Below are 525,797 nucleotides of genomic sequence, written 5' to 3' on the forward strand. Positions count from 1 at the left end.
ACAAAGAACAAAAGCAAAAATCAAGAAGGAAAAATTAAGTATGAATGAAAACAAAATAGAAAAATTCTGCAATGTGATTGTGCCAAAACTTTCTTCCTAGGACCAAAGGTAGAAAATTCTCTTAGCTCTCTTGAGTCAGAGTACTGCTGTGACCTTCCTGCCAGAGCACAGCTGTGTCACCTCAGCTCTCAGAAAAAGAAAAAGAAAAAAGAAAGAAAGAGAATAGATAGAAGAAAGAAAGAGAATATATAAAGGAAATTAAACATACCGTTGCATCAAACAAAGGAGAAAGAGGGAAGTGGGATAAAGAAAGAAAGAAAGAAAGGAGAAAGACAAAAAAAAGGGAGGGGATATCTTAGCAGAAGCAATGTATGTGAGAGAGATGAAAAAGGTAGAAGAGTCTCTATCCAAAGAGAGAATGTAGAGGAGTGAAATAGGGGAGAGAGAATAAATGAGGCTAAAATACCGTAACCACAAAATACAGAGCCCTTGCTCTTGATGAAAGTAAAAATGGAAGTTAAGACAAGAACTAACCAAACAAATAAGCAAAAACCATAACACATCAACACACAATAACAAAAAGCTCTAGAAACCAAAAATAAGCAACCTCAGAAACAAAGGAACAAAAAAGAAAAAATGCTAACAACACCAACTAGAAAACAAAAAAAAAAGAAAAAATATGAAAAAATAATTATATGTAAACATATATATAAATTCATATATATTTATATAAATATATATGGTGGAAGGGTCCAATTTTAGTAGGAATATATTTATGTTGCAATATATTGCTGGAACACGAGGTGATGTTGAAGCTTTAGAAGACGGACAACACCACTAGTAACCTCTCTCTGGATCCCAAGCATAGGCCTGTTTCCCAACTTAATTGTATGCGGTGATCACCTGATTATTTCCTCAGCATTCAGGCCCCACCAGGTGGGATCTCAACACTCTCCAGAATGTTTCAGAGGCAGGTCTTCCTGTGCCCCCAGACAACAGTTCCCATGGGGTGTGAAGGCTTGGGGGGAGATGAAAAAATTAAAACCCGAAAAGATCTCAGCTGGGAGTCTCTAAAACAGTAAAACTCTGCTCCTCATTAGACAACATTATAACTTCTAAACTCATTACAGGAAATTCTATGTATCTCACTCTTTTTGATTATTCCTGGTCCTTTTCCTGCTAAATGTTGAAAACAAGGTAAATATCCCCATAATTCTGTACTCTCTGCTTGTATCCTTTTACTGTTTTCAGTAATAAGGGTATCCTGATGGGCACCTCTACCAAGTTCTGCAACGTATAATGTGAAAATTAGATGTGAACACCACTTATTAGAGAATACACTTCACTATATAGCTGCTGATTAATTTCGTTTTCTTATACCACTTTTAATATCTGAAACTATGAGACCCTCGAAAAATAAGCTGACCATGTTATTCTTTTTTTCCTTTGAAGCTTGCACTTTTATTTTTAAATGTTTTTATTATGTATATTAATGCATTTATGATGTACAATGTGCTGATTTGATGTACAATGTGGAAAGCTTACATCAAACTGGTTAACATAACCATATCTCTTATTTATTTGTTGTGGTAAGACATTTATACTAGTTTTGAAATGTACCATCACATTGTGCACATTAGGTGAGATCCCACCAAATACCCTCCCTCCTCCCAGCCTTCCCCTTTCCCTCCCCTCTCCCTCTTTTCCCTCCTTCTTTCTGGACTATAATTGTATTTTATCATTTGTATGAATGTGTAGGTTATTTTATATTGGCTTCATAATAGTATTGAGTACATTGGCTACTTTTTCTTCCATTCTTGAGATACTTTACTAAGAAGAATATGTTCCAGCTCCATGCAGGTAAACATAAAAGAGGTAAACCTCCATCTTTTTATGGCTGCATAGTATTCCATGGAATACAATACCACAGTTTGTTAATACAATCATGGGTCAATGGTCATTTGGGCTGCTTCTATGATTTGACAATTATGAATTGGGCTGCAATAAACATTCTGGTGCAACTGTCTTTATTGTAAAATGATTTTTGATCATCTGGATAAATACCTAGTAGAGGAATTGAAGGATCAAACATAGGTCTACTTTTAGCTCTTTGAGTATTCTCCAAACTTCTTTCCAAAAAGAGCATACTAGTTTCAGTCCCACCAACAGTGTAGAAATGTTCCCTTCTCTCCACAACATCTATAGTTTGGGGATTTTATGATGTGGGCTAATCTTACTGGGGTTAGATAATATCTCAAAGTGGTTTTGATTTGCATTTCTCTGATGATTAAAGATGATGAGCATTTTTTCATGTGTTCGTAGGCCATGTGCCTGTCTTCTTCAGAGAATCTTCTGTTCAAGTCTCTTGCCCCCAAAGAAATGGAGTTATTTGTTCTTTTCTCATTGATTCGTTCGAGTTCTCTCTGGATTCTAATTATTAGACCTTTGTTGGAAACACAACCTACAAATATTTTCTCCCATTCTGAAGGGTAGCTGTTTGCTTTACTTATTGTGCTCTTGGCTGTGCAAAAGCTTTTTAGTTTGATCGGATCATATATATATATTTTTTTTTCTTTTTTTTTTTGCATTTTTTGGTTGGGGCTGTGTTTGAACCCTCCACCTCAGGCATATGGGGCCGGCACCCTACCCCTTTGAGCCATAGGTGCCACCTAGTAATATATTTTTGATGTTGCTTCAATTGCGAGAGGGGTCCTTCTCATAAAATATTCTTCCAAGCCAATTTCTTCAACATTTTCCCTGCACCCTCTTCTAGTATTTTTATAGTTTCATGTCTTAAGTTTACATCTTTTATCCAGTGAGAATCAATTTTTGTTAATGGTGAAAGGTGAGGGTCCAGTTTGAGTCTTCTACAGGACGGCAGCCAGTTTTCCCAGCACCATTTGTTAAATAGGGAATCTTTCCCCCAGGGAATGCTGTTGATAGGCATAGCAAAGGTCAAATGAGAAGTTGCTGGGTTTACCTCTTGGTTCTTTATTGAGTTCCATATATCTACATTTCTGTTTTTGTGCCAGTATCATGCTGTTTTGATTTCTATAGATTAATGGTATAGCCTGAAGTCTAATAACATGATTCTTCCTGATTTGTTTTTATTTATGAGTAATGTATTGACTATTGAAGGTTTTTTCTGATTCCATATAAAATTAAGTACTATTTGTTCAAGCTCTTTAAAGTATGACAATGGTGCCCAATTCATAATTGCTAAGTCATGGAAGAAGCCCAGGTGCCCATCGATCCACGAATGGATTAATAAATTGTGCCATATGTATACCATGGAATATTATGCAGCCTTAAAGAAAGATGGAGACTTTACCTCGTTCATGTTTACATGGATGGAGCTAGAACATATTCTTCTTAGTAAAGTATCTCAAGAATGGAAGAGAAAGTATCCAATGTACTCAGCCCCACTATGAGACTAATTTAGGGTTTTCACATGAAAGTTATAACCCAGTTACAACCTAAGAATAGGGGGAAGGGGGAAAGGGAGGGGAGGGTGGAGGAAGGTGGGTAGAGGGAAGGGGATTGGGGGGATTACACCAGCGGTGCATCTTACAAGGTATATGTGAATCTTGGTAAACGGTCTGTGAAGCTAGTGAATGATGCCCCATGATCATATCAATGTACACAGCTATGATTTAATAAAAAGAAAAAAAAAGTACGACAATGGTGCTTTAACAGGGATTGCATTAAATCTGTAGATTGCTTTGGGTAGTACGGACATTTTAACCATGTTGATTCTTTCCAGCCATGAGCATGGTATGTTTTTTCATTCGTTAACTTCTTCAGCTATTTCTTTTCTCAGAGTTTCATAATTCTCTTTATAGAGATCTTTTACATCCTTTGTTAGGTAAATTCCAAGATATTTCATCTTCTTTGGCACTACTGTAAAAGGAATAGAGTCCTTGATTATATACAAGTTTGACTATTGTGTATTCTCCAAACCTCTTTCCAAAAAGGACATATTAGCTTGCATTCCCACCAACAGCTACTGATTTGTAAGTATTTGCTACTGATTTGTAAGTATTGGTTTTGTATCCTGAGATGCTGCTGTATTCCTTGATCACTTCTAAGGGTTTTATAGTTGAGTCCCTGGGGTTTTCCAGGTATAAGATCATACGATCTGCGAAGAGTGATAGTTTGATCTCCTCTGACCCATTTGGATACCCTTAATCGCTTTCTCTTGCCTGACTGTGATGGCTAAGACTTCCATTACTATGTTGAATATTAGTGGAGACAATGGGCATCCTTATCTAGTTCCAGATCTTACTGGAAATGTTTTCAATTTTACTCCATTCAATATGATATTGGCTGCGGGTTTCCTGTAGAGGGCCTTTATCAGTTTAAGAAATGACCCGTCTAAGCCTACTTTCTTAAGTGTTCCAATCATGAAAGGGTGCTGGATATTATCAAAACCTTTTTCTGCATCAATTGAGAGAACCAAATGGTCTTTCGTTTTTATTGTATTTATGTGAGGTTCTATGTTTATAGATTTTTGTTTAATGTAATATATATATCCCTTGTAACCCTAGGATAATGTTATTCTTATAACTAAGAAATGTGCTAGGCACTGACTAACTGACAAAATGCTGGATCTCAGTTAATGTTTATGAATATTATATATATTTACATATCTTTTATTTGCAACTTATTTATTATTTGACCAGGGCTGGGTTTGAACCTGCCACCTCTGGTATATGGGGCCAGTGCCCTACTCCTTTGAGCCCCAGTCACTACCCAATTTACATATCTTATACATGCTGTCTGTACAATATAGTACTCTCTGTAGTATATAAGTAATATATACAGAATAAAAATGAAATTATATAATAAATGTTATAAACAAGTGTTTTTGCTTAATAACATGTCATGAATATTGATCCCATTGAAAATTTTAAATTTTGAATACCTATAGCATTTGTTTTGATTTGAATTATTTCCATGCTATAAATATGGCATGATTTCCCAACTAGTGTGAAGAGTGATTTAGAAAAAGGATTTGTTTTATGCTTTCTATTAGTATAACTCTGAAAGACTGATAAGTATATGAATTATTAATTAATGATTAATGTAATTTTTAGTTTACCATCACTTCATACTTGTTAGAGATTAAGGATTTAATATTTCACAAAGCAGATCACAAAGGATATAGGCTACGAAGATGAATTCTGCATAAAACAAAAACCCTACACACTTATAAATACTATTCCTTTCCATCTTCATTAAAAATTTTATGTTCAAAAAAAAATTTTATGTTCCAAAGTTAGTTCTATAAATGCAACATATACTACTTTTACCATCAATGACAACATCAATTAGAGAACATTGGTAACACCAAGGACTTAGAGTGATTTTCAAAATCTGAAAATTCCTTGTTGTGTATAATAAACAAAAATGAGACTTGTCGTATTATCTTTCACATTAAAAATATGTGCTTAATATCCATTAGCAATTATTATATGAGACTGTGACTATTAAAATGATAAAGTTATTACTTTTAACTCTACTCTTAAGCCATGATACATTTAAATTTCTTATTTAAACATCAAAAAAAATACTGAGATAACTTAAATCCCTTCAGAGATTTTAAAAAGCCTTTATTATTTCAAAAAAAAACAATAGTTTTCCCTAATGTAATGAAACTGGGTGGAGATTTTCACAAGAATATGAATGTATTCAGTCAAAGAAAAATCAGTACACTACTCCATGGTAGCTGAAGTCCCACTTCCATCTAAAAATGAGCAGTCACTGGTGTTCCTTTGGAGAATGGCAATAAACAAACTAAAGACATATTAACAACCAAAATGTGAGCACCTTAGCAAAATAAATAATTCACAAATATTCTGCTCTTCGAGAGTTCTGTTTTGAATTTAATATGAAGTATTCCTTTTGAGAAACTGCATTTGGAAGATCAATTCTATTTCAACAAAAGAGAACTTTGTCTAACCCAGTTACTTCTCTGTTACATCAAATGTTCTAAAATACCACCCCAGTTTGATGCATTTCTAATAAAAATTTTTCAACAAACCCTTTCCTACCACACAGTTTTCTCCCACTCTTTGGATTATAGTTGGATGTAGGGAAAGATTAGGAGAGAGGGTAGAGCCCACCTGACACTGAGTTATTCCACAGACTTACTGTTCTGAAGCTCAGTATCACAAATACCATCCCAGTAACATCTAAACGTCTAAAGTAGCCAGAAAATAAGCCAAAGGTTAGCAGATAGCAGGAAATTTCCCTCGGTAATAAGGAAAGATTTTTCACTTACCTCCACATCTACCAAGGAGATACAAAAACTTGGTAAACAGTCTGTGAAGCTAGTGAATGATGCCCCATGAATATATCAATGTACACAGCTATGATTTAATAAAAATAAATAAATAAATAAATAAAAAGAAAGAAAACCTTTTATAAATGAATGTTAGTGACCATACGACCAAAAAAAAAAACCAAAAAACAAAAACTGTGCTGTTCAATGATTCTAACTAGATAAAGCTGTTAAAGAGCCATGAACTCAGCGTCTGTTTCACCAGATTCTTGGTGGACCTTTTCTGACCAATGAATAGTGGGACTTGTTTCAACTAATTTTGAATAAACCTATGGACCCCCGCCTCCCTATCTAGAGAGCCAGTTGCCATGAAGGCATTTTCTCCTATACAAGTTGAGCATTCCTAATCTAAAAGCCCAAATCTAAAATGCTTCAAAATCCAAAACTTTTTGAGTGGTACCATGATACCACAGGGGGACAACTCTACACCTGACCTCATGTGATGGGTTGTAGTCAAAACGCAGGTGCACACCACACGGTTTCTTCAGCATGCCTTCTGCTGCGATGTATCTATTTCACATGTGCCCAGATTCCCCCATGCAAAGATGTCCACGAAGGGCCAGAAGATGGCACATGTGTAGACCATGGTCCCGACAATGCCCACATGGGGTCAAGACCTACATGCATCACTCGCTGTGTTTTTTTGCTTATTCCTCACTTTGTAATATAAAGATATGGTTGAAAATGTCAAAAAGGGCTGCAGATACCCTTCTGGGTAGCTAACTAGAAGAGCAAGCATTTATGCTTACCATTGGATAGAAAATGAAGCTGTTGGAGAAGCTGGACAATGACGTAAGACACCTTAAAGAGTGTGGTGTTGGAATGCCCACTGCAAGCAATGAACAGAAATTAATGAAATATAGAAAAACACCACACAAAGGCCACAATGAAGATCTCCACGTGTATTTAAATAGTACAACCATCAGTATCGGAGTGAACACCGGCCACTGAATGGGATGCTGATCTGAAACGAGCAAAGATCTATTACAATGAACTGAAAATCAGAGGGAACTGTGACTATTCCATGAGCTGATTGCCGACCAGCGGCCTGTATTTAAGAAAAGGCAGAGCATTACATTTTTCAAGATTGTGTTAGCAAAGGATTTCCTCATCTTTGTGAAGTGGCAGAAAAATTTACTGGTGAGGTTGCCATGGTCATTGCTGTTGAAAATCTGACGCCAGAAGAAGTCTGCAATGCTGATGAAACACGACTATTTTTTCATTATTGCTCCAGAAAGAGTCAGACTACAGCGGATGTAACATCCCCTCTAAGAATTAAGGAGACCACGGACAGATTCCCTGTGCTGGGGTGTGCTGATGCAGCAAGGATGTGTAAGTGCAAAATTGCTGTGAAAGGTGAAAGTTCACATTGTCACTGTTTTCAAGGAATGAATTTCTTACCAGTCTGTTATTTGTTAACAAAAAGGCATGGATCACCGGTGACCCCTCTTCTGATCGATGTTACAAACACTTTGTACCAGTGCTCATGGTCACTGCAGGGAAGCTGGACTGGATGACAACCACAAGATGTTGTTATTTCTTTACAAGTGTTCTGGTTATCCTACAGCTGAAATTCTCAACAAAAATAATGCTTATGTCATATTCTCTCCCCCAGGAGTGACTTTATTAATTCAGTCATGTGAGCAGGTTATCCTCAGGTCGATGAAGAGAAGCTATATAAACGCTTTCTAGAGCAGCATGTTAGCAGCAGTGAACATAGGCCTGGGTGTGGAGGGTTTTCAAAAGGAGTTTACCATGGATGCCTTATATGCTGTGGCCAACACGTGCTCTGTGACTAAGATGCAGTCGTGCAAGCCTGCAACTATGTCCCGTGATAATGATGAACATGGTGGTGACTTTAAAGGATTCTATATGTCAAGTAAGAAAAAAGAAAAGATGTCTTCCCTCCCCACAGGTGCAAAAATATACACCTTTAGAGTCCATTAGTAAAGCCAGAAGAAGTGGGTATCAAAGATTTTAACATCCATCATTAGGCTCTAGTTGTTCATTCACTGACCAATGATGAAATAGCCGAAATGATTCTAAATCAAGGTGATCATTGTAAAAATGACAATGAACGTGACAATTCCAGAAAAAGTGCCTATACACGACATACATGTATGAGGGTCTGATTGAAGGACTAAAGCAGTGTGCATTTGTAACAGGAAAAGAAATCATGTGGTTATAAAATTAAAAAAATAAACACTTCGTTTGACAGAAAAACAAAACACAGTGTTATTGAGGCAGATGACTTTGGAGGAAACATTTTAAAAAGCTACCCAGCGGCTGCAGACCATGGCTCATGCCTAGAATCCTAATGCTCTGGAAGGCCAAAGGAGACTTCTGGCAGGAGGATCGCTGGAGCCCAGGAGTTTGAGGTTGCTGTGATGGATGAGAACGCCACTGCACCGAGTGTGGGCAACAGAGTGAGACTCTGTCTCTAATTTAATTAATAAATACAAAGCCACCCAGGAGAATACTTCCTCATCCCCAGAAGACCCACTGCCTAGTCCCTCACATTCTGCTGATATTTCTTCTCACCTAAAAAAATAATAATAATACAACGTGCACACAGCATCACAGGTGAAGACTGAAAGCCTCATGTTTCCTGCCTCTGTGTGTCAGCTGATACAGGTATTCTAGTGATGGTAAGTGGCTGCTTACTTACCTCAAACACATTGTTTTTTCACTGTCTTAATGGCATGTCTCTCTTTTTTTTTATTGTTAGGTACTTATGTGTGTATTAAGTGTAAGGAAATGACACTTACCGGTAGCATATAAATAAATTCAGGGCCAGAAATGATGGTGATGCCAGATAACCACAGATTGTCCTCATGGGTGCCTGAGATGATGAAAGCTTTGCTTTCTGATGGTTCATGTACACAAACTTTGTCTCATGTGTAAAATTATTTAAAATAGTGTACAAAATTCCCTTTAGACTATGTGCATAAGGTGTATATGAAACATTGGTGAATTTCATTTTTGGTTTTGGGCCCCATCCCTTAAGTATCTCGTTTTGTATATAAAAATATTCCAAAATCTGAACAATCTGAAATCTGAAAATATATCTGGTCCTAAGAGTTTTGCATAAGGGACATTAAACCTGAAAAAGACATTGACTCTTCATTCCTGTAAACTGATGAGTAAATATCTTCACTGTTGTGGGTTCTCTTGACCAGGAATTGCAGGATGTCCATAAAGTTCATGTGCAATTTAAAATGTGATAGAATCTGTAAAAAGAATTAGAAAGAAAAAAACACTTACATTTTTTATTGTTCTTGTTATTTTTCAACATGTCCACCATGATTACTAATACAAAAAATAATACAGTTCTGTAGTTCTGAGAAAACATTTTCAAGCTGATTTTCAGTAATACCAGTTATCCTAGCTTGCAAATCATCGAAAGATCAAGATTTGGTTGAACAAACATTAGTTTTCACACGTCCCCATAAAAAGAAATCCAGTGAAGTCAAATCAGAGATATTTACAAAGTTACAACTATTTTAAATAGCTCACAGACCTTATGGACACCCTTTAATTAACTTCCATTTGGTTTTTGTTTTGAGTTGTTATTGCTGTTGTTTTTAACTTTATTGGCCTTTGTTTGATGCCTGCCTTATTCCCAATAAACTGTGTGATTGTTACAAACTCTATTACTGTGAGCTATAACCACAGTTCAAAATTTCAAATGCTCTTAGCCTTTCCAACTATTAATGATACTAACAATTAAATGAATTTTTAGCTTTGTGTGACATATACAGCATTTAGAGTTTTGTTATATACATTTCCTTATTTCATCATCACAAAATATCCACGGGTTGGTAGAATGAATCACTGTCTTTTTGTTTGGGGGTACGTCCCAGCCCTTTTCTAGGATGGGAGCACTAGCATTCCCTTTCACGTGACTCATCATGAGCCCCGATGTTTCTCCCACAATGAAAACCAAAAAGTAGAGGTCACCTTCTTTCATTCGGAGGCTCCTGTTTGGAACTTTTAATCATGAGAAATTTGAAGACACGCCTAGTGGCAGATGAGATTTCTAGTGGCTGAGTCCTCAGAGGGCTGCAGTGTGTGGCTGTGGTTATGGTATACGGCACAGACAGAATGGCCAGATGGTTCTTGGGCATAAAGCTAAATTGTTTAGCTCATCCACTTTTTTTTTTTTAAAGTTCAGTTCTTCAATCTTACCATCAACTTTGTGAGCTACAGATAGTTTTTTAATAAGTTTATTTGCATATAAGATATCTAAAGTCATTTTCTGCTGTTTGCAATTAAGGAGTTAAGAGGCACAGAAAGTGTGAATAATGCCTGGGTTGTGGGCAAGAGCACAAGGGGAATATGGGTTTCATTATCTAGTGACTTGGAGGTTGAAAGTTGTAAGAACCAGGCATGAGACTCTACTCGTTCACAGAGCCTAAGGTGGCAAAACAACTAATTAAATTATAGATTTTTGTTACCTGAAATAACATGATCTCTAAGGGCAATGCCCTAGACTACCATGGTGAACTTTCCGCAGAACAAGGAGAGGGCAAGAAGTCAAAGCCAGAATTTTGTCTAAATATAACAGAACTAGAAAGATTATACCAAGGGAATAACAATCTCAAATCCTTAAATTATCCCTTGAGACAGACAAAAATCTAGCCATTTCCTATGATTGCCTTAATAGTATTTCCTATACTCCAGGGTAGTTAAAAAACTAAACCGAAATTTAGAACCAGACGTCCCTAATTATGTAACTGAATTCATAGGTCCCCCTAGTTACTTCAGCTAAACTTAAGATCTGGAAAAGGAAAGAGAATAATTACAATAATACAGAATATACATTTATTGACATATACAAAAGATTTCAAGAACTTCAATATCCCAACCCCTCCCCACACAAACTTCTTTCTTTATTCAAAACAGACTGACTTTAACAGATACGCAATGAAATTATTTATCATTTCATAATGTGAAGCCATTATTCCTTCTTCACATAACTCTCAAAAAAAAAGCCATATTAACATTCTCATTTCATTGTCAATAATAGGAGATAACACTCAAAAAGAAAGAAGCAACAAGTACTTTCAATGCCCTTGTAGGATCATATATACTAGAGGAAGGAAGATAAAGGCCATGAAAACACAGGGAACACTTCGGAACATTTTCTCGGAGTCCAGTGGTCTTCAATTTTTGGAGGCAATATTTACTACTCTTGAGTTTGCTGCCTGTAATCGTTTACCCATATCTCTGAAAGTCCTACAGCTGAAGCAGGACCCTGGGCGAGAAAATCTTATCCAGCTGGGTCAGGAAATAGTAACAGCAAATTTGCTTCGATCTTTTTGATCTGCTAGGTCCAATGATGGTCAAAGAATCTTTAATGGGTCAGAAGAGATGGAGCTTATGGCAAAATTACAGGGAAAGCACAATAGTGTAAAGCAAAAATATGCCTCTTGCTGCTATTATCCTTTTACTGAATGTCTTGGCTTCCTGCTAGACCTTGGCGGATAATAAACATGTAACCACAAAATAATTGCTCATCAGACTCAAGGAGCACATTATAAACTAGCACTGTCTTACCACATGGCTTTGAAAGCAGATTGTATTTGTCCATCCAGGAAGACATCCAGGAAGTCTACTGAGCAAGTGGTTCACAACCCATTATGCCTGTTCCTGATACTCTGCCACTATGCTCTCAAACTGCCTTCATGCCATCATACACTGCAACCTATTAAAAAATACCGAGGAAGAAAGATTTCAATGTGACTCTGCAAGATACACATACTACAGTCTGAGCTTCTGTGCATAGAGTGGTAAGTCAGTAAACATTTGTTGACTTGAATGAAACAGATCCCAATGGCATTATTGCTCCATAGACTCTATTCTCTCTGGTGGAACATTGTCTCAGTCTGTTTTGTATTGCTGGAATAGAATACCTGAGGCTGTGTAATTAATAAAGGAAAGGAATTTATTCTCTCACAGTTCTGGAGTCTTGAAAGTCCAAGATCAAGGTACCAGTAGGTTAGGTCTCTGGTTCCAAGATTGTGTCTCCTTGGTATGTCCTCCAGAGAGGACATGGCAGAAGAGCAGAAGACAGAGAACTTACTCTCATAAGCCCCTTCTATAGTGGCATTAATTTATCCACGAAGACTTCATGATCTAAACACCTTCATGATCTAAACACCTTCCATTAGGCCCCACCTCCCAACACTGTTGTATTGGAATCAAATTTCAGTGTGAGCTTTGGAGGTACAGGAGCATTCAAACCTTAGCAAACATAGAAGAGACATTCCCATAGATGATAAAGTTTTGAAAGCATCTCACATCCAGTAGCCTCAGAAGTGAATCTAAATAGATTTATGGAAAGTATTTAATGGTGTGGCTGGAAGGAGGAAAATTGTAGGACTGGTGGTCTTTGTAGAAAAGATATGTGAAAGGATTCTCAGAATACAAAGATATCAGTTACCTCGTAGGAGACTCATTATATGGGCTCCTTCCATAATGAAAGAGAAAAATTATTCTTACCAAACACCCTTACTCTGGAACTGATTATCTTTGTTTACCTGTCTCCCTGTGTTACCATGGATTTACTAATAATTTAGATAATCTAAGTTTTCCAGAAACACTGATTACTATCAACAAAAACAGGGTAATGAAAACTCAAGAGACTCACTGGAATTGTACACATAACATCATTATATTGTAAAAAGTTGGAGCAGTTATTGGAAGACCCAGTTACAGGTCAATTAACAGACAATACCTTGCAAGGTTCGATGTCCCACATGACGCTGCATGTATCTTAAATAGATAACAAGTATATGATATTATTTCATAGGAGTCTAATACTAAGAGGTATCTCTTGGTCAGAATACATGGGTCCAAAAGGAAACAGATAACTCTCATAATCACAGGTGAAGAACTCACATTCAAGAGTTTTGACATAACTCCAAGAACTGTCTGTATGAATGTTTTAGATACCAATGAAAGAACCCTTAAAAGCGAGGACAAAGTAATTCTATTAACTTGGAAGTTGAATTTGCCTCCTAATCATTCATGTTATTCTATTATAGTTCACTGGAAGTGGTTAATTCCAGCTACCAAGGAAAAAATCAGATGCTACCTAATGGGGGTATTAAATTGTACGGAAGTTATTAGGAGATAATTGGGGGGGGCAGGAGAAGTATAGAGCTAGTGGAAGATAAAAGATATTTTTAATAAGTTTATTTGTATACATCTATTGTGGTGTCAATTCCCAGTCTGCAGTGATGAGGATTATTTTCTCACCCTGGTTCAGCAAAGGCATCTTTCTCAAAGAAATTTTAAGGTGTTCTACAGGTAGGAAGGGTAGATCAAATAGCCCTTTCTTCAACTACCTTCTTTCAAGTGTTTTCATCTCAAAGTAATCAGTAAGCTACACAGGCATATTTGGGGGTAGCATGATCGTAACAATTTCCATGGCAGGTAAGTTTTTTGTGTAGCTATAGTTTACCAAATATTCGAAGCTAAATCCAGACTTACTTAGCCCCAGAGATATCAGGCTTTTAGCTAACTATAGAAATTGGATGATATTTGGAGATTTTTTTCCCTAGGATAAGGGGTATGTAAGAACTGAGTAGCTACTTTTTAAGTGATACACGGAAAGGAGAGCATACAAACGGTGCATAGCTGAAGAGAAAGATGTGTACTGTGCAGCAACCTCCCCTAGCTGGTCCTCGCTGTTACCACATACTGCCTTTTGCTGTCTGCACAGTCTTTGCTTCTCTGCCTCTCTTGTGGGGAGATGTAGTCACGTGATCCAGCCCTGACATGTGAAATGCAGGTATTCTGGGGTAGAGGGCAGTGGGGAGGGGAGGTTCTGAAAGTCGTTTCTCTCCACCCAATCTTGCCTTTGAGGAAAACTAATGTATGGAGCAGATATCTTGGATCCATGAGGAAGCAAGGACGAAGATGAAATTCAGCCTGCCAGCAACGGTGAAGGAGAAGCATGCAGATAGACTGGATCCTTGCTGACTATAGTAGATGCTGCTGGTGCCCAGACTGATTCTGTCTGTCCAGCCAATGCATCCATCCTTCAAAGAAAGTGCTCACCAAGGGCAAGAGGAAGGTTATGGCAGAAAGCCAGTGGCTTACTGATATTGGGAAGAAGGCACAAGAGTCTGGCCACCTTGAAGATACACAAACTTCATACCATTCACAATCCAGAACACTCCACTGAGATCAGCCTGAGCTTCTTGGATTTGCTTTATCGCCTATAACTTCTCTCGCCCTGTCCTGTTTTCCTTAGTCCCTTGCAATTTCCCCTGAGAGCACATCCTCAATAAATCACACACACACAAGCTTTGTTTCTAAGAAACGCTACCTAAGATCACATCACTATGTTCCGATTAACACTGGGATCCTCTTCCTCTAGACTTTCTGCTCATGAACGTAATAAAAGACATCGCCTTTAACATACTCTTCGATTTTACCCGATACAGAAGTAGAGAAAACATATACTGAATATCATTTAGAGCCTTCTAGCCATTTCAGAAATGACGAACATGGTTTCTACCCATAGTTCCCCCTTTATTATCTTATAAAAATGTAAGTATTAAAATTAATTTTATGTTACACGTCCTTTTCATGACTATTATTGTTAGCGATACTAAATTTGATGTCATTCCATAAATGCAACAACAACAACAATAAAAACAGGAAAATAAACTTCATTTCCCTCTTCGGGTAGCAGCGTCCCAATTTTCCTATTAGGAGTTGCCCATCCACACTCGGTCCCTGGGACTGGGTGTTCCGAGCCACCCTCAGCTCACACGAGCTGCGCTAGCCATGCCTCCCCCCTTCTGTTCGTCATCATAATTGTTTCAGGAATGGGAACAAAATCCAAGTCTCAACCAATGAGAATTGAGTTCAAAGCTTTTGCTGATACAACTAAAAAGCAGGTGCTGTTCTCCCTCTGGCCTTGGAGATGGCAGGAAGAAGGCCTCGACGTGCTGCAGGGTAGCAAATCAGAAGGGCCGGATGGGGGTGGCACGAACATGGAGGAGAGCATCTCCCCAAGACGGACAGAGAAAGAACGAAATCAAAGGCAGACAGACGTCCTTGGAGTCCCCGGCTCCATCTGTACCCAAAGCCAAATTTACACTTTAGCTTTTCTGTCCAGTGTCAGGCCTGGGCATAATATGTGGCATTAAAGAGCTTCTTTCTTCATCTAAAAATAAAATTCTGATGAATCATTTTCTGCTAAAATTCCATACTGTATCTCACCAGCCAATTTGAAATTCCTCACACACCAGAGTATGGGTTTTGACACCCTTGTTTGTTTGTTTGCATTTTTGGTTTTGTCCAGAGCGGGGGGCGGGAGGCGTAGCAGAGTTACTGTCTGCCTTGGCATTGTGTGTTCACTCCAAGTCCCAAGAGAGAAAAACAGGGTAAGGACCTTTTCAGAGAGTGTGTGGGAAGGTGGCCGTTGTGAAATTTCTGGTGAAACATGACAGCCGGGAAGAAAGCTGCTCTCTGGAGGGTCACGCGTCTCTTTCAGTAGATACCGTGGAGAATTTTGTGTAAAGCCCAGCCCAGACACCAGGAAGCAAAGAAATAAAAAGCCTTAAGAACTATGTCTAGAAAATAACCTTGGTTAGGGTTAGAGTCCTATAGAAATGTTTGGAATCAAAGAAATAGAGCAGTATTAAAATTTTTTAAAGAACTGTTTATCAAAATATAGCACAAATACAGAGAAATGTACAAATTATAAATATGAACATGTTGAACTATAGCGAAGTTAAAATCTCTTTATGACCAGAGCTCAGAGGAAGAAAACATTTTTCCCTGCCCATATTTTTATACATGAAATAAATACTATTATAAGAAAACAAAAGCAACTGAACCGAGAATTTCTAGTTCTAAGCTGGAAGTCAGTAGGCTATGACGAGTTGGCTGCCTGTTTACGTAACACAGTGATGTTGGTGCACAGCCCTGCCATTCATTTGCATATCAGCTCAGCCTGCTCTTGCACTACAATAGCGGAGTTGAGTAGCTTAGACAGAGACCATATGGCTACAAAGCCTGCTTTGCTATCTGGCCCTTCCCAGAAAAACTGTTGACCCTTGATCTAAACAGCAGAAGGAAGTGCAGGGCAAGTGGATGGAGGAATGAAAGAGAACCATTCTATGGTCCAAATGTCTCCCTCTAAAACTTTCACGGTTTTTAGGAAATGAGTTCATTCAGAATTGTACCATTGAAAGCAGGAGTGATTAACCTTTAGCTATTAAAATAGTGCTCTGCTATTCCAAAGGCTAAACACAGAATGTTACAGGACTTCCAAAGCTTTACAAATCCCATGTTCATTCAAGGCCCATTTTACCTAAACTTGCTAGAGATGCAGCACCTGTCCATTTACTCAGGATTTCCATCCCCATCTTTTCTGACTGTAGTCCACTAAAAGAACATTCAGAAGTTCTCCTGATTTTTCCTTCACAAAAATATCCTCCAAGCAGCCCCTTAAGAGGGGGAAATGGAGATCTGATGATTTTTAAATTAAGGAAATATAAGGACCATGTGGGGAGCTCTGCTGAGATAATCTAAGTAACTTTCCCCACCATACACGAGTCTTTCACAATCTGGAAACCCGGGAGCAATTAACAATCTCAGTATGAGCTAGGATCAGACGTATGCACTTTCCAAAATGTATATATTGAAGCGTGATTCCAACATGTTGGTATTTGGAGGTAGAGTCTTTGTGTGATTAGGTCATAAAGGTGAAGCCCTCATAAAAGAAACCTAGGTGACACCTGTGGCTGAAGGAGTGGGGCACCGGTCCCGTATGCCAGAGGTGGCGGGTTCAAACCCAGCCCTGGCCAAAAACCACAAAAAAAAAAAAAAGAAACCTAGGTGAGCTCCCTCAACCCTTCCCCTACGTCTGGACGCAGCAGGATGAACCCGGAAGTGGGCCTTCACCAGACATCAAATCCTCTGACGCCTTGGTGTGAGACTCCCCAGCCTCCAGAACAATGAGAAAGAAATTTCTGCTGGTTATAAGCCACACAGGCTATTCTGTTACAACAGGTGGCATGAACTATGCCGGTATGTAGGGATTACTACAATTGAGGTGTGAGCATGCTATTAAGATTACAGATAATGGGGCGGTGCCTGTGGCTCAGTCGGTAAGGCGTCGGCCCCATATACCGAGGGTGGCGGGTTCAAACCCGGCCCCGGCTTAACTACAACCAAAAAATAGCCGGGCGTTGTGGCGGGCGCCTGTAGTCCCAGCTACTCGGGAGGCTGAGGCAAGAGAATCGCTTAAGCCCAGGAGTTGGAGGTTGCTGTGAGCTGTGTGATGCCATGGCACTCTACCGAGGGCCATAAAGTGAGACTCTGTCTCTGTAAAAAAAAAAAAAAAAAAAAAAAAGATTACAGATAATGCTAAATATACAATAGTTTGCACAGACGGCATTTCCTTTCCCAGCAATAACCCACTGGGTGATAACTTTGCATAGAATTCACTAATTTTCTTAACAGTGTGTGTCCCAGGCTATGCCTAAAGTCCACGTAGAGTGTATTTAAAATTTCACAAGCAGGTGTTTTCTGCAAAGAAAACAATCATCATTCAAAGGAATACAAATAAAGGTGGGGTGTTAAAAAAATATGGAACTAATCATGAATTTCTCCCCCTCATCACCGTCCTCTCCCAATTGCTAACCCTCGCCTTGCTGTTTTCCTTGCTTTTCTCCAGGTAGGACACTGTATGCAGGGGACAAAGCAAAATGCTAATGAGGATGTTTCCCCACCTCGCTTACCTCAGTACCCCTCAATGGCCCTGATGTGGATTTCCCCCCTCATTGCTTCCATTGCTTCCTGGACACATACAACAACATGGCAGTGAACATGAGGTGACCCCTCTCAGGGAGTCCACAACGACAGAGAAAGTTATAAACTAGACATTGTGTAAGATTAGATAAGTGCCGATTTGGACCAAGTGCTATGAAATCACAGAGAGACACTAACTTCCTGGAAGGTCCTTGGAATTTATCTCCCTGGAGGTGGCATTCGGAGAGTCTTGGAGGATGAAGGGGAGTTCAGCAAGCACAGAAGGGGTTCCAGAGATAGGGATGGGGATAAAATCATTTTAGGAGCGGGAAACATGGGCAAAGGCGCAGAGAGATACAGTGCGATGTATTTCGGGAATGTTGCCAGTCTGCTAAGCAAGCAGGCCTCATTTGATTGCGTTTCACTTTACTGCACTTTGCAGAGATTGTGGTTTTTACAAACGAAAGGTTTATGGCCATCCTATATCGCCAAGACCAGGGGCTCAATATCTGTGTTAGAATTTGTTAGCAATAAAGTATTTGTAATCAAGGTTTATATGATTTTGTAGACATAATGCTATTGCACGCTTAAGAGACTATAGCAGCATAGTATAACTTTTATATGCTCCAGGAAACCAAAAAAATCGTGAGACTAGCTGTACTGTGATATTCACTTTAATGCAAGATTTGCTTTATGAAAATGTTCACTGCCTTCTAATGGTCTAGAATTGCTCCCTAAATATCTCCAAGGTAAGCCTGTAGTTCCTAAAAGAATATAGAAAAAGAGTAGAAATGATAGCTCCAAGAAAATCTACATAGCTTTAATTTCCCAATTCTTGTAAGAGCCTTACCCAGTCTTTTCCCCAACATCTGACTTTCTTTGTGCTGCCACCTCTTTTCTTCTTTAGACTACCTTTTTAAAACATATTTTTATTTTTCATTTAAATACTCCTTTCTTCATACCTTACACATCTAACTTTTTTCCTTTTATTTTTAGTTGACTCATAAGTGTACACATTTATGAGACACAGAGCAATCTTTTGATACATACCTACAATCTACAATGATTAAATCAGGGTACTTGGGATGCCCATCACCCCAAAATTCTTATCATTTCTTTATACTATGAACATTCAAAATTCTCTCTTCTAGATTTTTGAAAATATGTAATAAGATATAATTAGCCATTTTCACCCCATATTGCTGCAGATCACTGGAACTCATTCCTTCTAACTAGCTGTAATTTTGCCTCTATTGACCAACCTCTCCACAGCCTCCCCTCGCCCTGCCCTCTCTAGCCTCTAATACCCACAACTGTACTCTCTATTTCCATGTGCTCAATTTTTCTTCAGTTCTCATGTATAAATAATATATTGATCTTTCTGTGTCTGACTTATTTTGTTTAAGCCTTTCAATCTCATCCGAGGTGCCATGAGTGGCAGGATTTCATTCTTTTTCTTAAAAGAGGGTCTTTTATCGTTGTTGTTACTGACTTATTAATATTTTTGTACAGATGGGTTCTCACTCTACTGTTCAGTCTGGTCTCTAACTCTGAGCCTCAAACAATCCTCCCACCTTGGCCTCCCAATGGGCTGAGATCATAAACACGAGCCACCACATTTGACCTTATTCTTTTTTATAACTGAATAGCATTTCATGTGTATATACTATTTTTTTCTTTATGTATTAATCGGTTGATTCTATATCTTAGGTATTGTGAATACTGCTGCAATAAATATGAAGGTAAAGGTATCCCTTTGATACACATATACTGATTTCCTTTTTTTTGAGAGGGGGATAAATATCCAGTAGCAGAAATGCTGGATCATATGGTAGTTCTATTTTTAGTTTTTTGAGAAACTATCCCAGTGCTTTCCATAATAGCTGTATTAATTTACATTCCCATTGATAGTGCATAAAAGTTCCTTTTCCTCCGCATCCTCACCAGCATTTGTTATCCTTTTGTCCTTCTGATAATAGTCATTCTAACAAGGATCAAATGGTATCTCATTGTGGTTTTAATTTGCATTTCCCTGATGATTAGTGATGAGGAGTGTTTTTTTTTTTTTTCTTTTTATGTATTTGTTGGCCATTTGCCATGTCTTTTGAGCCATGTCTGTTCAGGTCCTTATCCCATTTTTAATGGGATTATTTGGATTTTTTATTGTTAAGTTGTTTGAGTTCCTTGCATATTCTGGCTATTAGTCCCTTATCAGATGAATTTTTTGTAAATATTTTCTCCCATTCTATACGTTGTCTTTTCACTCTGTTAATTATTTGCTGTGCAGAAACATTCTTATTTTAGTCCCATTGGTCCATTTTTGTTTTTGTTGCTGTGCTTTGAAGTCTGGGATAATTTTTTAATTAAAAAAAAAAAATTAATGTTTTGGCTAGGCACAGTGGTTCATACCTGTAATCCTAACACCCTGGGAGTCTGAGGTGGGTGGATTGCTTGAGCTCACGAAATCAGCCTCAGCAAGAGTGAGATCCTGTCTCTAGTAAAAATAAAAATAAAAAAAATAGAAAAAGTGAGGCAAGAGGATCACTTGAGCCCAAGAGTTGGAGGTTGCTGTGAGCTATGATAATGCCCTGGCACTCTGCCCAAGGTGACAACTTGAGACTGTGTCTAAAAAACAACAACAACAACAACAAAAACAAAACAAAAAATCCCTAATTTTTTAGGAAGTTTCTGGGAGAGATAAAATGAAGCAAAATATTCAAGGCTGTGCTTTGTAGGCTCTCCTTCCCAAATTTATTTCCAATGTATAGGATAAATAAATAATTTGCAATTATTATAATTTAATAGAGAATATAAAAAAATAAAGAAGGTACTCTAATCAGTGAAAATTTAACATTTTTCCATTTTATGGCAAGGAAATTTAAAACCATTAGAACAATGAAAGCTTTGAAGCTTGACGGTGCAGGTGTAGACATCCAATGATACTTAGCCAGGGTGATTGCTGAAAGAGTCTGGGAAGCCCTGGGGAATCAGTGCATCCCCAGCAATAACACACTCCTTTCATACAGTGAAGACAATAGTACCTGTTAGGGAAGAAGACAGGAAATTTTCCCATGATGTTCACATACAAAAACAAGATTGAAACATTTCCCAGACATTTATAAAAGTGCTATTTTTCCTGTTTTGTCATAAACCAAAATCTCTCAGTGTACAAATCTGTTAATATGGTACAAATTAAGCACTTAATGGATTATATCTCAGTGATAATGATACACAACCATTGACTTAGTCCAGAAAAGGACGGTTAATTTGAATAATTTCTTTTATCTTGGCGATCACATCAACAACAACCAAAAATCTGTAGAACAATGGTATGTGAATTACTGCTGAAGACAGAGTCTAATTAAGAATATTTTGTCTTCTGCTTTTCCTACTCATGCACCTGATACACAGTTCTTGCTTTGAACATTGAGGAGCAAAAATACCTCCATAGCATCGGAGTATCAGCAAGTTCTCATTTTCTCTTTTATAATTTGTGAGGAATTGGCAGGCCACTCAAGTGGTTATGGGGCTGTAATCATACCATTAGAAACTAATGAATTACATATTTTAAAAAATCTTACATAAGTTATTTAAAAATACAGTTTTATTAAGATATAATTCATACACTATACAATTCACCCATGTAAAGTGTATAATTCAGTAGGTTTTAGTGTATTCACAGAGTTGTGCAACCACTACCACCACAATTTTTAGAACATTTTCATCACCCCAAAAGAAACTTATACCCATGAACAGTCACTCCCCATTCCCCAGCAACCTATTCCAGCTCACAGCAACCACTAATCTACTTTCTACGCTATAGATTTTCCTTTTCAGTACTTTTTTAAATACAAATACAATAATAGAATACATAGGACCTTCTTATTTTGAGGGAAGGGGTAGAAAAGAGCAGTGGCCTGCTTTTCTATTATTGTGAGTTTCTTGTCTTATAGCATTTGGAATCCTTCCCCCCCACACATATTACGTCTCTAATTCCTGTCCCAGGTGGTAATAGAAGGGAGGATGGTTTCTGGCTGATTCTTCATAATGTTTTCCAGCTGGTTTCTTGTGGTACAAAGTGCATGCTTTTGCGGATACTGTGGGGGATGGGAAGGCATGCCAAGTTCGTCTGCTTTTTTTAGGCTTGGCTGCCTCTGGGATCCCCAGCAACCTAAATCACCCGTTAAGGTAATCTGGCGGGTAGAAGCCGTATATGTAATTCTATGTTGAAAGTGTGTAAGAAAGAGCCAACCACTAGAGTAGTTAGTTCAAACATCAAGTACAAATGGACAAAAGCAAGACTGGAGTCAGGGTGTGGGGTCTCATATTTAAAGTTAGGCAGAAACCAGAGGAAGAGTACATAAGAAACTAGAGATTAATTTAAATGATATTAGTGAAAGGTCTTTAGTATTCTTAATCAAGAATGTAGGTGGTCCACTGGGAGATACCAAGGAACAATGTTTCTTGGGCATTGATTTCAGTCTTTGCATTCTTGGAGGATGGGTGGACACGGTGGGTTACCTTTAAATTAGCCCTCTCCCCTTATCCTCCCTACCCACCATCCCCCTCCTCCATTCTAGCTAAGCCTATGTCTGAAATTAGGTTTTAGTATATTCACAGAGTTGTTCAAGCAGATATAGTATTCCCAGTCTTTCTTCCAGTTTTGGGTAAACATGAGATCCAATGATGGGCAACATGACCTGGATTGGGCAATTTGAACTAACTTACCCTGGCTGGGCAATCCATGACCTTTTGGATTACTGAGAGACTTATTGGAACCTATTTCCTCCCTAGTTAAAACAAACAAACACACTCCATGAAAAAATTGCCATTTGTTTTGGCAAGACACCGTCTTTATTTGATCCCTAGATGTGTAACACCCACCTTGAAATTATGCAGGGACAAGTGAAAGGATGACAAATGGGAATATAGAATACCCCTGAGTCCTTGGTATGCTGCTGCACTTCTGATCTAACCAACCCTAGAATTCTTTCTCTTGAATGTTTGTTACAGGAGTTTTGACTACATTTAATTGCATGTTCTGATACTCTTCATAAAATTATGTTCTGAAACTAATGTACTACTTTCAAAGGATCATTGGTTACAAATCTTGTCTATAAGGTTGAGTGGGCTACTGTACTTCCAATATAATAGTAATTCCTTGCATTTCTGGTCAGGAATGTTCTTCTAATGAATATTGTACTTGGTCAATATTCCAGAATGGGGGATGGAGATGTGTTATAGCAGATCTGAAGAACTGAGAGCAGCTCCTGTGGCTTTACATGGTAGCGAGCACTTCCTCAGAAAGCATGGAGTCAGGGAAGCACCAAAATACAGGGTCCCCAAACGAGCATTGTGAATTCGGGATGTGGTGTGTGTAGGGAAGGTTTATGTTCTTTGCCATAAGAGTTATATAACTGGCTTTGTTGTCAAAATCACAAGGGGGTCTTAGTCTAGGTTCAGTTACTCATCACACAATGATCCAGTTATTCATACAATGAGGGTTGCCAATGCAGGAAAGGCATTTTTAATGCGACAAACATCTTGTTGGGGGAACGGGAGCAGCTGCCTCAAATCCACCTATCTCCCTGACTAAGGGAGATCACAGGCTTTTGAAGGAGGGACCACATGCTTTGGGGTACATTATGGTATAACTAACAAGGCGGTAGGTGGGTGCCTGGGGGTCAGCTTGTAGGGAAATGGTGGGTCTTGGCATTAGGCAGTCTGCCCAGGGGCTATCAGAATCTCAGCTCCTGGGCAGTGCCTGTGGCTCAAGGAGTAGGACCCCAGCCCCATATATTGGAGGTGGTGGGTTCAAACCCAGGCCTGGCCAAAAACTGAAAAAAAAAAAAAAAAAAAAGAATCTCAGCTCCTATGTCTCCCAGAAAATCCACCATTTCTGGGAAACAACTCAAAAAGTCAAGTTAGTTCAGGGAGAGGGTTATAAAAAAAAAAAAAAAATTGTCCATGGAGCCAGTTATTGGTTGAGTGCTTCGGGTTGAGTGCTGGGCCCACTGACTAGGAGCTGGTCTACACAACACCTCAGTTTCTCTATGCAAAGTGGCGCGGCAGTGTCCTGAGACAAGGCTGGAGCAGAGAGGTTCAAGACAGGTTTATTAAAAGGAGACAGAGACCTCCTGGGCAGGGCAAGGATGGTGTCTGCTCCTGGGGCAGTTAGTGACCCTTTTTATATTGGGCCATCGAGTGTGGGTAAATTCCCCAGCCTGCCCAGAGGGCTTGATGGGTTAAAGTCCTTTGGCACATTTAGGGGATGGAGCTAACTAGATTATTTGTGTTCTTTTTTTTAGGAAGAGAGAAGGAAGAAGAGGTAGGAGGGTCCATGTAGGGACATGTTAGGGCCCCCATAATCCACCTCAGTAAAGATTTAAAGGCAAGCCTTGGCTAAAAAGCAGAACACATCACTTTGATTATGGCCTGTGGTTCATTAAAGGCTATAGCAGGGTTCCTAATTCCTCATGATCAACACATTATAGCATCTCCCAGAAGCAATATTGATGGCTCTTGAACCAAAAATCTACATCCCTTTTAACATTAAAATGATAAAAAAAAATGAAATCAAATTAAAATGATAGAGTTGTGCTGTCTGGTGGTCCCTTCTGGAAAGTGATATGAGGTCTGGTACCAAGCAACTCTACTATACCCATGTCTTAATCCACTTTTTCCATATGAGGGAAAGTCAAGAATCAGAAAGGATACATACCTTCCTTTTAAGCAAGAGTCCACTTCCCCCTATGGTTAAGTTGTAACTGGGTTATAGCTTTCATGTGAGAGCCCCAAATTAGTTTCATAGTAGGGCTGAGTACATTGGGTACTTTTTCTTCCATTCTTGAGATACTTTACTAAGAAGAATATGTTCCAGCTCCACCCATGTAAACATGAAAGAGGTAAAGTCTCCATCTTTCTTTAAGGCTGCATAGTATTCCAGTTATGATTTAATAAAAAAAAAAAAGCAAGAGTCCATTCTGCAAAAAATTCTTTGCACTAATCCAGCTAAATGCAGGGCGGCACTGACAGTGGTTTTGACCCCAACTTCGCTCCCACAGACAACTAAGAGGGGATGGAGATAGCAAGTCTGCACTTAGGAAGTGATATCAGAGCTGATAGGAAATTCAGTAGGATGTTGCCCTGGCATGTAGGGATAGGGAAAGCCTTTTAAGCAAGAGAAACCAGGCATACCCATGAGACCATGAAGACCAGCATGGACACATTGTGGGTAGGGCACAATGAGTACTTGAGATAGAGAATAATGTGCTTTACATTCTGAGAGAGTTTCATGTTTGGAATGGAAAGAGGCAGACTGAAGCAAGGAGTAGAGAAAGACAGAAAGCTGAGCTGACGGTGACTCATAAAGGCTTTCAACAGCATGAGCAGACAACAGCCTGGAAACTACTGAACATTTCTAATCTGGTTGTGTAATTACACCAAGGTTCCCTATCTCACATGCCTGCAGAGGCCAGGTTCTTCATGTACATCATAAGGAAGCCACGTGGAGGCGGTGATGAACTATGTCCATTAAAACAGGCTGCGCCACCCAGCTCCAGGGTGTTTGTACCCTGGGGGATACAGGCCAATATACCTAGATCTGTACATTTTTTAAAAGAAGCCAGGAAGACAGCTACACAAAATTCCTAATTTCTGAATATTGTTAACTAAAATAAAACCAAAGTTTTCAAAACTGCAAGACTCTATTGGCCAAAGAACACATTTCCACGAGCTGGGTTTGTCTGATATGTGAAGGCGTCTAGGTTTTTAACTAGCACTGAACAATGCTGCAAAATAAACTGCGTGCACGTAAGATGCCATTTTTATGGTTTCATCACATTAGATTTTTAAGCCAGATTTGAAAACCCAAAGTATTTACAGGGTCACTTAATGGCAACATGGCTCAGGTGACAGACTGCATATAATGACTCTGTGGTTAGAAGTCTACCCCAGGACTGCAGCTGATTTATTCAGTGACCTTGATTAAGGTCATTAACCATAGTTTTGCTTCAGCATCTGTGTCTGTAACACAAAGATAGAAACAGTTGAGCTGCTGCACAGACAGCTAACTGAAGGGACTTAAAACACGTAGCTTCCTCTCAAAATAGAGCATCCAAGAATTCCCAATAATCTGTCATTTTAAAATCGGATTCATTTCAATGATTCTCATGAAATTTGCCAACATTACCAGCACACCAGGATGGGAGAAAATGACATTTGAATTTTATCAGCTGAGTGGAAGCGTTCACAGCATTGTAAAACAAACAACTTAAGATACTTTTGTATTAATCACAACGTACATTTTCCAACCAAAGAACACTTCTGTTGCCAGTAAATATATTCTTTTCAATCTCTAGGCTCTTAAACTAACTTCCTTTTAATGCACGTTCAATATTTTCAGGCTCATTCCTTGTAAGTGAATAAATTGAGGGGGAAAGGAAATATTTACTTCTCTGTTTATTGACTTAGATAAACATTTGAGATTTTAAATTTGAGATTGGAGATTTTAAACGGGAGTTATCTGCATATGATCTTTCAGTCAAGTCTTTGAAGAAGTGTAGCTGTTGTGCTGCTATAATTTGTAGGAGGAGACATTCATTTAACTGTAATGGGGTCTTTTTTATTTGATTCCAAAATATATTTAATATTCCTATACTGTATTTGTTAAATCTAAATGTGTGCTGCACGGATATGCAAAATAACTGTAATTTTAGCAGTTTCTGTTAAATTAATACATTTTATGTACTCCAAATTTCTACATAGCATGTGTTACCTTGTTTCTCTGATTCATCGATAGGAAAGTCTTTTTCTCTCTTGATATGGATTATTTTCAATTGCGAGTAACTCCTTCAATCTATCCAAGCTATTGATGACATTAAAAGACAGTCTTTGTGCTTATTGTTTGCAAACTTTGTAATTCTTTTCTATAGCCTTATAAGTTAGTTGACAGCTCTTCTGGAACCCTATAACTACTTTCTCTAAAGCATATCCAGCTTTTACACTAGAAGTGTACACAGTTCATTTTTTTGTGCCTTGTAAGTATTGTGACATGGTCCCCGCTGTATTCTCTTCACCTCTGCTTCTTTCTCTTTAGCCAGAGGCCACCTGCTCCAAACATTTCACCTTTCTCAGGGCTACATTCTTGGTTTTTTTTTGAGACAAAGTCTTACTATTTTGCCTCGGTAGAGTGTGTCGCATCACAGCTCACAGCAACCTCTAAGTCTTGGGCTGAAGCAATTCTCTTGCCTCCGCCTCCCAAGTAGCTGGGCCTACAGGTGTTCACCACAATACCCAGCTATTTTTTTGTTATAGTTGTCATTGTTGATTTAGCTGGTCCGGGCCGGGTTCGAACCCACCACCTTCGGTGTATGTGGCTGGTGTCCTACCCACTGAGCTACGGGCGCTGCCAAGGCTACATTCTTGTTTGCATTCTTTTCTTGGCATCCTCTGCTTTATACAGATCTGATTCAGTTGGCATCTGGGTACATTTCTGACCCTCCACCCTCCTACACAGCTCCCTGGCTACTCTGCCCAAGCCCATCTTCTAACTGCACCCTTTGTCTCCCTCGCCCACTTCTAAACTCCATCCCTTGTTTTTATTGACCTTTATGCTCGGAACTGCCTCCCACGAACATTCATAAACCTCCTTACCACACTCCCTCAATGCACTTCCCCAGAAGAGCTTTCTACTCTGGGTTTCTGTGTTCTGTCTGCATGTTACATTCTGAGCTGTTCCAGCCTGGGTATGGTAATTCACTTTTCTTCCCTGAAAGATTTTTATTTGATGCTTTAATTCTTTTCTGGGTACTTTTAAAAAACATAGGCGCAATGAGGGAATCTGCATTGACATGTGTTAAATAAACACATATAACTTTTAAGTAAATAAAGCAAACATCTGAGCAGAAATATTCCTATTGCCTGATAGCCATATGGAATAGTGGTGACAGAATTAAAATTGTTCTTCACACTTGGAAACTTACATCTTCGCTATAGTATTTTAATAACCACTGATATCAGGAATTTTGAATTTTTTAATAAAAGTGCCAGGGTGACTAAAATGCTTTTTAACTCTGTCTTTATTCTAGACACTAAGAATATCTGATTCTTAGAATCTTTGAGTAGTTTTCACTCCGCATAGTGTATGACTTGAATGAAACTGGATGCCTTTAAATCACTTTGAAAGCAGACACTGTTATATATTTTTCAACTAGAGAAATTACCAAGCTAGCTTGTGGGGGCATTCTATGTCATTTCCTTGTTGCAATAAGGCTTCTATGCAGTTTTGAAAATCTTAAATTCTCTATCTACATCCATTGTAATCAGATATAAATGAAATGCAAAAATAATAATAATCAATAGCAAACAGTGGACTCATTGGAAATGAAGGTCATAGGGCAAACTGCCAACCTCTTCTTTCTATGATGGCTTCCAGCCTGGGAAAAGATTGACACTAAATAAATCATTCACAGCCTTCCCTAAGGGCTCCAAAAAAAAAAAAAAAAATGCCCTTTGTCCAGAATTGTAAAAATAGTGAAGAGAAAATGTGGAGGTTCAATGTCCTCATAATTTGGTTTTCTCCAATCATTCCATCAAGCACTATGACCCCCCCCAAAAAACTTCTATTGCTTTTTTCCCCCTTTTTTCAGGGACATGACCTTGCCCCGTCACACAGGCTGGAGTGCAGTGGTGCTGTCATAGCTCACTGCGGCCTTGAACTCCCAAGTTCAAGTAATCCTCCCACCTTAGCCTATAGAATATGTAGGTCTGCTGGATTATGTCATGATGGCCAGCTAAATTTTTTACAAAATTTTATAGAAATGGGGTCTCACTCTGTTGTCAAGACTGGTCTAGAAATTTTGGGTTCAAGTAATCCTCCCATCTCAGCCTCCCAAAGTGCTGGGATTATAGGTGGGAGCCACTGTGCCCAGGCTAAACTTCTTTTGAGCTTAGATCATGTGTCACTTATTGTCACAGCCGATCACACTATCTTTTCTTTCTCTGTGTGTTTGTCTTCCTGCCACATTATTATGTAGAATGGCTAGTGTCAGGAATCACAGAGTGTATTAACCTTTCTTGTCAGCTCACCACCTATAGCATAGTGGTTATGGCGCCAGCCACATACACTGAGGCTGCTGGGTACGAATCCATCCCAGGCCAGCTAAAACAACAATGACAACTGCAACAAAAAATAGCCAGGCGCTGTGGCAGGTGCCTGTAATCTCAGCTACTGGGAGGCTGAAGCAAGAGAATCACTTAAGCCCAAGAGTTTGTGGTTGCTGTGAGCTGTGGCACCAGGGCACTCTACCAAGTGCTACATAGAGAGACTCTGTCTCAAAAAAAAAAAAAAAAAAAAAACCTTTCTTGTCACTTCAGCATTAGTACAATGAAAATTCATTGAAGGCATGGTAAATAAGAAAGACCCTGTCTTGTCCTCAGAGAACAGAAATCTAGTGGGAGAGAGCAACGCAAGCAAATAGGCAAGTACCATAAAATGTGTGTGGGAGCTAGCAGAAAATGTCCCCTTCATCCTCTGAAGGTTTGCTGAAAATCAACTGACCAAAGGCAGATTAATAGAAGAAATGGTGTACACGTTTATTAGCACGCATAGGGGAAAATGAGTGACCACTCCACCATGAATGGTACAGATGGTTATATCATAGGGAAAAGGAAGATGGGAAATGTGGATGATTATAGGGGAGTAATAAATGATTTTAAGAGAATTCAATGGGTTCAAAGACTATACAATAGCTTGGGACTCTCAGGACAAACAAAACTTTGTCCAGGTGTGTGTTGACAGACTTCAATCTTTCTTCCTGTGATATGACTTCAGTTTTTGAAAACTCAGAGAAGGGACCAGACAGAGGTGATTGTTTTCTTGTTTGGTAGGTCTGGACTTTGGACAGATAGTGAAACTCAGAGAATAACTCCATGCTGTGCTTTAGGAGAGAAGGAGGATGGAGATGGTGAGAGACAGTAGATGTAGGTAGATGGGGGACAGGTGTCAGAAAGATCTTGAGGCTTATTCTTCAGTTCAGCATGTCAAAGTGCCATGTCTTCAAGTATTGGTTTCTGAGCCCTAACACATAAGTGTAATCACTGAAATCAAAATTAGAGGTCCTAAGAACACACTGGGAGGAACTTGAGCTGATGTTTAAAAGTTCAAGATGAAGGCTGAGTGAGGTCGCTCAGGCCCGTAATCCTAGCACTCTGGGAAGCCAAGGTAGGAGGATCCTCCTTGAGTTCAGGAATTTAAGACCAGCCTGAGCAAGAGTAAGACCCCCATCTCTACTAAAAATAGAAGTGTTGGGTCCCTCTAGTCCCAGCTACTTGGGAGGCTGAGACAAAAGGATCACTTGACCCCAAGAATTTGAGATTTCTGTGAACTGGGCTGATGGCATGGCACTCCAGACCAGGTAACAGAGTAAGACCCTGCCCATACACACATGCGTGCATGTGCACACACACACACATGCATGCAAGTATGCACACACACTCACACACAAGTCCAGATGAGCTCTTACGTGAGGTGACTTCTGTAATCTGAAAAAGGGTGGGGCTCAGCACAGTATACAAGAGCGGAAGGGAAGCAGAGAAGTTTTCCAGACCCTTTTATGGAATCCCAGAGGTGAGAAAGATTAGAGAGCACCCTGAAAGGACAATACATAAGTCCCCCTTTACCTTGGGAAGGTCTAACAGTAGTGGGGTGCCACAGGTCAGAGCTGGGGAACTGAGGGACTGTGATATCCAAATATGAAGATGAGCAGTGCCCGAGAGACACAAGAAGAAGTCTGCTTTTGCATCAAGAGCATGACTGAGGATAACTGGAGTTTCTGAGCAGGTGTGTGACATCTTTGTGGCTGGTTTTGGAAGGGGCTTTTGACTACACCATGGAAGAAGGTGGAGTCACCCAGGAGAGAGCAGGAGAGCTCATCCTAGGCTAACAGTGGGGGATGGACTGAAGTGGCGCACTGGCTTGATGTTTAGCAAGTGTGACAAGTGTGACAGACGTGGGAAAAGGAGGATGGTCAAGAAAACACCTGCCTGTAGTCCCAGCTCCTCAGGAGGCTGAGATAAGAGGATCGCTTGAGCTCAAAAGTTTGAGGTTGCTGTGAGCTATGACGATGCCACAGCACTCTACCCAGGGTGACAGAGTGAGACTATGTCTCAAAAAAAAATGACATTCATATTTTTAGTTTAGTCAACTGAATGGAGGCTAATAATTCTAGAGCATAAGGCATGAAGACATAAAAATTCTAGAGGAAAAGGTAGAAAAAAACCTCTTTGAGACATCAACCTAAGCAAAGAGTTTACGACTAAGATCCCAAAGGCAAACACATAGTATAGCAACCACAGAAATAAATACACAGGACTTGGTTAAATTGAAGAGCTTCTGCACAGCAAAGGAAATAATCAACAGGGTAAATAGACAACGACCAGACTGGGAGAAAATATTCACAAACTATGCATCCCACAAAGGGCTAACATCAAGAATCTACAAGGAACACAAACAGCAAGAAACAAATAACCCTGTGAAAAAGCAGGCAAAAGATGTTAACGGAAGGTTTTCAAAAGAAGACAGAGCAGCAGTGGCACTTGGGAGCTGGTGAAAAATGCAAATTCTCAGCCCTACCCTCATCCCATATCTACAGAATGAAAAAAACTTTGCAGGCAGACATCAGCAAGCTGGGTTTTAGCAACCTCTCCCAGTGATTCTATGCACACTTAGGTCGAACATTGAAAACCAATGCACACTCTTCAAATTCTTTTCCTTAGTACCCTAAAAAGTGTTTGAAAAACATGTATCATTCACACATCTTACATTTGACATCTAAAGGTTTTCTCTTGAAGTATAAATAGTTGTAAAAGATGTAATTTCCAGCATAATAAAAGAGTCTTTTAAGTACATTTAGCAAAATCAAAATACACTTGCGATTTGGTACCCACTACTACACACTGAAAAAGATAAACAAACTCGTTTTTAAACAGAACTTTAATAACATACCTTCATTCCTTACAACCTTTTTCCTAAGAGAATTTTACCCTATAATATATTAATCTACCTATCATGCTTATCTGCAACCAAGATACAAATACAATAGATTTACTCATAACTATTTTAGTACATAATTGATAAAGACAATGTAACAATCTTTATAATTTTTATAACTATTAAACATAAAATATCCTTGAAATATATTAAATATTTCCTAAGAAGATAATCAGGGTTTTTAAATGTAGTTCAGTTACCTGTGAATGAATATTATATATTAATAAAATTAGACAAGTTTCAGCATCAATTCTATTCATATTTTTCATTTTATTAAAGTTTTTTTTAAAAGGAAAACATAATTGTTGATATGATAAGGGGAAGGAATGAAGGGAGTTTTACTGAAGCAATTTTTAAAAATTCTCTTAACTCCTTCCAGGTTATATTCCAACATAGCGTACAATGACCTATCGTCAAAAATGTTTAGTGATCTAGATTCCTTCTTGCAATCGTATCGAAAGCAAAGAAGTAAAAGTAACCTGACTTGCAATAGGATTTGCTATTCAGTCTTTGTAGCTATCAGAATTTTTCTGGCAATGATGTCCAGACAACAGAACTTTGACCCACAGGAGCAACCCTTCCAGGATGCCAACTACATCACCACCTCTGCCACAGAGGGCTCGGAATAGTCAGGACTGTTCAGTGATCAGTGACTGCCAGCTTCCCTATCCTCTCTCCCTCCTGCTCCCTTCCAACCCAGGATCAACCAGAGAGAGCCAAATAGACTCCTGAAACCAGTCCCATACGAGACCCTATGCCAACAGACTCCAGGCAGAGTACTGCCGTAGACTTTTCTTCTTTCCACTATAAAACTTCCCCCATCTCCCAACTTACCTTTGAGTTTCTGCCAAAGGGAAGTGATGGTGGCTGACTCCCTTGTTACAGCAAATTCTGAATAAGCAGCCTCTGTTTCTCTGTTCTCATTTCTGTGTTCTTTGTTAATTTTCACATTGGCTTTCTCAACACTGCCACCAATATGTAGAATTGTCTCTTATTTGGGCATGCCAGAGGTTTTTATACCCCGAGGACAAAGCAACATATTAAGATTTAGGTTGAGTGAGAACCATGCTTTTTTTCCCAAGAAAGAAAGAGGAAATTATGAAAGGAGGGATAGGAAAGAAAAGAATATCTTGAACTTGAAGTTTATTCTGGGAGCAATTTTAGAGAAGAGTACCTGTGGAAGTTGAAGGTCAGCAACAGAATTCCTGAAAATGAACTTGCTCAAGATCCCATTGGAAAGTCTTCACATATTCCTGGGGCCTACCATGTTTGAAGACTACTAATCTAGAAGCCAAACAGAGGAAAGAAAAGGATAGGTGTTCCTGCATGAAAACACATAGGTTTGAAAAAATCCCCTCTGCTGAGCGTTGGTCCACTGTGTCCACCATCCACCTTCTCCTGGCAGGTTCCTACTTGTGTTCACGTCTCACTTTAAATGTCATCTTTTCAGAGAATTCTGTACCCGCCCTCTCTTTTGTAGCTACCTAGTCCATTATGTAGTCTCACCATGTCATTTTCCACTGTCTGATTTTTCCCGTTCCTGTTCTCCCTTCCCTCCTCCTTCTCTTCTTCCCAATTATAATGTCAACTCCATGACAGCCAGAACCATTTTACTGAAAATTTAGGACAGTGATAGTTTGACACAAATGTATATTTGCTGAGTAAATGAAAGGGGTGGGGAGAGAATGCCAAGAAGTTGAAGACACTCTTACCTGGTGGCTTGTGAATTTCTCTGTGAAGTAGGAGGCTAAGTTATCTATTGAGATTAAAGGTAGAAACAGTGACGTGGGCAAGTTGTACAGAGTGGAGTTTCACAAGGGGTTGGAATGGAAGAGAGAGATGATGATAGAATGTAGATTAATTATTGGACAGCGTTTAGGCCCTAGCATACTGCAGATACAAATGAATGAATGAGAGCTTGTGATTCAGGTGCCGTTATCTTGAAATGGATTTCTGAGAAATTGAGCTATGTTTAGGCACACAGCATCTTCTGTAGACAAAATAAGGGCCCTCAAAAATGTTCATAATCTGGGCGGCACCTGTGGCTCAAGGAGTAGGGTGCCTGTCCCATATGCCGGAGGTGGCAGGTTCAAACCTAGCCCCCGCCAAAAAACAACAACAACAAAAAAACTCTATACCCAAAAATGTTCATAATCTAAGCCCCAGAACATCTGAACACGTGCTTTATATGACAAATCAGAATTTCGTAGAAATGAGTAAAATTTGAGAATCTTGAGGTGGGAAGATTATCTTGGCTTATCCATGTGGACTCAATGCAATCAATAGGGTATTTGTTAGCAAAAACGGAGGCAGGGAAGTCAGAGTCATAGAAAGAGAACTGAAGACAAAAGCAGTGGTCAGAGTGGAGGAAGGAAGGAACCACAAGCCACGGAGTGCAAGTGGCCTTTAGAATCCAGAAAAGGTAAGGAAGTTAATTCTTCTCTAGAGCCCCGAGAAAGAACACAAGCCTGGGACTCCTTGATTTTAGGACTGCTGATTTCCAGAATTATAAAGATCATACTTTTGTGTGTTTTAAGCCTCTAAGTTTATATTAACTTATTTCAGCAGCAATTAGAAATTACCAATAATAATATACCTTCAGATCTATATAGACCATGCTTCTTAAACTATAATGTGCAATCATCTGGGACCTTGTTAAAATACAGCCCCTAACTTAGTAGGTTTGGGGAGGTGAGACCTGAGATTCTGCATATTAACAATTTCCCAGGTGAGGCCAGTCTTTTTGGTCCACAGACCACACTTGAAATAGGAAATATTTAGAAAATACTGTCAAGACAAATGAGAGAAACAGTTATCATGGGCATACAACATGTATGTCTTTCATTTGTGTAGTTATTGCAATTTTACAAATAAATTTTATAAACAGAAATGCTGTAAGGAAGATACTGGTATTTCCTTTCCCTGCCAAGGGAAAAAAAAATATTCAGAAAGGGTAAGTGGTCAGCCTGGGCTGCACAGATGGTGTGTCAGATTTGACTTGTGACAAAATCAGGCCATAAGCTCAAGTTTTTATTTACAATTTTTTTTTTCACTATGACAAAGTTCAACTTTGAAATCAAGATCTAGTGTCAATGAACTCAGAAGCATCAGTGTTACTCAAGGATAAGACATATAAAGTGCCATTAAAGGATCAACAGCAACTCCTGTGGGATTTAACTGATGCAATAATGGATGGGAAACAGAGATGAACTGTTAACATAATTTTTGTATTTTGAGACTTGATCAAAATGGTTATCACATTTCAGATCATCTCAGACATGCCTGGAGTGTGAGGTGATTTGCTTTGATTCAGCTAACTGGATAGTGAGTACGTATACATTCTGGTATCTGTCTTTCCCCTGATTTTCGGTATTGTGCTTAGTAAGCATTTATTTAGCACCTACTGTGTACCAAGGCACCAAACCAAACACTATAGAATCAAACAAAAATAAGATGTTGTCCCTGAAACCTGGGATTTCCTTGTATGGTAGAAAAGAGAAGGAAACACAAAAGATCAAAACTATATTTTGATGTATACAATTCTAGAAGAACTTTGAAAGACTGAAAGAATGATTGATTAACTCTAGGAAAAGAGGGTGTTAAAAATAAGGAGCTTTGTTTTATTGTACATCAGAGGCAACTTTGTATATACCAAAAAGTTATTGGTATTTCTAAAAAAAAATGTTAAATTTATTAAAGTCACAAATCCAAAGATCCCAATTCTTCCTAAAGTTTTATAATCCTCAATGTAATACAGTATTCTTATTCTATTTTGAGAAGTTGTTCACTGTCACTTCCAGGGAGCCTGTTCCTAATGCTAAGTTTGGCCTGATTTATAATCCTGTGTCTTTAAACCTTTAAACTGAATTTTCAAATTGAATATATTCCATTTCCTTCAAAAGTGTTTTGGCCTAATAAATAAAACTTCCCTGAATACTAGATTATTTTTATAAATGGAAAAAATTGAATTTATAAAATCATAGTGGAATTTTAGTTCACACAAATGTTCCAACTCAGGAAGATTTCAACTTAAAATCACAGGTCTAAATCAAATGATCCATCTTTCATTTTAGAGTTACAAAGCTGAAGTTCCAGTAGGCAACTTATTCACACATTAGAAACAAATAAGAGGGCTGGAGGTGGTGGCTGGCACTCTGGGAGGCCTAGGTAGGAGAATTGCTTGAGCTCAGGAGTTTAAGACCAGCCTGAGCAAGAGTGAAAACCCTGTCTCTACTAAAAATAGAAAAATTAGCCAGGTACAGAGGCACATGCCTGTAGTCTCAGCTACTCAGAGGCTGAAGCAAGAGGATCATTTGAGCCCAGGAGTTTGACATTGCTATGAAGCCTGGACAACAGAGTGAAACTCTCTCAAAAAAGGAAGGAAGGAAGGAAGGAAGGAAGGAAGGAAGGAAGGAAGGAAGGAAGGAAGGGAGGGAGGGAGGGAGGGAGGGAGGGAGGAAGGGAGGCAAAGAAATTCATGAATATATATATATATGTAATATTTATATTTATTTATTTTATTTTTTGCAGTTTTTGGCGGGGGCTAGGTTTAAACCTGCCACCTCCGGCATATAGGGCTGGCACCCTACTCCTTTGAGCCATAGGCGCTGCCCCACAAATATTTTTTAACATAAAAGTATTAATTCTATGGTCTTGATTCTCCTAAACATTTTTAGCATCTTACTGAAACTGAGACAATGCTTATCCACTAAGAAAGGTAGGTCCATTGATTGTTATGAGTCTACCACTGTGGTGTATGATGTCAACAGAGAAGGTTGGTGGGGAAGGCGACATGTTGGGAACTACTTATACTGTACTTTCTATTCAATATTGCTGTGGACCAAAAGAAGCTCTTAAAAATAGTCTGTTAAATGAAAGAAAGAGAATTGGTCTCTGTTAATAGGAGGGTTGAATTGGGATATTACACTCCAGTCCACAATCTTCAACCCCAATTATAGCTGCTGTGTCAATAACTCCATATGAGGAGTTATGAGGTAGCCATGTCCCTGGATTCAAGTTATATTTATCGCTAACTCTTGAGTCGCTTACAGAACTCTATAGACTATGCAAGTTGATCTCTTCATTGGACTTTGTAAAACTTTGGCTTTGAAGATACATCAGCATTTCTCCTTTAAATGTAAGCATCTCTGACTGAACCTTACTAAAATGCCACATTATATTATATATCCCATAGGCCCTCAGAAAACAAATATGAAAAGTGTATTTCTTTGATTGCGCCATGTTTCACAAAGTTTTATCTGACTAGTTGCTGTAATTTACAAGGTCATTTTTAAAAACAACATTCCCCCAAATCTAAGAGTTTAGAGAAGAGATATAAAAAAATAATTGTAAGACATGGTGAAATACTCCGCTACAGGAGAAGCTTACATAAGAAACTCCAATGAGGAGTGAACTATGTCCCAAGGGACACAGAATAATTTGCCATAGAATAATGCCTAACTTATTGTATAATATTCAGTAGTTATTTCTTAAGTAAATAAATGAATACTTGAATAACAAACAAATACAGCATCATGTGCTCATAGTACTAGGGTGTAAAGTACAAGGCCGGGTTATGGATATGACTTACAGTAAAATAAAGCTCATTCACCTCTTCTGAGAACCCATTATGTTCCATCCATGTATCTATTTCCCTTTGTCCCAAAACCTCTGGCAACTATTGATCATTTTACTGTCTCTGTAGTTTTATATTTATATAATGTCGTATAGTTGAACTGTGCAATGTGTAGCTTTTCTATACTGGCACCTTTCACTTAGAGAAAAGGGTCTTACTGCGTTTTCCTGGCTTTTTTTTAATCACTGAACTATATTCCATGGTATGAATGGCCCTCAGCCTATTTATTCATTTGTCTATTGAAAGACATCTTGGATGTTTCTAGTTTTAGGTGATTATGAATGAAATCAGTATAAACATTCTTTTGCAGAATTATATATAAACATAGATTTGCAAATCAATTGCAGAAGTATGATTTCTGGATCATACAGCGAGACTACATTTGGCTCTATGGGAAACTGTCAAACTGTCTTCTAAAATGATTGCACCATATTTGAATTCTCACCCAGAGTGAGTGAGAGTTTGTGTTACTTTGCATGCTTACCAGAATTTGGTATTGTGTTTTAGATTTTAGCCATGTGTAGTGGTATGTCATTGTTGTTTCAATTTGAAGTTCCCTGGTGACAAATGATCAAATAATGATAAGCATCTGTTTTCCTCTTTTTGTAGATATAGGGTCTTCCTCTGCCACTTAGGCTGGAGTGCATTGGTGTGATCATAGATCAGTGTTGCCTTGAACTCCTGGGCTCAAGTGATCCCCCTGCCTCAGCCTCCTAAGTAGCTGGGGGCTATAGGCATGCATCTTCTTAGATGGCAAATTTTTAATTTTCTTTTAGACATGGATGGGGTCTATGCAGCCCAGTTTGGTCTCAAACTTCCTCAAATGATCCTCATGCTTCAGCATCCCCAAAGTGCTGGAATTACAGGCATGAGTACCATGCCCAGCCAATGAGCATCTTTTTATATAAGTTTATTTGTCATTCATGGTTCTTTTTATGTGAGATTTTAGTTCAGATTTTTTTGCCTATTTTTTAATTGGATCATTTTCTTATCATTGACTTTTAAGAGTTCTTGGTATTTTTGGAAGCAAGTCCTTTATCAGATATGTGTTTTGAAAATATTTTCTCCTCATCTGTGGGTTGATGTTTGATTCTCTTAACAACAGTGTATTTTTAATACAGAGTAATAATAGTTTTTAAATTTAATAAAACCTAAGATCAATTTTTTTTTTTTATGAAATGTGCTTTGAGGTTATAAGTGAAAACTCATGGTCATATGCATTTTTATGACTAACCCAATGTTACATAAGTTTTCTCCTATTTTTTATCTTATAGAACATTTATGGTATTGTGTATAATACTTTAGTTTATAATTCATTTTGAGATTTTGAGGGTTTTTTCGCAAATGTGAATTCAATTGTTTGAGCACAATTTTTTAAATTATTTTTATTAAATCATAACTTTGTACATTGATGCATTTATGAGGTTCAGGGCACTGCTTCGATATACAATGTGAAATGCTTACATGGAACTAAGTAACACATCCATCACAATTATACTCATTTCTTAATAGTTTTGAAATGTACCATTGCATCATGCACATTTGAGGTCCCCGAAATACCCTCCCTCCTCCCATATCCCCCCTCCCCTCTCTCTCCTCTTCCCTTCTTTCTGGACTATAGTTATGTTTTGCTATTCGTATGAGTGCGTAGGTGGTTATATATTGATTTCATAGCAGTACTGAGTACATTGGATACTTTTTTTTCCCTTCTTGAGACACTTTACTAAGAAGAATACGTTCCAGCTCCATCTAGGTAAACATAAAAGATGTGAAGTTTCTATCTTTTTTATGGCTGAATAGTATTCCATGGTGTACATATACCACACTTTGTTAATCCCTAAGCACAATTTTTTGAAAAGAGTCTTCTTTCTCCATTGAATTGCCTTTGCTTCTTTGTTAAGTTTCAGTTGTCTATATTTGCGTGGTTTTATTTTTGGGCTCTCTTTTCTGTTCCATAATGTCTGTGTCTATTCTTTTACCTGTACACTTTGCCGTATAACTGTAGCTTTATAGTAAGTATAGAGGCCTGGTAGCCTGCATCCTCAGACTTTGTTCTTCTTCAGTATTATGTTGACTATTCTGGAGTTTTTACCTTTCCATATAACTTTTAGACCTAATCTGTCAATTTGCTGGGACTTTAACTGGGATGGTGTTAAATCTATAACCTACTTTGGGAAGAATTAACGTCTTAGCCACATTGAGTCTTCCAAGCCATGGAACAACAGGGAAACAGAGTTTCAGAACTGTCTCAGCCCTGTCTCCTAGACTCTGCTGTAACCGCAGAGACGATCATAGCACACTGCTTCCTCCAGTTCCTGGGCTCAAATTATCCTCCTGCCTCCATGTCCTGAGTAGCTAGGACTGCAGGCACATACCACTGCACTTGGCTATTTATTTTTATTTTTAAAGTATTTAATATTTTTATCCTAGGGCACATGTTTGCCACGCAGAGGCAAGAAGTGCCCTCAGTTGGCTTCATTCTTGATGCTGACCTTCTGCTTTTAGCATTCCAGGCCTTTTGTCCATCTATCACACAATACAGACCCTTCATACAAGCATTTTCAGTAATTGTCCTGGATCCATTCTGCTTCTACTAGCAGAGGTCAAATGCCCATTCTTAAAATAGTATTTCTGTGGTAAGTCACATGCAGTAGAACTTTTGTAAGTTGGTCACTCAAGAGACTGTAACAAACTGGTCCACATATGGAGATGGTCAGCCTAAGGAACTAGGCCTGCAGTACTGAAATGTACACGTGGTGCATGTCCAGTCTATGCAAATGAGGTCAACTTAAAGAGGTGGTCAATGTAGGGAGGTGGTCACTTATGGAAGTTCTACTGTATTTCATTCCATATTCTAGGCAGGCCTGGAGTCAGCTTCCCCCAAGGCACAGGGACTTCTAAATGGAAATTGGGTGCTATTCTCAAATTCTGAGAACAAAATGACTTAAGTGCAACTCTGGAAGAGTTAGGGGCTAGATTAGTAAGCAGCTTATGTCTAAGCAGGTAATAAAGGGTGATGGATCTGCAAGTTAGAATTTTTTCCCCCTGTGATTTGGGGGATTGAAGCTGTGTATGCTTACAGTAGACTAGTGAAGAAGCTATAACATTGTCCTGGAGGGAGAAGCTGAGGGCTTTGAGCTTGACCGTGGTTGTGGCAATGGCAAGGAGACTTAGGCAGAAGGAGGACGATTCAAGACATGTTTAGGAATTAAAAAGCAACAGTAAAGAAACATTTAGATCTGGGTGTGGTAGTGTAGGCTTATAGTCCCAATTACTTAGGAGGCTAAGGTGGAAGGATTGCTTGAGGCCAGGAGTTCAAGTCTAGTCTGAGCAACATAGTGAAATCCCATCACTAAAAATGATAAAATAGCTTTTAAAGCATTCTGGGTGATTTTGTTTTTCCAATTGATAATCCCATAAATTAGGGAAGAGAGGATGCTAGAATAGGAGGTCGGAGGTAGGGTGGGGTACAGTTAGTGAATTATTTTGAACATGTTGGATTTAAGATGTCTTCATGTCAACCTAGAGGAAATGTCAAGTAGACGAGTGGATATGGAGATATACAGGATGTCCCTGAAGTCACCATCCTTAGGGAAAATGGGAACGAAATTCTACAAAGAGGTGGCCAACATATTTGTAAATAATATTTGGTAATAAAAGTACATTTAGCTATAATTTCCTAGTTTCCTTATGTATTGTAACTTTAGGGGCAAATAATCAGTATTATATTTAGGCTAATGGCAAAGATAGAATTATCATCCTTAAGGACAGGAGTCCGGTAAGAGAAGAAAAGCCACCTGCCTGATGCAATATACAGAATTCAGGTAATGGGTGCCAGAAATCACATCATATACAATTGACAGGTGTAACCAAATACCACCAATACCCCTGAATCTATTGAAATAAAAGAAAAATTATCATTAAGACCAAAAACTATATTAGAGTAGACCAAACTTGTAATAAAAGATTGAGCGCTAACTTTAACAAAGCCTATATGTTGTTTGTTCTCTAAGTTAATTGTTAAATGGAGTAGTAGTTGTGTTTTTGATTCCTTAGTCTCAATCTATTCTTGTTGTCATTTGAATTTCTCAAATGATGAACTATTATGTCATTAAATATGAAACACCCAATTTTGAATCAAAACTTGAGTTTATTGTATCTTCAACAAGAAGCAGTACAATTAAGCAAAGTATGTACCTAAGTTATTAACATATTTTTGCCATCTTTTTTTCACAGTTGACAATATATTGTATTTATTTTTTTTTTATTAAATCATAGCTGTGTACATTAACACGATCATGGGGCACCATACACTGGTTTTATATACCATTTGACATATTTTTCACCACACTGGTTAACATAGCCTTCCTGGCATTTTCTTAGTTACTGTGTTAAGACATTTATATTCTACATTTACTAAGTTTCACATGTACCCTTGTAAGATGCACCGTAGGTGTAATCCCACCAATCACCCTCCCTCTGCCCATCGTCCCCCCTCCCTCGCCTCCCTCTCCCCCTTCCCCATATTCTTAGGTTATAACTGGGTTATAGCTTTCATATGAAAACCATAAATTAGTTTCATAGTAGGGCTGAGTACATTGGATACTTTTTCTTCCATTCTTGAGATACTTTACTAAGAAGAATATGTTTCAGCTCCATCCGTGTGAACATGAAAGAGGTAAAGTCTCCATCTTTCTTTAAGGCCATCTTAACGATATCTTGTGTATGTCAGCAACAAAGAAGCCTGAAGAGCAAGTGGCAATGAAATCATGAAATATTTTCCACAGCTTATTGGTAATTGAGTATTTTTCCTTACAAGAAGTGGTCCAAAGCCTGGAAGAAGTGGTATTCCATTGCTATGAGGTCTGGTGAATACAGTGGTTGTCAAAGAATTTCCAAGCTCAACTTCTGTACTTTGAGCAGCTCTGTTTGTACAACATATGGTTGAGTGTTGTCTTGGAAGAGGATTAGCCTGTCTCCATTGAAAAATCTTGGCTATTTAATCCCATGCTCAGTCATCATTCTCTCCAACTTCTTGCAGTAGACATCCACTGTAATTAATTGACCAGGCTTCATGAAGCTGGGGTGAATAACACCAGTGCTGGACCACCAGATACCATTAGCATTATTGTCGGAATATTTGGTTTTAGACTGTTTTTTGGCACTTCATCTTTCTCCAGCCATTATAGCCAATGCTTAGGACAAAAATAATCCATTTTTCATCACACATAATAAATAATATGGGGTAGCAATGGTTCACTTTGATGGTTCCTTTTGAGATGATTTCTTTTCTGACGCTTATTTAATTTATATGGAACCCATCTATCTAGCTTCTTTACCTTGATGATTTGTTTCAGATGGTTCAATATCATTGGAATAGTAATGCCAAATTTTGCTGCTAATTCATGCATAGGTTGAGATGGATTTGCTTCCATTTAAGCATTTGGCTTACCATTACCCTCCGTAGTCTCAAAGTAGTCCACCTGGCTCATTTTCAAAATTAAAATCACCAGAACAGAACATCTCAAATCTTCCATGTACTGTACACTCATCAGCCACCCCTTTTGTTGATATTTTGTGCTGTTTTGAATTGGTTCCACAATGGAACTCTTATTCAAAAACAACACAAGTTTTTATCTGAGTACCTTCTGATGGCAATAAAAGAATACTACAAACAAACAAACAAAATAACAAAAGCTTTTGACTTCACCATGGTTTCACAAAAATTACTCTTAAAAAAATTGAAAAATAATTACAAGCCAAAATATGTGTTTTAAAGAAAGAGGATGATGTACCTTCACAATAAAAATAAAACAAGAAGCATTAAAGTGAAATGTCAGAGATATCAACTGTCAAACAAATCTCAAGGAAATCAGACATTTTATACTTAGTAACCTAATATTTTGGGTGTGATTTTATGTAGCTGCCTGATTAGCTGTACTGTAAATTCACAATTGCAGTCAAAATTCTTGGGCCCAGCATGGAAAACAAAACAAAATAAAACAAAAAAATAAAAACCAAGATACCGAGCACCCTTTCTTAATAGTCTCTTAATGTGAAATTTTCCTGTATTTGTAGAAGCAAAATTTCCTATGGGTAGATATGAAGTCCCTTTGAGGATAATCCATTCAACATAGACATTTGTCTTTTTAAATACTGCATTAGTTTTCTAATACTGCTATAATAAATTACTACAAATGTAGTGGTTTAAAGCAGCACAATTGTATCATCTTACAGATCTGGAGTTCAGAAGTCTTAAAACCAAAATGTCAGCAGGGCTGTGTTCTTTCTGGAGGTTCTGTGGGAGAATTTGTTTTTTTGGCTTTTCTAGCTTTTGTAGGCTACCCGCATTCCTTGTCTCGTGGGCCTTTCCCATATCACCTTGACCTCTCCTTCTGTCTTCACATCTTTTACTCCGACACTCCTGCTGCTCTCTTTCACTTATAAGGACCCCTACAATCACATTGAGCCAACCTGGGTAACCCAACATACTCTCTCCAGCTCAAAATCAGCTGGTTAGCAACCTAAATTCCCCACTGTCATTTAATGTGTGAGGACTGATTTACAGGTTCTGGGGAGTAGCCTACCAAGATCTTTGGAACTATCCTTCTGCCTACCAGTGTGGGCCTGTGTAACCAGGACAGACCTTGTGACCCTCCTTTTCTGGCTGCAGCTGTTTGGGTCAGGGCAGGCAGTTGAAATCACTGGAACAATCTGTAGCTGGCACAAGTCAAAGATTGCTGAGTACCTGAAGTGTAAAGTTATATAGAGCCTGGCCTTGCTCACCCATTTCAGGCCATGTACATTTTGTTCAGTAAACAAAGAAAAAAGGGGGTTGCAGATACAAAGAGAGGTATAGAGGCAAGAGACAGAGAAGGGATAACGTAGTTGTCTGCTGATGTTTAAGTCACTGGATATACAGCCCAGGGTTCTTCGTTTCCTGTTCATGGAGGTCCACATGTATAACTATTGTATCATTCAAAGAAAACCCTTGTACCTAGGCCTTGAGTGGATTTTGGCTCCTTGTTACTACATTGGCTCCTTGTTACTACATCTGTTTCAGATTGTTTATATATATGTGAAGTAATTAATCACTGACTACAGAATTGGGAAATAGAAAATAGTTAAAATTTGGGCTTGAATTTAGTTTCCCACTCTGCCATTTCCTTTCCAATATATCTTTCAAGACCAATAATAACAGAGAGGTAAAGAATTCATTAAGAGAAAATTCTTTGCTGCGGACTGAGATGTTTGATAGTCCCTGTCACTCCCACTGACAATTAGGTTCATTTTGTAGCCTAGCTATTTAAAATAAAAACCATTTTATTCCCTATAGCTCATCTCTTTTGAAAAAGAAAAATGAAGGCTTTGGGCCTGGGGGTATTCAACATTTATAACATGTACAGTAGCTGGCCGGTTTCTGTGAATAAAATATGACGATTAAATACAGACTAAAGACCCTTTCCTTACTGAGCTTGTATAGCGTGACAAGCTCATTCCTCAACAGCCTCACCCTCCGTGACCTTGGAACATTCACCCCTGGAACACCTTCACGTTCCCTTTTGGACTGAGAGGAGAGTCAGATGTAGACAGACAGTCCAGAGCCACACAGTAACGGGATTTAGACCATTTCTCATCAGAAAATCACTGCCTCTAAGCTGAGGTTCAAAGTGAGACCCACTGTTTTTTTAAATTATATTTTAATATAATTTTGTAGTGGTATAATTTACAAATCATAAATTCACCTGTTTTAATTTAATCCTTTTTAGTATGTTTAGAGAAGTGGTTCTCAACCTGTGGGTCACGACCCCTTTGTAACAATGAAAATACATCCTCTATATCAGATATTTACATTACGATTCATAACAGTAGAAAAACTACAATTATGAAGTAGCAACAAAAATAATTTTATGGTTGGGGGTCACCACAGCATGAGGAACTGTATTAAAGGGTCACGGCATTAGGAAGGTTGAGAACCACTGGTTTAGAGAGTCGTATAACCAACGCCACAATCTCATTTTACAATATTTCTGCTCCCTTAGGGTGGTGCCTGTGGCTCAAATGAGTAGGGTGCCAGCCCCATATACCAGAGGTGACAGGTTCAAACCCAGCCCTGGCCAAAAATGGCAAAAAAAAAAAAAAATTCTGCTCCCTTCCCTGCAAATCAAACTCATGTTCATTTACAGTCACATTTCCATTCCTACCCTCAGCCCTGGGCAGCCACTAGTCTACTTTCTCTCTATATACATTTGCCTTTTCTGGGAACTTCACAGAAATGGGATCATCAAAGATAGCCGTTTTCATCTTTTTGTTTTTCATGTAACATAACATCTCTGAGGTTTATCCTGCTGCGGATGTGTTAGCCCTCCACATTTTATTCATCCATTCACTAAAACTATAAATTTTTATTACTAAATTATGCTCAGAAAACATATTCTGAGGAACCTTTTAGATATAGTTAGATTTGGGGTATCCAGGATGGATTCATGTGCGCCCTTCGTTATATTTGGGGATTCTTAGATAAGCATTCCTTCCCTATCGTGGTCTCAAAGCTTTGCTCAGCCTGAATCTTCTGCTTAGGGGTCCCAGGTATACTGACTCTGAGCTTCGTCTTTCCCAATCCACATCCATGAGGCCTAAACCAACATTTAGAGGCAGGAAAATCCTGGACTGATCAGAAAAACGCTTACCCCCTGCAGCTCATCTGAGGGTGGCATCAGTAGAGGGTCTCTGCTGCTGAGTGTTCCACACACTTAGCAAGAACGTTTGAGACTGTCTCGCTTCTCAGGCCTGGCAGGCTTCCTCGGTTTTGGTGAATTAACAATTGTGCCTATCTGTGTTTCTAGGGTGCCTCGGATGTAAGAGCCCTGCAAATATTGTGTTATATGGGACGCACACAAAGTTCATGGTCAAATGCTTTATGTCCACCCTGTATAACTGGCTCTTATTTCCTCTGCTTCCCTTATTGAGCAGGTAATATGTGCCGGGCCATTTGCATACATTGTCTGTATCCCTACAATGATCTCTAGAATTTAGCTGCTATTATATTTATTTTTCAAACGGAGAAATTGAAACTCGCACAAATTATTATATTTGTGCAAAATCACCCAAATGGTAAAGTCCCATTGTGAGCTCATCTTCCCTAAGGCTGGTTCTCCCTACACTCTCACAAGCTAAGTTTTAAAAGTGTCATTTAAAAAGGTGGGCAGGGGATGGGGGAAATTTAATTTATTATGGTAGAATGACAAGGGGGAAAGTAGCAGATGGTGAAAACAGGCATGTACCAGTGAATTTGAGGGGACAGAAACAAGACAGAGACTGGATAGGTATCAGGATCAGGGAGATGGGAAAAGGGATAAGAGAAAAGGGACCCACCCATTCAGCTTGAAGTTGCTCCCGAGGTGGTGATTCTTTGAACCTCTGTTGCTCTATTCTGTACCATTGATGGCTTATACCCTATCTACATAAACAGTTGCGAGGATCAGATAGTTCTTAAAAGGTAGTAAATAATTAATAGTCCATTCTGTCATATTGAAAATAGGTGATAAATGGAAATATAAACTATTAAGAGACTTCCCAGGATCCTAGATGCTGTGAAAGTTAGGGTAATAGATTCTGAAGCATTGAACTACCTTACCATTTGCTCTTATCAGTAAACTACTTGGCTTCCTAACTTTGACTTCCACCTCCTCCTCTGCCCAAATATTTCTCACACATTTCACTTGCTTGAATCCTGCTCACCTCCATTTCTTAACATGAATATCAGGTTCTCCAAGACTCTTCCTCTGACCACCTTCATTAAAGCATCTGGTCTTCACCTCCAGATCGTTGATCACAAATCGTAATGTTGTATGTATTTATTGACTTGTTCACTGTCTGTGTTGGCCCTTGCCAATTACACTACAAGTTCCCTGGGGGCAGGAAGCAAGCGTATTTTGATCACCAATATACGACCACTTGCTGGAGTAATATTTAGTACTATCTACTTCTAGTGAATCATGAACCAAACCAGAAGTAAAACAGAGGTCAGGCTTTAAGCAGTGCCTTCAAAGCCCCTTTTCAAGTTCTTCAAATATTGAAGGGGCTTGTTACTTTGTGGAAGTTTGGAAAACACTTCTTAAAGACCCTCAGGTAGCTGGGCACAGAGGGGTTGAGTTGTCCCCCGCCTGCTTCCATCTCTGCAGCTGAGATTGATTTAGTTGGAAGCTCTCTAACCTGTCACTGCCTGAGGTCCAAACAACTATTGCCTCTGGAGAGACAAGTTAGCTTATCCTGGGCCTTTGTACCCAGGCACCCCAAGGTAAACAACTCTAAAATATCCAAAGAAGAAATAGTTTAAGTTGTAAAAGGAACAGCTGCAACTGTTCAACCACTCTTTTTAGTGTGTTATTATTTTTAAATCTTGTATTTACATCTTCTTCAAATGAAATGCAGGAGCTTTCGTGGGGCAAAGACTAAAAAAAAAAATAAAATAAAAGCTAGAAAATACTTCATTGGCTAGGAAGCATCCAGAAGACTAGATGAGCACTCAAGCACTAAAGAGCTGTTGTGATCTGTAATGCATTATCCTGAGCGAGGAAGGCAGACTTCCAAATCAGTTTTCTTATCCTGCCCGCTTATCTCAGAGAGAGGAAAGATTTAAAGCATTATCACAGGTACTGACAGATAAATCCCTGTGAGTAAAGCAATTGCTTTTTCCTGGAACTCTGGTGACAGGCATTTCTATACTATTATGAGAAATACTAGTTAGGTTATGCACAGTAATTGTCCCTTTCCCCAGTGATCACTGAGAGATCATTTGTATACTGCTGAAGCTCCAGGGCAAGTGAATGGAATCAGACATCCCACTAGCCTTTTCCTGCTCTTCTGAGGAAGATGAAGTCGGTGCAAAGCTCCTGGCTGAAGCTACCGCTTGGGAGTTGCAGAGAAACCCAGAAACGAGCCATTCTATAGTGACCAAGATCAAGTTTCTGGAGGGCAATTTCCTGAAAAGATCTGCAGTGATTGGTGTGATTTTAAGACATGTTTTCTGATCAGAACAAGTTCCCCTTCATTTCTGTGAGGAAGGCACTTGTTTTCTCCTGAACAGGTAAGCCACTGTCCCTAAGTTAAAACATTTATTTTCTAATTCACCTTTTTCTGGTCTTTTCCCCATGTGGTGATAATTAGATTAGCGCTTACGTGTATATTCTAAGAGAAGATGTTGATGATTAGAATTCAAGGTAAAATCATTTAAATATTATATATATATTTATATATGTAGTAAAGATTTGTAGAAGCAGCATGATTTAAATCAATACTAACAGCATCTGCACCATGCATTAAGAACTAATATGGACAAACTAGTATCTATTAGGTAGAACACAAGTGCATGTAAGCTATTATTGGTATCATTCTTGATTTAATGAAACTTCATGTATTTGACCTAATTTCGTGGGTAATACTTATTTTAGTAGTTAGGCAGAAAAAAAGATACTAAACTCCAAGTGTTTTCTTTCCTTTCATGTGCCCATACTTATATACTATCATAGAATCAGCCTTCCTCCTTTCTTTCCCATGTTCTTCCCGTTCTGGGAATTTTTTATATCAGTGAGGTCAAGCTCTGTCAAGAGAAAGGACTTACCACTATCAGGTCTCTATTAAACTGAATGTCTAAGAAAAGAATTGTAAATTTTGTCCACAAGGAATTATAAAATAAAAAATTGTATGTCTGTGCATGAAAACACATACCTCTCTTTAAATACATATATTATATATATATATACATTATTCATTTTGAGTTCATCGAAATACATAATACTGTTTTAAAACTCCTAACTATTTGGATCAGGTTCTACCTGTTGCTCAAGAAGCTCTGAAAAATCTAATGCTAATGTCATAGGATCCAAAATAGTCATTAGCTTCTATCAAGCAATTGAAATGTGGCCAATCCGAATTGAAACGTTGCTGTTAGTGTAAAATATGCACCAATCTCAAAGACTTAGAATGAAAAAAGAATGTAGTTAATCTTATTAATAATTTCCATCGATTTTTTCAAATGGTAATATTTTTCACATGTGGGTTGAATAAAATATACTATTAAAATTAATTTTGTGTTTCTTTTTTACCTTTTTAATGTGGCTACTCGCAAATTTTAAATTATGCCTGAGGCTCACATTACACAGTATTTCTGTAGTAAAGCATGAATCTAAAGGCAAAAAATCGCCTTCCTCAACCTTAATTTCTTCTTTTCTTTTGTTAGGGGCCAGCCATATTTTGAAATTTTTAGTGGGTAGCTAATCTTGGTCTGTAGAAAGCAGGAGGGGCTTTTCTGGGGGAGGGGCTTTCTATTTTTTATGATTAAGAAAAATAATTTTTATTGTAGATATTAGGACTATCAAACTTTGCTCTGAATCAAACAGACAATAGCAACAGAAGATTACACCAGTAATTAAGAGTCTCTGAATTAATATAAACTGCATATACATGTAGTTTGGGAGGTGAAAAATTATAACAATGTCAAAGTATTTCAGTGGCATAAGTTAGAACTGCAAGAGTCTGATAGATGCTTATTCGAAACCTTCCAGATATAGTTTGTTTATAAACAAAAAAAACTGAAATAGCAAAAATGATCTTAACTAAAAACCCCTCTGTCACAGCCCTAAAATGCATCAAAGTGACTCAGATGAAATTTGTTCTCATCCTAGGGTTTGCAGAGTCCCAACGATGATTAACAAAGGAATTAGGAGCCAGAACCAAGAGGATTTTAGTTGATCCAGCTGTTCTGTCCTTTGAAGCACAGAATTCCACAGGCTGCTGTTTTTTCTACTCTTCTTCTTCTTCTTTTTTTTTTTTTTTTATTAAATCATAGCTGTGTACATTAATGCAATCATGGGGTACCATACACTGGTTTCATAGACCGTTTGACACATTTTCATCACACTGGTTAACATAGCCTTCCTGGCATTTTTAGTTATTGTGTTAAGACATTTATAGTCTACATTTACTAAGTTTCACATGTACCCTTGTAAGATGCACCGCAGGTGTAATCCTACCAATCTCCCTCTGTCTGCCCCTCTTCCCCCTTCCTCCACTCCCTCCCCCGCTGCTTCCCCCTGTTCTTAGGTTATAACTGGGTTATAGCTTTCATGTGAAAGCCATAAATTAGTTTCATAGTAGGGCTGAGTACATTGGATACTTTTTCTTCCATTCCTGAGATACTTTACTAAGAAGAATATGTTCCAGCTCCATCCATGTAAACATGAAAGAGATAAAGTCTCCATCTTTCTTTAAGGCTGCATAATATTCCCTGGTGTACATATACCACAATTTATTAATCCATTCGTGGATCGATGGGCACTTGGACTTTTTCCATGACTTAGCAATTATGAATTGGGCTGCAATACATTCTGGTACAAATATCTTTGTTATGATGTGATTTTTGGTCTTCTGGGTATATACCTAGTAGAGGAATTATGGGATTGAATGGCAGATCTATTTTTAGATCTCTAAGTGTTCTCCAAACATCTTTCCAAAAGGAATGTATTAATTTGCATTCCCACCAGCAGTGTAGAAGTGTTCCCTTTTCTCCACATCCAGGCCAACATCTCTGGTCTTGGGATTTTGTGATATGGGCTAATCTTACTGGAGTTACATGATATCTCAAAGTAATTTTGATTTGCATTTCTCTGATGATTAAAGATGATGAGCATTTTTTCATATGTCTGAAGGCCGTGCGCCTGTCTTCTTCAGAGAAGTTTCTCTTCAAGTCCCTTGCCCAGCCTGCGATGGGATCACTTGTTCTTTTCTTGCTTATACGTTTGCGTTCTCTGTGGATTCTGGTTATTAAACCTTTGTCGGAGACATAAGCTGCAAATATCTTCTCCCATTCTGAGGGCTGTTTCCTTGCTTTACTTACTGTGTTTTTGGCTGTGCAGAAGCTTTTTAGTTTGATCAGTTCCCAGTAGTGTATTTTTGAAGCTGTTTCAATTGCATGGGGGTCCTCCTCATAAAATACTTGCCCAGACCGATTTCTTCAAGGGTTTTCCCTGCACTCTCTTCTGGTATTTTTATAGTTTCATGTCTTAAGTTTAAATCTTTAATCCAGTGAGAGTCTATCTTAGTTAATGGTGAAAGGTGTGGGTCCAGTTTCAGTCTTCTGCAGGTTCCCAGCCAGTTCACCCAGCACCATTTGTTAAATAGGGAATCTTTTCCCCACTGAATGTTTTTAATTGGCTTGTCAAAGATGAAATAACAATAAGTAGCTGGATTCATCTCTTGGTTCTTTATTCTGTTCCAGACATCTACTTCTTTGTTTTTGTGCCAATACTATGCTGTTTTGATCACTATCGATTTATAGTATAGTCTGAGGTCTGGTAGCGTGATTCCTCCTGATTTGTTTTATTTCTGAGTAATGTCTTGGCTATTTGAGTTTTTTTTATGATTCCATTTAAAATGAAGTATTATTTTTCCAAGATCTTTCAAGTATGACAGTGGAGCTTTAATAGGGATTGCATTAAAATTGTATATTGCTTTGGTAGTAAGGACAATTTAACAATGATGATTCTCCCCAGCCTTGAGCATGGTTTGTTTTTCCATTTGTTAACATTTTCAGCTATTTCTTTTCTTAGAGTTTCATAGTTATCTTTATAGAGATCTTTCACATCCTTTGTTAGATAAACTCCCAAATATTTCATCTTCTTTGGCACTACTATGAGTGGAATAGAGTCATTAACTGCTTTTTCAGCTTGACTATTGTTGGTATATATAAAGGCTACTGATTTATGAATGTTGATTTTGTAACCTGAGACACTGCTGTATCTCTTGATCACTTCTAAGTGTTTTGTAGTAGAATCCCTGGTGTTTGCCAGACATACAATCATATCATCTGCGAAGAGTGAAAGTTTGATCTCTTCTGACCATATATGGATACCCTTGATTGCCTGTTCTTCCCTAATTGCAATGACTAAAACTTCCATTACAATGTTAAAGAGCAGTGGAGACAATGGGCAGCCTTGTCTGGTTCCTGATCTGAGTGGAAATGATTTCAATTTAACACCATTCATACTATATTGGCTGTGGGTTTGCTGTAGATGGCCTCTATCAGTTTAAGAAATGTCCCTTCTATACCAATTTTCTTAGTGTTCTGATCATGAAGGGATGCTGGATACTATTAAAGCTTTTTCTGCACCAATTGAGAGAATCATATGGTCTTTGTTTTTTAATTTACGTGCTGAATTATACTTACAGATTTATGGATATTGAACCAGCCTTGAGACCCTGGGATAAAACCGACTTGGTCATGATGTATAATTTGTTTGATGTGTTGCTGGATTCTGTTTGTTAGAATCTTGTTGAATATTTTTGCATCTATATTCATTAGTGATATTGGTCTATAATTTTCTTTTCTTGTTGGGTCTTTTCCTGGTTTGGGGATCAGGGTGATGTTTGCTTCATAGAACGTGTTGGGTAGTCTTCCTTCTTTTTCTACATTTTGGAACAGGTTGAGTAATATAGGTACTAGTTCCTCATTAAAAGTTTGGTAGAGTTCTGACGTGAAGCCTTCTGGTCCCAAGCTTTTCTTTGTAGGGAGATTTTGTATGGTTGATGCTATTTCCGAACTTGATATGGGCCTGTTCAACATTTCCACTTGATTCTGGCTAAGTCTTGGAAGGTGACGTGCTTCCAAGTATCAGTCAATTTCCTTCAGATTTTCATATTTCTGAGAATAAAGTTTCTTGTACTATTTGTTAAGAATTTTTTGAATTTCTGAGGAGTCTGTTATTTTGTCTTTGTTGTTTCTGATTGATGAAATTAAAGATTTTACTCTATTTTTTCCTGGTTAGGTTAGCCAAAGTTTTATCTATTTTATTGACCTTTTCAAAAAACCAACTTTTTGATTTATGGATCTGTTTTATAATTCTTTTGTTTTCAATTTCATTTAATTCTGCTCTAATTTTGGTTATTTCTTTTCTTCTACTGGGTTTGGGGTTGGAATGTTCTTCCTTTACCAGTTGCTTGAGATGTCCCATTAAGTTGTTAACTTCCTCTCTTTCGGTTCTCTTGAGGAAGGCTTGCAGTGCTATAAATTTCCCTCTTTGGACTGCCTTTGTGGTATCTCAGAGGTTCTGATAATTCATGTCTTCATTGTCATTTTGTTCCAAAAATTTGGCAATTTCCTTCTTAATCTCATCTCTGACCCAGCTATCATTCAGTATAAGGTTATTTAACGTCCATGTTTTTGTATGAGTGTGCAGATTCCTGTTGTTACTGAGTTCAACTTTTATTCCATGGTGGTCAGGGAAGATGCAAGGAATAATTTCTATTCCTTTAAATTTACTGAGGTTAGACTTGTGACCTAAGATGTGATTGTTTTTGGAGTATGTTCCGTGGGCTCATGAGAAGTATGTGTGTTCAGTTCTGTTGGGACGAAATGTTCTGTAGATGTCTGCTAAATCCAAATGTTGGATGCTTAGGCTTAAATCTAAAATTTGTTTGCTCAGCTTCTTATTGGAGGACCTATCCAACACTGCCAAAGGAGTGTTGAAATCTCCAACTATTATGGAGCTGGAGGAAATCAAGTTGCTCATGTCTGTTAGAGTTTCTCTCATAAATTGAGGTGCATTCTGGTTGGGTGCATAAATATTAATAATTGAAACCTCATCATGTTGAGTATTACCCTTAACAAATATGAAGTGACCATTCTTATCCTTCCTTCCTTTTGTTGGTTTTAAGCCTATTGTGTCTGCAAATAGAATTGCAGTGCCTGCTTTTTTTTGATTACCATTTGCCTGAAATATGGACAACCATCCTTTCACCCCGAGTCTATATTTATCTTGTAAGGTAAGATGTGACTCTTGTATGTAGCAAATATCTGGCCTGAGTTTTTGTAACCAGTCAGCTAACCTGTGCCTCTTTAGAGTACATTTTAAGCTGTTCACATTAATGGAGAATATTGATATGTCTGGTAAAATTTTGGGTATCAAGTTTTTCGAAAGTCCAGTGGACATTTTTAATGCTTTTGCCACTGTGGAAGTTGGAGTTTGATCAAAAGTTTCTGAATGACTTTACTTTTGTGGTAGAGGATTGGGCTGGTCATTATGGAGGATAGTTCTGAGAATATCCTGAAGGGCTGGTTTTGTTATAGCAAATTTCTTCAACATATGAATGTCATTAAGGTATTTAATTTCTCCATCATAAATGAAACTCAGTTCAGCTGGATACAGGATCCGGGGTTGAAAGTTATTTTGTTTTAGGAGATTAAAAGTCAATGGCCACCCTCTTCTGGCTTGAAAATTTTCAGCAGAGAGATCTGGAGTCATTCTAATATTCTTCCCTTTGTAGGTAATGGATTTCTTATGTCTGGCTGCTTTTAGAATTTTCTCCTTCATATTAACTTTAGTGAAGTTAATTATGATATGCCTGGGGGATGTCTTATTCGGGTTGAGTTGTGCTGGTGTTCTGAAACTGTCTGGCTATCTGAATTTCAGAATCTCTTGGCATGTCAGGAAAATTATCTTCCATAATTTCATGGAGAAGGGCCTCTCTGCCTTGTGAGGCCAATTCATCACCTTCAGGGATTCCAGTGAGGCAAATATTAGCCTTCTTCAAATTATCCCAGAGCTCTCTGAGAGAATGATCCGTTTTTGCTCTCTATTTCTCTTCCTCTTTGAGGGTTTGTGAGCATTCAGAGGCTTTGTCTTCAATGTCAGAAATCCTTTCCTCTGCTTGCTCCACTCTGTTACTGAGGGATTCTACTGTATTTTTCAGATCTTTGAGGGCTGCAAATTTTTGCTTCAGTGCGTCAAAATCTTTAGTGGTTTTGTCTTTAAATTTGTTAAATTCTTGAGACAACTTTTGAATTTCTCTTCGAATTTCTAATTCCAAATTTTCCTCCATTCTATTCATCTGGTTTGCAATCCAAATTCTGAATTCGATTTCTGACATCTCGGCCAGACGTTTATGAATGGGATCTTCAGTTACATCTGCCATATCATTCTTTGTGGGGTGGTGGGTGGTGGGTTGATCTATTCTGGTTATTCATGTTACCAGAGTTTTTCTGCTGATTGTGCCCCATGATTATTTTACACTATTTGATTTTTCCCCTGGAGCTTTGTCGAGGACCCATATAGTGCTAATGGCCTGAGAAACTGGGCACCTGTTTGGTGTGGTGGGGCTAAGTGGTTCTGTCTTGTTTTCAGCTGGTCTCTGTTCGACCCTAGTGAAATAGTTACTCTGGGTTGAAGTCTCAGCTGTGGAGAAATACCAGCAATTAAGTCACCCTGCCCCCCACAGTCAACAACTCGAAAAAGAAAATCAAACCTTCCTACAACCACACACCCAGGGCACCACTTGAATAGTCCTTGGGCGATTGGCTCAGTTCAAAAGGTCCAAATCAATTGTCTCAGTCAGCACCTGTCTCAGGTGGGGGAGTTTAAAAGGTCTCTGGCAACTGGATCGCAGGGGTCTGGTGACAACTCAGATATGACTTGCTCCATTGCTTCGTGAAGTCAGGAGGACCCACCCAGCAAATAGATTAGTCTGGGAAGGTTGATGCCTCCTTCCCCACCTTGCACCTCTGTCACACCCAGTCACTGATAGCCCCGCAGGGCTGTGACCCAGTTGCCTCTAGTGAACAGATACTCCAGGTGTTTGCACCTGCCTAAATCACAAGGAAATCTACATCTGCTCAGCCAGGCCTCTGTGCTCTGCCTCTATCCAGCAGGGGGAGGTGAGGCCTGACAACCTTGGGCACTTGTTGGAGGCTGGGGTGTGTTCATTCAGTTCCAGCCCTGCCCCTGATTTATGTTATTGACAGAAGAGAACAGAACAACTTTGAGGGAATTTGTTTCTGTCCCTGTTAAATTCTCCTGCAGAAGAGAAGCTGTTTTGAGTTCCCAGAGCCTGCACCTCAGGCCCTGTCATTGCTCCTGCAGGTTTGTATTCAGTTAGCTGTCAGTTCTAGCCTCCTGTCTTCCTTTGTCTATAGGCTGATGATCCCCTGAGGGCCGGGTGCATCTTAGGCTCAGTAAATTGGTCCTCTGGGTCAGCCCCTCCTTGGGAATTTCCCAGCTCTGCGAGTGCATTTTCTAGTCCCCGCGCTCTACCCAGGCCGATACCGCCTCAGGCAAACCCTTTACTCATAGGGCCTGCGTTTCCATCTCAGATCTGTTTCGTGGTGGTTACCACCTGAGAAGATGCCCGGCCTCCTCTGGTTGCCCAGGGAGACAAGGAGTGTGGCTTCAGAATATCTAGGAGTGAGCCCTATTGTTGTGAAAAAGAGCTACTGCTCTGCACCTTGGGGCACCGCCGCTCCGGTGTGGTTCCCCCTCAGCCGACTGTCGTCTCCTCACTCCCGTGCTGCAGAACCAGCACTGACCAGCTGCAGTCTAGGCCCCGTCTACACCCCTTGAGAAATCACCCAAGAATCTGGACTCCTAGGGGCCAGGCCTCCATACCTCAGAGTGAGAGTGAAGGGGAGTGTTGGGAGCTCTGTTGCAGGTAGAGAATATATACAGTTGTATACAGTTTTATGCCTGGCAGGAGAATGCCGTGGCACCCTAGTAAGGGACGTAGGTCCAGTTTTTAGAGGGTCTCTCCTGTGGAGTGGAGTGGGAGGAACTTTGAACTCTGCTCGTTTGTTTGTGGGGTACTCTGGGCCGTTCTCATGGGGGAGGGAACTCCCGTCCACTTCATGATGGATTTTGTACCTTTTGTTTGTTTCCTTGCCTCAGCAGGGTTGATGATGTGCATTCTTCAACCTTCTCTCTTGGTGCAGCTCTAATACACCAGGTTACTTGCTAAATTTCTGTCCTTTAACTCTCCTTCTGATGGGAGCCTCTGTGGAAAGCTGGCTTCAGTCTTGTCTCTGCCCCTCTCAACCTTAATTTTTTATTGGCTCTGTCTTTACAATGTTTTTTGTCACTTCTTGCCACTAAACAAGGTACATTATGGGCTCAGTCACGTTCACTAGGGGAATTCTGAATGGTTTTGGCAACTCACTTAGAACTTGAACGGTACCCTTCCAATAGAAAGAGTGTGTCTCTATTTACAGAGAGTATGTATAGAGACTCCATACCAGAACTCTAGGTTTGCAGGAATTTCTCTGTGATAGAAGAACAAAATAAATGTTTTCATGTCTTCCTTAGTTTCTCAGTTCCAAATAGTCCGAAAACTTTTTGGCTAATGTTTGTTCAAAGCTAAAGTGTACCTATAAATCAGTAGGGAAGTTTTTGGAAAAAGCGAATGGGTTTTTCAGAGACTAGAAGACAATGGCATTTATGCTTCATGTACAGCAGGGAGGGACTTAAGTGACTAGAATTTTTACCTTTACTTTAACTTTTCTAATAGGGAAACAAATTTGTAGTGAATTCTATAGTGTTTGGGGAGGTAATATTATACTTTTCCTCTGTTTTGTAAACGCTTTGAGTTCTGCATTGAGAATAAAATAGTGATGGTAAAAATTGAAAGGTACTTGGTTACTTGTTTATAATCACATAATCATCCTTTAAAGCTCTGGGAACTCCATCCTGGTTACCAGAAAATATTGAGCAAGGGCACATGACAGTGTTATTAAGTGGGGACTAGGAACTTTTATATAGTCATACAGTGTCATGGAACTTTTGGTGTCCTTGAGAAGCATTCATTCCCCCTGTAAGACATTTGGTGCTATAGATACAGTGTCTAAAATCTTATTTGTTCTGTTAGGTTCTGCCTTCAAGGTTTTGATTCAGTTTGATTACTTGAGAAATGTAATTTGGATTTCTTCTTTCTTTCACTCATTCAGTACCCATTTATTGACTATCAGATGTGAGAGACACATGATGCCGCAGTATTAGTGTCAACCACAGTATTAGTGTCACGTTGGGGGGAATCGTTCTTGCTTGAGAGGGAGCTGTTCTGCGCATCAGGGTCCCAGGTACCAGTGACACCACCCTCCACTGAGACAACCAAAAATGTCTCCAGACGTGTCAAGTGTTCCGTAAGCAGCAAAATAAAGCATCGGTGATAATGGGAGAGAAGGGATGAGAGATGGAGGTGAGGGTGGAAGGGAGGCAAGGGAAGTGAAGTTGGTGTGGGAGACGTGAATGGACTTGGGAGACAGACAGTAAGGAGGATGAAAAGAAAAGTCTTAATGGCTGGTAAATTGTGGGGACTGAGGAGAGGGAGGAGTCAGCAACAACTCTGGTTTGGGCAACCGGAGTAATTGTGGTGCTCTTAATCAAAAAACAAAAATAAGGGAGAAAGGGATTTGCAAGAGAAAATGAGTTCAGTTTCAGACATATTGTACTAGGCTGGGGCTGCACTGTTCTTACAGGAGAATTGGTTTAGCCTCCTAGGTGCAGGAGCCACGTCAGGACGGAGGTGGATTTTGGAGGCAATAACTTGGTAGTTGACATCAAGGCAGAGAACTTCTATTTTTGAAGGGAAAATCATTTACCTGCTGGAAAAAAAAAATGAGTTAGATACTTGAAAGGCCAACTCATTGTTCTGTCGGAAATTCGAGAAACATTCCAACAAGATTAAGCAGAAAGAGGCTAACATGAAACAAAATAAAAAGCAAGTATCAGAAACATTTCAGTATATTTTACAGTCAAATACGAGAGTAATGGAGAAGGAAGAGAACTGCAAGAAGACAGGAAGTGACGTATAATTGAGACAAACGGGTAACAGGAAGAAGGAGTGGAGGATTGTTCATTCATTTAGTGTTTGTTGAGCGCTATTAGTATTTCCATAATTTAATTTCAAAAAAGCTACAAATTTCATACATTCTTAAAACTTACTTTTTTCCCAACAGTGTAGCATGAAAATTTTCAAATATATAAAAAGTTGAAAGAGGGCGGCGCCTGTGGCTCAAAGGAGTAGGGCGCTGGCCCCATATACCAGAGGTGGTGGGTTCAAAACCAGCCCCAGCCAAAAACTGCAAAAAAAAGTTGAAAGAATTTCATAGTGAATACCCATATATCTGCCACATAAATCATACAATTAACATTTTATTATATTTGCTTTATCATATATCTGTGTGCTCATTAAAACATATTATTTTTTGATGCATTTTGAGGGTAAGGTGCAGAGTTGAGTACACTTACGCAAACTACACCAGCATACATATTATCAACTGAAGTTCAATATTTGTTTAGATGAGTTTTCCCACCTACTTTAACTAATTTTATTTTTAAAGTCCATATCCAATTTCCTTTGCTGGAAAATGGGTAGCACAATATTTTATTTTTATATGCAGTTTTTTTGTGACCATTTGGGATAGTAACACTGAAGACTTTTACCCATAATTACATTAGGTTAGGTCCTTGAATGTAGAGATTGGTAACATTTCCTATTTCTCTTCTGTATCCTGGTAACTAGGATGTAGCGAGGCACAAGGTAGGACCTCTACTTATTTGTTAAATGTATATTATAACTACAGATGTGATATTCTTACTCAACCAAATGGAGTTAAGCTTAGGCCATGTTCCAGGCTTCTTTGGGATTACTAAATACTTACTAGAAAACAAGGAATGCTTTGGCAAAGCTTTGTAGTTAGCCTTAATGATATCTTTACCACTGCCCCAAAGAGTTTACTATTTGGTGTTATAATTTGGGATCCAAATCTGTAGTTTCAAGTATTGCCTTTGATATATGACCTTGGACAAATCTGTTAGCCTCACTGAGCCTGAGTTGATGCATTAATTATTACTGGGTTGAGAGTATTTACCTATATTTGATACCCATTTCAAATGAGCCTTTGCATGCAATAAAGCTTTGCCAGCTGTGACCTGCTGTACAACTGTCACCTATTGTTTTGTAGTCAAAGGATGTGAAAAAAATCAGCAGCCTCCTTCCCTCTCACTCTCCCCCCCTTTGTCTTTTGTGCTTCTAGAATATATCACAGAAGAAAAGAAGGAAACCAATGGTTCAGAATCAGAAATGTTCCGTTGATGAAAGAGCAAAAATCAAGATGCAAAGTATCTCAGCACTCAAAGAAGCAGAAAATTCTAATAGCCACAGGCAAATTGTGCCCTCTGAGGAGCCTGGATTCTAGAATAAAAAACGGTGTTGTGAAAGAGGTGAAACAAAGGCTTTTCAAGTTCTCTGGAATCCCTTGAAGACTGGGATATTACCCTGGCAAAGTTACTAGAGTGGATTTCTCCAAAATATTTACTCTAAGGGGCCACCTGAGGACAGTTGGCTGCCTGCCCTTAAGTTACATGTATTTTTAAAAACATAAATTTGAAAAAGGCTAAGAATGAGAGACTTATGGGACCAGCCTTTTGTTTTGTTTTGTTCTTGATAAATATGGATAAAGAGGGAGGTTTAAAATGTTGGTTCATAACATTCAAAGGAATCCCCTCCATTTTCTTTGCATATTTAAATTCAATTGTATACTAAGCAGTACTTTCTCCTCCATGGGGTCACTTTAGAAATATGAACAAGTTGGATAGCCATCCATATTTTCAAAGTGGTTAACAGCAAACCTACAAGTTAAGTACCTGGAACATTTATTAATGCCACTTTAATCTTGATTTACTGCTTGAAGCTTCTTTAGATACCAATAATGTTTTATAAATACTTAAAAAATATAGATAGCTAATTTTCACAAATAATTAAAATAGTTGCAAAATGTACAATGAAGAGAGGCCAAAGTGTTAAGACCCTCTGTTACAGGACAGAGTGTGCCTGTAAGACTGTGCTTGGGAAAGTGGTGGTTTATAGCATTACATCTGATTTTGTGTATTTGCGCCAAGGGTGTTTCCTTTCTGTTCTTTTTTACCCTTTTTATAGGTGGCCACAATAGTGACATGTTTAATATTGATGAGTTTGACCTCCTGGGAGTTAAAGTATATGCACCCTTTTTGAATACAAATGCTGTTTAATTTATATGGAAAACACATAGAATTTGAAGATTAGCATTTTAATACTCTAATCTCAGTATTTGCTGCTTCCCCCACTTCTCCTTTTTCTGTCAAAAAAAAAGTTGGATAAACCAACTTTGGAAATGACAGCTAATGTCCTCTCCCGGAGCAGCCGGGTCAGTCTGAAACATAAAAGCAGCGCCCTGTATAGAAACTTTTCCTGAACCAAATGCTCCAGCACATTTAACAGTGTGCAGGGGGACGATCAATTATTTCAGAAACAGAACAATCCATTCATTCAACAAACATTTACTGAAGAGCCGTGCAGAGGAAGGGGGGTGGGTCGTGTAAGTGGCCAGGATCTGATGGCCCCTCTAATCTGAAATTCGGCTTCAGTATTTCTCCACGTAAAAATTTTTTCCTTTTTTTCTTTAACTTTTTCATGGCAGGGCCAGGAGCTCTGAAGTTTGGAGTGCATCTTGCAGCTGCCCAGTTCTTCGGGCGGGGACAATGCATTCGATTCGCACGGTGGAAGTTAAAGTCCCGCAGATAGAGGAGACGTGTTTCGCGCCCAGGTTCAGCGTGGAGCCGAGCGCGGGCCGAGGGGGCGGCGGCGGGCGGGGAGCCAGGCGCGCGCCGCGTCCCGAGCAGCCATTGGCGGGCGCCGCGCGCCGCACTGAGCATGTTCGCGCCCGGTCGGCCCCGAGCCGCAGCCGCAGCCGCAGCCGTAGCCGCAGCGACGGCGGCCGCCGCGCATTATGCAAAGCGGAGGCAGATGCGAGCGGGGCCAGCCGGGCTCGCGCCGGCCTCTCCTCCCAGCGGCTTGCCCCGCCGCCTGACTCGCCCGGGAGACTTCCCGGGTCAGCGCCCGGGGCCGAGGAGGGCCGGGCTGGCCTGAGTGCCCGGGGCGCAGCGGCGCGGCGCTGGGATCGCAACATGGGGAACCAGGATGGGAAGCTGAAGAGGAGCGCAGGTGATGCCTCGCATGAAGGCGGCGGCGGCGGCGGCGCCGAGGAAGCTGTGGGGCCCAGGGATGTGGAAGCCACAAAGAAGGGGAGCGGGGGCAAGAAGGCTCTGGGCAGGCACGGCAAGGGGGGAGGGGGAGGCGGCGGGGAGCCGGGAAAGAAGAAGAGCAAGTCGGACTCCAGAGCCTCGGTGTTTTCCAACCTGCGGATCAGGAAGAACCTGTCCAAGGGGAAAAGCGCTGGGGGCTCCCGCGAGGACGTGCTGGACTCGCAGGCCCTGCAGACCGGGGAGCTGGACAGCGCTCACTCGGTGCTCACCAAGACCCCGGACCTCAGCCTCTCGGCGGACGAGACCGGCCTGTCGGATACCGAGTGTGCGGACCCTTTTGAGGTGACCCGTCCGGGGGGTCCGGCTGAGGCCAGGGTGGGCGTCCGGGCGGTCGCCGAAGATTTGGAAACTGCAGCAGGGGCTCAGGATGGACAAAGGACCAGCTCAGGTTCGGACACAGACATCTATAGCTTTCACTCGGCTACTGAGCAAGAGGATTTGCTTTCAGACATCCAGCAGGCGATCCGCCTGCAGCAGCAGCAGCATCTGCTGCTTCTCCAGGGCTCCGAGGAGCCTGCAGCGCCCCCCACCGCCACCTCCCCTCAGCCCGGGGCCTTCTTGGGCCTGGACCAGTTCCTGCTGGGGCCGCGGCGCGGGGCTGGGGAAGCCCCGGACACCGTGGAGACAGAGCAGGCGCTGTCCGCGGTCTCGGACCTGCAGGAGGGCCTGGCCGCTAAGTCCCCGGTGGCCGGGCAGCCGCCGTCCCCCGGCGCCCTCCGCGCCTCCGGAGCGCCTGGCCTTCCAGAGGCCCAGCCCGCAGCCGAAGACTCGCCCTCGTCCTCCGCCTTCCCGTTTCCCGAGGCCGGACCGGGGGAGAGCGCGGCCCGCGCCTCCGAGCCCAGGGCTGGGGACACCGATGAGGAGGGCGAGGAGGATGCTTTTGAGGATGCCCCCCGCGGCTCTCCAGGGGAGGAGTGGGGCCGGGAGGTGGGAGAAGAGGCCCCGCAGAGGCTGGAGGGAGAGCCGGAGGAGGGGTCGCGAGGGCCTGGCACCCCGACCGCTGCCTCCCTGCCCGGCAGCCCCGCGCCCAGCCCGCGCTGCTTCAAGCCCTACCCACTCATCACCCCCTGTTACATCAAGACCACCACCCGGCAGCTCAGCTCGCCCAATCATTCCCCGTCTCAGTCTCCTAGCCAGAGCCCTAGGATCAAGAGGCGGCTGGAGCCCTCCCTGAGCCGGGGACCCAGAACTGCCCTGGCCTCCGCGGCCGCCCCGGCCAAAAAGCACCGAGCCGATGGTGGCCTTTCGGGCGGCCTCAGCCGCTCTGCAGACTGGACAGAGGACCTGGATGCCCGTGCGCCCCGGGCGGGAGGCTCCGCGCACCTGCTGGAGCGCGGTGTGGCCACGGATGCCAGCGGAGGTGCGGTGTCCTCAACAGTGGCCGCCAAGGCGTCTGGGGCGCCCGCGGCTGCAGATGGCTTCCAGAACGTGTTCACAGGTGAGCGCACCCTGCTGCCAGCCTCCAGGTCGCAAGTCGTCTGCCAATCAGGGCTTCCAACCACCCTCCCTCTAAGGGCTCTGAAAGGCGGGGACCTGCTAGTGGCTGGTCGCTTCATGAGGAATCCTGTTCTGCCCAGCTAACCCCCTTGGCGAAATGCCTTGGACATACTTATTTTCTTCCAAGGTCTCATAGCGAACGACTTAGTTCTGTCTCTTCTGAGTCATCTCAAGAAAAGGATGGTCTGTCCATTGAGTCACACCAAACATATAGACTCCTTTTTTGCCTTGTTAGCTAAACTATCATTCTTCTCTTCCCTTCCTCGTCACCAGGGCATTAAAAAGAACAGAATGGCTCATGTTCCCTTTACAAGGGTCAGTGCTGGAGGCACAAATCATTTATTCAGGTACTATCCAAAGGTGATCGCTAACCCCTTTTATATACATATGTGTGTATGTAAGTGTAGAGAACATGTCCATGTAACATGTAGCTTCTGTCTGGCAGGAGTCAGGGGTCTACTACTTCTATTTACTTGTTTATTTATTTTTGAGTCTCACTCTGGCATCATCATAGCTCACAGCAAGCTCAAACTCTTGGACTTAAATGATCCTCTTTCCTCAGCTTCCTGAGTAGCTGGAACTATAGGCGCCTGCCACAACTGCCGGCTATTTTTTCTACTTCTAGTAGAAACAGGGTCTCACTCTTTCTTAGGCTGGTCTGGAACTCCTGAACTCAAGCAATCCACCTGCCTCTCCCTCCCAGAGTGCTAGGATTACAGATTTGAGCTACTACTTCTCAAGATTAAGTGGTCACAACAGGAAAATCTAATATGTACTTTTAGAAAATTAATAAATAAATAAAATAGTAGGGATAATTTTCATTTGGCTTCATGGTCAGTTGGAACAGGCTGTACTCTGTGGATAGTGAAGATGAGAGGGCCAAAAACAAGTCTGGTCCAACTGATACCTCTCCTCCTTAGCATTTCTTATAGACTCTGCACTCAAGGCAGCATGAAGCACAGCCAGCGGTCAGTTTACTGTGAGATGATAATGAGTTGATAATTGCATGCAGGTATACAGGTCCCAGGGCCTTACCCTGAGAGCCCACTGGTAAAGTGTGAGTTTGTTTCCTGTTTACTTAACATCTACTTTTAATTATTGAATGAAATAGAGTGTTAGAGTTTAATGAATAAGAAAAAAATGAAACTTATGTGAGTGCTGGTAGGCTTGTGATATATTAGATTAAAAATTTCAAGTATAATATAAAAATTTCAAAATCTATTATGTTTACAGTTTATAAAACATACATGAAATTTTTCCATGAGGATGGCTTTGCTCCTTTCATTGACCACATCTTTATTTTCATCTGTGGACTTTTATTTTGCATTTGTAGAAGTTTATATTAAAAAGTCACTTTTCCTATTCATTTCACAGGCTCTTTTTTTTTTTTTTTGGTACTTCTTTTCCACACTTCTCTGTCAGGTAGATTCAGTTAAAAGGGATGTTTGTAGTTTTATACCCGCTGGATAAATTATAAGAATAATGCAAAACAGCAGCAAAAAAAGACATTTTTGATAGAAGAAGATTGAAAAGTTTTTGAGTTAATTTTTGTGAATTTAATGTTGGTAAGAAAGCACTCATTTTCTCTTTATAGAGGTAGCATTCATTTATAAATTTTTCTAAAAATGAAAATAATTCACTAACATTATCAATCATTACTATTAATGACTAATAATTTTAATGTAGCATAAGACTTTGGAAATGTATTCATTTCATTCATTTAGCAAATATATATATTTGCATGTATATGTATATAACAATCTGTATATGCATGTAGATAAGTATATTTGTGTGTGTGAGATATATACATATATATGCATATTTATATGTATGTGTGTGTGTGTATATGTATGGGCAGCCACATTGTGCCAGGCAATATGCTGTATTCCAGGCAATATGCTAGTGGTATATAATACACAGACCCTTAAATTATAGTTCTTGCTTCCTGTAGTTCACTGACTAAATGAAGAGGTGACATGAAATAAGTGCAGTACACAGGAGTATACAGGCGGTAGAATGTTAACCTGTAGTTGACCATAGTTGACCACCTGCCTACATTGACCACCTTCTTCAGTTGGTATAATTTTCCTAGACTAGACGTGCCCCTCATGTACATATCCACACAGTAGGCCCAGTTCCTTATGTTGACCACTTTGTTACAGTCCCTTGGGTGGTCAACTTACAGAGGTTCCTCAGATATGTTTTTATACCTATATATGTGTATATACACACACACAAAGGGTGCCAAAAAATGTCTACACATTTTAATAAAGGAAAAAAATCTGTATTAAAATTGTAGTACTCAGCAAGGGCCCCAACCCCTTCCCTCTTTCTGCTCTTCCTTTCCTCACCCCTCCCTCCTTCTTTCCCTCTCTGCTTTCCACTTCCCCCACCCCCACTGTGTCCTTAATTGTCCTTGTATCAAAATTGAGTACATAGGATTCATGCTTCTCTATTCTTGTGATGCTTTACTAAGAATAATGTCTTCCACATGCATCCAGGTTAATACAAAGGCTGTAAAGTCTCCATTTTTTAATGGCTGCATAGTATTCCATGGCATACATATACCACAGCTTGTTAATTCACTCCTGGGTAGGTGGGCATTTAGGCTGTTACCACATTTTGGCGATTGTAAATTGAGCTGCAATAAACAGTCTAGTACAAGTGTCCTTATACCTTCTGGGGGCAAGACACAATTGTAAGAGGGAATTTGCCTGACAAATGCAATCAGTGTAACCTGGTTTCTTATACCCTCAATGAATCCCCAACAATAAAAAAAAAAGTATAGTACTCAGCATATACTGATAATATTTGTTACCTTCTCTATTGTATCATTTGTAATTGTAGAAATCAAAGGTGACTTGAGCATTCCAATTTTAATACAGTTTTTTCCTTTCTTCAAATGTGTATACATTTGCCCCCCTCTATATATGCTGAGTAAGTGTGCTGGGGTCATCATTCCCCCCCTTTATATATGCTGGGGTCATCCAGGATGCAGTGGTTGGCTCATCTCTTTAGTAGGGAGTAAGGAAAGAAGACTTGACAAAGGAGGGCAGAATAGCACCCTGCGAGATCACAGGACTCTAAATAGTGGGAGGGTTGTTTTCTGTTTAAAAGAAAAAGTGTCTTCTTAGAAGTTGCACTTTATTTTAATTTACTAAGTTTTTACAAATACAAAATTTGGGGCTTTCAATGGGGTCCTGAACAGGAGGCCTCTGAGGTTTGTTGACATCTCCAGGCAGATTTTTTTTTTTCTTTTACTGTTCAGAGAAAAAGTACTGTTAGTCATTTTAATGTGGACATCACCTATTTTGTATTTGATGGTTGTATATAATTGGCCAGTGACCAGCACTTATTTTTTTTGTGTAGCATTTTCCATAAATTTATCTCATTCAGTTGGCATTGTTCAAAAAAAAAAAAAAGAATCAGTAGGTTTAACTTAACCTTATAACTGATGGGGAAACAGAGGTAGATAAAGACGTGAAAGAACTTTCTCAAGGTCATGCTGTCATTCATTCAGAACCAGAAATGGAAGCTACGTCTACTGATTCACATCTGAGTGTCTTTGCTAGTTGTTCCTGTTTGGATGTTCAGAGCTTTAAGATGATATACAGAGTAAAACAGGTTTCTAAAAATATTACAGGACTTAGGGCCTTTCCTTATGAGGTTTTCTAGTTTCTGTTTTTAATAAGGTGTACTCATTTAATGGTTGAACATCTGGCCTTCCTTGGGGGCTGGGTGAAGGGTGATCATGGGCCAGAGTGAACCAGATTTTCTCTAGGCAGCTCACATGGAAACTATTCTTATGGTAGACTGAATCCAGATTGACACAGGCCCCTGTTTCTCAGCTGTTGACTCTTGTCATCTGGCGTTACATTTTCTTTACTAGCCTCTGCTATTTTTGATGGGTGTCTTGGAAATGACCAGAGGCTTGGGGAATACTAGCTTGTCCTCGGGGAGTTGTTTCTTGGTCTTAATTTTGCATGTATTTGAATCAATTAATCACCAGCTGCCTTTGACGCAGGTGATCATTATATCTATAAGCTTCCATAAGGACCTTTTATTTTTAAATCAGAGAATGAGAGTTGTCAGCTCTGCAGGAAAGAACAGATGTTTTTCGCTTTTTACTGCCTTCCAAATATAGGGAGAAAATTCAAGTGGAAACGGATCGCCACAGCACATGTTTATGTCTCTTTGGTAGATATAAAACCATTTAGCTAAGAGGGAGACCAAAACTTTATCATGTTTTACCTATTAAGAAACTGATGATGTCTTAGGCCTTTGTGTTTAAATACTTTGCAGCTAATTTGTTTGAAATAAATCTTTTTCAGTGTTTGGTTAAAAAAATTGCTTCTGAAATTTGAGAGGGTCCTTTACCCATTAACTGTAACAGAAGCTTGGTAAGAGAGCTTTGCAGTTGATGAGAGTTTAGATAGCTAACATTTTAAATGAGTGATGCTAAACCACTCTTGGTGGGATTCTTTCTAGAGTCACTTATGTGCTTGTCTTTTTTAAATGCAAAAAATAAAAGTTTAATCTGTCTCAAAGGGCTTCATGTCCTCTCCAGGCACATCATTGTTACATCTTATGAAAACATTAGGGATGTCCTCCCACACAGCTATTGAAGTGTGTAGGCTGCTGGCTTCATTTTGCAGTTTGTTTTTGTATCTATGTAGTCCCTTGCTGACAACTATTTATTCTTAGAGCTCTCTTTAGTCTCTCCCCCACCCCCTGTTTCTTATAACTTATTTTTTTCTGATCAATTTTTTATTGGCTTGTAAACCCTATGATTATGATATTAGTTGTATTTACTGTAGTTCAATGCCAGGCTCTCTGTGGGTTTATTACATAATGTAGCTATTTATCCTCATTTTTTCCAAAGAGCAAACCAAGTTTCAGAGGGAAGTACTATGTCTAAGGGCACTTTGGTATTAAGTGGCCCATCTACGATATGTTCACAGAAAACCAAATCTATTGTTAATGTGTATAAAATGAAACGAAGTAGATCAGTGAGTTTTTGGACAACTAGCTAATTATGAAAATAAAGTGCTCGAGATTTAGAACTTGGATTGTGTGATTCTCATTTTGGCCTTTCTAAAGGTTACCTTGATTTTTTTTGTATCAACAGAGACAAGGGTCCAGTCGAGGAATACACATTTTCTCACTTGGCTTGTTAAATTGTCAGACTGAATTTTTTTTTTTTTTTGCAGTTTTTGGCCAGGGCTGAGGTTTGAACTCACCACCTCTGGCATGTGGAGCCAGCGCCCTACCCCTTTGAGCCACAGGCGCTGCCCTGTCCTACTGAATTTTTTAAGGCCGGCAAGACCTGACAGGGTATGGATGTCCACTTAATGTCTAATAAGTGAATGAAGGTCACAATTATCTCTGAGATATATAAAGTCTTACTATAAAAGAAAAGGGGGTGATAGGTATGGTATCCTTTTCCCTAAATACTGCCTTACTGGGTTCCATATATTAGAGTGGGGTTTGGCAGCACCATCTGAGACAGGAAGCACTGCTCTTAAATCATTACGATTGGTCTGAAACATCCTTTCTCATGGTTTCTTTAAGACTATGGTTTGGATTGAAGTCAAGTACCACAGTAGCTTCAGTGATGGGTTTTAATGAGTGCTTTCTGAGTTGAAGACTGGCCTAGTTTTAAGTGCATTTAGGCCTTTGGATATAAGCTGTGAGCATTTGAAATGGAACAGGTACTTTTAGTGTTTTCCTTCTGATCCTATTTAAAAGGTAGAGAAAATACATAGTTGGGTGATGGCAGTGGTACTTACTCTACTGTAAATCTAGTCATGTTTGCGCCTTAGCTTTGATTTTGAGCTAAGTGACTCTCACGTAAGTTTTTCCTCATATCTAGGAAGGTAGAGGGGTAGGTCATTTCAAGTTGATAATGTTGAGATTAATTGACACGTGTATTTAAAGCCCCTGCCATTCTGCCTGGCTCCTGAGAGGCGCTCAGCAGATGCCGATTGCTCTCCCGACCTGATTTATTGTCTTAATAAACTTCCTCATTCCAAGTGGCTAGAACCAAATTTGTTAAAACAAAACAACTCATAAATCATATATGGAGACTTGGCGGGTTATGAATTGATGAGATATTACTTGAAAATTATTATTTTTCTTCATTAGCATTTTTCTTTATACAAACTCTTATGTATCATGTTTTGTTTTTCTTCCATTTCATTTTCCGTGATTGTTAGCATTTTTATCACTTTATCAGAAAGTTTGGTTTTCTTACAGGTTTGGCTAAGGAAAGCAAATCAGGAGGGTGGGCTGTGAGATTAGGGGGAAGGTACTGGTTTCTAAAGGGGAAGCGGGGAAGAGGGGGCAGCAGTTGACACCCTCCCCATGTCTGTCCTGCACAGCATCTGGCTACCACCGGCTGACTTGGCAGCTTTCCCCTCCTGTGATTTCCTTCATGAAGGCTCTACTTTAGACAAACTAATCTGCTTACTGTTCTATGAACATACCTTTCATTTGCCCTAACTCTGTCTTTGTCTTGCAGTTTGGTACACATGGTGTGTCCCTTTTGATTTAGCATCTGAATAGGGCTGATTGATTCCCATTTCCTCAGTATCTTTTCTAGCTAGACCTCACTGGTAGTCATCACCTGACTTTGCACTTAGGATCTGTGTACTGTTAAGCATGCTTCTTAGATTTAGGCTTCTTGTGGTCTTTTTTCTTGCTTCTTTCTGGTTTTCCTTCCTCCTTGCCTGCTCTCCTGAATCCGTCCATTCCATTCGAAGTCTACTCTTCCATTAATGTATTTACAAATACATGTATCTCTTCTGTACTTTGCTGTGTGAGAGGGAATGAATATACTGAGGTTGTTGTGCATATTTGTTCATCATTTTTGGGGGGTGGTGATAGAGGCCAGTTGGGTATCCAGGTTTCCAACTGGCAATGAAAACTAGTTGAATTTAAGCTACAAAATTGGTAACCTTTGGGGGAAATCAAATTAATTCTTTCCATTGAGGAGGGATTGAATCAGTGGTGGAGGTAGACTGATACTTTAGTAGAACTTGTGTTGAGAAAAGAACATCTATTCTTGTTTCTGTAGGTTAATTTTAAAATGTAATGATATTCTAGCAAATTGGAGCTTCCAAATCTAAGTTTTATTGGTAATAAAAGAAGAGGCAAAGGAAATAGAGAAAATTCTATTTCTCTGTCATTCCTACTTATGTATCGTAAGTACTAACCTGATGTTAATGAAATTTAGCATTAAGGGGCCATTAAGAAGAAACAAATTAGTACTGCCTGTGACTTGATGGTTATTGGCTATAATTTTAGTGACTGAAAACTTTCCAAAGTGTTTTAATATTAAAAATATAAATACAGAAAATATAACTTCTCAATTTTTTAATGGTAGCAAAGCGAGGTAGTTATAACAACAAAATTATAGGAACAAATAATAACAGTTACTGGATGCTTTAAGAGGATGTTAACTGTACTAGGGAATTATTTATCCTTTGGCACCTGCTCCACTGTAGGTGAGACAGAGGAAAAAATATGTTTTCCTCCTTTATCAAGATGTCTTACAAGTGACATTTGGGTAGGAAAATGGTTGCCATCCTTCTGTCATCTAGTCAAACAGTAGCATACCATGGACCCACTAGAACAGTGGTTCTCAACCTTCCTAATGCCATCACCCTTTAATACAGTTCCTCACATTGTGGTGACCCCCAACCATAAAATTATTTGCATTGCTACTTTATAACTATAATTTTGCTACTGTTATGAATTGTAATGTAAATATCTGATATGCAGGATGGTCTCAGGTGACCCCTGTGAAAGGGTCGTTCGACACCCAACAGGGTCGCCACCCACAGGTTGAGAACCACTGCACTAGAAGCTTTATTCCCAATTATATCAGAGATACAACAGGCTGAAAATAGTCCTCTTATTTTCAGGAGGAATGGGATAAATTTTTTGAGAAAAACAAGCCTGTATTGTGTTTTAAAATTATGCTCAAAATGCTTAAATACACTATGTTGAGTTTCTTTTTGTACTTCATGCAGAAGGCTTATTTGTTGTAGTCCTTGGTGATAACAGTGGATGTGTATGGAAAGTAATTCTGCATCCTTTAAAAGGTTGATTTAGGTGGTGGTGGTGGTGAATGTTTATCAGTAAGCTACAAATAGCACTACGGCAAGCGCAAAAGTTCAGAAGTCTTGCAATCTACTGCCCTTTTCAGTTTTGCCACCATAGGGATCAATAATTTTCTTAACTGTTTTTAATACCCTGGTTTCCCACATTGGAAAAGTGAACGCAATCTTTCTGGGAAGATTCCTCCTTCAAGAAGGAGGGAAGTTTCCTTTTTCAACACTGTGATTCTGTAGAAATGATGGATTCTGCAGGTACCTTTTCTGTACCGTAATGATAATCTGCATATTTAGAGTTTTTCTTGACTGTTAGAAATAAAGAAAGTCCCTGTGCTGGAGGATCCATTGTACTATGGAGTAAGGATGAGTCAGGACACCTTGGTATCCTTTATATTAATAGTTGATGGTAGGAGCAGTAATGTTTTGATCTGGATAGTTTTGATCAGTTTTCAATTCATGCCAAAGGAGATTTAAACTAGTTTAACTGCTGTTATCTCATGTGACTATAAGACCTTACATTTTTCGACACTGATGTAGTGATTATAGTAAGTTACCGATCCTGTTTTTTTTTAAACTGTATGAAGGGGAAAGCTGTGTTGTGCAATGTATGACCCCCAAATTTAGAGTATATTGAGTCTTTCTAATACTGGCACAAAATACTCTGAGCAAGTCCTTCCAGATTCGTTGTCTGCAATGTAAATCATCGCCTATTTTTGGATGGATTATAGGCTTTGCATTTTTCCTTGTAGATTAAACTGCTCAATAAAAACAGTGTTATTCTCTGACTTCAACATACTTTAATATATTGGTTTTTATTATCTTTTCGGGTTTTCCTGCTATTACATATGCATATTCAAATGATTTTTTTGTTACTCAATGGTATTCCATTTAAAAATCTGCATTTACATTGAAAAGTTCTTACATATTACAAGGATAAAAGATTTTGAAAGCTCCTAAGTTTTCGATTTATGTAAAAAATATTTTTTTTGGCCTTAAAGAAATATAGCCTGGTTGAGACCAGTAAGAAGAAAATGGACTAGAATAGAACTATTTTAGGATCCCAAATAAATGCATTAGAATACTCCATGGAGACATTTGTATTCAATATTAAGGCAGAAGTCTTATCTTTTAAAAGTGTGATAAAAGCAATGGTGTAACAATAGGGATAATCTTTTATAACTTATTTTTAAACTTATATGCTTGTAGATAATTGGCCTCTCTTTTCCCCATAGACCAGTATTTTCCTGGTTGGAGAGGGCAAGTTATGTGAGCTCTTTGTGGGAAGTGCTACGTTTTGCAGCTAACCAAGATGTTATTCTATAAGCCAATTCTATCTTACTGTCCTTGAGGTGCTATTTTGGTTAGATGGCTTTGAGGGTATAAAATGTTTGGATGGTACCCTTGCAGTTTCTTTTAGGATATAGGGTTTAATCTGCCTCCTTTCTATTTTTAGAAAAATCTGGAAGTGTGTTGATTCTGTTGAGTTTAATATTTCGGGGATAGACATAGATGATTGCATAAGAACTGCAGTGATTTACCTGGAGAGACATTTGACTGGGCTGACAATGTGATGTGGGTGAAAAGTTGATCTTGGGAGCCTTAACTCTTGGACTTGGACTGTTTCTCTAAGGAGACTCATTTTACTCTAAATTCCTAGACCATTTTCATATCGTCTCCTCAGGGATAATGAAGGGTGAGCATGTGACTTTAGATTTGGCTATATACTAAATCTCTAAAGTTGAGCCATCCATTTCTTTCTTTTTTTGGCTGCATTACCAACTTCAGTTACCAATGGACTGCTAGGTCAGTACCGCCAGGTTCTAGCTCTCTTCGGGGTATCAGACACACCTCATGTAGATATCACAGGCCAGGGCAGGGGCATCCAACCTTTTTTCTTCTCTGCCACAAATTGGAAGAATGAGTTGCCTTCGGCTACACATTAAATGCACAACTACTAAAGAAAGTTGATGATCAATAGAAAGGCCAGGGCATACTTTTCATGATATCTCACACCACAGATAAGCCAAACAGTCTTCAAATAATCAACAGGCAGGCTACCGGCTGCAGGTTGGATACCCCTGCTCAAGGGTATTCAATGTGTCTAAAACTACAGTTATTATTCATCCCATCCTCCTGGGTCCCCCAGTCAAGGCATTGCTGTCCATCTTTGCCATATTCTTTGATTCTTCTCTCCTTCTCATACTTAACACCTAATTCATCTTTCCCTCTTCTCTGTTCTTTTCCTAAATGTCTCTTTAATATGAGATCAGACAGTTAAGTTTGGGAACTCATCCTAAAAAAGTACTACGTACTCATGGATGGATATCACTATGGTGACCTTCCACGTCCTCCCCTTGGCCATCTGGTGACTGTAGTGACATTCATCAGTAAGGTTTGTAGCACTTCTTCTAGGATGAGTTTGTGAATTTAATTGTCCCACCTGGTATAATGATGGCCATTATACCAGTTCTGATGGCCATTTCAGAAAAGAGTTCCAAAATTGCTCTGAAGGGTGGACTAGGTGCTGGCATCGGCACATAGCTTCCCCAAAGGAGTATCTCAGAGTGACTGATGTTATTCAATAATGACATATGTAGCACTTTTTCTAGGGTGAGTCCACGAACTTAATTGTCTAACCTCGTACGTCTTTCAATTTCTGTTCCCTTACCTCTACCTTTCCTAGCTCAGATCCTTGTCAATCGTCTCCTCATCATAGTCTTGCCCACAGCCTGGCTCTTTCCCACTCCATTCTGAACAAGGCAAGAGAGTAAACTTTATATTTAAAATGCAAAGTTTTAATGGGGGCATCCCAGTTTAGAGACATTTCATTATTCCCCTATTGCCTGGAGGCTAAAGTTTAAATTCTTTAATGATAAATATAAACTATGTTAATAAAGACAGTATGTTCTTTAGCACATATAAATTATTGTATCTTTTATACACATGCCATAATGCACTACATATATTTTAAAATATATTAAGATGTAGCGCTCTTCAGTTTCAGCACCTCATTTTTAGTCTCCATTTTCCTTTGTCCAACTGTCAGTCATTCTTTAGATCAGTGGTTCTCAACCTGGAACTGTATTAAAGGGCCCCGGCATTAGGAAGGTTGAGAACCACTGCTTTAGATAGTTCTGTCTGGCAGTTTTAGGTATTACTGACACTCGTTTGCCCTGAAAAGAAAAAATAAATTCATTTAAGCATACTCCTTGGTTTGTGACGCTCTGCCATTCCTAGTCAATGCAAAACTCCTTTTGTCCTTGTATCCCCGGCATTTTCATTTTGTGTTCTGCCCGCCACATCAACAGACAGACCTGCTTTTATGTGTCTGGGATCCTTGAAATTGTAGGTATTTGTGTAAAGTAGGTGATATGTCTATTTATGTTTAGTTTATGCAAATACTTTGAGTTGTGGACTTCATGCTTTTTCCCCCACCCTAGACCTCAGTTGACTTTAGGGAAAAAAATGTACAAAAATTTCTGGGTGAATTTTCATTGGTTTATTACCTCCTACTGCTGTGTAATATTCCTAGGGGTGAAAGTTCTTCCGGGTCATGTAACACCAGGGGGCACTGTTTGCCTTTAATCGTTTGTTCCCCTGAAGTTGTGCAGTGTGGTGGCTCTGGGTGCATTCTCTAGATTGTATTTAAATATTTTTCACTGTAATGAACATCTAGATGCCTGTGCTTCTTGGTCACCACAGAAAAAACTCCAATGAATATTCCTATGCAGAGTGCTGTATGAGAATTTCTGTGGATGTCTATCAGGAGTGGGACTGCTAGCTCATCAAATAAAGGTTTACTTCATTTATCCAGGTCATCAGTTTCCAGAATATCTTCCAAGTTTATGCTCCATTAGCACAGCAAATTAGTATTATCTAATTTCCATGAATCTAATGAAGGAAAGGGTGTCTCGTTTTACATTTTACTTTGTTTTTATCTGATGAATAATGCCTATGAGGAAATTTTTAGCTATTTGGATTTACCCAGCCATGAATCGCCTGTTCATATCCTTTTACATTTCTGTCAGGTTTTCTGATTTTCCTTGTTTATTCAAAGGGGTTCTTTGCATATTCTAGGCATTATTCTATTACCAATGTTAGTGATATGATAGAGTGTCTCTCAGCCTCCTGTTGGTCTTCTTTCCTTACATTAGAGAGCAGAAATGTAAAAGTGACATTTTTCAGAGTTCCTGAGAGGTTGTGTTTCAGACGTGATGTAGGTCTGATGAATTTGTGCCAGATTTGGAAAGCTTCAGAGAGGCCTGAGATGGCTTTCTCTAGCACAGCTGAGGAAATGTCTAATTCTCCCAGGGCGATGTTAGCAGGGGTCTAGTGTCCAAGCATCAGCCACGTGGCAGGGCATGGTTCATCCAGGGAGCTGGTGGCTGCAGCGGGCACAACAGCTCTGGAACTCCCAGAGGTCCAGCCCACCATGAGGCTGTCTGGTCCTAACAGCAGGGTGTGTGCTATTAGAGCACAGGACTTTAGATCACAGAAGAGGTGACCACTTCATTGGTGGCCTGCTCCTATTTGTGGCTTTGTGAATGGTTTCTGAAAAGATTCTAAAACATTTTTTGTCCAGGCTTTCCAAGATTCTGTAAATGAAATAGTACCCTGTAGTAACTCTCTTCCCATTTAATCTTGAAGTATAGAATTGCTTTTAGATGTTGTAAATATCATCTCCTGATACTTATTTATTTTACATTTGTAATGTCTTTGGTTGAGCAGAAATACTTAATTATGTTGCAGTCCAATCTATTTTTAACATATGGTTTGTGCTGTTTTTGTCACATTTAAATTCTCTTTCTCCTAATCAAAATTCTGTCTTCCTGGCCAGGCACAGTGGCTCATGCCTGTAATCTTAGCACTTCCCAAGGAGGGAAGATTGCTTTAGCTCAGGAGTTCAAGACCAGCCTGAATAAGAGCAAGACCCCAATTATCTCTATGAAAAATAGAAAAAAATTAGCTGGGTGTAGTGGCACGTGTCTAGTTAACAACTACTTGGGAGTCTGAGGCAGGGAAATCCCCTGAGCCTAGTTTAAGGTTGCCGGTGCACTAGGGTGAGGCCATGGCACTCCAGCCTGGGGACAGAGCAAGACTCTGTCTCAAAAATAAAAACAAAAACAAAATCAAAAAACAAATGTGTCCTCTGTTAACTTTATCATTTTATCTTTTACCTTTAAGTGTTTGATCTAGAGCCCCTCTGAGTGCTGGTGTAATGCAGGGATCTAGTTTTATTTTCCTCCATATGGCAAGCGGTCTTTCCAACATCACCTGCTAAAGTCTTTTGCTCACTGATTTATGGTTATCATCCTTATATCATTCCCATGTATAGATAAGTCTGTTTCTGAGGTTCCTATTCTTCCTTTTTATTTGTGTTTTTCCATCTTTAGCAAGTACCATATGGTTCTTATAAATGTAACTTTGCACCATGTCTGATTATCTCAAAGAGAAGCATTTTTAAAAGTTAACTCAATCCATCAATGTGGACCTTGTCGTCTTCCACATAAATTTAGAATAGGTTGTTGAATTTCTTAAAAATTTTGATGGTTTTTGGTTGGGATTTTATCAAATTTACAGATAAATTGAGGACTATTGTCACTTTTATAATATCTTTTCCAATAATGTGAAAGAGCTCTTCGTTTATCAGATTACCTTTGGTGTTCTTTTAACTGAATTTAAACTTTTCTCCGCAGAAGGTTTATTATTATTTTTTACTTGTTTTCTGGGTGCTTCATACATTTTATCACTAATGGGAATGGAAACTTAACTTTTATTTCTAGTTTATTATTGTTCAGGTAAAGACATATTTTCATTGGTAAGCAATGTATGAATTGCCTTATGAATATTTTCTTAGCTGAACTTTTATTTAATGATGTCTATAGTTTATAATTCTATGGGCTCTTAAAGGGAGTCTTTTTATTTTTTTTTTACAGCAAAATAATAGAAACATAGTCATCTAACATAGTATAGATTGAGTCAATTGTTTTTAAATTTGTAGCTTTTTTGGGCATTGTATATGATCAGTTTTTGTATATGTTCCATGCTTTCTTTGGGGAACCATAATCCTAAAACCCAGAAACATTACTAATAATTTAGTAGGTTATATTTTATATTCAACATTAATAAAACACTATTTAAAAAAACATGATTTAAACAACTATATAACATTTTATCCAATCAGAAAAATGTTCATCCATGAATATCCATTATGTAATTCTCCCTAGTTTGGCTTCTTCATACAATCTTCCTCCACCTCACCCTTCCTAATTAAATGCTGCTTTCCCTCAGGCTTCAAATGTAGTCCATCTGAACATCTACCCTGAGGAATCCTTTCTATGTATGTTGATAACTCAAAATGCAGATTTCCAGCTTAGATCTCTCTCCTGTGAATTCCAGATGACAATTTTGTATTGTCTTTTAAAAATCTTTTTATATGACTATAGCAGTAGTTTCAAACTGAACTTGATCTTTCTTTCAAACCCAGCCTGCTCTTTTATGCATTGATGGCTTCCTGGTGGATGGTAATACCCTCTGAGTCAGCCCTTCTTCCAGTTTCTTCAGCTGGAACTCTGGAGGGTTTGCAGGTTAACTGCTTCCTCGTCCTCCCTATATCTGGACAGTCACTAAATCTTATTAAAATATACCGCCAAAATGTATTTTTAAATACTCATCCCCCTCACTTTTAGGAGGGTTTTTAATAATAGCGTCTAAATTTTCCAGAAATTCCCTAAGGACTACAAAAACAAATTTGAAGCCTGAAGTATGTTCAGGAGGGAGGAGCTAGATTTGCTAGCATTTTGTGTGAGCCAACATAAGGGAGTCTGTCCTTTATAGAATGTCCAGTCAAGGACGGGGTGGTCTTAAAAGGAGCGATTCACAATCACTAGAGATGTTAGGACAGATTGGGTGAAAATGTAATGGGGTGGTCACACCCCTGGGGACACTGAACTTGATGATCACTACACTGGGGAGACTGAACTTGATGATCACTGTCCTGGGGAGCCTGAACTTGATGATCACTGCCCTGGGGAGACTGAACTTGATGATCACTGTCCTGGGGAGCCTGAACTTGATGATCACTGCCCTGGGGAGCCTGAACTTGATGATCACTGCCCTGGGGAGACTGAACTTGATGATCACAGACATTCCTTCCAAGGAAAGAGTGGGTGGGTTTTGCCATGAAATTCAGAGCAGCCTCTGTAGCCTGTGTGACTCATTTCCTCTTTAGTTGTTTGTTTTATTTTTTTTGGGGGGGGGGCAGCGGCATTGCTTTAAATAAGAAAAACTCTTCAGCTAAATGTATTTTAGAAACTGTCATTTATTAGATTCCCTCTCATGGATTTAACTTAATTGATGTTAAAATGAAGACATTTTTAAAAATCATTTTCCTCTGACATTTCTAACATTTCTATAACTACATCCTTTGAATCTTAATTCGTTCTGTGATCTTTTGAAATAAATACTCTCCGTCCCCAAATCCATAACTTGTAGTGTCAGAGTAGGAGACTAGGAGACAGGGCTGAGACCAGGGCTTGAGCAGGGGCTTGCAGGGTGCATGCAGGTGTTAAAATAAACAACCTTCAGGTAGAAGCTGACTAGGATACGAGGATAGGAGATGGGTGGAGGGGCCTGCAGAGTGGGTGCAGGTATTTAAGTCTAATGATGGGGGTCTGATGGCCAGAGACAAGGACTGTCTCAAGTTCAGTCTCCCCAGGGCTGTGACCACCCCATTCCATCCTTGTCTAGCTACCAGGTTGTCGCTAGCTAGGTCACCTTGCACAAACTTTGGCTAATTACATTGTGGTTTTAAAAGTTCTCCACCCTTGAAATCTCCATGACAGTTCTGAAACAACTCTATAAAGTATAACCCAATTCTTGGAATCATTCCCCCATACTTCTAGTAAAAGCCAACCCCATAGCCTTGACTATTTCTCCCCTCATTTAGTGAGACTTTTAAAAGCCTTCCTTTGGGGGCAACTCCTCTTTTTGGAGCCTGTCTGCTCTTTGTTGAGAGAGCATACTCTCACTTTTGCTTTCAATACAAGCTGCTTGCTTTTGGCTAACCTGGGGTGGATCCTGAAATTCTTCTTTTGCAGTGATCACCAAGAACCTGAAAGTCCTCTGCTAGGAGGCCTGTAACATCTCCATGGCGATCAAGCAGGACCTGGCGGGCGTGTAAGCTTAGACTTGACTGCCATATTGTGCTTTGATGTAAGCACGGATTTGTGTCTCACTGCTTTTGCATTTCTCAGTGGGTCACAGGTGCATAACTTTGCTCCATCTGGCTGACTGTGGCTCCCACTGACTGGATGGCAGAGGGTCACTCCCAGGCTATGCATATTCAAAGTGTCACAGGATGCTGGGTGACACCAACCCAGGGAGTGGCAGGAGATCGGAAGCCCAAATACTCACTCTCTAAGCCATGGAATTCTTGCTTAGCTTCTGCTGCTAGATTTCATTCTTACTTTTTTTCTGGATCACTTTCCAATACCTGGAGGCAACACACTCACAACTTAATAAGCAGCCTCGCAAGGTGGCCATGCCCTTAAGTGGCTTGCTATTAAGGATGTCAGCCAGGCTCCCCGTTTGCTCTGTTTGTGCCAGACTCCTTTGGAAGGATTAGGAGGATAGGCAGGGTGACCCAAGGGAAAGGGAACTTGAATCAGACTCTTGATTGAACGCTGCAAACCAGAGGAGGTCTGTCATAAGGAAACCTGTATGGAACTCATCTCTGGTGGGATAGAGAAAAAGGTCTATGATCTCGAATGTTACATAAAGAATAAAAGAAGAGCCTTTCAGACACAAAATTTCTGTTCCCTTTCACTACCTTGTTGGAGCTAAAAGTGCTCCATCAGATGTAGGAGAGAGGCTGGTGGGATTATAGAGGCCTTGGAACCTGAGAGATGCCAGTTCTAGAGCAGTCCAGCCCAGCATAGGACCACTGATAACTGAGCATGGCCCACACCTCAAGCCCCTGGACAACTTACCCAGATCCTGGGTTCATGGATGTCGGAGCAGGGATGGGGCTTCTCCTGGGGCCATGACTGCCAGGGTGAGGTGGTCTCTGCCAGGCAAGGAGGAGGGTACAAAGGTGGCTGGACTCCACAGGGTCACACAACTGACCATGGATGCCATTGCAATAGGTAATACAGAGGGGACAAGATGGGTCATCCATATTCCCTCACCTGTGAGCCATCTATGGCTCAACTGTCACCCCTAGGAGCCTCTGGAAGACTCCATTGCAACCCCTTCCTTCTTCCTTTTTCTAGGTCTTGTCCAGAAAGCCAGAGAAATGAGGAATATTCCCACCTCTCCAAGGGTCTTCCCTCTGGGCTACATTCTCCAAAATTTGGCCACCCTTAAATTGCATAGCATAAAAAGAAAGAAACTCATATTCCTATGTAGCACTGCCAGGCCCCAACGTAAGCTGGGGGACAAGGAGTTCTGGTCAGTCAACTGGAGTCAAAACTATAATACTGTCCTGTGTTAGACTTCTTTTACAAAGGAAAGTAGAAACCGTCTGAATTCCCTATATGTTCGGGTATTCTTGGCCTTAAGAGCAAACCCACAACTATGAAAGCTTGCATTCTAGCATATTGCCCTGTAAAACTAGATATTCCTAAGTCTTTTTTTTTTTTTTGAGACAGAGTCTTACTCTGTTACCCAGTTTAGAGTGCTGTGGCATCATCCACTGCTCACAGCAACCCCAAAGTGATCTTCTTGCCTTATCCTCTGAGTACCTGGGACTCAAGTGATCTTCTTGCTTTATCCTCTGAGTACCTGGGACTACAGTTGCCACCACCATGCCTGGATAATTTTTCTATTTTTAGTAGAGATGGAGTCTTTATCTTTCTTAGGCTGGTCTTGAACTTCTGAGCTCAAGCAATCCACTAGCCTCAGCCTCCATAGTGCTAGGATTACAGGTGTGAGTCACCACCCCCAGGAGATATTCCTGTCTTATGACCTAAACTTGGACCTTCTCCTCCAGTTTGAAAAACTCTAGAGCCAATTTGGAGCCTTCAAAACAGGGGTGAGGACCCCTTCAGGAAATTCCAGCCTCTGCCTCAAATCCCCACCCAACCCACTAGTATCCTCAACTTCCTGGCTCTAAGCTGGGCTCTGGACTCCTGTGCCCTTTACTGGAGATGGCCACTGGCCAAGGGGCGCCACCAGAGTGTTCCTTTTTCTGTGTCAGAACTTTACAGTACCAGACTAGCCTTGGCCAGTTTCTTGTGGATCCAGGAAAGTTTACTGAACAATTCAAAGCCTGATCCTTTCCTTTGATCTCATATAGGGAGATGAACGTAATTCTCTCTCACTGTTGCACCTAAGGGAGAGAATGTGCATCTGGGCCTTTGCAGACACCTTGGATGCTGCCTGACGTCTCCAGAACCCCGTGGGAATGGCAGGTATCCACTTTCAGATCCCAACAGGGACTGCTAATGGGGACAGCAGGGAGTCAGACTCAGGGACCACATGGTCATGTGTATCATGGAGAGAATGCAAAGGTGCATCCCAGTTTTCTTTGCTTTCAAGTGGAGTGATCTGAATACTGGATTCTCACAACAGCATACCTGATGCTTCTCCCCAAGGATTTAAAAACAGTTATCACCTTTTTAGAAACACCCTGGCTAAGAAGTTAAGAGAGTTGTTCCTGCCATAAGAGACTGTTCTTTAATATACAAATGGTATTCTTGTCTATAATCCTACCAAAAATTTATCTGATAAAAATACTGTCCAGATTCTTAACTTTCTAGGCAAAAGAGGATATAGGGTCTCTAAAGCAAAAGCCCAAATATCCTTACAACAGATCCAGGCACTTGGGATCCAGCATTCCCTGTACACACACACACACACACACACACACACACACACACACACACACAATAAAAATAAATAAATAAAATAAAAAAGAGGCCGTTTTACTACTTGGCCCTTCACAAGCCCAGAAATGGCTAAGGACATTTTGAGGAATGGCTGGATTTTGCAGAATTTGGATTCCCAGTTTCAGCATCATGCCAAAATCCTTATATGTAACTTTAAAAGGATCTGACACCGAACCCTTGAATTGGTGACCAGAGCAACAACAGGAGCTCCAAAACAAAGGTCTGTAACAGCTGCCCCCATGTTAGGGACCTCTGACCTAAATGAGCCTTTCATTCTCTTTACCACGGAAAGACAGATCTCTCTGAGTGTGCTCACCCAGCCTCTGGAACAGGCCCGTGACCCATGCCCACTTCCCTGAGCAGTTGGAATCAGTGCCCACAGGCTGGCCTGGGTGCTGAAGAGCTCTACTGACCACAGCCCTGTTGGCTAAAGAGGCCACAAAGTTGGCCTTGAGGATGACCCCAGAGGTCAGAACTCCCCATCCGGTGTGAGAGGTCTTAGAAACAAAACGTCACCATTGGCCAAGAGAAGGACATGTTACTTTATACCAGGTGCTCTGGCCTCTCCGGAAATCAATCTGAAAGTGTGCCAGACTTTAAATATGTCCAGCATCATGCCCACGGAACCTCTCACCAGCTTGACACATTTCCGTATAGAAACTATAAAACGTTTATTTTAACAGACCAGACTTAGGAGGCACCCCATTGGACAGATGAGAAATAACGTACAGAGGGCAGCAGCTCCCTGCTGGATGACATCTGAAAGGCAGGATATGCTATCGTCAGCCTTAACGGTGGTATAAAAATGAGACCTCTGGCCCTCAACACTTCAGCCCCACAGGCCAAATTAATTGCTCTCATAAGAACCTTAGAGATGGGAAGGGAAAAGGGAATTAATGTCTACACAGACTCCAAGTAGGCCTTCCTCATCCTTTACGCACATGCTGCCATTTGGAAGGAACAGAGATTATTGACAACAGACAGTTCCCCCATTAACCATCATTGTGGAATCCTTCAATTATTACAGGGTATTCTGAAACCAGCCAAGACAACTATAGTAGTCTATTGTCAAGGTCGTCAAGAGAAAGTCAGACAGAGCTGCTGGAGCAAACTATCCTCAGGATATTTTTTTTTTGAAACAGCACAAATTTATTATCATCCAACTCTGAGCTCTAAAAAGTCAGTCGCCATGGCTGACTAAAATCAAGTATATAAAACCAGTGTATGATGCCCCATGATCGCATTAATGTACACAGCTATAATTTAATAATAATAAAAAAAAAGCTTCTAGAATGAAGTCTTGATGACTTGCATTTTGGCGAATGCTGTGGTCCGTGCTAGGACCCTTTATAGTCCCCATTATAATTGTAGTTTTTACTTGTCCTTCATTTCCTTATGTTATCAAACTTTTAAAATCTTTTATCTCTGAAGTTGTCCAGACAACCCTACAACATGTCATGGTACCCCAAGGGCTTAGCACTGTCCCTCTTCAAAAAGGCACCATCACTATCCCCTTGATCGGGGATAGCCACCTGACCTCCCTGAAGGTCCCTCCTACCACTGTGAGGTGCCTTCAATCCCATCCTCTGACACCCAGTAAATCCCATTCCCTGACACCTGGTCCCATTACTAGACGGGACAAGATAGAAAAGACTTTGGTGCCCACAGGCAAGGTCATCACCCCCTACCAGTAGGAATCTAAAGTGGGATCTTTTCTGGGGTTTTTTGTTGTTGTTGCAGTTTTTTTTTTTTTTTGGCCGGGTCTGGGTTTGAACCAGCCACCTCCAGTATGTGGGGCTGCCACCCTACTCCTTGAGCCACAGGTACCACCCTCAAAGTGGGAATCTTTTCCCTTCAGCCTCCCTTGCAAGAGGCCAAGGGCCCAAAGCTCTTAAGGGGTCAAATGTTGGAATAATTAGTACATTCCTTTTGGAAAGATGTATGGAGAACACTTAGAAATCTAAAAATAGATCTGCCATTCAATCCTATAATTCCTCTACTAGGCATATACCCAGAAGACCAAAAATCACAACACAACAAAGATATTTGTACCAGAATGTTTATTGCAGCCCTATTCATAATTGCTAAGTCATGGAAAAAGCCCAAGTGCCCATCAATCCACAAATGGATCAATAAATAGTGGTATATGTACACCATGGAATATTATGCAGCCTTAAAGAAAGATGGAGACTTTACCTCTTTCATGTTTACATGGATGGAGCTGGAACATATTCTTCTTAGTAAAGTATCCCAAGAACGGAAGAAAAGTATCCAATGTACTCAGCCCTACTATGAAACTAATTTATGGCTTTCACATGAAAGCTATAACCCAGTTACAACCTAAGAATAGGGGGAAGGGGGAAAGGGATGGGAGGGAGGGGAGAGGTGAGCAGAGGGAAGGGGATTGGTGGGATTACACCTGCGGTGCATCTTACAAGGGTATATGTGAAACTTAGTACATGTGGAATGTAAATGTCTTAGCACAATAACTAAGAAAATGCCAGGAAGGCTATATTAACCAGTGTGATGGAAATATGTCAAACGGTCTATGAAACTAGTGTATGGTGCTCCATGATTGCATTAATGTACACAGCTATTATTTAATAATAAAAAAGTCCCTGAATATTCCTAAGATGAATTTTTAATTGTAGCCCATCTGTAAAATAAACTTCTTTTTGAGAAAAAAAAAAAAAAGCTTAACTAAGCGCAGCTGATAACCACGGATAAGAACCTGATAAGAACCGGCGTCAATCAGCTTGTCAGCCATCTAGGAGAGTTCAGGTGTCCTCAAACTTTTTAAACAGGGGGCCAGTTCACTGTCTCTCAGACTGTTGGAGGGCTGGACTATAGTTTAAAAAAAAAAAACAAACACTATGAACAAATTCCTATGCACACTGCACATAATCTTATTTTGAGGTAAAAAAAACAAAATGGGAACAAATACAATCACACCACCTCATGTGGCCATAGTTTGAGGACCACTGATAGGTCATTTTGCATGAACTTGGGCTGATTACATTGTGGTCTTAAAAGTTATCCACTCTTGAACTTGCCATGATATTTACAATACAACTAGGCAGTAATTTGTCTTTTATTTGGGGGCACCATGGGGATTGGTAGATTCTGCATTAATGTAGCTTCCAGTTGCTAGAAAAGTTACTATTAAAAACAGGCCTAATTCTATACCCCTTACCAACCATACCTACTATATCATACCATAAACTCTGTATTCATGGTGTATTAATATTGAAATATACCAATTCACAGGAAATTAAGACAAAGACAAACTTCATTTACTGTAGCATAGTTTTATTGTAACATAGTTTACTGTATTATAAAACAGATTGTAAATGCAGTGTACAATTTTAGTTAAACGGCAGTCAATACACTTTTCACCTTCACTGACATATTTTTTTGACTTCACATAACACCCATTAACAAGTAAAACTGTTACAGAGACCACATAGCTGTGGGAGTGATGTCCAAAGTATCAGCTTATAGATAGCACAGGACACCAAGTTTAAACCCTGATTTTTTGCAGGGGGGTGGGGTGCTGGGCCTGGGTCGTATGCTGGTTGCTTGGGAGGGCCAGAGGCTTGACTTCCCTTGTACCCTTGTCAGAGTCTTTCTGTTACTGAAAAACTTAAAGCATTTTGGATCTAAAACTAGACTTGTTAATTTCTGTTTTGTCCTATTTGATTGGGCCTCTGTTTCTATGAATTTTTCTTATTTAGTCAATATAGAATATCAGTAGGTATGATATGTTATATGTGATATTTCTGTATTCACTGACATAAACTTTAGCAGTTACCATCAATGTCTAATTATAGATTTGCTTGTAAGCAGCCTATTTCCTCCAATGTTTCCATTGATAGATAATGTGAGATTTCAGGGGAAATTTATTTGAGAGATATGTCTGAGCTATACAATCAGAGAGAAGTTTTACATGACAAGACATCCGTTTTAATTCTCATTTTGCATAAGATATATTGGTCTAGAAGAAATAGAAATCTGAGTTAACCCCTTTTAAAATACAGTAACTGTTGTGTATACTTCAACCACTAAGAAAATTCACTAAATGAAAAAAAATCAATGATCTATTTCCAGACCGTTAAAACATAAATTTAAAACATGATTAAACGTGAAATTATTATAGGAGATAAAACTCAGTGCAACCCCACACTTCTATAACTTTAAACATATTGTACAACTATTTGGGGCTTGATTTTTATTTTTTTTTTTAAACAGGAGACATGAGGGGCTTAAGCTAAATGATCTGTAATATTTCTTTTGGTTCTAAAATTCTGAAGATTAAAAGTAATGAATTATCGCTGAGTAATTTGATCCTCATAGTGACAAAAATTGTTAGTCTTCATGATCAATAAAAACAGAAAAGTTATATGCATCTTAAGGCCAGTGGCAGGGGCTGGGAGGACTCCTATAGTTTCTAAGGAGGTTTCTTTATTAAAAGATTCTATTCCTGTTTGGAGACTTTACTGTCTCAGGCAAATGGGGAAAGATCCAGGGACTCCCCCTGTTCTGTTTTGTCACCAGTCAGGAGCCCATACTCTGCATGTCTGCTTTAAGAGTGTGCCACCAACATGGTCTTACTGTGTTAACATTGGTTAAGGGCTGGAAGCATATGTTCTTCATGATTTTACCCTCTTATGGACCTAGGATATTCTTTGGCGTATGATGGACTCCTAAGTCGTTGGTTATATTTTGTCTTTGTCCTCTGCCATCTTTACCCCCTTTCCACTAAGGATGTTTAATTAAGGTGGTGTGTTCTAAACAGAGTGCTTTTAAAATGTTCCTTTTGGAGCTTTGGTCATTGTAACTAGGTTGTTAGCCCCTGCAGGGCGCAGACTGCAGGGTCTTTTTTCTTTCATCAGTTAATGCAGAAAGTTGGTCAGAAGCTTTTCACCGAGTTGCTGGCTGACTCAGAAGTAGAAGATCCCCAGAATAAAAATTAGAAGAGCAGAATGTGCATCCAATTTTGGCATTGCTACTTTCCGGTCTTATGACTTTGGGCTGATTCTAGAACCTTTTCATTCTTTGGTTAGTTTCTTTGAAATTGTCATGATAAATCCTTGCTCTGTGTGCCTCACAGAGCTGACAGTGGGTGCGGAAAGGCCTTTTACATTGTATTGCTCTTTTGTCCAAATAAAATGTCTCCTATTTTTTACAGTGTCACTGGTCACAGGCCCAGTAGAGCTCTAGTAGAGGGACAGATGGTTTCGCTTCATTGTAGGAGAGCATCGCAGTATTTGTTGTGATGGCAAATCGTGTAATTTGCTGACTTTCCTCTAAGTGCCGTTTCCATGTTTATCTAGCCTTGCAATTTTTGCTTCTTAAGGTAAGAGGAGGATTTGTGGCTAGTGTGTGACTGCAAAGCTGATTTCACCTCCTTTACCTTTTGTTAGCTATGGAGTGGAAAACTATTAGGAAGAGGGGGAGGGGATTAGTACAGAAATAATTGGAAGGCATTAATAATTAATAAGTTCTGTGACATTGAAAGGATATTAGTTTTAACATGAAGTTAATAGACATAGTAAAAACAAATAATCCATTTTTAAAGTTGGGGTTAATAATTTTAGCAGCAATGTGTTTTTATCTTATTGTTAAAATTTACTGAATATAAATAAACAAAAAAACTTGGTGGGTTAAGGTATTTTAATCTACCATTTTCTTGCTTCTTATTAAATGTTTTCAAATGCTCTTAGAACCAATTTATGGTTTCCTTTTTTTTTTTTTTTAAAACTGAACCAAATTTTTATTTGTTTGCTACACAAAGTGTTTGCTACAAAACACTTGCTACACAAAGTGTTTGAAGTGTAGCAATAATAATAATAACAGGTTAACATTTATTGGGCATTGTGTTTTAAGTCTATTTCAAAAATAGTTTCATTTAATTCTCTCAGTATAAGAGAGGTAATAAGGATGATCATTTCCACTTTAAGGATGAGGAAACAGGGGTAAGAGAGAGAGGTTGAGTACCTTGCATAGGCCCATAGTTGGCCTAAGTGCATTCTAAGTGCGAACTGTGCATCCTCACCCGCAGCCACTTCACGAGGTCTAGTGATAGAGTCCACATGTTTGCATGAAAAAGAATGGGCAGAAAATAACCAACACTTCTCAGTCTATAAAAAAAAATGAAAGAATTATCTATGAGTGTATAGTTGCGATTTCTTCAGGCTGTATGTTAGAGATATAATATGTAATGTGTGTGTTAAATGAAATAAGCCTTTTTTGGGTAAAGATAGTGTTATCTTGGAAAGATGCCTAACATCCCTGAGCCTGCATTTCCTAACTAAGAGAGAGCTGGGTTTGAAGGACAGAAACACCGTCCGTCCCACTGGGTCTTTTGTTTGAGTGGAGAGAGAGATGGAGGAGAAAGAGCTCGTGAAACTTTGCCCCTCTCTGGTGCTTGTCTTGACATAGCTATAAATTCAATAGAAACCAGTTTTTATATGCTGAGTAAGTTTATAGCAGTCTGTGATGCCGACATGATTTTATCGGCTTTGGAGAATTTTCTCAAGTTTTAGTGTCAGGGTGGCTGTGACAGGCTCATTCCCCTGGAAGTGGGGAAGCCTAGCTCTTCCTTTATGTGTGATCCCATCTGTATTTTCCTGATAAATAACTCTGAGACAGTGTGTGCTCCTGAGGGGTTTCCCTGGCTGACCCTGTGGCCTTGACCCCAGGAACTGGCCTCCTTGCAGGCATCAGGCCCTCCCATGAAATAGCTGCTCTCCTGCAGAGGTTTTTGAGTTACACATGCAGCAGAGAGGTTTTTGACAAGTTGACTTAGACCTGTTTTGCATAGACTAATAGTTCAGTGAATATGGTTAATTGAATAAATGAATGCAAATATGAGGTAAAATGAAGGTTTCAATAGTGGACACTTAGTCCAGGGCCAGTTATTTTCATTTGTGGGTGTCATCCACACATCGGTCTGCAAACTGCGCTTTGATCGAGGAGTACAGTGGGAAGACTGGGAGTTAGGGGACAGGACAAGTTGAGCTTTATGTCTGTGTGGTAGGGTGGGGAAGGGGGTGCCAGAGGGAACCGGGGAGCCTCTAGTTTCTGGTCTCAGCCAGACAGTTTGTACAGTTTGAGAAGTGAGTTGAATTTAAGGCACCCTGTTTGGTTGGTGAGTGGTCCTGATAAATCCTGTTGTCAATTGCAGTAAACAAAAGTTCATGTCTCTGTCCTGACCTGGTTAAATTACGGAAAGGGAGTTCAGTATAGTGCAGCTACCATGCATGCTCATATGTATAGATATATAAAAGCTTTTTATGTTTCTACCATCGTGATTTGACTTTTTAAAAAGCTGCCTTCATATTTCTTGTTTTTGCAAAATCAGAAACCCACCTTTGGGTTTAGCTTTTCAAACTTGATACTGTTTTGTTTTTTTTTTGCAGTTGTTTTTGGCTGGGGCTGGGTTTGAACCCACCAACTCCTGTATATGGGGCCGGCGCCCTACTCCTTTGAGCCACAGGTGTTGCCCTCAACCTTGATATTTTCATAATAGTTGTGTCACATGTTTCTCTGTTGTTAACTACTTTTAATAACATGATTTAAGATATTTTATAATGAAAGTTGAACGTACCCTCCACAGTACGATGAAGTTGATGTACCGATCGCTCAGCCTCCGTAACCATCAACACTAACAATGCCTTACTAGTTCACATCCCCGTTCCCCTTTCTTCTCTTATTCCCGCCACCTGCTTTATTGTGGAAGAATCTGAAACAACCCCCAGACCTCATGTTGTTTTGATATCAAATATTTCAGTATGTGTCTCATTAAAGTACTTTATAAAAAGATGCCACAATGTCATTATTTGTAGTTTCGAATGCAGATAGAATTAGCTGTTTAATATTATCTGGAATCAAGTCCATTTTCAGAACTCTCTGATATCCTAAAAGGGGAAGTTAGAGACAACAGGCCACCTGATTTAATTCACGTTCAACTCCCTTCTCTTTTGTCGCAGGGGCTGGGGACATGAGGGCTTGATGGGGGTTGCAGTGTACTTTATGATTCCCCACAGCAGGGTCCCCCAAATTTCTGGGTTTCTCAATTATTTTGAAGCTGTGAATGATCCCTGAATTTGGGGATGACAGCTTGATCCCTTTCTTTGCAAGTGTTCCATTTGACCTTTTCTGTAATGGGTTTTCCATCCACTTACTGTTCATTTAAGGGGACCCATTATTTCATTAGGGATTCCAAAGTGATTTTCTGATTCTGTCATTTCCTTTGCACTATTGAGCTGGAACTTTTTCATATTAAAAACTTTTCTTTTTCACTAGGTATGTGTTATTACCCTGAAAGACAATTCATACTGGAAAGACAGGACACTTTATTATTTCTTCTTCCCTTTAGTTAGGGATGAGTGCCCGAGCATTCTCTGGGGACATCCAATATTTTATTTTCCTATTCCTTTTAATGTATCAAATATTTTTAAATCAACTAAGTCATTATTCTTTCCATAACAGCATGATTTTAACAGCTGTATAGTTAGCCACCAAGTATTTAAAGCTATCTTTTGCTCTTTAAACTATGTCTTTATTGTTGGGCATTTTAGCTTCTTTTAATTTTCTTGTTATGAATAATCCGTGTATTACTATGCCAGGAACTGTGCTAAGTACTTCACAGCACTATCTCATGTAATTGTCATAATAATCCTGTGGTACATCACTCTTTGACTATACCTCCAAGTACTTATCTGGAGTAGCTTTTGCAAAGTTGAATTTCTTGGGGAAAGGGGTCAATTTTTGAAAGATCACTGACACCCTCTTCCAGGGTTTTCCTTAAGGTTTCTTTGGCAGCGTTGATGTCTACTTGTTCTTGGTTGCTTTAAATCCAGATTGAAGAATATCAAAGGGGAAAAAATTGGTAAACTCCCTGCTGGTTTGGTGGGTTCTTTGAATTCTCATCTTCTTCAGTCTTCCTCCTGTTCTTCAGGGTCTTCATGGAGCGGCCCTGGGTGCTATGTCAATGTCTGGAGTCATTTCTTCCCTGCTCTGTTGGTTGATGCACCCACAAAGGCTCACCCTGTTTCAAGGAAAGGGGTAAAATTATAGGACAGAATAGAGAAATCGTTGAGAGAAGAAGCCAGTGTTCTTGAAACTTTTTTTATCTCCCGGCACACTTGAACCTATAGATAAACTTCCATAGCACACTTAAATTATGTCGATCAAGAACAAATAAAAGAATATTCTTACTGTGCTTTGAACTTTTTTCAAAAATAATTTAACTAGGCCAGGCTCAGTGGCTCATGCCTGTAATCCTAGCACTCTGGGAGGCTGAGCTGGGTGGATTGACTGAGCTTGAAACATTTCCACTAAGATCTGCAGTCATTCTGATACTTCTCCCTTTTTAGGCGATACTTTTCTTACATCTGGCAGCTTGCAGAATTTTCTCCTTCATCTTAACTTTGGCAAAGCTAATCACAATGTGTATAGGAGATGCTTTATTTGGATTGAAACTTGCTGGGGTTCTGAAACTGTCTGCCATCTGAAGTTCTGTATCTTTTTTTTTTTTGGCCGGGGCTGGGTTTGAACCCACCACCTCCGGCATATGGGACGGGCGCCCTACTCCTTGAGCCACAGGTGCCACCCGAAGTTCTGTATCTTTTACAAGGCTTAAGAAACCTTAAGGAAAACCCTGGCAGTTTGAGACCAGCCTGAGCAAGAGCATCACCCTGTCTCTAAAAAGTAGCTGGGCCTTATGACAGGCACCTACAATCCCAGCTACTTGGGAGGCTGAGGCAGGAGGATTGCTTGTGCCCCAGAGTTTGAGGTTGTTGTGAGCTATGACGCCATGGCACTCTACTGAAGATGACAGAGACTCTATCTCAAAAAAAAAAAAACATAATAATTTAACTAATGATCTTTAAAAATTTTGTGGAATATGTAGGACCCTCTCATGGCACACCAGGTGGAAATCACTGGAATAAGCCATAGGATCAGCCAGAAAGCAGTTGTACACTGATATTTTGGGTAGAGAAGCCAGTAAAGGAGTGATGAGAGAAAATGGTCAGATAATTAGGGAAAATAGGAGAAGGGAGTATTATGGAAATGAGAGGAAAGTGCTTTTGGGAGTAGTAAAATGTTGACCACTAGTTTCTGTTGTTTTGCAAACATAGGTAGGTGTTTTTGTTTTTTTTTTATACAGATAGGTCTCTCTCTGTCACCCAGGCTGGGGTACAGTGGCATGGTCTTAGCTGGAACCTGGAACTTCTACTCAATGATCCTCCTGCCTCATCCTCATGAGCAGCTTGGGCTACAGGTTCATGCCACCACACTGGCTCATTTTTCTTATTTTTTATAGTGATGAGGGTCTTGCTGTGTTACCCAGCCTGCTCTTGAACTCTTGGCCTCAAGCAATCCTTCTGCCTCAGCCTCCTGAGTTGCTGGGATTATAGGCTGAGCCACTGTATACAGCCCCAGTTAGTAATCTTGATGTGAAGGGAAGCCTTATGCTAGGACAGTAGCTGGGAGTGGGGAGTCCTACAGGCTCAAGGAAGGGCTTTTTCATTAAAGCACGTTTGTATGATCCTAGGAACATTCACGGAAGAGAGTGGTGTTACGTTTCAGGGATAGCTAAGGAAGTGAGATCTTGAGCATGCAACAAAGAATTTGATTCAAAACACAGGGGAAAGAACCTCTTCTTGTTTGTAACAGGGCCTATTTCCACTGTGAGGAAAAGGGCAGAGAAGCCAAGCACAGGTGTTTTGCATATTTGCAGTTGGTCTATTCTATTTTCTCAATAAATTATTTTAGAATATCATGCCCTCATTGGAAAGAGCAAGTCAGGTTGTGAGGACATTGTATCAAATTTGTTTTGGAGGGTGGGAGCTTAGATGAGAAAGCTGATGGGTGCTGGGCTTCCCTAAGGTGGATAGCTGTGACTGCAAAGTCAAAGCAGGCGACACGCTTGTGTCTGTCTTTTGCAGTGTTCAGCTGCTCAGGTTCAGGCAAAGAGAAGTGGATGGCCAGATTGAAACAAGTTGTGGTTTCTTCAGACAAGGGTGTTGGAGGGGAGAGGGATTAAGGAATTGAAATGTTTGAAGTGTCTAATTATAGTAATGGAACATGGAATTTAGGCTGGTAAGGAAGGAAATGAGATGGGACAAGGGTGATGGATCATGCAACAGCAGGTAAGGATGACTGATTCAAGGTCAGGGTGGTGGATGGAGCTTTTGAAGGGCTTCCAGAGTGGGGGCTTAAAGGATAGAAGGTGGTGGTCCAGAATTAGGGTTTCCATTCAGGCATTTGTACATAGATTGATTCACTGATGATCAATAAACTAATAGATCATCTACCCCTTGCCAGGTACTCCTGAAGGTCCTGGGTAGAAGATGGTAAACATTAGGGTCTGCAGGATTGGAGTTTACTTTCCAGGAGTAGGAGATAGACCACAGACTCCATTAATTCAAGGGCTAAAGCTTGCTGAAGAGTAAGGCTGATAATGGGAGTGAGAGACCAGGGATGGTTTTTTAGAAAGGACAGTTGATGAGGTATTTCTCTCAGTGGAATTAACAGTTGAGGGGAGGCCTGGATGAGATGGAGGACCCAGGGAGCCATGGAGCTATCTGGGGAAGAATGTTCTAGAGCAGGGGTCCTCAAACTGTGGCCCGTGGGCCCCGTGATTGTATTTGTTCCCGTTTTGTTTTTTTACTTCAAAATAAGATATGTGCAGTATGCATAGGAATTTGTTCATAGTTTTTTTTTTTAAACTATAGTCCGGCCCTCCAATGGTCTGAGGGACAGTGAACTGGCCCCCTTATAAAAAGTTTGAGGACGCCTGTTCTAGAGTGACATGCTGCGAGGTAAGAATGAGCTCAGTGTGTTTGAGGAGGATGAGGGTCCCATGGGCGAGAGCAAGTGTGGAGTGAGGGACCGTGGTGGGGAGTGAGAAGTGGGGGCTCCTGAGTCATGGTGAGATGTCTGATTTTACACTGAGGGTGACAGGAAGCCAGCGGAATAAGCTTTGAAATCCATCTTCTGGAGGAGGTACAGCTCCTGATAGTGACCAGCTGGAGGACTTAGCGTTGGTTGCACTTCTGGGATGGAGGAAATGCTGGCTAGAGGCAAGGACTCAGGGTCTGGGACGAGGCCTCTCCTGGGTGTTGGTTTGCTCTCTGTGGGGGTGTCAGGGTCACAGGAATGACAATAGGGGTAGAGGGAGATGGTGGGGCTGAGAGTCAGGAGGTGAACTGCAGAGGGTACACATTCTAAGAAAGGAGAAAACTGTTAAAATTGTTATGCTCAATATATCCTGGCAACAAAAGATGAATACAAGTCAGTTTGACTTCTGCAATTATAAGAGGTGCTCAAAGGATTGTCGTTAGTGTCCAGACACTTTGGATTACAGCAAACTATTGCTTGAGTAGTGTTTTTTATTTTTATTTTTATTTTTTTGAGACAGAGCCTCTTTGTGTTGCCTTTGGTAGAGTGCTGTGGCATCACAGCTCACAGCAACCTCAAACTCTTGGGCTCCAGTGATCCTCTTGCCTCAGCCTTCCCAGTAGCTGGGACTACAGCCACATGTCACAATGCCTGGCTAGTTTTTTTCTATTTTTAGTACAGATGGGGTCTCGTTCTTGCTCAGGCTGGTCTCAAACTCCTGAGGTCAAGCAGTCCACTTGGCAGGGCCTTCCAGAGTGCTGGGATTACAGGTGTGAGCTGCCGGGCCTGGCTGAAACTGTCCCCTTATATTGCTACACATGCTGTTTCAGTTTCTTCTGGAAGTACCACTGGTGCAGCCAGTTGTCTACAGTACACCACACCCTTTAAGGTCCCTAGGTAGAAGTCTTGGGTTGTTAAATCAGGAGAACATGGGGGAAACTCTACCACACCTCTTCGTCTTATGCACTGTCCTAGAAAATTCTCACCGAGGTCAGCTCTCATGTTTCAGTACTTGTTATAATCTTGGGATGAAAACTTTCCATTTTGGTGTTTTAAAAATGTGTCATGTGTTTGTTCTGCTGACTGCTGTCTCGTGTGCACACTGTTTGGTAGCCCTTCGTAGTGAGTGTGTGGACTGTCCCAACACCACAGCAGAAAAAGCAGGACTTGTTGCTGCGGGTGGCATCCTGGATTCCCTTGAGCACATCACGCACAGTCCCATGCGTCTCACAGTCACCACGACTGTGTCTAGTTGTTCGTTATGCTGGAGATTCTGTTGCACACTCACTTCCCCATTGCCATTGTACTTTTCCACAATGTTCTCAGATCTCAAATACCTTCCAAATGGTCTTTTGATGCTGGAGTGACAACCATGTCTCTGCCATTCTCTTTGGTTGTCCTGCCTGTTGCTCGGTGATGCTAGCAGTCATCCGATGGACCCCATCTTTTGAGTGAACATCATACTACACATTGCTACTGTAATTCAATTCAACTTTGAAAAGTAAGACATACATAACATTTCTTAAGTGTCTCTATGTTTTTTTGGTACCCCCAGTATTTAAGGAGTGGTGGGGTGAAAGAATGACTAGAGGCTAGTTAAGGTGGCAGGAAGGTGGGGGATAGATAGGGGTCTAGCCAGTGGCAAGAGTTTCAAAGGAGCTGATGGTGGCTTTGTAAGAGAATAAATCACCTGGAAATATTTGTGGGGATTAAGGAGGCTCCCCTCTTCCTGTCTGTCTAATATCATGCATGTGGAATTTGACATGAAGTGCGTCCTCCTAAGAGGATTGCAGGATGAAGCTTTCCTCTGGGGCTGTCAGGTTACTGTTACTACAAACATTCCCTTTAGAAAGAGTTCGTATAGGTACACCATGGAATATTATGCAGCCTTAAAAAAAGATGGCGACTTTACATCTTTCATGTTTGCATGGATGGAGCTGGAAGTATTCTTCTTAGCAAAGTTTCTCAAGAATGGAAGAAAAAGTATCCAAAGTATCCAATGTACTATGGATACTTTTTTTTTATGTACTATAAATTGGTTTCATAGTAAGTGTATGTAAGTATAGTAAGTAATAAGTATCCAGCTTACTATGAAACCAATTTATAGCTTTCATATGAAAGCTAAAACCCAATCATAGCCCAAGAAGCGGGAAAGGGAGAGGGAGAGAGAGGGGAGGGGGGAGGGTGGGTGGAGGGAGGGTAGTTGGTGGGACCACAGCTACGGTGCATCTTACAAGGGTATATGTGAAATTTACTAAGGGTAGAATATAAATGTCTTAACACAATAACTAAGAAAATGCCAGGAGGGCTATGTTAACCAGTGTGATGAAAATATGTCAAATTGTATATAAAACCAGTACATTGTACCCCATGATTGCATTAATGTACACAGCTATGATTTAATAATAATAATAAGAATAGAGAGGAAGAAGTAAAAAGGTCATTGTTTCTATATGGTGTGATTTTCTACAATAATTATTACAATAATTACTACATTAATTAATAATTTAAAAAAATAGAGAGGAAGTTACAGGTGTGATTTTCTACAATTGTAGAAAATCCAAAATAATCTATTGTCAGATTGATTAAATCTACTGAATGTCAGAAAATTTGGCTACTGGATATAATATTATTGTACATAAATATTGATTTCATTGTCATATTTCAGAAATAAAAAATTTTAACATAAAAAAAGCGTTTGGGGCGGGGGCTCTCAACAGCCTGGGGTTATTTCCACCCCCAGGGGACGTTTGGCAAAGTCTGCAAACATTTTCATCTGTTAACACCCCCAGGTGGGGTGCTTGTGCTGCTGACCTCTAGTGGTAGTGTCCAGCAATGCATGGGATGACCCTTGGCCCCCCCAGCAATATCTAGTTCAACACGTGTTTGATAGAGAAACCCTGGATGAAGGATTTCAGGGTATTTGCTCATCATAGAACTGGATTCTGGCAGATCATTTCTTCCACGGTGTTCTGAAGCCCCCTCTGGTGCATTTTGGCTTGATTTGCACTTACATGTTTACCCTGTCACACTGACACACAAGCAAGATCCTGTTTCCCTTAGTTTCAGTTCTACATGGTATCTGAGTGTTGGGAAGGAACTAATTAGTTTTAGGACTATTCCCAGTCATTCCACAAGACGAGTACAATGGATATACTATCATGAGAAGACTCATTTGGAGACTGAGGGATGCTTATTTCTTTCCTAGATATTTAGTTCCAGTTAGATGCCAGCAAACTGAATTTCTATACAAGAAAAATCCTCATCCCCCTGCAATTCCCAGGAGACCAAGGAATATTCTGTAAAGACTTGAAAGATTGGTGACAATAGAGGCTTTTCTTGTCCTGCTTTGTCACTGCAGATATGAAAGATGAGTTTTTAGATTAGTTTTGTTTTACAGACAGAAATAGAAAGAGGCATAAACACTGCATGACCAGTGTCCTGATAGAAGGAAACGTTCATACATTTGAAATGTAACTGAAATGTAGACCTGGCCTGGTTTTGCACAGCCCTAAGCTAAGAAAGGTTTATACATTTTCAAAGTTGTTCAAAACCAAACCAAACTAGTGAAAAAATATGCAAGGGAGACCTTCTGTGGCCCACAAAGCCTAAAATACTTATGATTTGGCCCTTTGCAGAAAATGCTGGATGGTATAAGACTGGCATTTCATTTCTAGTTCTGACCGCGATGGGAATGAGTCTATCACAGGACCATAGCTTTGCATTCATGCAAAAACCCTAAAATCCCAGGTGGGGTTTACGTGAGCAAGTAGTCAGGTTTGCAATACAGATGGCAGCCATCAGTGGGGTTATGTTTTAGTGGGGAAAGGAGACAGTAAGAAAATTATTGCATAAGTAATTAATTAACTAAAATAAGTAAGTATCCAAAGCAGCTATGAAGGATTCCAAGAGTGTGGAAGATCACTAAAGGCTCTTTTGGATGAGTGTTGCTAATCTAAATTTTAGATTAGAATCTAGAATCTAATTAGAAGGAGGTGTACCGACAGGGCAAAAAGTGAGGAACACTTGTGGCCCCAGAAAGAGCCCTAGAAAATTTCTTTTTCTTCTGCCTTAGTTTATGAACATGGAAACCAACTCCATTAATTGCTGAAGGTTATAGATGTAGTGGTGTCAGAACTGGATTAGGGATAGAACCCGTGGCTAACAATAGAACCAACTGGTGACCAGTAAAATGCTGATGCCCGGGCCCCTCTGCCAGCAATCCTGTCCTCCCTCGGCGGTCCTTAGGTACAGCGAAGATCGATAACCCTTGGTCTAGGTGGACCCAGGTCCCCTGGTGTCCTTGGCCACTGTTTCTCATTGTGCCTCTCTTTAAGGGAAATAATTACAAACTTACATTTGGACCTAGAGTTATATTTCCAAAGAACATACAGGAAAAATTTGAGTTTTTCTGTCACTTCTCTTTTCAAGCGACTGTTTTTGCTGGACCGCTCTCTTCACCTCTCACGGGTTGGTGCCTTTGCCGGTCACCCCAACTCCCTCATTCTCTGGCCCCTCCCAAGGGCCAGGCCTGAGATTGTGAATGTCAGTCCCTGACATTTCTGAGCCAAAATGGTTGCATGGTGGGTAACTAACTGCTTCCTTAGAGAATCATCTGCAATGAAATCCAGAAAGGTTTAACCTTTTGGATCGCAAGTTAAATCAGAAACCCTGTATTTAACCAAAATAGTGGTTTTACCAATTAAATCCAAAAGGGAGCTGGGTACCGTGGCAAATGCCAGTAGTTCTAGCTGCTCCTGGGGCTGAGACAGGAGGATCACTTGCGCCCAGGTATTCAGAGCCAGCCTGGGCAACTTAGCAAGACCTCCCATCTCAAAAACCACAAACAAACAAATACTCCCCTCCCACCCAAACTATCCAAAAGGGTTGGGGGCTTCTTTGTTGGAAGCTGTACAGCCCCTAATGTGGCCCATTTTCTTTTGAGGCCGGGGGCTTTGGCGGACAGGAGAGCAAACCAGATCTCCCTTCCCTCTGTGACATCTCTGGTCACAGACTGCAACGTCTTCTGCAAGGTTTCCAGGCTTGCTCTTGCAGTCAGTCGCCATGGAAACGGTGTTGCTCCTGGCAGTGTTTACCAGGCCTCCCTCCTCTGGGAGAGCCAGAGCCAGGGGACCTGCCAGAACTCCCTCTAATGACTGTGTTTCATCCATAGGGCGAACTCTGTTGGAGAAGCTGTTCAGCCAGCAGGAGAACGGGCCCCCAGAAGAAGCTGAGAAGTTTTGCTCCCGGATCATTGCCATGGGCCTTCTACTTCCTTTCAGTGACTGCTTCAGGGAACCGTGTAATCAGAATGCCCAGTCAAGTTCAGCTCCGTTTGATGTAAGTAGGGGCGTTCACTTCTGTCTGTGAGGCAGATTTCTCCGACACAGCAGCTGTGACAGACATCTGCCAATCCCGCTGTGATTTCCAAGTGACATGGATGTGAGCCGTCCTCCTCCCAGCCACTCAGTGGCTCACGTGTCTGTTTCTATACTTTTTTTTTGGACTGGAGTGTCAAGTATACTTGCCAAACCTCTTTTCTTAACAATAGGCTAGACAATCAAGCCTGCTTTAATCATTGGTGACTTTAAAGAGGCTCTAAGTTCATATTTAGGACGTTCCTTCAGAAGTGGCTCCATGCAGCCCCAGGTTTCCAGGGGCCGTTGAATGCTACTTCGGTGCATTCCTAACTCATGTGTGTGTTGTATGTTGATGTGAAGCAGCTTTCTGCTTTCTCCAGCCCACCCATTCACTAAGAGAGTTAATGTTGTACAACAGTAATTCAAAAGGCATATTCATCTTTCATAATAAATATCGGCACTAGTGGATTATCATTTTCAAGCCAGAGCATTGCTAGTCATTCTCAGGTATGTGGTACATGTGTGACCTTGGTTGTGATAAGCAGGCATCTAAAACCTACATACCGACTCGGTGCCATAGCATAGTGGTTATGGTGCCAGACACATACACTGAGGGTGGTGGGTTCGAACCCGGCCCAGGCCTGCTAAACAATGGCAACAACAACAACAAAATAGCTGGGCATTGTGGCAGGTGCCTGTAGTCCCAGCTACTTGGGAAGCTGAGGCAAGAGAATCGCTTAAGCCCAAGAGTTTGGGGTTGCTATGAGCTGTGACGCCACGGCACTCTACCAAGGACGACATAGTTAGACTCTGTCTCAAATAAATTAATAAATAAATAAACCTAGATACCTCATATGTAAGAATTCACATATGCATTTCTGCTGAGAACATTAAAGGTCTGGTCGATTCACTTGTACAGAGCTCGGGATTTATGAGTATTTGGAAGTAATGGGTTCTCCTCTTAACTGGTGCCAACTGCACCCTCTTCCCTGGTCAGCCTTCTTTACTCTACATGCTGTCATTCAAGGAGTCAGGTAATGAGGAGTTTTGAAAGACAATGAAAATGAACCCGTGCTGAGGTCAAGGTGTTGTGGCAGTGGATAATAAAGTGTCTCCGTGTACCTGTTGGTTTTTTCCTTTCCTTTCCATATGATGACCTGCAGCCCTTCTCAGTCTCTCTTCAGTATTAGGAAGACAAATCACATCAAATATTCTGAGATCTTCTTGATACTTCCCAATTGAAAGAAAATCCCCCAGGTTGGGCTGTGACTGGTGAACCTTTCTTTCTGAGATTTAAATTTTTTTTCTGCCATAATTTTTCTTAAAGACATGGCAGCTAATCATGGCTCAGTAGATATTTTTCTCCTATGGGAAGGATAGGATTATTTCATATTTTCCCTCCTGTGTCCTCTATGAGAGGGCTGTATTATTGAAGAAAGAGAACTTGAGGATGAAGGTAGGTTAAGTTTTATAGAGCTGTATTTTAGAAGATGTGTCGTTTTGGCAAATTGGAATGATAATAAATATAGTATAGACAAAGCCAATATAGTATAGACTAGCCATGTCTAACACTGGATTTTTGATTAAAAATTATTCCCAGATTAACTGCGTTTTCCTTCCTTAAAGCCCAGAGGTAAATAGCCTTGTCAGTCTATAAGTGTGGCATTGGAATAACTGAAAAGATTAGGGTAATTGCATTTCTCTTCTCTCATATTAAAAAACAAAATCAGCTAACCTGTTTTTTTTTTTTTTTCTTTTTTAATACTTCTCTCCTAGTGTCAACCTTGTGTTAGAGAGACTAGCAAATCTTCCCAGCCATGTTATTTTGGGCAGCAGGGTGTGGCTTGGAGAGTGAAAAGCAAACAATTAATAAATAAAAGTCCTTTTAATGTTGTAGGAGGGAATTTCCTCAGAATGGGGAATTTCTTTCCGTCTACTTGATGTAATTGCATTTTCTCCTTCCGATTTGTTGGCTGTGGTCCAACCTCCCTACTCTCCCCTGTCAAAGTGACCAAAATAAAGGAGAATTTTTTTTTTTTTTTGAGATAGAATCTCACTATGGTGCCTTTGGTAGAGTGCTGTGTCCTCACAGCTCACAGCAACCTCAAACTCTTGGGCTCAAGCAGTTCTCTTGCCTCAGCCTCCCAAGTAGCTGCCACAACGCCCAGCTATTTTTTTTGCAGTTGTCATTGTTGTTTAGCTGGTCCAGCCAGGTTCGAACCTGCCAACTTCAGTGTATATGGCTGGTGCCATCACCACTGTGCTACAGGCACGGAGCCTAAAGGAAAAATTATTAAAGGTACCTTCATAAGAAATGTTATTCCATACATTTAAGTAGCAGTTCAGTAATGGAACTGTGTTGATCCGATGCAAACTCCAGTAGTTTCTTTAAAACCCACAGGTGGTAACGATATAACAATCTAGAGGGTCATGAGGACTGAGGTATCACAGGGATGGGAGAGAATGTGCTTCTCTATGGGGAGAGAAATTTCTGATAATTAGTCTCTTTGCTTATTTCCAGAAAATAGCTGTTGTGGACATTTCTAACCAACAGATTCTCTTGAGCTCGGTTGCCCTTTGAGACAGAACCCCCTGTGGGAATAAGCTCATACCTGGCACCCTTCCTAGCCCCGACTTTGCAACTTTTTTCCCGACTCTAACAGCATCCTCTCCTCTCTCTCCTCTTACCTCTTTTTCTCCCTTCTTCTCTGGGCACTTAACACGTATAATTGAAGCCATAAAGGGTTTTGATTTGGGGCTCTTACTGATGCACTTGAGGGATTAGCCTATTTTAGTCTGCTCTTTTGATTTTAGTTCCATGTTATTTTTATACATTTTCAGGGCCTAATATTTTGCTTTGTAGAGTGCTATAGAAAATATGAAAGGACTTCACATTTTCTTTTATTATACATTTTAACTTCATTAAGGTTTCAAGACCTTTCAAAGACTAAGATGGCTTTGAGTGATCATGTTAATTCTTTCACAAATGTTTACCACATGCCTTCTGCACACCAGCTAATGTAGATTTTGGAGAGATGTCAGTGAACAATTTAGAGCCTTCTTGTGGAATGTACGTCCTATGCAGGGTAGGAAGACACAGATATAAAACAAAAGCATAAGTAGTTAATTTCTGCCAGATTCTAGTAAGTACTATGAAGGAAAAGTCCAATGATATGATGGAGTGAGTGGTGTAGGATAGGAGAATGCACAGGGGATCCTTTCTAAGGACCCCTGGGGCCAAGTCTGAGAGTCGTTGTTTCAGGCAGCTCAAGGTGCAAGTGCACAGGGTTCATGTGTAACCTATACTGGGGGTGGGGGGTGGGGGGTGGGAGGCAGGGGCCTGGTAGCTGAAGCTTAGTGAGAGAAGGAAAGACCGATCTCAGGGTATGGAACAGGCAGGATCTTAAAAGCCACGAAAAGAATATGGATTTTTTCTTTTTCAGTAGGAGCTTTGGGGAGGTTTTATGCAGGGGAGGAACATATTTGCTTTATATTTCATGTGGATAACCCAACTTGGTCTTTTAATAATAGAGTTCAGGGCAGAGGCAGATGTGGGACGCCAGGTAGGCTATCACAGTGGTTGATGGTGGTGAAGTAGATGGAGAAGGGCCCCTGGGTTGGGATGGATTCTGAGAGGACTGATGGGATTTCTGGTGGGTCAGACACAGGGACAAGGGAATATGGGGAAGTCAATGTTGACTTCTTGGTTTCAAAAAGCTAGGCACTGTTTACATAGATGGAAGAGACAAGGCCATTTTAGGAGGATAATGTTGTAAGAACAGAACTCATTCTCTACTTTCCTTGAATGAAATTCAAATTACTTAGAAAACTAATATGTAGTAACCAGCTTGTTACCTGGCAAACATTACCTTTCGCCTTTTTATAAGTGGAATGGCATTGACTTTACTATTAGGGTCATGATATTTAACTTATTAACTACCATCTGAGTTGTATAAAATGGATGCTAGATTTGAGCCCGTGGCCTCGTGAAGCATATATAACTCATACATTTCTTAACCTAATAAAACACCATGGTCCGAAGGAAAAAAAATATTTTTCTAGTGTTGGAGTCAATGTGTTAATTTTTTTCAGCCATCAAAAGGTGTGACTTCTATAAAAATAGAATAAAAATTGAGCTCCCTTAAGGGCCTAATGACATCATCCTATCATGTCTTTCCATTTCCAGGACTGATCTGGGGACCCAGAAGCTACCAGTGTACCTCCTTTTCTCTGAGAGTATCCTCATATTTGCCTTTTGCTTTTTTTTAGGGGGGTAAGTGGGTGGGTGCTAAATCTTAATATTCTAAGCTAGATCTATACCAAAGCTAGCAAGAAAAAACTCAGGGATAATACTACTGATTTCTTCCTGGTAAACTATATTATTGAATTGTAGATCATGTTTTTTTGTTGTTTTTTTTTTTCCTGTGGTCTGAGGAAAGACTTTTTGCTTCAGGAACCTAGTCTAGTTATCTGTCTCATGCTTTTATTTATAACATGATCCCTTTTTGTGGGTCACATTCATTAGCAGCTATTTTCCACCCAAGGACACTGATCTTACTCACTTGTTGATTATCCATTAACAAACTCGTTTAGGATTTCTTTAATCATACCTATGGCAGATCACATTATCCATTTATATCACCAGGAATTAAGTTTACTTTTCAGGGGGACATGGTCATATGTTTAATTCTTCATGAACTTACCTTAAATGTCTGTGTAGTGGCGTATTATTTTTGGATGCTGATCTGCTGCTTTTTTAAATACACCGTGATCCCCATCCTTACCAGATAGGCGAGAGCTCCTTGGTGTATATGTCAGTAGACATATGTTTGGGTGAGCATGTGAGTGAAGCTAAAATTAAAGACAAGTCATAAAAATTTAGGTTAAAAAGGAATAAAAGAAACAAGATCTTGAACGTGTTGGAAGATAGGTCACTGATCCAACCCAGCTGCAGTCTCTCTCAGAAAACTAATGAAATGTACTCTAGTTGTTGTCACCATAGACAGAAAGAAGAATTAAGGGAACAAACAGATATTTGTATTTGAGTTCATTATTTTTTTTTTTTTCAGAGCCAGAAGAGTACATAGATCCTATTCAGTCAAGCCCACACAAATCTTTTCCTGAGAAGCAGTAAAAGCCTTGTCACATCTTTTAGCTCTAAGAGAATATACTTTCATACATATGTATGTGTATATTTTGCTGTATATTTATTTTTGAAATTTTCTGGTGGACAGCATCAACTCTCAAACAGTTGTTGTTGTTTAAAAGGTGGTCTTAAAATAATAATTTTCAGACCAGCGTTTAAAATTATTTTAGTTGACATTTCTCTTCCTTGCAGACATCTTTGTAATTGCAACGTAGAAGTCCTCAGTAAAATATGAGATTTTGTTTACGAACGTTCATATTAGCTGTGTTGACATGCAGTGTTTTGTGTTTGCTGATGCCATTATTGCATTATTGACATTGCTCTTGCCTTGGGTGCCTGGGCTATCACAGGTGAGGATTTAGCTCAGTTATACTCCAACCTTGTCCTTCCCCATTCCTTCCTATGTGATGAATATTGTTGTTCCTAGTTTCAATTTAATAATTCTTCTTTAAAATTTAAAAACTATGCTTATGACTTTTTGCTTTTGTTCATCAACTTTAGATATGTTTATCTCTTGCTGCCCACCCACCTTTTAAAATCAGACTCTTAGTGCCTCTGCCTAGTCTGAGCCCTGTCTATGTCCCTGCTTCTACCAGACACATTATATTTTGGGGGTATACTTTTCAGGGTAATGTTTCATCAATAGGTTCATATTAATTGCTTGGAAACATATGGATGCTGTATAAATGCCACATGGCAGAGGTAGACAGCGTGCTTTGATTTAGTTTGCTTCTAACAGTATCACAGCCCTCATGCCACCTAAACAAGGATTTCCTTGGGTCAAGTTCAAATGGATTCTGTTGGTTTTTTTTTGCAGTTTTTGGCTGGGGCTGGGTTTGAACCCACCACCTCTGGCATATGGGGCCGGCGCCCTACCCCTTTGAGCCACAGGTGCCACTCGGATTCTGTGTTTTTAATAAATAATCATGTGTTTAAAAGTGTCCCAATGCTTCTTCTTATTCTTTTATTTTGGGAGAAGAAACATGAGCCCCCTCCCCATATTCTCAGTATCTCTGATTATTCAACTAATTCTTGCCATTCTGACTTCATCTACTAATTTAGACTGGGTTCTTGGTATTTGACTATGACTTCCATAGTTATAAATGGAATTTATCACTGTTTGAAATTTTCTTTCAGCTCCTCCCTTCTGTGAGCTCCCCTGTCCCCCTTCTCTAACCTTCCCAGGAACACAAAGATGAAAAGGAAGCCGCTACTCCCGACTGGCTCACAGTCTGCTTTTACAAAATAAGACATGAAGATAAATTAATGAAGCTTAGCGGCTGAAGTGGGCTTTATCGTCAAACTGTCCTGGATTTCCTATTTCATGTGTAAACTTTAGGTAAATGGCTTAATTTCTCAAAGTTTGTTTTCTTCAGTAAAATGCAGGATAACATAGTAGTTTATTAGTGAAGGGAAAGTGTGAATACAAATGAAGTATTTTGTACAACATGGGCAGATGATAAGTGCTCTGGGTGTGTTAACTGTCACCACGGGTCATAAACATGTTTGAAGTCCCTGTGGAGACACATACAGTAGAAGGATCAAAGGGGAAGAATTTACTAGGTTTCCTTGGTAGCTCAGATGATAATACATGGGGCAAGACTTGAGGAACAAGTAGGAGTTGGCTGCAGGAGCAGCCGTAAGCAGAGAAGTCTATGTACCAGGCAGCACATACAAAGGCATGAAGATGCGTGTGAGCATAATTTATAAGTATTTATGGAGTGTACGTTGGGAGAACGATGGGTGGAAAGGAGGGCAGACATGGAAACAAAGCCATATATCTCACGCTGAAGAATTTTGAGCCATAAACAGGTTGACATTTATAAAATATCACTCTGGTGGCAGAGTGGAGAATGGGTTGAAGAAAACTGAAATTAGCTTCTGGGTGATCAGAAATGTCTAAAGTGAAGCATAGGCAGTGGGATGGAAAGAGATGGCTATGGGGAATATATAGGATTTAGAATTATTAAGGCTTGCCATTTGGATGGATGTGGGGAAGGAGAGTAGATGATTTCCTTGGGGTTCTGATTTGCATCTCTGAGATACTCTGAGTCAGGATGCTAAAGAGGAAGCAGGTTTTGGAGAATATAGTTAGTTCTCTTTTGGACATCTAGAATTTGTGATTCTTTGTGACTTCACACTGGCAATTCCTAGAGGGCAAGGGAACTGATACTCCCGGCATAGACCATGGGTTATATGCTGAAAATAAAAGCAAATAAATCTAATAAATTCATAGCAAGTCAACAAGTCAAAAGGTTGAAGTTTGTAAAGACAGGGGAGAAAGAATAAGTGTAGTGAGACTATAGAGAGAATTAATTCATTAGAGATCGTGCCCCAGGAAAGAATATTGTGTTTGAGATTTCAGAGGTGGAGGGGTTCTCGAGTCCACAGTCCAGTCTGTGGTGGAGGGGAGCACCCTTTTTGTTAGTACAGAGAAGCTCAGAGTGTTGGCTGCGGCTTAATTCCCACAGGTTTGTGGGAGATTTGGTATGCAGAAGCAGACACAGGACCATATGATCAAGTCCTTGGTGAGTGAAGGCTGTGCCAAGGAGGTCTGTAATGTCTGTGACCAGGAAGGATGCTGGTGGGACTCCTGTGTAATATGCTCTTCAAAGGTAGAGAGTGTTTTGCACAGGGTGAACTTTGAACCTCATCTGATTATGGAGGGCTAGGTAATAAAGCCACACTGCATGAGAGGGGATCGAGAAAGTCACCGTTCAGGTTCAGTCCTTACTTGACTGAATGATCTCATTGGGCTTTTCATCACCTTCTTGGGTTTGCCAGTTACTGGTCTCCAGTCCAGGTTCCTCAGTCTGGTCCATTGGTTCTCAGTTCAGGGTCATATTGCCCTCCAGGGGACCCTTGGTGATGACCGAAGGTACTTTTGGTTGCCATAGTGCAAGGGAGGGGTGCAACTGGCATCTAGTGGATACACACCCAGGGCAATGCCAGGCATCATGCCATTCACAGGACGCCTCCCTCTCTCCCCCAGGAGTTACCCAGTACCAGTGCTAGTCTCAGAACCAAGGTTGAGAAACCTCATGATGTACAAACATCTGATCATGTCATTTTTCTAAATAAAACCTTGAATGGTTTCTCTGTCAACATAAAGTCCAAATGCTTTGTACCTCCATGGCCTTCCTCCTACCTTTCAACACTTTCCTGCTTCTGCAGCTCATGACTCACTTCCCTTTCTACTACCTGATGCCTTTCCCCAGGCTGAAGCCTTCCAGCTGCGCTTTCTCTTACCTCCAGGGCTCCGTGGGCATGGTTGCTTCTGCTCCCAACTGTTACTTCTCAGTTAAATTCCACTTTTTCACAGGATGCTGTTCAGAATTAGAAGCTATTCCCTCTGAGACACCTTCTTCAACCATCTAAGTCTACATTTTCTCTCTCAAAGGACCTATTACAGAGATTATAATTGGCTTTTTACCCTGTCATGCCCAAATGTGAATTAGAAATTTTGTGTGAAGGTATTCCCTTGAGCAAATCCATTTCAGTATAATGCCGTGTCTCCGTGTTTACCTTACAGGTATCTCGAGAGGCTAGGCGTGGGCTCTGGTTCTAGACTAGATTCCAATTCCACCTCCTCCACCTCCTTAAGAGGTTAAGAACATTTATCCATGCTAACATTTTTCATGTGTAATATATAATGTCTACCTCGGGGGTTGTTTTGAAAATTAAATGCCTGGCACATTGTGTCAGACAATTATTAGTGATTACACTTTGTAATTATTGTCTTTTAAGTTCCTGTCTTAGAACTTGATAGGGCCATTCAATAAATTTGCCTTGATTTTTTTTTATTAAATCATATCTGTGTACATTAAAGCAATAATGGGGCACCATACACTGGTTTTATAGACCGTTTAATACATTATCACACTGGTTAACATAGCCTTCCTGGCATTTTCTTAGTTATTGTGTTAAGACATTTACATTCTACATTTACTAAGTTTCACATGTACCCTTGTAAGATGCACCGCAGGTGTATTCCCACCAATCACCCTCCCTCTGCCCACCTCCCCCCTCCCTCCCCTCCTTTTCCCCCTTCCCCCTATTCTTGGGTTATAACTGGGTTATAGCTTTCATGTGAAAGCTATAGATTAGTTTCATAGTAGGGCTGAGTACATTGGATACTTTTTCTTCCATTCTTGAGATACTTTACTAAGAAGAATATGTTTCAGCTCCATCCATGTAAACATGAAAGAGGTAAAGTCTCCATCTTTCTTTAAGGCTGCATAGTATTCCATGGTGTACCTATACCACAATTTATTAATCCATTTGTGGATCAATGGGCACTTGGGCTTTTTCCATGACTTAGCAATTATGAATTGGGCTGCAATAAACATTCTGGTACAAATATCTTTGTTATAATGTGATTTTTGGTCTTCTGATTTTGTGACGAGAGAGCTGTAAGGAAAGCCATGTTGGCTGAGTTAAGTGAATTGTCTTAAACGATCAGGGCTTACTTATGAGCAGGAGGGATGACAGGTGTACACCCCCACACTCAGGTGATTTTTAAAAATTTTTCTAGAGATACAGTCTCACTGTATTGCCTAGGCTGGTCTAGAACTCCTGGCCTCAAGTGATTAGTGTCTCAAAGTGCTGAGATTTCAGGTATGACTCATTCTGTATTTAATAATCTTAAAAACACTTGGAGGGAGAGAAGATGGAGGGTGGGATGGAGTATGGATTTTCTCAGGAGTTAATTAGTCTGGGAATTAACTCTGAACTTGCTCTCTGCTTTAGGATTATTGCCATCCTCCATTCTTAATCCATTTCCCACTCTTGATTTTACTACTGTCATTATCACAGTCTTTCCCCAGACATCACTCCCTCACATCTTTCTGGATGGAATAGAAAGGAAATGGAGAGGTGGGAAAAGCTAAGGGGAGGTAACTACAAATTGTGGAGGTAAATCCACGGTCATGGTCCACTTGGGGTTACCTCTATGACCATTGTCCAGGCTTTCACATGTTCTGTCTGTAGAAGTGCCACACCCACTATTGGCATATGACTTAACTTATTTTGCTCTCTGTAAGTGAGTGTCTGAAACCTTTGTAGATATTGTGGCATGAAAGAATGAAAGGTTCTGCTTTCTGCAACACCTCACCGAAGAATAAGGACCTCTATTTCATCCAGAGTTCCTTCCCCAGAACAGAGAAAACCAAAAAGGGGTTGGAGATTGGTTTTCTGCACAGCATCACTCTTGTCTTTCAAAGATCTCTACCATGTGGAACAAGTTTGATTTTATTGGTTGGATGATTCTCATGAGCTAAAATTATTGATGGGAATAATCAGTAATTAGGAAGAATCTACTTGCTGTTCTTAGTTCTCTTTAAGGGAGATTTTCTTTTAAATCCAAATTTAATTTTAATTATGAAATACATTTGTTCCATAAAGAACATTATGAGTGGATATATGCTAAGAAGTTCCAGGTTAATTTCTTTCTTTAAAATATGTACACATATGCGGTTTAAAAAGATTGTCCCATATTGTAACTTTTCTGTAACACAATAGTGATTATTTGGTGGATCAAATTATGTTCCCCATGTTTGTGGTCAGATAGTTCATTATGAAGTAGGAGGCTTTTAATACATATTTTAAAAAATGTTATTTCTCTGAGATTCTGTCATGTTTCTTTTTGTCACTGCAATTTATGGCAATTTGTATTGTCACCGTTCAAGGAATGTATGACTGCATCTTAGGACTCAAGATTTTATACATATGTGTTTAGGCATTTCTTTTTTTTTCTTTCTTTCTTTTTTTTTTTTTTAGAGACAGTGTTTTATTTTGTTGCCCTCGGTAGAGTGCGGTGGCGTCACAGCTCACGGCAACCTCCAGCTCTAGGGCTTCAGCTATTCTTTTGCCTCAGCCTCCCAAGTAGCTGGGACTACAGGTGCCTGCCACAACATGTGGCTAGTTTTTTGTTGCAGTTTGGCTGGGGCTGGGTTTGAACCTGCCACTCTAGGTATATGAGGCCAGCACCCTACTCACTGGGCCACAGGTGCCATGCCTAGGCATTTTTTTTTTTTAAGAGGCAGGATCTCATTATGTGCCCATGGTGGACTGAAACTTTGGGCTCCAGTGATTCTCCTACCTCAGCCTCCGAGTAGCTGGGGTTACAGGTGCCAGTCACTGTGCGTCACTTGTTTAAGCTATTATGTATTTTAAAGCATACTTTGAAAGTATCATGTTGAAGCCTATTTTGAGCTTATTTTATTTTTCTGATCACATATATGATTTAGCAAATTTCTAATATGTGTTGCTGTGAGTGTATTTTAGTTCAGAAGGCAAAACAGGTGATTTTCCCCATTATACTCAATTCAAGAATATTGTTGCCAAAGTACTATAGTAATGGTAATTACTGTTACTCCCTTTCCCATGAAGTTTTCTGAACTCAGAGGAATGCTTCCCGTCGATACTTTCCTAGATTTTAGAATGTTCACTAACCGTAAAGTTAATTGAACATTATAAAGATGAATCTTTTTTGAATGTTTGTTGATTTTATTCCGTAAGCACCTATTCTCTGTTTTTCTAGGAACAGATTCCTAGTTGTCAAAGACCCTCTTTTCCTCCACTATCAGTCTCAATGAGCCTCTCCTGGCTCCGGGGTTGTCATGTGACTAAGGCGGGCCCACAGTATCCTATTCTGCTGGCCACAGCTCAGAGGTTAGAGATGGGGCACTAGCACAGCCAGAAGCAGTGAGTTCGGAGGACTTTGTGAATCGACTGGTCTCGGGGCATCTCTGCCCCTGGGTACTCCAGTCTGGACTGTACCTAACAGGAAGAGTTTCTGTCTCAGAGTCGAGCCACTCAGTTAAAAGCCACAGTGAGAGAGAGGGGAGTGAGAATGAGTCCTGAGGACACTGCGGGAGCTGGCAGAGCCTTTTCCGTGTTCACCTGTGGACGTCTGCGGGCACAGGTGATGCATTTAACAAACCTGAAGTAAGTTTAGTTCTACATCTGCTGTACCCAGCTGCACTCTTTTAAAAAAAGTATGTCTCCAGTGCTTTTATATTTATGGTATTTTTTTTAAATTTAAGATTAATATGAGGGTATACATGATTAAGTTACACTGTTTGCATTTGTAAGGTGAAGGCCAAGTTGTAATTGTGTCATTCACCCAGAAAATGTGCCATATACCCCAAAACTGTTCCCTTTGGGTGGGAACTTTCTGAATCCTCTCACCCTCCCCCCATTCTTGAATTTAGTTTATTCCCTCACCTGGGCACGCACTAGTTAATTTACTAGTTTCAGTTCAGTATTGAGCACACGGGATGCTTGTTTTTCCATTCCTGGGATACTTTAGGGGAGTGTTCTCTAGATCTATCCAGGTTGATACAAAAGATACGAAACCTCCACCTTTTTTATGACTGAATAGTACTCCCTGGTATGCAGATACCGCCGTTTATTAGTCCATTTATGTGTTGAAGGACATTTGGGTTGTTGTCACATCTTGGCAGAGATGCTGTGGCCGTCAGCATACTTCGTGATTTGTTTTCCTCACTTTAGGACTATGCTGTCTTAGATATTCATTTTGACTTTCACAACTGGTTCTTTTTATCCCCTGTTTGGCAAATAGTGTTGGGTGACTCAGAGTTCATTTTGAATTTGGATGGTGGACTTGGATTCAAATGGGTGATTCAGCCCAACTTTCCTGTCATGACTTTCTTTTCTTATCCTGCTCCTGGATATGCTTGGAATATTAATTCAGTGTGTTGCTGTCACTTGGATTTCTTGTGACCTGCTTTCTCCCATCTCAAGAGCGAGGAGAAGCTGATAATTGAGGGCAAATACTGTTCAATGGGAAGACATCATCCCACCCAGGAGATCAGAGGGCTTTTTTCTTTTCTTTTTAAAATATTTCCTAGACTTTGGGAATCCAAATAAAAATGTATTCTGTTTTTACGATCTTTATTATCTAGATCTGGTGTTGGTGATTTCTGTAAAGGGCCAGATAGAGAATATTTTAGACTTCAGTAAATTTTTTACAGTGTGTTGTAACCACTCACTTCTGCCACTGTAATGCACAAACAGGGACAACACACAACCAATAACATGGCTTTATTTCCCAGTAAAACTTACTTACACAAGCATCTAGTTGGCCGGTTTAGGCTTGCAGGCTGTAGTCGAACCCTAGTCTCTCTACTCAGGTAAACATATAGAAAGTGAGTTTATTCTGTGAGTTTGACTTTTCCTCATGTCTCTAACCACATGTGGGCACCAGCCAATCCTGCAATATTTATTGCATTTTTCTGTGTAAAATGTAAATTCTCTTTCTGTTCTTCTGCTATAGGACCAGACACAGTTGTTTGGGCACCTTCACCCCCAGTTCCACTGACAGGTGCCACTGAGTCTTAGATAGCCATAACCTTACATAGTGATGTTATGATGATGTACCTGTTGCTTGGCACTTTGCCCCTGTCGTCCCGCAGCTGTGGACTTCCTGTATTAGCTCACCTGCTGCCCCGAGCGGAAGGAGGGTGGGACTTCCTTCGCTTGCTCCCCCTGCCACCATGAGCTGGACAAGACGTGTCATTCCTGCCTTGGTTCCTAAATTCCTCTCCAGCCTGTCCCAATCAGAGCATTGGCATTACAGTAGCTTACTGTCAAAAGTAGCTATTAGGTGAGCAGATGCAGTGGCACAGTATTTAATGGAAGGTGATAGAAAAGGTGTGTGATTTTGAGTGGTCAGTATGCCTGGGGGCTAGAGTCACAGCAGGGGCAGAAGGGATAGCTTCAGAAATTATGCTGGGTGGTACCCAGGGCCATTTGTGAACCTTCTGGAAAAAAAGGTTTAGGAATTTAGACCTTAAATCTGAGAGCAGGAAGCCGCTGGACGGTGTACCACTGATCAGGTTGGTGTTTTTAGAGAGAACGTTCTAGGGGTTAGTGGGGTGTGGACTGAGAGTTGTGCTGTGTGTGTGGTTTGGAGGCTGTTGCAAAAATCCAGAAGAAGATATAGGGCCCTCAAGGATGGAGGTAGGCAGTCTGAAATCCTTTTATTTTTTTAAAAAATGTTACATGTAGCTGCACGATTAATTTTTTTTAAAGACTTCAAAATATCCAGGGAGTTGCACTAGTTAAAAAAATTCAGCTTTTCCTTTAACAAATTGTACATCTTCACTTTCTTCTTATACTAACCATAATAATTAATTCGTTAATTAATTAGACTTGTATTTGGGAAATAAATTTGGGATGAAAAAAGGGCAGATTAGTATCCTTCCTTACTCATACTTTGAAGGACTTGTTATAACACAAATTCCTGGGCCACAATTCCAGAGTTTTGAATTCAGATCTGCTTTGGGGCCGGAGTATTTGCATTTCTAACAAAGTTCTCAGGTGAAGCTGCTGCTGCTGGTAGGGACGCCACACTTGGAGAAGCACTGCTTTAGAAGGTAGAAACGGTGAGCCTGGGGATTGGATTCATTGGATATCAGGGACAGAGAGGCAGACAGGGAGGATGTATGTCCAGGTTTCTGGCCTGAGCAACAGAGGAGAGAGTGATGCTATTTCCTGTGTGTAAAGTACAGTATGAAGAACAGGTTGCAGGGACAGCCAGTTGAACATAGATCCTACTGAATTTAGGGATATCTGCTCCATTATATGCCAAAAACAGTTGTGTTTTTTGTATCTAGGGCTCAGGAGAGGGAGCCTCAGAAGTCAGGGTAGTTGATGTGGGCCATTCAGCCTAAGGAAACGAGATACTCAGACGCAAACATCAGCTGGAGCCAAGTAATTCAGGTTCAGTTTCCAGTTGCTTGATGTGAAAAGCTTGGCATCAGGATTTATTTGGGAAACTGCTTGAGAGGACAGTTTTGAGGAGAGACTAAAGGCTGCAGATCAGAAATGAGTACGTTTCCTGATAGCTCCAAAGATGGGAGACAGGCTGCATTTAAAGCTGTCAGTGGGGGTACTATGGCTTGGTTTTCTGCGTTTTGTACAGATGGAATCTTTCTTCACCCAGGCTGATCTTGTCGAGGTGCTAAAATCACAGGTGTGGACCACTGCACCTGCCTTAGGAGCCTCCTCGCAGGTGTGAGCCACCGTAACTGCCCTGGGCCTCCTCAGCTGCCTTCTGACGAGGTCTGCAGCCTCACCTTCTGCTGCTGTGTTCCCTGTCTCTGGGCTACCTGGGGAGCATTCTAAAATGCAGGTTCTTGGGCTCCACTTCTAGACTAGATCTGAGGGCGGCCTCTGGGAATATGGGTTTTAGATCAGCCAAGTTTGGGAAAACCTGGCTGTAAAAGTGTGTTCTGTGAATATTAGTTGCTACTTAGATGTGAAAGGTGTTCTTAGCTACTTTTAATGCAAAGCAAGTCCTACCTTGGAATTCTCAAGAGTTACAGCTCAGCTGATGAGAGGTGATATGTTAAAACTGAGCCTAATGATGGAACGTTTTCCACAGATTGCTCATTAAACCTTTGGTTAACTTCTTGTGACTAATTGAGAAACTGCTCAGCTGAAAGAGAGACAGAGTTCTTTAGGTGGTTAACAGACTCTTCAATGGAATTAACATCCCTTTTTATTTCTTACAAGGACTTCCACCATTTAACTTTCTCATTTGGAAGACTTGAGACATAAAATGCAGATGTTCACATCTAGAAATCTGGCTGAATGAAAATTCTGTCCTTCAGAAAATATGGTACATTTACTCTTATTCAATGACACTTCACCCATTGGCCTAATCCCTGGAGTTTTTCTTCCTTTTGCTGCTTCCTTTATATAATGATCAGCATTTTTTAAATATAAGGAATTAGAAAACATTAAATTTACAGAATATTAAGTTTGAGAATAAAAAAATCATTTTTATCAAATTTTTAAACCATCCTAGAAAAGTATGAACAATATTTGTAATAATTTTGTCTATAGGATAGTCTAGATCAGTGGTTCTCAACCTGTGGGTTGCGACTCCTTTGTAACAATGAAAATACATCTCAGCATTAGCAAGGTTGAGAACCACTGTCTAGATCAAGAAGTTGTTATGTGATACATGTACAGATAAATTACTTTTACAGATTAATTTTTATAGATATTTTCTCTTTACCTGTATCATATATACAAAATTTTTCTAATTTGATTTGTAGTTATTTAATTGTACCTCATTTGTATGCATAAAATGAGCAAGGTACTAATGATATTACATTATTCTTATTTCTAATTCTAGCAATGCTACTACATTAATTATTTTATATCTGGGCTGGGTGGCTTGAACTTGTAATCCTAGCTGCTCTAGAGGCTAAGAGGGAGAATCACTTTGGGCCAGAGTTCAAGGCAGCAGTGAGCTATGATTCTCCTACAATACTCCAGCCTTGGTGACAGAGTGAGACCTTGTCTCTTAGACAAAAAAAAAAAAAAAAAAAAAAATTATTGCAGTGTTGATTTTTATTTCCCCAATTTGTAGTGAAGAGATTATTAGGTTGACATTTTTTTCTTGGCATGTGTCAAAGCTCAGCAAATATAGCAACTGAGATGCTAAATTTCAGTCAAAAATAGAACTCAGCCTCATTTTGAAATGTCTTCTCATTCAGGGATTCAAATAGCAACTCTTTATTTCTGCCCTCTGCTGGTCACTTCAGTTTATGCAAGGAGAATTCTCAGACTAGAACTTCATTTCCATATTTACAATTGTTGGAAGACATTTTAAAACTTCCTCACTATAAAATATATTCACTGGAAAATGGTAATAGTCCCATTATTTTTAATTAAAGTTTTTATTTTGGTAAATTGTTAAAATGGGAGAGAAATGGAAATTTTACTTGTTACTCAAGAAAATAGCAGTTAATTTTCTTCCCAAGTTCAGATGAAAACAAATATGAGTATAGTTAATGTCACAATAACATTAAATTAAGTAATCTGATCTGCATAAATATTAATGTTGATAAAGTTACAGTATTTTTCTATTCTCTTCTGAAATGGCACTTATTCCATTAAAGTCTCTTGATAGGTTAAAATAACACACTTTCCTCTTTACATAAAACTCCTTTTTAATTGAATTTGCTAAAGGATTATCTCCTTTAGCTGAATGATTAACTTTTACTAAAATAATTTTTCACTCTTAAGGATTTGTATGAAACTTTCTACAGGAGCTTATATCAAGATATAAAAACCATGAATGTTTATAGATGCGATGAATTATAAATGAAAATCTGAGGTCTACTTTTCAGACATAATCAACAAATAGTACAGATAGAAACTGGTTAGTCTTTTCTGTACACAGAAGTAAAATGATTATTATTGGAATAAGACATCAACCCATCCCATGTTCTCCTTTGCCATGAACAAGAAACAATGTAAGCATGAGGAAGGTTTTTACAAGGTAAAAGACACAAGAAAGAGATAAAAGGAAGACAATTTTTGTTGTTGTTGTTTTTGTTGCAGTTTTTGAATGAGGCTGAGTTTGAACCTGCCACCTCCAGTATATGGGGCCAGTGCCCTACTCCTTGAGCCACAGGTGCTTCCCAAGGAAGGCAAATTTTGCTCACAATCTTGTTGGATCTAGGCTTTAATTAAGGTCAAACTGTTATTTAATAATAATTTGAGACTAGAATGCAGCTAGAGAGTGCTGAGCGAGGGCGATGAGAATTGGTTTCCTTTCTCAGCCATGATTGTGTGACCTCATTTGTAAAAGGCAAACAGAATGATCTCCAATGACCCTTCTCATAACAATAGTCACCATTTTTTGAGCTCTGACTTTGCTAAGAGTATTACATATGGCATTTGACCCTTAGAACACCCCTTGGAGGTTTTCTTATGATTATTTTTAGTGAAGAGGGGACTGGTCATGATAGGAAGTGCAGATATGATTCAAATCTGGGTCTGTTACACTCCTAAATGCCTGCTCTTAACCAGTACGTCCATTATTTGGGAGCCTCTGAGTCTATTTTTGAATAATCATTATGGGATATAAATAGAAATGTGTTAGCCTTTCCTAAGTATGTTCAATGGCAAAGGGACAGGTTCTGGGTGGCACTTATGGCTCAAAAGAGTAGGGTGCTGGCCCTATATACCAGAGGTGGCAGGTTCAAAAACTGCAAAAAAAAAAAAAAAAAAAAGGACAGGTTCTAACAGGAATCTTCCTTTTATCCCTAAGTCCCGAAAATAGATAATAAGAAGTAGAAATCAGAGGATGTTAATAAACTGTCTTCCCCTTGGGACTATACATGGAGTGCGTGGATAAACATGCTGGTTCCTAAATTCCACTTTTTAAATTAAAGCATGTGGTCCTTAGAAATGACTCATCAAGTTCTCTACTTTCTCCTGTTTAATTTTGTTTGAGCTCAGTAGATCCACGCACCGCACGTGAGGGCAGGCCTTATTTTTAAACGATGATGATAATAATGGCAGCCCTGATGGCAACATGTTCTACTAACTGTTGAGTCACTTCCCGTTGTGAGCAGCGGCTGGTCTATAAGTAGCAGAGTTTATCACAGATCTTATTCTGAGTTCCAGATCGTTTCCTGTGCTGTAAGTGGTTGGTGACAGATGTTAAGGCTAGCCCTTATTTTAGCTTCTCTTTCTCTGAAACAGAGTCCCAGCAGGCAGCTTTCCTATATGTGCTATTTCCGCTTGGTATGTGCTTTCCTGAAGCAAATGGTTAAGCCTCACCTTCAGCTGACACCTTTGAGAAAATGTATGCTGTGTGTGTGAAGTCTGGATTCGGAGGGATGGGAGTCTCACCGAATTGTGAATGCAGTGTCTTAGAGTATTTCTTTTACTTAAGATTTTTGTTATAGGCACTTAGATGTCCCCTTCCCCCCCTACACACACCCAGCCTCAGTTTGAGACTTGTTGCCATCTCAGTATAAGAATGAATCACTAAAGGGCATATGTCTACCTCTCACCAAGCAGACTTGGCTGCGTGGCAGAAAACAGGAACCGGTGGACTTTTAAAATGAGTGTCACTTTTCTAATTTAACCCTTGCAGTCAGCACTTCCCTTATTCATTCCTGAGGGTGGGTACCACCTTGCACTCTGACACGTACAATTTGCACATAATTCTCCCTCCCCGGAATTCAGTCCTGATCCGTTGCCCTCTCCAGACCCCATCTGAACCTGTGGCAGGTTCCATGTCCTTGACCCTTGGCTTCTATTTCCACATTTGTTCCAGCAGTAGCATCGTATATTAGATTCACACCACATCAGGCTGTCCTCTTCCTGGCTTGGGGAATCTCAGCACGGTGACCCTGTCCCTGTGTCTACATCTCATATGAGTTAGAGGATTAAGCACAGCATTCCTAGAGAAGTAATTTAGGAAATTTTATTTCTGGAAGCCTTGCTGCTCTACTAAGCAAGATCCGTGCAGAGAAGCCGCTTCTATCTTAGCATTTCTAGAATGTCTACTTTGCTATTCACCACCTCTTTCTCCCTTACTCAGACCTGATAGTGATTGTTGGATAAAGCTGCAAAAATGACAAAATGCACGCATGTTTCAGAGCCCAGTCTGAGCTGGCTCCTTACGGCTCGCAGACATTTCATTCCCCACCCAGGCGCCTCCAGGTGGCCCTTCGTGTTTCCAGTGGCTTCTAGTCTCCTCAGCAACCGTCCAGCCCCTGTCCCTGAGCTGCGATGCTTTGTCTAATTTTCCCAGGAAGGTTATGTTTTTACAGGACCTTCTTCAACGTCTTCTGATGTGGACTTCCTCCTCTGGAAAAATTCCTGGAGAATTTGCATCTAGTTTTCTGCTGCTACTTGGCCCCTTATTATCTCTTTCTAGTCTTAGCATGTTTTTTTTTTTTTTTAAGCTATTTTAGAAAAGATATCTTTCTTTAGTTTTGAGAATTCATCTTCCCCTACTTTTGATAGGATTTGAGGCAATTAACCAATACTTCCTGAAAACTCCTCTGCACTTGGCTTGCTGAAAAACACTGTTATTTTCTCTTTTGCCTGCTGTTCAAATACAGAGGTTTCCCAATGGGAAGTCCTCAGGGTTCTCCCCCTCCCCCTGCCCTCCTGTTCATCCTATACGTGCATCTCTGCCTCATTCAGACTTGTGTGCGGAACACCAACCCCGGTCGCTTGTGAGGGCTCTCATCCTTCATCTGTATTTGCCTGCGGAAAACCTCCAGTAGTTTCTTAGATTTGAACTAGACTGCCCTGTCAAATGTCGTCAGTGCCCCCACTTTCTTAGAATAGCATTACTGTGCTTGATCTATCCCAGGTTGCCACCAGTCCTTATGACACTACACCTGCTCACCTGTGTCCCTTCACGTGCTCCAACGATCTGCCTCTCTAGTCCCTGGGCCACCACCACTCTGTCTGCAGCCTTACACCTGATTCGTTCTCCCACCTTTTACTCTTCTACTCCTCTGTTTTTTTTTTTGTTTTTTTTTTTTTCGAGACAGAGTCTCACTTTATCACCCTCGGTAGAGAGCTGTGGCATCACAGCTCACAGCAACCTCCAACTCCTGGGCTTAGGCGATTCTCTTGCCTCAGCCTCCCGGGTAGCTGGGACTATAGGTGCCCGCCACAACGCCCGGCTATTTTTTGTGGCAGTTTGGCCGGGGCCGGGTTCTAACCCGTACCCTCAGTATATGGAGCTGGCACCCTACCCACTGAGCTGCAGGCGTCACCCCCTCTTGACTCACTTTTACAACGACCAGGTCTGATTGATTTCACTTTATTTCCCAAATCTCACCAAGAGCATACCACACATTTCATTGAGTACCTGCCCTGACTACATCTCAGGTCCTTCATGCTCACTATTTCTCTTTTACTTCCCCTCTCCCCTGGTTGGATCAGGCTCACCATCCTCACGCACGCCCACACCCCACAAGTCTATGCTTCTGACCTGTGAAGCTCCCGCTTTGCTCTGAAAGCCCCTTCTCTGTTGTTTTGGTCCTTGATACAGTTGTTTTCAATTTTTTTTTTATTTCAAGTTTTGTTTTTCAAGTACTTTTATTCCCCCTCTTCTTCCAGGAAGGTTTCCCTGATCACTTTAACTAGAGGAAATCTTACTTTATTTTTAATTGCCCTGACCTGGGTACTTTTCCTGAGGTACACATTCTTCTCTGTTCTTTAGTGTGTCTGCACCTTTGATAATAGTTCACAGGCATTTAGTCAAAGGGCTCTTAGATGTTGAGCTTAGACTTACTTGAATTTGAACCCTAGCTTGTTCACCATGTAGATGATTTGGAGCCACTTACTTATTTGAGCTTCAATATTTTATTATCTGCAAAATGAAGAAAATAGAAGGTATCATGGTGAGGATCAGCTAAAAATTTAGCCACTATGTAAGAGAATGTTAGAGACCATATGTTTGAATTCCCAAGTGGGTTTGAGTCTTGGCTTTGCCAGGTATATACCACCTGGCATTGGCCAACTTTGTCCTCTGCTGGCCTTGGTTCCTAGTTAGTAAGATTGGGGGCTAATAATGTTTAGTACTTGGATTATGTATGGGCCACACTTTCTGAAAAATCAGCTCACCAAGGGAAGATTAATTGGAGAAAAGGAACACTAATTTATTTAGCACATGTACACAAGACGCTTCAAATGAAGACCAGAAGACATGGGGGAAAATTGTCCACTTTTATGCTTAGGTGCAGCAAAGGATGAGCAACTGTGCAGAAATAGGACAAAAAGAGTGAAAACTCAGCAAGGATTCTCCAGATATTTTTGGTCTCACATACACTTCCTTCCAGGTGTGAGGCAGCGTATTCTTTGGAATGGGGATCTTATGACCTGTAATTAAACAAGGTAGGTTAGAGAATTTGCTTATGGCCAGTTTTTACACAGAAAGGCAGGGGGAAGTTGGAGTAATGTGTTCAGGTTCTATGGCTTTATAGAAAAGGGGTTGTGGTTTGTATGGCCTGCCTTGGGAAAGAAGGATTCTAGTATCCACAGCTAACCTAGAGAGGAGAATGGGACTGAGAGACAGGAGGGCTGAAGAAGGTCAGAGAAAAACTTTGGCTTCTGAGGTTACTTCTGGGGCCTTCATTGGAGGTATTATTTTCTGAGCCCCAAGAGTTGTAAAGGAGATCAGGCAATACTCACAACAAAACAGGTGTAGATAAGATGTCAGAGCCATCTTATCTTTGTTTTGTTATATTCAGGCCAAGACTTCTCCAGCTAGAGTTCATCTATCGCCTCATTTGGTGCCACTCAGTTCTCAAGAAGTACCCCTTGAGTTGGTGGTATTAACTATTTTGTAGGAGAGGAAACTAGTTAGAGTTCCACAGCTAAGTTTCTAGAATAAGAAGAAGCTATGATTTAACCCAGAAGTTGCCTAGTTTAAGTTTTCATGCAGTTTTTGTTAGATCATGATAAGCTAACATGTGGTAGGGACTTGACTGTTAATATAGAGAAGGCTTACCCACATAAGAACAATACATAGTTCATGTCTTAGAGAACTTAAGTTCTAGTTGGGGATGGGGAGTAGACAGACAATGTTTAAGAGAGAAATCATGGTACAAACAGAATAAATCCTGGCACAAACAGCAGGTAGCGCAAAGTGCAGTAAGTACACAGGACATACAGCCATGACCTTCACCTGGTAAGGGGGGAGTCTAGAAAGATGGCAGCTGAACCAGCCCTTGAAGGTCAAGTAGCAGTTTGCACCATCAAAAAGGCAAGTGGTTCTTGGGAGAAGAGCTGGTTGCTGCCTCACAAGCATCAGATTCTGAAAGATTCTGACACATTCTGAGCAATCCAGGTGTCAGAAACAGGGATGGTGGTAAAGGGTGGGGCTGGTGGGCAGGGATGGGCCATGACCATCATTGAGGGTATCTTCCCATTCATGTCAGTCCCAGTACTACTCGGAATCATTGCAGGTCTCAAAAGATTTTTAGTAGCAAGCAGGAAGTAGCTCAACTTAGCTTTTGATGACAATTTTCTGCATGGTGGACAGTGAGCTACAGGGATGTGGTGACTGTGTAAATTTATTTTATACTAGGTCTGAGACCCCAAAGTGATTGGCATTAAGCAAGAAATGGAGTCTAAAGACATATCTGAGATGAAAAGGATTGGTTTGGGTGATTTCTGAATTTAAGTGGTTGTCAAAGATGAAGGTTTCTAGTTTGGAAGACTGGCTGGGCAATGCTTTATTGAGAATTAACTTTTTAAATAACTTCAAAATTTTTGAGCAATCTGTGATTTATTAGTCCATAAAAGGACTCTTTCCATTAAAAATAAAAAAGCTGACTATCTGGAAACTGGCACAGCAAACCCAATAAGATGCCTTAAAAAAATGGCTAAAGTTTGTGATTTTTATAAATATGTGCAATAGAAAGAGCCTCATGCAGAGGAAAATGTTTAGCTGAGTTTGAAGTAGATCCAGAACCATTCGTTTAAATTCCAAATCATTCACTGCTTACGAAAATTTATTTTAGGATACTGAAACTGTATTGATTGCCTGCTCACAAGATGTAAGTCTCTGCAGAGGAGATTCCTTCTAATTCATCCATGTTGCTCATGATGCATTTGCAGAGGAAGAGCTAGGAAGGCAATGCTGAGTCAGGGAACTGGCTGGAGAAAGCTGTGTGGCAGGCAGGTGTTGGTCTCTGAAGTAGACACCTTGAACTTGCTTCAGTGGAGGGTTTTTGTTGTTGTTGTTGTTGTTGTTGTTTTTAAATATTTCCAACTACTGAGTTAGAGCAGGCTAAGATGGCAGGCTGGAGATCCTACTTGGCCATGGGATTATATAAGAAAGAATCCACTTTTTTGTGATAAACCGTCATGCAAAGTAGAAAAGATCTGTCTGGACCTGTCTTTGGAAAACATAAAGCAAAGAGGATGGAATTTGAACATCTGCAGGTTAGTGGGAATCACTGAGGGACTGAGATATACACTGTATGTTAGATTAATGGACATAGTTTATTAATTTTCCTGAAGAATAATTCATAGGAAAGACAAAAACAAAAACAAAAAAGAACAAATAAGATCTAGAAACAAACGGAAAAGATTTACTTTGGAATTAAGCAGGTTTTTGAAAGCTTTAGAGAGCCTGGCAGAACAATGGAATTATTCAGTTAAGTTCATTTAATTGTACTGGCTGAAATCTAAGAAATGAAAGTTAAAACTTTTTGTGGTAATAAAAGGCAAATAAAGTCAAAACCATTGACTTTAGAAAACAATAGATCTACCTAACAGCTGACATTATTTAATGACAAATTGTTTACTATTTCATGCTAATAGCCAATATGTTATATAACCATCTTCTGAAGCTGCAGGAGTGTTTATACATTAACATTTAGTTTTGGCATTTCTCATTTTATCTGGCATAAAGTAGTTGCTCCCAATTAATGATTCCAAGTACTGAAGTGTGTGTGATAGTAAGAAATCTGGGGGAGTGTGTGGCTTCTTAAGATGGTGCTTTGGCACTTTCTTAGCATTGTTATTTTAATTTCATGCTTTCTTTGTAATGTCGGTCACTTAAGAGAAATGATGGCTTTTGTTAGGCTATGCACAGCTTTACTGAATGATTTATTTTCACTTTTTTCAGAAGTAGTATTATAGTACAAAGATCGCCTTCATGTCTGGGTAATCTAAAGGTGAAACTAGTGAATGATTATAACAATTTTTGTTTTAATATAGAGAGAGAAGGAAGGAGAGGGAAAATGGCAGAATAAAGGAAGGAAAAAAACAATATTAGCTATTAATAACTAATTGGTACTGTTTATTGAATACTTACTTGATAATGAGGCACCACGATTTGCAAAAAATTATCCCAATAAAAGTTGAAATACATTCTTCTTAGTAATGCATCATAAGAATGGAAAGGCAAGAATCCAATGAACTCAGTTCTGATATGAGGACAGTTGATGCTGGCACATGCTGATGGAAGAGAGGGAAGGAGGGAGGGGGTGGGGGTCATGGTGTGTGACAGACACGCCTCCTGGGGACAAGACACAATTATAAGAGGAACTTGACCTAACAAATGCAAGCAGAGTAACCTGGTTCTTTGTACCCTCCTTGATTCCCCAACAATAGAAATAAAAGACATAAAATTATTATGTTAATGTCTTCCAGATGACCTCTAGCAAGTTGGGAGACATTCACTTCTTTCCAGGCTCAAGACTTTGTTTTTTCCCTGTTCTTATTTCTAATTCCTTTGTCTTCTCTATTGGACAGTAGCAGTTCCCCTGCCAAGAAACTTGAACTGTCACATCTCCTTTTTGGTTGCAGAGTTCCAAATGATAATCCTTATTCATCTAAGGGTGAGGTACTATTTGTTCAGATTGTGTGAGAAGCGGAAGGCTAACGAAATAAACTAGTAAGATCATTAAAGTAAAACAATCTTGTACCCATGTCAAAAAGCCTGTGCTCACTGTTATGACTGCAGGCTCAGAACAGAGTATGGAGGAGGTCCTATTCCATCCGTGGACCGCTCCAACTGCCATTTATCACCTTTAATCTAATTATAAGTAATGCATGCACACCGAGGGGGCTTAAAAGCTTATCCTTTGTGTCATATACACTATGTATTTTTTTAATTCATAAAGGTCTGAGTCATGACAGTATGAATATTTTTGTGTCCTGTCCAACTCTCATAAAGTTTTTAAGGCCTCTTGGGACATAAGAATAATTAGCTTTTTTATTTCAAAATATTAAGGGGGTACAAATGTTTTTGTTACATGAATAACTTTTATAATGCTCAGGCTTTTAGTGTGCCTGTTGTCCTAATAGTGTTCACTTTACCCAACAGATAAGTTTTTACCCCAGCCTTTCTTTCCCTCTTCTTGATTTCCAGAGACCTTTATATCTCTTTGGGTCTGTGTGTTCCCAATCATTAGAGATCGTGGTGGTTCTTTTTCCATTCCTGAGATACTTCCCTTAGGACCATTGTCTACGGTTCCATCCCAGTTGCTTTGAATGACATGATTTCATTCATTTTTATGACTGAGTGGTAGTCCAGCATGTGTTTATGTGTGTGTGTATAAATATATATTTTCTTTATACATTCATCAATTGATGACACTTAGGTTGATTCCACATCTTTGCGATGGTAAATTCTGCTGCAATAAACATTTGAGTGCAGATGTCCCTCTGATAAAACGACTTCTTTTCCTTTGGGTATATACCCAGTAGTGAGATTGCTGGGTCAGTTGGTAAGTCTACATTTATTTCATTAAGGAATCTCCATACTCAAAGGGTTGTCCTAATTTACAGTGCCACCAACAGCGTGTAAGAGTTCCTTTCTCGCTGCATCCATGCCAGCATCTGTTATTTTGTGACTTTTTAATAATTGCCATTCTGAAGGGGTAAGATGATAATTTCATTGCGGTTTTAATTTCATTTTCCTGATGATTAGTGGTATATAATAATTCTTCATGTGTTTGGCCATTTGTTTTTTGAGAAAGTTCTGTTCACGTCTTTTGCCCACTTTTTAATGGATTGTTTTTCTTGCCAATTTGAGTTCTTTGTAAATTCTGAATATTAGCCCTTTATTGGATGCATCATGAGCTAAATTTTTCTCCCAATCTGTTGGTTGTCTATTTACTATGTTGATCATTTCCTTTGCTGTGCAAAAGCTGTTTAATTTAATTCAGCGTTCATGTCTGGATGTACATCACACATGTCTTTTAGTCTTTAGTTTGCAGCCCCTGCACACCCCCACTTTTGGATAGAATTTTTTTGTCATCCACAAAACAAGATTATTGCCAAACAAGGAAAACTCTGGGCTCAGGTAGCTTCAGTGATGCATGCTATCAAATATTTAAGAAGAAATAAAACCAGCTGTATACAATATAAGTGCTTTCAGAAAATAGTGAAGGAAGGAATGTTGCTCAAAATATTTTATGGATCAGAATTTCCCTGATACCAGAAATAGGTACAGTCACTAGAAAATTGTAGTTAGTATGTATGATGAAATAAATAAAATTTATTAAACTACTGCAAATTTATTTCAGCAGTGTGTATAAAGGAATACAGGGGTGGCTTAACATTTGAAAATCAAGTCATATATCAGAACCAAAATGTGTTGATTCCAGGAAGGTAAACATTTAAAATTTAATTTTTCATGCTAAGAGAATATAGGACGTAAAGCATATGATGATTCTCAGCAGAGATAATCAGAAAAGCATTTGATAAAAGGTATCACCCATTCATAACAGGAACTCAAAAAATTAGAAGTCAACTTGCATAGTCAGATAAAGGGCAATTATGAAAAACCTACCACAAATATCATTAGATGGTGAAATGTTGAAAGTTTATCCTTTTAAGTTTGGGAATGAGAAAACAGTGCTGCTATAACTATTATTCCTATCCAGTCTAGAAGAGAAATAAAAATTAGGAAAGACATAACCCAGCTGTTATTCATGACATGATTATACACATAAAACTTCAAATATATTTATAGATAAATTATTAAAAAAAACATTTTACAGGGTGGCACCTGTGGCTCAAAGGAGTAGGGCGCCAGCCTCATATGCTGGAGGTGGCAGGTTCAAACCCAGCCCTGGCCCAAAACTACAAAAAATAAAAACATTTTACATGGTTACTGAATACAGAATCAGTATATAAAAATCAATTATCAGTAAACAAACTTTTAAAGATACTTTAAAAATACTTTTGAAGCAGCATTGAAAAAGTGAAATACATAAAAAGATACTGAATAAAAATGTGCATGGCCTTTGCAGAAAGCTATCAAACTGCAATGAAAAGAATTAGGAATGACTCAAATATGCAAACAGATTCATCACACATCTGGATTCGAAGGCTCAGTTATTTCACTTCTCTCCAAACTGATAGATTTGATGAAATTCTAGTCAACACCCAAGTGTAAGTATGTATATGTGTGTGCGCTTTGGTGTGATATAACAAATTGCCTCTAAGATTTATATTGGAAGGGCCCCAAATAAGCAAGATAATCTTTAAAAACAAGGTGGAAAGAATTAACATCCCAGATATCAAGATTTATGATGGAAAACTAATCAGACATTCTAACATTTGTGCAAGGACGCTTAAAAACCATGAGGACAGAACCACGTAATAGACTTTCACCCATTTAAATGGTAGATTAATGACACAGGTGGCACTGAAAAGCAGTGGCATGGAGACTCTTAAAATATAGGATGGAGTGAACTGGATAGTCATATGAGAAAGATAATAAAGAGTGATCTCCATCTCACAAACATGAAACTCCTTTCTAGGTTGATTAGAGATTTAAATGTCAAAGACAAAGATCCTGACAGATACATGAGAGCATCTTGTGTGCTGGCAGCATAGGTAGAGATGTTTAAACAGGGCACCCAATACACTAATTGTATAGGAAAAGGCTGTTAATTTGGAGTACATTCAAATAAATCCTTAAAAGATACTACAAAGAAAACAAGAGCTACTTACTGGACTGTTCACATTTCCTTTCTTTTTTTTTTTTTTTTTTGTTAGGATAATCTCTTTTACTTACAGCCAACTGATCATAATTTTATCTCCAAAATGCTTCTCACAGCAACATCTAGATTAGTATTTGATAGACTATATATACTATAACCTCATTAAGTTGATCATGAAACTAAACATGATAGTCTATCTCTTGTTATCTCTTGCACCATATACATCTTAAAGTAAGTCTCCAAATAAAGATAACAAAGGCATATATGCACATGATTTAACAATCCTGCATACAACCAAAACTGCACCAACCCTTTCTCTAGAAGAGGATTCAAAGTCTTTGGATGGTATTCACTCTTCCCCTTGATATTTTGCAACTCAAACACATATAGTGATGTAATGTTAAATATTATTAATACATCTTATGTTAGATTATAAGGGATAAGAGAGGGAAGAAAACAAAAATATTATACACATAATCATAGCAAAATAAAGAAGAAATACTCATAACAATTGTAGTCCTTATTTCTGCAGAGTCATGTCATAGCTAGGTATTTATGACTACTTTCTTTTTCTTTTGTTTTTTATTAAGTCATAAACACATAGATCATGTATACATTCATTCCTTTATGGGATACAATGTGCTAATTTTATATACAATTTGGAATGCTTACATCAAGCGTCCGTATTTTCTATTTTGAATGTCAATTTTTGGTAATCTTTTCTCTAAAAATTATCTGTTTTCTCTAATATTACATTATTGTATAAAGTTACTCTAGCATCCTTTTTTAATGCCTGTAGTATCTGTATAACGTTTCTTTTTTCATTTATGACATTAGTTATTTACATCTCTACTTGATTATAATTGTGTAGATTTTAAATGTTAAATGTTTTTAGAGGACCTCCTCACAGGATATTTTGTTATTACTCATATCTATTTGCTTCTTTTTCCTTAATTGGACTAAATTGCTGGGATTTCTTTTCCTTAAATTCTTGAGATGGATACAAAGCATTGATTTTTCAGCCATTTATCTTATTTAAAATATATGCATTTAAACATAAAAATTGTTTTCTGTATATCCCAAGTTATTATCCTTCATTTTGAAAATATTTATTTTTTTATTTTGGGTTCACATGAAGGTACATATGATTAGGTTACATTATTTGTGTTTGTAAAGTAAGTCTGAAGTCTGAGCTATAGTTGAATTCTTTACATAGAAAGTGTGCCATAAACCTCTGCCTTGTACCCAGTAGGTGGAAACTTTCCTAGCCCACCCCTCCTTCCCTCCTTCTTGAATTTAATTCTGCTTTTCTCTAGTGTGGGCCTGTAGTTTTTGATCTACTAGTTTCAATTATACACAATACATGGGATGCTTCTTTTCCATTCTTGAGATACTTAGGGGAATGTTCTCCATTCAGGTAAATACAAAAGATGCAAGGTCTCTATCAGTTTTTATGGCTTAATAGTACCCCATGGTATACATACATCACAGTTTATTAATCCATTCAGGGACTGATGGTTTCCACATCTTTGGCATTATGGAATGATCTGCTATAAACATTTCAGTGCAAATGTACTTATGATAAAATTATTTTTTTTCTTCTGGGTAGATAAATAGTAATGGCACTGTAGGATCAAATGGGAGGTCTACTTTTATTTCTTTGGCGAGTCTTCATACTTTTTTCAAACAGGCTGTACTAGTTTGTAATCTACCCACAGTGCATCAGTGTACCCCTCTCTCTAGACCCACACCAGCATTTGCAGCTTTGGGACCTTGTATTGTGGGCTTTTCTCACTGGTGTTAGGTGATATCTCAGAGTAATTTTGATTTTCATTTCTCCGATGCTTAGGGACAATGAGCATTTTTTTCATGTGTTTTTTGGCCATTCGTCTGTCTTATTTGGAAAAGGTTCTGTTCATATCACTTGCCCATTGATTAATGGCATTGTTTGCTCTTTTTGATTTGCTTGACTTCTTTGTCTATTCTGGTCACTAGTCCTTTGTCTGATTCCCAACATATGAATATTTTCTCCCATTCTGAGGTTTGTCTATTATGCTTTGTTGACTGTATCCTTAGCTGTGCAGAAACTTTTTAACTTGATCAGGTCCCATTTATTTTTGTTGTTACTGCAATTTCCACTGGATTAATTCTTTGTCAAGGCAGATATTGTTAAGAGTTTTCTCCACAATTTTTTCTAGGGTTTTTATTGTTTCATGTCTGGGAGATTTAAATCTTTTATCTGGTGTGTGTTCATTTTTGTAAGTGGTGTGAGGTACAGGTCCACTTTTAGTCTTTTCCATCTGGCTATCCAGTTCTCCCAGCACCATTTATCACATAGGAATTCTTTCCCCCATGTATGCTTTTGTTTGCTTTGTCAAAGATCAGATAGTGATATTAATTAAGTTGGTTTCATCTCTGGGTTCTCAGTTCTGTTCCATATGCCCGTGTGTCTGTTTTTATGCCAGTATCATGTTATTTTAACTGCTGCAGACTCATAATATAACCTGAAGTCCAGTAAAGTGATGCCTCCTGAATTGCTTTCATTTCATAGAATTGCATTGGCTATTTGTTTTTTTGTTTTTTTTTCTGGTTTGATATGAATCAAATTTCTATTTTTTCAAGTTCTTCAAAGTATGACAGTGGTGTTTAAATGGGAACTGCATTAAATTGGTAGATCCCTTTGGATAGTATAGACATTTTAATGATGTTGACTCTTTCCAGTCATGAGCATGGTATGGCTTTATTTATTAACATCTTCCGCTATTTCTTTTCTCAGGGTTTCATAGTTATCTCTATAGAGATACTGCACATCTTTTTAAAAGTATATTCCAAGGTATTTCACTGTCTTTGAGGCTACTAAGAAGGGTATTGAGTCTTTGATTTGGCTCTTAGCTTGATTTTTGTTGGCATATATGAAGGTTGCCGATTTGTAGGCATCAATTTCAAATCTCAAAATGTTACTGTATTTCTTGATCACTTCCAGGAGTGATTGAATCTCTGGGTTTTTCTAAGTATAAGATAATATCATCTATAAAAAAGTGAAAGTTTGACCTCCTCTGTCACCCCATTTGAATACCCTTGATCTCCTTCTCCTGACTAATTGCAATGGCTAGGTCTGCCAACACTCTGATGAATAGTAGTGGTCATAGTGAACATCCTTGTCTGGCTTCAATCCCATGTGGAAATGCTTTCAGTTTTACTCTATTTATGATACTGGCTGTGGATTTGTCCTAGATGACTTCTGTTCTTTAAGAATGCCTATTTTCTTAAGGGCTCTTATCATAAGAACAGCATGCCAAATTTTGTTAAATACTTTTTCTGTGTCTATTGAGAGGATTAGATTCTCTTTGTTTTTGCTTCTATTTATGTGATGAATTTTCTCATGCTGAACTAGCCTTGCATCACTGGGATTAAGCACACTTGATTGTGCTGTGTAATTTTTTAAATGTGTGTCTGTATTCTATTTGACAGGATTTTATTAAGTATTTTTGTGTCAATATTCATTAATGATATTGGTGTCTAGTTTTTTTGTTGGGTTCCTTCATGGTTTTAGCATAAGGGTGATAATTGGTTCATAGAAGGAGTGGGAGAGAGTTCCTGCTTTCTCAGTGTTTTGGAATAGGTTTTGCAACATAGATATGAGCTCTTCTTTGAAGGTCTGGCAGATTTCTGGTGTAAAACTATCTGGCCAAGGACTTTTATTGTGGAAGCTTCTTTATTGTTGAAATTTTGGTGCTTGATGCTGGTCTGTTTAAGAATTCTGTTTCTTCCTTGTTGAGTCTACAAAGGTAGTATTATTCCAGGTATTGGTCCATTTCCTCCACATTTTTAAATTTCTGGGCATAGACTTTTTGTAGTATCCAGTGATGATCTTTTTTTGTATCTCTGTGGTATATGTTGCTATTTCTCCCTTTTTCCTTTCTGATTGAGGTTACTATAGAGCTTATGTTTCTAGTTAATGTAGCCAAAAGTTTATCAATTTTATTTATCTTTCAAAGAACCAAATTTTTGTTTTGTTAATCTTCCAAATGGTTCTTTTCTTTCTATTTCATTTAATTCTGATCTGCTTTTGGTTATATCTTTTCTTCTGCTAGGATAGGATTGCCCTGCCTTTTCCAGTTTCTTCAGATGATTCATTAGATTGTTGATTTGCACTCTTTCTGTTTTTTGGATGTAAGCATTTTCCTCTTAAGACTGCTTTTGCATTATACAACAAGTGTTTATAACTTGTGACTTAATTGCCATTTTATTCAAGGAATCTGGTGATTTACCTCTTTATCCCCTCCTTGACCTAGCTGTCTTTTAGCAAAATGTTTAGTTTTCATGACTTTGTGTGAGAATGAAGATTTCTGTTGGAACTGAGTTCTATTTGTATTCCATTGTGTTCTGAAAAGACTCAAGGTATAATTTCTAATCTTTTAAATTTTTTGAGGTATGATTTGTGTCCTACAATGTGATCAATTTAGGAGAATAATTGAGCTCAGAAGAAGAATGAGTACTTGATGTTATTGGGATGGAATGTTCTGTAAATGTTTGTTAAGCCCATTTGTTCTGGTGTCATGTTGAAGTCAATCATTTCTTTGTTCAGTTTCTTCTTAGAGGATCTGTCCAGTTCTGTCAGTGGAGTGTTAAAGTCCCCAACTGTTACGGTGTTATAGGATATCACATTGCTCAGATCAATTAGGGTTTCTTTTATAAATCAGTGAGCATTTAAATTGGGTACATAAATATTTAGGATTGAAATGTCTCATTGTTATATTCCCTTGACCAGCATATATTATCCATCTTTATGTCTCCTTTTGTTATTTTAAAGTCAATTATATCTTCAAATTGGTTTGTGACTTCTGATTTTTTATGATTTCCATTTGCCTGAAATATTGTTTTCCAGTGCTTTACACAGAGTCTTGCATTGTCCTTGGAGGTTCTGAAGACAGCATATACTTGGCTTGTGTTTTTTTACCCAGTCAGCCAGCCTGTGCCTCTTTAGTTGGGAATTCAAGCCATTTACCTTTATTGAGAGAACCCGTATGTAGAGTGGATTTTTTTCATCTTGTTGTGTGGAGGTTTGTTACATATGTGTCCTTTGGGCTGTATAGCTATCTATTATCTGTATGCTGGGTCTCTGGCAATGCTTAAGAAATTTTCCACTATGACAACTTCAAGTAGTTCCTGTGTTTTTAAGACTCTCTTCTTCTTCTTCAGGTATACCTATGATTTGCATGTTTGTACACTTTCTGTAGTCCCATATGTCTCTAGGAGTTTGCTCTGCTTTGCTCTCTTCTTTTCTGTCTCTTTAAATGATTGGGTTAGCATAAAAGTCTTATCCTCAAGTTCTGAGATTCTTCTCCATGTTCTATTCTGTTGCTGATACTCTCTACTGTGTTTTAAAATTCCTTGAATGCCACTTTCAATTCTTTAAGCTCTATTATGTCCTCCCTAATTATGTCCCTATCCTTGGTGACTTTGCCTTTAATTTTGTTGATTTCTTGATACAGTCCTTGGACTTATTTTTTTAATTTCCGTTCAATTCCATAGATCTTATTTGCAATCCATATTCTGAATTCCATTTCTGTCATTTTGCTCATTTCTTTATGGATGGCACTTTCAGCTTTATCTTCAATGTAATCTTTTGGAGGCATTGATCTGCTCTAATTTTCATGTTGCCAGGGTTCTTTTGCTGATCCTCCCCATGTGTCCTTTCTATTTATTTATTTTTTTAATTCTGAACTAAAATGTTATGCTAATCATTGTTCAGAGAGATTCTGTTGGGATCAATTAGGTTGCTTGGAGGAGGCAGTTAGGTCCCGAAGGATGGAATCTGTGCTAACCAAGTGGCATACTGGTTTGCCAGCTATAGTGCCATTCAGTCGGCTCTAGAGCTATTTGGAAGTCTGGCCCAGAAGGCTGATTTTGGCAGCAGTTGCTGGGGAATGCAGAACTCTCCACACCCCTTTCAAGACTTTGCCAAAGTAAAGTAGCAACTCCTTGTTCCACTGGGTCAGCAGTTCTCAACCTGTGGGTTGTGACCCCTTTGGGGGTTGAACAGCCCTTTCACAGGGGTCACCTAAGACCATCGGAAAACACATCCTGCATATCAGATATTTCCATTACGATTCAAAATTACAGTTATGAAGTAGCAACGAAAATAATTTTATGGTTGGGGGTGACAACAACATGAGGAACTGTATTAAAGGGTCTTGGCATTAGAAAGGTTGAGAACCACTGCACAAGGTGTTCAGCAGGTTTTAGGGTCGATTGGCTCTCAGATTTAAAGGGTTGATATTAGTTTCAGGGGCTCTGGGGGCTGAGATTTCCACATGTCTTCCAGGCTCTGCTGAAGCAGAGTGGTAGTTTGCTACCCTGATGTGAATTCAGCAGGTTTTAGGGCCATTTGGGTGCCAATTTCCAGGGACTAATGTCAGTTTAAGAAGCCCTGCCATGTAAAGCTTTCTGCTCCCTTTCTCCACTGTTACTTTAAGTGAGCCTCTGCTTTCTTCTGGCCCTTCCTGCTTACGGCCTGCTGAAGCTGCCTTTCAGGACTTCACAGAGTGGTATCTCCTTAGCCCCAGCCTGAATTCCTCTCAACTGGGAAGGGTGGGGCTGTGGGCAGGGTCAAGTCTTTGGCCACAGTCAGTGTGCAGGTGGCCCATGGGACTGTCTGAGTGGGTGGGGTCAGAACCAGTCAGGTAGGAGGCAGGCACCACTCAACCACCCAACCCTAGGATTTAATAGAGAAAAAAGAGGGAAAAGAAAAAGACAAAAAAGAATTTTTTTACTCTGCTAAAATTCTCTTTGTTCTCTTGGAGGAGAAAAAGAGTAAAGTAAAGAGAAAAAGGAAAAGGAAAAATTACAAAAAAAGAGGAAGAAAAAAAGTTAAATATTAAGATTTAAATTAGCTATAATTATTAAAATCCTCTTTGTCTCCTTGGATGTTTCCTTGGGAAAAAAATAGGGCGGAAAAAAGAGAAAAAAAATTTTAAAAAGTGAAAAAGGTCAGTAGATGGCACTCTAGTATTAGAAATAAGTGGTTGAAGTTGGTTTATGTGAATTCACCTTGTCAGGTAGATATGTGTGGGGTAGGATTTCCTGCTTAACTCTGGATTCAGAGGTTTTGGGACAGGCCAGTGGGCCTATAACAGCTATGGCTGCAAGAGTGGTAGGTGGCAAGATGTTGTAGGCCTAAGGGGGGACTCCAGCTGTTCTGGGACTGCCCACTGAATTCTGGTCTTGGATAGATAGGGAGCCCAGTGGCAGATAAGGGGCTCAAGTATCTTAACAGGTGAATGGACTGAGGCCCTGTGACCTAAATCAGGTGTGGAGCATAAAAAGTGGTCTCTTAGGGGTCGGGGACACTCTGACTGGTACTGTACTGCCCTGGAACAGCTTGGTGGGGCTTCCGAAGCCTGGAGGCCAGAGGCCAAGCTGGCAGCCCAGCAGTCCAGACTGCAGGTCTTCAGGGCCTGTGCCAAGTCATATCCTGCAGCACCAACCTGTGTGACCACACACAAAGGGCCACCATGCTGCCTACACTTCTCCTAGGTGGGGCCCTGCCATATGTTTCCTTGGAACAGGGTCCGCCACAAAGCTACCTTGCCAAGATCTGCCTTTGATTTAAGCGCTTGAACCCAGATCTCGGGCAGTGGCTGTGAGAAGCTGCTGGTCTCCCCTGCAAGACCTGTGAGGTGTACCCTGCAGTTGGGGGAGGGAGGCCCCTTCTTCACTTGCTCCCCTGGCTCTTAGTGTTTGCTGGGCCAGTCTGCACCCTGATCAGGTCCCTCACGGGGCTTCCCCAGCAGGGGGCTATAGTGGATGGTGTGGAGCTCCCTCCTGACTGTCTTTGGCCCTCTACCTCTTGTCTCCCTTCCCTTCTCCTGACTTGCCTGTTGACTTCCCTTTCCTGTTTCTCTTCTGCACTCCCTGGGTCCCACACAGTCGCTCTGTGTTCTCACCAAGTGCTGTTTTTGAACAGAGGTCTGAATGGCAGTGCCTGCCCACATTTCTCCTCTCTCTTGTCTAGAGAAGCTGCAAGGAAGCCGCCACAGTGGTGCCAACCAAGCCCCACCCCCAAAATATTTCTGAATTTTTTATCCTATTGTTGTCTTTAAATAATGTGTACTTTAGAATTGTGTTGCTTAATGTCCAAATGTATGGATACTGTATCCTTTTTTGTTACTGATTTATAATTTAATGGCATTGTGTTAGGAGAACATACTTGTCATCATTTTTATACACAGCCTTTTTTTGAGATTTTCTTTAAGATGTGATCAGTGTTCACCAGGGTGCTGTGTGTGCCTCAAAAGAATGTGTTGGGTTATATGTTCTATGAAGCCCATGAAGTGTTTTTGGTGACCATTTGTTTAAATCTGCATATACCTAACTGGTTTTGTCTTTTCATTTTAGCAGTGATTAGCTCAGGTATTTCCACTATGCTGTGGATACTTCTTTTTCTCTTTATATCTCTGGTAACTTTTTTGCTGTATGCACTTTGAGGCTATGTTATTTGATGTACACACATTTAGAATTATTTATTTTCCTTATGAATTTTTTTCTAGCTTCAGTTTTTTTAATTTTTATATTCGATCTTTAAAAAAATTTCAGATTAATATGAGTACATACGATCAGGTGATATTTGTGTTTGTTAGAAAAAGTCCAAGTTGTTTTTGAGTCTTCCACCAGGAGGTGTTGAATTAAATTTCTGTCAATAATAGTTTTCTATTTAAGATGCTTCTTGCCTTCCTTCAAGCTTTCTTTTTACTGATGTAGCTATTCTTGCCTTTTTGATGTGTGTGTTTATCTTTTTCCTTCCTAGAAATCTTAGCCTTTTATATACCTTGATTTTTAGTTCTATCTTCTTAATTAAAAATGTAGGTTTGGAGTTCATTTTTTATCTAGTCTGATAATCTTTTATTTTTTTACTAAAGTATTAATAAGTCCATTTACATTTAATATAATCGTTTAAATGCTTGGATTAAAGTACTGTTTTATTTTTTTTCTCATCTGTTTTGTAGTCCTTTTCCTTTTGTGTCTATTGGATTTATCATGTGCTTTTTACTATTTTACTGTATTTTCCTTCTGGTAGTTTAAAAACTAATTTTATCATTATTTATTGACTATCTTTTAAAATCACTTGTATTTTAAAATTTTTTTGGTACTTTTTACCTATTTCCAGATAAAGTAAGCAACCTTAAGATTCCTTAACTTAATAATTCCCCTCCTAAGTTAAATGTTATTCATTTATTTCTCTTTCTGTATTAAACTTCATAAGATATTAATATTGTTCATATGGTTAGTACTTACTGAGTCTTTATATTTTTTCTTTCTGCCATCTTCAGACCTCTTTTTGGTACTATTTCTTTCTGCCTAAAGATCATCTTCTTGTATTTTCCTTAGTACCGGTCTGCTAAGTGAAAAATTCTATAGAGCTTTATTTATTTATTTATTTTGGTCTTAAAATAGCTTTCTTGCATATTTTTACAAGGTGTAGAATTCTAGTAGGCAGTTTCAGCATTTGAACAGATCATACTTATTTCTTAACAAAAACTATCTATGTATTCCTTCTGTGAAGATAATATATTTGTGGCTGCTGTTAAGATGTTATTTGTAACTTCTTTGCAGTTCTGTATGCAACTGTGTATAGGTTGTACAAGGCCTTAACACCAGTGGCTTGATACCTTCTCTCATTTTATAGCATTTTCAGATGTAACTCTCAAAATGATGTTTCTATTAGCTTATTATATATGAAATGTCTGATTTCCTTCAGGGGTGTTTGACATGTGATTATCTCTGACAGTTCACTTCGACTTTTTTTTTTTATTGTAAAGGTACATCTTTATTCTTTCAAATGTGTGTTTTGCTTTTTGATTATCAAATTTTTTAGAGTAATTTTTGTGAAACCACAGATAAGTCAAAAAATGCGTGTCATTTTGGAATGTGAATTCCTTTGTGGAACAGATGGAGCACAGACATCAAAATATCAATGAAGCATTTGGGAAGGGTGCTGCTGAGGTGACTGATGAACACACTGGACATCGATGGTTTCAGAAGTTTCGTTCCAGTGATTTTAATCTTGAAAATCGCCATGTGGGCGACCTGAGACCAAGGTGGATCATGATGACCGGAAAGCTGAAGTGGAAGCAAATCCATTTCAATCCATGTGTGAATTAGCAGCAAAGTTCGACCTTACTATTCCAACAATATTGGACCATTAGAAACAAGTCAGCAAAGTAAAGATGCTGGATAGAAGGGTTCTGTAGGAATTAAATGAGTGTCAGAAGAGAATTCATCTTGAAGCTTGCTCTTCTTTTCTGTCATGACATAAAGGTAAGCGATTTCTGTATCATGTTGTTACAGGTGATGAAAAATGGATTCTTTTTGATAATAGCAAGTGTTCATAGCAATGAGTGGATAAAGATGAAGTGCTGAAACACAGTCCAAAACCTCATATTCATGAAAAAAAAAAAAAAAAAAAGGTAATGGTGTGTATTTGGTGGTTCTGTGCTGGTATTATCACCACAGCGTCATGAAACCTGGTCAGTCGCAGTGAATGTCGATTGCAACCAATTGGATGACATAATGAGAATGCTTATGATGAAGCAGCTGAGACTGGTTAATAGGGACAGGTCAATTCTCTTATAAGGCCACATTAAACCACATGTCCCATAAACAAAGCTGCTCAGACTAGAGAGCTAGAGAGGCTGGACTTGGAAACTCCCTTTTATCCGCTGTATTCAGCAGACCTTGCACCATCTGGCTACCACTTCTTCCAGGCTTTGAACAACTTTTTGCAAGGGAAAAATTTTCAATTCTCAACAAGCTGTGGACAACGCCTTTTCTGATTTCATCACCACTCCTCCTCAGGCTTCTTTGCTGCTGGCATACCCAAGCTACAAGCTACTTAAGATGGCAAAACTGAGTCAATAGTTTTTAGACATAAGCTTTGATTTATTGTACTGCTTCTTGTTGGAGATATAATAAACAACTTTTGATTGAAAATCAGACATTTCAGATTAATCACCTAATACGTTATTCTCTCTCTGTTGCTCTCTTCAATCATATGTCAGAGTTTTCATTATATCTTTTATCCTCTTATTTTTCTGCAATATTTCCTATTTTTTCCCTCCATGTTCTTCATTCTAGATATTTCCCTTTGATCTCTTTCTGAATATACTAATTTTTTTATTCAGTTGCTTCTAATCTACCATTAAATACTTCTATTGATGTTTTAACTGTGATTATTTGTCAGTTCTGGAATTCCACAATTTTAAAAATTGTGTCTAATAATAAAAATGTGTCTAAAAAAATCACTTTTGTTTTTTATCCTCTTGAAGTTTTTTAAGATGGCTATTTAACAACATGTGTCTAGGAGAGCTCTCACTTGACAGGCACAATATGAAGGAACCGGGCACACCCGCTGGGTGAGGGGCACAGCCCCAACTGGACTCTACCTAACAAACACAAATAATGTGACCTAATCATCTGTACCCCATGCTGACCTGAAATGAAAAAAATAAAAAATAACATGGATGGAGCTGGAACATATTCTCCTAAGTAAAGTATCTCAAGAATGGAAGAAAAAGTATCCAATGTACTCAGTACTTCTATCAAACCAATTTATATTTACTCACACTTTCTTATGAAAGATAGATCACAGCTATAGCCCAGGTTGAAGGAGAGAAATGGAGTGGGAAGGGAGGGGTGGGGGAAGGTTTGATAGAGGGAGGGTAAATGGCGGGACCACACCTATGGAGCATATGGCAAGGGTACAAGTCAAATCTGTCAAGTATAGAACATAAATGTCTTAACACAATAAATAAATAAGGCAAAAGCTATATTAATTAGTTTGATGTAAGCACTCCAAATTGTGTAAAAAAAATCAACACATCGTACCCCACATATGCATAAATTTATTCATGATCTATGTGTATATGAGTTAATAAAAAAGAATGTGTCTAAGCTGAGCATTCTGCTATGTGCCTGTAGTCCCAGCTACTCTAAAGGCTGAGGCAGGATGATTCCTTGAGCCCAGGAGTTTGTGTCAGGTCTAGGCAGCATAGAAGATCCCATCTCTCTCTCTCTCTCTTTTTCTCTCTCCCTCTCTCTCTTTTCTAAGTGTGGTGAATAATAATCCAAATGCCCCTGTGTTTCTTTTTCTATCGATTCGTGTCTCCATGTTACCGTATTCCATGCAGATGCCTTGGTTGCTATCACCTTTTCCAAGACAGGATTTATGTTTGTTTTGGCCAGGGACCTGGGGCACTAACATTACAGGACCATCTTGAAGGATGCTCAGGGATATAGATGAAGTTGAGTCTTAGCCCCAGAAAACTTTCCCTTATCTGCCTCCAGTTCACCTGTTGCTATTGGCATGATGGAATTTTGGATCCTAACCTTGAGTAAGGGCTGTCAGGAGGGTCAATCTCTCTTGCAGGTCATAGTCCTCCCATTCTTTTCTCCTGGCAGAGTACCACAAACTCTCACAGAGGTCTCCGGGGTGGGCTAAGTACCCCAAGAAATAATTTCGATTTCATAGGTGTGTGTTCTTCCCTGGATCCTGGCTCATTAAAACTTTATTTATTTAGTGGTCTCTAACCCCCTTGCCTATAAGCAGATTTTTAATGTGTATAAAATCATTACCTCATATATATAAACCCATTCCCTCATGTATTATTTTTACAGCATACAACTTATAGCCAATTACTTAGACTTGCAACGTATCATGAACGAATTTTACATGGCATTTAATGAGATGTGATTTTAATGGCACTCAGTTACTCTGCACTGTGTACCTACCATGATTTTTTATTCATACAATTTTTGGAGTTTTACATTTTTCCTTTGGGTACATGTGAAACCTAAATGTAGAATATAAATGTCTTAACACAGTAACTAAGAAAATGCCAGGAAGGCTATGGTAACCAGTGTGATGAAAATATGTCAAATGGTCTATAAAACCAGTGTATGGTGCCTCATGATTGCATTGATGTACACAACTATGATTTAATAATAAATAAATAAAACAATGTAAGTAACACTGAAATAAATATATTCTAGCACATAAATATATAATGCACATAATGATATTTGCATTATCACTGACTTCCTCCTTAGGAAAAATTTCTGTAAGTAGAATTGTTGGTTCAGAAAGGTTCAGTCTGGAAATTCTTTTGATACTAAATTCCTCTCTAGAAAATTTGCACTGATTTGTATTCTCCCTGGTAGTCTGTTAGTGGTTCTTTTAAACATAGTTAAAGAAACATGCCATTATGTTATTTTTAATACATTGACTGCCTCACTAGAAAAAAATTTTCCTTGTATCATGGTATTTTATTAGGTCAAGATAGGTCAACAGAGGTGTGAGTTATATATGCTACATGAGGCCCCTGGCTCAAACCTAGTATAAGTTAAATAGAACTCATGTGGCAGTTAATGTGTTAAAACATTTCAGAGACCTCAGCTCATCTTGGGATTTAGTCTTCTTGATGTTATTTTATTCTTCTTTTGTATTTGTTATTTTATTTACCTCCTTTTTATTTTTAATTAAAGTCAACTCTATACATTTATGGGGTACAGTGTGATGATCTGATATACAATGTGGGATGCTTAAATTAAACTGATTGGCATAGCTGTCACCTCACTTTTTGTGGTAAGACATTAAAATTTATTTTATTTATTTTTTTTTTATTTTATTTATTTATTTTTTTTGTAGAGACAGGGTCTCACTTTATGGCCCTCGGTAGAGTGCCGTGGCCTCACACAGCTCACAGCAACCTCCAACTCCTGGGCTTAAGCGATTCTCTTGCCTCAGCCTCCCGAGTAGCTGGGACTACAGGCGCCCGCCACAACGTCCGGCTATTTCTTTGTTGCAGTTTGGCCGGGGCCAGGTTTGAACCCGCCACCCTCGGTATATGGGGCCGGCGCCTTACCGACTGAGCCACAGGCGCCGCCCTAAAATTTATTTTTTTAATGTTATGCAATAATAGTAATAAGTAATTTTATTTCCATGATCTATTTACACTGTAAAGACACTATTGAAAAGCACCCTACAAGTTCACAGTACATCACAATATACCCTGGTATTGTGCACATTGAGAACCCATCAGATGCCCTCCCTCCTCCCACCAATCACCTTCCTCCTTTCCCCTCCCACCAATCACCTTCCTCCTTTCCCCTCCCACCAATCACCTTCCCCTTTTCCCTCCCATCTCCCCCCTCATCTGTCCTCTTTGCTAGACTATATTTGGGTTTTATCATTAGTATGAGTGTGTATTTATGTATTGGTTTGATAATACTGTTGAATACTTGTTTTTCCATTTTTGAGATACTTTACTAAGAAGAATGTGTTCCAACTTCATCCAGGTAAACATAAACAAGGTAAAGTCTTCATCTTTTTATGGCTGAATAGTAGTCCATGGTACACATATGCACCGATTTGTTAATCCATTCATGGGTTGATGGGTGTTTGGGTTGCTTCCATGACTTGGCAATTATGAATTGAGCTGCAGTAAACACAACTAGGTATCTGCCAGGAGAGCAAAAATCAGTTTACTGCATTTGTCATTTTAATATACTTTTCCACATTTAAAATGCTTTATTTAAAAGTAAATCAGAGATGCTTTGGGCAGTTACATTTTTACATTCTATGTACAGCTGTTTAAATGGTTATATTATGGTGTTCACTGTATGAAGATTGTGTCTCAAATATAAGTCGGTAGGAAAATAATATTATTTTAAAAATCTATATTTACAAAAACATGCACTGTCATTATAGCTACATAACACATTCAAAGAAAGTTTAGAAAATAATATAGTCAATGGGTGTTGTTTGGTTATAATACTGTTTAGGTAATTGTTTTTACCTTCTCTACCTCAAAATAATTCTATAGGGCTGTGCTATTTTTTAATTATTAAATGATAGATGTAAATCAAAATATTGAGTAAAATTCAGTCTACTATCAGTAATATCTACCTTTTATGCAGCCAGCCATCTTTTATTTATTTTACTTATTTTTGCAGTTTTGGCCAGTGTCAGGCTTGAACCCGCCACCCCCGGTATGGGGCTGGCACCCTACTCCTTGAGCCACAGGCACCACCCAGCCAGTCATCTTTTAAATGGCTCAAATGAAATGAACAGATAACCAAGTGGACTTTTCACAATTTCCCTAATGTGTTTATTGCCACTTAGTCCAAAACTTTTTTGTAATGCTTAGGAAAAAAACACAAGAAAATGAAAATTTGCTATGTTAGTGAAAAGATTAAAGAAAAAGATAAGTGGAACATAAAATAGAGTCAGAAATGAGTCTCATCAAAAACATATTGTGGAACTCCACAACATAAGGCAAGTTGGCCAAATACTTATTTCAAATTTTCTAATAGCCAAAACAAAAAGCTAATCTGATCCATATAGTTCACAATGTCCATAAGATTAAAAAACATATAAAGTATTAGCCAACTAATATTTAAGATAGAGCTATGAAATTCTAACATCAGAAATAAATGCATATATCTTTCAGAGCCTTCCTACAGCAAATAATTGTGTAAAGGAATGGGCAATTTTTTTTTTTTTTTTTGCTGTTTTTGGCTGGGGCTGGGATTGAACCCACCACCTCTGGCACATGGGGCTGGCACCCTACTCCGTTGAGCCACAGGCGCCACCCAGAATGGGTAATTTAAAAAAAAAAAAAATTTACAATTTTTTAGAAATAGGGTTTTGCTATGTTGTCCTGGGTGGACTTGAATTCCTGGGCTGCAGCTGTCCTCCTGCCTCAGCCTCCTGAGTATCTGCAATTGCAGGTGTGTGCTGCCACGCTGGGCTTAGAAAGGGCCGGGCTAGCAGAGGCGTTTTTTTTTTTTTTTTGAGGTCAGTGTGATGAGACGTAGAGCCCTCTGCTGGCCTGAGACAGATTTTATCCATGCAGTCTCTGGGTAGATTTCAGAGTGTATATAGCAAAATCAGTGAACTGCATTCTTTGAAGACATTTTTGACATTCTTCCCAATTATGTAAACTTCGGATATTTAGTGGGAGATTGTACATCCTGGAATACCTGGGGTGTAGGTACTGTATTTTGCCACTTAAATATGGATCCATTGGTCTTGTTAGGCAGTTGAGCCGGGGCAGTGGTGATAGCTTCTTAGTGAAGAGAGGAACCCAGATAAGATGTAATCCTGCCTAGGTGGACATCCCATCTCCACTGACTGATCAGTTTCAGTCGTAGAATGGAAATGGCAACAATTCCTCTGGGAGCAATTTAGGATCTGCACTAAGACAAAGTTACTCATGGGCAATGATGTTTTCTGGCATATAGTACAAAAAAAAAAAAAAGTTGATCTGAAATATTTTAAGGTGGTAACCAAACCCTCACCTTCGTTATAAGAATCTCAATGAAGCACTCTTAGAATGACTAACTTTGAGCATTGTTATTTTCCAGGGGGCTCTTTATGATAAATTACTTGTGGATTATATAGCTCTGAGTTATTTTGGGGACCATATTTACAACCCAGCTAAAAGATGGGGGAATATCTGCTGAAGGTATCTTATTCTTTTTTTCTTAAGGTAGCAAGTCTGTGGTTTATTTGTGCCACTTTTAGACTGTGATTTCAAATCTTCTCCTATGCCTACGGTGGAAAGCTTATATGTATTTTCTTTACTAGAAAAAAGTAAATTCAATAAAAGGCAAAACAGACCTAAAGAATTTATAGGAATGACACATTGCCATGAAAATATGTTTCTGTTTTAACCTATGATTTGATTTGTTAAGGAACAACTCTTACCCATCCTGACCCTTGTAGTTCCTTGATACTGTGTGTCTGTTATGTGAACAGAATAACATTCTTGGGAGAACAAGGGAATATAGGTTACAATTTGTAGCAAGAAACTGGTATACCTTATTTGGGAACCAAATAAATGCATTCCTGAAATCTTAAGAAAAAGCCATTCATGGCTGGTGAAAGAATTGCCACCAAGCAATGGTTAATTTACTACATGACTAGTGACAGCAAAAAGGCCGAGAAAAGTCAGTTTGCTTAAGGACTTACCTTACATAAAGCACGGAAAGATTTAGTGCTGGTTTGCAGACGTGCTGATGTGTTGATCGGTTGACCATGTTGAATTTGTCTGAAATGGATTTTTTAAAGAACAAAATGTGTGAGTATTCCAATTAAACATAGATTTTTAAAAGAATAAAAATAAGTCGTATTCATGGAATGTTACATTTGAATATCACCATGCGGTTTTCATCACGATTTCCATATGCCATTTATTCTTGCTTCATGAGACCTCTGTAAAAAAGACAGGCGAGGCCATTTTTCCTGGTTAATTAAGGAGACCCTCAAGGCTCCACATGTTGAGATTTTCCTCAGCTGGAGCAATGAGTATGCCCTAGAAGTTTTATTTACTCCATATTTTTTTTTTATATTATATAGTTAATTACCAGTAGGTTTAGATGTAACAGGTAACTTGATACCTTTGTTTTCCATATCATACCCACAAAGTATCCTTTTGGTACTTTGCTTGTTAAGCAAGTGAAGATCAGATTACCAGCTACATCTGTACCCATATTGATCAGCTATGACTTTTATTTCTTTTTATCTGATAAATGTGTTAATTCAGTCGGTCATCCACTGACCTTTATACCATCGTCATAGCCTGTCAAGAGCTGGGGAAGATATGAATAGGACATTTACATCCTTCCCATATGGAGGGAGTTTTCAGTTTGCAGAAAGATGACCCATACTCAGTACTGAAGTGGAGATGGAAGGGTCATAGCATGTCCACCTTGCTACTTGAGTAGATCTTGACCACACCTTGCATGAAAGCTTCAGGTGATACAGACGTGGAGAAGGCAGGATTCTGAGCCTCGTTGTTTGCATCAACCATTTTGGGTAGCATATGATTAAGTGGCAAATGCGAGGTGGCACGTGTGTTGACTTGGCTGTCGGATTCACAGGTGGCCCTTTCAGGTGAGGTGAATGTGATACTCAGGTAAGATGGGACGTCTACTAGACTTCTAACAATCTGATTTGATTCTGTGAGTGACCAGGAAGAGGGCATTCTAGCAGATTGGAACTTGATTTAGGAAACACAAAGAAATGGGGAAGGAATTGAAACTATCTTTTACTTTCATTTATAAATATTAGTTGTCTATTTTTTGATACTTAAAAAAATAATAAGTTAACTGATGACTCCATACTGAATCTCAAAGTCAAAGCCTTCTATCATAGACATACTCTTATTTGACATACTGTTATGTTACTGTCTTTGCATTATTATTATTATTGCTTAATATTTCGATGTAACAATTGTCTGATTCCTTTCCTGAAGGTATATATGTTCGTTCGTTCTTTACGAGGTTTTTGTTTCTAGTCCTTATCTTAAACATTGTTATTGTTATTAAATTTTAAGCCTTTTTAATTTTATGAAGACAAAAAAAAGGAAACCTAATGAACACATATATTTGTAAAAATAAAAAAAAGAAATGAAATTGGGGGAGGTGGGTGGCAGGTATGTAGGAAAATTTAAGCAGTAGTTATGTTAAAGAGTTGAGATTTGACGATGTAGACATTGAGGAGCCATCAAAGAAATTGCTTTTGCTTATTTTCTGCTAGTGCAGCCACATGATGAATGAAAGAATTTGAGAAGATTATCATGGCCCGGTAATGTCTGACAATTCTGAGGTGTGGTTCAAAGACTGGAGGAGGGACCAAACATTTTTCATTTACATGAGGTGATACAGAGTGCTTTCAGGACACTTTGTGTTTTGATGAATGATGAAACTCCAATGGAGACAGTTTACTGCTAGGTCTCTCTGGATGTTCTGTGGTCTGCTGGTTCGCAGGGTTATGAATGAGTACTGGGACGGAGTTGAGCTGATGATGGAGAGATCACAGATACAGAGCAATGCTAGTTTATTACAGCAAAAAGGAAGAAGCTATATGAAGTAAAAGCAAAGAAGAAAGCTACCCAGGACAAAACATTGTGAAAATATGTCCCAGAAAAGGGGGAACGAGTCAGTCTCCATGAGTTGAGAAAGACCCCCTAGTCTAGTCTGAGCCCACACTGCCTTTGGTGTGCTCACTAGTTTATCCCACCTCCCTCCTGGGAGGACTGGTTATCATTCCTGGCCTTCAGGGTGATTGACAGGTTGGGGTTAAAAGCAGATTACATAACAGGTTGGTTATACCTATTAGAAGGTTTTCCTTTCTACCCGTACCTCTTTCCCAGAATCCTTCACAGAGCCCCACCCATGCTATGTTAATTGGATGGTAATGATCTCTAGGTCAGTTAAAGGCCACTAGGAATTCCTCACTGGGTATGGTCTCACCAGGGAACAGTTCCTAGCTGTAATTTGGTTCCTAACAACAATTTGGTCCCCACTGTTTTTCCTTAGCCACTTCCTTCCCACCTGTCTACCCTCTGCCAGACCTAACTTTATTTCTTTGGCTGTTGGTGCTGCCTCTGTTACATGGAGCAAACTATGAGTGGGTTTGTTATCAGGATGATGACTTTCTAAGCAACAGTGTTTTTGTCATTGATCATGGCCAGATGTGGAGTCTCTCGGTCACTCTGGGCCCAGAGGAGCTGACGGTGGGGCAGGCATTGTTATTTACTAAGCATGCTGCATATATCACACATGTGAGGAACTCAGGTGATTTGTTCAGCTGACACAGTGGTGGTGCTGAGGGGCAGTCCAGGTCTGTCTGGTTCCGAGGCTGAGCCTCTGTGTGCCTGTTACTAAAGGATCCTTGATGGCCATGTCCGTTTGATTCTGCTTTACTGAAAAATATTAGGAAGCCAATGGGTGCAAAGATTTAAAATAGGTTTCTGGAGAGATTTTCTGAGGCTGTGTGGAATATAGCTAACAGATGTTACCAGCACTAACTGGAGGGTGAGGTATGGTGGAGAGAGAGTTACATTTCATTGCTTTTCTTGAGCCACAGCTGTATCCTTGTCACCTGTTAAGAGCTGTTCTAAATCAATTTAATCATGTGCAACTCCTGAGCAGGTGAAGCTTAACTACTCCCCAACAGCCTTGCAATTTATCAATTTTTAAAATACATACATTTAAAAATTTTTAACTGTGGTAAAATGCTTATAACATAAATTTACCATGTCAACCATTTTAAATATACACTTTAATATTGTTAAGTATGTTCACATTGCTGTATAGCAGATCCCCAGAAACATTTTCATTTTTCTAAAACTGAGATTCCATACCCGTTAAATTGCAACAACTCCCCATTCCTTCTACCCTAAGGCCCTGGCAACTGCCGTTCCACTGTCTAACTCTATGCCATTGACCACACTAGACAGGTCACATAAGTGGGATTGTACCGTATTTGTCTTTTTGTAAGTGGCTTGTTTCATTTCATACACTGTATCAACCTTCATCCTTGTAGCATGTGTCAGAATATCCTGTTTTTTAAAGGTTAAGTAATTTCCCGTAATATGTATATCTTGTATTTTATTTACCCATTCATTCATGGATAGGCACTTGGGTTGCTTGCTCCTGTTGATGAGTATACAAATATCTCTTCAAGGTCTTCTTTTCAATTATGTTGGTTATATAATCAGAAGTACAATTGCTGGATCAAATAGCAATCCTATTTATTCATTTATTTATTTATTTTTGAGACAGTCTCACTATGTCATCCTGGGTAGAGTGCTGTGGCATCACAGCTTATAGCAACCTCAAACTCTTGAGCTTCAGCAATTCTCTTGCCTCAGCCTCCCTGATAGCTGGGACTACAGGCGCCTGCCACAATGCCCGGCTATTTTTTTGTTGCAGTTGTCATTGTTGCTTTAGCTGGCCTGGGTGGGGTTCGAATCTGCCAGCCTTGGCGTATGTGGCCAGTGCCCTACCCTCTGAGCTACGGGTGCCACCTGGTAATTCTATTTTTAATATTTTGAGAACTGCCACATATTTTCCATAGCAGCTGTAGTATTTTCTGTTACCACTAGTAGTGAACAAAGTTCTCCATTTCTCTACATTCTTACTAGCATGTATTTTCTGTTTTTATTTTATAGTAGCCATCCTAATGGATGTGAGGTGATAGCTTGTAGTTTTGACTCATATTTCCGTGATACTGAGTGTCTTTTCATCTGCTTGTTGGCCATTTGTGTGTCTTCTTTGGAACAACATCTATTTACACCCTTTGCCCATTTTAAAATCAAGTTATTTATTTTTGGTTGACTTATAGAAGTCCTTTATAGGTATTCTGGGTATTAAATCCTTAACAGACCCGTCATCCCAGTATTTTCTCACATTCTGTAAGTTGCCTTTCACTTTGTTGATTGTGTTGCGTGCACAGAAGTTTTAAATTTTGATTTAGTTCAGTTTATTGATTTTTACTTTTGTTGCTTGTGCCTCATTGCAAACGTATTGTCAAAATCAGTGTCATGAAGCTTTTCCTTACGTTTTCTTCTAAGAGTTTTATAGTTTTAGTTCTTCTGTTTGGATTTTTGATCCATTTTCCATTTGTATAGATAATGTAACAATTTACTGGGTTTTAATGAAAGCAAATCTCAAATGAAATTCTGTCAAAAACACAGACATTCATTAAATACACAAAAGTAGCAGGGGCAAGAGTCCACGCAGGCTTCCTGGAGGGGTCATGACAAGTAGTTAACAAGTCCACCTTGCTACTTGAGTAGATGCTTGACCACACTTTGCATGAAAGGTTCGTGTGGTACAGACATGAAGAAGGCAGGATTCTGTGCAAACAAAAAAACTTGTTTGCAACAGGCAAAGAGACGTCCTCCTAAACTTGTGGTTGGATGTACCCCGTTTTCCTGAAAATAAGACATCCCCCGAAAATAAGACCTACTTACAGGAAAGATAAGACGTCCCCTGAAAATAAGACCTAGCGCATCTTTGGGAGCACACCTTAAAATAAGACACTGTCTTGTTTTGGGGGGAACAGGGTAACACTGACAGGGTTATGCCTTAACCTCATCCCTTGACTGAGTCTTCACCTTTTCAAATATGGGAACGTTCTCTCATGTTGTACACAATCTACTTACATTGAATTCCTTCAGGTTCTCCAATGAGACTGAATGCCTGACATTTATCTTGTTCATTAAATAAGCCACTAATGTCACCAATGAAAAGCCATTTCTGATATTCAGTAGGCTAAAGAGAGAAGCCTCTGGTGTTGATCAAGATATGAATGAATGGCTGAAAGATATTTGAGTAACTGGAATGCTTGGCTGGGTCTGAAATGTGGCCCTAGTGACGCGATCCTAGCTGACTCTGGGAATCTGAACCGCCAGTTAGGGCCAATGACTGTTGCTAAATGTAAAGCTTAGACTAACTGATCTAAATGTTACATCCTATAGTAAATACATTATAGGAATAGCAACATCTGTCTATTGGTTTGACTCATTTTCTTTCTAGTCTTAATGATCATAGTATGTTTTTTGTTTTCTATATTGTCCATACTATTCTAATGTGTTATTTTCTGTTGATCAGAGGTATCAGGGAAAGATACCCAAGCAGGGAAAATGCTGCAAACACGGGGCATGAATATATTGAACATATCTATCTTAAAATGATCAAACTTGTTATTCCTAAATCCTAATGAGATTTCTGAGGTGTTTATAGGCCTTTAAGTGGGCTCCTTTGTGCGATGTACAGTTTAATTCCTGGCTCTAGAAATCTTTATAAACTACCTTCTCAGTCTGTTCAGATTGTAGTTTTGCATCTGGCAAAGTCTCTGTTGGCCAGAAGAGTTTTATCTAGTACTTTTATTCTTGGCAGGTTGACTTACTTTTTCATGGTGTCTCTCCTGGTTTCCAACCCGGACCCCAGATAAGTCAGTTTCCTGGGCTTTTTGTTGTTGAAAGCACGGCTGCTACTATTGCCGATTGGTGCCCAAATACGTGATATTCCCACAGGTGTATAAACAATTCTTAAAAGAACCTCTATTCAAATGAGTTTATGATGGTAGCTCAGGGTTTCTCTGATTGTCTGGATCACCTGACCTTATAATTCCCTGTAGTCCTACATAGCACCTCTCCCTTCAAAGAAAGAGACACAGATTTGGGTGGTGCCTGTGGCTCAAAGGAGTAGGGCTCCGGCCCCATGTACCGGAGGTGGCAGGTTCAAACCCACCCTGGCCAAAAAGTGCAAAAAAAAAAAAAAAGACTTAGATTTTACTATAGAAAAAAAGTGGAGACAGTAGGGTTAAAAAAAAAAAAAAGACTGAAAGAAATGTGTATCTTAGTAATCTACATTGAATAGTATAAAATGCTATTTTAATTAACCAGTTTGATGAAAACATTTCAAATTGTACATAAAACCAGCACATTGTACCCCATGATTGCATTAATGTACACAGCTATGCTTTAATAAAAAAAAAGTCTTATATAAAAGCTTATGTGCAATTTAAAATAGTTTACTGGTAAACTAATTTGCACACTAACTTTATGGCCACCCTGTATGTGATTTACACAGGAATGATTTTGCAATATGTCAGTCAAGGTTTATTTTTCCATCATTGAATTTATAGCATTTAAACATTTTTTTTTTTTAATCTAGCAAGATCAACTTTACACCTGGGCTGCCGTCAGTCAACCCACACACTCTCTGGATTACTCCGAGGGGCAGTTTCCCAGGCGAGTCCCATCTGTGTGGCCCTCGTCTCAGCCTCCTGAAGAAGAACAGAGGCCAATGGATACCGGAGCAGGTAGGAGACCCGGACAGGGAATGCTCTGCAAGTGCGTAACATGATGGGTCTTTAAAACACTGCTTGCTGCGGGTAGTGAGTCTGTTTCTCTTCTAAGTATTTTTTAGAGTATAATCTTCAGATAAACCAATTAAAATTGCATCGCTAAGAGGCTTGTTAAGTCAAAGATTCTTTTGCCCCACTTTTAGGCTTGCTGAGTAAGAATTTTAGGGAGAGAACATTGGAATTCTCCAACAATTACAATATCTACTAAAGTTGGAGAACTACTACCACCAGATGTCCAGTGGGAGCCACTGCTGGAGGCAGGAGCTCTACCTCCTGTTTGGATTAAGAGAGCCCCAAAATGGGGACATTTCTATCTGTCCCCTTCGAAGGAGTGATGGCCACCGTACCATGTCCCTTTGAATCTCTTCACTTTAATGTAGAGGATTTTTTTCTTGCTTTTTTTTTGGGGGGGGGGCGAGGAGGGAGGTTGATCCTTTTTATTTTATTATTTTTTTTTATTTTTGCAGTTTTTGGCCGGGGCAGGGTTTGAACTGCCACGTCGGGTATATGGAGCCGGCGCCCTACTCCTTTGAGCCACAGGCGCTGTCCTTTTCTTTCTTTTTTTTTTTTTTTTTTTTGTTGCAGTTTTTGGCCAGGGCTGTGTTTGAACCCGCCACCTCTGGCATATGGGGCCGGCACCCTACTCCTTTGAGCTACAGGCGCCATCCTTTTCTTTTCTTTTCTTTCTTTCTTTCTTTTTTTTTTTTTTTTTTGTTGCAGTTTTTGGCCAGGGCTGTGTTTGAACCCGCCACCTCTGGCATATGGGGCCGGCACCCTACTCCTTTGAGCCACAGGCGCCATCCTTTTCTTTTCTTTTCTTTTCTTTCTTTCTTTTTTTTTTTTTTTTTTTTTTTTTTTGTTGCAGATTTTGGCCAGGGCTGTGTTTGAACCTGCCACCTGTGGCTTATGGGGCTGGCATCCTACTCCTTAAGCCACAGGCGCTGCCCATCTTCTATTCATTTCTTTCATTGTCTTAAAGTATTTTGAGTTGCTGACTGGGAAGACAGCATGTGATAAGCATCAGCTTTATTTGCAGCAGTTCAGGTGATCTCCAAGCCCAATGCCAGGAAAACACTTAGTTGTACAGAATAGAGAATCATGTTTCTGTTACAATGCTTTAGGGACTTTTGTTGCTTTATCTTCTGTTCTTCCCTCATTTTGATGTTATAAATCCCCAACTTCTTCTCAATTGATTGACCAGGAATAAATATTGACTTTTCTGATGATGGGAGAAAAGTAAATAAAAGGACATCATTGCTATTCATAGGATCCCCCCACCCACCTCCATAATTTCCTAAATGGTAGCATAAGTAGTAAAGTTAAGAATTTTGATGTTTCTTTCTGATTGGCTCATAGAGAGGAAGAGCATCATTAAAATCTTAATTTGGATCTGTAGTAAAAGCAGATCACATGGGAGCCTAGAGCTTGGGCTCTGCCATCTATGAGCTTTGTAATCTTAGACAAATTTCCTAACTATTGTACTCAGTTTTCTCATTTGTGAGATGGTGGTGAGCCCTGGTCTCTACTGCCCAGGCCTATCTTAAGGATTATATGACATTATATAAAGCATCAGAGCTCAGAACGCAATACCTGGCTCCCTGTATTTACTGTTATTATAATTATCGTTATTTCACATTATCTTCCTCATGAGCTCCCTTCAAAACTAACAATCCAAGTGGATTTTATTTTAGGCTCCTGCCTGGAGTCCAGCTATGGTAGCCTAGCCTATTTTTATTCCAGTCTCTAGAGTAGCAGTTCTCAACCTGTGGGTCGTGACCCGAATGACCCTTTCACAGGGGTCGCCTAATATCAGATATTTATACTACAATTGATAACAGTAGCAAAAACTACAGTTATGAAGTAGCAACAAAAATAATTTTATGGTTGGGGGTCACCACAACTTGAGGAACTGTATTAAAGTGTTGCAGCATTAGGAAGTTTGAGGACCACTGCTCTAGAGGGATACATTTATGCCTTTCTTCTTTCCATCAATGCACTGAAAGGGGGCCTGCACTTGACCTTGAATCCCCTTTAATGTCCAGTGTTTTTCAAACACTGCCAAGTATTCACAAGGTGGGCTGTACTCCCCATGAAACGTTCTATGTAAGACTCTGAGTTGATCATAACACAGAGAACAATTGATCTAAGACCAAGTCAGAGTTCCTTAAAGCAAAGATTTTTAGAGATGAGGGACTTCTAACATCATAGCACCTGAAAATAAAACAAGTGAGTGAAAGTACGTCTAGTTTTCAAAGGAAAAGCACTGAAATAAATATATTGATCCTATTATATACATTTGATCCTTCTATATACATTGTTCTATTTATTTATGTTAAAGATCATTTATTGGCACAAAGTACCCAGATGTAGATATAGAATTAGTCAGGTACGTGGCCATCCCTTTTAACGGTTCATGTCCTGTGTTTTGTGTTGTAGATGAGGGTGATAATTCCATTGTGTTCTCTTCCCTAGTGTGTCTTCTTCACTTTTTCTAACTGAAATATTTATATTCTAAAATTTTAGGGTACTCTAAAAAAATACGATGAAACATTTTGTTACTAGAGGGGCACTGGTTAAAAGTTAATTGAAACTGATAATCTGAATTTTAGTTTGGTGAATAATGGTAGTTGGGATTGATACCAGGAAAGTTGTCACCTAGTTTTTTATGGTGTGATGTAGCTTGCAAAATGCTAGAGCAAGTAATTTTTAATGCAATAACTTGTCTCCTTTTAAAATATGCATTCTTGAAGAGGATGATGAGGGTAAGTAGAAAATAATTTCACTTGAGACTTGTCTTTCTTCAGTTGCCTTATTATTAACCCCAACAGTCATGCAGTATTCCTTGGTTCAAAGTGATCTAATGGTGCTTTCTAACCATTTCCTGCTAGGACTCCATGACATTCCTTTGTAAAGACATTTCCACAGGGCACTCTTATTCCCAGAGAGCCAAACCACACTCTCTTCTGGTCAGTCAAGAGTGAGAATGTCAATATGACAGGGAACATCTCGCCTAGATTCTCGGGTTCTGTATCAATTGCAAAGTTTTACAATATAATTAATAATAGCAATAAACTATTTGCAGTACACTTAACTGATGGCTACTTCACATTGTGTTTAACATGGTTAAAATGTGTATGCAACACATGGCTCCTTTCAATTTTAAGTTAAAGAGTTTGATGACTTTTTTCTTTTTGAAGAAGAGAGACTTACAGATTCAACTTAGAAAACGGAGAAAAATGTTTTCAGCTATTACTAATTCGTATGTAAAAGACATTCAGTGTGATGTAATTACACAGAATGATTCAATTACACAACTGATTCAGCTTCCTGGTGCTCCCTCTTCTGCCTTTCTCAAGCTTTATCTCACTTTGATTTTTCCATGATCTCTTCTGTGAAAGAGGCTTTTCTCCATCTTTGCATGGTGATGAAGGAACAGACCTTTCTTTATATGCATGTGGAGGCCAAGGTGAGGTCTGGGTGCCTCTGCTCACCAGCGGTCCTGGGAATCTTTTCTTCCCGTCTCTCTGTGCACTTGGCACACTGTCATGCACATGGGCCCCACCTGTTGAAGTCTACAGAATGCTTTCTAGAAGGAGAAGCCTGGCTGCAAAAAAAAAGTTAGGAAGTAGTAATATACTGCAAGGGTTGGTGGTAGAAACTGATAAGCAAACCTTTCCGTTTATCTTGTTTTGTCTTTATCTTTTCTCTTCATTTCCCTTTATCATCCAGTACACCCACTCACCCACTCTGGTTGTCCTGTTTCTGGAGTCCCATGACGTTTTATGCATATCTCTGCTATTTGAATTATTTATAAAATATATTGTACTTTTATCTGCTTATATGTACATGTCTTTCCTGTGGACTTCCAGCATTTCAAGATCGTTTGGTTTTCTTGGAAAAAAATCTAAATAAATAAAAATCTACCTAGCACATGAATGCAGGATTTGAGGGAGTTTTGTCTGTGTACTAAAATAGTTCATGGGTTATTTTAGGGGCTCAGTACTAAGTTTCAAAGGCCTTCAATAGAGTTACACAAAATCAGAGCCATAATTAGCTTGACTTTGTACCTTCATGGAGAACCAGAAGCAGGAAGTATAGCTGTGAAAAGGGACTTGATCCTTAGTTGTTTCTTTTATGGAAAATCAAGTCCCTTATCTATGTTTGAACATGTGAATGGCTAAGAGAGTGAACAGGATTGAATTTAGAAAGACAATTTGAGTACAGAAAATCCTAGGAAAAAAACACATATGGGAGAAAATCTGGTAGAAAGATGGTAGGAACTTTTTATATAGAAATCCTTAAAAAGAAAAATGTGGCTATGTGCTGGCTGACTGAATTATAACTCACCTTTGTTCCAAAAAATATTGGAGCAGTTTATACATATCCAAGGCATAGAAAAAATTACAAAGATACATAGAATAAAAAGATTTTAGGATAGAACAGTAAAAAGACACTGAGAGGTGTGGTGCCTGTGGATCAAGGAGTAGGGCGCCAGCTCCATATACCCAAGGTGGCGGGTTCAAACCCAGCCCTTGCCAAAAACTGCAAAAAAAAAAAAAAAAAAGAAGCTGAGATAAGCTGTAATAGAATACCAAAATGTATTTCATAAGGATCTCCAATCTCCAAGCATAAGGATCTCCAAGTATGGTAGAACCTCAGTAAGTTGACCACCCAAGGGACTGTAACAAACTGAGGAGGTCAACATAAGGAACTAGGCCTCCTGTACTGATACGTACATGTGGTGCATGTCTAGTCTATGAAAAATAGTCAACTTAAAGAGGTGGTCAGTGCAGGGAAGTGGTCCACTCTGGAGGTTCTACTGTATTTAAAGGCAATTGGAAATTTAGCTCTCAGTTTCAAAGCAGAATGGGGATGGTGAACAATTCTGTATCATTCTCAAGTGTCCGTGAGATTGAAAACAGCAAGCTTTCAGAGAAGCATGCACCTTGTCTGGCCTCTGCTATCTAGGAGAAATGTCTCTCACGGCTTCTAAGAAAAGACATTGTGTGTGATGTAATGACAAATACTCATTTCTGTGTGTTGTGCAAACGTTTTATTTAACATATGTTTGGCTGAGATAGTGCAGAAATTCTCTAAGGCAGGTGTCCTCAAACTGCGGCCTGCGGGCCACATGAAGTGGTGTGAATTGTATTTGTTCCCGTTTTGTTTTTTACTTCAAAATAAGATATGTGCAGTATACATAGGAATTTGTTCATAGTTTTTTTTTTTTTTTTTTTAAACTATAGTACGGCCCTCCAGTGGTCTGAGGGACAGTGACTAGGCCCCCTGTTTAAAAAGTTTGAGGACGCCTGCTCTAAGGGGCCCAGAAACAGTTGATAGCATTCTCTCTCTGAGCTTCATTTAATCAGGGGATAAAATGTATTAGAATAGGTAGACTGGGTCTCCTACAGATAAAGTCTCCATTGTCAGCACATATAGACATATATATGAGGTGGACATAAAGTTTGTGTGCAATTTAAAATAGTTTAACATAGTGAGTTGCAATTTAGTAAGTTGAATAGTAAGTTACACACAAAGTTTGTGTGCAATTTAAAATAGTTTAACATAGTAAGTTGCACACAAACTTCATGTGCACCCTGTATGTGTGCGTGTCTCTCTCTCTCGCTCTCTCTCTCTCTATATATATATATATACGCACACATTATAAACTTGGCTAGAGAAAGCCTGGATGTGGACTTATTTTGTTGGCAATCAGGGGCAGATCCTCTGTGCTAGTAAAAAATCAAATAAGTATAACACAGGATTGGTCCCATTTAGGAAAATTAAAGTGTTTAACCTCAGCTTCATTTGTGGAAGAACATAGTATATCAGAATTAAAAACATCTACTATTTATTAGCCAGCCAATCATAAGTCTTCCTATTTAAGTGATGTTTAATGAATTCTCTTTCAATTTAAATTGGCTAGATGTGAATCAAATTGATGTATGCCATTCAAGAAACTGTAGTTTAATAATTTTATATAATTGTGTTTTCACTTAAAATGTAAAACTATTTAGAGACCACTAAATTCATTTTTAGGAGGCATATTTTGTATATTTTTAATGGATGATTTAATTTATTTTCTCGTATTAGCAGAGAGGCTTCCCTTCATTTTCTTGTTGTCCTCTTTCTACAAATCCATAACTCATCCAAGTATGCTTGGTTTTATGAGTCATAGACTTATTTTGTGATGATAAAGAAATCACTCCTGAAACATATTTGGAATTGCAGGGAGCATAGAATTTTAGAGTATGCCACAGACTTTTATGAGGCATCTTTAAAAATCAAGTCTTTAAAGTTTTATCAGGAATTTTTTCTCCCTCTTTCCTTCACAATGATTTCTGAAAAATTCTAGTTTCTTAATTTTAAGGATGAGTGAAGGAGGTGACTGTTTTAAACGTACCCTTGAGAGTGCTCTATCTTGGTTGCTCTTTAACCATTCTAGTTGGTGAATAGTTAAGGAGACTGTTAGCCAGTCCCAGAGCTGGGTTTAAGGCTGTTCTCAAAACAGCCCCTGGTCCTGGGAGGACAGTGTTGGTAACGGGTGCACTGGAGTCTGCATGACAGCTGGTCACTGTCACTTAGGGAGCTCTGGGAATGTTGCAACTCTGCTGATTTGTCACATCCACGTGCCAGTGACTCTACCTGGAGCCGTTCCTCAGAAGCCAGTTCACTTCTTATTTGCTCCTCACCGCTCACTTCACTCCCTGGCCCTACTCTGCCATTCCTCAGGCTTCCCTTCCTTTCTCCTTCCTGTACCATCTTTCTTCTATTTTCTTGCTTGCTTTCATTTGCTCTCGATTATTTTTTCTCCTTAACCTGTATCTTTCTTTTCTCTCGGAGTTTCTCGTGCATCTCTCTTTATTTTGCAGCAGCATTATTCTGTGCATTTCTGCCTTAACATCTTGGCCCCCTGGTACCCCTGTATTCCAGCTTATGATTCCACAGACAGCATTTTGACATCTAAACTTCTCTTAGACATTTAAACATGAATTCAAAGCAATAAAAAGGATGGTGACAGGGATGGGGAAGGAAGGATGAATTCAATTCAGTTAGCTTTTGAAATAGACCAGGGGTGTCCAACCTGTACCCAGGGGCCAAATGCTGATTTCGTGAGGGTATTTTTTGCTTTGATGTCATGAAAAATATGCAGAGATATTTTTGTTTGTTTGTTTTTCTCCTTTGGTAACAAGCTTTCATTAGTGTTTGTATATTTACTGTGTGCCCCAAAACAACTCTTATTTTTCTAATGTACAGCAGAGACAAAAAAAAAGGTTGGACACCCCTCAATTAGAGGGAAACTGCAAGTTTGGGTGTAGGTATTCAGAATATTTGATTGATACATCTTCCTAGTAAGTACTGTTTTCTAAATACATTGTTTAGTAAACTACACTTGTTCTTATTTATTACCAGAGCCCAGAAGTTTGCTCTTTTGTGCCGGTCACCGGGAAAGACTATAGAGAAAAGCTAGGAAACATTTTGTACATTTGTAATGTAAAGAACTTAGTGTACAACCAGGAAATCCTTCAGACTGTTACAGCACTATCTATTAATAAGACAGAAGCAGAAGAAAAACTCTCTCCCTTGGTACAAAGCCAGTACTTGTCTTGAGTCTGTTGTGTTCAGGGAGGATTCAGAATTACAAAAAAATAAGAGAAAGCAAGAGTTTGGCTTTGCATTACTATTAACTCTTGACTAGCTTTGCTCTTAAAGATTTTTACTTAAATTTGGCTGACTCTGTGTTCAGTTCAGAGTAGAGATTTGTCAGTATAAGAAAGAGAAAAGAATCCCCGCCCCCTTTTTTTTAGCTCAATCAAATGTAGTATTTGTCCAGAAAATGGTTGTATCTTAAGGCTGCTTTGTTTTTATTCTCTTCCCACTGTGACATCTATTGGTAAGCGACGGCATCGTGCTCTTCTCAGTGAGTTTTGCTTTGAAAGATGTCCTCTTAGCTGAGGTCAGGAAGTAGTTGAAGGCAAGGCAGCATCTATATTGCCTCTTAGAAAACGGTTACTCCCTCAGGACAGCTCCTTTTCATGGTGACACACCCTTCATGGTCTGATCACTGTTTTCATCTTTCAATTATTCTTTAATTCACTTCTGGAATTGCTCAACAAATATGTTCAGCACCTGCTATGTGACTATCTACATGTTGAGGCCACAAGAGTGTGGAACAATTGACAGAAATCCTTGCTTTCACGGAGCTTATGTTTTGGAGTGGAGTAAGGGAGATATAAGTAATGAATTATGGGATGGTGTGATGGTCAGTGTTGGGAAGAAGGTAAGGGCCAGGGCATGTGAGTATTGAGTAGTGGCTGAGGCTGTTCTTTTAGAGTCTCTGGAGAGGCTGGAATAAAGCCCCAGGAGAAGGGACTAAGAAAGGTGGACAGGCAGGTGTCAGGAAAGAACGGTCCTCATCCTGGGAAGAGGGAACAGCTTCTGTGGCTTCGAGGCCCTGTGGAAGAAGGGTGACTGATGTTTTAGAGAACAGCAAGCTGGCCAGCAGAGCATTGTGAATAAGTAGGGACAGGCAGGAGTGGTTAGGCTCAGGATGACAGCAGGTGAACCAGGCCACGTGGGCCTCTGTGGAGACTGAGACTCTCATCTGAGGGAGGTGAAACTTACACTGTAGCTTAACAATGTGCTTTGCCATTGAAATATTACATGTCCTGCCCACATAAGAGAGAAACTCAATTCAAGTTGGGAGGAGGGGGAATGAGGGAGGGAGGAGAGGAGAGGAAGGGTTGGCATGCTCCCACTTAATGGGCACAATGTAAGGCTGTATGGCGCACGTTTTAGGTGGAAGACAACATCAAGAGGGGCGTTACCTAATGAATGCAAATATTATAACCTAGTTGTTTTCACCTTCACACTAACCTGAAACTAAAAAAAAATAAATAAATACATCGGGCGGTGCTTGTGGCTCAAAGCAATAGGGCGCCACCCCCATATACTGGAGGTGGCGGGTTCAAACCCAGCCCCGGCCAAAAATTGCAAAAAAAAATCTTATTTTTTGGTCACCTTGTTACATACATCAGCTACAGTCCTGCTAAGTTGGGGATGTTGAGCCAATCATGAAGAATGGCTACTATATCCTGTGTCTGGGATCTGGTCTGCCTGCCAGTGTCCGGAGCAATGTGACGGGAGATATAAACTCTCGTCTTCACCTTGCCACCGACCATGTGCATTGTGGGCGCTGGGTTCTTCATCTCTAAAATGTAGGAGATGATGAGATTAGTGGTTTTCAGATCTAATCCACTTGGGATTCTTGGAAGCCCTTTCGTTTTTATTTTTATGGTTTTAAATTTTGTTAGTAAGCTTCACTTAGAAGAAAGTGCCCTCCAGCTTAAAAACAACAATAAAAATCCAGGACTTGATGTTCCCTTAGTTGTCAGGTGTGACGAATTTGCAATCTCCAGGAATCTCAAGTGACAGGAAGAGTAAAGGAGCAAAATCCCTCCTGAGTCTTTTATTACTCAGTGCCTCTGGGTGACAGTGTTCATTATCTCTCAGGCAAATCAAAAGGTAATTGTTATAGCGAGGTCCAGCTCTTGAGATTCCGTCCTTTTAAGATTCATGGTACAGATGTAAGCTAAGTGAATAATGAGTAAAGGTCTTAAGGACTTCGTGGCATAATGTAGAGTGTAGAGATTGAAGAAAACAATTATGGTTGATGTGTAAAAACGGGCAAAGGACTATTCTGATGTTTAAAAATAATTAATGATGTGAGTGTTCATCACTGTATGTGTTCTGTATGCCAAAAGTTGTCATATCCTAATAGTCTAATAAGATAGTTGCAAAAGACTAAATATTTTTGGTACTTATGGTTGAAGATATATTTCAGTGAAAGTTTTATTTTCTGACTGAGGAAATAGGAAAATTTGTTCTTTAAGGTATTGACTATCTACTTCCTTTCCAATCCAGAATCTCAATCTGCTGTTTTGGAATCTCCTAAAAAAGATTCAGATGCTGCCCAGCAGGTAAGATGTTGAATCTCCATCTCTTTTATTTATCTTGAAATTGTGACAGATTCCGTGATTTAACTTCCCATTTGCCAGGCGGGATGGACTGCCTTTGTTTCCCTAAGCTTGCAGGGGAATCGAGGCAAAAGAGTATGTCTGTTCCCATTTATATCTTGCAAAGAAAATCATTCTTGAAGTGGAACTAAGTATATGCTCTTCAGAAGCTGTGTTATTCTACGTCCACCCAGAGAGTGAGCCTGACAGCAGCTAGCTCCAGCAGGAAACTGGCCACTCTAAGGAGCAGTCAGCCAAGTTGTGCCTGGGCAAATAGTCCTAAGGATATGATTATTATTTTTTTTTTAGATAGCATCTCGCTTTGTCACCCAGGCCAGAGTGCAGTGGCGTGATCATAGCTCACAGCAGCTGGGCTCAAGTGATCATCTTGGATTAGCCTCCTGAATATCTGTGACTACAGGCACACACCACCATGCTGCCTAATTTAATTTGGGAGTTAGGGGTAGAAGTGAGGTCTCACTGTGTTGGACAGAATAGTCTTGAACTCCTGGCCTCAAATGATCCTCCCACCTGAGCCTCACAGGTGTGAGCCTGGCTGGATATGATCTTTTAAAAACTGTCAGAACTTTTTTTTTTTTTTTTTTTTTTTTTTGAGACAGTCTCACTATGTCGCCTTCAATAGAGTACTGTGGCGTCACAGCTCACAGCAACCTCAAACTCTGATTCTCTTGCCTCAGCCTCCCAAGTAGCTGGTACTACAGGTGACTGCCCAGCTATTTTTGGTTGTAGTTGTCATCGTTGTTTAACAGGCCCCTGCTGGGCTGGAAACCGCCAGCTTTGGTGTATGTGGCTGGCGCCCTACTCATGAGCTATGGGCGCCCAGCCAAAACTGTCAGAACTTTTTTAAAATCAGATTAAGATTGTTAAATTGCCGTGTAGATGAAACACTTGTTAGTGAATTAATCTATAAGTTAATTTCCATGGAACATTGTTTTCTCTGTTATTAAAGTCAAATTTTATATCTTTTTGCTTGTAATAAAATTGACTTAAAAAAACCTACAACAAAGGAAACGTTTGTATAGAATAGTAATTGTGGATGGCACTTGCTCTTTTGGATATACAATTGTTAAATGTATTTACTCCCAACTATGTTTTTGACGGTGACTTAGTATTGGAAAGAAGTAAGATATTTTGAGTGTGCTCCAGGAGAAAATGAGAAGTCTCATACTTGGGTTTTACATCTAGATCTATTTTTTGTTAGTATGTGACGACATACTTAGATTATCTATGACGTAGTGTTCTTCTTGGTAAAATTAAAGATTTGGTGATCTTTGAGAACTCTTCAAAGCATAAAATAACTTCCCTTTTAAAAAGAAGTCTTGCATTATGCACAAAAGGTGTGCTCCCCCTGGTGGAGAAATATGGCTATAACATTGGCTGAAAATTTAATTTTATATAGTTCTTGGGAGCTTTTCACACAAAATACAGCTGGACTGGCTACGGTAAGAGTACAGCAATTCTTAAGGATGATGTCATAAAATCAAAGTTTCCCCAGCTTGCTTTTGTCGTAAGAGCCCTATATCCAACTGGGCTCACTTGGACAGGGGCTTGGTGGACTCAGCTGACAGTTAATTTAATTAACAGCCATGATCAGCCAATAGTGAGTGAATAAGATGAAGAATGGTAAAAAGAATCGAAAAGAATAGTGAAGCCAGCAATAATAAGAAAAGGATTCTCAAATACCCTGTCATTACTTTTTTAGACTTTTACTTAGAGGCCTGGCTCATTTGTAATCTAAAAGAACATATTAGATTTTTCTAAATTCTTACATCAAGGGCACATATGAATGAATTCTTTGTTATACATAATCATGTGAAAAACACCTGGAGAAAAAGCATTTCATAATATCAACAATGGTAAAAAAATGTACAATGTGCAACATCTCTCTATATATTAAGCTTTCAGCTATAATTCTAGATATATTTGCATGTGTGTAAATTATGGAGAGATTATCTGTTTTTCTCACTCTGTGAACCATGATAAAAATGTATAGTAATAAGTAGATAACTTGATGGACTGGGTGGTTTAAAAACACCTAATGTTACAGCTGGGAGACTCAAAGATGAAACAGATTGAATACATGTCACATCTTCCCCTTTCCTTGTTGACATCGAAGCTACTAGAAGCAGGAAATGCAATAAATTGAGAGGTAACATTTTTTTGAAGCCATTGAAATCAAGCACTCAACATCTTTTACCTTTGTAAGTTTACGTTTTTCTCATTTGCATCTCTAGGGTTTATAATTTTATTGTCTCTTCAAGTTCTTGATGGCATGTTTTATGACACTGAGTTCTTTAAAATTCTTAAAATAATTTAATTATGGTTACATAATAATTGTGTATCTTTAAAAGGTATACGTGAAGTTTTGATACAGGCATACAATGTGACTTTATCAAATTGGGGCAATGCGGTATCCATCACCATAAGCATTTAACATTTGTCTTAGAAACATTGCAATTCCATTCTTTTAGTTATTTTAATGTATACCCTGCCTTAGTGTTGATTATGGTCACTGTGGCATATTGTTCATTCTATCAATGGGTGCATTGTATTTTTGCATCCATTAACCATTCCTATTTTATCCAGCTCTCCATACACATACTTCACAGCCTCTGGTAACCATGATTCTACTCTCTGTCTCTATGAAATCCATTGTTGTTAATATATATTTTCTCATATATCAGTGAAAACATTCGAGACTGGTCTTTCTGTGCTTGGCTTCTTTCTGTGCTTGGAAAACATTCGAGACTGGTCTTTCTGTGCTTGGCTCTTAAACATTATTTAACATAATGTTCTCCAGTTCCACCCGTGTTCTTTCAAGGGGCAGGACTTCATTATTTTTGTGAGTCTATAATCATTGTGTATACGTACCACAATTTCTTCATCCACTCATCTGTTGATGGACACTTTGGTTGCTTCCAAATCTTAGCTACTGTGAATAGTGCTGCAATAAAGTGCATATATCTTTTCAACATAACGAATCCCCATCTTTTGGATATATACCCAGCAGAGGGATTGTTGAGCATATGGTAGTTCTATTTTCAGTTTTTTTGAGGAATCTCCATACTGTTTTCCATAGTGGTTGTGCTAATTTATGTTCCCACCAATAGTATATGAGGATCCCCTTTCTGCTTGTCCTCAGCAGTATTCACTATTGCCTGTCTTTTTGATAAAAGCCATTTTAACTGGAGTGAGATGATAACTCATTGCAATTTTGATTTACATTTCTCTGACTAATGATCTTGAGCATTTTTTATATGCCTGTTGGTTATTTGTATGCCTTTTTCTGACAAAGTCTATTCAGTTCCTTTGCCCATTTTAAAATCTGATTATTTGATATTTTTCCTATCAAGTTGCTAAAGCTCCTTGTACTCTGTTCATTCTAGTTATTAATTCCTTGCCCTGGGTAGTTTGCACATATTTTATCTCATTCTGTGGGTTGTCTCTTCCCTTTGTATATTGTTCCCTTTGCTGTGCAGAAGCTTTTTAGCTTGATGTGATCCCAGTTTTGCTTTGGTTGACTGGGCTTTGGGGGTGTTACTCAAGAAGTCCTTGCCCAGACCAGTGCCCTGAAGCATTTCTCCAAAGTTTTACTTTAATAGTTTCATAGTTGCCTATCTTAGATTTAAATATTTAATCTGTTTTGATTTGATTTTTATATATTGTGAGAGATAAGGGTCTAGTTTCGTTCTTCTGCACGTGGATATCTAATTTTCCCAGCATCATTTATTGAAGAGACTGTCCTTTCCCCTGTGTTGTATGTTCTTGGCTCCTTTGTTGAAGGAAAGTTTACTATAGATGTGTGCATTTATTTCTGGATTCTCTGTTCCTTGTTATATTGGTCTATGTGTCTGTTTTTATACCAGTACCATGCTGTTTGGGTTACTACATAGTATAATTTGAAGTTGGGTAATGTGATTCTTTCACTTTTATTCTTTTTACTCAGGATAGTTTTGGCTATTCAGGGGGTTTCTTCTTTGTGAAGAAGGTCATTGGTATTTTGACGGACATTACATTGAATCTGTAGGTTGCTTTAAATAGTATGGACATTTAAAAAATATTGATGCTTCTAATTTTCAAACATGTAATATCTCTCCTTTTTACAATTTCCTATTCTACGTCTTTCATCAGTATTTTATAGTTTTTGTTAACGAGGTCTTTCACTTCTTTGGTTAAGTTTATTCGCAGGTATCTTATTTTATTCATAGCTATTATAAATGGGATTAGTTTGTTGATTTCATGTTCAGATTATTTACTGTTACTATGTAGAAATGCCACTGATTTATGTATGTTAATTTTGTATCCTGTAATTTTACTAAATTTGTTTATTATTTCTAATAGTTTTAGGGTGGAGTCTTTAGGTTTCTCTAGATATAAGATCATTTTGTCTGCAAACAAGGTAACCTGACTTCTTCCTTTTCGATTTGGATACCCTTCATTTCTTTCTCCTATATGATTGCTCTGGTTAGAACTTTCTGTACTATGTTGAATAACAATGGTGAAAGTGGGTATCCTTGCCATGTTTCAGATCTTAGACTTTTTTTTCCACAGTCAGTATGGCACTAGCTGTGGGTCTGTCAAATATGGCTTTTATTATATTGAGGTCAGTTCCTTATATATACAGTATTTGAGAGTTTTTATCATGAAGTGATGTTGAATTTTATCAAATGCTTTTTTAGCCTTAATTGAAATGATAATATGGTTTTTGTCCTTCATTCTGTTGACTTGACCTATCACGGTAATTGAGTTGCCTATGTTGAACCATCCTTGCATCCCTTGGATGAATCCCATCTGATCATGATGAATCTTTTTAATGTGTTGTTGAATCCAGTTTGCTGATATGTTGCTGAGGATTTTTGCATCTATGTTTATCAGAGATATTGGTCTATAGTTTTTTTTTTTGTTGTTGCTGATGTGTCTTTGCTTTTGGTATCAGGGCAATACAGGCCTTGTAGAATGAGTTTAGGGGTATTCTCTGTGCCTTGAATATTTTTTTTAATAGTTTGAGTAGGATTGATATTAGTTCTTCTTTTGGTGCTTGGTAGAATTCAACAATGAAGCCACCAGGTCCTGAACATTTCTTTGATGGGATATTTTTTATTACTGTTTATATCTCTAAAACCTGTTTACTCAGGTTTTAGATTTCTTCCTGGTTAAATCTTGGTAGATTGTATGTGTGTAGGAGTTTATCCATCTCTTCTGAGTTTTCTAATTTATTGGCATATAGTTGCTTATAGTTGTCTCTAATTATCCTTTGAATTTCCTTTTTATTTATTTATTTATTTTATTGTTGGGGATTCATTGAGGGTACAATAAGCCAGGTTACTCTGATTGCAATTGTTAGGTAAAGTCCCTCTTGCAATCATGTCTTGCCCCCATAAAGTGTGACACACACCAAGGCCCCACCCCCCTCCCTCCGTCCCTCTTTCTGCTTCCCCCCCATAACCTTAATTGTCATTAATTGTCCTCATATCAAAATTGAGTACATAGGATTCATGCTTCTCCATTCTTGTGATGCTTTACTAAGAATAATGTCTTCCACTTCCATCCAGGTTAATACGAAGGATGTAAAGTCTCCATTTTTTTTAATGGCTGAATAGTATTCCATGGTATACATATACCACAGCTTGTTAATCCATTCCTGGGTTGGTGGGCATTTAGGCTGTTTCCACATTTTGGCGATTGTAAATTGAGCTGCAATAAACAGTCTAGTACAAATGTCCTTATGATAAAAGGATTTTTTTCCTTCTGGGTAGATGCCCAGTAATGGGATTGCAGGATCAAATGGGAGGTCTAGGTTGAGTGCTTTGAGGTTTCTCCAGACTTCCTTCCAGAAAGGTTGTACTAGTTTCCAGTCCCACCAGCAGTGTAAAAGTGTTCCCTTCTCTCCACATCCACACCAGCATCTGCAGTTTTGAGATTTTGTGATGTGGGCCATTCTCACTGGGGTTAGATGATATCTCAGGGTTGTTTTGATTTGCATTTCTCTAATATATAGAGATGATGAACATTTTTTCATATGTTTGTTAGCCATTCATCTGTCATCTTTAGAGAAAGTTCTATTCATGTCTCTTGCCCATTGATATATGGGACTGTTGGCTTTTTTCATGTGGATTAATTTGAGTTCTTTCTAGATCCTAGTTATCAAGCTTTTGTCGGATTCAAAATATGCAAATATCCTTTCCCATTGTGTAGGTTGTCTCTTTGCTTTGGTTATTGTTTCCTTAGCTGTACAGAAGCTTTTCAGTTTAATGAAGTCCCATTTGTTTATTTTTGTTGTTGTTGGAATTGCCATGGCAGTCTTCTTCATGAAGTCTTTCCCCAGGCCAATATCTTCCAGTGTTTTTCCTATGCTTTCTTTGAGGATTTTTATTGTTTCATGCCTTAAATTTAAGTCCTTTATCCATTTTGAATCAATTTTTTTGAGTGGGGAAAGGTGTGGGTCCAGTTTCAGTCTTTTACATGTAGACATCCAGTTCTCCCAACACCATTTATTGAATAGGGAGTCTTTCCCCCAAGGTATGTTCTTGTTTGGTTTATTGAAGATTAGGTGGTTGTAAGATGTTAGTTTCATTTCTTGGTTTTCAATTTGATTCCAAGTGTCTATGTCAGTAGCAGCGAGACTGCAAACCAGAAAGGCCTATCCTTTGAATTTCTAAAGTATCAGTTGTATAAGGCCTGACAATTAAATTTGTAAACTTACCACTGTGTGCTTATATTGGCAGCACTATACAAACACGCAGTAAGGGTTCATAACCTTGGTATATCAGTGTCTACATGTTGACATGTTGTGATATCAGGCTAAGTGGCATTAATTGTTGTTGCATGATTTTGTGTGCCATCACAAGAATGTCGAAGCTTGAATTAGAGCAACAAAATAAATGAAATTTCTTATTAAACTTGGCAAGTGTGGAAGTGAAATCAAGGATATGTTAGTTAAAATTTATGAGGTTAAGCATGAAGAAAATGGCAGTGTACAAATGGATTAAACATTTTTCTGATGGGAGATAAAATGTCACTAATGAAGAGAGGTCGGGGGACCAGTAACAAGCAGAACTGATGAAAACATTGCAAGAGTTCATCAAACTGTGCATCAGCTTTATTGATGGACTGTGAAAAGCATATCAGACCGAGTAAACATCCGTGGACAAACAGGAACATCCTCAGTGGAAATCTTAGCACGGAAAAGATGGTTTGCAAAAATGGTCCCAAAGGAGTCACCTATGAGCAAAAGCAAAAGAGAGTCAAAGTTTGCCCAGACCTTTTGGAGAGGCAGGATGATGTTTTTGGGCCATGTCATCACTGGTGGTGAAACATGGGTGTACCAATACAACCGTGAAACAAAGCATCAAAGTACACTATGGAAGTCAGCCAGTTCTCCAAGACCAAAATGCCCATCAGTCCAAATTAAGATTTAAAATTTTATCGCTAACCTTTTTTCATATCACAGTGATTATTTATTATGAATTTGTACCAGCTGGACAGTTAACCAAGTTTACTATTTGGAAATGCTGAAAATCTTGCATTGAAAAGGTGAAAAGGCCCTGAACTTTTCCCCAGTAGTGCAAGGTTCTTGAATCATGGCACTGCTTGTGAGGAAGTTTTTGGCCAGTAAACAAGTAACTTTTGTGGAACACCCTCCCTAATTACCTGATCTCCCTCCCTATGACTTTTTTCTTTACCTGAAGATGAAAGAAATATTGAAAGGAAGACATTTTGATGACATTCAAGACATTAAGTGCAATACAACCATAGTTCTGATGGCCATTCTAGAAAAAGAGTTCCTAAATTGCTTTGATGGGTGGACTAGGTAGTGGCATTAGTTCATAGCTTCCCAGGGGCAGTACTTTGAAGGTGACCACAGTGATGTTCAGCAATAAAGTATGTAACACTTTTTCTAGGATGCATTTGCAAACTTAATTGTCAGACCTCATATGTCTCCATTTTCATCTCTGATATTTACTTGGGTCTTTTTTTTTAGTCTTGCTAAAGGCATGTCTATTTTGTTTATCTTTCCAGAATACTTTTTGTTTCATTGATTTATTTTCTTATTTTATTTTATTTTGTTTTTGGTTCCAGTTTCATTTGTTTCTGTTCTGAATTTATTTCTTTAATTCTGACTTTGGGTTTGGTTAGCTCTTGTCCTTCTAGTTCTTTGAGATGCATCATTAAGTTGTTTATTGAAGCTCTTCTACTCCGTTGATGCAGGCACTAATGGTTACGAACTTTTCTCTTTCTGCTTTTACTGTATCTCATAGGTTTTGATGTTGTATTTTTGTTTTATATTAATTCATGTCAAGACATTTTAAAATTTCCATCTTAATCTCATTATTCAGGAGCATATTTTTTACCTTCTCTGTGTTTGTATCTTTCCAATGTTCCTCTTGTTACTGATTTCTGGTTTTATTCCATTGTGGTCAAAGGAAGTACTTAGTATGATTTTAGTTTTTCTGAAATTTTTTGAGACTTGTTTTGTGGTCTATCATATGGTCTATCCTTGAGAAGGATCTGTGAGCTGAGGAGAATGTGAATTCTGCAGGTGTTAGTTGAAATGTTCTGTAAATATGTCTTAGGTCTATTTGGTCTGTAGTGCATATTAAGTCCAATGTTTCACTATTGATTTGCTGTTTCAATGATCTGTCCAATGCTGGAAGTGAGATGTTGAGGTCACTGGCAATTATTGTACTGGGTCTGTCTCTCTCTTTAGTTCTGATAACATTTGTCTGGGTGCTCCAGTGTGGGGTGCATATATTAAAATTGTTATATCCTCTGGCTGAATTCAAACCTTTGTATAATGACCTCTTTTTTCTCTTTTTATAGATTTTGTCTCAAAATCTCTTTTATCTGATGAAAGTATAGCTACTCCTCTTTTTTGGTTTACATTTGCATGGAATATCTTCTTCCATCCCTTAATTTTAAGTCTAGGTATGTCTTTGGAGGTAAATTGTTTCTTCCAGACAACATTGTTGGCTTTTTTTTTTTAATCTATTCAGTAACTCTGTCTTTTGATTGGGGAATTTAGTCCATCTATATTCAATGTTATTACTGGTAAGTAAGGACATGCTACTGCCATGTTGTTATTTGATTTCTGCTTTTTTGTGGTCCTTCCTTCCTTCCCGACTTCCTTTTAAAAGTGATTTTCTCTGGTAGTGTTTTAACTTCTTGTTTTTCATTTTCTGTGTATTTATGGCCATAAGACTTGCAAGAAACATTTTATAACCGATTATTTTGTATATGACAATTCTTCTTACAAACAAATGCGCAAAAGAGAAATCTAACAAAAAATTTCCCCTTTAATTCCAACCCCCTAACTTTTTAAACTTTTTTTGTTTCATCCATATCTTTTTATATTATTTATCTCTCAAAAGTTATTTTTTTGTTAGATTTCCCTTTTAGTCTTCCTACTGAAGATACAAGTGGTTTGTACACTACAATTATGCCATTATAGTAAGAGAATATTCTGTATTTGTGCCCATACTGTTACCAGGAAGTTGTATGCCTTCAGAATATTTCTTATTGTACGTTAATATTCTTTATTTTTTTTCCTGGATTGAAGAATTCCTTTTAGAATTTCTTGTAGGAGAGGTCTGGTGTTAATGAAATCCCTCCAGGTTTTGTTTGAGAAAGTCTTTATTTCTCCTTTATCTTTGAAGAATACAGATGCCTGTGCAGGATATTATATTCCTAGGTCAAGGCTTTCTTTCTTCAGCACTTCGAGTAAGTCATGCCCCTCTCTCCTGGCCTGTAAGGTTTCCATTGAGAAGTCTGCTGCCAGACACATGGTTTTTTTTTCTTCCTGCTTCCTTTAGGACAGTGGTTCACGACCTTTCTAATGCTGCGACCTTTAATACAGTTCCTGTGGGTTGCAACCCGCAGGTTGAGAACCACTGCTTTAGGAATCTTTTGTTTATCCGTGCCTTTTGGGAGCTTGATTATTAATTGCTTTGAGGTAGCCTCATTTGGGCTAATCTGCTTGGTGTTGTGTGACCTTCTTATACCTGAATATTGTTATCTTTCTCTAGGCTTGGAAAGTTCTCTGTTATAATGTCTTTGAATAAACTTCCTACTGCAGTTTCCCTCTATCTCCTTTAAGGTCAATCATTCTTAGATTTGTTCTATTTCCTATATCTTGTAGGTGTACTTCAATCTTTTTTTCTTTTTTCTTATCTGACTATGCATTTTCAAATAGACTGTCTTCAAGCACACAGATTCTTCTTTCTGGTCAGTTCTGCTGTTTGAGAGGCTCTGACAATTTCTTTAGCTTTAGAATTTCTGCCGGATGATTATTATTATTGTTATTATTATTATTTCAGACTTTGTTAAATATCTCTGATAGGCTTTTGAATTTTTTCTCTATGTTGTCCTGAAGTTCACTGAGCATCTTCAGGACAGGTGTTTTGAGTTATTTATTTAAAAGGTCACCCCTTTCTATCCCTCTGGGTTGGTCACTAGCACCTTCTTTAGCTCATTTGGTGAGGTCATGTCTCCTGGCTATTCTTGATGCTTGTGGATATTCATCGATGTCTGGGCTTTGAAGAGTTAGGTCTTTATTTTAGTCTTCACAGTCTGAGCTTGTTTGAATCCATCCTTTTTGTGAAGGCTTTCCACATTCTCAAATGGGATTGAGTGTTGTGGTCCAAGTCTCTGGTCACTGCTGGTTTATCAGCACTGAGGGTGCCCCAAGTCCAGTAATACTGTGACTCTTACATATTTCTGGTGGACCACCTTCGTAAGAGACAAGAGAATTCCCTGGATTACCAGGCAAAGTCTCTCACTCTCTATGCTGGGCTGCTAGAATTGAGGGAGAAGTGATGTGGGTACTCTCTGCATGGCTACCAGCACCCAGTCACACCTGAAACTAGCCTAATCTTACCCAAAGCCAGTGATGGCTTTTTTCCTGGCTACTTCTGATGTTTATTTTTTGCAGTTTTTGGCCGGGGCTGGGTTTGAACCTGCTACCTCCAGTGCATGCGGCCAGCACCCCACTCCTTTGAGCCACAGGCGCCGCGTCTGATATTTATTCAGAGTTTATTCATCTGACTTAGCAGATGATGAATCCAACCAGGGCTACCCTTCAAGGGAGCATGTTTCCTTGTGGCCCAGGGTGGTTCAGAAATACCTTCCATGAACTAAGGCCTGGGCTCAAGGACCTCAGGAGTCTGCTTGGTATTTTATTTTCCTGTGGCCGAGATGGTACCCGAGTTGCAAAACAAAGTCCTTTGATCTTTTCACTTTCCCTCCCTCAAGTAAAAGACTCTCCCTGAGCCACTTTGCCTGTGGTTGGGGGAGGGGTGACACAGGCACTGGCTGGTTCACTGCTAGTGTCTCACAGGTCACATGCACCTCAGTCCATTGGCTCTAAGCCAGCACAGCCACAGGAATTGCCCAAGGACTGCAACCCTTGTGGCCTAAATGCCTTACACATTTAGTCTAGGCACCAGACTGGTCTTTACTGGTGGTGGGGCTAGCGAGTACTCAGGCTTCAGGGTGGAGAATTTTCCTCTAGCTGGGCTGGTCTAAATTCTCCGTCCATGGGCAGTAACACAATTCTACCCTGTGCTTTCTGTCCCTGTGCCAGAGTGGCCCTGAGTTTTAACAGAAGGCCGTGTAATGACTTCACTCCCCCTCCCCACGGCACACAGCTTCTCTCTCCCCAGTGCACCAGCATAGCATGGCCAGGAGATGAGGGAGGGGTGGCACAGGCGCTGCAGGACTGTCCGTTCTGCCCTCTTCTGTGCTTCTTTCCTCGATGTCAGTTAAAACCAGGTAGTACGATCGCTAACTTGATTTGGGATTCTTCCAAAGATGCTTGGTTGTGTGGGCACTTGTTAAACGAGGTATTCATTCAGAGGGACAAGCTCTGGAGCTTTCTCCTCAGCCATCTTGCTGTGCCTCCTGAAAGTTTATTTTGTAGGGTGATTCTTTTCTTAAATGATATGAGTATATTTTATAAGAACCAAAAAGTAATTGTCTATAGAGGGATACAAAGAACTAGAATTTATTACCAGCCTATTGCATAGGCATTCCTTTACTGACTTACCTTATGCAATCCTTATGCTAATCATTCAAAGTGACTAGTGTAATCCACATTTAACTATAAAGAAAATGTTTATAGGTATTAAAAGTAACTTGTCTAAGTTCACAAATTTGATAAAGTGTTGAGCCAAGATTGGAGTATAGTCTGATTTTATGCCTCTTTAATGATAAACACTTATGGTTTTATGTTCATAATCACCTTATGGCTATTTAGTACAGTCTCATGCCCAGATCATCATTTTAACTTGAAAGTTATTCTATTGTATTTAAACTTTACCATTTATGAGAGATGTAAAGGTACATTATAGAGGCTCATAGGTATACTAGTTTACCTATACATTTGTCCTAAATTGTGTTAATTTCAGTACATACTAACTTGAATGCTTTGTTCCTTTTAGCAGAAGTTCACAGTCTTAATTTTCATGTAAATCACCTTGCCTTTTCCTTTTGAGTCACTAGATGGCAGCTCTGTATCTCTGTTAATTACCACAGCAGAAGGAAACCAGAAGCTTTCAGCCAGTTTGCTCTGTTTGCAGGATGAACAAAAGAGGTTTTCTGGTCCCTCCAGTGCCGCCTGTGTTACTCTGTGGTCGCAATGGGAGATCCCCCAACTGCTTAGTCAGAGGCAGGCAGCAGTGCTGGAAAGCGTCCTCTAAGTTTTTCTTCAGATGTGTGTTCAGGCACCCGTTCTCTCAATCTGAGTGCAGTGGAATTTATTGAATGAGTTTTGACTTTTACTTTCTCCCTGTAGTTAATAATTCTAAGATCTCAATATCCCTAGAAAAAACATATGACTCATAAAGGCTCTTCTGAGCTCAGAGGAGTCAAAGGCTGGTGTTGCCAGAGAGTCTAATGCTTAAGGCAAAGACAGCTGGCAATCCTACGAAAAGAAAGGGCCATAGCTACTCCTTGAATGCTTTCATTGATGACCCTATGGAATTAGGAGTTTTGAAAACAAAACTACATTTTTTTAGACCTCACTAATTGATTATTTTAATTTCAAATGAAAATCTGCTGTATCTAAATTTTTTTTTTTAATCTTTTGGCATTTGAAATACTAACCTGTAAATCCTTTTATCTGCTTTAGTACATATAGAGCTCGATGCTAATTATTTTAATTAAAAACACTTGTCTCTAAATTAAGGATTGGTTTACGGAAACACGCTCTACCTGGTGTGCACCCAGTTTTAAACTTATGTTTTTGCTATTGGAGTTTTATATAACCTTTTTTCAAAGTCTTTTTCTAAAACCCTTGACATCTTTCTAATGTAAATGAACTAGTTGAAAGGTAAACAAAATACAGTGTGGGTCTTTAAAAATTCCAGCTTTGGGTAGAAAGTGAAAGTTGGGTCTCTGCACGTTAAAGTATTTATTAATTATCAGTGGCTACATCTTTTACAAAGGGCTTAGTAATAGAGATTGTACAAAATCAGTATTCTCTTCCCTCATATATTGTACAGTCTATATGTAAATAAAGTCTCCAGTGTTAGAAAAATGGTCTGCTCTGATCAGCTCTAGGGGTCTCCTCAATGCCCAATTCAGCTGCCAATTTATCTGAAGATTAAATATTTTTTTCATTGGATATTCTTGTGGTATCTGTTATGCTGTTCTTTATACAATGACCAGCCAGTACCACTTATTCATTTCAGAAACATTTTTAGGAACAAACTAAGAAATGAACATGAGTGACAGGGCAGCCTAGTTGATGTTGCTGGAGGGATTACAACTGTCTCGGCGTAGGAAAGTTTGAAGAGTAAAGAAGCAGCGTTATTCAGATCAAAAGAGAAGTGTGGGCTGAAATTAATTCTGAGGACACATTAGGATAGAGACTCACAGAAACAAGAAGAGATTTGAATTGGGTGGAATATATTATAGATACATAAAAGGGTTGAAAAAAATCATTGTTTAACATGAAGTCCTCCTTAACTTAAGGCAAAAGGTGATATGAATTTACTAGGCAATTAGAAACCAATAAACAACACTGGCCAGGAGACATGGACAGCTAAAACATGAAGCAGAGTAAGAAAAGTAGCGCTTTGGGGAGAGAGGGAGAAAGATCCCTGGGGTCTCTAACCACCGGTTAGTCATCCTTGAAGTCTCTCAGCGTCTAATCCCTCTTAGGTGCTCCATAAATGCTTTGACCAAAAAATATATTGACTAAACTAGTCCGGAAAAGATAAGTAAGAGATGGTTGGGAAGGGAGGAGAAGCAAGATTACCCTTGTCGGGGGGCCAACATGAAAATCGGTAACATTTGGTAAGATGCTTACTATGGCGGGGAGGATTTTTTTCTGCAAAGGACATTTTTATTTTGTGACAATTCCAAGGAAGTTAGAGAAAATTGTAAACATTTTAGCTCTAGAAATAATGAAAAGAAATCCTTCTATCAGTTTTAAGAATAAATCCAGTTAACATCTGGAAAGTAGTTAGAATTTGAGATGAGAACGTGAAGAAAGAATTGGAGATCACAGATTGTTTTTCTCTGGGGTCATAGGCCTTGGAGGTGAAATGAAGTTATTCCTGTGCTCCACTGAGTTTTAGATGGTTCAAGACTAGTTTGTGCTGTACACTGTTATTAATGGCCTGTGGAAAAAGGCAAATAGTTCACACAGCTGATCTAAAGGGATAAAGGAGCTGATAAAAGTTCTTTGCTTATAGAGGACTCTTATTCTTTATTGAATGTCTGCTGACCTACTGTGTGCAAGAAATTTGTGGTAGACATTGAAGGAAATGGAAAGAATTAATTGTAAGATAAAATCGTGGGCATGAAGAAGCAGACAGTTAAGTTAGGGAGGGATAAATCTCTTCCGTATACATGACACAATTTTTAAAATATAATTCTGCCAGGATATTTAGTGTATGCTGGTATTACAGAACTTACAGGAATGGGAGAGTTGTTGAGACACTGTAATTAGGGCAGGTTTATAGGGAAGGTGAAGCTTGGGTCAACCCCTTAGTTTGGACAGGTGAGAGGAAGAAGAGCAATTGATTGGAAGATAGAATGAGGTATAGCAGTAGAAGTGATCATGACATTGAGGAGGAGGAGCGGTGGAATAGCACAGCAGTCCAGGTGATGTGAGAGGGAGCTTAGTTTACTCCTCCTACAGAGACCAGCTCTGCTGTCCCGTCTCCTTGGCCTCCTCTGCCTGCAGCCTGACAGCATCTCAACCTAGAGCCCAGTCTTACCTGGATTACTGCAATGTTCCCCCCCACAGGTCTCTCTACTTCCAGTCTTAATCCCTTCTAATCTCTCCTCTACAGTACCTCCAGAGTTATCTTTCTAAAATCCAAATTTGCTTATGTCTAAAATCTGCTTAAAGTCATTCAGTGACTGCTCATAACATTTGAGAGAAAATTTAGACGCTGAGTTTGACCTATGGAGTTTTTACCTTGGCTACCCTGTGACTTTAGCCTCACCATTTCCTACATGTTTGGCTTAAAAATGCCCTCATTTTCTGAAAGGCTTAGGAGCCTTCTAATCTGTACTGATAGATGTGTTTCTTGTGCATTCTAATTCCTTTTTTAAAAAAAATCTACTTAATTCCTATTTCTTAATCTAAAGTCCTCTAAACTCGACTTCCTCCTAGATACTTGACCTGAGAAGCCTCAATTTAGAGATATCTCAACAACTCTCCCATTACTTTAAGTTCTGTAATACCACAATACCACCCTTACCCTTCTGATGTCCCTATTCCATGAATTGTTGAATTATGCTCGCCTCCTAGACTGTTGCTAACACAGTACCAGGTATTCTGGGGGAGCCCGAAATATGTGTGATGAATAAGTTTGTGGGAGACCTCATGACTAATGACTAGAGCAGAGGGTGCATTTAGGGAGTGGTAGAAAATCTGCTTCTGTTCATCCCATAGTGGTTGAGGATCTGAGCTTTGGACAAGTTTGCCTGGGCACAAATCCCAGTTATTCCCCTTTTAACTGGGGAACTGTCAAAGATAAAGTCAGACACGAGTTAAAATGGTAAGGACAGATTTTTATATCAGTAGTAAGTGTTGCACTAGGGGGAAGACTCCAGCATGAACTGCAGTCAACTTTGATTTGAACAGAGGTGACAGCATTTTTAGAGGAGAATGAAGGAGTAGGAGGAAGGCGAACAGAGGCTCAGGAGAGTTAGAGGAGGGAACAGTGGCAAAGAGCTTGTCAGTGTACATGAGATTAGGCCAGCTGTGTGTGTCAACTGGCCATTGTCAAAGTTAGGATTCTATCCTGCTCCCAATTCTCTGACACAGGGCTCCTGACCTCAGGTGTTTGTTGAAATAGTAAAATGTTTTGATGGCCTAGAATTTTCTCAAACAGCCACTTTAAGGGAACTGGGGTTATCTTAGGGATACAGCCTTGAGCTGTTAGAAACTATGTTCGCATTTGTTTAAGCCTTTGCAGGCCAAGATTGAGGCCTCCTTAAGATCAAGCTCAGAGGAGCTGGCTAGAGTTAGATCAAGGAGAGAATGTTTGTAAAAAAGTAGGAAAAACACTTGACTCTGCCTTAGTTTCCTTATCTATAAAATGGGCATAATGATAATTCTTAAGGAGTTTCATAGACTTGAAACGCATTCGTTTATGTAAAGTGCTTTGAAGAGCTCCTAGCACTCAAAACGTGTGCTGTTATTTTTATTACTATCGTTATATCTGGGCCATACACTGTGCTGCAGTTTTGAAAGTTGCTTTCATAATATGCTTCCTCATTTTTTATGGACTCTGTATTTGCAAACTCATCTACTCCTTAAAATTATTTGTGACCCGTAAATATCATCCAGGTGGGGCTTTCCTGATCTCTTGCACATTTGCACAGAGTGGCAAGAAAACCGAGTCACTCCCTGTGCAAAGTCCCTAGGTGAGGTTGCACAGGACCAAGCTCGGCCTCCTGCCTTAAACTCTCATGCTATAAACAAATGTCCTTTTTGTGGGTCTATTTTGTGCCATGCTTTTCACATTTTTTGTGCTTTCTCTTGGTGATTTGTTGGAAATGGCCACTAAGCATAGGCTCCCGTGCTGTGTGGTTTCCTAAGTATGAGATACCTGCAATGTATTTTCCGGAGAAAACACGTGTCAGATCCACTTCTTTCAGCCGTGAGCGAAAGTACTGCTGGCGATCTCATCACCATTAGTCTGTTAACACTGTATACTAAATCAGATGTCTTTCAGCAGGAACATACATTTTAAAAAGATTATATGTATAGGATCAGTTGACACAGATGTGACCAAGGTCTAGCACGATTCTAACCGTGTGTCTTTTTCTAGAACTAATGGTTTGATATTCACTAAAGCAAGTGTTCACATTGACTCTCTAGAACAAAACTATTGTGGATAATAGGAATTGGCTCCATCTTATTGAATCTTGCAACCCTGCTTTGCAGAAGGCAGGGTTGGGTAATATTTCCCCATTTTACAGGCCATTGAAGATTCAAGTGGAGAAATGTAAAATGTCTTATGCTCAGCAGTTAGGAGCCACAAGTTTTTGAGCAGAGAAGTGCCATGAGGAGACAAGGTTTAGGAAATCATTACCTGACTTTGAGCTTTCCCTGGCAAGCCCCAGGAGGGTTGAGGGGCTAAAGTTTAAGTCGATCGCCAATGGCCAATGATTTAACCAACCATGCCTACATAATGAAGACTCCATAAAAACTCAACAGGATAGGGTTCAGAGAGCTTTCAGGTAGCCAAACATGTGGAGGTTCCTGGGGGGTAGCCCCCCTCCCCCCTGCCCAGTGCAGGGAAGTTCTGTACCCCTCCCACAACACCTTGCCATGTCCAACTCTTTGACTGTAGTCTTTGTGATATCCTTTACCCATAAATGTGTTTCCCTGAGCTCTATGAGCTGCTGTTACAAATTAATGGTATCCAGGAAGGGAATGGTGGGAACCCCAATTTATTGACAGTTGTCAGCAGTTTTTTAGAAGCCTGGATTTGGAACTAATATATGAAGCGAAACTAGTCTTGGGGACAGGACCCTTAACCTGTAGGATCTGATGCTATATTCAGGTAGATAGTGTCAGAATTGATTTGAATTAGAGGACATCCAGCTAGTGGCTGCTGTGCCATTAGTTGATTGGTTGCTAGTAGGAAGAACTCCCCGCATAGTTTGGTGACTGGAGTCATAGAAGTCTTTGCTATTGATTGTTGAAAGAATAGCAAAAGTACTTTGGTTTGGGTTTTCCTTATACCCTCTGAGGCATTTTATTTATTTATTTATTTTTATTTATTTTTCTTTTTTTGAGACAGAGTCTCAAGCTGTCACCCTGGGTAGAGTGCCGTGGCATCATAGTTCACAGCAACCTCCAACTCAGGCTCAAGTGATCCTTTTGCCTCCGTTTTTCTACTTTTTAGTAGAGATGGGGTCTTGCTTTTGCTCAGGCTGGTCTCGAACTCATGAGCTCAAGCTTTCACCTCCCAGAGTGCTAGGATCAGAGACATGAGCCACCGCCCCCAACCCTCCGATGCATTTTAAAACTAAGACAGGGAGAGGGCAATCAAATAGCAGTGATAGCTAAGTAGTCACAGTATGGAAGGGAAGCACTGATGAGAGAGAAAAACTTTCAATTATCAGTATAAAAATCAGAGACTGAAATGTAACATTGATGAGCTCTCCTAGTGCCTGGAAGAGTCTGGACCTGGGGCAAAGTCTCCACTCCAAAGAATCCACGGACAGGAGCAGAGAAAAAGAAATGGAGAGAAAAGGTATAAAACGATAGAAGCCAAGAGAAGAGAGGGTTTTAAGAAGGAAGGGGAGGGGCTGGGGCTGTAATCCCAGCAGTCTGGTAGGCCGAGGTGGGAGGATCCCTTGAGCTCAGGAGTTTGAGACCAGCCTGAGCAAGAGTGAGTTGACCTCTTATCTCTACTAATAATAGAAAAACTTAGCTGGGTATTGTAGTTGGAGCTACTTGGGAGGCTAAGGCAGGAGGGTCACTAGAACTTAGAAATTTGAGGTTACCGTGAGCTAGGCTCAGAGCCTGAGCAATAGAGTAAGACTTTGTCTCAAAAAAAAAAAAAAAAAAGTAGTAGTAAGGGGAGTGGTTAATAGTATTAGATTCTTTGTAAAGGCCGGAGGTATAGCATTTGGCCATAGTAGAGCATCAGAAGTACTAAAAAAAAAAAGTAATTTTTATGAGAACAGCAGTGTCAAAAGGCAGCCATACCATTCAGGTTAATAATATTCATTATCCACTACATTTGATTTTCTTCAAGATTTCTTCTTTAGGAAGATTTCTTCTCTTTTTTCTTACTTTTCCTTTCCTTTTTATGACATTTGAGAAAAGTTGGGTGTTAATGCAAGGAAGGTAGTTAGGGAGTGAAAAGCTGGATCTGTACTTTATATCCATAGATCATTAAAGGAAAGTAAAACTAGTGTTTTCCTTCCTTGCACTATTTGAGACAATTAAGGGATAGATTGCTTTACAGTATGGCCCAGACCCTTGCCACAACCCTACCTCAAATAACTGGAGAGAAGTTTCTGAAGACATCAGACAGAACAAAAATGGCAGGTTTCCTTGGCTGTTTATTGTCCTTTTTTTTTTTATCCCTTTTCCCAAATGTTTATTGCTTCCCTTATGATTATTCACTAACGATGATTACTTTAGCCTTCCCATCAACATAGCAGCTACTATATTAAAGAGATGGTAAAAGCAATACAGCCCATCTGTGATTTCACGTGTCTCCTTCTTCAACGAGGGAATTGGAAGAGATTTGTCCTATCCATTCCAAGTCCAAAATATTGAAATTTCTGTAAGTCATTATCTGTTTCATTATTGAAGAAGATCTTATGGTAGATCTGGAATGCCATTGGTTTGTGCCAAAACTTTAGAATGAGAATTTAGAACATAACAAGCAGAGAATCCATAAGCTTTTGTGAAGAATAGAATTCCTACTTTACAATGTCTAGAGATGTCCAAACTTGTTAGTAATGTTGCCTTAGAATGTAGCAGAACTTGAAACTCTGTGTATACTAGAAAATGAATTACATATCTCTTATTAAAATTCACAAATAAGTTATTACAGTGTTAACATACTTAAGCGTTTTTTATATGCTAGGCCATGAAAGTATCCTGCTTACATAATAAAAGTTTCAAAGATGAGCAAATTAACTTTTCAGCAAAGTTTTACTTGAGTGTATCTTGGCTCCCTTTTTGACAGTCGTAACCTTAATGGTACAGTCATGTTTTCTTTTTCTGGGAATCAGATAATCTTGTATTTGGAAAAATATTTGGGGTGAACATTTCATTTTTTAATGGAAACTTGTATTTTGTGATATGCAAATGTTCAAACAATTTATAAGAACTAACCATCACCACCCACATATAAGATTATACAGGAATGAAAGAATTTTGGCTGCCTTATTGTTTATAATTGTTGAGCCAAAGTGGATGGCAGCCTCTATCACTTATAATGATTTAGGGGCATTTTGAAACAATATTTTAAATACATGATACATCAGTATTTTGGTACATGAAGGATGTATATTACTTATTGTCTAACTGAAAATAGATGTATTGTCTCTCCATTTATAAGGATGCACCCATTCTATAGGTCCCGTACACAATTGTCAAGATCAATGTTTTCTTTTTCTCCTTTTAAAAAGTATTCATCTAAATTTTTAATACAAAAAGCCCTATTGGCATTGGGTAAACTGTTGCACAATTACTGGAAATGCTGAGAGTCTTTTGGAAAAGTGTAGAAATCTAAAGATAATGAAAAGTGCATTTCTCCATTGTCAAGTCCTTTGAGAATCTGATAGGCCTCCCTCCAGCTGTACCCTGAAGAGATGGAAGATTAAGTTCCAGGCACTGGACACAGGGGAGCAGACTCCTAACTTGAGGGCTTTCTGTGGACAACAGAGCGCCTGGCAGCCTTCTAGAGATTAAATCTGGGTTTTGTCAGTGGGTGGGCCCTGCAGATCTTCATTCCACTCAGCCCGGGTCTGAGAGTAGGATGTTTGCTTAAATGGCTGGAGAATATACTACCTTTTTTTTTTTTTCCTCTTGATAATGGCTAATATTTATGATGTAAATTTTTTTATAAATCCCTGAACAAAAAGAATGTAACCCATATTAGGAATCAGCCCTTACTGACAAGCAGTGCTCTACAGCACTGACTAGAGAGCTCTACAGAAAACGTCTCAGCTGACGTTATGAATTGGTACTCACTGCGAGCCAGCTGGCCCTTGACTGATAGCCAGTCTGACTGATAGCCTGGATAAGGAAGGCTTGATAAGATTCTTTGAAGACTCTTAGCTAAATTCAGAACCCCAAATCCTACATACATTTGGCTACTCTGTAAGAGTGGATGGCCGGCCTTTTTTATAGGCCAGTCAGTTAAGGTTTGAGATGAGCTTAATTGCTCTGCTTCTCTGGAATGGAAAAAGATGATTGTAACATTGATTCAGCGCCAGGATTTTATGGTGCAGGTCAAAATAGGCCATAGAGGTAATGAAGATTCTGGCCATCGGTTTTTTGTTCTCTCTGTAGTGGACGTGTAATGTAAGAAGCAGATAGTCTCTCGCCCTTTTCTTCTATGTTCCCTATAAAAATGATCTGTATAAAAAAGTTCCTTCCATAGAAATTCAGACTTTTGTCTTTGCAGTCTGTTTTATTAGCATCTTCATGAATTCTTTGACTCTGCCACTTTCCTGGCATCCAAGGCTAGCCTTGCTGTATTTATTAAAATATTCAGCTCTGGAATTTTGTCTTCTTATCACTATTTTCTCTGCCATTTCTTACTTCTAGTTCTTATTGTATCTGACATTTGAAAACCTTTGAAACTTATGAAGTATGTCCCTTCCTGGTTATCTCAACTTTTTATTACCTAAATGCTCCCAATTACCATTGTTTTAAAAAATAAATAAAGTATACAACAAATACACACTAAGAAATTGATGGCTTATAAAATCAGATCCAACCCCAAATCCCTCCCCTCTGAACTCATCATGCTTTTGTTTTGGCAGAGTCAGTTTATTAATGATTTTTGGACGTTTTAGACCACACGATGCTACTACAAGGCAAGGTGAAATTGTTAACCTTGCAGAAGTTGTAGGATTTCTTCAAGTCAGGGAAGGTGATGGTGGAAAACTTGCATCACATACATAGTAATTGATTACAACAAAGGGCCATCTTTTCGTCAAAGATGCTATGATGTCACATATTATGGCACCGTGTACTTTCGTTAGAAAATTAACACTGAATGTAATTTTAGTTCTTAGAATTTGTGCATGCTTGCCATATCTGATAAAAAAATTTTTAAGGAAAAAGAGAAACTTTTTTCCTGTAATTTATTCTGAAATACTAGTATCTGATACATATGACAGCCAGGATTTTTTGCAGGAATCAGAAACTATGCTAGGTATATTAAACAAAAGGGTTAATTATGATACATAAAATTAGGCATTTTAAAGGAAAGTTTAAAAAGTTTAAAGGATCTGTTTTTAAGCTAAAGTTTTGCAAAGGAGTCATATACAACTGATCTACCAGGAGAGATTAAAACTTTTGAGGCCACCCTTAGAAATGGAGTGTGACTATTGGAATGTTACTCAAGAGAATCTCTAAGTTTCGAAAAATATATTTTTTAATTTTGATAGATTTAGGAGTGCAAGGAGATTTTGTGAATTGGTGAATGAATGAATACCTAGGTGAATTGTGTTGAAGTGATGCCTGGAGTTTTAGTGGACCCATCACCTGAATAGTGTACATTGTACCAAATAGGTAGTTTTTTTTTCCTATCACCCCTTCACAGCATCCCCCTTCTAAGTTTCCAGTGTCCATTGTACCACTGTGTATACCCCTGTTAACCTGTAGCTAGCTCCTACTTAGGAGGAGTGTTTGGTTTTCACACTGTTTACATGCAGTGTTTGGTTTTCCATTCCTACATTGCTTCACTTAGGATAACCATCTCCAATTCCATCCAAGTTGCTGCAAAAGGCATTATTCCATCCTTTTTGTGGCTCAGTAGTGTTCCATGGTATACATGTTCTGTATCCACTCATTGGTTGCTGGGCACCTAGATTGATTCTGTATCTTTGCAATTGTGAACTATGCTGCCATAAACACATAAAGGCAGATGTCTTTTTGATACAATTCTTTTCCTCTGAGTACCTACCCAGTAGTAGGATTGCTGGATTGAATGGTGGATCTACTCTTAGTTCTTTAAGAAATTTCCATACTGTCTTCCATAGAGGTTGTAGTAATTTACATTTTCACCAACATTGTAAAAATGTTCCCTGTTCACTACATCTGCACCATCTATTGTTTTTTGACTTTTTTTTTTTTTTAAGAGAAAGAGTCTCACTATGTCACCCTCAGTAGAGTGCTGTGGCGTCGCAGCTCACAGCAACCTCCAGCTCTTGGGCTTAGGCGATTCTCTTGCCTCAGCCTCCAGAGTAGCTGGGACTACAGGTGCCCACCACAACGCCTGGCTATTTTTGTTTGTTGTTGTTGCAGTTTGGCCGGGGTTGGGTTTGAACTCGCCACCCTTGGTATATGGGGCCGGCTGACACCCTACTCACTGAGCCACAGGAGCCACCCTGTTTTCTGGCTTTTTAATAATGGCCACCATGACTGGGGTAAGGTGGTATCTCACTTTGGTTTTAATTTGCATTTGCCTGATGATTAGTAATGTTTCAGAACCTCTAAGTTTTCATATCTTAATTGGTGACACAGGAATATGGTTATCAAACCTCATTCCACTTTACTCAATCTTACATGTGGCTATATTTAATTGGATCGACCTAGCTGCAAGGGAGTCTGTAAATGTAGTTTTCCTTTCTACTCCTATAAATAGGAACAGGGGTGGGTGGAGGTTGGGAGTGCCAATCCAAAGTAACGGCCAAAAAATTCTTAAGTGGATTCCCCTTAGATCTTTTTCTTGTACCGATTGTCATGTGTAAGAGAGTCTCCTTTTACCTTTGTCTTCCTGGCTGTGTAAATTAGGAAGGTTAAAAATATCCCAGGCATCTTCATAGTCACTAGTATGTGTACTATGTATGATGTCTGTTATCATTAGCTTTGGGTGCTGTGTTGGACAAGCTCGTCTATAAATGTGGGGCTGGAAATTCATGTAGGAAGAGGTGTAATAGTTGCTACTATTCTAGGCCATATGAATTAAATTCACTTTTCTGTGTGTGTGTGTTTTGCTAAGTGTCCTTTCATTTTTATGCTGTTTTCATTATATTCAAATCTATGTGGAAAAGGAACTGGCCTATGTAATAACATTTACAACCTAAGCATTGAAAAACTCTTCCAGAATCTACTTCTTACATGCTGTTCATCAGCTAACCTTTTAACATGATCATCAGTGGAAAAATGAAAACCCTAGTTAGGTACTAGGTAGGATAATGTGAAACATACTTATTAATGAATCAACATCACTTTTAAGAGTATGTTGGAAAAATGAAAATAATCTATGTATTTTACTAATCTACTATAACATAAGTATTGAATAATTTGTACTTTTATTAGGATAAATTAGGGTACTGGTTTTTGACATTTGTTTTTGTACTTACTAGCATCCTAACTGGAGAGTGAAATGAAGTGGAATGGCCAAATAGCATGTTAAAATTGTTTATTATTATTTTTTGTTACCACAGACTACTTAGATATATGACATGATTTTCTAAATTGTGCAATTACAATACTTGAGTCTCTTGTGTAGATATTGATAAAAAATAGTGATTTAAATAGGGTGTGTGTTTATATACATTTATATGAATACCTAGACTTACATAAAAGTACCTCTCAAAAGTTTGCTGAACAATTTGAAGTATGTTACATTTCCTTATTATTTTAAAAGTAAATTATTTTCTTTTTTAGTTTCACAGTAGGGTCTACTTGATTTAGTTTTCTTCAACTCTCAACAAATATCACAGTTGGTCTTTGGCAAGTTTCATGAAGCGTAAAATATAGTTTGCAGGATGGAGGAAAAACAGGAGTTAGAATTAAGACCATTAAATTTTATGTCACCTCTTCCTCCATGGGGTGGAGGGAACTAACTCTGAAGATTTTTTTTGTTTTTTTGGCCGGGGCTGGATTTGAACCCAGCACCTCCGGCATATGGGGCCAGCACCCTACTCCTTTGAGCCACAGGCACCATCCCAACTCTGAAGATTTTTATCACATATATCATGGTACCAAAAATACTTCATTTATAGTAAATACCTATTTCTGTATTGTCCATCTGCATTTTTTTCCACTGTAAATGGGTTGGATGTCTGTTTTAGATTTAATAAAGAATAAAGAAAATGCTTATTTTTTACTTTGCGAAGACTTTTCTTGGATCCAGAGTTTAGTCATAGCAAGCACAATAAGAGTTTATTTTTATATATAGTATCATCTTTATGTTACCTCTTCATTATTCTTTCACAATATGGAAAGTCAGGTTTAGAGTACAAGCTCCTGCCTCCATGTGGTGAAGGCGTGCATGCACATTGACCTGTAGTTCTTCACTGTGGTCTCTGCTGGGATCATCTTTGAAAAGCCCTTAAATGCTGTGAGGAAATAATTCTCAGCATGAGAACTGTCTGTCTCTCTCTTTGTCTTTCTTTCCAGCCTCGAGTGAGCAAATCCACACCCATGCGAGCAATTATCCGACATTGTAGTTTCACATGGCTGGGGCTGGTGATCCCTTCTCTTCTCCCTTTAACTATTCCTGTTCTTCTTCCTTTTTATTTACCCCTTCCTCCTTCTTCTCTCTCTCCTTTTTTATCTTTTATTTGTATGTAATTTTTCTATAGGGCTTTCCCCTTCTTTCTTTCCAAAACATTTTTTTAAAATGATACCCTAGTTGATTATGTGTCTTGGAAAAGGAAGATACAACTTAGATGTGAGAGTGACCAATACCTTGACACAATTGTTATCAACTGTCTTTATAATTTGTAGAGGACATTAATTATCACTTATTGAAATGCCTTGGGTAAGATATTAAAATTTTAGAAAACACGATATATATAAATGGTATGGCAAGTGCTTATAAGTCACAGGCCTGCGTAGATGTCAAAAATATTTCACATATTCTTATTGGAGACTGGGTTCAGTGGTAAGGAACATCCTAATAGCAAATGTCACTAGGCAGGAAAGAGAGATACTTGTCTTGGAAATAAACTTGTTCATCACCAAGAATTTTCTTCCCTGTTCTCAGTGGTCTACTTGTCCTCAATGAAGTCATTGAAATCCAGGGGAAAAGATGGGACACATGGAAACATTAATAGTGTATTTCTGCGGAGGGATCTTTCTGGAAATATTGCTACAAACAAATAGGATTTGGCTTAAGTTTTTGATATTTGGATATTTCCTTATTGCATGTTTCACTGTGCCTATTTTTGTTGCCCCTCACCCCCCCAGGAAGTTTCTGATGGGAAGTCTGAGGGGCAGGCAACTGTAATTCAGCAGCTGGAGCAGACCATTGAGGACTTGAGGACCAAAATAGCTGAATTGGAGAAGCAGTACCCTGCCATGGACATGGAGGTGGCCAGTGGCCATCGAGACGTTGAGAATGGAGTGACACATTCAGAAGATGTCCGTCTTGAAGCTCTCAGGTTAGGAGAAAATGATGTTCGGCATCAAAGGACTTTACAGGCAAAATCAATACAGACTTCCCCAATGGAAGAGGGCGGGATACTGACACTACCTTCTGTGAGTGCACTGTGGGATGGTGCTCCCTGCCCACCTGGGGCTGAAAATGGAGAGTCAGCTCTTCCGTCCTCACCTTCTGGACCTCAGACAAAGTTCTGTTCAGAGATCTCTTTGATTGTGTCTCCAAGGAGAATATCAGTCCAGCTCGATGCCCATCAGTCCATACAGAGCATCTCACAGCCTCCACCACCTTCATCCCTTCTGTGGTCTGATGGTCAAGGACAGCCTGGGTCACAGCCGTCCCATCCTTCTCTTCGTACTGAGTTTGAAACCAGCCATGAACACTCTGTTTTCTCTTCCCCTGAAAACAGCTGTGACATCCTATCCCCACCACCGCTGCCTTGCACAGAGTCCTCCAGCTCCATGCCTCGCCTGGGCATGGTGACTCCCCCACCTACCCCTCTCCCTGGCATGACTGTGCCTATTCTGCCCAGTGCAGCCATCCCCCCACCTCCTCCTCGGCTGGGCATAGACATGCTGCCACCCCCTCCACCTCCCCTTCCTGGAGAAGGAATACCCCCTGCTCCTCCTCTTCCCAGTGTAGGAGTACCCCCTGCCCCTCCTCTTCCTTGTGTGGGAATACCCCTTCCTCCTCCTCTTCCTGGTACCGGGATACCTCCTCCTCCCCCTCTTCCAGGAGTGGGAATACCCCCTCCCCCTCCTCTCCCAGGAACAGGAATACCTCCTCCCTCTCCTCCTCTTCCTAGTACTGGGATACCCCCTGCCCCTCCTCTTCCTTGTGTGGGAATACCCCCTCCTCCTCCTCTTCCTGGTACCGGGATACCTCCTCCTCCCCCTCTTCCAGGAGTGGGAGTACCCCCTCCTCCTCCCCTCCCAGGAACAGGAATACCTCCTGCCCCACCTCTTCCTGGTATGGGGATACCCCCTCCACCTCCTCTTCCTGGTATGGGGATACCCCCTCCCCCACCTCTTCCTGGTATGGGGATACCCCCTCCTCCACCTCTTCCTGGTATGGGGATACCCCCTCCCCCACCTCTTCCTGGTATGGGGATACCCCCTCCCCCACCTCTTCCTGGTATGGGGATACCCCCTCCACCTCCTCTTCCTGGTATGGGAATACCTCCTCCTCCCCCTCTCCCAGGAACAGGAATACCTCCTCCCCCACCTCTACCCGGAGTGGGTATACCTCCTCCCCCTCCTCTGCCAGGTGTGGGGATTCCGCCTGCTCCAGGTTCCCCTCTCCCTCCTCTTCCACCTGGGGCAGGAGTCCCTGCACCCCCGCCACCCCCTCTGCTTCCTGGATCAGGTCCTCCATTCCCCCCACAAGTTGGCAGTAGCACTTTATCGACACCACAGGTGTGTGGATTTCTTCCTCCTCCGTTGACATCTGGCTTGTTTGGACTAGGGATGAATCAGGACAAAGGGACTCGGAAGCAGCCAATAGAGCCTTGCTGCCCAATGAAACCCCTTTACTGGACAAGAATTCAACTGCACAGTAAAAGGTAACATGAGAACGAGCTCGTCTTTGCACAGTTTGTCAGTACGAGGGGAGAATTTTACCTTAAAACTCTTGGGAAAACGACTGTATTTTTTAAAGTACAAGTCTAAAACTTGTCTGTAGATTTTTTTACATCAATGTGAAGCAATTTGCTATTTAAGGTTTTGGGCTTTTCTTCAAAGGGGTAAAGAAAATGGCACGTGTATCGATGTATAAGATATGCGTATACCCATCTGTAAAGTTATTGACATATATCTTAAAGATAGATGGATTATTTTTCTTAGCATGCATGCTCTGTTACCGAGTTGTAAGAGTTTACTCATATTGAAAGTATGTTTATATTCTCACAGAACACAGGTGAGAACACAGGTGCAGAGAGACAGCGTTAGTTAGATTATTTTCCATATGAGAATCTCCTCTTTGCTTTTACTACTTAAATTCCTATTTCTGACAAACAGCTTAAAAATATAAAACCTCATAGGAGATTGACTGCTGACGATGTAGTGTACATCCTTTAAAGAAGTGGTTTTCAACTTTCCTAATGCTGCCATGTATTTTCATTGTTACAAAGGGGTCACAACCCACAAGTTGAGAACCGCTGCTTTAAAGGCCCAGCTTTGCCTCGCTGTTCCATCTTGTGGTCTTCAGAAGCATGCTGTCTACATGAAAATATACATCCACATCCCAGGAGTGAGACAATTTAGTTCTGAGAATTTCATGGTACCTCTGTAGATGACTTTGGACATAATGTGAAGTCATAAAAGCATACTGTGTAATGATCCCCATAAAAGAATACTTTTTAGGAGGCAATGGTACACGCCTGTAGTTCCAGCTTACTTGGGAGGCTGAGGCAAGAGGATCACTTGAGCCCAGGAGTTGGCGGCTGCAGTGAGCTGTGGTCGTGTCACTGTGCTCCAGCCTGGCAACAGAACGAGACTCTGTATGAACAGAACAAAAACAACATTCCAACAGTCACTCTAGTGGCGTATTATTTCTCCACACCTAGTCCATAGTCTGCATTCCCCACACTGAGACAGTGTTGTGGGATGTGCTGGTGGGAGGGAAAAATGTACTTGAAACCTCACTGGCCATTTTTGTTCTAAGTTTTCATGATTCCTTGAATTTTCTTTGTGTGATGTGGCATGCATTTAGAAACAAGGTATTTGCCAGGCTAATTTTATTTTGTATATTAATTTTATCTTCACTAAATCATATCAGGGGACAAGAATCTACATATCCTGACTACTTTGGAGTTTGCATCTCATACTCTGTATTATTTCCATCTCACTTATATGCTGATAAATGATTTTGAACTGTGCCCCGAATACAGATACATAATCCGGAGTTCTTTCTTTATTGTTCCTTTGCTCTTCTAAAAATGCCTTTACCCTTTGTAGGTGGTATTAGGTGACGTGTTGGGGGGGAGGATGCTATCATGGAAATGCATATTTTTTTTCCATGATAAACTACCAGCTTAATAAAGCAAGTTGGGATTTTGTGATATCAAGCATTTCTTGCCTTCACAGTCAATCCTGAGGTAGGGTTTCTTTTTATATTTTTTGTACAGTGACTTGATAGCTAAGAATTCCTGAAAATTATTCCTAGGCAAAGGTTTCACTCTCCATATACAGATTGCATTTTAATGTTCTCATTAGGTTAATAAAACAAATGTTCATCGTAAAGAGAAAAGATATGTTTTCCTCTTTATCTGTCTCCCTTTTCTCTCCCCTCATTCATGCCTCCTTTATGTTTATGTTTGCCCTAATGGAGTGTAGTCGGATGGCCCTTTCATGGTTCCTTTGCTTAATTTTAGAGACTCCAGTCCTTCACTTATTTGGGAAAAAATTGAAGAGCCATCCATAGATTGTCATGAATTGGAGGAATTATTTTCTAAAACTGATGTAAAGGAGAGAAAGAAACCCATTTCTGATACTATCTCAAAAACGAAGGCTAAACAAGTGAGTATTCTTGTGCTTTCTGCATTTGGACAGTATTTCTGGCATTAGTGTAAACTTTCATTAGAGAAAACCCCTGAAGAGTTTCTGGGCTGCTTAAACCTCTGCAGACCACACACGGATAGCACAGGTTAGAATTTTAGAACACGGCTCAACATGGCTCGGTGCCTGTAGCACAGTGGTTACAGCACCAGCCACATATACCAAAGGTGGCAGGTTCGAGCCCGGACGGGGCCAGCTAACCAACAATGACAACTGCAACAAAAAAAATAGCTGGGCATTGTGGCGGGCATCTGTGGTCCCAACTGCTTGGGAGTCTGAAACGAGAATCGCTTGAGCCCAAGAGTTTGAGGTTGCTGTGAGCTGTGATGCCATGGCACTCTACTGAGGGTGACATGGTGAGACTCTATCTCAAAAAAAAAAAAAAAAAAAAAGAATTTTAGAACACATGGTTAAATACGACTAGTTCGTGTAGAACAACTTGTAATCATCTACCTCAAGTGATAATGCTCTCTTTTATTTGTAACTTCATAATACATATTTCCAAAATCTCAGTCATTGCTTCTTTCCAGAGCTAGTTGTCTGCAAATAAATTTTTACTTGATTCAAGTCCACCTGAGTGCAAGTATGGATGGGAAGAAAGGAAGGAGTGAGCAAAGAAATATAAGCAAGAAGTTCCATTCTTAGTAACTGATAACGTGTTTGGTATTTTGTTGCATTATAACTGAAGTGCATGCTGGTAGAATCCAGCTAGTCACTCTGTACTTGACATATGGAAGGAAATCTCATATCCTTTTCTAACTTCTCCATTCCATGTTAGATCTTTGATTTAATCTGTAACACTTAATTCAGAAAAAAGTAAGCCTGGTGCATTTCAAGAGAAAACATTTCCAAGCAACATTTTTCAACTGATGTATCCATTGGACTTGATAATAAAAGGATGTTGTTAGAAATTGTTCAAGGCTATCATTCAGGAAGGTATAGTAAAACCCCACTAATGAGCTCCAGATAGAAGAAATTACTATTGGTGCCCATCTTTTACCCTGAAATGGGGAGTGGCTACACTTACTAACTTTCACAAGGTGGTAGGAAAGGGTCCATAGAGGCAGAGGAATGGCAAACACCTGGGTCTTGGGAGGAGAGGAGGAGAAAATGAGGCCAGTGTCTCCAGTGTTCCCCTGGCCCAGTCTGCTCAGGTAAGTGCCAAGTAATGGGGTCATTCCTTGAATTTTTGCCTGTGACCTCAGTGCTGTAGCTAGGCACATGATGCAGAGTTGTTCCCTTTGATACTTACTTCAAAGCAGACAACTCCCACTGGATGGACACTGCCCAATACGGCCAGGAAGAGATGGATTAGTACGGGACAGTAGACCCCTGGAACCCATAGTGGGCTGGGTGGGCTGGCTGGGCTGCCACAACCTAGGCATTTCATCAATCTCAGAATAATACAAACCTAAACTTCATGCAGTTGAATTTTTCAGGACCATTTTTCACATTGCAGCTGGTTGCTGGTGACCGTAGATGAGTAACTATAATAGATGAGACAGGGCCTGGCCCATGGTGGGCACTCAATAAATATTTGTTAACTTAACAAACCAGATGGCTGAGGGAGGAGGACTTTTTCAATATCAGTCAATAGGCCCAGCAGTGATTAAACACCAGAAAATCATTTGTGTAATAAATAATTAGTAAGTCCAAGGTGACAATGTTAAGAGGATTGAAGGTAGACAGAGAACTACATTTTTTTCTGCAGAGATAAATTTTTTAAAAATCTTTTCCATGGTATATTTGAGTTATACCCTGAGGCTGAGTCATTATAGCTCTTCTCAAAGATTGTATAAGGGATGGAGCAGCTGTCTGGGCAAGGTATATGCGTGGAGAGTACAGACATCAAGGAGGGTCAGGCAGCCAGATTTGTCACTTGAAAAACAGGCATGGGACATCTCTTGTCCAGAGACTACCTACTTATTCTGGAAATCAATCCATGCCTTTCTCAGCTCTCAGCAACCTACCTTTTTATTTTTTCTCCTCTAAGGGACTACAGATAAAGCAGATGTCTCCCAGTTGTCCGACACTGAGGATTCTATGTTCTATTTGACATAATATTCAGCTTGTATGATTTGTGAAATATGATTTTACTGAAATATGATTTGTGTCTAACTCCTCAAAATTCTGAATGAAATGAGTTGGCACGAGGTGGCATGTTTGCATATCAACAGAGCATCTGTGTGGAGCATCACCTCAACATCATCAACTCCCTCTGTCCCTCTGTCATTAAGGCTAGGGACTTTACCCATGTGGTCATTTGCACTTATCCATGGTGACGCTACCTTTGACCTTCAACTTCAAAGTGGGTTTATGGAACAGACCCCATCATGACTTCTGATCAGCTTGTTCAGTAACTGTTCCACCTGGGGTTTGATACTTAGCTCTGCACTTCAGGTTTGTTTTTGGGGAGATAAAAGGTGTTTTGTTTTTTTTTTTCTCTATTAGAGAAAAACCATCTCAGAGTGATATATTACCAATGAAAGTTAGTTTTGTTTAACTTCATTATATTTAGAAGGAAAATCTATCTGTTCCATTTATTTGAAACATTTAACATTTTATTTAAGGAAAGTGTATTTTCAGGAGGACTGCAGATAGTTCCTCTTCTTATGGGAAATGTATACTGATTATATGTGCAGACATTTTGGTAGCTCATAATTCATTTCCTGTAAAATTAATAGCGTTTAATGCTGTGGCATATGTTTATGGAGGTAGTTTAAGCAATTCTTCTTATATACAATGGAAGCTGGAAGTTCTGTTTTTCTTTAAATATTTAAAAATAGCCAAATAATTTTTCTGTGATCTGTCTTCTTGAAAGTAGGACTGTTGTTGACTGCACTGGCATTTAACGAGGTGCCTGGGCTGTTTTTACTGTCATGGCAGAGACATTTTCAGTGTGATAATAGAAGATTCTTCAGCTAGGCACATTGCCGTTTGGCATGAGGAGAAAGAAGGTTATTTTCTCTGGACGCTCAGAAAAATAATGTTGAAAATCTTGAATTTCTAAACCTTTTTTTCTACTAGAAACTTAAGGCAAAACATTTTATATATTTTGTTCATGGAACATGTATTTAAGTTTGTTTTGTAATGATTTCTTCATTTATGTTTCGTGGTTTTAAAGTATTAAATGTAAGAAGATCAGCTGAGAAGGTTTTTGAAATTTTATCAGACAAATGAGTATGACCCTTTCTACATCAGAGTTGTTTATTAACCTGCAAACTTAAAATAATGACAATACCAAGTCTGTCTCTTAAGGAAAAAAGAGGGAAAAGAAGAAAAAGCAACCCTCACTTCAAGCCCGTGTTGAAGCATTGACACACATCCACACTTCCACACTTGCCTGATTCTAAGGAAGTCTCTAGAGCCAGTAAACATTTGGTTCAGTCTCTTCTCTATTTGCAGAGTAATTCATGATTTTTTTTTTTTTTTTTGCAGTTTTTTGGCCAGGGCTAGGTTTGAACCCGCCACCTCCAGCATATGGGGCCAGCGCCGTACTCCTTTGAGCCACAGGCGCTGCCCAATTCATGATTATTAATGCTGATAATGATCATAAGTCACCTCCGGAACTTTGGTGATCAAATAATACTGAATTAATTTTAACCCAAGTTTATGAGCCCGAAAATGAGAAGATTCACTTCGGAATGATTTTGATAATAAGGATTGCCGCCCAAAGTTTCTAGGCTGGGTGTGGTAGCTTACATCTGTAATCTTAGCACTTGAGAGGCTGAGGCAGAAGTATTACATGAAGCCAGAGTTTGCAACCAGTTGAGCCCTAGCAAGACCCCAATAGAAAATGTTAGCCAGGTATGGTGATGAGCATCTGTAGCCTAGTTACTCAGGAGCCTGGGGCAGGAGGATCACTTAAGCTTAGGAATTTGAGGTTACTGTGAGCTATGATGATGCCATGGCAATCTGGCTCAGGTGGCAGAATGAGACCCTGTCCCCTGTCCCAAAAAAAGTCTGGTTAATCTTGTGTCAAATGAAATCATAAGGAAATGTGATTTGGTAAACATGATAGTAGAAGTAATTATGACAACAGCAATAATAATAATCATGGGAACCACAAGGTATATTGAACCAGTGCAGTTACTTTTCATGGATCAGTTGCTGTTTTTAGCATCCATATCAAATCATTTAGTCTTCTTACTAAATTCATAGTACAGAAGACTGAGGTATAAAGGAATTCAACAATGTTCCCAAGCTGGTCAGAGGTTGTTCCCAAGCTCAGGTTCAGACTCCAGCCATCTGGCTCCAGAGCCTCTGTTCTCCTAATTAAATCATAGTAATGGATGTGAAAAAAAAATTATTTATTTATATATATATATATATATATATATATATAAATAATTTTTTTACTTTTTATTTTTTTTGCAGTTTTTGGCCAGGGCTGGGTTTGAACCTGCCACCTCTGGGATATGGGGCCAGTGCCCTACTCCTTTGAGCCACGGGAGCCATCGGATGTGAAATATTTTATATGAGTCTAAGTACAGTATTTTGTTTATATGGAGACCAAACTATATACTTTAAAAATAGAATTTGAGGTTCGGTGCCCATAGCTCAGTGGTTAGGGCGCCAGCCACGTGCACCAGGGCTGGCGGGTTCGAGCCCAGCCTGGGCCTGCTGAAAGCAACAATGACAACTACAACAAAAAATAGCCGGGTGTTGTGGTGGGTGCCTGTAGTCCTAGCTGCTCAGGAGGCTGAGGCAAGAGGATTGCTTGAGCCCTAGAGTTTGAAGTTGCTGTGAGCTGTGATGCCATAGCACTCTACCCAGGGTGACATAGTGAGACTGTCTCAAAAAAAAAAAATTTTTTTTTTTTAATTTGTATTGGTTTTCATATCTGATCAATGTTTAAATAACTTCAGTTACTCTTAGATCATATGTGAAGACACTTTTAAAACCTTTTCAACCTTTTCACAGTTCTGACAAACCTATAAACCTTGATGCCACTGAACTTGACATTTGCCCAGTTAAATAAAAGTTTATCTGACCGATGTGAGCTTTAGACACAAAAGCTTCTGTAAGCAGTAAAAAGAAGGGCCATTTGCTTGTGTGGCATGTAAATATTGGTTAGAAACAGACAACCACTGTGGCAAAACCTCACCAAATGTCAAGTGATGATACTTTTTATTCACCCTATGACACAAAAAGAACTATCTTTGTAAAATATCCCTTAAGTAAATAATGGCTCATCGTGCTTGAAGGAACATGTTACCTACAACTATATTTGCACACAGAAGTTAACGAGGAGTAAGAATCTGTGATTTTTTAAAAATACATTAACTGACATTTGCCTAGCCATGTAATGTACCACAAAAGAATCTCTTCCTGGGTTTCTTCTCTTTATCAGATTCAAATGCTTTGCCCAAAGAATGGGAGAGAGAGACTATGTATGATGGTTAAATGCTTGTTAGGTTTCAGCCTCTGGAAAGATGATTAAAAAAATAGATAGCTAAATATGCTACTTATTATAAGGGAAGGTAATAAAAGGACTCATTAGAATTCACATTTATTATAGATGTAACCTTTAAGGAATTGGACATTTGGTAGAATGTTCAGTCTTTCCAGTACGCTTGATGACTTAATGATAAAAAAAGCCTTTTGTGTGTGTGTGTGTGTGTTGTAAAAATGTATAATAACAGTGGGAAGAGAAGCATCCATCATTCAGCTGCTCTTATTTGGGAGTACATAGTGCAATACCTCTAAACGTTCTTACACGAGACAGTAATTGCCCTTAAAAGGCTTCTTATCATGTTGGAGAATTTGGGAGAATGTGTGTGCTGTACTTCAGATATTGACTGGCCCTGGATTATTCACTGCTATGAAAAGGAGAAAGAGGTTATACTACATATGCTAGCTGTGAATATTTGCGTCAGATTTATTCATTTACTGAACATACTAATTTTTAGATTCTATGTTTAGATTTTATGTTTTGTCACAGTCAGTAGAAATTCAGTGTCCACAGTGTGGTAAGCTAATCTGAGTAGTACAAGTCTGGTTTCTTGAAATGGTGTTAATTTTTCCAGTGTAGCTGGCCAGGGTGTGTTTTGGTTGATTTTAACAGTTATGTTAGTCTTCTAGACTGAAGACCTAAAATATATAAAACACCAAATATCTTATAATAAGACAATTTAGATTTGTCTTGGGGATGCACAATAAACATTTGATATTTTATATCTTTTAACATCTGCTTTTAATAGAATACATTCCTTTTGCAAGCCTTATAAATGTATTTAAATAGAAAATCACATCAAAGTACAAAGCTATAATTAGACAAACATAGGTTTTGTGGAATCTGGCTTTGTTTTAGATGTTGAAGGATTTATTATTTTTTGAAGATGGTATTCCTATAACTATTTGTAGAGTATAGCCAATCAATTCAAAGAATGAAACCTCTATTTTAAAATTTTCTTTGCTCCTAAAAAATTATTTTTTATACTTCTAAATAAATGGCTAACAAAAAAAATAATACCTCCACCAACATAGTAAAAAGAAAATATAATTAAGCTAATGATCCTTGACCTTCCTAGATTACACACTAGGAAAATTCTATTTGATTAGTTGTACCATGGAAGCGCATAAAATTTAATAATGTTGAAGGTTAATTATTTTGGACTTTATATTCATATACTATGATGGTATTAAGATTTTCTTGGACTAGAGGAAATGGCTGGGATGTTGTGTTTGTTGATTTGTTATGTTTATTTTGATACATCAGAATTGAAGAGAGAGCGTTAGAAGAGAATATAAATTCTATTTGGAACTCCAGGCATGGTGGCAAGTGCTTGTAGTCCCAGCTACTTAGAAGGCTGAAGATAAGGGTCACTTGAACCCAGGAGTTTGAGGCTCAGGGCACTGTTACCCCACCCATGAATAGCCATTGCACTCCAGCACCAGCCTAGCCAGGCTGAAGTGCAAGACCCTATCTCTAAAAAACAAATTTTTAAAATTCTGTTTGAAGCAGATGATGGGAAAACATTTTCTTGCTACTGCCAATTTTGAGTGGAACTGCTTTTGCAGAGAGCCCTAGAACACTAGAAAGAGTTAGGTGTCTTTAGTTTCACTGGAGAAGCCTCACAGTGGAAGTAATGCCCACACTGGGGCACCTGTCTTGCCTTCATGGCAGCAGAAGTCCACTCATTCAGCAGAGTTACAGCAGAGGAAAAGAGCAAAATACACTAGCAAGGACACAGAGGTTCTCGAGAGGGCTAATTTACTACCGAACAGCCCAAGAGAAACAAGAGTAATTCAAGGGACTCTACTCAAATAATCCTTAGGTTCCTCACTGTATACTAGAGACATTAAGAACTGTGGGTGGTCAGGAGTTGAATGGAGTGTGTAGGCTGGACTTGGGATAAAGCCTGGGTGGAGGAGATGTGACTTGAAGTGGGCCTTGAAGAATTTATTTGGTTTAGCTAGGTAGAAAGGATTAAGGGGTGATTTTTGAGAATAGCTCTGTGAGCACAGATTTCCTTACAGCTTATTTAAAACCGTAGTAAATCAGTCATCGTTTGTAGCTGACTTTCCCTGGGAGCTCCTGTCTGACAGTCTCAGGAATGTGAATGTAGATCACTTATATTCATTTCCTTTAGCTGAGGCTGTTTCCTTCTCATCCTCCTTAAGGTTTGCCATATTAGAAGTAAGTGTGAGAATTGAATTTAGATCATTGGACCCCATGTTTATTTTGTTAGCATGGCATGAAAGAGCTGAATGTATGTTTCTTTACCATGGACAGCAAGAGGACTTTGGATAACCCCAGAGCCAAGGAGGATTTTATTCCTTATTTGGCTTACATAGTCACAATTATGACAGCTCCCGGGATACTGGGGACATTGGTCTGATTATTCACATCCTAATTCAGTGTGGCCTATACTGAAAAATGGCTGTGATTATTTGAGAACACAAGTTTAAGATGTAGGAAAAAAATGTTACTATTTATGCCTGTAGTGTTTTTTAATGGAAAAGTATGTTTAAATTGGATTATAAGCTGTTTCTTTTTCAAAAATATGTCTGTAATGGAAGATTTTGAACCTTTCTCTTTAATTTTTTGTTAAATGTTAATATACGAATCTTTAAAATCACTTGATTTATAACTTGGAACTATCTGAAGTATTACTTTTATTTGGAAGTGGGCCTTGTAGAATGACAGAATGAGAAACTTAGTATTTTTCTTTCTAGCAAAACGACAATTTAACTGGTGAAAATTATAACAAAAAAAAATCATTTTCAGTTTCTGGAAATTGTCCTAAGAGCATATCGGAATAGGAGAAATGGTCATTTGAGAAAATCTTCTAAGAACTCAGTAAGAATAGTAGAAATCTATGATAATTGAGCCACAGCCTACTTCCCCACCAGCCTCTGCCAACTCTGTTGTACTGTGGACGTGTGCAGCTAAAAAGACATCTCTCTCTGCAGCTCTGCCTGCAGCTGTGGTTTCACCCCAGGATGGGTAAATAATAGGTTTTAAAAAGAACAACTTTAAACAGCAACTGAAGAACTGGAATAGCTATACCAGTGTCAGACAAAATAAACTTTAAAGACTGTTACTAGGGATAAAGAAAGATATTTCATATTGAAAGGAGGGCCAATCTAACAGGAAGGTAGTGCAGTCAGTTATTGGCGTACCTGACAACAGAGTCCCAAAGTGCATGAAGCAAAAAATAACACAATTGTAGAGAGGAGTCAATAGTAATATTCGGAGGCTTCAATAGTGTATTGAACAGTTAGGCAGAAGATCAACAAGGAAATGGAAAAATGGAATAGCAGTGGAACACAATAGACCAAAACCACCAATAAAATGTTCTGCTCAATCTCAGAAGAATATAAATACTTCATAAACATACATAGAACATTCGCAAAACAAGACTTAATACATTTAAAGGGATAGAAGTGTAAATAAATTTATTACTATTTTTATTTCAAAATGTTAAGGGAGTATAAATATTTTTGTACATGGATACCATTTATGATGCTTCCTTAAGGCTGTTAGTGTGGTCATTGCCCAGCTAATGTTCATTGTAACTAATAAGTTTTCCCCCTTCCTTTCTCATCACCATGCCCTTCTTGATTTCCAATGACTTCAACGTCTCTTTGTGGCCATGTGTGCCTGTCAATTATCTTCTCGTTATTAGAGGCTACATGTGGTATTTGTTTTCCCATTCCTGTGATACTTCCCTTAGGATAATGCTCTCCAGTTCCTTCCAAGTTGCTGTGAATGACATTATTTCATTCATTTTTATGGCCCAGTAGTACTCACTGTTACGTACCACATTTTCTTAATCCAATCCTGAATCGATGGCAACTCAGGTTGATTCCACATCTTTGCCATTGTCAGTTGTGCTGCAATGAACGTTTGAGTGCAGGTGTCTTTTTTTATAAATTGACTTCTTTTCCTTTGAGCATGTACTTAGTAGTGGGATTGCTGGATTGAATGTTAAATCTACATATATTTCTTTGCAGAATCTCTGTATTAGTTTCCATAGAGGTTGTACTAATTTGCAGTTCCACCAACATGTATAAGCATTCCTTTCTCTCTGCGTCAAACCAGCATCTACTGTCTTTTGACTTTAATAATGAGCACGCTGATGGGAGTAAGGTGATACCTCTCTGTGTTTTAATTGGAATTTCCTGACAATTACTGGTATTGAGCATCTTCCATATGTCTATTGGTTATTTGTCTTTTGATACAGTTCTGTTCATGTCTTTTGCCCACATTTTAATGGGGTTGTTTGCTTCTTTATGCTGATTGGAGTTATTTATATATTCTGGATATTAGCCCTTTATCAGATATATAGTTTGTGAATACTTGTTCTCTATTTGTAGGTTGTCTTATTTACTCTGTTAATTATTTTCTTTGCTGGGCAGAAGAAGGTTTTTAATTTAATCAGGTTCTATTTATTTGTTTTTGTTTTTGCCGTTGGAGACTTAGTCATAGATTTGATTTTCTGCCTGGGCTGATGTCCAGAAGAGTCTTTCCTACCTTTTCCTATAGAATGTGTATGGTTTTATGCCTTAAATTTAAGTTTTTTATTCATCTCGAATTGATTTTTTTATATGGCAAGAGATAGGGGTATTGTTTCATTCATCTTCATGTGGCTATCAAGTTTTCTCAGCATTGTTTATTGAATAGAGCTGCTTCTCCCCAGTGCTTTTAGTCTGCTTTGTCGAAGATCAGTTGGTTGTAGGTATATAGTTTTTATATCTGGGTTCTCTATTCCATTCCTTTGGCCTTCAGTCTACTTTTATATCTTGCTATTTTGTACCTTGCTGTTTTGGTTACTATAGGCTTGTAGTAGAATTTGAAATCTGGTTATGTGATGCCTCCAGATTCATTCTTTTTGCTTAAGATAGCTTTGGCTATTCAAGCTCCTTTTTTGGTTCCACATGAAGTGTAGAATAATTTTTTTCCAGATTTGTGAAATATGACATTAGTATATTGACGGGGATTGCTTTGACTCTGTAAATCACTTTGGGCAGAATGATATGGACACTCTGACAATGTTGATCTACCTTTCCATGAGAATGAGATGTTTATCTGTTTGTGTCTACAATTTCTTTCATCAGTGTCTTATAGTTCTTGTGGAGATCTTTCATTTCCTTGGTTAACTATATTCCTAAGTATTGTATTTTCTTTGTAGCTATTGTGAATGGTATAGTCTTTGATTTGCATCTCAGCTTGCCTATTACTGAATAGAAATGCTGTTGATTTATGTATATTGAACTGGTAACCTGAGACTATCGGTTCTAGGAGTCTTTTGGGTGACATTTTTGGGATTTTCTACATACAAGATCGTTGTCTTTAGCAAGCAGAAGTCATTTGATGTCTCCTATTCCAATTTGGATGCCTGATTGCTCCCAAATGATTCTTTCATTTGCCTGACTGTTCTGGCTAGGACTTTTGTATTATGTTGGATAGAAGTTGGTTACAGTGGGCACTCTTGTCCCAGTTCTTGGGGGAATGCTTTCAACTTTTCCACATTGAATATAAGGTTACCTGTGGTTTGTCCTATGTGTCCGTTATAATTTTGAGGTATGTTCCTCTTATATCTAATATGTTGAGGGTTTTTATTATGAAATGGTTCTGGATTTACTGTATATATTTTTTCTGCACCTATGAAGATGATCATATGGGCTTTGTTTTTGCTTCTGTTGATGTGGTGAATCATATTTATTCATTTGCATATATTTTTTTTCTCTTGAGAAAGGGTCTTTCTCTGCTGCCCAGGCTAGAGTGCAATGGTGTCATCATAGTTCACAGAAACCTCAAACTGCTGGGCTCCATCAATTCTCCTGCCACAGCCTCCTGAGTATCCAGGACTAGGGGTGTATGACACCATGCTTGGCTAATTTTTCTATATTTTTATAGGCTCTTGCTCTTGCTCAGGCTGGTCTCGAACTCCTGGCCTTAAGCAATCCTCCTACCTTGGCTTCCCAAACTGCTAGGAGTACAGGCATGAGCCATAATGCAAGTCAGTTGATTTCCATATGTTGAACCATACATACTGTGTACTTAGGATGAACCCTCCTTGATCGTGGTGAATTATTATTTTCATGTGTTGTTGAATTAAGTTTGCTAGTATTTTGTTAAGGATTTCTGCTTTGATATTCATAAACAACATTGGTCCATATTTTTTTTTGTTGTTGTATACTTTTCTTGCTTTAGTGTAAAGGTGACTGATACCCATCACAGAATGGCTTAGAGAGTGTTTCCTCCTTCTTGGTGTTATGATTTAATATATCTAAGATAGGTGTCATTTTTTTCTTTGTTGATCTGGTAGAATTTGGCTGTGAATCCACTGGGTCTGGGCCTTCTATTTAAATATATATAATATATATATAGATGCTTCAATCTTTCTTCAATATTGGTCTGTTCAAGATTGAACTTCTTTGAGTCCTTTCTCTTCTATTTCTGATTAATCCAGGTAGAGGTCTTTTGATTTTGTTTATCTTTTCAAAGATAAATTTTTATCTTTGAAATGAAAGATAAATGTTTCTCTTTTCTTTCTTTCTTTTTTTTTTTTTTTATTGTTGGGGACTCATTGAGGGTACAATAAGCCAGGTTACACTGATTGCAATTGTTAGTTAAAGTCACTCTTGCAATCATGTCTTGCCCCCATAAAGTGTAACACACACCAAGGCCCCACCCCCCTCCATCCCTCTTTCTGTTTCCCCCCCAATAACCATAATTGTCCTCATATCAAAATTGAGTACATAGGATTCATGCTTCTCCATTCTTGTGATGCTTTACTAAGAATAATGTCTTCCACTTCCATCCAAGTTAATACGAAGGATGTAAAGTCTCCATTTTTTTTAATGGCTGAATAGTATTCCATGGTATACATATACCACAGCTTGTTAATCCATTCCTGGGTTGGTGGGCATTTAGGCTGTTTCCACATTTTGGCGATTGTAAATTGAGCTGCAATAAACAGTCTAGTACAAGTGTCCTTATGATAAAAGGATTTTTTTCCTTCTGGGTAGATGCCCAGTAATGGGATTGCAGGATCAAATGGGAGGTCTAGCTTGAGTGCTTTGAGGTTTCTCCATACTTCCTTCCAGAAAGGTCGTACTAGTTTGCAGTCCCACCAGCAGTGTAAAAGTGTTCCCTTCTCTCCACATCCACGCCAGCATCTGCAGTTTTGAGATTTTGTGATGTGGGCCATTCTCACTGGGGTTAGATGATATCTCAGGGTTGTTTTGATTTGCATTTCTCTAATATAAAGAGATGATGAACAATTTTTTCATGTGTTTGTTAACCATTCGTCTGTCATCTTTAGAGAAAGTTCTATTCATGTCTCTTGCCCATTGATATAAGGGATTGTTGGCTTTTTTCATGTGGATTAATTTGAGTTCTCTATAGATCCTAGTTATCAAGCTTTTGTCTGATTGAAAATATGCAAATATCCTTTCCCATTGTGTAGGTTGTCTCTTTGCTTTGGTTATTGTTTCCTTAGCTGTACAGAAGCTTTTCAGTTTGATGAAGTCCCATTTGTTTATTTTTGTTGTTGTTGCAATTGCCATGGCAGTCTTCTTCATGAAGTCTTTCCCCAGGCCAATATCTTCCAGTGTTTTTCCTATGCTTTCTTGGAGGATTTTTATTGTTTCATGCCTTAAATTCAAGTCCTTTATCCATCTTGAATCAATTTTTGTGAGTGGGGAAAGGTGTGGGTCCAGTTTCAGTCTTTTACATGTAGACATCCAGTTCTCCCAACACCATTTATTGAATAGGGAGTCTTTCCCCCAGGGTATGTTCTTGTTTGGTTTATCAAAGATTAGGTGGTTGTAAAATGTTAGTTTCATTTCTTGGTTTTCAATTCGATTCCAAGTGTCTATGTCTCTGTTTTTGTGCCAGTACCATGCTGTCTTGAGCACTATGGCTTTGTAGTACAGACTAAAATCTGGTATGCTGATGCCCCCAGCTTTATTTTTGTTACAGAGGACTGCCTTAGCTATACAGGGTTTTTTCCGGTTCCATACAAAACGCAGAATCATTTTTTCCAAATCTTGAAAGTATGATGTTGGTATTTTGATAGGAATGGCATTGAATAGGTAGATTGCTTTGGGAAGTATAGACATTTTAACAATGTTGATTCTTCCCATCCATGAGCATGGTATGTTCTTCCATTTGTTAATATCCTCTGCTATTTCCTTTCTGAGGATTTCATAGTTTTCTTTATAGAGGTCCTTCACCTCCTTCATTAGGTATATTCCTAGGTATTTCATTTTCTTTAAACTATGGTGAAGGGAGTTGTGTCCTTAATTAGCTTCTCATCTTGACTGTTATTGGTGTACACAAAGGCTACTGACTTATGGACATTGATTTTATATCCTGAAACATTACTGTATTTTTTGATGACTTCTAGGAGTCTTGTGATTGAGTCTTTGGGGTTCTCTAAGTATAAGATCATGTCGTCAGCAAAGAGGGAGAGTTTGACCTCCTCTGCTCCCATTTGGATTCCCTTTATTTCCTTGTCTTGCCTAATTGTATTATCTAGAACTTCCAGCACTACGTTGAATAGTAAAGGTGACAGAAGACAACCTTGTCTGGTTCCATTTCTAAGAGGAAAAGCTTTCAGTTTTACTCCATTCAGTAAAATATTGGCTGTGGGTTTGTCATAGATAGCTTCAATCAGTTTTAGAAATGTGCCACCTATGCCTATACTCTTCAGTGCTCTAATTAGAAAAGGATGCTGGATTTTATCAAATGCTTTTTCTGCATCTATTGAGAGGCTCATGTGATCTTTATTTTTGCCTCGTTAATATGGTGGATAATGTTTATAGACTTGCGTATGTTAAACCAGCCTTGCATCCCTGGGATGAAGCCTACTTGATCATGATGAATGACTTTTTTGATGATAAGCTGTAATCTATTGGCTAGGATTTTGTTGAGAATTTTTGCATCTATATTCATGAGTGAGATTGGTCTGAAATTCTCCTTTTTGTTTGGGTCTTTTCCTGGTTTGTTGATGTTTGCTTCATAGAATGTGTTGGGGAAGATTCCTTCTTCCTCAATTTTTTTGGAATAATTTCTGCAGTACAGGAATAAGCTCTTCCTTGAAGGTTTGATAGAATTCTGGAGTGAAGCCATCTGGACCAGGGCATTTTTTGGTTGGAAGATTTTTTATTGTTTCTTTGATCTCAGTGCTTGAAATTGGTCTGTTCAGGAGCTCTATTTCTTCCTGGCTGAGTCTAGGGAGAGGGTGTGATTCCAAGTATTGATCCATTTCTTTCACATTGTCAAATGTCTGGGCATAGAGTTTCTGGTAGTATTCAGAGATGATCTCTTGTATCTCTGTGGGATCAGTTGTTATTTCCCCTTTATCATTTCTGATTGAGGTTACTAGAGATTTTACTTTTCTATTCCTCGTTAGTCTGGCCAATGGTTTATCTATTTTATTTATTTTTTCAAAAAACCAACTCCTTGTTTCATTAATTTTCTGAATGATTCTTTTGTTTTCAATTTCATTGATCTCTGATTTGATTTTGGAGATTTCTTTTCTTCTACTGAGTTTAGGCTTAGATTGTTCTTCTTTTTCCAATTCCATAAGATCTCTTGTGAGATTGTTGATGTGCTCTCTTTCTGTTTTTCGAATGTAGGCATCTAAAGCGATGAATTTTCCTCTCAAAACTGCTTTTGCAGTATCCCACAGGTTTTGGTAGCTTGTGTCTTCATTGTTGTTATGCTCAAGGAAGTTAATGATTTCCTGTTTTATTTCTTCCCGCACCCATCTGTTATTCAACAGAAGATTGTTTAATTTCCATGCCTTTGGGTGGGGTCGAGCATTTTTGTTGGAGTTGAGTTCCACCTTTAGTGCCTTATGGTCTGAGAAGATACAAGGTAAAATTTCAATTCTTTTGATTCTGTTGATATTTGTTTCGTGTCCCAGGATATGGTCAATTTTGGAGAATGTTCCATGGGGTGATGAAAAGAATGTATATTCTTTATCTTTGGGATGGAGTGTTCTATATGCGTCTATCAAGCACAGTTGTTCTAGGGTCTCATTTAAATCTCTTATATTCTTGTTTAATTTCTGTTTGGAGGATCTGTCCAGCTCTGTAAGAGGAGTGTTAAGGTCCCCTGTTATTATGGTATTATCAGATATCATATTGCTCAGACTGAGTAAGGTCTGTTTCAAGAATCTGGGAGCATTTAAATTGGGTGCATAAGTATTTAGAATTGAAATGTCTTCTTGTTATATTTTTCCCTTGACCAATATAAAGTGACCATCTTTGTCTTTTTTGACTTTAGTTGCTTTAAATCCACATGTATCTGAAAATAAGATTGCAATTCCTCTTTTCTTCTGAATTCCATTTGCCTGAAAAATTTTCTTCCAACCCTTGACTCAGAGCTTAAATTTGTCTTTTGAAGCCAGGTGTGTTTCTTGCAGACAGCAAATGATGGCTTGTGTTTTTAAATCCAGTCAACCAATCTATGTCTCTTCAGTGGAGAATTCAAACCATTGACATTTATTGAGATAATTGATAAGGGTGGTAGTATTCTATTCGTGTTATTTTGTGAGAGTCCATTGCTTAGTTTTATCTTTTGCATCAGTGTGGAGGTTTGGTTCTGTCCTTTAATTTCTGAGTTCTTACTTTGCTGCTGATCCATTGTGGTGGTCAGTGTGCAGAACAGGTTGAAGTATTTCCTGTAGAGCTGTCTTGTTGTGACAAATTTCCTCAATGTTTGTATATCCGTAAATGATTTGATTTCTCCGTCAATTTTGAAGCTTAGCTTAGCAGGGTACAGAATTCTGGGCTGGAAATTGTTCTGTTTAAGTAGATTAAAGGTAGATGACCATTGTCTTCTTGCTTGGAAAGTTTCATTAGAGAAGTCTGCGGTCACTCTGATGGATTTGCCCCTGTAGGTCAACTGGCACTTACTCCTGGCAGCTTGCAGAATCTTTTCTTTTGTCTTGACTTTGGACAGGTTCATCACAATGTGTCTTGGAGAAGCTCGGTTAGAGTTGACGCGACCTGGGGTCCGATATCCCTCTGAAAGCAGTGTGTCAGAATCTTTGGTGATATTTGGGAAATTTTCTTTTATAATATTCTCTAGTATGGCTTCCATTCCTCTGGGGCATTCTTCTTCCCCTTCTGGGATTCCTATAACTTGTATGGTGGAACGCTTCATAAAGTACCATAATTCTGACAGTGAACGCTCTGCTTTCTCTCTCTTCTTTTCTGCCTCTTTTACTATCTGAGTTATCTCAAAAACTTTGTCTTCTACCTCTGAAATTCTTTCTTCTGCATGGTCTAACCTGTTGCTGATACTTTCCATTGCATCTTTAAGTTCCCTGATTGACTGTTTCAGTTCCTTCAGCTCTGCTATATCCTTTTTATATTCTTCATATCGTTCATCTCTTATTTGATTCTGTTTTTGAATTTCCTTTTGGTTATTTTCCACTTTATTAGCAGTTTCCTTCATTGTTTCCATCATTTCTTTCATTGTTTTCAACATGTGTATTCTAAATTCCCTTTCTGTCATTCCTAACATTTCTGTATAGGTGGAATCCTCTGCAGTAGCTACCTCATGGTCCCTTGGCGGGGTTGTTCTGGACTGGTTCTTCATGTTGTCTGGAGTTTTCTGCTGATTCTTCCTCATGAGTGATTTCATTTATCTGTTTCCTTGCCCTAATTTTCCTTTCACTTCCTCTTGCTCTTTCAGTTCTCGTGCCTGTGGAAGTTGCAGGCGGGTTTAGACGGATTGAATACACGCGACCACTTGCCGGTTTTCCACTGTTTTAGTCCTCCTCTTGGGGTCCAGAAGTCTCTTGCTGACTCCCTGTTTCCTCTCAGGGGTGATGATAGGCAGATCCCACCAGCCAGAGATGCCTGGAGTCCTATCTCCCCAGACTCACGGTGCCCAGATGCAAGGAAGCTATTACTCGGCTGCCATCTTGTAGCAGCGTTGGAGAGCCAGCAGACGCGGGAGCCTGAGGAACAGAAGGAGACGGCAGAGAAGGGGCAGCTCAGGCCTGTGGTGCCGCAGCTCCAACCCCCTTTTTTTTTTTTTAATAGTTGGGGATTCATTGCGCGTATAAGGAACCAGGTTACCCTGATTGCATTTGTTAGGTAAAGTCCCTCTTATAATTGTGTCTTGCCCCCAAAAGGTGTGGCACACACCAAGGTCCCACCCCCTCCCTCCTTCCCTCTCTCTGTTCTTCCTTTCCCCACCTCTCCTTCCTTCTTTCTCTCTCTGCTCTCCCCTTCCCCACCCCCCACCATGTCTTTAATTGTCCTCATATTAAAATTGAGTACATAGGATTCATGCTTCTCCATTCTTGTGAAGCTTTACTAAAAATAATGTGTTCCACTTCCATTCAGGTTAATACAAAGAATGTAAATTCTCCATTTTTTGGCTGAATAGTATTCCATGGTGTACATATACCACAGCCTGTTAATCCATTCCTGCGTTGGTGGGCATTTAGGCTGTTTCCACATTTTGGTGATTGTAAATTGAGCTTCAGTAAACAGTCTAGTACAAGTGTCCTTATGATAAAAGGATTTTTTTCCTTCTGGGTAGATGCCCAGTAATGGGATTGCAGGATCAAGTGGGAGGTCTAGCTTGAGTTCTTTGAGATTTCTCCATACTTCCTTCCAAAAATGTTGTATTAGTTTGCAGTCCTACCAGCAGTGTAAAAGTGCTCCCTTCTCTGCATATCCATGCCAGAGTCTGCAGTTTTGAGATTTTGCTTAAAATTTTTTGTTTTATTGAGTCTTTGTATTGGTTTCTGCTTTCCATTTTGTTCTTCTCTGAGCTTTGTCATTTCTTTTCCTTGCTGGCTTTAGGTTTGGTTTGTTCTACCTTTTCTAGTTTCTTCAGATGACATTTATTTATGTTGTTAATTTGTGATCTTTCTGTCTTTATAATGCAGGCTTATAAGTCTATGAATTTTTTCTCATTAGGACTGCTTTTACCATATCCCATAGATTTTGATAGCATGTATCCCATTTGTCATACAGTTTGAGGAATCTTTATTTACATCTTAATTTCATCATTGACCTAGAGATAGTTTTGCAGCCTGTTGTTTAATTTCCATGAATTGTGTAGATTTGAGTGTTTCTCTTAGAATTGATTTCTAGTTTTTTTCCACTGTGGGCTGAGATGGTACATGGCATGATTTTTTTTTTTTTTTAATTTGATAAGACATGCTTTGTGTCCTAAAATATGCTCAGTTTTGGAAAATGTCCCATGTGCTCATGAAAAGAATGTGTATTCAGTAGTTTTTGGATAAAATATTCTGTAACATCTATCAGGTCCATTTATTCTAGAGTCCTTTTTAAGTCCAGTAGTTCTTTATTGATTCATTTGCTTTGATGATGTGTCTAGCTCTGTCAGTGGCATATTGAAGTTCCTGGCTAATATGGTGTTGCTGTTTATCTCTTTTCTGGATCTCTGGCAATACCAGGGAAGTTTTCCTGAATAATTTACTCTAATATGTTTGCCATGCTTTTAGATTTTTCTTCTTCTTCTTCAGGGATACTTATGATTCCTGTATTAGTTCAATTCATATAGTCCCATATTTCTCTGAACAATTGTTTTTCCTTCTTTATTCTCTTTTCTGCATCGTTGAGTGACTGGATTAGCTCAAGAGCCTTGTCTTCAAGCTCTGAGATTCTTTCTTCTGTGTATTTTAGCCTGTTGTGAAGCTTTCTGCTGTATTATGAAATTCTGACATTCTGAAATTCTGAAATTTTTATTTCTTTAAGTTCTGTTATATCCTTTCTCATGTTGTCTAGTTCTTTTGTGACATTCTTGTATTTTTCATTGATGTCCTGAATTTTTTTTTATCTTATTTTTCTTAGTTTTCAACTTTCCCTTCAAATTCATTTATTTTATTTGCCATCAAACTCTGAATTCCATTTCTGACATTTGGACATTTTCTTTTTGGTCTGGGTCTATTGACCTAGAACCATTGTGATCTCTTGGGGGTGTTAAACTCTTTCATGTTGACAGAGTTCTTTCACTGGTTTCTTCTCATCTGGCTCCTTTTCTCTCAGCTCAGGGCTGATAGTTTTGTAGTGCGCATGTTATCCTTTGCTAGTTAGTGAGAAGAAGAGGTCCCTAGATGGTGCTTTTGTGTCCTACTCTGGAAGCTTAACCTGGCAGGTGATAGGTGCATTGAGAGCCTGTAATGTAGATGTTCTGCTTTGTCCCATTTCCCTTTGATTGTTAGAGTTCAAACTGTGTAGAGAGGTAGGTTTTTCCATAGCCTGATGTTGGAAGCTTGAGTGGGGTCTGGGTGAAACCTTCTCCTCACATGCTAGTGTTGTAGGGGGTTGCTCTTTCTGAGTCTCCCTAGGGGGTGACAGTGGCAGCTGGGTGAAACTATCTAGGCAGTGGTCATTGATGTCTGGACTGTGGAAATTTGTTTGTACTAGGTCCAGGTGAAGCTTTAATAAATTTAAAATGATTGCTAGGTATAGTGGCTCACCCTTATAATCTTAGCACTTTGCAAGGTTGAGGCAGGAAGATTGATCAATGCCACAAGTTTGAGGCCAGGTTGAGTAATATAATGAAACACTCTCTCTATAAGAAATAGAAAAATCAGCTGTAGTAGCACACGCCTGAATTCCCAGCCACTTGGAAGACGGAGGCAGGAGGATCACTTTAGGTTAAGAGCTTCAAGTTGCAATGAGCTATGATGTAACAACTGCACTCCAGCACGGGTAACTGAGTGAAACCTTGTCTCAAGAAAAAAAAATTAAAATGATTGAAAAATAAAAGTATGTTTTTTGATTGCAATGGAATTACATTACAGATCAATAATGGGAGAAATTTGTGGAATTCACAAATAAGCATGAGTTCAACAACATATTCCTAAATAACAGTGGTTCAAAGAAGAAATCAAAGGGAGAATTAGAAAAATTACATTTTATGTCCAAAACTTGTTGGATACAGTTAATGCAGCACTCAGAAAATTTTTTAACTGTAAATGCCCATATTAAAAAGGAGAAAATGCTGAAATAGCAATCAAATTTCCCCCTTAAGAAAATAAAAAGGAAGAACAAACTAAATCCAAAGTAAGGAAATAATAAACACAAATATGGGAATAAATGAAGTAAAGATTAGAAAAATGGTAGAGAAAATCAGGGATACTAAAATTTGATTCTCTGAGAAAATTTAAAAAACAGACAAACCTTTGGCTAGACTTACCAGGGAAAATAGAAAACTCAAATTTTGTAGTCAGTAATAGAAGAGGATGAAGGATGGCACATCACTATTTCTTTGCAGAGATACAGGAGGCTTGTAAGGGAATGCTATGAACAATCACATGACAACACGTTAAATAATTTAGATGAAATAGACAAATTCTTAGAAAAACTGACTCAAGAAGAGTTAGAAAACCTGAATAGGCCTATGTTAAGTAAACACACTTCATTAGTAATTAAGAAGAGACTCAAAACCTACCCACAATTGCAGATTGTTCCACTGGTTAATGCTACCAAGTGGTCACAGAAATATCAGTGATCATTGATAAACCCTGTCAAAAAATAGAAGTTGGACACTGCCCATCTTTTAGGTGAGGTCACCCTGCTGTCAAAACTAAACAAATTCATTACAGGAAAATTACAATATTCTTTATGAATATAGGCATAGAATGTCAACAAATAATATCAAAGTAAATCCAGCAACATATATGAGAGCTATACATTACGATCAATTGGGATTTAGTCTAGGAATACAAGATTTCACAAGTGAAAATTAGTCCTATGAAAGCTAGCACCCAACTACAGCCCAAGATGAGGGGGAAAGTGGAAAGAGGGGGAGGGGAAATGGGAGGATGTGTGGACGGAGGGAATTGGTCAGACCACACCTATGGTGTATTTTACAAGGATACACGTCAAATCTACTAAGTGTAGAGTATAAATGTCTTAACACAATAGAAAGTGCTGTGAAGTCTATGTTAACTAGTTTTTTGTTAAGTATTTCAAATTGTATATAAAACCAGCACATTGTACCCCATAAATGCATTATTGTACACAGCTATGATTTAATAAAAAAAATCAGTTAATGTAATACACAATATTAATAAAAAAGAGGACAAAAGCCATTTGAACATCACAATAGATGCATAAGAGCATTTGAAAAAAATCCTACACCCTTTCATGATAAAAACACTAAAAACAGAATGAAAGGAAACTCTTTATGCAATGAAGATCATCTGTGAAAAATCCACAGCTCACATTGAAGACTGAATGAGGAAGAAGACAAGATGTCTGTTCTTGCCATTTCTGTTTTACAGCATGCTAGAGGCTCTAATCCGGGCAATTAGGTAAGAAAAAGAAATAAATGGCCTTCAGGCTGTCAAGAAGTAAAGCATTTTGTAGATAACATGATCTTGTATATGAAATGTCCTAAGAAATTCACTAAAGGAAACTCTCTTAACTAGTAAAACATGTAATTGTATTTTTGGACAATTTTTAATTGTATTTTTGTATTGTAAACATGTAATTAGCAAACTTATCCCCTTTATGGTAGCATCAAAAAACAATGAAACATGAAGGGTAAATGTAACAAAAGAGTAAGATTTACACACTGAAAACTAAAAAACATTGCCGAAAGAAGTGAAGGAAGGTCTAAATAAATGGAGCATGTCATGTTCGTAAATGGAAAAACTTAGTATTGTTAAGGTGGCAGTACTCACCAAATTGACTTTCAGGCTCAACACAAAGTCTAGCAACATTGACTGCCTTTAAAAATAAAGAAATAGACAAGCTGATTTAGAAAATCCATGTGAAAAATCAAGGGACCCAAAATAGCCAAACTTTTTGATCTCACAAGTTGTTACCAAACTATAGTCATTAGGACAACGTGGTACTGCCTTACAGATAAATATATTGGTCCTGGGACTAGATTTAAGGATCCAGAAGTTAATTCTTCCCTTTATGGTTTGCTGATTTTTTATAGTGATGATAGGACATTTCAAGGGTTAAAGAAGAGTCTTTTCAACAAAGGTACTGGGACAGCTGGACATTCAAAAGCAAAAGAATGAATTTGAACCCCTCCCTAATACCTTTAACAGAAGTTAACAGAGAAAGCATGATAGATGTAAATATAAGAGCTAAAAGTGTGAAAGCTCAGAATAAAACACAAGAGTTAAATCTTCATTATCTGGAGTTAGGCAGTGGCTTCTCACATTTCCCTTTACAAGCACTTACAACCAAAGAAAAAATAAATCAGGATATATAAAAGTTAACAATTTTGGGGCTGCAACCAATACCATCAAAAAATAAAAAAAGACAACTAATCCCCAAAATAAGAGAAAATATTTTCAAATCATGCATGTAATAACTGGTGAATAACATGAATAGATAAATAACTCCTGCAACTCAATAATAAAACAACCTGATTTAAAAGTGGGCAAAAGATTTGAATAGATGTTTCTCCAAAGAATTATACCACTGGCCAATAAGCATATAAAAGATATTTAGCATTATTAGTATTAAATGAAAATCAAAACCACAGTGCAACCCTACTTAACATGTGCTGAGATGGCTGTAATCAAAAAGGAAGATAGTAACTAGTATGATGATGTGGAGAAACTGGAACCCTTCATATATCTTGCTAATGGGAATGTAACAATGGTATAGCCATTTGGATTTCAATGAGAATTCCAAGTCTTAGCCTACTTACCTGCATATTTACCAACATTTATTTACCAATAAACATTTTTCACGGGGGAAAGTGTTTTTCTGGTAGTACTAGTAACCCATAGAATAATTATGATTTCAGTCTATAATTTTCTAGTTAAGTAATATTTTTTTCAAGTTCAAAAACTGAAGATAAACTTTTACTCCCCCTAAAAATACACGGTCTGAAGTGTAAGCTATTTTTTTTTGCAGTTTTTGGCCAGGGCTGGGTTTGAACCTGCCACTTCCAGCATATGGGTCCCGCGCCTTACTCCTTTGAGCCATAGGTGCCGCCCTGAAGTGTAAGCTATTTTTAACTTAAAGAACAATATGGTTTTAAACAGAAGAGTCCATTAAAGGAGAAATGTATACCTTTTTGCTTTGTTGTAGATAAAAAGACTGAAGATCTATGGACTGTGAATTTTCTCTGTAGAACTGTGCGCTCTGGGAATATAATTAAAATTTCTTTAGAAAACTAGACTGGCCTTGCAGCCAATGGATGTGAACGAGGTCACGGTCACCAGCATCCCCCAGAGGATAGATTTTCTGTGTTTATGGAGGTTACCTCTGCTGTTGGTTTAACATTTTGACTGTAAACTGTTTTATTGCCCATTTTGATGAAGGTTTTAACTATCTCTCTTCTCTCAATTCCTCATGTAGGAAAGAGGATTGGAAGCAAAATCTTAGGATTTCTGTCTTTTTAACTTTTATCTTGAACAGATGTGTGATAAATGAGATTTGCATTATAGAACTTGAATTGAAATGCATGAGTTAAAATTGGCCTGCCCCCTCCCTTCTCCCTTCTCCCCCTCCCTCTTCTCCTTCCCTCCCTCTTCTCCTTCCCTCCCTCCTTCCTTCTCTCCCTTTTCTCCTTCCTCTCCCCGTCCTTTCTCCTTCTCCCTCTCATGTGCAATAATATACCATGTTTGATCCTCTCTTGATAATCAGCACCCCGTTTTCTTTATGTATTTATACAGCGTGATGATTCAAAAATGTTGATTTCTAGGTGTCATAGTTAATGACGCCTCCATAAAAGTCAGGACTTAATATTCTGCTAATGATAGCATCAATAGCTTCTCTAGATATGTTTAGCCTCAAAAGGAAAAAAAAAAATGACCGTCTTGGGTGAGCCTATTGAATCTTGTGTTGTGCCAGTGAATGAAATGCTTGCACCATTACTCCATCCTGGACAAATTTTAACTAGAGTATGAAAGTGTCTAAACATAGCCAGTTTTAGAAAAAACATTTTAAGAAAACTACAGGATAAATCTTGCTACCCAAAAGTGTATGGGGAAAAAAGTGAGAACAGTGTAAAGTTGAAATGAGGAAAGAGCTGATATCACTCAAAGCTTTGCAGAGTATTCAGACAGATTTTCTCTCTCTCTTTTTTTTTTTTTTTTTTTCCAGCTAGCCATAAAAACCATTATGTTTTGAGATGCATATTAGCAGGAATGTAAGCAAGGGTTCTCTTTTATTGGTCTCTATGGCAAACTTTATGTATAGTTTTGTGTATTACTCCACACGGATTCTAATGTCATCATTAAAACTGGTCCAAAACATAGGCCACTCTTTATGCGGGTATTTTCTTAACCCTAAGTGTGGTCCTGAATAACCCCTTTTTTCTCTTAGTTCTTTTCTGTACAATTTATTGGCATTTTTACTTGTGCTTTTTTTTTTTTTTTTACCAATGTTTTGTGTACTTAAGTCAATTACCATTGTAAGGAAAGCTTTTCATAATTAGGATGGAATTTTTCCTGCTTTTTTCTACTGCCAGAAAAATGAAACTAGCGTGTTCTTCAAGTGCCACTAGCAGCTAGAATTTGAGTTGCGATCCCCTTGAAGCGGAGTGCTTTAAATTACAAGCTTTTCTTTTATGGCCTAGATTGGCACAAGGCTTTATAAAAATTGGCTTTGAGCTAATCTCCGTCCTTTGAACCGGCAAGGAAAGACAAAGTAACTTGTTTTTTGAAAGTTGGTTTGCAATGTTCCCTTGGTGATGCCAGATCGCCTTGCCTGTTTTTTTGACACTGCCACACCTGAAGCAGGTGGGTAGAGAGCTGTTCCAAAGAGAAGGGCACAAACCAATAAACTCCATAATTTAACTGTCTCTTTTCATTCTATATTAAGTCTTCCAAAAAATAAAATGATACAAAGCAGCCAAATATCAGGCCAAAACAAAAATGTTCTTTAAAAAGGATCAGAAATTATTTTCCCAATTTTTCTATCAAGTATGAACCAAGCTTGATTGTATTTCAAACTCCGATCGTAATGAAGGAAATAACCAAATGGCAAGGTGCTTTCAGTTTATTCTGAATATTTTGGTGACACAGAGTTAAAGACAAGGAAACAGGTGTTAGTGTAAAACATACAGTTTAAAAGCAAATTGCTGCCTAAATTAGAATACAAGTGTATTTAAGTAGTGTATTTAAATAGTGTATTTACATAGGAGGAAAAACCCAGCTTCTGAACAGAGATGTGAAGGCATAGAAGTTTGAGAGCCTGACTTGTTTAATCTGGCCTGATATGTGAGGGGCTTGGAATGGTTACAGTGATGACCTAAAATAATAATTCGGTTTTGAATTGATTCAGTGGTCTGTATTTTCAAACTTAGGGTTCAGTTTATTTGAGAGTAAAGCCTTTATGGAGGACAGTCTGCTTTGGTGTTAAGTTCTTTCAACAAATGTCTTTAGTGGCCAGAAATAGCAGTTAGGAATAAGTTCTCCTGTCCCATTGATCAATTCTTTATCTTTCTCTGTGTTTCTGCTTTTTAAAAATTCTCCTGTTCTTGGCTCCGTGCCTGTGGCTCAAGTGCCTAAAGTGCCAGCCACATACACCTGAGCTGGTGGGTTCGAATCCAGCCCGGGCCTGCCAAACAACAATGACGGCTGTGACCAAAAAAAAAAAAAAAAAAAAAAAATAGCTGGGCGTTGTGGTGGGTGCCTGTAGTCCCAGCTACTTGGGAGGCTGGGGCAAGAGAATTGCTTAAGCCCAGGATTTGGAGGTTGCTGTGAGCTGTGATGTCACAGCTCTCTACCCAGGGTGACATCTTGAGGCTCTGTCTCAAAAAAAAAACCTAAAAATTCCCTCTGTTCTCCAGAGCTTTTCTAGGTACTTCTTGAAATCATATATCCTCAATGCTTTTGTTTCCATCCTGGTAACACGTTCCATATGTTGTCTTCACTTTTACAGGAAATGGGATTATCTATGTTCTGTATTTTCGTGAATATCTTAACATTTATGTTGGTGAACCTGGTCCATTTGCTCACTCTTCTTATTTATTTGAAATTATATAACACTATGGAGTTAAAAGCCTATTTTAGGGCGGCGCCTGTGGCTCAAAGGAGTAGGGAGCCGGCCCCATATGCCAGAGGTGATGGGTTCAAACCCAGCCCCGGCTAGAAACTAAAAAAAAGAAAAAAAAAAACAAAAACCCTACTTTAAAATGTTCCCCCCCCATATGTTTACAAACCTTTTTTTTTTTTTTGTTGTTGTTCGAGCCCTGTCAACTTTTAATGCTTCTAAGAGGAATGAGTGGGACTCTCTTAAATATGTTTAACATCTTAGATTGTTTAAGAATCTGTTCACTTTTCTGCATTCCATATTGGGACGCAATTAGCGTTTCGTGTATGGCAACCAGTATTGCATGGAAAATTCTAGAAAGTATCTATAACACATGACTCATACCAAACAGTAATTTGTTTGTTTTTATTTTGCCTTCTTTTTTCTCACTCCAACTTAATAAGTCACGTTTGCCATTCTTGAGGTTGCTAATACGGTTTTACAGATTTCACTGCCCTGCTTCTAATACCATCTCATTCTCCCCTCCGTGGTCTACTAGGCATTTTTCCCCCGACTCGACCACCCAGGGCTATGTCGAGTGTGTCATCCCCTCACTGTCTTTTTCATTCATCTTTTTGTGTTCTTGCTCATTTGTTTATCTTTTTTGTGCATTTACTCACATCACTAGTGCATTTTTTAAATATAAGCTGTTGTAAATTTCCAGTGGCTTATGAATTACCCATACTTTTCTTTGTTTGCTTATTCTCTTTCACAGGCACTTAATAAATTCTAATTCTTAGGAAATTACCGTGTATGGGTCTGTCTTCCCTTTGGACATGTAAAACCATCCCTCTCACTAAAATAATTTTATTGATTTTAAAAAGGTTATTTAACACCACAGTCATTTAGAAGGAATAATAGATTATCATTATGAGGACTCATACTAGGTTCAGAGAAAAGTTGGCCTCAGAAGAGATGTTACTGATTCCGGGAAAACTAAGTAATTATACAAAGAATAGGACCGACTTCCTTATTCACTAGGCACAAAACCAGACTATTTTTTCCTCCTCTTTCTGTATGTTCATAAAAAGTATAAGAAACGAGAGGCAGATAAACTCAAATATTACACGTTGATCTCCTCCCCATGTTGACAAGCAAAGCAGGCCCTTTGAGTGACCTGGAAACTTTGGAAATGGGTTCGTCACAGTATTGGTGATCCTCGCCAGCAAGGGAAGTCTGTCTGTATATTTCATAAATACTTTTAAAGTCCAGGGTGTATGCGAGTTAGCAGTTCAAATAAATGAAAGGGATATGGGCAGGGATAGATTTATTACAGTGTTTGAATTCATTATTTCTTGGAGCTTTTTCATTGATATGGTATTTTTAACTCATGGATAGCCATGATAATCAGTTCTTTTTTTTTTTTTTTTAAACCTATTTTAATCAGACTTCCCTTTAGCCCATTCGTGCCAGCTGGCTTTTTTAGGGCTACAAAGCAGGGGGAAAAAAGGCAGAAAATTTTTGAATAAATTACTGAATTGTGTTGCATAACAGCCCCCTCTACCTCGCCATGATTCCTCATGACCCCTGAGAAGAGGAGAGAAAGGTAAAAAGGTCCAAAGGAATTTTGCACTCTGGGCAGAACTTCTATAGCAGTGGATAGGAAGGATATAGAGATCTTCTAGAAAAGGAGAACCTCATTGTAGAAGGAAGGACAACAGGAAGGGTGAGTGCACTTGACTATTGTATGTGAAGATGTTGATCTGCATCTCCTTAAGCCCCAATCCAGTCTGAGTTTACATGTCTGTTTCTTTTTGGCCACAAAGAGACAAATATCTCGCTTTCCATAATTGCGATGTTGGAGGGTAATCCTATAACTTTTACTTTAAGAGATGTATAAAAACCTTTATCTTCACCAAAATGAAAAAGAAAAAAAAAAAAAAGATGTGTGTTATCAACTTCCCCAGATTAGCTATAGAAAACCACCTGGATCGGGTTGGCTTAGATGAGGATAACTTCCTGTATGCCCTGTGCTTCTGAAGAAACTGGGAGTCCTTTCATTATTCCATCCCCGCCAAGCTGTGTTTTAGAACAGTAGTTATACAAACTAAAATTTTTTTCTTTCCTGCTTCTACTTTAGAGTTTTTTTGGCTTCCGGTTCAAAAATGGAAAAAAGGGGGAAGGAGAGAAGCCTGGGGTATTGCAGTAAGTCAAAAAAGATTCCTTTTGGTCTCGGGGTCTCCTCATACACTCCCTGAAAACCAGAACCTGGTCGTCATCCTTGCGTGATTAAAGAGAGGGACTTCTAGGGCAAGATACCAGTGTTAGTCTTGGATGAAATTAAAATTGCCATGATACCCATTTGCTTTTCCTTTCAAATGATCATCTTTCTTAGATCAGCTTTGGATTTCTTATGTGGCCTGGCATCAGTGAAGGGCGTAAAGCTCAAGCTTTTGCTGTCTCCTGGTGGAGGACGTGAACCAGGACACCTACTCTCCGTCTCCTCCCCCAGTATCACAGTTGGCCTGCTAGGAGCAGTCCCACCCAGGAAGTCTGTTAACTTATTCATTAGTCACTCCTGATTATTCATATGTTTTCTTTTTTAAGTATCTGTACTTTTTTTTTAATACCTTAGATTATTCATGTCTATTATTTTATGTGTGAATTTATTTCTTCCTAGCAGACTATTTTTGGAATAGAATAACCTTGTGTTTGTAGCGAGGATACACATAAAGGATGTGGGTTCATGATTCATGCTCAAGCACATTTAATCCATGAGTGATCTGCTGTAAAAATTGAAGCATAAGATTCTGCTGAAAGTTATGCCTTTTTTTCATGGCTTCAGCTCTCTGCCTTCACTTGGTTCTGTGGTGGAAAGGTGATTACCTGAAACAGACATTTCTATCCTCTCACCGGCACCATCCATTCTCTTCAGAATGGAAGCTTTTAGCTTCCATGACTCTTTCAGGCCTTTAACTGCGTACTCCAGGCCAGTGGAATGGACACTCCATGATACTGATCTATTGCCAGCCTTAAAGATGATATGTTGTTGAACGATTAGACCTTTTGAAATGCTGGTATATAATAAATCCATTATTCCAGGGGGTTCTTTTAGTGGTTTTATTTTCTTCTTGTGTGCTACTTTGGGTTTAATTTTTCATGGAAGTGCCTTTACAAAGTGGAGTGGCCCATCCCTGTCTCAGCAAAGTCAGTATGACATTCACTAGTAGTAGCTAAGGACAGCAGGGAATGATTTTGTTGTTCTTTTCCTTTTTTAGCACCTGGGACCACTCGTGGAAGATGATGCTAGGATTCAGATTTAGATTTTTAGGCTGTATTTTCTACCTCTTGTCCCATAACATAAACAAACAAACAAAAAATGATTTAAAGGTTGGAGTAATACTTCTGTCTTCTTAATTTTTTTTTTTTATTTGATGGCTAATTGTTGATGATTCTTGAGCAGATAATTATCAGGTATAGTCAGATGAATTGCCACCAACTTAGAGAATGTTCAGAGATTTTTGTAAGAGCTACTCACTGCTGCCCAGGGCAGTCTTGTCTGAGCTATGCATATCAGCTGCCCCTAGCTTGGCCCTTTGCACAGACTGTGTGATTTTATGCATCTGGGCATTACCTATTGTCAGTTTCCTACCCGGTGAATTTGCAATTATTTTGTTTTTTAGTTTGCATTTGTACCTTTCCCTTCTTTGGATTTTTAGAAATATTTAAATGCCCTGGCTGGCCTTTTTATCTTGGGATGGAATCACTTACAGAATGGGACATGTGGCTTTCCCTCAGATTGAGTCATGGTGTAGTGACATAAGAGAATTTCATAGGAGCACCAAAATAACCAGAGAGTCCATGTGGCATTAATTCACTCCGTGTCTATTTATTGAATAGTAACTGTGTGCCAGCCACTGAGCTTAGTACTTTAATGTGGGAGGGGAGAGAGACTGCAGAAGAAGCCTGGGCTTTGGGAATTGGGTAATACATGTAGAATTCTGGGGGATTCTTGAGTTCTTTTGTCTTTTTGCTGCCCTAACCTCCAGAGGATGAACTGAGCTGAGGGAAACAAACTTTCCAAATCTCGAATAGCATCTTATTCTAAAATTGCTTTATTTGGCTTCTGAATGAATCTTTTAAAAAATTATTTGCTTCCTTAAGATTTTGATCTGGCTTTGTTTGTTTTTTTATGAACATACTGGCCATTGATTCTAGGCATTCAGCACAATGAACTAGCTGGAAAATCCACCCCAAAAATAAAACAGTCGCCTATAGCATTTTCTAGGGATGCTTGTATACTTATGGGTAACTCAAAATTACTTTTACTTAAACACCTTTATGCCACTGACTGTAGTCTTCTGGGAAGATGAAGTTCAAATGAAAGCCATGGGGTGGTGCCCGTGGCTCAGTGAGTAGTGTGCTGGCCCCATAGACTGAGGGTGGTGAGTTCTAACCCAACCCCGACCAAACTGCAACAATAAAAAATATATAAATAAATAAAAAATAAAAAGGCCAAATGAAAGCCATGATGATTGACAAGAAAGGACTGATTCGAGGAATAATTAAGAGTTAGAATGACATGACTTAGCTATATTAGATAATTATTTACTATTTGTATACACTTGAACTATACTAAGCACCGCGTACTGCTTCTGAATGCTCAGCTAATGATCTTAGGTAAAGGAATTAGAACTTATTTGGTGAATACCCAACAGTGTGTCTGTCCTATATATATTTCTGTAGATGCAGTATTAGAGCCCAGTGACACTCTTATCAGCTTTTCCAAACATTTAACTGATTTATAGGCTCCTGAGTGACTTCTCTGATATTGTGATTTTGTTCTTAGATAATAACTTTATCATTACTAGGTTTGTCCATCTTTAGGAAAATTATTGAAAAGTGTTAAGTTTTCTCTGTTCATTTCATTAGTTGGTCTACTGAAGTTTCAAACAAGTACAACTAGTTTGGAAAACTACTTGGTAGGAAATACTAAATACTAAAAATATGTATATAAGAATACTCATAGGGCGGCATCTGTGGCTCAGTGGGTAGGGTGCCAGCCCCATATACCGAGGGTGATAGGTTCAAACCCAGCCGTGGCCAAACTGCAATTAAAAAAAAATAGCCGGGCATTGTGGCAGGCGCCTATAGTCCCAGCTACCTGGGAGGCTGAGGCAAGAGAATCGCCTAAGCCCAGGAGTTGGACGTTGATGTGAGATGTGATGCCATGGCACTCTACTGAGGGTGACAAAGTGAGACCCTGTCTCAAAAAAAAAAAAAAAAAAAAAAGAATACTCATAGTAGCAGTATTTGCAATATCTCTAAATTGAAAATCTTCTAAAGTATTTAGAGGTATTAAATCTTCTAAATCTTCTCAGTATTAGAATGGAAGAATTAATTGTGGTGTAACTACACAGTAAAAAAGTACACAGCCATAAAAAATCACAATATATGATTGTACTCAGCAACATTGATAGATTTCATAGACAAAACTAATATGAACAGTATGCTTCCATTTATGTGATGTTTAATACAGGTAAAAGAAATCAGTGGCGTCACATTAGCATGAGGCTTTGGGAGAGGAGTATTGATAGGAATTTCTCAAATAGTAGCCACTTTAGAAGAATTGTTCACTGAATAGCACAATACTAATTTGAGACTTTGGGACCACAGAGTTGAGGACACCTTCAGACCTAGGAAATAACGAATAATTTGGCTATTGTTAGATGAGGATGTGATAGAATTATTTGGTACAGTAAGATAAGTTTCTCTAAATAGGATTGTCGAAGGAAGGAAAAATGCTACATATACCCTTCCTGAAAATTACTGGTCTTGTAAAGACTTATAATCACATATTGAAACTTTTATTCTCTAAAAGTGAGCACGATAAATTAGTTCACTGACATGTCAATGTTTTTCTCACGTTTACTTCCAAACTCTAGGAGGTCTTTGGAATATAAGCCAGTTGCTTAGCATGTAACTTCTAAAAATAAATTATAGACTTGGAAGAAAGCTGGAAATGTCTTGCTTCGTGGGGTAAGACCAAATGCAGTTTTCACCCTTATATCTTCATAGTGCTAAAAGCACCAGCATACTTTATAGATGTAGGCAGAAAACAAGACTCTATAGAAGGGCCAAAAAAGAAAGATCACACTACTGACCACAGAGCACAGGCAGAAGCAGAAGGCTAACTAGTCCACATGCTGAATAACCATTCACTGAATCATTACAAGTTTAGTGTGCTAGTCTGTTCTGTACGCTAGCTGATCATCTGTTTCCTGAGTAACTTCTTTGCTATCAAATTTTTCATCTAAATTAATCACTGGAATTTTTTATTGTTATTATAACCACAAAGGAAGGGAGCTATTTTGGTTTTAATTTGTTTGCTTTTCATAATTTCCCTGAAATTAAGTAATATGTAGGGCGGAATATTCAGAGGGGGGTTATCCACTAAGGTTTGCTTTTTAGCTAACAATTTGGAAAGTCATTTATCCTTTTATAGTTGTCCATGTTAATTGTATATGATAACATAGGACATTAAGGAAATAGTGGAGAAAATGGGGCATAGTGTGTGAAATTCCTTGGGAGAAGTGTGTTCTCCATGTTGAAGCTCAGGATGCAGGACAGTGGTTAAGAAGGTAGACTCTGGAACCAGACTGCCTGGGTTCATGTCCTGTTTCTGCCACTTTCGTGAATGTGTGCCCTTGAACAAGTCACTTCTGCTATAAAATGTGCACTGTAAAATTACCTATTTCACTGGGGTTTAAATCCAGGGTATTTAAACATCTCTGCATAATTTTCTTATTTTTAACTTCAAAAAGTAGAGAGGGATAGAGATTTATGATAGTCGGTTTAAATTAGAAAAACATTTTAGGAGTCTACTGGTATTTATTTCAACTTTTTATTGCGTGTTCCCATAACTTTTAAAATAAAATGTGGAATTTGGAAATGCAACCTATTGGAACAAAAATTTTTATTAACATATATGCCTAATGCCACTTGGTTTTCTTCACCAGTTTGTTTAGAAACACTTTGGATTCTCGTATTCATTTTTTCTTGTCAAGGTCATCCTAAATTCCTCAGTTTTATCTCAGAAGAAGAAGTTGATCTAAGTAAGGAATTGAATTTTGAATTCTTTTAAAATTATTCCTTTAAAGAAAAATACCAGAAAGCAGACATTCCCTTGTTTCACTGGTGGTAGATTTTTGCTGTGTATTTGGCATCGACTCTCCTGTATGAGGTGTGTGTGGTGCATGCGTGCACATCCAGGGGCCTAAGAGCCCAGAGCAGGAAAGCAGTGAGCTTTGGAATCACTGTTAGCCAGATGGAGGAAATCCCAGTCTGCCTCCCGGTCTTGGGTCTCTTGGCAGTTCTCCAAACTGAACACTTTTTTCTTCTAAGAATCAGTACATCACAGTTATTAATTATTTTAGCAGGTGCGACTTGAGTGTGTTGTATACATCAAGCTGTTAGGACGTATAATTACTCCATTCAGCTTGGCTTTCATTCTAAGAGAGGAATTGAACCACCCATGGGACAAATGTGGCTAATCTGGTGGGCTAGATTGGTGTCATTCTCTTTAGTGTACATTTCTTAAAATCAAGTAGAACACACATCTTAGAGTTTACCAAATCACTATTATGTAATGTGCTTTTTAAAAAATAATATGTTTTATGTCTGGCTTGATTTATGATTTTAAAATGATTTATAATGGCATGCCAAATGAAAAAAAGATGGTAGGGGGAGATACTGTTATGGAGAAGCAATGGAGAGCCACATGGGTAGTAGGTTTTATATTTATTATTATATTTGGTGAGAAGATGTCCATTCTACTTGAAGTTCTTGCTTCCAGTCAGCTGGAAACACCTGTGACATGGAACTAGGAGACCAGTGGACTAGGATCGTGGACTAAATGAGAAAAAAAGCACTAACCAAGAAAATGGTATGGAAAGAGGATCAAACAACCTATTCAGTTGAGGAACAGCATCTGGGTTATATTAAAACCTAGAGCTGCTGTTCTCTAGACTGAAATCTCAAATAGGCTTCCAGACAACCAAGTGAGGGAGATGACGGAGAGGCTCTGATTGGTAACCTTACCAAATTCCACAGCTGTCAATCTCTGTCCTAGGCTGACTCAGACTCAGAAGCAGGGCCGACAAGGCAAGGAGCTTTCCCCTGGGTCATAGCTTGATACCTACACCAAGAGGCACATCCAGGACCAAGTTAAGAAACAGACAGATCTGGCCTGAGTAGACTTTGCTGTATTTTCTAAGTGACTTCTATATTGTTAATCATGGGGAGGTGTCAAATGGCATTTTGCCTATTAGCAAGTGGTGCCTGCTGTGTTTCTGAGATGGTGCTTAGGCTGGCCAAGTAGAGAGGATTGTCTGGTGCCAAGCAGATTGCCTGGAGATAGCACTCCTGGGCATGGTCAGTGTCAATGCCTTCTGGGGTCTGCAGTGCCTGGGAATGCTGTTGGATGCCTGTGAGGTCGGCCACCCTGCCCTGAGGCTTAGCGTTAATCTGAGTAGGACAAGGTGGTAGTGTAAATAAGACTGCAGTCCTCCTTAGTTGTGGGGGTGGACTTAAAAAAAAACAAAAACAAAAAAAACTCTGATAACCTTTTGCTCTGCAAAATCCCATACTAGCATTCTTCACTTTTGAGTGTAGACCAGTGAAGATTTAAGATGTCTGTTATTTTCATGAAGTCAGGCAATTCAGAGAAAGCTTGCACTTGATTCTATATGGGTCAAAAATCTAGATGAATCTGTCTTTCCAAAGTAAGAAAACTGAATTTAAATCAAAGCTATAAGATGACTGACAATATGTCTGAAGAATTCTTAATCAACACAACTTTGTAAATTCCTAAGTGGGTGGGAGTTAGCCAAGGCATGGGTTGTTCTGTCTCTTAATTCAAGGCATTTATTCCTTATCACTTTTTATTATCTGTGGTGTTCAAGTGCTTTTGTGACATTAAAAAAATATATAACTGCTAGTTGTGGGATTATGAAATGTAACACCAATACCTGGCATTTGCTGGATGTTTTTATACTTTGAAAATGTTTTGCATTTTACCATATGTGTTTATTTCAAGTTATGGGACTATTGCATGTCGATATTAACTGCATTCTACAAATGGGAAAATTGAGATCTGCAGGCTAAAGGACTTGTCCAACACTGTGCAGCAGGTAATTTAGGCAAAGACATGGCCTGAAAAGATCTCCCTCCCTTCATGTAGATCAAATCGTTGGAAATCTTGAGTCTAGGAATGGTTCTTCCTTTTAGTTTTCTTCTATTCTTAAGTCGTCTGTTCAGTTTGGTTTTCTTATTTCATATTGGCTTGCATTCTCCTGCCCATTAGAGTGTTCTTGCCTGCATTTTGCAATTGTTGTCCCTTGAGTATGCAGCATGCCTCCTGATATGCTGCCTCATGCTGTAGTGTCTTTGTGAGGAAAAGCAGTTTTTACATTTTACAATTCTGCTTTGGAATGGACCTTTACTTAATTGCTGTAGTTGACTGCTCTTACCTTACCCACACAGAAAACAATTTACCTGATTGGATCTAGCCACTTATGCCTTTAATTTAATGTCCCGTCTCCAGCAAGGCTGTGACATGCCATTTCAAAAGAAAGTGGTATGCTCCCCTAAGAAGGAATTAGGAAAGAAAACTCTTTCTTTTACCTGCTTTTAGATTGCAAGCAATAGTTTCTTCCTTTAGTGTGTGATTTCACTAGATTGCAAGAAATTCCAACAAATTTCAAGGTATCTGTATTGGATATTTACTATGGGGCCCTTTAACAGATCCTCTTACTTAGCTAGTATTCCATGCAACATATATAAAATATGTACGTTTTAAACTTCTGAATTAACAAACACTATTCTTGAAGGATTAAGTATTTAAGTATCTTTTGACTCTTATGTAATTAATACAGTTCACATCAGCTTTCTCCTATGTCTGACATGATTGTGAGGCAAGTGTATAAGTTACTGTCATGTCATTCTTTTTTTTTTAATTGTTAAATCATAGCTGTGTACCTTTGTGCAATCAAGGGGTACAATGTGCTGGTTTCATATGCAATCTGAAATATTCTCATCAAAGTGTTCAACATAGCCTGCATGGCATTTTCTTAGTTATTGTATGTAGACATTTGTATTCTGCATTTAGTAGGTTTCACCTGTACCCATTCTAAGATGCACCATAGGTGTGGCCCCACCCATTGCCCTCCCTCCATCCTGACTTCCCCCATCCCTTCCCCTCCCTTGGCCCTTTCCCCATATTCTTGTGCTATAGTTGGGTTATAGCTTTCATATAAAAGCTGTAAATTAGCTTCATAGTAGGGCTGAGTACATTGGATACTTTTTCTTCCATTCTTGAGATACTTTGCTAAGAAGAATATGTTCCAGCTCCATCCATGTAAGCATGAAAGAGGTAAAGTCTCCATCTTTCTTTAAGGCTGCATAATATTCCATGGTATACATGTACCACAATTTGCTAGTCCATTCGTGGGTCGATGGGCACCTGGGCTTCTTCCATAACTTAGCAATTATGAATTGGGCTGCAATAAACATTCTGGCAATTCAAGCAGTATCAAAAATACATTACTGGGACATGATCAAACTAAAAAGCTTCTGCATAGCCAAGAACATAGTAAGTAAAGCAAGCAGACAGCCCTCAGAATGGGAGAAAATATTTATAGGTTATACCTCCGATAAAGGTTTAATAACCAGAATCCACATAGAACTCAAATGTATTAGCAAGAAAAGAACAAGTGATCCCATCTCAGGGTGGGCAAAGGACTTGAAGAGAAACCTCTCTAAAGAAGACAGATGCACGATCTACAGACACATGAAAAAAAGCTCATCATCCTTAATCATCAGAGAAATGCAAATCAAAACTACTTTGAGATATCACCTAACCCCAGTAAGAGTAGCCCACATAACAAAATCCCCAAACCAGAGATGTTGGCGTGGATGCAGAGAAAAGGGCACACTTCTACACTGCTGGTGGGAATGCCCACTAATACGTTCCTTTTGGAAGGATGTTTGGAGAATACTTAGAGATCTAAAAATAGACCTGCCATTCGATCCTATAATTCCTTTACTAGGTATATACCCAGAAGACCAAAAGTCACAATATAACAAAGACATCTGTACCAGAATGTTTATTGTCATGTCATTCTTAAGTTTAGTAGAAGAGTCACAGCTCAACAATTATTTGAATACTTTCTTTTTGATAGTTGCTAAATCTTTATCAATATCAGCTATAGTGTTTTAATCCAATGCATATTTCTGAGCGCTACTCAAAGAATAGTGCCTTTTCAGAAGGTACCTGGGTGATTCAGATGTCTAGCAAAAGCTGTTTTCAGGGTTTAGGGAGTCATCTAAGGTGGGCATAGCAGTCCAAGCAAGATTTATTTATTCATTAGACATTTACTGAATGCCTGTAATATGTCAATCATTGTGCTAAGTACTGGTGCTTATATTTTATTGACAGTGATCATTACTTTATCATGTGTCTATTATAGTGGGAGAATGGACAGTCTTATGGGTATAAAAAAGAGGCTCCGTGGTGAGCCCCTGTAAGAGTTATGGGAGGGAAGGGAGCTGATTGGGAAAAGCATCTCAGAGGAAGGAAACGGAACATTCCTGTCCAGGTAGCAGTCAGGTTGTCCTTTGGACAAAGAAAAATGCTGGAGCAATGTAAGAGCCACTGAATCCCTGCTAAAGGGACGTGACAGGGTGAAAGAAGAAGGCAGCTCAGAAAGCTGGGCTGGAGGCAGAATGATAAGAGATCTCTGGAAGGAGGCGATCAGAACTCACACCACCTCCTGGGCCTGACATGTGTCTGAGGATGGGAAATGAGGAGGAAGAATGAGTCAGAGCTTCCCCTGACCCGGATGTGCATCAGTGAGGTGCAGGACTTGGGAGGCAAAGCTGGTTGGGCGGAGGATAAGCAGTTTTCTTCACCCTTCTGTTTTTTTGTGCATGTTCCCCACTGTCCAGCATAGTACCTGATTCTTAAAAGATGTGTTAATTAAAATATTGGTTTTACTGTTTCTGTGGATGACAAGTTGGACAAGTATGTAGGGCAAGTGTGCAGGGAGGTGCGGAATATCTGCTCCATCACATCGTCCAGAGATTGATTTCCCAGCTCTTGTGTTGCTTTAGGGTATGATATGGCCGAGGAGGGCACATTCCATAATTCTGCATTAGGGGCTGAGGGGAAAAGAAAAGAGGAAGTGGAGGGCAAGGAGATTCCTTCTGGAGGCTGCAGTTGTTGGCTTCCTGCTTGGACACACAGCTATGTCTAGGTATAAAGTAGGCTGTGGAAAGCGTTATATTAGCTGGCCAGCCATATATGACATCAAAGACTTTAGAAGTCCTTTTACTAAAAAGATGAGGATTTTGTGGAATAAGTTCTTTAAAATGGCATGGACAATGCTACAATGGTCCTTCGTTTGTTGGGATGCATGTGCTTAGAATGTGGTCCTGTTGTGTTGGAGGACCAGGGAAGGCCTCCGGGTAGAAGTGCCCAGCAGGGAGCTAGAGACACAGAATAATGTTTCAGAACAGTGGGACAGACGTGAGGGAGAAATGGGGATGTCAGTCTGAAGGCTATGAATTTTCTCGTTAGGCTGTAGAGAAAGGTGCAAGAGGGCATCTTGGCGATAGCGCTTACAGATTAGGTGGGAGGAAGTGAAAGAGAGAATCCAAGGAAATAATTAGGGAAGTGACTGTCTAGAAAAACCAAAAAATATTATTTACTGAGGCAGGAAGAGAAACCGATGAAATGATAGTGTGGAAATGATAGAAAGTTAGAGAACAAAAATAAAAGGTGTGGCAGGGTCAAGAAATAAGAGAGAGATTAAATAACTGTTGACTATGGCAAAATATTAGCTGGGATTGGCAACATGCCAAAGTTAGGCTCCGTTAGAGCATCAAGTTAAAGGGTCCAGTCTGCAGAGGGAATGCGGTCTGTTACTTTTTAAGAACTTTTAAGTTCTTAACTTTTAAGAACTACGGTCTGGAACTTTTTAAGAAGAAATTTAGCAGAAGTTCTATTAAAGGTATGCACATAGGTCCATGAAACTGTTGGCAGTGGTTGTATCTGAGGGCTCACGCTATGTTGGGTTACTTGATTTCTACAATTTCTATGCCGCAATTGACATTAAAATGATTGGGTTCTATTTCTACAAACCATAAAATGAATTATTTTATTTTCTATCATTAGTTTCATTTAGATTAGCTTTATAATTAGCAAGTAATTCAAACCACATTGAATTGGTAGGAAAGCTCAAAGCCAGTCTACAAGTAAAGTTGAATATGTAGTGTTTTTATTCTCTGGATTATTAAAGTATGGTGGGAAAGAGAGGCTGTTTAAACTTGAGCAGGGATCTCAGATTCTGGCACCTGAATTACACTGTCCCTCTCAGTATATTTCTGACTTTTTCTGCTTTATGATATCTAATAAGGAAGAACTTTGATCTCATACATATCATAAGATACTGACAGGAACGTGAAGCATACTCAACAAAAAAGGAAACTTTGACACCACTGCCACCTTTAGCGTCCTTTATTTTTTTGAACTTTAAGAGAACCATAAAAAGGAAATCTAGGTCTATGCGAAATGGGTTTCATACTTCCTCTGAAGTCAGATGTTCTTGATCAGTGCTCCCCACTAGAAATACAAGGCAAGCCACCGATGCAATTTAAAATTTTTTGTTACCCTCATTAAAAAAAAAAGTATGAAGAAGGCAGTGAAATTAATGCTAACACATTACCTATAATTCAGAATATCTAAGATATTGTCATTGGAACATGTCATCAATATAAAAAATAGATTTTTGCATTCTCTTCAGAGAAAACAGCTAAATCTTTTAAGTTGGCATATAATTCAGATGCACAATTAGCCACATGTAGACACTGGACAGTGTAGTTCTAGAGAATTGATTAGCAGTCTTTTTTTTGTTTGTTTTTTGGTCTTTTTAATATTTACATTCATCAGTTGTTTGCATATCTACCATTAGGAATTTCATTAAGGGGGAGGCACCTATGCCTCAGTGAGTAGGGTGCCGACTCCATATACTGAGGTGGCGGGTTCAAACCCAGCCCTTGCCAAACTGCAACAAAAAAATAGCCGGGCGTTGTGGCGGGCGCCTGTGGTCCCAGCTACTTAGGAAGCCGAGGCAAGAGAATTGCATAAGCCCAGGAGTTGGAGGTTGCTGTGAGCTGTGATTGCATAGCACTCTACTGAGGGTGACAAAACAAGACTCTGTCTCTAAAAAAAAAAAAAATTTCATTAAGGATTTCTCCCTAATTTTTAATTGTGACATTACTGTTCATAGGCAGAGGCAGTGAATTAGTATTAATGTTTTTCGACTTCTTCATCATTGTTAGGAGCCCAAGCAAATGAATGGGAACTAAGGGCTTTTGTTTTCCTTCCCAGAATACTTGGCTTTTGATGTGACCTGAGATTTCTTGGTTATATTTCAAATGACTGGGGAGCAGATGTGTGAAGAGCAAAGTAGAAGACAGACTTTCTGACCCTTTAACTTTTCTTTTGGTGCTCAGCTGATGGCTGGTTCCATGGTCCCCTCTAGTGCGATGGTTTTCTGGGCTATTGCTTAAAGAAAAATGGGCTGCTGTGGAGAAAAGGAATCATGCTCTTATACTAGATTCATGCCCTTGAGGAAAAAAAAAATACAAATTTCATTTTATTTCATGCTGCTTGAGATGGCTCTTGTTATTGTTATGATAAATTATTCAATCTTTGGAAAAAATGTGCATTTCTAAAGGAGTAAGTAGTAAAGGTTTCTTTTAAGTAGTTTTTTTTTTTTTTGTCTTTTACTCCAAAGTTCTTTTTATTGTATCATTTTTTCCCCCAGAGATAAAAAGGAATAATTCAGCTAAGACAATCAAATTATTGCTTTCAAATTGTTTTTAACCTAAAAGACTTGAATTATTCTGGAGAGACTTTCTCTATATTATCTGCCTAGTTTCCTCATACTAATTTTGGGGGGACACATTTAAAAGAATAATCTGTCATTTCCAGTGGCATTGATATTGAATCTGAGGCATTGCCTAGGATTGTGGGCCAGAGGCAGGAACATGGAATGGCCTTTCTCACAGGGACTGCTGGGCACCTGGAGGCTTCCTGGGAATTCTGCTTCTGTCTTTAGTCTTGAGGCGATAGGAGAAGGCCTGGGGGATTAGGCGTGGAGGTCTACATTATCCTCTGGCCTTGCCTCCCGAGACACTGTCCTTTGTGCCTGGGGAAGTGCTTTACACATATGCCTCTGCTGCTCTCTAAATGAAGGATGAGTTTTTAGATCCTCAATGCATCTCCCTCTGATACTTCTGTAAGATAAAATGTAATGAAGTACTTGCAAAATGAAATTGTAAAAAATACCCCAAAGACATAAATCTGGACTCAACAAACAAAACATTACTCCATCTAATTGCTAATCCTTGCTTTCCAATTGTGTACATTGTCATTCCGTCCTAGACGGGTGACACACAGATGGCAGACTGACCGTGGCCTTCAAACCATGGGCTGAGTAGGTGACACTGCTTTACATCCTCAGTGATCCACTCTACGAAGTGTGTTCTCCGTTTTACAGATCAGGACATTGAAGTTCAAAGACATTAAGATGCTCAAGGATATGCAGGTGCCAGAGCAGGAATTCAGACCCAGAGTGGCAGCTACCACCCTACAGGGCCTCTTTGTTATAATTAGGGGAAAATTTATCTTTGTCTGAACTGATTGGCTTTTGCCTTCTGCCCTCACTCTGCCCTGTTCTAATGCACTCACCCTTTCCCTCCCTCCCTCTGTCAGGATAGAAGGGTGGGGGAGAAGGCAGTGAGAGGGAGAAGGAGCACAGAGACTAAGACTAGCCTCCTGGTTGTTTCATTGTACGTGTTTACAAAGCGGTAGCAGCAGTGGAGTTAATTTAATAGCTAATCAAATTTCAGATTATTTGGTAATCAAGTTTTGGCAGTAGAAGTTGAATACCTATAAATTTAATATATAATCCAGTTTTGGAGTACCTATTAATTTAATTACTGTATGCTATCCTTGGACTCCCCTTATAAGAAATTTCTACATATAGTCATTCAGGTAATGGGGATTCAAGATAATATGGAAAATAAATTGATATTTAATGATCTCCAAAAATATGTGTGAATACATTCCCATTATCCACTGCTTTTTTGTTTTTTGTTTTTTTTCTTTTTAAACAGATCCTTACATGGAAACACAGCCCTACCTCCTAAGGCACTTTAAGATTATTTCTTTATTAAGAGCATTAACTGAATCTGATGTGAGTTGAAACAGATTCAAAATAATCATTTTTTTTCTGATTCCACGTTCTAATTCTGTAGATGTCGGTCTTTCCTCTGTTCTGAGTTAATCTGTTAGATCTGGTGTGAGATAGGGATTCACTTTGATTTTATTGCTTGTAACATCCCCATTTTCCCAGCACCATTTATGGAAGAGGGGGTCTCCTCTCCAGTGTATGTTTCTGTTTGCTTTGTCAAAGATCAATTGGTTGTAGATGTGTAGTTTTATTTCTGGGCCCTCTGTCCTGTTCTGCGGATCTTTGTATCTGCTTTTCCACCAATGTGACCATGGCATGGCGGCCTCTCCTGCCTTGCCTTATTCTGCGAAGCTCTGTAGTGTGCTGCCTCCAAATTTCTTCTTTTAGCTTGGAAGGATTACCTTGGCTGATCATGTCGCTTTTGATTCCATATAAAATTTAGGATTTGTTTCTAATATTGTGGAAAATGACATTGGTGTTTTGATGGGAATTATATTGAACCTGTGAAATCGTTTTGAGCAGTAGCATTTTAACAATATTAGATTTTTTTGAGACAGAGACTCACTATGTCCCCCTGGGTTGAGTGCTGTGATGTCACAGCTCACAGCAGCCTCCAACTCTTAGGCTTAAGCAATTCTCTTGCCTCAGACTCCCAAGTAGCTGGGACTCCAGGTGCCCACCACCATGCCCTGCTATTTTTTGTTGGAGTTGTCATTGTTGTTTGGCTGGCCCAGGCTGGGTTTGAACCTCCCAGCTCTGGTGTACAGGCACCGAGCCACAATATTATTTCTTCTAGTTCAAGAGCACGGGTTGTTTCTGCACTTGTTTGTATCATCAGTAGTTTCTTTGCTCAGAGTTTTGTGGTTCCCCATGCTCAGGCACTGAGGATGATGGGGCTGGGCTAAGCACTTCTGTCCTCAGGTCCCCTGCTGGTATGTTTGGGCACTGGCTGTGGATGGCAGAGGAGGGGTGGTCTCCAGGCCCCAGCCTAGCAGAATGGAGGGGATTCTTTTAATGATCGCAGCCATAAACAAGTGACTGGGGAGGGTATGCACTAGCCCCAGGTTGTGGCTGCAAGAAGGTAGCTTGTCTTCAGAGCACTTTTAAATGTGTCATGGCTTTACTAGGGGTGGCAGGGTTGCTGCAGTTGGGCCCTGTATGCAGCAGGCCCAGAGGGGCCAGCTGCGGGTGGATGTCACAGAGCTCTGTGATGTAGAAACAGAGGGGCTGTTGGGCCCCGGGACAGGGTGCTGTCTGGTTGGGCCTGGCTTCTCAGATTGGCACCTTGCTGGACTTGCTTATGACTGAGGCTGTGTGGGACCCACAGTGAGCTCCCTCTCTGGAGCAAGGCTGTCCCGGGATCTCTGGGCGGCTCGCTGCGTTAATCCCAGGGCCTGTGTGGGTCGCGCAGCTGTCCCTCAGCTAGGATTGCAGGAGTCTGTGGTGGGAATGTGAACCGCAACTCTTCCCACAGTAGGGAACCTCTCCGGGGTCCCAGCTGATCCTGGCTGGGCAGCCTGCCTGGATTGGCTCCCCTTCCTTTCCTGAAGTCATTCCTCTCACTCCTTTTTGAATTCTAGAATTCTCTTTTGAGTGAGGTTTGACCTGTGATTACCTGCTTGCTATCTCTTTTGTTTCTTCTTTGTAGAGGAAACGTGTGCCAGCTGCCTCTAGCCAGCCATTTGAATCCTCCTCCTTCATCTATTTTTCTTGCAGTTTTAATAATTTTCCAGGTGATGATGACACCTGTTCGGCCAAGGAACACACTTCGAGAATCACGGGTCTAGATTTTGCAGGGACCAATTAGAAGTCTTTTGCATTGATCCACTCAGGATACAATATATTATAGAACTAAATGTAGACAATAGAATTGAGGTGGGTTGGCTTCTAAAAGTTAGGAGGTTTTGTACTTGACAGACCCTGATACCATAGCAGAACACGCAGGTGAATGGCAGGGAGGAGCACAGATTAATTTCTAGATTTCTAACTGTGCTTGGTGAATGGGAAGCAGAGTTGCCTTTATCTTCACATGTGGAATAAAGTAGGAGAATCTGGCTGGAGGTTTTGGTTTGGAACGGACAGGAATTTGGTTTTAGACATGTTGCCTAGAGATCTGTGTGGGTCAAGTAAGTGGAGATAACTTTCAGGAAAGCAGGAGACGGCCAAGTTGAAGATGTAAGCAGGCAGGTCCACGTGGGAGACACTACAGGTCAGAAAGGAAGGAGAGTGAGGTTCAGAGAACAGAGCTCTGGAAATCACAGTGATTCACCTTCCGAAGAACTGAGACCTGGCAAGAGCCCTGGGGGAGAGAGTTTGTCTAAGGGTGTGAGCAACCTGTCGACACTCCACGGAGTTCAAAGGATCTATGGATTCAAAGGTGTCCACTGCATCCAGGAACCAGAAGATGATGGGAAACCATAGTCAAAGCCGTTTCATCAGTCAGCATGAATGGGCCCAAATGGCATTAGTCTAAAATTAGAAATGGATTTCAGGACAACAGTACTCACCGACTGCTTCTCTTATGCTACATTTCTGTTCAGCCCTGAAGAGGATAATGCTATTGATATACTTTGCTGTACTAGTGGATTAATATTCAAATTTTAACCAAGTTTTTCTAAGTGAAAATTAAGAAGATGTTTGAGAGTCAATTTAGAATCAAAAGTTATCTGTTGTTTTTTTTTTTCCTTTGAGAAAGTAGTGCTGCTTAGAAGTGTTCAGAGATGATCAGGCAGGTTTTGTGGCTGGTCCTTCTGAAAGTGTTTTGTTTGATTCTACACCCCCAACCCTGCTGGGGAACCGAGAGTGCTGTTCTTGCTGTTAGGAATAATGTTTTACTCTGTGACTGTGTGTGACAGCTGGGTGTGATTATTTTACGAGTTTCCTGATTGACCCAATTTAAACCAAAAAGGAAGACAAGGTAACAAATGTGATAGCTGTTAAGGCAGCTGTCACTTCTGGTAATTTGAGCATAATTGTTTTTCTTTTCTTTTCCTCCAATGTTTTTCTAAGCAGATTTAAAAGAAAATGCTGAGAGTATATAGAAATTACTGCCAGTAACATGATCAGGACCTGGGATAGGAGATTCACAAGCAGAATTTCTTAGTGCACTTGGTCACCCAGAAAGCATGGTTAAAATATGCCTGCCTGTGTGCAGTCTGCCTGCCTCTGATTTAGGACACCTGTCCATGGGATTGTATGCACTAACTTTCCAAGACTCACCATAAATTCAGACTTGAGATTGAGCTGATGCAGCCCTTTCAATTGCATGCTCATGTTCCTCTATTCATTAGTTGGAAGTTCTCCACAAAACGTGGGTCAAATGCAGAAAGGCAGGAACTGCCAGTAAAACAATAAGGTTTCTAAATGACCCAAATAAAAGCATATTTTCTATTTCGTGGTACAACTGATGTAGTCTAGCAGATTCTCCACCTGTGTACTTTCATTTTGCCCTTGAATTGTTAACCTGTGGTTTAAGGAACACTTCCCGAATTGGAGGCTGCAAATGATCAAATGTAATCATTATTTTATGGAGACCAAACTTGCCACACTGTTAGAAATTTAACTTGTGGATAGATCAGATTCTTAGAAGACTGGTAAAAAAATTTGTCTTTCAGACTGATGATCGATACTGGGGGGAAATTGTTGATTTGGGAGATTTAAGATATTAAACCCCAAAGCTCTCTTCAAACATTAAGTAAAAGGTTTTGAGTACTTTAAGTAATGATGCAAGTACGTTAATTAATGATACTTTAATTTGTTCTTCAATTAGGTTTTTACAGTATTTGGTATTAAGCATATTGAAATTCACATTAACGTTTTCCTTTTTTCCTTCCTTGATTGATTAGGTTGTCAAGTTGTTAAGCAACAAAAGATCACAAGCAGTTGGAATATTAATGTCTAGTCTTCATTTAGATATGAAAGACATACAACATGGTAAGTGTAAAAATAAAAATTCACCTGTTGGATATTAAAATTTAGGCTGAAGGACATGATGGTGGTTTGGTGGTAAATTATTTCTAACTTAGGGTTTCTATGCATTGAGATTGGTATATTTCCTGAAAGTGCTACCAAACTTTCTCCCGTCATTGTTTCTGAAAGGGTTACTATTAACTTGGCTATTCTATTATTTCTGTACCTTGGGAAAAGTTCAATTTTCATGTCACATTATCTTTGTTAAGGTTCTATAGCAAAGTTCCCCATACTGGATGGCTTAGCCACAACAGAAATTTATTTCTCATTGTTCTAGAACTGGAAGTCCAAGATTGGGGTTCTAGCATGTTTGGGTTCTGGTTAGAGCCCTCTGTAGACAGCCATCTTCTCCTGGTATCTTCCGGTGGTGGAAAGAAGGCAAGAGAGCTCTCTTGGGTCTCTCTGTAAGGGCACAAATTCTATTCATGAGATCTAATAATGATCCTTGTGATCTAATAATGTCCCAAACATCCTACCTCTAATGCCATCACATTGGGGGTTAGAATTGTAATATATATAAATTATGGGAAAGGCAGAAACGTTCAGTCCAATGCAGATATATTTAGTCCGTGTTAATAAACATTTAATTTTCATATTATAGGAAGCACTAGGCCTAATGTGCTCTGCAAATAGACCATATCTAAAGTATCTGATTCTGCACGCCATGCTCAAAGAGATATTGATAAACACTAGTGTGAGCCAATAGGGTTGTGCTTCACACACTGAAAATGCCTGGAGAAGATAGTCCTCAGGAGAAAAAAAAAAAATGATTGAGTCCTGAGTCTCAAGTGTTTGATATGCTAATATAAAGGAGAAGGAATAAACCTATCAGATCAGCCACAGCCAGCTGGGGAGTTTCAGGAAAGCATGTTTCATTTGTTTTAAGAAGGTTCTTATGATTAGTGATGTCACGTAATAAACTAGATTGTCATTTTTAGTGATGAAAGGAAAACGAAACTTCTCAGGAGGCTGAATAACTGTTCCTGATGTTTTTAAAGCATTGGATGGGACACGGGATGTACCCTTTTGTCTTCCTCTTCTAAGATACTTGGAGATGCCCAAAGAGTCACCAAAGCCGATTCACTATACACAACCAGCTATGGTGAAAAACTGGTCCTCCTCATTTGTGACAACTCTCATGTAAAACCTGGGCTCTTCTCAACATAGAGGAATTGAATTGTTTTTCCTAATAACCATCAAAGATGATTTCAAATTGTTCTTGCGCACTGGTGTTACTGACAGTGCCGTGACACACAGAAACAGTGATAGCTTGGCATTGGTGTTGTGTGTTTAACTTACATCTTTAACCAGGCTTAGATAGTGTTTTTGTTTTTGTATTTGCAATTAGGGTGATTTCTGATGTTTTTCAAATGGATTTGGAGTTAATATTTTAATATTTGAATTCCACCCTATAATGGTCAGGCGATATCCCTATGCTGTGTCTTCCTGTCACATTTATGCTGAGAGATAGTGCCCAAAGGTGAACAGGGGAATTAAGTTTATATTCAGAATGCCCCATAAGCTGCCCAGCACCTTAGACTAGATTTAAGCATCTTGAATTATCCAGCGGAATGCCAGGTTACCTATTAAAGAAATATGATTTTAAGTGTAACGCAGACCTCCTGAATCAGGAAAGCATTTAACTGGCGTTCTAGCTTACCCCTTTATAAATGTAGATTCTATCTGTTAGGCTTAAAATGTTGTGTGGACTAATTCACAAATAGCACGAGCTTGGAATGCCCTGTCCATTGATGAGTAACTCTTAATCACAATTTAAGTTTTTATGAAATTGTTTTGATGGTGAGGAAACTTCCTCAAGCTGAAATGTTTGGGGCCATAGACATGGAAGAGAACGCCAGGGCTGGCGCCAAGAAGGAGTTGGTGTTTTCTCAAGCTGGCAGATGGAGCCCAGTTGAGTCATAGAGCAAAATCTGAAAATAATGATATGGTCCTTTTCCTTCAGTCAAATATTCAACTCGGGTTGAGTTAATAACGAGAACCTTATGAACAAAGGAGTCCTCTTGACATCTGCGTCTGTGGTAAAGCCAGTGAGAGTTCATTGAAAATTTGCTCGCTAGACATGCAACGCTAAATAACACGGCCTGAACATCAGTAGTTGAAGGGTCACGCAGAATTATGCATCAACTTTATCCCGTTAGGATGTAAAGTGATTGCTTGAGTCTCTTTGAAACCCTGTACATGGTCTTCTAAGAAATTAAAAAAAAAAAAAAAGGCTGCCTTCCAAATCCAAAGAGGTGAGTGGTGGTGCCCTTGTGTGGATGTAACCCTGTTCTGTCTGTTTATCATCTGGAACCACGATTTACATGTATGAATCACTTGTGGCCTCTAGAATAAACTTGACTTCTCCGAGGATATGCCTCCACTGAGAAATCCACAGAAGCATAAACATCATTGATTTTGGATATAGAAGTGGCCACAAAATTTAACCAGACCTCCACAGTCATTTTGTACAAGAGCAAACGAGGTCCTGTTAGTGGTCCGGCTTCTTTCTCAGCGTCACGCAGCTTGTTAACGGAACACACAGAACTTGCACCAGAGTCTCTTCATTTACCAGACTTTTTGGTGTTTGTTGATTTATTTTTATTCAGATGTGTGGCTCCTTTAAGACTGTACTTCTTCTATGACTAGCATTGGTTTCTCTAAAACAAAGTATATGTAGAATTGTTAGAATTTTAGGAAGGGTTGTTTGCTCTGCTTCTCAACTTTCCTCTAGAGTTGAATTTACTTTGTAACCTTTCTATTTTAAAGTGCCCTCTTAGAATAATTAGTGCGCATAATATTTGAAGGTCTGGTTGTAGTCTCCTTATTTCCCAACGTAGCAGATGCAGAGAGTCCTCAGCAAAGCCTACTGTCAAAAAATAGGAGAGAAGAGGTCAGGTTCTCGACTGAGTTTATTAACGCGGCCAATTTAAGTGAGGCATCCCCAAATAATTAACTCTGTGTGCCGGTGTGTAAAACTTACTATGGCAGGCCGAGCTGCTAGAAGGCAATAGTCCATCTAGCTGGTAACTTCTAAACTGACCAGCAGTTACAACGTGATGGCTCTGAAAAATCCCACTCCGTGGTTTGGAACAATTTAAAATCTATGATGGAGGTGCCTAGCAGAGGGGATTTGCCCCCCTTTTGTTTGCTAGGGTGTGGGGGCACTATGAGTTTGAGATTGCCTTAAACTGGGGGTCCCTTCAGGCAGTGTTAGCTGCTTGTCTATTGTATAGCTGGGTTTCCCTGAGTTTGCATAGACCTTTGAGTCCCAGTTTATTGTGGGGAGGGTCTATAATCTGTATATTGAATGGGCTCTGGGCTTGGACATTTGGCTTCTAGCCCCATGAAGCTGTCAATAGAAATTCAAATTTATTAGGATAGGCAAATAGCCTTGGGCAGAAGCAGTTTCCAAGCTGGCTGCTTTCTCTGGGTTCTCCCCTCCCATTTGTTTAGCGTACTAATTCCTTAGTATCATGTTAGATTGTTTACCCCTTTACAATATTTTACAAATATGTTTTATCCAGAATCTTCAGTTGTTGGTGGGAGAGTGATTCAAATAATTTAGTCTGCTATTCCTCTAAGTTGGCATTATGTGAGTATCTTACAGCTTTGTAATAGCGGTTTAGTTTTGTGAAAACAGTTTGAAAAATTTTATATATTTAGTCCATATTTCAGGGGTCAATACGCTATTCACAGATCTTCGGTTCATTTTGGTAGATAATAAGGAGCTGTAAAAATTTTAAATTCCATATGGCTTGGCTTTCTCTCTCTAACCCTCCCTGCTCCAATCTTGCTACTATGTAGAGGATCCATGTAATTTCTCATCCTAACTGGGATATGTCTAAGAGTGGAAGGAGACGCTGGTAATAACATCGCCTGGATAACAAATGTAACATGGACACTTTACAGGTATGCTGGTAATATGGCCAGGCTTCTACCAGGTGTAACTGAAACAACTTCAGATCTAATCCTCTCTCCTACACAAATAATTTATTTATTGGCCAGCAGAAACAAAACAGTTTGAAAAGTCTGCTTTGTGCACTTGAAGTTGTCTAGCTCTCTGTCCTTATAGGTGCTCTTACTGTGATCTTCTCTGAAATGTTTACCCCAGACTGATGCAAACACATCATAGAGGTAGGAATCTCTTTCCCTTAAAGTCTTCACCTGGCAACTAGAGACCCACCTTGGCCAGGGACTCAACCCAGTACCGTTTAGCTTCTAGGGCTGAGGCAGCCCCCTTAAAGATCCACTGGCTTCTTGTATTCCATAATTTCACCAAAGCCCATAGCAGACAATAGTGTGCTAATTATAAGCATCCACTGTTGATCTTGATAGGGATTGCTGGGCAGCTTACACTAACCATTTCTAGAACATGATCTTTCCTGCACACTCCTGGTCAACCATCCCTGAGGTTAGGGCCTTGGATGATGCAAAACGTTGAAACTTTAAGTGGCTCATACATACTGTGAGATTCCTTCTGCGAACATATTTTAAAATGGATTATAAATATTGCAATGAGGAATACCTAATATAGTAGAACTTCTGTAAATTGCCTAAAAGACTGTAACAAACTAGTCAACATAGGGAGGTGGTCAGCGTAAGGAACTCGGCCTGCTGTACTGATACGTACATGTGGTGAATGTCCAGTCTATGAAAATTAGGGCAACTTATGGAGGTGATCAGTGTAGGGAGGTGGGCAGCTATGGAGGTTCCACTGTATATATTTCATGATTCCACTCATACGAATTTCAACATCCTACAGTGATGGCCGTCCCTAGGGTTTTAATGACTCTGGTTCCTTCTTAACTTTTATGTCTGCCCCATCTATAGCTAACTGGCATTGGGGCCCCTGCACAAAAATTGCTAGATTATGTCTTTGGTGAAATTTCTATCTTGTTTTAAACATTATTGATGAAAATCATGTATCCCCCATGAGAAATACAATTGATACGGTCAATGTAATTGTGGCTGTTCTTCAATCTCTAAGCCTAATAACTGATTTCTCAATCACCCTTTATTTGAAAATCCATGGTTAAGGGTATCTTATAAGGACAATACACATACTTTTAGGTTTAAATCAGAAATTCTGGTAAAATCTCAGTATTATTTACAGCTCTTCATGGAACTGATTCAGCTCCTGTTCTTGTGATCTGTCATTGTCTTTCTTCAAAAGGGCTCAAAGCTGAGAAGCCCTATTTTAAAAATTGTCCAGGAGTGAATTACCTAAGGTTGCAGGTACCAAAACATAATTGCTATTGGTAAACAGGATGTATATTCTAAGATATTTCATAATCAAATATATTTTTAGTATGTGAAGAGATGAAAATGAGTATGAGCTTAAATTTTGCTTTCTTCCTCCCTTCTTCACTCTATTATTATTATTGTTGTTATTTATTTATTTATTTATTAATTTTTTGCGGTTTTTGGCCGGAGCTGGGTTTGAACCCACTACCTCTGGCATATGAGGCCAGCGCCCTACTCCTTTGAGCCACAGGCGCCACCCTCTACTATTATGTTTTTACCATGGTTGTATATAACGGTCCAGAAGAGGGAAGTTAATTTCTAACTTTATAGTGAAGGGAATTGAGGCTTTATAGATTAAGCTCCCTAGTTCTTTACCTCCACAGGGCAGATGAGGCACCCGGTTCCTGCTCCTCCTCCCTCAGTCTCAGTGTTTCCTGGTGTGTGCAGTGTAACAGCAAAAACAAAACCAGCAAAAGAGCATCATGCTTTTGGCTACCAGTTCTTTCATTTTTAGAGGTATTAAGACACCAGAGAATAGGAATATAGCAAACCATTTGTTGCATTGTGTCTGTTTATGCAAACTCCCCAGTCTGCTTACCAACGCTGTTGTTTTGAGAAATGAAGTTGTGAAGTTTTTGCACATCTGAGACTTACCTGAGGAAACTAAATTTCCATGGAAATGATTAATGGAGTTCCTTGTTCTTAATTGAACCATGCTAAGATAAATGAAATAGCTAAGTGTCCCATAACAATGTTTTGATTTAAGGACAGACCACATACGTGATAATGGTCTCATAAGGTGATAATGGAGCTGAAAAGTCCCTACCTCCTGCTGTGACTGTCGTCCAACACGCTACTTTTTTTCTGCATTTCAATATGTGTTGATATAAGACTTACCATGCCTGCAGTGTTAAGACGCCTGCAGTGTTCAGTGCAGTGACAGCCATGCAGCGTGTAGCTTGGAGCAGCAGGCCATGCCACGCCATGTGGCCAACATGTAGGGTGAGCTGCACCCTCTAGGTCTCTGCTTCGTAGAAGCATGTAATGTTCGCACAACATGAAATGGAATTACAGCAAGAGGGCCCTCACCACGAGCAGGATCCCCAGTTTCCTCCTTACTATGAAGGGCTGTTAAACGAGTTCTTACCTGTAAACAAACACATCCACGCCTATACTAAACGCCCAACAAAGTTATTTGTCCTCCTCTTCCTGTATTTCTTAGGAAATGAGCTGTGTCTATAGGTTTTGAAGGTGTTTGAAATGTGGGTCAGCCAGTAAGAAAACGTAAAGGTTTCAGGTTCCTTCCTTCTTTCTTTATGATGAACAGGCTCTACTGTACGTCCTTGCCCGTGGAACAAAGAAGAGGGTAGAATATTGACAAGGATCTGAAGAAACAGGAACTCGTATACTATTGGCAGGAATATAAATTAATATCACCATCTTGGAAAACAGGATGGAGGTTCTTCAAAGAAAATTGAAAGTAGAATTACCATATCATCTAACAATCCCACTGTTGGGCACATGCCCAAACCAATTAAAATCAGTATGTTGAAGGGATGTCTGCGTTCTCATGTTGATTGCAGACTCCTTCACAAGAGCCAAAATATGGAAACAACTTACGTGTCCATCAACGCATGATTGGATTAAAATATGTGGTGTGTATATACACGGTGGAATACTAACCACCCTCAAAATTGTGTCATTTCGCAATAATATGGATGAATTTAGAGGACGTTATGTTAAGTAAAATAAGCAGACACAGGGAGATTAATACTGTATGATCTCCCTCATATGTGGAATCCAAAAACATCAAAGTTATACAATTAGAAAGTAGAGTGCTGTTTATCAGAGCCTGGGTAGGGAATTGAGGGAGATGGAGGAAACAGGGTATATTGGTGAATGGGTATGAAGTTTTAGCTAAGAGGAAAAACCTTGGGTATTTTATTGGACAGCAAGGGGATCATAGTTAATAATGATGCATTGTATATTCTAAAATAGCTAAACAAGAGAATATTCCACAAAGCAGTGATAAATATTTGAGGTAATAGATATGATAAATAAGTAAATATATAAAGTGTAAGAATACTTCCTTAAAAGCCTGGAAATACCCTTTCTGAATCCTAAGAACTTTGAAGGATCTCTTTATGGTGATTCTCTTTGCCTGTATTTGGGCAGCCTTCCCATCCAACACTTCTTTTACCCTGCCCTGCCACCCGGGAATAATGTTTTTCTTATGCAATTTTCCACTAAACAAGTTGTAGGTTACAAACTCCAGGTCCTTTCCGTAGAGTCTAGTTTCATTCTTGGAGACTCAAGCTTTTTCACTTGCCTATTAATTACTGTAAGAGAGTTTATCTACAATCAATTGTTTATTTGGGTAATATTCTCAAAAATTGGGCTCAATGTAGGCAATGTTGTTTTTTCCCACTAGGTTTTTCAGTGTCTGGTTACTTTGAAATTCAGGATATAGAATTTTAAGACCTGCTTCTTATGTTTATTGAGACATTAAAAAGGTAGTAAATGCTATCGGGAGATTTTTTTTTTTTTTTTTTTTTTTTTTTTAATTTTTTTATTAAATCATAAGTGTGTACAATGATATGATTATGGGGCATCATACACTCACTTCATAAACCATTTGACACATTTTTATCACAGTGGTTAACATAGCCTTTCCGGCGTTGTCTCAGTTACTGTGCCAAAACATTTATATTCTACATTTACCAAGTTTCGCAAATACCCCTTGAATGGTTTTCATTGAAATGTAAAGTTGCTTAGAATTAGAAATTTGAGAACAAAGTAGGCTCCAGCGAGCCTATGTAACCTTTTCATCAATTGTAGCCTTGTAGTGGACAAAAGTACTTGTGAGATAGTATACTTTCATTAAAACCTACTTTCAGAAATTTAATATCAAATATGTTTTAATTTAAAATATAAGTTCATTACCTACAGTTTTTGTTTTTTTTAATAAAAGAAAGACCTCATATATCATTTGAAGTCACACATAGATTATTAAATCAAGGCAAAATGAATTCCGAGCCTCTTATTACAAGTCCCAGGAAAAACCCTGAGTTGAACTTAGCTTACATTTTTATGAGGTTGTTCCATAGTTGGACTTTTGCGATTACACTTTTGTGGGAAGAAGGAACACAACATCTGGGGTTAGATCAGAGCTGTGAGCTTAGGATATATTTCTTTTCCTCTGCTACACTTATTATCTGCATCATGTATCAGTATTTGTTTGCATGTTTATTTTTGGCAACCTCCTGACCCCCCCATCCCCACCCCGCCATGGGAAGGATAATTCTGTGAAGGTGGGGACAGCCCACTGCCACTCAGGGCATTGCCCACATAATGCTGCACCTGTTCTTTACAGTCACTGGGTGATTGTTAAAGGAATTGCGTGGACCACATGAGGCACACGTGGAGGCTGAGTCTAAATCTGAGTGCAGAGAGAGAACTTGGTGCGAGACCATAATTAATCACATTCATGTTGACCCTTGCGCCACTTTGTGTTAAAGGTGTGGTTTTTGATAAAACGTTCCTTTTCCATAATCCTTGAGAGGGTTGAGCTGAGGACTGGTGGTTTGAGAGGAGGGGAAGCCCCTTAGAGTGATGCTTGTATATCACAATCGACTTCTGAAGCATTCTGTGCCTTTCGACAAGCACTTCTCTAGCCGGCATCTCAATGTAGCCACGAGGGGTGACTTTCTGGCCCTCTTTATCCAGCCAGATGAAGCGAGGCTCTGAGAGTAATGGAGGTGCTACTGACTGGCACTTTCCACCTTTCCATTCTCGAGCCATATGTGTGCTTTTCCTACGAGGTATGTTCTAGAACTATAATCACAGCACTTCTCCTAACTCTGTGTGCTGAGACATCAGATAAAATGGTTCCGACCCCATGGGCATGTGACGGCATGTTACTTCCCATGGTCATGTGACGGCATGTTACTTCCTGGCAGGCCACAGTGTTGACATGTCACCCTGTTCACTATCTTGCCTCTTGTCTCATGGTCAGCTTTGAACACAACGAGACCTCCACTTCTTTTGTGCATTTTCAGCCAAATATGTCCAGATACATTTTAAAATTAAACATTGAAATCAAATTATTATGTACACATGATTAAGAAAATAAGTTGTACAGAAAGGCTTACAAAGAAAGAAACACAGTTCCTAGTTCCCCACGTGAACTTCATGACTCCCATGATAGATTGTATGGGAATGAATTTTTCCCTTGTTTAAGCCATTGCAGGCTCCTATGAGGATACAATGGAACCCCAGAGGAGGGTTCTCTATCATTGTTGAAAACAGTATGAAGTCCTTATGAATTAAGTTGTAAAGATAATTTCTGAATCGAGTGAGATACTAACCCAAATTATCTGCAAGATTCTTATTAATGCTATTTTTGTACAATTCTAAATTTACAGCTAGACAATTGCTGGTAAGAAGAGTGAAAACCTATAGTCATTTGCCTTCAACAACTAGAGCAGTGGGTGATGTTATTATCCCCATCTTTGGAATGAAATAACTGGGGAATAGAGTAGCAAATGCACCTTAATCAACACACAGTGGGGCTACAGTTTAAGCACAGTCAGTCTGAATCCAGGCCTGCGCTCTAAATCTCTGCTGTACTTCCTGAGAACTCTCGGTGGAAGTGGCTTAAACTGGAAAAGTGGTACGTGGTTATTTTTTTCCTCCATGGTTCGTAACTGTACTGTCAGTCTCTCTGGCTTCCGTTCCTGTATGTAGCACGCTGCTCTTATGCCCTGTAGCTTGAGCACATGTTCATACACCGTGTGAGTGGAGGGGATGGGGCAGAGGGGCAGAAATACAGAGAAACAGAATGCTGGGCAGGGTATAAGGAGGTCACTTGATGGATATATTGGAGGATTTCCTCTGGAATTTCTTCTGTTGCCACTACCTGTGGTATACTCCGCATTCTGTGATTCTGGCATGCTTGGCCAGAGAAAGCTGGAGAGTGGAGGATTTCCCTGAATGACCAACTTCTGTACCAGTCAGAGAGAGGAGGAGGAAAGTTCATTCAGTCAAGGCCTATCATCACCTTAGTAAAATACCTACTTATGAATTTAGGGCACATTATGCATAGAGTAGTGAATTTTGCCATTGTACTCACTAGCCCATGCTCTTCCGACCAAGAAAGACGTCAGCATTGACCTTAACACCACAGAGACTGATCATTCATTCCTTCCTGCTGCCTTAATTTCTCCCAAGGTTTCATCATTCAGTCCCTCAAATAGTAACTGTCTACTTTGTGCCAAGCTCCACTGCTGGCTTTGGGATACAGCAATAAAGACAAAGAGGCAAAAATTGGTTGGGTGCAGTGGCTCATACCTATCATCTCAGCACTTTAGGAGGTCAAGGCAGGAGGATTATTTGAGGCCAAGATTTTAAGACCAGGCCGGGCAACATAGTGCCTGTCTCAAAAAAATAAAAATAAAAATTAGGTGGGCATGGTGGTGCATGCTTATAGTGCCACCTACTTGGGAAAGGTGAGGTGGGAGGATCACCTGAGCTCAGAACGTTGAGGCTGTCATGAGCTGTGATTCCACAACTGCACTCTAACCCGGGGGACAAGACCCTGTCTGGTTAAAAAAATATATTAAAAAAAAAAAAAAAAAAGGAGAAAGAGACAGATTTGTGGCTGTGTGGAACTTATATTTCAGTAGAGGAAAAACAGTTTTTTTTTTTTTGTTTTTTTTTTTTTAAAGCAAGATAGTTGCTATGCTACATGAAGGTAACTCCCATGGGAGAAACAAAAGAAGGGAATGGAAACGGGGTGACAGGGCACAGAATGAGAGGTGGGGGAGAAGTCAGGGAAAGCCCAGGGAAACCGTGACATCTGAAAGGCACAAGCAAAGTGACCCTGTAGGTATCTGTGCACCAGGGAGGACAAAGGTCCTGAGGTGATAATGTCCTGGCACATTAAAGCATGTGGTCATGTGTAAGTGGAGAGAGTACTCATCAGGGGGGAGTCTGTTTATCTGTTTCTCTTGTTTTTTATTTGTTTGTTTGTTTCTTTTTTTAGAGACAGTCTCACTTTGTCGCCCTTAGTAGAGTGCCATGGCATCACAGCTCACAGCAACCTCCAGCTCTTGGGCTTAGGCAATTCTCTTGCCTCAGCCTCCCGAGTAGCTGGGACTACAGGCACCCTCCACACGCCTGGCTATTTTTTTGTTGCAGTTTGGCCAAGGCCGGGTTCGAACCTGCCACCCTCGGTATATGGGTCCAGTGCCCTACTCACTGAGCCACAGGTGCCACCCATATACATTTCTTTTAATCTTAGTACTTTTCCTTTTACAATATGATATAAACAATCTGTTTTAGACTTGTTAGCTTCCAAACTCTTGGACTGCTATATTTGAATGCAGTTATGTTATTAAGCCTTTTTTTTTTTTTTTTTTAAATGAGAAAGAGGATGTGTTTTATCAAGCTTGTGCCTCACCCAATGTTTAAGTACCTGGGTCTGCTAACATTACATTATTTATCTGAGTTAAGGCTTTTGAAATATTTAGATTTTTTTTTAGATAAAATATTCTGTTCATCTTGAATAAAACCCCAATAGTCAATTAAATCCTAATAGGCTTTTATTTTTTTTTGAAACATTTGAAATGTTTAGCATAGTTCCAGAAACATACAGTTTTCACATTGGAGATAAATTCTTTATTTCTAATTTACTCATCCGTGACCTAATGAACACTCATTCCTTCTTCAGTACACATTCCTTAACATTTATTGTTCAGTGCCTGCTTTTTAAAATTTAATCCAGAGCTGTGTAAATGCGTGTGGGGCCTCCTGGCCTCACTGTAGCCGAGCGGTTTGAATCAGCAGTGGAGGTTAGTTGTCATCTTGGCCGTGATCTTTGGAGTGCCTTATTCCCGTCATTTCCTGCACGTTGCACCAGGTCTGGGTGTCACAAAGCCATTATGTCACTTTTCTAGCATTTGTAATACTCTTGAGTAGTAATTTCAGAACACTTAGTGAAAAGCTTCAAGTGTTTAAATATAATGAAGTCTGGGGAGTTAGCTCAATGTTAGTTTTAGGCTCAATGTTAACTCATTCATTTTGTGCCAAAAAGGAATTTTATAAGACAGGGTAAGTTTTCCTTTGTGGTAGCTTGGAGCTGAGAACAAAATACACTTACTTTCCTATCACCTCAGCTGGAAGAGAGGGTTATAGAGGAGATGTGATAGTCCCTAGGAAATTTATAAATAGGAAATTACTGCTGCTTTTTTTTCCTTTTTTTTTTTTTGAGCCCTGGATAGAGTGCTGTTGTATCACAGCTCACAGCGAAATTGCTTCTTCTTGAACTATAAGGATCATAATTTCAGTTGAGATTACATTTTTAAGTGCTTTAGCTAATTTTTAATACTTTAGTGCAAAGCATTTTAGCTATTGGCAACCATTTTTTTTCTCACCCAGATATATTTAGATTGACTATAAACCAAAAAAAAAAAAAAAGCAAAAGACTCTTTATGCGTGGGAATTGTGAAGTTTGAAATCTGCTTTGCTTTTTAATGATTTGATTCTCATCGGATTATTTATAGACAACAGCAGCCAAGGAAAAGACGTTGACAGGTCTCTGTAAAGGCGGAAAGAGGCTCTTCATCTTTCAAGCACAGAAGTTTGGGACTACAGGGAAAGTTCCAAATTTTGGTTCCTTTTTTTTGGATGGAATCTTGAAGAAGCATTTACTATTCATAGAGCAGCGTGAGCTGGAACTGTAATTTTTATCTGGTTGGGCAGGTGGGGAGAAGAGACTTGCGGGTAGCAGTGCAGAGTGAATGAACATCTCTACACTGCAAGTTCACGGTGCCTGAGGTCGATTCAAACCTTGCGCCAATCAGTGGCTCCCATAGGAAGCTTTTCTGAACAGTGAAGCCCATTCTGTGTTGTTTTGTTTTGTTTTACTATCTGCACATAGTGCCAGTGATCAAGGAAGTTCTGGAAGCTCTGACAATAAAAATAGTTTTCTTTAATTGAAAAAATCTCCAACACCATGATAAGAGGACAGATGTATCTTGTGCAATTAAGTCACCATCTGTGGAGTGTTGCAATTGCAGAAATGTTGAAAGTCACTGGGTGTTTAAAGTAATGAAGGAAGGGCGCCGCCTGTGGCTCAGTCGGTAAGGCGCCGGCCCCATATACAGAGGGTGGCAGGTTCAAACTCGGCCCCGGCCGAACTGCAACCAAAAAATAGCCGGGCGTTGTGGCGGGCGCCCGTAGTCCCAGCTACGTGGGAGGCTGAGGCAAGAGAATCGCTGAAGCCCAGGAGTTGGAGGTTGCTGTGAGCTGTGTGAGGCCACGGCACTCTACTGAGGGCCATAAAGTGAGACTCTGTCTCTACAAAAAAAAATAAAATAAAATAAATAAAGTAATGAAGGAAGATGGGTTGGAAGAAGCAAAATGGATAGTCTCCTTGGTCAAGGCATCACCTAAGCGGTGGGGGGTGGGAGTTCATGAACTCTGGAGAATAGAATGTGTGAGGGGATTATAGTAGACAGAAGAAAACTTCCTCCGATAGTTATTTTTCCATTCGCTGGTCACCTGTGGACGTTTAATTAAAGCTCAAAAATGTGAGTGAAATAATTGAACCGAGACAGTTCCATCTTACATTTGAAACGTTTCTCTTCTACCGATAAGTAACCTTTTGTTCATTAAAAGCACATCAGACAGATCCTAATATCTGAAACTTCTCCCTGTATTTAACTGATCCTCTGTTCCCCTATATCAGCGGTTCTCAACCTGTGGGTCGCGACCCACAGGAACTGTACTAAAGGGCCGCAGCATTAGGAAGGTTGAGAACCACTGCCCTACATGATGAAGCATTAAATTAATACTTACACACCTATGTATATATATCAAAAGAAGAAAATAAAAAACTTCATTAATTGAACAAAGAACAAAATAGGACTTAACATACATATACACCAGTGAATCACATGTTTGCACATCTTAGGTATATGTTGATGTATGTAGACTTGAAATTATTCCAAGGGGATTGTGATAAATATTTAGCAGGTGTTAGATTTTTCATGTTTTTAAACTATTTTAGAAAAGTAGTCATAAAGCATGAGTTAATGAAGGTCATTTCTGGAGTACAATGAAAGACATTATGGCTCATCAATGTCTCATCTTGGTACGCAAACTCTAATATTCTCAGAGGTCATAAATTTACAATTAAAAGTTTCAATTATTTTGGATAAGTCTTTAAAATTTCAGTGACCAAACTTCTCAGTTCCTTTCCCTACCTAAACATGTCTGCTGACAGATAAATGTTTACATATTCTAAAGAAGTTGACTATTGAAGTGAATGTTTGGGTGAATTATTTTTAAAAAATAATTTTGTTTCTTTTAAAATAATGATCATAATAATTGTGTTTATAAATTCAAGACTTTCTGTTTGAGTGTCTTTCAGGACGAGGCATGTTTGTGTAGAATTACACTGAAAATTGTTATCATTGGTGTGAAAGTTATTTTGGCATAAGACATTTCAGATTGCTTGTAGGATCTATACTTATGGAGCAACATATATGCTTGCATTCAAAATAAAATTCATTGCTGTTCTCCTACTAGCGCATGTGTTAGAAAACAGTGGCAAAATGTCCCAGAGTTAGGGTCCTATTTCCAGGGTAACTCACTAAGCTGTCTTTTACAAGAGCTTAAATGTTTACCTAAGCAAGAAGGTGAAGTTCATTATGCCCAATAAAGGGCATTTTGCAGTGCTGGTTTATAGAAAACAGCAGACAGTGGATGTTTTACATGAAGTACAGTGCGTTGTTTGAAACTCTTTTGCTCATCTATACGCTGTGCTTAAAATAAACACTCTCTGGGAATATGCCAGTTTTTTTTTCTACCAGCCTTATTCCACACCCTAGATGTCACCCTTTGTCACCTGCCAAAGTCAAATAAATCTTATCTAAACAGTTGAGATAAGCCTTGAGTTGTACCCAGTATGGTCAAATCAACAAACCTCTCCAAAAACAGAAATGAAATACAATATTGCTAGATTAAACAGTCTACAATAGCAATCATGTTTGCATTTAAAGATTTTATTCCAAAAGGATTACAGTCTTGGTATCCATTTTTTTTCCTCCTGCCTAGACAAGACGGCGGCATACTGACTCAAACAAAATGCATTTGTTCTCTAACAATTTAACTTGTCCAGCTCTTATAAACAAGGCCCATAGGTGTATGAAGTCTACCGACTTAATCAGTAACTTATGTCGTTAACCTTGTATAAGCAAGTATGCTTGAGATGTACCAGCATTGGATTGCCTGTTGGATTTATTTTTTTTTTCCAACAGGAAAGCCTTTCTTTATGTAGCTTATGTGCAAATTCTATAGAATTCTGGTACTTCGTTGCCTGTACCTTACACTAAAGCTTTGCCGTGTTAAACTGCCTGAAAAGAGAAGATAGCATAAATGAAAGTGACTTATAAAAATCATAGACTACTGTAAAAATACAATTTTCTTCTTTTCCGGGGCATACAGTATTTTAACTATTTGCTAATAAGTTGTAAACTCTACCAGGGCAGGAACTGTGGCTGTCTGGTTTACACTGTTACCTCCAGGGCTGAGAAAGGTACCTCATTCAGAGTTAGAACTCTGTGAATATTTGGTCAATGAATAAATGTTTTCAAGAAGATACTGTCATCTTTGCAGACGAATACAAATATTTAACAATTATGTTACTGATTTCTTTTCTTGTCTTCTCTCTCTCTCTCTCTGGTTTTTTTTTTTTTTTTTTTTTGCAGTTTTTGGCCGGGGCTGGGCTTGAACCTGCCACCTCTGGTATATGGGGCCAGCACCCTACTCCTTTGAACCACAGGTGCTGCCTTTTTTTTTTTTTTTTTTTTGAGACACTGTCTTGCTTTGTTTCCTGGGCAGTGAGTGCGTCATCTGAGCTCACAGCAACCTCGAACTCCCACACTTAAACAGTCCTCCTGTCTCAGCCTCCCAAATAGCTGGAACTACAGGCATGTGCCACTGTGCCCAGCTAATTTTTTTATTTTTATTTTTTTAGTAAAGATGGCATTTCATTATGTTGTTCAGGTTGGTGTTGAACTCCTGGCCTCCAGTGAGTCTGCCGTCTCAGCCCCTCAAAGTGCTAAGATTACAGGCATAATTCACTACACTCTGTAACATCAATTTCTGGTATTTGAAAGCACGTTTCTGAAATGAGAACATTCTATATTTAACCTATAAATGGTTCCTTTCCAATGTCCTGTCATTTAATTAGCAATTTTTTTTTAATTTTTTTTGGCTGGGAAGGGGTTTGAACCCGCCACCTCCTGCATATGGGGCCGGTGCCTTACTCCTTTGAGCCACAGGTACCACCTTAATTAGAAATTTTTTTTTTTTTATGTGTAATATAGAAAGGACAAATGTCATTTTTTCACTGCTGGTTTTTGGAGGAATACTTCTAAGTTTTTACCAACATTGGTGCATTTGTTATTGTAGAGCAACTTATACATTGCCTGCTGCTTTGAAAATGACCCATTTTCTCCCCATTCTTTCAGTGGATCTTGTGTACTTTGTTTCAGCTTCTACCACAGCCGAGAATTAACCCAACTGGCTGCAGATATGTGATTCTAATGTGCTACTCTTTTTTTAAGGTTCAAACAATAATATGAAATATGTACTTTTATTTCTAATTTATATTTTGCTTTATAAAGGCAAGCATATCTACTCTTGTAAAGGTATATATATGATATTTAGTATCAGAGAACTAAGAGCCTTTCATTTTTGAGTGCCTACTATGACAAGTACTGTGTTGTACAAAATAGACGAATTACTTCTAATATTTATGCTATCCATTGGAGGGAGATAGTAACATTACCAGTAATACACCCATTTCCCATATGAGTAAACTGAGGCTCAAAGAGGTTACCACATCTCTGTAAGAGACACACAGCTGTTAGTCACAGATCACATTTTTTTTTTGTTCAGGTCTGTCTGATCCCCAAGTATAAGGTTTAAGTTTCAAGGCATTTTGGAGAAGACTGCAACTTTTGCATTATTATTTTGGTAAATTAAAATTTCTCTGTAACCACATTGAGATGTTTCAACTGGGGATTTGAATCAGAAGACCAACAATAAAATTTAGAAGTCTTACAAATACAAGGAATGAAATGCTAATATTTTAATCTGGAATTTACAAAAAGAATACCGTTGTTGTATTTGCCATTTAACTTATTATAGTCTTTAGATAACCCCAAATTACTTGAGATGTTGTTTGAGAGCCTGCATGTTTCACATGTGTTGTTAAGAAAGCCTAGGAACATGTCTCCTGGCAAGATTCCCCCCTTGTTGTGTCTGTGTGCACAGTCAACAACCCCAGGCATCCTGATGCTCAGGTGTGCACAGTGGTGGGGTGCGGAAAGAATACAAATGTAGCATTTACCTTACTATTTTTTTCCTGTGTACATTAATGCATTTATGGGGTACAATGTGCTGATTTCATATAGAATTAGGAATGCTTACATCACACTGGTTAATATATACCTCATCTAATTACTTAGTTATTGTGTTAAGACCTTTATACTCTATACTAATAGATCCAATATATACCTTTGTATTATGCACTATAGGTGTGATCACACCATTCACCCTCCCTCGATCTGACCTCCCCGTCCCCTCCTTCACCCCCTCTTCCCTCCTTCATCCTGAGCCATAGTTGTGATCTATTCTTTATATGAAAGTGTGAGTGATTGTAAATTGGTTTCATAATACTACTGAGTACATGGGATATTTTTTCTTCCCTTATTGAGATTCTTTACTAAGAAGGATATGTTCCGGCTCCATCCATGTAAACATAAAAGAGGTAATGTCTCCATCTTTTTTTTTTTGTAGAGACAGAGTCTCACTGTACTGCCCTTGGGTAGAGTGCCGTGGCCTCACATGGCTCACAGCAACCTCTAACTCTTGGGCTTACGCGATTCTCTTGCCTCAGCCTCCCAAGCAGCTGGGACTACAGGCGCCCGCCACAACGCCCGGCTATTTTTTTGTTGCAGTTTGGCCGGGGCTGGGTCCGAACCCGCCACCCTCGGCATATGGGGCTGGCACCCTACTCACTGAGCCACAGGCGCCGCCCGTTAAGGCTGCATAATATTTCATGGTAAACATATACCACTATTTATTAATCCATTCATGGGTTGATGGACACTTGGGCTTCTTCCATGATTTGGCTATTATGAACTGAGCTACAATGAACAATCTGGTGCAAATATCTTTGTTAAATAAAGTGATTTTTGGTCTTTTGGATATACACCTAGTAGAGGAATTGCAGGAGTGCAAGCTAATACGTCCCTTTTGGACAGAAATATGGAGAATACTCAGGGATCTAGAAGTAGACCTGCCGTTTGATCCTGCATTTACCTTACTATTAAGCATGAAATGTTCAAATGAATATGGCTACAGGTGTCTTTTCTGTCCGAGAAATGTTAGTTTTCCTAAATTGTTGGATATGTTCACTTAACTAAGCCAAGGAAAACTGAACACAATTTTAAAACTTGCTTGGCTTTACCTTCAGGACATTTTTGTTATGTAATACATTCTGACAGTTTTTAGGATAATTCCTCAGGTGTGCAGATTTTCAGTGGGGTGTTAGCACATCACCGTTGCCTTATCAAGGGATCCTGGATAAGGTTCTCGATTTCATTGTTACCCAGATGCAGTGACACACATTGACTGGCAGTGTCTATGCTTTATTGAATTTCAAGTAAAAATTTAGGGCTGATAAGTTTAGGCATTTCTGTCAACCTTTTCCTTTTTCTTTTTTATATCTTTTCAGCAGAACATTTAAGATAATACTAGAAAGTCCCAAACAAGTAAAAAGTGACTGTTGGCATAAACCATAGCTGCCAGGGCAACACCACGCTAAGTGTGAACCAAGTTCTTTGTATCTGGCAGATATAAAGCCAGATCTGGAGGGAAAGGCGGCTTCTTTTCTGGGTAGGGTCTGTCTTCTGCTCTTTACTTTTCAGTTCCCCTCTTGATCATCAGGTAGCTGTTTGTACTTATAGGACCATTTGCAGCTGATGCTTTTGCCCAAGTCAGTATGTGATATTTACTTTCCTGGGTGTTTCTGCCTATGTGGATTTATGTCTCTTTCTCTGAAAGTCCGCTGTTATGACTTCTATTTTTCACACTATATACTTCTGTACTTGTCTGCTCTATGCAGGCGTGATCTCAACGCTAAGACAAGGTCCTCGTTATCAGACTTTTGAAAACCTTTTTTTTCTTTTTAATTGTTGGGGATTCATTGAGGGTACAATAAGCCAGGTTACACTGATTGCAATTGTTAGGTAAAGTCCCTCTTGCAATCATGTCTTGCCCCCATAAAGTGTGACACACACCAACGCCCCACCCCCCTCCCTCCGTCCCTCTTTCTGCTTCCCCCCCCCATAACCTTAATTGTCATTAATTGTCCTCATATCAAAATTGAGTACATAGGATTCATGCTTCTGCATTCTTGTGATGCTTTACTAAGAATAATGTCTTCCACTTCCATCCAGGTTAATATGAAGGATGTAAAGTCTCCATTTTTTTTAATGGCTGAATAGTATTCCATGGTATACATATACCACAGCTTGTTAATCCATTCCTGGGTTGGTGGGCTTTTACGCTGTTTCCACATTTTGGCGATTGTAAATTTAGCTGCAATAAACAAGTGTCCTTATGATAAAAGGATTTTTTTCCTTCTGGGTAGATGCCCAGTAATGGGATTGCAGGATCAAATGGGAGGTCAAGCTTGAGTGCTTTGAGGTTTCTCCATACTTCCTTCCAGAAAGGTTGTACCAGTTTGCAGTCCCACCAGCAGCGTAAAAGTGTTCCCTTCTCTCCACATCCACGCCAGCATCTGCAGTTTTGAGATTTTGTGATGTGGGCCATTCTCACTGGGGTTAGATGATATCTCAGGGTTGTTTTGATTTGCAGTTCTCTAATATATAGAGATGATGAACATTTTTTCATGTGTTTGTTAGCCATTCGTCTGTCATCTTTAGAGAAGGTTCTATTCATGTCTCTTGCCCATTGATATATGGGATTGTTGGCTTTTTTCATGTGGATTAATTTGAGTTCTCTATAGATCCTAGTTATCAAGCTTTTGTCGGATTGAAAATATGCAAATATCCTTTCCCATTGTGTAGGTTGCCTCTTTGCTTTGGTTATTGTCTCCTTAGCTGTACAGAAGCCGAAAACCTTCTTGAAGGGACAGAGCACACACTTCTGAGTGAAAGGAGCAGTGGAATGTTTGAAGTGTATCAGATGACTTTTATAGGTATTAAAGGTGGGATCCAGAAGTAGGGGTGGTCAGTGTGAGCTGGGGTAGTTAGGGAGTGTTTCTGTTTCCAAGATCACTTGGGCTAGAGCTTGTTAAGAGATAGCAATTTGTCCGCATCAGGAATTGCACTTCCAGCTTCCCTTTCTTTCCCCCTGACCAATAGGAAACTGATCAGGCAATTAAAACGTAAGTAGAACTCTGCTAACATGTCATGATTAAAGGGCACTGCACATTCTTTCTTGTTTCTTTCCCTTTTCCTCCTTCATTTTGCCTGTCATGTGAAAGGGATGGGATAGAGCCTTAGCAGCAGTTTTTCCATAAGAGGAGAAGGCATTTAAAGACCCCTTAAAAATGTTTGCCTCTAACCTTTTTAGTCTCTGAATCAAAGTTGACTTGTCTGAACTTAAGTCACTATTTCCTCAGGTATTGTTTTACCTACAGCTTACAACAATTATTAACTGATTTTGAAACATATTTAATCTTTTTGGCATATTGTCAAGTGGGTGACCGTCAAGAATTGATTCATATTTCATGTGTGTTCATTGCTGTATTCTAACTAGATGCCCACTTCACTCCCTGCAGCAGCCTAACAGGAGCCAATCTCTGAACCAGGGGGTAAGATTGACATGGAAACCAATATCAATGAATGAAAATTTCCCCCCCTCCTCTAGTAAGATGTGTTTTTCATCTTACTTCCTAGTAAACTAAAAGATATTGGCATTCAGCTCTTCTCTTTAATTCCTCGAGAGTACAGATGATATCCTTTGTGAAAATCCCCCTCCCTTCCCCAGCTGTGGAAGCTCAGTTTGTGTTAATCACTATTTCAATTCTTTATCCACCTGCAAGTTTCCCTCGCCCTTGTATTGTTTGGTTTTTTGAAAACTAGAGACAAGCACACACTTAGGTGGGGAAGAAGAGGGAAATCTATTATAAGATAAAGGCTTATATGAAGCTGAAAAAAGTTTGTAAGTTGTGATTTGTCTTTAGCTTCAGAGCCCCTGAAAATTGATAAGGGTCTGATTGTGGGGAATAGGCAATGTCTGAGTGAATTCTTCACTGTGGGATGACCAGGGCTAGGGCAACACCAGGCTACATTGCGAACTCAGTGCTTTATACCTGGCAGAAATTTGGTCAGATGGAGGATGCGATTCTTTAGTTTTTATTTCTTAATTCACTGGACTCTTCTCTTAGGACATGGTCAGCATCTGCTCCCCCCCACCCCATCCCCCACCAACTCCTGTCATTTGGTCATTGGCTTTCTTGATTGGTCTACTTAACTTTTTCTCCTTTTTTTTCCTTCTTGTCTACTTTTGGGAAATTCCCTCACATTTCTTCCCCAAACCTTCTGTGAAGTTTTTTCTATTTCTGTTACCATGTTTTTGTGTTTGTAGAACTGTTTTATTCAATTAAGAGGGTGTTGCAATACCCCAGGAAATAGTCGGGACGGGATGTCGTGGTGGGAGTGGTGAAGTGAAGTCATATTCTGGGTGTGTTTGGAATCTAGAACCAGCAGGATTCATGATGTTTTGAATGTGGAAGGTGAGGCAAAGATCAGAGTTAAGGATGACTCATCAGAGCACTAGACAAGTAGAATGTCCATCATGGGAGATGGGGGAATATGAGCAGAGGGGCCCCACCTGTGATACCCGCAGGTAGGGATGCAGAGAAGGTGGTGCATTCTATAAATTCTGAGTTCGAAAGGAGGTTGAATGCTGGGGATGAGAGTGTGAGACTATCTCAAGACCACCAAGGCAGTTCATGTAGAAAGAGGTGAGAAGAGGTGCTAGGGCTGAGCCCTGGGAAGCTTCAAAAATCAGAGGCTGGAGAGAGGAGGAGTCACCAAGGGAGACTGAGGAACGGGGACCATTATGAGTAGACAGACACAAGAGGAAGAGAAAGTGGTATCCTGGAAGTTAAATTACATACATGTATCAGAGGGAAAGAATTTACCACTGTGTCAAATGCTGCCAAAGATTGAGAAATCTACTTTTGGATTTCATAAGATCTAGATGACTGGTAATTTAGACTCGGTCGTCTGAGCAGAGGCGTAGTGGGGAGGATTAGGAAGTGATGGGTGGGGATGAATGTGGGGGCAGCAAGTTTCAAGGACACTTTGTAGAAGATGAAACAGTTTTATGCCATTTTACATTTTTTTTGTTTGATTTTTTTCGATTGCTAACATTCCCTCTATAGCAGTTTTTTCACCCTTTTTTTTTAATCACATGGCACACTTGAACCTATAATTAAATTTCTGCAGCATACTTAAATTATGTTGATCAAAATAAAGAGAAAAAAAGAATATACTTACTGTGCTTTGAACTTCTTTCAAAAATAATTCAATTGATGATCTTTAAAAATTATTGTAGCACATCTAAGACCTTTTCGCAGAACTCCAATGGGCCACAGCACGACACTTGAAAATCACTGCTCTAGAGGTTTCCTGGAAGATTGAATCCTTATTGTCTGTTCTTGCTTAAAAAGGCAATGAGAAGCCATGAGTCCTTGGGTAGGGCTTTAGACTTGGGGAGTTCTGTAGTTTTTTCTGTGTGTTATTTGTTGGGTATTTACTAACCTCTTTATATTTTGGCCTTTCCTCTTGGAATGGTGAGATCCTTCAGAGACTTCTAATTTCTGACAGTGTTCTGGACCCCAAGTTGGGGAGGAGGGCTGGCTGGATATGATGGGCTTCAGTAATCAGCACGTACATGGTCCCTGTGTTTTCATCATAGTTCCTTGGCCTACAACTATGCTTTCAGGGCCGTGTTTTAATATTGCAAGAAAACCAACCTAATGGAGTTGGGCTTCTTACCCTCACTTGGACAGGTCCCTGCTGCCAGTTCCTCCTCCATCAGGGTTAGTTCCCAGTTTTCTTAGGGTCAGCTGTCCATTTGTCATTCTATTCTATTCTATTCTTTTGAGACAGAGTCTCTCCTTGTCACCCTCAGTAGGGTGCCATGGCATCACAGCTCACAGCAACATCAAACTCTCGGGCTCAAGCAATTCTCTTGCCTCAGCCTCCCAAGTAGCTGGGACTACAAGCACCTACCACAATGCCCGGCTACTTTTTAGAGATGAGGTCTCACTCTGGCTCAGACTGGCCTTGAACTTGTGAGCTCAGGCAGGTCTTGAACCTGTGAGCTCAGGCAAGCCACCCACCTCTGCCTCCCACAGTGCTAGAATTATAGGTGTGAGCCACCATGCCTTGACCTCATTTGTCATTTTAAAGGCTACTAAATTCTTACAGCTAGCTTCCATATTTTTTTTCCATATTTTGTTGCTGTCATCTCCTTTTCTTCATTTCCGTCCTGATGATAATCCTTTTAATAATTTGTTCTTTACTATAGTTTTAATGGAATTTCAGGACAGAACAAAATTAGGTACATGTACTTATCCTGACATCTTAACCACTCATAATTCCCACCAATATATACATGTAGAAGTCCAAATCAAATGAAGCTATCAAAATGGTAGGTGATGCTATTAAGATTTAGACCACAGTACTTCTTTCCAAAAAGGCTGTATTAATTTGCAATCCTCAAAGAGCTAAAAGTAGACTTTCCATTTGATTCTGCAATCCCATACCTAGGTATTTACCCAGAAGGAAAAAAATCATTTTACCATGAGGACATTTGCACTAGGATGTTTATTGCAGCTCCATTCATAATCAGCAAGATGTAGAAACAACCATCAACTCATGAATGGATAAACAAATTCTGGTATATGTATACCGTGGAACACTATTCAGTCATAAAGAAAGATGAAGACTTCACAACTAATGTATTTACCTAGATGGATTTGGAGAACATAGTCCTGGGTAAAGTATCACAAGAATGGAAAATCAAGCATCCAGTGTAATCAATACTAATGAGAAACTAATAAATGAACAACTCCAGTCCCATACAAGAAAAAAAAAAAAAAAAACACAATTAAATTCAAGTAGGAGAGGAAGTGGGGAGAAGATTTGGTAAGCTCTCACCTAACTAGTATAATGTAGGGATAATATGTCATACATCCTGGGTGAAGGGCTCAACTACAACTTGGACTTTAACAAACACAAGCAATATAACCTAAATCATTTGTACCCACATATTAATCTGAAATTAAAAAAAAACTTAGACCTTCAGTTATTCATTCACTTTCAGATACTCTGTTACTTTCATGATTTTTTTTCATCTGACAACTTCATTCTTTTTTTTTTTTTGACAACTTCATTCTTTGTGTCTCCCATTCACACAAGCTCTACCTTGTGCTAATATTAAAATGTAATTACTTGTGAGCTATGCTGTACTATACTATACTATATACTGTGAGCTTTTCCAGGTGGGGGAGTATATATATCTCCAGACCCCCCCAAATGTTTTATAAGGACACTTGCAAAACAGATACCGTCTGATAAATAGCGATTGCTTCCCCCCAAAAGGTAAAAGTTTCTTTCTCACCAAAATAATACAGTGAAATAGAAATTAACTGCTTTTAAAGTCTGAATGACAGGCTACCTGCAATTCCTTAAAGAGTGCTCTTAGAACACTGGGGTTCCCAGTAGCTAGGGTAAGTTGACAAACCTGGGACCATTTGATGAGAGGATGCTTCTGATCTCTGTTACTTGGGATGAGTTTTTGCACACATAGAGATCTTTTCTTCTCAGCAATTTGCAAAGCTAATTTCATTTTAGCTTTGCCTGTGGCTTCTGAATCCCAAAGGGGTAAAAGATCGTTTCTCTAAGCCCTTATTTTCTTTCTTCCTCTGTCAGTGAGAAGAGGACATGAACTGTAAATATGGGGTGACTTGTACTCATTTGGTGTATAGGCTTCTGCTGACTCTGCCCCTCTTTTCAGATACCTTAACCCCAATCAGTGTTGATGGTTTCCCTGTGGGCATTTGTTTAGTCTCTCATGTTACTATCAGGACAACTGACACTGTCTTTTTTCTTTTTGCTGAGAAAATTTCCAGCCTAGTTTGTGTAAAACCTCTCAGGCAAGATACTGACAGGAGAAATGGTAATAAAACGTTTGCTGTACGGGAATGAGAAGGGGTCCATAATAAAAACTCACAAGGAACATTTGGAGCGTTTGCATTGTGTGAGGCACTGCATTTTATTTTTATTATGTGATCTCCTGCCAGAATCCCTAGAGAGGTAGGTGCTCACATTAATAGGTCCATTTTGCAGATGAAGAAATTAAAGTGCTTATTCAAGCAAGGAATCGTGGAGCCAGCTGACTGCAGGGTTCACTGTGACCCATTGCTTTTTAGTGCCGTCAGATGAAAATGTGGTGCCTGTGGCTCAGTGAGTAGGGCGCCGGCCCCATATGCCGAGGGTGGCGGGTTCAAACCCAGCCCTGGCCAAACTGCAACAAAAAATAGCTGGGCATTGTGGCAGCGCCTGTAGTCCCAGCTGCTCGGGAGGCTGAGGCAGGAGAATCGCGTAAGCCCAAGAGTTAGAGGTTTCTGTGAGTCGTGTGACGTCATGGCACTCTACCCGAGGGCGGTACAGTGAGACTCTGTCTCTACAAAAAAAAAGAAAATGTGTCATAACACATTTATGATTATCTTTATATTTTTGTTTCTGAGCTATGAATTCCGCTAAAACGAAGTTATTTACGTGAAGATGAGCAGAGTAATCTTCAAGAATCATCAGTTTGTCTAGGAAAATTGAAGTTAGAGTTGACTTTCAGGAATTACTCATCTCAGCCTATTTCAGCCTTTCAGTGTTCAAGGAAGATGTTCTCAACTGTAGAGGGAAGAGTCTGTCCATGTTATCTCCTATGTCTCTGTACGTCTGAATAGTGCACCTCATATAACCTGTATCTGTAAAAATTAGGAAGCTGGACTGATTTAATAGGCTGTGCCCGTACTGGAAGCCAGTTTTCCAGAATAGCACATTTCTTCTTTCTACCTAAGCATGATGTTTCCCTGTGTCCTCTGTCAACTTAGAGCTTACTAGGAAAGTAAAAACATTCATATTAATCAAATGAATATAAGGTAGACAGCAACAGAGAACCACAAGTTGGGACTTGAATAAGTAAGGAATTATTTAGGGAACAGACATTTATTAACATGGTATGGCGGGCAGGCTCTCAGATGGCCTTAAAGAGCCTCGCCCCTAGTATTATTCATGGTCTCACGTAACCCCCTCCGCCTTGTATGGGTCTGGACTTCACGGTTCACGTGAATAGAATATAACAGAAGGGATGACACTTCCAAGATTAGGTTATAAAGAAAGGGAGATTTGGCTGAATGTGGTGCCTCACACCTGTAATTCTACCACTCTGGGAGCCAAGACAGGTGGATTGATTGAGTTCAGTAGTTCAAGACCAGCCTGAGCAAGAGTGAGACCCCCATCTCTACTAAAAATAGAAAAAACTAGCTGGGCATTGTGGCACCTGTGATCCCAGCTACTTGAGAGGCTGAGGCAAGAGAATTGCTTAAGCCCAAGAGTTTGAGGTTGCTGTGAGCCGTGATGATGCCGTGGCACTCTGCTCATGGCACAGAGTAAGACTCTGTCTCTAAAAAAAAAAAGGTTAGAATAAGAAGGATGTCCCTCATTTCTGGTGCTGAAGAGGCAGCCATGGAGGAAAACACATTAATTGCAAAGTATCCAGAGATGGACATCTGCTTGTGTACAATGTCATGTGTCAAATGTGAGAGCATTTCTTATATTGGGTCTATGATTTTTAGTTGCTTTGAATTGATTTTCATGTCTATTTTTAAGTAATGTATTTTTTTAATTTTTAATTATTATGGATATATAACAGTTGTCTGTGGGGCCCATGTGATGTTTTGTTACAAGCATACAACTTGAATTAATCCAATCAGGGTAATTGGGGTATCCATCACCTGGGGAATTTAATGTTTCTTTGTGTTAGGAATATTCCAATTCCATGCATTTAGTTATTTTGATGTATACCCTCATTTATTATTGATTATAATCAGTTGTGCTATTAAATCTTGTTTATTCTATCTAACTCCTTATATTTTTGGACCCATTAACCATCCCCACTTTTTCTCCCCTCCCTATTACCCTTCCCAGCCTCTGGTAACCATCATTCTACTCTCTGTCTCCATGAGATTAATTGTTTTCAATATTTGGCTCCCACTTACAAATAAGAACATGCAAAGTTTGTCTTTCTGGGCTTGGTTTATCTCACTTAACACACCTTCTCTTGTCTTCTCCTTGTGGTTTCAAATGGTGAGATGTCATTTTTGTGGCTACAATGATATTCCACAGTGTCTGTGTACCACAGTTTCCTTCTCCATTCATCTGCTGGTGGACACTTAGGTAGATTCCGGATCTTGGCTATTATGAGTACTGCTACAGTAAAGGCGAGTGTGTGTATGTCTTTTGATCTAACAACACTCCTCCTTTGGAGCAGTGGGGTTGCTGGGTTACACGGTAGTTTGATTTTCAGTTGTTTTGAGGAGCCTCCATACTTTGCTCCACAGTGATTGTGTATAATTTAATTTATAGCCCACCAACACTGTAGTAGGGTTTCCCTTTCTCTACATCCTCAGCAGCATTCATTATTGCCTATCTTTTGGAGAAAAATCATTTTAACTGCAGAAGATGATACCTCATTGCATTTTTGTCTTGTACTTCTCTGATGACCAATGATGTCGAGCATTTTTTCATATGCTCTTATTGGCCATTGGTGTGCTTTTCGAGAAATGTTTATTCGAGAAATGTTTATTCTGTTTCTTTGTCCCCCCCCCACTTTTTTTTGAAACAGAGTCTCACTCGGTCACCCTGGGTAGAGTGCCGTGCCATCATCCACATCTCACAGCAACCTCAAACTCTTAGGTTTGAGCAATCCCCTTGGCTCAGTCGTCTGAGTAACTGGGACTACAAGCATCCACCAACACACCTGGCTAGTTTTTCTATTTTTAGTAGAGATAGGGGCTCACTCTTGCTCAGGCTAGCCTCGAACTTCTGAGCTCAGGCAGTCCACCTGGCTCGGGCTCCCAGAGTGCTAGGATTATAGGTGTGAGTCACCATGCCCACCTTTGCCCATTTTTTAATCAGATTATTTTGCTGTTGAGTTGTTGGAGCCCCTTATATGTTTTAGTTATTCCTCCCTTATCAGGTGGGTAGTTTGCAAATATTTTCTCCCATTCTGTGGGTTGTCTCTTGCCTTTCTTAATTGTTTGTTATGCAGAAGCTTTTTAGCTTGATGTGATCTCATTTCTCCAATTTTACTTTGGTTGCTGGTGCTTTGTGGGTATTACTGAAGAATTCCTTGCCCAGACCAAGTTCCCAGTGCATTTCTCTAGAGTTTTCTTTGAGCAGTTTCCTGGTTTAATGTCCTATATGTAAGTCTTTATTTTTATTTGATTTTTACATATGGTGGGAGACAAGGGTCTAGTTTAATTCTTCTGTATATGGATATCCAGTTTTTCCAGCACCATTTATTGAGCAGACTGTCATTCTCCCACTGTATGTTCTTGGTAACTCTGTTGAAGGTAAATTCACTGTAGATGTGGGGATTTATTTCTAGGTTCTGTATTCTGTTCCATTGGTCATAGGTGTCTGTTTTTATGCCAAAGCCAAACTGTTTTCTGTTACTATGGCTTTGTAGTATAATTTGAGGTCCAGTAGTGAGGTTCCTCCTGGTTTGTTCTTTTTATGCAAGGACTTTTGAGCTTTGACTATTCTGCATCTTTTGATGTTCCACATAAATTGTAAGGTTAATTTTTCTATTTCAGTGAAGAATGTTGTTGGTATTTTGGGGATTGCATTGACCCTGTTGATTGCTTTGGGTAGTTTAGACATTTTAACAATGTTGATGACTCTAATCCATGAGCAGGAATCTCTTTCATTTTTTGTGTCCTCTTCAACTTCATTCATTGATGGTTTATAGTTTTCATACAGAGACATGTAATGCAATATCTTGAAATCAAAAGGCAACAGATTTTGTTTTTATTTAGACATTTTATTTTGAGACATTTTTAGTATCTTAGGTTAAGTTGAGTGATAAGGTTCCAAACGAGTGCATTTCATTCTTCACGAAGCATGGTTTAATAAAAACAACATTGAATTTCAGCATGCTCATTCCTGCAGAGCTCATGGGACGTGCTGTTATGGTCTTAACTTTTGTTTATTGAAGGCATGTGTTTAACCTGAACCTTTACTCTAGCACAACCTCAGCTCTGATTCTAGTTTATAACCTATGTGTTTACAGATAATACATTTTTTAAAATTAATTACACACATTTCAAGACTTCTTGAATTATCTCTTTCTTATATAATTGCTTATTTTCTCCACATGATGAACATATGCTACAGACAAAAGTTATTATCCCACTTGATAAAGTCTCAGAGAAGCTTAGTGTCTTGATCGTAGACACACAACTATTTGATGGGAAAGCCTGATCTTCTTTTTCTTCTAAATCTAGTCATCAGCATTTTATAGAATTGTAGATGTGAATATAAAATGGCTGTCCATTTTGGACTGGAGTTTATTATAAGCACAGGGCCATTCATAGGTTGTTTAAAGGGAGTGGTAAACATCTCCATTTGTTTGAATCCTGGACAGCTAGGGTACTTGACAAATGAGTGAGTGGTCTTTTAGTGTGCTAAAGGGGCCAGAGTTCCCTCTCAACACCTCCTTTATTCTTGCACCATCCCATATAAAAACATAGCAGATACTTCTTGGTTAAATTCAAGACACTTTTACTTGTTATTATTGCCTTTGGGCCCCACGAAAACTCAAAACCAAACCTTTACCAATATTTCCCATTACTTCCTGCCTCCCCCCGTAACAGAACTGAAACTTGTTAAGTGACTTACTTGAAGTCAATGCAGCAGCAAATGAAAATTTAAATTTAAAATCAGTTTACTTTGATACTGTGTTCTACATCTATTGAGAGGATCATATGGTCTTTGTTTTCACCTCTGTTTATGAGGTGAATTGCATTTATTGATTTGCTCATACTAAATAAGTCTTGCATCCCTGCAATAAAGCCTTTGCTTTATTCTCTTTGCTAAGATTTTACTGAGAATTTTTGCATCAATATTTATTAGCGAGACTGTAGTTCTACTTTTTAGTTGGCTGCTTTCTTGGTTTTGGTATCAGGGTGATGTTTGCTTCATAGAACATGTTGGGAAAGGTTCCTCCTTCTCAATGTTTTGGAATAGGTTCTGCAATATAGGTACAAGCTCATCTTTGAAGGTTTGATAGAATTCTGGTGTGAAGCCGTTTGGTCCTGATTCTGTGTTCTGCGTTCTTTCCACATCAATAAGATGCATGCCATAAAAATAATATTACCTTTAAAGCAACTATAACCATGATATAATTTTAATTAATTTGTAGGTGATTTCCTCCCAAAGAAGGCTAAATTTTGGACCTGAAACAGGGAGATTTCTGAAGAATGTTATTCTAGAAATTTTGACACCATTCAACATATTAAAAACTCCTTAGCATATGATCATAACTAGAAATCGGAGCGGTGTAGTCTCATGACCAGTTGTCTGCAGACTTTCAGGACGGGGCAATTTAGTACCTTCCCACCCAAGTAGCTCCAGTCGCAAATTATTATTAATCGAGTAACTGTTAATCCTTCCAATAAACCAGCATAGTCTATGATATACAAGAAATGTTTTACATTCATTAAATTCATGAGGGAATGCATTATTTTCTTGATTTTAGAACTTTATTAATTGAAAACATACCACCTACCTAATCATGGATGATACTACTAAAAAATCAGTAATATATGAATTTTAATCTATGTCCTGATGTCTGAAATATTAATATGTATCCTTTATTTTTTAAATTGAGGACTTGTAGTACCTTGATAACCTGAAACTTTCTCAGATCACATATCTTATCTTTATTTCTTGTCTAAGACTCCTACTACCAAATCCATTCCTTTGTAAGCATCTAATCTCATTTCTTTTCAGGAACATAAGCAATGTTGTTATTGCTCAAAACTGCTAATTCTCATTTGAATCGTGTTCACATTTCTCACACTATCTAAAGGAAAATGGTGTGGAGAAATAGTAATAGTGTTGCTTGCTTTCTGGTGAGATTTTCTATAGATGATTTAAAATGAGGTTTCATGGGTCAGGGCCTTTTAAGACCTTAGTTAGGAGCATATGGCATTTGTATTCTTAGGTACAGGATGTTACATGAAATAAAAAGATGAGAAACCTCAGGCCAGTTGCAAGTAGAGTTTTCTGTGGGAAAATTTTTCAGGAATAAAATAATGGATAGCTTAATCCCAGCACTTTGAAAGTTTAAGGCAAGAGGATTGCTTGAGGCCAGGAGTTAAGACCAGCCTGGGTCACGTAGTGAGACGCCCATCTCTGCAAAAATTAAAAAGAAAGAAAATTAGCCACGCATAGTAGTGTGCACTTGTAGTTCCAGCTAATTGGCAGGCTGGCAAGGAGGATCACTTGACCCTGGGAGTTCACATTTATAGTGAGCTATAGTTATTCCACTGAACTCCAGGTGATAATGAAAACCTGGCTTAAAAAAATCAAAAAAAAAAAAAAAAAAAAAAAAAAGAAGGTAAAGTCAAAGAACAATTGTATGCCCCAGTATAAATGATTTTATTGTGCTTTTTGCCTTGTCCTGAGGATGAAATCTTACACTAAGTCGACTACTAGCATTTCCTTTAGTTTTTCCATCAATGTCACCGTATCACCAAGGAAATGCAGACAATTATTGGATTGTTTGCTAGTTTATAAATTCCAAAGCCAGAAACCACTGGGTTTTCTTTTAAGGATTAGACTGTGCAAATCTAAGGGGGAGGGAGGCAATTCTGTATATGAATTTATTGTCTTCATTTGGGTTTTATGTATTTTGTTACATAGTACATTACTGAAAATTATGAGTTAATTCCTTTTAATGAATATTTGAAATATAGTCAAAAGTAGCTGGACTATGTTTTTACTTCTCTCTCTGTTTGCTGTATATGGTCTAAGGAGTAAGAAGATTAGTCTAAGAAATTTAAACTCCTAGATTGCATTTAATAATTAATTTTTTGGAAATTGAGCTAACGGATTATTATTAGGGTAGAAGTATCATATTCTACTTGGTACGATTTTTGTTGGTGAATCTGGGCTGTGTTCCCAGCTCCAAATAGAAATGCTGATTACTTTGGTTAGATTTCTCCTCCATCCTCTGCTTTTATTTCCCATTTGTCTTTTTTAATTCTTCCCTGAGCTTTTGCTAGAGTCAACTAGAAAAGGTCTCATGTACTTTTAGCTTTGAGGTAGAGACATTGTAAAATGCCTGAGTTATCAAAATAAATATATACAATTTGTGTTTATCCACTTTGTGATATTTTCCTAGAAATCTTTGACTCTATGAGAGCTTCTCTGGCTACTTGACACAAATCTAATCAGGGAAAATTCACCTTGTGTCTAGCTAGTATAACACAGAATGGTTTTGATTCATCCATGGCACACTTACTTCAAAATTCACTGTAACATTTCCCAGGCAAACAAATGCATCAAGAACATATTCCTGAAGTTCGATTATATGTTCTGCTGCTTCTTTGTATAACCATGGGTCGTTTCTGTTTCAAGGATATTTTCCGGTTCATGTGCTCATGTCAATACCAATATCAATGAATTATCCTTTGATTATAACACTTTGAGAAATTACAACAGAAAATACATATATCATTTCTGTACTAGGTCTATCAGTTTAATGATTAGGTTTAACTTTTTTCAAATGTTTCAAATAAATTGGCAGATATGAGCATTGATTGGTATAAAAGTAGGATATGGCAATGACAGAAGCTATTTGCTTATTTGTCTGGTATTAGGTCAGTTTGTCAAACTCACTTGGGCTGTGAAAGACAGACCCACGGTTTCTGTGTGGGCCGTATTTGTGGGATTTAGTATTTGTGGTGCAAGTTAAAGCTTTAACACTTGACATCTGGCCCATTGAAATTCCTGGCACAACCGTTGTAGTGGGGCAGGTGGAAACTTGGAAGTTGAATCCTCTACCCACTCTACCTGCTGGGTCATGAACACTATTGCCTGAGATAACTAAACATCTTTTTATGACTGGCTTATAGAAATTTATATTCTTTCTTTTGTCTTTTTTTTTTCTCACAGCTGTTGTAAACTTGGACAATTCAGTGGTTGACCTGGAGACCCTTCAAGCTCTCTATGAGAATGTGAGTAGTAGAAGGAATTTTATGTGAGTATATAATATATACACAGTACACATCTGTGTACACATGTAGGCCTGTTGCTTTAATATCCTCTAAGAAAATCTGATCTAGGTGCAGTGAATTTAAGTAGGTGTTTGTTACCATACTTTTTAGAAACGTATGAAACGACTGTGTGCTCTGATGGTTTTAAGGATCGTGATTCAAATCATGTTGTATGTGAGGTCACTCATGTTTTCTTTTTTGAAATAATAGTCAATATTTTTGTGGGGGCTAATTTGAGCCAAGCATGCACTCTCTATGCAACACACACACACGTGCACACCAATCTTTTTTCTTTTTAATTTCATATTGATATGAGGGTACAGATGTTTAGGTTACATAGTTTTTACTTCTAAGGTAAAGTTCAAGTTGTAGTTGAGCCCTTCACCCAGGAGGTGTGCTGAGCACCCTCACACTGTGCAATTAGGTGAGATCCCGCCCACCAGGGGGCGTGCTGAACTCCCTCACATTGTGCACATTAGGTAAGATCCTGCCCACCAGGAGGCGTGCTGACCACCCTCATGCTGTGCACACTAGGTGAGATCCCGCCCACCAAGGGGCGTGCTGAGCACCCTCACACTGTGCAATTAGGTGAGATCCCGCCCACCAGGGGGCGTGCTGAACTCCCTCACATTGTGCACATTAGGTAAGATCCTGCCCACCAGGAGGCGTGCTGACCACCCTCATGCTGTGCACACTAGGTGAGATCCCGCCCACCAAGGGGCGTGCTGAGCACCCTCACACTGTGCACACTAGGTGAGATCCCGCCCACCAAGGGGCGTGCTGAACACCCTCACACTGTGCACACTAGGTGAGATCCCGCCCACCAAGGGGTGTGCTGAACACCCTCACACTGTGCACACTAGGTGAGATCCCGCGAATCACCTTCCCCCCCCCCCTTTCCTCTCTCTTTCCGTTTCTCTCCCCCTTCACTAGACTATACTTGTGTTTTTCTTTTGGTGGGCATGGAGTTGTTGATGTATTGGTTTCATATTAGTATTGTGTACATTGGATACTTCTTTTTCTATTCTTGAGATATTTTACCAAGAAGAATGTGTTTTGACTCCATGCAGGTAAACATAAAAGATACAAAGTCTCCATCTTTTCTATGGCTCAATAGTACTCCATGTTATAGTTATACACATGCCGCATTTATTAGTCTGTCCATGGGTCGACAGGCACATGGATTGCTTCCACATACTGTCATTTGTGAATTAAGCTGCAATAAACATTCTAATGCAAATGTCCTTGTGGTAAAATGATTTTAGTTCTTCCGGGTATAGATACCTAGTAATGAGATTGCAGAGTCAATGAAAAGGTTGACTTTTAATTCTTTGAGAATCCTCCATACGTCTTTCCATAGAAGTTATATTAGTTTGCAATCCCACCAGCAAGGCAAAGTGTTCCCTTCTCACCACATCCACTCCACCACCTGCAGATTGGGATTTTGTGATGTGGGCCATTCTCACTGGGGTTAGGTGATATCTCAGAGCGGGTTCGATTTGCATTTTTCTGATGATTGGGGACAGTGAGCATTTTTTCATGGTTTCTTGGCCATTCATCTGTCATCTTCAGAGAAGTTTCTGTTCAGGTCTTTTGCCCACTTATAAATGGGGTTGTTTGATTAATTTGAGTTCTTTGTAGATTCTAGTTATCAGCTCTTTGCCAGATTTATAGCATTCTGAAGGCTGCCTGTTTATTTTAGTTGTAGCATCCTTAGCTGTGCAGAAGCTTTTTAGCTTGATCATGTCCCATTTATTTATTTTCGGTGTTGCTGCAATTTCCAAGGGGGTCTTCTTCATAAAATATTTAAATTTTAAAATACTAATTGACAAAAATAGGCTATATTCAAGATATACAACCTTACATTCTGATCTGATGTACATATACACTGTGTTATGATTGTCACAATAAAAACACATCCATGATCTCCCATACTATACATTGGATTCTCAGAAGTTATTTATCTTATAACAGAGAGTTTGTACCTTTCGATCAATATTTTTTTTATCCCTGCCTCAAGCCCTAGTGTATTATTATACACTCTGTTTCTGTGAGTTCAATTTTTTAGATTCTGCATTTGTCTTTCTATATCTCATTTATTTCACTTAGCATAATGTTTTCTAGGCTCACCTATGATGTTGCAAATGGCAAGATTTCCTTCTTTTTGTGGCTGAATAATATTCCACTGTGATTATGTACCACATTTTTTTTATCCATTTATTTGTTGATGACACTTACTTGATACTCTGAGAGCCAACTGAACATGTTAATTTCCTCCTGGCTGACGTAATTTCAGAGACTGTTGCTCCAATATCCCCTTGAAATGCTAAGAAGCTCTTTCCATTCCCAGATTACCTGGCCTCTTGTGATTGTCCCCTGGACTAATGAAAAGATTAAGATTCCTCTTCTGAATTGATACTAAATAATATGTACTTTGATGAGCCCAGGGTGGACCTGAGACTGAAGAACCAGTTATAGTTTACTTTTTAGTGCACAAAGCAGAACAGATTTGTCCATGCTTTTCGGTTGCTAATAACCTGCATATTTATGCATGATGTAGGGAAGTCAGGCAGTGGGCTATATGAATGAACATCATAGGGTATCTTGGCTGGAAGTCTTCCCGCTTTCTCCAGACTTTCACCAACTCTACAGCTATGTAATAACTAGATTAAAACAGGCCACAGTTTCACTTCCACATGACATGAATGTGCATTCCTGTGTCCTGTCTCTCCTTCATTGCCCCAAATCACACATTGGCTGCCAGAAGTTGTAGTTGCAACTACATAAAACTAATGTGGTTAATATTACCCAAGGGGATTGGGATGCTAGCTACCTGTTTTCATTCATAGTGGATAAGATAAAGGAAATCCTACAACCCAATATAACTATAAATGTTGTATCTTCTGTATGCTACTGAATATTCATTAAATAATGAACAAGTGAATGGATTGAGTCCTTTAATATGGGAGCTTAGCACAGTAGAACATTTAGGAAATTTATGACTCCAACTCCTTTCCTCTGCTTGGTCCCAAATTCCTAACTCACAAATACATAAACATTAGCCATGTGGTACATATTCACCATTTTTCCTTCATTTTCCACTACTACCTTCTCTTAATCTAAAAGTTTCTTGAAGTTTATTTTTTATTATTTTTATATAGATGAGATCTTACTATGTTGCCCAGGCTGGAGTGCAGTGGTTATTTACAGGCATAATTGTAGCACACTATATAGCTTAGAAGGCCCCGGGCTCAAAGTGATCCTCTGACCTCAGCCTCCCAAGTAGCTGGGACTACAGGAGTGTGCCTCTGTGCCCACCTTAAAATTTATTTCAACTGATGTGTAAATGATCATTCTATCCTTCTGACACCTATTATTTATATGAGTTTTCTTTCTCCATCTGTGTACTTTCAACTGTGTTGAATTTGCTTTTCTTATAGACAGCCTATATTTGAGGCTACCTTATGTATTCACCATGAAAATCTTTTCTTAGAACATTTAGATCTTCAACATTTAAATTGTAAACATTCAGTACAATTATTGTTATGATTAGATTTAGGTCTATTATTTTTTTGTCCCTGAGATTTTTAGTTCCTCCAATTAACCTTTCTGTCTTATTTTGGGTTATTTATATCTTTAGCTGTGTTTTACACATTATTTCTGTTGGCTTTTTATCGATGCCTCTTTGTGTTACATAGCTTTAGTTGTTCCTCTAGGAATTAGCATGTATATCCCTTACTCCATCATGCTTTATTTACATAGAGTTAATGTAAAATGTAGAAAGAATTAGCTTGGGGCTTTCTGGTGCTTCTCCTTTTATATTTAATGATTGAGTTGTCATATGAGCAACATCTATATATTTAAAATTTCACAAGGCATCACTATAATTTTATTTAAAATAGTTGAATATGTTTTAAAAACATCCATGTAGTCTTATATATTTACTCACATTTTCCCCATTTCTGCAAATCTTCCTTTATTTTTTAAGATCAGTTTCCCTTAGGTATAATTTCCCTTCAGCATAAGGAACTATCCTTAATAATTTTTGGATGCAACTCTTTTCAGTGAGAATTTTCTTAGTTTTCTTTTATGTTAGGATTTTTTTATTTCACCCTTAGTCTTGAAGTACATTTTTATTGGATATAGAAGTCTGGGTTGACAATTCTTTTTTTCTTTCAGCATAGTAAAAATATTCCATCTGGCCTCCATTGTTTTGGCTGGTATGTCTGCCATCAGCCCTTTTTAGGATTTCCTTTTTATCTGATTGAAATCAGTTTCATTACAATATCTTAAGGAATGGTTTTCTTTATCTTTATTGTGATTAGGTTTCATAGATTTTCTGACTTTGTATAATTATATTTTTCACTATATTGGGAAGTTTTTAATCTTTTGTTCTTCAATTATCAGATATTCTTTTCTACTATCCCAGTGCTCTCCTTCTGGCCTTCCAATGACATTCATGTTAAACATTGGATATTTTTCCACAGGTCCTTAAGATTGTGTGTACTAGATTTTTTAGTAGTTTTTCTTTCTACTCATCATATTAGGTGCTTTCATTGACCCTTGTGTCATCTATTCTTTTATTCAACCCATCTAGTGAAAATATTTCTAATATTATAGTTTTCCATTCTAGAGTTTTCATTTTATTATTTTAATAGTTCTATTTTTTGAGGTCCTTATATTTTTAACATTGATAAGTTTTCATGCAAATTGAATCGTTTATGTTCAGTTTTAAGAAAATGCACACACATTTAAAAGGTAATTCAGAAGTTAGAAAAATAAATTTGCAATGCATGGACCCCCAGTATATGAGGGCCCAGAATATTTAAAAATGATTACATTCATTAAGAGATAAATCCAAGGAAATATAACCACAAGACATAAACAACTCAAAGGAAAGTAAACTTTTATCCAATAAATATAAGAAAAAGTGTATATTCTCAATAATAAAAAAGAAAATTCAATTAATTCACCAATGGGATACTTCTTTTCTAATCAAATGTTTATGAGCATTTTAAAAATAGTAGTTTTGGGGTGGCACCTGTGGCTCAAGGAGTAGGGCGCTGGCCCCATATACCGCAGGTTCAAACCCAGCCCCGGCCAAAAAAACTGCAAAAAAAAAAAAAAAAAAAAGTAGTAGTTTTCACACACTATGTTAATATAAGTTGGTATAATTTCAATGGAAAGCAATTTGGCAGTGTTTAATATAATCAGGGATGAAGATAACATGCAATCCAGAAGTTCTATCCCTAATCATACATTCTAGAGAAACTTTCAAAAACAGCTTACCAACCATCAGACACATTAATGAGGCCAGCCCATTGATCCAGTAAGGTTTATCTGATATTGGGTACAACTATCAGACAAACCGATCTAGACCTGAAGAATTATGAGAATTAATAAATATAGTTTCAAGCTACTAAAGTTTAGAGTAATTTGTTTCATATAAAAAGGTTACCTGATACTTTTTACATACATATCTATACCATATATTGATATCAATTTAAATATAATGAAAATAAAATAGAATCATATTATCATTATACAGTAATAACACAGAGTATTATTTTCCATATGGGCAAGGCATTTGTTTTTGTTTTTCTCTCTATGCCTATAGAAAATCAGAAAAATAAGTAGAGAGAAGAATATTTCCCTTCCCCTTCCAAGAAAGTACCTAAGCCTTTTGTGTCCTCAGGCTGGGCTGTCGGGTCTCAGATGATCTTTGGGAACCTTGGCATTTCTTGGTCATGAAGAGAATTTCCTTTGTCTCTATCAAGTGAGAGAGGCTTGAAGTGGCTGAATAGATCTAATCTTTTTTTCTTCATACAGTTTTGAGTTGTTATTTAGTGTCCTTTATTTCATGCTGTGGGACTCACTTGAGAATTTCTTACAGGACAGGTCTGGTGGTAATAAACTCCCTCAGCTTTTGTTTGTCAGGGAATATTTTAAATTTTCCCTCACTTATATGACAGTATTACTGGATATAAGATTCTTGGTGGATAGCTTATTTGCTATGTGCACTTCTATCAACCCAATGCCTCCTGGCCTCCTAAATTTTTGATGATGAATCTGCTGCTTTAAGTGAGGTTCTATTGCATGTGCCAAGTTGCTTCTCTCTTACTGATGTCAAGATTCTCTGTGATTTTGCCATTTTGCCTTTCAAAAGTTTGTTTACGTCTTAGTGGGGTTTCTTTGAATTCATCTTATTTGGAGTTCATCATGCTTCTTAGATGTTTATATTCATATCTTTCATCAAATTTGGAAATTTTTCAACCATTGTTTTTTTCAAATGTTCTCTGTCTTTTTCTCTAGGACTTTCTAGCACTGTCTCTTTCTTTTAGGACTTTCACGTCACATATTTGGTCTAATTGATGGTGACTCACAGGTTCCTTAGGCTCTTTATAGTTTTCTTCAATCTTTTCTCTTTCTGTTCTTTAGGCTTGATATTTTCGGTTGTTCTGTCTTCAATTTTATCGATTAATTCTTTTCTCAAATCTGTCTTTGAATCACTCTAGTGAATTTTAATTTCAGTTATCATGCTCTTCATCTCCAGAATTTCTTTTTGGTTTGTTTTTAGGTTTTCTTTCTCTTTATTGATACTCCCATTTTTGTCTATACACCATTTTATTGACTTTCTCTACATCTTTCTTTTGAGCAAAAGTATAACAATTTTTAAAATGTCTTTGTCTTTAGTTTGTCATCATGTCTTTTTTCAGGGACAGTTTCTATTGAATTCTGTTTCTTTGTATGTCTTATAATTTTTTCGTAAAACTGAACATTTGAATCTAATAATATATTGCTGGAAATAAGATTCTCCTTTTTCTGCAGAGTTTGCTGGGTTTTTGTTGTTTTTGGTTATTGTTTTGTAGGTTGTGTTTGTGCCAAGGATCAGTCTGTTGTATCAACTTGGGGTCTTCTCAAATCTTTTCTGAGCCTGTGCCTTTCCTGTCACTTTCTAATTTTTCCCATAGGTGCATTTGCTTTTAAATGTCCAAATCTTTAATGTCTTATTCCCTAAAGGTGGGAAAAATAAAAGTAAATAATGAGGGAATAAAGGAGAGTATTCTGTCCCTTAAATTCTCTGATAGTCATGTCACCCAGTTAGGAAGGGGCATGCTACAGGTGGGGGGAGATGCAACAACAATGGCCTCCTGCCTCTTTGTTTGCACCTGTGGGATCACAAGTGGTAACCACGTATCAGAGCACAGATGCCTGGTATGGAGAGGATAGGGTCCTTTGTGCCCACCTTGACTCCTGCAGGCTGTGTATCGGGTGTTCTGGGAACATGTGCACAGCTTCCTGTTACAGTGTTAGGGGTTAGAGGTGAGTGGCTGCTAATGTGCTGAATTTGATCCAAATTTAAGATCTATGGCTTCCCCTGAAAGTTGCAGGCATTAAATTCTAGCTCTACACATACAATTTTGGTCTAGGCAGGGAAACAGATTTCTAATACTTTCTACTCTGATATCTTCCCAAAATCCTCTCCTAAGAAGTTTCTGATTTTTTCATTCACTTTTTATATATTTTTGTTTACATCATGGAACACAGTTATAATAGGTGTTTTAAAACCATTGTCTAATAATTTGAACATCTGAGTCGTTTTGGTTTAACATCTGCTTTTTATATTTTCCTTTGAGAATTGGTCACATTTTCCTGTTTTTTGATACACTAGATAGTTATGTATGATATCTTGGGCAACACAGTATACTATTTATCTGTGTACATGCATTCAGTAATTTCTTTTCTGTACAAAATTTAACATTACATCAAATTTATTCTCTCTGATACCAGGTACACAATCAGGTTTTTTGTTGAAAAAAGAAATTTGTTCATTTTTCATTTTCTACAGTATTGTGTTTTTTGAATTGGATTCAATGAAGTGTTCTTGTTTTTGTAGTCTGTGGTAAAAAGTGTGTTGCATAGTCAAATAAGTTACAGAAACTGTTAACTTAAAATTAAAAAATAACTGCTGAGAGCCATAATATATGACTATGTAGATGATCGTCTTCAACTAGGGGGCATTTTAAACTAAATTTTTCCTTCAAATAACTTTCAATCTAGTAAGTATAGTAGTATTATATAGTTTGAAAAATTCTATAGTGCAATAGAAATAAATTCAGACTTGCACACACATATTTACTATATAATGACAAGGAATATGTCTATTATATAGTTACAATCTAAAATATTTACTGTTTTATTTATTACCAAATAATTGACTATATATTTTTTTATGTATTTTTTTCACTTCTTACCATAATAATTACTACATGAAAATGTCACCTTAGTACAATAGGATAATTTTTTAAATAGGATATGAAGTATCATGATGAGAGGTCAGTATAATTGTTTTAAAGTCCTTAGATACAGGATTTCCTAGGATGTACATTTTTAAAATATTCTCTGTTATAGAGAAAAAAAAAAAAAAACAATGTGAGAGGAATAGAAATTGCCCGGAGTGGTAGGCACAATTTTAAATATTGTTGTTGTTTAATAGATGATATTTGAACTTGGGAATTGCAGGATATGAGGAAGAGAAGCCCCATGGAAATCTAGGAGATAATATCCTGTCTGAAGTATGAGCATGAGTGCTGCTGATGTATTCAAGGATGTCAGGAAGGCCCAGATGGTGTGAGGGAGGCGAATTTAGCAGGAGGTAATTAGAGATTGGGCAGCAGTGGGCAGGGGGTTGCAGCTCCTCTAGCACTTTGTAGGTCCGTAAAAGATTTTGACTTTTACTCTGAGTATAATGTGAAGTGAGTACAGGGTTTGCCTAGAGGATTCATGTTTTAGTGAAGAAGAGATGATAATGGCTTGGACCACAGCAGAAGCAGTGGAGCTGGTGAGAGGTGATGGATTCTGGAACTATTTTAAAGAATAAGCCGGGAGAATTTGTTAACAGGCTTGGTACAGACTATGAGAAAAAAAGAAAAACCAAGAGTGGTCCCAGAATTTCAGGTCCAAGCAAAGGAAAGTGGTGCCATTAACTGATAAGTGGAGGTGGTTTGGTGAAAGATGGGGAAATAAGAATTCTGGTTTGGTCCTGTTAGTTTTGTGTTGTCTGTTCGTTCATACAAACGGATCTGCAGACACAGAGGTCTAGTAGTCTCAAGGCAGAAAGCGAATCGAGAGACTCTGGGTGTTAAATTATTCTATCAGTCTGGGTTTAATCAGGAGACAGACACCGTGATGTAATGTAAACAGGGAAGTTTATTATAAAGAATGATTTGGGGTTAATCAGCCTTTTGATGGAAGAATATAAGAATGTAATGATAACAGTACCCTAAGCCTGAGTGAGCATACCCAAGGGAGGCTAACATGGGAGGAAGACCCCCCTCCCTAAGTCTGGGGGTGCAGCGCACTGGTTTGCCTGAGCCATAGCTGGTTGATAGGCCCATGGTAAATGGGAAACAAACTTGGGCAGGTAAGTGAGCTACAGCCGGTGGGCAGGCATACAGGTGTCAGGATGCTACAGTGGACGTGAAGCCCAGAGTGTAAGGTATCCATACTGGGGGGGGGCCAGAGGCAAACCTTGTGGCATAGGTGAGCCATGGCTGGTGCAAAAGCCCAGTGCATTGCTCCATGTTGAGAGAGTAATCACTGGGCCTAGGCCAGGATTGTGAGTTGCCAGAGGGCTCTGCATTCTGGGTGTGCTGCTGGGGTCGGGCCAGAGCATCTGCAGATGTCCTCACACACCGCTGACCAACTGTCCAGAGGAAGGGGAAAGGGAAACAGCTGCAAAGCAGAGTCAGGAAGGGGAGCTCCCTTTCTTCTGTATTGTCCCTCCAGCACCTCTTACTGGCAAAGCATAACATTGCGTTCTCTGTAGGGGAGGAAAGAACCTAGTGACCTAGACCATTATCTCTGGTTGGGTTCTATGGGGTAAATGGAGAGATAAGAGGCAGTAACCTGGTCACCAGCACTGGTAGAGAAGGTTACCTGGCCTGTCAGAACATGTACTCTGTGAGTTTGTGTGGCATAAGTCTTGCTCATATGAAAGTCTTGCTCTCTACAAACCAAAGGTAATGAGTGCATATGCTAAGCTTTGGCTTGAGTTCTCCCTGGTAATCTTTCAAACTTTATATGTTGGTGTAACTATAATTATTAATTTCAGATCTGAAGCAGTGTTTGAAAGCTATCTAAATAATCTTAATTTTGACTTAATAGTTTAATGATATTATTTGAGGGGACATGTAGGTTTTATTTGGGAAAAAAACTAATGTTTAAACCAATTTGTTTGTTATTAAATATATGAAGAATAACCTTATTTAGCATTCTACTACATATCCTCGAGGACAAGAAAACATTGCTAACCTGAATCCTTTCCCATAAATACAACAGCCTTTCTTGTTGCCAGATGCTTAAATGTCATTGGACTGTTTTAAAGTTGTTCTATTTGATCTCTGTGAAACAGATGGAAGTATTTGTTATACAAACCTTATTTAGAATGTGATCTTTTTTTTTCTCCTCTGATTGCCTATGTTTGGCAGTGAGCTTTCTCTTCTAGATGTGAATGAATTTTGGGCAGTCTCCAAATCTAAACACACCCTAATTTCAAAAACCACAATCCTGAGGGCCCAATTCCTGTTTACTGAGGAATTAAAACCTAGTGAAACCACATCGTTACTAAATACAGTACAACCTAGTGAGTTTTTAAAAACAAAAATCTTTAAAGTTTATTTAGGGTTATTAACTATTTTTAAGTTCAGAGAGTGAAGTCTTCGTAAGCAGTGTATAATAGTTATAGTTGGTTAAATGTATCAGTGTCTTATATGGAATAGCGAGTTTGTGGCCTAGGTACCTGTAGGAAGTGGCAGACTGTTTAGAGAACAGTATTGAGAATCAGGGAGAAGCTGGGGTAGTTTCCTTACTTACAGTGAGTGACTAACATCAAGTCAAAAATGTATCTGTTAAAATATTCATGTGTAACTGTCAACTGAATTGTGTTCTTCTCAAAACAGTTCAATTTTTTCTGTCTTTGATGCTCAAGAAACAAACAAACATCTCAAATATTCAAACCAAACCCTGGAAGTGAATCCTATTAGACATTCTACTGAAGGGGGAAAAAAAAGTGAAAAAACATAGGAAGGGGAGAAAAATTTCCACACTCCTTTGTGATTAAACAGTTCTAATCCAATGAGAAGGAAGACCAAAAAACGCAGGTAGAGTAGAAGGAATTAGCAGTCTAAATTTACACTTCTCAGGATTGGATTTCCAAGGCATGCTTTATAGTTTTAGTAATCTTTACTTAGTGTAGTAGGCGACATACCATAAACTTTAATCTGGAAGGAGGATATAGGGCCTGCCACATGATACAGCAGGCTCAAAAGTGTATCTTGTATTAATTCATGAAAATGAATTGGATTAACCATCTGTGTTCCCATAACTTCCTAGAGGAATTCAATTGATTCATGTTTTAAGCAACATTTAATCATCAGTTTCTTCAAACAAAAATGAGACTAGTATTGACTTTCTCCGCATAGCTGTTTTAAAACCGTTCTCTCATAGCTCATTGTTTTATTGAGCTGGTTCATGGAATCCTGCAAGTATACTCATTTTCAACCATAAATGGGCTTACGGTGTATTTCGGAATTAGTAAAGAAAAGCTTTAGATCTTAAATCACTTATAGATTGACTGTATAAATGTAATACAAACCAGAAATTATATTTCTTTCCTGTTCACCTAGGACATGATATGGCCTGCCAAATCATAAAATTATTGACTGATTTTTTGATAGTTATGCTCCTTTTGAATAAACTGCCTGTATCACATAAATTCCTGGAAAATGAAGGTTAAAAGGATTAACATTGCTACACTGGAAACATGTTAGAAATAAATGGCATAGGATTGTTCATATATGTTATTCCTTTTATTTTAATATGAAATTTTAATTTGATTGGTTAATATCCAAAAGGCTGACTTACCATAGAGCAGTGAGCATTTTCATGTTCACTAAATTGGCTCATGGAGTTCATGGCTATTCGTGATTTGCAAGTTGGTGCTCAGAGCACTTCTCTTTCACGTTTATTATTTAGCTTTGCAGGATCTGGCCACTTTACCATCCTGCAGCTCTCTGTCCTCCAGTCACCTGGGCCTTCTCAGTTCCTCAAAACCACACAGATCCTATCACTAGAAATGCATGTACAAAAAACTGTCCTTTCAGACAAGAGATTTCCACTTACGATCTACTCCTAGTAAATATCTCCTGAACCTTCAGTTCTCATTTCTTTCTTCCTCAGAAATTCCTTCTTATATCAAATCTTCCTTTTATAGGACCTTATAGCAACATGCCCCGAGTCTTCAGAGGCATTCCACACAGACTCACTGGATTTTCTTCACTCTCCTTCCGTCTAATCTTATGAAAGCTCTTATGTCTATTCCCCCCCTTAGTATTGTACCTCCTTGGCCCATAGCAAACCCTAAAAACAATTACCAAATGAATATAAATGGAGTAGAACCCGACCACCTAAGGGACCATAACAAACTGGTCAAGGTATGGAGGTGGTCAACTGTGGAGGTTCTATTCTAGTTATTTATGGTGATTAAAACATTAGCCTTGACAAATTCTCTTAAAGAGACTTTCTTTAAGAATATCAAGATTTAGACCATGATTTTAACGATGGCATTGTTTTTTAGAAGAAAGTAATTCTGTGATCAGATGTTCTACACAGTTCATTGGATAGTCAGGTTTTACTTTTATTAAAAACTATTGTTTTCTGGGCAGTGCCTGTGGCTCAAAGGAGTAGTGCGCTGGCCCCATATGCTGGAGGTGGTGGGTTCACACCCAGCCCTGGCCAAAAACTGCAAAAACAAACAAACAAACAAAACTATTGTTTTCTTTGTCACTGTGAAAGAAAGCAGAGTATCTAATGGTATATTATAGAATCTGTTACCCCAAGTAAGATGTTGTTGAATTGATTGGATTGGTGTCCCACCTACTTTACCCTAGTACTTAACCTATTTGCACAAGGTTAGTGTATTCTTTCTTTATACCTCAGTGGAGATTTGCACAGAGATTAGTTTCAGAATTCTATAGCCCTGCCTTCCTGTTCCTGACTTTTGCCTTCACCCAGCCACCCATCTTCTTCTGACATACTAGACCGATACAGACATTAATCCCTTGAGATCTACAGTGTCACTTCACACTGCAACATTTGCTTGTTAGATTACCAGTTATTATTTACCTTTTCTTCTGGGGGAAAGTGAGTAGCCTGCAAGAAGAGGAAGCATCCTGAATGGATACCCATTAGACTAGGCCATTACTTCTCCATTCTACTCACCCGAAGCTTCCTTTTTCTAACAAGTATGTGTAATGTCTCCTTCACTATCCTGAAAAGAAATGTGTGGCTAACACAATCCATCTAGGTATATAACTTAAATCATTTAATGTCTGTGTACAATACAAAGTAGAAGTTATGTGTAATAAGAACAGACACAATTATGTGAATGCTTGGGTGTGATTAAACCAGAACATATAATGAAGTAGAGAATACTTGTGCCTGTATTTATAATCACATTGAATACAGGATCTAAAAAGAAGTCTATAGTGATCAAAATAGCATGGTACTAACACAAAAATAGAGACATAGATCTGTGGAATAGGATAGAGAATCTAGAGATGAACCTAGCCACATACCATCATTTAATCTTTAACAAGCCTAACAAAAACAAGCAATAAGGAAAAGAATCCTTATTTAATAAATGGTGCTGGGAGAACTGGTTATCCACATGCAGAAGACTGAAAATGGACCCGCACCTCTCACCACTGACAAAAATTGATTCTCTCTGGATAAAAGATTTAAATTTAAGACACAAAACAATAAAAATTCCAGAAGAGAGTATGGTGATAACACTTGAAGATATTGACCTGGGAAAAGACTTTGTGAGGAAGACTCCACCAGCCCCGGGCAATTTCAGGAACACCAAAAATAAATGACTGGAATTTGATCAAGCTCAAAAGCTTTTGCACAGCTAAGGGTACCACAAACAAAGCAAACAGACAACCTTCGGAACGGGAGAAGTTTGTTGCAGGTTATGAATCTGACCAAGGCCTGATAACTAGAATCTACAGAAAACTCAAACAATGAGAAAAGTGCAAACAATCCTCTCTATAAGTGGGCAAGAATTTGAACAGAAACTTCTCAGAGGATGCAGACGAATGGCTAACAGGTGAAAAAATGCCTATCATCTTCAATCATCAGAAAAATGCAAATCAAAACCACTCTAAGATATCACCGAATCCCAGCAAGATTAGCCCACATCACAAAGCCACAAAACACAGATGCTGGCGTGGATGTTCAGAGAAGGGAATACTTCTACACTGCTGGTGGAATTGCAAACTAATAAAGCCTTTTTGGAGAGAAGTATAGAGAATCCTCAAAGATCTAATAGTAGACCTTCCATTTGACCCTCTAATCCCATTACTAGGTATCTATCCAGAAGAACATAAATCATTTTACCACAAAGACATTTGCACTAGAATGTTTATTGTGACTCAATTCATAATTGCCAAGTTGTGAAAGTAACCTAAGTGCCCATCAACCTATGAATGGCTCAACAAACTGTGGTATATGTAGACCATGGAATATTATTCAGCCATTAAAAAAGATGGAGACTTTACATCTTTTACATTTACCTGGATGGAGTTGAAATACGTTCTTCTTAGTAAAGTATTGCAAGAATGAAAAAATAAATATCTGATGTACTCAATATGAAATCAATATATAAACAATTACATGTCCATAAGAACAATGAAACACTAACATAGTTCGATTCATGGTAGAAGGAAGCAGGAGTGGGGAGGACATTTTGCGGAAGGAGGGAGGGATCTCAAGTAACATGCACACATTCTACAAATGGAACTTTACCCTGGAAGTGAGAACAATGTAACCTAAAAATTGTACCCTCATATTAATTTGAAAAGAATTAAAAAAATAAAACTTTATCAACACTAATGAGAATTTTCCAAATTGGTGAAAATTTAATCAACTGTTGATTAAATTGATACATGGTTTTTCTTAGATATCCAGGATGGCTCCATTCCTGGAAAGCTCAATGTATATTATAGTATCAAATACTTAATTAAATGTTAAAGATAATACATATAAAATAATAGTATATATTAACATCCCAAAAAAAATACTTTGTATATACTTGCTATCTTTTCTAAGTTCTGTTTTTATACATGCTAGTAAATATGCTGGCTACTTATTCCCCTCCTCTACAAGGAAAGTATAATTTTGTTGGGCAGTTAAAATCTGCCCAAAATTTTAATTTTTGTATAAGAATTGAAATGCTAACATTCTATGAGTTAGTAGTGTCACTCAAAACATACCATAAGTTACTTTAAGTTCCACCCCCTACAAAAAAAAAATATAGGTGTAGGTTATAAACGGTGTGGTGTTTGGGGGAGGAGAAATATGGCTTCCAACTGTGGCTCTTGAGCACAAATGTCTAGAACAGAAAGAACAGAAAGGAGATTGCTGTCTTATGCCTATGCTAGATTCACATTTCCACTGACCTTTCTAAATCACTGAGTTGCCTTTAGTAGGTACTGACCTGGAATGAAGGGATAAGTCAAGGTTTCTACTCTTAAAAAGAGAGAGGAGAAGAGAAAAAAGATTGCTATTATTGTCCTCAAATGCTTTATGAAAGTAGCTGGAAATAAATCCTTAATAAATAAAAAAGGTATTTTTGGAACACTTTTACATTGGTTTAATCCTAGCTTGGATTGCTCCTGCTGCGTTTTCTCATGTTGAAATTCTTAAATGTAACCCTTGTTCAGTCATGGAAATACTTACTGCTTTCCCTTATTACAACTTCTTTTGGTCTGGCAGGAGGTCTTTCCTCAGAAGAACGTGAGTTGCCCATCCTTGTGTACGGTGTGGAGCTGTTTATAAGGCCCCCATCTTCCTCTACCAGCCATTGTTTTTACATAAATTCTGTTCTTCTGTGATCTCTCTTGCTTTTAGCTTGGTCAAGTACAGGAAGTCTTTCTCCCACAGTGCCTTTTTGATAACTATTCAGCTCTTCTGGGAGGGCAGTCTCTTCTGACACGCGTATAGTAAACATGTCCCAGTAATTTTCCATGATGGCAGGCAAGCATTAGGAAAATGGCGCACTTGGCTAGCAATCACGGCGAGTTTTGCCAACCTGATGCCGTAAATGTTCACTAGCCTGTCTTTAAATTCCTTTGTTTTGCTGATGTTACGGGAACGTAGGACTGGGAATATCGTAGTTTATGTAGAAGACATTCAGGCTTAGTGCGTGCAGTCATATAAGGTAGAGGGTTTTTTATTGGTAGGCAATATGATTGCTGTCGTGTTTGCTTAAAACCTGGGTTATTACTGAATCTGGGTCCTAACTTGAAATTATGCACAAATAGTAAAAACACTTGGTGGTTTTGACGTATTATATTTGATAGGGTCAACAACCTTCCCTCCTTGTTGCCTGTGATTGCAACAACTGAAATTTAACTAGGCAATAAATTTATTAAAGGAATAAATAGTCAACTCTTAATAAGGATGTAGAACTCCCATTATGTTTTCCTTCACTGAACTTATTTCGGAGCTTGAGTGATTCCAGATGATATCACATGTGTATTTGGCTCTCAATTTCTTGCTTTCTCACGTTCGCCAATATACAGTTAAGCGTTCAAGACTTTCAAATGCCTTAGAGTCATTCAGCCATTGGGCACAAAACTTTTAGTTGCAAATTCTCTCACTCCTTGACATTAAAAGATACTGCAGTTGTTTAATGTACCTGAAAAAGAAAGATCTATGGGATCATAATGTGTGTCTCTGGCCATAAAAATATATATCTCTAAAAAGCTAGTTTTTGAGTTTAGAGGACATCAACAAATATATAGGCCACCCATAAACTCTTAAATGTGCAATGTATAAAAATAAAGTGGCCCGGCTCTGTGCCTATAGCTCAAGCAGCTAAGGCGCCAGCCACATACACCAGAGCTGGTGGGTTCAAATCCAGCCTGGGCCCACCAAACAACAAGGACAACAAAACCCAAATTTAGTAGGAAGAAAGCTTTTCTTTTTTCTTTTTTTGCCTGTGTCTGCTGGTGGTTCCACATTCCAAGCTTCTCCAGCACCCCACTTGGGATAAATGGGATGCAAACAGAAAATCCAGGGAGCTTGTCACCAAGACAGTCTTCACATCATGAGGTCCCTGGCCAGGCTCCTCCTTTCCATCTTTTATTGCTTGCCTCTGTTGTTCATTATCTCTGGACATTATTCTAAGAATAATGGTTAATTATTAAAGAGTTTTGAGTCAGGTACACATGTTCCAGTTTGGATGTTTTTCCTTTTTCGTCACTGAGTGCTGCATAGAATATAGAGAGCCAGGAATGCTGAAGTAGCTGAGTTGAGGGATGGCTCCAGCTTGGACAGGGTGTTGACCGTGGAAGCAGATCTGAGAGTCGGGGATTTATTGGACCAGGAAGTGAAGCCTGGAGAGATGTCGAGGGTGACTCCTTGCTTTCTGGGCAGGTGATGAGTTTTTCAGTGTCCTAGAGTGAGCATCACTGAAGGTTTGGTGGGGAGGGAATATGAGTTTATTTCTAGGTGTGTTTTATCTAAGATGCTTCAGAGATGTACTTATCCAAGATGCTTGGTTTGAAAAAAAAAAAAAATTGAGGAAGTAATTGCCTATCTGGACACAGAGGCAAAATATGGGCTTAGAAGGAAAATATGGAGTATGAAAAGTTGTCATAGAGATTGGTCAGTTATAGTAGATGGAGACCTGGCAACAGAGATTGAGGGGGTCAGGAGAAGGTGGGAGATTGTCCACGGGGAGGAAATGTAATCAAAGGGAACAATATGAAGAGTCAAGGTTGGCTAGTAAACAAACATGAAAATGATGGAGTATCTGAGGGGGAGACAGTTAGCATAGCTACCTTGTGAAATCGTGAAATTGTGAATAAAGGAACGAATGAAAGTTCGCCCAAGCCTCACATCCCCACTTTGTATCCCTCAGCACACTGATTCCTTGGCTGCGTTACTGTGGTGTTCTGTTTTTGCCTCTCTTTCTGTCTTACCTGCACACATGACCATGTTTTGTGATCAATTAAGTATGAGGAATGCTATTAAATAAAATTTAACAGTTTCTTCAACAATGTAATTTAGAATTATAATTTCCAAGAGTCTTTAGCATCATGAGTCTTTAAAATAGATGAACTATAATTCCTAATAAATCTCAGGAATCTAATTTAGTGTTCCCTGAAATACGGTTTGAGAAACGCTTACTTAGTATCATTAATAGACTCAGGTAACAGAAAAAGGTATGAGTCAGAATCAGTATCTAATTCCCTCACCCTCTCAAACCCTCCCAAATCCCTTTTTTTCAATAGAATTAATAATTTTTCCCAAGAGTTGAGATAGCAGAATTCAGTTGCAGGAGGCTTATGGGTCTAAAATGTGTGGGTGGATGGGATACAAATATTTGGTGAAATCAGTGATACTAGCCAGGACTCCGAATCTGTACCAGCTGGTGGTTAGGTAAAGGGGGCCTGGGTTGTAGGTAGAACAAATCTTTGCTAATGTGAAAGCACCCAGATTAGCAGCAACTTGGGTCTATGTTGTTTATAGCCAAAAATAATAAATCTCGAAAAAGGGAAATTTCGGTACAGATTGTCTGCTGTTGATGAGGAAGTGGAAAGAAGTGTGTAGTCAATGAAAGGAAGCAGCTCAGAGGTAACTCTTGCAGTGCTGTAGACTAAACTGAAGTCATCATGGGAAGGACTTCCCTGAATGAAAGTGGACAAGATGGGGAGAGGAAGGTTTGTGGGTTGAATATTGGGAATCTGGCCATTCTTTTATCTGATTAATTAGCATGTAAATATGCAGCCACTTTGTCCATGACCTTGGCCATAAGGAAGAATGAACCTAATTCAACAAGTGACTATCATTGCCATTGTTAGGATTCTTGGTGTATCATAAGCATCCCCTTCACATATACAAAGTTACATATAATTTTAAAAAGCAATGGAAGAAAGTAGCTATAGAAGGGTTAAGGAAATAAGCAGTGTAAGGAGCAACTTGATCTGATATGTTGTGGGCGTTTTCTTGAATCTGAAGCCCAATTTATATATATTTATTTAAAAAAATATATATATATATATACCAATTCTCTTTATGTGAAGATAAGGGAAATATTGAAAGGAAACATTCTGATGACTTTCAGGACATCAAGAATAATATGACAACCAATTCTCACTATGTTGTCCGGATTAGACTTGAACTCCTGGGCTTGAGCCATCCTCCTGCCTCAGCCTCCCAAGTAGGGGAAATGACATGTGCGTGCCACCACAACCTTCCTCCCACATAGACCTTTGTTATCCCTGGTGTCTAGTGTAATGCCTGGTAAACAAAAGCCTTTAAATGAATGAGTGAGTAAAATTTATTTCTTTAAAAACCTGAACCTATCGTGATGTCCCACTAGAAGACCAGAAAAGAACATTTGAGACTAAATTTGTTCTGGAGGTCAGATAATACCCAAATGATGCAGATGACCTCTGGGTTCTGGTTTAAAGTGCAGTCACTTATTTGAGATAAGTTTAGTGGTTGCAAATAAGAGTAAGAATGTTACAACTAGTCTCTATAAAATATTAATTAATATCCACATTGCAACTAACTTAGTGTAGGACCAAAGGAGAATATCTACTGATTTTTAAAAGCTGTTAGAATACTCCTAACTTTTCCAACTGTTTGTCTGTGTGAAGCTGGATTCTATTCCTACTTCATCCAAATGACAGATTACAACAGGTTGAATGGGAGAGCGCATACAGAATCCAGCTCAATGTTAAGCCAGACAGTAAACAGAATTGCAAAAATGTGACACATTGCTTCTCCTCTAATTTTGAATTAGAGAAAAAAATCAATCAAATATACTGTTTGCATTCACATATGTGGGGTTTTATGATTTTCTGAATTAGTTCATATTTTAAACATTTCTCTGTTTAATATCAATAAATATACAGACATCCCTCAATTTATAGTGGGGTTACATGCCAATATACCTGTCATAATTTGAAAGTATCATTAAGTTGAAAATGTGTTTAATACACCTGGACTACCAAATATTATAGCTTACCTTAGCTTAAATGTGCGCAGATCACTTAAATTAGGCTGCAGTTGGGCAAAAATCAAAACACAAAAAACAAATAAGGCCTAATTTTACAATAAAGTTAATATTAAGAATTTTGAATCAAAATTCAAACCATGGTTTCTCCTGAAAGTTTATTGCTTTGCCATCATCATAAAGTTGAAAAATCATAAACCGAACCACCACACTCAGTTAGGGACCCTCTGTAATCCACAACAACAAATGCTCTTTGGCATTTTGTATAAAGAATAATAATCCTGAGTCTAAAATATTTGAGAGCTGCTACAGTAGATGGTCTTGTATATCTTCCCAACCTGAGAGTTTTATGATTCTTGATACTGTACTAATCTAGTGCTTACAGAGAGTGTCTAATTGAAGAGAGTTCTCTGTTCCTTGGCAGGAGTGTGAGTGCTCAGCCTTTCATGTGGCACAGATAGACTCGGCGGGTAGAAACAGACACGGTCCTGCCCTCAGAGCTTTCTGCCTGTATGGGGAAGATATTAACCAGAGATTCACAAAAATAAGTGTAAAATTAAACAGCAATAAGGCAGAAGAGGAAAAGTAGTTGGAAAATGATCTTTGTTCAGAAGATGATTTCCTGCCAAAGTGATGATGAAGCATGTACAAAGGTATGACCATTATGTTCGCAAACTCATCCTAGCAGAAGTGCTGCCTACCTCATTGGTGAATATCACTATGGTCACCTTTGATGTGCTCCTCTTGGGAGGCTATGCACCGAAGCTAGTGCCTAGACCACCCTTCAAAGCAATTTTGGAACTCTTTTTCTGGAATGGCTATCAAAACCGTTGTCATATTATTCTTGATGTCCTGAAAGTCATCAGAATGTTTCCTTTCAATATTTCCCTTATCTTCACATAAAAAAAGTCACTGGGGGCCAGGTAAGGTTATTTGTTTACTAACTAAAACTCCCTCAGAGACAGTGCTGTGTGAGCTGGTGCATTATTGTGATGCAAGAGCCATGAGTGTTGGCCAAGATTTTCAGTTAAGATTTTCCTGTTTCTCTATCAATATTCACTTGGTCTGTTATGCTTCTTACAGTCCGCCAACAATTTTGACACACAATCTGATGAATTTTTGCAATGTTTTGTCAGTTTTGCTGGTTACTGGCTACCTTGACCTCTCTTCATCAATGATACTTTTTTTTTACCCTCAGAAAAGCTTTTAATCCATTTGTACACTGCCATTTTCTATATGGTATTACCCCCTTAAACTTGGACTAATATGTCCCTGACTTCATTTTCACTCTTTCCAACTTTAACAAGAAATTTGATGTTTGTTTGATATTCTCATTCAAGTTCCAACATTCTCACAATACCACACAAAAACATGCAATAACAGAAACCATTCAGCAAGACACCATCATAGGTCAACATGAACACAGCTGTGAACTACTGATATACCAAGGTTACAAACCCTTACCTGCGGCTCGGTGCCTGTGGCTCAAGTGGCTCAGGCACCAGCCACATACACCAGAGCTGGCATGTTCGAATCCAGCCCGGACCTGCCAAACAACAATGACCACTGCAACCAAAAAATAGCCGGCCGTTGTGGCAGGAGCCTATGGTCCCAGCTACTTGGGAGGCTGAGGCAAGAGAATCACTTATGCCCAGGAGTTTGAGGTTGCTGTGAGCTTGTGATGCCACGGCACTCTACCCAGGGCGACAGCTTGAGGCTCTGTCTCAAAAACAAAAAACAAAACAAAAACAAACCCTTACCTGCTTGTTTGTATAGTGCTTGCTGCACAGTGGCAAGTTTGCAAACTTAACCGTTAGACCTTGTAGGACGAAAGCTTTGATGGTCATTTCAGAAAAAGAGTTCCTGAATTGCTTTGAAGGGTGGATGATGTGCTGACATTGGTGCACAGCTTCCCAAGGGGAGCATTTCAAAGATGACCGTAGAGATATTCCGATATGCCACAATGAGGTGTGTAGCGCTTTTTCTAAGATGAGTTCACAAACTTAAATGTGAGACCTTTGTATTTAGAAGGGAGTTTTCTTCTCTCCATTTATGCCATGACTTATCTGAACCTGTCCTTTATCTTAATTGTACTTCAAGTTCTTTTAATAACTCCATTTCCCCTCTTCTTCTTCCACCGTTCCCAGGAGCCCTCTCCTCGTATTTTCCTGAGCTGGTTAATCATAGTTGAATTTTAGTCCCTTCATTTTGCTTGACTCCAATTGTTCGCCTTCCTTACACTTTGGCTCTTACAGACGACTTTCACGCCAAGTCCTCATCCTCACCCCGAACTTCCTCACTTGTGGGAGATGATCTCACCTCCACATTTATTCATACAGTCAAGGTTAACCCCATGAAAGATCTTTCTAATATTTGTTTCTACATAAAAACCCTCTCTGTCCTTGTCCTTCCCTCCAATCTTTGCTCCCTTCTGTGAGGATAACAGTGTGTCTTTTCTTTTTCTCCATTGTCACGCTCTGACGTCTTCTCTCCCATCTGTGCTGGCCCTTCCTCCCCCTCCTTCCTGCTCCTTGAGAGGTATATCCTCCCCAGCATCTGTCCTTGGCTGGCTCGCCTCTGAAGCTTCATTGTCAAGGTTCTCTCATCTTTGACTAAAACAGCTTATTCCCTGATAGTTTTACCTTTTGCCTTAGCAGTTTTCCAGAGTTATTTGTAGACTCCAAATGTCCCAACTTCTCTCAACCTCACCGTGTCATATAACAATTACTCAGTACCACCAAGGGAGCACCCATCACACTGTTCACAACAGTTTATCCACTTGTCTTCCTACTATCTGGATTCCTTAAGGCAGGCGCCGGGATTTGACAGCCTTCATTTTCTTCCTTACTCTCGTGTCTGGTATCACAGTTTATGACAACAGGCAAGCAGCACTCATCTGCCGAATGCACAGACACCAAGCCTGGCTTTCATGGATAGCCCCATCTGCACATTTCAGTTAGATAACTTTTCATTTGCTAGTAATCCATATATTATTCTTGTGAACTTTTTTCATCCATTATTCTTAAGTTGTTGTTTTTTTTTTTTTTTTTCATCATTTCACCTTCAATCATCGTCAGACTGAAGACAAAATGGAGTCATTTGAAAATTGGCACTTGACAATTAGGTTTTTTTTAAAAAATACAACCATACTCTAAGTAATGGTTTAGTTCTTGGGCTGGACAGCCTACAAATAACTATTTTAAATATTGTGTTGAAAGAAAAAAAATGTTGAAAAGAATTGGGAACTCTATGCTCTCTATTTGCAGAGAATCTTTCCTTAAGCAATGAATTCTCATTGCATGTATGCAATTTGTTGGGGTGTATACAAGGTGTGAGGGGAGTTTCAAGATGTGATGAGGGCTTTAAAGGTTGGTACACCTTTTTCTTTAAGACAATTACTATTTAATATTTCAAAATGTATGAATTCAGATGCCACTGCCATCTTTCTACATGTCAATTATTGTTATGGTTGAAAGACAGAAATTAAAGAGATTACGTGTATATGCTGGTAATGACTCATATACGTGTATATACACAGTCACACACTTACCAAGTTGACTCTTATTATTTCTGAATTGCAGTTTTGCAAACTTCCCTCATCATTAAAATATATTTGCAGCCCCAAAATCAATACCCATGAGGCTTTTGTGGTTATTCTGGAATATGTGCTAAGTGGTAAAAACCGAGTCTCCTGACAGGCATGTTCCTAGCTGAAGTCTTACAAGGCAACACTTGGCCTTGTTGCAGCTCTCGGGCAGTAAACAAGTGTCTTTTTACAGTCTGTTTGGTGCCACAGTTTTTGCTTTGTCATGTTTTTGTTAACAATTTCACTGTCTAAAAGGCCTCCAAGCATAGTGCTGTCTAGTGTTCCTAAGTGCAGGAAGACTGTGGTGTGCCTCACGGAGAAAATCTGTGAGTTGGACACACTTTGTTGAGCAGTGAGTCATGGTGCTGCTGGTCACAAGTCAGGTGTCAATGAATCAAGAGTATATATTATGTAAGGTGTCTTCAAACAGAAAACAATGCTACATACTGATCAGTCGCATGAAGATGTTGTGACACTCCAGAGGCTCACAGGATCCTGGTGTTTTCCTAGGAGTAATGGTTCAGGATGTGCCAATTCAGTGTCCCGTCCATGAATAACATGAATCTACTGTGTGGATACACATAAGTGTATGTACGTATATGTGGATATACTTGTAGGAGAGTGATGGGGTCAGAGATTATCTGAGATGGAGTTAAGGAAACTCCAGACAGAAAAAGAAAAAGGAATAGAAGAGATAACCCCCCAACACACGTAGATGTGGTGAAGACGACGACGACTTTGGGGAGCATAGAAAACGTGACAGTTCTTTTTACTCTTCATAAAACATTCCGTCAGCATAGGTTTCTTTTTGAAATGAGAAGAAATTGTCTGATAAAGGACAGAATATAAAGAACAGTGCGATTAGTAATAATTAGAGTCATATCTGACTCTATAGTGCGGCCAGAAAGTCACTGAGTTCTGAAGACACAGAATAATTTTGTGCGTCTCTTGTATTGTTGATTATGACTTTGACATTTACTTTCAGCATCTTTTTACTGTTATAGCTCATTTTTGAATTATTTTTGTTTTTTAAGACCCAAGGAGATTTCCTGGGTCTGTGGAGTGGGTTTCTAGTCAGTTCAATCCCTGGTTGAGTCCACTCAAATAGCTAGGGTGAGCCTATGTCAAGGAATTTAAAGTTCAAAAAATAAAATTAAACAAACGTAATTGTACCAGAGTGTAGAAAACTGGATTGCCTTTTTTTCTGATGAGGTTTTGGGTATAGATTGTTGTTGGGCTTGGAGATAGCAGACTGACTACTCTGGTAGAAGCTCTCACTTCCCTTAAAGGAGTGGAGCGATTATAGGAATTAGAAAACTTTATGTGTTATATTTTGGTTTGGACCTGTGTGTTTTAAGTCGGCCCTTGCCTTATGGTCTTCTTAGCTTTAATATTCTTTTAGACTATTACCCTGGTGAACCATTTTGTAGATGGTTAGGTATTACCCTTTAAAAAATCCATCTTGTAATATGGCTTTAAAGTGGTCCTTTGATAGTATGTGTGAAACTGACTCTTATAGATAACTGATAAGTAAATGAGGTGATGTTTACTCCCTTACCATTCTTGGGCAGGCCCCAGTAAAAGGGGAGAAAACATAAGATTACCCTGCAATTGAAATTCTAGAAAATGATGGAGGGAGGGTTAGTAGGGGGACCACACCGATGGAGCATATTGCAAGTACAAGTTGGATCTATCAGGTGTAGAACACAAATGTCTTAATGCTGTAATTGGGTAAATGAGGTGAAGGCTATGTTGATTAGTTGGATGTAAGCACTCCAATTTGTACAAATAATCAACACATTGAATCCCATAAGGGCATAAATGTATTTATGATCTATGTACAAATGACTTCATTAAAAAAAAAAAGAAAGAAATTCCAGAAGATGATTTTTAATTTTTGGAGTAGCATGTGATATTTTCAATAAGATGCTTCTTTGTATCCTCTTGGCCCATCACATTCCAAAACCAAAATTTATGAAATTGTCAAAGGACCAATTTTTCTCTTAGTTTATCTATCATCGGTTCTTCTTCCTCTGTTAAACGAAGCTTCTTTTGAGGTAATGAGTCTTCGTTAGTTGATCTCACCAAATGAGAACCTGCATTTTAAAATAACCAGTGAATTCAAAACAGGATTTGTTTGACTCAAAAATAATCATAATGCTCTATAAAAAGCTGTAGATTTGTGTTTCTTAAACTCTATAAATTCTTCTACCTTACATTAAAAATGTAGTACTCTACATTTCTTTCTCCTAAAGAAATAAATTTAGGATGAGAAAGTTTTAGTTTGCGTTCATAAAAGGGGAAAAAAGACATTTAAGAAAATAATCCTAGAGCCATTTTTGTATCAAGAAGAAAATTCAGCAAGAAGATCAAAACTTTTAAATTTCATGCTATTCTTTAATAATTCAGGTATACCTTTCCTTTCCCGAAGTTAAAAAAAAGAAGTAAAATGGTTCAATAAGTACCTTTTTCATTAAAAATGGTATAAAAACTTTAAGCTCAAATTACTTCCAAATTTAATTTTATTTCTGAATACTGAAGACTGTTTTAAAATGAAATTCTTGCATTCTAGAGAGTATTATAAATAGCCAAAATAACGAAAGAAAATGTTACTGTTTTAAAGCAGACTTGAATGAATAAATGTTTTGCAGAGCACTAATAGTCAATAACATTATTTGGAAGATTTGGAGATGATCTGGTTTGCATTAAACATATTTACACTTTAAAATGCCTCATGAATTAAGTCAAGCTTTACTACATACAGATGCTAAGAAATAGGAAAATACGAAGAATTTCACTGTATTAAGATCATTGGATTTAGCAAAATGATTAGATCATTATCAAAGGGGTTCAACTGATCACATTTTGTTTTTCCAGAGAGCTCAGCCATTTGAACTGGAAAAAATTGAAAAGCATGGCCGGTCTTCCAAAGACAAGAAAAATGCCAAGTCTCTGGACAAACCTGAACAGTAAGCACGTCTTAAACTATTAGGCATCTAGGCTCCTGGTGGGCTTTTGCTGTTTGCAGTGTTTTTCAAGACGTACTTGCCGTGAATGAAATGAAGATAAACATCTGTTTGTGTGAATTACATCTTTCCTCTTAACTTGGCTTTATTTCCTTAGGTTCCTTTATGAGCTGTCACTAATCCCCAACTTTTCAGAACGAGCCTTTTGCATCCTGTTCCAATCCACGTTTTCAGAAAGCATTTGCTCCATTCGTCGCAAACTGGAATTACTACAGAAATTGTGTGAGGTGGGTTCTGGTCCAAAGAGAACTCAACTTGAGTTCTGATATTGAATTTCATTCAATTATGTTCAGACGTCAAAAAAAGTATCTTTTACTCTAAGTATTCCTTAAATTTGAAAGATAGTAGTGCCACAGAAGGAAACATTTTATAGAGTGAGCTTCAAGAGAGCCGGTTTCCAGCTGAGGGCAGGGGCCTGCAGGGACAAATGGCCCGAATGCAGCCAGTGTGAGTTTGTCTCTGGGGAATTCTCTGCCCCATGCTCTTGCCAAAACAACATTTTCACTTTTCATAGCACTTTCAAACATCAGTCTTCCAAATGAATGCAATTTGAAGGCATTTTGTTTATGTTCCTTCATTTTTTTTTTTAAGGGATCTTCCACAAATTGTTAATAATTATTTCACCAAATGATTTAGGAGTAACCACATGACTCAACAGAAGAAAAATATTCTTCTGAAAACAAAGAATCAATGCTTGGCGGAGATGACCAATATTAACATTTAAAACAATTTGTTAAAATCAATAGTGCCATCATACTAATGGTGGCAAATCATTTTGAAAAGGGGTAAGATGTTATTAGAGGCTTCAATGTTTAGACGTGGCGATGTCCAAATTCACGTTAGACACAATGTTTTAGAAGAAGTGATGTGACCTTTTGGGAGTAGAGGGGGTAAAACTCAATTTGGAAACTGATCTTTGTAACTGTTCTTTGGTTTCCTACTAGTGATGCCAAAAATTGTGGTTTTTCTAACACAGACACAATTAAGAAGATGGGAGTGATACTATTTTGTAATAGTTCTTATAATACAACCTTATTTATTTTCCTTGCAATTAGCTCATACAAATGGCTTAGATTGGCACCTCTCAGCATACAGAGGCATACGTGAATACTGGTGTTGGTGCAACTTTTTAAAGTTAACTTTGGAAATAAGATATACTCTTTTTTTTTTGCAGTTTTTGGCCGGGGCTGAGCTTGAACCCGCCACCTCCAGCATATGGGGCCTGCGCCCTACTCCTCTGAACCACAGGCGCCGCCCCAGGAAATACAATATACTTTAACTGCTCTTAAAATATACCTAATAATGAGGAATGATAAAATTTAGGTTATGACCCCAAACTATTAGCATAATATAAATATAGCTAGCACTGACTTGAGATGATTCAAACAAAACTTTGTATAAAAGAAAAAAAATGTTTTTTGTTCTATTTTACAGACATTAAAAAATGGCCAAGGGGTTAGGCAGGTTTTGGGTTTGGTTCTAGCAGTTGGCAACTACATGAATGGTGGGAACAATACCCGGGGACAGGCAGATGGCTTTGGATTAGACATTCTTCCGAAGCTGAAAGACGTGAAGAGCAATGTAAGTATTCTGTATGAATGAGTATAGACAAAGTAAGGATCAGATGTTCTGTTGGACTGTAAACCAGTTGTAGTGAATATTTCTTTATGTTCCAAGGTCAAAAGTTTATTTAGGTTCAGAGATAGAGAAAAGTAATTGCTATCATATATTTGCGTTTTGATGACTAATGTTTAAGTAACGTTGAATTCTATGGCTAACAAATTGTTATAATATTTTAAAATGAAAGTGTTTTCTTACTCAATCCTTATCATGCCTGCTAATATTTATCTATTTGGAATATGAAGCCCAACTATTTTCTATGACAGGGTGGTATATCTCTTCTAGTTCCTTCCTTTCTTCTTCACCATGTGAAGCAATAGAGGCCAATAGGCCTGTGTTTTGAAAGCAAAACAAGGATGAGTGAACACAGTTTGTAGATAAAATATAAAATATGGTCATTCTTTTCCTGATACTGATATAGATGGGAATGTCTGAGCCCTCTTACAAACCTATCTGTTTTTTGGTCCTACTTCTATAGTTGTGTTAGTTTGAAATTTATATCTATTTTTTTTTTTTTTTTGTAGAGACAGAGTCTCACTTTATGGCCCTCGGTAGAGTGCCGTGGCCTCACACAGCTCACAGCAACCTCCAACTCCTGGGCTTAAGCGATTCTCTTGCCTCAGCCTCCCGAGCAGCTGGGACTACAGGCGCCCGCCACAATGCCCGGCTATTTTTTGGTTGCAGTTTGGCCAGGGCCGGGCTTGAACCTGCCACCCTCGGTATATGGGGCCAGTGCCCTACCGACTGAGCCACTAAGAGATTAGGAGCATGCCAATAGAAATATAAGGTTAGAGATGACGGTCAGGTTCAAGTTTGAGATGGCAAGCTTAGAACATAAAAGCCATGTTTTCCTGATACAAGAATCATCACACAGGAACAGCATTCACATTCACTTAGAAGACATTAGTAAATTTCGTACCTTCTAGAAATGAAAATATATAAGATTATCCTCCTTAGATAATGAAATAGTTTCCCTCAGAAGAGAGAGATACTTTTTTTTTTTCTGTCAGACAACAGTTAGTTTACTCATCAATATACAGGTGTTCCTTACTTACTATGGGGTTGTTTCCCAATAAACCCATTCAAAGTCGAAAATATCTTAAGTGAAAACTGAGTTTAATAAAATAGACTGCTGAACATCATAGCTTATCATAACCTACCTTAAATGCGCGCAGAATATTTACATTAGCCGATAGTTGGACAAAATTATCTAACACGAGACCTATTTCATAATAAAGTATTGAATATCTCATGTGATATATTGAATACAGTGCTGAAAACGAAAAACAGTGGTTGTGTGGATACTCCAAGTTCATTTACTACTGACTGCTTATTGCTTTTGGACCATCATGACATTGAAAAATTGTTAAGTCACACTATCATAGGTCAGGGACTCTGTGTGTGTATCTATTTGTTTTCATTTAACATTCTTTCAATAAACATCTATCTGGAACACATTGGATGTTGCTTTTCCAAAATTGAATAACTCATAGTCCTCTTTTGATACACCAATAGTGTAATGCAAATTATATTTGTATGATAGCAAATTTTCATGTATCAGGTCTACACTATAGAGACCTGATAAATCAAATTTGTTTTAAAAAAAAAGCTCCAGCTGGATGTGGTGGCAGGAACCTGTAATCCTGCTTCTCAGGGGGTTGAAGTGAGAGGAATGCTGAGGCCAGCCTGGGCAACATGTAAAATGCCCATCTCTAAAACGAACAAACAAGGACCTTTTCTAAACATGTGGTAGTTCTTGAATAGTTCTTATCAACTGCTTATTGGATTGAAACAAATATCATTGACATATAGATAGCATCAATCTAATATTTCACTTATAAGCTGATTCGGAAACAGATTCTAGTAATCATATACAAGTAAGAAATTATTCATGGTGGGTTTTTTTGGTATTGGTTTATGTATTTTATTCAATCCTCCATTAAGTTAAATTTCATTCATTTAACTAAGGGATAATTTAAAATAAAAATTGAGGACTAAGTCAAGAAGTAACATTTTTCAACATGATTTCACTTGCACTCTGAGAAGAGCTATGCAAAATCTTCCAGAGCTGGTTCTTTTTCTGTAAAGCAAATGTGGCCGCAGTTACTTCTCAGCCCCACCTGTAGACGTCCATGGACAGAGCTGCTACTTCCATTACTCAGAATATTCTCCCAACTTGCCTGTCAGCAGCGCATCTTTATGAATTGTTGTTGATGGATTCTGGTACTGCCAACCCTTTCCTTGATTTACAAATTAGGAGGAAAAAAAGGAAGTCAAGTTGCTTAAATCCTTTTACAAACAAATGCTGTCTAACAAAGGAAGACCTAATAGATAAATTAACTATTTCATGTCAGACTCGATTATAAATGGGTTTTGCCCTTTTTATAAATAGATGGAAAATCATGGCTACATCAAACATTCCAGAGAATATACACTAAAGCCTCCAGGGTTGACCATCTTCCTACATCAACCACCTTAGGTTGACCCAGTTTTCATAGACCGGACAGGTACCATATGTACAACCAACAGTTCCTTATATTGACCACCTCTGTATGTTGGCCAATTTGTTACAGTCCCTTGGTTGGTCATCTTACAGAGTTTCTACTGTATTATACCATGAGGTTTGTTTTTAAAGTAAAATCTATATTTTGTATCTTGATTCACAATACTTACTACTAATTTGGAGCTATAGAAAAAAGGTTAGTTAGAAATTAATGCCTCTAAATCTGCCAGAAAAGAGGTGAAAATCTGTTTGTTGAGGTCTGTTATACACAAAAATAACTGTGTATTTTTTCTGTAAAACTGAATATACATTGTCTTATTGATAACTTCAGGGATATTAATTCCTCAATATCAATTATTGATACAACTAATTATAATACACACTGGCATTTTCAAAGCTCCCCTCCCACTGACTCAAATGATGCTTAGCTTTTATATTTCCCTGGTTCACGGGCTGATGAGTCTCTATGAGACTTAATGTAGGAAGGGTACACACTGGTCCAGCTCTGTATAAATGCTAGCAATATTTAATTATTTCATTTCAGATAGTAGTTTTAAAACATAAAGATAATAATCAAAGATTTATAATAAAATATAAAATACTAAAACAAAAATTAATAAGGAGGAGGAGGATAAAAATGGGAAAGTGTTTACAGCTGAGACTCCACTCTTAAGCAGCTATGCATAGATTGGGACATGGCAGGGCGTGGGGGAGAAATCTTCTATGTCATTCAATTTCTTAGACACAATGACTAAGACCATTCCAAAGACTAAGACCATGTTAAATTTCACACTGCATTCTAAATGTTCTCATGTATGTGTGTTAATTCACTAGAATTTATTTTCTATGATGCTGTATATTTTGCCATTTTTAAAAAGCATTACTTACTTTGGCCTTTATGCCTAGGACAACAGCAGAAACCTTTTGTCTTACATTGTTTCATATTATCTTCGAAATTTTGATGAGGTAAGAGTTTTAACGTATAGTCATATTCTGTTCTCTGTTGGGTGGTTTGGTAGTGTTTGTTTTCGTTATTACTGGTGTTATTCTTACTTATACCAATGGGGGTTTATGTAAAAATTATGTATTTTTCATTAATTAGGATCCTGGAAAGGAACAATGTGTCTTCCCACTGCCAGACCCACAGGACCTTTTTCACGCCTCACATATGAAATTTGAAGATTTTCAAAAAGATCTCCGAAAACTGAAGAAAGACTTGAAAGGTAATTTTGCCAAAATCTTCATTCGTTGTTACTTAAAAAGCTAGATGTATCAAAAATTGAGTTATTCCATAATATCTGGGTGATTTCAGCAATGATCTGTATTTCATTAGGAGCAATTATGCAATTTATTTTCATGTGATAGCCAAGGACATTTGAACATTCATCATGCCATGGTGGGAAACAAATTAGGTCATCATTAAAAGATAAATAGTCTGCTCAACACCCGTGGCTCAGTGAGTAGGGCGCTGGCCACATACACCAAAGCTGGCGGGTTCGAGCATGGCACAGGCCTGCTAAACAACAAGACAACTGCAACCAAAAAATAGCTAGGCGCTGTGGCGGCACCTGTAGTCCCAGCTACTTGGGAGGCTGAGGCAAGAGAATCCTCCTTCAGCCCAGGAGTTTGAGGTTGCTATGAGCTGTGACGCCACAGCACTCTACCAACGGCAACATAGTGAGACTCTGTCTCAAAAAAAAAAAAAAAAGATAAATAGTCCTCCCCTTCCTCCATGGTATAGGTACCTAAGATTTTGTGGCTTGTGAACTTTCCTGGGAACAAATTATCTTCTTTTAATTATTCAGCCAAAAAACACATACATGTATGTTGTTTTACTGTCAGTAAGAACTCTTACATCGAATCATTTTGAAGAAATATTGAAGTTCTTTAGATTTCTAAATTAAAAGTAACATTTACATAAAAGCCAATAGTTTAAACAATTTAAAAACATTTTAAGTTAAATCTCTTTTTTCCTGTCTTCGTGAGATTTATTCTTATCATTGTGGAGTTGAGTATACCTCAACTATCTATTTGAGTCTCTTTCTAGCTCTAATAAGTACAGACAAGGAATAAATTTATGTGGGATTTCATCTGATATTGTATAACTAGATGGGAAGAAGATGCATGGTATCCCCATCCAGAAACCAAAGAAAGCCATAACTTTTTAAGAAACTATATTCCAAATGAGAGATGTGTTTACACAAAGATACACTGATCTACCATCAAATTCGTGAAGTTGTTCTATTCTGATCACAGATGTTTTTATGTGGATTTCAAAGAACATAGCAACAGTATGTAGTTTGCTTATAGTTCTTTATATTCAACAAGATTTTTTATGGGTCTGGTTCATCTCAGACATTTTCTAGTTGCTGTGGATACAACAAGGATACAGTCCTCACTGTTGGAAGGGCTGAAATTAGGTCATTATGATGTGTCTGGTTGGAGCCTTACATGTTGGTGCTCTTGAATTGAATCCAAAGAAAAGTGCCTTGACTTGCCCTATTTTTATGTAATATTAATAAATAAAATTATGTGATATTTCTGTAACACTGTTACTAAGTATGTAAGTTAAGAAATAAAACATTCATGCTGTAGTATTTGTTGTGCTTCACGTTTGTGCCAGGCGGCCTGGTTTGCTTATGAAATTTTACACATGCATGCGTGTTGATGAGGTACAGGGGCATTTTGTCCTAGCGGCATTTCTAAGGGATCTAGAAAATGCCTCACACTTCGATCAGCAATCCTTGCAAAGTAGGATTTCCTAGTTTACAGATGACCTGATAAATGAGAGGAATGGTAATCTTATTATCAGGGGATTTAGGTTTGTTTCTCTTGCTGCATAACTTTGGAATGTTATCCTATTTTCTTATATACATACCCTCTTATTAAGGTATTAAGTATGCATGTAGCCATGAAAATGGCAAGTTTTCACAAGATTTGGAGCTAAAAATAAAGAGGTAACGACACCAGATAAACTAGTAGCCAAATACTATTTCCACGTATGCATTTATTGCCTTCCTGAGCAATATGGTTGCTATAGGAGATTAAATATTGAAGGAGTTCCTTAGCCTCTTTTGAGCGCCTCTACATTTTTTTTTTTTTTTATTGTTGGAGATTCATTGAGGGTGTAAGAAATCAGGTTACACTGATTGCGTTTGTTGCATTTGTTAGGTAAAGTCCCTCTTATGATTGTGTCTTGCCCCTAAAAGGTGTCTAGCATCCATTTCTAATTAGAACACTGAAGAGTATAGGCTTAGGTGGCACATTTCTTAAACTGATAGAAGCTATCTATGACAAACCCATGGCTAATATTTTACTGAATGGAGTAAAACTGAAAGCTTCTCACTTACCACTGGAACCTGACAAGGTTGTCCTCTGTCACCTTTACTATTCAATATAGTGCTGGAAGTTGTAGCCAATACAATCAGGCAAGAGAAGGAAATAAAGGGAATCCAGATGGGAGCAGAGGAGATCAAACTCTCCCTCTGTGCTGACGACATGATCTTATACTTAGAGAATCCCAAAGACTCACCCACAAGACTCATGGAAGTCATCAAACAATACAGTAATGTCTCAGGATATAAAATCAATGTCCACAAGTCAGTGGCCTTTGTATATGCCAATAACAGTGAAGATGAGAGGCTAATTAAGTGACACAACTCACTTTGCCATTGCTTTAAAGAAAATGAAATACTTAGGAATATACCTAACAAAAGAGGTGAAGGACCTCTATAAAGAAAATTATGAAACCCTAGGAAAGAAAATAGCAGAGGATATTAACAAATGGAGCAACATACCATGCTCATAGCTGGGAAGAATCAATATTGTTAAAATGTCTATACTTCCCAAAGCAATCTACAGATTCAGTGCTATCCCTATTAAAATACCGGCATCATACTTTCAAGACCTGGAAAAAATAATTCTTCATTTTATATGGAACCAGAAAAAAACCCATATAGGTAAAGCAGTTCTTAGTAATAAAAACAAAGCCAGGAGCTTCAGCACACCACACCAGATTTAGGCTGTACTACAAGGACATAGTGGTCAAAACAGCATAGTACTGGCACAAAAATAGAGACATAGACATTTGGAATTAAATAGAAAACAAGGAAATGGAATTAACATCTTACAGCCACCTAATGTTCGATAAACCAAACAAGAGCGTACACTGGGGGAAAGACTCCCTATTCAATAAATGGTGCTGGGAGAACTGGATAGCCACATGTATCTGCACCTTTCTCCACTCACAAAAATTGATTCGAGATGGATAAAAGGCCTAAATTTAAGACATGAAATGATAAAATTCCTCAAAGAAAGCACAGAAAAACACTTTAAGGTATCAGCCTGGGGAAAACCTTTATGAAGAAGACTTCTGTGGCAATTGCAACAACAAAAATAAACGAATTTCTGTACAGCTAAGGAGACAACCACCTCCACATGGTTTTAACCCTGAGGGTTTACACTTTATGTGGGGAAAAGATGACCTTATCCAGAAGTCCATACCAACTAACAACTATAACATTTGCCTGGTGGAGTATCTTCCCCTCATTGCCCATAGCTTGGTAAAATTTGGCGGAATTGAATAAATGGAGAGCTTCATGATCAAATGCATATAGAAATTGCGAGGTTAAATTAAATTTAAAAGGAATTCACATTATTCTCCAAAGGAAGTCGTTTTCCAGTTTATTTGGCCAGCGAACATTTTTTTTCCTTTTACAGATTCTGGTGGGTTTTGTAGTTATTTGTAGTTAGCGAAACACATTTTGAGAAATGCAAAGCTGGTATGTTGCTGGTAACAGAATAATGACATTTGCCTCTCAAGAGCTTTCAGTGAAGGTGGGAAATGAAACTATAGTTCATGAAATAATGTTAAGTATAAACCATTCATGGATTGCTAGGCACTTGGGTTGTTTCCACATCTTAGTGATTGTAAATTGAGCTGTAGTAAACCAACTAGTGCAAATGTCCTTATGATAATAATGATTTTTTTTTTTTTTCTGGGTAGTTTCCTAGTAATGGGACTGGAGAACATTCTCATTAGTAAAGTATCACAAGAATGGAAAATCAATACTAATGTTGATTAGCGTAATTAATCTAATTAATATTAGACAAACTAATACACACCCACATAAGAGAAAAGGTTAATTTAATTCAAATTGGGGGAGGGGAGAGATAAGAGGAGGGAGGGGAATTGTTGTCCTATGTAGGCCGCCTAATAGGCACAATGTACAAGCAGGTGGCACACCTCCTGGGTGGGGGACACCCCTCCAGCAGGAACCTTACCTAACAAACACAATGTAACCGAATCATTTGTACCCTTATATTAACCTGAAATTAAAAAATAAATAAATAAATCCAAATAGTCTCTGAAAAAGATAGGAATTCTAAGTATATATTGCCGTTCTTAAAAAAATGAAATCAGCTTGAAGAGCTATTTACAAAACCATCAAACTCTGAGGATTAAAAACTGACAAAAACCCATAACTTACCTCCTTTTTTACTTTTCCAGAATTTCTTTATTAAGTCATATACACATAGATCATGAATACATTTACGCATATGTGGGGTACAATGTGTTGATTTTTTTATAACGCTGAGACATTTCAGTAAGAGGACTGAAGCTCAGTGTAGTATCTGTCAGATCATCCACTGTGCTCAGTTTCTCTGCTTATTCCCAAGATTTCCCCAGCTCCTCCAGGGGCTCATCTGGCTTTCTGAGCTCTGTGCCTTGTAGTTTTTCAAGCCCCTGATCAGCTTTCTTTGTTCTTATCTGGCTGTCAGTAGCTTTTCTTGGTAGAGTCATGCCAAATGATGACTTCTGTTCCAGTGCCTTTCTTGGGTGGGAATTTGAGTATTCGCCACAAGACTGTCAACTCATCGTGCGCAGAGCATTGAGTAATTAGGTGGCAAGAATGTTTTCATTCAGATTCTTCTCTGCATCATTTTTCTCTCTGTTTTTCCTTCTCCCACCACTTTCTTTCTCATTTCAATGGGAATACTTGACTTTGAAAATATGTTTAAAATCATTAATATTGTCTTCAAATTGAAGCCACATTCATGTCCAGAGATACGAGTATATAGGAAAAACTAGTTTTAACTTGTTTATAGTGAGTTATTAGCATCCATCTACTAGTTTTCCACTATTGCATTTAAAATTCTTAATTCCTAGTATTTCTGTTTTTTCTTATGTTTGAGGAGAGGAAAAGTGAGAAATAAAAAAATTGCTTTTTACTGTAGCCCATCCCCTTCTGTGGTTTTACACCGTGTGGCTTCAGTTACCCACAGTGAAATGCAGTCGGAAAATAACGGAAAACTTCAGAAATAAACAATTTATAAATTTCAACTTCTATACCATTCTGAGCAGCATGATGAAATCTCATACTGCATCCCTCATAAATGTAAGTCATTTCCTTGTCCAGAAGTTCCACTAATCCACCCATTAGTCACTTAAACAACTTATCTTGGTTATCAGATGGACAGATCACCAAAGGGGTAAATACAGTAAAATAAGATATTTTGAGAAAGACCACCTTCACATAACTTTTGCCTATAGTATATTGTTGTAATTATTTTCTTTTAGTATTACTGTGAATCTGTGCCTCATTTATAAATTAAATTTTAGTATAGATATGTATTAGTACATTTTCAGAAAAAAGGTAGTATATATAGGTTTCAATACTATCTGCCTTTTCCACATCCACTAGAGGTCTTGAAAAGTATCCTCCATGGGAGGGATTATGTGTTATGTTTTAAAATTCGTATCAGTTCAGCTCAGGAACTTTAGATAACATTGAAATAGCCAGAGCCAGACCTTCCAGGGGGCAGCTGGGAGCTCCCACCCTGTTGCCATGTTTGGTTTATTGCGGCTCCAGTCACCAAGCTAGTGAATGACTTGGCCGAGGTCTGGGCTGAAAAGCTCTATCTACCGACTCTCGCTGCCCTGCACATATGGCTGCATGTGTGAGCTGTAGCCTAGGAAGCAATGGATTGTAGCCATTTTCACATGAGCCACCTCATGAGCTGGGGAGACCAGTCATAACACGGGGGCGGGGGGGGGTTTCCAGTGGGGAGACTGGTTCTGTTCCCTCCTGCCTGTCCTCTCCCGCCCGCCATCCCCACATAGAAGGCTCTTTGCTGCCTTCTTCTTATTTAGCGACTGGTGACTTCTTATTTTAGCCCTGTTTATTAACTTGGGCTTCTCTACTATTTCTGGTCCAAGGAGATATTTACATTTTTTAAAAGCATACTATGTCTGTTTAGTTTCCTCTTTTTATGTTATCTTTTCCTGCTATGTGTTTTTGACAGAGAGAAAGAAGCTTAGTCTATGAATTCATCGTTCTGTTTGACTGGGTATGTGTATTCATTTATGTAGCAGGAACGTTTTCCCAGGCTATTTAATATAGTTCAAGAACCATGTAGGAATGGTTTCATGGCACTCCATCCTATGATTGTGCCTATGATTTAGTGAGTAATTTGATTTTTGTGGGAAATTTAACTCTTCCCAGCTAAAGTATATCATGTTGAATGTCCTTATGCATAGACTTTAAAAAATTGTATCTTGGGCAGTGCCTGTTCAGTGAGTAGGGCGCCAGCCATATACACCCAGGATGGTGGATTTGAACCCCATCTTGGCCTGCGAAACAACAATGACAACTGCAACAAAAAAATAGCCGGGCGCTGTGGCAGGCTTCTGTAGTCCCAGCTACTTGGGAGGCTGAGGCAAGAGAAATGCTTAAGCACCAAGAGTTTGAAGTTGCTGTGAGCTGTGATGCCACAGCACTTTACCCAGGGTGAAAGTGAGACTCTGTCTCAAAAAAACAAACAAAAAAACCAAAAAAATTGTGTCTTGTCTGAGCTATTTCTTTAGTATAGATTCAAATTTATAATTATTGGATCAGAGGCCAAGAACATTTTTTCAAGTACTTGATATTACCAAATATTACCCAAATATTTTCTAGAAATGCAATTGAATAGTTTTAGTGGATGTATTATTTCTTAAGACAGAACAGAATAATAAAATTTATGGGATTTAGATCAGTAAGGAATCGTAGAGACATTATAGTTGAGTACATTAACTATCATTCAATAAGTGTTTATTAAATTAACAAAATATAGAAACAAATGACCCTTCCCTCATAGCTCCTAGACTAATAAGAATACCAGTAGTGACACAAAAGCCCATTATGCCATGTGTTTATTACATAAACAAAATCTTACAGAAGAGATAATGACATGGAAAATTATATTTAAATTGGATTTTGAAAGATCTATAAAATTCTCTCAAGGGCAAGAAAGTAGAAGTTCAAGTGTGAGAAAGTGTGAGCAAAGGCACTTATTTTTCAACTGTGTGGGTTTTGACTGTCTGTTGGTCCTTGAAACCAGTGGTTTCTCAATTTATACCATGTATATATCTACAGAATACAAAATACTCATGCCTGACATGTATGTGGCTTGTTGCAGCAAAATTATAACCTGAGATCATGGTCTACATTCATATGGTGAATGCCCACCATCAGAGTATAGTCGTTGCCAACATCTCCATGAGAATGTTTCATTCTCCCTGACCAAGTCATTTCTTTTCCTATTTTCAATTGGCAAAACCCCTGCTCCTTCTTGTAAGGGATTCAGCTAAAATGAATCTCAGCTAAAATGAATCTACTTAGCTAAAATGATTCCTCTTCAGTGAAGCTGTCTGATGAACTTGCCCCAAAGGAGAATGTTAATAAATGTGCACTGCAAGCTACATGAACAGTGATGAGCAGAGAGGTCTGACTGTGTATTAAATGCCAGAGTGTAAATGTCAATAACTTTTCAAATTATGCTGAGAATGCATCTTTAAAATGTTAAAAGTCAGAGAATGTGTAGTGTTGGAAAAGATGTGGATTGGAGATAACTCTTTACACTAATGATGGAAATATAAATTGTTCTACTCACTTGGAAAACCATTTGACATGATCTCATTACGTTGACAATGTCTGTAGTCTCAGACCCAGCACTTGGCCCCTCGGCATACGCCCTAGTGCACAAGTAACCAGGTGAAATACATAATGCATCCATATTTACAGCAGCAGTCCCATAACCCTTCACATGTTTCTCAACAAAATAGCAACTGAGTAAATTATGATATTTTCCTTCGAAGAACATCTGTTGACTAGTGAAACCTTTTGAACTACAATTACCCGCATTAACGATGGGTAAATCAGATTAATATGATCTTGAGGAAAAGCAAGAGGTAGAAAAAATACAAAGAGTAGGATTTCAGTTTTTAAAGTTCAGACATATAGATCATATAACTAAATACTTACAGCAGTCCTCACTTATTCTTGGGAGCTGTGTCATGAGATCACTAGTGGGTGCCTAAAGCTGAATCCTGTATATACATATGTACCGATGATCAAGTTTAATTTATACGCTATGCCAAGTCAGAGATTAACAACAGCAGCAAGTAATAAAATAAATAATTGTGATAATATACCGTAATTAAAGTCATGTGAATTTTGTTTCTTTCCCTCTCTCTCTCATTCCTTCTCAAAATACTGTAATATGTTTTGACTGTGGCTGACCACAGGTAACCGAAACTATAGGAAGCAAAACTATGTGTGTGTGGGGGGGACTACTGTACCTGTTTAGGGATGAAAAGGGGATGGAAGCACAAAGTTGAAGATAGCACTTACCTCTGGGCCTGAGAGAGGGACCTAGGGGAGCATATTGGGCTCCTATTGGTTGGGTTCTGTTTCTTTAAGTTGGAAATTGAGTATATAGGTATTCATTTAATCATTCCTTACATGTTATACACGTGTTATGTATATACGTATATAATGCATATATGTACATGTTATCTACATGTTATGTAATACATCTTTAATAATTTTATTTCAGAAGAGAAAACAAGACAGTCACCTAGTAATATGTTTGAATTGCAGTTGAAAATTAGTCATTTGGGCCCCACTGCTTTAAAATACATGATTGTTCTGCCTTTTCATTCTTTTTATTATTTTTTTATTGTTGGGGATTCATTGAGGGTACAATCAGCCAGGTTACATTGATTGCAATTGTTAGGCAAAGTCCCTCTTACAATCATGTCTTGCCCCCATAAAGTGTGACACACACCAAGGAGAAATTATATATGTTGCCAAATTCAAATGTAAACATCATTAAGGAAAATTTTAAATTTAATTAGAAGAATAGGCAATATGTAAGAAGACTTTTTCATGTTGGCAAATTGATGTTACTCATAATGTAAAATCCCTTTGGGAAAAAAAATCAGTCCAAAACCTGGCATATTTTCTGGTTAACCATCTGAATAGATTATTTATAAGCAATTAGTAAAAGTAGCATTAACTAGTAGTGCCAGGAAGCTGGGGAATACTGATAGAAACACAAATCCTTAATTTTGGTTACTGCTTCTACTGATTCAGAATGAAGTCAGGAAAACAGCACCCACACTTACTGTTATAGTGGAAGTAATTTAGCATGGAGTATTAAGTTAACACATGCTGAAGAATTACAAAATTAAAAGGGAATGCTGAAGTGGGTATAGGAAGCAGCTGCCATCGCTTGGGCCAGAGGAATGAAGTAAGGAAGTTGAGGCAAGCAAAGAACCCAGAACTTTACAGAGAGGGTAGAGTATGGCACCACTTGGATTGGCTGTACTCGTGCTTTTTACAGGTGCAGTGACGCTTGATTTGGGTAGATGGAAATAAGTCAGGAACTGCAGCCACCCACTGACTTGAGATGAGAGGTGTCTACAAACAGTACTTAAGAGAGGAGACCAAATTATTACTTCAGCGCTCCTCCTCCTCTTTCTCTCCCCTCCCACCCTTCCCTTTCCCCTTCCTTGAGGACACCTGTCAGGAAAGCAGATGGCAAAGGAGAAAGGTGGCGGAGTCCCCCACCACCTGGGCCCAGGCTCTAGTGTAGAAAGGTAGTTTTGAAGCTGAGAGACTGTATCTTATTAATGACATACTGTTTATGTATTCTTGAATTTCAATCATTGTCTTATATTATTCTTAACTTGGTCCCATCTGTCTCTTATGGCCCTTAAAGTTAAGAATATTTTTAACTTTTGGAGATATTTAAGCCGCACAATGCCCTTCTTTTCCCAGTGAACATTTCTTGATGTCATCTTTTTGCTTCATTGTGTATGTGGTTGCCTTCCAGATAGCGTCAAAGATGATTATATCCATTTCCAAAACTTGAGAAAAAAACCAGGACAGTGGAAGTGTGGGAGTGCTGGACCAATGTCCAGTGTAGCAGAAAGGTGTTACCCCAACTTAAGTAGCACATTTCAGATAATAAATCCCCCATGTCTTATTTGATTTTGACAATAATGGACTTAATTCGGTGATCCCCGTGACTCTCAGGTTATTCTTATTCAGGCCTTTGCCACCTCTCTGTGGAACATGTGGTCTTTATGTCACAGCTTTGCATCTATATCTGTTGGAATTTATGGTTTTTGGTAAGCCCTGTAATATATCAAGAACATCCAAACTCTTCTGTGTTCTGAAAGCTGAGACTTCACAGAAGTCAGAGCCATTTCTACTTAATGCATGCAAAGACAGAATAAAGTCAACATGTATTGAGACACGGCCAGAAGCCCTGTGCTCCCCAGGCATACTAACCCCTGTGCCAAACTGCCTCCACATCGCAAGGTTAGCAGGATTCAAGAACTTGGCCAAGTCTCCAGGTGGTAAACGAGCAGGTTGAATCAAGTTCTCCCTCTTCCAAAGCCTGGTTTCCTGGCAGTTAGATGGTGTGCTGCTTCACTGTTGGATGTTTAAAAGTACCTTCAGTTTCTTCACCCAGGTTCACAGACAACTTAATGTCTAAAGATACCAGTTATAAATCCATAATAACCCTAAATGTATTGTATGACTTTGCAAATCATTTCCTTCTTACAACCACATTGATAAATTGCTTTGAATTCCTAAATTACTTGTAAACTTTGAAGTCAATGTTAATTCTTTTTCTTTTTCTTCTGTGATATATTTAGTAGACTTTGAAGCTTCCCCAACTTAAAAACCACAAGTATCCTAATAAGTTCTTGACATCACTTGGTTTCTTCCTGGCACTGCTGCTTTGAATGAGAGGCAAGATGGCGCCCCTTCAGCATTTCAGTCACTCACTCTGTGTTTCAAGTACTTGGTAATTTTCTCTCTCTTCGGATCAGTTCTCCCCTCTTCCTCCATGTGTTTCTCTTCCTTCGCTAATATGGCACTTTTCATAGCTCCTTCTTCATCTCCACCATCATCATCATGCCAATTTAGGAAACTTAGACTGACCTATGAGCTGTGTTCCTTGGTTTTAAATGTATCTCTTATTCATTCTCTGTCTATAAACCCAAACTAGAAAATACTTCCATCTGGGGGCTATCTGTCTTGAAGTTTGCTACCCTAAGCACTGAACAAAATGTTGTTTTATATCTTGAAAACAGATACATGAGTCAGAGGTTTGCTTGTTGGGGAGCACGTGTGTCATCATTAAGTATTTTTACACTCCTCAACTAATTTTATACTGCAGTGGCACTCCTTAACAAGACAACATTTCTAAAGTAAGTGACAGCCGCAGTGGCATCTGTTTCAGTTGCCAGATGTTAGTCACTGAAGCTCAAGTGTGTGGGGTGTTTACTAAACTTTTGTAGGTGACTGAGCATCTTCCCTGGCAGTTACTCCCTCCAGTTATGGCATCTTTGTATATCAAGATTGGAAGATAATAGCATCCTGTGGTTTCAGTACTACTCTATTACCCAAGGAGACTGTCATGCTTTTAGGCTGGTTCTACATGCCACCAATTACACACCAAGTTAGAATTTAATGACATTTTGGAGGATAAGACAGTATGAAGCCAGGTACCTGACCAGTGTAACATCAAGATCTTGTATCACCTTCAGTGACAGACATTTATGACCCTGATAAACATTAATTGTCACCTAGTACTGTGAGTATAATCCTGCTATCTCTTTGGAAAATGTCAGAGGAGGCTGGGTGCAGTGGCTCACACCTATAACCCCAGTGCTTTGGGAGGCTGAGGTAGGAGGACTATTTGAGGCTAGGAGTTTAAGACTAGCCTGAGCAACATAGCAACACCATGTCTTTACCAAAAAAAAAAAAAAAAAGAAGAAGAAGAAAATAATAATAAATTAGCCAGGTATGGTGTTACGTACCTATAAGGCTAGCAACCTGGGAGGCTATGGTGAGAGGATGGCTTGAGCCCAAGAGTTTAATGCTGAAGTGCTATGATCATGCCTGTGAATGGTTCCTGCACTTCTGCCCGGGTAGCAGAGACTCTGTCTTTGAAAGCAAGCAAGAGAGGGAAGGAGAGAGAGAGAGAAGAAAAGAGAAAAGAAAAGGGAAAAAAGAAAAGAATAAGGCTTTATATAAGTTCATGCAGATACATTCAGTATATTAGGATTTGCCATACAATACGTTTTATGGACATTCATGTTCTGGATAAGGCAGCATTTTATTCTGGAATTTCATATTCAGGAATTTATTCATACAAATCCTAAATGTTTGAGCCACTTTTTAATTCTTGAGAATATTGTGGTTAAGAATGGATATATTTGAAGAATCCTAGAACCGTTTGTAAAATATGATAAGCAGGAGAGTTTGTAATAGGTGTACTTTTTAAATTTTATAAGGTGCCTCATCTACTTTTATGTGTGGTTTAAGATGATGAAGTAATAAGCTTTCATAACTTTCTTGGATATTTTTACTGATTTAGGAGTGTGGAGCTTGGAAGTCATCTTTAAATATCTGCTTGGCAACTCTTCCCGATGCCTTCACCATCATCACCCTGCAGTGTCAGACCATCAACTAAAGAAATGTTTTGTGTTCTGATTCTTACACTTGAGCCAGATGTTAGCAGAAACCAAGCTTCCTACTTGACTGTCATTAACACTCCAAACAAGAAAATGTGGTGCGGCATCTTGTGTTAGAACCTTAAAAGTCCAAGTAAGACAGATGGGGACATCTTGTCATTCTTTTGCTTCTCCATTCTTGTGATGCCTTACTAAGAAGAATGCATTCCACCTCCATGAGGTTAATACAAAAGATGTAAAGTCTCCATCTTTTTTAGTGGCTGAACAGTATTCAATGGTATACCTATACCAAAGCTTGTTAATCCATTCCTGGGTTGGTGGGCATTTAGGCTGTTTGCACATTTTGGTGATTATAAATTGAGTTTTGATAAACACTCTAGTGCAAATATCCTTATGATAAAAGGCATTTTTGTCTTCTGGGTTGATGCCCAGTAATGGGACTGCAGGATCAAATGGGAGGTCTAATTTGAGTTCTTTGAGAATTCTCTGTATTTCCTTCCAAAAAGGCTGTATTAGTTTGCAGTCCCACCAGCAGTGTAAAAATGTTCTCTTTCTCCACATCCACTTCAGCATATGCAGCTTTGAGACTTTGTGATGTGGGCCATTCTCACTGGGGTTAGGTGATATCTCAGGGTAGTTTTGATTTGCATTTCTCTGGTGATTAGGGACAATGAGCATTTTTCCATGTTCTTTAGCCATTTGTCTGTCTTCTTTAGAGAAGTTTCTATTCATGTCTCTTGCCCAGTGGAGGACCAAAGAAAATTACAAAATCTAAGAAAAGAAATAGCAGAGGATATTAACAAATGGAAGAACATACTATGCTCAAGGCTGGGAAAAATCAACGTTGTCAAAATGTCTGTTCTACCTAAAGCAATCTACAGATTCAATGCAATCCCCATTAAAATACCATCATCATACTTTCAAGATCTAGAAAATTAATTCTTCATTTTGTATGGAACCAGAAGAAACCCTGTATAGCCAAGGCAATTCTTAGTAATAAAAGCAAAGCTGGAGGTATCATCCTACTAGACTTTCTGGTATACTACAAGGCCATAGTGATCAAAACATCATGGTATTGACACAAAAATAGAGACACTCACATTTCGAACCAAATAGAAAACCATGAGATGAAATTAACATCTTACAGTCACCTGATCTTTGATAAACCAAAAAAGAACATACACTGGGAAAAGAATCCCTATTCAATAAATGGTGTTGGGAGAACTGGATAACCACATGTAAAGGACTGAAACTGACCCCGCACCTTTCACCACTTACAAAAATTGATTCAAGATGGATAAAAGATTTAAATCTAAGGCCTGAAACAATAAAAATCCTTGAAGAAAGTGTGGGGAAAACACTTGAAGATTTTGGCCTAAGGAAAGATTTTATGAAGAAGACTTCCATAGCAATTGCAACAACAACAAAAGTAAACAAATAGGACTTAAGTAAACTGAAAAGCTTCTATTTGTACAGCTAAGGAAACAACAACCAAAAGGAACAGACAACCTTCAGAATGAGAGAAGATATTTGCATATTATGAATCAGATAAAACCTCAATAACTAGGATCTATAGAGAACACAAAATAATCAAATAAAAAAACTTTTTAATCACTTGAGAAAAATCACAATAGAACATCATTGCCTCATTTGTTTTAGTGCTAAGAGCCTTTAGTGAGTCTGTTTTTTTATATGGGATGTTGTTAGGAAATCTTTCTTAAGATTCTATGCCCACGTGCATGCATTAGATGGGTAACTGTTGAAAGGTATATCATTGTGAATCATAACTACATTCCATGGTCCCTAGAGTCATGTTTCACCATACACGTGTACTCTTGTTCCTTATCAGAACAGATAGCTCTGAGTGTCTAGAGTGAAAACCAGTTGCTTTGGAATTCTAGATCATTCCATTTTTTTTAAGCTCATGGGGTATCAAGTAAGGGGGTTCATACTTTAAAGCTGAAATGAAAATAAAACAGAATTATTTCCAAATATATGAAAAACTACCTGAACTGTATTTCTTCTTCTATCCTGTAGCAAACATCAGTTTCAAAGTAGTCTTCTCTGGCTGGCATGGTGGCATGCATATACCTGTAATCCAGACTACTTGGGGGGCTGTAGCAAGAAGATCCCTTGAGCTCAGATGTTCAGTCCAACCTTTTTTTTTAAGTAGCCTTGTCTGAGTTACACCATGCCTCTGAATCCATTTAAAGAACATACACCAAGTACCTACTATCATGAGATTAGAATCGACATTTGAAATGAAATTTGCTATCTTAACATTAGACTTATTATGTGTCATACCAAAGAAGAAGAAAAAGATCAGTATGTGGAGTTAGAGATGGGCAGACTTCTTTTCTGCATGAAGAACACTTTAAAGACGAGGGCTGAAACTCTACAAGGGCTGACCTCAAAAGTAGTGAGCCCTGGTCCCAGGAAATGTTCACATGCAAACCAGAAGGTTCCAGACATTAAGAAACTGTCCATCATTTACTTTTCATGGCTTGATCTCTTACACATGTTATATAACTTTGGTGTCATTAAATATGTTTAAACTTGAAGGTAAATGAATCAGCAGCAGTAATAACTTCTAAAACTCCTAGAAAAGTACAAAAATTTGTGGAATTTTATGTTATTTGAAATTATGGTATTTATATAGATACAGCATATATCAAATAATGTAGAATTAGTGTAATTTCATGTTTAACTACTTCATTACTAGTATAGTGGATTCATTTAGATTATTTAAATAACCACGGTGGCATTGTTCATGATAAACTAGTGAACTAAGAAGGCTTAGAAATTATGACATTGCTAAGGTGCTGTGGGATTTGTGGGTGTGTGTTATCTCTGCCCTCTTCCATTGTATTCATGTGATAAGGACCTATTTTGAGATTAATATTTAGACATTTAATTGTTAGGGATCAGATTATTCTAAAATCCGTCTTTTAGATAGAGTAGTTCATATGCATAGTATATTTTCTAGTACGTAGTTGGGCCTAATGATCCATGATGAGTAAAAACTAAAATATTATGAGTATTTTCCAGAAATTGTGAAAGATTTGTGTTCATATATCCGTCATTCTTTCCATGACCCAGCATACCTTGCTGGACAGTTTCTCTGGATGTTTGAGTTGATTAGATTTCTGGTCACCTTCAGGGCTTATAGATTCATTAGTTCCTTCCTTATTCTTTTTTATTATATTATTATTTATTAAGTCATTTGTACATAGATCATAAATACATTTATGCCATTATGGGATTCAATGTGTTGATTCTTTGTACAAATTGGAGTGCTTACATCCTACTAATAAACATAGCCTTCACCTCATTTACCCAATTAAAACAGCGTTAAGGCATTTGTGTTCTACACCTGATAGATCCAACTTGTACTTGCAGTATGCTCCATAGGTGTGGCCCCCCCTATTAACCTTCTATCAACCCACCCTCTCAGGTTGTCTTTTGTCTCTCTAGCATCACTGAAACTGTTGTCACTGTTTGCCAAATTGAATAGATATTTTATTTCTACCTCTTTTTCCATGTATCCTGCATTTGACCCACTCTTAATACTCACTATGCCATTAGCTTCATTAGCCACGGTCACTTCTGATTTTCCATATTACATCTCACAATTCCTCCTAAATCTTCTCTCTTCATGGTTTTCTCTTTCTTTGCTTCTTCATTAAAGTTGGTATTCTTCAAGGGTTCAACACCGACCCACTCCTAACTGTAGGCTCCTTCTTTAAGTGGTCTTATCCATATTCTGATTATCTGATCTGCAAACTCATACATCTCTTATGAGCTTGAACACCATACCTGTATGTTCCATTTTCTTTCCTCTGAAACCTGCTCTTCCTCCTGGATTCTCCATCCCCTTGGCCACCCAAACTACAAATCCATTCAATATTCAGCATCCTTCCTTGCCCTCCCTACGTTACTCACCAGCATACACTAGAATCGCCGTATGATCTTTTTTACAAGTCTTATCCTTGGAGATTACTTTTCAAAATGGCTTGGGCTGGAACCCTGGAAGGTTGATTCTGAAAAGACCCCCAGTGGATTCTGAAGTCTGCCTCTTTGTGAAAGGCAACTTACATTCTAGTCAGTTCCCAAGCTCTGCTAGTTTTATCTCCAAAATATTTCTTGAATCTGTGCCTTTCTATCTGTGATTTTCTTCTTTTGTCAATATATGTATGGTATTGTGGGAGATGGTGAGGCCAGAAATTACCTTTTTTGTCATTTCTATGTTTTTTTTTGTTGTTGTTTGGTTGGTTGGTTTTGGTTTTCAAGCAATGACATGGAGAGATTGGGTTTTCCCAAATCGTTATTCCAGTGTCCAATCACTTGCTCTGTGAGTACTGAGAGGCAGGAGACCGAGGGCAACGATTTGATGGTACAGACTTAGCAAGTTAGAATCTAAAACCAACAGTTGAGTCTGTGTTCCTGATTGTGGCATAGATACCAACTCTCCTGATGGGAGTTATTCTAGGAGACCAAGTGCAGGGCCCAGTCTCTCTGCACTTACACCTGTTTTATAAGCATCTCACTGCCTGCATTGATCTGCTTTAAGTAGCCACAATGCTTTCTGTTTCTAGAAAGTAAATCCAGAAACATGTACAAACCAGGCTTATGTGAAAAACAATTAGGTCTTAGAAGAAAGCATTTTCTGATCTAAACGTCATTTCCTCTCTCTTATATCTGTTATATGGTTTCCTTTATACTGGTAGAGGCCAATGAAACCTGGAAGTTCACAGAAAAGCAGCAACTCTAAACTCTGATTAACACTGATTGAACTTGAAGATATTTATAAATTACAGCTGGAATATACCAATTACCAGCCCCAAATAACTAGACTCCTAATGGTCATGTTTCATTTCAGGGAGTGGCATGTGATGTCCTTGGTTTAGAGGCAGTTATAAGGTGGCTCTGCCCTGTGACATGCCACTCTGTTGGATGACAGGGATGTCTGGAAGCCCATTTTCCAGTGGGATAATCTAAGAGAATTTTTTTCCTCTCCTCTGGCTGTGTTATTCTTTGTATTTGGAAGTCTAATGCACGCTTTCCAATATTAGCCCTTTAACATGATATAAAATCTTTTTGGCTCAGAAAGGTCTTTAAACAAAAGTTGACATGATTGGAATTACTCAGTTATGCCAACAGTTTCCTGACAAACGTTTTTTAATATTTGGATTCAACTGTAATGCAAGTTTTCCAGGAACTCTATCTTTGTTATGTTTTTAATAATATTTTTAAATGACCCTTCAAGTTTGTAAGATTATAGTGTTTAGTATTTTGAAAAAATTTACATAGTCACATACCAATTTTGAAGATAAGTAATAGCCAATATGATATGCATGCAGCATGATGTGCTTACAGTTAAGAGAATGGTGTCAAATCTTCTAAAGAAATTTCCTTAGCCCTTATATATTTTCTTATCACATGAACTTATTTGTATATAATGAATATGTAAGTATATAATGTATATTGAATACACAAGAATATATATGAGAGGCAAGGCACAGTAGCTTATACCTGTGATCCTAGCACTATGGGAAGCTGAGGTGAGTGATAGCTTGAGCTTAAAAGTTTGAAACCAGCCTGAGCAAGAGTGAGACCCCATCTCTACTAAAGTAGAAAAACTAGCCAGCACCTGCAGTCCCAGCTAGTCAGGAGGTTGAGCCAGGAGGATAACTTGAGCCCAAGATTGCGTGAGCTACAATGGTACCATGGCACTCTACCAATGGTGACAAAGTAAGACTCTGTATCAAAAAAAAAAAAAAAATACACATATATATAAGAGGAAACCAAAGAAATACATGTATATGTATAGAAATATATATGAGAATGTATGACAATATATAAACTCTAAAACTTAACATTATATTTTTATATTTATCCAACAGACTCTTTCTACTTTCCCCTTTCTTTCCTTTCTCTTTCTCTCTCTTTTTCTTTCTTTCTTTTTCTCTCATTTTTCTTTGTCTCTCTCTCTAAAAAAAGACAAGTACTCACTGTCTCTCCATGAGTAGAGTGCAGTGATGTGATATAGCTCACAGTAGCATCAAACTACTGGGATCAAGCCATGCTCCTATCTCAGCATTCTGAGTTCTTGAGACCATAGGCATGAGCCACCAACCTCAGCCACTCCCTTTTTAATATAGTAAGGCAATTATCCAGATTTTCTATCACAATGATGATATTTGGAAATTTGGGTTGGGGTTTTGGTGCCCTTTGCACAAGACTTACATGTTTTTATATATCCGACACTAATAGAGACTTAATATTCAGATTAAGGAATGTTCTGATCACGGGCACAGTTGAAAACATTTTCTTTCACATGAAGTTTTAGTGTTTCCTTTGTATTTTAGACACATGGAGGTGAATAGAATTTACCCTTGGATTCAAGAGATATGAGCTATAATCAGAGACAAAGATACACAGAGGTCATTAATAGCTGTCTCTCTTTTTTTTTTTGTTTGAGAGCTTCCTAACAGCAAACTTAGTGCTTAGCACTTCAAGTTCAAAGTCTGGTTGGGTCTCATCTCATTTAACTAACTAGCCTAAAATTACATAGCCAGTAGTAGAAATAGACTTGGATCTAGGTCCATTTTATCCAAGCATTGATTTTATTCTACCATATATCATTCACCCGTATTCTGTAGAAAAGAGAGAAAGTTAAGGGGAAGATTGGCCCCTTGTCCTGGGATGACAACTGAACCAGACACTGGGTATGGATGGATAGGAAGAAGTATACTCAGAAGACTGGATAAATGGAAGTTGGTAGGGGATAAGGGTAGAGAAGAAATCTGTCTCCAAGAGAACAGACTTGTTCTGTTACTCATTATAAAACTGAACTATCAATGGTAGACTTAAAATTTCTTTTTAACTTTTTAATTGTGTGGATATTTATGTGAATGTGTCTGGAATATATATACATATATAATTTTTATTATTAATTTTTTTTTTGCAGTTTTTGGATGGGGCTGGGTTTGAATCCGCCACCTCTGGCATATGGGGCTGGTACCCTGCTCCTTTGAGCCACAGGCACCGCCCTGTCTAGAATATTTTAAAACAACCTCCAGACATACCATTTTTCCGGAGAGCACACTATAAGAAAGACACCTGCTCAGTATATAGTTGGGAATACCAATCAGAGCAACTTAATAAGGAAACTCTTCCTGGCACCATATGAACAGAGGGATGGAAGCAACCAGACACTCAAGGCATCTTCTGGGCCCTCAGGAAGAGGGGCTGGAGAAGCAATGAGGCAGTAGGTCTGGCAGAAATGGCCTTACAAGGTTTTCTAGATCTGAAACTCTATAGTTTCCCACTGTATACTGAAAATTCAGTAAGCCAAGAGGAAAAGAGAGAAGTAATTGGAAAAAGTAGGTTTTTTTTTTAATTTTAATTTTTATTTTACATATACATGTGTTAATTAGTTTTCCATTTTTTTTTTGCCTTCACAAAATTAAAAAGACTTAAAATATAATAACGATAACAATGTTTTAAGATAAAGATTAGAGATTATTCTCCTCAGAGTGCTCACAGACCCAGCAGGGGGGTGCTTTCCTTTGCCAAGAATGGGATGTTTGGTCCCCATTCTCCCAGCATTAATCATGTCTAAGAAAAAGTTGTCAGTGAGAAGAGGATCACACAGAGGCTCCCGTCCAGAAGGAGAGTTAAAGGACAGAAATTTAGCAAGTAACCTGGTGGATTAGAGCTGCACTAAGAGAGAAGGTTGAAGAATGCACATCAAACTCGCTGAGGTGAGCTGTGACCCCAAGGATACAAACAAAAAGTACAAAATCCATCACCAAGCGGATGAGAGTCCCCTCCCCCATGAGAATGGCTCAGAGTGCCCCACAAACAAACAAGCAGACTTCAAAGGTCCTCCCACTATACTCCACAGGAGAGACCCTCTAAAAACTGGACCTACCTTCCCTACTAGGATGCCACGGCATTCTCCTACCAGGCATAAAAATGTATATATTCTCTACCTGCAACTCCGAGTTCCCAGCACTCCCCTCCACTCAGAAGTCTTGAGGCCTGTCCCCCAGGAGTCCAGATTCTTCGGTGATTTCTCAAGGGGTGTGGACAGGGCCTAAACTGCAGCTGGTCAGTGCTGACTCTGGGGCACAGGAGTGAGGAGAGGACAGTTGGCTGAGAGGGAACCACACTGGACCAACAGTGCCCCGAGGCGCAGAGCAGCAGCCGCCTTTTAGCAACAATAGGGCTCACTCCTGGATATTCTGAAGCCAAACCCCCTGTCTCTCTGGGCAACCAGAGGAGGCCAGGCATCTACTCAGGTGGCAACCACCATGGAACAGATCTGGGACGGAAACACAGGAGTAAAGGGTTTGCCTGAGGCAGTACCGGCCTGGATGGAGCGCAGGGACTAGAAACACACGTGCAAAGCCGGGAAGTTCCCAGGGTGGGGCTGACCCAGAGGACCACTTTACTGAGCCTAAGACGCACCCAACCCTCAGGGGATCGTCAGCCTATAGACAAAGGAAGACAGGAGACTGGAACTGACAGGTAACCAAATACAAACCTGCAGGAGCAAAGACAGGGCCTGAGGCACAGGCTCTGGGAACTCAAAACATCTTCTCTTCTGCAGGGGAATTTAGCAGGGACAGAAACAAATTCCCGCAAAATAGTTCTGTTCTGTTCTGTCAGTAACATCAATCAGGGGCAGGGCTGGAACTGAATGAATACCCCCCAGCCTCTGTCAAGCACCCAAGGTTGTCAGGCCTCACCTCCCCCTGCTAGATAAGAGGCAGAGCGCAGCGGCCTGGCTAAGCAGAAATACCCTGTTTCCCCGAAAATAAGACTGTGTTATATTAAGGTGTGCTCCCAAAGATGCGCTAGGTCTTATTTTCAGAGAATGTCTTATCTTTCCTGTGAGTAGGTCTTATTTTCGGAGGATATCTTATTTTCGGGGAAACAGGGTAGATTTCCTTGTGATTCAGGCAGTTGCAAACCCCTGGAGTATCTGTTCACTATGGGCAACTGGGTCAAAGCCCTGCAGGACTATCCGTGACTGGGTGTGACAGAGGTCCAAGGTGGGGAAGGAGACATCAACCTTCCCAGACTGATGTATTTGCTGGGTGGGTTCTCCTATCTCCAAGGAGCACTTGGAACAAGCCATATCTGTCACCAGACCCCTGTGATCCAGTTGCCAGAGACCCTTTAAACTCTCCCACCTGAGACAGGTGCTGACTGAGACAATTGATTTGGACCTTTTGAACTGAGCCAATCACCCAAGGACTATTCAGGTGGTGCCCTGGATGTGTGGTTGTAGGAAGATTTGATTTTCCTTTTTAAATTGTTGCCCGGGGTGGGGGAGGGGGGTTGACTTAATTGCTGGTATTTCTCCACAGCTGAGACTTCAACCCAGAGTAACTGTTTCACTAGGGTCAAACAGAGACTAGCTGAAAACAAGACAGAACCACTTACCCCACCACACCACACCAAATAGGTCCCCAGTTTCTCAGGACATAGCACTGTATGGGTCCTTGACAAAGCTCCAGGGGGAAAATCAAACGGTGTAAAACAATCATAGGGCAGAATCAGCAGAAAAACTCTGGTAATATGAATAACCAAAATAGATCACCCCCCCCACCACCACCCAAGGAAAGATATGGCAGATGTAACTGAAGATGCCATTCACAAACAGCTGGCTGAGATGTCAGAAATTGAATTCAGAATTTGGATTGCAAACAAGATTAATAAAATAGAGGAAAATATGGAATTAGAAATTCAAGGAGCAATTTAAAAATCGGAATTAGAAATTCGCGGAGAAATTCAGAAGTTGTCTCAAATTTAACGAATTTAAAAACAAAACCACCAAAGATTTTGACGCACCAAAGCATGAATTTGCAGCCCTCAAAGATCTGAAAAATGCAGTAGAATCCCTCAGTAGCAGAGTGGAACAAGCAGAAGAAAGGATTTCTGACATTGAAGACAAAGCCTTTGAATGCTCTCAAACTCTCAAAGAGGAAGAGAAATGGGAGAGCAAAAATGGATCATTCTCTCAGAGAGCTCTGGGATAATTCGAAGAAGTCTAATATCTGCCTCATTGGAATCCCTGAAAGTAATGAAGTGGCCTCGCAAGGCACAGAGGCCCTTCTCCATGAAATTATGAAAGAGAATTTTCCAGACATGCCTAGAGATTCTGTCTGTAGCAGACAGTTTCAGAACCTCAGCACGACTCAATCCAAATAAGACATCCCCCAGGCATATCAGAATTAACTTCACTAAAGTTAATATGAAGGAGAAAATTCTGAAAGCAGCCAGACATAAGAAATCCATTACCTACAAAGGGAAGAATATTAGAATGACTGCAGATCTCTCTGCTGAAACTTTTCAAGCCAGAAGAGGGTGGTCATCGACTTTTAATCTCCTAAAGCAAAATAACTTTTAACCCCAGATCCTGTATCCAGCTAAACTGTTTCATTTATGATAGAGAAATTAAATACTTTAATGACATTTATATGTTGAAGAAATTTGCCATAACCAAACAAGCTCTTCAGGATATTCTCACACCTATCCTCCATAATGACCAGTACAATCCTCTACCACAAAAGTAAACTCACTCAGAAACTTTTATCAAACTCCAAATTCCACAGTGGTGAAAGGATTAAAAATGTCCACTGGACTTTTGAAAAACTCGATACCCAAAATTTTACTAGACTTATCAATATTCTCCATTAACGTGAACGGCTTAAAATGTCCTCTAAAGAGGCGCAGGTTAGCTGACTGGATACAAAAACTCAGGCCAGATAGTTGCTGCATACAAGAGTCACATTTTACCTTAAAAGACAAATATAGACTCAGGGTGAAAGGATTTTCATCCGTATTTCAAGCAAATGGTAATCAGAAAAAAGCAGGTGTTGCAATTCTATTTGCAGATACAATAGGCTTTAAACCAACAAAAGTAAGGAAGGACAAGAATGGTCACTTCATATTTGTTAAGGGTAATATTCAATATGAGATTTAAATTATTAATATCTATGCACCCAACCAGAATGCACCTCAATTTATAAGAGAAACTCTAATAGACATGAGCAACTTGATTTCCTCCAGCTCCATAATAATCAGAGATTTTAACACTCCATTGGCAGTGTTGGATCGATCCCCCAATAAGAAGCTGAGCAAAGAAATTTTAGATTTAAACCTAACCATCCAACATTTGGATTTAGCAGACATCTACAGAACATTTCATTCCAACAAAACTGAATACACATACTTCTCATCAGCCCTCGGAACATACTCCAAAATCGATCACATCTTAGGTCACAAGTCTAACCTCAGGAAATTTAAAGAAATAGAAATTATTCCTTGCATCTTCTCTGACCACCATGGAATAAAAGTTGAACTCAATAACAACAGGAATCTGCATACTCATACAAAAACATGGAAGTTAAATAACCTTATGCTGAATGATAGCTCGGTCAGAGATGAGATTAAGAAGGAAATTGCCAAATTTTTGGAACAAAATGACAATGAAGACATGAATTATCAGAACCTCTGGGATACCGCAAAGGCAGTACTAAGAGGGAAATATATAGCACTGCAAGCCTTCCTCTAGAGAACGGAAAGAGAGGAAGTTAACAACTTAATGGGACATCTCAAGCAACTGGAAAAGGAAGAACATTCCAACCCAAAACCCAGAAGAAGAAAAGAAATAACCAAAATTAGAGCAGAATTAAGTGAAATTGAAAACAAAAGAATTATACAACAGATCAATAAATCAAAAAGTTGGTTTTTTGAAAAGGTTAATAAAATAGGTAAACCTTTGGCTAACCTAGCCAGGAAAAAAAAAGAGTAAAATCTCTAATCTCATCGATCAGAAACAACAAAGACAAAATAACAACAGACTCCTCAGAAATTTAAAAAATCCTTAATGAATATTACAAGAAATTTTATTCTCAGAAATATGAAAATCTGAAGGAAATTGACCAATACTTGGAAGCACGTCACCTTCCAAGACTTAGCCAGAATCAAGTGGAAATGTTGAACAGCCCATATCCAGTTCGGAAATAGCATCAACCATACAAAACCTCCCTAAAAAGAAAAGCCTGGGACCAGATGGCTTCACATCAGAATTCTACCAAACCTTTAAAGAGGAATTAGTACCTGTATTACTCAACCTGTTCCAAAAGGTAGAAAGAGAAGGAAGACTACCCAACACGTTCTATGAAGCAAACATCACCCTGATCCCCAAACCAGGAAAAGACCCAACAAGAAAAGAAAATTATAGACCAATATCACTAATGAATATAGATGCAAAAATATTCAACAAGATCATAACAGAATCCAGCAACACATCAAACAAATTATACATCATGACCAAGTCGGTTTTATCCCAGAGTCTCAAGGCTGGTTCAATATACATAAATCTATCAGTATAATTCAGCACATAAACAAATTAAAAAACAAAGACCATATGGTTCTCTCAATTGATGCAAAAAAAGCTTTTGATAATATCCAGCATCCCTTCATGATCAGAACACTTAAGAAAATTGGCATAGAAGGGACATTTCTTAAACTGATAGAGGCCACCTATAGCAAACCCACAGCCAGTATCGTATTGAATGAAATTAAATTTAAATCATTTCCACTCAAATCAGGAACCAGACAAGGCTGCCCATTGTCTCCACTGCTCTTTAACATTGTAATGGAAGTTTTAGCCACCGCAATTAGGGAAGAAAAGGCGATCAAGGGTATCGATATAGGGTCAGAAGAGATCAAACTTTCGCTCTTCGCAGATGATATGATTATATATCTGGAAAACACCAGGACCAGGGATTCTACTACAAAACTCTTAGAAGTGATCAAGGAATACAGCAGCATCTCAGGTTACAAAATCAACAGTCATAAATTGGTAGCTTTTATATATACCAAGAATAGTCAAGCTGAAAAAACAGTTAAGGACTCTCTTCCATTCACAGTAGTGCCAAAGAAGATGAAATATTTGGGAGTTTATCTAACAGAGGATGTGAAAGATCAAACTCTAAGAAAAGAAATAGCTGAAAATGTTAACAAATGGAAAAACATACCATGCTCATGGCTGAGAAGAATCAACATTGTTAAAATGTCCATACTACCCAAAGCAATATACAATTTTAAAGCAATCCCTATTAAAGCTCCACTGTCATACTTTAAAGATCTTGAAAAAATAATATTTCATTTCATATGGAGTCAGAAAAATCCTCGAATAGCCAAGACATTACTCAGAAATAAAAACAAAGCAGGAGGAATCACGCTACCAGACCTCAGACTATACTACAAATCGATAGTGATCAAAACAGCATGGTACTGGCACAAAAACAGAGTAGTAGATTTCTGGGACAGAATAGAGAACCAAGAGATGAATCCAGCTACTTACCATTATTTGATCTTTGACAAGCCAATGAAAAACATTCAGTGGGAAAAAGATTCCCTATTTAACAAATGGTGCTGGGTGAACTGGCTGGCAACCTGCAGAAGACTGAAACTGGACCCAGACCTTTCACCATTAACTAGGATAGACTCTCACTGGATTAAAGATTTAAACTTAAGACATGAAACTATAAAAATACTAGAAGAGAGTGCGGGGAAAACCCTTGAAGAAATCGGTCTTGGCAAGTATTTTATGAGGAGGACCCCCCCAGGAAATTGAAGCAGCTACTGGGACCTGATCAAACTAAAAAGCTTCTGCACAGCCAAGAACACAGTAAGTTAAGCACGCAGACAGCCATCAGAATGGGAGAAGATATTTGCAGGTTATGTCTCTGACAAAGGTTTAATAACCAGAATCCACAGAGAACTCAAACATATAAGCAAGAAAAGAACAAGTGATCCCATTGCAGGCTGGACAAGGGACTTGAAGAGAAATTTCTCTGAAGAAGACAGGTGCATGGCCTACAGACAATTGAAAAAATTCTCATCATCTTTAATCATCAGAGAAATGCATATCAAAACTACTTTGAGATGTCATCTAACTCCAGTAAGATTAGCCCATATCACAAAATCCCAAGACCAGAGGTGTTAGCATGGATGTGGAGAAAAGGGAACACTCCTACATCTCTGGTGGGAATGCAAATTAATACATTCATTTTGGAAAGATGTTTGGAGAACACTTAGAGACGTAAAAATAGATCTGCCATTCAATCCTATAATTCCTCTACTAGGCATCTATCCAGGAGACCAAAAATTACATCATAACAAAGATATTTGTACCAGAATGTTTATTGCAGCCCAATTCGTAATTGCTAAGTCATGGAAAAAGCACAAGTGCCTATCGATCCACGAATGGACTGGTAAATTGTGGTACATGTACATCATGGAATATTATGTAGCCTTAAAGAAAGATGGAGACTTTACCTCTTTCGTGTTTACATGGATGGAGCTGGAACATATTCTTCGTAGTAAGGTATCTCAAGAATGGAAGAAAAAGTATCCAATATACTCAGCCCTACTGTGAAACTAATTTATGGCTTTCACATGAAAGCTATAACCCAGTTATAACCTAAGAATAGGGGGAAGGGGGAAAGGGAGGGGGGAGGTGTGGTGAGGGTGGGTGATTGGTGGGATTATACCTGTGGTGCATCTTACAAGGGTATATGTGAAACTTAGTAAATGTAGAATGTAAATGTCTTAACACAATAACTAAGAAAATGCCAGGAAGGCCGTGTTAACCAGTGTGATGAAAATGTGTCAAACGGTCTATAAAACCAGTGTATGGTGCCCCATGATTGCATTAATGTACACAGCTATGATTTAATAATAAAATAATAAATAAAAATAAGATAAGGATTAGAAACAAAAATCTTGTAAAGAACAGATGAATATAAATACATTCAGAAAAGGAATCAGACAATTGCTATATCAAAATATTAAGCAATAATAATAATAATGCAAAGAAAGTAACATTCACATTGTCAAATAAGAGTATGTCTATTATAGAATGTTTTTACTCTGAGATTCAGTATGGTGTCATCAGTTAATTTCTTATTTTTTTAACTATCAAAGAATAGACAACTAATATTTATAAATAAAAGTAAAAGATAATTTCAAAAAAAAGATCATGCTAAATCTTATAGACAATAGAAAGAGAAGAAATACATCAAAATCATTCTACTTGATCTGGGTAGTAGTTTTGTATGCATTTATGTTAAGACTACACTACAATTCATATGGATGGGCCAAAGACACTTATAAAATTGAAAATTAATCTAAAATACAAAATATTTTTAAAAACTGATGAAAAATTATTATAACATGTATTTTATTATTTACTGAACGTTCTATTGTTTAAAAGTTATTGAATAAAAATGAAGACAAAAGAAATTTTAATACCATTAAGAAGGTCTGAGGTCTCACACTGCTTTCCTAGCTTTTGAAGTCTTCCCATAAGGCAGCAGGCCCATTAGATGATTCAGCAGGTACCTCGTATTAGGGTGTTAGGGTGTTCATACAGCACCCTAGACACTTTTTTTTTCTTTTGAGGCAGAGTCTCACTATGTCACACTCAGTAGAGTGCTGTAGCATCATAGCTCACAGCAACCTCAAACTCTTGGACTTAAGTGATTCTCTTGCCTCAGCCTCCCATGTAGCTAGGACTACAGGCACCTACCACAATGCTTGGCTATTTTTTGTTGTAGTTGTCATTGTTGTTTAGCTGGCCTGGGCTGGTTCAAACCCTCTGGCCTGGGTGTATGTGGCCGGCACCATAACCACTGTGCTGCAGGCGCCAAGCCAGCACCCTAGACTTAAAGACACTGTTCGTAGCATCATGAAGCAAAGGTTGAGTTATACTTCCATTTTCTAATTTCATAAATAGAAAATGAAAGAATTGTGACTAACAGTCAAAATGTTAATCTCACTTGCCTCTGACTTAGAAACTTTGAAAATCAGACCAGGCAAAAGATTGGATTTCATGTGCTTCCATGTTGGCCTGAGCAATTAGACATCAGGGTTTTAGTGTTTTACTTCTCTCTTTGGGAGTGAAAAATCATTATAAAGGCTATATATTCCAATAGAAGACAAGCTTGCTGGAGACAGAGGTTTTTGTCACTTTTATGGCCATAGGCAGAGTTCCTAAAGCAGTCCCTTGAATTAAGAGGTAGTTGATCAATATCTGTGTCATGTGTAAATGTATTCCTTGGCCATTAGAAACTGCTCAGAGGCCTTTGGAACTGTTCTTCACCTGACTTTGCCAGTAACAATTCACTGAAATAAACAAGAAGGGTGGATAAATACCGACCTCATTTACTGTAAGCGATACAACTTGCACACCTTACGGTCAGGATCCTAACTTATACATTTTTAGAAAACTCTAGAAATTTGACAGGATTAAGTATATCCTTAATATGCATCTGGAGACAAAAAAAAATTAAAAATAAAGGAAGAATTTCTGGCTACACAGGGCTGCCGTAAGGGTTACAGCACATAGGAAATTGACTGTAGGTGTCTTGTCATCTGATTAATCCCATCCACATTTCTAATGAGGCGCCCGTGAGTTCCAGTGATGAAGTACTCAGCACCTCACGAAGAGGGTTCTCTCACTGCAGGAGTCCCCTACACATTCGCCATCCCCTATGCACAGAACCTGAATTTCTCACTCACTCCTGCTCAGTTAGCTTCTTCCTTCCTTGGGATCAGCCCAGAGGATGTCAACACCTGCTCCTCTGTGACACCACATTTCAGCTCACTGACAACAACTACTGATATTTCACCTTAGACTTCTCTAGGTTGGTCTTATAAAAACAGTAGCAGTCATAGCTATTTTTGATACACACAGACACACGCACATATATTCCCAACTTTTTATTTTTATATTTTTAATATATTTTTTAATTTTTTACATGTTTAGGCATTGTAAATTGATTTTGGCTAATCATCACTCTAATGTTAACTATTTTATTACACTCACTGACCCAGTGCCTTATGATGTGAACAGGGTCCAGAGGGGTTAGACAATTAACCCCATCTCACAAGGTGCATTCATTCTATGGATGAACTAGAATTTAAATCCTGTCTGCCGGATTCCATAATCTAGAATGCTATTTTCACTTTGGTAGCTTTTCATCCAGGCGGTAATCCATCCAACAGTAGTTGGTTGCCCCTGTCAGGCTCTATACCTACAAATGGAAATAAGAGGAACTTCCTCTTTTGTAGCTCAGTCTAGTGGGGCAGAAGAGACCCACAAATAACCCTGATACAGTGCGGGAGTTGTTATCGAATCCCACCTCTTCAATTTATGCACTGTGCAAATATGGGCAGTCTCTTTGTACTTTATTTTTTTCCAGATGTCAAGTGAACAACTCATAATCTACTCCAAAGAGTCTGTTTTATGAGGATTGAATGAGGCAACACATGTAAAGCACTTACAGTCCCCGACACAAAATGAATTACTCAGCAATAATAGTTTTAGCTCTGTGTCCACAAACTTCAGTGGGATAACTCTCCTGTCTTGGCCTGAGTTATTTAGGCTGGGTGGTAGTACCACTAGTGTAGGTAGCATGTTTAGAGCAGGCTGGGATGAGTTGTGTACTGGAAATACTGACCATTTGATATTGGTGGACATTTAACATGGGAGTCTACAGCTTTGAGATACCTGGGATAGGGATATGAATTGGACAGTCAGCAGCTTCCAGCCGATAAGGGGTAACCTAAGCAGAGGCATTGAGGGGCCAGTTGGCGAAGAGAACCTACATGTGCCTACACTCTTCTTAGATTTTAGCATGTCCAAGTGTCATTTATGTTTGTTGGGGAAAGTGTTTGCTAACAGTACAGCCTTCCTGCATCCCCTGATTAGATAAGCTAATGACCTAAAGTGGGAGAGATGAGGGAAATACAGCTTTGTAAGAGAAATTACATTAGAAGTGCAATTACAGAGTCTCCTTGGGAAATTGGCAGGCATACCTTTAGAACTGTAGTGAGCATGTGTTTTCTTGTGTCACAAGTGTCTCTGTCCAAAGTTTTGTCTTTCAAATACAGAAGAACCTCCATAGATGACCACCTCCCTACATTGACCACCTCCTTAAGTTGACCTGACTTTCATAGGCCAGATATGTGCCACATGTACAAATCAGTATAGTAGGCTTACTTTCTTATGTTGACCACTTCCGTAGGTTGACTAGGTTGTTTTAGTCTCTTGGGTGGTCAACTTATAGGGTGTCTACACATCCACTTTTCAATTTCAGATTACTGCCTTTCTGACTTACATTTACTGCTGTGACCGTACTAGCAGGCATTTCTTCAGAAGTAACCTTAGAGATACTACTTAATTCACTCAAGTATACTCTGTAGCAGGGAGAGTATAAACTTTAGTGTTAGGTCAGGATTTCAGTTATTGATTTACTGCCTATTATCTATGACCCTTGAGCAAATTAGTGTGTTATTTGAGCCTTAACTTCCTCATCTGCAAATAGGGGTAATAATGTCTACTACTTTTCTAGCTTATTCTAAGGATTTAGTTAAATAATGGATAAAATGCATCTGGCATTTAATAGATGTGCCATAATTATCGGTTGCTATATTAACATTACCACCAATGTTGTTCTTGTTGTGTTTTATGAATTTTTACTTCCATTAGAAATAAATTTACTTTAGAAGTTAGTTGATAAGGGCAATGAAGGAAAATAGTTTCATATTGTTTCACTAAGTGCCAGGTGCTATTCTAACACTTTGTTTTTATTTTTTTATTAAAATTTTTTATTAAATTTTTTTATTAAATTTATTAAATGTGTACATTAATGCACTTATGGGGTAGAATGTGCTGATTTTATATACAATATTAATGGATTAATCCTTTGAGTACACTGTGGAATATACCTTAGTATCTTGCCTGTTTTATACAAGAAAATTCCAAGGGTTAGAGTTTAACTTGCTTAAGTGATTGGTTTGGATGTAATCAAACGATAGATTCTGCAGAATTTCTTTTTATAGTCATCTAATAGAAAGCCCTGATCACAGGCATCTCATGTCAGTATTTGGATGTTTCCAAACTATGTTTAGAACATATGCCAATTGGAGTGGTTCTACCATTAACAGCAGCACACTCAAAACAATGTCTCTTTCTAATTTCAGCCTGTGAGGTTGAAGCGGAGAAAGTGTACCAGGTCTCCTCAAAAGAGCACATGCAGCCTTTCAAAGAAAACATGGAGCAATTTATTATTCAAGGTAAATCCCAAAGAGATGTGTTCTATCCTATTCCCCTTTTCAGCAAAAAGGTAGAAGACGTTTTTATTTATTTATTTATTTTTGTAATTTAAGAAGCTTTATTGAGGAGTTCCCTTAACAGTGGCAGAAAACAGAAAGGTTGATAAATGGGGAAGAGGATATGAAAAAGATAGGGGAGAAGGGTAATAGTAACAAAGGTAAATGAATTCACCAAAGTCATGCAGCTAGGTAAGTGCAGGTATAGGACAATAACTCCATTTTCTTTGATAAAAGCATTATTAAAAGAAATGAAAACATACACATTAGCTAGAGGGGATTATGTCGATGTTGTAGAAGAACAGATTAAGTTTAATCATGAGTAACACAGTTGTGAGAGGCTAGGCCTTATCCAAACATGCTATTTTGTAGATAATGCCCATTATTATTGATTTTTTCTTGCCTGACAGTAAACATAATAAGTATTAGTTAAAATTGTTCATATTTATAAAGACATCTGAAAAATTGTATGCTTTTTATGATAGAAAATTAGATATTCTTTTAAGTTTTAACTATGCTATGACCTTAGTTCAATCTCCCATTTATTTGGTTTGTCAAAACATTATGCCCAAAGAAAAAAGTATATAATGCTTTTTCAGATCTTTAGAAGAACATTATGTACTATTTTTATAGGACACCTTATTACCAATGGATATTTAGCCCCTTTCTTTCAGATCACTTAAAAACTTTATAAATATCTTATTGATTGTTCCTACAACCCCATGAAATAAGCAGAGATGGAAAATTTTAGAAGATACTAAAACAAATTTTTTTAAAGAGGAAAAATATATTAAAAGTCTTGCTATTTGAGGTCACTGAAACTTAAAATTGTATCAAATGGTTTAGTACTCAAAATACTTCGGTCTTGGAATGTTACACAGAAGATCAGATTTGTACCATGCTGCACTCTGAGACAGCTCTTTCAGCTTCAGGAATTCTCCTGGAGGCTGGCATGGTATGACACAGAGGCACAGAACCCTCTGAAGATTGGCTCCATCCTCTGTTTGTTAGGTTTTTATAGATTGTTCAAGTGTCATTAAGAATAATTTACAATGAAGGAGCCATACCATACTTTGATTAAATATTAAGTACAGTTGTTTTTTTTTTTCTAGATGGGAAAATACCATTTAATCATTTAAGAGAATCATGAACATTGAAATAGAACTCTGGTCGGATTCATAAATCAAAATGATTGTCATTTTCAAATTTTAAGCTCCTCGTGACTAAGAGTGGAAAATCTGCTTAGTGATTCCAAAAAGTCCTTTGGCCAAAATCATTAGTCCTCCTAGTGGATAAAATTGTTCTGCTTCTTCCATCCACTTGGGTTTTGGATCAAAAATATATCTTTAACTTTATAAAGTAATAGGTCATCTAGATAAAAGCATGGTATACTCATTGGGGGGCTTATGGGAAGAAAGGGGTTCTAAATCAAACTGTTTGCTAGTTTCACATTCAAAATTTAAACATGTATCACTTATATTGTGGACTACATTCTGTGTGATTTATTACATAATATTCTGAGTCTACATGTAGTAGGCCAGACATTGAGATTGTTCTTACATGATTAAACCTTCATTTTTTTGACAAGTCGTGAAATTATATTTTACAACCCATTGGAATTTTTAAAAAGTCATGTGCTCAAACTACACATGGCCACCAACATATGATATCTTTGTTAATTATTTATGATGATTCAAAGGATGTGTAGAAGTCTTTAGAATTTGTTTAGTAGTTCACATGTAGGGAAGAGAGCATTGCCCAGTCAGCTAAATGGATGAGTATCTATTCAGATTTTAATGATCTTCCAGAAAGATCTTTTAAACTCCTTATGAAATTGAGATATTATCAATTTTAATACTCTTATGTGTTAAACTAAAACATCATTGTTGTAAGGATACTAACCTTTACGCTATATTCTTATAAATATAGACTGCTTCACCTTTCGCCATTAAGTTAAATGAGATCAGTCTGTCTTTGTGGTTTTTCTTCCACTGTTTTCAAGTGCCTTTTTATTTCTTCTCTGGTCCTGTTCAAGTGTTCTATGATTATTTTGCTCATTAAAATTTTTTATAAATGTTTCTCCTTTTTAATTTATATTTGTGTGTGTTCATGCGGTACAAATGCCATTTTGCTACATTGACATGGTACCCTGTGGTGGAGTCAGGGCCTTCAGTTACATCCATCAGCAGAGCAAAGCACATTGTACCCACCAAGCAACTTCCCATCACACCCCTCCAGCCACCCTTCCCCTTCTCCACTGTGCATTGTTGTACACTCTGCTTCCACGTGCACCCTTCATTTATCTCCTACTTAAAAGTAAAAACACAGTATTTGACCTTCTGCACTTGAGATGTTTCATTTGAGATAATGGCCTCCAGTTCTATCCATATTTCTGTAAGAAGTGTGATTTTGCTCTTTTTTTCTGGCAGAATAAATGACATTCCGTTGTGTATATTTGTCACATTTTCTTTATCCAGTCTTCTGCTGATGGACATGTAGGTTGATTCCATATATTTGCTATTGTGAACAGGGCTGCAATAAACATATAAGTGCAGGAATCTTTTTTATATATTGATTTATTTTCCGTTGGGTAGATAGACAGTAGTGGGATTGCATCCCCTTCTCTAACAACTGCAGTCGCACAATTTTCTTACAACCTTAATTTCATCAACAGCATCAGGTATATCTACTTTCTAGAACATAAAACTATAGGAACGGGACTAAATGTATACCTGTGGAGAGGGTGGGTCTTTCTAGTGACTATGATACTTGATTACTAGAGAAATGATTTGGAGGTGAGAAAATCCAAGCTAACAGAAGGACAAAATAAGATGCAAAGTTATGGACACAAACAAATTAGTAGTTGCATTTGAAGAGGAGAAAGTAGTGAGTGGTGAGGCTGAACAGAGATGCTGTGGGAACCAGACTAGAAAAATCGTATCTTCCTGGCTGAGGAATTCAGGCTTCCTCCAGAAATCATGGAGGGACAGAAGTTCAAAGATTTAAGAGAAGTTATGCTAACAGCAATGTGAAAGGGATCCGTGGAGTTGGGTCAGACTTGGCAGCAGGAGACCACCTATGAGATTTTACAGTACAGTGTTGAAGAAATGAGCAGGTCTGTACTAAGGAAGTAGTGATAGTGCTGAAGAAAGGATAGATTAGAGGGACAAAAATAAGGTAGAACCGAGTAAGCATAGACATGATAGAGACTTGTCCAGGCTTTAAGTATGGGTGACTGGGTGATTGTGGGTACTAATCTTTGAGATAGACAATACAAATACAGGAAAATTTTTCAGTGGTGAGTATGATCACACAAAAGTGGAGATGCCCAGTGGACAGGTGGATGTATGAGTTGAACTTGGCATGGAAGTCTGAGATTGAAGATTGGGCATCAATCCAATATGGTCCCCTAGGAAGCTAAGAAAAAAGAGAGCCAGGAACAATATTCTGAAAGATGGACAGAGGATGAGAATCCACACCCCAGATATGTAGTCAGATAGGTAAGAATAAAATTAACAGAGGCTGCTGTGATGGAAGCAGACTTGGGAAAAGCTTCAGAAAAGAGCAAGTGATCAGAGTACTCATTCAAATGGGCTGAGTGGATGAGGACTGAACAACTTCTAGGATGTGACAATGGAATCAAAGGATACTGGCAACCTGGATGGAGCATGTCTTTTGGATTGGCATGAACAAAAACTAATTTTCTAAGCTTTCAACATTTAAGAGAAATGAGGGAATAGAATGGCACAACTCTGCGAGTGTTAAAAAGTTACTGGGGGGACAGGAGTAACCCCAATGCATAAGTGTTTGGCTTAACTCTTTAATCAGAGTCACTATCACTTAGCTTATTTCCATTTTATGTCAGTACGTGATGGTTTTGTTTTTGTGCATCTGTGATGAGGAATTCTTAAGCTCTAAATGGTTAGTCACCATTTATTTGCAGTTTTTTGGTAAATTTTCTGCCTTTTTAACCAACAGAAAATTGGGGGGGATAAAATGATGAGATAAAAGAGATTGCTAGGTACCCCATGCTTTCCTAATATTGCCTCTCAAAACTCAGTACATTCCTTGTCTTTGTTTTGGAATTGAAGTTGCATTTTGGACAAAATGTATATAAAAATAAACGTTATTGCTGAACTATACAGGACCTTAGATGGAGTGGATGGCCTTTACATGTGTATCTGCTTGTGGTGGGGTCACTGGGAGAAAAATAAGAGCTTGGTTCTCATTTGTTGGCCTTCTCTGCCTTTTTAATCAAATGATACATTTTGTGAGTCTGTATTTTAAAACTTAACTGCAGCTATTTTGGTGGTGCATAGCAATTTATTTTAAAAGGTGCTTGTGATGGTGGCAGGGGTGAGGGTTCTATTCATGCTATTAAATGGAATAAAGTTCCTACTGTGATTTTACGAATCAAAAATAGCTGAGTTTTTTTTCATTAACCTTGCTCTTCTTACCTTCAATCCTCCCTTTCTCCAACTATTTCTTACTTACACTAAGCATAGTAGATTGTTGCTGAACAAGGGAAATGGACTCAAAATGAAAACGCATAAATCTATAATCACATGCTTCTAAATTAAAAGGGTGTTGAAACCTCAACTCTTAGATATACACTCTCTAGTACTGATAATACTCTACTTATGAACAGAGAGATGCTCAAAGCAGCAGATAACTGTAACAAAGACTGAGGCGTCAGCTAGAAGTATCTTCTATTAGAAAGGATGCACATGGCCACACGGCTCCGTGGTCAGAGTGACCGCGCTTGATGTTGCTTTTCGTGCTTTTTCAGAAAATACAAGAACTTTTTTGGAAAAAGTTGAATTTGAATTTTTGAAGTACTCTTTTTGTTGAGCATTTAAGATTAAAAAGAGGCCTAACCACTTTTTCAACAAATGTTTACTCATCGTCTATATGATAATAGTAACAATTATTACGCCTTAATACTGCTGTTTCTGCTATGCTAAAGGCTGAGCCAAAGCCCATTTATACCCTACGTGATTTTATAACTTTCTAGGGCAGTCTGAGCATCTTACAATGAGGAAACCAAGGCTCCAGAGGGCTCATTACTTGCGTAAAAGCGTACAACACATGGCAAAGTCATCCCGGAACTAAGACCTTGTAAAGGAGGCTGGAGTTGTATTTTATTTTAATGTAAAAATTGCTATAATACGGGCAGTGCCTGTGGCTCAAAGGAATAGGGCGCCGGCCCCATATGCTGGAGGTGGTGGGTTCAAACCCAGCCCCGGCCAAACCCTTCAAAAAATAAATAAGTAAATAAATAAAAATTGCAGGCAGCGCCTGTGGCTCAAAGGGATAGGGCGCTGGCCCCATATGCCAGAGGTGGCGGTTCAAACCCAGCCCCGGCCAACTGCAAAAAATAAATAAATAAAAATAAAAATTGCTATAATATAGTAAAGGGCCAATAGAGGCAGTTGTATGATGCCAGGTGGTAGAAACCATACATACCGATGAAATCTGTGTAAGATAATTAAACTTAAAAGTCACCAAAACAGGAGTGGAAAATGCAGACACGTGTAAATTAGTGCAGTATGCGTGCTGGCACCATGTACCAAGTAGACAAATCTCTTTCCCCTAATGCATTCATAAATGATGCTTCCATTTTAGACTTCACTGTACCTTTTCTGTCACTCTTAATATTCAAGAAACATGAGTTTGAGGTGATTCTTCTGAAAAAAAAAAAAAAAGAATAGTTTATATTGCTACTTGTCTCTGAGGCTTAGATTTCCTGCACTGCAATCATTCATAACTGCCTCTTGCAATTCTACTCAGATGCTCCCACTAACATCTCCATGACGTGCTCCAAACTGAATCTTCAGCACCTCGTACACAGTGGACTCCTGATAAGGCTTCATTTCACAGATAATTGAGTGAAGAAATAAGTGTCAGTTCAAGTTAAACTTTCTGTTCTCTGCACCTCTTACATTCTCTAATGTTGTGAATGGAATCATCTAAGACAGGAAGTTTGGCTTTGTTCTTTATGTCTCAATGAATGAACGGATAATGGGAGTATTTAGAGAATACATGCATATAATGTAAAATCAAGCACGTAATGCAACGTGAGTCTTCTTACTATTGCTTTCCACTGTCTTAACCAATATTAGGTTTATTTCTGTCCTTCCAGAGATAATTGACTTATGTAAGCACGTATGTACATATCCATTTATATTTATATGCATTTTACTGCTTACATGCTCTACGTGTTCTGTTTCATACTTCTTCAGTTTTATTATGAAATAGTTTATATTCATGTATATTTTATCTGTAATATGTAGAGATAAACGTGCACTATATATATATACAAATACAACATAAAATCTTGTGTTTTAAGTTCACTTTATATATAACACAAAAATCACTGTAACATTTTATTATTCATACAGTTGATTCTCATCATTGACCATAGTTATTTTTATTTATTTATTTATTTATTGCAGTTTTTGAACCCACCGCCTCCACTATATGGGGCCAGCACTCTACTCCCTGAGCCACAGGCACCGCCTGGCCGTAGTTATTTTCATAACTATGTTTATAACACAGTGTTGCTGTGAACATGGAATTAGTGAGCATCAAACCACACCTCTTATGAGGAAATTCAGGGTTATGTTCCTGCAAGGCTATGGTCACATTTTTGTCAATCGTTCAAAACATAACCTTGTGTTACATGTGTTTATATTTAAAGACACCTTATTTAATATACATTATTCATTTATTATTGCTGAGTTCACAGCCAGCATCACCATCACTCATGCCTGAATGAAGTTTATTTAACACATGTATTCTGTCCTAAAGTCTCATCACAGCCATATTGCACATAGAATGCCGTATGACACTTAAGTACTATGCTTGGGAGTAGTTTCAAACAATGAAATAAAAAAAAAAAACCCACAAAGATGTGAAAAATGTAACACAAAATAGATGGGAAAAGGAACACTTGTTTAACATGTGAGAGCTGAAATAAGTTGGCGAAGTGTCACCTTGTTCAGCCTTAGCTGGTAAGATGGTTATTTATGCAACATAAATAAGATTATGTTTTATATTATTACCTAATGATATATATACAAATGATAATAAACTGAACAGCCGTGTACACCCAGCTCAAGGAATAGAAAGTCATTAACATCATCGACGCCTGTGTTTATATTTCCTCAGTCTTATACCTGTGACCCACCTTCAGAGGTGGCCACTATCTTAAATTATGTATTTATCATTCCTATGTTTGTGTAGTTTTATCAAAAATGTATATTGAAGCAATTTATTGGTGAATTTTGCATGTTGATGAACTTTGTATAACCAGAAGTATAAACATACTCTTCTGTGACTTATCTTTTCCCTTCACTGAACGTCGATTGGGGATTCTTCCGTGCTTCCGCACATAGTTCTATTTTGTTAATTTTTGTTCGACTGTAGGAACATAATACAGCACAATTTGTCTATTCTCCCTTCTTTCCCTTTTCTTTTCTATTATGGAAAATGCTTATATGATCATCTATGTTCACAACTCCTGGTGTACATCCATATTCTCTTTTTGTGGTGCAGACCTAGGAGAGGATCTTCTGGGTTGTAGATTATATGAATCTTCATCTTTTCTAAAGTAAAGCCAAAGTGTTTTTCAAAGTAGTTATTTCCAATCAATACTTCTACCACCAGAGTTTCAATTGCATTAAATCCTATACTACTCAACCTGTTCCAAAAGGTAGAAAAAGAAGGAAGACTACCCAACACATTCTATGAAGCAAACATCACCCTGATCCCCAAACCAGGAAAAGACCCAACAAGAAAAGAAAATTATAGACCAATATCACTAATGAATATAGATGCAAAAATATTCAACAAGATTCTAACAAACAGAATCCAGCAACATATCAAACAAATCATACAACACGACCAAGTCGGTTTTATCCCAGGGTCTCAAGGCTGGTTCAATATACGTAAATCTATAAATGTAATACAGCACATAAACAAATTAAAAAACAAAGACCATATGATTCTCTCAATCGATGCAGAAAAAGCTTTTGATAACATCCAACATCCATTCATGATCAGAACACTTAAGAAAATTGGTATAGAAGGGACATTTCTTAAACTGATAGAGGCCATCTACAGCAAACCCACAGCCAATATCATATTGAATGGAGTTAAATTGGAATCATTTCCACTTAGATCTGGAACCAGACAAGGCTTCCCATTGTCTCCATTGCTCTTTCACATTGTAATGGAAGTTTTAGCCACCGCAATTAGGGAAGAAAAGGCGATCAAGGGTATCCACATAGGGTCAGAAGAGATCAAACTTTGGCTCTTCGCAGATGATATGATTGTATATCTGGAAAATACTAGGGACTCTACTACAAAACTCTTAGAAGTGATCAAGGAATACAGCAGTGTCTCAGATTACAAAATCAACATTCATAAATCGGTAGCCTTTATATATACCAACAATAGTCAAGTTGAAAAAACAATTAAGGACTCTATCCCATTCACAGTAGTGCCAAAGAAGATGAAATACTTGGGAGTTTATCTAACAAAGGACGTGAAAGATCTATATAAAGAGAACTATGAAACTCTAAGAAAAGAGATAGCTTAAAATGTTAACAAATAGAAAAATATACCATGCTCATGGTTGGGAAGAATCAACATTGTTAAAATGTCCATACTACCCAAAGCAATATATAATTTCAACGCAATCCCCATTAAAGCTCCACTGTCATACTTTAAAGATCTTGAAAAAATAATACTTCGTTTTATATGGACTCAGAAAAAACCTTGAATAGCCAAGACATTACTCAAAAACAAAGCAGGAGGAATCACGCTACCAGACCTCAGACTATACTACAAATCGATAGTGATCAAAACAGCATGGTACTGGCACAAAAACAGAGAAGTAGATGTCTGGAACAGAATAGAGAACCAAGAGATGAATCCAGCTACTTACTGTTATTTAATCTTTGACAAGCCAATTAAAAACATTCAGTAGGGAAAAGATTCCCTATTTAACAAATGGTGCTGGGTGAACTGGCTGGCAACCTGTAGAAGACTGAAACTGGACCCACACCTCTCACCATTAACCAAGATAGACTCTCACTGGATTAAAGATTTAAACCTAAGACATGAAACTATAAAAATACTAGAAGAGAGTGTAGGGAAAATCCTTGAAGAAATTGGGTTGGGCGAGTTTTTTATGAGAAGGACCCCCCCGGGCAATTGAAGCTGCTTCAAAAATACACTACTGGGACTTGATCAAACTAAAAAGCTTCTGCACAGCCAAGAACACAGTAAGTAAAGCAAGCAAACAGCCCTCAGAATAGGAGAAGATATTTGCAGGTTATGTCTCTGACAAAGGTTTAATAACCAGAATCCACAGAGAACTCAAACGCATTAGGAAGAAAAGAACAAGGGATCCCATCGCAGGCTGGGCAAGGGACTTGAAGAGAAAATTCTCTGAAGAAGACAGGTGCACAGCCTTCAGACATATGAAAAAATGCTCATCATCTTTAATCATCAGAGAAATGGAAATCAAAACTACTTTGAGATATCATCTAACTCCAGTGAGACTAGCCAATATCACAAAATCCTAAGACCAGAGATGTTGGCGTGGATGTGGAGAAAAGGGAACACTTTTGCACTGCTGGTGGGAATGCAAATTAATACATTCCTTTTGGAAAGAGATATGGAGAACACTTAGAGATCTAAAAATAGATCTGCCATTCAATCCTGTAATCCCCCTACTGGGCATATACCCAGAAGACCAAAAATCACACCATAATAAAGATATTTGTATCAGAATATTTATTGCAGCCCTATTCATAATTGCTAAGTCATGGAAAAAGCCCAAGCGCCCATCGATCCACGAATGGATTAATAAATTGTGGTATATGTACACCATGGAATATTATGCAGCCTTAAAGAAAGATGGAGACTTTACCTCTTTCATGTTTACATGGATGGAGCTGGAACATATTCTTCTTAGTAAAGTGTCTCAAGAATGGAAGAAAAAGTACCCAATGTACTCACCCTTATTATGAAACTAATGTAGGACTTTCACATGAAAGCTATAACCCAGTTACAACCTAAGAATAGGGAGAAAGGGGAAAGGGAGGGGAGGGAGGGAGGGGGGAGGGAGGGGGAAGGAGGGGGATTAATGGGATTACACCTGCGGTGCATCTTACAAGGGTATATGTGAATCCTAGTAAATGTGGAATGTAAAGGTCTTAGCAAAATAACTAAGAAAATGCTAAAAAAGCTATGTTAACTAATGTGATGAAAATGTGTCAAACGATCTATGAACCAAATGTATGATGCCCCACGATCATACTAATGTACACAGCTATGGTTTAATAAAAATAAATAAATATAAAAAAAAATAAAAAAGTAAAAAAAAATCCTTACCAGCACTTGATCCTTTGTTTGTTTGTTTGTTTGTTTTTATTGTTGTTGTTTTTCTCAATCTACTCTTTAAAATGGTATTTCCATTGAGGTTTTAATTTGTATTTTCCTGATTTTTACAAGGAGTTGTGTAGGTTCAAAGTTATAGTTACTGTTACTTCTATGAAATGCCTTTGTGAGTCATTTGGCTGTTTTTCTAATGATTTATCTGCCTTTTACTTATTGAGTTATTAGGGATTATATATTTCGAATATTAAAACATGCTTCAAATAAATTATTGCAAATGCTACTCCCATTTTAGAGTTGTCTTTAAATTTTTCTTTTGAATAGTAAAATAGTAAAAATGGTTCTGCTTCTGCACTTAATATTTCAATTTATTTCAAATTTATTTTTATCTGTGATCTGCAATAGGAGTCTAATTTAATTTTTGGTCATACTGATGATGCGGTTTTTGTCGTTTAGTACCACGTAAAGGATAAGCTGTCTTTTCTCTAATGTGCGGCACCGTCTCGTCTCACGCACACCTACCACATATGTGTGTGTGGTTTTCTTGTGTTTTCTCTATACCATTCCTTGTCTTAGACTCTTTTCATTATTTATCCTATAACAAAGCCCATTACCATCTTACCATAGCCTTCTAATAATCCTTGAAATGTGGAAAGGCTTCTTTAGGAGGCTTATGCTTCCTTATAATTTATTCTCCTATGTAATTTTAGAATTAAGTTGTCAGTTTCTACTAAAAAAAATCTATTAAGATTTTGACATAATTACGTAGCATCTGTAGTTCAGACTGGGGAATACTGATGCCTTCATGATGTCAAGACTTTCCATCTATGAACATGGTATATAGCATGTATAACATAGCATTTACTTATATCTCCTTTAATGTCTGTCTAAAATGTTTTAAATTTTATTGAGGTCTTCACCTTTTTTGTAGATACATTACTAAAGACCTTATTTTTTGCTTATAATGTATTCGTAAATTACGTTTGCTATTTATTGATGATATATGAAAATCAAATAACCATTGCACAAAGCTATTCTATCTTATACATTTGCTAAATTCTTAACTATTTCTATGCCATTTTTTCCCAGTGTTTTAGATTCATTTTATGTTTTTTTGTGTTTTTTTTTTTTTTGGCTGGGGTCGGTTTTGAACCTGCCACCTCTGGTATATGGGGCCAGCACCCTACTCCTTGAGCCACAGGCACTGCCCTTCATTTTATGTTTTTTAAAAATTCTAAAATACAGAATTATTACAGTTTTATAAATGCATTTTTCAGTTTAAAATTAAGCAACTCCATTTTCATTCTTTCATATCATGCCTGCCTGCTAAGATTATTTCCCCCCTTTCCGAAGCGCACACATCCTTTACAAGTTACCCTTTGTGTGGAAATATCTTTTGTGCTTGTTTTTTAGAGATAGATTTGCTAATTATAAAATCCTGAGTTCAAAGTAAATTCCTTTCAGCCGTCTGGAGGTCTCTGCTTCCTCTCTTTCCTTGTTGCACTGACAACTCTACTTCAGTCCAATTTTTGTTTCTTTGTTTTTAATCTAAATTTTCTCTCAGGCTCTTTTATGTTTTGCTATTTCTCCATATGTTTGTTTTGGCTGATCATCAGGAGGCACTACCAACCAAAACTATTCAAAAATAAACCCTTGCCTTGCATGTTAGGATCACACACTGTGCACTGGGGCCCAGTGCCCCGGGGTCGCTCATTTGGGGCAACAGTTTCTGATATGAGAGGGTTTCCGCCTCCACCACATTTCCTCAATGGCTAATTTAGCAAGGTGATGCTTTTCAAGTTCTTCTTTTAAGGTGTTGCTTTGGGTCCTTTGGGGGATTCTAGGCCTGTTCAAAATTTTCCTGTGTAGCCTTTTAAAGTTCCAGGTTGCTGGGTTAGTGATATCCCAGCGAGTGCCAGCTTACACCTCTTGGAATCCCGCTCCTGTTTGTTTTCATGGCCTCAGAGATTTTTCCTTCTTTTTTATCCAGCTCAGCTGTGCATTCAATTTTACTTCAATCCAGCTTTTTCATGCTCTTTGCTGTGGAATTTTTTCATATCTAGACCATAGGATGGTTGACAAAAGACGTCTATCTTGGTTTTTTTCTCTAATTAAAATATCTTTGAAATAGTTATGTATCAGTACGTTCTTTTAATGGCTTCACAGTATTTAATTGTAAAAATCTACCAAAACTTACTTGCTCATTTCTCTATTTATCCACTTTTTGTCTACAACATTGCTTTAAAAAGAAAAAGATTATAGGGAATAAATGTGTCTGTGTCTTACAATGCACACTTGAACAATACGTTCCTAAATGCTGAGCTGCTAGGTCAGAAGCAGCAGAGACCTGTTCCTGAGGTCTCCTATTTCCCTGCCTTCCCTATTGCCAGCCTCACAATCTCACAATTGTTACTGAGTCCTAGTGCTTTCCTTCACTCCACGCACTGCATGATCCCAGGCCCCAAATCAGTATGCTCTTTTCTCATGCTATTCACTTCCTAACACGTCTCATTTTTCCTTGTCACCATCATTCTATTATGGTATAATCACCAACCAACTCTTAATAACCTGCAGTCTTCCGGAAAAGATTGAATTATGGCAGTATCGTGACTATTAAAGTATGTAAATGCTGAAACCAAATCAAGACATGCTTAAGATATAGAGCTAATAGGTTTTGACCTGTGTCAAATATCTATAATGTATTTTAAAATAGCTCTTTGCCTCCATGTTAAATAATGCACTGTTAACTGCATTTTTTGTTGTTGTTTTTTTTTATTAAATCATAGCTATGTACATTAATGCGATCATGGGGCACCATACACTGGTTTCATAGACCGTTTGACACATTTTCATCATACTGGTTAACACGGCCTTCCTGGCATTTTCTTAGTTATTGTGTTAAGACATTTACATTCTACATTTACTAAGTTTCACATATACCCTTGTAAGATGCACGGCAGGTGTAATCCCACCAATCACCCTCCCTCTGCCCCCTCTCCCCTCCCTCCCCTCTCTTTCCCCTTTCCCCTTTCCCCCTATTCTTGGGTTATAACTGGGTTATAGCTTTCATGTGAAAGCCATAAATTAGTTTCATAGTAGGGCTGAGTACATTGGATACTTTTTTTTTCCATTCTTGAGATAATTTACTAAGAAGAATATGTTCCAGCTCCATCCATGTAAACATGAAAGAGCTTTTCTTGCATAGGTCCCAAGCACTTAGACTCTGCCATGAAGATGACTCCTGACCAATGTGTTAAGTTCTTGGAGCAGAATACCTCATGACTGACGTGAAACTTTCTAGCTTTTTGAAGAAAATCCAGCTAAAAACTTAGTTCATGACTAGCATTTTTAAAATTTTACACCTTTTTTGTTAAAGCAATTCTGCCATAATGAAACCCAAGGGTCCACTTATTAGTTCTTTAGGAAATACCAACAGGTTGATTCAGAGGGAAATAGTTATAACTTAATAATTTAACAATTTAAAATTGCAAAGTTTTCTGGGCACATGTTCTCATTAGGCATCACTTGGGCATTTGGACCATTGGGAAACTTAGAATGGAAGGAGTATGCTCACGTAGGGTCTTTCGGATTGCCTGTTTCTGCTCTGAAGATAAAACAACACTTGTGAGCCGTTGGTCCATGGTGTGCTGGAGTATAAGGGGATATTTACCCTCTTTCCTTTGCATGAGAGAAATCTTAGTGAGATACTGGTAAAGCAAGTTAACTTATGAGAGAAGTCATCAAACCCAGATGGCAAATGGTCTCATCTCATGTGCAAAGTCTGAACGACTATGGTTTCTTAGAGCCTAGTTTTAAGGATAATTCTTAGGTCGTACCTAGACTCTTGAGTTTGAAACAGTAGCTTGAGTAATTAGTGATTTCTGTCACAGGATAGAAAGGACTGAATAGCAACAAGTATTTTTCCCCTAATCATTTCCCACTTTTCCCTCCATAAGTATGCAGTAAGTTATTGCTTATTTTTATAATGAATACATATGTCATATATATTATATGTAAGTTTATATGTGAAGAATATGTGTAAAGCCAAGGAGCTTTATTATCATATATTCAAGGAAAAACAAGCCTAAATCATTTTGGGGGGGATGCTTTTCTATTTCTTTTAAGGTGGTTTTGAAAGCTTTAATATAGGCATATCTTGGAGATACTCTGTGTTGAGTTTCAGATCACCACAATAAAGTGACTATTTTAGTAAAGCAAGTCAAACAAATTAGTCGGTTTCCAGGTGCATATAAAAGTTCTATTTATGCTATAGTATAATGTATTTAATGTATAGTAGCACTATGTCTAAAAAATAGACACATCTTAATTTAAGAATTCTGTGTTGCTAAAAAATACTAATGGTCATTTGAACCTTCAGCAAGTCACTATCTTTTTGCTAGTGAAGGGTCCGGCCTCAACATTGATGGCTGCTGGTTGATCAGGGTGGTGGTTGTCGAAGGATGGAATGGTTATGACATTTCTTAAAATAAGATCACAGTGAAATTTGCTGCATTGATTGACTCTTCCTTACACAAAAAATTTCTTCGTGCCATGAGATGCCATGTGATAGCATTTTACCCACAGTAGGACTTCTTCAAAATTGGAATCAATCCTCTGAAACACTGTTGCTTATCAACTAAGTTTATGTGATGTTGTAAATCCTGTGAGGTCTTTTCAACAATGTTCACAGCGTCTTCACCACAAGCAGATTTCATATCAAGAAACCACTTTCTTTGCTCATCCATAAAAGCAACTTCTAATTATGAGATTGTAGCAATTCAGTCACATCTTCAGGCTCTACTTCTCTTATTATTTCCATCAAATCTATAGTTACTGCCTCCACTGAAGTCTTGAACCTCTCAAAGTCATCCCAGGAGGGTTAGAATCAGCTTCTTCTAAGCTCCTCTTAATGATGACATTTTGACCTTCTCTCATGAATCATGAATCAAGGATATCCGTAATGGCATCTAGAATGGCGAATATTTTCTAGAGGTTTTCACTGACTTTTCATTTACTCAGTTCCATCAGAGGAATTACCTATAGCAGCTATTGATTTACAAATGTATTTTTTAAATAGGAAAAGACTTGAAAGGAGAAATTAGCCCTTGACCTGTGGGCTGCAGAATGGATATTATATTGGCAGACATGAAAACAACCTTCATCTCTCTGTATATCTCCATCAGAGCTCTTGACTGACCAGGTGCATTGCCTGTCAGTGAACAGTATTATTTTGAAAGGAATTTTTCTTCAGAGCAGTAGGTCTCAACAGTGGGCTTAAAATATTCAGTAAACCACCCTATAAACAGATGTGCTGCCATTCAGGTTTTGTTGCTCCCTTTCTAGAGCTCAGGTACTGTGGATTTAGCATAATTCTGAAGAGCCCTAAGATTTTTAGAATGGTAAATTAGCATTTGCTTCAACTTAAAGTTGCTTTAACTGCTACAAAGATGGTGAGCCTATCCTTTGAAGCTTTGAAGACAGGTTCTGCTTTCTCCCCTGTAGCTATGAAAATTCTAGATAGCAACTGCTTCCAAAAAAAAGGATGTTTCATCTACATTGAAATCTGTTGTTTAGTGCAGGCACCTTCATCACTGATTTTAATGAGATCTTCTGGACACTTGCTGCAGCTTCTCCATCAGTGCTCGCCACTTCACCTTCCACTTTCACCTAAGGCAGGCAGCTTCTTTCTACCTCCAGAATCCACCTCTGTAATCTTCACCCTTTTCTTGTGCAGCTTCCTCTCCTTTCTCAGCATTCACAGAATTGAAGAGAGTTAGGACTTTGCTCTGGATTAGGCTTTGGCTCAAGAGAATGTTGTGGCTGTTTGGATCTTCTATTCATACCACTCACACTTTTTCCGAATCACCAGTAAGGTGTTTTTGTTTTATTATGTGTGTTTACACTGAAGCAGCATTTCTAATTTCCTTCAGTAATTTTCCCTTTGCATTCACAGCTTAGGTAACTGGTAGAAGAGGCCTTTTAGCCTCTCATAGCTTTCACCATCCTTCCTCACTAAGCCTACTCATTTCTAGCTCTTGAGAGATGCGTGACTCTTCTACTCGAACACTTGGGTGCTACTGTAGGGTTATTCGTAGGCCAACTTCCCTGTCTTGCCTCAGGGAATAGGGACACCTGAGGAGAGGAGGCGCAATGGGAAACACTCAATGGGTTGGAGCAGTCAGAACACACACAACATTTATTGTTTGCTGTCTTGTATTTGCACAGTTTGTGCTGCCCCTACGCAGTTACAGTAGTGATATCAAAGGTCTCTGATTAGGGTTCACCACAACAGATGTAATAATAGCAATGAAAAAGCTTGAAATATTATAAGAATTGCAAAAATGTGGCATAGAGACAAGTGAACCAGGATGTTGGAAAAATGGTGGCAGAAGACTTCCTCCTAACAGGGTTGCCACAAACCTTTAACTTGTAAACAGGCAATATCAGCAAAGCACAATAAAATAAGGTATACCTGTAAGATGTTTTTATCAAGTCAATGAGAATAGCTATAAGACATATCAAAAGCCCTTATAAAATTTATGGTAATTTTTGTGTACAGGGACTCAACCTGGGTAATGCAGGATGACCTTCTCATCTCACAGTCAACTAAATAACAACCTTATTTTCATATGCAATTTAAATTCCCCCTTTCCATGTAGCATGTGAGGATTAGAGCATGGACATTTTTAGAGGGTCATTATTCTGCCTACCTGTCGCGGACTGCCAGTCGATGGGCCTCAGTTTGAGGGTGCTCAGGGCGAACGTTACAGGTTGATTGAAAGGTCGACGCAGGATGAATTGACAGACTGCCACACAAAGCAGCTGCACTTTATTGATTTTTAAGTCTGGTATTTATACATTTTCTTTCCAGGGTTAAAACAATGTAATCATTATTTTGTTTATGCTTGTGAATTATCTTTGTGTCTCCAATTATCTTTGTGTCTCCATATGTGGTTTATCATGCACTATATGTTTTCAAGGTTTTTCTTTTTGGAGGGAGGTGGTTTATTTTTTCAAGGTTTTTGTTCTAGGGAAGTGGTTTCATTAGTAACACCTGGTTGCTTCCCCTTATCTAGGAATGTCAAGATTTGTGACTTCTCTTAGTTCTGTAATTGGTCTCAGTTTCTTATGATCTCTTTTAAAAACAGCTGAACATATTCTTTTATGTATAATGCTTGACTACTTCTATATATTTTTACTCTAATTAGTAACTATATTTTGATTCATAGTTAATTGCTTGTTAAACATTAAACTACTCTATTGATTTGTGTTACATATGAAAATTAGTGAAGTAAGATGTTTTTCTAAGTAAAGTTTTACTGCAAGAGGTGTCATGTTGGAACATCTTGTTTGCCGTGCCTGCATTGTCTCAAGTCACTGACATTTATGGTAGGGACGTGCTGTTGTGCAGGCTCTCTTGGAGCCACTGAGTTCAGCACAGCTATACTTGCTGTGTTTACTTGTGGATCAGTAAGTCACTGTGTTTATTCTTAGTTTCTCAAGACAATCAGGCAATAATCAGGCATCCAACTGAACAGACAGGTTTCAGAGCAAAGGTTTTTTAGGCTTTTATGCCGCACCTCGTGAGTCATTACGTTCAAACAAAGGCATGCTAGGCAACTTATGCGCTGCTGTCGCAAACCAGGGGGGCTGGGGGTTTCGCTCCGGGGAGCACATACCACCTACTCACGCATTTTATAATGCGGACAGCGCCACTTCACCCCGGCTAGATGCCGGGGGTGCGGCACCTACCGCAAAGTCCTTGGTAAGTTTTTATCCCTTGTTGCAAAATATGTTCCTTACCATCCCGTATTTAACTTCTTCCGGCTGTTTATAAATTTTTGTTATTACTGGTGGGTTTGGGGATTTTGATTATGATATGAATTGCTATGTGTGTATATCTGCGTGTTTATCTTGCTTGAGGTTGAACTCTTAGATGGGAAAACTTTTGGCCCTTATTCCTTCAATGATTTTCCTGTCCCATTTTCTCTCCTTTTCTTCTGAGACTCCAATCATACATTAAGCTAGACTGTTTACTACTGTCGCAAGGTCATCAAGGCTCTGTTAATGCTTTTGTTTTTTCCTTCTGTGTGCTTGTGTTAGATCCAGTTGTTACAGCTTCAAGTTCATTGTTGTTTTCTTCTGAAATGTATAATCTTATGCTGTTACAGTCCAGCGATTTTTTTTTTCATTTTGATACAGTATTTTTCAGCTTTACAAGTTTCACTGGATTCTTTTTTGTATCTTCTATTTTTTTTATCTTGTTATTTCATGGTTTATTAAAATATGTGAGCATAGTTATAAATGCTAATTTAGTATTGATACCAATCTTTTCTGGTTCATTTCTTGTCATTCCTGGGTCTGTTTCCTTTAACTTGTAGACATCGGTTATATTTTCCTGGTACTTCATTGGCCTAGTAATTTTTTATTAGATAATATATACTATGAACCTTATGTTGCAGAGGCCTGTTGCCCCTTTAAAGAGTATGTGGCTTTGTTCAGGCAGATAATTTAAATAATGTGTGACTCAGTTTGATCCCTTCAAGGTAGACTGAGTTATTACTGGTGTGACTAGTCCATGGTACTCTACCCACTAGTAATAATTCAGTCCTACTAGTGAAATGTTCTCCCCATTTGGATCTCCAATGATAGTACTATTTTAAGTGGTCGACAACCACTCTACTCGAGCTTTTTAGGCTTCAAACATCTCTTGACCTTGTGAAAGCACTGGAAATTGTTCAGCTTATGGTTCCTACATGATTCTTTCCTTGGACTTCTAGAATTTCATTTGTGTGATACTCGGTGAAACTTAGAAATCTCATTGCAGAAAAGATCCTTTCTTTTCTTCGAGGATATTTCCTCTGTAGAACTCTGTTCCTCATCTTTCAGCCACTTCAGTCTCCCTGGAATCCTAGCTATATTTCCTTAACTCAGCATGACTGCTTGGCTGATTTGGGAACTCCCTTCCAGGGCCTACAATCTGGAAATTGCCTTCATACAGAAACCCAGGAAGCTTGAAGGGCTCAACAGAGATTAGAGTTTTGTGCTGCCTGTTGTCCAATACATGAAAATCATTGTGTCATATATTTTATCCAGTCTCCTAGTTAATTACAGCAGAAGAGTAAGTTTGCTTCTTGTCATTCAATTCTAGAAGTAGAAGTCTCTTTTCACTAGTTTAAACTGAATATATGACAGACACTGTGGCCCGCATCTGTAATCCCAGTACTTTGGGAGGCTGAGGTGGTATGTGGTAATATTGAAAGTTATCTTAAAACATGAATTTATATGATGTGATTTTTGGTCTTCTGGGTATATGCCCAGTAGAGGGATTATAGGATTGAATGGCAGATCTATTTTTAGATCTCCAAGTGTTCTCCATATCTCTTTCCAAAAGGAATGTATTAATTTGCATTCCTACCAGCAGTGCAAAAGTGTTCCCTTTTCTCCACATCCATGCCAACATCTCTGGTCTTGGGATTTTGTGATGTAGGCTAGTCTTACTGGAGTTAGATGGTATCTCAAAGTAGTTTTGATTTGCATTTCTCTGATGATTAAAGATGATGAGCATTTTTTCATATGTCTGTAGGCCGTGCGCCTGTCTTCTTCAGAGAAGTTTCTCTTCAAGTCTCTTGCCCAGCCTGCGATGGGATCCCTTGTTCTTTTCTTGCCCATGTGTTTGAGTTCTCTGTGGATTATGGTTATTAAACCTTTGTCGGAGACATAATCTGCAAATATCTTTTCCCATTCTGAGGGCTGTTTGCTTGCTTTACTTACTGTGTTCTTGGCTGTGCAGAATGTACACAGCTATGATTTAATAAAAAAAATGTGGAGAAGTCCTTTGTAAACACCATCCATTCTCTTGGTATAAAAGGACGTCTTCATGTTGACTCATCTCAGAAGGAAAGATAGCAGCTCCTTTCAAGTTTGGGCAGCTCACCGTTCTTTGACTTTGTGCTGACAGAAATTTCTGGTATTTGAAGTCACATTAAGCAGCTGCAGAAATCTCAATGTCATAGTTGGGCACCATGTCCTCCAGAGCTGGCACAGTTGCACATGTCAGAAGAATCTAAGGATGAAAGTCCTGGCCCCAGAGATATCTTGCAAAGAGAGTTGATGTCTGTGTTTTGATTGGATGATGTCCTCTGTCAGCTTTTACGTAGAAGACGGGGGTGTAGGCCTCCTGGGGACCCTGGGTTCTGACTGATGTCAGCCCTTGCAGGTGGAGCTGGTGATGCAAATTCTCTCTGAACTGCCTCTCTGTTTTTTTCAATTATAAGTTGGTAATTAATAATCATATAAATGTACAGAGCAAAGGCAAAGAATACTGTTACAATTTAAAAACCGGAAGTGGCATAATTAAATCAAACTCTTTTATCCATCACTTCAAATTCTTAAATTTGCCTTCTGAGAGTACAGCTGAAATGTACTCTCTCAGTTTGATCCTCAATGCCTCTTTTCCTTTTCCATTTACAACATTTTATGATTAAAGCCTCATAATACACCTTAAGAACCTGGAAATCCACACAGCAGACACTGAGGCCACTTTGATTTTACTGCACAAATGCGAAGACTAAATCTCCGTAACTATAAAAACAGTTGCCTGCCTACTTTGCATAGGGTCATTGGAAATCTTCCTCCTATAATTAAATCCTCTTTAACCATCAAAATGTTAGTGCACATACAACTTTTCAAAGTTCCACAAAAGCCATGAACAATTTAGTCACAGGCTTTAAGGATTGTCTATCTCAAATGCTCCTTTCCAGAAGTAACTATAAGAATGTTAATGAGTTCTGTCACCAAACAAGACCACAAGTTCACCATAACCATGAGCCTTAATCAGGGTTAATTAGGTCCATTTAAACCTAATTGTTTTCTCACAGCTTCTGCTAGCCTGGGCCTACCAGGTCCCAGGTATTTCCAAGAATCCCCTGATTTGACTTTCACACTTCCTTTGGCCTGCCTCATTGTCCTACTGTGTGATTCTTCACTCTACATCTCAGGGGCATTTTTTGTCCCCTGGACTAGCTCATCGGGTCTCCCTCTCTGGCTCATCTGCCATCAACAATGCCTGGTCCTATACATGGATTGTGGTATCACCCCAACTCCAATTAGGAGACATCCCAGTGTACCAAGCTTGAGGGCCCACACTAGTCAAAATAACCCCTCCCCAACTCTTCCAGCATCTCCACCAGGGACAGTGGGTTCAGAATTTCTACAAATGTAAAGGGAAGCAATAGATCTCATGTCATCTTGCCTTGAATATGATTCCCTATTTCTGACAAATGACTGCAAAATTATGTGATTTTTTTTTTGGTTTTCCTTTAAGGAACGAGAAAACTTGTCTAAAAAATAAAGTTAGGTCTTCTTGTTGACATTTTGCCCTGGGACAGCTGGACTCAAGGGTCAGCAGTGGGACTGCACAACTTCCTGCCTGCACTTTCATTTCACATGGGAGATTCTTTTGCTTTGGACTCTCCAGAACCACAAGGGGAGTGTTTGGCCAATTCAGGCCTGAGGAGGTTGAAGGTGGGAGGAAAGAGTTATGTTCATAAGGTAGAAAGTGCCATAAGCCTGGGAGACCAGTGGAAAAGTGAAGTCCCCAGAATCAGAGAAAGGAAGGAGGGTGAGGTGCTTCTCTTCTCTCTTCTCCTCTCCTCTCCTCTCCTCTCCTCTCCTTCTTCCCTTTCCCTTACCCCCTCCCCTTCCCACTTCTCTTCTCTCTCCTGTCCTCTTCTCTTCTTATTCTTCTTCTTTACTTTCTTTTTTTTTTCTTCTTCTTTTTCTTTCTTTTTTCTTTTTTTTTTTTTTTTTTGCAGTTTTTGGCTGGTTTTTGATCCCGCCACCTCTGGTATATGTGGCCAGTGCCCTACACCTTTGACCCACAGGCACCACCCATCTTCTCTTCTTTTTGTGGGAAGAAAATAGTCTGTAGAATGAGAGACCAGGACGAACAGTGTGCACAGACTAGACGCAGGCGTGTTCCCAAGAGAGGGGATCCATGCTGCAAGCCAAAGTAGGGAACCTGTTGTGATCATCACACCCTGTTCCTCCTCTTCTCCTGTGCACAAATCTGTGTGGGGCCCCTCAATCAAGGATAAAGCACACAGGTGCACCATCCCTGGGGGCTCCTTAACAACACACCAAAAATGAAAGGAGCATAGGGGAACTCATCAGGGGAAAGTCATCAAGACCATCCCTGGAGACCCCTTACCAAGACACTGAAGATGAAAGGAGCATGGAGGTGCCCAGGCAGGGTAAAGTCATCAAGACCATCTCTGAGGTGGTTTGTTTGGTCCTTACCAAGACACTGAAGATGAAAGGAGCATGGAGGTTCTCAGACAAGGTAAAGTCATTGAGATCGTCCCTGGCGGAGCATCATCAGGCAAGTGGACTGATGGGCAGATAGATTAGAAAAGTGGTTTGTCCCCCTACAGAGAAGAAACTGCCTTTCCCCTCCCCCTTCTAAGTGCATCATCAGCCTTGTTGACTACTCACTACCCTGTGCTCTCAATCACCCAGCAGTTGCCTTAACCCAGTTTTCCTGAAAGCTTGGAATTCTTTTAATCCTATTTGGCACCTTTGCATTTTGCATTTTTGCCCTTTGTCTTAGAGGTCAATAAAAGATTTCTGAGGAGTCAGAGGCGGATGCCCTACCTCAGTCTGCCACTTGGTATGTGAGTCAATGTATGCCTCTCCTGGCTACTCAGACTTTATACATTGAGTTGGTGTGAAGTATTGCTATTTTATGTGCATAGTCTCCATGTTTGACCCCCAACCCAGGTTCCCCAGGGAACCACAACACACATTCTGCCTGTACATTGCCCTCATTCCTGCTTCCATTTCAGAATGGCACATGAGAGTGCTATGGTCTGATTATCTGGGTCCCTCGAAATTTCATATTGAAGTAGTAAACCCAAAGGTGATGGTAACAGAAGGTCAGACCTTTGGAGAATGATTCACTTATAAGGGCAGACTCTAAAATGGTCAGTGTTGACCATTACACTCAGAAACAGAAAGCAGCAGGACCAATAGCCCCTTGGCAGGGAGACCTGCCCTGTCATAACTCCATGTAACATTCCTTTGGGAGAAGTGGGAGGGCAATGGGAAGGGCCCTGGAATGAGAGTCTGAATGGAAGGCCCACAGAGAGCTGCTTCCAGCATGAGAGTCCACAGAGGAGAAGGGCCAGCTATGCATCAGGAAAAGGGGCTTCTCCAGGGGTCTGGAAGGCTGTTTCCTCTCGGACCAGAACTGGGAGAGAAGACATTTATGTTCCTTATAAGCCATCCAGGTCATGGTATTTTGTTACAGCTGCCTGAATGGCCTGACAGAGGGGCCACAAGGATCTCACAAGAGGTCACAGGCACACCATCATTTATTTTAAACAACTTTATTTCAGGGTAGAGGAAGTATTTCCACATAAAATAAGAATGCTTTCTCCTTATGTTAAATATAGGGTGAAATATGGGAGTGGGTACGGTATACATATATAACTAGGGAAATAATATTTTTTAATTTTCAACATGGCATCCAAACATTTTAGTCTTTTGCCACCAGGTGGAATTATTAATTTTTCTGAAAAGCTCAGTGTTTTCACAGTTCCAGCAGCACTTGGTATCTGAAAAGAAAGAGAGAGAAAAACAAAAAAACATTGATTGTCTCTGTCAAGCCCTGCTGAGGTTTGAGTCAGAAGGTGGCTGAGTTAGACAAACCCAAGGACAGCTGTTGGGGGATGAGCTGAGTGAGCCTCAGGCTGCCTGAAGAGGATAGTGAAAGTCACAGGTGAGAAGGAAATTCACTGAACTCACAGCCTGAGGGCCAGGATATAGAGTCCCTGTCCCCACCCACCCAGGACCAGCTGGTATCAGCCACTGTGCTCCTTGTCTACAGCACAGTGAGGGCTTTTCACAACTCCAGGTGAGAGACTTGCTTAGTGTCAACCATCACTACCAGAAGCAGGCAGCTGCTGGGGGGAGCGGACCTTTGCGGGGAGATGTGCCCTCTGATAACTCCCTGTCCTATTCCTCTAGGGAGGAGGAGTGGGCTATGGGTAGGCCCTGGGTGTGAGAGACAGCAGGAAACTCAGACCACTCCCACGTCCAGCTCCTCAGACCCTTTCTGTACTGTTTGTAAGAGGAGAGAAAGGCTCCAATGGAGCCATTGACAGTCACTGAGGCTGAGGGTCATCCTCGCCAGGACAAGCATCACATTTTAGACATAGCACAAGTATTCTTCAAAAGGGGACCAGCAAGGAAAGGAAAAAAAGAGATTCCAAATGGAACTGGAAATAAGTGAGCAGAGACCACAGTTGAGGCTCAATTCATTGTCCCTAACTGCCTGAAAATGTTCCCCACCCAGTTACTACTTAGGGCATTGTGAAGCACATTTTCCATGTTCAGGCAAAGAAAATTCCAAGCGCGTGTTAGATTTTAAAGAAATGTGGAGGAGGAGACAAAATGATGAAAAATTGGGATACTCCCTTAAGCATCTCTAAACCACAGTGTCCTATCAGAACTACCTACCGAGACTTTCATTACAATGAAGGCCTTGAACTCTGCTACCTCCCCATTCTTTCCTTGTTTTCTCTTCTTTTTCTTCCTCTTCTTTTTCCTTCAAAGTCTTTTATCAGAAAAGATTCCTGATTCATTATTTTCTGCCAGTATTACGGGTGGCATAAACAGGTGTATATATACAATCATTTCCTAAGTTTTCCTTTTGACACTCATCAATGAGGATGAGCGTCCGGCATTTTCTGTGCAGGGGCGAAACACTTGGGGCACATAATTGTCCATAACCTGAGATCACAGCAGAGTTCTAGTCCTTTTGTTCTTTAGCAGCTACTTAAGACTGCTAAAAACTCAACTCACATTCCTCTTCTGCTCTGAAATCACACTGCACAGTCCTACAGATTGTGACCAAATGTGGGGATTTCTCCCACCACCAAGAAATCAATCAGGTCTGCAAGGAACACAGGCTGTGTGTCCCCTGGTTCACTTCTGACCCACAGGGGTGTCCAACTTGAGGCATACAGATTACATTAGGTCTCATTTCCTTATCTGTGATGTCATCTACCCTTAAATGTATGCAGGATCTTTCTTTTTTGCTCATCGAACTTTGGTTTGGGTTTGTGTATTTACTGTATATCCCCACAGACAGCAGAAAAGAAATAGTTTGGACAACTCTGAGTGATGGCTCAGTCCTCAAGGTGCCCTCCACATTAGACACCATTCACAAATCCCAGCCTCCAGAACTTCTGACCGACTGACTTCCAGTTGTGGTTCTACAACCCTGCACCTTTGGTTTGGATGAATTGGCTAGAGTACATCCGACCACTAAAGGAAACGCTTTTATTTTATTACAAAGAATATTATAAATATTATGGATGAAGAATGCACAGGCCAGGGCAGGGGATGGCCCTGAGCTCCACCATCCAGCTAGGGTGTAACATACTTCATAAGCTCTACACTAGTTCCCTGGACCATATACTTTTGGTTTTATGATAGCATCATTACATAGGGATGAATGGTTAAATCGTTGGCCATTGATGATCAATATAAACTTCATCCCCAATCCCATTCCCAGAGGTGGACAGTGGGGCTGAAAGTCCCAGTTCTCAAACATGGCCTTCACTTCTTCCTTTTCCATCCCCCATCCGGATGCACCTAGGAGTTCTCAGTATTGCTGCTAGTCAATATCACCATAAAAAATTACAATCAGTAGAAAAAGTAGACTGCCTACAGGATGGGAGCCAATATTTGCACACTATACTTCTGATAATGGGCTGCTAACCAGAATCTATAAAGAAGTCAAACAATAAAAAGATGAAATAATCCCATAAAGAAGTGGGCAATTATGTGAACAGACACAGAAGGATATGAACTTCTGGCCAATAAATGTATGTAAACATATTCAACATTCCTACTCAGGGAAATGCAAATCAAAACCACAATGAGATATCACCTAAGTCCAGTGAGAATGGCTTTTATCAAGAAGTCCCAAAGCAACAGATGCCGGTGTGGATGAAGAGAGAAAGGAGCACTCAGACAGGGTTGGTGGGACAGCAAACTCCACGTGGAAAATCACATGGAGCCACCACAAAGAACTGAAAGGACAACTAGCGATTGATCCAGCAATCCCACCGCTGCATAATCTTACAGAGGAAAAAGACATGTCTATGTGAATGTTACCTGCAGCCCGATTCACCATCACAAAGGCACGGAAGCAACCCAGTGCCCATCAATACACGTGGAGATTTAACACAATGTGGGATGCGGACACCATACAGTCCCATCAGCCATTAAAACATGGTGACCTGAAACCTCTGTGACAACCTGGATGAAACTGAAGACCATTCTTCTAAGTGAAGTAGTGCAGTCATGGAAAAACAAACACCACATGTCCTCACATTTACATCGGTACTAACCCATCAACACTTGTTGTGCACGAGTGGAAATGAAACTGCATGGAAATCGAGCAGGTGGGAAGAGGCAGGAGAAGAGGGGTAACCTCACACCTCACAGGTGCACAGCACAGTGTCCAGGTGAGGGCACAGTAGGGACTTTGACACAAACTACAAAAGCAGTTCATGTAACAGATCATATGTACCCCTATAATATTTGAAAATTAAAGAAAATACATAACTTTGGAGAAAACAAAGATTTGAAGAGCTATGTGCCAAAAAAGGAACAAAGAACAAAAATACCTTTGACGATATCACAGCCAAGTGTGAGAATCATCTGGGAACCTTTCTAAACACTGATGCCCAAACCACACCTCAGATCACTGAAGTGAGAATTCCAAGCTGGGAGCTGAAGGCGTTCATTGAATTAAAGTCTCACCAGGTAGTTATGATAGCACACCATGACTGATAGATGCTGAAGGGCCCGTCCTGATGGTCTATCACCTTCTCTCCTCCATATTTATCTCAGGAATGGTTTCTTTTTCCCTGGCCTGTAGGCTTTACGCTTTTTGTGACAATTTCAGTTCATCACTCTATAGTCACTTAGGGTGGTCTGAAGTTACAAATGTCCTAAATCCTTATGTGAATATGGGCCCAGATTCATGTTTTTCAAAGCTAACCCATAACGTACTCATTTCCCATCTCTGCGTGCAAACAATGGAGGGACAGTGAGCCTCTTCTGGGGACTTGTAGAAGTACACATGGAAAGAAAATGGAGAGAGTGCCGGATGCCTGAGCACCTCATGACCTCTGAGGTATGACGTCCTCCCCCTATGTCCAATTTACACTGATTTCACTCTAGAGAGCCATGGTGTCCTTCAGTGACTATCAGCTCAGATGAGTCCACGATGGACACTGAGTCTCTGGAAACTCGTCGGCATCAGCACAGCCCTGCACCTGTGGGGCTAGTCTCACCTGACAGTTCTCCTGCCTCTGGCTGGCTCTCAATGTGTTTCTCTAACGAGAGGGTTCCCTTGTGCTCACTTTTCACTGTTCTCACTCATAGGGAAACTGAGCAGGGACCCCTCCTGCGGGCCTACTAGGCTCCACAAGTATGGAAATGCAGGGGGGATCCAAAGTTTCAAGCACCCCACAGCATTGGAAAGTCACTGAACAATGTGATCATTGAGACCAGAAGGAGGTGACAGCACTTGTTAGAGAGAAGACATGGGGAATAGAGGACAAGCTGTCACCTTCCACAGAGCAGTGAGGGGCCTGTGCGACCCCAGGTGGCATTACCTCTGCACCCGAAGCTGGAGGCCTGGGGAGCTGCACGTTAGTCTCCACTTGCTGACCAGCAATGTCCTCTTGCTAATGGTCTGTTTCAGGACACCTGGGGCAGCGAGCAGCACAGAGACTGTCTGGGTCAGTGTGGTGAGACTTGGCTGGGCTGCTGGGGACCAAGAAGGAAAAGACAGACCAGAGGGAAGAGCAGAGGCTTAGATGAAACAAGGAACCAGGGCCCGAGTTAATGACTCCTATACCCAGACACACACTCATCACACTCCCCAAGACCTTCCTGTGGGCCACACAGGGGTTCCCGACCTCTTGTGACCTCTCATCTTCTGGGGGACCTGGAGCTCCTCACTTCTCAGATTATAGGCTCGCTGACAAGGGAGCCCCCAGTATCCCACAGACTGCAGGATGAGACATGGGGAAGGATGAAAGTGGAGAGGACCGGAAACCAAGGACAGTTTGAGGGCCAGAGTGCTCTGCTTTAACAGAGTCTGGGGGGAACGGAGTCCTTGTGAAAAGGAAAGTGAGGATGTGGCGCTACTGTCAGTGTAGGGGATGAACTGGATAGACAATTACAGGACGATAGTTTTGGATACTTCATATGTGAAGATTGCCCTTTTTCTCAAGATAGAATTTAGAAACACCAGAATAAAAGTGGACTTGGCAGGAGGCTGACTTGTGGGCCCAGGACTGACATTGCCAATAAAAATTGTTCTAGGTCTGATCAAAAGTATAGAGAGGAAATCTCTCTGTAGTTGACAAGGCACCAGGAAGATACGAGGATTAGATAGATGGTCACAGCTTTAATCAATAGAACGTTGCTACTGAATCGGGCACTCTGGAAACTGTGATACTAATCACACAAACACCTGAATACAGATATTCTTCTTAGGGCTCCAGATGAAGGATTTAAGCATGACCATCTAAGGGGACAGGGTAATTGGCCAAGGAGAACACCCAGTAAGTGGCTCACCCACGATCTGGGGACAGGTCTGACCCCAAGCCCAGAGTCTGGCTCCACTCAATCTGACAGAATCGTGAACTGTGACCCAATGCTGAGGGAGCATCCATAGGCCCCACTGTCCCGCCCATGCCCTTTCTCTTGACACCAGAGCGGTGTCAGAGCTTCTCGCTCCCCTCTCCTTCCCCACCTGGGAGAAGTAGCCACTGGTGTCCAGAGTCTGCGCTGGTAAAGAGGCTCCAGGGGGTGCAAGGGATGCTCCACATGGCAAGGTCATGGCCACAGTCCCAATGCTGGTTCAGCTGCAGCTGCAAACAGTTGGCTTCCGGAGTGCTCTTCTGAAGCTGTGTGTTTGAGGCTTGTACCTCTGACACTTGGGGGCTCAGGTCTTCACTCCAAGGCCCTTGGAGACAGGCGTCCTGCATGGGAGCTGAGAGGTAATGGGGGTTCAGTAAGAACTGTCCTAGTTATCTGTTTAGTAAGCCTCCCCAGAACACCCAGCTCTGATACTCCTGCCTGTCAATAACACCACACAGAGACCTTGTGTCAATGTGTCTTAGGGATACTTAGACTCCTGGTGCCCAGGTTGCAGTGCCCATCAGTGTCCCCTGAGCTCAGATGCCTTTGGGCAGACAGACAGACAGGGACACACCCATAATTCTCTTTCTGTTAACATGACTCCTCTATTGTATAGAGATGGTTCTGGATAAGCTATAGGGACAAAGGCTGAGGTAGTGATCTTTCTCCCAGACTCAGGCTGGGGAGTTTCCAAGCACCCAGATTTCCCTGATAGCCCCTGTTCTATGGGGACCCTTCCCTGCTCCTCCCCTGAGTGGCAACAGACCCAGGTCCTCCCAGCCTAGTCCTCTTGGGGGACAGTTTCCACAAGGCCTGGACATGGGTACATTTCGGCTGTAGTTGCACCCACCCTGTGTGCTGAGCCTCCTCACCACTGACCTGTGCCGACCCTCTCCATGCCTGGGGACAGGGAACTCCTGTCACACTCCTGATCTCTGCACATGTCAGTAGATGGGCTTGTGGGAAACTCCCTCATTAAATGATCAATATACAATTTATGTTTTATTCACATTGTGTCTACCAGCCCCTGACCTGTAGGGAGGGCAGGGGCAGGGGCAGGGCAGACCGCCTGTAGCACTGCTGCCAGGACCCCACTGTCACGGTGCGCACACACTGGTCACGGTGCTGACAGGACCAAAACTTCCTCCCTCATCCCACTTCTGAGACATGAGCCTGGGCTCCCACCAACCTGCTCCTCACGGGAGCCCACCCCTGGTGTGGAGGTTCTGAGACAGAACATGAAACCTCACAGGGCTCCAGCACAGCCCAGGTGAGTGTAGGGAGCTCAGAGTCAGGGTAGGAGACACAGAGCCAGACCCTGGGAAGTCAAGAAACCTCACAGACCCCCTCACCTCTGTGCCAGAAACTCTGCCCTAGCACCTGACAGGAGCCGACGTCTCCTGGGCCGGCCTAAATGGACACAGCTCAGCCTGGAAAGAGAGGCCGGCAGAGCACAGGGAGAGTGCCTGGGACAGAAGGGACACTTACCTGCTTCATAGCCGTATTCACCTGCTCCCTCGAGAACAGTGCTGCCCTCAGACTCCTCAGACAGAAAGCCAGTGCTAGCTCCGCTGAGATGCTCTTGGCCACCACACATATCAGGACCCCCAGAGGGAGGGACATCCTGCCCATTCAGGGCCTCAGAAAGTGCATTCACTGTCCCCTCCTGTAGCTCACTGTGGAAGCTGCGGACACAGGGAGAACTGAGATGCAATTGGGAGGGATGAGACCCCTCAGCACCCAGCAGGGCCCGACTGGAAACACAAGGGTGGGGTCCAAAGGCGTGGGGCCTCCCTTCACAGACGGGGAAGGACACTGTCCTCCTCTCTGTGAGCACAGCTGGGCTGCCATGGGCAAAGGGGGCGAGAGAGAGAGACTGAAATAGAGAGAGACACAGAGAGAAACATGCAGAGAGAGACAGGAAGACAGATGCAGAGAGACAGGAACCCATAGAGAGAGAGAGAGAGAGGGACAGAGAGAGAGACAGGAAGACAGATGCAGAGAGACAGGAACCCAGACAGAGAGAGAGAGAGAGAGACAGAGAGAGATAGGAAGACAGATGCAGAGAGACAGGAACCCAGACAGAGAGAGAGAGAGAGGGACAGAGAGAGACAGACCCAGAGAGAGAGGGACACACATACAGGGAGAGACAGGCACACAGACAGAGAGAGAGAGAGAGACACAGAGAGCGACAGGAAGACAGATGCAGAGAGACAGGAACCCAGACAGAGAGAGAGAGAGGGACACAGACAGAGACAGACCCAGAGAGAGAGGGACACACATACAGGGAGAGACAGGGACACAGACAGAGAGAGAGAGAGAGACACAGAGAGAGACAGGAAGACAGATGCAGAGAGACAGGAACCCAGACAGAGAGAGAGAGAGGGACACAGACAGAGACAGACCCAGAGAGAGAGGGACACACATACAGGGAGAGACCGGGACACAGACAAAGAGGGAGACAGGGACACAGACAGAGAGAGAGACAGAGAGAGACAGGAAGAGAGATGCAGAGAGACAGGAACCCAGACAGAGAGAGAGAGAGAGGGGACAGACACAGAGAGAGATAGGGACACAGACACAGAAAAGAAGTAGAGGCACAAATAGAGAGTGATACAGAGAGAAACACATGCAAGGGGACACAGGGACACAGACACAGAGACAGGCACCCAGATAGACAGTGCCCTCCCAGCAGGACAGGGAGCACACTGACAAGATGACCATCTCAGGAGGAGGGGACCCCAGACACCTGTTAGGCACAGGTAGGACACGCAGCACCCAGGGCACACACTCCAGGTCCACCCTGAGCACAGATGATGAGAATGTCACACCGGGTCATCTGGGGAACACAGGATTCTTGGGCTGTATGGAATCCCTGAGATTTGGCCCCCAGGCCTTTTATTTTTAACATTTGTGTTCTGAGGTGATTGCTTTGTTCTACTTATGTGCTTGTGTTGAGGCTCCTGACAATGACCTAGGGCCATAGTGTAAAACCAGACATGTGTGTCCTGCTGGTGACAGTCTCACCCAGGAAAGTATGTGGGCGACTTAAGGGCAAGATTTCCCTGAGTCAGGATGTTCCCCACCCCCACACCCCCGTCAGACATAGTCTACAAGTTCCACAAAAGGGAGGGACCAGCGGGGGACAGGGACAACCTTGCTGGGGGGTCTGCCCTCTCTGAGTGAGCGATGTGATCAGGAGATCAGGACCATGTGTGGCCCTGAGTGAAATCTCAGCTCCGGGTGACCCCCTGCTCTGCACAGTAGAGTCCAGCCCCGCCTGCCATGTCGACCCTGCTTCTCACCCCTGACAACTCATCCTCACCTGGAGGCCAGTGTGGCCACCTCTTCATCTTCCTCATCCTCGTAGGTTTCTACAAACAAATTCAGACATATCCAGACATATAATATCTCCCTTTCAGCCAAGGCACATACTCGGGCCTGTCTGGGCTTGGTGACAGGTCACCTGTGAGTGGTTTCAGGTATGCTCAGAGAATTGTACCCATGTCCTCTGCTGACGTCATAGCCCTAGTGAGGGACAATGTGCCGCCCCGTCCTGTCAATGTGCCTGGTTGGGTGGGCCATTATTGCGGTGTGCTCTGAATTTAGTTAGAAACATTCAAGTCTGTTTAGTCTCCAGATGGCGGATACTTGCCCAGTTTCTTCTGGATCTCTCTAGCCATGTGCCCCTCTTTCTACAAGGAGGCCCAGTGTGTCCCTGACAATTCTCCAATACACCCTGCTTGGTTCTCTGAGAAACGAATGAAATCCTTTGTTCCTTCCCTCAATGCAGTGGGGACATTTCACTGAGCCAGGTTGGCTTCTGCACTGGGACAGGACAGTTCCTCCAGGGAAAGTGCTTAGGACTGAGTGACATTTCTGCCCCAGACTGCACTACTTGAACTAAAACCTTCTAAACCCTCAGTGACTCTGTACTTTCTGGAAGTGCATTCATGGGTGTTCCCTGCGTCAGCGCTCACAAGTGACAAGCAGCACACTGTGGGACATGTTACGGATGAGGGGACAAAAGTCCAGAGTGCCAAACCCGTCCCTCACCTAAAGGTGTGAGCCAGTACTCAGGCAAGAGCTGGGGACAGTGGCCTTTTAGTCCAGGGCTCTCTTCCCGCTAACATTCTGCCTCCTTCCCCAGAGGCCATATTCCATTGTGAGGACACTTGACAGTTGAAAGACCATGACTTCCCGCCCAGTGTGTCCCTCTGCTCAGTTCCCACCCAGGCTCTGTGGCCTCCTTACCTGGGCTGAGCAAGTGGGCCAGATGATTCACCAGCCTGCGCCCCTCCGCCAGGTGTTGTCTACGACCTTGACCCTGCGAGCAGTCAGGATGGTCGTGGCTGACAATGGCCTGGAGATGCCCAGTGAGGGAGGAGGACGCAGCCCTCCCTGCCTGTAACTTGTAGTAGAGATGCTTCAGCTCTCGCCACTGGGCTTCCACAAGGAAGTTGAACTCACTGAGGTGGGATAAAAAGAAATATTTGTTTTTAGAAGTCAGTGATGATAAGTTATTAAGGTTTGAGAGTGAGTTCCTTGAGGACATTCCACTAAAGCCTTTAAAACACAATGGTGGATCATCTTTGGAAACTGTGCCGAGTGTTTTTAGTACCTGTAGGGGCCTCTTTAGCTCCTGAGACTGTAGATCCGCAGAGTTCTGTACTTCCTTGGCCTTTCTCTCTTAATTTTGTGAGATGATACTTTGCTTGTCTACTGATCGTTGCTGCTATGAAATTGCTGCTCATGACTAAAGATAACTGAGTGGAAAGTAGGAACCTCGCCTGCCCCTCTGCCCCATGTGGAGGACCAGGTGGATCTGTGAGTCCGGGAAGGCCCTGACTGGCTAGTTCTCCTTGGCTCAGACCAACACTCACAGTTCCAGAGACAGAATGCAGACGTTTATTTAAGAAACTACATCACTACTGGTTCAGTGACTGAGATGGGGAAGTCCGTGGTTTATATTTCCCCTGAATCATGGATGGGCTGCGTTCCTCTCGGCTCTTTCTAGAATCCTCCATAGTTTACCTGTTTTGGTCATCCAGTGGTTCTTGATCTACTTCAACTTCCTCAGGATTTTCTGCAAATTCAGAAATGTGCAGTCAGACATCACGGACTTTCTTGTCACTTATCACAAACACAGTGGACTTCGGGGCCAGGAGACTTAAGCAGCTAGGTATGGTTTAGGACACCCTGAAAGCTCATGGTTTTCCTTCAAAAAATGGCCTGTATTGACTTTAGCATGTAGTACAGAAAGTCTCCTTGCTCTGATGTGTCACCTTCATGGCAACTACTGTCTAACTAGCCCAGAAAGTTTAAAAATGTCTTCTGGTCCCCAGTTACCCCATACTTGTCCAGATTTCCTCTTCCCTTCTCCATCTGTACCCTCCCTCTCATCACAGCTGGTCCCCAGGCGCAGGCTCCCTGTCTCTGCACAGCTGCCTTCTAGAACCAGCTGCCTTCCCCATGGGAGGACAAACAGCCCTATCCCCAGTCCCTCTAGACATCCGAGGACTTCCCAGGCACTGCCATGTTGGAGTCTGCTGGTTTATGCTGGAAAATCCTCTGCATGGAATGGATTTCTGGGTCACCCAAAGTTCCCCCAGGAAGTTCCTCTCTCTCAAGTGCCTTGTCCATCCCCACACAGTAAGGGGCTTCCCCCTCCCTGAAGCACCTTTAGAAACACACCCCCTCCACCACTAGAGCTCCCATGCACGTCACTGCTCACATCTGACACAGGCAGAAGCAAAATGCAAGAAGGATCAGTCCAACCCCTGCCACGTGCAGTGAGGACACAGACTGGGAGCCTCCTTCTCAGTACAGGGCGCTGTCACTCTAACAAACAGCCCCTGTCCTTTCAGTCTGGCCTCCCATCAGTGCAGTTGTCCTCTCTTCCCATCCAGGAAGTCCTGATCTTGTAATGGCCCCTAAGCTGACCTCAAAGGACAGGCTGGTACAAATGGGACCTGTGGAGTCTGCATCTCCCCTGAGCCTGCACTTTGTGCCGTCAGGACCTGTGGCCACCTCACCTGGGCTGAGCAAGCCGGTGAGGCTCTCCGCCAGCCTGAGCCCCTCCGCCACTTCCTCCTGGTGGTTGTCGTCACCCTCCTGGGTGAGGAGGGTCTGGAGATGCTCACTGAGTGACGAGGACACAGCCGTCCCTTCCCACAACTGTTGGCACAGCTGGGTCAGCTCTCGCGCCTGCTCATGAATCTGGACACAGCATTGCCTAAGGTGGGGGGATGGGAGAACATCAGGTGGAAAGGGGTAATGGCCGGTGAGGACTGTGGACAGGCTGCTGTGACTATACCCCAGGCACCTCTTCAATTGGATGCTGGCGTCAATTCATGTTAGTTTCCTGTTAGTTACATGAAAAGTGAGTGCATTTCTGAGGTATTGCATACCCAGACCCTGTGCCCTCTTGATAGAACTTCCTTTTGTCTGTTTACGTGTTTCTCCCACAGAAGCTACGGCAGACTGAGGCCAGCAGTGGAGGAAGCAGCCACGCGACCCTCCCTGATTTTACCCCCACAGGAGAGGACAGGTGGGAGGTGTTTGAATATGGACACCCAGAGACAAGGACACGTCCCCTGGCTGACTCCAGGTTACTTAAGGTCAGAAATGAATAGGAAGTGGTGACCAGCACAGGACTAGCAGGGAAAAGAAGCACCACCCTTAAACAGACCCGCTTGCTGCTCAGACCAAACACATCCTTTCTGCCGATCTGTCTTTTCTGGGATGTCCAGATGAGGTCCCCAAAACTACCCCAGTTCACAGTGTCATGATGATCAGAGTCACCTGGGAGAGGATGGCCCTTGTCCTTCTTCAGCCTTGGTTTCATGGAGGTTTTCTGCAAATGCAACCAGGTGGAGCCAATCATGACATAGCTGCTGCTGTATACACTGCAAACTCAGGGACGTAAACAGGACATTCTGGGCAGAACACTGCAGGGAGCCTACATGTGTCCTGTGAGAAGGAACTTGGCCTGCTCTCCTCAGCCCCCCATGGATGGTGCCTGCTGTGACACATCACCACATGTGTCCATGGCTAAAGATGGGGAAATAGTTATACAATGATTACCCTGAGAGATTGGGGGAGTCTGCCTCGCTGCTTTCTAGAGGTGCTGTGCAACTCACCCCAGTGTACACCTGGTGGCTGCTGGTGATGTCCCCTAGAGAGTGTCTGAACCTGGCTGTCTGAGCTCCCAGAGGACTGACCTTCAGCGGAGTCCTACCAAAGCTTCTGCCCCAACTCGGGTGAGCAGGTCTACTGCCCCAGATGTGGCAGGGACCATGCAAGTTGCCTTCACAGTGGTACAGATGCAAGACTCAGCTGTCCCCACAGACACCGCGGAGGTGAGTGAAGGTTAGGTGACACTGAGCCTATGCTGATGGGTGGCATCTACAGGAAAGTGTGCACAGGTAAGTGTGTGAGGGACACCTGCTGCTCAGGGTCCAGGGACTTGTGCTACTTATAGAGGTGGGAGGTGACAGTGTTCATTCCTTGAGTTCAAAGCCAAGTCCAGGTGTCAATATGACAGGTATTTGTTTGTTCCTCGGTATTCTGAAAGTCCTTGACAAGTGTAAGTCAAATTAGAGACAAGATATATTGTGATGGGATGGGGAGCCAGGGTAGCAAACCTCCATAGATAAAGGCAGGCCCACCGAGATACGTGGACCCGCACTGATGCTCATGGAGCCGTCCCCAGCAGAGCCCTGGAGGGCAGAGCACAAGTCCCAGCCTCACAGTGTAGGTATGTGCCGCACAGCCGGGGTGGTTGTGTCTGTCACAGTTTCTTCCACCTTCCCACCCTGGTCAACTCTGTGTGGCCCACTCTGACCTTGCCAGTGAGTCCCAGGATGAGAAATGTGGTCTTATAGTGGGGAGAGAGCACAGCTGCCTGGGCTCCCCAGGTCCAGGCTTAATGCTCAGGCCTCCATTCATATTCCAGCCATGTGGGACTCCAGGACCTGCTGGCACTCTCTACCTGGCACAGGGGTGGGGCCCAGAGCATGTGGAGGCCAACTGGGTGGGGACTCAGACGTACCTACTAGTGAGAAGGACTCGCTGGCTGGACCCAGGGGAGAGCCGACCTCCCCCTCGTCTGGCATGAGGGCAGCAGTGTTGAGAGGGTGGCAAGGACCAGACAAATTGCAGCCACTGGAGACAGTCACAGGCTGCTCACCCAGTGAGGTTTGCAGGATGGGACCTAGGTCCTCCATGTCCCTGCTGAGACTGGAAGGACAAAACATGCAGCTCAGAGACATTGCACCCAACAACACCCCAGCTGGTCTGCATAGAAGACCACGGCAGAGGGCCCAGGACCGTGAGACCAGCCCTTTAAACTGGAGGTGGAAACAACTACACTAGAATAGAGGTCAGTGAAGCTGGCTGCAGGGTGGGAGGCAGTCAAGGTGCTCAGGGCACTGGCCACACGGCACGGTGACCAGGAAGCAGACTCCTGTCCCCTGCATGGTGCTGCGAGAACACGCAGCACAGTGAGAACCAGCAAACGCTCATTGCGGCTCAGGCAGTTTGTTCCCACTGCACATGCCAGGAGACCGGGAGCAAACCACCTGAGGCATCGTGACTGCAGGAGACCACGGCCCCCCTGGCCTCGTTCTCTCGGTGTGCTGAAATGTGATGCAGTCTTTGATTTCTCTCTTCTAGTGACATCTCTTGCTATGGAATCTCTGCCAATGAACTAGGCAAACCTTGGAGAGAAACACACTAACTCCCCACGTGCAGAACATCAGAGACTGTTTGGTTCCTTCTGGGTCACATGATTCCATGTTATTCAACTGGAGGAATCAGTGGGCAGTGGACACAACACAAGAACCCCCAAGCCCACCCACATGTGAGTGTGCAGCAGGATGGTGAGGGGGACATCTCCCTAGATTGGACAGCTCAGGTGGAGCCACGGTGCTCACGGGATGTGACTGTCATACTTACCTGGCTACAATCGGATCTTCTTCTTCCTCACCCTTCTCATCACTCTGAGTTTCTGTAAAGTAGCCAGACAGGACCAGTCACAATACACACCTGGCTCACGGGACATCACAAACCCAGGGCCTATGCACCACACGGAGAATGTATTCCGGGAGAGAGAACAGTATTCCAGGGGAACATCCAAAGAAGCCTCAAAGTGTGTCTTCTGAAAAGTGTCCAGGCATCCTATCCTGAGTCCCTGGGCACACTGGCTCTGACCTGGTTCATCAGTGTCATAATGACCCCTGTCCTAAGTAAAGGAAAACACTTCAACATAGTTTTTCCCAGTGAGCAGGAAGAGCCTTCCTAGTGGCTTTCTAGAAATGTTGGTACAGTATTCAATCATTAATGCACCAGATACTGTGGCAGTTTTTGGTACAGATGTGATCAGACAATGTGACCAGATGATGATGCAGTCACTACATCCTTCAATAGGAAAAAAGTTCAGTGCTGTTTAGGGAAAAGGACAGTTTTCATTCAAGGATGAGGAGGGTGCCAAGGCCGCTTCTGTGTATTTAGACATAATCTCAGACTCATTCCAGAGGTTTTTATGTTCTGGGGGTTTACTTTACCATGGCCATGTGAAAATATAGGTGAGGGATATTGTGGGCTGGAATTGAGGAGCCATCCATCTGTCTCTGCAAATATAAAGGAGGAGTGTCCACCTCCTCAGACAATCCCTAATGCTCAGAGCACCCTGTTCAGCATCAACACTAAAAGTACCACTCAGGAGAGGTCAGACGTCCCATCTGTAGAGAACAGGCTTGTGCCCACCCTACTGTGCACCTGCACCAGTGATGCCTCTGGTGAGTTACACATTCCTCGGATCACCTCCCTGAGTCTGCCTTTACAGACAGAGTAGACAGTATAGAGTCACCTGCAGGACAATTGGGAGTGTCTTCTCTGTTAATGGGAGCACTCACTAGCTGCATCCAGAGAACAGGAGACGTCCTGCTCATTACAGAGGGATGCTCTCATGCAGGGAGGCTGGTGGGTGTCATCCAGGTGCTGATGACTGGCAGAAGCCTGGTGTCCTTCATCCGGTGAGTCCTGTAGGACTCCACTCATTTCCTCCTCCGCCTGGGCCTCCATGTTCAGCCTAGAGGGATACAGAACACAATTAAACCCACAGGGATGTGACAGCAGGTGCCCAGAATGTCCTGAGTAGAGGCATTCAGGACAGTCACAGATAGCAAGGACCTGCCCCCAAAGAGAAAGAAAAAGGATCCTTCTTCAATGTGGGAAGGATGTGGGCACTTCAAGGCGGGAGTGAGAGAGGATCGAGTACTCAGTGCACTGGCCAGACCAGGGGCTGGTGAGGAAGGGGACACAACTGTCCCCTGTGGTACAGAGTTGATGGCCAGCACACACAGAGCATCACAGACGGGTCAGCCTCATGCAGGGACAGTGTTGAGCATTCCCACAGAAGCTAAGTGAACACAGGCTCCCTGCAATGTCTAATCAAGAGCTCTTGGACCTTCCTGGACTCTTTGTTCCCATGATGACATGATGCAGGTATGTTTGTGTGGTTACAATCCTTGCTCTAAAATCCCTTCCACCCGATATGCAGACAGCAGGTGTTCATGTCATCCTGAGTGCAGCCACAGAGGCGTAGATGGTGAGACTTCAAAAATCTCTAAGCCTGATTTCTTCTCCTCAGTTACTGAGAAGTCCCTTGAAGGCAATCAGCAACCTCATTAAGAGAAGCAGTTTTCCATCAGCTTAGTGAAAATCATCAAGAAACGAGTAGATGGCATGGACATACTCATGGGATACTCTTGGTACTTTAGACTTCTGGGAGTGTTCAATGTGACCCCTCTTATATGTTACCCATCGTCGTCCAGATCCTGCTCATTCATTGGTACCTGGGGGATGGGGACTCTTCTTCCTTCTTGTCCTCCTCCTCTTCACAGTTCTCTGCACATAAAGTCAGAAAAATCCAGTCATACCTAGAGTCACTCCCCATCACTCCCTACAAACCCAGTGGTTTATCTGGGCAGAGAGACATAGAGACCTGTGTATGATGTCAGAACTCCCTGATGGAACTATAGCACACGTCTCCTATTTTATATTTCAATAATTGTCCTGATCTGTTTTCTGAACCACCAGGTAAATTTTGCCTGATCTGGTGCATCATTGTCCTTGCACAGTTGTGGAAATGGAAGATAAAAGTCTAAAATAACATGTTTGACACATGCAATAAACTTCTCCATCCCTCTCTTTTCAGAACTGCAACATTCATGTTTTCATAAACCTTTTTTTTTTTTTTTTAATGGAGACAGAGTCTCACCTTCTCTCCTTTGTTAGAATCCCGTGGCATCAAAGCTCATGACAACCTCAAACTGTTGGGCTCAAGAAATGCTCTAGCCTAACCCTCCCAAGTAGCTGGGACCACCCGTGCTTCAAGATTGTTTGTGACCATGGTGGGAAAGTCATCTAAAAAATTAAAAAATTATTGTATTTTCCATTCTACAGAATGCCTAGGGAGATCTCAGTAATTTTTATGTGACATCAGATTGTCAGAAATCATCACTCCTGTCCTCACCAATAGGAAACGCCTGAACAAACATGACGTCAACAATTCTCACATCCTTGAGAGCCAATGAATTCACAGGACCACCTGGTGCACACACTGGATGTGGAGACATGTTAACACAGAAAATGATGACTTCTTAGAAGGGAACACCAGTACTTGTAAAGACATGGACCACTTTTAATCCTAAAGTTTAATAGATTAATTGCTGAAGGATTAGTCTCCAGACATTTGAGAAATGAAACAAAAGGTTACAGTTACACGAGTACCCAAACGTATGGGCCATTTACCACCTGAAACCAACCATTTTCTCATGGTGAAGTTTAGAGAAAAATCTATTAATTTCTCCAGGGGTAGGGGTGTGGTACTACACATTTTAAATGTAGCAAGACCATGCTGCTTTGCTCACAGGTCCTGTTCTCAGAACAGAAGTTTGCACTAGACCTCACCCCTGTGACTTTACAAGACCCTAAGAGACATGCAGGGAAGAGAATACCCAACTTCTGCCCCCCTAACCTTCTTCAATCTTCCAAGCAGAATGTGTTGGAAGGAAATCCTGAGTTCTTAGGGTCACAGCCGAGGGACACAGGCTCAGTGAGGCCCTGAGACCAGGGAATGCCTCCCCTTCTTCCACACTGAACTGGCCATCAGTAGGGCTCGCTTGTGATAATGGGAGAAAGTGACTTAAAGAACTGTAAGTTTATTCCTTATGGAATGAGAACTGTGTGTGGGGGAGAATAAAAGACAGCAGAGGGCACAAAAACATGACTATCAGAGAAAATGACAGACTCTGACACCTACGGAAACTGTAAACAGAATCACAAACAAGAACCTAGTCAGATAGACAAACATTCTCTCACCAAACAGCTCTTCACCTCCATTTCAACTACCCAGAAATCATGTCTGACTTTTAACAAAATAATTAAATGACATGAGAGAAGATTAAAGAAAGTTTGAAGAGATGCAATAAACATGAGAACTAGGTTCAGATATGGGAAATATTTGGAAATATCACATCAGGAATTTAAAGCAGTCCTTGTCACTATGCTCAGGGCTTTAGTGGGGAATGTGTGCAACACTGAAGAACAAATGGACAGAGAAGTAGAGGGATGGAAACTTTAACCATAAGTTCAAAAGAAATCCTAGAAATAAAAACACTTCAAGCGAAATAGAAAATGACCTTGACAGACTCAGTGAAGTTGACATGTTTGTGGCGATCTTCACTGAGTTTGAGGAAATGTTAATTCAATTTTTCAAAGATGAAATACAATGGGAAATAAAGGAATAGGAACAAAAAATATTTAAGAATTATGAGATAATTATTGAAGTCTAAAATGAGCATATTTGGAATATCAGAAGGGGAAGAGCAAAAAAATAAATAAATAAAAGAGAAGCAGTATTCATGAGAATTGAAATTCTTACCTTGGCAAAAAAGTAAAAATCTGTACAGAAACTTTATTGTTGGGATACAGTAAAAGCTGTGCTTAGAGGGAAATGTATAATATTGGATGAAGGTAAAATGAAACCTTTGATTTTTCTTAACTTTAAATGATCTAACAGTTAACACTGTGTTTAAAATAATGATAGCAATGCTGTATTCAGTGATTCTACTTGACTGGTAAGTGAAATGAAGTCACAGCAAACTATTATGGATGGGAAAGAAGAATTCAGAATACTCCATTATAAATAGAGTCACTAGGCTCGGCGCTCTTAGCACAGTGGTTATGGCGCCAGCCACATGCACCGGGGCTGGCAGGTTTGAGCCCAGCCTGGGCCTGGTAAACAACAATGACAACTGCAATAAGAAAATACCCAAGCACGTGGCAGGGGCCTATAGTCCCAGACACTTGGGAGCCTGAGGCAAGAGAATTGCTTAAGCCCAACTTTGAGGTTGCTGAGAGCTGTGACACCACGGCACTCTACCAAGGGCAACATAGTGACACCCAGTCTCAAGAAATAAATAAAATAAAATAAAATAAAATAAAAAGTAAGTAAATAAATAAAGTGACTTTTACCCTTGAAGCAACATAGTGTAAGGTAAAAAATAGCTCAGATTAGATGTAAATCAATATTGTGATGTCAAGGGTGACTACTACCCATAAGAATATAATTCAATAAATATTTAACTGACAGGCCAGGAGATGAGAGAATATACAATCACATGAAATTCTCTTTCCATTTGAGAAAACCAGAAAAGGAAGAAAAAGAGGGAAGAGTTAAAAACAAACTAACAGTAAGAAAACTAGAAAAGAGGAACAAATATAAAATAGTTATAAATATGGTAAATATTAATCCAATTATGCATAAAAAACTTAGTTTAATGGTCCAAACATACCAATTGAAAAAATATTGCTAAATTAGACAGGGTCTATGTTGTCCTCAATAAGCCCATTTGAATTAACATATCAGAGGTAGACTAAAAGAAAAGAATGCAGAACGTTATACCATATTAACACTAATCGAAAGAATGTTCTAGTAGTAATGATTTCAGACCTAGCAGATTTCCCATCAATAAAACAATTTTCAGAGATAATTAGAACTATTACATAATGGAAGGGGATTAATCTCTAAGAAGACATAGGAGGGAATGTGTGTGTGTGCTCCCCATGAAAGAATATCAAAGTATTTGTGGCAAAAAGAGAATTGCATTAAGGGGAAGAGTTCCCTACGACAATTGGAGAATTCACCCCCACTGTATCGGTGACGGAAAGATCCAGCAAGTAGAAAATCAGTGAGTAGACAGTTGAACTGAACAGCGTCATCAATCAGCTGGATAGAAATGACATGTATAGACTATTCAACCCACAACACATATTCTTTCAAAACTCACATGAAACATTCACCAAGACAGACACCATCTGGGCCGTGAAACATACCTCAAGAAATTAAAACCAGAAAGCATAGCAAATATGCCCTTGGACTACAGTGGAAAAAAACTAGGAGTTAGAAATAGAAATATAGCTGGGAAATACCCAAATATATGCAAATTAGACAAACATTTCTACTGGGTCAATGAGGAAATCTTAGAAGAAATTTTAAATTCTTTGAAATAAATAAAAATGAAAATACAACTATTCAAAAATCCTTGCATACAGCAAAAGCTGTGCTAGAGGTAAACCTATGACAGTGAATCAATGTCATAGAAGAGAAAAATGATCTACAATTGATCATATAGGCATCCTGTATAGGAGGCTGAAAAGGAAGAGCAAATCAAATCCAAAGGAGTCATAAAAAATCACTAACAATACAACAGACTGAATCATATTAAAATCAGAGACATCAGTGCACAAAATCACAAAACCAGAAGCTGCTTCCTTAAGAGCTCCTGTGGCTCAGTCGGTAGGGTGCCGGCCCCATGTACCGAGGGTGGCAGGTTCAAACCCAGCCCCGGCCAAACTGCAACCAAAAAAATAGCCGGGTATTGTGGCAGGCGCCTGTAGTCCCAGCTGCTTGGGAGGCTGAGGCAAGAGAATCGCGTAAGCCCAGGAGTTGGAGTTGCTGTGAGCTGTGTGTGGCCACTGCACTCTACTGAGGGCTATAAAGTGAGACTCCGTCTCTACAAAAAAAAAAAAAAAAAAAAAAGAGCTCAGTACAATAATTCCTAAACCTCTATTGAAGATACAGAGAAATTAGGACAGAGGACACAAGCTGCTAGCCTGAGAAATGACATACTGACTTTGCCTGTAGATCCTTAGGCAGAAAAGGATAGTAAAAATTAAAAAGGAAGACTTCCTCCCAGGCTATAAAGACAGCACTCAGTTCAGGCCACAGCATGAAACTGTCATTCCTAGGCCAGGACTGCTGTCCCCCTACTAAGGTGACCTGTCACACCCTCCGGTTGTACCCAGACAGGGAATGGAGGCTGTGTCCTCACCCCCAGGCCATGGTGCCCCAGGAGGAAGGACTGAGTTGGGACAATAGGAGCTCAACACAACCATTTCTGTCCTCTATGTCCATTGGCCAGCCCACATCCTGTCATAACCTGAAAAGTGACCTACAAACCTGGACATCTGGTTAAAGAGCCACATTGGAGGTGCAGTGCCTTGTGAGCCAGGCACTTTACATCAGCTCAGAGTGGTGAGGGCCTGTGGCCACCTTACCTGGGCTGAGCAAGCCGGCAAGGCGTTCGGCCAGCCTGCGCCCCGCAGCCAGCAGACAATGAAGGCCCTGCCCCTGGTTGTTCTCAGGGTCATCTTCACAGAGGAGGGTCTTGATTACAAAGGACACCTCTCTGCTCCTCTCTAGTTTCTGCCTCAGCTGGGCCAGCTCTTGGGCCTGACGCTCAATGATCTTTTGAGCTTCCCTGTGGACAGAGCAAAAGGAAATTTCAAAAGAGTCCCGTGAACAATGTATTATATGGGCTCTGGCAGAGATTTCAGTGGGAACGTCCCAGGAAGCATTACAAATACAATCCTGGCACACATTTGGGGACCTGCTGTGGCAAGGAAAGAGAAGAATGTGTGAGGAAAGTCCCTCAGTGTCCGGGAGTGCTCCCGTGAGAGTCCCGGACTTTCCCTTCGTGGTCGGACTGGACACACAGCCTCACAAAGATGTGTGGCCAGGCCCAGCTGGGGCCGATTCCTAGCGTGAAAGAACAGAGGTGACAGGGCCAAGGAGATGATATTCTCCAGGGAAAACAATCAGAAGCCACATTCAGTGCAGAGGTGACTGCAGCTCAGAGTAAATGGGATGGTAAATTCGCAACACTGTTAAGTTTGAATTGTGGGACTGGAAGGTGTCCGAGTGCAATTGGGTTCCATGGACACACTACGCAGAATGAACTCTGGGCTTGGAGTGTCTCCATGCTCTGAACGCACATTTTGACTACACTAAGTGCTGCTGAGTTACTCACTAGCCTTCTTTAAATTTTTGTTCTGTTAATTTTCCTTAATAATTATAATTTGAAAAGAGAAAACATTTCTCTGACCAACAATTTTAGACTGATTGTTTTGCTCACTTGTTTTATTACTGTGCATTCACCACATGCCTGCTGTGTCCGTTCTGCCCAAGCCCTGCCCAGGGGAGCTCTGAGCTGTCCTAGCTGAGACATCCACTTCGGGGACTCCCACACCTTCCCACCTCCCACACCTCGGCCCCTCACCTGAGCTGGGCAGTGAGAGCTGAGTCCTCCGCCTGCTTTTCCTCTTCAACATCTACCTTCTCCCCGAGCACAGCTTCAAGAATACCCTTGAATTTTTGGCATTCTGAGGAAAGACAGATACACCTGCCTCAGTGGGAGACTGACATGCGGCTGTGGTCACTGCTACTTGGGAGGACACAGGATCCATCTCCAGGGCTAAACTTTCTGCAATACCAGGTTCTGCTGGGGTGAATTTATAGAATTTATTTCTCAACCTCACACCCCCCATGTGTAACCCCTATTAAACCATGAGGAAAGAGAAGCTTAAAGGCACAGGAAGTCACCTGACAATTTTGAATTGGGATTTAGGACAATTGACATCGCCTAAGACCTGGCCCTGAGTCAGGGGCCACTGGACCAAGCTAAACAGCCTGTAATATAAACTCAGTGCTGGGGCATGAGGAGTGATTCCTGCACAGCCAGAAAGGCCCTGAGGAAGGCAAGACCAAGGGTCCTTTGTGCTGGCAATGTGGAGAGCCTTGAGTGTCCCACAGATCAATCATCTTGCCTGGAAACACTGGTGAAAAACTTTAAGTCATTATACCACAAGGACCTCAGACAAAAATTCCCAAACTCTATGGTGGCCTGAGTTAAATGAGAAGGGACAAACTCTGAGCTCAGAGTGTGCACTCCTGACAGACCTGCGTGAGAGCTTCACAAGGATTAACTCACGTGCTCCTTACAATCAAAGAAATGGGTGCAGGAAAGCACTGTGTAAAGAGAGGGAAACTGAGGTACAGAGGGGACCAACAAATTGAACTGGAGCCAGAGACATTCCCAGGGTCCCTGCTCTCCATCCTGTGACCTCACCCAGGTCCTCAGCCCTGTTCTGTCTTCTCCTTCCACTTTACAGTGGTTTCACATCCTCATAGGATGACGACAAGGATGGGTGATGATAAAACCCAGTTTGTCCTTTCCCCAAACCCTTCTCTTCACTTTACAATTTTTACTTTTCTCTTTCAAGGCTTGTCACTTAAAAAAATCCCCAGTGCTTTGCTGGAAAATAATCTGTAGCATCATAATGTAAATTTACCCTCAGAGGACAAGATTCCTTGTGACCCTGCTGCTGTGCACGTGACCCATTCCCAGGATCCCTTAGTCACTACAGCTTCTCTTCCCGAGCAGGACAAGGGCTGGCAGTGACCAAGAGGACCAGGGGAAGGGCCCCCTGCCTGCTGCTGAGTCACAGGGCTGCTGCTCTCCTCCTCGGCCCTGTTCTCACTTGGGCATCACATCTCCTACCTTAGACCTGCAAGGGCCACTTGAACCTCCTGGCTGTCCTTGGTCCCTGAAGATTCTCCAGCTCAGGGGACACACAGTGGCAGGAGGGGTTCCCTGACAGGCATGTTTGAAATGACTCACACGAGCACCAGAGTTCCAGGAGACAGGAGTCCTCCCACAGGGTCGGCCCTCTCCCTGGGGTCACTCAGGATCCACAGCGTCTATTGGGACCACACTCCTCAGGAAGCTCCTTTAGAGCTGGGGTTATGTCCTGTCACCACCTTCCTCCTATCACCGTGCTCTCCTCCTGGGGCTCAACAGAAGCTTGAATTGAATGGAAGTCTGTCAGTCCCAGAACTTCAGACCCACAATGACGCTACATGACTGTGGGACTGGACACAGTACAGAGAGGACATTTGACACACCAGTTCAACTTGTGCCTCCAAATAACAGGCACGTCCCAGCCTGCTGAGGGAACAAACAACTGAGACTGTGACCTGAGTCACCTCCCGCTCCTCACGTGGAACCAGGGTGAAGTCCTGGTGCCTCAGTGTTTCCCTCCTCAGAGAAAATGAAGGTCAAACAGCCACTTGTCCTTTTCCAAAAAAATATTCAGGATGAAGTTGTGTAAAGGGAAGGGAAGAATGAAGTCCACTGGGTGGATTTGTTCAGACAGAAGACACAGGGTCACTCACAGAGGTCATGAGGACCATGACCCTGCAGAACTTACTGTATCGCTGTAGCTCGTTGGCCAGGGAGAAGGTAGTGGACTCCGAGATGGTCAGCCGCTCCCTCAGGTCTAGCACCTGCTGTCTTCGCTCGGCCAGCTGGGCCCGCAGCTCCTTTATTTGGTCCCCAGCGGTGACCTCTGCCTTCTGCCTGCAGGCAGTGGGGGCAGGTCCGGCCATGACCTGGTATAGGCCGTAGAGGCACCACCTGGGACTGGGGAGAAGAAACCCAAAGACAGGATGGGTGAGAAACTAGGGAAATCCAATAGGTTTCATCAGGACTGGGGGATGACAAACATGTCTCTCTTAACTTACTGTTGGGGGCAATCTGATTAAGTCTCTACTCTGCTAAACAAAATATCTCATGGGTTCACACAGCTCAGAGCTATGTCCTGCCAGTAGCTCACGTTCTGTGTGAAGTGAGGTAGGCAGAGCCCAGCCTCCAGGTAACAGCCTGGGGTTGCCATAACAGAATTAGAAGGTGGGGGTGTCTCGGAACCTGAGCGGCCCCTGCCTTCCGGTTGCCTGGCCTATGCTGATACACAAGCCACGTGGTCCAGTGTGAAGGTCACCCCTGATGGGGACACCCCAGGGCAGCCATGATGCCAAGTGCTACAAGCTTGTGTGATGCCACCACCCAGCCCTTTCCAAGAAATCTCAGCCTATTTCCTATGTGCATCCTCACACAAATGAAAATATCTAAGTGGAAACAGTTTCCCCACCTGCTTTTTTTCTTCCAGGTTATTATGTAGTCACCTGAGCATTTCATTACCATGAATGGAGATCTTAGGGTGTTTCCTGAACTGAATACCGTGAAACTCTGTGCTGTCCCATGGGCATCTCTCCCGCGGTTCCCCTCTGCATCTTCCTTCCCGCTCTGTGAACAGGACAGAAGCACACTGAGTTTGTAACACTAAGGAGGCGAACACCTGGATTTCCATCTGCTTCTGCCTTGCCTTGGTGCTTGCTGCATTCTAGTTTTGTGTTGGCACACGTTCTCTCACGAGGGCAGCTGCATGTTCCTCATTACACCAACATCACCTGAGATGTCCCTGCCACCTGTGTCCTCCCTCTATGAGGGCTTCTTTGGGTTTTTATTTGCCGTCACTAAGCATTATATTTCACAGTTGTTACTAAGGGATTTCACTGTACACCTTATGTTCTCTTTACCAGCTGTCACAGACGTGATCATCTATGTTGGGAGGACATGTCAACCTGGTGGCAGATTTTAGCTGTTTGGCCATTTCTTCCCCATACTGCACAGAACAAGGGTCAAGAGCAGGTCCATGGAAACTGCTCCATAGATCTTTGTGAACTGACCTGACCTGACAGTGTCACCCTCATGTTGTGTTTCCCTGACTACAAGGAAATATCGAGGTCCTGAGTCTGGGTGCTGAGGTTCCACAATGGCCATGTTCATAGACAGCAGGGGAGGCTTATATGAGAGGGACAGGCAGGTAAACCAGAGGGTCCCCTGAGCCTCCTAGTTACATTGTTTGCTTCCATACCTACTGAGGTCTTATGAGACTCAGATGGGGAGAACCCCTGTATCCCAGACGTCTGTAGACCAGCAGGTAGAACCACCTCAGATGAGGGTGTAACATGTGCTCTCCTGGGACCTGAACATTCATGTCAAATAGGATAAAGCAGAATTGGTCTACAACTTTTGAACGTGTGTCTCTGACACCTTAAACCATCATCCTGATATGCCATGGATTATATTTGTCTTGAGATGTGTGTCAAGCCTCGAGGGCCAGTGGGTCCGTATTCACCAAATACTTCTTTGAAAAGGGAATGTTTCTGAGCTGTTCCTTTAGAGCTCTGCCATCTCAGCCCATTCATATGGTGTAGTTTACCCCAGGATGACTTCCACTCTGCTTTCTCTTATATCACCATCCCATACAATCCATGCTAGTCCTTGGCCCTAAAGATAGAGTGATTTTCCCACCATATGTATTCCCTTAAAGACCCCCCAATCAGGTGACATCAAGAGAGGTGATGGTTCCCTTTGTCATTTGGCGTACACAGCCTTGATTTGGGACCCTTGGATAATGTTTAGGCTCTAAAAGTCATCACTTGAGAAAACGCCGTCAATTCTCTCTTATTATCTGATACTTTAACCCAACTCAGCCATGCAGTCTTCACAGCTGCACTTCCTCACCAAAATCTTGACCATTTTAGGGATCCACTTCCCAACCAGACCCTCTTCAAGGGTTTCCAGTGTTTTGCTGCCCTGCTTTGCTCTTGGTGCTACAACCTAAGTATCATCTGTGAAGCAAAACACAAGGCGGGACCCATACTGAGCATCCCATTGGACGCTGGCAGCCAGGACCCTCTCTGCAGGACACTGTAGGTAGATAGATACAGGTAGAGCTGACCTGAACCTACAGGGGCTGTGAAGCCCAGGCCTGTCCGTGTTCCCACTCAGCGGCTTCCTCATCAGCAGGGGAGCCTGTGGTATGAGCTACTGATTTCCCACCCACCGAGCCCCCAGGCTCACTTCAGAGCAGACAACTCTCAGCTTCTTTCAGTGGGAATCGGGGCACCTTCCCCTGATGACCAGTGCAACCGGCACAGCCTTTACCCACAGGAGTCAGTAACTGCACTCACTGCGCTCAGCTCACTTAGAATCCAGCTTCCTACAGATGTGCAGATGTTACATTCTACAGAATTGGAGAGGAGGCTCAGAGGAGGGAAACTAGCAGTGTCATATGTTTCTGTCTCTATGAGGACAGAAATCACTCTGTTCATCCACCATGTGAATATCACAAATCCAGGCTTTAGGACTACTTTCCCCACGTGTTCACTACAACATGGAATTTGCTTTATCCCTTGCTACATTCATTTTGATGTGAAATGTAAGAATAAAATATGAGCTTCTGAAATTGTAAAAACAGACTCATTACTTAATCTATTTTCATGTGATGAAAAGTTAGTAAAGTATGAGAATCATTTAACTTAGCAGAAAGAGTGAAGAATAGCATAACCTTTCCGGTGGCCACAGATGAACAATCCCTGCTATATTTGCCTCCTGGTGTCTCCAGAAGGCCATGATGTACTCAGTAGCTGCTGACAGGAGCAGTTTTCTTGGCTGACGTTGCCAGTGTTCACTTTGAGAGGACCTGGAGCACCGATATGGGTTGTATCCTGGGAAGTCAGGAAGGTTGTGTCTCGGCAGTCCTAGGCTTTCTCCTAAATCACCCAGGTGAGTTGCCATCAGTCATGCGTGGCAGAAATCAAGTCAGGACAGAGGATACAGAGGAGCCTGAGGTAACGAGGGCAGACCCCACCCCATGGAAAACAGTCAGACCATGACAAGGGCAAGATTTGATCAATTTGGGAGGGAAACATTTCCTAAATCAGGAAGCTGAGGATGTTGCCATGAGGCTGAGGAGGAAGGCCGACAGAGGGAGAGAAGAAAGGAAAAGGTAATGATTACAAAGAACATGAATTCAGTGCAGATCCAAGAAGCCAGGGGCAGAGCACGATGTCACAGAAGATTAGTCCAGGCTTTGACAGTAACCATGAAACTCCTGCGGGACTGTGCCCAGGTCAATTTCAAAACTGTGTAGGGTCAGTGACTTCCTTATACTCCCCATTTCCCCATTTTTCCAACAGGAATCTCTATAATCATCACCCTATGACTGTCCCAGAGCTGCATGTGGGAGCAGTTATGTGTCTTTAGCTTCACAGGTCTATGCATGGAAGGCGACTTCCCAGGGATCAGTGGGCACAAAATATCCTCAAGCACCTCAGGTGTACTTGATGTTGAGGATTTAAGTGGACTTTGGACTTCACTTGTGCAGATGTACTTGACATTCTTTGCCTTTTATTCTGTCATACTTGAAGGTGTAGCACTTTCGGACGGGTGGATGTATTTTGCATTGGGATGGACATGAAGTCCAACCTCTGGAACAGAGGTAGGCAGAATTTCTAAATGGCCTCCAAATGTGCCCCACCCAAATTCCCAGAATTTCTTCATAGTAGTGGACATTACTCTTATCATCATGTCACATGTCTCTGATGATTTTCAGTGGGGGACATGTGTGCAGCGCCAGATGGACTCACAGAACAGTGAGAGAACGTCCGGCCTTTCGTAGTGAAGATGGAGGCAGAGAATCAGAGGATGAGAAGGGATTGTTGCCCTTTTAACTGCTTCTACATTGGAAAAGGGCAGTGACAATGAATGAGGTGGCCTAGAGAAGCACAGTGTCACTTGTCTGACAGGAGCTCTGAAAGACGGACTCAGTCCTCCAACCATAAGGACAGAAATTCTGCCCATCTCTGTAGTGAGCTTGGCATGGTGGCCTGACTGTGTATGGAAACGCAGGAAGCTGACTTGGAGATTTCAGCCTAGGAGGTCCTGAGCAGAGAACTCAGCGGTGCCATTCCAAACTTTCCGTCCCCCTGGAAGACATCACGTGCATGTTGTTTAAACTCCTGGGTCAGACTAATGGGTCACTCAGCAACAGGAAACTGTATAGAGATGACTGTGTCCTCTCTGTCAGTTTCTATCTTCAGACAGTGTGCTAATCACTGTGGGAGTAACACACACACGAAAAACACCGCACTCCTCTCATGGGGCTGTTCTTCAGCCTGTGGAAGGTCGAGGGCACCATGAGGGGCAGTTCAGACACTTCAGAATCTTCTCTTCATATTACCAGCCCGCCCTCAGAAAGCATAAGCAAGGTGCCATAGTTAACCTCTGGTTAAACTTACTGGAAAATTTTTTACCTATCTCTATTTTCTGTGGTCAGTTTTTATTGACTCCTAGAACATCTGAGCTCACCAGACAATCACCTGCCACATCCCCATGTAGGCAAACTATTCAGGAAGCTCACAGAGCAACCATAGTCCTTCAGATCATTCAGTAAAGTCATTAAGAAAGCATTTATTCAGCTTTTTTTTAAACTAGAAATACTGCCAAGTTCCATTTTAAAGTTTCATTTTAATGTAAATTTAAAGGCCTCACTTTTTCAGGCCCACCTGCATATAACTCCTACTGGGGGACATTTTTTTTAATTCACTGCAGCCTAGTAGTCTGTAAAAGAATTAAGGACAACACAACTTCAAAACTCTTCCGTGAACCTGCCCCTAACCATGAAATCCAGGGCACTGTGTAATCTCAACAGGCAGTAGCTTCCACCAAGAAAGAAGGAAATGTTAGCGCTGCTGTTGGCCCGCATTTTGTGAAAGAATAGAACAGTCATCACAAAATTGACAAAAGCAGAGAAAATCGTGTGTAGTTCAAGTTTTCCATAATGCCAATTTGCTTAGGCCGATGAATGTAATCAAATTTGAAGAATCTTTGAATCAAGGGTTAATGGAAAGCTAAACTTAATGATAGATAGACTTTATCTAGTATGGAGGACTTGGCAGGCCTGAGCACCTCCTCCTAGCATGTGCCCCGCCTTCCCACCCTTCGTCTTCCCATAAACTGTCCAGGTATGGGGCTCCCAGCCCCCTACTTCTGAGGGGCATTGATTCTGAGGCTCATTTTCTCCCCAGCACCCTGTTACTCATCTCTGGGTCCTCCCCACTCACCTGTTGGGTTTATCTTTCTTCTCTGTGTATGCCCTTGCATGTTCTGATTTCCAGAATACTTACTTAAAATGATATTGCAATTTTTTTTTTTTTACCTTTTCTTCTTGCTCTTACAGTTTCCATTTTCAAGAGTTCTAGTCTTAAATTGGTCCTACAATAAGGCTGCCTACTCCAGGGGCCTTAAAACTCTAGAGCAGTGGTTGTCAACCTATGACTTGCAACCCCTTTGGGGGTCTCCTTCATATGAGATATTTACATTAGATTCATAACAGTAGCAATTTACAGTTATGAAGTAGCAACGAAAATAATTTTATGGTTGGGGGTCACCACAAATGAGGAACTATATTAAAGGGTCATGGCCTTAGGGAGGTTGAGAACCACTGCTCCAGAGTGAATCAGGTCACTTCTCCCTCGGTTGGTGGTCACCGCACCCAACTACCTTTTCTAATTTTAGTAGAGACAGTGTTTTGCTTTTGCTCAGGTTGCTCTCAAAATCCTGAGCTCAAGTGTTCCTCCTGCCTCCTGCTCCCCGAGTAGGATCACCTGTGTGAGCCACCGCATCTCAGGCCTTGATGGCAGATGTTAACAGAAAACCTTCGCAGCAACACATAGTGTGTGGATATCAGCTGACACTATAGCCTCATCAGGCTGAAACTTAAAACCAGAAATCAAACTCAAAGGAAACAATACAAAATTTCAATCTCCTCTCTCCCCTCTTACCAAGATAATTTGCTGTATGACTGAAAGTGGTTCCTTTTGAGAGTAATGTTAACATTCTTCTTCAAGCGTTTAAATTTCCCACTACTCTCCTTTATTGCAGTTTTCATCAAGAGGGGAAGCTACTGCTGTCTGGGGTAGGAATTCCGTGACACTGTTACGTGGGCGGGAGGCTCGTCTACACTAGCATGTCCTCCAAGAGGAAAAGACTCTGTAAGAAGAACAATCTATAGTTACTTAAAGCTTGCTGCTAAAAAAGATTTATAAACTATCAACTTACTTAACTCCTAAGAACTGCAGCCTAAGGAATGTTTTTTTATTCTTTTTTTTATTAAATCATAGCTGTGTACATTGATATAATCATGGGGCATCATTAAGGAATGTGAGAATCATCCTTAGGGGTTTCAGAGTTATAGCATGAAAGGTCTATGTCTGGGGACATGGAGGGTGAATGTCTGCCTTGTCTGAAAACTATATTAGTTTGCTGAGGCTGCCACAACAAAATGGCACAAACTGAGAGAGTAAAACAACAGGAATATATTGTCTAACTGTTCTAGAGGCTGGAAGTTCTCAGATCAAGTTGTCTGCAGTGCAATTCCAAGGTTGTCCCTGAAGTCTTTAAGACACAGTCTGCTCCGTGTCACTGTCCTGGCTGCTGAGGATTGCTGAGAATCCTCCTGCTCTTGCTGTTTTGATGGATCTGTCTGCACACATCCTCCCTGGCATTCTCTGTGTGTCCTTCTGTGTCCAAATTTCCACCTTTATAAAGACACCAGTCATATGGGATTAAGGATCCCCCAACCCTAGTATTATCTATCCTTAACCTAACTAATTTCATTTGCACCAAGCCAAATTTCCAAATAAAGTCACATTCTGGAGGACTGGAGGTCAGGAAGGACTGCAATATACAAAGGGTGGGGGTCACGATTTAAACGATAGCATATGCCAACCTTAGAATGCATCACGCTAAAGATAATTTCCACTTAGACTTTCCAACATTGCTAAGTGTAATGTGAAACCGTGAGGGCATTAGTTGTTTGGGGGGTTGAAATTTATTGTGGAAAAATATCATACTCTTTTTCTCTGGGATGAGGGCTTCCAGAACGCAAAGGTTAATGCAAACCAGGACCTGTCTTCAAGATAGCTTCAGAGCCAGAAGGCCACCTAGAATGAAGGGACAGAGACAAGGCATTATCACCACCAGAGAGATACAATCAAAGTGGCAGAGGAGCACTGGGGAGGGAACTGTGCACCCCCAGAGAGACACTGAGAGAAGCAAATGGTTTTAAAACAGAAACAATCGGCACACCTGGCCTTTATGCAAAGCACAACAATGGAACAGATGTATGAAGTGTGAACACTCCTAGAAAATCCAGGACTCCGCATGGTCACAACTGTTCAGGGAGAAGCAGCAGAATGTTTATTGCAGCCCAATTCATAATTGCCAAGTCATGGAAGCAGCCCAAGTGCCCATGGACCCACGAATGGATTAAAAAACACATGTCCACCATGGAATACTATGCAGCCATAAAAAGATGGAGACTTCACGTCTTTTAGGTTTACCTGGATGTATCTCAAGAATGGGGGGGGAAAAAGTATCCAATGTACTCAATACTACTATGAAATCAGTATATAATCACCTACACGTTCATAGGGAATGGTAAAACATAACTGTAGTCCAGAAAAAGAGAGGGAACAGGAGGGAGGGGTGAGGGGAGGCCAGTAGGAGGGAGCGTATTTGTGGGGATCTCACCTAATGTACGTAATGCAATGATTCTCTTCAAAACTATTAAGAATAGAGCACAAATGTCTGACTACAACAAATAAGTGAGGGATAGTTATGCTAATCAGTAGATTTAAGCATTCCACATTGCATATCTAGTCAGCTATAAATGCATCAATGTACACAGTTATGATTTAATAGAGAATAAAAAAAGAGAGAGGAAATGAAGGGATTAAAAAAAAAGAAAAACAATAAACACTATTGGGGGGATGGGCAGTCTTATTCCCAGAACTCAGGCACTACAAAAATGACCCATGTAATCCATGTAAAAATGTATTTGTATCCTTTTAATATTTTGAAGTAAAATGAATAAATACATAAAAACAAAATAAACAAATGAAAAAATGAATAAATAAATCAGGTGTTAAAGAAAATCATTTTACAGATGGTGCTGGAGTGATGAGGCAGGGCTTTCAGGAGCAAGGACTAAAAGGAACAAGTTCAGGGAATTTTGAAGGGTAGAGGCCTCCAGAGGCCTCGGCAGATGGTAATGGTGACAGAAGAGATCTCAGAGGAGATCCCGGGGACAGTGACAGGCAGGAAGGCAGCCCTTTGTCTGACTGTTATCTACACCAGCTTCAAAAAGCCACTCCAGGATGAGACTGATTTGCGATATTGCATCGCTGTTATCAAAGTTGAATTACAAGTATGTGGGACTCCGTTTGAGCATTCATTATGCTCAAAATTCACCTTTCCTTTATGAGATGTGTTCGTCTGCTCCGCTGGTGCCGCCAGTTTCTCTAAAGTTCAGGAGATTCCAGGCCCCAATTCCTCAAACTTTGGCTGTGAAAGGATTACTACGGCTGCCTAAAAATACTGATATCATGGATTTGTTTTGTTTAATTTTAGATTAATAAGAGCGTACACATGATTAGGTTATAACGTTGCATTTGTTAGGTAAAGTCCCGTTGTAGTTGTGTCCTGCACGCCAAGCCTGGCTCAGGAGATGTGCCATATACCCGTACATTGTGCCCTTAGGAGGGAGCACACCCATTTCCCTTCCTCCTCCTTTCTCCCCCTGCCCTCTTCCCCCTCCCCCAATCTGAATTGAGTTTTTCTATCCTGTGGGCATGTATTCCATCATCCACTGGCTTCACATTAGTATTGAATACATTAGATACCTGCTTTTCCGTGCTTGCGATACTTTACTAAGCAGGATGTGTTTCAACTCCGTCCCGGGTAATACAAAGGGTTTTGAAATGAAGCCCAATAGATCTGTAAAACAATCGTGGAGGGGTTTGGTACTGAGCCATCCCTGGGGTCCTGAAGTACCCGTGGCTTTCTGAGATGACCGAGGGGTGGTGGGGGCTGTGACACAGTGTCAGGAGGCGGGGAAGCGGCTCTTGGCCAGAAGTGGACTCTGTCCAGAGAGAAAATGACTCCTTCCTCAGGGAAACCTCAATCGTCTCTTACCACCTTTCAACTGATTGGCCCAGGCCCACTCAGAGAATGGAAAATCATGTCATTTATTTAAAGTTAATTGATTGTAGATTTTTGTTTTGTTTTGCTTTGGTTCATGTTTTTTTGTGTGTGTGTGTGAGATAGAGTCTCACTCTGTTTCCCAGGCTAGAGTGCCATGGCCTCAGCCTGGTTGACAGCAACCTCCAACTCCTGTGTTCATGCAATCCTCCTGCCTTAGTCTCCCTCCCAAGTAGCGGGGGCTACAAGTCCTCACCGCCACACCCAAGTAAGTTTTCTATTTTTAGTAAAGACAGGGTCTTGTTCTTTTTCGGGTTGGTCTCGGATCCTGAGCTCAAGCAGTCCTCCTGCCTCTGGCTCCCAGAGTACTCAGATTACCTGCATGAACCACCAAGCCACAGGCCGTGATTGCAGATGTTAACCACATGCACAGAATACCCTCACAGCAACACACAGTGTTTGAATATCAGCTGGGATTACAGCCCCATCAGGCTGAAACATAAAACCAACCATCTCTCCCCAGATCCCTGATCCCCAGCACTCCCAACAAGTTTTGCCTTTTACTGGACTTCAGATAAATGGGGTCATAAATGTAGTTTCTTTTGCGGCTGGATGTGGTGACAAAGTTTAAACTGCTACAGAGAAAGGATTTATTTGAAGCAACATGACTTGAAATCGTGAAGCTTAAATCAATATTCTATGCTACTATACATGTTACTACACTACTTAAATAAAAGAGGAAATCCGTTAATTCATAAAATGGGGAAATAACTCAATGGTAAAAATTATGTTATATAAAATGTGACTTACATTTTACATTCAATTGTTTAACTCCTGTGCACATGACTCAAACTATTATCTAACAAAATCTTACGTATCTTGAAAAATAACTTTTATGGTTTTGTTCTAGTTTGCACTGGAGAGAAATGGCAAATACCATGTTGTCCTGTCCAAAAGTGGACAGCCACTGACCCTAATAAGAAAGTGTACTAGTCAGGATCTAATCAGGAACCAGAAACACACTAGTTCTCCGAATAGGGACAATTTCCTGTGATGAATTACTACCTGCCAAGGGGTGACTGGCTACTAACACAGTAAATCAAGTAAAAGAGAATACAGGAATTGCAGCTGGGGTGTAAGTTCACCAATCAGATCCATGCTCAGGGGATGTCAGGTCAGAAGGAAGCTACAGAAGCAAGGAGGCTCTGCATTTTGCTGGCAAAATCTGGGTACAAGTGTCTGGCTTTTGGAAGCATCAAAGGTAGTAAGAACAAGTTCCTGACACAAGAGTGGCCCTAGGAAGGTAATAGGTGGAAGTGAAGCATGGAGGTGTGGCAGCCATGCTGTGGCCATGAGGGAGAGGCCAAGGGAATCAACAAGATGCAGGAGACACCTTGAGCTGCTTATCCTGATGCTTCTTTCTATAAATGCTGATACTGGGGATGGGACAGAGATTCACGTCCCAGAAGATCCCTGATCTCCATTTTCTTCCCGGACAAGGCCTATCTTTTCTTTGTGCTAGCTTTTTGAGTATTTTAAAAATCATTTTTATTGGGTAGCCTCTGTAGCTCAGTGAGTAGGGTGCTGGCCCCATATACAGAGGGTGGCAGGTTCAAACCTGGCCCTGACTGAACTGCACCAAAAAAATAGCCGGTCCTTGTGGGCGCCTGTAGTCCCAGTTACTTAGGAGGCTGAGGCAAGAGAATCGCCTAAGCCCAGGAATGGAGGTTGCTGTGAGCTGTGATGCCACTGCACGGAGGATGACAAAGTGAAACTGTCTCTACAAAAAAAAAAAAAATCATTTTTGTTGTTTTTTTTCCCTCAGTACCAATTTTGTTGATTCTCCCGATTGTATCTTTGTTTTCTTTTAAGTAATTCTTGTTCTTACTTTTATTATTTAGTTGCTTCTAATAACTTTTACTTAACTGGTTGTTCTTTCTTTTACTCAATGTGCTGTTCTTCCTCTCGCTTCCCATCTCAGATTAGTTAAGTGATCTGGGCATCGTTTCTTCTTTTCTAATACAGGTTTTTGCAGCAATACCTTTCCCTGTGAGCGATATTCCATTGTGAACAGTTCACAGTGTTTTCCTGACCATCCAGCCCAATACGTTCTGCCCTTCGCTGCGGTGCCTTCCCCGACCAGGTCCTGCGAAGTGTGTCGCTCATTCCCACACATTAGGGCTTTTCTACTGCTCTTTATTTCCAGTTCAATGCCACTGTGATTAGAGGACACGCTCGGTATTATTTAAGTCTTTACACTTTGTTGAAATGTGCTTTCTCCTTTTTCAGAGGGTGACACGAAATGGAAAGGGGCGCAAACATACCTGCGACTTAAAAGGAAAGGCCCGGCGGTGGCGGCTGAGAGGGGCCAGCAGACTGCTCCTCCCTGTCTCCACCGACCACGGCAGGACGGCTGGGACCTACAGCAAAAGCCACCTGGGGGGGGGGGCTGGGAACCCCCCACTTTGCCTTCCTGGAGGGGATTCTTCGGGCGCTCCGGACACGGGGCGAGCTGGCCGCCACCTCCCTTCTGCAGCCCGGGGACCGGGCGGAGCGGAGGAACAAGGAGCTTTAAACCGGCGGGGCGGGGGGAGCTCGCGGGACCAGACCCCGCAGCGGCCCAGCAGCGCCCGATGGCTGGCGTGTGGCTGCCCCAGAAGAGCAGCGCCGAGGGGCCTTAAATGTTTCCCTTCTCCTCAGATCCTGGAGGACATGAGAGGGACAGGAACAGAAAAAGAGAACGACCCGCAGCGAGAGAGGGAGGAGTGCGGCGCCGCCCGCCTCACCTCTGTCCACACCCAGCCCCGACGACAGGAGCGAGCCCCGGACGGGGACCTGCGCCCTGGGCGGGGGTCACAGACCCTCCGAGGAGCGCGTTCCGCAGGGGCCGTTCCTTCCAGGTCCGGGGACGCAGCGGGAAGGGAGGGAGGCGACGCGTGCCCCATCGGGGACCCGGGCGGGAGGGCTCCGGGCCGGGTGCCGGCGCCAGGGGCCGCGGGATGGCTGCAGGGGAGGGGACCGGCCTGCGTGCGACTGACCAAACTACCCGCGGCCCCGCGGCTGCTTCCAAACTCCACTCACTGACTTGCCAGGTTTTGTCCCCGCCGCCAAAGCTCTACGCCCGGCCAGAGGTGCTGCGCCTCCGGTCCCGGTCCCCGCGGCCAGTGGCCGGCGGGCGGCGCCACGGGAGCTGAAGGTCCGGTCCTTGCATATCTCCAGCTCGCCGATGACAGCACCTGGAGAGGACAGGGCGGCGTCCGCTCCGGGGTGGCGCGAAACGCCCTTCCAGGCTCCGGGCGCGCACTCCGCCGCCGCCCTGCGGGTCCCACAGCGACTCGGGCTCCGGGTCTTGCCTGGAGACCACCCTGACCCCGCGTCCAGCCCGAAGCACAGCTCTGGGTTACCTGCCTGCAGCCGTGACTTGCCTTTTCTCGAAAGTACTATGAATTATCCCATTTTCTCCTTGTGATCTTTTGAAATATTAATATGTCTATATCATATCTCTGTGCTAATAATTATTATTTGCTGGCGGGCAAAGAAATTTCGTTCCTTTCTTACTTTGTTTTGGATTATTTTTAGGGCTTCCACTTTCCTTCTCTACTCACTTTTCGTGTGTACAAATATGTATTTATATTTGTCTCCATATGTGTACATAGATATACATAATATTTTGGTTTGATTGGAGGTTACCATAGAAGTTCGGTATTTACCCTTGACTTAGACTGTGGCTTATAGAAACGTTGCTGTTCGAAGCGAACCACTTTAACTTAAAGAAGCGTACCACACTTAGCAACCCTAAATCTTGAGACTCATTAAATCTATCTATTACCACTCTCCCATTTTTGCTGTTATTTACATATATTTTACTTCTACGTGTTTCCACCTTAAGAGATATTCTAATTATTTTCAAAGTCACTGTTAATTCATAGTGTACATGTGCATATATCCAGCGCAGGCAAAATATTTTGCTGCCCTTCATTCCTTCCTGCATTTCTGTGCTGTCAACTAGAAACATCTCCTTCACCCTGAAGAATTCCTTTTAAAATTTCTCCTAGTGCAGATATAGTGATGAATTCTCTAAGAGTTGTGACTATAGACTTCCATGAACTGCTGGTTACAAAACCTTGGCTTAAAAAAAAAAAGTGAAATGAAAATGGAACACTATAGCCAATCTAGGAAACTATTAGATAAATATTTTGAATTAGATGGGGACTTTATTAAGTGACCGTGGGGTGGGTAACAAATTACTATATTGGTGTGTATAGATGTGGAATATATTGGTCACAGCCTGTCTTAGAAGTAACTAAATGAGCAGCTTTGTCCAAAGCTTCATACCTTTAGCTCTAATATAAATTTTGGTTTAGTTAGCTCCCCTTGTTAGGTGATTCTAACATAAGGATGCATACTATTCTTTATTGAATGCTCAGTAAGTATTTGCTGAATGAGTGAAAATGAAAAGAGGTCTTCACAAATATCACTGAGTCACAGGCTTAAAGATAATATGAACATGTTTTATAACTTGTGGATTTCTGGAAGGTTATTTGTAAGCACCCAGCCCTAATAAGCCACATGCTGAGTAATGAAGCAACAGAGAGCATTAAAACATATTTGTCCCACTTATGCTACAGAGAAGAGGGCTGAAAAAAACTTCCAACATGGAGATTTTTATTTTTGCATATTATGACAAAAGTCACACTCTTTTCTCCTTGATTTTGATGCAGAAGTACATTGATATTATATTGAATTATAAATTACAAATCAACTCCTATCCAGATGGAAATGGTTATTTTTATAGAAAATGATCACATTAATAATTTCACAGATTTACATCTATGAAGATCAAATTTTATAAGTATTTAGAAAGTTGGTAATTATGAAAGATACTCTTAATTTGTACCTGAAATACATTAACAGGCAGGTGACTCATGTCAAGGTACCACTCCTTCTAGATGAATTTTCAAAATTCAACCCAGTGGACCATCAGATCATCATTCTTCATAGTAAACAAATGTAGCATGTGACTTGTTAATATAGTGAGCCATCAAACATGGAAGCATATTCATCTGTTACTGTGTCACACAGAAGTTTATAAGTTCAGGCAGCTTTCTTTATATTAAGATAGTTTGCTTTTTCATTTGGTGCAAAAGTATGTAAGGAGTCACATATTTTTCTGGAAAACATTAACATAAAATACAACCTTAAAAATTATTATTTCTTGTTTGGGGAATTTATTGTCTTTCAAATTTTATAACAAAATGAATCAAAATCAGGCACAAATTACAGTGAATCCAACTCAGTCATCAGGTGTCAGAACATTATTTTACGTACCAGTAAAAACAAAGATTTCTCTAATTCTCCTTTTACCTATGCTTCTTTTAAAAAGAATTTTATTTTTACCCCAGTCATAGGCTCACAAAACCCAATGCTTATCTTTCATCAAACTTAGAGTTGTACATTTAACATCAGCACCAAATGACAGAACAGATCACTTGCTTCCAAAAGATTAATATCACAAAGGAGTAATGTGATTGGCAAATTTCACTAATACGTTACAGCTAATGGTCGAATACTATTTCATGCAGGCAGATATTTATAGATGGATGGAGAGAGGAGAGCGGGGAGGATTTGGACACATAATTTTTCATGTCTGTATGTGTCAGAAGGTTTTTTGCCAGTCAGTGGATTTTTTTCATATTTGTTTATTATAGGGGATTTTAATGGCTTCCAAATGATAATAGAGAAATAATATAAATATTTCTTAAAGAAATTATCTAAGGCTATGTTCTGAAGGAGTTCACCTTGTACAGCTAGTAAAGTGGGCACTGTCAAAAACAGGCACACACTGCCCTCTAATGTCCATTTGGAAAAACAGCATGTATAATTCATAGCTTTGTTTTCAAAGATGACAACCTTAAAAATGAGGTACCTTCACAGGCTTGAAGTTAGATCAAAACCAAATGCTGTAAGACTCAATGTCTTGTGGGTGATTGATAGAGGAAGTCTTTGTCATTTCACATTATGAAAAAAGAGGTTCCTCTCCAGTACATAATTTCAGTGGGTATTTAGAATGCACTTGACTCAGGTCCTGAGAGAATAGTGACAGGTCGCAGTCTCACAGGACAGGCAGGGTGTTGAGTGAGAAGTGTTCAGAACAAGCAGTTGACATCACAGCCACGTATGTCTTGTTTAAAGATGATAGTCCAGCAAAGCAAAGCATACTGATGGAGTCCTTCCAGTTACATAAACAACACACCATTTAAGGAAATAGAAACTATCACTGAGCGAACCGTACACTTTCATCTAATTTAGATGTAGTTTTTTTCCAAGAAATAAAACATCCGCTATTCCGTTATTTTGCACTTAATACGGACACATTCATGCCATTGAATGTCTTTGAAGATATGATGTTAATGACCGTGGGATGCTCCTTAATGTACTTTGCACATGAATGACCTGCTGCTCTAGCTCCTGCTGCCATCTCCCTCCACATCCAAATCTGCTTTCTCTACAACAGTGGAGCTCGAGTGCTATTGTCTTCAAGCAGCTTCGAATTCTAGACTGAATCACTGGACTTCCAGAGCACTTTCCCATTATCCTTCTCTGTCAGGATGGAGGCATTTCACATCATGACTTATCACCTTCTATAGAGGGGGAAATCTTCAGGGTCGGGATCCTGCTAAACAAACTCTCTGGCTACCATTTTGTTTCATATTATGATTATTAATTTCTCTGGTCTTTTCTTGGATTCAGGTCTGGGCTCAAATTCTTGATCTTCCTGCCTCAGTCTCCCCACCACCGGTACACAGGCATATGCCACTGTGCTGGGCTTTCGACCAGCTTTTAGCTCCAAGCTGGGCATACGGGAGACACTCAAGGAAGATTTGAAAACACTATAAATCAAGGTGAGTTACTCACTGGTGCAGAGGATTCTACTTGTCCATTGAAATCCATTCTCCCCTTCCTTGGACACACCCTGGACTGCGCTCCCAGCTTCCATAGCCTTAGTCATGGTCATGTAACCAGTTCTCCACAATAGAAAAGAAATGAGGCTTTGGTGAATCACTTGTAGACCAGATCCATAGAATCCCCTGCCATGTGTTTCTTCTGCTTCTTCCTCTTCTGCTGCTAGACGTAGTTGGGGATGTGGCCGCAGGGACAGTGAAGGCACAAGATGGAAGAACCCTGTGCTCCTGAGTGACCACGGGAGGAGACCTGCCTCCCACCTGAGCATCTAGCCAACAATCCCTGGTGGCACAAAATACAGTGTGTGCCTCTGAATCTGGGGGTTAGCTCGTCTGAGCAGTGGGGTGATAGGACCCAGACTGGATGCCCAGGAGGGCAGAACTACTGTCTGCTCTGTCCACTGCATGATGAGCTCTGTGCACACTGCGTGCCTCCTCTGTGTCCAGTGAAGGAAGGGGCCCACTCAGTTCCTTCTGCGATATTTGAGTGGGTCAGAACCCTAGCGCATCCTGCAGGATTCCCTGCCCCAATGCACCCAGACCACCAAGGATGGAATTGCAAATCTCCTTTAAAAATAAGAAACTGGGTGTCGTATCTCACACCTGTAATCCTAGCGCTCTGTGAGGCCAAGGCAGAAGGAGATCTTGAGCTCAGAAATTTCAGACCAACTTGAACAAGAGCGAGACCCTATCTCTACCAAAAAATTAAACAAAACAAAAATTAGTTGGGCATTGTGACAGGTGCCTATTGTCCCAGCTACTTGGGATGCCAGGAAGTGCAATGGATTGAATTCAGAAGTTTGCTGCAAGCTGGGCTGAGGCCATGCCTCCCTACCCTGGGGAACAGAGTGAGACTCCATCTCAGAAACAAACAAACAACAACAAAAAAAAAATAAATAAGAAAACAGATAAACCCAGTCCCTGGGTTCAAAGAGGGAAGTGGCAAAGGCTTCTTCACAGGGAAGAAGGGAATGGTGAGTGAGAGCTGCATGGCCCCCTGTTGGCCTCTCTGGTCAGGCACCAGGAAGAGCGTTCTTTGGAGGATCCGCATTTGGTCCCAACACTAAAACTATGAGGTTGGCACCCACAGCATTCCAGTATTCTGGGGAGAACACTGCAGCTGGGAAAGGAGCAGGGACATTCCAGACCCTCAGCCAGTAGGAGGCTGAGACACACTGTGCGCTGGAGGGAGCATCCCCAGTTTAGGGTCAGCAGGCCACCCCCTTTGGGTGGTGTAAAGGCTCAGAGGGGGACCAGAAAGTTAGAGACATAGGAGGGGTTGCTACCCAGGATGGCAGGCACTGGAGGCTCCAGCAGCTGCTCCAGCTTCTCTGCCTGGACCACCCACATCACATGGGTCCCATCCAGGTTCAGAGCTGCCTTGCTTTCAGCCTGGGGTGGGACACGGAGGGATACACGGTCAGTGTCATAGCATGAACCACCAGGAGGATAGGAGGCTGGAGCCCACCCTAGACAACAGAGTGCTTAGCAACTTGTGTCCAGGGTGAGACGTGAGTACCCCCAAAAGGAAATGGTTAAAAGTAGAATTTCAGATCGGAAGAATTAAAAACAGGAACCTTCAGGTCAGTTTGGTGTCTGAATGAAAATAGTACCTCCCTGTTTTAAGAGCATCACTCCAGGGAGTCCCCCTGGAGAGCTGAGAAAACACAGACTCCTCCTGGCTGAAAGGATCAGCATGTTAGGACACATGGGACATTTACTGCTGGACAACGTCCTACAGCAGTGAGAGCCTGTGGTGAGCAGCCTCCCTTCTGGAATGTCTTTCGGCCCCAGAGTGCCCCCAGTCCCGGGCTGGAGGGCACAAGAGATCTGTCCCTTGAGACGCATGTAGCAGAGAAATAGACATAATAACATTCCTCTCCCCACCTGCCTTTTTGGTTGAAAACAACCCAACTTGGGGAAGCTGTGGAAGGAAAGTCAGGCCAACTGTGACGTGAACACCTGGGCCCCAGAGTTAAAACCCTGTAAAATCGCAGGATGAAAAAGCAATCTTGACCTTAACTGAATTGAAATAAAAGTCTCTTTTCTGGACTTCATATAAACATGTCGATGGTGACTGTGCACCCGGCCAGGGCAGGGGCTGGGCAGTGAGGGGTGGTGGGGCTCAGATTCCTGTGGGAGCTGGACTCTGGGATCCTCAAACTGCAAGGGAGGGAGGGGGTTAGTGCAGCATCGGGGGCCTGGGCCATCTGTGGCCTTCTCGTGGCCCAGGTGTGAAATTCTCTCCATGTTCACCCCCATCCTGGCAAGCACTTGCCTGTTGTTCCCCCGTCCCTCATGGATGGAGATGGAGTCAAAGAGCGGCCCCGGGTTGATCTCCTGCCTAGAGCTCTGCAGACACGGTGCCTGGGAGGTGGCAGGACGCAGCAGAGCTCTGCCTGGCCATCCTTGAGCTGTCTCAGCCCCAGATGACCTTCGGGGACTCACACAACAGAGGCCCATGTGTCACAGACTTCCACCCAGGGAGTAGAGGAGATAACATTTTGAGGGCCCGGCGTGGACACAGGGCAGATGAGAGCCAGCCCAGCTCTCCCCTGCCCTCCCTGCGTGAAGGCTCTCAGCCTGGGGACGGCGGGATTGGCAGGAGAGCAGGCAGAGATCATCTTGCTCCCTGGAGCGCCTCCAGCTGGGTAAGCTGGGGAGGAGATTTCGCTAGAATGAGGCTGCCTCCAGGGCTCCAGATTTTTTGTGGTGTCTCACCAAGGCAGTGAAGTCACTTCCCGGTGTACCCTTACCTGAGCCCCTGTGCGATCAGAAGACTGTGAATGACCCTGTGGGCTCTGGTCTGCCCAGCGTCCCAGCCCTGACACCTCTTATGTGTTTGTGGTGACACCAGCACCACCTCCCTCCACCCCAGAGAAGGTGTGGGTGCGGCCAGACCCAGCTCCTCTGTGTGACCTCTGTGTGACTCTAGACAAAGCCAGTGTGCCTTTGGACCTCCAGAGCCCCTTCCCCAGCACAGTACAGATCAATCCCACATGTCATGAGGCTCATGTGGGGAGACATCACTTACAGAAGGCTGTTGTCACATGCGGGTAGTGAACAAAATTATAGATGAAACAAGAAAGGTGAGGGGCATAGCATGAAATACAACTGAAAACAGGCCTGAGATCCTGGTGAGGTTATGCTAAATAACCAAATAACTCCCCAAATTCCATGGTGTAACACTGCATTTTGCACCCCATTCGCATTGCTGGCTGGGTGCTCAGGTGGGAGAGAGATATCTCCCCAAGGTCACTCAGGAAGCCTGAGTTCTTCTGTCATGGGTCTTATTTTTCCCTGAGACCTACCCCATCTGCCCATCCAGCAGCAGAAAGGAAGGGAACATGGAGATGTGCATGTGGGAGGGTTCTACGGGCCTGGATTGGAAACAGCTCAGCTCAGCTCCATCCTCTTCAGTTGGCAAGAACTGGCCATATGACCACAAATAATGCCTGAGAGTCTGGGAGGCTGGGTCCAGTTCTGTAGCCAAACAAGGGCCAATAGATTTTGATGGACAGCTAGAGTTTTCTGTAACAGTCAGTAGCCCATTCAGACTTAGTGTGTTTCTCAAATCTATTTTTTTTTCTATTTCAAAGCATTACAAGATACAAATACATTGACTTACATGGATCTCTTTTATAATACTTGAGTCATGGTTACAAAGATACCCGCCACCCAGATTATGTTCATTGTGCCCATTAGGTAGGATTCAGCCATTCCCTCCTTCCCCCTCCCCCCCCCAGTTGATTTCTACTGAGTTTTTTTTCCCTCTGTGCACAGGAGTGCTCATGGGTTAATTTCAGTTTAATAGTGAGTACACGTGGTATTTGTTTTTACATTCTTTCCACGCATCGCTTAGGAAAATGGTTCTCAAATCTTTATTGAGGTTCTACTGTATGCCAAGCTTTTTGCTAATGGCTGGACAGAGAGCTGATTCAGCAGAGTCCTTGCTGGGAGATGATCCCATCTGCAGGAGAGAGACGATAATACATGGTATCAAGTCGGTGCCATTGTAAGAGAGGAAACGATAAGGTGACAGTGCTCTGGGAGTGTGGGGGATTCATCTAGACTGGGCAGTTCCCTGAAGAAGGTAGGAAGTGAGCTCTACTTGCAGAGGTGAGTGAGATTTGCCAGCTGGATTAAGATGGTGCCAAGAAAGAAGCATGTAATTCAATGTGTAAGATGTAGTAAGACGTCCTCTGCAACCATTAAAACCATCTTTTTGAAAACACTGAATGGTATGAATAAGGGCTCCCTTGTATTAAGCACAAAAGTAATTGAGACTACAGGAAGATCCCAATTTCAGAGTATCTTTGTCTCTAGATGAAAACATAGACATATATTGGGAGATACTTTACAAATTTTATAAAATATTATTGGTTTATGAAATTAAAAGGATTCCACAAATATACGTTAGTTAGATATATCATTTCCTTTAAACCAGATATGTATTTAACTGCGATATGGTTTTTCTCAGTACTTTCCTGCCCCACACTCTGCTAGACCTGTGAGAAAACAACCCGGTCTCTCTTTCCTGCCCTCGAACCTAGGCCTCAAGTCAAGCACTTCATAAATACTCAGGGAACTACTGCACTTGGGAAGAAGTTGTGATTTTACTGACCTCGTACTCTGCCTATGACAGCTCATCCCTCTGCATTATATTATAATCCTTCGTTTCCCTCACCTAACAGTCAGCAACATTGAAGTAGAGTCTACACCTTGGTTCTACTAAATCACAGGCCCTTGAATCAGCACTTGGCAAAGAATAGTTGCCAAGTACTAATGAATGAAGGAACTTGGTACATGCAATCTGACAGATGAGAGAATACTATTTGTTGTCCTACCCAGTGGTTCTTCACTCTAAGTCTCGGGGGACACTTCCCTATTAGATCCTCTTTTATGGTTGACCTGTCAATATCTGCTCTTGGTTCTGTGCACAGTCTTGATGCTATTGTCACCTCTAACTCCAGGAAAGAGGCATCACTGATTGCTGAATCTGGGGGGCTCACATTAGCCAAGGTATCCCCCATCTATCCTACCTCTTTCAGCATCCCCACCTGAGATGTGTGTTCAGATATCTACAAATGTGTAGAGAAGACAAGTATCTCACACCAAGAAAATAATGACAAATAATAACAATTACAGATTGTTATTATTTAGCTGGAGATTGTGGTTTATTTGTCCTACTTGGTGGAATAAGAAAACTTGATGGCAAAATATATAATCTGCAAAATTCTGATACAAACACAGAGATTCATCTAAAACTATATGACATGTACATTAAAAACAAATCTTAGAAACCAACTAGTCAGAGCCCTGAATTTCACCAATAAGGCAGCCAAGACCTCAAGAAAGGACATGTTTTCCCCAATGTCACTGATCCCTGCACTGGGCTTGAGAAATGAACATTATCTAACTCTACTCAGTGTCTCTAAATCCCAGGCAAGTGCCTTTTATATACAGTAGTAGGCACTCAATAAATCTAATAAGAAGAAGTGAACTATATTTAGCACTTTTCATATTTTGAGCTTTCCTACTGCTAGTTGTAGCTTACCCTTTGTTTCTGGTGAATAGCGTCAAAATAAAATTTTTTGAGCATATTAATTTGAAATAAACAAGTCTCCTTCACTGATACTGCACAGAAAGGAATGACCCTGACAGTTCTGATTAGCTTTCTGGTTCCTCTCTGAGAAGCAGCACTCTAAAACCATCTGGGCTGGGTTCAGAGCAGCCAACACTGTAATATTATTTACCAATTACTGAAAGCCGGAAGCCAGCTCTGCTGCCCAGGACAGACACCAGCAGACTTCAGAGGGCCTTCATCCACCGCCAGAATGGCTGGACCCAGACAGTCTCCGAGGCTTACTTTCCTCTCCGTCACTTCTAAGCATGACTTGTGAATGGTAAAGACATTCATGGCACTGTTGGAAGGTATGTCTTTCAGAATATTGGATTCTATAGATCTAAAGCTTAATGACAAGACTTCATTTATAAAACCATAATTAACCTGGACAGACAGCCCTGCTATGGCTGCACCTTAATGGTGATGTTTTTGTTAAATACTTAATTTTAAAGTAAGATGGCCTAAAGTAAGTATGCTTTTCTGGTAAGTGAGAATGCTTCGTGGATTTTACAATTTCTCTAATGATTCTGTAAAACACTTGATCTTCTGGAAGAAGAATAGAAATACATTATGTGAATAAATTATGCAGAATTATTGCATGAAAATTCAGAAAACTGTTCTTATTTAATTTTGCTAGATTATTTTTTTGAAATAATTGGTTAATATTGGCCTTTCACAATTTCTCATGCTTGGGTTTAAAAATCAAGATGATGTTCAAATCATAGCTGCGTACCTTGTACGTGTATTTTTTGTTATATGACATGATATGTTGGGGGGGAGCAGCTATGTTAGGAGAATTAGCATTTGCAGAATCACAGCATGAAAAACAAACAAATGAATATCTTTCTCAACCAAAGTCATTTGCTGTGCCAAATGCAGAAATTATTTGAGTCTTGGCTCTGTCTAGAGTGGTACATAATTAGAACCCTTCTAGACTCTAGATGCCTTCAAGCACTGGGGCGTAATTCTCCCCTGGAGCTCCCTGAGAAAGGCTCATACAAGATTTTCTTTTATCTCAAGAATCAAACTGACTGGTGATTTAAAATAAAATGTTTATGACTATATTTCACAGATGAGAGGGACTTACCTGTACAAGCTTTCTTAGTAATGATTTTAGAATTCTTCTCTAAAGGACGCATGCTGTGCAAGAGCTTGTGGTAGGCAGCACATGCCATCTGCATGTTGTCTTTGGGTCTTCCCAAGCCCAGCAGTCATTAACTCAACTAATGCTAACTTTCTTTTTCATTCTTCAAAATTTCAGATTATTACGAGGGTATAAATGGGGAGTTACATTGTGTTTGTTCCTAAGGTGAAGTTCCAGTTGTACTTGAGCCCTTTACCCAGGGGTGTGCTGTGCACCCTCACGCTGTGCACATTGAGTGAGAACTTGGCACTCCCCCTTTCTTCTTCCCTGTCTGCTTTCCCTCTTTCCTGCTCCCCCTCACTTGAATATACATAAATATTTTTTTCTTGTGGCCATGTTGTTGTTTACATATTGGTTTCGTATTAGTATTGAGTACATTGGATACTTGCTTTCCCCTTCTTTTGGTACTTTACTAAGAAGAATGTATTTCAATTCCATCCAGCCTTCATCTTTTCTTATGGCTGAGTAGGACCTCATGGTATCCATATACCAGGTTCTTAATCCATTCATGGGTTGATGGACACTTGCTTCGATTCCACATCTGGGCAGACGTGAACTGAGCTCCAATAAACATTCTAGTGCAAATGTCCTTGGGGTAAAACTTTTTTTTTTCTTCTGGGTAGATACCTAGCAATGGGATTTTGGGATCAAATGAAAGTTCTACTTTGAGTTCTTTGAGAATTCTCTGTACTTCTTTCGATAGAGGTTGTATTAGTTTGCAATCCCACCAGCCAATGAACAGTGACTTTCTATTGCTTGGTCCAAAATGTAAGGATCTAAGGAACCCAGAAAGGGAGTTCTAGTACGAACTAATTAACCACAAAATCGGTCAATAGCCCTCTGACTCCAGAAACAATGTAATGAATTTAACAGTACAACAGGTAGGTCTATAGGTTCTTTTTTCTAATGAAAGACAGGCAAATAATATTTGAAGGCTTAATGCAAGTTCTTTTGGGGTGCAGTAATGCAAAATCATACCTAGTACTTTGAGGTGTAAAATTTCACAAATTTACCAATAAATATTATCCCTCAAATAATCCTTTTTTTAAAAAAATCTGAAGCCCTAATTTTTAAGATGTGTTTTGAAATATAATTCACACAGCATATACTTCTCAATTTAAAATGTACTTTAAAATTGGTTTTGGTGCATTTGTACCACCATCACAATAAATTTTGAAACATTTTCATCATTGCCAATAAATCCCCCATATTTTATTAGTAGTCAATTCCCTAACTCTCACACCAACCCCTAGACAAACACTAAACTACTTTCTGTCTCTATAGATTTATCTATTATGGAAGTTTTATGTAAATGAAATCATATCATATATAGCCTTTATGACTGACTTATTTCCCTTCACATAATGTTTTTAAGGTTTGTCAACGTTATAGCATGGATTAGTACTTACTTTTTATTGCCAAGTAATATTCCATTATATGAATAGCCGCCTTTTATTTATTCACATTTCAATTGATGAACATTTGAATTATATCCAACTTCAGCTATTATAAATAACACTACTTTGAGCATTCATGTGCCAGTTTTGATGTGAATGCATGCTTTTATTTCTCTTGGGTATTTCTAGCAGGGAAATTGCTGGTTCATATGGTAACAACTTAGCTTAACAATTTCAGGAATGGTCAAGCTATTTTCCAAAGTGGTAGAGCCCTAAAGGTTGAAAACCAAAACTGTCCAAAAAAAGAGGCAGCCTTTATAACAGAGCTCCCAGGACCGTCATCCTACATTCACTTCAGTCCATCCATGTACATCTCATAAGGAATTAGTATTTTATACATTTGGTTATACATGGATGCACAATTTAAAAAATTTTTTATGAAGTCCAGTTTGTCTAGTTTTCTTGTATTGCCTGTGCCTTTGATGTCAAATTCATGAAATCATTGTCAAATCCATTGTCATAAGGCATTTGCCTTATGCTTTCTTCTAAGACTTCTATAGTTTTAGGTCTTACATTTAGGTCTTAGATGCATTTTGAGGTAAGTTTTGAATATGGTTTTAGGTAATAATGGTCTAGCTTCATTTTTTGGCATGTGGACATCTAATTTTCCCACCAGCATTTGTTGAAAAGACTGTCCCTTGAGTGATCTTGGCAGCCTTGCCAAAAATCATTTGGCCGTATACGTGAGGGTTTATTTCTGGGCTCTTGGTCTATTCCATTGACTTACATGTCTGTCTCCAGGCCAGTACTACATTGTTTGGTTACTCTATTTTCGTAGTAAGTTTTGAAGTCAGGAGTGTGAATCCTCCTACTTTGTTCTTTTTCAAGATTATTTTTGGTGCTATTTAGGTTACCTCAAGATTCCATATAAATTTTAGTATAGATTTTTCTCTTTCTATAAAAAAAAATTATTGATATTTTTATAAGGAGTACACTGAATCTTTAGATCACTGTGTGTAGTGATGTTACGTTATTATTATGAAGTCTTCCAATCCATAAACATGGAATGTGGTTCCAATTACTTATGTCTTCATTAATTTCTTTCAGCAATAGTAATTTATAGCTTTCACTGTACTAGTCTTTCACCTCTGTGGTTAACTTAATTTCCAAGTATTGTATTCTTTTTGATGCTGTTGAAAATCTAATTATCCTCATAGTTTCCTTTATGAATCATTCATTATTAGTGTATACAAATGCAACTGATTTTTGTGTGCTGACTCTGTAACCTGGTACTTAGTTGAATTCGTTTATTCATATTTGTTATTCATTTAACAAATTTTTGTGTGTGGAATTTCTAGAGTTTTCTGCAAGTAACATCGTCTACAAACAGATAATGTTACTTCTTCCTTTCTGATTTAGATGAATTTTTTTCCTTTTTCATGCCTGATTTCTCAGACTAGAACTTCTAGTACTATGTTGCTAAGAGGTGGTGAAAGTAGGCATCTTTGTCTTATTCCTGATTTTAGGGGAAAACTTTTCGATCTTTCACCATTGAGTATAATGTTTGCTGAATTATTTCTTATATGGCTTTTATTAGTTTAATTATTTTCCTTCTATTCCTAATTTGTTAGTGTTATTAACATGAAGGGTGCTGATTTTGTCAACTACTTTTTTCTGCATCAATTGAGATGATCGTGTGTGTTTTCTGGTACTCTGTTAATGTGATGAATTACATTGATAACATATGATGAACCAACCTTGCATTTCAAAAATAAATGACATTCAGTTATAGTGGATAATCCTTTTCATATGCTGCTGAATTAGTTTATTAGTATATTTGGGGTATTTTTGCATCAGTGTACATAAGGAGCACTGGTCTGTATTTTTATTTTCTTGCAATGTTTTTGGCATTGGTATCAGGATTATACCAACATCAAAGAAAGAACTAAGTAATGTTGTTTCTACCTCAAGTTTTTGTAAAAGATTGAAAATAATGGTGTTAGCTCTTTCTGTGTTTAATAGACTTCATCAGTGAAACCATCAGGTTCAGAGCTTTTCCTAATTGGAAGATTTTTGATTACTGATTCAATCCCCTGAAGAGTTACAGGTGTATTTGGATTTTCTATGTCTTCATGGTTTACTCTTTAAAAGGAAGGAAGTTGTGATATATGCTATAACATGGCTGAACCTTGAGAATGTCATGCTAAGTTAAATAAGACAGTCATAAAAGACAAATGCTATGTGATTCCACTCATACTTAGCATAGTGAGAATCACAGAGATGGAAAGTAGAATGGTTTGCTCTTTTGGAGTGATCCCAGTGCCCATCCACCCATGAATGGATTAACAACTTGTGGTATATGTATACCATGGAATATTATGCAGCCTTTAAAAAGCTAGAGAATTTACCTCTTTTACATTTACCTGGATGGAGCTGGAACATATGCTACTTAGTAAAGTACCTCAAGAATGGAAGAAAAAATATCCAATGTACTCAGTACTATTGTGAAACCAATTTACAATCACTCACACTTTCATATGAAGAATAGTTCACAACTATGGCCCAGGATGAAGGAAGAGGGAGAGGGGACAGGAGGAGAGCGGAGAGGTCAGATCGAGGGAGGGTGAATGGTGGGATCACACCTATGGTGCATAATGCAAGGGTACATATCGGGTCTATTAAGTATAGAGTATAAATGTCTTAACACAATAATTAAGTAAACCACATGACGTATATATTAACCAGTGTGATGTAAACACTCCTAATTCTGTATGAAATCAGCACATTGTACCCCATAAATGCATTAATGTGTACATGATCTATGTGTTTATTATTTAATAAAAAATAAAGTAAAATTAAATTAAATTAAAAAGAAAGTAGAATAGTGGTTGCCAGGGGCTGGGGTTCAAGGAATAACATGTAGTTTTTAATAGGTGTTTTTAATTTTTTTAAGATGAAAAGAATTCTGGAGATAGGTGGTAATGATGACGGCATAATATTATCAATGTATTTAATACAATTGAACTGTGTGCTTGAAAATGGTTAATGCAGGAAATTTTATGTATGCGTATTTTACTGTAATAAAAAATAAAAGGACATTGTTTTATTTACAAACAAAGCCAAAATGCTGTTAAATATCTGTCTTGTGGATATTGGGGGTGGGGTGGGCTTTTGATGTGATTGGACTCCTTATACCGTTCAAAACCATGTGTGGTTATTAGAGCTGGTGCCTCCTAACTCAACTTCAAACAGAGATTTTGCAGAGATACTTTTATCTCTCAACGTATATATGGAGTTAAGATTTAGAATTTGACCTTCTTATAAAATAATCCTGGTCACTAAGGAGGATGAGAACTCAAGGGCAAGTCTGTAAGCACCAGCTGAACAGGGAAAATAGGGTGGGCCTGTAACAGACAAGGTTGGAAACGAGGACACAAGCTTGATGCTCCACCAGGCCCCAAGTAAAGAACAGTAATCCCAAGACCAGGGGGCCATGAAGCCCAGGATAGGACAGAGATATTATCATTTTCCAAGGGGTTTAGCCCTTTAAACTGATGACAGCACAATCTCTAACACTGACCGCGTATGATAGAAGCATTTGCTTTTAGTTTCCAAGGAAAGCTCATTTGGGAGGGGACAGAGACTAGAGAAAGAGCAGGGTCCAGCCCTCTGGGGAAGAACAGCAGGAGCCAGCATTGGTGCGAAGACCCCTGTCAAATAAGTACAGAGCAATGCAGTCATCTAGGAGACAAGATTTAGCTGTGAACCAAGAAACAGGGGAGAAACTCAACCACCTGGACAGAAATCACCAGTTTAAAGAGGAGCTGCATCTCCGTGGGTGAAGGACGACAGCCTCAGAGCATCAAAACCAAAGCCAGACTCTGCTCTCAGAGATGACGTCCTTTATTCTCATTAGCTCCAGGACTGGGCAGGGATGAGGCAGACAGAGGCCAGAGGAAGCCACAGGGTCTACAGGCCTCTAGGTTACTTTTCACTCTATCCATGACTCAAAAAGAACCACTCTATTTTTCACAGATGCTTTAAAACTTGAAATGGTAGAAAGGGGAACTTGTGATGATTTTACTCCTGAAGATCTTAGGCATCATTGTTTTATTTTGGCAAGTAACTGAGCTCTACTTGGCCCTGTTCAGAAGCAACTAATTAGACTTGGACGTGCAACAAGACTGAAAATATCCACCATGCTCAGCAAACCCACCCAGAAATCCTTCCACGGATTTTCTTTTTTTTCCTCTCTCTCTTTATTTATTTAGTTTTGTATTTAAGTGTAACTTAATATGTACATTTTTGTTTGTGCACAGAGTTTTGAATGGCAAGATTAAGGCAGATCAGCCTTATGTAGTTCAAACCACCCCACTGCTGCCTCCTAATCAGAAATTCATTTTTTTCTGTAATGCGTCATGTCTCCAGGGAGGTTTGTTGAAATAAAAATACTCCTGAATACCTTACCAAAATATCCCTTATTCTTTGAACAACTACTGTATGTCAGGCATTTTATTGAGTAAATAGATATCATGTCTCCATTTGACAGATGTGAAAACTGTGACTCACAAGATAAATAAGTTTACATGGCTTCTAAAGCTAGTGAGCTCTTATTTTGTATTAAATCATAACTGTGTACATTAATGCATTTATGGGGTACAATATGCTGATTTTGTATAAAATTTGGAATGCTTACATGAAATTGGTTAAATAATGCTCTTTATAGGAGGTTTGCTATGAAAGTCCAGCCACTTCACATATCTGATCTGTAGGTGGCAGTGGTCACCACCCTATAGTCATGAATCCCACTAGCTGAGGTTAACTTTTTGTTTTTTTCTCTTCCATTTTTTTTTTTTTTATTAAATCATAGCTGTGTACCTTGATATGATCATGGGGCATCATACACTAGCTTCATATACCATTTGACACATTTTCATCACACTTCTCAACACAGCCTTCCTGGTATTCCCCCTGTTATTGTGCCAAGAAATTTACATTCCACATCTACTAAGTTTCACATATACCCTTGTAAGATGCACCGCAGGCGTATTCACACCAATCCCCCTTCCTCCACCCACCTCCCCACTCCCTCCCCTCCCTTTCTCCCTTCCCCTTATTCTTAGGTTGTAACTGGGTCATAGCTTTCATGTGAAAGCCCTAAATTAGTTTCACAGTAGGGCTGAGTACATTGGGTACTTTTTCTTCCATTCTTGGGATACTTTACTAAGAAGAATATGTTCCAGCTCCATCCATGTAAACATGAAAGAGGTAAAGTCTCTTTCTTTCTTCAAGTTTTTAAAAAAACATTTTCCATCCCTTAACCCTGAGTCGTGATTTGTCCTTCAGAGCTAGGCATGTCTCCTGGAGACAGCATATGGATGGCTTGTGCTTTTTTTATCCAATCAGCCAGCCTGTGCCTCTTCAGTGGGGAATTCAATCCATTGACGTTTATTGAGCGTATCATTGAGAGTGGTAGAATTTTATTCATCTTGCTATGAGAAGGTCTGTTGTGTAGTTTTATCCTTTGTGCCATGTGGAAGCTAAATTTTGGCCTTTGGCTTCTAGTGTTTACTTAGGTGGTGGTTCATTATGGTGTTCAGTGTTGAGGATAGTTCTAAGTATTTCCTGTAGAGCTAGTCTTGTTGTGGTCAATTTCTTCAGTGCTTGTATATCCACAAAAGATTTGATTTCTCCATCAGTTTTGAAACTTAGTTTAGCAGGATACAGAATTTTGGGCTAAAGATTATTTTGTTTAAGGATGTTGAAGTTGGATGACCATTGTCTGGCTTGAAAAGTTTCAGTTGAAAAGTCAGCTGTTGTCCTAATAGCTCTGCGCCCGTAGGTCAGTTTGTGCTTAATCCTAGCTGCTTGCAGAATTTTCTCCTTCATCTTTACTTTGGACAGGTTCATTACAATGTGTATTGGAGAAGCTCTGTTAAAGTTGAGATGCCTTGGGGTTTGATATCTATCTGAAAGGAGTGTGTCAGGATCTTTAGTAAAACTTGGGAAGTTTACATTTCTGATAGTCTCCAGTAGGGCTTGCATACCTTTGGGACAATCTTCTTCCCCTTCAGGTACTTCTATTATTCGTATGTTTGAACAATTCATGGCATCTTGTAGTTCTCTAAGTGCCTGCTCTGCTTTCTCTCTCTCTTTTTCTGCTTCTGTAACTACCTGGGTTAACTCGAACACTTTATCCTCTAGCTCTGAGGTTCTTTCTTCTCCATGGTCTAATCTATTTTTGACACTCTCTACTGCATCTTTATATTCCCCGATTGCCCCATTCATTTCCTTAAGCTCTGCTATATCCTTTCTATGTTCTACATAGCTCTCACCCAAATTTGGTTCTGTCTTTCTACTTTCTCAACCATTCTCTTTTGTCACCTTAAGCATCCATATTTCAAATTCTCTTTCTTTGAAATCCATTAATTGTTTATAGGAGGAATCTTCTGTAAAGCTGCCTCATGATCCCTTGGAGGAATTGCCTTATTTCATTTTTTCATGGTGCCTGAATTTTTCTGTTGGTTCCTTCTCATATGTGCTTTCTTCTTATTCATCTCTTTGTGCTCTTTGTTCCCTCTCACTTCCTCCTTTGCTTCAAATTACTTTGTCTCAGAATTTAGGTGATGAAGAGGCCTCTTGGTAGGATGCCAAAAGGAAAAGAAAAATAAAGAATGAGCAGGGAGAAACAAGAGGAGAAGAAAGAAAGAGGAAAAAAGAAGGAAAGACTAAAAGAAAAGAAAAAGAAAAAAGGGAAGGAGGAGTAACAGAAAGAAACTTGAAGAATAAGAGAGAAGTAGGTCAGGAAGAGAGGACGAGAGTGATGGAAGAAATGGTACTGATCAGCACAGTGCCAAGGCCATACCTGTAACTCAAGCATTTTGAGGGGCTGGGCTGGGTGCGTTGCTAGAAATCAGGTGCTTCTTACCAGCCTGAGCAGATCCAGAATCTTCCTCTGCCAAGAATAGGAAGAGAAGACAAAGAGCAAAAGCAAAAATCAAGAAGAAAAAATTAAGTATGAATGAAAACAAAATAGAAAAATTCTGCAATGTGATTGTGCCAAAACTTTCTTCCTAGGACCAAAGGTAGAAAATTCTCTTAGCCCTCTTGAGTCAGAGTACTGCTGTGACCTTCCTGCCAGAGCACAGCTGTGTCACCTCAGCTCTCAGAAAAAAAAAAAAGAAAAAAGAAAGAAAGAGGATAGAAGAAAGAAAGAGAATATATAAAGGAAATTAAACATACCGTTGCATCAAACAAAGGAGAAAGAGGGAAGTGGGATAAAGAAAGAAAGAAAGAAAGGAGAAAGACAAAAAAAAGGGAGGGGATATCTTAGCAGAAGCGATGTATGTGAGAGAGATGTGGTGCATATTACAGGGGTATTTGCGAAACTTGGTAAATGTAGAATATAAATGTTTTGGCACAGTAACTGAGATAACGCCGGAAAGGCTATGTTAACCACTGTGATAAAAATGTGTCAAATGGTTTATGAAGTGAGTGTATGATGCCCCATAATCATATCATTGTATACAGTTATGATTTAATAAAAAAATTAAAAAAAAAAAAAGAAAAAGGTAGAAGAGTCTCTATCCAAAGAGAGAATGTAGAGGAGTGAAATAGGGGAGAGAGAATAAATGAGGCTAAAGTACCGTAACCAAAAAATACAGAGCCCTTGCTCTTGATGAAAGTAAAAATGGAAGTTAAGACAAGAACTAACCAAACAAATAAGCAAAAACCATAACACATCAACACACAATAACAAAAAGCTCTAGAAACCAAAAATAAGCAACCTCAGAAACAAAGGAACAAAAAAGAAAAAATGCTAACAACACCAACTAGAAAACAAAAAAAAAGAAAAAATATGAAAAAATAATTATATGTAAACATATATATAAATTCATATATATTTATATAAATATATATGGTGGAAGGGTCCAATTTTAGTAGGAACATATTTATGTTGCAATATATTGCTGGAACACGAGGTGATGTTGAAGCTTTAGAAGATGGACACCACCACTAGTAACCTCTCTCTGGATCCCAAGCATAGGCCTGTTTCCCAACTTAATTGTATGCGGTGATCACCTGATTATTTCCTCAGCATTCAGGCCCCACCAGGTGGGATCTCAACACTCTCCAGAATGTTTCAGAGGCAGGTCTTCCTGTGCCCCCAGACAACAGTTCCCATGGGGTGTGAAGGCTTGTGGGGAGATTAAAAAATTAAAACCCGAAAAGATCTCAGCCGGGAGTCTCTAAAACAGTCAAACTCTGCTCCACATTAGACAACATTATAACTTATAAACTCATTACAGGAAATTCTATGTATCTCATTCTTTTCGATTATTCCTGGTCCTTTTCCTGCTAAATGTTGAAAACGAGGTAAATATCCCCATAATTCTGTACTCTCTGCTTGTATCCTTTTACTGTTTTCAGTAATAAGGGTATCCTGATGGGCACCTCTACCAAGTTCTGCAACGTATAGTGTGAAAATTAGATGTGAACACCACTTATTAGAGAATACACTTCACTATATAGCTGCTGATTAATTTCGTTTTCTTATACCACTTTTAATATCTGAAACTATGAGACCCTCGAAAAATAAGCTGACCATGTTATTCTTTTTTTCCTTTGAAGCTTGCACTTTTATTTTTAAATGTTTTTATTATGTATATTAATGCATTTATGGGGTACAATGTGCTGATTTGATGTACAATGTGGAAAGCTTACATCAAACTGGTTAACATAACCATATCTCTTATTTATTTGTTGTAGTAAGACATTTATACTAGTTTTGAAATGTACCATCACATTGTGCACATTAGGTGAGATCCCACAAAATACCCTCCCTCCTCCCGGCCTTCCCCTTTCCCTCCCCTCTCCCTCTTTTCCCTCCTTCTTTCTGGACTATAATTGTATTTTATCATTTGTATGAATGTGTAGGTTATTTTATATTGGCTTCATAATAGTATTGAGTACATTGGCTACTTTTTCTTCCATTCTTGAGATACTTTACTAAGAAGAATATGTTCCAGCTCCATGCAGGTAAACATAAAAGAGGTAAACCTCCATCTTTTATGGCTGCATAGTATTCCATGGAATACAATACCACAGTTTGTTAATACAATCATGGCTCAATGGTCATTTGGGCTGCTTCTATGATTTGACAATTATGAATTGGGCTGCAATAAACATTCTGGTGCAAATGTCTTTGTTGTAAAATGATTTTTGATCATCTGGATAAATACCTAGTAGAGGAATTGAAGGATCAAACATAGGTCTACTTTTAGCTCTTTGAGTATTCTCCAAACTTCTTTCCAAAAAGAACATATTAGTTTCAGTCCCACCAACAGTGTAGAAATGTTCCCTTCTCTCCACAACATCTATAGTTTGGGGATTTGATGATGTGGGCTAATCTTACTGGGGTTAGATAATATCTCAAAGTGGTTTTGATTTGCATTTCTCTGATGATTAAAGATGATGAGCATTTTTTCATGTGTTCGTAGGCCATGTGCCTGTCTTCTTCAGAGAATCTTCTGTTCAAGTCTCTTGCCCCCAAAGAAATGGAGTTATTTGTTCTTTTCTCATTGATTCGTTCGAGTTCTCTCTGGATTCTAATTATCAGACCTTTGTTGGAAACATAACCTACAAATATTTTCTCCCATTCTGAAGGCTAGCTGTTTGCTTTACTTATTGTGCTCTTGGCTGTGCAAAAGCTTTTTAGTTTGATCAGATCATATATATATATATTTTTTTCTTTTTTTTTTTGCATTTTTTGGTTGGGGCTGTGTTTGAACCCTCCACCTCAGGCATATGGGGCCGGCACCCTACCCCTTTGAGCCATAGGTGCCACCTAGTAATATATTTTTGATGTTGCTTCAATTGCGAGACGGGTCCTTCTCATAAAATATTCTTCTAAGCCAATTTCTTCAAGCATTTTCCCTGCACCCTCTTCTAGTATTTTTATAGTTTCATGTCTTAAGTTTACATCTTTTATCCAGTGAGAATCAATTTTTGTTAATGGTGAAAGGTGAGGGTCCAGTTTGAGTGTTCTACAGGTCGGCAGCCAGTTTTCCCAGCACCATTTGTTAAATAGGGAATCTTTCCCCCAAGGAATGCTGTTGATAGGCATAGCAAAGGTCAAATGAGAAGTAGCTGGGTTCACCTCTTGGTTCTTTATTGAGTTCCATATATCTACATTTCTGTTTTTGTGCCAGTACCATGCTGTTTTGATTTCTATAGATTAATGGTATAGCCTGAAGTCTAATAACATGATTCTTCCTGATTTGTTTTTATTTATGAGTAATGTATTGACTATTGAAGGTTTTTTCTGATTCCATATAAAATTAAGTACTATTTGTTCAAGCTCTTTAAAGTATGACAATGGTGCCCAATTCATAATTGCTAAGTCATGGAAGAAGCCCAGGTGCCCATCAATCCATGAATGGATTAATAAATTGTGCCATATGTATACCATGGAATATTATGCAGCCTTAAAGAAAGATGGAGACTTTACCTCGTTCATGTTTACATGGATGGAGCTAGAACATATTCTTCTTAGTAAAGTATCTCGAGAATGGAAGAGAAAGTATCCAATGTACTCAGCCCCACTATGAGACTAATTTAGGGTTTTCACATGAAAGTTATAACCCAGTTACAACCTAAGAATAGGGGGAAGGGGGAAAGGGAGGGGAGGGTGGGGGGAAGTGGGTAGAGGGAAGGGGATTGGGGTGATTACACCAGCGGTGCATCTTACAAGGTATATGTGAATCTTGGTAAACGGTCTGTGAAGCTAGTGAATGATGCCCCATGATCATATCAATGTACACAGCTATGATTTAATAAAAAGAAAAAAAAAGTACAACAATGGTGCTTTAACAGGGATTGCATTAAATCTGTAGATTGCTTTGGGTAGTACGGACATTTTAACCATGTTGATTCTTTCCAGCCACGAGCATGGTATGTTTTTTCATTCGTTAACTTCTTCAGCTATTTCTTTTCTCAGAGTTTCATAATTCTCTTTATAGAGATCTTTTACATCCTTTGTTAGGTAAATTCCAAGATATTTCATCTTCTTTGGCACTACTGTAAAAGGAATAGAGTCCTTGATTATATACAAGGTTGACTATTGTGTATTCTCCAAACCTCTTTCCAAAAAGGACGTATTAGCTTGCATTCCCACCAACAGCTACTGATTTGTAAGTATTTGCTACTGATTTGTAAGTATTGGTTTTGTATCCTGAGATGCTGCTGTATTCCTTGATCACTTCTAAGGGTTTTATAGTTGAGTCCCTGGGGTTTTCCAGGTATAAGATCATACATCTGCGAAGATTGATAGTTTGATCTCCTCTGACCCATTTGGATACCCTTAATCGCTTTCTCTTGCCTGACTGTGATGGCTAAGACTTCCATTACTATGTTGAATATTAGTGGAGACAATGGGCATCCTTATCTAGTTCCAGATCTTACTGGAAATGTTTTCAATTTTACTCCATTCAATATGATATTGGCTGTGGGTTTCCTGTAGAGGGCCTTTATCAGTTTAAGAAATGACCTGTCTAAGCCTACTTTCTTAAGTGTTCCAATCATGAAAGGGTGCTGGATATTATCAAAACCTTTTTCTGCATCAATTGAGAGAACCAAATGGTCTTTCGTTTTTATTGTATTTATGTGAGATACTATGTTTATAGATTTTTGTTTAATGTAATATATATATCCCTTGTAACCCTAGGATAATGTTATTCTTATAACTAAGAAATGTGCTAAGCACTGACTAACTAACAAAGATGCTGGATCTCAGTTAATGTTTATGAATATTATATATATTTACATATCTTTTTTTGCAAATTATTTTTTATTTGACCAGGGCTGGGTTTGAACCTGCCACCTCTGGTATATGGGGCCAGCGCCCTACTCCTTTGAGCCCCAGTCACTACCCAATTTACATATCTTATACATGCTGTCTGTACAATATAGTACTCTCTGTAGTATATAAGTAATATATACAGAATAAAAATGAAATTATATAATAAATGTTATAAACAAGTGTTTTTGCTTAATAACATGTCATGAATATTGATCCCATTGAAAAATTTAAATTTTGAATACCTATAGCATTTGTTTTGATTTGAATTATTTCCATGCTATAAATACGGCATGATTTCCCAACTAGTGTGAAGAGTGATTTAGAAAAAGGATTTGTTTTATGCTATTAGTATAACTCTGAAAGACTGATAAGTATATTAATTATTAATTAATGATTAATGTAATTTTTAGTTTACCATCACTTCATACTTGTTAGAGATTAAGGATTTAATATTTCACAAGCAGATCACAAAGGATATAGGCTACGAAGATGAATTCTGCATAAAACAAAAACCCTACACACTTATAAATACTATTCCTTTCCATCTTCATTAAAAATTTTATGTTCAAAAAAAAATTTTATGTTCCAAAGTTAGTTCTATAAATGCAACATATACTACTTTTACCATCAATGACAACATCAATTAGAGAACATCGGTAACACCAAGGACTTAGAGTGATTTTCAAAATCTGAAAATTCCTTGTTGTGTATAATAAACAAAAATAAGACTTGTCATATTATCTTTCACATTAAAAATATGTGCTTAATATCCATTAGCAATTATTATATGAGACTGTGACTATTAAAATGATAAAGTTATTACTTTTAACTCTACTCTTAAGCCATGATACATTTAAATTTCTTATTTAAACATCAAAAAAAAAATACTGAGATAACTTAAATCCCTTGAGAGATTTTAAAAAGCCTTTATTATTTAAAAAAAAAACAATAGTTTTCCCTAATGTAATGAAACTGGGTGGAGATTTTCACAAGAATATGAATGTATTCAGTCAAAGAAAAATCAGTACACTACTCCATGGTAGCTGAAGTCCCACTTCCATCTAAAAATGAGCAGTCACTGGTGTTCCTTTGGAGAATGGCAATAAACAAACTAAAGACATATTAACAACCAAAATGTGAGCACCTTAGCAAAATAAATAATTCACAAATATTCTGCTCTTCGAGAGTTCTGTTTTGAATTTAATATGAAGTATTCCTTTTGAGAAACTGCATTTGGAAGATCAATTCTATTTCAACAAAAGAGAACTTTGTCTAACCCAGTTACTTCTCTGTTACATCAAATGTTCTAAAATACCACCCCAGTTTGATGCATTTCTAATAAAAATTTTTCAACAAACCCTTTCCTACCACACAGTTTTCTCCCACTCTTTGGATTATAGTTGGATGTAGGGAAAGATTAGGAGAGAGGGTAGAGCCCACCTGACACTGAGTTATTCCACAGACTTACTGTTCTGAAGCTCAGTATCACAAATACCATCCCAGTAACATCTAAACTTCTAAAGCAGACAGAAAATAAGCCAAAGGTTAGCAGATAGCAGGAAATTTCCCTCGGTAATAAGGAAAGATTTTTCACTTACCTCCACATCTACCAAGGAGATACAAAAACTTGGTAAACGGTCTGTGAAGCTAGTGAATGATGCCCCATGTATATATCAATGTACACAGCTATGATTTAATAAAAATAAATAAATAAATAAAAAGAAAGAAAACCTTTTATAAATGAATGTTAATGACCATACGACCAAAAAAAAAAAAAAAAAAAAAAACAAAAAACAAAAACTGTGCTGTTCAATGATTCTAACTAGATAAAGCTGTTAAAGAGCTATGAACTCAGTGTCTGTTTCACCAGATTCTTGGTGGACCTTTTCTGACCAATGAATAGTGGGACTTGTTTCAACTAATTTTAAATAAACCTATGGACCCCTGCCTCCCTATCTAGAGAGCCAGTTGCCATGAAGGCATTTTCTCCTATACAAGTTGAGCATTCCTAATCTAAAAGCCCAAATCTAAAATGCTTCAAAATCCAAAACTTTTTGAGTGGTACCATGAGACCACACGGGGACAACTCTACACCTGACCTCATGTGATGGGTTGTAGTCAAAACGCAGGTGCACACCACACGGTTTCTTCAGCGTGCCTTCTGCTACGATGTATCTATTTCACATGTGCCCAGATTCCCCCATGGACATCCCCAAGGATGTCCACAAAGGGCCAGAAGATGGCACATGTGTAGACCATGGTCCCGACAATGCCCACATGGGGTCAAGACCTACATGCATCACTCACTGTGTTTTTTTGCTTATTCCTCACTTTGTAATATAAAGATATGGTTGAAAATGTCAAAAAGGGCTGCAGATAGCCTTATGGGTAACTAACTAGAAGAGCAAGCATTTATGCTTACCATTGCATAGAAAATGAAGCTGTTGGAGAAGCTGGACAATGACGTAAGACACCTTAAAGAGTGTGGTGTTGGAATGCCCACTGCAAGCAATGAACAGAAATTAATGAAATATAGAAAAACACCACACAAAGGCCACAATGAAGATCTCCACGTGTATTTAAATAGTGCAACCATCAGTATCGGAGTGAACACCGGCCACTGAATGGGATGCTGATCTGAAACGAGAAAAGATCTATCATGATGAATTGAAAATCAGAGGGAACTGTGACTATTCCATGAGCTGATTGCCGACCAGCGGCCTGTATTTAAGAAAAGGCAGAGCATTACATTTTTCAAGATTGTGTTAGCAAAGGATTTGCTCATCTTTGTGAAGTGGCAGAAAAATTTACTGGTGAGGTTGCCATGGTCATTGCTGTTGAAAATCTGATGCCAGAAGAAGTCTGCAATGCTGATGAAACACGACTGTTTTTTCATTATTGCTCCAGAAAGAGTCAGACTACAACGGATGTAACATCCCCTCAAAGAATTAAGGAGACCATGGACAGATTCCCTGTGCTGGAATGTGCTGATGCAGCAAGGATGTGTAAGTGCAAAATTGCTGTGAAAGGTGAAAGTTCACATTGCCACTGTTTTCAAGGAATGAATTTCTTACCAGTCTGTTATTATGTTAACAAAAAGGCATGGATCACCGGTGACCCCTCTTCTGATCGATGTTACAAACACTTTGTACCAGTGCTCATGGTCATTGCAGGGAAGCTGGACTGGATGACAACCACAAGATGTTGTTATTTCTTTACAAGTGTTCTGGTTATCCTACAGCTGAAATTCTCAACAAAAATAATGCTTATGTCATATTCTCTCCCCCAGGAGTGACTTTATTAATTCAGTCATGTGAGCAGGTTATCCTCAGGTCGATGAAGAGAAACTATATAAACACTTTCTTGAGCAGCATGCTAGCAGCAGTGAACATAGGCCTGGGTGTGGAGGGTTTTCAAAAGGAGTTTACCATGGATGCCTTATATGCTGTGGCCAACACGTGCTCTGTGACTAAGATGCAGTCGTGCAAGCCTGCAACTATGTCCCGTGATAATGATGAACATGGTGGTGACTTTAAAGGATTCTATATGTCAAGTAAGAATAAAGAAAAGATGTCTTCCCTCCCCACAGGTGCAAAAATATACACCTTTAGAGTCCATTAGCAAAGCCAGAAGAAGTGGATATCAAAGATTTTAACATCCATCATTAGGCTCTAGTTGTTCATTCACTGACCAATGATGAAATAGCCGAAATGATTCTAAATCAAGGTGATCATTGTAAAAATGACAATGAACGTGACAATTCCAGAAAAAGTGCCTATACACGACATACATGTATGAGGGTCTGATTGAAGGACTAAAGCAGTGTGCATTTGTAACAGGAAAAGAAATCATGTGGTTATAAAATTAAAAAAAAAAACACTTCGTTTGACAGAAAAACAAAACACAGTGTTATTGAGGCAGATGACTTTGGAGGAAACATTTTAAAAAGCTACCCAGCGGCTGCAGACCATGGCTCATGCCTAGAATCCTAATGCTCTGGAAGGCCAAAGGAGCCTTCTGGCAGGAGGATCGCTGGAGCCCAGGAGTTTGAGGTTGCTGTGATGGATGAGAACGCCACTGCACCGAGTGTGGGCAACAGAGTGAGACTCTGTCTCTAATTTAATTAATAAATACAAAGCCACCCAGGAGAATACTTCCTCATCCCCAGAAGACCCACTGCCTAGTCCCTCACAGTCTGCTGATATTTCTTCTCACCTAAAAAAATAATAATAATACAACGTGCACACAGCATCACAGGTGAAGACTGAAAGCCTCATGTTTCCTGCCTCTGTGTGTCAGCTGATACAGGTATTCTAGTGATGGTAAGTGGCTGCTTACTTACCTCAAACACATTGTTTTTTCACTGTCTTAATGGCATGTCTCTCTTTTTTTTTATTGTTAGGTACTTATGTGTGTATTAAGTGTAAGGAAATGACACTTACCGGTAGCATATAAATAAATTCAGGGCCAGAAATGATGGTGATGCCAGATAACCACAGATTGTCCTCATGGGTGCCTGAGATGATGAAAGCTTTGCTTTCTGATGGTTCATGTTCCTCATGGGTGCCTGAGATGATGAAAGCTTTGCTTTCTGATGGTTCATGTACACAAACTTTGTCTCATGTGTAAAATTATTTAAAATAGTGTACAAAATTCCCTTTAGACTATGCGCATAAGGTGTATATGAAACATTGGTGAATTTCATTTTTGGTTTTGGGCCCCATCGCTTAAGTATCTCGTTTTGTATATAAAAATATTCCAAAATCTGAACAATCTGAAATCTGAAAATATTTCTGGTCCTAAGAGTTTTGCATAAGGGACATTAAACCTGAAAAAGACATTGACTCTTCCTTCCTGTAAACTGATGAGTAAATATCTTCACTGTTGTGGGTTCTCTTGACCAGGAATTGCAGGATGTCCATAAAGTTCATGTGCAATTTAAAATGTGATAGAATCTGTAAAAAGAATTGGAAAGAAAAAAACACTTACATTTTTTATTGTTCTTGTTATTTTTCAACATGTCCACCATGATTACTAATACAAAAAATAATACAGTTCTGTAGTTCTGAGAAAACATTTTCAAGCTGATTTTCAGTAATACCAGTTATCCTAGCTTGCAAATCGTCTAAAGATCAAGATTTGGTTGAACAAACATTAGTTTTCACACGTCCCCATAAAAAGAAATCCAGTGACGTCAAATCAGAGATATTTACAAAGTTACAACTATTTTAAATAGCCCACAGACCTTATGGACACCCTTTAATTAACTTCCATTTGGTTTTTGTTTTGAGTTGTTATTGCTGTTGTTTTTAACTTTATTGGCCTTTGTTTGATGCCTGCCTTATTCCCAATAAACTGTGTGATTGTTACAAACTCTATTACTGTGAGCTATAACCACAGTTCAAAATTTCAAATGCTCTTAGCCTTTCCAACTATTAATGATACTAACAATTAAATGAATTTTTAGCTTTGTGTGACATATACAGCATTTAGAGTTTTGTTATATACATTTCCTTATTTCATCATCACAAAATATCCACGGGTTGGTAGAATGAATCACTGTCTTTTTGTTTGGGGGTACGTCCCAGACCTTTTCTAGGATGGGAGCACTAGCATTCCCTTTCACGTGACTCATCATGAGCCCCGATGTTTCTCCCACAATGAAAACCAAAAAGTAGAGGTCACCTTCTTTCATTCGGAGGCTCCTGTTTGGAACTTTTAATCATGAGAAATTTGAAGACACGCCTAGTGGCAGATGAGATTTCTAGTGGCTGAGTCCTCAGAGGGCTGCAGTGTGTGGCTGTGGTTATGGTATACGGCCCAGACAGAATGGCCAGATGGTTCTTGGGCATAAAGCTAAATTGTTTAGCTCATCCACTTTTTTTTTTTAAAGTTCAGTTCTTCAATCTTACCATCAACTTTGTGAGCGACAGATAGTTTTTTAATAAGTTTATTTGCATATAAGATATCTAAAGTCATTTTCTGCTGTTTGCAATTAAGGAGTTAAGAGGCACAGAAAGTGTGAATAATGCCTGGGTTGTGGGCAAGAGCACAAGGGGAATATGGGTTTCATTATCTGGTTACTTGGAGGTTGAAAGTTGTAAGAACCAGGCACGAGACTCTACTGGTTCACAGAGCCTAAGGTGGCAAAACAACTAATTAAATTATAGATTTTTGTTACCTGAAATAACATGATCTCTAAGGGCAATGCCCTAGACTACCATGGTGAACTTTCCACAGAACAAGGAGAGGGCAAGAAGTCAAAGCCAGAATTTTGTCTAAATATAACAGAACTAGAAAGATTATACCAAGGGAATAACAATCTCAAATCCTTAAATTATCCCTTGAGACAGACAAAAATCTAGCCATTTCCTATGATTGCCTTAATAGTATTTCCTATACTCCAGGGTAGTTAAAAAACTAAACCGAAATTTAGAACCAGATGTCCCTAATTATGTAACTGAATTCATAGGTCCCCCTAGTTACTTCAGCTAAACTTAAGATCTGGAAAAGGAAAGAGAATAATTACAATAATACAGAATATACATTTATTGACATATACAAAAGATTTCAAGAACTTCAATATCCCAACCCCTCCCCACACAAACTTCTTTCTTTATTCAAAACAGACTGACTTTAACAGATACGCAATGAAATTATTTATCATTTCATAATGTGAAGCCATTATTCCTTCTTCACATAACTCTCAAAAAAAAAAGCCATATTAACATTCTCATTTCATTGTCAATAATAGGAGATAACACTCGAAAAGAAAGAAGCAACAAGTACTTTCAATGCCCTTGTAGGATCATATATACTAGAGGAAGGAAGATAAAGGCCATGAAAACACAGGGAACACTTCAGAACATTTTCTCGGAGTCCAGTGGTCTTCAATTTTTGGAGGCAATATTTACTACTCTTGAGTTTACTGCTTGTAATCATTTACCCATATCTCTGAAAGTCCTACAGCTGTAGGCAGGACCCTGGGCGAGAAAATCTTATCCAGCTGGGTCAGGAAATAGTAACAGCAAATTTGCTTCGATCTTTTTGATCTGCTAGGTCCAATGATGGTCAAAGAATCTTTAATGGGTCAGAAGAGATGGAGCTTATGGCAAAATTACAGGGAAAGCACAATAGTGTAAAGCAAAAATATGCCTCTTGCTGCTATTATCCTTTTACTGAATGTCTTGGCTTCCTGCTGGACCTTGGCGGATAATAAACATGTAACCACAAAATAATTGCTCATCAGACTCAAGGAGCACATTATAAACTAGCACTGTCTTACCACATGGCTTTGAAAGCAGATTGTATTTGTCCATCCAGGAAGACATCCAGGAAGTCTACTGAGCAAGTGGTTCACAACCCATTATGCCTGTTCCTGATACTCTGCCACTATGCTCTCAAACTGCCTTCATGCCATCATACACTGCAACCTATTAAAAAATACCGAGGAGGAAAGATTTCAATGTGACTCTGCAAGATACACATGCTACAGTGTGAGCTTCTGTGCATAGAGTGGTAAGTCAGTAAACATTTGTTGACTTGAATGAAACAGATCCCAATGGCATTATTGCTCCATAGACTCTATTCTCTCTGGTGGAACATTGTCTCAATCTGTTTTGTATTGCTGGAATAGAATACCTGAGGCTGTGTAATTAATAAAGGAAAGGAATTTATTCTCTCACAGTTCTGGAGTCTTGAAAGTCCAAGATCAAGGTACCAGTAGGTTAGGTCTCTGGTTCCAAGATTGTGTCTCCTTGGTATGTCCTCCAGAGAGGACATGGCAGAAGAGCAGAAGACAGAGAACTTACTCTCATAAGCCCCTTCTATAGTGGCATTAATTTATCCACGAAGCCTTCATGATCTAAACACCTTCATGATCTAAACACCTTCCATTAGGTCCCACCTCCCAACACTGTTGTATTGGAATCAAATTTCAGTGTGAGCTTTGGAGGTACAGGAGCATTCAAACCTTAGCAAACATAGAAGAGACATTCCCATAGATGATAAAGTTTTGAAAGAATCTCACATCCAGTAGCCTCAGAGGTGAATCTAAATAGATTTATGGAAAGTATTTAATGGTGTGGCTGGAAGGAGGAAAATTGTAGGACTGGTGGTCTTTGTAGAAAAGATATTTGAAAGGATTCTCAGAATACAAAGATATCAGTTACCTCGTAGGAGACTCATTATATGGGCTCCTTCCATAATGAAAGAGAAAAATTATTCTTACCAAACACCCTTACTCTGGAACTGATTATCTTTGTTTACCTGTCTCCCTGTGTTACCATGGATTTACTAATAATTTAGATAATCTAAGTTTTCCAGAAACACTGATTACTATCAACAAAAACAGGGTAATGAAAACTCAAGAGACTCACTGGAATTGTACACATAACATCATTATATTGTAAAAAGTTGGAGCAGTTATTGGAAGACCCAGTTACAGGTCAATTAACAGACAATACCTTGCAAGGTTCGATGTCCCACATGACGCTGCATGTATCTTAAATAGATAACAAGTATATGATATTATTTCATAGGAGTCTAATACTAAGAGGTATCTCTTGGTCAGAATACATGGGTCCAAAAGGAAACAGATAACTCTCATAGTCACAGGTGAAGAACTCACATTCAAGAGTTTTGACTCTCATTTTTATAACTCCAAGAACTGTCTGTATGGATGTTTTAGATACCAATGAAAGAACCCTTAAAAGCGAGGACAAAGTAATTCTATTAACTTGGAAGTTGAATTTGCCTCCTAATCATTCATGTTATTCTATTAGTTCACTGGAAGTGGTTAATTCCAGCTTCCAAGGAAAAATCAGATGCTACCTAATGGGGGTATTAAATTGTACGGAAGTTATTAGGAGATAATTGGGGGGGGGAGAAGTATAGAGCTAGTGGAAGATAAAAGATATTTTTAATAAGTTTATTTGTATACATCTATTGTGGTGTCAATTCCCAGTCTGCAGTGATGAGGATTATTTTCTCACCCTGGTTCAGCAAAGGCATCTTTCTCAAAGAATTTTTAAGGCATTCTACAGGTAGGAAGGGTAGATCAAATAGCCCTTTCTTCAACTTCCTTCTTTCAAGTGTTTTCATCTCAAAGTAATCAGTAAGCTACACAGGCATATTTGGGGGTAGCATGATCGTAACAATTTCCATGGCAGGTAAGTTTTTTGTGTAGCTATAGTTTACCAAATATTCGAAGCTAAATCCAGACTTACTTAGCCCCAGAGATATCAGGCTTTTAGCTAACTATAGAAATTGGATGATATTTGGAGATTTTTTTCCCTAGGATAAGGGGTATGTAAGAACTGAGTAGCTACTTTTTAAGTGATACACGGAAAGGAGAGCATACAAACGGTGCATAGCTGAAGAGAAAGATGTGTACGGTGCAGCAACCTCCCCTAGCTGGTCCTCGCTGTTACCACATTCTGCCTTTTGCTGTCTGCACAGTCTTTGCTTCTCTGCCTCTCTTGTGGAGAGATGTAGTCACGTGACCCAGCCCTGACATGTGAAATGCAGGTATTCTGGGGTAGAGGGCAGTGGGGAGGGGAGGTTCTGAAAGTTGTTTCTCTCCACCCAATCTTGCCTTTGAGGAAAACTAATGTATGGAGCAGATATCTTGGATCCATGAGGAAGCAAGGACGAAGATGAAATTCAGCCTGCCAGCAACGGTGAAGGAGAAGCATGCAGATAGACTGGATCCTTGCTGACTATAGTAGATGCTGCTGGTGCCCAGACTGATTCTGTCTGTCCAGCCAATGCATCCATCCTTCAAAGAAAGTGCTCACCAAGGGCAAGAGGAAGGTTATGGCAGAAAGCCAGTGGCTTACTGATATTGGGAAGAAGGCACAAGAGTCTGGCCACCTTGAAGATACACAAACTTCATACCATTCACAATCCAGAACACTCCACTGAGATCAGCCTGAGCTTCTTGGATTCGCTTTATCGCCTATAACTTCTCTCGCCCTGTCCTGTTTTCCTTAGTCCCTTGCAATTTCCCCTGAGAGCACATCCTCAATAAATCACACACACACAAGCTTTGTTTCTAAGAAACGCTACCTAAGATCACATCACTATGTTCCGATTAACACTGGGATCCTCTTCCTCTAGACTTTCTGCTCATGAACGTAATAAAAGACATTGCCTTTAACATACTCTTCGATTTTACCCGAAACAGAAGTAGAGAAAACATATACTGAATATCATTTAGAGCCTTCTAGCCATTTCAGAAATGACGAACATGGTTTCTACCCATAGTTCCCCCTTTATTATCTTATAAAAATGTAAGTATTAAAATTAATTTTATGTTACACGTCCTTTTCATGACTATTATTGTTAGTGATACTAAATTTGATGTCATTCCATAAATGCAACAACAACAACAATAAAAACAGGAAAATAAACTTCATTTCCCTCTTCGGGTAGCAGCGTCCCAATTTTCCTATTGGGAGTTGCCCATCCACACTCGGTCCCTGGGACTGGGTGTTCTGAGCCCACTCTCAGGTCACACAAGCTGCGCCAGCCATGCCTCCCCCCTTCTGTTCGTCATCATAATTGTTTCAGGAATGGGAACAAAATCCAAGTCTCAACCAATGAGAATCGAGTTCAAAGCTTTTGCTGATACAACTAAAAAGCAGGTGCTGTTCTCCCTCTGGCCTTGGAGATGGCAGGAAGAAGGCCTCGACGTGCTGCAGGGTAGCAAGTCAGAAGGGTGGGATGGGGTGGCACGAACACGGAGGAGAGCATCTCCCCAAGACGGACAGAGAAAGAACGAAATCAAAGGCAGACAGACGTCCTTGGAGTCCCCGGCTCCATCTGTACCCAAAGCCAAATTTACACTTTAGCTTTTCGGTCCAGTGTCAGGCCTGGGCATAATATGTGGCATTAAAGAGCTTCTTTCTTCATCTAAAAATAAAATTCTGATGAATCATTTTCTGCTAAAATTCCATACTGTATCTCACCAGCCAACTTGAAATTCCTCACACACCAGAGTATGGGTTTTGACACCCTTGTTTGTTTGTTTGTTTGCATTTTTGGTTTTGTCCAGAGTGGGGGGCGGGAGGCATAGCAGAATTACTGTCTGCCTTGGCATTGTGTGTTCACTCCAAGTCCCAAGAGAGAAAAACAGGGTAAGGACCTTTTGAGAGAGTGTGTGGGAAGGTGGCAGTTGTGAAATTTCTGGTGAAACATGACAGCCGGGAAGAAAGCTGCTCTCTGGAGGGTCACGCGTCTCTTTCAGTAGATACCGTGAAGAATTTTGTGTAAAGCCCAGCCCAGACACCAGGAAGCAAAGAAATAAAAAGCCTTAAGAACTATGTCTAGAAAATAACCTTGGTTAGGGTTAGAGTCCTATAGAAATGTTTGGAATCAAAGAAATAGAGCAGTATTAAAATTTTTTAAAGAACCGTTTATCAAAATATAGCACAAATACAGAGAAATGTACAAATTATAAATATGAACATGTTGAACTATAGCGAAGTTAAAATCTCTTTATGACCAGAGCTCAGAGGAAGAAAACATTTTTCCCTGCCCATATTTTTATACATGAAATAAATACTATTATAAGAAAACAAAAGCAACTGAACCCAGAATTTCTAGTTCTAAGCTGGAAGTCAGTAGGCTGTGACGAGTTGGCTGCCTGTTTATGTGACACAGTGACGTTGGTGCACAGTCCTGCCATTCATTTGCATATCTGCTCAGGCTGCTCTTGCACTACAATAGCGGAGTTGAGCAGCTTAGACAGAGACCATATGGCCACAAAGCCTGCTTTGCTATCTGGCCCTTACCAGAAAAACTGTTGACCCTTGATCTAAACAGCAGAAGGAAGTGAAGGGCAAGTGGATGGAGGAATGAAAGAGAACCATTCTATGGTCCAAATGTCTCCCTCTAAAACTTTCACGGTTTTTAGGAAATGAGTTCATTCAGAATTGTACCATTGAAAGCAGGAGTGATTAACCTTTAGCTATTAAAATAGTGCTCTGTTATTCCAAAGGCTAAACACAGAATGTTACAGGACTTTCAAAGCTTTACAAATCACATGTTCATTCAAGGCCCGTTTTACCTAAACTTGCTAGAGATGCAGCACCTGTCCATTTACTCAGGATTTCCATCCCCATCTTTTCTGACTGTAGTCCACTAAAAGAACATTCAGAAGTTCTCCTGATTTTTCCTTCACAAAAATATCCTCCAAGCAGTCCCTAAAGAGGGGGAAATGGAGATCTGATGATTTTTAAATTAAGGAAATATAAGGACAGTGTGGAGAGCTCTGCTGAGATCATCTAAGTAACTCTCCCCACCATACACGAGTCTTTCACAATCTGGAAACCCAGGAGCAATTAACAATCTCAGTATGTGCTAGGATCAGACATATGCACTTTCCAAAATTTATATATTGAAGCCTGATCCCAACATGTTGGTATTTGGAGGTAGAGTCTTTGTGTGATTAGGTCATAAAGGTGAAGCTCTCATAAAAGAAACCTAGGTGAGCTCCCTCAACCCTTCCCCTACGTGTGGACACAGCAGGATGAACCCAGAACTGGGCCTTGACCAGACATCAAATCCTCTGACACCTTGGTGTGAGACTCCCCAGCCTCCAGAACTATGAGAAAGAAATTTCTGCTGGTTATAAGCCACACAGGCTGTTCTGTTACAACAGGTGACATGAACTATGCCAGTATGTAGGGATTACTGTAATTGAGGTGTGAGCATGCTATCAAGATTACAGATAATGCTAAATATACAATAGTTTGCACAGACGGCATTTCCTTTCCCAGCAATAACCCACTGGTTGATAACTTTGCATAGAATTCACTAATTTTCTTAACAGCGTGTGTCCCAGGCTATGCCTAAAGTCCACGTAGAGTGTATTTAAAATTTCACAAGCAAGTATTTTCTGCAAAGAAAGAAATCATCATTCAAAGGAATACAAATAAATGTGGGATCTTAAAAAAATATGGAACTAATCATGAATTTCTCCCCCGCGTCACCGTCCTCTCCCAATTGCTAACCCTCGCCTTGCTGTTTTCCTTGCTTTTCTCCAGGTAGGACACTGTGTGCAGGGGACAAAGCAAAATGCTAATGAGGATGTTTTCCCACCTTGCTTACCTCAGTACCCCTCAATGGCCCTGATGTGGATTTCCCCCCTCATTGCTTCCCTTGCTTCCGGGACACATACAACAACATGGCAGTGAACATGAGGTGACCCCTCTCAGGGAGTCCACAACGACAGAGAAAGTTATAAACTAGACATTGTGTAAGATTAGATAAGTGCCGATTTGGACCAAGTGCTATGAAATCACAGAGGGACACTAACTTCCTGGAAGGTCCTTGGAATTTATCTCCCTGGAGGTGGCATTCGGAGAGTCTTGGAGGATGAGGGGGAGTTCAGCAAGCACAGAAGGGGTTCCAGAGTTAGGGAGGGGGATAAAACCATTTTAGGAGCAGAAAACATGGGCAAAGGCGCAGAGAGATACAGTGCGATGTATTTGGGGAATGTTGCCGGTCTGCTAAGCAAGCAGGCCTCATTTGATTGCGTTTCACTTTACTGCACTTTGCAGAGATTGTGGTTTTTACAAATGAAAGGTTTATGGCCATCCTATATCGCCAAGACCAGGGGCTCACTTTGTATATCTGCGTTAGAATTTGTTAGCAATAAATTATTTTTAATCAAGGTTTATATGATTTTGTAGACATAATGCTATTGCACGCTTAATAGTCTATAGCAGCATAGTATAACTTTTATATGCTCCAGGAAACCAAAAAAATTGTGAGACTAGCTGTACTGTGATATTCACTTGAATGCAAAATTTGCTTTATGGAAATGTTCACTGCCTTCTAATGGTCTAGAATTGCTCCCTAAATATCTCCAAGGTAAGCCTGTAGTTCCTAAAAGAATATAGAAAAAGAGTAGAAATGATATCTCCAAGAAAATCTACATAGCTTTTCCAATGATTGCTTTTATTTTTATTTTAATTAATTAATTAATTTGTTTATTTATTTATTTTTAGAGACAGAGTCTCACTTTATTGCCTTCAGTAGAGTGGGATGGCGTCATGGCGTCACAGCTCACAGCAACCTCCAACTCCTAGTCTTAGGCGATTCTCTTGCCTCAGCCTCCCGAGTAGCTGGGACTACAGGTGCCAGCCACAATACCCGGCTATTATTTTGTTGTTGTTGCAGTTTGGCCAGGGCTGGATTCAAACCTGCTGCCCTCGGTAGATGAGGCCAGCGCCCTACCCACTGAGCCACAGATGCCGCCCTCTGATTGGTTTTATTAGCAAGACCATGAAGTGATAGTATGGTTAACTATCACAACATTGATGAGCAATTCCTCTTCCTATAACAATATTTTTTAAAAACCTAAAAAAATAAAGTTCTCTGTAAAAATATTCTAAATGTAGGTTCCTATAACAAACCTTTATAATCTTTACATTATAAATCAATATTCCTTGGAATGATTAGAGTAATATCTGAATATTCTAGAAAAGTGTCAATGGCCCATAATCCAAATTTAAGAAGACAAGCTACAGAAAGATAGGCTCGGTGCTCATACTCAGTGGTTAGGGAGCTGGCCACATACTTTGGGGCTGGCAGGTTTGAACCCAGCACAGGCCTGCTAAAAACAACAATGAAAACTACAACAATAACAACAAAAAATTAGCTGGGGATTGTGCGAGTGCCTGTAGTCCCAGCTACTTAAGAGACTGAGGCAAGAGGATCACTTAAGCCCAAGAGTTTGAAGCTGCTGTGAGCTGTGACTCCATAGAACCTACCGAGGGTGACATAGTGAGACTCTTTCTCAAAAAATAAAAATAAAAATAAAAAACATACAGAAAGATTGTAAATTTAAATTAAAATGTGAGGTATGAGCTAGGGACAGTGGCTTGTAATCCCAGCACTTTAGGAGACTAAGGGAGGACGATTGCTTGAGGCCAGGAGTGTGAGTCCAACCTGACAAACACAGCAGGACCCTATCTCTACAAAAAACATAGGAAAGTATCCAGGCCTGGGGACACGAGCCTGTAGTCCCAGCTACCTGCAAGGCTGTGACAGGAGGGAATGCTTTATCAAACTGGGAATTCCCCTCATGTCCTCCTGGTGGACTCTCAGAGGCAGAGCATGTAGTCACAGATGGAATTGAGGACACCTGTTGATTATTTAGTACCATCCTACACTTCCCAAGGCTGAGCCAATAAAAGAAAACAACCCAAGAGAGTCAGCAAGTAAGGAGATGAGTCAGTCTGTCTGTCTCTTCCCCACTTCTGGAGACAGACTAGCTCAGTTGTGTAATAAGGAGTTGCTTATGTGCTATTGCTCCTGTGATCAGTCCTTAGTATTGGCCCTGCTGGTGATTTTTGCCTGCTAAAGTGCTGGAGAACCAGGATAATAGAACCGGGAGGGAACAGGTGTCTGCCATTTTTTAAAGAAATTTAATTATAAAGCCAAAAGGGGAACAGATTTGAAGAAGGTAGACTTTGTAGAAGAAACTTAGTAGGTAAAAGGCAAATGCCCTAGAAGAATTAGACAAATAATCAGGAGAGGGGAAGAAAACCCCACTTCTTTCAACAGTTTAGAGGTGACGTATTATAGTTGTCAACAAATGATCTTTTTTTTTTATTAAATCATAGCTGTGTACATCAATATGATCATGGGGCACCATACACTTGTTTCATAGAATATTTGACACATTTTCATCTCATTAGTTGACATAGCCCTCCTGGCATTATCCTAGTTACTTTGTCAAGACATTTACATTCCACATTTGCCAAGGCTCACATGTACCTTTGTAAGATGCACCACATGTGTGATCCTTTCAATCCTCCTCTCTCTACCCACCTCCCCCCTCCCTCTCCACGCTTTCCCCCTTCCCCCTGTTCTTAGGTTGAAACTTGGTTATAGCTTCATATAAAGGTCCTAAGTTAGTTTCATAGTAGGGGTGAATACATTGGATTCTTGAGAGAAGAAATAGCGACCGTGAGATGAAAGGGCAATAAACCAACACTCAATGGCTTTGATTGGAAGCCATTGTGAGTAAGGAAGATAGATGTGGAAGAATCCTGGAAGAGAGAGGGAAAGAGTTTGAATACTGTCGAGGAAAATGAGAAAAGAAGCCAACAGCTGAATATTAAAAGGACTGAAGTTTAACATATTGGATAGGTTTAGAAACAATACGGTAAAACTAGCCTGGTTCCATTGCTTCCTTAGGCTGACCAAACAACCAGGAAGCAGATGGTTGAGTTAATGCAGACGATAGGAGGGACAGACCTACTTTAAATTGTTGTTTGTTCCATTAATATTTTTCATTTTTAGTGTTTGCATTGGATATTTATGTTGTGATTTTAATTGCATTTTCAAAATCGGTGGAATGTGTATTAGTCTTCTGTTCATGTACAACAGATTAGTCCAAAATTCAGGACTTAACACAATAGACATTATCTCACCATTTCTGGGGGGCAGTAATCTGCAAGAATCTAGCTGACTGCCTTTGGCTCAAGATGTCTTATGAGGCTGCAGTCAGGCTCTCAGGCTGGGCTATGATCTCACCTAAAGAGTTGATGAAATGCTACATTAAACTTGATGGAGAGATGGTATTAAACTGAGCATTATTTCTGAATCGCAAATCACATTTTAGCTATTATTTCTGGAAAGCCATCACACTTGCTGGGTCTTTGTTTCTTCATTCAAAATATGACATATTATTGTCCCATCTTTGTTTATGATTCTGGTAATCTGTGATTTATTTAAAGAACTTTAATTTCCCAATTCTTGTAATAGCCTTACCCAGTCTTTCCCCCAACATCTGATTTTCTTTGTGCTGCCACCTCTTTTCTTCTTTAGACTACCTTTTTAAAACATATTTTTATTTTTCATTTAAATACTCCTTTTTTCATACCTTACACATCTAAATTTTTTCCTTTTATTTTTAGTTGACGCATAAGTGTACACATTTATGAGACACAGAGTGACCTTTTGATACATACCTACAATCTACAATGATTAAATCAGGGTAATTGGGATGCCCATCACCCCAAAATTCTTATCATTTCTTTATACTATGAACATTCAAAATTCTCTCTTCTAGATTTTTGAAAATATGTAATAAAATATAATTAGCCATTTTCACCCCATATTGCTGCAGATCACTGGAACTCATTCCTTCTAACTAGCTGTAATTTTGCCTCTATTGACCAACCTCTCCACATCCTCCCCTCGCCCTCCCCTCTCTAGCCTCTAATACCCACAATTGTACTCTCTATTTCCATGTGCTCAATTTTTCTTCAGTTCTCATGTATAAATAATATATTGATCTTTCTGTGTCTCACTTATTTTGTTTAAGCCTTTCAATCTTATGCATGGTGCCATGAGTGACAGGATTTCATTCTTTTTCTTAAAAGAGGGTCTTTTATTGTTGTTGTTACTGACTTATTAATATTTTTGTACAGATGGGTTCTCACTCAACTGCCCAGTCTGGTCTCTAACTCTGAGCCTCAAACAATCCTCCCACCTTGGCCTCCCAATGGGCTGAGATCATAAGCACGAGCCACCACATTTGACCTTATTCTTTTTTATAACTGAATGGCATTTCATGTGTATATACTATTTTTTTCTTTATGTATTAATCGGTTGATTCTATATCTTAGGTATTGTGAATACTGCTGCAATAAATATGAAGTTAAAGGTATCCCTTTCATACACATATACTGATTTCTTTTTTTTGAGAGGGGGATAAATATCCAGTAGCAGAAATGCTGGATCATATGGTAGTTCTATTTTTAGTTTTTTGAGAAACCATCACAATGCTTTCCATAATAGCTGTATTAATTTACATTCCCACTGACAGTGCATAAAAGTTCCTTTTCCTCTGCATCCTCACCAGCATTTGTTATCCTTTTGTCCTTCTGATAATAGTCATTCTAACAAGGATCAAATGATATCTCATTGTGGATTTAATTTGCATTTCCCTGATGATTAGTGATGAGGAGTGTTTTTTTTTTTTTTTTCTTTTTTTAATGTATTTGTTGGCCATTTGCTCATCTTCTTTTGAGCAATGTCTGTTCAGGTCCTTATCCCATTTTTAATGGGGATTATTTGGATCTTTTATTGTTCAGTTGTTTGAGTTCCTTGCATATTCTGGCTATTATTCCCTTATCAGATGAATTTTTTTGTAAATATTTTCTCCCATTCCATACGTTGTCTTTTCACTCTGTTATTTATTTGCTGTGCAGAAGCATTCTTATTTTGGTCCCATTGGTCTATTTTTGTTTTTGTTGCTATGCTTTGAAGTCTGGGATAATTTTTTAATTAAAAAAAATTAATGTTTTGGCTAGGATCTTTCAGGGTGTCCTCTACTGCTCTGAGTAGGGATGGTTCAACAATGAGGACATATTACTGAGAAATTGGAAAGTGTGCCACAGACGCTTCAGAGAACAAGTGAAGGAAACACAATATAATCAAAGAGGCACTGAAGTTAGTATGAGGGGTCCTGAGTTCTCAGCCCAGCTCTGTCACGGGCAGTAGCACGTCCTCCAAGGTCAAGGTCTTCTCCTTACACTCAGACTAAGCAACACCATAAAAGTATCTCTTAATTTGCTTTCTGATAGAAAACACGTCAAAATAGAGGTGAATAACTACCATGGAGGATGTAAAATGGTATATGTGATGAATGCTTGAAAATTTCCAGTTTTATATACCCATGAAGTTAGTTACCGTATTTCAACACAACCAAATCTAAGGAAATCTGGAGTTGTATTGTTTCAAATACCATTCCCATCCAGCTCCATCACCTGAGGTCTGCCAACCTTAGAAATAGTTTATGAGTAGCAGGTGTTTGTTTTGATTTTGCAATAGTATTTCTCACAATAAGGCTGAAACGATATAAAATAGAACACTCAAAAATTACCTTTTTCTCCAGCCTCAGCAATCTTACCATCTCCTCTGAAAGAGTATTTTTCTCCAGTGCAATGAGCAACACACTTGTTTAAACAGTATTAATTCCAGCCCAAAATAGGTACAAAGACAATTTTACTACTTCTTTAATATAGACTTACATCACACCCTCTCTTCTTAGCTTTTTCACTCCTCCTCCACCAGGATAAATGGAGTGTTAGTAAGTATTACAGATCTGAGAGAAAGGCTTCGGGGACAGTAACCCAGTACTCTTTGGAAATGGAGAATTCCATTTTCTTTTTTTGGCTTTAGATTTCTGTCTGAGAAAAGAGGCTGATAGTAAGACAATGAAAATGAATGAAGAAGACAGTTCATGAAATGATTGTACTCCACATGAGTGTGTAGCTGCATGATGTTTTCGCGCTCCAAAATGAGCAAGTGTTGATCCTGTTAGACATGGAAACAGACGGACAGTGCACTTGGATATGTAGAGGTAGACAGCTAAAGGCTTTGCTGTAACAGCAGGCCTGTGGTTGTCCTAGTAAAACCATAGAGACTCACACAGAGTTCTGACATTACTACTCTGGCCCGGGTGAGGACCACCCCAGAGAATCACCGGGAGACCCAAAGATGCTCATGTCTCAGTTGCCTAAGACAGTCTGCAAAATAGGCAAATGCAAAAGTCGTCTATATTCTCCATTGCAAAGAAGTGTTAATAAAACTTCCCTCTCCCAAGTTGGAATCCAGTAACCCTGTCTTAAACTAAAAAGATGACCTCCAGAGTATCACAGTCTCTGGTAGACAGCAGACATTAATAAATTTTCAGTAGATTTTGTGGAATATTTCATAACCACCTCCCTAACTGATACTATAACAAATCCGTGCCTGCCAGTGTCAAATGCTGCTACTGTAGTCCAAGTTATTTAGCTAGGAAAGAAAAAAATGGTTCATAAATATGATGGTTGCTAATAAAACATCACCTACTAGTACAAGGAGGAACACTGTAAACAGATTTGACTTAATGAATAAATAAGATTCTGGAAAAGAAAAAAAATAAATAAATAAACTTTGTTTTGTTCCAAGAACTTAAAAACACTTTACTAGATGGGTGAGCAAAGAGAATCTCTGCTTATTGCTTGCCTTAGTCAGAGAACTATTGGGAGGGCCTGGAGAGTTCATACATGTAAGTTTTCTGTTTGTACAAGTGAAGATCTGTAGCTTGGCTTAAAACTTCCTTGCACGTAGTTTTGCTTGGCATGGAAAGTTATTAGGAGAGAATTCTTTATCCTGTTCTGCAAGCGATTAAACAAACGTTCTCTCTTACATTCATTTTCATCGTCTACATGGGTATTCTCTATGGACAACACTTCACATGAGCTGCCTTTGGCTTAGAGCTAAGTGAAGGCTACTTTTTGAGCAAGGTCTTGCTGTTGCCTATGGGGACTGTCCCTAAGTTTAGTACAGACTTGAGGGATAATTCCCTGGGCTTCCAAGCTCGTAAATCCACACACTGATTTTTCTTGACAGGAAGCTTTTAGGGAAATGTCGATGAAATGTTGAGAGATGTTCTCAGGTAGATAGACTGTTCTCAGCTGTCCAAAACAGATGGGTGTATATTTGCTTTGTAAGCAAGGGGCATGTATCATACTCGTATCTAAATCAGCGTCGCCACATCTTCGCCACAGGCACTGAGTTTCACCTTGTTTTAAAGTTACCTCGTGGCCAGCACTTCCTCAGTAGGCAATTCAGGTGTGTCACAAACCATTTTCATTCTTTCTCCTGAAAAAAAGTCAATCGTCTGTGTTATGAATGATGCCTGCAACTTTGTGGTGAATATTATCCCCAAGTTTATCAGTGAAAGAAGTCAATAAAACTATTATTGAACAAAGACTGTGGTTTGCTGTTATTTTAATACAAGGTCTCGAATACAGAAGCATCTTTTTGTTCTATAAAAGGGTACAATGCATTGGAAGGGGTCATTTTCACACAGACTGCTTTTGCATTGACATCTGTTTGTTTTCTACATAAGATGTACCCTGTTTCCCTGAAAATCAGACATCCTCCGAAAATAAGACCTACTTACAGGAAAGATAAGACACCCCCTGAAACTAAGACCTAGCACATCTATGGGAACACACCTTAATATAAGACACTGTCTTATTTTCAGGGAAAGAGGGTAGCACTTTCCTCAACAGTCATAGTATTCTAACAACACATAATAACTTCTAATCACGTGTTTACAAGTACGTAGTAAGCCCGTGTAAACTATATCTGCACAGTGTAGCCATTATTACAAAAGCACACGTGAACATAAATATTTATCTGCAGAAACATATACAGAAGGGAACAGTCACGATGAGAAGCTAATTAAAGACACAACTCCCTTCACCATAGTTTCAAAGAAAATGAAATACCTAGAAATATACCTAACAAAGGAGGTGAAGGACCTCTATAAAGAAAATTATGAAATCCTCAGAAACGAGATAGCAGAGGATATTAACAAATGGAAGAACATACCATGCTCATGGACGGGAAGAATCAACATTGTTAAAATGTGTATACTTCCCAAAGCAATCTACCTATTCAATGCCATTCCTATCTCAATACCAACATCGTACTTTCAAGATTTGGAGAAAATGATTCTGCATTTTGTATGGAACCGGAAAAAAAACTCGTATAGCTAAGGCAGTTCTTAGTAATAAAAATAAAGCTGGGGGCATGAGCATACCAGATTTTAGTCTGTACTACAAAGCCATAGTGCTCAAGACAGCATGGTAGTGGCACAAAAACAGAGACATAGACACTTGGAATCGAATTGAAAACCAAGAAATGAAACTAACATCTTACAACCACCTAATCTTCGATAAATCCAACAAGAACATACCTTGGGGGAAAGATTTCCTATTCAATAAATGGTGTTGGGAGAACTGGATGTCTACAAGTAAAAGACTGAAACTGGACCCACGTCTTTCCCCACTCACAAAAATTGATTCAAAGTGGATAAAGGACTTAAATTTAAGGCATGAAACAATAAAAATCCTCAAAGAAAGCATAGGAAAAACACTGAAAGATATTGGCCTGGGGAAAGACTTCATGAAGAAGACTGCCATGGCAATTGCAACAACAACAAAAATAAACAAATGGGACTTCATTAAACTGAAAAGCTTCTGTACAGCTAAGGAGACAATAACCAAAGCAAAGAGACAACCTACACAATGGGAAACGATATTTGCATATTTTCAATCAGACAAAAGCTTGATAACTAGGATCTATAGAGAACTCAAATTAATCCACATGAAAAAAGCCAACAATCCCATATATCAATGGGCAAGAGACATGAATAGAACCTTCTCTAAAGATGACAGATGAATGGCTAACAAACACATGAAAAAATGTTCATCATCTCTATATATTAGAGAAATGCAAATCAAAACAACCCTGAGATATCATCTAACCCCAGTGAGAACGGCCCACATCACAAAATCTCAAAACTGCAGATGCTGGCATGGATGTGGAGAGAAGGGAACACTTTTACACTGCTGGTGGGACTGCAAACTAGTACAACCTTTCTGGAAGGCAGTATGGAGAAACCTCAAAGCACTCAAGCTAGACCTCCCATTTGATCCTGCAGTCCCATTACTAGGCATCTACCCAGAAGGAAAAAAATCCTTTTATCATAAGGACACTTGTACTAGACTGCTTATTGCAGCTCAATTTACAATCACCAAAATGTGGAAACAACCTAAATGACCACCAACCCAGGAATGGATTAACAAACTGTGGTATATGTATACCATGGAGTACTATTTAGCTATTAAAAAAAATGGAGACTTTACATCCTTCGTATTAACCTGGATGGAAGTGGAAGACATTATTCTTAGTAAAGCATCACAAGAATGGAGAAGCATGAATCCTATGTACTCAATTTTGATATGAGGACAATTAATGACAATTAAGGTTATGGGGGGGGAGCAGACAGAGGGACGGAGGGAGGGGGTGGGGCTTTGGTGTGTGTCACACTTTATGGGGGCAAGACATGATTGCAAGAGGGATATTGCCTAACAATTGCAATCAATGTAACCTGGCTTATTGTACCCTCAATCAATCGCAACAATAATAATAAAAAATAATAATAATAATTAAAAAAAAGAATTTTGCATCTTCAGAGACATTCTCCTTAAAATAAATTTAAAAGGTAAGTTTTGGGATAAAATTAAAAGCTTTCCTCGTCAGTAAATTACCATAGAGGAACTGAAACTCATGTAATTTGTGTATAGGTTATGTCGAGGAATACTTTGCAGCTATTGGAATCATATTTTGAAAAACATTATCTGGCATGGATAAGTGTTCATATTAAATGAAAAAGTAACTGGGCATATAAGATGATTCCATTGTTGGAAAAATTCTATAACTGAATTAGAAGGAAGTATACTGGTACATCGGGAATGACAGTGTTTCAATTTCCTCAAATGTTTATGTATAATGAGAAATAGTTCATCCATATGCTTTGATTTATTACATGATTTTCTTTAACACAAAATGCAGCTGTAAACCTCGTATTCACAACACAGCCCCCTCCCTGCAGCCTGATGCTGATCTTTGTGAGACACTAACCTCCTCTCTGTTTTCTGCCCTGGAATTCAGGGTCTTACTTACTCAGGTGTTCAATAAATACCAACTGAAATTCTGCACTTGATAGGAGATCTATTTTTTCATAATGTAAAATGAAAATGTAAGGAATTCCTGTAGAAGACACCACCAAAGCAGGATCTTACAGAATTTGGATGTGACCTACTAGCAGGTACATGGGGAATCCTTAGGTCTGAGTATCAGCTCTGCCCCTTTTGCCAGCAGAACCCTGCAGTATTCATGCCATTCTCCCCTGTGGCCACCAGAGGACTGTACAAGACAGCTTATGATAATGATATTCTTCCACTCAAAAGAAGCTAGCATTCAGAACAAGTTAAATAATCTTAGAGAAGTTTTTTAAAAAAATGCTCATTTGCTGTTATCCTTTAATATAATTTGGAAGTAATGAAAATTTCCTAAAAGAAACAAATATAAGCTAATCCAACCAACTGGAAGATATATATCCTTATACATGTAGACATGTAAAATTATGAATGAGTGAAGTTGGATCTTAACCAAACAAAACATGAAAAATGAACTGAAAGTGAATAAAACAACCAAATTTAAAAACTAAAACTAAAAGTCTCTTGGCTTGGTGCCCATAGTTCAGTGGTTAGGGTTCTGGCCACATATCGGAGCTGGCAGGTTCAAACCTGACCCAGGTCTACTAAACAACAATGACAATAACGATAACAAAAAATAGCCAGGCATTGTAGCGGGTGCCTGTAGTCACAACTACTTGGGAGGCTAAGGCAAGAGGATCACTTAAGCCCAAAGAGTTTGAGGTTGCTGTGAGCTGTGACGCCACGGCACCCTATCAAGGATGACATAGTAAGACTCTGCCTCAAAAAACAAACAAACAAAACCCAAAAGTCTCAAAATAAAATAACGGCAAGGCATTATGACCTTGGGATTGATGGTTTCATAAGCATGACATCAGAAGCTTTAGCAGTAAGAGGAGAGAAAAAAAAAAACAGATAAATTGGGCATCAACAAAATTTAAAACTTGAGAGTGTAAGACAGCTCATGGGATGACAGAAAATCTTGGTAGATGATAAACTCATTATGTATTTGGTACCCAGAAAATGTAATGAAGTCTTGTAACTGAAGTACAGAAGCACAAACAATCCAACTAAAAATTGGCAAAGGACTTGAATAGACATTTCTCCAAAGAAGACCTATGAATGGCACCTAAGCACAGGAAAGATGATCAAAGCATTAGATAGCAGGGAAATGCAAAAGAAACCAGCAGAGTGATATATCATTCTGTCCCCACTAGGATGGCTATAATGAAACAGCAACAAGAAAACGTAAGGCAGCAACTGTCGGCAAAGACATGGAAAAATGAGGAGCTTCCTGCACGGCTGGGGGACAGTAAAATGTACAAACACTGTAGAAAACAGTTTGGAAGTTCCTCAAAAAGACAAGCATAGAGTTCTTGATTAACTCACCAACTTCATCTCTGTATGTATACCAAAAAAAAAAAAAAAAAAAAATGAATATAGACATTCAGAAGAACATCTGTACCCAATATTCACCATAGCCGGGAGGTAGTAACAACCAAAATGTCCATCAACAGATGAATGGACAGCTGAGTGTGGTCAGTTCTTACAGGGGAGTGTCACTCAGCCTTCAATGGTCTCAATAGCCACTACAGATGCAGTGTAGATAACCCTCAGCAACATTCAGCTGAGTGAGGGAAGACACATGGAAAGGACCACACATTCTGTGCTCCCCCTGGTCTGAAAAAAAGAAAATGGGTGAGTCAGAAAGAGACTAGCTGTTGTCAGGGGAAGGGGGAGTGTGGCTTGGGGAGTGAACAGGGTTTCTCTATGGATGATGAATGTGCTTTGGAACTGGATAGCAGTGATGGTCCACAGGACAGTTGCTGTAGTTAGTACCATAAAATCATGCAATTTAAAATTCAACATAGTGTAATTATATCTGGAGCTGGTTTAAAAAAGAAACTGGCTGTAGCTGTAGATCTGGCCCTGGAAGGAACTGGCTATAGAGCTGAGGCTGGAGCTACTTGTAGATCTGGCAATGGAGCTACATTTAGCTAGAGCGGATAGTGGGGCTGAGTCTAGCTTCAGCTCTCATGCTGGCTCTAACCTGGTAACTGGTGTTGAAGAGGTTCAAGGTCTAGTAGTGGTGCTAGAGCAGACACTGGCGCTGGCCTGGGAGTTGGTGGTTGTACTGTCTCACTGGGAGTTGGTGGTCATGGTTCCTGAGCTATTTCAAACTCTCTTGCTTTATCTGGGGCTGGTGCTAAAGTTGGTTGTAGCTCTGGAGCTGGCATGGTTCTAGCACTGTCGTAGAGCCAGAGCTGGATGTAGCAACGGAGTTGCTGGCGCAGGGGGCATTGGTGGTGGCTCTGAATGGTACAGAAGCTGGTGACAGAATTGGCTTTAATCCACATGTGGTGCTGGCTCTAGCTCTATCTCTGGAATGGGTTTTGGAGCTGATTTTAGCTCTAGAGCTGGTGCAAAGTCTATTACTGCAGCTGGTAAAAGACTCAATGATAGGGATGCCTGTATCTCTGGTTTTGAAGCCAGATCTGATGCTAAAGCTGGGTTTGGCTCTGGAGCTGGTGCTGGCTCTAGCTCTAGAATTGACAGCAGAGCCAGCTCTAGATCTGTAGCTGGTGCAGAAGCTGGAAATGGTATAGGCTGTATTTCTGCAGCTAGTGCTGGTTCTAGAACAAGGGAAGGAGGACTCTGTCCCTAGGCCTGGCCCTGAAGCTGGGGCAGAAAACGATTCTATTTCTGTAGCTAATGTAAGACCTGGTGCTACTATTGGCTGTAGCTCTGAATCAGATACTTTTTCTACATCTGTGGCAGGTATCAGAGCTGGCTCTAATCTAAGAATGGTGCTAGAGCTGGCTTGGGAATTGGATTTGGCTCTAAATCTGGTGTTTAAGCTGAATATGGTTCTTGAGACTCCTCTAACTACATAAACCAGTTCTCGATCTGTAGCTGGTGCCAGGGCTGCTGGTAGAGCTGGTTCTCACTATGGAGCTGCCACTGGCTATGTCCCAAATGAGTGTTAGAGTGCATTCTTTCTCCAGAGCTGGCGTTATGGCTGGTGCTGAATCTTGCATGGGAGTTGGTGGAAGGGCTGGGGCTGGAGCCAGTTGGGAAGCTGGGACTGCTATTGGTGTGGCAGCAGATTGTGGAGCTGCTGCTGGTTCCAGCTGCACAGCTGGCTCCACAGATGGCCGCAGCCCCCAAACTGGTGATAGAGCTAGTCCTAGAGCTAGTCTTGAAGCTGGTCCTACTTTGAACTTGGCACTGTCATCAGCTGGGCATCAAGAGCCTAGAGGGGCCCTGACTCTGAAGTAGTTCTCCTAGCTGCTACTGGAGTGAACTCTTTTTCCTAAACCTGGTAATATAGCTTGGATATTTGTCCCCTTCCAATCCTGTGTTGAAATTTGATTCCCAATGTTGGAGGTGGGGTGTGGAGAGGGGTGTTGGTTCTTGGGGGTGGATCCCTCATAAATGGCTTCATGCTGCTTTCACAGTTATAAATGAGTTCTCAGTTCCTGGGAAAACTTGAAAAAAGCCTTGTCACCCCTAGCCACCTTTCCCAGCCATGTCCTTCCTCTGTGGCCCTTTGAAGCCCGCTCCCCTGTGCCTTCTGCCATGAACGGATGATTCCTGAGGGCCTCACGAGAAGCAGGTGCGGGCACCAGGCCTCTTGCACAGCCTATAGAACCGTGAGCCAAATAGACCCCTTTTCTTTGTAAGCTACCCACCATGGGGTATTCCTTTCTAGCAACATAAATGGATTACGTCACCTGGAAATGTCTTCAGCTTTGGGACAGGTGGGAGTTGATTCCAGGGGAAGAGGTGGTGCTAGAACCACCACTGACACCTGGACAGGAATTGGGGATCAGGCTGCTCACCTGATCACCGGACTGTGCTCCTACAGGAGATCTTGGCCTCAGCACACAGCCTCAGGCCAGGAGGACTCCCCCGACCTCACTGTCTGTTGAGGGGAGGCAGCCCCCACAAAGCTGAACATGAGAGCTACCTGGGCTGGGGGCTGGTGCAGGGTAGGCAAGGCTCACTACTGCACGAGCCTCGGGGGGCTTGGGGCTGTGCCTCTCCTGATGCTCTGACCTTCCCAAAGCGTCCCTGGGCACCCCCTGTGCTTTGTAACGTCTATTCTGTTCCCATGTCTCAAGCAGGTGCTCCTCTGGCAGCTGAGGATGTCACCTGTCACCAACGCATTCGAGGTTTTCTCTGTAACTCACTGGTCTGCCTTTACACATGCATTCCTGAGCGTAAGGAGGGGCTCCGTGCTTAGAGGGACACCAGATAGGCAGGGTGGTCAGACCTGTCCCCATACTGTCCTGGATGGCAGCAACTGGCTGCCTTGCTCAGAGCTGAGTCATGAAATAGGAGGCTCTGGGCTGGGTATGGGCTTCCCTGTCCCCTGGGTGGCCTCCACTGCTGACTAGTCCCCCTCCCTTCCCTCAGTCTCAGCAAGGCTCTATCTTGAAAAACACATTCAAACATTAGAAACTACAACAAGCCTCTGGAAAACACGTGTAAACATTTTTGCACATGTGCATATTTTATGCACTTTGATCCAGAAATTTCACTTCTAGTGTTCCATTTTATAAAACAGAGATTTATGGATGGAGATATTTCCTCCAGCACCATTAGGAGAGTGAAAAATGGAAAGTGGTCTAATGTTTAAGAGCAAAGGGTGCTGAGGAAGTTGTGATGTGGCCAGTGGAAATTTACAAGGCATGGGGGATTGACTGGGCCATGGCCACCGTGAGGACATGATATCACAAAAGAGCCCAGGGCCTGATGTGGCTCCCACACGCCCAGGGGCACACAGGGGCCAGGACAGGAGCGGGGAGCACCTCATGGACGGAGGTGCGTTTACGGGAACGACTAGGTCTTCTATCTTACTTTTTATTTATGTTTAACTCATGTTTTACTACACTAAATATTTCATATCTTTTTAATAAACACTTTTAAAAATAAAAACTAGATTGCATACATTGATTACTTAAAGAGTGACTGTTTTATGTATAATATTTAATAAGATTTTGATCTCTTCATAATTATGAAAATAATATGAAGATTATAAAATATTTAAGTTTTAATATTTAAATTTAGTATTTAATATTTACATTTTCTCTTTAAAGGGGAAAATGAAGCATTTTGAATACCCCATCACCACACCTGATCATGTATTTTGAATATCCCATCACCACATCTGATCATGGTTAATGGTTTAGCAACCTCTCTCAGGCCCTGTCTCTCAGGCATCTCTGTCTGTCTCTGTCAATCTGTGGTCTCTGTCTCTCTCACACAGACCCATTTGCCTACGTGTGTTTATGTGAGATTGCGCCATCCCTGCAGAGTCTACAAATGAGATCTGCAGTACAGACTATCGATGTGTTTTTTCACCTGATAGATCCCGTGATGTCTTTCCATGTGGGCACACAGAGACTCTCCCCAGAAGTCGCCTGGTATTCCCTGTTACATGCAGGCCAGAAGTTCTTCATCCGTCCTCTCTACATGGATGTGAGTGATGTTTCTATTTCTTTGTTATTCCAACCAGTGCTGTGATTCGTAGACTTGAAAACGTATCCTTAAAAACAGTGCAACTACTTCTGACGGATAAATTCCCAGTGTTAGCACAGTTAGGTAAAGGGACACACATTTGGAACTTTGCTAAATACTCCATTAGAGAGGGGTGTTCAAGAACACCTCCCCCAGAGCCTGTGCCTCCCACATTCTCAAAAATGCAAGTTGTCACCGGGCATACAACCTCCCAGTCTGATGGGGACAAGTGAGAGCTCAAGAATGAGTGGACTTATGTATGACTGAGTGTCTCTGACAGTTAGCGGCCACATGTGTTACTTCTCTGGTGAATTGAGGTAAACGTCCTTTATTCCCCTAAAAAGATCCTTCCTGTAAGCTCGTTGTACCACTGCAGTACTCACCTTCTCTAGCTGTGGGTATCAGCGTATGGTTTCCCAGGAATCTTTCCCACTCTCAGTATTGTCCTTGGTTATGTTCTGGCCACAGGAGGAGGCAGCCATTCCCACTGTGGCTACTACTGTCAAGCCATAGAGAAGCAGTCCCCACCTCAGGATTATGAAAACATTTACTACAAGGGCTTAATTTTTTTTACATATAACCTTTGATTTATCTGGGATTTCACTTTTTAATTATTTTTATTAAAAACACAAAATCAATTACTCCCCACTTACGTGGCCAGACATCATATAAATGCAGTGATATGAAAAATCCCAAAAAGGTAAATCATAGTTACAGAACTTCTGGAGACTGGGGTGAGGACAGATGGGGAGTGATCGTTTTATGGATACAAAGCGACTAAAATGTTCTGGAACTCGACAATGGTGACGGTTGCACCACATAGTGAAAGTGCTATGTGCCACCGAACTGTACATTTTTATAAGATTAAAATATTAAATTTAACTTGAAGTGCAGGATGCAGGATGAAGGAGGAAAACCAAAATTAGCCGCAATGTAATGGAGGGGGAGGGACGATCTGGGCAGGGGCTGGGCTCGGAGGTGGCCCTGAGGCCTGGGGCAGAAGCTGGACTCTCTAGGAGGGGCTTCCAGGAGCGCTGCACTTGGGGGAGAAGGTGTTTCTGGCCCCGGAGCTCCTGTTGGAACAGGTTCTGTTGCTGATATACAACTAGCATTGCAGCTAGAGCTGAGACAACCTGACCCCTGCTGGGTCTATGCTGCGCTCTGAAGCTAGGGCTATTGATGGAGTCCCGGTTGTGCTTGGGAGCTCCTGCTGGGATGAGTGCTGCTGTTATTTCTAGCTCCTAAGCTGTCCCTAGAGCTGTGACTGTAGCTGGCTCTGGCACCGGAGCTGGAGTGGCGCTGACGTACTCCTGAGGTGGTTTGTGAGCTTGGGCTGGAGCTGGCCCTGGAGCTGCCAGAGGAGCAAAGATCACCACCGTGCCTGACTTCCCACGCGTGCTCCAGGGTCAGGAACCTTCCCTTGCCTTTCAGACAGGCCCAGGCCCATGACCCACCCCAGAAGTGTTCTCAGACTGTAGGCCTCTGCATGACTGGGCCGAATTTCTCATTGCACCTGTCCCAGGCCCACATGCTCACCTGGACCCACCCCTATTTCTCCACACCCTGCCTCAGCTTCAGGTGGCCTTGGGTGCTCCAGGGGAGCCAGGGGAAGGTGGGCACAGCATGGCAGGTCCAAGCCAGGCAGACTGAGCTGCAGGCATGCCCTGGAACCTCAAGACAGAAAAGTTCTGTGCGCTGGGAAACATCCCAAGAATAATTGTCCGCCCAGACGCCCAGGAAAGGGGAGAGAGGATGACAAAGGTGGGAGTGCAGCAGAGTCAGAGGCCTGGCCTCTCCTTACCTCGCTCCCAGGGCTGCTCTTTAAGGGCTGGACTCTTTTGTCTCCTTCCCCTGTCTGCCCAGAGGCCACCACACCCAAGGCACACCCCTAGCCTAGCAGCATTGACAGAGACATGTCAGGTCACCGAGGATGAATGGCAACTCAGTGAGGCCTTTGCTAGATCACAGTCCCCATTCAGAGCCCCCATCCCCATTCCCAGCACTTCATTTTAATTCTTGCTCTTCTCCTCTGTTTCCATTTGTCTTCATGCTTCTGTCTCTCTCCCTCTCCAGACCGTGAGCTCCTAGAGGGCAGGGACCATGCTAGTCTGTTCACTGAGGCACCTAGACCTTCCTTGGCCCAGGAACGAGGTAAGTGTTCTGGGCACACTTTCTATGGGGAAGAATGAATGACAGGCTCTGGGAGCAGCTGGTCCCAATATTCCTTCCTATGACCAGCTCAGGTTGTGGGGGTGGGGGCTCATCCCTGGGGATGAGGCCCAGTTTGTGGGAAGGGAATGGACAGAAGGACCCCTGAGTGAGCCCTCCTTGGCTCCAGTTGCTCCCGCAGAGCATAGGGGACACAGCCTGCCCTGCTGGCCAGTGTAGCACTACACTCAAGAGAGGAAAAGCACCAGCCAAGACACCTTTGTTAGCGTGACTTGAAGGGACCAGCTCTCTGTGGATTCAGGGAGCAAAGAGGCAGGAGATTCAGGACCTGGGACAGTGAGAGGGACTCATAAACTTTCCTTGTCTCCCTATTGTTAGACTGACCTTGGAGTCCTGGTCACTCTCAGGCCACCCTACTGTTGTCAGGTCAGTGCCCCAATACTAAGCAATGACCCTGAGGCTCTGACATGGCTGCCTTTGCTTGTCTCCGAGGATGAGTGTTCAGTGCCCTGCCATGTTCTGCCTTGCCCTAAGTCTCAGTCCCCCAAACCCAGAAATCTCTGCTCAAAGGACCAAGGACTAGAAAGCATTTTCCTTGATACACAAAGCCCAGTAAGTCATCTCTAGAGATGCTGAGGCACAAGCCACATGCTGAGCCAGTGGGTGACCTGGGGTGCCCAAGTGAGGAAGGAAACAGAAGCCCTCTCCCCTGGAGCTCAGTTTACATTAAAAAGGAATGCAAAGGAAGGAAAAAGGCACCAGAGCTTCTGGCAAAGAGGAAGACTCAAGTCAGAAGTCTCTTTTGGGTCCTTTGTCAAGGAGTATATATTGTCTAGAGAATCACATTTGCCTAGGATTTGGTAGATGGAAAATACCCTTTCAAAGTTGAATGGAGTCTCTACCCTGGGGCAAGGTGGTTAGGTCTTTGCAGTTTTTGTCTCAGGGAAGGAATAAGTGTGTGTGTTTCCTGCTCAAGGTGGAATCACCCCCAAACCGTGTCTGGCAACTTTTGTTCCTGATCATGTTAGAGTTCAGAGGATGTGTCCTGGAAAAGACTGCCTGTTTGTGCCTGGGAATGTGGTTTGATTTCTGAGCTCACCTGGACCTAGAGAATGGGGGAATCCATGTCCATCCCTAAGGAGAAGGGATCCTGTATCTCATCCCTTAGTGGGAGAATCCTGTGTCACCGGGAGCCACAGTGGTTCCACCTGATGAAAGTTCTCTTGATGAGGGAACAAGTACCTGAGTTTTCTCTTAGGTAGAGAATATTACCCCCCTGTGGGAAAGTACAAATATTCAGAATCTCAATCAATCCCACCCTATGTTCTTGGGTTGTCAAAGCGTCCTCTGACCAACCCAGGAAGCCTTCCAGCCAAACAAAAGGAAGCATCCCGCCAATGCTTGGGGAAGAATCCCTCAGGAGAACGGCCTCCTCAGTCCCTGCACTTGTCTCTGTTTAGCCTCAATTACTAGTGGAGCACTTTGTACCCATTGGCTCTCCTGTTCTTATTACTCGCTGGCAGCACGGCTTGAGAAATCAGGTATCTGGGAGCCCAGTCCCACCAAATACAAGTTCTGCCCCTTTCTGCACTTGCTATTGAGCATAAGCCTGTCACTCAAAGTGGGGATGAACCCTGCCCTGGAGAAAACGGCTGTGCTGTGCTTGCTCATTTAACCCTTTATAATTGTACAAGATTTTTGGAAATCACCAGTAATAAAGGAAAACAGGATTTCTATTGTAAGTAGGTCTAAAATGCCATGTTTTCCAACCTCTCTTCTTCCACAAAAGTTTGCAAGGCAACAAGAATTAAATTTAGATTTGAGAGACACTTTAAAAAATTCAAATTGGAATTAGCTACTGCTAGGTGAAGTCTTAGAGAAACCTAGAATTACTTTCAACCTTTCCATTTACACCAATAGACCATAAAATATCAAATACTGAGGATCATTTTCTTTGCCTTTCTTCATTTTTAAAGGTTTTCTTCCATTCTCTTTGTCTTTTAAAGGTCCTTAACTGTAGGCTAGGATTTAGGGCCATTCTTGCCTTGGGCTTCCCTTCACCATTTCACCCTTTGTTTGGAGCTGGCTTCTTGCCTTCTAATCATTAACACAGTGCAACTTCTTCTCAAACATGTGGAAAAGCCAATTTAATTTATTCTTGGAGGGAAAGGATCTTTTTAACTGGAAAATACCAGAGGGAGCCAGTACCAATCCTTTATCAACATTCAAACAAAGCATGCAAACCACAAGGAGAGAGAGGGAGAGCAGAAGAGGTACCAGAGCTGAGTAGAAGACGTTTGGGACAATGGAAGACATGAAAGGATAGAGAAAGAACTGGGAGAGAACATTTTTTTTTTTTTTTTTTTGCAGTTTTGGGCCAGGGCAGGTTTGAAACTGCCAATTCCCTACTCCTATGGGCTGGCAGGCTACTGCTTTGAGCCACAGGCACTGCCCTGGGGGAGCACATTTTTTAAAACGCCATCCAGTGCTATAGGGTCAGAATCATTGACAGGAACTCAGCACTACTTCTCTTTGCCTGGATCTCAAGCCTTTTAAACCTTCCTTTCACTTCTTTCTTTTGGAGCCAAGCTTGTTCTCAACAGCCTCTTGCCCATAACCTGGACATCAGTATCCACACATACAGTTTTAGAGGCTGATGGGCATCCAAATTATTAGTCTCCATTATTATGATTATAGAGAAAAAGAAGATAGAGGTAAGTGGTCCCAATGCTTACCACAGATCTTACCAGATGAGCCATTATTATGATTATAGAGAAAAACAAGATAGAGGTAAGTGGTCCCAATGCTTACCACAGATCTTAGCAGATGAGCCCCCAAAATGTGTTACTGGAATTTCTTCCTCAGTAGGTCCTTGATCTCAGGGATCCAAAGAATGAAAACATGCACCACATGACTGGTAAGATAGGATTTTATGAGACAGAAAGGAATACAGAAGCAGTAAAAAGGCACCAGAGCTTCCCACAAAGGGCAAGACCCAAGTCAGAAGTACAGTCTTTCTCTTTTTTCCCCTTGTCACTTCCCAGAGTCTTCTCTCACCCCAGCCCTATGGTCCCATGTGTGATGTCAGAGTGTGTGTGTGTGTGTGTGTGTGTGTGTGTGTGTGTGTGTGTGTGTGTACAGAGAGAAAGAGGATGGTGAGAGGTAGTAGCCCCACATAGGTGTGAAGGGCAGTGTGGTGCTTTGGAGTCCACGTTAATTGGCCTATTAAAACAATGAATTAATTGGCCCATTAAAACAATTCATGTCCCAAATCAAGGCCATGCACACCAAATAACAAAGGGAACCATCACATGTCTTGTTTGCACCTAATCTGGAGGTCTTTAATGCAATACATAGGGTGGAAAAATCATTCCACCTCTAGGGCCAAGGAATAGCATGGATCCTATGGGAGTGTTTCGTAGGGCAAAGCAGAGTGGTACTCATACTGGGGGGCAAAAAACACCATATAAACAGGACGACCAAATGACCTACTCAGAAATATTTCCTCTTCAAAGGTGTGTTTGGTTAATGTGGACCCAGTGGCCTCTGAAGTTTGACATACATCTCAACAAATATCATTTCATGCATAGCAGGAGGATGGTGTAGGGCAGTGGTTCCCAACCTTCCTAATGCTGTGACCTTTTAATACAGTTCCTCATGTTGTGGTGACTTTTAATGCAGTTCCTCATGAAGTAGCACTGCATGAAGTAGCAAGGAAAATAGTTTGATGGTTGGGGTTCAGCGCAGCAGGAGGAACTGTATTAAAGGGTCCCATTATTACAAAGGTTGAGAACCACTCGTTTCAGGTTTCAGAGACACACATTCAAAAGTGATAGACCGATTCTCCTTCATCCTATTTGATTCGAATGCTCAGGGCCCAGGAGAGCACATGTTACACGCTCCAATAAGAGGTGTGCACGTGCTGGCCGACAGAGGTCTTGGATGCAGGGGATCTCTCCTGTCTCAGACTCATAAGGCCTGGGTGGAAGTGGAAGCAAAGACAGTGAGGAGGAGGCTAAGGGGGTCCCCCTGCCCGCCTGCCTGTCCCTCTCCTATCAGCCTCTCCTGCTGTCTCTGCACTCCACTGCACATGGCCACTGTGCAACCTCATCACCCCAGACTCAGGACCTTGATCTTTCCATATTGTTAGTGGAACACAACATCAAGGTAACTGTGTCAGGTTAGGTCAATTCACAGAGATCTATGCAGCAGTTTCCATGAACCTGGTCTTTTATTTTTATTTATTTTTTATTATGAGAAAGAGTTTTACTTCATTGCTCTCTGTAGACTACTGTCGAGTCATAACTCACAGCAACCTCAAACTCTTGGACTCAAATAATTCTCTTGCTTCAGCCTTCCCAGTCGCTGGGACTATAGGTTAGAGATACAACACCCGGCTATTTTGTTGTTGTTGTTGTATGGAGGAGGCCAAGGTGGGCTTTGAACCCCCAAGCCATGGTGTACGTGGCCGGCGCCTTAACCACTGAGCAACCTACACTGAGCCCATGAACTTGTCCTTGATAATTGTTCTGTGCAGTGTGGGGAAAAAGTGATTGAACACTTCAAACTGCCACCAGATTGACATTTGCTCCCAACATACACGATCACATCATGTAATCAAAGACATACACTTAAACCATGGGAATCATTGTGACAGCTGGTAAAGAGAACATAAGGTATACAATGATAACCCCTAGTAACAACTGTGACATATAATGCTTAGTGACGTTAAAGACAAACCCAAAGCATTCCCCATAGAGGGAGGACACAGGTGGCAGGGACATCTCAGGTGATGTTGGTGTAATGAGGAACACACAGCTGCCATCATGAGAGAACAGGAGCCAACACAAAACTAGAATGCAGCCAGACAACAAGAGAGGACAGAAGCAGATGGAAATCCAGGTGTTTACCCCTCAGTATTGCAAACTCAGTGTGCTTCCGTCCTGTCCACAGAGCGCGAAGAAAGATGCAGAGAGGAACGGCGGGAGAGATGCACATGGGACAGTACAGAGTTTCATGGTATTCAGTTCAGGAAACACCCTAAGATCTGCATTTACGGTAATGAAATGCTCAGGTGACTACATAATAACCTGGAAGAATACTAAACAGGTGGGGAAACTGTTTCCACTTAGATATTTTCATATGTGTGAGGATGAACTTAGGAAATAGGCTGAGATTTCTTGGAAAGGGCTGGGTGGTGGCATCACACAAGTCCCGTGCATCATGGCTGCCCTGGGGTGTCCCCATCAGAAGTGACCTTCACACTGGACCACGTGGCTTGTGTATCAGCAAAGGCCAGGCAACTGGAAGGCAGGGGCTCCTCAGGTTCTGAGACATCCCTACCTTCTAATCTAATTCTAATGGCAATCCCAGGCTGTTACCTGGAGGCTGGGCTCTGCCTACCTCACTTCACACAGAACGTGAGCTGGTGGTGGTACATAGCTCTGAGCTGTATGAACCTGTTACATAATTTGTTTAGCGGTGCAGAGACTCTAAATCAGATTGCCCCCAACAGTAAGTTAAGAGTGACATGTTTGTCATCCCCCAGTCCTGATGAAACCTATTGGATTTCCCTAGTTTCTCACCCATCCTGTGTTTGGGTTTCTTCTCCCCAGTCCCAGGCTGTGCCTCTACTGCACATACTAGATCATGGCCAGACCTGCCCCCCTGCCTGCAGGCAGAGGGCAGAGGTCAGCACAGGGGACCACATAAAGGAGCTGCGGGCCCAGCTGGCTGAGAGAAGGCACCAGGTGCTGGACCTGAGAGAGCAGGTGACCATCTCAGAGTCCACTACATTCTCTGTGGCCAATGAGCCACAGCAATATAGTAAGTCCTGCGGGGTCATGGTCCTCAGGTGAGTGACCCTGTGTCTTCTATATGAACAAATCCACGCTCAGTGGACTTCATTCTTCCCTTGCTTTTATCCAATTTCATCCTGAATCTTTTGCTGGAAAGGGACAAGTGGGTGTTTGACCTTCATTTTCTCTGAGGATGGAAACACTGAGGCACAAGGACTTCACCCAGGCTCCACGTGAGGAGCGGGAGGGGACTCAGGTCACAATCTCAGTTGTTTGTTCCCACAGCAGGCTGGGACGTGCCTGATATTTTGAGGCACAAGCTGAACTGGTGTGTCGAGCGTCCTCTCTGTACTGTGTCCAAACCCACAGTCATGTAGCGTCATTGTGGGTCTGAAGTTCTGGGACTGACAGACTTCCATTCAATTCAAGCTTCTGTTGAGGCCCAGTAGGAGAGCACTGTGTTGTGTCCCCAGAGGCAGGTGGTGACAGGGCACGACCCCAGCTCTACAGGAACTTCCCGAGGAGTGTTCTCCCAACAGACATTATGGATCCTGAGTGACTCCATGGAGAGGGCAGACCCTGAGGGAGGGAGCCTGTCTCCTGGAACACTGGTCCTTGTGTGAGTCATTTGAAACATGCCTGGCAGGGATGTGGTGCTTCTGGGCATGTCAGGGAACCTCTCCCACCACTGTGGGACCATGTGGCTTGTGTATCATCATAGGCCAGGCAACTGGAAGGCAGCGGCATCTCAGGTTCCTTGACACCCCTACCTTTTAATTCTGCTATGGCAAATCCAGGCCATTAACTCCAGGCTGCGCTCTGCCTATATCACTTTAGTCAGAGCAAGAACTGGTGATAGTGCCTTTGATCTGAGCTCTGTGAACTTGAAATAGACTTCAATGATGAACAACTTTGTATCTGAGGGATCTTCCTAAGATTGCCCCCAACAGTAAGTTAAGAGTGACATGTTTGCCATCCCCTAGTCCTGATGAAACCTATTGGATTTCCCTAGTTTTTCACCCAGCCTGTGTTTGGGTTTCTTCTCCCCAGTCCCAGGGGGTGCCTCTACCGCCCATACTCCATCATGGAAGGACCAGCCCCCCTCTGTGTGCAGGCAGAGGGCAGAGGTCAGCACTGGGGACCACATCAAGGAGCTGCGGGCCCAGCTGGTTGAGAGAAAGCAGCAGGTTTTGGACCTGAGAGAGAGGCTGTCCGTCTGAGTCCACTACCTTCTGCCTGGCCAACAAGCTACAGTGATGCAGTAAGTCGTGTGGGGTCTCCATCCTCTGTGTGAGGATTACTCGTATCTTCTCTCTGGGCAAATCCACGCTCAGTGGACTTCATTATTCCCTTCCTTTTATCCACATAAACTTCATCTTGAATATTTTCCTAGAAAGGGAAAAGTGGGTGTTTGAACTTCATTTTCTCTGAAGATGGAAACACTGAAGCACAAAGGCTTCACCCTGGTTTCATGTGAGGAGTGGGAGGGGACTCAGGTCACAATCTCTGTAGTTTTTCTGGTCCTGGGGACAGTTTGGTCCTGGAGATGGATCTTGTGTCCTCCCCAGTAGCGGTGAGCACAGCAACATGTCAGTCTCCCGCTGAGGCAGGTGTGTCTGTCACTCCTCAGAACGCAAAGGACTCAAGGACATCCTGGAGGCTGTGCTGGGGGAGAAGGTAGATTTGGAAAAGGGGAAGCAGGCAGAAGACCCAGCCTTCCCTGCCCAGCTCAGGTCAGGGCTCATGTGCAGGCAGTAGGAGGGAAGGTGTGCGAGAGCCCGAGGTGGGTGGCTCAGGTAGGACAGGTCAGAGCTCCCCTGGACAGGGGGTGGACAGGACGGATACAGCAGGCACGTGGAGAGCAGCCAGTAACAAAACAAGCAAGCAAAACCCTCAGCCTCAAATTGTTGCTCAGAGACACGTTTTCTCTTTTCAAACCATGATTATGAAGATGAAATTTACAAACAGGAAGTTAACCAAAGGGTAGTGAACACCTCAGCAGCACTGAGTGTGGTCGAAATATACATTTAGACGATGGAGACATTACAAGCCTAGACTTCAGTCTGTGCAGCATCTTCTTGTAACCAAGGTGCGCTGTATACCGTCCATTTAGACGATTAAAACTTAAAACTGTTGCCTATTCACCATCCCATTTACTCTGAGCTGCAGTCACCTCTGGACTGAAGGTGGCTTCTCATTATTTTCCCTGGAGAATATTGTCTCCTTGGCCCTGTCAAGCGCTTGAATACAGCAAGCATTCCTTTCCTATGAAAGAATAATAAACCATCAACGAAGTCACTCTGAACAACTTAAAGTAAAAATTAAAAAATTGGAAACTGCAGTTTGTGACCTACAAAAAGAACTCTCTGTAACAGAAGGCGTAAAATCACAATTAGAATACCAAAACACTGAATGGGGACAAGAACTCCGCAATTTGAGGTATGACATGTGTCCTTTCATGCCAGGAATCACCCCCAATGGGGCCTGGCCACACATCTTTGTGAGGCTGGGTGTCCAGTCCAACCACGAAGGGAATGTCGTGGACCTTAACGGGAGCACTGTCGGACCAAGAGGGACTTTTCTCACACATTTTTCTCTCTCTTTGCCACAGCAGGTCCCCAAATATATGTCAGGATTGCATTTAGGCTTCCTGGGATATTTCCACTGAAATCTCTGTCAGAGCCCATATCATACATTGTTCATGGGACCCTTTGAAATTTCCTTTTTCTCTGTCCACAGGGAAGCTCAAAAGGTCATCAAACATCAGGCCCGAGAGCTGGCCCAGCTGAGGCAGAAATCAGAAAAGGGCAGAGAAGTGTCATTTGTACTGAAGATCCTCCTCTCTGAAGATGACGCTGAGAACGGCCAGGGCCAGGGCCTCCGTTGTCTGCTGGCTGCAGGGCGCAGGCTGACAGAACGCCTTGCCGGCTCATTCAGCCCAGGTAAGGCAGACACAGAGCCTCATCACTGAGCCAGTGTAAGGTGCCTGGCTCACAAGGCACTCCGCTCCCAATGTGGATCTTTAACCAGCTGTCCAGGTTTGTAGATCACATTAAAGGCTGTGACAGGATCAGAGCTGGTCAGTGGGAACTGAGTGTTGATGCTGAACAGGGTGCTCTGAGCATCAGAGATGGAGGAGGTGGGCACTGTTCCTTTATATTTGGAGACACTGTTTGATGGCTCCTCAACTCTAAGCCACAATCTCTGTCTTCTCTATGTTCACATGTCCCTGATGAAGGACCATCTAACCCCCAGAGCATAGACACTCTGGAATGAGTCTGGGAAGGCTCTTCCTGTTCACTGGGAAAAAAATATGTGTAACTATTTGCCCAGAATCAGGACCAGGGGAAAGTGTGACACTGATGAACCAGTTCAGGGAGAGTCTGCCCAGGGACTTGAAACAGGAAGCCTGGAAACTTTTCAGAAGACAGTTTGAGGCTTCCTAGGATATTCCTCAGAATACTGTTCTCAGCCCAGGAACACATTCTCTGTGCGTGTGCCCAGGCCCTGGGTTTGTGATGAGAAGGATGAGACAGGATAAGAGCCCATGGTGCCCAGGTAAGTGTGACAGCCACGTGCTGTGAGCGCCGTGGCTCCATCTGCAGCTGTCCGATCCAGCGAACAGCAGAACGTACTGAGCGTGACCCCCTGACCATCCTGCCTCACACCCAAGCATGTGCTGACTTGGGGGTTCTCATGTTGTGTCCACGGCCCACTGATTCCTCCAGTAGACTAAAGTCGGGTCAAGTGACCCAACAGGAACTAAGCAGTCCTAGGTGTCCTGCACTTGGGGACAGCTCCCCATGTGAGGGAACCAGGAGGAGAGGCAGCGTTTCTCTCTGCAAGGCTGGCCTAGTTCATTGGCAGGGATTCCGCAGCTAGAGATGTCACTAGAAGAGAGAAAAACAAAGATTGCACCTCAGGTCACCATACTGAGAGAACGAGGCCTAGAGGGGGGCCGTGGTCTCCTGTGGTCACGATGCCTCAGGTGGTTTGGTCACTGCCACCCTGCACGTGCAGTTTGGACCAAACCGCTTGGAGCCACAGCGAGTGTTAACTGGCTCTCACTGTGCTGCGTGTCATCACGGCACCACGCAGGGGACGGAAGTGTCCTTCCTGGTAAGCCTGTGGTGTGGCCAGTGCCCTGAGCACCCGTGGTCACCTCTCACCCTCCAGTCCTCCTCACTGACCCCAATCTTAGCATACTTGTTTCTTTCCCCTGTTTCAAGGGTTGGCTTCACTGCCACGTGACCTTCTGCCATGGTCTCCTGCACAGGACCACCTGGGCTGCTGTCATGTGCCATCTCTCCCAGATTAATATTGTGTCCTCCACCCCCAGGTTCTGCAGGGAGATGGGGGTGCCTGGAGCCTCAAGTCCTCACTGGGTGAGCAGCATGTGACTACTCCTTGAGGTTATGATTTGTCAGCTTCTGGTCAACCTCCCAACAGTGCTGCCCTCTTGTCAGAGGAGGGGAGGTCTGCTCTCCCCAGGGTCCAGCCAGCGAGTCCTTCTCACTAGCGGTAAGTCAGCATCTCCTCCCTGGTGGCCTCCACATGCTCTGTGCCCGGGTAGGGTGGACCAGTGGGCCCTGGGGGCAGGAATGTGAATGGAGGACTGAGTGTTAAGCCCGGACTTTGGGGCCCCAGGAAGCTGTGCTCTCTCCCCAGTGTCACACCACATCCCTCACCCTGGGACTCACTGGCAAGGTCAGAGTAGGCCACACAGAGTTGACCAGGGCGGGAAGATGGCAGAACCCGTGACAGACTCACAGCTGCAACTCGTGCCTGTGCACAGCAGAGCCGGCACACACCCGTTCTGTGAGGCTGGGACTCGTGCTCCATCCTGCAGGGCTCTGCTGAAGGCTGTTCCATGGGCATCAGTGCTTATCCAGGTAGCTTAGTGGTCCTGCCTGTATCTGTGGAGTTGTTGGTACCCTGGCTCCTCAACCTATCACAATACCTCTCCTCTCTAATTTGACTTGCACTTGTCAAAGACATGTAAGAATACCAGGAAACAAACAAATACATGTCCATGGTGTCACCTGGACATGTCCTTGAAATCAAGCCAAATACACTGTCGCCTCCTATCTCTGTGAGTATCCCAAGCCCCTGGACCGTGAGCCCCGGGTGTCGTTCCCACAGACCCCTGTACACACGTTCCTGTAGTTCCAACCCATTAGCGTAGCTTCAGTGTAACCTCACCTTCACCCACACCCTCCAGGGTGTCACTGAAGACAGCTGAGTCTTGCATCAGAATCACCTGAAGGCATCTGGCCTGGTCCTTGCAACCTCCGGGAAAGTAGATGCGTTCAGCTGTTCATCCAGCTTGGGGCAGAGGCTGAGGTGAGGACAGAGCAGAGCGTCAGTCCTCTTGGAGCTGAGACAGCCAGACCCAGACACTCTCTAGAAGGCACAGTTAGCAGCCACCAGTAGGGTCCATGCAGAGCGTCCTGGGCTTTCCCCGGAGAACAGCACATCCCTGAGATGGCTCAGGGCTCTGTGTGATGCGTCAAGCATGTGAAGTGGGAACTGCATCCCATGGCTGGCTTTGTCTAAATTTATTTGCAGAAAATGAGAAGCAGAGCAGACATGAGAAGGAAGATGGAGCAGAGCTGATGCCCTCCTGGTGACCCTCCATTACCGACTGTCCTTGAAGTGCTGACATCTTTAAATCCCAGACCCAGGACCACCTGAATGTGCTGAATGTACCTGCTTCATTCATTCAGCAACCATGAAGAGCCCTGGCAAGATGGGGCTGTTTCCTGGGTGGCTCTGCTCTTGGTGTTCACTTCCCATTAATAATGTCTCAAGTTGAATGACAGGGCATCAGTCTGACCCAGGTGAAATACTCCAAGGGATTCCTGCTCTCAGGGAGAACACCTGGACCACCAAGATAAGAGGCTCGCCTGTTTTCTGCAAGGTCACCCTTTGTTACTTGCCAGGAGTTTGATAACAAGAACGGTCAGACTGGGCAAGTCCTATGATATGCCAGTATTGGGAGATCAAGACCTAGAGTGCTGCTGACCTGCTGGAGTCAGCACAGCCTCAGGAGCTTTATCCACTGGCTCCCAGCAGGCGCAGGTGCCCAACCTGGCCCTGGGGCTGTGCCCAGTGTTGTGGCTGTCCTGTGCTGTTTGTCCTGGCTGGACGAGGCAGGCCAAGTAAAGTGCCTGGTCAGCCTGTTCTGTGGCCAGTGCACTGAGGTCCTGCTGCTCTTGGCCAACTCTGCCCTCCCAGCATTGTGGCAGCCTTGTTCTGTGCCATCAGAAGAGGACAGTGTGTTCCTCCTCTCTGAAGGGCCGGGTTCCCTCTCTGCCTGTAGCACCTCTCAGTTGGGCATCCAGTAAGGACATGGTGATGTCCAGTCCTCCATTGTTTCATGTTCTGTCTCCTCACCCCTCTGTCGTCAGCCAGGAGCTGCAGGAGGAGGACATGTGTGACATCTCACAGGCGTCTCTGGATGAGCAGTATCTTACACCTTGCTGGTCCCAGGACTTCTCTGGCACTCGCCATCCCATCAGCGGTCATCCATTTCTATGTGGGATGTGACCTGTGAGTGCTCCCACTGCTTGGAGAGTGAGGCGCCCAGTGGTCCCCATGCGGCCTCCATGTTCTCAGTGATCGCCTGACCTTGTGGAGACATCTCCCTGCAGCCTGGTCCTACAGGCCTCTCAATGTGACCCAACTCTAGGACCAGAGCATGAACAGATATGTGGGGTGTGTCCCTAATCCCGGACCACAATTGACTCTGACAATAACCAGCAAGTTCAAAATGTTGTCACTAAGACAGGTCAGGTGAAGACATGAGGGTGTCCTGGCCACCTTGGCCACTTCTGCTTTCCGTGCAGAGACTCGACAACTCACTCAACCAAGGTGAGGTGGCCACCAGCCCTCATGACACAAAGTTCGGGCTCAGGAGAGACGCAGTCTCCGCAGGGCCCATTTGTATCAGCTTGTCCTGTGAGGTCACCTTAGGGCCATGAGAACAACAGGACTGCCTGGGTGGGAAGACGGGACAAAGGCACTGGTGTGAGGCCACGCTGAAGAGACAGCGGCAGTTTGTTAGAGTGACAGCGCCCTGGACTGAGAAGGAGGCTCCCAGTCTATGTCCTCACTGCACGTGGCAGGGGTTGGACTGATCCTTCTTGCATTTTCTTCTGCCTGTGTCAGATGTGAGCAGTGACGTGCATGGGAGCTGTAGTGGTGGAGAGGCGGGTGTTTCTAAAGGTGCTTCAGTAAGGGGTAAGCCCCTTACTGTGTGGGGATGGACAAGGCACTTGAGAGAGAGGAACTTCCTGGGGGAACCTGGACTGACCCAGAAATCCTTTCCATGCAGAGAATTGTCCAAGTAAATCAGCAGAGGCCAACATGGCAGTGCCTGGGAAGTCCTCGGATGTGTAGAGGGACTGGGGATAGGGCTGTTTGTCCTCCCAGAGAGAATGTAGCTGGTTCTGGAAGGCAGCTGAGCTAAGGCATGGAGCCTGGGCCTGGGGACCAGGTGTGACAAGAGGAACGCTACAGATGGAGAAGGGACGAGGTAATCTGAACAAGTATGTAATGACCTTGGACCAGAGGACATTTGTAACTTTTGCGGCCACTTTAAATGTTGCCAGGAAGGCGACACATCAGAGAAGTGAGACTTTCTGTGCTACTTGATAAAGTCCATCCAGGCCATTTCTTGAAGGAAAAAACAGGCGCTTTCAGGGTGTCCTAAAACCATATCGAGATGTTTCAGTTTTCCCACCCCCCAGTCCACTGTGTTTGTAAGGAGTGAGAAGGAAGAACGTGATGGCTGACGGCACATTTCTGAATTTGCAGAAAATCCTGTGGATGAGGGAGTTGAAGAAGAAAAGGAACCACTGTCCAAAATGCGTGAACAGAGCAGGTAGACGCTGGGGCTGCTTCAAGGAGCAAGAGGAAGTCAGCACATCCATGATGCAGGGGAAATACAGACTGCTGACTTCCCCATCTCATTCTTTCAAGCAGCCCTGATGCCGATTCTGAAACCAACTTCTGGATTCTGTCTGTGGCACTGTGAGTGTTGGTCTGAGCCAAGGAGAACAGGCCAGTCAGGGCCTTCCTGGACACACAGATGCCACCTGGTCCTCCCTGTGGGGCTGAGAGGCAGGGGAGGTTCCTACTTTCCACTCAGTTATCTTAAGTCACGAGCAACAATTTCACAGCAGCAAAGGTCAGTAGACAAGCAAGGTATCATCTCACAAAATTGAGAGGAAAAATTCCTAGGAAGTACAGAACTCTGAGGGTCTACAGTGTCCCAGGCTTCTACAGGTACCAAAAAACATCTGCACAGTTTCCAAACAGTTTCCACAATTGTGTTTTGAAGCCTTTACTGGGATATCCTCAATGAAATCCCTCTCAAACCCACGTAAGTTATTGTCACTGGCTTCTAATTATAAATATTTCTTTTTATGTCACCTCAGTGATATCACCTTCCTCATCAAAGCCCAGGCACGAGAGTTGAGTCAGCTCTGCCAGACGTTACAGGAAGGGAGGGCCGCGTCATCCTTTCTCACTGGATACCTCGAGGCCCTGCTCAGCCATGATCACACTGACAACCCGCAGGGACAGAGACTCAGAGAACCCTGGCGGGGGTGCACAGGCTGGTGGATCACCTGCCTTTCTTGCTCAACCCAGGTAAGGAGGCCACAGAGCCTGGGTGTGAACTGAACAGAGGGACACACGGTGCAGGAGGTCATGGCCTTTCAACTGTCAACTGTCCTGCTGATGGAATGTGGCTTCTGAGGCAGGAAGCAGACTGTTAGAGGGCAGAGAGCCCTGGACTAAGAAGGCCACTGTCCCCAGATCTTGCCTGGGCACTAGCCTCACTCCTGTAGGTGAGGGATGGGTTTAGCCCTTCTTCACTTCCGTCCCCTCATCCGTAACCTGTGCAAAGTGGTAGCTGTGAGCGTTGACACAGTGAACTCCCATGAATGCACTTGCAGAAGGGACAAAGTCCCTGAGTGTTTGGAAGCATTTAGTTCAAGTGGTACAGTCGGGGGCAGAAATGTCACTCAGTCCTGAGCACTTTCCCTGGAAGGGCTGTCCCTGCCTCACTGCACAAGCCAACCTGGCTCAGCGAGATGTCCCCACTGCACTGAGGGAAGGAGAAAGGTTTTCAGTCCTTTCTATAGATCTGAGCAGGGTGTATTTGAGAATTGTGAGGGGCACAGCCCCGTGCTCTTCTATAGAAGGAGAGGCTCATGGCTGGAGAGATGGGGAAGAAAATGGGCAAAAACCCTTGATCTAGAGACTAAAAAAAAATGTATTTTAAGGTTCCCTACTAAATTCAAGGCAACCTGGGTAATGACCCACCCAACCAGGCACATTGACAGGATGGGGCCGGACATTGTCCCTCACCACTGCTCTGACGTCAGCAGAGGTCTTGGGTACAATTTTCTGAGCATATCTGAACTCATTCACAGGTGACAGATTTCCATGCTCAGATAAGCTCCAATATGTGTCCTGGCTAAAAGGGAGCTATTTTATGTCTGGACATGTCTGAATTTTTTTGCAAAACCTACGAGGATGATGAAGATGAAGAAGTGGCCTCACTGGCCTCCAGGTGAGGATGAGTTGTCAGGGGTGAGAAGCAGGGTCGGACATCGCAGGCGGGGCTGACATCTGTGGTGTAGAGCAAGGGGGTCAACAGGAGCTGAGATTTCACTCAGGGCCACACAGGGTCCTGATGCCCTGATCACATTGCTCACCCAGAGAGGGCAGACCCCCCAGCAAGGTTGTCCCTGTCCCCTGCTGGTCCCTCTCCTACTTGGAGTTTGTAGGCTATGTCTGACTGAGGGGAACTAGCCAGGCTCAGGGGAATCTTGCCCTCAAATCACCCACGTACTCTCCTGGGTGAGACTGTCACCAGCAGGACAAACATGTCTGGTTTTACACTGTGGCTTTAGGTCACTGACAGGGGCGTCATCACAAGCAAATAGCTAGAATAAAACAATCACCTCAGAGCACAAATTATAAAAAAAAAAAAAAAGCCTGGAGTACACAAATCTCAGGGTTTGTGTACCCCATTGGACCCCACCTTAGTGTGTCCAGTCGGGGCCTGCTGCGTGCTGAGGAGTCTCATCCCTATGATTTCACATCGGTTTTCCCTGTGTCCCCAGCTTCCACAGTGAGCTGCAAGAGGGACAGTGAATGGAATGTCCTATGCCCTGAGTGGGCAGGATGCCCCTCCCTCTGGGGGTCCTGATCTGTGTGGTGGCCAAGAGCGTCTCAGCAGAGCTGGCACTGGCTTTCTGTGTGAGGAGTCTGAGGGCAGCTCTGTTCTTCAGGAAGCTCGTGAGTTCTTCTCTTAGGAACCTCATCAGTGTCCCTGGGGGCCCAGGCAGCCTCCCTGTGCTCTGTCAGCTTCCGTGTCCAGGCTGAGCCTTGTCCCTCCAGCCCGGCCCAGGAGACATTTTTGGCTCCTGTCAGGTGCTTGGGCAGTTTCTGGCAGAGCGGTGAGGGGATCTGGGAGCATTCTCAACTTCCCAGGGTCTGGTCCTGTGCCTACCCTGTCCCTGAGCTCCTTCCAGTCACCTGGGCTGTCCTGAGGCATTGTGAGGCTTCAGGCTCTGTCTCAGAACCACTGCACAAGACCTGGGCTCCATGAGGAGGAGGGTAGTGAGTCCCCAGACTCCTGTCTCAGAAGTGAGATGAGGGAGGAAGGGCCAGCCCTGCCAGCGCCTCACTAAATACGAGCAGGGGAGGCCAGTTCATCTCTGCAGTCACATCCAAATCACAGAGGATGCCTTCTGGATGGGCTCCCTGTGACAATGTGTAACCAGTGTGTGTGCACAGTGACAGTGGGGACCTGGCAGCAGTGCCACAGGCGGTCTGCCCTGGCCCCTGTTCTCCCTGAAGGGCTGGCCTCATTAGATACACGTGAATAACACATAAATTATACACTGATCATTCAATGAGGGAGATTCTCCACAAGCCCAACTACTGACATGTGCAGGGATCAGGAGTGTGACAGGAGTCCCCTGTCCCATGCATGGAGAGGGTTGGCACAGGTCAGTGGTGAGGAGGCTCAGCACACAGGGAGGGGTGCAGCTACAGCGGAAATGCAACCATGTCCAGGCCTTGTGGAAATTGTCCCCCGAGAGGACCAGGCTGGGAGACCGTGGTTCTGCTTCCAGTCAAGAGAGGAGCAGGAAAGGGTCCTCGTAGAACGTGGGTCATGGGTGAAATCTGGGCGCTTGGAAAATCTCCCAGTCTGAACCTGAGAGAGAGATCACTACCTCCATCCTTTGTCCCTACAGCCTCTCTGGAACCTTCTCTGTAGGATACAGAAGTAATGTGAATAGGAAGAGAATGATGGGCATGTCCCTGTCTGCGTCCAAAGCCATCTGAGCTCAGGGGGTGATTTTGCACTTAGGGACACTGAAGTCTGGGAAGCAGGAATCTGAGTATTCCCAGAGACACACTGACAATGGGATCTCCCTCACGTACACAATGTTTGCCAGGAGGTCACTGCATGGTCCCCCTGACAGGCAGGGACGTCAGAGCTGCGTGTTCTGGGGGAGGAACTATAGAGAGAACTAAGACAGTTCCTTCTGAAGCCCCCTCACTTCTCAGCTCCCATGCCAGAGGCCCTGAGTACCCATGTGTCAGAGGTACAAGCCTCACACACACAGCTGCAGACAAGCACCCATGGAGCCAAGTGGCTGGACTACAGATGGACCAGCAGTAGGACTGTGGCCATGACCCCTCCAGGTGGAGAGTCCCCTGCACCCCCTGGAGCCTCTTCACCAGCACTGATTCTGGATCCCAGTGGCTGCTCCTCCCAGGTGGAAAAGGACAGGAAGGGTATGGAGGGGACGGTGGGGCCTCAGGTGCCTCCCAGTGTTGGGTCCCAGTCCACGATGCTGTCAGGTTGTGAGTGGAGCCAGAGCCTGGGGCTTGGGGTCAGATCTGTCTCCGGATCCTGGGTGAGCCACTTACTGGGTGTTCTCCTTGGCCAAGTTCCCTGTCCCCTTAGGTGTTCACACTTAAATGCCTTCATCTGGAGCCCTGAGAAGAGTGTCTCTATTCAGTTGTTGGTGTGATTATTATCACAGTTCCCAAAGTGCACGATTTGGTAGGAAGGTTCTATTGATTAACATTTTGAGCATGTATCTAATCCTAGTATCTTCCTTGTGACTTGTCACTTACAGAGAGATTTCCTCCATGTAGTTTTGATCTGGTGCAGAACAATTTTCAATGGCGATGTCAGTCCTGGGCCCAGAGTCAGCCTCCTGCCACGTCCAGCTTCATTCTGTGTTTTTGTTTTATCCTCTTTTTGAAGTAAAGGGCAACCTTCATATCTGAACTGGCCACCCGTCATCCATCTAGTTCATCCCATGCACTCACGGAAGGGCCCAATCTTCTCTTTTCTTTCACAAGGACCTGCTTCTGCTCTGACTGTTAAAACAGAGCCCTCTGGCCCTCAAACCCTTTGGGTCCTGGTCTTCCTTGCTCCCTGTCCCTCTCCATGTTCCTTCCTGTAGCCTATGGAGATCCCTGGGCTCTTCTGTCATCCTCATGTCTAAATAGTGAGGATCCCCAGGTCTCCTGGAGTAGGCAAGGTCAGGAGAGGTCAGAAGCCCCAATCTGGCCTATGGGGAGGGCTCGGGAGAGTGATGAGTGTATGTTTGGGGACACAAGTCCTGACTCGGGCCCTGGCAACTTGTGCCATTTATGCCTTTGCTCTTTCTTCTTGCTGGACTTTTCATTCTTGGTTCCCCAGGAGCCCAGCCAAGACTCCCTACATTGACCCACACAGTCTCTTCCCACCTGCTTGACTACAATCTTGAACAAGATAGGAAAGTTTAGCATTAGTGGAAGAAACACATTACATTCCAGTGGCACCTGTTGGTTGGTGGGGCAGGCGCCAGCCCCATATCCTGAGGGTGGTGTGTTCGAACTCGGCCCCAACCAAACTGCAACAACAAAATAGCCAGGCATTCTGGCAGGTGCCTGTAGTCCCAGCTACTCAGTAGGCTGAGGCAAGAGAATCACTACAGCCTAAGAGTTGGAAATAGCTGTGAGCTATGATGCCATGGCACTTTACCGAGGGCGATAAAGTGAGACTCTGTCTCTAAAAAAAACAAACAAACAAAACACACACACACACAAGAAAAGAATCACAGTGCTATAAATTTCCCTCTTAGAACTGCCTTTGCTGTGTCCCAGAGGTTCTGATAGTTCATGTCTTCATTGTCATTTTGTTCCAGAAATTTGGCAATTTCCTTCTTGATCTCATCTCTGACCCAGCTATCATTCAGCATAAGGTTATTTAACTTCCATGTTTTTGTATGTGTATGCAGATTCCTGTTGTTACTCATCTCAAGTTTTATTCCATGATGGTCCGAGAAGATGCATGGAATAATTTCTATTCCTTTAAATTTGCTGAGGTTAGACTTGTGACCTAAGATGTGATCGATTCTGGAGTAAGTACCGTGGGCTGATGAGAAGTATGTGTATTCAGTTTTGTTGGGATGAAATGTTCTGTAGATGTCAGCTAAACCTAAATGCTGGATGGTTAGATTTAAATCTAGAATTTCTTTACTCAGCTTTTTGTTGGAGGATCGATCCAGCACTGCCAAAGGAGTGTTAAAATCTCCAACTATTATAGAGTTGGAGGAAATCAAGTTGCTCATGTCTGTTAGAGTTTCTCTTATAAATTGAGGTGCATTCTGGTTGGGTGCATAGATATTAATAATTGAAATCTCATCATATTGAGTCATCTTTAATCATCAGAGAAATGCAAATCAAAACTACTTTGAGATATCATCTAACTCCAGTGAGACTAGCCTATATCACAAAATCCCAAGACCAGAGATGTTGGCGTGTGGTGGAGAAAAGGGAACACTTTTGCACTGCTGGTAGGAATGCAAATTAATACATTCCATTTGGAAAGAGATATGGAGAACACTTAGAGTTCTAAAAATAGATCTGCCATTCAATCCTGTAATCCCCCTACTGGGCATATACCCAGAAGACCAAAAATCACACCATAACAAAGATACTTGTATCAGAATATTTATTGCAGCCCTATTCATAACTGCTAAGTCATGGAAAAAGCCCAAGTGCCCATCGATCCACGAATGGATCAATAAATTGTGCTATATGTACACCGTGGAATATTATGCAGCCTTAAAGAAAGATGGAGACTTCACCTCTTTCATGTTTACATGGATGGAGCTGGAACATATTCTTCTTAGTAAAGTGTCTCAAGAATGGAAGAAAAAGTACCCAATGTACTCACCCTTATTATGAAACTAATGTAGGACCTCAACATGAAAGCTATAACCCAGTTATAACCTAAGAATACGGAGAAAGGGGAAAGGGAGAGGAGGGAGGAGGAGGAGGGGGATTAATGGGATTACACCTGCGGTGCATCTTACAAGGGTATATGTGAATCCTAGTAAATGTGGAATGTAAAGGTCTTAGCAAAATAACTAAGAAAATGCTACAAAAGCTATGTTGACTAATGTGATGAAAATGTGTCAAACGATCTATGAACCAAGTGTATGGTGCCCCACTATCATACTAATATACACAGCTATGGTTTAATAAAAATAAATAAATAAATAAAAGAAACATTTAACTAAAAAAAAAAAAAGAAAAGAATCACATTTCATTCATTGTGCATCAATGTTATAATGTTTAAAATAGTAAACACCGTTTAGTTTATTTGATCAAGAATAGTATGTTAGTCCATAGCCTAAATGAAGCATTTTGAGATTTACTATGTGCTCCTTGCTCAAAGCACTCAAGAGCATTACTTTTAATCCAATATAGGACTCTCAGAGTTATGGTTTCTTTCTTTTCTTTTCTTCTTTTTTTTTTTCTTTTTTTGAAACAGAATGTCACATGGTCAACCTTGGTAGAAGCCTGTGGCATCTCAGTTCACAGCAAGCGAAAACTCTAGGGTTCAACGGATTCTGTTTCCTCAGCCTCCCAGGAATCTGGGACTACAGGCGCCCTTCACGGTGCCTGGATTTTTTTTTTTTTTAGAGATGGGGTCTTACTCTTGCTCAGGTTGGGCTTGAACTCATGATGTCAGGTAATCCACCCACCTTAGCCTCCCAAGTGCTGTGATTATAGGTGTGAGCCACTGGCCATGTTTTCTTTAAAGATGGATGTTATTTAGTGCACATGGTTTTGAATATCTAAATGACCTTTCAGATAGGAGTTATCTTTTTGTCCTCTGATAGCTGTAAAGTTGTAGGAGTTAGTTTTATTTTCCTTTGATATCTGTAAAGATGTTTTTATTTCTACTCATATTACATCAATTAATAATCAAGATTTCTATGTCCTCTATCACATCAAGTACGATTCAAGGCTTGTATTTCTTTTTCCTAACAAATATGTCAGTATTTTAACTAATGGGTCAGTTTTTCCATACTTGAGGCACAAGTGGTAAAATAATGCATTTTCAATATTCAGAAAGTTTTACTCTTGAATTCAGAGGAAAAATGTCCCATTTACCCATGGTATGATTACATGAATCATACTTTTATGATTCAGATCTCCCTCCCCCCAAAAAAAATTTCTTTAGATTTTCTTAATGTAGTTTACATTTGCTATTGAACTTCCAAGGAAAAATTGATATGAATAATATTCACATAACATTAAATGGCCACTCATAGCCCGGAGGCAGAAACTCTTCAGAAACGTTTGCTGAACACATAATCAAAACTTATGCCCAGAGTCTCAGCTTTCTCTGGGGCTTTCAGATAATTAGTTATTGCTTCCCTTAATAGATGGTGCCACAGAGACAAGGTTTCTGTAGTTCTCTAACATCACATCCCTATAGAAACTCTGGTGAGCAAAGTCCACGTCTTCCCACCCCACTGGAGTAAATTCTATGGTGACATATCTAAATGTCAACAGTTGCTCAGCCAGTTCTAGGGCCGTGATGTTGAAATTATAGACCTCTGAGTTCCAGTAGCCACTATCTTCAGGCCTCAGAGGAGTGGCCATTTCCTGGCTACCATGTTGTCCCACCGTCTCCTTTTCAGATTTTCAGTTCATGGAGATCATAAAGATACAGAGGCTGTGGAATACACTCAGGATTTCCTCAGTGAAGGAGGCGAAGTAACGTAAGTTTCTCCATTTGGCCCTGGCAGGCTGATGCAAAAGACAAAATCGTTGTTGGATTGTGAATGCTGCCTTTTCCTCTTCCATTGACAGACCGATTGAACAGATCTCAGACCAGGAGATCCAACGGATTGTATTGGATCCATTTTTGAAATATTTAAAATAAATGCTAAACTTTACATTTTCACATTTATGCTACAAGTCATGAATATTTGCTATGCTACAAGTTGAAACTTTGACTCATAGTCAATTCAGTTTTATTCAGTAGATCCCCTAAGACAACTCTTAGGTCTCGTTACATCCAGAGAATTCAGTAAGAAATCAAAAGTGAAACTCAGTTAATAGTTATATTAATACAGCTTTTTATGCCACTCCTAACAAGGGCACACAATTCTAAATCAGAAATCATTGCTGAGAAAGATCTTTGAGAGGAAAAGAAGGGGGAGGACGGAAAAGAATAGGGAGAAGGCAGAGTTCAAGGCCTTCATTGGAATTAAACTCTCACCAGGTGGTTATGACAGGACACCATGGTTTAGAGATGCTCAGGGGACCATCTCCATTTTCCATCATCCTATTTCCTTCTGTATGTTTCTCCAAACTCAAACCTCTTCTTTGGAGTGTTCTTTCTCTAGACATGGAGAAGCTGCCCAGAAATCACCTAACTAATAACTGGGTGGGGATCATCTTCAGGGAATTAGGGACAATGAACTGAACCTTGACTGTTGTCCCTGCTCAGTCTTTGCCAATTCCACTTGGAGTCTTTATTTTTCCCCTTCCTTGCTGTTCCCCTTTGGAAAAATACTTGTACTATGTCTATCACAGTGTTTTGTTTGTCCTGGCCAAGGTGACCCTCAGCTTCAGTGGCTGTCAATGGTTCCATTGAGTCTTTCTTTCCTCATGCAAACAGTACAGAAAGGGCCTGAGGCCTGGGTCCCACTCCAGGTGGTCAGTAGCAGGTCACGTAACCTTAGATGGATCTCAGCCCTGGACCCTACCCTCTCCTCTTCAGGAAAAGGCGGAGCTGGACATGGGTGTAGTCTGAGGTCCCTGCTGGCTCTCACACCTAGGGTCCGCCCATAGCCCATCCCCTCTTCCTTAAGGAACTCGGACATGGAGTTATCAGAGGGCACATCTCCCTCCAAAGGGCCCCTCCCCGAGCAGCTAACTTCCTCTGGTTGTGACGGCTGACACTAAGCACATCCCTGGAGGTGATAAAAGCAATCAGTGCTGCAGACAAGGTGGACAGTGGCTGATACTGCCAGGTCCTGGGTGGGCAAGGACGGGGTTCCTACATCCTGGCCCTCAGGCTAATTGTGAGTTCAGGGAGGTTTCCTTCTGACCTGTGATTGTCACTGTCCTCTTCAGGCAGCCTGAGACTCACTCACCTCATCCCGCACAAGGGTTCAGCTGGCCCTGGGTCTTTCCCACTCAACCACCTCCTGATTAAGCCCTCAGCAGGGCCTGACAGAGACTCTCAGTGGGGTTTTTTCTCTTGTTTCAGATATCAAGCGCTGCTGGAACTGTAAAAACAATGAGCTTTTTAGAAAAACTAGCAAATCCACTTGATGAAAAAATCTAAAATTCTTGATTGAAATAAGCATAGTTAGAAATATTATTTCCCTATGTTGATGTATACTATACACTCTCTCCTATATTTCACTCTGTATTTAAAATAAAGAAAATGCATTGTTATTTTCTATGAAATCTTTATGTCTGCCCTGAAATAAAATTATTTAAAATAAACAACAATGTGTGTGTGACCTCTTTTGAGGTCCCTGTGGTCCCTGTCTTAGCACATTCAGGGAGCCGTAACAAAACATTATGACCTTGGTGGTTTATGAGCAACAGAAATTCCTTGTCTCTCAATTCTGGAGACTAAGGAGTCCATGAAAGACCAGCTATGAAGGGCCCTGGTGAGGCCCCCTTCCTGTTTTATAGCTGGCCCTTCCTTTCTGTGTCCTCACATGTTAAAAGAAGCTCTCTGGCACCTGCTATATGGGCCAGGATCCAATTTTAGAGGCTCTGCACTTGTGAGTGGATCATCCTCCAAAGGCCTACCATCTATTATCATCACCTTGGGGGTGTGGACTTTCACATAAGATTGTGGGGAGCCAGAAATTCAGACCACAGCATGGCCCTCTGAGACAGAGTGGGAATACAGAAGGGGAATGCACAGGAGGGTTTTGGCATGGGAGGAGGAGGAGCAGGGTGAGATGAATGACAAGGCGATTTTCTTCCCTGGCCCCAGCATGGAGCCCCTCTCTCTGGATAACCCCAGGTCGACTCTATGGACACAGCTCACGATGGCCTTTCACCTGCAGCCTTCTTTCTTCCCACAGATAAGCGTCTCACCCCTGATCCCTTCCTCTGATTCTGGGAACTCCTCTTTCCACCTGGTCTCCCAGGATTAGCACACATTCTAGAGGATGCATAGGACTGATCCTTCCCACATTCCTCCTTTCTCAGAGCTACCTTGTTCAGAGCCTCACCTTGTGATTCTGGAGAGTCCCAGGCATAAGAGTCCCCTCTGTGAAATGGAAGTGCAGCCAGGAACCCTGTGCAGACATGCAGTCCCACAGTCCCGGGTCAAGGTATCAGGCTTGTATAGTTCGGGAAACACAGGACTCAGGACTTTGACCTTGAGCCCTGAATTGACACATGTAATGCACTATGGACATTCAGTTTTGTTTCATTATCTTCGTGTGAAGTTTATCACCCGCATTAGATAGCTTTTCAGTTTTTTGAACCTCAAAAAGGCCTGTATTGACACAACACAGGACCCTGGAATCACACTCAGTCTTGTGTGTCACACGGGCAGGTGTGCACCTGTGCCCCAAGACACCTGGATGAGAGAGACTACAGCCACATTGAGTCTAAGGACCACAACCTGGGCACGTTCCAATGGTCCATTATCATTAGAATGGATAAACACACTGTGGCTTATTACCTTAGAAACAGACATGTGTAGCATCACAAAATGAAAGAGGCAACTAGACCCTCAGGACTAGCACCACTAAGTGCAAACAGAGCAGGTGAACTTCCCCCCCTGTGTCTCAATGCCCAGGTTATGTAGTAAATAACTCAGACAGTGAAGGAAAGGGCAGGGATAAACTGATGTGGAGTGCAATACAGTGCCCTGGCCTTGGGGTAACTACCCATCTGTCCTTCCACCAGACAATAGGGGTTACCTGTCTGCTACTCACAGCCTTCTATTTTCCTCATGATGCACACAGATTTCTAAGCTCTCCTCACCCCCTAATATCTGAACCCCTGCACACAGGACTTGAGCTCAAATTCAGGCCACAGCACTGGTCCCATTCCCGTGGCACTAGATGTCCTAAGCATGGAAACAACAGGTACAGATGTCTAAGCAACTGACCAAGGGGCAACCTGCTCTACATCTGCTCGCCCATTGCATAACATCACTGTCTCATTCTTCCCTCCAACCCAAGCCCTGTCTTCTCCCCACAAAGTGCTCTTCCCATTGACGTGTTCTTCATATAGCTAAAAGGAGACCTACATACTGAGGGGAAGGGACATCACTCACCCTATTGATTAAGGGCTCATGTCCTATTGGTGATTTTGTCCTATTTGATGTTCCTGCTCAGAGATCAACTGAAAAATAAAAGATAACAGCAGATATAAGAGATAAAACATTTTTCAGGATATTTATAAGATGTATTCCAGAAATCAAATCAAAACTTATAAGCAAAAAATAGGAGAAGATAAACTCAAAGGGCACATACAGGAGTCGAGATGTGCTCAACTCTATAAGAAGAAGAGTCACCTCAGACTGCACAGTCATGAGGAGGAAATAACTAGCAGCCAGGTATTGGATAGTAGAGGGAGGCCATGTGCTCTTCCTGGGAAAAATGCAGATGGAGCCTGCGCAGTCCTATGAGTGCTTGGCCCAGTGGCACCATGTTCCCTACACCAAAATGTGGAGAAGTCCTTTGTAAACACCATCCATTCTCTTGGTGTAATAAGGACATCTTTATGTTGACTCATCTCAGAAGGAAAGATAGCAGTTCCTTTCAAGTTTGGGCAGCTCACCGTTCTTTGACTTTGTGCTGACAGAAATTTCTGGTATTTGAAGTCACATTAAGCAGCTGCAGAAATCTCAATGTCATAGTTGGGCACCATGTCCTCCAGAGCTGGCACAGTTGCACATGTCAGAAGAATCTAAGGATGAAAGTCCTGGCCCCAGAGATATCATGCAAAGAGAGTTGATGTCTGTGTTTTGATTGGATGATGTCCTCTTTCAGCTTTTACATAGGAGACAGGGGTGTAGGCCTCCTGGGGACCCTGGGTTCTGATTGATGTCAGCCCTTGCAGGTGGAGCTGGTGATGCACATTATCTCTGAACTGCTTCTCTGTTTTTTTCAATTATAAGTTGGTAATTAATAATCATATAAATGTACAGTTTAAAGAATACTGTTATAATTTAAAAACCATAATTAAATCAAGCTCTTTTATCCATCACTTCAAATTCTTAAATTTGCCTTCTGGAGAGTACAGCTGAAATGTACTCTCTCAGTTTGATCCTCAATGCCTCTTTTCCTTTTCCATTTAGAACATTTTACAATTAAAGCCTCATAATACACCTTAAGAACCTGGAAATCCACACAGCAGACACTGAGGCCACTTTGATTTTACTGCACAAATGCGAAGACTAAATCTCCGTAACTATAAAAACAGTTGCCTGACTACTTTGCATAGAGCATGAAATCACTACTGCACTGACAGGACTGGTCCTACTGCTCAAACTTACACAACTGGAGATGAATAGAAGGTACATCATCAGGAATCTCTGTCTTATATTAAAAGTGTAGGAAGGTCATTTAAAATGCACGACCTGCAACTTGCCAACCAGTGTGATGAAAATGTGTCAAATGGTCTATAAAAATATTGTATGGTGCCCCACGATCACATTAATGCGCATAGCTGTGATTTAACAAAAAAAGAAAAGTGACTCTTTCAAATTAAAAAAAAAAAAAAAAACGAACAACATCATGAAAGGGTGGAAAATAGAACATCAAAATGGGAAATAACATTTTAGTAACTGGTGGACTCAGGATAGGAAGATAATTTTTATTGATTTAAGTTTGGAATAAATAATTATTTCATGACAAAATTAGTGAACGTCTGATGAAAAAGTACATAACTCCTTCAAATGAGGCTGCTAGTTATTCTCCACCAATGACAGGGTCATTGGAAATCTTTCTATAATTAAATCCTCTTTAACCATCAAAATGTTAGTGCACATACAACTTCTCAAAGTTCCACAAAAGCCATGAACAATTTAGTCACAGGCTTTAAGGATTGTCTATTTCAAATGCTCCTTTCCAGAAGTAACTACAAGAATGTTAATGAGTTCTGTCACCAAACAAGACCATAAGTTCACCATAACCATGAGCCTTGATTGGGGTTAATTAGGTCCATTTAAACCTAATTGTTTTCTCATGGCTTCTGCCAGCCTAGACCTACCTGGTCCCAGGTATTTCCAAGAATCCCCTGATTTGACTTTCACACTTCCTTTGGCCTCCCTCATTGTCCTACTGTGTGATTCTTCACTCTACATCTCAGGGGCATTTTTTGTCCCCTGGAGTAGCTCATTGGGTCTCCTTCTCTGGCTCATCAGCTATTAACGCCTGGTCCTATACATGGATTGCGGTATCACCCCAACTCCAATTAGGAGACACCCCAGTGTACCGAGCTTGAGGGCCCACACTAGTCAAAATAACCCCACCCCAACTCTTCCAGCATCTCCACCAGGGACAGTGGGTTCAGAATTTCTACAAACGTAAAGGGAAGAAATAGATCTCATGTCACCTTGCCTTGAAAATGATTCCCTATTTCTGACAAATGACTGTGTAATTATGTGATTTTTTTTTTTTGGTTTTCCTTTAAGGAAAGAGAAAACTTGTCTAAAAAATAAAGTTAGGTCTTCTTGTTGACATTTTGCCCTGGGACAGCTGGACTCAAGGGTCAGCAGTGGGACTGCACAACTTCCTGCCTGCACTTTCATTTCACATGGGAGATTCTTTTGCTTTGGACTCTCCAGAACCACAAGGGGAGTGTTTGGCCAATTCAGGCCTGAGGAGGTTGAAGGTGGGAGGAAAGAGTTATGTTCATAAGGTAGAAAGTGCCATAAGCCTGGGAGACCAGTGGAAAAGTGAAGTCCCCAGAATCAGAGAAAGGAAGGAGGGTGAGGTGCTTCTCTTCTCTCCTTTCCTCTCTTCTCCTCTCCTCTCCTTCTTTCCTTTCCCTTACTCCCTCCCCTTCCCACTTCTCTTCTCTCTCCTGTCCTCTTCTCTTCTTATTCTTCTTCTTTACTTTCTTTTTTTTTCTTCTTCTTTTTCTTTCTTTTTTTTTTTTGCAGTTTTTGGCTGCTTTTTGATCCCGCCACCTCTGGTATATGTGGCCAGTGCCCTACACCTTTGACCCACAGGCACCACCCATCTTCTCTTCTTTTTGTGGGAAGAAAATAGTCTGTAGAATGAGAGACCAGGACGAACAGTGTGCACAGACTAGACGCAGGCGTGTTCCCAAGACAGGGGCTCCGTGCTGCAAGCCAAAGTAGGGAACCTGTTGTGATCATCACACCCTGTTCCTCCTCTTCTCCTATGCACAAATCTGTGTGGGGCCCCTCAATCAAGGATAAAGCACACAGGTGCACCATCCCTGGGGGCTCCTTATCAACACACCAAAAATGAAAGGAGCACAGGGGAACTCAGACAGGGTAAAGTCATCAAGACCATCCCTGGAGACCCCTTACCAAGACACTGAAGATGAAAGGAGCATGGGGGTGCCCAGACAGGGTAAAGTCGTCAAGACCATCTCTGGGGTGGTTTGTTTGGTCCTTACCAAGACACTGAAGATGAAAGGAGCATGGAGGTTCTCAGACAAGGTAAAGTCACTGAGATTGTCCCTGGCAGAGCATCATCAGGAGAGTGGACTGATGGGCAGATAGATTAGAAAAGTGGTTTGTCCCCCTACAGAGAAGAAACTGCCTTTCCCTTCCCCCTTCTAAGTGTATCATCAGCCTTGTTGACTACTCAATACCCTGTGCTCTCAATCACCCAGCAGTTGCCTTTAACCCAGTTTTCCTGAAGGCTTGGAATTCTTTTAATCCTATTTTGGCACCTTTGCATTTTGCATTTTTGCCCTTTGTCTTAGAGGTCAATAAAAGATTTCTGAGGAGTCAGAGGCGGATGCCCTACTTCAGTCTGCCACTTGGTATGTGAGTCAATGTATGCCTCTCCTGGCTACTCAGACTTTATACATTGAATTGGTGTGAAGTATTGCTATTTTGTGTGCATATTCTCCATGTTTGACCCCCAACCCAGGTTCCCCAGGGAACCACAACACACATTCTGCCCGTACATCGTCCTCATTCCTACTTCCATTTCAGAATGGCACATGAGAGTGCTATGGTCTGATTATCTGGGTCCCTTAAAATTTCATATTGAAGTAGTAAACCGAAAGGTGATGGTAACAGAAGGTGGGACCTTTGGGGAATGATTCACTTATAAGGGCAGACTCTAAAATGGTCAGTGTTGACCATTACACTCGGAAACAGAAAGCAGCAGGACCAATAGCCCCTTGGCAGGGAGACCTGCCCTGTCATAACTCCATGTAACATTCCTTTGGGAGAAGTGGGAGGGCAATGGGAAGGGCCCTGGAATGAGAGCCTGAATGGAAGGCCCACAGAGACCTGCTTTCGGCATGAGAGTACACAGAGGAGAAGGGCCAGCTATGCGTCAAGACAGGAGCCTCTCCAGGGGTCTGGAAGGCTGGTTCCTCTTGGACCCCTCAGCTTCCAGAACTGGGAGAGAAGACATTTATGTTCCTTATAAGCCATCCAGGTCATGGTTTTTTGTTACAGTTGCCTGAATGGCCTGACACAGGGGCCACAAGGATCTCACAAGAGCTCACAGACACATTGTCATTTATTTTAAACAACTTTATTTCAGGGTAGAGGAAGTATTTCCACATAAAATAAGAATGCTTTCTCCTTATGTTAAATATAGGGTGAAATATGGGAGTGGGTACGGTATACATATATAACTAGGGAAATAATATTTTGTTTAATTTTCAACATGGCAACCAAACATTTTAGTCTTTTGCCACCAGGTGAAATTATTAATTTTTCTGAAAAGTTCAGTGTTTTCACAGTTCCAGCAGCACTTGGTGTCTGAAAAGAGAGAAAGAAAAGAAAAAAAAAACCAAAAAAACATTGATTGTCTCTGTCAAGCCCTGCTGAAGATTGAGTCAGAAGGTGGCTGAGTTAAACAGACCCAAGGACAGCTGTTGGGGGATGAGTTGAGTGAGCCTCAGGCTGCCTGAAGAGGATAGTGACAGTCACAGGTGAGAAGGAAATTTACTGAACTCACAGCCTGAGGGCCAGGATATAGAGTCCCTGTCCCCACCCACCCAGGACCAGCTGGTATCAGCCACTGTGCTCCTTGTCTACAGCACAGTGAGGGCTTTTCACAACTCCAGGTGATAGACTTGCTTAGTGTCAACCATCACTACCAGAAGCAGGCAGCTGCTGTGGGGAGCGGACCTTTGCAGGGAGATGTGCCCTCTGATAACTTCCTGTCCTATTCCTCTAGGGAGGAGGAGTGGGCTATGGGAGGAGGAGTGGGCTATGGGTAGGAGGAGTGGGCTATGGGTAGGCCCTCTCTTCCTGTGAGAGACAGCAGGAAACTCAGACCACTCCCACGTCCAGCTCCTCAGACCCTTTCTGTACTGTTTGTAAGAGGAGAGAAAGGCTCCAATGGAGCCATTGACAGTCACTGAGGCTGAGGGTCATCCTCGCCAGGACAAGCATCACATTTCAGACATAGTACAAGTATTCTTCCAAAGGGGACCAGCAAGGAAAGGAAAAAAAGAGATTCCAAATGGAACTGGAAATAAGTGAGCAGAGACCACAGTTGAGGCTCAATTCATTGTCCCTAACTGCCTGAAAATGTTCCCCACCCAGTTACTACTTAGGGCATTGTGAAGCACATTTTCCATGTTCAGGCAAAGAAAATTCCAAGTGCGTGTTAAATTTTAAAGAAATGTGGAGGAGGAGAGAAAATGATGAAGAATTGGGATACTCCCTTAAGCATCTCTAAACCACAGTGTCCTATCATAACTACCTACTGAGACTTTCATTACAATGAAGGCCTTGAGCTCTGCTACCTCTCCATTCTTTCCTTTTTTTCTCTTCTTTCTTCCTCTTCTTTTTCCTTCAAAGTCTTTTAACAGAAAAGATTCCTGATTCATTTTTTTTTGCCAGTATTATGGGTGGCATAAACAGGTGTATATATACAATCATTTCCTAAGTTTTCCTTTGACACTCATCAATGAGGATGAGCGTCCGGCCTTTTCTGTGCAGGGGCCACACACTTGGGGCACATAATTGTCCATAACCTGAGATCACAGCAGACCTCTAGTCCTTTTCTTCTTTAGCAGCTACTTAAGACTGCTAAAGACTCAACTCACGTTTCTCTTCTGCTCTGAAATCACACTGCACAGTCCTACAGATTGTGACCAAATGTGGGGATTTCTCCCACCACCAAGATATCAATCAGGTCTGCAAGGGACACAGGCTGTGTGTCCCCTGGTTCACTTCTGACCCACAGGGGTGTCCAACTTGAGGCATACAGATTACATTAGGTCTCATTTCCTTATCTGTGATGTCATCTACCCTTAAATGTATGCAGGATCTTTCTTTTTTGCTCATCAAACTTTGGTTTGGGTTTGTGTATTTACTGTATATCCCCACAGACAGCAGAAAAGAAATAGTTTGGACAACTCTGAGTGATGGCTCAGTCCTCAAGGTGCCCTCCGCATTAGACACCATTCACAAATCCCAGCCTCCAGAACTTCTGACTGACTGACTTCCAGTTGTGGTTCTACAACCCTGCACCTTTGGTTTGGATGAATTGGCTAGAGTACATCCAACCACTAAAGGAAACACTTTTATTTTATTACAAAGAATATTATAAATAATATGGATGAAGAATGCACAGGCCAGGGCAGGGGATGGCCCTGAGCTCCACCATCCAGCTAGGGTGTAACATACTTCATAAGCCTCGGTGGTTCAGCTGTACACTAGTTCCCTGGACCATGTACTTTTGCTTTTATGATAGCATCATTACATAGGGATGAATGGTTAAATCGTTGGCCATTGATGATCAATATAAACTTCAGCCCCAATCCCGTTCCCAGAGGTGGACAGTGGGGCTGAAAGTCCCAGTTCTCAAACCTGGCCTTCACTTCTTCCTTTTCCATCCCCCATCCTGATCCACCTAGTGGTTCTCAGTATTACTGCTAGTCAATATCACCATAAAACATTACAATCCGTAGAGCAAGTAGACCGCCTACAGGATGGGAGCCAATATTTGCACACTATACTTCTGATAATGGGCTGCTAACCAGAATCTATAAAGAAGTCAAACAATAAAAAGATGAAATAATCCCATAATGAAGTGGGCAATTATGTGAACAGACACATAAGGATATGAACTTTTGGCCAATAAATGTATGTAAACATATTCAACATTCCTACTCAGGGAAATGCAAATCAAAACCACAATGAGATATCACCTAAGTCCAGTGAGAATGGCTTTTATCAAGAAGTCCCAAAGCAACAGATGCTGGTGTGGATGCAGAGAAAAAGGAGCACTCAGACAGGGTTGGTGGGACAGCAAACTCCACGTGGAAAATCACATGGAGCCACCACAAAGAACTGAAAGGACAACTAGCGATTGATCCAGCAATCCCACCGCTGCATAATCTTACAGAGGAAAAAGACATGTGTGTGTGAATGTTACCTGTAGCCCGATTCACCATCACAAAGGCACGGAAGCAACCCAGTGCCCATCAATACACGTGGAGATTTAACACAATGTGGGATGCAGACACCATACAGTCCCACTCAGCCATTAAAACATGGTGACCTGAAACCTCTGTGACAACCTGGATGAAACTGAAGACCATTCTTCTAAGTGAAGTAGTGCAGTCATGGAAAAACAAACACCACATGTGCTCACATTTACATCAGTACTAACCCATCACCCTTGTTGTGCACGAGTGGAAATGAAACTGCATGGAAATCGAGCAGGTGGGAAGAGGCAGGAGAAGAGGGTAACCTCACACCTCACAGGTGCACAGCACAGTGTCCAGGTGAGGGCACAGTAGGGACTTTGCACAAACTCTACAGAAGCAGTTCATGTAACAGATCATATGCACCCCTATAATATTTGAAAATTAAAAAAAAATACATAACTTTGGAGAAAACAAAGATTTGAAGAGCTATGTGCCAAAAAAGGAACAAAGAACCAAAATACCTTTGACGATATCACAGCCAAGTGTGAGAATCACCTGGGAACCTTTCTAAACACTGATGCCCAAACCACACCTCAGATCACTGAAGTGAGAATTCCAAGCTGGGAGTTGAAGGCGTTCATTGAATTAAAGTCTCACCAGGTAGTTATGATAGCACACCATGACTGATAGATGCTGAAGGGCCCGTCCTGATTGTCTATCACCTTCTCTCCTCCATATTTATCTCAGGAATGGTTTCTTTTTCCCTGGCCTGTGGGCTATCCGCTTTTTCTGACAATTTCAGTTCATCACTCTATAGTCACATAGGGTGGTCTGAAGTTACAAATGTCCTAAATCCTTATATGAATATGGGCCCAGATTCACGTTTTTCAAAGTTAACCCATAACGTACTCATTTCCCATCTCTGCCTGCAAACCATGGAGGGGCAGTGAGCCTCTTCTGGGGACTTGTAGAAGTACACATGGAAAGAAAATGGAGAGAGTGCCGGATGCCTGAGCACCTCATGACCGCTGAGGTATGACGTCCTCCCCCTATGTCCAATTTACACTGATTTCACTCTAGAGAGCCATGGTGTCCTTCAGTGACTATCAGCTCAGATGAGTCCACGATGGACACTGAGTCTCTGTAAACTCGTCCGCATCAGCACAGTCCTGCAGCTGTGGGGCTAGTCTCACCTGACAGGTCTCCTCCCTCTGGCTGGCTCTCAATGTGTTTCTCTAACGAGAGGGTTCCCTGTGCTCACTTTTCACTGTTCTCACTCACAGGGAAAACTGAGCAGGGACCCCTCCTGCGGGCCTACTAGGCTCCACAACTATGGAAATGCAGGGCGGATCCAAAGTTTCAAGCACCCCACAGCATTGGAAAGTCACTGAACAATGTGATCATTGAGACCAGAAGGAGGTGACAGCACTTGTTAGAGAGAAGACATGGGGAATAGAGGACAAGCTGTCACCTTCCACAGAGCAGTGAGGGGCCTGTGCGACCCCAGGTGGCATTACCTCTGCACCCGAAGCTGGAGGCCTGGGGAGCTGCACGTTAGTCTCCACTTGCTGACCAGCAATGTCCTCTTGCTAATGGTCTGTTTCAGGACACCTGGGGCAGCGAGCAGCACAGAGACTGTCTGGGTCAGTGTGGTGAGACTTGGCTGGGCTCCTGGGGACCAAGAAGGAAAAGACAGACCAGAGGGAAGAGCAGAGGCTTAGATGAAACAAGTAACCAGGGCCCGAGTTAGTGTCTCCTATACCCAGACACACGCTCATCACACTCCCCAAGACCTTCCTGTGGGCCACACAGGGGTTCCCGACCTCTTGTGACCTCTCATCTTCTCGGGGACCTGGAGCTCCTCACTTCTCAGATTATAGGCTCGCTGACAAGGGAGCCCCCAGTATCCCACAGACTGCAGGATGAGACATGGGGAGGGATGAAAGTGGAGAGGACGGGAAACCAAGGACAGTTTGAGGGCCAGAGTGCTCTGCTTTAACAGAGTCTGGGGGGAAGGGAGTCCTTGTGAAAAGGGAAGCGAGGATTTGGCGCTACTGTGAGTGCAGGGGATGAACTGGATAGACAATTACAGGACGATAGTTTTGGATACTTCATATGCGAAGGTTGCCCTTTTTCTCAAGATAGAATTTAGAAACACCAGAATAAAACTGGACTTGGCAGGATCCTGACTTGTGGGCCCAGGACTGACATTGCCACTAAAAATTGTTCTAGGTCTGATCAAAACTATAGAGGAAATCTCTCTGTAGGTGACAAGTCACCAGGAAGATACGAGGATTAGATAGATGGTCACAGCTTTAATCAATAGAACATTGCTACTGAATCGGGCACTCTGGAAACTGTGATACTAATCACACAAACACCTGAATACAGAGATTCTTCTTAGGGCTCCAGATGAAGGATTTAAGCATGAATATCTAAGGGGACAGGGAAATTGGCCAAGGAGAACACCCAGTAAGTGGCTCACCCAGGATCTGGGTACAGGTCTGACCCCAAGCCCAGAGTCTGGCTCCCCTCAACCTGACAGAAGCGTGAACTGTGACCCAACGCTGAGGGAGCATCCAGAGGCCCCACTGTCCCGCCCATGCCCTTTCTCTTGACACCAGAGCGGTGTCAGAGCTTCTCGCTCCCCTCTCCTTCCCCACCTGGGAGAAGTAGCCACTGGTGTCCAGAGTCTGCGCTGGTAACGAGGCTCCAGGGGGTGCAAGGGATGCTCCACATGGCAAGGTCATGGCCACAGTCCCAATGCTGGTTCAGCTGCAGCTGCAAACAGTTGGCCCCCGGGGTGCTCTTCTGAAGCTGTGTGTTTGAGGCTTGTACCTCTGACACATGGGGGCTCAGGTCTTCACTCCAAGGCCCTTGGGAAAAGGCGTCCTGCATGGGAGCTGAGAGGTGATGGGGGTTCAGTAAGAACTCTCCTAGTTATCTGTTTAGTAAGCCTCCCCAGAACACCCAGCTCTGATACCCCTGCCTGTCAGTAACACCACACAGAGACCTTGTGTCAATGCGTCTTAGGGATACTTAGACCCCTGGTGCCCAGGCTGCAGTGCCCATCAGTGTCCCCTGAGCTCAGATGCCTTTGGGCAGACAGACAGCAGGGACACACCCATAATTCTCTTTCTGTTGACATGACTCCTCTATCCTGTAGAGAAGGTTCTGGACAGGCTATAGGGACAAAGGCTGAGGTAGTGCTCTTTCTCCCAGACTCAGGCTGGGGAGTTTCCAAGCACCCAGATTTCCCTGATGGCCCCTGTTCTATGGGGACCCTTCCCTGCTCCTCCCCTGAGTGGCAACAGACCCAGGTCCTCCCAGCCTAGTCCTCTTGGGGGACAGTTTCCACAAGGCCTGGACATGGGTACATTTCTGCTGTAGTTGCACCCACCCTGTGTGCTGAGCCTCCTCACCACTGACCTGTGCCGACCCTCTCCATGCCTGGGGACAGGGAACTCCTGTCACACTCCTGATCTCTGCACATGGCAGTAGTTGGGCTTGTGGGAAACTCCCTCATGAAATGATCAATATATAATTTATGTTTTATTCACATTGTGTCTAACAGCCCCTGACCTGTAGGGAGGGCAGGGGCAGGGCAGACCGCCCGTGGCACTGCTGCCAGGACCCCACTGTCACGGTGCGCACACAGTGGTCACGGTGCTTTTGGGACCAAAACTTCCTCCCTCATCCCACTTCTAAGACGTGAGCCTGGGCTCCCACCAACCTGCTCCTCACGGGAGCCCACTCCTGGTGTGGAGGTTCTGAGACAGAACATGAAACCTCACAGGGCCCCAGCACAGCCCAGGTGAGTGTAGGGAGCTCAGAGTCAGGGTAGGAGACACAGAGCCAGACCCTGGGAAGTCAAGAAACCTCACAGACCCCCTCACGTCTGTGCCAGAAACTCTGCCCTAGCACCTGACAGGAGCCGACGTCTCCTGGGCCGGCCTAAATGGACACAGCAAAGCCTGGAAAGAGAGGCCGGCAGAGCACAGGGAGAGCGCCTGGGACCCCAGGGACACTTACCTGCTTCATAGCCGTATTCACCTGCTCCCTCCAGGACAGTGCTGCCCTCAGACTCCTCAGACAGAAAGCCAGTGCTAGCTCCGCTGAGATGCTCTTGGCCACCACACATATCAGGACCCCCAGAGGGAGGGACATCCTGCCCATTCAGAGCCTCAGACAGTGCAATCACTGTCCCCTCCTGTAGCTCACTGTGGAAGCTGGGGACACAGGGAGAACTGAGATGCAATTGGGAGGGATGAGACTCCTCAGCACCCAGCAGGGCCCGACTGGAAACACAAGGTTGGGTCCAAAGGCGTGGGGCCTCCCTTCACAGACGGGGAAGGACACTGTCCTCCTCTCTCTGAGCACAGCGGGGCTGCCGTGGGCAAAGGGGGCGAGAGAGAGAGAGAGACTGAAATAGAGAGAGACACAGAGAGAAACATGCAGAGAGAGACAGGAAGACAGATGCAGAGAGACAGGAACCCAGACAGAGAGAGAGAGAGAGGGACAGAGAGAGACAGGAAGACAGATGCAGAGAGACAGGAACCCAGACAGAGAGAGAGAGAGAGGGACACAGACAGAGACAGACCCAGAGAGAGAGGGACACACATACAGGGAGAGACAGGGACACAGACAAAGAGGGAGACAGGAACCCAGACAGAGAGAGAGACAGAGAGAGACAGGAAGACAGATGCAGAGAGACAGGAACCCAGCCAGAGAGAGAGAGAGAGGGACAGAGAGAGACAGGAAGACAGATGCAGAGAGACAGGAACCCAGACAGAGAGAGAGAGAGGGGACAGACACAGAGAGAGACAGGGACACAGACACAGAAAAGAAGGAGAGGCACAAATAGAGAGTGATACAGAGAGAAACACATGCAAGGGGACACAGACACAGAGACATGCACCCAGACAGACAGTGCCCTCCCAGCAGGGCAGGGAGCACACTGACGAGATGACCATCTCAGGAGGAAGGGACCCCAGACACCTGTTAGGCACAGGTAAGACACGCAGCACCCAGGGCACACACTCCAGGTCCACCCTGAGCACAGATGACGAGAATGTCACACCGGGTCATCTGGGGAACACAGGATTCTTGGGCTGTATGGAATCCCGGAGACTTGGACCCCCAGGCCTTTTATTTTTAACATTTGTGTTTTGAGATGATTGTTTTGTTCTACTTATGTGCTTGTGTTGACACTCCTGACAATGACCTAAGGCCATAGTGTAAAACCAGACATGTGTGTCCTGCTGGTGACAGTCTCACCAAGGAAAGTATGTGGGCGACTTAAGGGCAAGATTCCCCTGAGCCTGGCTCGTTCCCCACCCCCACACCCCCGTCAGACATAGTGTACAAGTTCCACAAAGGGGAGGGACCATTGGGGGACAGGGACAACCTTGCTGAGTGGTTCTGCCCTCTCTGGGTGAGCGATGTGATCAGGACATCAGGACCATGTGTGTCTCTGAGTGAAATCGCAGCTCCGGGTGACCCCCTGCTCTGCACGGTAGATTCCAGCCCCCCCTGCCATGTCCAACCCTGCTTCTCATCCCTGACAAGTCATCCTCACCTGGAGGCCAGTGAGGCCACGTCTTCATCTTCCTCATCCTCATAGGTTTCTACAAACAAATTCAGACATGTCCAGACATATAATATCTCCCTTTCAGCCAGGGCACATACTGGGGCCCGTCTGGGCTTGGCGACAGGTCACCTGTGAGTGGCTTCAGGTACGCTCAGAGAATTGTACCGAAGTCCTCTGCTGACGTCAGAGCCCTAGTGAGGGACAATGTGCTGCCCCGTCCTGTCAATGTGCCTGGTTGGGTGGGCCATTATTGCGGTGTGCTCTGAATTTAGTTAGAAACATTCAAGTCTGTTTAGTCTCCAGATGGCGGATACTTGCCCAGTTTCTTCTGGATCTCTCTAGCCATGTGCCCCTCTTTCTACAAGGAGGCCCAGTGTGTCCCTCACAATTCTCCAATACACCCTGCTCGGTTCTCTGAGAAAGGAATTACATCCTTTGTTCCTTCCCTTGATGCAGTGGGGACATTTCAATGAGCCAGGTTGGCTTCTGCACTGGGACAGGGACAGTTCCTCCAGGGAAAGTGCTTAGGACTGAGTGACATTTCCGCCCCAGACTGCACTACTTGAACTAAAACCTTCTAAACCCTCAGTGACTCTGTACTTTCTGGAAGTGCATTCATGGGCGTTCCCTGCGTCAGCGCTCACAAGTGCCAAGCAGCACACTGTGGGACATGTTACGGATGAGGGGACAAAAGTCCAGAGTGCCAAACCCGTCCCTCACCTACAGGTGTGAGCCAGTACTCAGGCAAGAGCTGGGGACAGTGGCCTTTTAGTCCAGGGCTCTCTTCCCGCTAACAGTCTGCCTCCTTCCCCAGAGGCCATATTCCATCGTGAGGACACTTGACAGTTGAAAGACCATGACTTCCTGCCCAGTGTGTCCCTCTGCTCAGTTCCCACCCAGGCTCTGTGGCCTCCTTACCTGGGCTGAGCAAGCGGGCCAGATGATCCGCCAGCCTGCACCCCTCCGCCGGGTGCTGTCTATGACCTTGACCCTGTGAGCAGTCAGGATGGTCGTGGCTGACAAGGGCCTGGAGATGCCCTGTGAGGGAGGAGGACGCAGCCCTCCCTGCCTGTAACTTGTAGTAGAGATGCTTCAGCTCTCGCCACTGGGCTTCCACAAGGAAGTTGAACTCACTGAGGTGGGATAAAAAGAAATATTTGTTTTTAGAAGTCAGTGATGATAAGTTATTAAGGTTTGAGAGTCAGTTCCTTGAGGACATTCCACTAAAGCCTTTAAAACACAATGGTGGATCATTTTTGGAAACTGTGCCGAGTGTTTTTAGTACCTGTAGGGGCCTCTTTAGCTCCTGAGACTGCAGATCCGCAGAGTTCTGTACTTTCTTGGCCTTTCTCTCTTAATTTTGTGAGATGATACTTTGCTTGTCTACTGATCGTTGCTGCTATGAAATTGCTGCTCATGACTAAAGATAACTGAGTGGAAAGTAGGACCCTCGCCTGCCCCTCTGCCCCATGTGGAGGACCAGGTGGATCTGTGAGTCCGGGAAGGCCCTGACTGGCTAGTTCTCCTTGGCTCAGACCAACACTCACAGTTCCAGATGCAGAATCCAGACGTTTATTTAAGAAACTACATCACTACTGGTTCAGTGACTGAGATGGGGAAGTCCGTGGTTTATATTTCCCCTGAATCACGGATGGGCTGCGTTCCTCTCGGCTCTTTCTAGAATCCTCCAGAGTTTACCTGTTTTGGTCATCCAGTGGTTCTTGATCTACTTCAACTTCCTCAGGATTTTCTGCAAATTCAGAAATGTGCAGTCAGACATCACGGACTTTCTTGTCACTCATCACAAACACAGTGGACTTCGGGGCCAGGAGACTTAAACAGCTAGGTATGGTTTAGGACACCCTGAAAGCTCATGGTTTTCCTTCAAAAAATGGCCTGTATTGACTTTAGCATGTAGCACAGAAAGTCTCCTTGCTCTGATGTGTCACCTTCATAGCAACTACTGTCTAACTAGCCCAGAAAGTTTAAAAATGTCTTCTGGTCCCCAGTTACCCCATACTTGTCCAGATTTCCTCTTCCCTTCTCCATCTTTACCCTCCCTCTTGTCATAGCTGCTCCCCAGGTGCAGGCTCCCTGTCTCTGCACAGCTGCCTTCCCCATGGGAGGACAAACAGCCCTATCCCCAGTCCCTCTACACATCCGAGGACTTCCCAGACACTGCTATGTTGGAGTCTGCTGGTTTATGCTGGAAAATCCTCTGCATGGAATGGATTTCTGGGTCACCCAAAGTTCCCCCAGGAAGTTCCTCTCTCTCAAGTGCCTTGTCCATCCCCACACAGTAAGGGGCTTCCCCCTCCCTGAAGCACCTTCAGAAACACCCCCCCTCCACCACTACAGCTCCCATGCACGTCACTGCTCACATCTGACACAGGCAGAAGCAAAATGCAAGAAGGATCAGTCCAACCCCTGCCACGTGCAGTGAGGACACAGACTGGGAGCCTCCTTCTCAGTCCAGGGCGCTGTCACTCGAACAAACAGCCCCTGTCCTTTCAGTCCGGCCTCCCATCAGTGCAGTTGTCCTCTCTTCCCATCCAGGAAGTCCTGATCTTGTAATGGCCCCTAAGCTGACCTCAAAGGACAGGCTGGTACAAATGGGACCTGTGGAGTCTGCATCTCCCCTGAGCCTGCACTTTGTGCCGTCAGGGTCTGTGGCCACCTCACCTGGGCTGAGCAAGCCGGTGAGGCTCTCCGCCAGCCTGAGCCCCTCCGCCACTTCCTCCTGGTGGTTGTCGTCACCCTCCTGGGTGAGGAGGGTCTGGAGATGCTCACTGAGTGACGAGGACACCGCTGTCCCTTCCCACAACTGTTGGCACAGCTGGGTCAGCTCTCGCGCCTGCTCATGAATCCGGACCCCGCATTTCCTAAGGTGGGGAGAAGGGAGAATATCAGGTGGAAAGGGGTAATGGCCGGTGAGGACTGTGGACAGGCTGCTGTGACTGTACCCCAGGCACCTCTTCAATGGGATGCTGGCGTCAATTTCATGTTAGTTTCCTGTTAGTTACATGAAAAGTGAGTGCATTTCTGAGGTATTGCATACCCAGACCCTGTGCCCTCTTGATAGAACTTCCTTTTGTCTGTTTACGTGTTTCTCCCACAGAAGCTACGGCAGACTGAGGCCAGCAGTGGAGGAAGCAGCCACGCGGCCCTCCCTGATTTTACCCCCACAGGAGAGGACAGGTGGGAGGTGTTTGAATATGGACACCCAGAGACAAGGACACGTCCCCTGGCTGACTCCAGGTTACTTAAGGTCAGAAATGAATAGGAAGTGGTAACCAGCACAGGACTAGCAGGGAAAACAAGCACCACCCTTAAACAGACCCGGTTGCTGCTCAGACCAAGCACATCCTTTCTGCCGATCTGTCTTTTCTGGGATATCCAGATGAGGTCCCCAAATACTACCCCAGTTCACAGTGTCATGATGATCAGAGTCACCTGGGAGAGGCTGGCCCTTGTCCTTCTTCAGCCTTGGTTTCATGGAGGGTGTCTGCAAATGCAACCAGGTGGAGCCAATCATGACATAGCTGTTGCTGTAAACACTGCCAACTCAGGGATATAAACAGGACATTCTGGGCAGAACACTGCAGGGAGCCTACATGTGTCCCGTGAGAAGGAACTGGCCCTGCTCTCCTCAGCCCCCATGGATGGTGCCTGCTGTCACATCACCACATGTGTCCATGGCTAAAAATGGGGAAATAGTTATACAATGATTACCCTGAGAGATCGGGGAGTCTGCCTCGCTCCTGTGTAGAGGTGCTGTGCAACTCACCCCAGTGTACACCTGGTGGCTGCTGGTAGTGCCCCCTAGAGAGTGTCTGGACCTGGCTGTCTGAGCTCCCAGAGGACTGACCCTCAGCGGGGTCCTCACCAAAGCTTCTGCCCCAACTCAGGTGAGCAGGTCTACTGTCCCAGATGTGGCAGGGACCATGCAAGTTGCCTTCACAGTGGTAGTGATGCAAGACTCAGCTGTCCCCACAGACACCGCAGAGGTGAGCGAAGGTTAGGTGACAGTGAGCCTATACTGATGGGTGGCATCTACAGGAAAGTGTGCACAGGTAAGTGTGTGAGGGACACCTGCTGCTCAGGGTCCAGGGACTTGTGCTACTTATAGAGGTGGGAGGTGACAGTGTTCATTCCTTGAGTTCAAAGCCAAGGCCAGGTGTCAATATGACAGGTATTTGTTTGTTTCTCGGTATTCTGAAAGTCCTTGACAAGTGTAATTCAAATTAGAGACAAGATATATTGTGATGGGATGGGGAGCCCGGGTAGCAACACCTCCATAGATAAAGGCAGGCCCACCGAGATACGTGGACCTGCACTGATGCTCATGGAGCAGTCCCCAGCAGAGCCCTGGAGGACAGAGCACAAGTCCCAGCCTCACAGAGAAGGTATGTGCCGCACAGCCGGGGTGGTTGAGTCTGTCACAGTTCCTTCCACCTTCCCACCCTGGTCAACTCTGTGCGGCCCACTCTGACCTTGCCAGTGAGTCCCAGGATGAGAAATGTGGTCTTATAGTGGGGAGAGAGCACAGCTGCCTGGGCTCCCCAGGTCCAGGCTTAATGCTCAGGCCTCCATTCATATTCCAGCCATGTAGGACTCCAGGACCTGCTGGCACTCTCTACCTGGCACAGGGGTGGGGCCCAGAGCATGTGGAGGCCAACTGGGAGGGGACTCAGACGTACCTACTAGTGAGAAGGACTCGCTGGCTGGACCCAGGGGAGAGCCGACCTCCCCCTCGACTGGCATGAGGGCAGCAGTGTTGAGAGGGTGGCAAGGACCAGACAAATTGCAGCCACTGGAGACAGTCACAGGCTGCTCACCCAGTGAGGTTTGCAGGATGGGACCTAGGTCCTCCATGTCCCTGCTGAGACTGGAAGGACAAAATATGAAGCTCAGAGACATTGCACCCAACAACACCCCAGCTGGTCTGTGTAGAAGACCACGGCAGAGGGCCCAGGACCGTGAGACCAGCCCTTTAAACTGGAGGTGGAAACAACTATACTAGACTAGAGGTCAGTGAAGCTGGCTGCAGGGTGGAAGGCACTCAAGGTGCTCAGGGCACTGGCCACACGGCATGGTGACCAGGAAGCACACTCCTGTCCCCTGCGTGGTGCTGTGATAACACGCAGCACAGTGAGAACCAGCAAACGCTCATTGCGGCTCAGGCAGTTTGTTCCCACTGCACATGCCAGGTGACCGGGAGCAAACCACCTGAGGCATCGTGACTGCAGCAGACCACGGCCCCCCTAAGGATCGTTCTCTCAGTGTGCTGAAATGCGATGCAGTCTTTGATTTCTCTCTTCTAGTGACATCTCTGGCTATTGAATCTCTGCCAGTGAACTAGGCAAACCTTGGAGAGAACCACACTAACTCCCCACGTGTAGGACATCAGAGACTGTTTGGTTCCTTCGGGGTCACATGATTCCATGTTATTCAACTGGAGGAATCAGTGGGCAGTGGACACAACACAAGAACCCCCAAGCCCACCCACATGTGAGTGTGCAGCAGGATGGTGAGGGGGACATCTCCCTAGATTGGAAAGCTCCAGAGGGAGCCATGGTGCTCACGGGACGTGGCTGTCATAATCACCTGGCCACAATCGGATCTTCTTCTTCCTCACCCTTCTCATCACTGTGAGTTTCTGTAAAGTAGCCAGACAGGACCAGTCACAATACACACCTGGCTCACGGGACATCACAAACCCAGGGCCTATGCACCACACGGAGAATGTATTCCGGGAGAGAGAACAGTATCCCAAGGGAACATCCAAAGAAGCCTCAAAGTGTGTCTTCTGAAAAGTGTCCAGGCATCCTATCCTGAGTCCCTGGGCACACTGGCTCTGACCTGGTTCATCAGTGTCATAATGACACCTGTCCTAAGTAAAGGAAAACACTTCAACATAGTTTTTCCCAGTGAGCAGGAAGAGCCTTCCTAGTGGCTTTCTAGAAATGTTGGCACAGTATTCAATCATTAATCCACCAGATACTGTGGCAGTTTTTGGTACAGATGTGATGAGACAATGTGACCCGATGATGATGCAGTCACTCAACCTTCACTGGGAAAGAACTTCAGTGCTGCTCAGGGAAAAGGACAGTTTTCATTCAAGGCTGAGGAGGGTGCCAGGGCCGCTTCTGTGTATTTAGAGATAATCTCAGACTTATTCCAGAGGTTTTTATGTTCTGGGGGTGTACTTTACCATGGCCATGTGAAAATATAGGTGAGGGATATTATGGGCTGGAATTGAGGAGCCATCCATCTGTCTCTGCAAACATAAAGGAGGAGTGTCCACCTCCTCAGACAATCCCTAATGCTCAGAGCACCCTGTTTAGCATCAACACTAAAAGTACCACTCAGGAAAGGTCAGACGTCCCATCTGTAGAGAACAGGCTTGTGCCCACCCTGCTGTGCACCTGCACCAGTGATGCTTCTGGTGAGTTACGCATTCCTCTGTTCACCTCCCTGAGTCTGCCTTTAGAGCCCAACTTGTATAGAGTCACCTGCAGGACAATTGGGAGTGTCTTCTCTGTTAATGGGAGCACTCACTAGCTGCATCCAGAGAACAGGAGACGTCCTGCTCCTTACAGAGGGATGCACTCGTGCAGGGAGGTTGGTGGGTGTCATCTAGGCACTGATGACTGGCAGAAGCCTGGTGTCCTTCATCCGGTGAGTCCTGTAGGACTCCACTCATTTCCTCCTCCTCCTGGGCCTCCATGTTCAGCCTAGAGGGATACAGAACACAATTAAACCCACAGGGATGTGACAGCAGGTGCCCAGAATGTCCTGAGTAGAGGCATTCAGGACAGTCACAGATAGCAAGGACCTGCCCCCAAAGAGAAAGAAAAAGGATCCTTCTTCAATGTGGGAAGGATGTGGGCACTTCAAGGGCGGGAGTGAGACAGGATCGAGTGTTCAGTGCACTGGCCAGACCAGGGGCTGGTGAGGAAGGGGACACAACTGTCCCCTGTGGTACAGAGTTGATGGCCAGCACACACAGAGCATCACAGACGGGTCAGCCTCATGCAGGGACAGTGTTGAGCATTCCCACAGAAGCTAAGTGAACACGGGCTCCCTGCAATGTCTAATCAAGAGCTCTTGGACCTTCCTGGACTCTTTGTTCCCATGATGACATGATGCAGGTATTTTTGTGTGGTTACAATCCTTGCTCTAAAATCCCTTCCACCCGATATGCAGACAGCAGGTGTTCATGTCATCCTGAGAGCAGCCACAGAGGCGTAGATGTTGAGACTTCAAAAATCTCTAAGCCTGATTTCTTCTCCTTAGTTACTGAGAAGTCCCTTGAAAGCAATCAGCAACCTCATTAAGAGAAGCAGTTTTCCATCAGCTTAGTGAAAATCATCAAGAAACGAGTAGATGGCATGGACATACGCATGGGATACTCTTGCTACTTTAGACTTCTGGGAGTGTTCAATGTGGCCCCTCTTATATGTTACCCATCCTCGTCCAGATCCTGCTCATTCATTGGTACCTGGGGGCTGGGGACTCTTCTTCCTTCTTGTCCTCCTCCTCTTCACAGTTCTCTGCACATAAAGTCAGAAAAATCCAGTCATACCTTGAGTCACTCCCCATCACTCCCTACAAACACAGTGGTTTATCTGGGCAGAGAGACATAGAGACCTGTGCATGATGTCAGGACTCCCTGCTGGAACTATAGCACACGTCTCCTATTTTATATTTCAATAATTGTCCTGATCTGTTTTCTGAACCACCAGGTAAATTTTGCCTGATCTGGTGCATCATTGTCCTTGCACAGTTGTGGAAATGGAAGATAAAAGTCTAAAATAACATGTTTGACACATGCAATAAACTTCTCCATCCCTCTCTTTTCACAACTGCAACATTCATGTTTCCATAAACCTTTTTTTTTTTTTTTTTTTAATGGAGATAGAGTCTCACCTTCTCATCATTATTAGAGTGCCGTGGCATCAAAGCTCATGACAACTTCAAACTGTTGGGCTCCAGAAATGCTCTAGCCTAACCCTCCCAAGTAGCTGGGACCACCTGTGCTTCAAGATTGTTTGTGACCATGGTGGGAAAGTCATCTAAAAAGTTAAAAAATTATTGTATTTTCCATTCTACAGAATGCCTGGGGAGATCTCAGTAATTTGTATGTGACATCAGATTGTCAGAAATCATCACTCCTGTCCTCACCAATAGGAAACGCCTGAACAAACATGACATCAACAATTCTCACATCCTTGAGAGCCAATGAATTCACAGGACCACCCGGTGCACACACTGGATGTGGAGACATGTTAACACAGAAAATGATGACTTCTTTTTTTTTTTTTTTTGTAGAGACAGAGTCTACTTTATGGCCCTCAGTAGAGTGCCGTGGCCTCTCACAGCTCACAGCAACCTCCAACTCCTAGGCTTAAGCGATTCTCTTGCCTCAGCCTCCCGAGTAGCTGGGACTACAGGCACCCGCCACAACGCCCGGCTATTTTTGTTGTTGTTGCAGTTCAGCCGGGGCTGGGCTTGAACCCGCCACTCTCGGTATATGGGGCCGGCGCCCTACCGACTGAGCCATAGGTGCCGCCCAAAATGATGACTTCTTAGGAGGGAACACCAGCACTTGTAAAGACATGGACAACTTTTAATCCTAAAGTTTAATAGATTAATTGTTGAAGGATTACTCTCCAGACATTTGAGAAATGAAACAGAAGTTTACAGTTACGAGTACCCAAACGTATGGGGCATTTACCACCTGAAACCAACCATTTTCTCATGGTGAAGTTTAGAGAAAAATCTATTAATTTCTCCAGGGGTAGGAGTGTGGTACTACAGATTTTAAATGTAGCAAGACCATGCTGATTTGCTCACAGGTCCTGTTCTCAGAACAGAAGTTTGCACTAGACCTCACCCCTGTGACTTTACAAGACCCTAAGAGACATGCAGGGAAGAGAATACCCAACTTCTGCCCCTCTAATCTTCTTCAATCTTCCAAGCAGAATGGGTTGGAAGGAAATCCTGACTTCTTAGGGTCACAGCCGAGGGACACAGGCTCAGTGAGGCCCTGAGACCAGGGAATGCCTCCCCTTCTTCCACACTGAACTGGCCATCAGTAGGGCTCGCTTGTGATAACGGGAGAAAGTGACTTAAAGAACTGCAAGTTTATTCCTTATGGAATGAGAACTGTGTGTGGCGGAGAAAAAAAGACAGTAGAGGGGACAAACACATGACGATCAGGGAAAATGACAGACTCTGACACCTACGGAAACTGTAAACAGAAACACAAAAAAGAACCTAGTCAGACAGACAAACATTCTCACACCAAACAGCTCTTCACCTCCATTTCAACTACCCAGAAATCACGTCTGACTTTTAACAAAATAATTAAATGACATGACAGAAGATAAAAGACAGTTTGAAGAGATACAATAAACGTGAGAACTAGGCTCAGATATGGGAAATATTTGGAAATATCACATGAGGAATTTAAAGCAGCCCTTGTCACTATGCTCAGGGCTTCAGTGGAGAATGTGTGCAACACTGAAGAACAAATGGACAGAGAAGTAGAGGGATGGAAACTTTAACCATAAGTTCAAAAGAAATCCTAGAAATAAAAACACTTCAAGAGAAATAGAAAATGACTTTGACGGACTCAGTGAAGTTGACATGTTTGTGGCGATCTTCACTGAGCTTGAGGAAATGTTAATTCAATTTTTCAAAGGTGAAATACAATGGGAAATAAAGGAATAGGAACAAAAAATATTTAAGAATTATGAGATAATTATTGAATTCTAAAATGAGCATATTTGGAATATCAGAAGGGGGAGAGCAAAATAATAAATAAATAAATAAAAGAGAAGCAGTATTCATGAGAATTGAAATTCTTACCTTGGCAAAAAAAGTAAAAATCTTTACACAAACTTTATTGTTGGGATACAGTAAAAGCTGTGCTTAGAGGGAAATGTATAATATTGGATGAAGGTAAAATGAAACCTTTGATTTTTCTTAACTTTAAATGATCTAACCAGTTAACACTGTGTTTAAAATAATGATAGCAATGCTGTATTCAGTGATTCTACTTGACTGGTAAGTGAAATGAAGTCACAGCAAACTATTATGGATGGGAAAGAAGAATTCAGAATACTCCATTATAAATAGAGTCACTAGGCTCGGCCCCCTTAGCACAGTGGTTATGGTGCCAGCCACATGCACCAGGGCTGGCAGGTTTGAGCCCAGCCTGGGCCTGGTAAACAACAATGACAACTGCAATAAGAAAATAGCCAAGCATGTGGCAGGGGCCTGTAGTCCCAGACACTTGGGAGCCTGAGGCAAGAGAATTGCTTAAGCTCAACTTTCAGGTTGCTGAGAGCTGTGACACCACGGCACTCTACCAAGGGCAACATAGCGACACCCAGTCTCAAGAAATAAATAAATAAAATAAAATAAAATAAAAAGTAAGTAAATAAATAAAGTGACTTTTACCCTTGAAGCAACATAGTGTAAGGTAAAAAATAGCTCAGATTAGATGTAAATCAATATTGTGATGTCAAGGGTGACTACTACCCATAAGAATATAATTCAATAAATATTTAACTGACAGGCCAGGAGATGAGAGAATATACAATCACATGAAATTCTCTTTCCATTTAAGAAAACCAGAAAAGGAAGAAAAAGAGGGAAGAGTTGAAAACAAACTAACAGTAAGAAAACTAGAAAAGAGGAACAAATATAAAATAGTCATAAATATGGTAAATATTAACCAAATTATGCATAAAAACTTAGTTTAATGGTCCAAACATACCAATTGAAAAAATATTGCTAAATTAGACAGGGTCTATGTGGTCCTCAATAAGCCCATTTGAATTAACATATCAGAGGTAGACTAAAAGAAAAGAATGGAGAACATTATACCATATTAACACTAATCGAAAGAATGTTCTAGTAGTAATGATTTCAGACCTAGCAGATTTCCCATCAATAAAACAATTTTCAGAGATAATTAGAACTATTACATAATGGAAGGGGATTAAATCTCTAAGAAGACCTAGGAGTGAATGTGTGTGTGTGTTCCCCATGAAAGAATATCAAAGTATTTGTGGCAAAAAGAGAATTGCATTAAGGGGAAGAGTTCCCTACGACAATTGGAGAATTCACCCCCACTCTATCGGTGACGGAAAGATCCAGCAAGTAGAAAATCAGTAAGTAGACAGTTGAACTGAATAGCGTCATCAATCAGCTGGATAGAAATGACATGTACAGACTATTCAACCCACAACACATATTCTTTCAAAACTCACATGAAACATTCCCCAAGATAGACACCATCTGGGCCGTGAAACATACCTCAAGAAATTAAAACCAGAAAGCATAGCAAATATGCCCTTGGACTACAGTGGAAAAAAACTAGGAGTTAGAAATAGAAATATAGCTGGGAAATACCCAAATATATGCAAATTAGACAAATCATTTCTACTGGGTCAATGAGGAAATCTTAGAAGAAATTTTAAATTCTTTGAAATAAATAAAAATGAAAATACAACTATTCAAAAATCCTTGCATACAGCAAAAGCTGTGCTAGAGGTAAACCTATGACAGTGAATCAATGTCATAGAAGAGAAAAATGATCTACAATTGATCATATAGGCATCCTGTATAGGAGGCTGAAAAGGAAGAACAAAACAAATCCAAAGGAGTCATAAAAAATCACTAGCAATACAACAGACTCAATCATATTAAAATCAGAGACATCAGTGCACAAAATCACAAAACCAGAAGCTGGTTCCTTAAGAGCTCCTGTGGCTCAGTCGGTAGGGCGCCGGCCCCATGTACCGAGGGTGGCGGGTTCAAACCCGGCCCCGGCAAAACTGCAACCAAAAAATAGCCGGGCATTCTGGCAGGTGCCTGTAGTCCCAGCTGCTTGGGAGGCTGAGGCAAGAGAATCGCTTAAGCCCAGGAGTTGGAGTTGCTGTGAGCTGTGTGTGGCCACGGCAGTCTACTGAGGGCTATAAAGTGAGACTCTGTCTCTACAAAAAAAGAAAAGAAAAGAGCTCAGTACAATAATTCCTAAACCTCTATTGAAGATACAGAGAAAGGAGGACAGAGGACACAAGCTGCTAGCCTGAGAAATGACACACTGACTTTGCCTGTAGATCTTTAGGCAGAAAAGGATAGTAAAAATTAAAAAGGAAGACTTCCTCCCAGGCTATAAAGACTGCACTCAGTTCAGGCCAGAGCATGAAACTGTCATTCCTAGGCCAGGACTGCTGTCCCCCTACCAAGGTGACCTGTCACACCCTCCTGCTGTACCCAGACAGGGAATGGAGGCTGTGTCCTCACCCCCAGGCCATGGTGCCCCAGGAGGAAGGACTGAGTTGGGACAATAGGAGCTCAACACAACCATTTCTGTCCTCTTTGTCCACTGGCCAGCCCACATCCTGTCATGACCTCAAAAGTGACCTACAAACCTGGACATCTGGTTAAAGAGCCACATTGGAGGTGCAGTGCCTTGTGAGCCAGGCACTTTACATCAGCTCAGAGTGGTGAGGGCCTGTGGCCACCTTACCTGGGCTGAGCAAGCCGGCGAGGCGTTCGGCCAGCCTGCGCCCCGCAGCCAGCAGACAATGAAGGCCCTGCCCCTGGTTGTTCTCAGGGTCATCTTCACAGAGGATGGTCTTGATTACAAAGGACAACTCTCTGCTCTTCTCTAGTTTCTGCCTCAGCTGGGCCAGCTCTTGGGCCTGACGCTCAATGATCTTTTGAGCTTCCCTGTGGACAGAGCAAAAGGAAATTTCAAAAGGGTCCCGTGAACAATGTATTATATGGGATCTGGCAGAGATTTCAGTGGGAACATCCGAGGAAGCATTCAAATACAATTCTGGCCCCCATTTGGGGACCTGCTGTGGCACGGAAAGAGAAGAATGTGCGAGGAAAGTCCCTCAGTGTCGGGGAGTGCTCCCGTGAGAGTCCCGGACTTTCCCTTCGTGGTCGGACTGGACACACAGCCTGACAAAGATGTGTGGCCAGGCCCAGCTGGGGCCGATTCCTAGCGTGAAAGAACACAGGTGACAGGGCCAAGGAGATGATATTCTCCAGGGAAAACAATCAGAAGCCACATTCAGTGCAGAGGTGACTGCAGCTCAGAGTAAATGGGATGGTAAATTCACAACACTGTTAAGTTTGAATTGTGTGACTGGAAGGTGTCCGATAGCAATTGGGTTCCATGGACACACTACGCAGAGTGAACTCTGGGCTTGGAGTGTCTCCATGCTCTGAACGCACATTTTGACTCAGTGCTGCTGAGTTACTCACTAGCCTTCTTTAAATTTTTGTTCTGTTAATTTTCCTTAATAATTATAATTTGAAAAGAGAAAACATTTCTCTGACCAACAATTTTAGACTGATTGTTTTGCTCACTTGTTTTATTACTGTGCATTCACCACATGCCCGCTGTGTCCGTTCTGCCCAAGCCCTGCCCAGGGGAGCTCTGAGCTGTCCTAGCTGAGACACCCACTTCGGGGACTCCCACACCTTCCCACCTCCCACACCTCGGCCCCTCACCTGAGCTGGGCAGTGAGAGCTGAGTCCTCCGCCTGCTTTTCCTCTTCAACATCTACCTTCTCCCCGAGCACAGCTTCAAGAATACCCTTGAATTTTTGGCATTCTGAGGAAAGACAGATACACCTGCCTCAGTGGCAGACTGACATGCGGTTGTGGTCACTGCTACTTGGGTGGACACAGGATCCATCTCCAGGACTAAACTTTCTGCAATACCAGGTTCTGCTGGGGTGAATTTATAGAATTTATTTCTCAACCTCACACCCCCATGTGTAACCCCTATTAAACCATGAGGGAAGAGAAGCTTAAAGGCACAGGAAGTCACCTGACAATTTTGAATTGGGATTTAGGACAATTGACATCGCCTAAGGCCTGGCCCTGAGTCAGGGGACACTGGACCAAGCTAAACAGCCTGTAATATAAACTCAGTGCTGGGGCATGAGGAGTGATTCCTGCACAGCCAGAAAGGCCCTGAGGAAGGCAAGACCAAGGGTCCGTTGTGCTGGGAATGTGGAGAGCCTTGACTGTCCCACAGATCAATCATCTTGCCTGGAAACACTGGTGAAAAACTTTAAGTCATTAGACCACAAGGACCTCAGACAAAAATTCCCAAACTCTATGGTGGCCTGAGTTAAATGAGAAGGGACAAACTCTGAGCTCAGAGTGTGCACTCCTGACAGACCTGCGTGAGAGCTTCACAAGGATTAACTCACGTGCTCCTTACAATCAAAGAAATGGGTCCAGGAAAGCACTGTGTAAACAGAGGGAAACTGAGGTACAGAGGGGACCAACAAATTGAACTGGAGCCAGAGACATTCCCAGGGTCCCTGCTCTCCATCCTGTGACCTCACCCAGGTCCTCAGCCCTGTTCTGTCTTCTCCGTCCACTTTACAGTTGTTTCATATCCTCATAGGATGATGACAAGGATGAGTGATGATAAAACCCAGTTTGTCCTTTCCCCAAACCCTTCTCTTCACTTTACAATTTTTACCTTTCTTGTTCAAGGCTTGTCACTTAAAAAAATCCCCAGTGCTTTGCTGGAAAATAATCTGTAGCATCATAATGTAAATTTAGCCTCAGAGGACAAGATTCCTTGTGACCCTGCTGCTGTGCACGTGACCCATTCCCAGGATCCCTCAGTCACTACAGCTTCTCTTCCCGAGCAGGACAAGGGCTGGCAGTGACCAAGAGGACCAGGGGAAGGGCCCCCTGCCTGCTGCTGAGTCACAGGGCTGCTGCTCTCCTCCTCGGCCCTGTTCTCACTTGGGCATCACATCTCCTACCTTAGACCTGCAAGGGCCACTTGAACCTCCTGGCTGTCCTTGGTCCCTGAAGATTCTCCAGCTCAGGGGACACACAGTGGAAGGAGGGGTTCCCTGACATGCACAGAAACACCATGTCCCTGACAGCCATGTTTGAAATGACTCACACGAGCACCAGAGTTCCAGGAGACAGGCTCCCTCCCACAGGGTTGGCCCTCTCCCTGGGGTCACTCAGGATCCACAGCGCCTGTTGGGAGCCTACTCCTCAGGAAGCTCCTTTAGAGCTGGGGTTATGTCCTGTCACCACCTCCCTCCTATCACCGTGCTCTCCTCCTGGGGCTCAACAGAAGCTTGAATTGAATGGAAGTCTGTCAGTCCCAGAACTTCAGACCCACAATGACGCTACATGACTGCGGGACTGGACACAGTACAGAGAGGACATTGGACACACCAGTTCAACTTGTGCCTCCAAATAACAGGCACGTCCCAGCCTGCTGAGGGAACAAACAACTGAGACTGTGACCTGAGTCACCTCCCGCTCCTCACGTGGAGCCAGGGTGAAGTCCTGGTGCCTCAGTGTTTCCCTTCTCAGAGAAAATGAAGGTCAAACAGCCACTGTCCTTTTCCAAAAAAATATTCAGGATGAAGTTGTGTAAAGGGAAGGGAAGAATGAAGTCCACTGAGTGGATTTGTTCAGACAGAAGACACAGGGTCACTCACAGAGGTCATGAGGACCATGACCCTGCAGAACTTACTGTATCGCTGTAGCTCGTTGGCCAGGGAGAAGGTAGTGGACTCCGAGATGGTCAGCCGCTCCCTCAGGTCTAGCACCTGCTGTCTTCGCTCGGCCAGCTGGGCCCGCAGCTCCTTTATTTGGTCCCCAGCGGTGACCTCTGCCTTCTGCCTGCAGGCAGTGGGGGCAGGTCCGGCCATGACCTAGTATAGGCCGTAGAGGCACCACCTGGGACTGAGGAGAAGAAACCCAAACACAGGATGGGTGAGAAACTAGGGAAATCCAATAGGTTTCATCAGGACTGGGGGATGACAAACATGTCACTCTTAACTTACTGTTGGGGGCAATCTGATTAAGTCTCTACTCGGCTAAACAAAATGTGTCACGGTTTCACACAGCTCAGAGCTATGTCCCGGCAGTAGCTCACGTTCTGTGTGAAGTGAGGTAGGCAGAGCCCAGCCTCCAGGTAACAGCCTGGGGTTGCCATAACAGAATTAGAAGGTGGGGGTGTCTCAGAACCTGAGGGGCCCCTGCCTTCCGGTTGCCTGGCCTATGCTGATACACCAGCCACGTGGTCCAGTGTGAAGGTCACTTCTGATGGGGACACCCAAGGGCAGCCATGATGCAAAGTGCTGCAAGCTTGTGTGATGCCACCACCCAGCCCTTTCCAAGAAATCTCAGCCTATTTCCTATGTTCATCCTCACACAAATGAAAATATCTAAGTGCAAACAGTTTCCCCACCTGTTTTTTTTTTCTTCCAGGTTATTATGTAGTCACCTGAGCATTTCATTACCATGAATGGAGATCTTAGGGTGTTTCCTGCACTGAATACTGTGAAACTCTGTACTGTCCCATGTGCATCTCTCCCGCCGGTCCTCTCTGCATCTTCCTTCCCGCTCTGTGAACAGGACAGAAGCACACTGAGTTTGTAACGCTAAGGAGGCGAACACCTGGATTTCCATCTGCTTCTGTCTTGCCTTGGTGTCTGCTGCATTCTAGTTTTGTGTTGGCACACGTTCTCTCACGAGGGCAGCTGCATGTTCCTCATTACACCAACATCACCTGAGATGTCCCTGCCACCTGTGTCCTCCCTCTCTGAGGGCTGCTTTGGGTTTTTATTTGCCGTCACTAAGCATTATATTTCACAGTTGTTACTAAGGGATTTCATTGTACACCTTATGTTCTCTTTACCAGCTGTCACAGATGTGATCATCTATGTTGGGAGGACATGTCAACCTGGTGGCAGATTTTAGGTGTTTGGCCATTTCTTCCCCATACTGCACAGAACAAGGGTCAAGAGCAGGTCCATGGAAACTGCTCCATAGATCTTTGTGAACTGACCTGACCTGACAGTGTCACCCTCATGTTGTGTTTCCCTGACTACAAGGAAAGATCAAGGTCCTGAGTCTGGGTGCTGAGGTTCCACAATGGCCATGTTCAGAGACAGCAGGTGAGGCTGATATGAGAGGGACAGGCAGGTAAACCAGAGGGTCCCCTGAGCCTCCTAGTTACATTGTTTGCTTCCATACCCACTGAGGTCCTATGAGTGTGAGATGGGGAGAACCCCTGTATCCCAGACGTCTGTAGACCAGCAGGTAGAACCACCTCAGATGAGGGTGTAACATGTGCTCTCCTGGGACCTGAACATTCATGTCAAATAGGATAAAGCAGAATTGGTCTACAACTTTTGAACGTGTGTCTCTGACACCTTAAACCATCATCCTGATATGCCATGGATTATATTTGTGTTGAGATGTGTGTCAAGCCTCGAGGGCCACTGGGTCCGTATTCACCAAATACTTCTTTGAAAAGGAATGTTTCTGAGCTGTTCCTTTAGAGCTCTGCCATCTCAGCCCATTCATCTGGTGTAGTTTACCCAGGATGACTTCCACTCTGCTTTCTCTTATATCACCATCCCATACAATCCATGCTAGTCCTTGGCCCTAAAGATAGAGTGATTTTCCCACCATATGTATTCCCTTAAAGACCCCCCAATCGGGTGACATCAAGAGAGGTGATGGTTCCCTTTGTCATTTGGTGTACACAGCCTTGATTTGGGACCCTTGGATAATGTTTAGGCTCTAAAAGTCATCACTTGAGAAAACGCCGTCAATTCTCTCTTATTATCTGATACTTTAACCCAACTCAGCCATGCATTCTTCACAGCTGCACTTCCTCAGCAAAATCTTGACCATTTTAGGGATCCACTTCCCAACCAGACCCTCTTCAAGGGTTTCCAGTGTTTTGCTGCCCTGCTTTGCTCTTGGTGCTATAACCTAAGTATCATCTGTGAAGCAAAACACAGGGCGGGACCCATACTGAGCATCCCATTGGACGCTGGCAGCCAGGACCCTCTCTGCAGGACACTGTAGGTAGATAGATACAGGTAGAGCTGACCTGAACCTACAGGGGCTGTGAAGCCCAGGCCTGTCCCTGTTCCCGCTCAGCGGCTTCCTCATCAGCAGGGGAGCCTGTGGTATGAGCTACTGATTTCCCACCCACCGAGCCCCCAGGCTCACTTCAGAGCAGACAACGCTCAGCTCCTTTCAGTGGGAATCGGGGCACCTTCCCCTGATGCCCAGTGCAACCGGCACAGGCTTTACCCACAGGGGTCAGTAACTGCACTCACTGCGCTCAGCTCACTTAGAATCCAGCTTCCTACAGATGTGCAGATGTTACATTCTACAGAATTGGAGAGGAGGCTCAGAGGAGGGAAACTAGCAGTGTCATATGTTTCTGTCTCTATGAGGACAGAAATCACTCTGTTCATCCACCATGTGAATATCACAAATCCAGGCTTTAGGACTACTTTCCCCACGTGTTCACTACAACATGGAATTTGCTTTATCCCTTGCTACATTCATTTTGGTGTGAAATGTAAGAATAAAATATGAGCTTCTGAAATTGTAAAAACAGACTCATTACTTAATCTATTTTCATGTGATGAAAAGTTAGTAAAGTATGAGAATCATTTAACTTAGCAGAAAGAGTGAAGAATAGCATAACCTTTCCGGTGGCCACAGATGAACAATCCCTGCTATATTTGCCTCCTGGTGTCTCCAGAAGGCCATGATGTACTCAGTAGCTGCTGACAGCAGCAGTTTTCTTGGCTGACCTTGCCAGTGTTCACTTTCAGAGGACCTGGAGGACCGATATGGGTTGTATCCTGGGACGTCAGGAAGGTTGTGTCTCGGCAGTCCTAGGCTTTCTCCTAAATCACCCAGGTGAGTTGCCATCAGTCATGCGTGGCAGAAATCAAGTCAGGACAGAGGATACAGAGGAGCCTGAGGTAACGAGGGCAGACCCCACCCCATGGAAGACAGTCAGACCATGACAAGGGCAAGATTTGATCAATTTGGGAGGGAAACATTTCCTAAATCAGGAAGCTGAGGATGTTGCCTTGAGGCTGAGGAGGAAGGCCGACAGAGGGAGAGAAGAAAGGAAAAGGTAATGATTTCAAAGAACATGAAATCAGTGCAGATCCAAGAAGCCAGGGACAGAGCACAATGTCACAGAAGATTAGTCCAGGCTTTGACAGTAACCATGAAACTCCTGCGGGACTGTGCCCAGGTCAATTTCAAAACTGTGTAGGGTCAGTGACTTCCTTATACTCCCCATTTCCCCACTTTTCAAATAGGAATCTCTATAGTCATCACCATACGACTGTCCCAGAGCTGCATTTGGGAGCAGTTATGGGTCTTTAGCTTCACAGGTCTATGGATGGAAGGCGACTTCCCAGGGATTAGTGGGTACAAAATATCCTCAAGCACCTCAGGTGTACTTGATTTTGAGGATTTAAGTGGACTTTGGACTTCACTTGTTCAGATGTACTTGACATTCTTTGCCTTTGATTCTGTCATACTTGAAGGTGTAGCATTTTGGGAGGGGTGGATGTATTTTGCATTGGGATGGACATGAAGTCCAACCTCTGTTCCAGAGGTTAGAACAATGTAGGCAGAATTTCTAAATGGCCTCCAAATGTGCCCGACCCAAATTCCCAGAACTTCTTCATAGAAGTGGACATCACTCTTATCATCATGTCACATGTCTCTGATGATTTTCAGTCGGGGACATGTGTGCAGCGCCAGATGGACTCACAGAACAGTGAGAAAAGTTCCGGCCTTTGGTAGTGAAGATGGAGGCAGAGAATCAGAGGGTGAGAAGGGATTGTTGCCCTTTTAACTGCTTTTACATTGGAAAAGGGCAGTGACAATGAATGAGGTGGCCTAGAGAAGCACAGTGTCACTTGTCTGACAGGCAGCTCTGAAAGACGGACTCAGTCCTCCAACCATAAGGAAAGAAATTCTGCCCATCTCTGTAGTGAGCTTGGCATGGTGGCATGACTCTGTATGGAAACGCAGGAAGCTGACTCGGAGATTTCAGCCTAGGAGGTCCTGAGCAGAGAACTCAGCGGTGCCATTCCAAACTTTCCGTCCCCCTGGAAGACATCACATGCATGTTGTTTAAACTCCTGGGTCAGACTAATGGGTCACTCAGCAACAGGAAACTGTATAGAGATGACTGTGTGCTCTCTGTCAGTTTCTATCTTCAGACAGTGTGCTAATGCCTGTGGGAGTAACACACACAGGAAAAACACCGCACTCCTCTCATGGGGCTGTTCTTCAGCCTGTGGAACGTCAAGGGCACCATGAGGGGCAGTTCAGACACTTCAGAATCTTCTCTTCATATTACCAGCCCGCCCTCAGAAAGCATAAGCAAGGTGCCATAGTTAACGTCTGGTTAAACTTACTGGAAAATTTTTTACCTATCTCTATTTTCTGTGGTCAGTTTTTATTGACTCCTAGAACATCTGAGCTCACCAGACAATCACCTGCCACATCCCCATGTAGGCAAACTATTCAGGAAGCTCACAGAGCAACCATAGTCATTGAGATCATTCAGTAAAGTCATTAAGAAAGCATTTATTCAGCTTTTTTTTAAACTAGAAATACTGCCAAGTTCCATTTTAAAGTTTCATTTTAATGTAAATTTAAATTTAAAGGCCTCACTTTTTCAGGCCCACCTGCATATAACTCCTACTGGGGGACATTTTTTTTAATTCACTGCAGCCTATTAGTCTGTAAAAGAATTAAGGACAACACAACTTCGAAACTCTTCCGTGAACCTGCCCCTTACCATGAAATCCAGGGCACTGTCTAATCTCAACAGGTAGTAGCTTCCACCAAGAAAGAAGGAAATGTTAGCGCTGCTGTTGGCCCGCATTTTGTGAAAGAATAGAACAGTCATCACAAAATTGACGAAAGCAGAGAAAATCGTGTGTATTTCGAGTTTTCCATAATGCCAATTTGCTTAGGCCAATGAATGTAATCAAATTTGAAGAATCTTTGAATCAAGGGTTAATGGAAAGCTAAACTTAATGATAGACAGACTTTATCTAGTATGGAGGAGTTGGCAGGCCTGTGCAGCCTCCTCCCAGCATGTGCCCTGCCTTCACACCCTTCGTCTTCCCATAAACTGCCCAGGTCTGGCGCTCCCAGCTCCCTATTCCTGAGGGGCATTGAGTCTGAGATGGACATCTCAGCTCATTTTCTCCTCAGCTCCCTGTTACTCATCTCTGGGTTCTCCCCACTCACCTGTTGGGTTTATCTTTCTTCTCTGTGTATGCCCTTGCATGTTCTGATTTCCAGAATACTTACTTAAAATGATATTGCAATTTTTTTTTTTTTACCTTTTTTTCTTGCTCTTACAGTTTCCATTTTCATGAGTTCTAGTCTTAAATTGGTCCTACAATAAGGCTGCCTACTCCAGGGGCCTTAAAACTCTAGAGCAGTGGTTGTCAACCTATGATTTGCAACCCCTTTGGGGGTTTCCTTCATATGAGATATTTACATTACAATTCATAACAGTAGCAAATTTACAGTTATGAAGTAGCAACGAAAATAATTTTATGGTTGAGGGTCACCACAAATGAGGAACTACATTAAAGGGTCATGGCATTAGGGAGGTTGAGAACCACAGCTCTAGAGTGAATCACATCACTTCTCCCTCAGTTGGTGGCCACCACACCCAACTACCTTTTCTAATTTTAGTAGAGACAGTGTTTTGCTTTTGCTCAGGTTGGTCTCAAAATCCTGAGCTCAAGTGTTCCTCCTGCCTCCTGCTCCCAGAGTACTAGTGTCACCTGTGTGAGCCACCGCATCTCAGGTCTTGAGGGTAGATGTTAACAGAATACCTTCACAGCAAGGTAGTGTGTGACTACCGGCTGACACTATAGCCTCATGCGGCTGAAACTTAAAACCAGAAATCACACTCAAAGAAAACAATACAAAATTTCAATCTCCACTCTCCCATCTTACCAAGATAATTTGCTGTATAACTGAAAGTGGTTCCTTTTGGGAGTAATGTTAACACTCTTCTTCAAGCGTTTAAATTTCCCACTACTCTCCTTTATTGCAGTTTTCATCAAGAGGGGAAGCTGCTGCTGTCTGGAGTAGGAATTCCGTGACACTGCTACATGGGCGGGAAGCTTGTCTACACTAACATGTCCTCCAAGAGGAAAAGAGTCTGTAAGAAGAACAATCTATAGTTTCTTAAAGCTTGCTGCTAAAAAAGATTAATAAAATATTAACTTACTTATCTCCTAAAAAGTGCAGCCTAAGGACTATTTTTTTCTTTTTTTTAATTAAATCATAGCTGTGTACATTGATATAATCATGGGGCATCATTAAGGAATGTGAGAATCATCCTTAGGGGTTTCAGAGTTATAGCATGAAAGGTCTATGTCTGGGGACATGGAGGGTGAATGTCTGCCTTGTCTGAAAACTATATTAGTTTGCTGAGGCTGCCACAACAAAATGGCACAAACTGGGTGAGTAAAACAAAAGGAATATATTGTCTAACAGTTCTAGAGGCTGGAAGTTCTCAGATCAAGTTGTCTGCAGTGCAATTCCAAGGTTTTCCCCGAAGTCTTTAAGACACAGTCTGTTCCGTGTCACTGTCCTGGCTGCTGAGGATTGCTGAGAATCCTCCTGTTCTTGTTGTTTTCATGGATCTGTCTGCACACATCCTCCCTGGCATTCTCTGTGTGTCCTTCTGTGTCCAAATTTCCACCTTTATAAAGACACCAGTCTAAGGGATTAAGGATCCCCCAACCCTAGTATTATCTAACCTTAACCTAACTAATTTCATTTGCACCAAGACAAATTTCCAAATAAAGTCACGTTCTGGAGGATTGAAGGTCAGGAAGGACTTCAATATACAAAGAGTGGGGGACACGATTTAAACGATAGCATATGCCAACCTTAGAATGCATCACGCTAAAGATAATTTCTACTTAGATTTTCCAACATTGCTAAGTGTAATGTGAAACAGTGAGGGCATTAGTTGTTTGGGGGGGTTGAAATTTATTGTGGAAAAATATCACACTCCTTTTCTCTGGGATGAGGGCTTCCAGAACGCAAAGGTTAATGCAAACCAGGACCTGTCTTCAAGATAGCTTCAGAGCCAGAAAGCCACCTAGAATGAAGCGACAGAGACCAGGCGTTATCACCACCAGAGAGACATAATCAAAGTGGCAGAGGAGCACTGGGGAGGGAACTGTGCACCCCCAGAGAGACACTGAGAGAAGCAAATGGTTTCAAAACAGAAACAATCGGCACACCTGGCCTTTATGCAAAGCACAACAATGGAACAGATGTATGAAGTGTGAACACTCCTAGAAAATCCAGGACTCCGCATGGTCACAACTGTTCAGGGAGAAGCAGCAGAATGTTTATTGCAGCCCAATTCATAATTACCAAGTCATGGAAGCAGCCCAAGTGCCCATGGACCCACGAATGGATGAAAAAACACATGTCCACCATGGAATACTATGCAGCCATAAAAATGACAGAGACTTCACGTCTTTTAGGTTTACCTGGATGGAGCTAGAACGTACTCTTCTTAGTAATGTATCTCAAGAATGGGGGGAAAAAGTATCCAATGTACTCAATACTACTATGAAATCAGTATATAATCACCTACACGTTCATAGGGAGGTTATGATTCTCTTCAAAACTATTAAGAATAGAGCACAAATGTCTTACTACAACAAATAAGTGAGGGATGGTTATGCTAATCAGTCGATGTAAGCATTCTGCATTGCACATCTAGTCAGCTATAAATGCATCAATGTACACAGTTATGATTTAATAAAGAATAAAAAAAGAGAGGTGATGAAGGGACAAAAAATGAAAAACAATAAACACTATTGGGTGATGGAGTCTTATTCCCAGAACTCAAGCACTACAAAAGTGACCCATGTAATCCATGTAAAAATGTATTTGTATCCTTTTAATATTTTGAAGTAAAATGAATAAATACATAAAAACAAAATAAACAAATGAAAAAATGAATAAATAAATCAGGTGTTAAAGAAAATCATTTTACAGATGGTGCTGGAGTGATGAGGCAGGGGTTTCAGGAGCAAGGACTAAAAGGAACAAGTTCAGGGAATTTTGAAGGTTAGAGGCCTCCAGAGGCCTCGGCAGATGGTAATGGTGACAGAAGAGATCTCAGAGGAGATCCCGGGGACAGTGACAGGCAGGAAGGCAGCCCTTTGTCTGACTGTTATCTACACCAGCTTCAAAAAGCCACTCCAGGATGAGACTGATTTGCGATATTGCATCGCTGTTATCAAAGTTGAATTACAAGTATGCGGGACTCCGTTTGAGCATTCATTATGCTCAAAATTCACCTTTCCTTTATGAGATGTGTTCGTCTGCTCCGCTGGTGCCAACAGTTTCTCTTAAGTTCAGGAGATTCCAGGCCCCAATTCCTCAAACTTTGGCTGCGAAAGGATTACTACAGCTGCCTAAAAATACTGATACCATGGTTTTGTTTTGTTTAATTTTAGATTAAAGAGAGGGTACACATGATCAGGTTATAACGTTGCATTTGCATCTTCTTTACAGCGTTTCAGAGTTTATTCCATCTTCAGTAAATCATCACCGTGACTCTCCAGGATGGCACACCGTGCTCATGGACTGAAAAACGCAGGCGAGAAAATGTAAACGAGAAAAATGTCATATCTGTTGATTGAATGATGTCGCCTCCTGGGTAGATCACAGCTTTCAGGGGCTCTTTGTTTTCAGCCAATTGAGATTTAACAGCTGTTTATAAAATATTTACATTCTGATATCAGTCACACTGACAGCACTTTGGGGTCTTTGGAAGATGATAATTATAGGTTAGGAAAATGATAAAAAAAAGTGAATTTAATCTGTTGAGGAGAAAAATCTATGTTAAAAATTATACAAAGGAAGAGCATCCACCTTATTAGAGGATGGCTGTCTGAGCAGAAATAGTAGACATTTATAATCCAAAAACATACCGTATGTAAGGTAAGAGAATGTTTTTCCCAAGCATGACTATCCTGGGTACCTCAGCTTTTCTTGGTCAACTCTCTCTAACTGGATAGAGACTTCTCATCCTTCACTTGACAATGTCCACAAAAATATCAGGGTTTGTATGATACATGGGTAAACTGGATAGGATTTTGAAGTACCTCTGTGGAGTTTTTTGGGAAAAAAAAATTCAGTACGTATTTTTTGGTATTAAATGAAGAGAAGCAAAAAGGATTGAGAAGAATGCTAAGTATTGGATTTACATAGAATTTCTAAATAAGATATTTCCAAATCTTTTAATTAGAAGCATAAATATACGTGTACGTTTTTATAATCAGGTATTATATTAGAAATGGTTGCCAGGATATGGTTATTACATAGCACATTTCTTAATATATCAAAAAAGGAAAAGAATTTGTGACTTAGAATTCTTGAAAGCCTTGACGATCAAGCCAGACTGGACCTCTTGCTCCTTCCTCAGCTGTGAGTGGCTCACTCTGTGTCTAAGGAGTGGAATCGACATCTGGGTGGCAGAGCCCACCTCAGCTGTGCTCAGAATATCATAGAAGAGAGGCAGGATCCAAGTGTGCCCATCACGTGTACGGCCCGTCTCGCCCTGAGGCCCAGCACCAGAAGCAGCTGAGCCACCCCTGCCTCTGAGGACCAGAGCCCCAGTCCAGAGCTGGCCAGCTGCAGGGCTATGAGCACATGGGCATCTCTCTCATACCCCAAGGCAAAAAGACACCTGAGATGGAGATAAAAAGTGCAGCAATCCTCTTACAGCTATTGTAATGCATCATATAAGCACAGGTGAAGAAGTGACATTAAACTTTTCAGAGATGACCCACATGCAAACAATTCATTTCATTTAATTAACTAATTATTATTATTATTTTTTTTTATTTAGAGACAGAGTCTCACTTTGTTGCCCTCTGTAGAGTATCGTCGCATCATAGCTCACAGCAACCTCAAACTTTTGGGCTCAAGTGATCCTCTTGCCTCAGCTTCCCAAGTAGCTGGGACTACAGGTGCCTGCTATAACGTCCGGCTATTTTTTAGTGACAGGGTCTCACTCTTGCTCAGGTTGGTCTCAAATTCCTGAGTTCAGGTAATCCACTCGCCTTGGCCTCCCAGAATGCTAGGATTACAGCCGTGAGCCACTGTGCTTGGCCGCAAACAATTTATTTTAAAGAAATCATGCTGAAATTCACAGAGGAACATTTGGACTAAAAGGAAAAGAAAATCCAAACCAGTAACAAAAAATGAAACAGAAAATAATAGATAGTATTCTTAAATAAAAGAAACAAATGCCTATGTTACGTACACAAAACAAATGCAATGAAAAAATCAAAGTTGGTTAAGTTATCAGAATGTATCACAGACAGTGTTTACAACAGAAATAAAAGTAATATCAGAATATGGACATCAAAAATAAAATAAATCTTATGGAATGACTATAAAACATTATTATAGAATAACAGCTGTGGAAAACCAGGAGTAATCAGGTGAAGTAAGCAGGTGATTACTTTCTTAAATTGCAGTTCTGAAGTTGGTGGGTGGTACTTTTTCACTGAAACAGAGTTTTTGACACAGTGCCATAACGTGAAGAAATTAAGTTACATTCCAAGAGAAATTAGAGTTGCAATGAATAATTTTTGGAAATGGACTTGAATATCAAAGTGTCAGCCTTTTTACAGCAAACGATATGCAACCTGTATGTAAACATAAGAAGAAATAAATTCAAAGCACATTGAAGAATGCCTTGAAAAAGAGAGAGCATATTGGCTAAGCACCCATAGCTCAGCAGTTAGGGAGCTGGCTGCATACACTGAGGCTGGTGGGTTCGAGCCTGGCTCGGGCCTGCTAAACAACAATAACAACTGCAACTGAAAAAAAAAAAATAGCTGGGTGTTGTGGTGGGCGCCTGTAGTCCCAGCTACTCGGGAGGCTGAGGCAGGAGAATTGCTTAAGCCCAGGAGTTGGAGTTTGCTGTGAGCTGTGATGCAATGGCACTCTACCCAGGGTGACATAGTGAGACTCTGTCTCAAAAAAAAAAAAAGAAAGAAAAGAAAAAGGAAAAAATAGAGATTATAGTGCGATCAAAGGCAAAGCTGTATGTGTATCATGTGCAGTGTTTACATGCCAGTGTACCAAAGACAAGAAAAAAATCAATTCATGCTGTTTCTTATCAGCCTTTCTTGAGGCTGCAAACCCTGTCCAATTTTGACACATCCTTTCAGCAAACTAGTTATTCAATTAGAGCCGTATGTTTCTGAGATAGAAGGAGACTTTACTACATAGTCCCTTGCAAGAGCTTCCAAGAGCTTGCAATCCAGATTTGATGACAAAGTATACATGTATTTTAAACACATTGACTGCCACAGAAAGAAGATTTTTCCATGAGACCACAGTGTTCTATTATGAAAAGAGAAGAAAAACTTGAAAAACAAAATGATCCTAAAACATACATCAGTAAGAATGTAAAATAAAAACTGGAAAATTACTAATGTAAAAAGCCATGTGAAAACTACTCCATAACTCACATGGCTGTTGATGTGTTAAAAATGCTGTGAGGGTTCAGTGTGACACCAGATATACACGGGATGTCTGGTGCATATTCTGAGCCTGTTTGGATGCTTTTCACGGGGATAGACGCAGAGAAGGGCTTTTAGAAAATATTTGTGAAAAGGAGGTGTTCATTGATATGTCAAAATAGAATACGAGGTAATGTTGTTATGTGGTTTCTGGGCGTAGAGATTCCCCTCTGGGACTAGAGGGCATTTCATGAGACTTGAAGAAAGGCAGGTTTACATAGGCACAATGAAAGCAGAAGTCTCTGAAGAGGATCGTAGCCACAAAGCAGGACGCAAGTGACAGCTTCAGAGCTGTGATGTGCCTGGACATGGCTCGTGGGCTGCAGGACAGAGAAAGACAGGTAGGGCCAGCAGGAGAAGGACTTTGTGTACTTGAATGAACTTGGATTTTATCTTAAAAGTTACAAAGTAACACTGAAAGAGTTTGAGCCAAGGAAAGCATGAGGAAAATTAACTGGGCAACAATTTATGGAAATAGGTTGAAAGTAGGGAAATAGGTAGATAGATCACTTTTCTGGGGGAAAGAAGAGATTAAAGACCAAACTAGGGAGCAGGAGTGAGGAAAGGTGGCTTCAGAAGACCCCAGGAGTTAGTCTGGACCATATCCCTGCCCTCCTACATCAATTTTGTATCGGCCTCTTTCGTGTCTTCATACTTTTTAACTCTTTTAGTTATTTGTCTTTCATACTGTAAATACAAATAGATTTGTTTCGTAGAAAGAAAAGCAAACTCCATCGCCTCCTAGGTTCTGCCCAGACTTCAGTCTCATCTCCTCCGCTCCCTCTCGGCATCCTTGACCCCCATCCTTGAGTTCTAGTTCATCTTCCCCTCCCCCCTCAAATCCCTGCAGTTTGACCTCTGATCTTACCACCTCCCTCCAGCGACCTCACCGAAATGAGTAAAGATCTTCTAGTTGATAAACCCTAAGGATTGTCGGTTCTCACTTTCCTGACTTCTCTGACTTCTTTTTTTTAACCACTCACTTTTTTGAAATTCTCTCTTTCCTTGCATTCCAAGGAACCTCCCCTCTCCCTGAATCGTTTGTAAGCCTCATTGTTTTTTTTTCAATTTTTTTCTTTTCCTCTTTTCTGTTGCTTTTCTTTTTCTGTCTGCTACTGAAGTGAGAATCCCCTTCCCTGGCCCCCGAAGTTCTGTTCAGAAGGTTTTTCTTCTTATTCCACTTAACTTTCAGGCTTAAAATATGACCGTTAATCCCACAACTCAAATCTATGTCTCAAACTACATATTTTTCTCTAGTCCACATCTATATATCCAAGTGGACAACTTCATGGGCGATTTGGCTCTATGCCCTCAAATCAGGATGGCAGACCTGACCTCCTGGACTCCTTCTCCTCCATATCTCCGTCCCAGTCCTCCCTGCGTCACACAGGTGAAGCCCCAGAGCAGAAGCCATCCCTTTAATCTCTCTGAAATGAGAATCTCATCATGTCTGAAATTGAGTCACTTCCTAATTGGCTCAGCATTAGTGACTTCTGTGACTCTCAGTTTTCTTATCTATAAAATGGAAAAAAATAATAGCACCTAGCAGGAATGTTGTAAAAATCGTAACTGGCACAATGTAAACCCTCAATAAACTTTGACTTTTTCACTTTTGAAATAATCAGATGCCCCATTGACCTAAAAAGAAAAAAGAAAAAGTGACAGAAAACATCTTAAAGGAGTCAGCAAGCTATTCAACTTTTTGCTTAGTTCTCAAGCCCCGTTTCTCACCATTTCCTAACCAGCACCCTGCCCTCTAATCTTGACGAAAGACCATCGAGGGCGCTCACTGTGCCCCATCCACTCCCAAACTGACCCATACCTGTCTCTGGCACTAGACCATGACTTAGCTTTGGTTGCTCCAAAGCATATTCAGGATGTCTCTTCTTGCGCCTTTCCCCCAAGTCTAAGTTAATTTCCACCTGTGCTCCTGGGAGCCGTTGACGTAGAGAATGCTCCCTTATTATTCCCATTGTGCATAAATCTTTAGCTGCCTCTCAGGCAGAGGCAGGTGTTTGATGGTAGAGGATACGCTTCTCATCTTCAGATCGTTTTTAGTGAAATTATAAGAGCAGAGTATGGACAGAAGACAACAAGCAGTAGAGGCACCAGTTGTACGTCTAGAAATGGCCCTACGTGGAGGCGAGCTAGCCCCAACCCCCTGGGCCCCTCCTCTGGGCCTGGGCAGTTGAGAAAGGGGAAGTCTGCATAGGAAAGCGTGAAAGGGTCAAGATGTGTGGCACGTTGACCTCTTGGGGGTGAGACGCGATTCAATAAGGGACTCTACCTAGTAAACGCAATTAGTGTAACCCAATTTTTTGTACCCTAGATGAATCCCAAACAATAAGGAAAAAAAGGAAAAAATTAAATTAAACTAAAAAAATAGATAAAATTGCCTTAAAGAGGAAAAAGGAAAGGGAGGGAATAAGAAAAACAATAAAAAAAAGGAAAAAATTAAATTTAAAAATAAATAAAATTGCCTTAAAGAGAAAAAAGAAAGGGAGGGAATAAGAAAAAAATAAGAAAAAAAGGTAAAATTAAATTAAATTAAAAAATAAATAAAATTGCCTTAAAGAGGAAAAAAGAAAAGGAGGGAATAAGAAAAACAATAAGGAAAAAAAGGGAAAAAATTAAATTAAATTAAAGAATAAATAAAATTGCCTTTAAGAGGAAAAAAGGGAGGGAATAAGAAAAACAATAAGAAAAAAAGGAAAAAATTAAATTTAAAAATAAATAAAATTGCCTTAAAGAGGAAAAAAGAAAGGGAGGGAATACAGCCACCCCAATGATAAGCTAAGCTCTGCTTAAAATAAAGATGGGAGGAAAGCTGCAAGCCACTGGGAGATGGTGGTAGTGGATTAGCGGGGAAGAGAGTGCTGTGGGGCTGCCGGCAAGACAGAAGACTCATGATGACTCGGTGATGTTTTTAATCTGTATGACACATCCTTTAAGAAGATTCAAAAGGAGAGAAACTCTCAGTCTCAAGAATGAGGAATGGACATGGCGGGCACATACATTGGCAATGTGCCGGAATTAGAGATAGTAACTTGGACACGTGCGTGTGGGTTTATTGAGTCGCGGTACTTTTTGGCTCTGGCCTAAGCGTACACACAGCTGTATGTGTGTAGAGAGAGTGCCGTACGTAATAGTGTAGTGTATGTACACATTTTGATACATTTTGAGTATAACAATAGATAATATTTATTAGGGAAGTGTTTGCAGTCTATGCTGTGTTCAGAATTTTTGTGTCCCTTCAAAATTCGTAATTCAAAATTCATATGTGAAGATCTTAATCCTTAAGGTGATAGTATGAGGGGATGGGGGAGGTTCTAAGGAATCGATGCCCCTGTGAAAGATGCCTGAGGGAACTTCCTTGCCCCTCTGTTGTGTGAACACTCAGTGAAAGGCATGGCGATGAGCCAGAAAGACGCCAGTTCTGCTAAAGTCTTGGTACTGGATGTCCCAAGCCTCCAGAACTGTGAGCAATACATTTCTGTTTTTTATAATCTACCCATTTATGGTACTTAGTTATAATAGCACAGACAGATAAAACAAGGGAAACATGTAAATCTGATTGAAATGGGCTTAAAAACAGAAGTAAAATTTGGAGGAAGTGGAAGCAGCTGTTATCTGCACGTGACTTCATAAGCAGACTCAATCATTAAAAGTAGAGAAGTTGGGCAGCGCCTGTGGTTCAGTGAGCAGGGCGCTGGCCCCATATGCCGAGGGTGGCGGGTTCAAACCCAGCCCCGGCCAAAACTGCAACAACAAAAAAAAATAGCCGGGTGTTGTGGTGGGCGCCTGTAGTCCCAGCTACTCAGGAGGCTGAGGCAAGAGAATCGCCTAAGCTCAGGAGTTGGAGGTTGCTGTGAGCTGTGTGAGGCCACGGCACTCTACCGAGGGCAATAAAGTAAAACTCCGTCTCTACAAAAAAAAAAAAAAAAAAAAGTAGAGAAGTTGTATGATAGCGGTTCTGGTACGGATGGAAGAGATGGGACCTGAGGCCAAGTGAAGGCTTCAGGAGAGATTAAAGCTTATTGGTGAAATGGTGTAAATAATTTAGGAAGGAAGAAGAAACTGCTGGTGGATGAGAAATAGCAAACATCACACACGATGGGCTGGCCTTGGGTGGGTGCAGGGAGCGAGGGCACGGACGCTCGTGCATGAATAGATATCAATGACCAGAAGAGGAAATGGTCCTCAGATTATTATGACTTTTGTTTTCTCACCTACAAGGGCTTCGGCAGCGGGGGACTGTGTTCCATTGAATTCAAATAAAGTAAATATTTAAAAATGTCCTTTGGGTTTAGAAGGATGGCAATGAAGAAAGGAAGGTGAATACATAGTTCCAGAGCTCAGGGCTGTGTTCTCAGACAGGCTTCTGAGCTCTGACCAAGCCGCCTTCCACCCAAATGTGGGACTCTGTTTGGGTGAGCTGGGAGGCGTCATGCTCAAGAGCCTGGGCTCTGGACTCAGCTCCTCAGCGCCAGGTCCTCAGCTCTGTCAGCAGCCGATGGGTCAGACACAAGGCCGTTCCTGCCTGGTGCTTCTCCTGTACCCTGAAAACTGCAAAATAACCTTTCTCAGAGACCTGCACAGTTCAGAGACAACCCTGCTGCAGATATTTGGTGCAGTAAATGTGAGCAGTTATTATTTCGCCTCTGTAGATCTTAGCTTCTATCTGCAAAATGGAAAGAATAAAGCACCTTGCTGGGCATGATTGTTGTGAAAATACAAAAGAAATTGCTTGAGAAGTTCTTAGCACTTGGTAAATAAGTGTAAAGGGGGAAAAGAACTATGAGTGTCCAGAGATGCCTCACTGGGCAGCAGCTGCAAAAATTGGATCCTGACCACAAACCTAGTTCAGTGCCTAGCACGTAGTAGGTTTGGACAACAATGAAGAAAGCCCACATTTGCAATTTGTGTAACTTATGTTGGAAGTCCTCATCTCAGAGAAACGTATTTTCCCCAGGAGTAATAAGGCCCTAATGTGAATTTGTAAAACTGGGAATGTAAAGGAAAGGACAAGAATTGGAAACAAATACCTTCCAGAAGGTTCACCTTGGCTTTTCCATGTCAACAGGAAGCCTCAATATCATAGGAAAATAAAAATGATTCACTTCCAACTGGACATTGTTCTTGCAAAGTTTCATCTTTAGATAATAGTTTTATGAAAGTTGATGTGATCAGAAGTACGAATATAACTTAGTTATGTGTTCTATTTTTATGTTCCTGTGCAGGGAAAGAGAAAAAGGAAGATTTCTATTCATGTGTCATACTCTGAGACTTATGGTAGTTTGCTAATTATAAGTTCTATTGTCTTGATCTCAAAAGGAATTCAAGAGCTGAACCAAGTGTAGTAAGGTCTCCCAGACCCCAGTGATTACACAGCTGCAACATTTGTAGCCAAAATGTCAGCCTGCCCTAGTATTTTTGTAGGCCAAAAGGCCAAGCAAATTAAAGTCAAACAGTTTCTCGTTTCTTACGACAGTTTGTGAGACCTAACAATAGAGCTCAAGCCTGCATCAGAAACTTGGAGTCTCGGCTTGGCCCTCCTGGACTGCTGGCTGGGCCAGGTTTTTTCAATTTGTTGTATGGGAGCTAGTTCTACCTTCATCCATCCCTGCTTTTCTAACAAAAGCTTTTTGAGCTCCCTGGTGGCAAGGTATCATCATTGGGTCCAAAATGAAACATTGTCTGCATGACCTTAGGCACAGCTTTGGGCCAGCTGGTGTAATTCTTTAAGGTAAGGATTAGCTTCCTTCATCTCACTTTTTCACGGGCCTTGGTGGCCAGCTGACTTTTCAGGTCTAAAGTTAGTTCATTGTCCTGCACAACCAGACATACTAATAGTGTAATCTTGAAACGCTTCCTCTGTACGGACAGTCTTTCAAAAGACTCCCCAAATAGCATGACATAAGCAATTGACTTACTGTCACTTGATTGCCCTTTTGGTAAAAATAAATATTAAGAAAATGTAAAGTAAAAGAACAGACATGGAAATTGTAGTGTTCAGAATATTAGTGATTTAAATGTTTTATCATTTTTGATGTTTTTACATTCTTCATAAGGAACACTACTACTTATTGTTTTGAAAAGATATTATTAAAAATAATGTGACCTGGGGTGGCGCCTGTGGCTCAAAGGAGTAAGGTGCCTGCCCCATATGCCGGAGGTGGCAGGTTCAAACCCAGCCCCGGCCAAAAACTACAAATAAATAAATAAAATAAAAATAATGTGACCTGATCGGAAAATACATTTATATTTATAAGAAAAATATAATATAATTATAATTTATAATTATAAATTATGTTTATAAGAAAAATCATATTTCATTTTTATAACTTCTGTGCTTTATTTTCAAAAGACATATTCTGTCCTATTATGTTGACAATTATTTGCATTAAAGAGTTATTGTCTTCTATATCAATCCTTTTCAAAAATTTGGATTTCAAATAGTTCAGGGTCTTGATACCAAGTTATGAGCTATTGGTTTTGAAAATGAGGGCCATTTAAAACAGCAACTAATCAAAAAAAATAATAAAAGCAACTAATCTTTGTTCTCAGAATTTTTAAGAAGAATATTGTGTAAACCCCATACTGATAGAAAGGACCTAGTCTTAGAATAAAAGTGGACCCTTCATAAGAAAACCCAGCAGGTGCCTTTGAACAAACACGTATGTGTATAATTTCGATCTTATACAATCTTATTTGATAACATTATATTGTATAGAGCTATTTTGGAGACACTCATTTGAACATGAAGGAGAACTGGAATATCTGAAGCGTCCTAGTGCTCCCATTGTAGAATTATCCAGTTTCACATAAGCACTTTGAGGAAGATGGAAACAGTGGTCCATGTGGTTTGCACTCAATTTGGAATGCTTCAAGTAAATTGAGAGATACCAAAGTACAACCAACCACCTTACCAATTTTTTCCCCCTGCAGAGTTTGGCCTTAAGAAGTTGGGCTGACAAGGTAGGGTCAGCTATGGGCTCTGATGACTCAGCGCAGAGACGTCAGCAGGTGGGAGGAGCGATTTCCCCAGGTGGTGTGAGAACAGGCATTGGAGAAAGCCTTCGTTTCCCTTTATTTCCTTTTTATATTCTGACATCTTTTCCCTTCCGTCAGAAACATATGTTAGCTACTAAATTTCACAATAAAAACACTTTAATATCATTTTGATATGATGATTCGAATATGAACAGGCAAAGCACTTAGAAAACGTTCACACTGGTATGTTACCTTTTAAAATAAAGCAAAATTGTATTAACATCATCTGTCGCCAAAGCCTTTGATTAGTTTGTGGTTTTCATTGTTCCTTATATAATTAATATATACACATCATGCCTTTACCATTCGTTGGAGATCCATTGTAATTTTTAATCTTTTTTTCTTTCTTCTTCTTTTTTTTTTTTTTTTTTACCGATAGCTCCATTAGTGTAGTGTAAAAAAAAGAAAAAGAAAAAGAAAAAAACTG

General features: G+C 40.7%; 2 protein-coding genes across 2 annotated transcripts; one reads left to right on the top strand and one right to left on the bottom strand.

Moving 5' to 3' along the window:
- The first annotated feature begins 62,345 nt into the window (after positions 1-62,345).
- On the top strand, positions 62,346-337,367 carry LOC128596366 (formin-2-like). The gene is made up of 15 exons (XM_053606029.1): positions 62,346-64,146; positions 100,295-100,461; positions 152,433-152,580; positions 162,550-162,605; positions 189,028-190,781; positions 192,591-192,735; positions 239,354-239,441; positions 273,089-273,150; positions 299,745-299,836; positions 299,991-300,120; positions 301,328-301,474; positions 304,923-304,982; positions 305,119-305,239; positions 336,913-337,005; positions 337,279-337,367. The coding sequence occupies exons 1-15, from the start codon at positions 62,571-62,573 to the stop codon at positions 337,365-337,367; spliced, it is 4,728 nt and encodes a 1,575-aa protein (XP_053462004.1). The 5' UTR covers positions 62,346-62,570.
- A 23,624-nt stretch (positions 337,368-360,991) lies between these two features.
- Positions 360,992-372,572, bottom strand: LOC128596367 (neuroblastoma breakpoint family member 4-like). Its single transcript, XM_053606030.1, has 9 exons — positions 372,556-372,572; positions 372,216-372,415; positions 371,215-371,266; positions 370,435-370,649; positions 369,506-369,554; positions 367,669-367,865; positions 366,293-366,532; positions 365,145-365,298; positions 360,992-361,064 (listed from the first exon to the last, which is right to left on the bottom strand). Exons 1-9 carry the CDS (start codon positions 372,570-372,572, stop codon positions 361,040-361,042), a joined length of 1,149 nt encoding a protein of 382 aa, XP_053462005.1. The 3' UTR covers positions 360,992-361,039.
- Between the last annotated feature and the right edge of the window lie 153,225 nt (positions 372,573-525,797).

The sequence above is a fragment of the Nycticebus coucang genome, chromosome 10 (assembly GCF_027406575.1).
Source record: "Nycticebus coucang isolate mNycCou1 chromosome 10, mNycCou1.pri, whole genome shotgun sequence".
In the NCBI taxonomy this organism is placed as follows: Eukaryota; Metazoa; Chordata; class Mammalia; order Primates; family Lorisidae; genus Nycticebus; species Nycticebus coucang.

What these genes read in the sequence shown, in the direction of transcription:
- LOC128596366 (XM_053606029.1), top strand. Translation starts at nt 62,571, where the DNA reads ATGGGGAACCAGGATGGGAAGCTGAAGAGGAGCGCAGGTGATGCCTCG. An exon ending in TACTACAGAAATTGTGTGAG is followed by an intron (nt 300,121 to 301,327) that starts GTGGGTTCTGGT and finishes TCTATTTTACAG; the next exon opens with ACATTAAAAAATGGCCAAGG. An exon ending in ACTGAAGAAAGACTTGAAAG is followed by an intron (nt 305,240 to 336,912) that starts GTAATTTTGCCA and finishes TTCTAATTTCAG; the next exon opens with CCTGTGAGGTTGAAGCGGAG.
- LOC128596367 (XM_053606030.1), bottom strand. An exon ending in GGCCCACTTGCTCAGCCCAG is followed by an intron (nt 369,555 to 370,434) that starts GTAAGGAGGCCA and finishes ATTTGTTTGTAG; the next exon opens with AAACCTACGAGGATGAGGAA. An exon ending in GTGGCCACACTGGCCTCCAG is followed by an intron (nt 367,866 to 369,505) that starts GTGAGGATGAGT and finishes CTGTGTCCGCAG; the next exon opens with CTTCCACAGTGAGCTACAGG.